At 41.7% G+C, this 511,034-nt stretch overlaps 1 protein-coding gene and 1 long non-coding RNA gene across 3 annotated transcripts; one reads left to right on the top strand and one right to left on the bottom strand.

Annotated features, from left to right (window-relative positions):
• The first annotated feature begins 34,333 nt into the window (after positions 1-34,333).
• GABRB3 (gamma-aminobutyric acid type A receptor subunit beta3) lies at positions 34,334-265,419 on the top strand. The gene is made up of 9 exons (XM_033190802.1): positions 34,334-34,513; positions 34,623-34,714; positions 34,926-34,993; positions 194,821-195,041; positions 225,351-225,433; positions 228,281-228,418; positions 241,324-241,476; positions 247,930-248,174; positions 260,819-265,419. Exons 1-9 carry the CDS (start codon positions 34,434-34,436, stop codon positions 261,158-261,160), a joined length of 1,422 nt encoding a protein of 473 aa, XP_033046693.1. The 5' UTR covers positions 34,334-34,433; the 3' UTR covers positions 261,161-265,419.
• LOC117070989 lies at positions 245,778-251,027 on the bottom strand. 2 transcript variants are annotated; one of them, XR_004432137.1, is made up of 4 exons: positions 250,636-251,027; positions 248,773-249,151; positions 248,022-248,117; positions 245,778-247,843 (listed from the first exon to the last, which is right to left on the bottom strand). It is a non-coding gene; the product is annotated as an uncharacterized LOC117070989 (long non-coding RNA). The 2 variants fall into 2 exon arrangements; XR_004432136.1 differs by lacking the exon at positions 248,773-249,151.
• Positions 265,420-511,034: the final 245,615 nt, after the last annotated feature.

The following is a 511,034-nucleotide window of genomic DNA, read 5'->3' as shown; positions in this document are numbered from 1 at the left end:
TAGTGCCTGTGAATTTGTGGCTTAATCTCTTTTTACCAATTTTAGAAATGCCTTCTTAGCCATTATCACTTCAAATATTGCTTCCGCACCATTCGATCTCTTCTCTCCTTCTGGAAATTTAACTAGAACTATGTTATACCTATTTCACCATAGTCTTAGGTCTTTTATTCTCTTTTCTCTGTTTCTGCACTTCATTTTTTCCCATGCTTCTGTCTGGTTATTTCTTACTGACCTATCTTCCACGTAACCATTTCTCTCTTCACTGTATCCGATCTGCCATTTGGCCCATAGTTTGCATTCTTTATTTGCCATTGAATTTTTTATTTTCCATTTAATTAGCTCATACACATTTTCATTCTCTGAAGTCTTTTTCTATCTTGTCATCTATGTCAAGTATATTAATCAAAGTTTTGTTAAAGTCTGCATATGATAACTCTAATATCTGGATCACCATCGTTATGATTTTATCACTAGTTTTTTAGGTTCCAGGTCCTGGTATTTTTTTAAATTTGATTTAATGCCAGAGATGTGCTTTAAAATACAAAAATCCTAGATCAATACTATAGAATAGAACTTTCTATGAAGATGGAAATGTTCTATGTGTATGCCGTCTGATATGGTAACTATTAGCCACACAGAGCATTTGAACAGTTGAATTGTGATTAGTATGATGGAGGAAGTACTTTTTAATTTTATTTACTTTTAGTAAATTTAAATGTAAATAGCCACATGTGGCTTGGGGCTGACGTTGGTCAGCATGGTTCTAGATGAAGTTTCTTGCCTGGCACTGTGTAGTAAATGTTGCACATGCTCTGGTTGATATTTCTTCTACCAGAGAGCATAGTGTTTAGCTCCCAGCAGGAGGTAGAGCAGGAGAAGATCACTTGAATGTGATCAGGCGCCGAGCTGCGGTCCAGCATGTCTTTGCTCTCTCTCCAGTTACCCTGCCTCTTAGTTTGTGGTTCCCCAGGGTCATGCATGAAAGCCCAGTGTGAGAACCTGGGCCTCTCCACTTTGCCCAGTTCCGAATCCCAGTTTTTGTTTCCTGGAATAATGGGAACCCTGGTGGCTCTCCTCAGCCTTCCAGCCTGTCACGACCTGCCGGCTGCTCAGCTTCTCTGCCTCTTGGCCTGTGCTGCTCAGGAACCAGCAAAGGGCTTAGGAGAGTAACGTGTCAAACTCTTGAAATCACTTTTCTGCACTTCTTTTTTCCAGGATCTTGGCCTCGCAGGCCCTGGCTGTGCGGCCGCCCTGATCCTCCATTTTCATCTCATTAGGTCTGCCAGCCTAATGAAAGCTCTTCTCAGCCTCGAGCCCTCCACAGCTGCTTTCTGTTCAGCTTCACAGCCTCTGCCCCACACAGCTCAGGAATCATCAACTGGCTGCCTTAGTGCAGACCCTGAGATAAATGTTACAGTAAAAGTCATTTATTTGGAGGCTGCAAGGGACACTGGTCATGGCATGGGGAAGTGATAGAGATGGGAGGGCAGCTAATAAATTTCCTTTATTAAGCCAGTTACCACAGGAAGCAACTGGGGCTGAGCCCTTCAGGAAAACTCTGGAAAATGGCTCAAAACACCTGTCTCACATTTGTCATACTTCATTTTTGAGGGATCTAGGGGGTTTTTGCACCGACTCCCAAGGGCTGCATTGGGAGGGAGGTGGTGTCTGTATCCCCTACCCTACCTCCACCTCAGGTCCAGCCTGCCACCACTTAGAAGAGCCTTCTGAGCTTCCTCAAACCCCAAATTGTCAGGCACTGAGATGCACACACAGACATTGGAGGTCTGCTGGAGCATACCCAAAGGCTGCCAGCTGCAGCAGAGCAAACGTGACATGGAAGGTCGGGTTCACCTCAATGAATTTGTTTTCCTTCCAGGATTTCAGTCCCTTCAGTCCTGCATACTTTAAGAGCTCTAAAACGCCCTCATACACATATAGTTTTTTTTTTTTGTTGTTCTATTTTTATCCATTTATTTTCTGCTTGTTCTAAGTGGGAAGATGGGTCTCCTGAAAGCTAGTCAGTCATAGCTGACAAGTGGAAAGCTACGTTGTTATATTTTGGACACTAAAAGTATTTTACTGAATGATTTATGGGCCTGAACACTAAAATATCTTTTTATTGATTTGGAATTTGGATAACTGTTATCCAATTTGTACCACTGAAATGAGAGTATTTTAAAGACCACCAAGCAATTCTCAACAAACACGGACCCACTGGAGACCCACTTCCTCATTTCAGTGACCTACTGATGTACGTCCCTTCCAATTAAATGTGTCTCCTACTGTATTTGTTATTTTTTCATATGTGATTGTCTATGAAAAATTAAAGAAACAGAGTGAAATCCTCCAATATCATCCTTCCACACAGTTCATTGATGGAATCACTTTGAGAACAAAATGGCAAGTGCTAAGTGCGGGGAGAGTCCTCCCTGATGTGTGGTGTTTATGCTTGCACAGTTGTAATGGTCCTGGGCTTGCTGCCAGGCCACAATCAGGCCCTGTTGCTGAGAGAGCCTGGCCTCTAACTTGCTGAGAGCTCAGTTTCCCTTTTGGGTACTGCTGTTGCTGTCAGTTCTCCTGCTCTCTGAAGCATCTACCACATCTTGGCTGTGTTTTACTCCTGACTGACAACTGCCAATGTCCATCTTCTCTTGGCGTCCCTGGAACTCCCCACTTTGGTACTTCCTTGTTCCCCAGATGGGCTGCCCCCACCTCCCGCCCCATGCTCTGTGCACAATTCTATCAGCACAGACCATGCTGAGCAGCAGGATGTGCATCAAGGACCATAAGTAGAGAGTTTCTGTGGACTGTCAGAGGCCACTGGGCAACAGGCAAGCAGCCGCCTTCATAGCAAGTTCAGGGAATTGGATTAAGGAAGGAGGAATTTGGAGGAACAGCGTCCACCAAGCATTTTTGGTTATACATACTAACAGTAAAATAGAATTCAATTCTACCCATAGATACATTATGCTTTTTATAAAATACACTAATGCAAATGAGTTTTTTTAATGTTCAAAAAAAAAAAAAAGCTCTCAGTTCCTACTTCCGGTGGACCATTTTGATGACCTCTTGGGGAAACCATTAACGTAGACAAGAAGAAAGCCAGGTACCAGGAAACCCAAAGGCACTGCAACTGGAAAAGTGCCATTGTAAGGAAGCCCAAGGTCAGTCCTTGGGGTAGAAGTGACAACGAGCTGAGAGACCAATGTGTGCCAAGTTCCATAGGATGCAATCACTGAACTAGCTTCCCCCAGGACAGAATCCAATTTCAGACGAGCTTAACTAAGCCCTGTAAGCAGAATGGTTAATGAGCAGCTTCCAATGGAAGTGCAATGTGTCGAGAATCAGTGTTGTTTCCAGTGAGCAAAACCAAAGAGATCCTGAGCTTGCCCTGAGTTCGTTTCTTTGCCCTCAAAACCTTACATTCAATGCAATATATATTCCACTGGGCGGATATATTTGTATGTGTTTTCCAACATGGAACATCAGGGTGGATTTTCTATCTATTGGGGTGCAATTCAATCTGAAATTACTTACAGCAGAAGGAAGTGTAGCATAACTTTTATGTCCCATTGTTTAAATTGAATGAGTCAAAATTCGATATTGGCTTTTGCAGTTAATGTTGAATTGGGAAAGAAAATGAAGCCACGGATGGTACTTGTAAATGCTGGCATAGGTTTGCAGGGGAGCCTTGCATTGATGCCTCTGCCGTCCAGTGTTTCTCACATCATCTATATTTGGCAGCAGTAGTAAAATGTGACTAGTACTGTGAAGGTACCGGCAATATTTGTGTTCCTTTTGACCAAAGTCAGAACCCAGTGCAGGATCCCCTGTAGGAGGAGATGTTACAAGGCTCCTTGTCAATCTTCGTGCAGATGGGAGGCACCGTGATGCATGCTGCCACCTGACCCTCCTTCTCATCAAATGGAGAACACCAGGTAGCTTCTAACTTATGTATCTTTATTGCTGGTGCTTATCTGTTAATACCATACACCTGACAGGTTGACATCCCCGAGCTCCTGGAGTGTGAACACCTGCAATTATTCTCCAACCAGGGCACTGGAGCCAACAGAAAGTGGCCTCTGCTCCATTCACAGTCGTGTGTGTCTGACCCATCGTGACAAGATTCGAGAGAAAGTCTGTCTCAACCTTAGGAGAGGATGTTTTGTCCTAGGAGTGTCTGCTTTCCTTTCCTTGGATGCTTGTATGCAAATATGTTATGAATATTAGGCAAAAAAATGTGATTATCATCATTTTTGTATCTGGCTTTTTTCCACTTTCTGTCCACCTATAAATTTGGCACCAATAAGTTTGAAAATAAGCGTTCTGGCAGGGTGCAGTGGCCCATGCCTGTAATTCCAGCACTTTAGGGTCCATGCAGGAGGATCAATTGAGGCCAGTAATTTGAGACCACCCTGAGCAACCTAGTGAGACCCTCAACTGTGCAAACATTTTTTTGTAAATTAGCCAGGTGTGGTAGTACACACCTGTGGTGATAGCTGGTGGGAAAGCTGAGGCAGGAGGATCGCCTGAGCCCAGGCTGCTATGAGCTATGATCACGCCACAGCCCTCCAGCCTGGATGACAGAGCAAGACCCTGTGGGAAGGGAAGGGAAGGGGAGGGGGAGGGGAGGGGAGGGGAGGGGAGGGGAGGGGGAGGGGGAGGGGAGGGGGGAGGGGAGGGGAGGGGGGAGGGGAGGGGAGGGGGAGGGGAGAGGGGAGGAGGGGAGGGGGAGGGGAGGGGAGGGAAGGGGAGGGGAGGGAAGGGGAGGGGAGGGGAGGGGAGGGAAGAGGAGGGGAGGGAAGAGGAGGGGAGGGGGAGGGGAGGGGGGAGGGGAGGGGAGGGAAGGGGAGGGGAGGGGAGGGGAGGGGAGGGAAGGGGAGGGGAGGGGAGGGGAGGGAAGGTGAGGGGAGAGGGGGGAGGGGAGGGAAGGGGAGGGGAGGCAAGAAAGATAACAGGAAAGAAGAAAAAGGAAGGAAAGAAGGAAAAAAGCTCCACATGGACAGGCAAAGAAAAATGTGCAGGAAAGACTACTGGGAAATCAAAATTAAAAAAGAAAAAAAATCCTCAGAGATCACAGAGGGCCAAGAATCATTTGAATTCCCCAAATCCAGAGTGGAGAAAATTTGAATACCTGAGATTTTCAGTAGGCCCCAGAAAGATGTCTTAGTAATGAGGCTAAACTAGACCTACAGGAATATCCGCCTGAATCCATCATGAATAAAGCTTAAAAGCCAGTCTTGAAAACATCAAACTTATCCACTGAGGCCAGCCAGAACAGTCACAGGAACCTTTGTAGGCATAGAGCAAAGCCCAAACTAAAACATGTAACGTTCACAATACGTGGCATTTCACTGTATGTAAATTATCCTCCATAAAAGTTGACTTTAAAGAAATCAAATATTTTCATCTCAACAGACACATTAAAAAATTAGTAAAACTTAATACCAGCTCATTATAAAGCAAAAAATCATTTAGCAAGCTAGCAATAGGAGACAGCATCTTAAAGGCTATGATGGGGTATAAGGCTCTATTAACATCACAGTTAATAAGGAAGCATTAAGCACAACCCCTTTCAATCTTTAACATCTGCTATCAGCATTTGTATTTATCAGAATACTGGAGGTGCTGACCAGCAAAATAAGGTAATAGAACAAAATTAAAGATAGAGGGAAATAAGATAAAGAATTAGAACTTCTTACATAGTTACTGGCTGCATATAAAGTCATATATATAACAGCGAAACTAATTAGAAAATTGACTTTTTAAGAAAAGCTACCCTTTATAGTAACCAAGAACTCCAACTTTTACAATTGAGTTGTATATCATTCCTAAGCATATATGAAGGCCTAGGGGAGAAGATTAAAATTTTATTGAAAGGCACAGAGAAGACCTAAATAAATGCAGAAATATGTTATGTTCATGGATGGCATTATTGTAAAGGTGGCATTTCTTCTCAAAGTGATAGTAAATTCAACATAATTCTAATTATTCAACAGGGCTCTTTCTAAAACCTGACCTGGTGATATTAAAATTCAAGGGCAGGTAAGACAACTGAAGAAGAGAAGTAGGTAGGGACCCTTTCGACCACATTTTGTATGTTACAGCAAAACTATGGTAAAGAAAATGTGATTCCGGGAAGGTCACTAGGTAATGGACTAGACCAGAAATCCCCAAAATAAAGCAACAGAAGCACATGAGTATGGAGTGTGAGAGAGGTGGTGTCATAAATCAGAGAGGAAAGTGTGGATTTACTCATTCATGACACTAGGATAACGGGCCGTGCATGCAAAAGCAATAAAGCCAGGTTCGTATCTCGTCCCTTACACAGAATTGGCACCACATAGGTAAAGCCAGGTCCGTACCTCATCCCTTACACAGAATTAGCACCACATAGGTAAAGCCAGGTCTGTGCCTCATCCTTTACACAGAATTGGCACCAGATGGACAAAAGGCAAAAAATGAGGAAATAAATTGTAAAACTTGAATAGAACGAAACATGAGAGAGTATCTCGATGATAGTGGTAGAAGAGATGCCTTTCTTGAACTACACACACACACACACACACACACACAAGCACATATTACAAAACAGAAGACTGATAAACTGACTTTGCCAAAAATTACAACTTCTGTAGGAAAAATGTGAAAATATAAGCCCAAAATTCAAATATGTGTGCAACCTTCAGTAAGTCATAAATATTATCCAGAATATATATATATATATACTATATTTAGTTTTCCTTTCTCCTAGTGATTTAATTTTTAGGTGAAGAGATATTTTGGCTATCCTTTAGTTGTTAATATGGAATTGTATTACATTGGTTAGAGCACATTGATCTCTGCTTAAAAAATTTGTAGACATTTGCTTTTGCATAATACATGGTCAATTCCTGTGACTGGTCTGTGTGTGTTTACAAAATTTCTGTTGGTTATATATACGTACAGTATCATATTAGTTTTTTTCTCCAAGCTAGTTAAACTTGTTATATACATCTCTTATATTCTTATTTATTCTGAAAAAGTCGTATTAATGTCTCTCACTAATTTTGTGGGTTTGTCAATTTCTCCTTACATTACTATTTATCTTTATCATTTACTTTATACACAATATTAACATCATTAGAGAAATAAAAGAGGAAATAGAACCCGCATTACAAGAGTATGTTGCAGATTACCCATTTCCAAGATGTATGGCTTATGTTTTAGAAAGACCATTAGTGATCTTGGAAATAAGGCATAAAATTATCCAAATTTAAAAGTAATAAAAGTGGCTGGGCACAGTGGCTCATGCCTGTAATCCTAGCACTTTGGGAGGCCAAAGTGGGAGGATGGCTTGAGCCCAGGGGTTCGAGATCTGCCTGGGCAACATAGTGAGATCCCGTCTGTACATCTCTACAGATAATTTTTAGAATGAGCTTGGTGTGTGTGGTGGCGTGTGCCTGTAATACCAACTACCTAGGCGGCTGAGATGGGAGGATTCCCCGAGCCCAGGAGTTCCAGGTTGCAGCCAGCTGTGATTTTGCCAGTGCACTCTGGCCTGGGCGCCCGAGCAAGGCCTCATCTCCAGAAAAAAATAAAAATAAAAATAAAAAAAGAATAATTTGTATATCAACAGTGCACATTGAAAAAATCAAGAATATATACTAAAATGATAATGATATTATTTTGTGTTGGGAACAAGAGCAATTTTATATTCTTTTTTATTTTCCAAAATGATACATATTATTGTCATACTTTTAAAAAGACTAAATAAGGGCAAGGTTATGTAAAATGATAGGGGAACTATATGCATTGTTAATAATTAGTTTTAATGGATAATATTTTGCATTTCATTTCTTGTCTTTGAATTATAAATAAAGTGATATATATTTTAATATTTGATCATGCTTAGGGTACTGGCATGAACTACATGAAGAAACTACAGTAATACTAAACAGTCATATTGATAGCCAATAATTTGAAAGCTCATTATTTTTATCATACCCCAGCACATAATACCTGTTATCGGTTAATGCCTTATATGAAAAAATTAATTTCATGAGCTCACCTGGGGATTATACTCAGAAACAAAAATGTAAGTAGGCTATTGTACACGAGTATAAGCCAATTTGTCAATTGCTTTTAATTAAACAATATATTTAAGGCTTCGGATTTCATCCTTACCGTGTAAGGGAACTTGGAGTAGTCACTGCCGTCCTTACAACAAGAAAAGTCCCAACAAATTGAAAATGAACAGCTTTTCTCGGCTATCAGAGCACTGGAGTCACAAGGCAAATCGCCTCCCAGAGATCTAGAGACACAGGGCAATTCAGAGGGGCAGAGCAGAGAGCCGGGGGTGCCGTGGGGGCTGCTGGAGCCCACCCTAGAAAGATTCCTCATGGACAGCCTAAGATGTACTTCAGTTTTCATGCAAGGGTATAAAAACACTTTATCCTCTACTTCTAGGAATTAATTTTAAGATCTTAAAGTTAACATCCATGGGTGGGAACACTTACAGGGTGATTCTGATGACCTGATGGAGGCTGAGCACTGATGAGGCAGGGTGTGAAAATCCTGGGGGGTGCAGTCTTGGGACGTGGCCCACACTTGTGTGGATTTTACCTGGAAAAATGCCGCCAGGTTCTCATGGGGAAGATCTGAGAAACAGTCCCTAGTGTTCTGGCAGGAGAAGGGGGGAATTAATTATTATTTTCTCTGCCACAAAAGCCTACACTCCAGGGAAAAGAATTCCCCGAGCTCTATCCCAGCTGGTGAAAGATATTCTGCCCACGCCAGACACCTCCAGCCTACCTGCCTCACGATGAGGGCTTTCTTAAAAAAATTGTTAAAGGGTTTTACTACTTTGGAGAAAAAAGTGCAATTGTGAAGGTCATAGCCTTTACACAGGCTGGTAAAATGCTGAGATTTAAGTATTTTATATATACTTAATGTATGTATATATATGCATACACATACATATACATATATAGGAAATATATACATAAAGGAAAGGAAATGAAACGTGTGTGTGTGTGTGTGTGTGTGTATAGCAAAATGTTCAGGAACCATGGCACAATTTTATTTACTTGAGGCAGGGTCTTTGTCACCCAGTGCACTTGTGTGATCGGGACTCACTGCAGCCTCGACTTCCTGGGCTCAATGGATCCTCCTATCTCAGCCTCCTGAGTAGCTGGGACTGCAGGCACACGCCACCATGCATAACTAATTTTTTGTTTTTGTAGAGATGGGGTTCCACATTTTGCCAGGCTTGTCTTGAACTCCTGGGCTCCAGCGATCCTCCTGCCTTGGCATTCCAAAGCTCTGAGATTACAGGCATGAGCTGCCGCGTCCAGCCTTAATGATAACATTGTAGACTATTCTCCTTTCCCATACCTGGCCCTACGCTAGCAGAGGTTCTGTAGAATAACAAGGAATTGCAATGGAAAAATATAAAAGCACAGAGTCTCTCTAAGAAAGAGTAATTAGGGAGCCCAAAAGCAAGAGAGGAGACAAAAACACGAACACTGGAGGAATTGGAAACCCCTGGCAACTAAAGCCACCGCACACATTCAGTAAAGGCCAACTCCTGCCCAGGTTCACACAAACACTCACACTAAAGGCCTCTTTACCACAGCCCCCATTACCTGATACGAGTTTGACTTTCAACAAAAAACTACAAAGAATGCCAAAAGGGAAGAGTAACAGAATAGTCTGAAGTAAACAACAAAACTAGCCACAGACAGGACACAGATGTTGGCATTATCAGAGAGGGACTTTAAATCACTGTGATTAATGTGTTTCCATTAGAGCCCTCATGGGAAAGGTAGAAACATGCCTGGACAGATGGATCATCTAAGCAGAGAGATGGAAACTCTAAGAAAAATTCATAAGGAAATGCTAGAACTCAAAACGGCAAGAACAGAATTGAAAATCAAACAACCTCGAGCATGCTTTCGATGGGTTTCTCAGGAACCTGGGCATGGGCAGGGAAGAGTCAGCAGAGGGAGGGCATAGAAGCTTCTCAAGCTGAAATGCAAAGAGAACGAAAATCGGCAGAACGTTCAGGAACTATGGCACAATTTTCTTTCTTTCTTTCTTTATTATTTTTTAAGAGGCAAGGTCTCGCTCTGTTGCCCAGGCTGGAGTGCAGTGGCGCAATCACACCTCACTACAGCCTCTGACTTCTGGGCTCAAGTGATTCTCCCGCCTTAGCCTCCAGGCTAGCTGGGTCTACAGGCTCACACCATCATGCCCAGCTAATTTTAAAACATTTTTGTCAAGATGCTGTCTCACTGTGTTGCTCATGCTGGTCTCCAGCTCCTGGCCTCAAATGATCCTCCTGCCTCAGACTCCCGAGGTGCTGCAGTTAGTCATGAGCCACCGTACCTGGCCACGGGGACAATTCTAAAAGATGTACATTCACATAATTAGCATACCAAAAACAGAAGAAAGAGAAAGCAGAGGCAGGAGAAATATTTGAACTGAGAGTGTCTGAGAATTTCCCTAAATTAATGGCAAACACCAAACAACAGATGCAGGAAGTTCAGAGAACACCAAGAAGAATGACTACCAAAACGAAACGCCAGCAACAACAGAACCAACAGACGACACCCAGGCGTATCCTATTTAAACTTCAGGGGACAAAAAACAAAGAGAAACTTGAAAGAAGCTGGCAGTGTGGAGCTGGGGAGAGCTCTACCTCTAGAGAAATAAGGATAAGGGTTACAGTGTACTGCTGTTCAGAAACCATGCAAGCAAAAGGCGTGAAATAAAATATTGAACGTATTGAACAAACAAACAAAAACCAACCCACGATTCTACATCCACTGAAATTGTCCTTCCAATGTGAAGCAGAGATAACTTCTTTTAAGACAAACAAAAACAAGAAATTCAAAATCAGTAGATCTGACTTGCAAGAAATATGAAAAGACTTTCTTCACTGAGGAGGAAAATTTTATAGGTCAGATTTAGAGTGACAGGAAGAGATCAGAGAAGTTAGGATGTAGATTAAATGAATCTAAAATATAATTATTTCTTTAAAGTAGGTGTCGTCACCATGTATTGAGTGATTATAGCACACAGATCATTGAAATGAATGACAGCAATGTCATAAGGGAACTGGAAATAGTCAGTTTTAAGGTCCTTGCATTATGTGTAATGAAGTGTATTGTTTTAAGGTGAATTTGGATTTATTAAAATATATATTGTAAACTCTAGGGAAACCCTTAAAAAATTAAAAAATAAATAACTTATTATATTTATAATAAAAATAATATGTCAATAAAGGCAACAAATCAAACCACATAAAATGCTCAATTAAAGCACAAAAGAGAGAAGAAAAAAACAAAGAACTAATGCAATGAAAAGAAAATAGTTACCAAGATGATGGAGATTAATTTAACTACTGTAGATTAATAATTACTTTAAATGAAATGGTAAAAGTACAACAATTAAAACACAGAGAACAAGACTAGATCAAAAACCCATACCCAAATAAATGTTTTCTAAAAGAAACCCATGATAAAGATAAAAATCACAGGTTAAAAAAATAAGGATGTGACACCAAGTGTGGTGGCATACACCTGAAATTCCAGCTACTCAAGAGGCTGATGAGGGAGGATTGCTTGAGCCCAGGAGTTCGAGGCCACAATATGCTTAGATCAGGTCACTGCACTGCAGCCTGGACAACATAGTGAGACCCCATCTCTTTTTTTTAAAAAAAGTGGGAAAAAACGTAGTGATGTTGTGCTGGGTTGAGTAGTGTCCTCCCTAAATCATGTCTGCATGGAACCTCAGAACCAGAACCTCAGAATGTGGCCTTGCTTGGAAATGGGGTCTTTGCAGATGGAATTAGTCAAGATGGATTCGAGTGGTTCTAAATCGAAAGACTGGTATCCTTATGAGAAAGAACGTGGATGCACAGGACACAGAGACACTCAGGAAGAACAGCAGGTGACGATGAAGGCAGAGGCTGAAGTCACTCAGCTGATAGGGAAGGAGTGCCACGGATTCCAGCCACCACCAGAAGCCAGGGCGAGGCAAGGAAGGATTCTTCTCAAGAGCCTTCAGAGGGAGCATGGCCCTGCCTGCATGTTGATTTCAGATTTCCAGCCCCAGAACCATGAAATAATCCACTTCTGTTGATTTTAACAACCCAGCTGGTGGTTTATGACCACAGCCCTGGAAAACTGGTACTGTGTTGACACTATGAAAGCAAAGCTAGAGTTGCCACAGTCGTTTCAGACACAGTAGACTTTACAAGAAGGAAGACTGTCAGAGTAAAGAGGGAAACTGTGGCTGGATGCGGTGACTCATACCTTTGATCTCAGCACTTTGGGAAGCCGAGGCAGGTGGATCACAAGGTCAGGAGTTCGAGACTAGACCAACATGGTGAAACCCTGTCTCTACTAAAAATACAAAAATTAGCTGGGTGTGGTGGCGGGCCCCTGTAATCCCAGCTACTTGGGAGGCTGAGGCAGGAGAATCACTTAAAACCAGAAGGTGGAGGTTGCAGTGAGCCGAGATCGTGCCACTGTACTCCAGCCTGGGCAACAACAGCGAAATTGAAAAAAAAAAAAAAAAAGAAAAGAGAAAAAAGAGGGAGACTGCATGATGATAAAGGGGTCAGCCTTCCAAGAAGACATTACAATCCTCACTACCAAGAGTAGCCTAAGAAGACACGACTACTCAAAATAACAGGGTATCCTGAGTAGCATTCTGGAACAGGAAAAGGACATTAGATAAAAGGAAGAAAACCTAGATAAAGGATAAACTTTATTTATGTAAGGTATCAGTGTTGGTTAATTAGTTGTAACAAATATTCCTGTTATGTTAGCTGTTAGTAACAGGGGAAACTGAGTGTGGTTTACACATTAACTTTCTGTACTTTTTCTGCAATTTCTCTGTAAATCTAAAACTGTTTTAAAATAAATTGTGTGTGTGTGTCTGTGTGTATCCCCTTAGAGAAATGCATGACTACACAATTTAAGAAAAAGTAAAAATGTCTCATGTGTTTAAAACATTTTACCCTAATAATAAAAGTACTGTATTAAACACCTTGAGTTGCTATTTTTCACTCATCATCAAATGCTCACAGATTAGAAGATGAAACTAACATCTAGGTGGGTATTCTGAATTAATGAGTGTCATACTCCTCACGTGAATTCAACTTATAAACTTTGGGAAAAATAATTGAAAATATTACAATATCCTTTTTATAAAGTCCACACCATTTGACTAAATTATTCATTTCTTGAAATGTTTTAGAAGGCAAGTGTCAAAATGGAAGCAAAGGTTTTGGCCTCAAGATGTCAGAAAGGACACTGACTTATAATATTGCATATTAAATAGAGTGTGTCTTGGATAATGTCTATACAGCTGACAGTTTCCTAGGAGAAGGCCACTTCGTTCTTCATATTCTAAGAGCTGAGCTGGAGAGCTGAGCTGCCAGTTGTTGGAAGTCGTTGATTAAGACAAGCCAAAATGAAGGTAATGGCCAAGCCTTGGGTCACCAACTGTGAGAGTATAAGCAAGAGGCTACTCAGGACAAAGTGCCAGTCCTAACCATCACCCCCCAGCCCAGTTCCATTTTCCCTACAGAACAGTGTGAGGTGTGGGGCAGGTGGATCAGCTCAGAGGTAGGGATCATAGCTCTTCTCCAAAGAAAGGCTGCTTACATTTATGAACCTGAGGGCTATGAGGAGGGGTCAGGGCAAAGGCTAGGAGTGGAAAAGTACTAAACCCTGAGTCACAGGGGAGAACGTGCCTTCAAAGTCACCTATGCCTGATAAGAAGGGAGGCTCCAAGGGGAGCTCTCAGCTGAGGGTCCCCAGCCAACAGGCCTGGGAGATAGGAATGGAGAGGTGCCTAACAGCATGGCTGGCCGGCACCTGGTAGTTGCAGCAGCTCCCATGAGAGACTTCAGTGTGCTGACTGTGCACCAGGTCTGGTGTGGGGAGAGCAGCTTTCCCCATGAGGCCTGCCAGATAAAGCATCTGTAATTGTCTGTGGTTGGCCTGAAAAATCACACACAAGATTTTGGCCAGGAGCTGGATGCAACATGCTCATCTGTTGAAAGAATGCTTTTCTGTTGCTGTTTGCATAAGGGGAAATAGACTCATATTTCCAAGAGCTGTATATTTTTAAATGAAATGATGTGTGGTAAAATTATTAAGTGATATTTCTGTTACAATAGACAGAATGCTAGAATCATACACAGATGTTTCGAAAGAGTGTCAGGAATAAAAAACCAGCCAGGCACGGTGGTACCCATCTGTATAGTTCCAGCTTATCAGGAGGCTGAGATGGGAGGATGGTTTGAGCCAAAAGTTCAAGTCCAGGCTGGACAGCACAGCAAGACTCACATCCCTTTAATAAATAATTTTTAAAATTATTATTTAAAAAAGAAAAAAAAGGAATATCAGAGAGATATCATGTTGCTGAGTGCAAAGTAGCTGTTAGTTAAAAACTATTACTTCTTGTTTGGTACTCAGGAAGTGATGTGATACAAATTCTACAGCCTGGAACAAAATTAATGATAATGTAATAGCAATGAAAATGTTTAACAAATGTTTCTCATATCTTTGCAAAACAAGGTGGCAAAAATAAAGATTTCTAAAATATATATCTGAATCATATAATCAATGGCTTTTTGTCTAAACTTACCAACATTGATAATAGAGAAGCACTACAAACTCCTCTCTAAATGCTTATGAGGCACTTACAACAATTGTTTATATATTGCAACACACCAATAAACTAAAAATAACAGAAAAATATTGACCAGTGTTTTGATTACACTGCAAAACTCTGGAAATAATCACAACATCATATTTTTAAAAATTAAAACAAAAAATAAAGTAAAAACCTTATTACTTGGAAACTTTAAAAAGTATTTTGGGTCAAAGATGAAATAAAATTGGCAATCATAGAGTATCATTGTATACTGAAATCCACTACTGTAGCCAAAGCTGATTCAGAAGAAAATTTATAGCCTTAAGCAAACAAACAAACAAACAAGAAATAAAAAATTTCATGATTTTAACATTTAAGTCAGGAAGGGAGATGAAATGTAATAACAAATACACACAAATACAGAAGAAATTAATGAAAATATGTATCAGTAATTTAGAAAGCAAATAAAGAACAGAAATGATGTATGAATCCAATATCCCTTTTTGGGAAAAAGAGTAAAAGGCAATGATGATATTCTAATTTTAAGAAAAGAAAAGGCAAAAAATCCATGAAATTGCATATAGAAACACTGCCGATGGGGTTTTTAGACAGAAATCTGTAAATTCATAAATCAGTGAAGATACATAGTATGTATACAATCTCAAAACTGTAATTCAAGATTCGTTATCAAAGACTTAAAAAAGAAAATTCATAGTGATGAGTAGACTAATACTCCTTAGTATGTCAAAAAATACCCATTTTTACTTATTATATGATAACTAATCTTAATAGGAAGAATAATATATTTTCTGTGTCATATTTCATTGTGAACAAGTAATCATCAAGGAGCTATTAAAGTGAGATGACAAGAATATCTACAATAATCAATGTTTAACATTGTTTTGTATATTAGAGGCAATGCAATAATGGCTAAATTAATGTGTTATTAGCAATTGAGAAGAGAACACACATTCGTCTTATTTCAGATGTCATAAATATTCACCTAAAATACCAGGAAAATAAAAGTTTCAAGTATTTAGAACCAAAAGAAAAATATTCAGTGAGTCTTGCACCTCAAAATTAGCATAAAGTTAGTAGTTTTCCTGCATGTTTCTTTTTTTTTTTTTTTTTTGAGATGGAGTCTCTCTCTGTCGCCCAGGCTGGAGTGCAGTGACATCATCTCGGCTCACTGCAAGCTCCGCCTCCCAGGTTCACGCCATTCTCCCGCCTCCGCCTCCTGAGTAGCTGGAATTACAGGCGCCCCCACCACGCCTGGCTAATTTTTTTTTTTTTTTTGTATTTTTAGTAGAGACGGGGTTTCAACGTGTTAGCCAGGATGGTCTCCGTATGTTTCTAATAGTCATTTAAAAATACAATGAGGAGGCCGGGCGCGGTGGCTCACGCCTGTAATCCCAGCACTTTGGGAGGCCGAGACGGGCGGATCACGAGGTCAGGAGATCGAGACCATCCTGGCTAACATGGTGAAACCCCGTCTCTACTAAAAATACAAAAAATTAGCCGGGCGTGGTGGCGGCGCCTGTAGTCCCAGCTACTCGGGAGGCTGAGGCAGGAGAATGGCGGAACCCGGGAGGCGGAGCTTGCAGTGAGCTGAGATCCGGCCACTGCACTCCAGCCTGGGCGACAGAGCGAGACTCCGTCTCAAAAAAAACAAAACAAAACAAAACAAAAAAAAAATGAGGAGCTGGGCGCAATGACTCACGCCTATAATCCCATAATTTTGGGATTACTTGAACCCAGGAGTTCCAGACCAGCCTGGCAAACAGGTGAAACCTGATTCTACAAAAAAAAAAAAAAATTAGCCAGTCAAGGTGGCGTGTGCCTGTTGCTCCAGCTGAGGTGAGGTGAGGGAGACTGAGGTGGGAAGATTACCTGAGCCTGGGATGCAGAGGTTGCTGTGAGCCATGATGGCGTCACTGCACTCCAGCCTGGGCAACAGAGCAGACTCTGTTTCAAAAATAGTAAATAAAAAATAAAATAAAAATAGGTCAAAAATACAATGAGAAGCTTCGGGCTGAGGAAGGTTGGTGTGGGAGCAGTGGGTAGTGAGGCTGGGTTTGATTGCTAATGGTTACAGGGCTTTTTTTAGATGGATGAAACAGTTATAAAAAAGGATCGTGGTGTTGGTTGCAAAATCCTGTGAATATACAAAATTCAAAGGAGTTGACATTCTTAGCATGTGAAGCACTTATACAAAAAATTAGCATGTGACAATCCATAACCTATGATTCAGTAAGAAAAATAAAGTTTGTCTGAGGTACAAGCAAATATAAATGGTCAGAAAATTTGAAAAGATTTCTAAAGTTACAAATAAACAGGGAACTGCAAGTTATCACCACACTGCTATTTCATTTTAGAACAAATTGACAAAAATGTAAGTCTTGGTATTACAGAGAATTATTGAATACATAGATCAAAGAGAAGTTTCAAGCTCTGCTATTATAACTGTAAATTGATAGAGCCAATTTGGAAAAGAATTGTTGTCAATATTTAGTAAATACAAAGATGTGTGTATCCTTTGATAACACGTATTTATATGTGTTTGTGCAAATTTACTGGAGCCACATTTATTAATAGGAATAAATCTAAAAATCACAATCTTAAGGAATAAAAGCTAGTTACATCACAAGAGTGGCAAGTCTACTGATATGCACAAGCATTTAGGTATCTGGGGGCCATCCACACACATTATTATGTCAGTGGAAGTCCTTTGCACAAGGAGAGTAGAGTCTTCCCTCCTCCACTTCCTTCGCTCTTGGTGGTGTTACGAATCATTTAACTAGCATATTGCACGTGTCTTCAGCTGATAACTGAAGCTACTATTTAACAAGTGGACTTTTGTGGCTCTATGAACCTCTCCAAATGATAGTCAAAGAACACAATTCAAGTCGTATGGATAGCTGAGATGTTTGCTATTCTAGCACTGTGCAGGCTAAATTCAGCTGATCTGATAGAATACAGTTTGTATCTTCTGCTTCTGTCACCACTCCATGACTTTCCTTAGCAGATAAGCAATTGTCTTTAGTAATGAGAGGTGAACCTGGCAGGGCTCCTGCGTAGGATGGGGACTTGGAGAACTTTTCTGTCTAGCTAAAGGATTGTAAACACACCAATCAGCGCTCTGTGTCTAGCTAAAGGTTTGTAAACACACCAATCAGCACTCTGTAAAAACGGACCAATCAGCACTCTGTAAAATGGACCAATCAGTGCTCAGTAAAATGGACCAATGAGCACTCTGTAAAATGGACCAATCAGCACTCTGTAAAATGGACCAATCAGTGCTCTGTAAAGTGGACCAATCAGCACTCTGTAAAATGGACCAATCAGCACTCTGTAAAATGGAACAATCAGCGCTCTGTAAAATGGACCAATCAGCGCTCTGTAAAATGGACCAATCAGCACTCTGTAAAATGGAACAATCAGCGCTCTGTAAAATGGACCAATCAGCACTCTGTAAAATGGACCAATCAGCGCTCAGTAAAATGGACCAATGAGCACTCTGTAAAATGGACCAATCAGCACTCTGTAAAGTGGACCAATCAGTGCTCTGTAAAGTGGACCAATCAGCACTCTGTAAAATGGACCAATCAGCGCTCTGTAAAATGGACCAATCAGCGCTCTGTAAAATGGACCAATCAGCACTCTGTAAAGTGGACCAATCAGCAGGACATGGGCGGGACCAAAAAAGGGAATGAGAGCTGGCCATCCAGACAAGCAGTGGCTACTTGCGGGGGTCCGCTTGCAAGTCGGCGGGGGTGTGTTCTTTGGCTCTTCACAGTAAATCTTGCTGCTGTTCGCTCTTTGGGTCCCCACTACGTTTATGAGCTGTAACCCTCACTGTGGAGGTCTGCAGTTTCACTCCTGAAGTCAGAAAGACCACGGATCCACCGGGAGAAACAAACAACTCCGGAGGCGCCACCTTTAAAAGCTGTGACACTCGCTGTGAAGGTCTGTGGTTTCCCTCGTGGAGTCAAGCCAGACCATGAGCCCACCGGAGGAAAGAAACTCCAGACACAGCTGAACATCTGAAGGAACAGACTCCAGAGACACCATCCTTAAGTCCTGTGACACTCGCTGGGAGGGTCCGCGGCTTCATTCTTGAAGTCAGCGAGACCTAGAACCCGCCGGAAGGAATACATTCCGGACAAAATAATAGGTATGGGCGTTCTCAAGTTCTTCTTATTTGTTCTACCTGCCAAGTCCTCCTTTTGTCTTCCTTAGTAAGGTCCTAGTGTTAATGCTTCTCTAAAGGGACGCTCATTTCTTTCTCTAGGAAGCCTCACACTGTATCTGTCCCTTTGTTGTTAAATCTCATGGAAAGAAATGTATAATCTCTTAGAGTTCTTACATAGGCTTTGAAATTCTCCTATATGACAAGTTGCTAGAAGGCAAGAACTGTATTGCATTTATATTTTTGTCTGATTAATTTGTTAGCAAAATGTCTAGGATAAGGTAGTTCTCAAAAATTGTGTAACTTAAATGGATGCTTAAATATGAAAAGGAGACAACTCTGAAAACATTTTCAGACTTCCTTCTCAATAAACACTTGAGATGACATAAATAAACCTATTTGCTTAAATTACACATTATGTATTCCCACATTCTATATAGAGTAATGGTGAAGCTTAAATGTTCTTATGTAGTATATGTATGGTTAAGACATAATGTAGACTATAATTTAGACTACATTATTTTAAGTTGTACAATTTATTACTTTCACTGTATAATACATACAATGTTAAAAGCCATAGTTTATCATTTATATATTTATGATTTAAACTATTATGTACTTATATGTAATATAACAAAAACATATATTAACACATTAACAGATGTTAATGTGTTTTTTTAAAAAACTTTATTTTGAAATTACTTCAAACCTACAGAAAAGTTGCAAAAATCATACACAGAGCTACCATACATGTTAGTCAGATTTAGCAATGTCAAACATTGTTCCACATTGATTCTTCTCTTTTTTATGTATCTCAACAAATATAAACACACACAAATTATTTTTCCCAATCTATTTTGACTTAACTTGCATATATCATGTCTTTTACCTCTGATAATTCAGTGTGTACTTCCTAAAAGAAAGGACAAGGGTGTTTCTTCTCAAACTAAAGAGACTACCCAAAATTTCAGATGTATTGAAATGGTGCAAGATTTTTTCCTTTATTTTTAGCTGTGTTTTGATTTATAGTTTTCATTAAGATGCAGCCCTATGGTGGACTTTTAAGCTTGTGTCAATTTCCTATTTGTATGATCTTAAAACACGAAAACAGTGCTTAGTTTTATGTGTCTCTCGTTGCACCTTGCTTATACTTGTATTAGGCCATCTCTTCACTATTTCTGATCATCATTGCTATTTAGCTAGGTTAGGAAGGAGACCCACACAAAGAATGACTCAGGAGAAGAAGAAAAAGGGGACCATGGCATGAATCTTAAAATAAATTAATGATGTTTTGGAAAACACTGATTGGTAGACTTCTAAGTCCATTGTTATTGAATATCTTAGAATCTAGAGTAATATCTTGGAAATGCAAATTATATCATCATTGGATTAATATCTTTTCCTGTGGTGTTTCTGGTGTAAGAGTATCTCTGGAAACCTTGGGTAATAAAATGTTCCAGATGCAGGAAGACAACATAACTGTATGATTTATTATTGAAAAATACTTCGCGTTATCACTAGTAATCATTTTTTTCAGGGCAATTCTTGTCTTCTATTTCTTTGATTAGTTAAAAATTAACCAGGCAGGTCACATCTTTTCTCCTCTCCTCATTGGCATTTCAGCAACTACTATTCCTGGGACAAAGGTTTTAAATTAGCCTTTTGATTGGGATTTTGTCATAGGCATAAATATACTTAATAGGATGTATAAACATATTTTGCTAGTAGAGTTACGGGTTTAATGAGATACTGAGATAAGAACCTTTGCTGCTTTTAGATCACTGTTCTGAGAACAGTGACAGTTACTCTCAATAATTGCTCTTAGTAACATCAATAGTCATTTCTCTGTAATCAAAATCAGCTTATGAATTCTCCTCCCAGCAATAATGAAGTGAGTGTGACTAGACTTGCTTTTCTATCGTAAGTCACTAGAAAAGCTGAAGAAAACCTGTGAAACAACGGTGTGTAGTCGTTAAACAATCGGCCGTTTGGTACTGTGATCCCTCAGAGAAAGGAAACAAGAACCCCACAATGGACCTGGCTTGCCTAGAGACCATGGTGGACTACAGTGTAGTGAAAATAATCCTAAGCAGGACATGGCAGATCACTAGATTGGGAAGACAGAGATCAGTGTTCTGAGAAAATGCAGCAACTTAAATTTGCAGAATACAGAATGAGAGAGGAGGATGCTATGCAGAGAGAGCTCAAGACGTGGGTTCTCTTGCATTTGTTGATGAGTATTAAGCTGCACATGCATAGAGTGAGTCTCCACAGAGCTAAATAGACAATAAGCCGGGACCTACAACCTACATGATTTTCGGAGGTTACACAAGACTAGATGACTTTCTATTTCTAACCAGCAAGAATGGAGGATCTTTATCAAACATATAGAGACCATTAAATAGGACCATTAAATGGGCATATTAAGTAGGTATCCCAGAAGGGTAATGCTTTAGTAGTAGGACCAGAATAGCCTTAGGTTAAAGGCCACCTTAGACTTTCCCCTTGAAGAACTTTAAAACTACTCTTGAAAAGATCAAACTGATCAGTACGTAACTTTACTGCTGGAATAAAGACAAACACCCTTTAAAAGAAGATGGCAAAATACAGCACAGAACAACATAAAATTCACAATGTGCAGAGTCTGAAAAGAATTATTAGCATACCAAGATTCAGGAAGATGTAACTCACAACCCCAAAAAAAGTCACTCATTATAACAGCACAAGAAATGAGAGATGATTGAATAACCAGACAAGAAAATGATAAACTACCTTTGATGAGCTTAATGGTTTAAAGAAAAAATGAACACAATGAAGGCAATAATGGAATATATAAGAAGAACCAAATGAAATTATTAGAGCTCAAATACCATTTCTGAAAGACATGACTCAAAGCAAACTGGACAATGCAGAAGACAAGAGAAGTTGGGATGCCCACTGTCACCACTGTTATTCAGCACAGTACGTGAAAGTCCTACCTAGAGCAATCAGACAAGAGGAGGAGAGAAAGGGCATCCAAATCGGAAAGGAAGAAGTCAAATTGTCTTTGTCTGCAGTATTATATTTGGAAAAATCTTAGAGACTTCACAAAAAAAAAAATTAGGTTGGTGCAAATTGTGGTTTTTCTAACAATTACATATGTTGGAAAATTACACGATTACATAATTCTAACAAAATATAGTTAGAATGCAAAAGATTTAGTATTTGGTGGCACATTAGGATGACTACAATGAACAATGTATTGTACATTCAAAAATAACTGAAAGTATAACTGGAATGTTTGTGACACAAAGAAATGTTAAATGCTTGACAAGATGAATATCTCATTTACCTTGATGTAATCAATATGCGTTGTATGCCTGTACCAAAATATCTCATGTACCACATAAATATATAGACCTACTATGTAAATGTAAAAATATAAAGGTTTTAAAAAGAGAACTTGAAAACATAGTAATATGGTTATCTGAACTAAAGCACAGTGGAAAAACAGGCTGAAAAAAACAAAGTATTCAGAGGCCTGTGAGAGTATATCACAAAGTGTCACACATATGTGTAATTGGAGTTTCAGAAGAGGGGAGGAAAAATGTTTTTGAAAATATGAGCTGGAAATTATCCAAATGAGATGAAAGCTCTAAATACACAGACCTGAGAAGCTCAATGAATTCCAAGAAGGGTGAACAAAAAGAAAAGTACATCTAGGAACATCAAGATAAAATTGGTGATGAGTGGCCGGGCGCGGTGGCTCAAGCCTGTAATCCCAGCACTTTGGGAGGCCGAGACGGGCGGATCATGAGGTCAGGAGATCGAGACCATCCTGGCTAACACGGTGAAACCCCGTCTCTACTAAAAATACAAAAACTAGCCGGGCGAGGTGGCGGGCGCCTGTAGTCCCAGCTACTCGGGAGGCTGAGGCAGGAGAATGGCGTAAACCCGGGAGGCGGAGCTTGCAGTGAGCTGAGATCCGGCCACTGCACTCCAGTCCGGGCGACAGAGCGAGACTCCGCCTCAAAAAAAAAAAAAAAAAAAAAAAAAATTGGTGATGAGTATTGATAGACGGAAAAACTTAAAGGCAACCCAGATGGTGCATATTAAGATATTATGGGCTGGGTGCAGTGGCTCATGTCTATAATCCCAGCACTTTGGGAGGATCACTTGAAGCAAGGAGGTTGAAAGCAGCTTGAGCAACAAAGCGGTACCCCATCTCTACAAAAAAAAAAATTAAAAAGTAAAAAATAACTTAGCTGGTCTCGGTGGCATACACCTCTAAGTCCCAGCGACTAGGGAAGTTGAGCCAGGAGGATTGCTTGAGCCCAGGAGTTGGAGACTCTGATGAGCTATGATTGCACCACTGTATTCCATCCTGGGTGACAGAGCACGGCCCTGTCTCTGGAAAACAAAGTATGTACATGAGGACAGAGATAATATATTTTTAATTTTGTGTTGAAATACATAAGAAATTATTAATTTCTTATGAAATAACAAGGGATTACTATTTTTAAAGTGCTGAAGGAGAGCTTGTCAACTTTGACTTTTATATCTAGCAAAATAATCTCATGAAAATGTAGGCAAACAAGATTTTCAGTCAACAAAAGCTAGGAGAATTGTCACTAGCAGACGTGCTCTAGAATAATATAGTAAGTTCCTTCGACAGAATGAAAATATCAGATGAAAACTTATATATATAACTACAAAGTACTAAAAAGTGCTATAAACAGCAAATATGTAGAGAATTATTTTAAAATATTTATTGAAAGGTATTTATAGCAATATCAATGTGATGGTATTTTAACATAAATAAAAGTAAAATATAAGAAAATAGCACACAATTTGGGGGTGGTAGAATTGCACTGTGGTAAGGTTTTTGCATTAAACATTAAATAGAATTACAGTATTTGAGACTAGACTGTACTTAAAGATAAACATTGTAAACCTTAAACACCAGAAAAAAGGCATAGCTTATAACCCCACAGTAAATATGGAATTGAATGCTAAAAAATACAATGATTTGAGGGTTTTTTTGTTGTTGTTTGTTTGAGATGGAGTCTCACTCTGTCCTCACGCTGGAAGTGCAGTGGCGTGATCTCGGCTCATTGCAACCTCCGCCTGCCGGGTTCAAGTGATTCTCCTGTTTTAGCCTCCCAAGTAGCTGGGACTACAGGCATGTGACACCACGCCCGGCTAATTTTTGTATTTTTAGTAGAGACGGGGTTTCACCAAGTTGACCAGGATGGTCTAGATCTTTTGACCTCATGATCCGCCCGTCTGGGCCTCCCAAAGTGCTGGGATTACAGGTGTTAGCCACTGCACCCAGCCGAATTAAGTTTTTTAAAAGGCAGGAAAAGGTGGGAAGAGCAATGAACAGATAAGACAAACAGAAAACAAAACAAAAAAATGGTGTTTGGCTTAAACTCTACCACTTCAATAATGACATTAAATACAGGTAGTTTAGATTTGCATCGTGCAAAATGGTAGCTAGTAGCCACTTGCGACTATTGAGCACCCTAAATGGACCTATCCCAAATTAAGATGCACTGCAAGTGTCAAAAAAACACCAGATTTTGAATACTTAGTATGACACTTTTTCTCATTTATGTTTTTACATCGATTATAGGTTGACATATATTTTGGATATATTGGGTTAAATAAGATATATTACTAAAATTCCACTTATTTCCTCTTTTTAATATGGCTACAGAATTTTTTGAAAATTTCAACGTGTGGCTTACATTACATTTCTATTAAACAGCTGAACTGGACAGTCCAGCTACAAGGCGGGAATTATCAGACATGATAAAGAAGCTTGGCCTGACTAAATGAAGCCCATAAAAAAGAGATTTTAACTCTCAGCAAATAGGTTGCAATGAAAGGAAAAATTATAAAAGAGTTGGAGTAGTTGCTAAGATAAGACAGGCTCCAGGCAAAGAATACTACCAGCAACAAAGAGGATCATTTCAAATAATAAAAGAGACATTCATCGGGTGGATCACAAGCTTAGGAATTCGAGACCAGCCTGGTCAAGATGGTGAAACCCCATCTCTACTAAAAATACAAAAAACTAGCTGGGTGTGGTAGTGCGCACCTGTAGTCCCAGCTACTCAGGAGTCTGAGGCAGGAGAATCGCTTGAACCCTGGAGGCAGAGGTTGCAGTGGGCCAAGATCGTGCCACCGCTCTCTGGCCTGGGCAACAGAGCAAGAATCCGTCTCATAAAAGAAAAAAAGACATAAAATTCCTGCATGCTTATGCACCAAATAACAGTTTGAAAAGACAGGAAGACAGGTAGCAGAAACTCAAAAAATTGAAAGAAGTAATAGACAAAAATTATTTAAAGCCATCAACATTCCCCTCTCAGTAATTGACTGAACAAGTACACAGAAAATCAGTAAGGACATGTAAAACCTTCAAACATCACTGTCAGCTAAATTAACCTAATTGACATTTATACAGTACTCCATCCCCAAAGAACAGAATGCACTATCTGCTCAAGTGTGCATGGTATAATCACCGACCTAAACCATGCACAGGTCACAAATTTTATCACAGCAAATTTAAAAGAGCTGAATCTAGAGAAAATATATGCTCTGATTATAACAAAATTAAATTTAAAATAAAATCTAGTATATTTTAATGTTTTGAAATAAGAGAACATACTTCTAAATACCTATGGCTAATAAAATCAAAATAAATGAGAAAATACTATGAAGTAAATTAAAATTAAAATATAGCATAGTAAAACTTTTGGAATACCTCTGAAGCTTAGAAATATATAGCTTTAAATGCCCATATTAGAAAAGTCCTAAAAATCATTAATCTAAGCTTCAATCCTAAGAAACTAGAAAAGGAGAAAGCAAAGTAAGCCCAAAGAAAGTAGAAGAAAGGAAATAGTAAAAACAAAAGCAGAAATCAGTAAGATACGAAACAGGCGAATAATAGAGCAAAGTGGTTCAACCAAAAACAGATTGTTTGAAACGATGAATGAAAGTAAGCAACTTTAAGCCAGAATCATCAATATACAAAAGAGGACACAAACTACTAATATCAGAAAAGAAAGTGGGAGCATAACTACATGCACTACAAACTTCAAAAATTAGAAGGGAGTGTTGTAAATATGTTTCATTAATAAATTTGACAACTTAGATGAAATAAACTTCAATTATGTAACAAAACGATCACAAGAAGAAATAGAAATCTAAATAGCCTATGTCTGCGGAAGATACTGTATTTATTATTTAAAAATTAAGGAAATCTTCAAACTTCATTGGCTTCATTGGCAAATTCTAGGAGCTATTCAAGGAAGATACAATGACAATCCTAAAGAAAAATATTTCGAAACTTACTGCAGAAAGGAACACATACGGAACCTTGCTTTCTGAGGGCAGCATCGCACTAACACAAAAACCAGGCAAGAAAAGGCAAACATACACCAAAATACTCATGACCATAGGCACACATGTTTTTAATAATATTGGGCAATCAAATGCAGCAACAGGTAAAAAGTATAAGCAGAATGACCAAGCAATGTTTATCCTAGGAATACAAATATTGCTTAACATTTGAAAAATCAATGTCATTTATCATGTTAAAAGAATAAAGGAGAAAATTAATGATTATCCCACAGATACAAAAAAAAAAAAAAGCATCTGATGAAATTCCATACCTTTCTTGATAAAAACTCTCCATTAAACTAGGAATAGCAGGCAATTTCCTTAATCTGCTGAAGGGCATCTGCAGAACTTCTTACACCTTTTTTTTTTTTTTTAGTTTGAAGTCATCGTAACATTACGGAAGACTTTTCTCACATATCTTAGTGTGGTTTCATACATACAAAAAGCCCTTCAGTGTTATTACAATACAACCATCAAAATATCAGGAAATAGATACTGTTAAATTATTGCCATTCAATCTTTACACCTCAGTTAAGATCAACCAATTGCCTCATTAAAATATTTCACAGCAAAACGATGGCGTCCAGAATTATGCATGCATTAATAATTCCTGTCTCTTTGGTTTACTTTAGTTTGGAGTAGTTTCAGTCTTTTGTGGACTTTGATGGCATTTGCAGTTTTGAATTATTATAGGGATATTATGCTGTAGGAACTCTCTTAATTTAGGTTTGTCTGATGTTTCCTCATGATTGGATTTAGCTTGTGTATTTTTGTGGAAATGACATAAGCTGATATAATCTCACTGCATTATATCATGGGATGCATACTTTTGAGATATCTCATTCTCTAAATTTGTTCATATTGATCTTTTGATTAAGGTAGTATCTGCCCAGCTAAATTATAAATTTACTACTTTCACTTCATAGTTAATTTTGTAATTAATTTTGTGAAACACATACTTAAAAGCTATGTAATATATTACCATGAATGATCAAAATACATCATTCATGATCAGACAATGTGTATGAACTCTAATTTTCCTATTTTATCCTTTGGGTTGTAATTATTATCATTTTTTATTTTTATTCAAATCATCCCAGAAAATAGGCAGTATAAAAACATTAAGGCTGGATTTTGTGTCTTTTTGACATGTTCTCATCATTCTTTGAACACCTCATTGCTCTGTCACAAATGTTCCAATCCCATCTTATACTTTCCCTGTCTGTCTCTAGAAGTATCCGTTTTCCCAAGTAGCTCTGGTTCCTTTCTGTAGAAAATAGTATGGAGAAGCCAAGATCTGGGTGCAGAGGGTGCTCATTGCTATTGTGCTGTCACTGTTCCCAGGACCTCTTGGTGGGTAGAAGCAGAGAATACATATATATATAAATGTGTGTATATGTATGTATACAGTAAGTACATATATACATGTCTATATGTTTATGTATATATTTGTAGTTGTATTTATAGAAAACCAGTAGTTCACTAATACATTCAATTGCACTCACACCACAGGGATTGTTTCTCCCTTTTTTTGTATTCGTAACTCTTATCTCCAACAGAGAGAAACTTGGCTTCCATTACTCTTGGTGTATGTACTTATTGGATTAAGTCCCCACTATGTCTCCCATTGCTGCCACTGCTTCCATTCCTGGTGGCATTCTCCTCTTCCTTTTCGGGTTCTGACTCCCCATTTTGGGCCATCCCAGTACATGGATGCCTTCCTGACCTTGCTTGGGCTGGTTTTCCATGACAGGTCACCTTATCAAATGAATGACCCCCTCATCTGCACCTTGTGCATGCCTTCCTGTGGAGGAACCCTCCTAGCACTGTGTGAGCTCGAACTCTGTATGCCAGGCTGGCCCACCCAGTGCATGCCCTCCTCCTGCGTGGGCTTAGACCCTCATGCAAGGCAGTTTTCATGTGTGGACACTCTCCTCACCCTCTGAAACAGACTGCCAAACCAGACCAGGCTTCAATGGGGATGTTCTCTTAGCTTTGCTTTGGCTATAATTTCAAACACAGGCTACTTTGCCCACCTTCTATGATCTGATAACTATGGCTGGCTCTCCCTCTCCAGGCCTTCCTTCCTTTGCTTTGGCTGTGATTTTCAAACTAAGCCTTCCATGTGAAATGGTGCTTTTCTCAGTTTCTCGAGCCAAGAAGCTTCGTGGCCTCCTCACACTGCCTGGACTCTGGCCTGAGAGCTTCCTACTCCATACCAGGTGCACACCATGTACTTTTCTACTCTTAGGACTAAACTTTTCCAGGAGATGAAAGAAAAGGAAGAGAGGGTAGGAGAGGGAGAATAGAAGAAAAATAAGAGGAAGATGCCAACACCGTACTTAATGGTAAACAAAAAACAACAAAAATCCCTAACAGCAACGACAAAACCCTAATATTGGAACAAGGCAAGGGTGTCCACTCTTACCACTTCCTTTCCACATTGTACTGGAAGCTCCAGCCAGTACTGTAAGGCAGAAAAAAGAAATTAAAAACATCTACATCTAGGACAGGAAGAAATAAACTGTATTCACAGATGATGTAATTATCTCTTGGATATAATCCTAAGGAATCTACAAAACTATTAATAAGTACATTGAGTTGTAGGCTGTAATGATAATATAGAAAAGTTAATCATATTTATATGTGCTAGCAATACGCACTTGGCAATTAAATATTTAAAAATCACTTATAATAGCATAAAAATATGAAATAGTGATAAATTTAATGAATCAAACACAGAACCTCTACACTAAAATATACAAAGTACTTACAAAAAGAAGTTAGAGATGATCTACATACAGTTTTCATAAACTGAAAGATAGTTTTCAATGTTAAGATGTCAATTTTCCCTAGATTCATCTACAGATTTTATGTAATACAAATTAAAATCCCATCAGGCTAGAAATTGAAAAGATCATTCTAAAATATTTATGAAATGCAAAGACGTCACATAGTTAAAACAATTTTGGTGAAGAACAAAATCGGATGGATTATGCTACATTATTTCAATATTAACTTTATAGCCACCTTAGTCGAAACAGTATGGATTAGTATACAGATATATAGATAAATTAATGGAAAAGGGTAAACAAAATAGAGTAAAAAAACACAGCCACACATATAAGATCCATTGATTCTCAACAAACATATAAAGGTAACCAGATTGAAGGAAAGAATATTTCCAACAAATCATGGCTCATGATATGGTTTGAATCTATGTCCCTGCCTAAATCTCATGTTAAATTATAATCCCCAATGTTGGAGGTGGGGCCTGGTGGGAGGTGACTAGATCATGGGGGCGGTTTCTCCTGGTTTAACACCATCGCCTTGGTGTTGTCGTGACAATAGCGAGTTATTGTGAGATATGATTGTTTAAAAGTGTGTAGCACCTCCCCTCCTCTCTCTCCTCCTCCTGCTCTGGCCATGTGACATGCCTGCTTCCCCTTTGACTTCCGCTGTGATTATAAGTTTCCTGAGGCCTCCCCAGATGCTTTCCACACAGCCTGCAGAACTGTGAACCAGTTAACCATTTTTTTCTTTACAGATTGCCCAGTTTCAGGTATTTCTTTATAGCAGTGTGAGAACTGACTAGTACACTTCATTTGGAAGAACCTTGATCCTTACATCATCCACAAAATTAACAAGTAACAGGTCTAAATATTGCTAATTTTTAAATAACATGCAGAAAATCTTAACTTTTAATTAGGCAATGACTTCTAAAGTAGAATATCAAAAGTCTGAACCTTAGAAGAAAAAAATGAATAAGTTGCATTTCATCTAAATTAAATTCTTCTTTTCTTTCAAAGATACTATTAAAGAAATGAGACAACAAGGCTGTAGACTGGGAGAAAACATTTACATTACATATATCTGACAAAGGATTTATATCCAGAATATATAAAGAACTCTAGCTGGGCGTGGTGGCTCACGCCTGTAATCCCAGCACTTTGGGAGGCCAAGGCTGGCAGATCACAAGGTCAGGAGTTCAAGACCAGCCTGGCTAACATAGTGAAACTCTGTCTCTACTAAATACAAAAAATTAGCCAGGCATGGTAATCCTAGCTACTTGGGAGGCTGAGGCAAGAGAATCACTTGAACCTGGGAGGTGGAAGTTGCAGGGAGATGAGATTGAGCCACTGCTCCCCACCCAGGATGACAGTGGGAGACTCCATCTCAATTAAAAAAAAAAAAAAAACCTCTCACATCTCAAAAAGACAGAGAATGCAATTAAAATGGGCAAAAATCTTGTATCTTCAAAAAGAAAACAAGTGGCCAATATGTAAATGAAATATGCTTACTTATATATCACCAGACAAATGCAAATTAAAACCACAATGGGTTGCCACTATACACCCACCGAGGTGTGGAGCAGCTCCATTTCTCTTGCATTGCGGGTGAGATGCAAAATCCTCCAAGCACTTTGGGGACTGTTTTGGCAGTTCCTTATAAAACTAAACATACACTCACCACATGATTTAGCCATTTTACTCCTAGGTATTTGTCCAAGAGAAATGAAACCTCATGTCCATATAAAGACCTCTATATGAATTGTTACTCATAATCACTAAAATTAGAAAGGCTCATCAGCAGGTGAATGGAATACTACTTGGCAATACAAAGGAATAAACTATGGATCTGCAACAACATGAATAGATCTCAGAAACATTATACCCAGTGAAAGACGCCAGACGTGAAACAACGTGTAGTGCATCATTCTACTTACATAGAATGCTTGAAACAGGCAAGAAAAAAAGTAACAAGTATAATGACAGAATGTATGCTGTTCAGAGCTTGTCTGGAACCTTCAGTGGCACATGTGTCAAAGGGTCACAAGAGAACTTTGGGAATGATGAAAATGTACACTAGTTTATACATTTGTTGAGACTTAGCTAACTATACATGCAACATTTTAGTTCATGTGTTATGTTATTTGTTTTTGAACAGCCTTAAAATGTAGTGCCAAAAAACTTTGATACTGTTTAAAAAAACAAGTTTTCTATAAGAAAGAAAAGTGACTGAACAAAACAGTTTGGGTAAAAGGCATTTGGGTCAATCAAAACGCACAGACATGGATGACATAACGTGATCACCTGATGCCTCCCAGCTCTCTGCTTCCCTTCCTTCTTTCTACCTTGAGTGTCTCCAAATATTCTTCTAGACCATTTAAAACCACCTTCCTATGAACAAAACGGCATTCACTTCCTTTTCCTACTACCATGAAAAATGGACTCCTGGAGCCTTTTTTTCTTCCAGTCTAAAATGAATGCAAGAACTGAATTAATGATTTTCTGCTGATTTGGCTAATACGTAATTACTATTTAAGCCAAGAGAGCACAAGGATTTGGGCTGGTGTTCAGTGCTTATCCACCCCTCCCAGATGGCTGCCTATGTTGGAGGGAGCTGAGAAAGGAGGAAGGGTGGCGGGCTGCATGTCCACCCTTTGTTGTGGGTGTAGGTGCAAGCTGAGCAGTGGCTGTGATGTGCAGTAGTGTGTGGGTGTGTAAGAACCCTATAGCCCATGCATCCTGATCGCACCTCTGCAGTCTTTCTCTTTGATTTTGCCTTTTGAAAGAGACTGCATTTTAGATGACACTTCTAATGACTTGCGGATTAATTCACAACTCAGCCTAGGTTCCCCAGAAAACATATCCTGAGGCAAAATTCAGTTGGTGATATGTTACTGGGGTGTTTGATTCCAACGAAAACAGGAGCAAAGGGAAAGGGAATTAGGCAATGGAAAGAGACGGAGCAGATAGGAGGGAGGGCTCATTACCAGGCAGACCACCCACTGCTGAGTACGAAGGACAAAAGATGGATCCATCTCACAAGATCATCTTTGAGAGGCCAACAGCAACTGCATCTCAGGACATTTCTTAGGAGGCAATAAAGGGAGACGCTTTGATCCATGGATATGTGTTCGTTAGCCAAAGGTCTGCCCCATAGATTTTTAACTTGCCAGAAATTTCAGATTGCATATATGTGAGTACCTAGCAAATCCCGTGGCATCTTAGACCTTGTGATATGAGGATATGAGCATATCCCATGTGGGCTTGTTCCCATGTAAAGCTGATCAGACTTCTTGCAGAAGTGGGTGCTGAGGCAGCAGCTGGGGTGTTAAAGCCAAAAGCTCCAGAGACGGGGTGAAGCCAAGAAGATCTGATACGATGCCCGGTTGGATAATAATGTAATGTGGTTCTGCAAGTCTTAGAACATATAAACTGGTAGTAAGGGGGCTAATTCTTGCTATGTTGTTGGTTTTATTCAAACAATTTCTTTTCATTGTTTACTTTTTATAGCCACGATCCCCAGCAGGGCATTTCTCTAAAAGAACTGCATGGAAAAAGGAGAAATAAACTGAACTATGAATGTGTGTCTGATACAACAGATACAATTTTCCATATAATTCCATTGTGCATTAACAGGACATTGAATGCAAAGCAGTGGTGAATAGACTTTTCCAGAAAATAATTAGGGAGCTATATTTATCTCTGAATCTTTCAGGTACTGCGGTCACATTTTCTGTTCCAAAAATAAAATAGCTGATTTTTAGAAAAGGCAGTGATATTTAAAATTAATGCACGGAAACATGCCAACGTGAGATTTAGGACCTATATTTAGATATTTACTAATATAAAGTCTCAACGATGTTAAAGAAAAGCTTAAGTTTCATAGAAGAAAAAATGAGTCAATAAAGTAGTTACCTATTATTAACCATTAAGTCCTGGAATAATTTGAAGAGGTCTACAGAACACAAAAATGAGTTTGATGTGTAGGTTGTGTTAGTTGGCTACAAGTAGGACTGTGTAACCATCTTTTTCAATATTAGAAATCCGAGGTACAGAGACACTTCATTGGGGATCATTCACTAAAATATAAAACCTGTGGCTGTGGGTGAGCGGCCCCTGGGGTGTGCGGTGGTGGTCCAGAGGGCGGGGCGCACCCGCTGTGCACTGGTACACCAGGGTCCTTGCGCCAGTGGCCTAATGACAGCCGAAGGAGGCCTGTCACAGGGAAGCAAGGATCCTTGCCTTATATTAAGGATCACGGATAGCTCTGGACGGCACCAAAAGAGGCAGATATTTTACCATCCCTGGAATGACAATCCAGTCTCCAAGTCTGGCTGGGATTCTAGTTTGCTGGTAACAAAACACATATTCAGGCCTCTCTTAACCATCCATGACATACGTGTATATGTGAGCAGACAGCGCTCAGTGCTCCTAAGAAAGGTTCAGGAGTGAGGGTAAGAGGTGCAGTTTAAGGAGCAGCTTTTAAAAATATGGTCCAATTTTATAAATGAAGAATCGGGCCGCCACACCAGGGGCTGGAAGACCGGTCAGGCGGGAAAGCCTGAGGGTGGGGGTAGGGGCGGGGATCCCCGCGTCGCCGTGTGGATGCTCGGAGACGGTGGGGGAGAGCGGATCCCAGCAGGTTAGGCCGGAGGAACAGCGCCATGTGCTCCGGGCTCCTGGCGCTCCTGCTGCCCATCTGGCTCTCCTGGACCCTGGGGACCCGAGGCTCTGAGCCCCGCAGGTGAGGCGGGGCTTCCGCAGGCACCGTCGGGAGGCGGCGGCGCGCGGTCCGGCGGGCAGAGGCGCGGCCCCGGGGGCTCTGGGGCTGCGCCGCAGCGGGCGGGGGTCGTCGTGCGGGGCCAACTTCGGGGGCCGGGGTAGGCGGGCAGCGTTTCCGCCGCCGCTTATACCCGCGTCGGGGCTGCGGACAGTCCCCGCACTCGCCCGGCCGCCGAGAGCCCAGAGGAGCCGGCTCCGTGGCCGCCCCCCAGCCCCGCCCGACTCCGCGCAGCCGCGGCTCCGCTCGCAGCGTCCGGCCCGGGCCGCCCCCGCACTCCGCGGCCCCGGAGCTCCGAGTCCCGTGCGGAGGCCGCCGAAGCGGGAGGGAGCGCCCAGGGCCCCGGCCTCGGGCCGCGGCGAGCGAGGGGGAGGGCAGGGTGCGCGGCGCGGCGGCTCCGCCTCCGACTCTCCGGCCTCCTCCCCCGCCCCGCGCCCGCGCGCGCTCCTCTCCGCTCGCCGCTCCTCCCTCCCCTCCCAGCGCCCGCTCCTCCCCCTCCTCCCCTCCCCCTCCGCCCTCCTCCGCTCCGGGCCAGCGCGGCGGCGGCGGCGGCAGCAGCAGGAGCAGCCCCGGCTGCGGGTCGCGACGGCGGCGGGGCGCCCCCTCCCCCGTGCCGGGGCGCGGCGGAGGGATGTGGGGCCTTGCGGGAGGAAGGCTTTTCGGCATCTTCTCGGCCCCGGTGCTGGTGGCTGTGGTGTGCTGCGCCCAGAGGTAGGGTCCGGGGTGGGCCGGCGGGCGGCGGGCAGGGCGCGGGGGGCGCGGGGCGCTGGCGGCTGAGCCGCCCCTGACCCCGCTCTCGGTGCTCCCCGCCCCTCCCCAGTGTGAACGATCCCGGGAACATGTCCTTTGTGAAGGAGACGGTGGACAAGCTGTTGAAAGGCTACGACATTCGCCTGAGACCCGACTTCGGAGGTAAGTGGGCTGCGCGCGGCCGCTGCGGGAAGCGCGACCCACGGCGGCGGCGGCCTGGGCGGAGGGAGGCGGGGGCCGCATCCGCGGAGCCGCGGCGGGTGGGGGTGGAGGCCCTTCGCCCGCGCCCCTCCCGGGGTAGCCCCCAGTCCTCAGAGCCGCCCGCGCCCCGCGTCGGAGCTGGGCTGATCGCCCTGTCCTGCGCTTCCCGCAGGTCCCCCGGTCTGCGTGGGGATGAACATTGACATCGCCAGCATCGACATGGTTTCCGAAGTCAACATGGTGAGTGCCCGCCCTCCCAGGGCGGTCCCCGAGCCCCCGGCCCGCTGTCTGGGATCACAGGCGTCCACAGGGCTGGGCCGGAGGCCTCTTCGGCCGGGGCCGAGTTTCCCCGGCCCGCAGAGGGAGCCGCGCTGCCGGGCGCCGGCCCCTCGCTCGCCCCGCTCCCTGCACCCGCCGGGGCGCTCGGGGGCCTGGCTGGCTTCGGAGCCGCGAGGGCGCAGCCTTCCTGCCGAGGGGTCCTGGCCGGCCTGGTGCTCCCGTCCGCCGCTGCAGCTGCTCCAGCGCTCTGCTGCCGGGTCCCGAGGCTTCCCGAGCGCTGTCTCGCCTCCTTAGCAACAGGCGCTGTGGACCCGGGAGAGGCGAGACGTGGGGGTGGCTCCTGTGTTCTAGGTAAGATAGTTAAGGTTTCCTTTGTTGTCGTTTGGAAAGAGATGCTGGCTGCCGAAAAGGGGAACGAAGACGGTGGTCTGTGCGTTCCGGGAGTGGTCTCTGCGGTTCTTCCAAGGCTGCCTCCTGGACTGGCTGACCCGGGCCCGGCACCGCCAGTCTCTGTCCGAGGTGCTGACGGAGAGCGGGAGGCCGCGCCTGGGCTCTCGGAGGAGCCGCTCTGCCGGGAGAGTGGGAGGCTGGTGAGCCAGGGTCCCTTAGGTCTTGTGGGAATGCAGACTGGATTCAGTATTCTGACCTGTGGGAAGCGGAGGTCAGTACCCAGAGGTGCGACGCGGGCTTTTGCCAGGAGCGCTTTAGGACGCCAGGGAATCAGGAGAAGGATGGCTCTTTCGTTTGTTAATTCAGCTGAAACGCCGTGGGATTTGAAAACTAGTTTAGTTTTCTGCTGAGGGACACTCTAGAAGGAGCATTTATAGACAATATATGCATATATATATTTTGGAAGGAATCGTTTGCAACTTTTCTTTCGGACATACAACATTGAGAATACAGTGAGACATGGTTTTAGATCCACTCGGTAGGCTGCTTAACTCTGGTGTGCGTCGCAATCACGTGGGCAAACTTGCTTTAAATGCATGCTTGCTAGTTCCTCACGCCAAGGGATTCTGATCAAGGTAGGCTGGAGTCTTGGGGTCTCTGCATTTAAAACTACTTCTTCAAATATTTTGAAGCGGGTATTTTGTGGACAATATTTTGAGAAATATTTCAGTAAGTCACAGATACATGAACATACACAAAGTAAAACTATTTTTAAAAATAGGTGTTAGTGAGGTACTTTTAAAATACCTACTTCTAAGGATCTTGTAGGAAGAAACTTAACCACGCCAAGGTGTTGTCATTAATTTTTCACTCTTAATCTAAAGCTTTTAAATTTATAATATGTATTTTAAAATGTACCTTTTTTCAAAGTATATCACCTAGGACGTTTGTAAGTCAAATATTATATCAGTAATTAGCAAGAAACACAGAAGGAATGTGAGTCATAAATTACCTTACAATAAAAATTAACATTATGTGTATTTTACTTTTTATGTAATACTATAAAAATGATTTTACTCAATATGTTTGTTTTGTGCTTTTAAGGGAAACAAGTTAATACATTTAAGATCCACACTCTGTGATCTGTGATTTTCTCAACTGGGGACTTCACATTCTCTAGAGAAGACAATTTAGTACAGAAGTTAAATGATTATTTAGTGGATTATTATGTCAAAAACCATTATATCGGAGGGTGGCAGGTGGAAGAGAACATGTATTGATTTGGCCCTTCAAGAGCTCTACACAATAGTAAAATAATTCGGGGAGTGAGGAGAGTGTGCTGTTGCACACCATCACATATTTGTTTGAGTTATTTTTTAAACTTAGTTTTCCAGTTGTTCTGGCATCATGCTGTCACTTGATACCTTTAAAAACTTCATCAATGTTTGCCTAATTCGTAAGCTGTGGCTTGAAGTGTCTCAATTTTCTCCAAACCCAGTAACAGAAAGACAAATGGAAGATACAAGCCATTGTACTGAACAATCTTTAAGTCTATATTCCATAGCCAGTAGGTATGTGTAGCATGCCAAAATATACTGGTATGCATTTTTTTTTGCATTCTTAGGACAGTAGTTTTTCTGGCTCTGTAAACACACACTTATTATAAACAAATATTGAGGATCAGTAGAATTGGAGACTGAAGGCTATTGGGTTGGTGTGAATGTCAGCCATTGAAAAGATCTTCCTCCCACAAGCAGATTGGTCACATCATGTTCTAGAAAAATCTGATTTTCCTTAAAATATTTGTGCATGATAATTATGGTATTTCACCTGTTCCTAAAGAAACCTCAAATAGAGCAATGGTTAAATATCATTTAGGGACTCACGTTTTAGAGGGAAAGAACAGACAATATGTGAGCATAGGATTAGAGCTGCCACTCAGTTATGTTGTTTGAAAACAGTAAAATCTATTTATGAGCTTTATTAATCATGTTACTGGTCACACAAAACTAAGTGTGGTAAGTTATGAAACTAAGTAAGAAATGGTCTCACTTTGAGCGTGTTGTAACTCTTAGAGCAGATATGACAAACGGTTGTTCACAGGTAGGATGTGGCAAGTCCCATTAGAGGAACAAGTGACAGAGGCACACAGAAGAGAGAGGGCGGGAGGAGGAGGGACGAGAGAAGCTGGCTGGGAGAAGGAGATATTTGGTGTGGAAACTTTCATGAAATAAATTATATTTAAATTGTGTGAGGGATATGAATAGAATTCTGACTGGTTTACTTGAAGGAGGATATTCTGGGTTAGGAAAGAAAATGGCAGCGTTACGAATGGATGGATGAACAGGATCAGAGATTTAGAAGGGGAGATTCGAGAGACAAAGTTGGAAAAGCAAGACAAACCCCCTGTGTACCTAGGCTGTTCTGCAAGAGGCCAAGGACATCACATGAGAATTTCAGGAAATAAGGAGCCTAAAAGTTTTAAAGCAGGTAATTGACATGATTTGAGATGTGGCATAAGATGATTATTTTGGCCAAAATGTTAATTTAGTAGAGGATTAGGGATGGTGAGGTAGAATGAATGAGGGATAAATGATCTTGGAAGAGTCTTTCTTGAAAATTTCCCCTCAGGTTTTGATAGATACATTTGTGAAAACGTGTATTTAGTGAAGTAAATACAAATTCACCAAAGTTCAAAACAAAGACTTTGAAAAACACGTGTATCTGAAAATGGGGAGAGATGTGTATGCATTTCTTCATGAGTTTTTTAGGGTCATTGCAGAGAACAGTAACAGATACTACACAAGAATGATTCTGTTGTTGCTTTTTGCTTTAAACAATTGTAGATTCCAGTCCTTATCTACTGGTAGCGTGTGTCAATGATGCATCCAAAAAATGTCTCCGACCTCAAATAAACACATGCACAGATTAGTTATGCATGTAAATGCGTATCTCATCATTCATTTTGGTGTTTTGTGGAAACAATCTAGGAAAGGATTTGAATGTTTTCATATTTAGCATTGGTTTTGCCGTAGCTTGCTTCATGGATAGTGGAGTTCTACTTTTCCAGTTTTTCCTAAATCTTTTAATGTTTCTTTTCATACACTCTTTTTTTTAATTAGCTGACCTGATACTCATCAAGTAACATTTTGCTTTGTGTAACTTGCCTCTTGTTTCTCTTAGCCCTTGTTTAAAATTTTAGATAATCTATAAAAATTATGCATGGCTAGATAATTATTGAGATTTAGTTTGTATATTTCTTTAAGTGAGATTGCGTATGTCCAAGAACACTGTCTGCTGAAAATTACGGTGTGTGTTATCGTTTTGGTGCTTACCAGTGGTTCTAGTGAACAATAAATGTGTTGAGTAGATACATGAAGAGATCAACAAATGGGAAAAATTATTGCAAGTATAGGAAACATAAAATATTGAAAAATAAAACTAGGGATTTTAAATTTAAAAACTGTTTTAAAATAAGAGTTTTAAAAAACTTATTAAAATGAGCCAATCTTTTGATCTGTTAATTTGGAGAAGTCACATGTACTTACTTTTTACTTCATTAGCTATGTGGTATTAGGGACATAAAACTAGATTCAGACTCTAGTGATAGTGATGATAATTCCTGTAATTTAACTTCCACTTTGTTATCACTTCATCCTTAACTAATCCATTAAAATTAACTCAATCTTAATGAAAGTGTAACTACAGGACATTTTTTCTCATTTCGTGCATATAAATAATAAATTATTGTTTTTTTTTAAATTAGAGTTCCTCTTGGGTAATGTATAATGTATATTTTTAGTTATGAGACATACACATTCATTATGCTAGCTGTTTTGTGTTCATTTCTCACTTGTTGCATTTTCTTCTCATAAAATCCATTTTTTAATGTCTAGGTGTGAAATAAGTGTGGTGCATATGAACATAATTTTAAGCACATTTCAAGAAGCAGCTTTGGAGCTATATCACTACTAAATGGATGCAGTCTGACCCGTGTACAAAAATCACACACACACATGCACATTTGCACTATTATTTTATGTTTTTCTTTCTTCTTTTTAGAAGAGAGGCAAAGAGGAGAGGCAGATTCAGGCTAGAGTGAGCTAGGATTAGAGGTTTGGAAAATGCAGCTTTTAGACATCTTTTGTCCAAATTTATGTTAATCAGTCTCCTTCCCCCCATTTCAGGGTCTAGAAGCTGCTTTGCCATCAGAGTGCTGAATGAGAACACAGCATGTCCAGTCCCTGGCCAGGTTCTCAGGCAGGAGGAGCTGAATCCCAGGGGTCCATCTAGTGTGTTTAACAAGAGCCTTATAGCATTGGGAGCTACGGGTTCTGTTTCCAAGTCCATGGGACCATCTAGCCTCAGGCAAGTCACTTAATCCTCAGGAATTCAGTCGGAGGTTTCCAGATGCCTATTGTGTGGGGACACAGTTGATACCAAAGTGATATCATAAGGGGCTGAGCTCTAGAGAGAAAAGCTCAGTGAGGACACCCACACGATCACATGTTAGCAGGCTGTCCTTTACTCTCTGCTTCTGGAGAGGCCTGGGCCATTTTCAGAGTTTGCATATGAATTGCCATTAGCAGTTTAAAGGTAGGAAATGCGCTAATGCTCTTATTACAAAGCACGCTGGGGGATGACTCAGCAGAACGGAAGACTGTTTCCCTGACCCAGTTGGGGTTGGAAAACTGCTTACATGGAAGGCACTTCAGGAGTAAGGTCCAGGGTGTGTGTGTCTGTGTGTGGCTCTAGGTTACTCCATTTGGGAGGTGAGGGTGTTTATTGAGCACATTACTTTTCACTGACAGTATGTTTCATGCATAAGTTATGATCATACATCAATGCTGGGGCACTGATAAGATAGCATATAATGGGCCGGGCGCGGTGGCTCAAGCCTGTCATCCCAGCACTTTGGGAGGCCGAGACGGGCGGATCACGAGGTCAGGAGATCGAGACCATCCTGGCTAACACGGTGAAACCCCGTCTCTACTAAAAAATACAAAAACTAGCCTGGCGAGGTGGCAGGCGCCTGTAGTCCCACTACTCCGGAGGCTGAGGCAGGAGAATGGCGTGAACCCGGGAGGCGGGAGGCGGAGCTTGCAGTGAGCTGAGATCTGGCCACTGCACTCCAGCCCGGGCGACAGAGTGAGACTCCGTCTCAAAAAAAAAAAAAAAAAAAAAAAAGAAAGCATATAATGAACTTCGGAGATGGTTGGCAATAATACCTTACATAATATGCTCTTTAGTAAGAGAGGCTTGTGTTTAATATTAAAACGTATAGTATAGAGAGCAAAAAGAGAATGCTTTTTGCCTTTCCCCTCAGGGAGGTTGTAAAGCTTCTGTTACATCTCTTTAAATAAATGGATCTTACATGCATCGTCCTGGTACGGATGACCTCTTGCTTGAGCCTGTGCTGGGCTCTAGGATCTTATGGCATATTGTCTTTAGTTTGAAGTGATGGGGCAAATCTGCTTATTTACATGTAGTTAAAGAATTACGTCTGGTAGGTAATTGAGTTGTAGTTGACAAATTACAACTGGTGTCTGTCTTTGACTCCAACATCTGGTTTTTCCAAAGATAAAATATTCTGCTTATATTTCCTTGGATAATGGTAAATAAAATGAGTTCAAAAAGATAGCTGTTGCTTCTTGGACTACTTGCCAAATGAGGGTGTCTTGTAGATTTGGTCTTCGTTTAAATGAAGAATGGAATAGATGTTAATGAGGAGGGCAGTGTTCTTTTAATGAAATGCATGCAAGCACAAAAGAAATGGAGAAGTGTTAATAGGAGGTGTAGAGTTCTCCTAGAATGTCAGATCTCTTGGAAAGAAGGACTCATGTTTGGGACTGCAGGCTTCTTGATTTTCACAAGGAAAACCATCTGAATTCATCAACTGACTTTTCACAATCTAATATGGGTGACAGCTGTTCTTTTTCTTCTATGGGTAGCTGAACCTTTCTTTCTCACAGGGGTCTGTGTCTTATGCATGCTGATGATTGCATTTTGGTGACTACCAAACATTTGGAATAAATGAATGAAGCCTATCAAACATTTGAAATCTTTTGTCATTCATGTTGAGGTGTGACATAGGGAATTGGTAACTAACAGTTTTACACCATTCGGCAGTTTATAAAATGCTCCAGGTATTATGTCACATTTGATTATCCAATTTGATCCAGCAGCTGGTGAGGTAGGTAATAGAGGTGTTAACCTCATCTCCGTTTTTTAGATGAGGAAATAGGCTCAGAAATAGCACTGACTTTCTCACTCTTACTGCACGGCAAAGCTGGGACCTGGTTCTGCTCCTTTGGTCTTTCTACCTCCTCATGCTACAGGACAACAAAAGATGTTCCATTAGGGGCTCATGGGACTTTATCTTCTTCCATAACCTTCACTGCTGTCTAAATTAGACATTGCCCATTCTGCATTTCTGTGAAAACTTATTCTTTCCTGCAACGCTTATTATAGTGTTAAATATTCTTTTGGTGTGTTTGTTTGCTTATTCTGTCTCCTCCATCTCTCTCCATTAGACCATACACTCCGTGAGGCAGGGCTGTTTCTATGAGCCGTTCTTTGCATAGGATCCAATATCTGATAGGTGCCTTTTCAATATTTGTGGAAAGGAATATATGAATGAAGAATAAACAAATGAATAAATACGTAAGTGCATGAAGAAACTGATATGTAAATTTCCAATGAAATACTTTTATATCTCGGAATTTGGGCTCAGGACAGGAAGAATCTTGCAGGCTAAATGTGATGTATACAGTGTTTACCTTAGAGGACATAATTGAACCATAATTTGTGTCATTGCACCCAATTGTAATACCACTAACCAAAGATCATCAAGTCTGTAAAGTATTCTGTGGTTGGTACCCCTTTCACTGGGGGAACTTTTATGCTGATTTCAGAGCAGAAAGAAGAGTAAAGGATTACAATGTTCTCTCAAAATTTAGCCTATGTAAGCACTGGTGAGGATATTCTAAGCACCCATCACAGATGCCTTTGTGCACTGAAAGTTTTGTGTCTCCTTATAAAGTATATGAGGGTGGTGCTTTCGTATATAATAGGGAAGTTTTGGATTCTTTGGGCTTTGTCTTCCCTTCCCCCTGACCACTCAGCAGTGCAGTGGAGCAGAAGTGGTTTTCATTTGTTTGCAAGTTTCCGGTGCAACTTACTTCTGGGCCATTTATGCCAGCCATTAAGAGGATTGTCTAGCTGCAAAATTTGGAAGAAGAGGACTAAGATAGATCTCATCGCTTGGCGATGTGCTCAGTGCCATTCAATCAAGACAGAGTGAGTCTCTTAATCCCTGTAGGTTGAAATGTAGATTGCCCCTCATTCCTTTGTAGTCAGGAGACCACATCCAGAATCAGAAGCCATGTGTCAACATTAACTAACGTATCTCTTTCTGCATTTTTCCACTGAACTTAAACATCACACAGAAGCATTTACTACAGATATCAAAAACTTTGGCTTGTGTGGTACTAACATTTCACATAAATAAGATCTGAGAACATCACAGTTCTTTAAGTGTCCTAATTTGTTTTTAAAAGAGGATATGAATTTTATTGATTACATCATCATCATGTTTTACCCCAGTTCTACAATAAAAGAATCCCTTTTATGTAACTGCTGAATCCACATGCCATGATTCATGACACTATATATATATACTTTTTTTTTTGAGACCAAGTCTCTCACTGTTGCCCAGGCTGGAGTGCAATGGTGCGATCTCTGCTCACTGCATCCTCTGACTCCTGGTTCAAGCGATTCTCCTGCCTCAGCCTCCCAAGTAGCTAGGATTACAGGCAACTGCCACCACGCCCGGCTAATTTTTTGTGTTTTTAGTAGAGATGGGGTTTCACTGTGTTGGCCAGGCTGGTCTTGAACTCCTGACCTCATGATCTGCCTGCCTCGGCCTCCCAAAGCGCTGGGATTACAGGCATGAGCCCAGTTTGTGTATATATATATATAAAGACTGAGTTTCCCTCTTGTCACCCAGGCTGGCATACAATGGTGTGATCTCAGCTCACTGCAACCACTGCCTCCTGGGTTCAAGCGATTCTCCTGCCTCAGCCTCTCGAATAGCTGGGATTACAGGCATATGCCACCACGCCCGGCTAATGTTTTAATTTTTATTTTTAGTAGAGACGGGGTTTCACCATGTTGGCCAGGCTGGTCTTGAACTCCTGACCTCAGGTGATCCACCCGCCTCAGCCTCCCAAAGTGCTGGGATGACAGATGTGAGCCACTGTGCCTGGCCCATTTATTTTATGTTATTTTGTATTAACTTTAAAGATTACAAAATCTGCTACTCTAAAATGATATAACCCTGACTGTGTTTGCTATATATGTGTAAAATATTTGTCAGTTAATTCAACAGCACATCACTGTTCTTTTAAATTTTATTGTTTTGAATAAGACTTTACAATAATTAATTTTAATGAGTAGAAGGAACAAATTTTCTGGGTCATCCATTATTCCATGGTGTGTGTGTGTGCGTTATCTATGCAGACCCAGAATGGTTGTGAAAGAACAAAGCCAGTTTGGATAATTTATTGTAATATTACCAATTTTTGCCAATTATGCTGACTGTAATGCTCTGTGTGAGAGATAAGGCCATATATCAGGTCAAAAATATACTAGAATAGCCACCGAGCACAGTTCTTGCCATGTAGGATATGCTTGGTAAATATTTGTAGAGTGAATTCTTGGAGTCAGTGGCCCTTGCAGTAAAGGTGTATCTTTGAACTGTTTTATTGCAGAGATTCTCTTTTTTGGGTGCTTAGCCCATAAAATTAACTGTAACTTTAAACATGAAGATCCCTGTGAACTTATCCCAGAAAAAATATCCGAGTTATGGAAAACAGTGCCACCCCTATGGCCCAGACCAGTGGTTCCAAAGCTGTGGGCCAAGAACCCTTGGGAGGCGTTGGAGTTACTGCCAGGTGCCCTCCAGGCATAATTTCTCACCATTGGTATACGCTGAAGGCGCAGAGTTCACAATTAGGGCAGGGCCTGCAAAATGTCTTGCCTTTTCAAGGCAGTAGGCATGCTAGAAAGAGGGCGGGGATACCCGTCTGAAGACCTGGATTGATTGTGCGATAGTCTCTGTTGAGGCTGCTAAACATTCTGCGGTGAACTCATTGGTATGAGGGTATATTGGATTGTGCTGTTGAATTAGTTTTCGTTTCTGAATCTTTCTTTTGATTTGGCCCTGGGCACCAAAATTCCCTGTGAGATGTCATTCCTTGTGGCGTGGACTGAAACAACGGTTGCTTAGAGAACTCCTTCCGGTAGAATGTTAATGTGTGTCCTGTAATCACAGTGTTTCTGCTCAAATAATATTGGAAATCATGGCAAACACATAAAATAGGTTTCTTTGCTGCAGGAATTGTCAGGTTCTTTAATACACTAATGATTTTGTAAATCTTCATGCAGGGTGAAGAATTCAACATTTTCCAGATACTTGACTGGAATGTTTTTCTTTGTGAAGGGATGAGGGCCCCTATTAGCACTTATTCACAAAGTTTTTGGTAGGACACAGTTTAAGAAGTAGGGGCTAAAGGACTGAATCAGAATGGTCTTCCATATTGATGACGATAGCAGAGAAGGTGACGGTATTAACAAAGCCTCTTCTAGTGACAGGCCCACATTGTGGAAGACACAATGTTGACAAATAATCTACCGGTTTACAAAGAGATGAGTGATAGTTTCCAGAAATGAAGATTAAAGCACTTGTTATAATTAATTGATTTTAAAAAATAAGATTTTTTGTTTTACAATAACAGTCTCTGTGACATTGAGAGGAGGTTTGTATGTATTAAGCCTTCTTATTTTCTTGTACCTACTGTAAGAATAAATGATAAAGAGGGCTGGGCATGGGGTTTTATGTTGGTAATCCCAACACTTTGGGAGGCCAAGGGGGGCGGATCACCTGAACTCAGAAGTTCAAGACCAGCCTGGCCAACATGGCAAAAACCCATTTCTACTAAAAATACAAAAATTAGCCGGGCGTGATTGCTCTCTCCTGTAATCCCAGCTGCTCAGGAGGCTGAGTCACAAGAATCTTGAACCCGGGAGGCAGAGGCTGCAGTGAGCTGAGATCACGCCACTGCACTCCAGCCTGGGTGACAGAGAGAGACCCTCAAAATAAATAAATAAATAAATAAGAGAGATAGAGGTGTGTGTTGAAGAGGAGAAAGTGCAAGAGGCATCAACAATGGTAGCTTAATTTGGAGAACAAAAGACGGCTTCCTGAGGCTATTGGGCGTGGCTACAGTTGGTAGCCTTGGATACCTGGAGATTCCTCCTGGGGGCTGTAGCAGCAGGGGAAACAGGCAGTGCTCTGACGCTGCATCCCGCTAGGGAGAGCCCCCTTCCATCTCCGAATATATTCTGGTACATACACAGATATTGTGACATGTAATTTATATTATATACAATGAGAATATATTTTATAATATATAATTCATATGTCAGTTATATTTCCATATAAAATGAAATTCTGTTTGGATGAAAGATTCTAGTGATGAAAGTATTTGGCCTCCTCTGGAGGAAGTCATCTCTAAAATTTCTCTTATGACTAATATTGAATTTTTTTTTTTTTTTTTTTTGAGATGGAGTCTTGCTTTGTCACCCAGGCTGGAGTGCCGTGGCATGGTCTTGGCTCACTGCAACCTCCGACTCCCGGGTTCAAGTGATTCTCTTGCCTCAGTCTCTCAAGTAGCTGGGTCTGCAGGCGTGTGCCACCACATCTGGCTACTTTTTTTTGTATTTTTAGTAGAGACGGGGTTTCACTATGTTGACCAGGCTGGTCTCGAACTTCTGACCTGGTGGTCCGCCCACCTTGGCCTTCCAAAGTGCTAGGATTATAGGTGTGAGCCACTGCACCTGGCCTGATTTTGTATCATTCTACGAAGAGTGTATACCTGTTCAGGAATAGTCACTAACAGTAGCTTGGGGACAGATGCATTTTCTGGACTGTTCTGTAAAGCACAGTACTCTCATAAGAGGACAATATTGATTAACCACCACTGCAGAAGCCTCTCTGGGACCTGACCTGTACTTGGCTCAGGGATTGTAAAAGACTGGTGATCATGGGTGAGTAAATGAAAGCAGATCCAGAAATTCAAAGAGATTCAAAAATGTTAATTGATTGTGGTGGGTTTTTGTTTGCTTGTGTGTGTGTGTGTGTTGGCATTTAGAATCAGAGAAAACCGGTTTTTAAAAGAAGCATTCTTGTTTTGGAAATGCAGTGCTTATGTATCTATATCTATATCTATATCAATCAGTCAATCAATTATCCATTCCTCTTTTTCTCCTTATGCCTGGAGAACCACTTTTCAATCATAAAATAAAGATAGAGTTTGAAGCAATACTAAATATGCTAAATAAAACATGGTTCTCCAGGCTTAAGATTTTACTTTATTATCGTAAACTGTTTGGAATGTTAATTATCTAGGCAATTTCTTCCCTACTTCAGGGTAATTTGCCTTTAGAGAACATAGGGGGTTTAGCTTTCAAGCTCACCCTCTGCAGTGGAAAATCTGAGGTGTAAGAATGCTTAGATCCCAAGAAAGGGTTCATGTGAACTCTGGCAAGTCATTCAGACTCAATTTGATCATCTTTCTGATGAGGGTACTGGAATGGATGCTCTCTGAGTTGCCTCGCAGCTCTGATTTCCGTGTTTCTTGGAGTCCGTGAGCTGTTTGAAACATAAGGGGACCTTCTGTTTGCTTTACACAGACCGCAGCCTCTTGTCATTTGATACCGTATGTGGTCTAATTGGTTGTCCACGTGGTGGTCAGTGGCACTGAGCCCGTCTCCTCTGGCAGCTCGCAACTGTGTTGTCAAAGCGTGGTGTGTGTAGAACCCGGAAACTCTTTTTCAGGTTCCCTTTGCTGTATGCTGAGCCTCGGGTACTTTGTCCATAAACAGCTGGGATTTAACATCCGAATCCATGCTCAGTAATTTTCAGGTCTCGAACATAGCTGCATGAGTGTTTTTGGTCTGAGTTTAGAATTATTAGTTTGTGAATAAAACGTTCAGTGAGCTCTTAAAATGTTTCTCTTGTATCCAAAGCATATTTCCCTTAATACTAAGAAGAACCATCTGGTAGAGAAATACCTTAGTTTTTGTTGTTGGGTTCCAAATTGTCCGTATTCAGATTTTTAAGAACATCTTACATACATTTAATTCATGCACCATTTTTGAATCTTTTGTGGTGTTTTAGTAACAATCTTAACATTCTTTGAGTTCATAATCCAGACCAAAAGGGAGAGGACAGGGGTGTGGTATCGTCTGCAGTGCTGCACTCAGCCAGTGTGGGGCATGGAACCAGCATTTAATGCAGATAATTTTAAGCTTGGACCTCAATTATGGCATCTCTACGAAAAATAATGTTTGAGCTGGGCGCAGTGTCTCACCCCTGTAATCGCAGCACTTTGGGAGGCTGAGGCGGGTGGATCACGAGGTCAGGAGTTTAAAACCAGCCTGGTCAACATTGTGAAACCTCGTCTCTACTAAAAATACAAAACTTAACTGGGCATGGTGACGCGTGCCTGTAATCCTAGCTACTCAGGAGGCTGAGGCAGAAGAATTGCTTGAACAGGCACCTGGGAGGCGGAGGTTGCAGTGAGCCAAGATTACGCTGCTGCACTGCAGCCTGGCCTACAGAGTGAGACTCCATCCCCCAAAAAAAAAAAAAAAAAAAATTGGTATATTCTACTTGTTTTGATTCCTAGTCTTATTAATAAAAAAATTTTATATACGTAAAGTCCAAGCAAGGAAACCACTGCAGGTGTAGAGATGAAGACTTTGGTCTGCCTATACCAGAGATGTGCAAAGAGACCAGGAAAATTGCTTGATTTTATTCTGTCATAGGAAAAAGGTGGATGTGCAAATTACTAAGTTTTAGGAAACTACCTAGTCAGGATTAGGATTATATCGATCCAAATGTGGAGTGCCTCCCAAACTTGGAAGTAGCCCGCGACCCCCCACAAAAAATTTCCAAGTGTTCAACTTAGGTTTTTCCGCTGTAGATGAAATCCTGTTGGTAATGGATTTAGTGTTTGTGTGGAGGAAATTACAATGTAAAGAGAGTAAATAAGTGATTGACGCTAATTTACTACCTTGACATAATTTGTCTACAGTGGTGGTGTCACATATGTTACTTAAGGTTGGTTTTTTTTTCTTTTTTTCTTTTTCTCTTTTAAAAGTATGGCTACTTCTTGCAAAGTTCAGATGCTTACAAGGGGAATGCACTTTGTTCCAAATGTAAGCTAATTAGCACACCTGGGGTAGAATCAACGCTGAGAATTGGTGGGTGCGTACAGATCGTGGGCCTTGGTTGTTTTGTTGAGATTAAGAAGAAAAGGTCAATTAATGGGGCAGATTGTCCTGCACTGGTTCTCAGCTGCCTGCCTGAATGACATTTACCTCTCCTTAGGAGATAAGCAGTGATGGCTTTACCTGCTGCTTTCTCTCTCCAAGTTTGGATGCCTCATGAGTCTGTTTGACTCAGTATTTTTTCTCCTTTTATCACATCTCTGAGTTTCTAAAATAATTAAGGAAAATTCTCTTCTGCAACATCCTTCAGAGGAAAGCAGATGGAATTTGTTAAACAAAGGCTGACAGGAAAGCAAGCCTCTGTTAATTGACATCTGATTTCCTGATATGCCACCCTTTGCCCAAGACTCTATTTGATTATGCAATAGTGTGCAAACAGAAAACTCAGAACCTGCTCATGCTGCCGTGTTACTAGGAACTGTCAGTCAGCTGGAGGAGGGACTCAACATCAGACTTACATATGATTAAACCATTTTCTGTGTATTACCACAAAAGCGTGAGTGTGTCTAGATTGCACCGCTATGGAGGTTTTTTTCCTGTATGGCTACTTGCATTATAAAGGAAACTGTGAAAACAACAACCATCAGAACAAAACCCTGAAATGTAAGACAAAACGTGTTAGAATTCCATTACACTGATGGTGGAGCCTGTTGCGATGGTAGAGAAGAGGATTTGTAAGGGGCTGGTTTTGTGAATATGTATGGCAAAATACTAGTTCTGATGCTTCACAGTGAAGCGCTGTTAACTAATTTACTTACACTCTAACAGGTTAGTGCAAAGTGAGCTGTAGAGAGAGAGAGACTTTTAAAATTCTAGGCTGCTCAAAGCACTTTGCATTTTGCAGGTTAACAGTGGGAACTAGCTGGGAGGAGGCAAAACAGTGAACTTTGCCATTTTTAATTTTCCAAATACATAATATCACTGAATAATGACCTCTTGTATTCTCTGCCATGACTTGACTTTTTAGTTCGATTGCTCCATGTTGATTAGTGTGTTCTTGTACTGTCTCCTTCCTTCTAAATACTGTAGCTTTAAGAGGCGGCTTGACTCTATTACAACCCCTCTTGTAACTAAATGAAACGTCCAGCGACGTAAATCCAGATGATGGTAGTTTGGGATTTTCCACTTTTTTAGTTCAAGCTTTGCAAGTTTGACTTGTGACACTCATAAGTCCTTACGGCCACGTTAAAGTTATTGAAGAAACTTATGAAGAGCATGTTTGATTTGAGCCCAGGAGTGAGTGAGCAATTGAGCATGCTGGGCAAGGAATGTGTGAGGAATGAGTAATTACAGCTCCCAGGGACGCTGTTGGGCTGTGGTTGCAGGGCAGGAATGAAGAAGGGGATGAGTTTCTGGGCACTTGGCCTGGGGAGCTGACACTCAGTCCACAGCAGACTAGAAGGCATGGAGAGAGCCAAGGTAACCATGGTGGGATACGAATAGCAAAAAATGGTAAAATTGGTATAAGAAACAGGAGTTTTCTTTCTTTAAATACTTGGGACACTGGGATATCTTGCTATGTTTCATCAGAAGGTAGATATATACCAGTTGCTACTGTGCCCAAAATTAAATTCTATTTAGTTTAGCTCTTAGAATGTTTACCCCTGATATAAGTGAAATCGCTGGGGTTTTGACTACCTGAAATGTTTCTACCATCATCCTTCTGGTGGCAGCCACATTGGGTACAGCCTGCAAGGAACTGGTGCAGAAGAATCTCCAGGGGTTTCCAGAGCTGCAAACGTATGGGATGCTTAGATACCTGCTCTGTTCAGATGTGATGAAAGGGAGGAAAGTAGGTAGGAGGATAGTTAAGTGGAAAGCAGTGAGGTAGACATTCTCCTTTACTTAGCTGTAAACTCTATAAATGATCTGTACACCCATGGGTTTTTATACATGGCACATATGTGACTTTATACATAACACATATGTGAGATTACATTTTTATATTTTTTTAACATCATGTCAGGTGCAGGAACTTTTTACCCGTGTGGAGTGTTCTGTACTTAAAAAAAATTTTTTTGAGACGGGATCTCGCTCTGTCATCCAGGCTGGAGTGCAGTGGTGTGATCTTGGCTTACTGCAACCTCTGCCTCCTGGGCTCAAGTGACCCTCCCTCCTCAAGCTCCTGAGTAGCTGTGACTACAGGTGCAGGTGTACACCACCACACCTGGCCAATTTTTCTTTTTTTTTTTTAGTAGAGAAGGAGTTTCACCATGTTGCCTGGGGTGGTCTTGAACTCCTGGGCTCAGGTATTTTGCCCACCTTGGTTTCCCAAAGTGCTGGGGTTACAGGTGTGAGCCACCATGCCCAGCCTGTTCTGTATATTTAAGTTGTGAAATAAAGATCCATGTGGAGTTGATAAGACCATTATTTAGGAAATTTGATACTCATTACACTTTTACTGCTTCTACAAAATAATACCTGTTATTTTCCAAAATTAAAAAAAAATCCTCATGAAGAAAACTATAGTATGTGAATACATTTGGATGTATTTCTTTTAGCTTTTCATGCACATTTCATATGTATGCGCTATTATTTACACACTGTACATACAAGTTACTATCATACTTTTATATGTAACTTTATATAGATACTCTTGTGCCATTAAATATGTTTCACATTTATTTTAAGGGCTGTATAGTATTCCCTTGACTGGCTGAATAATATATTTTACTTAGTAGTTTTCTATTGTTGGACATTTAGATTAACTGCTCTGATTTGGTTGACTAAATAATGCTTTGATGAATATCTTTGTGCCTAAGTTACTGTATGTGTTATGGATTATTTCTTTGAGATATATTTCATTAAATAAGATTACTGAGTCAAATGGTATGAATATTGTTTTAATGTTTTTTATCCACATAACCAAGTAGCTTTCACGAAAAGATCTTTCACTCTGGGCTTCTATTGCAATGTCCAAGAATGTCCTATAGCTATCCTTCTAGAATCAATTTCTATCAGTAAATGGGAAGACAACCGCAGCCCACAAAACATTACAATGCAAAGTAAAGTTGAGTTAAATCCCCAAATATTCTTAATATTGCCAGTATTCCAACATGATCTCATATAATAGTAAAAAATAACACATAATTTGGCTTTACACTAAAATTGACTTTAATTATATATTTGGTATTCTGATAGGTGAACAATAGAATTTTCACACATGTTCAAGTCATTGTTTTGTTTTAGTCATTAAGACTAATTCTAATTTCCACAGTAAATCTTACACAAGAAAATAAAAAGTTTCTCAGAAGTCAGGCCTAAGAAGTTGGGAAAAAAACTGTTAGGAGTGGCCGGGCACGGCGGCTCAGGCCTGTAATCCCAGCACTTTGGGAGGCCGAGGTGGGTGGGTCACAAGGTCAGGAGATCGAGACCATCCTGGCTAACATGGTGAAACCCCGTCTCTACTAATAATACAAAAAAAATGAGCCGGGCGTGGTGGCGGGTGCCTGTAATCCCAGCTACTTGGGAGGCTGAGGCAGGAGAATCGCTTGAACCAGGGAGTTGGAGTTTGTAGTGAGCTGAGATTGCACCACTGCACTCCAGTCTGGAGACAGAGTGAGACTCCGTCTCAAAAAAAAAAAATTGTTAGCGTCTCTAACGATTTTTATCTGGAGGTCCATATGGTCAGATTCCACCAAGGGATTTAAATCTCCATTTAATCCTGTGTTTAATCTCCACGACTGAGCCGAGCCTCCACCCCTCGGGTGTTTGAGTGCCTGGCACAGTGGCAAAATAAAGCGTGGGGAAACTGAGGTCTCAGGCCTGGCACTGGGAGGAGCCCGTCATCCCTGCACACACCTCTGGGGCAAGGAGTCCTCCTCTGTGTTGTTGTTGACTTGGTCTTTGTCGGAGCGCGATGAGGGTGTGCCAAGCGAGCTCTGATTCGTTGGAGGTGTTGTTTAGTGAACCAGTAGTTTACTTTGCCTACATGAGTAACATTTTCGGGGACTGTTTTCCATGTAGTTAATGAGAAAAAAAAGTCAGACATCGTTTAATATGATTCAAAGTTTGGTCTACTGATGCAGAGACAAAATGTTAAGTGGCTATTAACATGTAATTGGGAAGAGCATTTGGACTAATTCGGATTTTTCCACATTGATTGTGAAATGAATCAGTAACTGTTTTTCCTCCCTACCCTAATTCTTACTCCTTCCAGCATGCCCAGAAAAGCAGCATCTTTGTGAAATCTACTCAGAAGGGACTTCACGTTTCTCCAGGTTTCTCAGCTGCTTCTGATCTCTCTCTTTTCTTGTTTTACATTGTCAGGCATTTGAGCAAAGGTGCTCTTCTGCTTTTGAGAGACCCTTGTTGCTGGTCGTCTTGTCTCCCTCTCTCCCATTCTTCCTCTTCTGCTCCATCAGAAATTTTAGTTCGACTCATCCTTAATTGCCTGGTTCTGCCTCCCATCTTAGGCAGCAAAGAAATCTGTTTCAAGGCTCTCTAGCTCCTTTAAATCATGGGTTTATGTTGCTTTTTCCCAGCCTTCGAAAAGATGTTGGGGAAGATGTCCGAAGCAAGCCCACCCACTGGGAGAAAATTGTCTCTGATGACAAAATGTCTCCTAGTAAATACATTTGTTATTTTGTTTTCATCGTCTTCACCACCCAGAACATTCTCTGTCCTCAAGGCCTTCATCCTAACATCCCATCTTTGCTGATAGTTGTGGAAATCAAGTTTTGTTTCTGTCAGAAGAGCAACAGTATTGGTGTATCTGTAGCCTGCCCTCGCCCCAGACTAGTGTATTTCTTGAAGAGATGCTGCTCCCTGCGGAGTTCACCTCTCCACCCACGTTCTGTGTTGGGCTTTTCTTGTACCGACATTCACTGTCTTCTTTCCAAAATAAGAGCTTCCTCTCCGTTAGGTTCTTTCCGTTAATCGTCATATGGGAAATAGAAAGTATCTGTATTTAAAAGAGACCGGCCAATCCCTTTGCTTGACTACACTGCCTCTAACAGTTGAGTTCTTTTTTACAACACCTCCCACCGTGTATTTCTGGACAGTTTCTGGGACCAACGTCAACCTGTGTCCTTGCCCATGCCCTGGTGATTGGCCAGGCCTCCTGAATTGTGCTTCACTTGTCACTCGGTCCCAAAGATCATCTTTATCTCTTTCTTCTTTCTCCAGTATGTAATTGTTCACCCCGTCTTGCCCAGTACTTTTGGTAATATAGTGAAGACCGCTCATTTTTTCCCAGTGCCTTAGTGTGGAGCCCTCAACTGCAGCGGTCTCTGATCTGTGTTTCATCTGTAAATCTCCCGTGGTCTGGTTCCTCTTACACAGTATTGTGAGTCGGTTCTTCCTGCCACTCCCAGCGTAGGCAGCCTTCACACCTCTAGAGTGCCCGCTTGATGTGTGTAGTGAAGGGGTAACTGGAGCCAGTGACTGCAGTGACGGGACACTAAGAATAAGGACCAGCTCCACCATCTGGGGAGAGTGCCTGTGGACTGTGGCCGTGGACATCCGGGCAGCCCTCAGTGCCTGCGGCAGCTCAGAAGTTAGCAAAGAGTAGAGCAGGGAGTTCTGAGGCTGTCAAGAGGTATCAGAGCCTGCACTATTTGGTCAGTACAAGAAGCAAGATTTAGCTCTCTTTCTGAGAAAATGCTGGAACAATAGAAGAACAATAGACACTTTAAGCGCATGTACTGGTAGTGATGTTATTTTGATTGAGGAGGTAACCAGAGGCAGAAGAGGACCTAATGTTCAAGGAAAGCATTGCCCAGAGAAAGAGTGCAGCAGGGCAGACAGAGCCAGATGTTGTCCTGGCGTGCAGTGTCCCTCGGAAGGAGGATGCTCTGGAGAGCTACTGTACAGTGCATTGACTGTAGTTAATAATAACGGACACGTGAAAATTGCCGGGGGGGGATTTTAAATATTCTCACCACAAAAAGTGCTAAGGATGTGAGATGATGGATATGTTCATTTGCTTGATTGAATCATTTCACAGCGTGTACACACATCAAGGCCTGATGTGGTACATCATAAGTATGTACAATTTTATTCATAAATTAAGAATACAAATGAAAAAACACTTATTAAAGAGAGGGGCTGGGCACGGTGGCTCACGCCTGTAATCCCAACACTTTGGGAGGCTGAGGCGAGCGGATCACGAGGTCAGGAGATCGAGACCATCCTGGCTAACATGGTGAAACCCCGTCTCTACTAAATATATAAAAAATTAACTGGGCGTGGTTGTGCACACCTGTAGTCCCAGCTACTGGGGAGGCTGAGGCAGGAGAATCTCTTGAACCCAGGAGGCGGAGGTTGTAGTCAGCCGAGATTGCACCATTGCACTCCAGCCTGGGCGACGGAGTGAGACTCCATCTCTAAATAAATAAATAAATAAATACAGCAAGTGATCAGTTCTGAAAGTTTGAGAGTCTGCAGGAAGTCTGTCCGTGTCTGCTAATTGCTAATCACCCTTCCCTTAGGTACTACAGTTGCAAGGAGAACCAGAAAGAAAAGACAGACAGAAGGTGTGCATGAGGAGGCTCTCAGTGCGCTAGTTAAATAACACTAGGTTGTTGATGTTTTAAAAATGTTTTAAATCATGTTTTTTATATAGAACAATGTATTTCTTGGGAGAGGCAGACATGCCACCTCAGATAAATTTATATTTTTCATTTATTAGCCTATGTTTCCTCCTTGCCATGCACCCATTGAAAGCCATGTTACATAGTTTGTCTGAAAATCAGCAATGCATATAACGTTTCTAGTTTACTAGTGTGGTGCAAGAACATGGCTTTTATTCCTAAAAAATAAAAATCTGAAATTAGCTAGGAAAGGAGCAGATCGGACAAAATGAAATCTAGAGAAACGAAGGCATGATTTAATACTTGGAGCAAAATTTATTTACTGGAATGCTGAATCAACAGTCGCATAAGGGACCCCCTTGCGAGGGGTCCCCCAACATAAAGGACCCCTCATTACCAAAAATAGTAATGAATTAGATATATTATTGATTTTTTAAAGGGTGCTTTGGAAATAATAGGCTATGATGAAAATCAGGAGTCTAACATCAAATTCTGAATCAGGAGGAGGCAGTGGAGGTGGTTACTTTCAGATCCTTTATCTCATGACCTTCTGTGTCTAGAGAGCCCTTTTTTAATGGAAGGAAATCTGATCACTGCTCTGTTATTACTGTTGGGCTGTTTTCCAGGAGCTGGAAATCGTAGCCTTTGGAACAATGCAGCTTTCCCTCTGCAATTGTTCTGGACACATTCCTGAGCATCTCTGGTTTGAATTTCCACAATGTAATTGTTGCCAGTTGATGTTTAAAAGGTTAGTATTTTAAATATTTGATTAACATGAATTGTAAAACATGCTTTGTTAAAGAAAGGAGGGACTCCTGTAAATTCTAGATAGCCTTATCATCGGAAACCATTTTTTCCCCAAGTTGATTAAAATGGAAAATACAAAAGCTCAGATTCTGAAGAACTTTTGTAAAAACGCATCACATACGTTTCAGCATTAGCAGTTCTTCAGTCTTTTGTTTTCTGGAAAGATTATGAAAATCTAGAGATTTCACTATTCCTAAATGTGAATTGTATTTTATAATACATAATTTTAGAGAAAAAAAAGGGCCAAATACGGATTTGTTACTTGAGGGACTTAAGAATAAACACATCTCGTTATATCATAATGAAATCTGAAAATAAATAAGTTTGGCAAAATGTCTCTAATTCATGATATTTCTGAGTTTCAATAAGTAATTAGCAAAAAAAATGTACTTGTTAAATGTAACAGCATTACTTTGACCTCTTCACTTTCTAGCCTGCATCACAGGTTTTTACAGGCTTTCATATCTCTGGCAGTTTTCTACCATTTATGAGTTCAGCATTTTATGAAATTCTGTTTTTTTTTTTTCAGTTTAATAATAAAGCCATTTTATTCTAAAGCACCTTCTTGCATTAACTTGTCTCTTCATAATCAGCTTAAATTTTATGTGAACACATTTTAGTTGATCCTAACTCACTTGTCTCTGTGTATTCTGCCTTGTTCTTATTATTTAACTGAGCACACCTCGAAGATAGGCACCACGTCAGCTGGCCCGGTGCTTGACATGCAACAAAGAAATTTTTTAAAGCATAATTTATACTTTCCTAACAAAAAAATTTACATTTCCATTATATCATACAGTTTCTCATGAGTAGAGAATATCTTATCCTCTGAGCAGTTCATCTGGAAAGCAACGAAAGGACAGTATCTTGGTAGTGAATGGGGTCTAAGCCTTCCTATTCCACTACTGCTAATTGAGGTCTTGGGTTGAATGGATAATTAACACCCACAGTTTATTGAAAACCTCATTTTAGTAAGTAGTTTTAACTTCTTCCTTCACTGAACCTCTCCTAGAGTTGCTAATGAGTAGCAACATGGACTGATTTGAATTCCAACTCCTTTAATTTCCCAGCCTTCTTTCTGTTGGAGGTGCTTAGAAGCAGGGATACAATCAAAAGGTGTGAAGACACAGGGGAAGAAGAAATGGAAGACAGAATAGAAACAGTTAAAAAATTTTTCTAAACAGATTTCCAATTCTGGCCAAGATGGAGCAGTGTCATTCCTCCCAGGTCCTTCCTCCTGGAACACAAAACTCTGGCCATTACACAGCAAATACACACAGGAAGAATCTGAAGGTTGAAAGAGAAAGGCCGCTTGCCTGAGAACCTCAGGACTCAAGGAATGATGCTGCGTTGAGTTCCTTAGGTTTTCTTTTTGCCTTTCCCGTATCCCAGACACTGCTCTGGGAAGGCTGCAACCTGACACTGCTGACAAGCACACACAAACACACCAACAAAAAAGCCCCCACCAAAGGACCAGGAAAAAGATGGCCTAAGAGCACAAAAAACTGATAATGCCTACCCTACTCCAGCCAAACGCCAACTAAAAGCTTCATGCACTTCCTCCTCGTGGTTTCAGCAGTCAAGCTGGGAGCTAATCTTTCACCCACCACTGAGTGGAAACAGGAGGATGTGCTCCCAACATACAGAAGAACCAAACAACACCATCAGTCAACAGGATTTGATTGACATTTATAGAATATTTAAACAACAAAAGCAGAATGAACATTCTTTTCATCTGCCCAGAGAGCATTTCCCAAGATAAACCATACCGAGTCTTAAACAAACCCTACTACATTTAAAATATTAGGATTATACAGTTTGTGTTTTCTAAGTATAGTGAAGTCAAACTAGAAATCAATGATGGAAAGAAAACACTAAATCAGTAAACACTTGGAAGTTAAACAATAAACTTTTAAATATCTGTAAGTCGAAGAGAAAATCTCAAAGAAAATAAAATGATACATAGTACTGAATGAGAATGAAAATGCAGCATATCAAAATTTGGAGTACACAGTTACACCAGTACTGATGGGGAAATTGTAGCACTGGACACTTAAGGAGGGAAGGAAGGAAGGAAGGAACTTCTCAAATTTAAGGGGAAATTGTAGCACTGAACACGAAAGAAAGGAAGGAAGGAAGGAAGGAAGGAAGGAACTTCTCAAGTCCTCAAAAACTTGTGAAGGAAGATCAAAACAAACCCAAACCAAGCAGATGATTTTGTCTTATTTTTATTTGTTTATTTATTTATTTTGAGATGGAGTCTCACTCTGTTGCCCAGGCTGGAGTGCAGTGACGTTATCTCTGCTCATTCAACCTCCACCACCTGGGTTCAAGTGATTCTCCTGCCTCAGGCTCCCAAGTAACTGGGACTCCGGGTGCACACCACCATGCCAGGCTGACTTTTGTATTTTTGGTAGAGACTGGGTTTCACTATGTTGGCCAGGCTGGTCTCAAACTCCTGGTCTCAAGTGATCTGCCCACCTTGGCCTCCCAAAGTACTGGGATTACAGGCATGAGCCACTGTGCCCGGCCCAAACTAAGCAGATGTAAGAACATTATAAAGATAAGAGAAGAAATAAATGAAATTGAAAACAAAAACCAATAGAGAAAGTTAATCAAATAAAAATTTTTATCTTGCCCTCCACAATCAATTAATTTGATAAACGGACAAAAATAAAAAGAGAAAGACATCAATGTCAGGAATGAAACAGAAGCTATCACTACGCATCCCACATACACTTAAAATAAAATAAGGGAATACCATGAACAATTTTATACATGTAAATTCAACACTTTAGAAAAAATAGACCAATCCTTAAAAAACAGAAGTTACTAAAATATACCCAAGATGAAGTAGAGGATCTGAATAATCCATTAATGACTAAAGAAATTGAATTTGTAATTAGAAGTTCCCAAAAAAGAAATCTCTGGACCCAGATAATTTCGCTGGAGAATTCTATGGTACATTTAAAGAGGAATTATTACTAGCTGTATGCAGTCTCCTCTAGACAATGGAAGAGGAGGGAACCATTCCCAACTAATTTTATGAAACAAGTATTACACTGAGACCAGGAAGAAAGGTAGTGTACAGAGGAAATCAGGGAACAAAATCTCTCAAGAACAATGGCACAAAAATTCTGAGCAAAATACTGACAAATCAAAGCTAGCAATATCTCAAAGGAATTATATGCCATGAGCAAGTGTGATTTATTCCAGGTGTGTAAGGCTGGTTCAAGAGTTGAAAATCAACCAGTGTATCCACAATATTGATAGGCTAAAGAAGAAAATTTGTAGATGAAAAAAACATTTGAAAAATACAGTACCCATTCATGATAGCAAATTAGGAATAGGGGAGTATTTCCTTAATTTTTAAAGAGAATCTACAAAAATCCTACAGCTGTCATTATAGCTAAAGGTGAATGACTGGATGCTTTCCCCCGATTGTTAACAAGGCAAAGATGTCCACTTTCACTTCTCTTATTTTAGCTACTTAAGTAAAGCACAGATGATAAATAGAAAGCACACAGATTGGAAAGGAAAAAATATAACAGTCTTTGATTGACATGGTTATCTACATAAAAAATGCCAAAGAATTTATATAAAAACTTCTGGAACTGATAAGTGAATTAAACAAGATTACAGGATACAGGATCAACACAAAATCAATCATATCTATATACTAAAAACAAACGTGGGAACTGAGATTAAAATAAAGACATAACATTCAGAATCACTGTAAGAAAATGAAGTACTTAGGTATAAACTTAATAAAACAAGTGTAGAAACTGTATGCTGAAAATTGCAAAATGCTGTTAAAAGAAATGAAAGAAGAGCTAACTAAATGGAGACACTTCCCATTTTCATGAATGGGAAGACTCACCGTAGCAAAATGTCAGTTCTCCTCAAATCTCTAGCTTCTGTGCAATCCCTATCAAAGTCCTAGCAAGGGTTTTTGTGCACATAGACAAACATACTCTAAAATTTATATTGAAGTCTGGGAGAAGGGGATTTATATTGAAGTCTGAAGACGGGGATTGCATAAAAGCTATAGATCAATTTGAGGAGAATCCCAGTCTGGGAGGACAGTGTGGGGGAACATTCCACACAATGGTTATGCTTGCTCTATAACCACAGTCATCAATGGAATAGAATAGTCCGTTCAGAAATAGACCCGCACAAATATGCCCAACTGATTGTTTATTTATTTATTTATTTATTACTTATTTTGAGACGGAGTCTCGCTCTGTCGCCCAGGCTGGAGTGCAATAGTGTGATCTCAGCTCACTGCAAGCTCCGCCTCCTGGGTTCATGCCATTCTCCTGCCTCAGCCTCCTGAGTTAGCTGGACTACAGGCACCCGCCACCACACCTGGCTAATTTTTTGTATTTTTAGTAGAGACGGGGTTTCACTGTGTTAGCCAGGATGGTCTTGATCTCGTGACCTCGTGATCCACCTGCCTTAGCCTCCCAAAGTGCTGAGATTATAGACGTGAACCACCCTGCCAGGGTGCCCAACTGATTTTTAACAAAGATTCCAAAACACTTCAGCAGAGTGACTTTATAACAATGGTGATGGGCAAATGACTTTGACCTAAACCATGGACTTACACAAAATCTACACAAAAAATGGACTTAAATGTAAAATGTAAAACTTCAGAAAAAAACATAAAAACATCTTTAGGACATGGAGCTAGGAGAATTCTTAAATTTAACACCAGAAGCATGATTCATAAAAGGAAAAATTGGTAGACTGGACCTCATCAAATTAAAACATTTGTTCTGCAAAAGACTCTGAAGACTCTGTACACTTAGAAAAAATATCTCCAAACCATGCATTTGACAAAGAACTTGGAGTGTATAAAAAGTTGTCAAAATTCAGCAGTAACAAACAATCCAGTCAGAAAATGGGCAAAATATATGCGCTGAGATTTCAGGAAAGAGTATATACAGATGGCTAATAAGCGCATGCAAAAATGTCCAATATCATTAGTCATTAGCAAGATGCAAAAAAAAAAAAGCCACAATGAGATATTCCTAAACACCTATCAGAATGGCTGTAAGAATAATAAAAAAAAAAATGTGGCACTGTTTAAGGCTGGCTAAAACGTAGAGAAACTGGATCGATCACTCCTACATTGCTGGTGGAAATTAGAAAATCATACAGCCACTCTGGAAAATAAGTTGGCAGTTTCTTATAAAATTAAATATGCAGTTACCTTACAACCCAGCAATTGCACTCTTTGGCATTCATCCCAGGGTAATGAAAACCAATAGTCACACAAAAACCCATAAACAAATGTTCACAGCATCTTTAATAGCCAAAAACTGGAAACAAGCTAACGTTGTGAATCATTTAACAAACTGTGGTGCATTCACACCGTGGAATTCTATTCAGCTATCAAAAGAAACTATTGATACAGGCACACCTTGGATGGAGCTCATGGAATTATGCTTATTAAGTGTAAAGGTTACACACTGTATTTTATTTACATAATTATTATGAAATAATACAATTAGAGACAAGGAGGACACATTAGTGGTTGCCAGTGATTAGAGATGGTGGAGGCTAGTGGAGGAGAGGTGTGGGTGAAGAAGGTGGCACTGGGAGCCTTGTGGTGTGAGAAAAATACTCAGCCCAGGAGGTCAAGGCTGCAGGGAGTCTACGCCGACGATAAAATTGCATAGACCTATAGCTATTCCTGCCCCCATATGCATACGCTCCCATGAGCGCGTGAAATACTGGTGATATCTGAATGAGGTCGTAGATTGTACCGTATCACTTTCCTGGTTTTGATATTGTACTATAGTTATACACGATGTAAACACTGAGAAAACTGGGTATGGAACCTCCCCGTACAATTGTTTTTTACAACATCTTATGGATTTATTTTTTTTCAAAATTAAACAAATGTTCAACTTTCTGAAAACCTATTGATATAGTTTGAATACATGTTTCTGCCAAATCTCACATGGAATTGTAATCCCTAGTGTTGAGGTGGGGCCTGGCGGGAGGTGTTTGGGTTACGGGGACGAATTCCCTCATGACTTGGTGCTGTCCTCATGGCCGTGAGTGAGTGAGATCTCAGAGATCTGGTTGTTTACACGAAGCGTGTGGCACCTCCCCCTGCCATTCACTCTCTTGCTCCTGTTCTTGCCGTGGGATGTGCTGCTCCCACTTCAGCATCCACCATGCGTAAAAGTTCCCTCAGGCCTCTGTAGCACCATGCTTCTTGCATAGACTGTGGAACTGTGAGCCAATTAAGCTTCTTTTCCTGAGAAATTATCCAGTTTCAGGTATTTCTTAATAACAATGCAAGAATGGTTTAATACACAAACACACACATGTATACACTTATATAAATAAATGTCACTAAATAAAAATTTTCTTGATGATATAACTTGAAAATTGAAAATATGATTTTTGATGTCATGAGTTTGATACTGATTATTCAAGTTTTAATGAAAGTTTCTGTTATTGGCTGGGCGCAGTGGCTCACGCCTGTAATCCCAGCACTTTGGGAGGCCAAGGTGGGCAGATTACCTGAGGTCAGGAGTTCGAGACCAGCCTGACCAGCGTGGTGAAACCTCGTCTCTACTAAAATTACAAAAATTAGCTGGGCATGGTGGCAGGTGCCTGTAATCCCGGCTACTTGGGAAGCTGAAGCAGGAGAATCGCTTGAACCCAGGAGGCCAAGTTTGCAGTGGGCTGAGATCGCACCACTGCACTCCAGCCTGGGCAACAGAGCAAGACTCTGTCTCAGAAAAAAAAGAAAAAGTTTCTGTTACTGCTGATGAGTTAAGTGAAAACTATTGCTGCTGTAGTTAATAACTCTTTATTTCAATAAGGAAACATAGTTTAAATTTTTAAAAATTACAAAACCAAAAGGCATGGTAGTTACAAAATTAGTTAAATGTTTATACAGCCTATCTAATTTTGTAAGTGAAATATCTGAGAATTTTCATGCTTGATTTTAATATCAAATGCAATTACTCAACTGCTGTGTCCTGAACCATGCTGAATTGCATGGATAAGAGCATGTAGATTGTGCTATTTTTATATGCCTCACTCAGAAAACCTCAACCTGTGTAAAATTCCTTCTCTTTAGTTTGTGTGAAGCTTGGTTGGTGTTTTAGTGGGAGACACGATGTTGGTCACGCTGGGAAGGGAATTAAGTACGTAAGATTTTGTTTTGGGGTGACTGGTCCCCTTCTTTTTCCCTAGCTTCCTTCCCCATCTGTAAATACATTCTTCTTTCTACTTAGTGGGAAGAGTTGAGAAAGAAATTTGACGGGTGGATCACGAGGTCAGGAGATCGAGACCATCCTGGCTAACACGGTGAAACCCCCGTCTCTACTAAAAATACAAAAAACTAGCCGGGCGAGGTGGCGGGCGCCTGTAGTCCCAGCTACTCGGGAGGCTGAGGCAGGAGAATGGCGTGAACCCGGGAGGCGGAGCTTGCAGTGAGCCGAGATCCGGCCACTGCACTCCAGCCTGGGCGACAGAACAAGACTCCGTCTCAAAAAAAAAAAAAAAAAAAAAAAAAAAAAAGAAATCTGAAGTGAATTTCTTGGAGACGAGTGCTCAAAGCATACAAAGTGCTGTTGATGTTTGTGTGCGTATGCATTCATCTCTGGTGACCAGTCTAATCACAGCTTGGAGTCAGTTCCTCTGTAGGAATGTCACTGGTGCAAGGTCAGTGTTCATAAAGAGAGGTGATCAGCAGATGGGGAAGACAATCACTGCAATGACAGAAAATGGCCTTTTCCTATTAAGGCTGTCGGATTACATTTTGCTCAGTAACAAAACATACAGAAAAACTAATGATGTTCACTTTCCGCACAGTGTTGGATTTTCTTCACTCCGCCTTAGACTGTCCATTGATCTAACGAAACCTTTATGTGAACACTTAGCTGTACTCTGGCACCATTCTGACTTGAAAAATATTTATAATAATATATACCAATATCCAAACGCCTACAATTTATGTCGAGTAAAAGATTATATGGTTAAATAACAACAGCCATCTGTCACAGTAGAACACTCAGAGACTAAGTCAATTGCTCCAAGCCATGTCGCCTTTGTGGAACTGGGATTCAACTCCTACCTGAAATCTTTCTCCTGCAGAGCTGAGGGGTGTGTTAGGGGCTGTGGGAAGAGTACAGATGGGAGGCAGAAGAAAAGAGTATTGTCCATTTCATGTGTGCCGCGTTCATGGAGAAAGATAAATTCCAACTGGGTGTGGTGGCTCATGCCTGTAATCCCAGCGCTTTGGGAGGCCAAGGCGGGCGGATCATGAGGTCAGGAGTTCGAGACCAGCCTGACCAACATGGTGAAACCCCATCTCTAATGAAAATACAAAAATTCGCTGGGCATGGTGGCACATGCCTGTAATCCCAGCTACTCAGGAGGCTGAGGCAGGAGACTCACTTGAACCCAGGAGGTGGAGGTTGCAGTGAGCCGAGATCCTGCCACTGCACTCCCGCCTGGGTGACAGAGCGAGAGACTGTCTCAAAAAAAAAAAAAAAAAAGTAAAGAAACTCTAATGTCTAACGATAAGGTGGTGAGGAGGCTTGTTGTATAGATCCTAATCATTGCAAATTAACGTGTAAGATAAAATTACAATTGGAATTATAACTTTTGGCAAGAACTTGATAAATTGATAAAGTTCATGGGACAGAATACATGGGTGAGAATAACAGAGTTTGGGAGAACAAGATGAATTACGGGGCTTTCCTTAAGCATTGAAAAAGCAGTCGGAGATGAGGGCAGGTCAGTCGCAGCAGGATGATGCAGTGAATCACTGGAAAAGAAAAGACAGTCCTATAGCAGACACATTCGTACGTGGGAATTTCGACAGGTAACAAAGATGGTGCTTCAAGCTTTGGCAAAGGGATAGTCTCCTTAAGGTGTTGGGTGAAAACGTTAGACATGATTTTCTATCTCATGCCATGTATAAAATATCTGAGGGAGCAAAAGCTTGCACATTTAAAAGGACTTGGGAGAAAACATAAATGAATATTTGGACCACATCTTGAATATAAGTTATAATCGTAGAGTAGGAGAGGCTTTTTATTTTATTTTTGTTTTTTCAGTACATCGTAGACCAGAAACTAAGGAAGAACAGAGTTGAAACTAAAAATTGGGTAAAGAATGGGTGGGACAATATTCACGCCAAAGGGTGAAGATCCAATATGGTAAAAGGACTCCCAGGCTTCAGAGACATCAGAGAGCCAGTCCTGGGAAGGACCCAAAAGGCAAACTCTAGGAGAAACATGGCTAGTGGTAATGGGGAGGCAGGCAGTATCGATGATATGCTTAGAGAGACATAAGAATAAGTCACGTTTCACGCAGCATTACTAAGGATATGAGAAAATGTGCTTCTGAAAAATGTCATGTAGGAGTGCATAAGGGGCCAGTATAAAAAAACCTCATACTTTTAACCCAGAAATTGCACTGTGAGGATTTTCCTCCAAAAATATTTACATGATTGTTACAGGGATTCTAATTGTGTCCTTTAGAACTGCAAATACTCATAGTAGGAAAGGCTGGTTAAATTAGCATAAATACTCTCAGACAGTTGGGTAAAACTCTCCAAAGAGTGAGGAGGATCAAGGCAGGAGCATCTCTTGAGACCAGGCGTTTGAGACCAGCCAGGGCAACATAGCAAGACCCCCATCTCTACAAAAAATTAAAAAGATTAGCAGACATGGTGGTGCATGCCTGTAGGCTCACCTACTCGGGAGGCTGAGGCGGGAGGATTGCCTGAGCCCAGGAGTTTGAGACTGCAGTGAGCTAGGATCCTACCAGGGCACTCCAGCGTGGGTGACAGAGTGAGACCTTAGCTCCAAAAAACAGACAAACAAAAATGAGGTTATACACCCACATGGTGCTGCAGTCATAAATAATCAAAACCAGTGAACGTAGGATGGACGTGAATTTAGAAATCAATGTATGTAAACCGGAAATGGCCAAGAAGGATTATGCGTTTAGCTCTTTTAGGAGGTGTCAGGGAGATGAAGTTACAGGTTGCTTACATGTGTATGTGTGTAAGATCCTTTTTTTAAAATGGAGATAGAGATACTGGCCCAGCAGACTGTGATGAGTCTTGTGTCATTGGTAATGTCACTGTACCCAATGGAAAGGCTACCATATTTATTTTCCTTTTTTCTTTGTGGAGAATGTGTAGAAATCGCTGAAAGCAACTCTTCATCCTATAATGGGGAACTCACTTCATACAAGGCTTGTACATTTTCCACTCTGACCCTAACCTTGGTACTTCAAGAAATGAGAGATTAAAAAGAGAAGGAAGTAACCCAAGATAAAGTCCATATAGGACTTTTTTTGCTATGTGCTTGTATAAAGTACTGGTGTCAACACACACACAAACACACACACTCATTCCTCCCTCGCCCATCCTGCCATTCTACAGGTGAGGAAACCGAGGCACTCTGTGAGTTCTCCTGGCCCATCTGAAATTCTGACCCCGAGTCAGCTCCGTAACTTGGCTGTGTGCCGCTCCCGCCGTCTCCCCCTCCAAGTACTTCCAGGAGTGCTTGTGTGTGTTGGGGAACCTGGGAGGAGTCTTCCAGCATATTGTGCACACCAGCAGACTGTGAGAGTGAAAGAGTAGTTCTTAGTACTCTGCTGGGACAAGCAGGAGTGGCCGGGGCTGTCCTGGACAACGTGGGGCCACCAAAACTGGCCATCACATTAGATGTGGCTCCTATTGCCTGATACTGTTAATGTGCTTCACAGCACAGATTAGGAAAAGTCCTGTGAGGATTCCAAGGAGGGAGAGCCAAGCCCCAGCTGTGGAGAGAAGGAGGCTTCCTGGGGTGCCCACGGGACAGAGGGAGGTTGTCCTGGTCCCTTGGGTGCTCCAGAGGAGGAGGAGAAGACAGACCCAGTGAGGGGACCAGGTGCTTTTGGGCCACCATGGACGTCAGATGCAGGTGATCCTTGAGCCATTTCTCCTGCCAGGAACACAGCCCAGTCCCCAGGTCCTCACTGCAGCGTGCTTGTCATCTGCTTGGCGGTATCCTTTGATCCTTGAAGAGCCAGCCTGTCTTCTCCCTCATAGTAAACCCCCTCTCCCAGTCAGCCAGGGTGAATTGATCACTACTCCTACCCACTTGGACCCGTGAGCCCTGCATTCACTTCAGCTGCACTTTTCACAGTTTATCCTGAATGTTGGCTCATTGGAGTGTGTCGCCTGTGGGCTTCCAGTTCCTGCAGAACAGAGACTGCAGCCTAGCTCCGCTGCCTGCTCACCAAGCCTGGCGCCTGGCACGCTGAGGATGGGGATGTGGGGGGGTCTCCAGTCACTTGATCAGCCCTGGGAAGCTGCCGATTGTTGCGATTTCAGCAAGAGAGTGGTGATACCCACACCAGCTTGGAGGAAGATTATTTTGTTGACAAGTTTATTTTAAAAGCAAGGAAGTCTTGGAGACAGAGACAAATGAGCGACTCCTGCAGGTGTCACGGCAGGAAGTGGAAAGGTCTCTGGTAAGAGGCGGGCTCCAGCAAATCTCTTGTGTGCAGCGCCTTTCGTTTTCTGAAGATAAGAATGGATTTTATCTTAACCCCATTATCCCGTTTTCTATTTTATAAATTCTTTTCCTAGCATAAAGGAAAGATAAACGATGGATAGTCCAATTAAGAAAAGTGATGAATATTCCAGTTATCCTGATTTGATCTGTACACATTATGTGAACATATCAAAATATCACATATACCCCCCAAATATGCACAGCTATTGTGTATCAATAAAAATCTTTTTCTAATAAGTTTTCAAACTTCGTTTTTCCAAATTTGTAGTCTAGGCACACCACGTATTTGTTATTCAGAAATACCTGGACAATGAGAAAAGGAACACTCATCCTGCCTGCCACATTGGCCCCTCCTTGCATCCTGAATATTTGGTATAGAAAGGTGAATTAATTAATGCATTAATTCACTCAGCAAATATTTATTGAATCTGATCCCTTCATAGATTTCTATTTCCCAGCAACCCTATCAGACCAACCATATGCCATAAACAAGTAATTTTTGTCAATAAGGATAAAGCTGTCTGGATTTTTAAGAAAGTGAACTATTCCTTCTACTCGGCGCTTCTGACACAAGCAGAAACGGGAATAAGGTGCACAGAGTGGTATCTACTTGGCCAAACGTCACTGTTGATTGAGAACAAGCTGGTGTGGGTTTCTGTAGACACTGACCTTACTGAGTGTGATGTAGGACGGCCAAGTGGAGCAGACAGGGCTGGGCTGGGGGAGGCTGGACAGAGGTGCCCTATCCGCCTCCAGCGTCCGCTGTGCTAGGACTCCATGGAGCATCAGCACCAGGCAGTGATGAGCTGGGTCCCCGTGGGCCACGGTGAACCTTCTCTAAGCCCACATTCACCTTATCTGTCACGGTTGTTGTTGGAATTAAATTAGACATATTGTTAGGAGAGAAAACTGCACATGCTGAACACATCCTCGGTCCTTCTTCCCCCTTTTTTCTGTTTACCTCATCAAATGTGAAAAACTCACTTTCTCTTCCTCTGTTATGTAATTGTTTCTGTTTTATTAAGATATATGGCTAATTTCTCTTGGATAAATCCGTCTAACCCTCAGGCTGAGATAGCTCAGGGAGCCAGGAAGTGTGGATGGAGAGCGAGCCCTGGACCTCCTGGAAATGAGACTTAGCCTCTCTTCTGATTGCAGCAAAGTTACATGTTGTCTGGGAGGGAATTCCAAGGTAGAATGGGCGTGTTGTGCCCGAAGTCGCGAGACCCCAGCAAGTGACCGCCAGAGACCAGAGTCAAAGCCAAATAGCCGGGGTCGCTTTCTTACGAGTTCGAACCCGGACCTCTCCGCTTTATACAATGGCAGGTAAAGAGAGAGGCCCCGGCTGCTGTTTTAGGGTTTCTTTTATAGCGAGGTACAAACAAGTCACAGAGAAACAGTAGTTACAAGCTTATTATTGGTTAACATTTAAAGTTGAACATTTGGCAGTTTCTGGCTGGTTCCCGCCTTTTTCACAACCTCAAACGGCTGGGGGATTTCCAGATAAGTTGTTTGTGTAAGCCCGGGGGGTGGTCACATGCACGTATGTTGCAACCTCAAAGGGCTAGGGGTTTTCTAGATAAGTTGTTTGTGTAAGCCCGGGGGGTGGTCACATGCATGTATGTTTAGAATTTTTCCCTTAGGGGGTTTCTATCTCAGGCGGTGGTGACAATAGGTGCAGTTACAGAAGGAGGATAAGTACAAAGAAGGGGGCGAACAGGCAGGGGCACTGTGGGAGCCAGTCCTTGCGGTTTGCAGTCTCAGTGTGTGAGAGCATCCACCACAAGCTTAGCTTTCCTGCCAATATTTTGTGTTGTTTATTGAGGTCCTTTTAGATAGTTTCAGCCATAAAAGGAATTAGAATTCTCAGAGAAGACAAGGAGACAGGGACAAAGGTTGTCTCAGGTGCAGCTGGTAGAAAGAGAAATCTGTCCTTTTTGTCAGTAAGCCCAAGACTGGCCAGGTGCTGTGGCTCATGCCTGTACTCCCAGCATTTTGGGAGGCTGAGGCAGGTGGATCACCTGAGGCCAGGAGTTCTAGACCAACCTGGCCAACATTGTGAAACCCCATCTCTACCAAAACTACGAAAATTAGGCAACCATATTGGCGGGTGCCTGTAATTCCGGCTACTTGGGAGGCTGAGGCAGGAGAATTGCTGGATCCTGGGAGGCAGAGGTTGCAGTGAGCTGAGATGGCGCCATTGCACTCCAGCCCAGGAGACAACTCCATCTCAAAAAACAAAACAACAACAAGAACAACAACATCAAAAAAATGAAACATAAGCCGAAGACTCTTCAAAAAGTTGGTAACGTTTGCCTAGTAATTTATCTTCCAGCAATCAACCACACAGAAACATTCAGGAACTTAGGCAAAGGCTCATGCCACATTGTAGTTTTAGTAGCAAGAAAGGAGAAACAAACTCGATGTCCAATAAGTAATTGTATATTGAAATGATGGAATATTACACACCAATAAAAATTCCTGTCTTCAGAACTATTCCCTTATGGGAGAATGTTTATGTAACATTCAGTAAAAAAGTATGATATGAAATGTATGAACAGAATGATCTTCTAGTGTGTGTATTTATAAAAACTAGGCTGGACGGTGGTGCCCTGTCCACATCCCAGGGTCAGCTCTTGTATATGTAAAAGTCGATTTTATTGTAACCCCATTTTCCCCTTTTGTACACAAACACACACACACACACACTGTAGTAAATTAAAATGCTGACTTTCCACCTGGATAGATAACAGGAAGTTCTTTTGGTTTATTTTGTGTACTTCTTTATTATTTTTCAAATGTTCTGTCTTCTACATTCTGTTTTTCCAGCCCCCGTCCTGAAGACGTTCAGTGAGCACACACAGCAGGGATCTGAGAACGGACCAGAGGAGTCTCTTTCCGTTGTCCTGGAACATTCCTCTTTAGTTTCAGTTTTTACCTTGGTGAAAGTATTTTCATTTATGTAGTCAAAGAAACAAAACACACCCGATTTCAAATCACTTTAGTGGTTGACTGTGCAGTGCTCTTGTTTTCCATGCTCGGTCTTGTTTTGCGCAGCGAGTTCTTCCTTCCCTGGGCTGTCGAGTCATTGCTGCGTGTGAGGTCCCAGCCTTTTGAAGCGTGCACCAGAATCACACAGACAGGGTCTGCTTTTCCAGTCAGTATCTCACTCACAAATCACGGAGGGGAGGCTCCAGTGGCCTTGGCTGTGTTCTCTGGAACAGACCGAGAGCGTTTCTCTCATTGCGACAGCACTTCAGAGGGCCGCGGTGTCCCTGGAGGCCTGATGGTGCCACAGGAGGCGAAGAGGGAAAATCAAGGAAGTTAAACCCAAAGGGACAAGGCTGTGCTTTGCCAGCCGCCCTCCTTATTGGCAAATGCACTCTTTGCAGACCTAACCTGGGAAGTGCTGGTGACTTTTGCCTCTAAGGATGTTCCCATTCACCCAGTAACTTTGGACCCCTTCGGCCCCTCTCCCTGTCCAGGCCTGTGGCCATTGAGTTATGGATGCATTCAGTCAGTGTTCCTTGAGGACTTGCTACCTGCTCATCCTCACAAGAACCCCCATTGTGTGACGTGGAAGTGGAACACATTCTAGTGAATTCCTTTCTTAGGTCGCAAAGCTACCCTATGCTCCCCATCCACAGCCCTGCAGCGCCCCACCCCGGGGAATCTGGAATGCCGGCCTCTCCTGCAGGAGCTGGACCTCCTCCACGCTGCCGGCTCCCTGTGCCGAGGGGCGGCCCGCAGAGTGACATTGCAATATGCTTTCCTCAAACTCCGGGTTAAAGTTGCCTGATACAAACATTTAGCTAACAGTTTCGGAAGGAGGAGTCCTCAAGACAGCAATTTCTGTCATGTTTTATTATTTCCTTCCCTGTAAACTGTTAACCATTTTACCTCAGGTTAAAAGGAAGCACAAGTTATAATTTTATGATGTTATTGAATAGTGTATTTCTTGTCTGCTTTATACTAATGGGAAAATAACTTTATGTAACTCTGCCGTGATGGTACCTTATGTAAGTAACTTATTTTAAAAAATTATTATTTACGTTTATTGAGGTAAAACACATAAAATTTACCATCTTGACCATGTTAAAGTGTACAGTTTAGTTGCATTAAATGCATTTGTGTTTTTGTGGAATAATTACCACTATCCTTCTCTATCATGCTTTTCAGCTTGTAAAACTGAAACTGCGTATATTAAATAATAACTCCACACACCTCTCCCCTCAGTCCCTAGCAGCCATCACCCAACTTTGTCTCTGTGATTTTTACTGTCTAGGATCTCATATAAATGGAATTATATAGGATATGTCTTTTTGTAACTAGCTTTTTTTTTTTTATTTGATACAAGATCTCTCTCTGTTGCCCAGGCTGGAGTGCAGTGGTACGGTCATAGCTCACTGCAGCCTCAACCTCCTGGGCTCAGGTGATCCTCCTGCCTCAGCCTCCTGAGTAGTTGGGACTACAGTCATGTGCCACCATCCCCCACTAATTTTTTATTTTTATTTTTTTGTGGAAATGGAGTCTCCCTATATTGCCCAGGCTGGTCTCAAACTTTTGGGCTCAAGTGATCCTTTAGCCTTGACCTCCCAAAGTGCTGGTGTTAAACAGACATGAGCCACTGGGCCTAGTATGACTGCCTTCTTTCACCTAGAATGACGGCCTCAAGGTTTATCCACGTTGTAGCTTGTGCCAGAATTTCCTTCCAGCTTAAGGCTGACTAATATTCCCTTCTGTAGATATATTACAATTTGTTTATCCATTCATCCGTGGATGGATTCCTGGGTCCCTTCTACATTTTAGCTATTGTAAATAGTGCTGCTATGAACATGGGTGTACAACTATCTTTTTGCAACCTTGCTTTCAGTTCTTTTGGGTGGGATTCCCAGAAGTGGAGTTGCTGGAATTCTATCCAGAAGTGGAATTGCTACGTCATATGATAATGCAACTTTTAATTTTTTTATAAAGGCCACACTGTTTTCCATAGCGGCTGTACCATTTTACGTTCCCACCAACAGTGCATAAGCATTCCAATTTCTTCACATCCTGATCAACACTTGTTATTTTCTCTTTGTCTGTTAGTAGTCGTTCTGTTAGGTGTGAGGTAGTGTTTCATTGCGGTTTTGATTTGTGGTCCCCTAATGATGAATGACGTTGAGCATCTTTCATGTGCTCATTGGCCATTTGTGTATCTTCTTTGGAAAAATGCTTGTTTGGGTGCGTTGTTCATTTTTGAAATGGGTTGTTTTTTGTTGTTGAGTTTTAGGAGTTTTCTATATATTGTGGATATCAATCCTTTATCAGATATATGACTTGCAAACATTTTCTCCCATTTTTGGGTTGCCTTATTACTCTACTGATAGGGTTTTGTTTTGTTTTGTTTTGAGACAGGTTCTTCCTCTGTCATACAGGCTGGAGTGCAGTGGCACAATCACAGCTCAGCTGTGTTCTCTGGAACAGACCTAGAGAGTTTCTCTCATTGCGACAGCACTTTAGAGGGCCGTGCTGTCCCTGGAGGCCTGATGGTGCCACACCACAGGAGGCTAAGAGGGAAAATCAAGGAGGTTAAACCCAAAGGGATAAGGCTGTGCTTTGCCAGCCACCGCAACCTCCCAGGCTCAAGCCATCCTCCCCAGTAGCTGGGACCACAGGTACACACCACCACTCCTAGATAATTTTTTGTAGAGATGGGGTCTTGCTATGTTGTCCAGGCTGGTTCTGAACTCCTGGATTCAAGCAATCCGCCTCTCTTGGCTTCCCAAAGTGTTGGGATTACTGATATGAGCCACTACACCAGGCTTTTTGTTTGTTTTGTTTTTTGGTTTTTTGTTATTGAGGCAGAGTCTCACTCTGTTGCCCAGGCTGGAGTGCAGTGGTGTGACCATAGTTCATTGTATCCTTAAACTCCTAGACTCAAGTGGTCCTCCAGCCCCAGCCTCCCAAAGTCCTGAGATTGCAGGCATGAGCCACCTCACCCAGCCAGATAGTGTTTTTTGACGTGCAGTGTTTTAAAAGTTTGATTACATTCAGTTTGTCTGTTTTTTTCTTTTGTTGCCTGCGCCTTTGATGTCATATTCAGGAAGTCACTGCTAAATACGATGTTGGGAAGATTTTGCCGTGGGTTTTCTTCTAAGAGTCCTGTAGTTTTGGCCGGGCCCGGCAGCTCACACCTGTAATCCCAGCACTTTGGGACGCTGAGGCAGGCAGATCACTTGAGGTCGGGAGTTCGAGACCAGCCTGACCAACGTGGAGAAACCCCGTCTCTACTAAAAACACAAAAAATTAGCTGGGTGTGGTGGTGCGTGCCTGTAATCCCAGCTACTCGAGATGCTGAGGTAGGAGAATTGCTTGAACCCAGGAGGTGGAGGTTGTGTTATGCTGAGCCGAGATCGCACCATTGCACTCCAGCCTGGGCAACAAGATCAAAACTCTGTCTCAAAAAAAAAAAAAAAAAAAGAAAGAAAGAAAGAAAGAAAAAGGATCCTATAGTTTTAGGGCTTATATTTAGGTTTTTGACCTATTTTGAGTTAATTTTTGTATATGGTGTTAGGTAAAGGTCTACCTTCAGTCTTTTGCATGTAGATATCTGGCTTATCCAGTACCATTTGTTCAAAAGACTGTCCTTTCCCTATTGAGCAGTCTTGACTCCCTTGTCAAAAGTCATTTGTTCATATATTCCAGCATTTAGTTCTAAGGCCTCTATTCTATTCCATTGGTCTGTGTGTCTGTGTTTGCATCAATACCATATTGTTTAGGTTACTATTGCTTTGTAGTAAGTTTTGAAATCAGGAAGTGTAAGTACTCCAGCTTTGTTCTTTTTCAAGATTGTTTTGGCTATTAGGGGTCCCTAGAGGTTCCATGTGAATTTTATGATGGGCCTTTCTTTTTCTGCATAAAACGTCATTGGGATTTAGAATTGAATTTAATCTGTAGATCACTTTGTAGTATTGACATCTTAATAATGTTAAGTCTTCAAATTCATGGACTTTGTTTTTATTTATTTATGTCTTTAGAGTCTTGCAGCAGTGTTTCATAGTTTTTATTATACATGTCTTTCACCTCCTTAGTTAATGTGCAAGTATTATTCTTTTTTATTATATCATAAATAAAATTAGTTTTGTAACTTTCTTTTCAGGTTACTCATTGTTACAATATAGAAATGCAGGTAATTTTTGTGTATTGACTTTGTATCCTGCTACTTTACTTAATGTATATCTTTTAGTTCTAACAATTGTGTGTGTGTGTGTGTGTGTGTGTGTGTGTAGTCTTCAGTGTTTTCTACATAAAAGATCATATCATCCATAAAGGGAGAGAATTTTACTTCCTTCTTTCCAATTTGAAAGCCCTTTATTTTTCTTGCCTAATTGTTGTGGCTAGAACTTCCAGTACCATGTTGAATAGAAGTGGTGAAAGCAGGCCCTCTTGCCTCATTCCTGATCTTAGAAGAAAAATTCAATTTTTTCAGCATGGAGTGTGATGTTCACTGTGAGTTTTTCATATATGGCTTTTTTTTTTCTATTAGAGACAGGGTCTTACTCTGTCACTCAGCCTGAGGGCTGGAGTGCAGTGGCACAATCATAGCTCAGTGAGGCCTCCAACTCCTGGGCTCAGGCAATCCTCCTATCTTAGCCTCCAGAGTAGCAGGGATGACAGGCACAATACCACCTCTCCCAGCTAATTAAAAAAAAATTGTCTTTTAGTAGAGACAGGGTTTCATCATGTTGGCCAGGATGGTCTCGGTTTCCTGATCTTGTGATCCACCTGCCTCGGCCTCCTAAAGTGCCAAAGATTACAGCCAGCCATGGTGGCATGTGCCTGTTGTCTCAGCTACTCAGGAGGCTGAGGCAGGGGAATTGCTTGAACCCGGGAGGTGGAGGTTGCTGTGAGCCAAGATCGCACTACTGCACTCCAGCCTGGCAACAGAGCAAGACTCGATCTCAAAACACAAACAAACAAAAAAAAATTTTTTTTTTTTGGTAGAAAGGGGTCTCACTATGTTGCTCAGGCTGGTCTTGAAATCCTGGCCTCAAGCAGTTTTCCCATCTCTGCCTCCCAAAATGTTGTTCCCTGCCCATGTATGGCGTTTACTATTAGGTAACTTCTGTTTTTTAAGAATCTTTAAACATGATGGAAGTCTTTGTGTTAATGAATAATCATACTGGTAATTGGACTATAAGACGTGTGACTCATAGATGTGCTATTTAGCTATCTCACCATCTGCTCATCCATCCGTCCCTCCCTCCCTCCATCCATCCATTAATCCATCCATCCATCCATCCTTCCATTCATCCATCCATCATCTATCCGTCCATCCACCCATCTGTCCATCCGTCTGCCTGTCCTTCTGTCCATCCATCTGCCTTTTGTCGGTTGATCTGTGAGAAGTTGGTCTTGTCTAACCAAATTTTATATCGACTTTGTTACCAGGAAATAAACATAATCGATACCCAAATGTCATTAAATCTTCATTTTTAGCCACATTTACCTTGTTGAAGAGGCAAAGGTTGTTTTGTTATCTTTTTAAAAACACTGCTAAATGGTATGCAGGGTCTCCTTTTTCCTGTTCACAACTCTTCTGTGCATCTCTGCTGTGTTTGTTTATTTACTAAATTTTGGCATAAACCGTTTGCAGTTAGTATCAGTGTGTGCAACATTACATGCAGAAACAAAAATGCAGAGTGTGAGAACACGAATATGGCAGGGAGGGAAGGCCATTATCTTATAAACTCCAGTCTCCTGGTTGAGCTGAATTTTAAAGGAGGGAGCAAAAATAGGTCTCCTGCTGGCCTGCATCCCCCACTGGCATATCTGTGTGGGTGTGTGTCTACTCTACTTTCCATGTGGGTACCAGAAAGAACCACTGAGGTGCAGCCTCTGCGTGGACTCCAAAGTGAGGTCCATGGAGCTGGCAAAGCCTCAAAAAGGTTTTGCTCAACTCAAGAATTCAACAAGGCCGGGCGCGGTGGCTCAAGCCTGTAATCCCAGCACTTTGGGAGGCCGAGACGGGCGGATCACGAGGTCAGGAGATCGAGACCATCCTGGCTAACACAGTGAAACCCCGTCTCTACTAAAAATACAAAAACTAGCCGGGCGAGGTGGCGGGCGCCTGTAGTCCCAGCTACTCGGGAGGCTGAGGCAGGAGAATGGCGTAAACCCGGAAGGCGGAGCTTGCAGTGAGCTGAGATCCGGCCACTGCACTCCAGTCCGGGCGACAGAGCGAGACTCCGCCTCAAAAAAAAAAAAAAGAATTCAACAAGGATCTGATTCTGGCAAGAATTGTATACAATGGAAAGTAGCTGCCTCCCTGATGGGAAGCAGTCTTTTGAAAACGTCAGTTAAAATGCCCATTGTAGTAAGTATGTGTGTCTGCTGGTTTTCTTCATGTTGTTTATTTTTGTTATACTGTTGTTTGGTGATTTCTTTCATTATTTTATTTAATAGGTCACGTGTTCTATAAAATGATCTCATTTTTAAAACAGAACTCTGAGATCAATGTCAATTATAATCTTTGTATGAAAGTAGTCATTGATTTGTTGAAAAGATTAATAGAGAGAGCGAGTGAGAGAGCCTGCGTCATTAATACTGGTGTTGCTGAAAATAAGACTTTGCAGCAGTGGCTGAAAAGACCACACCTGTGAGGTGAAATGTTGAACCCCAATTGTATTCATTATTGCTTGATAAAAGTAACCTGTTAGCTTCTATTATAAGGGCTGCATATGTGTGAGTTCATTTGCTGCTTACAATGCTCCTATGAGGAAAGTATTCACTCTTAACCCTGTTTCACATATGAGGAAACTGAAGTGTATTTGGATTGAGCAGTTCGTGCGATATGGCATAACCAGCAAAAAATAGATGGAGGATTTCAGCTTGGACATCTGGCGCCGACTTTCGTTCTGATCTTCTCTATTATACTGCTTTTCATTAGGTAATTCATTAATATATGTACCAAACCTAGAGAACAATCCAAAATGGTAAAATGACTTTAAAATGTAAAGGAGAAATTATGGTCCTAAGGACCCAGCGCCACCCTGGCCTTTCGCTCTGTGGCCCTGGGCTGAAGGCTCTGACCTCTTCAGCTCCTCTTCTTTCCCTCCGCAGTGGGATGTGGCCGCGTTCATCCGCAGGGCAGGAGGAGGTGCCTGTGCACCGGGAAACTGTCGTTCTGTCCTGTAGGTCTCATTGCCCTGGTCTTATCAATTAATCCAGGGGCAACAGGGCTTCAGGAAATGGGATATAACCAACAGAAGAATGATACATTTTCTCTACTTGAACTGTAAACACAAATATTTGCTAGATGTCTTAGGAATTTAGAATATTTGAAAGCCAGGTTTCTTCTAAATTTCTTTTGTCTATATTGGTGTTCTTCCTATAAGTATAGAGACGATACTGCTTCTGCCTGACATGGCCAGGCCATTGATGTGTTCAGCATTCATTTGACAATATTGAGTGCATACCTCTTATGCACCTAACTTGGTTCTAGGTACTGAGGTTCTAGGTACTGACGTTACGTCAGGGAATAGAAGGAAGCCTCTGCCATGCTGGAGCAGGTGTTCTGTAGAGAGACAGACTACAAACAAACATGCCAGTAAACATCTGTTGTGTTGGATGGTACCACGTGCTGCTGGGCATGGCAGAGCCTGGCAGGTAGGGAGTGCAGGGCCGGTGGTCATCAGGGAAGGCTCTGCTGCTTGGGTGGAATCTGAGCATGCACCTGGAGGAAGTGAAGGAGGCTGCTGGGGGCACAGGGAACAGACGGTGTGAACCTTTCTGCCCTGAAAAAGGAAAGCATGAATGATCTGTTTTTGACTCAAAGGGCTATAGGGAGAAGTGAGATTTTGTTCCCCACCTTCCACATCCACAGAGAATTTGGGGGCCTGATCCATGGAGGCTTTAGAAACACCCAGATTAACTTAAAGGCTGCTTCTGCAGGGGTTGTGTGCAAAGTCTGCAGGCCTTCTAAAAGGCTAGCCATTAGCTTGGCGCTTTTGTCCAGTGTACTGTGCGGAGGATGATGGAGAGGTGGCAGTCAGTGAATAGATCGATACGGGCACCACCGTCCTCCCCAGCCTTGTTGAGTTCATGAGCCTCTGAGGAGTGGAAGGTGGAGGGGACAGCTTCTGGGGAAGGATGGCGGACCGGTCTGCCAGACTAAAATTCTAAGCTTGTCACCTACATGTCGCTCCCGAGGGCCAGTCGGAGGCAGTGCTGCTCAGTGGTCTCCAGGGCGGGGAGCTGAGCAGTCTGAATACACCGTGCAGCCAGGACCACTGAGAACCCAGAGGCCCCCGGCCCCTTGCCCAGACCTCTTTCCTGATGCAAGATCAGCAGACACCAACTTGCAGAGGCATGGGGGAAAGCAAGCGGATCTGAATGATACATATATTTTTAACACAGTTGAAGCATCTATCTTACAAGTTACTAAGTCAGACTTGACTCATGTTTACTCAGTATAGGGGTGTTTCTGTTATACCACCAAAACCAGGACCTTCTTGAGGAAAATTGCATCAGGAAGCTACATTTTCATTGCGCATTTTAGTGTTGTGTGAACAAATTTATGTAACCATATGCATTTAAATTGCTTAGCACAAAGCCTTGCCTATATAAGGGAGGGATGAAATAAAAGCCAGCTGCTGGTATATGAGCTGAAATATCTAGAGAAGACCAGAGATCTTTTGGAAAATAACATACAGGTAACAACATGAGAGTCCTTTGAGTTTGAAAGTCCGAGAAGAGTCCTAGAACAAATATGTCATGAAAGATGAAATACGTTAGTGGTGACTGCATAGAATACCACTATCAGAGCTTTTCGAAAAGGCACTTTTAAGTGTATCTCTCCATTATGAATGTTCTGTGTTGGCAGCGTGTGTCCTGTGGCCAGCTCACCTCATCCATGGTGTCTTCTCCCTTGGGCCTGGAGCCAGCCCACCCTTCCCAGTCTCTGTTGTAGTTAGGTGAGACCTTGGGCTTGAATTTCAGCAGAAGTGATGTGTGTCGTTAGAGTCACTGCCTCCACTCCAGCACACAGTCTTTATTTTCCATAAAGACTCTGTGCGTGCTGGACTGGGGCAGTCCTAGGCCAACCATGGAGGGCAGGTGCTGTAGATGACGGAGTCTCCATATGCCTGCATGGAGGGGACACTTTGGTCATTTGTTTCCCCTATCTAGTGCTGTTACAGAGGGAAGATTTAAAATTTGATGGTGTTTGGGGTTTTGGTCTCATTGATACAGTTGTGAGCCTCACCTCGTAAAGCGAGGTATCATAAGCCATATGACAGAGAATCCCTCAGTTGTTCCCCTGGAGGAATGTCTCGCCTTCTGGTTTAAATGTTACCTTTAGATGTAGTATATCTGGATGGGCTGGGATGGGAGAATCAAGAATCAATGTCGGTAACTTTGTAAAACCGTCTTTTGACCATTGACTAGAAGGGAATAACAGCTCCTCTCAAGTATTGTATTCTAGTTAGTAAGGATTTTAGTTTCTCACAGGGGTATGTGATAGAGTTTCTGAAATTATCTGTATTCTAGATGTGAGTAAATAAGTGAGTGTATTCAATAATAAAAGCAAGTTTCTCCTTGTCTAAGAAAAGAGTGATAAACAAGGAAATAAGTAAGGCTCATATGAACCTTGTGATGTTGAGTTGGAAGCAGTGGTATTGGTGTGAACACATGAGGTTATGATATACATGCAGAGAGAGAGAGAGAAGTGGATGTGGCTGTGCGTAAATGGACTCGGGGGTCCCAGCTCCGGCTACGGCGTGTTATTTGAGCAGTAATGAGCACACCTGGCTTCCTGATCTTGGTTTCTAATATCCTCCAATAAAATGAATCAGGGCTTCTAGGAGCAATCCCTGATTTCAAGGCTGGGTTAGGGAAAGTGCTAGGTAAGCTTAGGAAATTCTTTAGTATCAGAAAGTAAGAAAGTGCTTAGAAATGTTGGGAGTCCATTGAAACAGCATAGAACAGAGTTGAAAGGTCTCCTGATGGCTAAATATGGGGCAATTTGAGCAACAAAATAATGACTTCATTTTGTACTAAAACCTATAGAACAAAAGTATCCCATAGAATAAACTGTGAGTCCACACTGATACAAATACATAATTAAATAGATAAATACGTAATAAGTAAATAAGGAAGGAGGGTCGTCTCTTCCTTACTGTAGAGGATGATGGAATTAGAAAGTCATCATTTGATGGGAATCATAATAACCAAAATTTCAGGTGAGAGTCACTAGTACTTGCTAAAACTGGTGAGTGATTTTTTTTTTTTTTCCTGAGATGGAGTCTTGCTCTGTCGCCCAGGCTGGAATACAGTGGCATGATCTCAACTCACTGCAACCTCCACCTCCCAGGTTCAAGCATTTCTCCTGCCTCAACCTCCCTAGTAGCTGGGATTACATGCGCGTGTGACCACACCCAGCTAATATTTGTATCTTTAGCAGAGACGAGGTTTCACCATGTTGATCAGGCTGGTCTCGAACTCCTGACCTCATGGTCCACCCGCCTCGGCCTCCCAAAGTGCTGGGACTACAGGTGTGAGCCACCACTCCCAGGTGTGAAATTTTAATTAGAAATAAAATATTTGCACAATCTCAAGATATCTCCCCACATGATGCCTCTTCATTGCGAAAGGAGAAGCAAAATAGTGACTTTGCAGTGTAAAAACCCAGCAGATACCAGCTTGACCAAGTGGTAAAAGTTAACCTTGCTGATAGTGGCACAAAGAGACATTGTGTCCCTACTTGTATGATCACCAAGAAGGGCACAGCATCACCACTGTGACATATTTGCCAAAAATACGTAACTTGAATTGAGTCATGAGGAAACATCAGGCTATCCTAAACTGCAGACATTCTGTAGGATACCTTGTCAGAAGTCCTCAATAGTGTTAAGATCATGAAAGACAAAGATAGACTGAGGAAGTGTCCAAGCTTCAAGAAGACTGCTAAATGCAGTATGCATCCTTGTTTGGAACCTGGTCCAGAAAGGGACTAATGTGGAACTATCAGTGACATTCGAATAAGACTTGTGAATTAGTTAATATGAGACCATCGTTGATGTCCTAGTTTTGGTCCTTGTACTGCAGTTATGTAAGATGTTAACATTTGAAGAAGCTAGACTCATGGTGTATGGGAAATCTTTACACAGGTTGAGCATCCTTAATCCCAAAATCCAAAATTTGAAATGTTCCAAAATCTGAAACATTTTTAGTGCTGACATGGTACCAACCAGCGGAAAATTTCACATCTGACCTCCTGTGATGGGTCGCAGTCAAAATGCAGGCGCACAACATACGGTTCATTCAGTATCCCCCAAGGGAAAAAGTGACCCTCCCAGCTCCCTCCAGCTGTGATATGTCTTTTCTGTGCATGCGCAGCACACCCAGATTCATCCATACTAGCACACCCGCAGTGAGGAGTAAAATGACACACGTGCGGGCTGGACGCGCCAAAGCAGGCTCCCGCGCGGGACCAAGACTCATGAGCACTACTCGTTGTGTTTTTTGATGGTGATGCCGAACAACCACAGATTGTCCTGTCTACATGGGTGGCTGGGATAGTGACACCTTTGATTTTTGATGGTTCAGCGTATGCAAACTTTGTTTCATGGACAAAATTATTAAAAATATTATACAGGCCGGGCGCGGTGGCTCAAGTCTGTAATCCCAGCACTTTGGGAGGCCGAGACGGGCGGATCACGAGGTCAGGAGATCGAGACCATCCTGGCTAACACGGTGAAACCCCGTCTCTACTAAAAATACAAAAAACTAGCCAGGCGAGGTGGCGGGCGCCTGTAGTCCCAGCTACTCGGGAGGCTGAGGCAGGAGAATGGCGTAAACCCGGGAGGCGGAGCTTGCAGTGAGCTGAGATCTGGCCACTGCACTCCAGCCTGGGTGACAGAGCGAGACTCTGTCTCAAAAAAAAAAAAAAAAAAAAAATTATACAAAGTGGCCTTCAGGCTATGTGTCTAAGTTGTATATGAAACAAAAATGAATTTCGTGTTTAGACTTGGGGTCCCATCCCCAGGATATCTCATTATATATTTACAGATATCCTCAAATACGAAAAAACTCCAAATCTGAAACACTTATGGTCCCAAGCATTTTGAATAAGGGATAGTCAACTTGTTCTAGGTTTGCAACATTTTCAAAAGTTTGAAATCATTTCAAAATACAGAATTAAAAATTAAAGAATTTAGAAGTAATTTGCATGTAAGCATCATTGCCAGTTACTTGCTATGAGGTCAAGGTTCATAGCAAGTAACATTGGTGCTTTTGTCCTGTGTGGTGTGTGGAGGATGATGGAGAGGTGGCAGGCAGTGGGTGGATCAATAAGGGCACCACAGTCCTCCTCAGCCTTCTTAGGTCATGTGCCTCTGAGGAGCGGAAGGTGGAGGGGACAGCTTCTGGGGAGGGATGGTGGAATTATAAACTTACTTTAAGACTGTGCATCAGCCTGAAAAGACAGCTGAAGTTATAGCTGCTTAGTACCTTCCCGGAAGAATATTCAGTCAGTTGAAACTCCTCACAAGGCTATGAAAATCCAGACTTTTGTGTGTGTGTTTGAGGGATAGGGCACGTTTTCCTAAGAACCAATTCATTCTACAGATACCTGTTGAATGCACTAGGTACAAGGAGGGGCACTGTGACGGAAGGACAGCAGTTAATTAGAAATGGCATCTGTCTTCAAGAAAGTGACACTATACCAATTGCTTTGACAAGTCTTGGCCAACATTCACATAGTGTATTGTGAGCTCCATGGGCTCTGTCAACTGAAGAATGTCAAGGGGCATACATTTGGAAAGGAGAGCTTTATTTCTTATAAAGGGTTGCAGCCTGCATGGCCATTCTGACAGGCTGGGAAGTGTAGCCTCCCATCAGAAGCTGGAAACAAAACACTTTGAGGGAGGGGCAAAGGGAGCAGGAATTTATGCAGACTGGGATGGCTGAATATGCATATTTAATACACTGTAGGAGGAGTCATTAATATTTACAAAAGAAGAAAACAGAACTGTGCACATATGCAGTTAGCCTCATGCCTCTCCATGGGACCTATGTTCAACAATCGGTGTGTTATCATCATCCCAGGGGAGTTTTCAGCCCTCTGACATCAAAAGGTGAAGCAGAGGATGCAGTTCCCCTCACTGTACACCTGCTGCAGACTGGCCCCAACCACTCCATGGTTGGTGGTCTTTGTCAGGAAAGAATGCTGGTTGGTTGTTTTGCTGAAATTGTACGAGGGAGAGGCAGCCTCAGGCAGTTGGTTGCTGTCAGTGGTGGAGACTTTCAGAAGGGCTGGTTTCTGTGTAGCCCCTGGGAAGAAAGGTGCTTAGCAAGGGAAAGGGTGTATCATGAGACATTTCTGACCTTGCATCTCATAATGGCCAAGAACTCAGCTTCCACAATTTCTCTAGGGGACCCTTGGCCAAGAGCGGGTACATTCAGTTGGTTGGGGGTTTTAGGGTTTCATTTTTATTTCTCAGCTGTGGTGGCCCAGGAGGAGAGAGGATCCACTGATACTGTTAGATTTCTGTTACATGGAGGAGAAAAGAAGGGTTTCGGAACAAGTGACATTTCTAGAAGATGGGCAGAATGTTCCCTGGCAGAAGGGTGTTGTGGGTGAAGAGCTCTGCATAAGTAACAAGAAATGAAGATGAAAAGCTTGGCTGAACCAGGAGAGCAGAGTGATGTACACATGGATTGTAGCAGCCAATGAAATGTGGGAAACAACACCAAAAAGGAATCTGCCCAAATTGTGAGATGCCCTGCTCAGGAATGTGCCCGTTCCTTGGGGCTAACCAATTACCATTCTTGTTTATGACCTTTTTTTTCTCACAGAAAAGGAACTCAGGGAACACTGGTACAGTTGTTTTACATCACGTGTCTGATACGTTTTTCTTTGTGAAAAAACAGTGGTGCATAGGAATTGTGGGCTTGGTTTGCCTCATGGATAATCAAAGAGAGATGTTGTAGGCAGTGATATCCTCATTCACAAAACAAGCATTTCTGTTTACCTGTGTATTCTTCACGTTCCTGGTGACCTATATGATTTTCTGAGTTAAATCATACAGGTTTCCAACTGACAGTCGGTGAACTAGAACTTCTAGGAGAATTCATCGGGACAATGACCATGGCCGTGAGGCCAGGTATGTCCCCTCCAGAGGCTGCAGTTCCCACCCATGAGTGCTCAACTCTGTGTCTGCAGGCACAGGCACATTCTATCTTCATATTTGTGAAGATAATTATTTGCTTAAATTAAATGTGGGTAGCTCATTCTTTGCAAAATTATAGCTGATGAATGCCAAAATGTAGGATTTCTTAGTGTGAAAATAACTACCCTAGGTAGGGAGGGGTTATATTCCAAGATAGTTCCACACTTACCAGGATGTGGAATTAGAAAGAATGCCTTCAACTAAGCAGAATACAACCTTCAAAAGACTCAAATTATTTTCACATAGGAAAAGTTAAAAGATGTGTATAACTTGTTCAAACACACATAATTTTATATTGTGCCCTTGTAAAGACTCTAATGATAAAATTAGTTTGACAGATATCTTCTGCAAATTGAGTGGAATGTTTCTATGAATTTTTTTCCTCTGATTTGTGTAAACTTCAGGACCTCTACCCTCTACCCCTTTATTAATGTGCTTACCATGATTGCAGAACTTGGAATCTTGTCAGTGGAAGAAAAGAGACCCTTTTGAGTGACATTTTGGAAGCTACTTGAAATGTCTTAAGGTTGAGTGCTTTCGTATTATTATTAAAATGAAGTCACCCTCTTGGGAAATGAATGATACAATCCAACGTAGTGTGAAGCTGATAGGTCCCTGAGGCAAAGCAGTGGGCAGGGAGAGGCAGTCACAGTTGCAGCTGAGCAGAGGCACCCAAAGGGAGAGCAGGGCTGGCTAGGGCACCGGGAGCCAGAACAAGGATGCCCAGCCCTCAGATCCAGTGACTCACATCTGAAGGAACAGAAAGAGCGTTATGGGAGGAGTCAGAAAACCCTGATTTCTATGACTGCTTCCTGGGCCAGCCGTGGTATCCTTGAATGAATGTCTTTGCCTTGGGCCTTGGTTTCCCTATCTATAAAATCAAAAGTGTTGCCAAGAAGATACTTAAAGACGAGGATGCTGCCAAGCTTGAAATTCTGTCAGATTACGAGGACTGAATATTAATGTAAAGCTCAGTGAATAAATTGCCTTAGAATTTCCCCCTTCAACTGCAGCCACCAAGAAGAAATGAAGGTGAGAAGCCAGTTTTGATTGTCACAGCATGTCATGTGGTTTGTTTTCCATCTGAGTGCCTATGTCACTAAGACCCTAATTGGCCCAGAAGAATAACCAACTGGAGGGCCTCAGTGTTTGTGAGATGGTTTAGTCCTGCATTCTCAACTTCTCTCTTTTATACACAAGCAACCCAAACAGCCATCCAGAGATCCTGGTGGTGTGGTGCTCAGGTCTCCCTTTCGTGAGATAGTTTGGCAATTCCTGAAACCATCTTAGAATGAATCCTGATAACCCATGCTGCACCCCAGCCCAACTGAAGCTCTCCAGATTGTTGTAATGAGCCACCCTTGGTGAGGACCTAGATGGGGCAAACTGTATCTGAGCAAAGAGAAAAAAAGGAAATTAGGTGAGGTAAGCCAAGATTTATTGCATGGAACCTGCATATACTGGGGGCTCATTAAAAAAATGGATTGCATTTCAATTTAAAGAATGTAAAACTTTTTTCTCAGCAATATTGAGTAGATGGAAAACTGAGCTTGGTGTGGAGCTACAGTTAGAAAAGTAACCTGTGACCACATCGGGAAGCTTTAATTGAACTATTATGGACGCTGGTCTTTCTTTGATGTTCTCAGATGCCACTACATCCTCTGGGAGCAGTGAAGGTGCAGCTAAAATCTGCTGGTCCTGGCTCTTTCTTGGTGTCTCCACTGACTCACCAGGGAGCCCTGTCTCATCAGATTTATGATGCCTGTCAGGGAGCACTGTGGACATTTGAGGTGGGCTCTATATTTTGTGGTGCAGGCTCTTTCCCTTTTACCCTTTACAGTTCTTAGTTGAGACAGAGCTCTGTAACAAAAGACAGATCAACAAGAGAAAAACAAGCAGAAGATTAATGCGTGCCCGTGTGCAGCTGGGAGATACCCAGAGAAATGAGTACATCTCAAAGAGGTGGCTTTGAATTCAGGCTTAACTATCATCCTCTGCTGAAAGAAGGGAGTGGGGAGGCCTGGCTTAGGGAGGTGACCGGGAGAAGCAAGAATAAGGCTTGTTATGCAGATTTCAGCGGGTGCCTCTCCGTTGATGAGTGATTTAGAGTCCTCCTCTTCCTGGTACCCACAGGGAGACACCCTTCCAAATGGAGATTTCCTTCTTAGATGCAAGTTCGCCTTCCAAAGGGCCACTTCTACTCTGTTTTCAGAGCTTCTCCTGCCTGCAGTTTCTCAAAATTATCAGCTTAAAATTATCATTATGCCAAAGAAGCATATTTTGGGGTGGCGTATTCTGGACTCTTAAAGGAGGTTCAGCTTCTCTGTCCCTACCTACTGCACCTAGCAGCACTGCCTGCATTCCCACAGCTGGAGCAGCAACATATTTTCAGGTCCCCGCAGGAGAGCTGGTCGGGACCCCTGGGTGGATGGAGGAGAATGAACGCCTTGCAGAATGAAGTATTTACTGACATTTGAAGTGTTGGAGCGTTCTCCCCCTACACACCCCCTGCAGGATCTTGTTTGCGTCCCCTTTGAGTGCCTTATTTTTGGGACAATGATAATATTAACTTTTTTTTTTAAACACATTCTGATAAAATAAACAGAATCTTGGGAATATCCGCATAATGCACTTCACTAGAATATAGGCTCCATGTTGCAGAAGTAAGGTGTTTCTGTTGCTCAGCAGTTCATCCTTCAACCTCGATTCTGGGTTCCCTTTTGAGGAATCTTCCTCCCTTTTGAAGTAGCTAGAAAATCCTCAGGGATTGCATATATGTAAAGGCCCTGTACATATATAAAGAAGATTTAAAGAGAAATAATGTAACAGCTCATGAATCAGAGAACTCTTGGTATTCCTAAGAGAAGATATTTGTGGTCTAAGTAAAATCTAATTCCTTTCGGTGGGGAGTGGGGAAGAGATTGTACAACTGCCAATTTGTAAAAACCTGACTGTCTGGGTCCCTGGATACCCTGAAATGATGCCTGCTTGCCCCAATCTCATCTTCCTACGTCACAGCCCCTTTGAGTCTTCGTCACATGGATGTTTCAGACACTAAGTTCTACAATGCTGTGCGATTGAGCCAGGGATCAGAGAGCCAGGAGAAAAATGATGACTGACAGCAGCTGATAGAAGTGACAGGTAAGACAGGTTCTAATGACCAGTCAGGTTTGGGAATTGCCAGTTTTGGGTTATGATATCAGTTACTGGGTGAATTTTTGGATTTAACTCTTTCTCGTCTTTTTCTTGTTGTCCTGGTTTCTTGAACTGGCTTGTGAAGTAAATATTCAGAGCTGACCATTCTTAGCATAGCTGTGTCCAAACTGATGATCTGACCTGTTTCACGACAGAAACAGTGGTCAATACAGCTACAATGCAGGGATCAATGTGTTCACACCTCGAGGCATTTTAAAACACTGTGCTGGAATGATGATAAATATCTGCTAAGTAGTGCTGTCAGTCATTCAAAGCTGAATATTTAAAACTTAGCTGTTACCCATGGATATTGCAAAATTGAGCCTATTAAAGTGTGAATAAAATTTGAATAAGAACAATTTTAGGAACGATCGACAATTGTTTGAATCATTGTGCCATGGATTTTCATATAATGATTTTATGCCTGATTTGAAGTGTGAAATTGAAACCAGCACATTCCATTCGTGGAGAGTGCCAACCTGAGTTCCTGGAAAGAAAGGCACACCTGTCAGTGTGTGTGCGGAGTCCTGGAATGGTCCGTACTGAGCAGCGTCGTTCCTTCGCTCTTTAGTGGGTCCCACATCTGTGCAGCAAACACTCATGAGCACCTGTCGTGTGCCTCGCGCTGTGCCAAATGCTTCGCATGCAGATCTAAGACCAGGAGCTTGCTGTGCTGTTGTGGACATGGCAGGAATAATTACAATTCAGACCGATGTGCATGTGCGCGCCCAGAGGTCAGTGTGGTGCATGCAGGCAGCCTGTAGGAAGCACCACTTGCCAGGTGGTAGTGGGGACCACGAGGAGATGCACAGAGGGGCCTGGGGAAGGGCAGTGGAGGAGGCATTGCAGCGGAGGAAGAGCTCGTCCAGGCCACCAGAGGGTGAAGTGGCCCCACAGGATGTCAGCAGCGAGTGTGGGGAGAGGCAGGCTGAAGAGGGGTTGGATCTGATCACGTCAGGCTTGTGAGCTGAGCCCAGGAGGGCCACAGTTCAGCAGTGTGAAAGCACTGGGGTGTCCAGCTTCAGGAGTAACAGGATTAAGTTGGCACGTTCGAAGAATCATTCTGGCCACCTTGTGGAGGAGGATGGATGATGGATGGTGGGTGGTGTTCTGAATATCTGAGACAGCCACAGCCATCCAAAGCTGCTGCTAAGGAGGAAACGTGGATTATCTGGATCAGCTGGGGAATAGAGGAGAGTACCAATAAGAAAAAAAGCCACATTGAGCATCATATTAATCTCAAGATTGTATGCAAAATGTTTTGCAGTGTTAGTATGGATTCTTTATAAGTATTAACAGAGATAAGCTATTAAATTGCACAAGTTGTCGTTTGCCAATTCTGATCTTTGACTAGGCCTTTGGGGAAGTTTCTTTTTTGTTTTCAGGTGTGGGTAGGACCAACAGCTCCCAGAAAAGAACACTAAACACAATGCTGCTACAGACAGGTTATTACATGACATTTTTTTTTTTTGGTTGTTTTACTTTGCCAAAGTGGGCACAAGAGAAAGAATGAGACAGAATGGGAGATAAACTGATTGTGGAAATACTTGGGCTATGCAGAAGTGAGAACTCTTCTGCCTTTAAAATGATCAACAGAGGATAATATCATTTACAAGGATCAAGGGATCTCTACCCTTGGCCTAAGAGGCAAATGTCTTTGGAATGCTTGGATTTGTCACAGCTATCCAGTAAATATCTGTTGAGTTCTGTTGGTTAACGCCAAATACCAGACTGACAAGACGAAGATCCAGCTCAGCTTATAAAGAGGTTGCAGAGAAGAAAAATATGGAGCAAGGGAAAACAAAATCAGTACACCCAAGAGAAGCATGAAGCATTACATGTGATGCGTGAGGGAGGGAGCCAGGAGGAGAGAGAGATCCCATTCAATTATCAGATCTGAAGGGCTGTCTTTAAAAAATGTGGAGTTCTAGTTCTGGATGAGCCTTTTTGAGTAGGCATAATTTGGACAAGGGGAGAATTCAGGGTAGCATCTTCCCTGGAACCCACAGCATGTTACTGTTTTGGTGATGGGTAAGTAATCTAAGTGCTAGGATATGTGGTCTTAGCTTTACACATGGCCCACATTATCCAGTCCCTGGGAGCTTCAGAGCTGGAGAGCAGTGTCATTAGAGCTGGGCTGTTGTTGGGTGGATATCAGAGCTGGGCTGTTATTGGATGGATGTCCCCAGAGCTGGGCTGTCATAGGGTGGAGGTCTCCAAAGCTGGGCTGTCATAGGGTGGAGGTCCCCAGAGCTGAGCTGTCATAGGGTGGATGTCATCAGAGCTGGGCTGTCATTGGGTGGAGGTCCCCAGAGATGGGCTGTCACTGAATGGATGTCCCCAGAGCTGGATTTTTATTGGGTGGAGGTCCTCAGAGCTGGGCTGTCATTGGGTGGAGGTCCCCAGAGCTGGGCTATCATCGGGTGGAGGTCCCCAGAGCTGGACTGTCATTGGGTGGAGGGCCCAAGAGCTGGGCTGTTTGTCATTGGGTGGATGTCCCCAGAGCTGGGCTGTCATTGGGTGGAGGTCCTCAGAGCTGGGCTGTCATTGGGTGGAGGTCCTCAGAGCTGGACTGTCATTGGGTGGAGGGCCCAAGAGCTGGGCTGTTTGTCATTGGGTGGATGTCCCCAGAGCTGGGCTGTCATTGGGTGGATGTCCCCAGAGCTGGGCTGTCATTGGGTGGAGGTCCTCAGAGCTGGGCTGTGGTTGGGTGGATGTCATCAGAGCTGAGCTGTCATTTGGTAGAGGTCCTTAGAGCTGGGCTGTCACTGGATATATGCCATGTGAGCTGGATGGACTGTGAAAGAGAAAGGGAGTTGGTGATAAAAATAATTGGATGATTCTTAAAGAAATAGAAGAGACTTGCTGATGGCAGTGAGAACCCACAGGAGGCCTCTAAGGAGATGTCAGTGGGATTCGCAAGTTGATGTGAGGCAGGCTGTGAGAAGCTGGTGAAGATGGTTTATGGATTTGACCTGTTTGGGGAACTTGCACACATTGCTTAAACCCCCCATGACATCATTTCTTCATGGCAATTGTGAGGATGGGTTAGGTACTGGATGGTGAAATACAGAGGGGAGATCTTACCTCTGAGCGACTTGGATATGATGTGGTATGACTCCAAAGGGCTGAGATAGGGGTTTTAGGAGCCTGTGGTTCTCTATAAATATGAATGCAGCATCATCAGCCACATTGGGAGCATTATCCTACCTCTTTGCTGGATGTGCTTCCACCTCCACTCCTAGCACACACCCGTCACACACAGAACCACGTTCAGTGGGAAGAGGATCAGCATCTAGCATTCAGTTGCTGAGAGCTGTTTTGCAGTTTGTACCCTCTGGGCCTGTAGGAGAAAAAAAATCAATACAGTCTTACATTTTGAAGATGAGACTTTTCTGTTTCTTTCCCTTGAGTCAGGATATTGATCAGCTCATGTATAGTTTGAGTTGGATGCACTTGCTTTAGAAGGTGTGGCAAATTCCTGCATGGCTCAGATTTCCATTCTAATTGCAAACCAGCGCTGAGTTCACAACAGTGTGTGTTCTCACCGTGGCTTGTTCTCTGTGTATTTTGCTTTTGGTGTTTGGAAGATGTAGCAAGTCTGGAAATTTTAGAGCAATCTATGAAATGTTGAGGTCACATTCTATACATTATAAATGAGTTGCAATAAAGAAGGCCCATAAATGCCAGACCATGGATGTTTTTAATACTTTACTAACAAAAGAATGGATTTTGCACACAAGGCAACTGATGATTCAGGCATTGGATGCATCAGAGTAATCTGCCTGTCATTAGTATATTACACATCACAAGGCAACCAACCCCATGCACCTTAGCAACATTTTCTAGCATTTCATTATCTATTATTTTTGTCTGAAAACATATTCTCTGTGCTCAGGACTAGTAAGAGAATCAGTTTATAAATAGTTATTATTTCATAATTTGTTCAACATAATTACCAAATGCTAAGTCATGTCCTTCTCGTCCCTGCCTTGGTGCTTAAGGACTTATTGTCATAATGTGGCATTTTTGTGCAAGTCTTATTACATCGTGTGGGTTTTCTCTCCTCTCTCTTCTGGGATGTAGCACATCCCACACACAGCTGCAGGGAAAAATTCTCTGTCACCATCATATCTGTTGCTCTGTTTCCTGCTCAGTTCTTAGAGAGGCTTCTGAGGACCCTCCAGACCCAAAGTTAACTTTGCTGGCTGGAAATGGTAGCTTCGAATACTTGGTTTTTCTGCTGATTCTCAGATTTTTCTGACCTCTTCAGTCACCAGCCGGAGTCTCCCATGTGTGTTCCTGCCTAGTTCCAAGGCCTTGATGGTTAGCAAAGCTCGCTGGTCCTTGTGAGGAAGGCTCTCTCCTTGCTCACTCCTGCCTACTGCTTCAAGCTCAGACCCCCCAGGTCCTCCAGGAGCTGCCCGTGAACCTCTTTTGCCTTCTTGTCTGCGTGCCCTCAGCACGGATGCATTTACCTGGCACCTTGTTTTTTGTGCCTGACTGCCATGTGGCTTTGTAATGTTTTTTTTTGCACGTGGCTTTTTGGGATGTGCTTTATCTCCCCTTGAGGCAGGGGATGGTTGTGTTTCTCTGTTTTTGGCGTGTCCTGTGAGAACTTGGTGTTCTCCACAGACTTCAGATTTGTCTTTCACTCCTATTTCTTGAACTCCTCCTGTTCCCTGAGACAGTCCTGAGTGATTTGCCATGCACCTTTAAGAATTACTAACAGTGACCATGAAAATAATAATAGAGAGTGTGAAAGGAAAAGAAAAGTTGGGACCCCTAAATCCCTAAGCTAAAGGGAAAAAGGCAAACTGGGAACTGCTTAGGGCCAACCCGCCTCCCATTCTATTCAGAGTCGCCCCTCTGCTCACTGAGATAAAAGTATATCTGATTGCCTCCTTTGGAAAGGCTAGTTAGAAACTCAAAAGAATGCAGCCATTTGTCTCTTACCTACCTATGACCTGGAAGCGTCACCCCACTTCCAGTCTTCCTGCCTTTGCTCTGAGTGGTCCCGCCTTTCCAGACCAAACCAGTGCTCATCTTACATATGTTGATTCATGTCTCATGTCTCGCTTGAATGTATAAAATCAAACTGTGCTCTGACCACCTTGGACACATGTCATCAGGACCTCACGAGACGGTGTCAGGGACGTGCAGCCTCAACCTTGGCAAATAAACTTCCTAAATTAACTGAAACCTGTCTCAGATTTTTGGGGTTCACAGTAGTTTATGGGGACGTTGTTGTATTTTAGGCACTGTGTCAGGCAGTTTCCGCGTATCGTCTCACTTCATCCTCACACCGACCCCAGTGCAGGGGCACTTACGAAGCTCTTTTTGCAAGGGAAGAAACGGAGGCTTAGGGAAACTAGGTGAATTGTCGTAGCTCAGGTGTCTAAATATTCTGCACACCTTCTTCGGCTGTTTTCCGTGTGTTTGAATGCAATGACAAACACATTCTCCTTATTATTGTCCTCGTTGCTGGCACGTGTTAGAGATTCCTTCTGGGTCAGAGTCTCTGCCACGGTGGTCACCTCAGCCCCACCATGGCAAATGTGCCTGGGGAAGGCACGTCGGACGCACACAACATGTGGCCGCTCAGCCTCCACCTGCTGTCTCTGATCCCTGGTTCCTCTGCCGGCTTCATTTCCTTCTTGCGTCTCCTCCCCTGAGGGCGTGTGGTGTGCTGAGGTACAGCACACCCGCAGTAAGGAGGCAGAAGCGGGCACAGGAGTGTGCAGCCTGATGAATGCTCACTTGCACATAAGCTCATGCAACCAGTGCCCAGATGGAAACAGGGAGCGTGCTGTCTCCCACCCACAACATCTTATGGAAACAGCATGTTGCGGCCGCCAGTTCTCCCTCCTTCCTGTGCCAGCATTGCCTGTCCACAGCATTCATTCTTCCCACCCTATTGGCCCCTCTTGGAGAATCTTTTTGATGCATATCTCTGACGTTTTTCCAGCCTGTACCCTACAGATCTCCAGGCTGGATCATCCTGGTGGCCTCATCCTCTCTCCTTGCTCCTGAGCCCAGCACTGCATTTCGGGGCACTCAGAGATGACTGATGGCACCAGGCGACTGAGCTGCCAGTGTTGCTGATCGGGCCTGGGTCTCCTGTCTCCTGTGCCTCCACTCTCTGCCTGTCCATCCTCTGCCATTGGGCCTGGGTCTCCTCTCTCCTGTGCGTCCACTCTCTGCATGTCCATCCTTTGCCTCTGCTACCATTCTCTCTACCCGCCACATTCTCAGCAGGGGGCCTCACACCATGAAAAAATAATAAAAAGGAGGCCAGGCGCAGTGGCTCAAGCCTATAATCCCAGCACTTTGGGAGGCTGAGACGGGTGGATCACGAGGTCAGGAGATCGAGACCATCCTGGCTAACATGGTGAAACCCCGTCTCTACTAAAAAATACAAAAAACTAGCTGAGCGACGAGGCAGGCGCCTGTAGTCCCAGCTACTTGGGAGGCTGAGGCAGGAGAATGGCATAAACCCGGGAGGTGGAGCTTGCAGTGAGCTGAGATCCAGCCACTGCACTCCAGCCTGGGCGACAGAGCTAGACTCCGTCTCAAAAAAAAAAATTAATAATAATAAAAAGGTTATCAAGAGGAAGCTCCTTTGGCTGTCCTCCGACTACCGCTGCCCCTTCCACTACAGTCACGGCCTCCTGTGACACCTTTCCCACTGCCGCACCCTGCCTCAGCCACTCTCAGGAGCTGAGCGCCGCCCGATTGCCCAAACCAGAGTCAGGAGGACCCTGACCCTTTCCTCATCCTTGCCCTCATGGGCCCCTTAACCAGCAGAGTCTGGTTCTCCCACTTCTTAAAAAGCTGTCCTTTCTTCTACCCATGCCTGACCCTGGAACTCCCCTGTGGTGGCACGCTGCATCTGACCAGCAACCTCGCCCCTCCGTCTGCTTTCCCTGTGCAGCCAGCATGATGCGGAGTTTCCGAAGCCTGCAGCCCAGCGTGCTGCCTCCTGTGGCTGGCTTTGGGGTTCCCAGCCCACGGGGTTCCTTGAAGCTCCCCTGCGCATCTCCTCAGCCTCTGCTCTGGCCTCTCAGCTGTTTGCTGTGGTCTCCTCGGGGGCATCTTCTCTCCACCTTCCTGAGGTAGTCCTGGGCACAGGGTCCTAACTTCCACTTTCTCTCCACCTCCTCGCCTTTCCAGTGCCATCCGCATACTGCAACAGCACTGACATGTAATACAAGCTGTCACTTCTCCCAAGGGCCAGACTCACATCCTAAATGACCACTTGGAGGTTTCAGCATCGCAGATATAAAATGTCCACAACAGGGTTCTGGAGTCACGGGCTCTCGGCTTCCCCACACACTCGTCCTTGTTCGTCAGCGAATCCTGTCGTGTGCTGCCTGCAACAGCTGCGTGGACTGAACCCCCCCACACCACTCCTGCCCGCCCCTGCTTTCCCACAGCTTCAGCATCTCCATCTGGATGCTTCTCCCTGCCTCCTTGGCTGCTCTTCTGGTTCCCCTGCTTCTTACATAGTAGCCAGAGTAACCAGAGAAAACCACACCTTCTGTTCCCTTAAACAACCCACTGATATGGGCAGGCATGGTGGCTCATGTCTGTAATCCCAGCGTTTTGGAAGGCTGAGGCAAGAGAATTGCCTGAGGCCAGGAGTTCAAGACCAGCCTGGGCAACATAAAGAGATACTGTCTGTATAACAAAACAAAAATCAACAAACAAAAAGAAAAGGAAGAGTTCACTGATGTGAGCGTTCTCCTTCACATCCTCCCCGGTCTGCCCTCTGCCCACCTCCCTGGCCTCCTGCTTAGGCCCTGTGCTCCAACCCGCCGTCTCACCAGTGCATGACGTCTGTGCCCACCCAGGGTCCTTGCCCTTGCGTCTAAGCTGCTCAGCATGCTGTGCTCATGATCCACCCCGAGCCCTCTTCTTCTCGGTACTCAGATCGGTACTAAAATGCCTTCTCCTCAAAGAGCCCTTCCTGTTTCCAAAGCAGCTTCTCTTCTCCATGCAGTCCCTCTCTCTCTCCTTACTTGTTTTACTTTTCTCGCATTGACAAGTGTTAAGATTGCAATTTTAAATCGTTAGTTTATTTCATTATGTTCGCGACTTCATTACAATACCAAGACAGGTGGTTTATGCTGCTGGCTGCTGCTGTAAGAAAGGAAAAACTTCTCCTTTGCTAGCTGCAGCCAGAGCCGTTCCAGGGACGAGCTCAGGTTGGTTCCACACGTTTCCGGGTTCACTCTGATGTGTCCTGCTGTGATCATGGGCTTTGTACACTAAGGCTGAGAAGGGTGGGGGACGGGGAGCCTGGGGCGGGGGAGGTACTGTTGACAAATGTAGACAAGAGCCAGTTAAAATCACTCTCGTGCAAACACAATAGAATACATTCATAAAATGAATATGAAGCAGATGGAAAAGAGGCCGAGTGGAGCAGTGTATTTAGAACATGCCACGTCCGTCACAATGTATTATGTGTGATCCACAAGTTATCATCCAAGGGGGTCAGAGGGCCAGTTTCCCAGAAGGAGAAACTTACTGTTATGTGGTGGTGTCTACAGGGCAGTCAAACCTATTGCTTAGGGAATGCAGTCATTTCTGTCTTCAAGACCAGCCAACATCCTCCTAGAAAAGGAGTTCTTTGCCATATGACAATGTCCTCAAAAACATCTTTAAAATAAACACAGTGATACATTTTGCTGGCCTTTCCTCATTAATAGAGGCCAATGATATAATTCCAAAGGGAAGATGGTGGAATCCATTTGCCAGAGGAATTGGCTGTAGAATGATCTATCTAGATTTGTTCTGGAATAGATGGTGTTGAACTTGACAGAAAATACCAAAAAATTATAAGGTATTGTCAGACTACCTCCGAGCTCATGAGGCATAGTACATGCTCAGATTAAAGGAGATGTCAAAAACAGTCTCCCAAGAGAACTGAGAGATGCAAAAAATAAAAATAAACAATAAAATAAAAAAATAAAAAACCACAAATCAAAGTGTTATTCATTCAGAAAATGAAAAGACAGCCCACTGACTGGGAGAAAATATTTTTAAAGTACCTATCTGTCCGGTGTATAGAAAGAACACTTACAATCAATAAGAAGAAGACACGACCCAGTTGAAAAATGGCCACAGTCTTTGTATCGGTATTTCCCTTGAAGATCGACAATATGAAGTATTAGGAAGCATTTGGAGAAATTGGAGTCTTTATACATTGCTGGTGGGAATGTAAAGTGGTAGACACTCTGCAAAACTGTTTGAAGGTTTCTTAAGAACTTAAACATAGAGTTACCGTATGGCCCAGCAATTCTACCTCTTAAGTATCTACCCAACAGAAATGAAAATATAGGCCATCCCAGCACTTCGGGAGGCCAAGGCAGGTGGATCACTTGAGGTCAGGAGTTCGAGACCAGCCTGGCCAACATGGAGAAACCCCCGTCTCTACTAAAAACACAAAAATTAGTCGGGCGTGGTGGCAGCTGCCTGTAATCCCAGCTACTGGAGAGGTTGAGGCAGGAGAATCATTTGAACCTGGGAGGCAGAGGTTGCAATGAGCTGCGACTGCACCACTGCACTCCAGCCTGAGCAACAAGAGTGAGACTCCATCTAAAAAAAAAGGAAGAAAGAAAGAAAATATATGCTACACAACTTCTGTGCATTCTGTGCAGGGCATTCAAAACAGCCCCAAACTAAAAACAACCCCAGTGTTCATACACTGTTGAATGAATAAACAAAATATGGCCTATCTGTACCATGTAATACTATTTGGCAATACACAGAAGGTAAATGCAGCCACATTGATGAACCTCAAGGAACATTATGTTAATTGAAATAAGCCAGACACCAAAGACTACATAGTCTATGATTCCATTTATATAAGAAAGGCAAACCTATATTTAGAGAGAGTAGATCAGTACTTGCCTGGGGGTGAAAGTAGAGAATGACTGCAAAAATGCATGAGGAAACTTCTTGGGGCGATGGAAATTTTCTAAAACTGGATTGTGGTTGCCTTAGTCTGTTTGTGTTGCTATAAAGGAACACTGGAGGCTGGGTAATTATTTATAAAGAAAAGAGGTTTATGGCTGGGCGCGGTGGCTCACGCCTGTAATCCCAACGCTTTGGGAGGCTGAGGCTGGCAGATCACAAGGTCAGGAGATTGAGACCATCCTGGCTAACACGGTGAAACTCCGTCTCTACTAAAAATACAAATAATTAGCCGGGCGAGGTGGCGGGCATCTGTAGTCCCAGCTATTCAGGAGGCTGAGGCGGGAGAATGGCGTGAACCTGGGAGGCGGGGCTTGCAGTGAGCTGAGATCGCGCCACTGCACTCCAGCCTGGGCGACAGAGCAAGACTCTGTCTCAAAAAAAAAAAACAAAGAAAAGAAAAGAGGTTTACTTGGCTCATGTTCTGCAGGCTATGCAAGGCCTCAGGAAGCTTCCAATCGTGGCAGAAGTGGAAGGAGGATCAGCATGTCCTATGGAGAGAGAGGGAACGAGAGAGAGGAGGGAGAGGGTACAGGCCTTTTAACAACTCTCCTGTGAACAAATAGAGTGAGAACTCAGTCTTTGCTTAGAGGCGGTCACCAAGCCATTCATGAAGTCTCCACTTGCATGACCCAGACAGCTCCCGCCAGGCCCCACTTCCAACATTGGGAATCAAAGTTCAACGTCAGATTTGGAGGGGACACATATCCAAACTGTATCAGTGGTGATGATTGCTTGACCATAAAACATTTGGTAAAAATTATTGAGCAGCACTCTTAGAATGGATGATTGTTTTATCTATAAACTATACCTCAATAAGTTGCTTTATAAAAGTAAAAAATATATCCATATGATCTCTTAGCAGAAAAGATAATAATCAGTATTTAAATTTTCTTAGAAACCGAGTACAAAATAAGATATGCAATACTGATAGTAATAGCTAACACTTACCAGTTATGTGCTTCTGTGTGACAGCTCTCCGGATCCTTCCGAACGGCCTGCGTAAATGATCCCCATTTTACAGACAAGGGAGCCGAGGAAGGGAAAAGCTCGTTACATACCTTGCTTAAGGTCACACAACTTTTAACTGGTGGAACCAGGGTTGAAACTCCAACAGCCTTGGAGTTTGGCTAGCAATCAGGGACAAGCTGATCCCACGGATGTGGCATATGCTGTCTTCCCCTTCAGGTCTTTTCACATGCTGATTCCTCTGCGGAAACACTCGCGAACCTTCTCTTCCCTGTATTGACTCCTACTCTTTTTGGAGTTGAGTTTCATTGCCTGTTCTCTGGAGGTATTCTTTGACGCCCTCCCGTATAGGACAGCTCCTTTCCTCATGCAGTGCCCTAGTACCCAGGACTCTTCTTCTGGAAGCAGCAGTCACTTTTGCCTGTGCCCTCATTCCCTCATTGACTGCCTGTCCCTAGAGTGCCTAGTACACTGCCTAGTACAGTGCCTGCACCTGTCTTGGCACTGTCTCATCTACACCTGTATTGAGCAAGAGTTAGTCAACAAGTGAGCTGAGCAGTAGTTGGTAAACGCCATCTGTGGATCTGTTCTCACTTCCTGCACCATCATTTCTTAGGGAGCCAACTGGGACATAGCACACATTTCTTGAGGGTGACTGTCATGTAGAACAATCAATTGTACTCATCCTTTTAAAGATTCACATTCTAGAAGAACATGAACATTTTTATTTCTCATAGAACATCTCTAGGAAGACTAGCATTTCCAGAATTTTCTTGAAAGTTCTGATTTGGTCATGTATTGTAGGCCGAGTATTTTTAATCTGAAAGCCTGAAAGCTGAAATGCTCCAAAATTTGAAATTTTTTCTGTGCTGACATGATGCTCAAAGGAAAATGCTCACTGGAGCATTTAAGATTTTGAAATTTGGGATTAGGGTTGATCAATTGGCATAATGCAAATATTCTAAAATACAAAATATTTGAAATCTGAAACACTTCTGGTCCCAAGTATTTCTGATAAGAGATTCTCACCTGTGAATCATTTTGGGAGACATTCTCTCGCTCCTCTCCTCTGCAGTCTTCCCATTTCATGTAACTTCTGCCCCATCCTTATGCTGAAACACTTCATGTTTACAAGGCCTATGTCCACCTGCTTGCCAAGTCTAAGTGACACTGTTCACACTTACAAGATTGGGTCCTCTTGCAGCATTTGACAACTTAGCCTGGGGCAGTGAACCCTAAAATTACCTCTGCAGCTAGGAAATGTGTCTTGCTCCATGTGGCAATGCCTTCCACAACGCAAATGCACCATTGCCAATAATGAATGCATCCTCTTCTCCCTGGACCATATTCTCTCTTTTCCATGACGTATGGCGGAAACTCAGTTTCACATGTGACCCTTTCTTGCCCTAAGCCTGTACTTCTAATTAGACATTCACTCCGAATATCCTAGATATTTCTCAAGTCTCTGCTGTCTTTTCCATCCTAAATGCCACTGTTTTCTTTCAACATCTTGCCATTTCTTGCCTGGACTTTGTAGACATTTCCCAACTGGTTCCCCTGCCACTGGTTTTGCTCTCCATCCCCTGCACTGACAACACGATAGTCCTTTAATATCGGTCTTACCTCATAACTTTCATACAAAAAAGTTGCTGGGAACATGCCTGTCCTTCTCTTCTCACTGGGAAGCTTATCTACAGTGCTCAGTGCAATTCTTCCTTCTCTGTGAAGCCTTTCTGGCCTCCAAAGATACTTTCTCTTTTATGATCCTGTAGCGTCTGGTGCATTTTGTTAGAATATTTATCATGTGTTTGCAGTCGTGTATTTCCCTGATTCTTTCCCGTTGATTGTGTGAGTGCCTCCAAGGTGGAAACCACAGTTTCGTCCTTCCTGGCATTCTGACCCCTAGCACATTGGCTAGCCCAGAGTCACAGCTTCAGCACCGCTTCTCAGGTACAAACCCTCCTTCCTGTCCGAACTTCCATCTCCACCTTTACTCCTCACAGAAGCACTGAGGGTAAAGGAAGATGGCTGGGTGGCTGAGACTCCCTTTTATTTTCATGCAGAATATCTGTGTGCACCAATTTAGGGCAAAATGGCTTAAAGAATTTTTGTTGAATGAATGAATACATGAACACATGGATAAACGAATGAAAAAACACACCCTTGCTCCCAGAAAACCCTTGTTGATGACTCTGCTTCACTCGTTCCTCTTTTACTTTGAGGTCTTTTTTACTCTATTCATGCATTTACCCCATTTTCTCTTTTTTTTTTTTTTTTTGAGACGGAGTCTTGCTCTGTCACCCAGGCTGGAGTGCAGTGGCGTGATCTCGGCTCACTGCAAGCTCCGCCTCCCGGGTTCACGCCATTCTCCTGCCTCAGCCTCCCGAGTAGCTGGGACTACAGGCGCCGCCACCACGTCCGGCTAATTTTTTTGTATTTTTAGTAGAGACGGGGTTTCACCGTGTTATCCAGGATGGTCTCGATCTCCTGACCTCGTGATCCGCCCGCCTCGGCCTCCCAAAGTGCTGGGATTACAGGTGTGAGCCACTGCGCCCGGCCTATTTTCTCATTTTTTAAACCTAAATTGTTTTAAAACAAATTAGTGCAGTTTTTATCAGAAAAGGAAGCAAACCTTTTTTCTCCTTAACTGTAGTCAGTCCATTTCTTTGTGCACATTAGGTGCTAAATAAATGTTTGATGAAGCAATGAATACATTAACAAAGCATAACATGCCATAACATGAAAAGGATCAGAAAAAAAAAAACCCTCAATTTGGTTCCAAAGCCCTAAGTGACTGTTACGTAGGGTTTTGAAAATAACAGGTAAGTGTGAGTTTCCAAGGAAGGATTTCTAGGCTCCTATAACACTTCCATATGAACTCTTTTGTGGGAAGATTTTATGGGTAGTGGATTTGTCATGCCTGGTTGTTTGGATGCATGAGGCGGGTATTGCCTCCGGCGCTGCGCCAGGTTCCGTGTTTGCGCTGGGACCCGTGTGAGTTTTGAAGGTGGGTAGAGCCTGAAGCACCTTCTGATTGAAGTCAACAAACATTGAGTGGAGTGGGATAGTCTTTGTTTTGTTTAGTTTTTTGAGGCACAATCAACATCTATGCACTGCACATATTTTTATCTAGTTGTTTATTGTTTTTTTAATTTTAACTTTAGAGTCAGAGGAAGCGTGTGCAGGTTTGTTACAAGGGCATATTGCCTGAGGTGGAGGCTGAGGCTGGGGCTTCCGTGGATCCTGGAACCCAGATAGTGAATATGGTACCCAATAGGAAGTTTTTCAGCCCTTGCCTGCCTCCTTATCTCCCTCCTTTCAGAGTTTGTAGTATCTATTGTTCCCATCTTTATGTCCGTGAACTGCACGTTTAAATATACCCTGTGGTGAACTGTGAAAAGCCAGGAACCCATCGCCACGATCAAGGGAATGAACATTTTCATGCCCCCCCACATGTTTCCTGCCTCTCCTTCATGATTCCTTCCTCTCTCGTGTCCACCCTCATCTTTTGTCTGCACTGATTGATGTCTCCCAGAATGTTCTATACATCTAATTGTATAGAGTGTACTCTTGTTTGTCTGAGTTTTTTGTTAGTTTGTGTTGTTTTGCTTTTTGCTCAGCGTAGGTTTTTGAGATTTATCCATGTTTGAGTTGTATCAACACTTGACCTGTTTTATTGGTGAATGGCGTTTCATTTTATATATATATATATGCCAGAGTGTGTTACCCATTCGTCTGTTGATGGTCATTTGGGCTGGACTGTGTTTATGTCTCCCAAAATTTACATGTTGAAATTCTAACCCCCAATCTGATGGTGCTGTGGTTTGAATGTTTCCTTTTCAAAATTCAGGTGTGCCGGTGTGATAGTATTGAGAGGTGGAGCCTTTAAGAGGTGGTGAGGCTCCTTCCCTGCGAGTGAGATCAGACGTCTTTATAAAGGTGCTTGATAAAGGGAGTTGGTTCCCTCTTACCCTTCTGCCTTTTGCAATGTGAGGACATCGTCGGAAAGCCCTTACCAGATGCTGGCACCTTGATCTTGTGCTTTCCAGCTTCCAGAAATGTGAAGGAATAAATTTCTGTTCTTTATAAATCACCTAGTCTCAGGCATTCTGTTATAGCAGCACAACTGAACTAGGGCAGAACTTGATAGGGTAAGTCAGAGGAGGACAGTGTTGCTATAACAAATATCAAAAAATGTAGAAGCGGGATTCGAACTGGGCAGTGGTTAGTGCTTGGGACAGTTCTGAAGAGAATGCTGGAAAAAAGCCTATATTGCAGTGAATGAAGCATTCAGAGTGATTCTGGTGAGAGCTCAGAAGAAGAGAGGTGCAGGGTAAGCCTCATTCTCCTTAGAGATTACCTAAGTGGTCTTGGCAGTGATGATCATTTTGATGAAGTCTCAGAGGGAAATGAGGAACAAGGTATTGAAAACTGGAGGAAAGGTCACCCTTCTTATAAGGCGTCTAAGGATTATATACATGCTGTAGGACTTTCTGGAAGGCAGAAATGAAAAGCAATGGCTAGGATATTTAGCAGATGAAATCTCAAAGCAGCAAGGTGTTCAGGATCCTACGTGGCTTCTCTTACATGCTTACAGTAAAATATGAGAAGAGAGAAATATTTAAAGACGATTTATAATGAAAAGGGAAGGAAAATGTAAAGATTTGCAAAATTCTCAGCCTGGCCATTTAAAGACTAAAAAAAAAAATGTGTTGAGAAGAGAAAACCAAGGGTGTGGCCAAATGACTGTTTGGTAAGGAGATTAGTGTGGATAAAAGGAAGCCAAGGGCTATACACATCAAGACAATGGGAGGATGACCTCAAAGACACTTCAGAGAGGTTCAAGGCCTTCCCACTGCAGACCCCAAATGCTACAACCTGGAAGGCAGAATGGATGCAGGGTGCCTGTGGGACCTCAGGACTTACTTCCCAAGGCTACTTGAAGTCTTCTTCCCACATTCTGGCGCAGCATTCCCCAAACACCCTGGCTGTTGCTGAAGCAGGCTGCACTGGGGCTCCGGCAGTGGCTCTAGGCCTTGGCAGCGTACACTTCGTACTGATTCTGTGGGCGCACAGAATGCAAGACCTGTGGCAGCATGCCTTCCTCCTCCCAGATGCCAAAGCATGTCTCAGAGAAGGCCCAGGCAGAGAACTGCCACGGGGTGGAGCCATCACAGACAGCCTCCATAGGGCATTACCTAGTGGAGTCTTGGGGCCTGGCTGCCCCCAGGACCCCAGAATGTAGAGCCATCAGTATGCAACGCCAGCCTGGCAGAGCCACAGGCATGCGACTTGAATGTGTGAGAGCTGAGGTGTGGGTCTTGCAAAGCCAGCAAAGTGGGGCTGCCCAGGGCTTTGGGGGTTCATCCTCTACCCCAGTGTGTCCAGGAGGTGGTGTATAGAGTCAAAGATAGTTCTTCAGTCTTAGGATGTAATGCTTGCCGCCTCTGGGTTTTGGACTTACCTGGAACCTGTTACCCTGTTCTTTCCTCTCTATCTCTATCTCTATCTCTATCTCTATCTCTATCTCTATCTCTATCTCTATCTCTATCATCTCTATCTCTATCTCTATCTCTACCTCTACCTCTACCTCTACCTCTACCTCTACCTCTACCCCTATCCCTATCCCTATCCCTATCTCTATCTCTATCTCTATCTCTATCTATCCCTCGGCACTATCCTACGCCTGGCCCTCCGTTGAATTTTGAAAGTATATAACTTGTTTGATTTCACAGACTCACAGCTGGAGGGAAATTTGCCTTGGGGTGAATTACACCTTGAATGTCACTCATGCAATGTTTGGATGAGATTTGGGACTTTAGACTTTAAAGTTGATGCTGAGATGAGTTAATACTTTTGGGCTATTGGCATGGAGTGAATGTATTCCGGAGGTGAAAAGGACAGAGTTTGCGAGGCCAGAATCAGATTGTTGTGGTTTGAATGCGTCCTCAGGTGCTGCCAATGGATAGGATTAAGAAGTGGAGCTTTTAAGGGATAATTCGACCATGAGAGCTCCTCCTTTGCAAATGGGATCAGGTGTCCTTGCACAGGGCCTTGACTGAGAGATTGGTTTTCTCTTGCCTTTCTGCCTTCCACTGTGTGAAGATGCAGCAAAAAGGCCCCCACCAGATGCCGGTGCCTGAGAATTTCCAGCCTCTAGAACTGTGAGGAAATTAATTCCTGTTCTTTATACATTCCCCAGTCTTAGGCATTCTGTTACGGCAGTACAAAATGGAGTAAAATCATGCTTATTAGGAGGTGGGGCATTTGGGAGGTGATTAGGTCCTGATGTCAGCCTTCCTGAATGGTGTTAATGTCCTTATGGAAGAGACTGGAGAAAGATTTCTTGCCCCTTCCACCATGTGAGATTAAAGCAAAACAGCCATTTATGAACCAGGAAGAAGGCCCTTAACCAGACACTAGATCTGCCGGAGACTTGATTTTGGACTTTCCAGCCTCCAAAAGGCTGTAAACAACAGAAATGTATTCCTCACATCTATTCCAGAGATGGCATTTATGGTATTTTGTTACAGCTATTTCGTGATAGCTGCCTGAATGGATTAAGACAGGCCGTCTCCAGGTTTGACTATGAAATTAAAAAGGCTGCTATGAACTTTCATGTACAAGCCTTTGTGGAGACATGTGCTTTCATTTCTCTTGCGTTAACACTCAGGAGTGTATTGGTTGGATCATATGGTAAGTGTTCATTTAACGTTTTCTGAAATAACCCACACATTTTCCACTGGGATAGTATCATTGTATGTTCTCATCAGCAGTGGGTGAATGTTTCAGGGTCTCCTTATTTCTTGCAACACTTGATACGGTCAGTCTCTTTAACATTAGCTACTCGACTGTATGTGTAGTGCTCCTGATTTGTATGTCCCTAAGGACAAGTGATGTTGAACATTGTTCATGTGATTAGTCGCTGAATATTTTCTTAGGCAAAGTGTCTGTTCCACTCTTTTACCCATTATCTTGTGGAGTTGTTTATTTCCTTCCTGTTGAATTTGGAGAGTTCCTTACCTATCTGGATATAAGCTGTTTATCAGATACATGCTACACAAATATTGTTTCCCAGTCTGTCTTTTCATCCTCTTACCAGTGTACTGTATGTTTCAAAAGACAAAAGTTTTTCAGTGTGGTGAAGTGTTTTTTACAAATTGTGCTTTTGGTATGGAATCAAAGAAATGCTTTCCCAATATAAGGTCATAAAGATTTCCTCCTATGTTTATTTCTCGACGTTTATAGTTTTAGGTTTTACATTTAGGTCCATGATTCTTTTCCACTTGATTTTTATGTATAGTAGAAGGTATGGGTTGAAGTTATTTTCTGGGGTATGGATGTTTTCGCCTGTGGATATATAGATGTCAAATTAGCAGTATTTGTGGATGTTTCTTTTTCATTGAACTAACTACCTTTGTCAGAATCTGTTGTTCGGGTATATTTCAGTCTATTTCTGGACATTATATTCAGTTTCATTGATCTCTCTGTGTATATTTATACCAATACCACACTATCATAATCACTGTAGCTTTAAAATAACTCTTTAAATAAGGTGATGTTCGTTGTATCATTTTCTAAAATGTTGTTTTGGCTATGCTTGGTTCTTTGCATTTACACGTGAGTTTTGCAATGTTTGTCAGTTTCTACATTAAAAAGCCTGTTAAGGTTTTGATTAAAATTGATTTGAATATACGGGTAACTTGGGGGAGAATTGACGCCTTAACAATATGAGTTTTCTAACCCGTGAACATGGCATATCTCTCCATTTATTTAGGTCTATTAAAATTTCTCTGAAATATTTGCTGGTTTCCATTGCAGAGGTCATTCACGTCTTTTGTCATATTCATCTCTCTTTCTTATTTTTGTAGGCTATCATATAAGGAGTATTTAATGTAAAATTTCAATTGTTTATTGCTAATATACAGAAATAAAATTGGTTTCGTGCATTGACTTGATATCCCACAATCTTGTTAAACTTGTTTATTAATTTCAGTAGCTTTTCTGTAGATCCCACTGGATTTTCATGTCATCTGTGAATAAGGACAGTGTTACCTTATCCTTTCCAATCTAGATGGCTTTCATCTCTGTTTTTTTCCCCCCCAACTTATCACACTGGCTGGATCTCTCAAGTGTTGAAAAGAAGTGGCAAGAGCAATATCCTTGTCTTGTTCCTGATGTAGAAGGAAAGCAGGCAGTCTTTTTACCGTTAAGTATGTTTGTAATAGTTGTTTCAGATGCTCTTTCTCAAGTTGAGAAAGTCCTCTTCTCTTCCTAGTGTGCAGAATTTTATAAAACAAGGGAACGATGTTGACTTTTGTCAAATGTTTTGCCCATGCCTATTGGGATGAACCAAATTTTTTTTCTTAGCATGTTGACTTACACTGATGTACTTAAAAAAAGTTAAACTTTCCTTGAATTGTTGGAAACTTGGACAAGATGTATTATCCTTTTATATGTAGTTAGATTTGATTTACAAAATTCTTTTGAAAACTTCTGCTAAAATGTTGATGAGGAATACTGATCGGCAGTTTTCCTTCTTTGAAATTTACTTGTGAGTCAGGGGTCACGGTAATTTTGACCTGAGAATAAACTGGGAGGTGTTCTCTACTTGTCAGTATTCTGGAAGAATTTACATAGAATTGATATTAATTCTTCCTTATATGCTAGGTAGAATTTATCCTTGAAGTCATGTTTGGGGGAAGGTTTTTATCTAAAAATTAAATTTCTTGGATAGATATAGGGTGATTCACGTTATCTATTGTTTCTTGAGTTTGCTTCAGTCGTTCGTCTTTGAAGAATTTGTCTGTTGCATCTGCATTTTAGAAGGTATCAGCATAAAGTTGTTCATAACATTCCCTTAGTTTTCTTTTTGGCATCTGTAGGCCCTGAAATGATGTCGTTTCGTTTATTTCCCATGTTAGTAATTTTGTTTGTTCTCTGTTTTGTTTGCTTTTTTCCTTATCAGTCTGGTCAAGGTTTATTGATTTTTTTGAAGAACTAACTTTTTGTTTCACTGACTTTTCTGTATTGTTTTTGTTTTCTCTCTTATTGACTTCTAATCTGATCTTTATTGTTTTCTTTCCTCTACTAACTTTGGGTTTAATATTATCTAATTTTTCCAGTTTTACAAAGTGGAAGCTAAGGACATTGGTTTGAAACTTTCTTTTTTAAAAATAGACTTTCAGTGGTTGTACATTTTCTTAAATATTCTTATTTAAGCAGCCCATGATGTTGTGTTTCCGTTTTTATTCAATTCAAATATCTCACTTACGCTTTTTTAGTTTTTTCTTTCCTTTTCTCTCTGTATTGTGTTTTGAGTTGTTTCTAATGCAGTGTCCTCAAATACACTCACATTTTCTCCTGCAAGGTCTGGTGTATAGCTACTTCTGTCTTCCATTTCATGTCAAATATTATTGATTTTATTTCTAGAAGCTCAATTTTAGTCTTTTATATTATCTTTCATGGATCTAGTTAACTTTTGAGTATCGAGAATAGACTTATAGTAACTTTTAAAATGTCTTTGCTAATCCTGACATTTTAAAAAGTTTTGAGTTTTTTTTTGGATTCATCGATGTACTTCTGTATTATTGGTTATATTTTCATGCTTCCTTACATGTCTGGTAATCTCTGTTTGGATGCCAGACATTGTGAATTTTAACTTGCTGAGTGCTGGATATTTTTGCCTTCCTAGAAATATTCTTGTGCTTTGTTCTTGGACGCAGTTAAGTTACTTGGAAACATTTTATCCTTTTGGGTCTTGCTAATATTGGTTAAGCCTTATGAATGCTGCTCTTGTGGGAACAGATACTGTTCCCCATTCTGGAAACTCTGACAAATTTTCCTCTAATATTTATATACCTGCTTCTCGATGCACTTTTGTGTCTGTTTTTCCTTTTTTTCACTGTTCTCATAACATTAGCTTAATGTGAACTCAAGCACTCATCACACCATATCTAGAAAGTTGTGGGCCGGGCGCGGTGGCTCACGCCTGTAATCCCAGCACTTTGGGAGGCCGAGGCGGGCGGATCACAAGGTCAGGAGATCGAGACCATGGTGAAACCCCGTCTCTACTAAAAATACAAAAAAATTAGCCGGGCGCGGTGGCGGGCGCCTGTAGTCCCAGCTACTCAGGAGGCTGAGGCAGGAGAATGGCGGGAACCCGGGAGGCGGAGCTTGCAGTGAGCCGAGATCCGGCCACTGCACTCCAGCCTGGGCGACAGAGAAAGACTCCGTCTCAAAAAAAAAAAAAAAAAAAAAAAAGAAAGTTGTGTGGGGTTTTCTTAGTTTTATTAAAATTCTACTCATTTAATCTAAAATGGGCAATTTTGTCACTATTATAGAGGTTCGACATAGCTCACTCAAAAATAAATGTTATGTTTTTGTCATTGTGTTGTGGTTGATGAATTAGATTTACTATATTAGCTTTCTTTTTCACAGTCTTTGAAACTAACATTTTAACAGATACAGTTTCTGACAGCTGAGTGCAGGGAGAATAAACATGGCGGGAGCCTTTGGGGAGTGACAGGGGAAAGGCAATAATGAGCCCGGAAGAGGGAGGATTAGCCCCATAAATATCACTCGTCTCCCATCAACTCTCCTAACATTGCCCCTTCCCTCCCTCTTCATTCTATTTGATCATTTGTTTTCTCTCTTGGATGTATACTTTTTGTCATTAATTTTTATTCTCTTTTCTGTTTTTATCCTTTTGAACATTTAAAGACTCTCTTCCTTTTTTTCTTGTTGCAGGTCCCTTGTCACAATGTTGTTTACGTTTGCAGAGCACTACCCTATAAATATGTATATAATTGTGATTCCCTGAGTGTGGTCACACAATGATCCATTGAATTCTAATAGATTTCACTTTGGAAATCTGTCCCCTTTCCTCCTGGGATATAATCAGTTGACATTTCTTTGGCAGTCTGGGAGGCTAACCTGGCAGCTTCCTTTGCATCTGTCTTTTGTGCAGATTGCACGGGAGCTGTTGTGTCTCTTTTGCTGGGCATGATTCACAGAGCCTTGCTTAGTTGATGCGCTAGGACTCCTTTGATCAGCTCTAAGGTGATGAGGGAGGTGGGGTCAGTTGAAATGCCAGATGAGTTCTAAATTATTTCAAAGATATGTAATTCAATGGAAAAATGAAAGTATTTGGTGGCATCTCTTTTGATAAGAGCCCTGAGTTCTGCTGGGAGAAACAGTGAATGTGGAGAAACGAATGAGAGCAGAGCATGGTTGCTGGTCCTCAAGAAGCTTGTATTTAAGACCAATTGTCTTCAGTGAGGGCTTGCAGGATTTACCAGCTCAGTGACCTCAAAAATGTTTGGATTGGAGGTGGGGGATATAAAGAGATATCGCAGTCCCTTTTTTCAACCCCAGGGGACAGAGAACAGGTTGGACTTTTTGCACACCCTTTCCGAAGCCATGGGCTGAGAATTGAAAAGCAGCTTTTAAGGGAGAATGTGGGTATGGATTGGTGTATGTGCTCCCTCTTCCTGCGTTATCTGAGGTCCTGCTTTCCGGGAGGACTTGAGAAGGACCTGAGAGAGTGTGCCAGGGTGGAGGGAAGGAGAGAGGCCACTCTCAGCAGGGGTAGGAGGTTTACCGTTGGTGGTCAGGGATTGAGACATTCATTGGTCATTGAACAGATTGTGCTGATAGACTTTGCTTCTCTCCAGAAAATGTTCTTTCTCAAGCAGAAATCTAGTAATTTACTTTTTAAAAGAAAAGCACATATAGGTTATGTTTATTTCCAAGACATTCAAAGGAAAATCATATTATTTTAATAATAAGGGAAAGCTTACACTTTAAGAATAGATCATTACTTAGGGTACCGTGTTTCTTAAGAAACATTTTTCATAACCTTGTGCTTAAAAATAATTGAAATCTTAGAATTACACTTTCCATGCATTTAGCACTCTAAGGAATCTGTGTGGATCTGAAATTGCAAGGCCACCAGTAGGTGGAAGCAGCCAGAAGAGACTTGTATGTTGCAAGGATTCTTAACAGCTGTGTGGGCTTGGATATAGATGTGTTTAAAGCCCAAGTTTTGATGTATCATCTGTTTTAAAAAATTCCCCACATTTTTGATTTTATCATTTGTTGACATTCCCTCAAAGTCACTGCATGTTGGCCATTATCAAGGTGCAATATTGCAATGTCAGAAGTAGCCCAGTGTTGCAGTGCCAGGGGTCACAGAGCGTAGATGCTTCACATGCGAGCTTTTTGTGGGAGCATATTGGCATCAAAGTCTCTCACCCGCACTGGTGTTCAGGTACTCTCAATTGTACTGTGGCTCCCTGAGGCCTCTGCAGGTTCCAGACTGGGTGTGGTGAATGGGTCCATGTGGCAAAAGGCAGTGTGGCTGCTGGTTGCTGGGGAGACAAGAGTCAGATTGCTTGGGACCCTGAGAAGGCAAACCCCTGTCTAGATTCAGGTAACTGTTGATCCAGTGCCAAGCTAAGAGTGTATACAGGTTTGCTGTATGGAAAATCCATTCTGACTGAGTACATGGGGTTACACCAGGGATAGTATGTCTCTGTTCCCAAGGAAAGATGATTATCTGTATATGGGAGGTAAGATTGCAGGTCCCAGAGTTTGGAGTGCAATCCTGCACCTTTCTGCTCTACGTAATTGGGCCTCATTTTATTCATTATTTGAATGATAATAATAATAAGATAGTAATCATAATAGTAATAGCAGTAGTGCCTATCTTAAAAAGGTGTGTGGGGTTTACATGAGAAAATGTATACAAAATGCTAAACACCATGCCTAGTCACAGGAGGCACTAAAAACAGGTGGCTATTATTAAAATAAAAAAAAAAGTGAAGTATGTGACAGAGTGACAGAGACTGCACTGTTTACTTTATCAGTATGTGTGCGCCTATGGGAATAAGCTGGAGGAGGATGTTTATAACCTAGATTCCTGTAAGTTCAATATGGGAAGAGACCTCAAAGAGTATAAAATTTCCATCTTAGGGAGAAATAATTTCAGCTTCAAACACTGTTGCTTTTTGTTTCTGGTTTTGCTTTGTATTATTTCATGGTTCCCCATGTAGAGTTTATACTGATTTCTTATTTAAACCTACACCATGGAAGAAAAGACTTTTGGGAGTTTTCATAGGCAGAAAGAAAAGTCACATTGCTTCTCCATGACTGAAGATACAGTTTCCCTGGATTTTACCCTCTGTGATCAAGGAAAAGCATCTCTGTTGTTTGTTTCGGCTTCCAGGATCTGGGAAGAACTTCCAGGATGTTTTGCTTATTTCACTTATCGAGAAGCTGTATCGAGAAGGTGACTACCAAACCCATTGTTGCTATTACCATTTTGAACAGTTATTTGTTAGATCAATTAAGAATTAGGAAAATACAATATTTTACTTTACCATCACTTATTTTTATCTTTAATGCTTTCCCTTTCTTTATACAGATCTGCGTTCCTGACCTATGTAAATTTTTTTCTCGCTGAAGAACTTCTTTTAACATTTCTTGCAAAGCAGAACTACTGTCAACACATTGCCTCAATTTCTGTTTGTCTGAGAAACTCTATTTATCCTTTGCATTACAGGGATAATTTTGCTGAATAAAAGATTCCAGGTTGTTAGTTTTCTTCTTTCAACAATTTGAATACGTTACTCTATGTTTCCGTGGTTTCTGAAAGAAAATTTGATGTAGTTCTTATCCTTTTTCCTCTGACTTTTTTTCAGCTCTTCCCTCTACTGTATGTTTGTTCTCATGGTTTCTGGAAGCAAGTCTGGTATAAATCTTATCCTTGTTCTTCTATAAACAAAGTGTTTTTTCCTTTTGACTTTCTTGAAGATCTTCTCTCGGTCCTTGGTTTTCTGCAGTCTGAATATGATATGCCTAAGTGTACATTTTTGGGGGGTCATTTATTCTGTTGAGTCTGTCATTAATTTTGGAAAATTCTTAGCCATTGTTACATTGACTGTTTCTTAAGTTCCTGTCTCTCTTCTGTTATTACCATTCCATATATGTTTGTTATACCTTTTATAACTGCCCCATGATTCTCGGATATTCTGTCAATGTCTTTTTTTCTCTTTATTTTTCCGTTTGGAAGGTCTCTATTGACATATTTGTGAGCACGCTGATTCTTTCCCCAGCTATGTCTGATCCACTGAGGGGTCCATCAAAGGCATTCTTCATTGCTGTTACAGCGTTTTTAGTTTCTAGCATTTTCTTTCAATCCTTAGTTAGTGTTTCTATCCCTCTGCTTACATAACCCATCTGTTCTTGCATACTGTGCACATTTTTTCTGTTAGAGCCCTAAGCATATTAGTCATAGCTATTTTTTATTTTTTGTCTGATAATTACAAAATCTCTGCTGTATCTGAATCTGACTCTGATGCTGGCTCTGTCTCCAGACGGTGTTTTTTGCCTTTTAGTGTCTCTTGTAATTTTTTTGTTGAAAACCAGACATGATGTATTGGATAAAGAGAACAAAGTTACATCAGTCTTTAGAGTGAGGCTTTATATTTATCTGGCTCGGAGTTCAAGTATATTTACTCTTTGCTGTAGCTGCGGATGTTAGAGGTTCAAGTTTCATGTAGTGTTCTTATTTTTGTCTTCTCTTTTGTCTTTGGGTTTCTCTAGACATTCCTTCTTAAATAGAATCTGAGCCTTTCCATTCTTCAGTGGTGATTCCTTGTTACTATACAAGAGCCCTGTTGGGGTCATGATGAGGTATTGGGGAGAAGTATTTTATATTTCTGTGATTGGGTCACAGTTTTTAATAAGTCTGTGCCCCTGGCCTGTGACCTTCACAAGTGCTTCTCAGCTCTTTTTCTCCCCCTTAAGTGAGACAAGAAGAATAGATTCGTCTGGAATCAGGTATTTTCCTTCCCCCATATTGGTTAGGCTCTGGTAAAGTAGTTATCCTTGCAGATAGGCCTTTGTTAAGGGAAGGAGGCTCTATGGGTAAATCTTAAGATGATTTCTTTTATAAAATTTTTTTTTAAGAGACAAGATCTCACTATGTTGGCCAGGCTGTTCTCAAACTCCTGGCCTCAAATGATCCTCCTACGTCAGCCTCCTGAGTAGCTGGGAGAACAGGTGTGAGCCCCTGAGCCCAGTGTAAGATGGTTTCTTTTCCCGTCTTTCTGCTGGAAGGACAAGGGGATTTTTCTGTAGTCTTCATCTGAGAACTTGGTCGGCCTATTGGTGGGAAAAACTAGTATAGGGCTCTCTTAAGACTGGGCCCCGGGAATTTCTAGGCCTCAAGGTAGACTGTGCTCCATCTCCAATCTCAGCGAGTATTCGGAATATGCCCCCTGTGTTTTCCCAGCAATTGGGGGCTACAGCGGCAGTTTCTCCCCTTAACGAGCTGTGATTCTGTGTATCTATCTGTCTCTCTCTCTCTCTCTCCAGTTTTCAGGGCTTTGTCCTATGGATTCTGTTCTTGGATGGATGGATCTAAGAGTTGTTTTGTTTTGTTTTGTTTGTTCAGCTTTTTTTTTCGTTGTGGTGAGAACAGGAATGATGAACTTCAGGCTCTTTACATGTTGGAGGGGGAAGCAGATATCTGCCAGAGGTTTCAAGATCACCTCCTCTGGGAGTGTGAAGTGTAGCTGTCATGTGCTAGAAATACCGCTTTGGTGGAACTCCTCGTACCAGGCCAACAAGGGCACAGGAAGTGCCCGTGTATTTAGCATGATCTCATCGGAGAAATTCCTTTCCATTTCTTCTCTTATGTTTCCTCTTGCTGTTTCATTTTTCTGGAAACGTTTGGAGACTGCGCTAGGAACACTGAGCCAGCTTGGGGCTCTGCCATTCATCAGCTGAGTGAATTCAGGCGACTCAATAATCTTTCTGTGCTTTGGATTTTCTCACTTGTGAAAATATTTACTGGTACGTGTATTCTTCACCTGATTCTTGTCAGAGTCAAGTAAAACAATGTACTAAGGCTCTTTAGAATGAGCAGTCCCTGTTCCTGGATTATCGGTGTGGATTTATTTTGGCCAGCTGGAACTGTTTTGACATTAGATCCTTAACATTTGAAAGACGTCTGAGCCTGGGAGCGGGAGAGATCTTCCCATGCAGTTCTGGTCTTCATGGACTCCAATTTTTGCATACATTCTCCCTCAATCCTTTGTGTAACCTATAGTTGTCTTAAAGTTCGGATCTAAATCCTTTGCTCTTTAGGGAAAATTTTTGTCCCATAGAAAAGAAATGAACTTTACTCAAAATTGAAAACATTAGAACTAGGCTAAGTAACACGAGATTTCTTACTCTGATTGTGTGTAGTTGTGATTCACAAAGCACCCTAGTTTACATGCATTTATACTATACCATTATCAAAACAGTATAAATAATATGAAAAAGATTTTTTTCTCTGCCTTCATTGCAAAAGCTATTGGGATTATCGCATGTAGACTTGTGACTAAAGTAAATATGCATGTATCCTTATCAGCTACCTCCAAATAGTAGTCAGCCATGCATGATGCAGAACATAAGCCTTTGAGTGCAAAACTTAGGGAATTAATAATCACAATTTAATGCCATCTCTAGCTTCCAAGCTAGAGTCAAAATACTTGCTTTTTTGAGTTGATTACAGTCTTGGAGAGATATAAAATTATTTTGGCTTATAACTGATTGTTTTACCAAATACTGTTACCTAAAGATTTCACAGAAATAGAAAAGGGAGTTTTGTGATGTTCAAACATGGGAACTTTTGTATCTGAAAAGGTTTCTGCTGCCACCAAGAAAAGGTAATTGAGCTGTTACTACCTTCCTCTGGCATGCAATCTGTTTGGCCTCTTATTTCCGTGTAATGTTAAAGTGTACGTCAGTTGGATAGTCTCTCTCTTAGACAACCACAAACCAGAAAAGGGACAGTTTCTGTGAGAGAAAGATCACCTCCGTGAGATTAATTCATGTTTGGATGGCAGAGACGACACTTGGCTTGAAGCCAGTCAATATTGAGTTGATCAATGCGGGAGGTATTCAAGCAGAGGTTGATATGTTCTTTTGGGTTATTTTCAATTCTAATTTTTTTATAATTATGTTCTCTTCAGTCTAATTTACTATACACTGATTTGTGGCAAGCTACTGAGAGGAATCAGTAAATTCTAATCACAGCCACTTAGACCAACACATGACCCTGGTGTTCGTCTCCAGTGAGCAGGTTGGTTTTAATAGACGCAATATAAATAATGCATTTTGATTAAGGATGCTAACACTGGAAGATACACCAGTGTATTTGTAGGATCCATGAGCTGCACACAAGGAATGGGGTGTGGGACAGGTTATTGGGTCACTAGCAAGGCCTTTCTTTCTTTCTTTGTTTTTCAACTTGTTGAGAATTTTTGAAATGACCTACAAATTGGGTTTTGATACCAGTAGGTAGGAAGTTAATTAAGTATAGGAGAAGAACCCCAAGGGAAGGAACAGATAAGTAACCTTATTTCTTGTAATTCCTTTTTCATGAGATTAGGTCATTAAACAAATTGTGGTTCAATTTTTTTTCTTCCTCCCCTTCCCCGAAGAACCTGCTTGCAAATTCCCTCCGCCATGGATCATTTACCTCCTATCTATCCTCCTCACTCTGAGAGGCTGCGGGCTCAGCTGAGGTAGCTGCCCGGAAGCAGTGGATGTAATGAATGGAAGGGATGCTAATAGGGCCAGAGGCTCCCTGGGGTGGCCTTTTTGGGATTCACCCATGTGAAGTCCTCTAATCTTTTTTCCCTTCTATTGTTCAGGCTTCTTTTTCCTGCCCCATCTTTGCGTCTTGATGGTTCTTTCCTTCCCTACTAGGAAATTTATAAAGAAATCATTTCTTTGCTTCACGTTACCATAAAAACTCATATATTAAAAAGGGGAAAAGAGGGAAAAAACAAGAGGAACCTAAGGGATGTCTGAGAAGACAGAATTGAAAGACAGAGCAGGGAGAGTAAGACGGTCTCAGTACCAGCTGAGAAGGTATTTGCTGTCCAACCTGTGCTAAAGGAATCCTGAAAAAAATAAAAGAAGGGGAGGGAGAGGAGGGAATAAGCACTAGGAATGGGGAAGATGCATTGCTAACAGGAGGAGAGGGAGTGAGCGAGGAGGGGAGAAGAGGGCTGGATGGTGCTGGGGTTTGAAAGAAGAGATCTGTAGAGCAAATGTGAATGGCAGAAATCTTGCATTGCCACCGATGTAATCATGCATCTAATGATGACAGATTTTGCATAATTCCTTGCACCAGAGATCAGACAGAACAAGACTTTTGATCTCTGGTGCAAGGAATTATGCAAAACCTGTCATTAATTACCATAAACATGGCATGGTTTGGAGTCAATGGCAAGTATATCCCATACCTTTTTCTCCCTCCGAGTCGTGGTTACTGGATGGACGACTGTGCTGGGCACAGCACAAACACCAAGTGGGAACATCAGCCCCGCGATCACTGGGACAGGATGAGCAAATGCCAGCCGTGTGCCCTGGAATGACCAGAGGGTGCCCACTACCCATCGCCAGCTCTGTGACCCCGCCTGATCTACGGTTTGTCCTAATGTTCATGCCGACACCAACATGCCAGGGCTGAGTAATAATTTGACGTGGCTCAGGATTAATCTTATTGTTAGTCAAGAAACCATTTCTTTCTTATTTGCCTAGAAATGGTTAGTGCCTCCAATTTATTTGTCCCCAAGTCTTTGTAACTGCTTTTGTGTAAGAATTTCAGTCCTGGCTTGGTGACTTGTGTCTGTAATCCCAGCACTTTGGGAAGCCTAGGTGGGCGTGTCACTTGAGGCCAGGAGTTGAAGATCAGCCTGGGCAACCTAGTGAGACCCTGTCACTACAAAAAGTTAAAAAAAAAATAGCTGGGTGTCGTGGCATGCACCTGTATTCCCAGTTACTCAGAATGCTGTGGCAGGAGGATCACTGAGCTATGATTGTACCACTGCACTCCAGCCTGGGTGACAGAGTGAGACCTTGTCTCAAAAAAAAAAAAAAAAATTCCGTGTACCTTCTCATTCTCCAGATTGGTAAAAATAAGAGCTGCATCTAGTAGGGTATGGCTAACACCCTGTTTTAGACATCTTTTAGAGCTGTCAGTTTAGGTTAGAGAAGTAAAAATGCAATTCTAAGCCCTCCAGCGGACTGAACGGACACTCTCTTGGCCCAGAGGATCCTAGAGCCACCTTGAAAACTGTGTTTCCAGCCACGACAGGAGGGGAGATGAGGCACGCCTCCTTATCACGCCTCCCTTGCTAACCATGATCAGGCTTCTATCCTAAGAGTTAAACAGACCATCCCTTTGGAAAGGCTGGCTTCAGCGCTGGGGGCCGACAGCCTCCCCAGGCGGCCTCTCTCTTCTGCCGTTTCAGCAGAACAACCGGCCAGCATTCCTTCCTGACTGGGCACCACCCAGCACAGAGTGGTTCTGGTTGGTCAGCACGGATGCACAGAGAGGGGTTTCGTGTCCTCTGCCTCACCTTGTGATGCCAGAGGGCTGAAAACTCCACTCTCGGATCATGCTAACACCACCGTTTTTTGAACATAGGTCCCAAGAAGAGGCATGAAGTGTAATGTGTCTCCTTGCATAAATATTCGTGACTCCTCATAGCTTAATAAACATGTTTACTCACCCACCTCACTCTGGATAAATTCCAGTTCCCTTTGCCCCTTCCTGGAAGTGTCTGTTTCCAGCCTCTGGTGGGTGGCCAAGCTTCCCAGCCTGTCAGAATGGCCATGCAGGCTGTGACCCTTTATGAGAACTAAAGCTGTCTCTTTCAGGTTTATGAACCTCGTCATTCTCCAGGTGACAGGTGTGACTGAGGGCACGTTTGGCCTCCTTTTCCTGTGGGCGTGTATAGAAGCATCTGAGTCACCAGGGCAAGTCTGCGATGGAGGTCTCAGGAAGCCAGGTGCAGGAGACCACGACAGTCGCAGGCGGGGCGCTGGGGGACCTGGGACTAACCCCGGCCATCCTGGGTCAGTCCTGAAATTACAAACCGCTGAACTCACTTCATAAAGAGGCCTTGTGATTCCACCACCCCATCTCTATTCTGCAGGAACGTGGTGAGGACAAATGTGAGTTGAAATCTCTGTGAACCTTTTAAAAGAAAGGCAGTTCCAGGAGTGTTATTCCTGCTTTAGGATCTGCATAAGAAAATGAGGCTTAAACAAACCAGAATAAAGAGGAGCTGAAGTTTTATCACAGGTTTGTGCTTTACAGTCCTGTCAACAGCTCAGCCACTCCTAAGACAGCTGAAGTCATCTTTGGAAAGCTTTGTAGAATTCTTTGAATTTATTAAAGTGTTCAGCCTGGGTAGCCAGCTGTCAGTGGCTAGCTTTACGTAGCATCAGAATTTCTCAGCTACTCCTCAAAAGTGACTTCTATGATTCCTGTCACATAGAACCAGTGCAGTGAATGTGGATCACAGAAGCCGCTAATCAGTATGCTTGAACTCTAGATGGACATAAGCAATAACTTAGGAGCTGGATCACAGAAACTCCACAAACAGCATCGGTGACACACCTGTGGCTCTCATTTTTATTGATTCCTTCAGAGCATGTTCGAAGAGTCCTCTGCTTCTCTGATTTCCTTATGCCCCACCCCCAAAGAAACACAAAACAAACCACCACAAAACCAGTATTGGCACAGAGTCCTGGAAGCTGACTCCATGGATAGATAACTGTAAAGTGCTGGTTCAGCCTCAAGTCAGCCATCGCCCCTGCTGAGGTTTAGAGTGGGAAGGGCTAGCTGGGGTCATAGAACTGGCGATGGGTAGTGGGCACCCTCTGGTCATTCCAGGGCACACAGCTGGCATTTGCTCATCCTGTCCCATTGATCGCGGGCTGATGTTCCCACTTGGTGTTTGTGCTGTGCCCAGCACAGTCGTCCATCCAGTAACCAGGACTTGGAGAGAGAAAAAAGTATTGGATATACTTGCCGTTGACTCCAAACCATGCCATGTTTATGGTAATTAATGACTGATTTGGAGCTTTCCACTCAAATGACCAGTCTTGTGGTCGTTATGAAGTGGAGAAAACTTTCTAATTTTAGTTTCTTACACTTTGTGGCTGAAGGTGATATATCATAAAGTCAGAGTGTCTTCCTCAGTAATGGGTTGTCCACTGGGCTCAAAAAGCATATGCTCTGGAAACGGTAAAAGTTACTAAAATTCAGTAACTGTAACCTACTAAAAATGAAAATAATAGGTGTTTGTTCTAGGTAATTATTTGGTTTGAAGCCAGGCTTCTTTTTAAATACACATTTTCTAATGATGTGAAAAGAACATTCGTCACAGAAGTACTTATTAAAACTCTCAGTCAGCAGGTGTAATTAAACAGGGCTAGATATGCTACAGGGTAGCAGAAGCAATCGGTATGGAAAATGCAAGACCTGCCCCATTTTGCTCTTGTCAGTCAAACTTTTCTCAATTAAGTGAAAAACAAAAGGATGTGATGGTTGTAAATATTTTATATTATGCTATTGTTCATCATTCTGAGAAATGACTGAGAAGGAAGGAAGGGAGAGAGAGAAAAGGGAAGAGAAGGAATGAAGAAAAGAGAGAAGGGAGGGGATGGGAGAGGTAGGCAGGCAGAGGAAAAGAGGAAGAGAAAGAGAAGCATGATGTCGAGATGTGTCAGGTCCCGCTGATTTAGGGCACTGCACGGAAACGTCTCCTGTTAGCATCGCCTCCTCTTTTGTATCTAGGCAGTTGCTCGTATGAGTGAACTTATGATTTAATAAAGCTCTTTGAAATTTTAAAATCTTCACCAGATTCTAAATCTCACATATACATATATAATCTTGGTCTTTGAAAAGATGGCATTGATAAATTTCTTGTGAAATATCCTTAAAATAAATTATGAAACTGCAAGAGAAAGCTGAATATGTAAGTGTTCAATCCAGCCCCCTGGAGCGCAGTGGAGAGTCATCTGACAGTAGGATGAGGAGGAAGACACGGGTCAGGAGGAGGTTGAGAACCCCCAGAGACTCCTCCCTGCACCCTCACTTCCCAGAGTGGCAGGGGAAGGCCCTAGGTCCCAGAGCCAGCTCGCCATCCCTCTGCGCCTCTTGGCATGGAGCCCCATGGTGCGCCAGAGCTGGCGGGTGCCTGCATGGTCATCTGGCTTATGCCTGTTTTGCTCAGCTTCTCAGTTTCACCCTGGCACTTCCCCAGATGCGGCTGCTATTAATACAAGAAGTTCCGTTTTGTGGAGAACCATCACACTCTAGGTAGAGCTTCTGTTAAATATATTCCTTCCAAAGCAGACTTTGTGCAAGTTGGCCATTCACAGCGACTCCTGGATGGCATCCCACGCCGGGCGCCCTGTGGCCCGATAGTGTCACTGTGTCAGCATCCTAAGGAGGCTGTGCTCATGCTGTCTCAGCACTTCCCTGGGACACTGTCAGGGCAAGGCAAGGCAACACTGCTGGCCTGTTACCTTAACTTTGTGAAAACCATTTGATCTGGGGTATATTTCCATGAGCTATGACACTGTTATCAAATTAACTGTTACAGCCACACAGTATGACCATCAAAATGTCTCTGAGTTGTCAACACCTATTCTTGCCTTCTGATAGGAGTTGCGTGATTTTTGGAGCTTTGCGTGTAGTAATGGATCTCATACTGTTGTTTATATCACTTAGTTATTTATCAGTATCACTTTCTGAGGGTACTGAATATTCTCAGCAACAGCAAAGAGGTGGGAATGCCCCCTGGAAACTTCAGTGACATCTCTTCTTCATTTGTTGAAAATCTATTTTTATATCCAGTCCTTTTTCAAAATAGTTCACAGTCATTTTTATAGCAGTCATTCATATTTTAGGAACATGGGAACCATCCGAGAGCTGGGTGCAGTGGCTCACGCCTGTAATCCCAGCAACTTGGGAGGTGGAGTCAGGAAGATCCCTTGAGGCCAGGAGTTCAAGACTAGCCTGGGAAACGCAGCAAGACCCCATGTTTCTATGAAAAATAAAAAATTAGTCAGGTGTGGTGGCACACACTTGTAGTCCCAGCTACTCAGGAGGCTAAGGGAAGATAGCCTGAGGCCAGGAATTCGAGACCTGCCTAAGCAACATAGAGAGATCCCACTGTACAAAAAATTAAATTTAAAAAAATTAGCCAGGCATGGTGGTGCACACCTTTTATCTCAGCTACTTGGGAGGCTGAAGCAGGAGGAACGCCTGAACCCAAGAGTCTCAGGCTGCAGTGCGCTATGATGGCACCACTGTACTCCAGCGTGGGTGACAGAGTGAGACCCCGTCTCTAGAAAAAAAGAAAAAAAAAAAGACCACCTTACCTACTGAGACCAGTCCGATATTCCTGCCATCGGCTGTACATTTGCGGGTCTTTCATAGCCATCATTTTGACAAGAGGCCCACTCCAACTATCACTAGATCCCTTTAATAATGTGTTTTGAATAAACTGTTGCATAATTGTATTGAAAGTATTCTTGAATCTCTATTTCTTTCATCCTGCATTACTTTTTGAGATAATCTTATCTGCCTGGTAGCTAAAACATTTTTTTTCTAAATTATATCTTTTTTATACTCATATATGGGGTAACACATAACACAAATACTTGAAGTATTTTCAGAAATATAGAAAACAAATCCAAATTCTCTTTTCCCTTGGAAATTGTGCTGTTATAGACTTGGATCCTATCTTTATGTCTTCCCATTCTCATCATCAGCCATTCGTGCCTCCATTCCTGTATCACCAGCTCCATCTCACAGGGGGATGCATTAGCCTCTGTGCTGCAAGATTCCTCAGCTCTGCTATGAATTGCCTTAGTTGGCTCCCCTGGCAGCAGACCCCGAGAAGACGAGCTGAGAGGAAGGGGCTTCATCTGAGAGGGTTGTGAATGTTGGTGGAGAAGTAGAGCAGTGACCCAGGTGGGAAGGCAGCCACAAAAGCCCCATGGTTAATTCACTTGTCACCGCCTGGAGCTTCATCCCACAGGGACCTGCAGGAAAAGGCTATGCTTCAGCATCATCTGACCCCTGAGAAAAGGAGGAGGCACAGTGCAGGCACATCTAACTTTATCACACTTTGCTGTAGATATTGTGTGAAACTGAGGGTTTGTGGCAATCTCGCATCGAGCGAGTCTGTTGGTGCCAGATTTTCAGTAGCATGTGCGCATTTAGTGTCTTCATGTTACATTTTGGTAATTCTTGCAATATTTGAAACTTCTCTGTTATTATTCTGTCTGTCATGGTGGCCTGTGATCAGCGATCCTCGATCTGACCACTGTGATTGTTTTGGGGTGCCAGGAACAGCACCCACAGAAGACAGCGAGCGGAATCGGTCAGTGTTGTGTGTGTTCTGACTGCTCCACCAGCCACCTCTCTCTTTCTCTCTCTCTCTTTCTTATCCTGTTTTTGGGCTTCCCTTTCCTATTCCCTGAGGCCCAGCACTATTGGAAATAGGCCAGTTAATAACCCTACCATGGCCTGTAAGTGTTCAAGTGCAAGGAGGAGTTGCACGTGCCTCACTGTAAATCAGAAGCTGGAAATGATTAAGCTTAGAAGAAAGGCATGCTGAAAGCCAAAACAGGCTGAAAGTTAGGCTTCTTGCACCGAACAGCCAAGCTGTGAGTGCAAAGGAAACGTTATTGAAAGAAATTGCAAGTGCTACACACTGGTGCACTCTGGGAATTTTTCTTCCCATATGTGAACATTTCTCTTGTGCTCCCCATCGTTTGTTCTCCTCCCCTGGACAGACTGCCTTCCACTGCATTTCTCCGTCCCTACCTGTGGCCACCAGGCCTCCGCCCTGCATCTGGGTGCAGGTGGCAATGTGGGGGTGTGTCTATTGTCTCTTCATTGTCAATTTCCATCCTCCTGGCTGGACCCAGCCTTGTGTGTACATTTCGGACTGAAGAAAACGTTAGGGTCTTCAGGGCACATCCTGAGAGTATTCCTCACCCCCCTTTCTCGGTTGCAAAATGAGAGCGTGGAGCTGTTCCTTTGGTAAGTCAGTCTATCAGCCTAACCATGCATACCCTGAAGTGCCACCTGCTGTCAGTCTTATGCCTAAATCTCACTCTCAAAACTTCCACTGTGATTTTTCCCATTGCTTGGATGAAGGGAACCTATTACTCTCCTTATAATAACTCAGCAGCATCTGAAAACCTGGAGGTGGATTTGTGCCCTCCTCCTTCTACGTCGGTTATGAAAACGTCACGGCGATCTCCACACCTCCCTAGAGAGGTCTCCAGTCCGCTGATTGGAGACATTCTTCATGCCATTCTTCCCTTTCCACAAGCCAGGTCCCCACTCACGAGGGTATAATCCTATGTAGTTTTAGAGTGGCGAACAGGTTGTTTGTGTCCTGTTCTCCCCCACTCCCCACACTCCGGGAGCATTTGGTGGAAAAGCCATAAAAGTGTTTTCAAGTCTACATTCATGATCTGTGTTGAGTTTCCTCCTGTCTTCCAGCTCCTAGAGAGGAGGGTGGCAGAACATCTCACACAGATCAGGTTCACTTAGGTCTTCTCTGCTACGGCCATCATGTCGGCACCTAGAGGTCAGTGGAACGTTTTCAGTCTCGTCCACTGATTTATTCATCACCCCTTTAAAGCATTTACCATATATCAGGGACTGGGCTAGGGCTGGTGATGGAGCAAAGAGCAGACAAACTGGGTAGCCCTCGTTCCTCACCCCACCTGGCAATGAGCCATTTCCTACCAGGAAACCCAGTGACGGAGAGCTCTGAAACTCCAGGTGGGTGCCTAGTCTTGAATTAAAATTGACCCTCAGACACCTAGAGGAAGTTCCAGCTCACATATGCTGGATTTTTAAAATTGTTTTGTAACCATACAATTTATTAATTTTATCAATTCTCTTAAACCTTGATTATAAATGTGTTTATTATTTTATATGAGAGGCCTGACAAAAGAGTGTTTAGAATCCATGTCACAGCACCCTCCAGCATTGGCAGCCAGCAGCTTTGTTGATGGAAGAGCTTTTGGGAGCAGCTCTCACCTGGCTGGCCTGGGGAGTCTGTTTTGAAGCAGAGGCAGAAGTGCAGGCCCTGAGTTTGTTCCTAGAACCCAGTGAGCCCGCTGCTGGGGGCAGTGGCGGGGGAAGCGCTCTAGTGGCCAACAGCCGTTCAGGCCGTAGCTGCAGGAGCTCCTGGCGCTGTGAGAGGAGCTGCTCTTTGGGCTCCAGGCTGGCTGGCCGGCTGTGTCCCCAGCTTGCCGAGCATTCTGGGAAGCTGATGGATATATTTGCAGGGCAGTGATGGCCCTGAACTGAGGGGCAGTGCCCCCTATGCATAGAGGACAAGGGATGTCTTTTCAGAGCCTCAAGTCCTCCCACCTCATTGTCTAACAATACTGGGCCTCTAGGCATGAGGGACTGTAATCCCTGAGTTGGTCAAATCCATCATTATGTCAAAGGACATTAAGGTGCAAGGGATGTGACCTACCCCAAGTCACCGTGCTAGTTAGGGGCAAAGCTGGGTCTCAGAACTCCAAACTCCCTTTCAGCATCAGGCTCCTTCCAGCACACGAGTGAGTTTTCTGTAACGTTGTGTTGAAGCTCTTTCATTTAAGTGAGCTCGGGGGCTGTCCTGTGCCGGGCTCCGTGTCTGCATACCCTGCGTGGGGTTAGGTCAGTACTGGTCTTTTCATGGGCCCTGCTCGGGTTTCATTTGGTTCTGTGATAAGGCTTTATGTGCTCTGTGCCAGCAAATACTGGGGAAGCTTATGGAAACCCGCTCGGGCATTTTCCTTCAATGTAACAGTGAAAAGGGCCAGTTGCACAGGAAGTGGGAGAGGGAGGAAGGTATTGAAGCGCTCACTCCAGGATTTCACGCAGCCTTTTTTGAGGACGTTGTGAACGTGAAGGTGAAAGTAGACCTGCCTGCGCTGTGGATGAGTCACCACTGCCCTCGCAGCACCGTTACTGGGTATATACCCAAAGGATTATAAATCATGCTACTATAAAGACGTATGTTTATTGCGGCACTGTTCACAATAGCAAAGACTTGGAATCAACCCAAATGTCCATCAGTGACAGACTGGATTAAGAAAATGTGGCACATATACACCATGGAATACTATGCAGCCATAAAAAAGTGTGGGTTTGTGTCCTTTGTAGGGACATGGATGCAGCTGGAAACCATTATTCTCAGCAAACTAAAGCAAGAACAGAAAACCAAACACCGCATGTTCTCACTCATAGGTGGGAATTGAACAATGAGATCACTTGGACTCGGGAAGGGGAACATCACACACCGGGGACTATCACGGGGAGGGGGGAGGGGGGAGGGAGTGCATTGGGAGTTATACCTGATGTAAAGGACGAGTTGATGGGTGCAGCACATCAACATGGCACAAGTATACATATGTAACAAACCTGCACATTATGCACATGTACCCTAGAACTTAAAGTATAATAAAAAATAAAAAGAGAAATGCAAGAAACTGACGGTCAGACATTAGCACCAGGCCTTATAAGGCCAAACCTAAGGGTAGATCATTTGAGTTAAAGATTTAGTAATCTTCCTCCAAAAAAAAAAAAAAATGAAAAGACTCAGAAAATATTCAGGGTAAAAAGAAGCAAGTAGTTAGCAATGCTGTGATAATGTTATGAAATAATGATTTTTTTTTTTTTTTTTTGAGACAGGGCCTCCCTCTGTCACCCAGGCTGGAGTGCAGTGGCTCAGTCACAGCCCACTGCATCCTCAAATGATCCTTCCATCCCTGCCTCCCAAATAGCTGGGACTAGAGGCCACCATGCCTGGCTAATATTTCTTACAAACCTGTTTTTTTTTTTTTTTTTTTGGTAGAGCCAGGATCTTACTATGTTTCCCAGGCTGGTCTCAAACTCCTAGCCTCAAGCTATGCGCCCACCTTGGCCTTCTGAAGTGCTGGGATTACAGGCACGAGCCACTGTGCCTGACCAAAGACATTCTTTTACATCACCAGAAATACATTTCCAAGCTGCAAGGCCTGGGAATGTCTGGCATTAATTAGAACCAAGATAAACTTACAGTTTCTGTTTTGTAACATGGAAAATTACATACATCTCAACTCTTGAAAACGTAGAGAAGGACAGGAATCCACAGCCCGTTGGAGGAGGGACAAAGGGACTTTTCCTGGGTGTTCTGACTTTGCATCCCTTAGCAGAGACACAGCGTGAAGCAGAACCACATCATGGTCAGGTGCAGCACCTGGGTTTTGACAGTGTTCCCTTTCCCATACCCGGGGGGGGCAGAATATCGGTTTGGATGTTATTTATGTTTTTAATAATCTGATTTTGAAGGAAAGTAATAGGTATTTAGAAACTTGCATTGATTTTCTCCCTGAGGAAGGAAATGGAAGGCAAATTATATCATCCTTTCACCTTAACTCATTTTGAGTCTAAGTTCTGAATGAAATGGGGAAGGAATCCAGGATGATCGCATCCATTTCTAATATTAGAAATGCCGCTGTTGGCTTGTTTATTTCACATTACATCCAAAAGATTGAAGGCAGCTTACAAAAATACATAATGAGCAATGCGATTTTTAAAAGGAAGAGATTTGAAATCAGGCCTAAAGGAAAACAAGGATTAGAACGAAGTAATGTAAAGCCATGAGGAGGGCTAATCTTAGAAAATGCATGCATTCATGGCTGCTACAATTTCAAGAGGGAGGACACATGCTTGCTTCCTTTTTTCTAGCAAGCAGCATAAAGGAGACAGGATAGTTATTCAAGAAGAATGTGGTGTTCCTTGACCTGAGTTTGACAACAAACTCCTCTATGGGGCCTCAGAAAGGAGCATGCTGTGTTCTCCACTCACTGCTGCCACCATTGAAAGCAGCGTATCTCAGCTGGGTGCGGTGGCTCAAGCCTGTAATCCCAGCACTTTGGGAGGCCGAGGCGGGTGGATCACGAGGTCAGGAGATCAAGACCATCCTGGCTAACATGGTGAAACCCCGTCTCTACTAAAAATACAAAAAACTAGCCGGGCGTGGCGGCGGGCACCTGTAGTCCCAGCTACTCGGAGGCGGAGGCAGGAGAATGGCGTGAACCCGGGAGGCAGAGATTGCAGTGAGCCGAGATCGCGCCACTGCACTCCAGCCTGGGCGACACAGCGAGACTCCGTCTCAAAAAAAAAAAAAAAAAGTAGTGTATCTCTTAATGATGATGTTGAATAACCATGCCTACTTATTGGATGTTTTTCATATCCATACTGTGGAGTCAGTAGCTACCAAAGATTAGCTGCCTAGTAAATGCTTAACACTGCAGTCAATCTGACCACCACACCTTTGCTTTTCATCATGCGGTAAATGAAGAGAAGAACAAGGGTGGGAATTTTTGCTCTGAAAGGTAAGCATCGTCTATGCTGGAAGACATGATGAAGAGTGTTCCCATGTGTCACTTTTGGCTACAATAGAACTTGACTGTTACACCAAGAAGAGTCAATTTCGTAACAAGGCTGTAGGGTGCCCATAGGGTAGGATATAGGGTGTGAGCAAGGGAGGACTAGGGGGCCAGTTCTTCCAAGGTGGGGACTCACTTCACGTGAAGTGTTAGGAAGGGAGTAGGAGTGATAAAGTGCCTGAAAACCACGTGTCAGGCTTCTCCAGATAAAGAGAACCAATAGGATGTGTATAGAGAGATACTCGTTGTAACGAGCTGGCTCACACAATGGGGAAGGCTGGCAGTGCCGAAATCTGCTGTGCAGGCTGGCAGGCTAGAGGCCCAGGAAAGAGGTGAGGCTGCAGCCCTAGCCTACAGGCAGTCTTCCTCCTGGGAGGACCTCAGGCTTCTTCAGGACCTTCGACTGATTGGATGAGGCCCACCTCCATCGTGGAGGGGTCTGCCTTACTCAAAGTCTATTGATTTAACTGTTACTCGCATCTGAAAAGTAGCTCCATAGCAACATCTAGACTTGTGTTTGAACAAACATCTGAGCACCATAGCCTGCCCAACAAAGTGAGTGACACGTGAAATTAACTACTACACCAGATTATGAAAGAAACAGAGGGAAGAGGCTAAGATAGTTCATCTGTAGAGTAACCTGGCCACAGATCAGGGCTAAGTCTCTCCACATGTGATCGACAGGCGCCTTAGCGAGGAGTTAGATTGATGCTGTGGATCCAGTGGGTGCCAGCCCCCGGATGCAGCTTTTTGTCTGATGCAGGGGAGAGCAGGTTGCCCTGCTCACCGGGACGGGCTGATTCCCCCCTCTCCGGAAGGTTTCTGGAAGCAGTGAGATCGGCTCTGGGCTTTTGTGGAGGGAACTGTTTCTGCCTCTGGGTGCTCCCAGATCCAGTTCTACTATTCTCTACTATTCTCTGTTAGAGAATATTTAACTTAAGATATTGTGATCATCAAAAATGATTTCTTTTCCAAAACAAATGGTCAGCCTGACCTTGAAAGTGGGAAGGTGGGGCGAGGTGGGGACAAGGGTCCGGGTTTGTGATGTGAATGTGTACTAGACACCCCGTCACAAAGCAGTGCGTATGACTGGATCAGAGCAAAGTGCCAGTACCTCTGTGCGACTTCTCAGGAGCAGGTGCGTGTGATTCTCACTGTTTTCTTCTGAAAGTTCAGAGAGGATATTTTAGAAAGGTAGACGCCAGCCTGTCCTTACCCTAAGGTCAGAAACAGATTTCAGTGGACAGTGTAGCCACATTGTTCAGTGAGTGAGGGGCTAAGAGGCAAGTAGCAGAGGGCAGGGGGACTTTCCCATACAAAGAGTTACTGTGTTTATTTTGATTTTACACCTTCAAATAAGAAAACAGCCCACACCTCATGCCCCATAAGGTATGACTGAAGTGTGGGTTCATCACCAATGAGGTAGACCTTGTTGGTGCCTCCAGGGCGGATGTTGGAGGTCTTCCTGCAGGTTCTGGGCCTCCTGTTCCATAGAGATCTACCTAGAGGGACCCTGCCCTGTGGGTCTCTGCAGAAAACAGCCTCCCTTGAGCTAGCCCACTCTGTCTCCATAGTTGAGGTTTGCCTCATTCTTCGTAGAAACGCACACTAACATTTCATGGGTTCCCACTTAATGAAAATTTTACAATGACTGGACTCCTCCGGGGTTCTTGAACTGAACCCTGCCCCAGTGAGGTGTGCTTTCATCTGGGACAGAGGAACACCAGACCCCAACTGTCTTTTTGCTCCTAGCAACCAGGGCTCCAGAAAAGCAGCTTCCCAGTGTGTACCTGGCCATCCTTCAGAACTCACCTTCCTGGGTGGGTTGAGAGCCATGGTCCTCTCAGAGTCCATCCATCCCTATTTCCTTTAGAATCTCTCTTGCTGTTGCTCTTTGTCTTGCTCTGGCTTTCTATCTGTTTTTCTTCCTCTCTGTATCTCTCTCTTCCCCTCTCTTTGCCTCTCTCTCACACTCTCATTCTCTGTCTCTCCCTGTGTTGCTGTCTTTCTCCCTCTGGCTTTCTTTCTCGTGCTTTCTCATACAATAAGGTTCACAGAGAAGCATGGAAGAGCACGGCACGGGGCCTGGGCAGGTTGTTGCCAGGATCTTCCCTGCACTGTGCAGTCAGATGCATTAGCAAGACTGTGCTTGCTGAAGGCCAGGAAAACAACATTGTCGGGAGCCTGAAGGAGGCACTAGAATGTGAACCAATTAATTTAGAATAAGAAATTGTCAGCGGCCAGCTCATTCTCTCCCTGCAGTCAGCCTCCTGAGAGGCCAAATCATAATGAGAATGTTGCTGTGGTCAGTGAAGACAGAAATCACAAAGGATTGAGTGGATCTTATGAAAACGTCTTAAGAGCAGTTGGGGGGCAGCCCTACCCCAGCCCTCACATGGTTCTGCTCTCACTCTTGTTTTGGGCTTTCCTTTCTTTAGTGTGACACCACTCTGTTTTATTCTCTGAATTTGTTACTGGCATGAGTCAAATTGCTAAAATGCCCACACAGCATAGTTTCAGATAGAGCTGGCCCCCAGTGCCTCATTGGAAGATAAATCCCTGACCTCTCTTTCACAGATGTAGTGGAGGCTGCTTCATGTGTTTCTGGAGGCCCTTATCGCCTCCTGTGTGCTGATCTGTGGGTGAAACTGGGAGGACAGTTTTAGTTCCCTGATTTACAAATTCTTATGGGAACTTCATGATAGCCCTAAACATGAACAAAACAGGAGCCCAAACTATTAAATAGTAAAGCATTTTCATGAGTCAACTTCAAAGTAAATAACCAGGAAGTCAGAGCAAAGAGATAGTAAAAGAAGTCTGATCCTCCACATCGCAATGTAGTATTGTAATTTTGGTTCCCTTTCCCGTAAATTGTCTTTCTTTTCCCTTCCTTGGAATGCATAGGAAGGCTGTTCCACCTTTGCTTTATTCTTCTGGATCCCTAGAAGTTGAGTGGGTGGTATTTTTTTCAAGCTTGAGCCCTAGAATTCTGTAAAGTGCATACGTGGTGTCTCCTGGGTGGCAAGGGATGGCCAAGAGGAGGCCAGAGCCCTTTGCTTCCTGTATTTTCTCTCCCTCGAATCCAGCTTTTAGGAAAGGCTGTGATAAACTCAATCTCTAAGATGTCCATGAATGAGAGGACTTTAAAAGTTATCATTGCAAATGAATGAACGTTTGATGACCTCTTCTGTGGATATTTACATTTAAACAGTCCGTGTTTGAAATCAGCGAAGGGAACGGTGTTCTAACTGGGAATTGGGGCACCTTTCATCTAACAGGGAACATATCTGGGGGGCAGAACAATCTTCCTATCTCTGAAATCGCAACTGTTTTCAGTTCTGCCCTTTTGATCTAAAAGACTTAAATTTCAGATGTTTTAGACGAGGCCAAAGAGTCAAAGTAATATAGAAGTTAAAAGAGGCAACCGGGATCCAACTAATCCGTGGTATTCCATGTGTGACCATTTCAATCATGGAAGAGTTCTTCCCAGCACAGGTCCTGGGCCTGTCATACCCAGGTCACTCAAAAGACAAGCCTAAAATGAGCAGGCATGAGCCACTTCTCTAGTTCATATTATTGCTAAAATCGATTTTTTAACCAAAGTCACTGTATAAATTTTTCAAAACCTAAGGGAGAAAAAATTTGTAGAAAGAAAATATATATAATAGCTGGTATCATGTGGAAATCGTAATCATTTGTTTTATCTTGAAAGTATTATTTGATTAACGTCATTCATGCTTAGGTCTGCTAGTGGGGGAGCGTAATGCAAATGATGGAATTAACAAGATTTATTTAAGACTGATCTATTTTAAGCCTGATGGAGACGTTTAAGCGTGGAGAATTTAGGAGTGTATGTATGCCTAAGAAACGGAAATCTAAGATAGCAAGATAGAATAGCTCACTAAGTTCTTTTCTTCTTGTGTTAGTAGCTTGAACTTGAGCCATTTCTGATAAGAAATTGAACACTTACAAAGAAATGGCCGTTCTGCCCCGTGCACGTGTGTGTGCGTGTGCACACATAAGTGCAGTGCCTTCAGTCTCTGTGGTCTTCCCAAGTGGTGGTTTTAGTCCTACCGGGTTCTGTTTTGTGTCTGGGAGCCTGTCCACTCCTTCTTGGTCTGTTCCCATCTCACAGATTGATGGGTGATGCCCTGAGCCAACCTTCCACCCCCAGGGACTTGGCAGGACCACGGTCAGAAATGAAGAGAGAAGAGGAAAACACCTGGGGTAGCCGCAGAAATTTGATTTTGTGTGACTTAATCAAGTACCAGTCACAAAGAGAAGTCTGTTGAAACAAAATAAGTAGTTGCAAGCAGGTGCTAAAGAATTCATTGCTTAACAACTCAGGTCCTTTGAAAGGTGTACTCTGTGCTTATGGAAGCGAAGATGAGGGTCTAGTGGTGACTCCTTAAGCACTGTGATTAATTAGCTCAGTTCCTTTCTTAAGAACACTTGCATACTGCATGAGGCCTGATGACAGAGTCTCTCCTTGACCAAACTCTCATCAGACCTTTCTGAACTCACTTCTCAACTGGGCCCTGAACTTTGGGTGTCAGTGTTCATCTCTGCATTGGAAACTTTTAGCAGGAACCCTGCAAAGTCATTTTGACCAGAATCCCCAAGGCTGGATATCTGACCCCTCGGTATGCGTTCAGTTTCCTCATTTACCATCTGTCTGGTAGTGTTTGATCACCCTGGCATGTCTTTAGCAAAAGCAAGGTTAGGTCAGTTTATCTAGGATCCTCCCTTACCCTTGATCTTACCTCCTAGTAATTTTGCTATTGACTGACCTCCCCTACCTCCAGCATAAACACACTCTGGTCTTTTCTCACCTTTCCTTGTTGTATTGGGAAGTGAGCCTGACCTTCATCCCCAACTGCAGGACCCACTGACACCAGCCTGGCCAATATGGTGAAACACCGTCTCCGCTAAAAATACAAAATTTGCCTGGTATGGTGGCGGGTTCCTATAATCCCAGCTTCTTGGGAGGCTAAGGTGGAAGAATCACTGGAACCCAGGTCCCTATAACTATCTCAATAGTCCCTATACCTATCTCAATGGTTCTGAATAAAGACTGCCTTATTTTCTTGAACAAATGTCATTAGTAATTTTTAACACTGCTTACCTCAACTCCCAAGATACACACATACACAGACGCATAAGTTAGGGGGCGTTCAGAGTCATCCAGTCTTTAAGTGGGGTCCCGGGTGGGTTAGGTCCCCTTGGAAGGGCCCGAGGGTGGAAGTGAAATGAACAGACGGTGGTGGAGCGCCCTCTTTCGAGCCAGTGCTCCACTCTTGAGTAGAACAGGGCACTGATTCCAAATCAAATCTTTGGTTTTATAAGCTGCAAAAGATCTTTAACATATTTTGTTGTTGTTCAGAAAATTGAGAAAAAGAAATAGCAGTGCTATGAGAAATCAGCTCCACAATCTCAACTGGACCCGGAGCTCTCGAGTGTAATTTAATATTCAGTTCCTCATTAAAAGACCCAGGGACTCCTGAGACTTTTGAAACCACAAGTAATTATTTCATAGGAAGGCCCGCTAGCTTGATCAGTTTGATCCTACCTTCTCAGGGAGAAGGAAGGCAGATACTTGGATTATATAAGGTTAACTCTTTGTGGCAACTTGGTTTTATTTTATATGTTATTCCCTTGACCTCAAGGAGAAAACAGTGCATCTAAAATCAAGCCATCCCTTCCATTTATGCAGGAGTGTCCTGTTGATCCTGTAAGCCTTGCTCTTCTCAAAACTGGTCATCTTCTGTTGAAATCTTTTCCCATAATGTTGCAGCCACTCTTCCTGGTTCGAATTTCACGATTTCAGATCTGCGTTTGGGCACATGCCCTCAGGGCTCTGCTCAAAGTGGGTCCCCAGAGGAGCCTTGTGGCATCACTTCCTGTCCCTTCTCATGGCTCTGTTTTTCCTCATGGATCTTATGCATCTCCCTCATTTCATTAAATGCATATGGATTTGTTATTTTTTTCTGGAATTTCAATGTCGCAAGTACAGGGTCTTATACTCCTCTCTGTCTGCGCATAGTTTCTTTTTTTTCCTTTTCTTTTTCTTGTCTTTTTTTTTTTTTTGAGTCTGAGTGTCGCTCTGTCACCTAGGCTGGAGTAGAGTGGCGCGATCTCGGCTCACTGCAGCCTTCGCCTCCTGGGTTCAAATGATTCTTCTGCCTCAGCCTCCCAAGAAGCTGGGATTACAGGGACCCGCCACCACGCCAGGCAAATTTTGTATTTTTAGTAGAGACGGGGTCTCATGGTGTTGGCCAGGCTTGTCTCGAACTGCTGACCTCAGGTGATCCGCCCACCTCGGCCTCCCAAAGTGCTGGGATTACAGGTGGGAGCCACCGCGCTTGGCCAGCTCTGCTCATAGTTTCTAAAACACCATCTCAGGAAATACTAAAAAAAAGGGGGGGGGAGGGTGAATAAGTGATTGATTGAGTGAATTAATACATTAACCTACCCACTCCTGAAACAGTTTGGCTTTTGCTGCCAGATAACGTGTTTTAAAGATTAACAATTTTAGGTGTATATATCTTTAAGAGATGACTTACATAACAATATTGCTAAGGTAAAAGATATAAATAGAAACAGAAATCTGCTTTAATGTGGAGTTTTCCCCATAATGGGTCATTAATTAACTTGTCACATTCTAGCTCTATTCCATTCTAAGAATAAAAGCTTTGGACAAAGTTTTTAACACTCTGGTACATTTCTAGATTTCTGTGTGGTGGGCATCTGCTGTGAGGAGTGGCGTTTGGGGCTGGCCTCTCCCTCCTGCCTGGGACCTTTGTCTTGTGATGCACGTAGCTGTCTGATTTGCTCTGAATGGAGGAGCTTCTGGTGGTTTCCACAGTCACTGCTTTCGCAGGCATGCTGGATAGGGTCTTTGCTCTATGTCTAAGAATGGAAGAGTAATTTCTATCACCAGTGTCATTATATAGCCAGGATTTTGAGGTTACTGTTCTATCTTATTACATACTCCAAGTGCCTTAGGGGATGAAGCAAAATATTGGGTGAACAGGTACAACTGCTGACATTGTCTGGTAAGTAATAGAGATAAATGCAGTAGCCACAAGAACTCACTTTCCAGAGAGAATGTGAAGAAAATGAATAGGCTGAAGTCTGAACTCAGCTACTCACTCATCTATGGTTTAAAACGGTGTGTTAAAATAAGCCTTGTTACTAAGTCACCTGCATCCACCCTCCAAGAAAGGAAGGAAGGAGGAAGGAAAGGAAGGAAAGAAGGAAAGAAGGAATTTACAATTGAAACTTTTTTCTAGCAGAATTAATGAATGCTGAGTTTCAGAAGTTACTTGAGTTTTAAGAAATGCCCACTTTCTGTGCCTGGCTTGTTTGGAATTTAGTCCCAGAAAGTGTGACCTCAGGAAAACACGATAAGAGGTCAATTTGTAGCTCCATTATGATATACTAATTTTTGCTTAAAATGTGTTTTGTACATGGGCTTTAGATAGCTAAATATGACATGCACTTGTAATGTTTTTATGAAATAGAGTTTGACTCCATGAAATAAGTAGCTACTGAACCCCAACAGGACTATGTATTCTTTTGCTGTCTCCCTTCTCTTGGCGTTTTTCTCTCTTTAATGGCATTTTATCATTCTTCCTCCATCACATTTTTCATCTGTCCTTATACACATCGTGCATCCACTCTGATCATGATATTTGAGGCCCACAGGCTTTCCCATAATCAAAACTTCAGTTTGTGTTTGTACTTGGAGAATTATGCCAATAAAATCAATCAATGACATTGGACACTGTAGGGAAGAAAATTTTTTTTCCCTCCACTCTCGTAGGTTCAGGGGCTGAGGGTGGAGGGCTGCGAATTAAAGCAACGTCAGACAGGTGAACAGAAGAAAAGGCCTCTACTAATTTATTACTGCTGAATTTTATGTGCATGGGGCATCATGGAAAGAAGTGAGTATGCAAAGGAGAGGTGAGATTTGAGAGCTTATACCAGTCTTCATGGGGGAAAGAGAGAGGGAAAAACGCCCTCAGAGAAGAGCAGATGATCGGTAGGAGCTGTAAGTGGGTCCTGGGAGGACAAATGGGGCATGTGGTGGCTGTGACCATGTCTGGGTGTGGTGCTGACTTCTCTGCTCTCCTGCGCTAAGGGTCAGTCTTCCCTGGTTGTGAAACGCCTGAGATGGGATTTATGACAGTGGAGCTCTTTTTGAAGGGGCCCTATTTTGGGGCAAAAATGAGAATTTAGAGAAAGCTTTTCCCGGCATTTCTTGATTCTCAAATGTCTTCAGCTCGAAATGACTCTATGTCACTGTGGCATGTTCTGGACCTTCCTACGGTTAGTAACGTTCTAAGCACCTAAAGAAAAGGAGGGAGGGGAAAGAAAACTGTAGGAAAAGAGAAAAACACTAAGAAAAAACAAGCAGGATACAGGGTAATTATTCCAGATTTTTCTCGATCAGACCCGTTGTTTCTATAGTGAAACCACTTGTTGGTATATATCAAAGTGAATTAGCAAACTTACAGATGTGAAAATGACAAGTAACTTTTTCCCTGGGATCAAATGAGCTCAAACTCTTTGAGACAGTGACTAGGAGAGAAAACAGAATTCCCTGTGTGTGGTCTGCTCGGCTGGCTCAGAGCCCTCACCACCTTGTCCCCATGGCACTGGGGAGGGGAGGAAAGGGTTGAGTATGTACTTCTAAAACTCATTTCAGTTTCTTAATAGTACAAAATACATTGAAAACATGTCAACCATAAAGTTGATGAAGCACAATGAAATCAGTCTGAGATTCTAGCAGGAAAGCCTACCCCAACTAATCAAATAAGAAATTTATAATTCTTTAATACAACTCATCCATAAAGCACTCCCAGCATTTATAAAGCACACAACTCTTACAGATTCTGTTGTTCTCTTGATGAATGTTTAAAGCACTCTTGAAACAGGAAGCCCCACCCAGAGATTCTCTTTTTAGTGGCACTGGTTTCATCTGGGAACTTGGAGGAATATGTCCCTGCTCCAGCCTTAGCTGGTCTTCTTGTCCTTTGGGCACAACTGTGGTACAACTAAGGCCATCTCTGGCACGTCTTCTTAGACGTATTTGAAAAATGAATTTGGAGTTTGCTACAAATTTGCCAGATACTTGTGTAGCATAATGAAATCTGTTTATTTCAAATCACTTAATGATGGAAGTTTCTCCTAATTTATTTTATTACGGGAAAAACTTTAAATCAATCAAGAACCTGAAAGGAAAATGACCAGTTATTCAGCTTCTGTTCTGAGGACATTTTTGGAAATAAAAGGCCTTATTTCTCTTCTTGATTGGCATAATGTTGGGGAGATTGTTATTGTCATTTCTTTATACATGACAGTATTTCTTACTTCCTTAAGTGGCCTGGGGCTTATCCTTCAGCAGTCAACTATCTCATAGATTAGCCAGGCATGGTGGTACACACCTGTGATCCCACCTACTTGGGAGACTGAGGCAGGAGGATCGAGACCGGGAGGTTGATGCCGTGATTGTGCCACTGCACTCCAACCTGAGCGACGTTTCTCTGAAGAAAATAAACAAAAATAAAATAAAATGATTTAAAAATAAATATCTCATAGAGTAGCTGCGTGATAAGGCTGTTTAGCTATGAATGGTCTTTGGAAAAGGCAAGGGCTTACAAGAAGAAAGAGGCATAGGAAAAGTGAGTTTTAAAATTTTTACAAGTTGTAGCTTTGTCTTGTGTGTGCATATGTGAATCTCATCGAATTGCTCAAAGTACAGTTACACTTCATAATTTTTTCCGTGTCAGTAGTATCATCCTCCTAAATCTCAGAATTGTAATTTTCCTATGTCAATATTTATGGGAAAAGCTGCAGCCAGGGTGTGGAAGGCCCAGCCGGAGTCGGCTCCTGTGACGGCCGCGCGGCTGGAGAGCTGGCGTGGAGCTGCAGGGACCTGGGCGCCTCTTCTCCTCCCTTCCTCCCTTCCCAGGCCGTGCTCCGAAGCCGCGCCTTGGCGGCCAACCTTGCGCCCAGCCTGCCGCGTCCCTCCGCAGCCAGCATGACCCTGCTGTCGTGAGACCTGCACCTGCCACCTCCCGGGCCCATGCTGCCGCCTAGACCGGTCTGTTCTGCGCCCTGCCCTGCCCTGCCCTGCTGCTGCAGACTGCGTCCCGGGCCCCTCTTCCCGCCCACCCTTACCTCTGCCGCCCCTCCGTGCCCACCTGGGGCGTCCTGGACGTCTCGGCCTGGCCTCCTTCCTGCTGCCGCCCCGCCCCGCTTCCCCGCTGGGCCCGAACCCTGCGTTGGGGCGCCGCGGTCTCCACGCTCAGCTCCCGCTCAGCTGCGCGCTCAGGCTCCCGCACGGGGACACCTGTTGCGCCGCCTCCCAGGTGAGGGTTCGGGCGCTCCGGCTGGGGCTGCTCTTCCAAGCAAGAGCGCTCCCGCTGCGGCCAGATGCGCAGAATGAACGAGAGAAGTGACATCGTCTCTTAAGGATTCTTTTAAAAAGTAAAAATAGCCATTCTTTTATGTATTTATCTAGAGACGGGGTCTCGCTGTGTCGCGCAGGCTGGAGTGCAGTGGTGCGGTCAGGGCTCACTGCAGCCTGGGACTCCTGGGCTCACGCAGTCCTCGCCTCTCAGCCTCTCCAGTAGCTGGGACTATGGCGTGTGCCGCCCTGCCGGCTAGGAGGGTCATTCCTGACTGAGCCTTCTTTTGGCTATTTGTTCTTGCAAGTGTTGTTCCCATATACCCAGCACTGGCGGTGTGTAAAGCGCCTGTTAAATAATAACCAGTAATGCTGAAGGAAGAGCAGATACGTCCCTCTCCAGGGGCGGTAGCATCAGCCTGGATCCTACTCAGTTGCACCAGAGCATTCAGGGACGTTTTATTTGTTTGTTCTGCTTTATTGATTTTTGTTTATTATTTTTAAATTTTTAAAAATTATACCTTAGGCTCTGGGATACACGTGCAGAACGTGCAGGTTTGTTACATAGGTTATACACGTGCCATGGTGGTTTGCTGAACCTATCACCCCGTCATCTACATTAGGTATTTCTCCTCATGCTATCCCTCCCCTAATCCCCCATCCCCCGACAGGCCCCAGTGTGTGATGTTCCCCTCCCTGTGTCCATGTGTTCTCATTGTTCAACTCCCACTTACGGGTGAGAACATGTGGTGGTTGGTTTTCTGTTCTTGTGTTAGTTTGCTGAGAATGGTGATTTCAAGCTTCATCCATGTCCCTACAAAGAACATGAACTCATCCTTTTTTTGTGGCTGCACAGTATTCCATGGTGTATATGTGCCACATTTTCTTTATCTGGTCTATCATTGATGGGCATTTGGGTTGGTTCCAAGTCTTTGCTATTGTGAACAGTACTGCAATAAACATATGTGTGCATGTGTCTTTATAGTAGAATGCTGATTTATAATCCTTTGGGTATATGCTGAGCAATGGGATTGCCAGGACAAATGGTATTTCTGGTTCTAGATCCTTCACTGGAGCTTTTCTTAATGTCTAGTATCACCAATAGCAACTACACACCATGTATATTAGAGGCGTCAGTGCTGGCAGGTGCAGATTGTTTTGAGTATCCCTTGCGTTTGCTTGTGTAATTAGCTCGCTTTGCTTTTTCTGTTTGCTTTAGAAGAAGTTTTCAAGCTCAACCTAGAAGTTTAGGTGGGTCAGTAGCATTATCTCAAATCTGTATGTGGAAAATCAACACAAATTTAATCTTTTGGCTCCAAATCAAATCTTGTCAGAAATATTAGGCATTGAAGACTAAGGTAACATTAGGTTGGAGACTTTTAAACTAGGTTTTATGATAAACTTGCAGAAGTCCACCTACATAGACTCAGTTTAAGTATCATTTGGAAGTACTTCAAACCTTTGTGCATCTCACCTAGGACTTCTCGTGAAGGGGGCTGTAGGCTACGATAATACAGTTTATGAAAGTGTAAACTTTACCTCACCTACCTTCCGAATATAATGTACAAACTCTAATAGCATATTGGATTGCAAAACTCAGTGTAGCGTTGCTTCAGTCCACTGTGTCTTCCTTTGAATAGAAAGTCTGTGCTCTTTCTCTTCTGTGCTGAACCTCACACCTGTAGTCAGCTGTGTGGCCTCAAGCAGGTCCCTTTGCATGGCTCTGTGCCCATGATCATGACTGTGACCTCCTGCACAGCATGAGGGGTGCCTTGGGGGATGGACAGGTCCTCTCTGGAAGTGACACTGGATTCAGACACACATACTGCAGGTGCAGTGCAGCATCAGGAGAATGGCCAAAGGACAGTGGCACTCAATCCTGAGAAAGGGAATCACAGGAAAGGTTAATTTGACCCAAAGGAGAGAAAGGATGAGAGTCAAAAGGAGAATCGTGGAACAACTCAGAGCTCTTAGAGGGAGTGGGTGATGGTGGTTGTAGAAGATGGAAAGAAATGAAAAGGTAGCAAAGGAAAGACAGCAGAAACAGAACGGAAGTCTTGGACCAGTATGTAAGTAGCCAAGAGAAAAGGTCAAAGAGAAGGACATGTTTATGTCACAATAGGAGGACTATTGACGGAGTGCAAGTTAATGGAGAGGGGAAGCGGGGGCGCAGGGGGAGAGAGAGTCTTGGAAAGAGGCCACAGGTGATGAGAATATCACAAGATTTCACAAGATGACAGGCCACTGCCTCTTGGAGGGAAAAGCAGGTTGTGGTGTGAACTATCAATAATTAAGGAAGTGAAATGATAATGTTAACGTGTTGAACACCTACCCCATGGCAGACAATGTGCCAGGTGCTTTGGACAGATTATACGATTCACTGCTCACAGCACACCAATGAGGAAGATACCAGCATAATCCCCAGTAAGCAAATGAGGAAAGTGCAGCTTTGGGATGCCACACACTTAGCAGACATGCAGCCAGGGCTTAATCCAAGCTGTCTAAATTTTGGAGATACTTCCCTAAGTAGGAAGATACTTCCCTAAGTAGGAAGGACATCATTGAAACTAAAGAGAGAAAATTCCTGTGGTAAGGAGAGGGCAGGATCCTGTTGGGGGGGTCACAGAGCAGATACACCAGGGGTTTGAGAGGTGGGAAAAGAGATAAACCAAGAAAGGAGACAGAACAAGAAGAAGAAGACAGACAGACAGACAGACAGACCGTGGGGCTGTTTATGGAAGAGCGGTGAGCCTTGCTGTGGGGAGTTGGATAGTTTGACACCAGGACTTTCCAGCTGCCGTCACGGAGGGGCAGGTGCAGTAGTTATCTGGATGCATAGTCATCCTCGTTGTGTTCGACATGGTGTGATTAATCTCCTTAGCCTTGCTCTTCACCCAAGGGTACTCTGCAGGGAATATGTTCATTTATGAATCAATCACCCATGCTTTCATCTAAACTTTATGTTTCTTAAATCATAGTCCTCTACAACCTTTGGGAGTAATGGACTTGATATTTTGAGTGCCTAATGTGTATAGTTTTTGCGTAAAGAGGTTTTGCTGCTCACTTCCTCAGATGTTATGGTCATACAATTTACTGCCCTTGATTAGGGAACTCTATTTACATATGAGTTAATCTTAGCTGTGTATTATTTTGCCAAGTACACATTGATTCTTCAACAGCACTGATTAAATAACTTTCTCAAGAAAAGACAGAAAAGAGGGAGTATTTAGGGACTACGTGCTCTTAGGAAGAGCTGACATGCCAATTGATAAAAAAAAACACACAAACAACATCCAAGATATAGGGAAAACCATATGTATGAGGCTGAGGGTTCTGAAAAGAAGAGTGAGCCTTGGTGTGATTGAGTCAGTTCGGCCCTAGGCTGGGGCTGCAGGCATTCCCAGCCTCATGTAAGAGCTTCTACAAATTATAGTCGTAGAATATTTGCTTTCTGCCAATCATAGTATCAAATATTATTTTCATATTTTTAAGAGCATATCAGACACTAAAATAGCTAACACCATTTACCTTAAAATATCTTAATGCCAATTTACTTTGCTAAGTTAAGTAAATTGCATTCCTTTGAATAGGCATATTCCTTGTTTCCTTGCTTGCAAAGAAACCTGCGAGGTAGGTCCTGTTACTGTTCCCTTTCTACAGGGAAGATAATCGAGGTTCATGGAGAATGGCCTGCATTATAACGCTGAGACTCTGACTCTTGTCTGGGTGACTCCAGACACTGTGGTCTTAAATCCGCTGTTATGCCGGGTGTTACGCAGGGAATCTTGTTTCCTGTTTCTGGAATTATCTTTTTCAAACCTCGTTTTGATTGTTCCATTTCTCTGGCCACCCTCCCTACAGTGCATTAAATGCAAGTCCTTGGCCTGCTGCCCCTGAGCTTGCATCTGGACTTCCTACTTCACATGGGATTTGCAGACCCAAGGTTCTCATGCTTGAGCATGCCTCTGAGTCACGTGGAGGGCTTGTTTCCACACAGCTGGCTGCATCCCACCCCCAGAGTTTCTGAATAAACTGGTCTGGGATGAGGCCCAAGAATGTGCATTTCTAACAAGTGACCAGGTGACGCTGATACTGCGGTCTGGAGACCCTACTCTGGGAATGAGTGCCTGAGACCACAGCGGAAGGAATTACCATTAGATTGTTTTAACTCAGTGCTTAGCGGAGGTCACCTTTTAATACAGAGAACATATTATGATTGTAAGAATTTAAAATAAACTTGATTAAACCACATCTTTGATAGGGGCTGATGCATTTTCAAACAGCCAGTGCAAGCACCCTGCCTTTGGAGTCCACATGCTCCAGGTGGGACTGTGTCACACTTCAAGAGTTTACCATCCTGAACTGGTTCTTCTTGTGCACTGCATCCTGTGACCGCCTTAGTCAGAGCAGTTAAGATGAAAGGGGGCGGGTGAAAATGTCCTGGGCTTTGTCACTCCTAGATCCTACTAGAAATAAGAAAACTCCACTGCCAACACCTGTGGTCCGCACAAGTCCTGGAAGGCTCCACTGTTTGGCGGTTCACTCCGCGGGCTCTGGCATTGGAGACTTTGACTGGAATCTGGCTGCCCCATAACCCAGCTGTAAAACCTGCAACCGTGACCCTCCGTTTTCCTTCACTGTAGAACAGAGACAGTAATACAGGATGCGTTCGGGGCCGAAGTGAGGTGATATTCACGTATTATGGAGTGGTGTGCTCTCAGTCAATCCCTGTCCTGTTACTTTCACACCAAAAACACCTAACCCCTGCAATTGGTGTGCACTGGGATGGGCACCAGTTCCTGTGCTGGCTGAGATCATTTTCAGAAAGGATGGATAACCCCTTGCCTCCCTGGAAGAAGGTAGAGATGAGTGTTCAGATCTAGAGGTGGCTGTAGTGGAAATAGAGAGCCCTGTTCCTTCTTGCTCAATGCTTCCTGGGCTGTGAAGTGACTGGCTTCATGATTCTTCTTCCTGACACGTCTTCTTCCCTTTTGAGAGCAACTCTGGCTGTCTAAATGTGTCCTAGGACCATGGAACGTTGCTTCTGCACAAATCCTTCCTCTTTCAAGGCAGGAGGCTCCTCAGACCTCCATTCCCGTAGATACCCTGAGTCCTATGGGTGACATAGGAATCCCTGAAGAGGCAAGAGGCACTAGATTGCCTTCCTACTTCCTGCCCTACCCTGCATTTGACATGCACTCATGATTAACAAGACAAGTAATGACTGTCAGGTTCTCAGCGGCTTGCAGACCATTTCGTATCCTTCCATGTTCGCCTTTAGTTTCTGAACTGCTTCACATAGGCGGCCAATGGCTCGTGACAAGCCTGGCAGGGTCACTGAAGCCCTCGGCCTCCCCCTACTTCACCACCCTGAGTGACTTCAGTGCGTACAAGAAGCTGGGTATGCTGCTGGTGAGTGGAAAGTACATTACCTCTGACAAATGACTTTTCAGAAAGAGTCGCAATAAAAATATTCTGTTCTTGCTTCCCATCTGCCAAGTAATAGAAATGCACTACTCAGTTGGTGCCTTAAAAATTGTTTGACCATAAGTAATATGGTACTTGGGTAGAATGAAGGAGTAATGCTTTCATCTGAACAATTCATTTCCCCTGAAACCTAAAAATAGCATCACACTTGGCTGGATTATTGAGGAGTTTCACAGAGGCCGTTTTTTCGGTTCTGGTGTGCTTATGTAAGCATGCTTTCCTTTAGACAGTGCTTCAGGCTAAAAAGCAGGTCTGTGTGTGCGTGTGTTTGTGTGTGTGCTTGGTAAAATAACAGTCTAAGGTCAGAGGGTTTCTACTGTGAATTATCTGAGGTTGAGAAAGGTTTTATACTTATGAACCTACTTGTCTCAGTGGCTCACCACATGTGCCGTTTCAACACAAATGCATGCTTTTTATTATCATCCATTATAAATAGCCAGGTTTATACTTTTTCTTCCATATAACTTTATAGTTTTTCCTATTGCTGTCATATGAAGTAGCTCATTAGCAACTTTAAAAGAAAAAAAAAAGAACACATAAGCCTGTACGGCAGTTAGATGAGGTTTTATCATTTCCATTTTGAAGATTAGGGAATGGTGCCCCAGTAAGATGAAATGACTTGTCAGGAGCGCCCAGCCCTTCCAACGTGAGTGCCCACATCAGCATTGATGGTCTCCTTTTACCTGACACGAGCTCCTTCTTCTCCTTTATTTCCTATTCCTCCTCTTGTCATGCTTGGGAAACGGAATGTCACTTTAGGTGGAACAGAGGGTAAATATCAAAAAGAAAACGTTCATTTGCTATTATTACTGTCATTACTACGGCTGTTTAAAAGATACTTTTAGTTTTTAAATCTTGATTCTTTAGTTTTATGTTTACATCCAGCCTTACAAATAGCAGTTTGGTAGTCTCTGCTACCTTTGCAATTTTGCGGGATGATTTTGTTTTACATGTGTTAAATGAGAGGATTTAATTCTGTGATCTTGAAGATTTCTTCCTTCGAAATGGAACTCATGGAGAGAGAGAGAAGAATGGTGAGGCTGGGAAGAGTGATGGGGAGTGAGGGATAAAGTGGGCATGGTTAACATACAGATGGATACATTGAAGAAGATCTAGTGACAGGTGGCACAGTAGGGTGACTATAGTTTAGAATAACATATAAATAATAAAATGCTAAAATATAAAATAAATGTAAAAAATATACTATATATATAATGTTTTTAAAAAAGTAACTAAAACAGTAGAATTGGAATGTTCCTAGAGTTCTTAACACAAAGAAATGATAAGGGCACTCACGCCTGTAATCCCAACACTTTGGGAGGCCAAGATGGGTGGATCACCCGAGGTTGGGAGTTCAAGACCAGCCTGACCAACATGGAGAAACCCCGTCTCTACTAAAAATACAAAATTAGCTGGGCGTGGTGTTACACGCCTGTAACCCCAGCTACTTGGGAGGCTGAGGCAGAAAAATTGCTTGAACCCAGAAGGTCGAGGTACGGAGGTCGTGGTGAGCTGAGATTGCGCCATCACACTCCAGCCTGGGCAGCAAGAGCAAAACTCCATCTAAAAAAAAAAAACAAAAAACAAAAACAACACCAAAGAAATGATAAGGGCTTAAGGTGATGGGTACCCCATTACTCTGGTTTCATCGTTACACACAGTATGACTGTATCAGAACATCACATGTACCCCATAAATATATGCAACTATGAGGTACCCATAATCATTAAAAATAAATACTAAAAAAATGGATTTTAATATACAAAAAAATGATTTCTTCCCACCACAAAACATACACACTCAAGATTGATTGAAATTGTAAATGAAGATGAGACTTACAGTTCTGGCCAACATGGCGTATTCTTCTTCTTGCCATGCCCCTTCCACAGCTGAAACACCCTGAACGTGGTGCAACAAAACGTGGGAGGATTCTGCAGGTGGAAGAATGAGACCTGGCACAACAAAGCATGGGAGGATTCTGCAGGTGGAAGAATAAGACCTGGCACAACAAAGCATGGGAAGGTTCTGACAGGTGGAAGAAGAAGACCTGGCACAACAAAGCATGGGAGGATTCTGCAGGTGGAAGAATAAGACCTGGCACAACAAAACATGGGAGGATTCTGCAGGTGGAAGAATGAGACCTCAGAACAGAAGACCACCATGGTGGTGGTTTCCCGGGATTTTTGTTGTCTCCTGTGTTTTCCAGACGTGGTGCTAGCGAAGGCTACATCCTGGAAGCACTGATGGAGAACTCCAACTAAAGCCCAGCTCCCAGGCAACACCCAAAAGAGCGCCCCAACAGAACGGAAGACATTCTTGACAACACCTGCCCTGGTCCAGCCAAACACCAACAGAAGCATTGCATCTCCCTCCCACTCCCATAGTTCCCTGGGGTTGAAGCGGGAACTAATCATCCACCTGTCACTAGCACAGCAGAAACAGTAGCAAAATTCAGATTCCCCTGTCAGGCGGTGTTGACCAGCTGACCAGGGAGCTGATCCTCCATCCCTCTCCTGTCAAGCACATGCTGACAGGCCTTAGTAGAAATTGATCTTCCATCCAATTCTCCCAGTGGGGTAGTGTCGGTAAAGTCCAGTCGGGAGCTAAACTCCACCTTGACCTAGAAACAAAGAAAGTAATCACAAAAGATCTAACATCTGTATCACCAGACACCTAGAAGAAAGGAGTATGGGCCTGAAAAAAAAATCCAAGGTATAATAGCTGGAAATTTCCCCAAATTTGGCAAGTGTTGAAAGGAAAGAAATATCAACTGTGAATTTTATAGCCAGCAAAAATATCTTTTGGGATATTCTAAGGATATTCCCTTCAAGGTATTCTAAGATGAAGGGAAATGTAAGAGAATGTGTCCTCAGTAGACCTACCTGGAAAGCATGTCTAAAATAAGTTCTCTTAGACATGAAGGAAATGCTGACAAAAGAGGGTTGACAACCATGAAGGAAGACAGAACAATGGGATGAGTACATGAGTGATAAATACAATAGGCTGCCCCTCTCCTCAAGAGTTTTAAAAACTTCTGTTTGAAGATTGAAACAAAAATTAACGTTACTATCTGATGTAGTGCTCAGTGAATGTAGAGGAGACCTGGGCAACATAGCAAGACCCCATGTCTACAAAATTTAAAAAACAATGAGCTGGGTATGGTGGCACATGCCTGTAATCAGTCCCCAGCTACTCAGGAGGCTGAGGTGAGGGTCGTTTGAGTCCCGGAGTCCGAGGTTACAGGGAGCTATGATCACCACTGCACTCCCACCTGGGCAATAGAGTGAGACCCTGTCTCTATTAAAAACATGTAAAGGAAATTCTGAAGTCATTTCTATTTTAAAAGATGGGAGAATAAAGACTTAATAGAGGACAAGTTTTTAAATTTTGCTCAAAGTGTTAAAATGCTGATACCAATAGGCTCTGATGTATGACTTACATATACGTTAAAACTTAAAATAATCGCTAAAAATCATACAAAAATATACATTGGAAAACACTATAGATAAATTAAAATGGACTTCCAAAAGATGTTCATGTGATCTATAAGAATGCAAGAGGAAAAACGAACAGAGGTATAGAAAACAGAACAAACAGAAAACAAGAAATAAATTGGCAGGCTTTAGCCTTGACCTGTCAATATCTATTTTAAATATAAAAGGTCTAAACATAGCAATTTAAAGACAGGGATTTTCAGAATGAATAAAAACTAGGATGCAAATTCATTGCATGCTTTCCGATAAACTCACATTAAACATGACAGCACGGGTAAGTTGAAAGTCAGGTGATGAAAAAAGATATGTTATACAGGCACTAACTTTTAAAAAAGCAGGCATGACTATGTCACATGATGGAGATTAAAGAGCAATGAAAAGAAGGACATCGCATCACAATTTAAAACATCAGTGTAGCAGTTAGACATAGCAGTCCCGAATACGCATGCACCAAAACCATGAACTTCGTGACACCAAAACTAATAGCTTAAAGGAGAAACAAATTCACCATTAGAGGTGGAGATTTCAGCACCCCACGTTTAGTAATTTCTAGAGCTATTAGATAGAAAATCATATAATGTTCATAAAAATAGCACAATTGAAAAGCTGAATACATCAGTCATTGCCAGGGTTGGGATTAGAGAGGAGGGAGGCTGATGTGGCCCTGAAGGGGGTCACGAGGGAGACCTGTCACAGTGAACGATTCTGATTGGTTCTGTATCTCAATTGTGGTGGTTGCACAAACCTGTACATGTGATAGGATTGCACAGAACTACACACACACACACACACACACATATGTAAAGCTACTGAAACCTGAATGTGGTCTGTGGAATGTACCAATGACTGTCTCTTGGTTTTTGATCTTGTACTAGAATTATGCCAGATGACAGCCGTGGGGGACACTGGGCATGGGGTGTGTGGGACCATCCTGGGCTTTCGAACGTTTGCAACATCTTGTAAAGCTATAATTACTTTAAAACAACTGTAAGGGCCAGGCGCGGTGGCTCAAGCCTGTAATCCTGGCACTTTGGGAGGCCGAGATGGGTGGATCACGAGGTCACGAGATCGAGACCATCCTGGCTAACACGGTGAAACCCCGTCTCTACTGAAAAATACAAAAAAACTAGCCGGGCGAGGTGGCGGGCACCTGTAGTCCCAGATACTCGGGAGGCTGAGGCAGGAGAATGGCATGAACCTGGGAGGCGGAGCTTGCAGTGAGCTGAGATCTGGCCACTGCACTCCAGCCTGGGCGACAGAGTGAGACTTCGTCTCAAAAAAAAAAAAAAAAACACGACTGTAAAGCAAATGAAGAATGCTAACACTAAACGATGTGCTGGGTCTGTTGGAGTTGCCTCTGTGTTCCTGGTAATGCTTTTCCTGTCCTCATGTCAATGTGCTTTCCTTTCCTGACCTGATTTGGGTTGGAGTTATAATGACACTGCCCTGAAACATACTCCTGTGCACTGTGCACTAGAAGGGCCTTTCTCTTGTGATTGCTGGGGCGAGCTGTGCGTGCGAGGATGGGGGTTGTGGGCACCTTTTTTCTAAAGCCAAGGCTCTCCCTGTTCATCTGTGCAGGGACACCTCGGCATGGATCCGCACACAATAATGAGGCCTAATTGTTGTGGGGTTTTACGCAAACCATTGAAAGCTAAAAATAAGGCCGTTTGTTTCCTGATGCAGGTGTAACAGCTGTGGAAATGCCCCTGGCTGTGAACCGGGCAGTGTAACCCAGTGAGGAAGTCGTGGTTGGCTGTGTCTATGGATGGGGGGGAGGATGACTGAGCTTACTTACTCCTTGGATAAATCTTCTTTTCTGCCCAACCCAGTAGAGAGTTAACACTTTATATCCTGTCAGGGTTCTTTTAGAGCTATCTTTGAAAGCACAGAATCTTTGAAAATTGTAACATTCATGCTTTTCTATGGTAACAGCAATGCCTATTTTCTTTGTATGAAATGTGGATAAAGATGAAAGAGGATAAGTATAGATCAGCTGGGAAGATATATTTCTGGTAAACATCCTTCCTTTGTATGCACTGCACAGGTTCTAAAGCCTCCGTTCATTCAGAGGGATTGTGTTTTGATGATTATTAAAGATGGCATCTGAGGAAAGTTAGGAAGTACAGTGGAGATGAGTCATCTGTGGGTTATATTTTAATGTGACTATCTCGGCTGAGTTTAATTGAATACTCAGTGTCTGTTATATAATACAACATTTTTTTCATGTGGTTTGTGGCAGTCAGAGCTACACGTCAGGCATAACAACCATATTAAGAGCTTAGCAATCATATAGCCAAATTCCTTCCTAGGCAGTACTTCGGCCTGAGAACTGGAAGGATGCTGGTCCATGCAGGTCTAGGTTCACATCGTGGCTTGCTTTCCCCCTGCTTAGCCAGGCTGTTTCTGGTGGGATGAGCTCCTGCATCTCCTTGGGTATCCCCTCTCTTCATTGCGAGACCCCCTCCCATCCCCACTCTCGTCTTCTCTGCGTCCCATATGCATTTCCCTCGCCATACCTGAAACCCCGTCTTGCTCTTGTGCGTGTAAGCCTTTCCCTGCACACTACTGTGCTCCACTCCAGAGGCCAGAGGTGCTGCTTTTGTCTGCGTTCCCCAAGCACCTCGTAAATGTTCCCTGGCTGACGAGTGAATATGATGATGAAAAGGGACGCCCGTGCAGACATCTCCCAGGGGTCTTGCATACAGGTGCTGAGAATTAAAGGAAACTTTAATTTGACTTAGCTCTTAGATGCCAAGTGTGTTAGATACTGAAGAGTTTGCAAATAATTAAGGGGAGGCAAAGAATTGTGTGTGTGTGTGTGTGTGCATGTACATGTGCTTTGCGTGTGGGTTTGTATGTATGTGTATGAGTAGGCATGTGCATGTATGTGGGTATGTGCTTTGCGTGTGGGTTTGTATGTATGTGTATGTGTAGGCATGTGCAGGTGTGTGGGTATGTCATAGTTTTCTCTTGAGCATATCAGTGTTGAGAATTCAGCTGGTGATCAGGAATCATGAGTCTCCTTCTCTGTGACTATCTCAGACTACTCAATTTGCCTGTTTTTACCTACACTAATTGTCAGTGAGGAAATATTTTAATTTTTTTTTTATTCTTGGGTGGGCACAGTGGCTCAAACCTGTCATCCCAACATTTTGGGAGTCCAAAGTGGGAGGATCACTTGAGTCCAGGAGTTCGGGACCAGACTGGGCAGCATAAGGAGACCCCCACACCTCTACAAATAATTTAAAAATTAGCCAGGCATACTGATGCAAGCCTGTGGTCCCAGCTACTTGGGAGTCTGAGGTAGGAGGATCGTTTGAGCCTAGGAGGTTGAGGATGCGGTGAGCCATGAGCACACACGACTGCACTTCAGTCTGAGCGACAGAGCGAGACCCTTCTCAAAACCCCTTGCCCCCCCAAACCAAACAAATATTTTTATAATTCATTATCATTTCTGGATTTGGGCACTTGGCATTTTGCTTTAACATCATAACAGCTCTTTGTGGTGTACCGAGCAGGTTCTGTTTCCCTTTGCAGGTGGGGAAACTGAGGCTCACAAGAGTTGTGACCAGAAGAGGCAAAACCAGATCTACAACCCAGGTTGTCTGTATCCCGGGTGCTTTCCCCAAAAAATCCCACAGAATCTGGCTGCTGTGTGGTGGTGGTTCTCTGTATGATAAACAGGCCTGGACTTTCGCCAGATTTTGGGAATAGTCCTTACTGTCAAAGCATTTTGGGCAGTTGCCAGTTGCTTTTCATTCTAAATTAGGCAACTATTAACTCTGATGTATTTATCCTCTATATATAGAAGCTTAGAGGAGAGAAACGAGGAAATTGACTTGGGGTTTCAAAAATCCCTCACCATCTGAGATTGGGTGGTTTTAACTACAAGGTAACAAAACTGTTTATTACACACATTTGGTTGCTATGGAAATAGCCATAGTTGTCCTAATCAACTGAATATCTAGGGGATCCTAGTACCACCACATTTACATGTATATTTTCCCTTTTTCTTTTTCGAGATGAGTCTCGCTCTGTCGCCCAGACTGGAGTGCAGTGGCGCGATCTCGGCTCACTGCAAGCTCCGCCTCCCGGGTTCACGCCATTCTCCTGCCTCAGCCTCCTGAGTAGCTGGGATTACAGGTGCCCGCCACCATGTCTGGCTAATTTTTGTATTTTTAGTAGTGACTGGGTTTCACTATGTTGGCCAGGCTGGTCTCAAACTCCTGACCCACCTCGGCCTCCCAAAGTGCTGGAATTACAGATGTGAGCCACCACACCCGGCCCCATTTTCCCTTCTGATGCTCAGGCCTTCTGTTAGTGGCCACTCCCTGAAGTGTGCCTTTTAAAGGAATTCCTCCCTGATTCCTGACAATACTGGCAACAAGATGCTTTTACAATGTAGCTCTCTGTGTGGGCCTCCCCTTGCATGGCCCGGTGCAGGCTGGTGCCCATGGTGGGTGGTGCTTTCTCTCCAGGAAGGCATGGATTATGCTAATAAACTACCCCTTTCTTGACAAAGAACATGTATTTCTTCCTCATTTCCATCTTCTTCTTTCTACTGTCTATTCAGACTACCAGGTGAATCGGTTTGGAAAACGGGATATTTCAGTCAAGTTTGTTGAAAAGAGTCTCAAGATTTTTAGCTTTCCGTTTGCCATCATCATGAGACTTAACTATTTTTTGGGGGGGGGTGGGGACATCGCCTAGACTGGAGTGCCGTGGCACGATCTTGCAACCTCTGCCTCCCGAGTTTAAGCGATTGTCCTGCCTCAGCCTCCCAAGTAGCTGGGATTAAAGGTGCTCCCCACCACGCCCGGCTAATTTTTGTATTTTAATAGAGATGGAGTTTCACCACGTTGGCCAGGCTGGTCTCAAACTCCTGACCTCAAGTGATCCACCTGCCTCGGCCTCCCGAAGTGCTGGGATTACAGGCATGAGCCACGGTGCCTGGCCTTAACTTGCTTTAAATAAACTATTGGTTTCATTTTTCAAACAGAAAGTGAAACTTCAACAAGCTAAAGAATAGTGCATGACTTGAACCATTGACAGTGGTCCCATGGCTGCCTCCAGCAGCCTCCCAGGCCCCTTCCTGAGCCATTGCAGGCATCTGAAGGCACGATCTTCACCCCTGAGTCTCAAGAACAAAATAGAGTGGACGTAGCCTCTGTATTCATGTGGCTGAATGGGAAAGTGTAAACAAATTCCAGGTACTGAAATGGAGTTGCTTGTAGGAGCAATTTGATCAATGTATTTTACTGTGGTGATTCTCACCTATGACCTGTCGTCCAAATGGGTATCCCGTGACTTTCTTTGTTACTGAATTCTGGTTCTGAGTGTTCCATTTCAACTGGCAACATAGCAGTTCCAGAATGTTTGCAATCAAAATGGCCAATTTCCATTCAGATGTCAATCACTATGCATGAGGAAATCAACATTACCTCACAGATGTGTGAGCACCTACACAAAGCCTGCAAATGCTGGACAGGAAACCTCATGCAAATAATACGGCAGCATTGTCAGGAATGATGGAGGAATCCCTTTAAAATGTACACTTCAGGCAGCAGCAGCTAACAGAAGGCCTGACCATTAGAAGGGAAACTGTACATGCAGATGAATGTGTGACAGCAGTGGGATCCTCCAGATATCCAGTTGATTACAAGAACTATGACTATTTCCATAGTCAGCGGCATTCTTTGGAATCAGACAGATGTGTATGGGCTGGAGTGTGTACATATTGGGGCCATAACTTAATGTAAGCTCCCATCGAGTTCTTGACTGCTGCCTAGATAGAGCTGATTTATTGAGATAGGGGAATTGCAGTAGAGAAAGAATTTAATCCACATAGAGCCTGCTAGACGGGAGACAAGAGTTTTATTATTTCCTCAAATCAGCCTCCCCCTAAAATTGAAAAATTCAAAGGCTGGGGTTTTTTAGAGATAGTTTGGTGGGCAAGGGGCTGGGGAATGCTGACTGGTCAAGTCGGGGATGAAATCATAGGGACCAAAACTGTCTTCTTCTTGTTTTTCATTCCTGAGTGGGATCACATAAATAGTTGAGCCAGTTTACTGGTCTGGGTGGCACCAGCTGGTCCATCGCAGTGCACAGTCTGAAAAATGTCACAAACATCAGTTTCAGGTGTTACAATGGTAAGTTATCCATAGGAGCAACTGGGCAAGTTTGGAAGCTTGTGGCCTCTGGCTGCAGGGCTCGCTAGCCATAAATTCTAATCTTGTGGCTAATTTGTTAGTTTAACGAAGGCAGTGTGGTCTCCAAGTAAGGACGGGGTTTGTTTTGGGGAGGGGCTATTATCTTCTTTGTTTCAAAGTTGAACTCTAAGGTGAATTCCTTCCACAGTTACTTATGGTTGGGCCCAGGAATGAATCAAGGGCAACTTGGAACTGAGAAGCAAAATGGAGTCAGTTAGGTCAGAGTTCTTTCACTGTCATAAGTTTCCTATGTCAGACTTTTCTGTCCTAATTTTTCCAAAGGCAGTTTCATTAAGTGAATAAAACCCTTTGAAATTCAGTTTCCTATGAACTAGAGGTGACACTGCTGCTTCTCATGTTTGCTGTGAGAATTTAGCAAGGCCACCTGTATAAAGCACCTAACACAGTGTCTGACACATACCATGATCTCACTAATACTCCCTTTTCTGGTCTTCAGCTCACTGTGTTTAGAAAATAAACACAATTTTACCCGCACTTGAGCATATGGGGTGGCTAGCTTGTCGCCTAACATCCATCCATAGATTTAGATCATACAGGTCTCTGTTACTAAACTAGGGCAAGTGAGTATTAGTATGTTAGTATTTCGTTGTCAGAATAACTTTGGATTGCATTTGGCAGTTAGGATTCAAGTCAGAGAGTTATCAACCATTGATCACCAGTTTTCTCTGAAATAATCTGAACACTGGTGAAGAGAAGCCACTCACCATTTGATACCGCTCAAAGGTGAAGAATATTCCATTAAATAAAACACGAAAGATAAACCTCTCCTCAGGAGACAAAGGGCCAACCCCTAACGAAGCCCACGCTGCAGTCCTACGGTCGTCTCCTGCTCACGAGAAACTGGTCGCTTCTGGTGTGAGTTAAGATGAATGGAGAGGGAATTGGTTCGGTGGCTCATGCCTGTAATCCCAGCACTTTGAGAGGCCGAGGCGGGCGGATCACAAGGTCAGGAGATCGAGACCACGGTGAAACCCCGTCTCTACTAAAAATACAAAAAATTAGCCGGGCGCGGTGGCCGGTGCCTGTAGTCCCAGCTACTCAGGAGGCTGAGGCAGGAGAATGGCGTGAAACCAGGAGGCGGAGCTTGCAGTGAGCCGAGATCGCGCCACTGCACTCCAGCCAGGGAGACAGAGCAAGACTCCGTCTCAAAAAAAAAAAGAAAAAGCTGAAGAACATAATAAAGACTGGAAGTTCCCCAAATAGTGAATTGCGTTTCCCTTCTTCCTAAATACAGAAAGGAAGAGTGTTACTTTCCACTCTGAGACAGACGGAGCTACGAGGTAAAGCATCATTATTGCTGTTTCAGTCTCTGTTTGAAACATCGTTTGCTGGGACTTAGATCAACAAGGATCTCAAAACTCAGACAAGAATTTTTTATTTTAATCCTGCATTTTAGGACAGGGGTCCCCAATCTTTCTGGCACCAGGGACCGGTTTCATGGAAGACAATTTTTTCCACAGATGGGGGATTGGGGGAGGGGTATGGTTTCAAGATGAAACTATTCCACCTCAGATCATCTGGCATTTGACTCTCATAAGGAGTGTGCAACCCGGATCCCTCACATGTGCAGTTCACAATAGGGTTTGCGCTCCTCTGAGAATCTAATGCTGCCGCTGATCTGCCAGGAGGCCAGGCTCAGGCGGTCAAGCTCACTCCCCTGCAGCTCTCCTGCTGCTGTGTGGCCCAGTTCCTAACAGGCCATGGGCTGGTCCCTGTCCACAGCCCAGGGACTGAAGACCTCTGTTCTAGGATAGTCAGAGTGAAATGAACAAAGGTTAGCTATGTGTAAGGTACTTAAGGAAAAATCGTAAGTTTGCAGCAAACAAATCATGCCCCTCAGGTTTTCTGAGAGGCTCTGATTTTATGTGTCAACTAATCTTTATTGGCAACATTTGCTATTTATGAAGTTTGGGAAGGATGAACTGAGTTTGCTTTGCACTGAGTCACTAGACAATTTATCTTTCCGGAGCTGGAGGGAAATGAGAGACGACGACTGGCTCCCTTTTTTACGGGTGCGGAGGCGGAAGCCCAGGTAGGTGAGTTCTGCTGAGAGTGACAAAGCTCAGCTCGGGGCTGTCCCCTGTACCACACGGCCTGACAGAGGAGGCAAGCGCTATCTGACAGCTGTGAAAATATGCATCCGTATCTGACGGCTGTTAAAACATGCATGTCCCAAAACAACGAAGAGATGAGAGGCAAATAACAGAAATGGAAAACTAACTTGCCCAAATATGCTAGTCAGAGGTTTAATAACCATAATATAAAAAGGGTGCTATGATAAGAATAACTCCAACCCTGAACAAAACAGTGATGCAGATGACTTGTGCTTGGAAATAAAAAATGTAAATTAAAACAATGATGAGCTTCCTCTTTGGTCTGTCTGATGAGCTGACTAGCAGGTACCTGAGTTGTGAGGCCGTTCAGGTATACAGGCACCGACAGGTACAAGTACACAGGTATGCAGAAACCGAGGGTTTTTCCATGTGCTCATAGCCATAAAATGTGCATTCACCCCCAGTGTGCATCTTACAAAATAATAATGTGGAAGCTTGCCTTTATGTCTATGGAGGTGTTCATCATTATGTTATTTACAATAGTTAAAAGACAGAGGTGGGTTAAATAAATTATGATATATCAGACAGTAGATTTGCACATAATGAAGTGATTATTAAAGAATTTTGAATGTGGAAAGATGTTCAGCATGAAATTTTACATAATGTGAAGCACGCAGCACAAAATTCAATATAAGCATGATCTCTACTATATTAAATTAACCCGTATGTGCAACACAAACTTGTAAATCAATTCACCAAAATATTCACAGTACTTAAGATGGTGGGGGTTTTGTTTGCTTTATTTTTTATAAACATTCTACAATAAACAGAAATTATGTTATAATCAGAGAAAGGAATATACTTATTTAAAAATAATTGCTAGGCAGGGCATGATGACAGTCTTAGCTACTCGGGAGAGTGAGGTGGGAGGATAACGTAACCCCGGGAAATCAAGGCTATAGTGAGCTGTGATTATGCCATTGTACTCCAGCATGGGCAACGGAAGTGAGACCGTGTCTCCAAAAAAGGCAAAACTAAAACCAAAACCAAAAACAAACAAAGAATTTACAAAGATAAATTAAATTGAACCTCCCTTGCCTTTTTTCAGGTAAAGTCTCACTCTGTCACTCAGGCTGGAGTGCAGTGGTACAGTCACAGATCACTGCAGCCTTCCTCATCTCACATGCTCCTCTTAAATCAGCTTACCCAGGAGCTGGGACTACAGGTATGTGCCACCTCGGCTGGCTATTTTTTTTTTTTTAATTTAGTTTTTGGAGAGACGGAGTCTCACTATGTTGCTCAGAATGGTCACAAACTCCTGGCCTCAAGCAGGCCTCCTGCCTCGGCCTTCCAAAGTGCTGGGATTACAGGTGTGAGCTACTGCACTTGGCCAAACCCATTTTTAAGAGCACCTTTATTGGCTGGGCGCGGTGACTCACGCCTGTAATCTCGGCACTTTGGGAGGCCGAGACAGGCGGATCAGGAGGTCAGGAGATCAAGACCATCCTGGCTAACATGGTGAAACCCTGTCTCTACTAAAGAATGCAAAAAATTAGCTGGGCGTGATGGTGGGCACCTGTAGTCCCAGCTACTCAGGAGGCTGAAGCAGGAGAATGGCGTGAACCCAGGAGGTGGAGCTTGCAGTGAGCCGAGATTGTGCCACTGCGCTCCAGCCTGGGCGACAGAGTAAGACTCCGTCTCAGGGAAAAAAAGAAAAGAAAAGAAAAGAAAAACACCTTTATTTACCACAAATTTAAAAATCTGAAGTCATCGATCTTTGAATATTATATTTATAGCACATCTTCTGTAGACTGCAAGAAATAGCTATGGCCGACCTCATAATGGTATTATTTCCTGATGTTCTTTGCATTTGGGATTTATTGTTTTAACATTCAAGCAGTTTATTAGTCCCAATAAACATTACAGTCATGATCTGATTGAGTACTTTTCCAAGCTTCTTCCCAAATTTTCCATGAGCCTTGAAAAAAGGAACTTACCTAAATATTCAAACACTGCGGTTTATTCCTTCTCAGTTTCTACATGCTTCCTGTTTAAAAAATATTTTGGCCAACATTTATTCGATGTATTGAGAACTTTACATGCATAGTTCTGAAACTACCTTTGCAAAAATTATGACAGGAAGAAAATTGTGACAGTGAAAAAGATCTGACGTAACCATAACCACCCAGTGGGTTCATTTTGCCTGCTGCCCCAGTACAGCCAATATATCAAGATAGAGGAATTGCATAGAGAGTTTAACTCATGCAGAGCCAGCTAAATGGGAGACTGGAGTTTTATTACTCAAATCAGTCTCCCTGAAAACTCAGAGTCTGGAATTTTTAAAGGATAATTTGGCGGTTAGGGGACCAGAGAGTGGGGAGTGCTGACTGGTCAGCTTGAAGATGAGATCATAGATGATTGAAGTGGATTCTTCTTGCTGTCTTCTGTTCCTGGATGGGATTGCTGAACTGGTTGAGTCAGATTACTGGTATGGATGGTGCCACCTGATGCATTAGAATGCAGGGTTTGAAAAATATATTGAACATCAATCTTAGGTTTTACAATAGTGACGTTATCCGTAAGAGCAATTGGGAGGTTCAGAATCTTTTGGCTTCTTTCTGCATGACTCCTAAACCCTACTTTCTAATCTTGTGGTGGTGAATGTGTTAGTTTTACAAAGGCAATCTTGTCTCCAGGCAAGAAGGGAGTTTGTTTTGGGAAAGGTCTGTTATCCACCTTATTTTAAAGTTAAACTCTAAACTAAGTTTCTCCCAAAGTTAGTTCTGCCTAGTCCCAGGAATGAACGAAGGCAGGTTGGAGGTTGGAAGCAAGATGGAGGCGGTTAGGTCAGAACTCTTTCACTGTCATAATTTTTGTCCCTGTTGTAATTTTTGCAAAGGCAGTTTCAGTTTTACTTGGTACTCAAAATAATCCACTAAGGTGTATACTCATGTTATCCTTATTTTAAAGAGGAGGAAAGCAGGACTTAAAACTTCAGGCTGTCAGACTCTCCCTTTTCTGCCCCACATCATTCATTTTCAATTTCCTGTATTCTGGAGATAGAATAAATCAGCGTGAAGAAACATTTTCATTGTTGCAGTACAAAAATACAGATTTACCCTCCTTTTAGGGTACAACTCAGTGGTCTAGGAAACTGCAAATCTTCCCTTGTTTTTTGAAGCCATAAATTGGAAAGGATTAAGGGTTTCATCTAAGCTAATGCTCAACTTGCTGTTGGCTATTTCCAGGAAAGGTTTATGGCCTCTATTTATACTTCTACATATATATTTATATTTGTGATATATTTTTATTAAGGACATATTTATGTTTTGATGGAATTATGGCTCCGGCTGTTTCTATTGCATCCTGCAATTATAATTCATGTGATTTTTCTTTGGTTGTATTTGTCATCTTTGTTTCTGATAAGATGTTAGCCTCATGATGATAAGAAAACCAAATTCTGCCAAAATACATGTAAAGAGGTTTATTCTTAGCCAGTAGGAGTGACCATGGCCTGGGTTACACAAACTCAAGAGGTCCTGAGCAAGAGTGCCTGAGGCCGTTCAGTTAGTTTGGTTTTACAGTTTGGTTCAATACATGAATTGCAGATAAAATCGTCAGTACCTGGAAGGTATACGTAGGTTCTGCCACAAAAGGAGGGACATTGGGGCTTGCAAGTCATAGGTGGGTTTTAGAGATTTCTTGGTTGACAGTTGGTTGAGAGTTAAGCTGTTATCTAAAGACTTGAAGTCCCTGGGGAAAGGAATACCTGAGTTAAGATAAGGGGGTTGTGGGGCTAAGGCTTTTGTTATGTAGAGGAAGGCTCATAGGTGGCAGCCCTCAGAGAGAATAGATGGTGAATGTCTCTTCTCAGACCTTTAAGGTGTCAGGCTCTCAGTTCATCTCTCCTAGATCCGGGAAAGGCCCATAAAGGGAAGACCTGGCTGCAGGAATGGAGATGCTCTACAGTGAAAATTGTCCCCACAAAAGATGGCTTTATAAGGGATATTTCAATCTGTTAGTCCTGTGGCAGCCATTTCGAAATATGTCAAAGAAATATATTTTGGGATACCATGTTTGATTTCCTTCAGGGCCTCCTGTCTGCCATGTGATGCTGTACCAGAGTGAGGCTGCAGAGCGAGCCACATCGTATCGGGTTAAGAAAAAAACCCATCGAAATGAGATGTTATGGTTTTTAGGGTGTGACTCCCCAAGTGCCTTAGATATGAATTTTGGCAAGAGGAAAAAAAGGTCAGAGTTTAGTTCTCACTTGAGAGCAGTTAACCATGTATAAGATTTATTTCCCTTTCTGATCTTCTTAGCATTATCTTAGCATTTAGGAATGGGCTCTAACCACTGATTTTTCCTCAGTCAGAAACCACTAATACAAGGGATATTTGCACCTGATTTTTATAGCTCTGAACATAGTTGACTATTCCCGCAAGTCACTATGTACACCCTCTGTTTTTTATCAGCAAGTAGCTGAATGCAGAAGGATGATACTAAGGCTGAAGTTAAAGTGATGCAGGATTCTTCTTGGCTCCTTTGCTGGACACACCACAGGGGTCCCCTGTTTATTCAGTCCATGCTGGACACACCACAGGGGTCCCCTGTTTATTCAGTCCATGCGCTCAACCCCTTGTGGGAGGGAGTGTGTGAACAAGCTGGTGAGGGATCCAGTCAGCTGTGCTGGGCGCCAGCAGGAGCAAGCTCTGTGTGGGGCCTGTGGTGGCACCTAGGTGGGGTTGCCTGAGACCCCGAAGCTCCAGAGGGGGTGTTCCAGTGCTGTCCTAGCTCCACTGTCTGCAGATGTCAGTGTGTTAGCAGCTCAGCTGGCCCCTTGTGGCAGTGCCCAGAGCAGTTGCCCTCTGTCAGTGAGGGCAAAGGGCCCGTGTCACAGCCTTTCTGGGTACCCATACTCCATAGGTCCCTAGCCCTTGTCTGGCGTCCAAGAAGAATGAGGTCGGGTTGGTGGCACAGACAATTGAAGGATGGTGAAGCCGGAGAATTTTCTTAAGTGATGAACATGGCTCTCAGTAGAGAGTGGAGCTGGAGAGGGGACAGGAAGGGCAGGCCATGTTTCCTGAAGTCCAGTTGCCTCTTCTCTGAAGTCCGTCTCCTCAGAGTCTGACCGTCTCCCCATCTACCAAGTGAGTCTGGGGTCTTTATAGGCACAGGATGGGAAGTGCCTGCCGATTGGTTTGTGAGCATGCAAAATAGGTTAAGGTGAAGACACCACTCAAAGGTGGGCACAACAGTGTTGAAAACCAATTAGGAAAAGGTAGGTATATGTAAACTAGGTGAAGGGCGGGGATCAATCAGAAGGAAGGCAAGTTCTCAATCCAATCTGAGGATTTAACTTAAAACTTGTCTTTCAGGCTTTCAGTTGTCTTCAGCTTGGAGGTGGGGTTTCACTGGGTACTTGCCCCGTCTGTCTAGGCATTTAGCTGCCTCCTGTTTCTATTAAAGGAACTATTTCCATTTACTTCCGAAGTCAGAGGGATCCTCTGAAAATCTGCTTCTCTTTTGTCCCTACTGGGTCTTCAGCCTGACCTCTCCTTCTTACAGGTTAAGTCCTTCTCTCAGCATCACCCACTCCAGCCCAGTTACCCAGGTCTGAGTCCTTCACTGCTCAGATGGGCCTAAGGATATGTGTGGGGCTGGGGTGAGGCCAACTTGACTCCACTTTTGAACGGCTGTGGAATCCCAAGGGAGTTCATTAACCCAATACTCATCTTTCTCACCCGAGAAATGGCGTGATAACAATGTGAGCCTTGGAAGGTGGCGGGGTGATGTACACGAAGCGTGCAACAGAACTCTGGACAGGAGCTGAGTGTTTCAGCGATGCACAGCCTTGGCATGGCGATTATTCCAAGCTCATTGCTGCTGGGCTGCTGAGGGAGCTGGACAAGGCCACATACACTTGCTGGCTGGCTCCACTACAGACGCACAGTTTCAGTCTCTGTTGGACACTCAGAACTGCTCAGAATTTTGTTTTGGTTTTGTGCCCAATTATCTCTAAACATAGAATTGGATTGTTTTATCTCACTAATAAAATATCCCCTTTGTAGGAGATTTGGGAATTACAAAACATTATTGAAGACTGAAATGAAAAACTCACGATCCCACACCTCTGAGACAGTGATGGTTCCATATTTTCATATTTTAGTGTATTTTCATATTGATGTCTCCATAGCTACCATCTATCTATGCATTCATCCGTCCATTCTTTTATCGACTTATCTTCTCGCTCTCTCTCCCTGTCCTCTCTAATTACACACACACACGCACGCACACGCACGCATGCACGCACAGCCTTGTATCTGTCCTGCTTTCTTCTATGGGCTCAGCACATTTTCCTTCCTCCTCATCAGCTCACTTTCCCTGTAACGGCTGCTACAAGAACCTGACATGTCTCTTTACACTACCTCCATTCATGCCTGTCTTGGTCCATTCCTGCTGCTATAACAGAATACCACAGACCAGGTAATTTATAAACAATAGCAATGTATTTCTCACAGTTCTGGAGACAAGGAAGTCCAGGAGCAAGGTGGCAGCATGTTTAGTGTCTGGTGAGGACTGCGGTCTGCTTTTAAGGTGCTGCCTTGCTTCTGGGTCCTCACATGGTGGAGGGAGAGGAGAGAGAGGAATGCTGTGTCCTCATATGGAAGAAGAGACTGAAGGACATGTCATGTGCCTCTAGCCCTTTTACAAGGGCGCTAATCCCTTTTGTGAGGGCAGAGCCCTCATGACCTAATCACCTTGAAAGGCCCCACTTCATGACGATCGCCAAGGTGATCAGGCTTCAGCATATGAATTTTGCAGAAATGCATACATGCAGATCATAGCAATGCTTCTCACCGTAGCAAATGCCCCAGCTTCTGGATCCACCAAGAAAACAGCGCGAGAGAAGTAGATGGTTCTGCTGCCTCCTTGCTCGCCCAGACCCTCTGTATCTTCTTACCTCTTAGCTCTTTGCTGTTTCCACACTTGCATCTCTGCTTACCTCCACCATGACTCAGCTTCTCCTGCCACCCGCTCTGCAGGCACCCCACAAGCTCCGGCGCCTCCCTGGAACCCCACCAGTCATCCACATTCTGAAGGCACCCCCTTCTCTCCACCCACCTGCTGCTAAAAATCCCAGCCACTGTCCGTTCTTTCCTTCCCCATCAGAGAGGAACCACGGTCTCCACACTAGTAATTCTGTCTCCTGCCTCGCCCTGCCGAGGCACCTTTGGGCTTCTGCCTGTGGTTTTACAGACCCTGTTTCTCTCCTGTGACCTCTTGGGTCCCCAAGACCTTGGCCTCTTCCATATGTCTTGTCTCAAACTTTTTGCCACATTATTCTTGGCTGCCTGAGATTCCCACTGTCTGGTTCTCCTGCTGCTCCCTCACTGTTCCTCCTCAGTGTTTTTAACTGATGACCCTTTCTCTGCCCCTTTCTCCGGGATCATGAGGTTCTCACTGTACACCCTCTCCATGGTTTTTTCATCCATGCCAAAACCTCCACTTACTTTAAATTTAGAGCTTTAACGCTTCTCTTCCACATGCACAGTGATTGCTCCTCCCTAGTTTGCCCCACAGGCACCTCCAGATTACTTTGTGCGAAACAGAACATTCTTACAATAAATTATTGTTGAACCTTAAAAAGGAAGAAAAATCTTAGACATGGTTCCACATGGATGCACCTTAGGGATATTATGCTAAGTGAAAAAAGCAGTCACAAAGGACAAACGCTATATGACTCCACTTATATGAAGTTCCCAGAGCAATAAATTCAGAGACAGAAAGGAGAATAGAGGTGGCCAGAGGCTGGGGCTGGGGGCAAGGGGGTTGGTGTTTAATGGGCACAGAGTTCCAGTTGGGGTGGTGGAGAGTTCTGCAGATGGACGGTCATGACGGTAGCGCAACAGTGGGAATGTACTTCATGCCGCTGAACTGAACACTTACAGACCATTAGGGTGGTAAATCTTGTTAGATGTGTTTTACCACAATTGGATAAAAAAGATGAGTTTTTCCCCTTCTCTTCTGATCTGTCTGCTTGCTTACCAGGGTAACCCGTTAGTTGTCTCTGTTTTGAGGAGGCTGTGGGCCACTGCTTTTCCTCCTTGACTAGCAGTGGGGGAGGCAGCTGTGCCCCTGGATACTTCAGATCGTCCCTAGTGCTGGCCAGGCAGCCCCACTCTGGGATCCTGCCTTATCCTGCCTTTTCTAACAGTCTCACAGGTCCTGCTGTGGCCTGGGTTTGCTTTCATCTCTTGAGAATGTCTACTACTTCCCTTGAGTCTACAGACTGCATTCCAAATTGTCTTTTTTCAAATTGAAAAAAAATTCAAATTGTACCCCATTCTGTAGAATGCCTGGCCTTGGCACCTGCTCTCTCTTTACCAGGCCTGATTGCACTGTCTCCTTTCTGTGACAAGCAGATTTACAGACCAATGATCTGCACACAGAAACAAACTCAAAATGCATCCTACACCTGAATGTAAGAGCTAAAACCATAAAACATTTGGAGAAAAACACCCTAGTACTAAATCTTCCTGATCTTGGGCTCAGCAAAGATTTCTTAGACATGACTTCAAAAGCCCAAATGATGAAAGGAAACATTGATAATTTGGACTTCATCAAAATTTAAAACTTTAGTTCTTTGAAATACCGTTGAGACTGAAAAACAATTCACAGCCAGGAATAAAATATTTGCAAAGCATATAACTGACAAGGAGCTTGTATTCAGACTATATAAATAACTCACACAACTTAAAAATAAGAAAAACAAATTTTAACATATATAGGCAAAGACTCTGAATAGATATTTCTCCAAAGAAGTTATATGAGGCCCGGCATGGTGGTTCACGCCTGTAATCCCGGCACTTTGGGAGGCCGAGGTGGGCGGATCACGAGGTCGGGAGATCGAGACCATCCTGGCTAACACGGTGAAACCCCGTCTCTGCTAAAAATACAAAAAATTAGCCGGGCATGATGGCGGGCGCCTGTAGTCCCAGCTACTCGGGAGGCTGAGGCAGGCGAATGGCATGAACCCGGGAGGCGGAGCTTGCAGTGAGCCGAGATCATGTCACTGCACTCTAGCCTGGGCGACAGAGTGAGACTCCGTCTCAAAAAAGAAAAGAAGTTATGTGGATGGCTGATAGGGAAAAGACAGTTAACATCATTAGTCACTAGGGAAATGCAAATTAGAACCACAATGAGATACCATTTAATGCCAGCTAGGATGACCATAATTTTAAAAAACAGAAAATAGTAAGTGTTGATAAGAATGTGTAGAAATTGGAAACTTCGTATGTTGCTGGGGTGAAGATGAAATCATGCAGCTACTTTGGAAAAACATGTTGGCAGTTTCTTATGTTATTTAGCCTATGACCCAGAAATTCTGCTGCTCGGTGTATACCCAAGCAGAATGAGAACACTATACCGCACACAGACTCGGACATGAGTCTGTATAGCAGCAGTATTCACAATTTCCCAGAAGTGGAATAACCCACATGCTCGCTAACTGGTAAATGCATGAACCAATTAGCTTATTCATACGATTTAATCATGCTTGGCAATAAAAAGAAACGAAACACGGATGCCTGCTACCATGTGGATGTGCCTCAAAAGTATGATGCTAAGTGAAAGAAGCCAGGCACCAGATACCACGTCCTATATGATTCCGTTTATCTGAGATGTCCAGAATGGGCAAATCCATGGAGCCGGAAAGTGGCTGAGGGGTTGCTGGAAGTGATGGGCTGTGAAGGGAGAGTCACTGCAGATGGGCACCGGGTTCATTTCTGGGATGAAGGATATGTTCTCAAATTAGACTGCAGTCATGGATGCACGACCATCAGTTTGCTACAATAAATGATTTATTGTACCCTTAAAAACAACTGAAATGTTTGGTGTGTAAATTATACCTCACTAAAACTGTTAAGAAATAGGTCCCATTATTTGGTAAAAGGTTACTGAAATGGGGAAAATTATTTTTCATATATTCTTAACATGAGGCATGTAAAGATAGTTCCATTTCTGTTAACAAGTCACTATCTTTGGATACACACATCCAGATATGCACTGTCACTGTCACACAGAAAATGACCAAAAGAGTTCACCAGAGCAGGAACAAGTGGCTTTTTTTTTTTTTTTTTGGGGGGGGAGACATGGTCTCACTCCTTCACCTAGGCTGTAGTGCATGGTGCAATCATAGCTCAGTGTGACCTGGAGCTCCTGGGCTCAAGTGCCGCTCCCACCTCAGCCTCCAGATCACTGGGGCTACGGGCACACACCACCAGGCCTGGCTCATGTTACACATTTTGTAGACAGGGGGTCTCACTCTGTTTCCCAGGCTGGTCTCAAATGCCTCAAGCCATCCTTCCTCCTTCGCCTCTTAGAAAAAGTGTTGAAATTACAGGTGTGAGCCACTAAGTGTAGCTTTGTATTGGAGACATTGGAAGTGTTTTTCATTTTCTCCTTTTAGCTCATTTGAACATTTTGCTACAGATCTATCAGGTTTTCTGTGGGTCTCCCTCACACGCTCACGTGTCCCTGAGTGGAACTGTTCTCACGTGGACTCACCATGGCCTTGCCACGGCTCCTTAGGCTACGGACAAATCGTCAGGAAGGCCCTGTTGTTTGGCAGCTTAAACTTCTCCCCAACACAGCCATGTCTGACTGTTGCTGTCACCACGCCTCGTGGCTGCAGCAGTGTATCTGTCTGCTAGGGCCGCCATGGCAACGTACCACAGACCATGGTCTTCAACAACAGAAGTTCATTCCCTCACAGTTCCGGAGGCCAGAAGCCCCAGATGCCCCAGATCAAGGTGCTAGAAGGGTTGGCTCCTTCTGAGGACCTGGAGGAGAATCTGCCCCAGGCCTGTCCCCTCCTTGTGGTGGTGGCTGGCCATCTTTGGCGTTTCTTGGCTTGTACAAACATCATCCTGATCTCTGCCTCCTCCTTCGCAAGGCCTTCTCTCTGTGTGCGTGTCTGTCTCCAAGTCTCCTTCGTAGCAGGACACCAGTCGTCTGGGATAAGGTCTCACCCTTGCAACTTCATTTTAATTTAATCATCTCTGTAAACACTTCATCTCCAAATAAGGTCACATTCTTGAGATACCAGGGCTCAGAACCGCAACATGTGAGTGTGTAGAGAAGACACTTTTCCATACAGCACTAAGACTGAGATTTTTAGTGCAAACCCAAAAATGTGCGATAGCTTCTCAATGCTTTCCAAACAAAACCAAAAATCTGTACCAGAGCCTCTAATCTCGGCGTGACTAATCATATCTTCTGCTTCTGGTCTGAACGTCCATCCCTGCAACCCTGGTGGGCCCGTCAACCTGTTCCTTCACCTTCTGCCCTGGGTACCCTCAGTCATCACTGCCCAACTCCCCGTCACTTCTCATGGTATAATAGTTCTGTGGATGTCTGTCAGTGTCTGCCTCTCTCATTGAATTCCATGAAGCCCCACTAAGGCAGACAGTGTCTGCAACATACGAAGTGCTCAACAAGTACTTGCTGAGTGAATGGAAAAGGGAAGGATCCACAGTTTCGGTCTTTGCTAGCCTATGAGCAAGATCCTGACGGTGTCTTACCGTCTCCCCTATGACGGCAGGTGGGGGGTCACCAGTAGTGTTTGTGGAATAAATGAAAAAGTAACAGAAGAGGAGGAAAGTTTGCACTTTGGAGGTCAGACCGAGGTCACCCATGGGACTGCTCCTGTGTCAGAACCAGTAGGGTGAACCCCCACCGTGTGTGTGTGTGCATGCATGCGCGTGTGCACATGCACGCGCACACTCAGTGTCACGAAAGCTGGGGTGCATGTTGTTTCTATGACGTTCTCCTTGTTCAGAGAGAATGCTGGTGATAGGAGCGCTGACCTCTGTGTCGTGGGGAGAGACTGAAGACACCACAACATCAACGTTGCTCCTGCCTGGAGTTGAAAACGACCCTTGGGCCGGTACCCATCGCTGTGGTTTTCAGAGTTTGCTCTAGGGAGTGACTCTGATCTTGAGGGGTTCAGGTTGCCCGGTGGATGTGGCCAAAATGGGCTGTGCCATCTCTGACAGCTCCTCGTCCCTTTGCATGGCCTGCTCTTCTGCTTTCTGGCGTCCCATCACCCTGAGGCTGTGTCCCACCATGACTGCAGTCAGGCACCTGGCCCCAGGATGGGGACACCGGGCAGTACACGAGACCAGGGGAGAACAGCTCCTCGGGGAACTGTTCCACAGGGCCTGTGATGTTGTGGAGAAACGTAAAATCTTTGCATGGACAGGATCTTGCTGGCCATCAAGGATAACCTTCTTACGTTAGATGAGCAACTGACAGAGTGCAGAATGGAGGAGACAGTCTAAGAAGGTCAGGGTGGAGGTGTCAGCTGAGGGTTCTCTGGTGAGATGGGACAGATGGGAAAGACTTGTGAGATGATGAAAACAGAGGAGGGCCATGTGAGAAGAGTAGCAGGGAAGCCCTGAGGGACTCAGACTGGCGATACCGGTGTAGCAGGGAAATCAAGCCCGAAGCTGTGGACTGAGTCCATAACATATTTCTTTTATAAACTTGGTGAGGCAAATGTAATGAATAAATGAATAGAAAATGTTGAATGGATAAGCACAATAACTGAGTTCATAAATAAATGAATTTATTTAATAAATACTCATCTGTTGAGTGATAATCTTTCTTGCAAATAACTCACAATATTCAAAAATTGTGTATCAGTGCAGCTCTGTATTGCTGCTCTGGTGTGTGTGCACGGGGGGGTACACATACATATATGCAGGTAGATAGGAGGGGGAATTATGTGTAGGATAGTAGTTAGACTATTTTTAGCATGAGAACAGTAATTCAAAGTGTCCTTCATGTTTCTCATTTCTTTGCAGGCTTTGCAGGAACTGCACAGCTAGGATTCAGCCACTGTGGACCTAACATGACTTACAGATTCATTTTTTTTCCTTTCCAGGAGTTTGGGGTTGAAAATGTGTGTATTGAGTGGTCCCTCAGTATATTCAGGGAATTGGTTCCAGGACCACCCCCATGCCTCCAAGTACACCAAAATCCACACATACTCAAGTCCCGCAGTCAGTCCCTTGGAACCCATGTATACCATATACGAAAAGTCGATCCTGTAATTTTGACTCACATTTGGCTGTAGATTCAGAACCCGTGGATATGGAGGTTCAACTATATTTACTGAAAACACTCTGTGGGCCAGGCTTGGTGGCTTATGCCTGTAATCCCGGTGCTTTGGGAGGCCGAGGCAGAAGGATTGCTTGCAGCCAGGAGTTCAAGACTGGCCTGGGCAACATGATGAGACCCTGTCTCACAGAAATTTCTTTAACAAATTAACTGGGCGTGGAGGTGAGTGCCTTTAGTCCCAGCTACTTGAGAGGCTGAGTCGGGAGGAGTGCTTGAACCCAGGAGTTTGAGACTGCAGTGAGCGATGATTGAGTCACTGTACTCTAGCTTGGGTGAGAGTGAGACCTTGCCTCTAAAAAAAAAGAAGAAAAAAAAAATAAAACAATCTGTGTATAAGTGGGCCCCTGCGGTTCGAACCTGTGTTGTCCAAGGGTCGGCTGTCTGTTATCCCTGTTCTTTATTCCTGAAGCCACTTCATTACTGCGGGACACCAATACGGGTCTTGCTGTCAGCTGTCCTCCGTCACAGCCAGGGAAGCCAAGGGGCATCTGGCCATGGCCCAGCCGTGAAGTGGCAAAGTGGTGTCGGCATGGTAAGTGTGGCCCTCAGGCAGTGCTGATGGAAATGACCAGAGGCAGATGTGATCTACCTGTCAGGTCCAGAGGCTTCAATCAAGGACAGTTGAGGGGCGGAAATAGAATGCTGGAAACCTTCATTCTAACCAAGAGTTTGTATTCCATAGGAATGCTGGCTCCTGCACCTCAGTGCCCTTCTCCTTTAGTGTCATCTTTGAATGTCAGCTATGCCAGTCAATTCACTTTCCTGTCCCTTCACTGTCTTGCCTGCCTCTGGCCAGTGTCAGAGCATCCCAGAGAGGTGAGGGGAGATGCCAGCTGGCTGAAACAAGCCTTCTCTGCAGAGCCTCCCAACATTGGCTCCAGCTCTGGGAAGTCGTAGCATGCAGTGAGCAAGTTCTAGGTGTTATTTCTCCACCTCACGTCCTGCGCCAGAAGGCGATCTGATCATTGCAGGCTGTCATTCCTAAAGGTCTATTTGATCATGGGCTGTAGCGGCTGAGATGGGAGTCTACAGGTCTTCATAGATGTTCGCCACTCCTCATACTGTTCTGTTTAACCTTGCTCCTGGACAGGGTTAGAACAGGGCATTGGATTTTGAGCCAGGGCATAGCAGGAGACAGTCAAAAGGATGCAGCTTTTGTGACATCACATCCTATACATCTTAAGCGACAACAGTTTCACAGTTTTAAAGGTGAACGTAAAGCAAGTGAATCGTGACTGATTAAATTACCATCTGTTAATTATATTGCCAGTTATAAATTATAAAACCTAATTTTGATTAACACAGCAGCTAATGAATTGACATCTCTGGTTATGTTACAACTGCATCTGGCATACACAACTCCAAGCTCATGGGAGGTTTGGACAGTGTATCTCTAAGCTGTGTTATCATCTCCGCAGTGGCTGAATCCTGGCTGGGCAGGGCCTGCAAAGGAATGAGAAACATAAAGGACACTTTGAATTATTGTTCTCACACTAAAAATAGTCTAGCTGCTATCCAACTTGAGGCAACTCTCACATATGGAAAACCTGTATTTTAATATCCAACCTTACTCACAAAATCAGGAAAATGTACAATTAACTTGATAGTTGATGCTTTAACCAGTGCCATGGTGAATAGAGACACCTTCTACTACTTTTTCTTTATCTTTTTTTTGAGACGGAGTCTCGCTCTGTCGCCCAGGCTGGAGTGCAGTGGTGAGATCTCGGCTCGCTGCAAGCTCCGCCTCCCAGGTTCACGCCATTCTCCCGCCTCAGCCTCTGGAGTAGCTGGGACCACAGGCGCCTGCCACCACACCCGGCTACTTTTTTCGTATTTTTAGTAGAGACAGGTTTTCACTGTGTTAGCCAGGATGGTGTCGATCTCCTGACCTCGTGATCCGCCCGCCTCGGCCTCCCAAAGTGCTGGGATTACAGGCGTGAGCCACCCTCCCAAAGTGCTGGGATTATAGGCGTGAGCCACTGCGCCCGACCTTTTGCTACTATAAATCACCATCTGGATGCTACAGGAAAGTTTGCATTCAGTGGCCTCAAGTTGGCTTGGCTGGTCCATGCCTCTTCATAACTCCGTCAAGCTCATTTGAATATGAATAGTGTAAGATGTTATGTTAAAGTTTAACCGGACTACAGCTTGTAGCTGAGGGAATGCCTTGCTTTATTAAAACAATGCTGTCTGCTTTGAGTAATTTAATACTTCCTGTTTACCAACTTTCAAACCAAAATAATGGCAATTTTTACGATGAAAATCATCCATTCACGACTCTTGTTGGCATCGTAGACATTCCACCTCCTCTTTGTGAAACCTAAATCTTCCATGTGCCTGCCTGATATCTGTGCATCATCACTGAAAGGGAATAATTAGAAACATCTGTTTACATTTACTAGGAGCAGATATTAGAGGCATTAAAACAAACACAATCATTACCCAACAGCTTAAAGAAATCGAATGTACCGGCATGTCTGAGTGTCACAAGAGCAAGGGATTTCTATGTGAATACACCATGTGAATACGCTGTAGGATACGGAAGTATCCTTTACAAAATGATAGGGACCAGCAAGCAAAATTAACATATACTGGATATGTACAGTTTTCCCCCCATATCCTTGATGGATTGGTTCCAGGACCCCTTGAGCATTACTAAAACCCACAGATGCTCAAGCCCTTGATATAAAATGATGTAGTGTTTGCATATATCCTACACATATCCTCTCGTATGCATTAAATCATCTCTGTCCTCATAATTCCTAATAAAATGTAAATGCCATGTAAATAGTTGTTATACTGTATTGTTTAGGGAATAATTACAAGAAAAAAGTGTGCATGTTTTGTACAGACACAACCATCATTTCTTTTTTTTTTTCCAAATATTTTCCATCTGAGCTTGGTTTGACTCCACAGATGAGAATTCACAGATACGGGGCTCTACTGTATTCTGAAGTATTCATTTCTGTTCTTAATTTTACTGAAACACCTTGTCATTTTGGAATTAACAATGGGCATCGGGTTGCTGGCCATGATTATTATAGCATCAGGCCCTGGATGAAGGCAGGTTCTCATGCCGAGGCTGTCCTCAGACACCTGTGCTGCAGGGAGTGCCATCTGAAAACCGGTGATGCTAGAGCCATGACCCGTGTCTTCTTGTTGTCATGTCAGGTGTTGACATGGCAGTGATGGATTTTTGGAGACCCGCTTGAAGCGGTTTGCAGCAAGACCATATTGACATCCACCAGAATCCCAGAAGCGAGTGGAAGCCTGTGTTCTTACCTCACCGGAACAGACTCTTCCCGGTTCCCAGCGGAGCGTGGTGGGGGCTGTTCCTCTGCCAGTGGCTCCGCACACATGTGCATGTTTCTAAATATAGACTGTTGATTTTAGGAAATAGAGTTTTCTGATTTGGGTGAAGTTGAAAGGTTTAAATCAAAATAGTGACCAGAATACGTATTAATGTCATAAAGACTGATTACATGCAAAAATAAAAATTCCAAATGGAGCTTTAACAAAATACCAGCCTCGGGCTTTACCTCCTGGGATTCTGACTCAAGGCAGCTGGGGTGGATCTTGGAACTGGATTAGGAAACAAGGAAAGAGAAGGAATAAAGACGACAAAGAGACTACAAAGTAGAGCTGTCAGAAAAGCAGCTGGGTAAGCCCTCGGCCCTCAGAGGGGTCTCCGGCCTCAGCCAGCAATGGGTGTCATCAGCTGTGGTTTTTGTCAAACATCTTAGGAATGATTGAGATCACCTTGGAAGACAGGAAGGAAGGAGCAGGGCTCAACTGAGGTCATCTAACCGTTAGACCTAGAACACAGGTGCCATCTATCCCGGGAGCCCTGCGCAGAGCAGCTAGCCAGTGAAGTAAAAAGGCAAGAGGAGTGGGTATCACAGAGACTGGGCACAGAAGCATAAAGAGAACAAGCTCTCAGCCCTGCTGCATCTGCTTAGATATTGAGTAGGCTGAGGAGAAAAGAGTGTCCTTTGGGAGTCACTGTGTGGCCTTGCTCTGACCAGGATTGTGGCAGGTTCAGCACCCTGGTGGGCTGATGAGGGATGGGGACTTCAGTGTCCAGAAATATGATTGCCGACCAATTCTAAAGAACTCTCCATATAAAGCCACTAGAAATGGCAGATAAATCGTAATGCACATTATTTAAATGTATTACTTAATTCCTAAGAAAATAATAGGAAGCCCCAGCTAAGAGTGAAAGCATTGTAAGCTGCACATGGAGGATGGAAAGCCTGAGGTCTTTTGCCCTTGGTAACCAAGTGGCTTGGTGTCAGTGGCTAGGCAGAAACAGGAGACTAAGGATTAGGCAAATCCTCCGAGCATAGGGTTGAAATGGAGTCCTCACAGAGCTGGTGCAATCAAAGGGGTACATAGTAAAAGGGTGTTCTAGAACAATGGTCCCCCGCTATCAAAGAGAGATAACAAAGAAATAGGTCTGTCTTGCTAATGCTTCAGGTGGCCAAGACAATATCTGCTCTAAGAATTTGTATCACATTCCTGTACTAATCTGGATTTGGGGTTTAACTTTAAGCTGCAGAGAAGTTTTCACTGGAAGTAATCCAAGGCTGTCAATCAATCTGGAACACCTGTGAAAGAACATACAGCTCTTTTCTGAAGGGATACACCAACAGCCAGGTTATACAGAACTTCTCCACACTGTTCAGTAGATTTTTTATGCAATGCCTAATTTGTGCTCAGCACCATCCTAGATGCTGCGGATACATCTATGAACCAAAGAGACAGAATTTCCTGCACTCATGCAGCTGATGTTCTGGCAGGGGGAAAAAGGAAAGAACTATCATCTAGAGTATGATTAGGATTAAGAGGATGGGAGCATGTAGAAGGTGCAGGTTGCCACTGTCAGGAGGGTGAATCTGAGCAGAGTTGACTAAGGTAAGGAAGTCAGGAGAAGCTTGTTAGGGGAAAGAGTTCAAGGCAGAAGGAACAGCGAATGCAAGGTGGAAGGATGCCTGGGTTGTTTGACGAGCAACATAGAAGGCATTGTTGCCAGAACTAAGCTAGCAAAGGTGACAATAACAAGAGGTGAGATCAGAGAGGTGCTAAGTGGGCCAGAGCACGTTGACTTAGGCTTTACTTAGGCAGGAAGCCACTGTAGGGTTTTGAACAGGAGAGCAAATGATCTGACTTCAATTGTTCATTAATCACTCCGGTGCTCTGAGGAGAACAGGACTGTGGAAGAGAAGAATGCAAGAACCCAGTTAGGAGGCCTCTAGACTAGGAATGGGGAGAGATGGCGTGTTTGACAAGGGTGGTAGCAGCAGTGGTGGTAAGGTATGTGGAACCTGTGTCTGTGTTTAACATGGGGTCAACAGGATTTCAGACAGATTGACGAAGAATGTGAGAGAAGAGATGAGTGAAAAATGACTCCAGAAATGTTGGCTTGAGTAACTGCAAGGAGAGAATGCCATTGTGTGAACTGGGAAACCACAAGTGGATTGGTTTTGAGGGTAAGATCAGTAATTCCATTTGAATGTGTTGAGTTGATTCTGGAGTTAGATTTAGAAATTTGGTTGGAGACAACATTGAGGAATTCTAAGCATATAGATGGAAAGATCAGGATCAGTCATGCAGCTAGAGGCAATCACTTAAGGGAGGGAGTGCAGATAGAGAAGAGACCAAGGTCTAGTGGAATGAGTGGGTGGATGGTGGCATCCAAAGAGGAGCCCTGGGGCCCTCTAGCATTAAAAAGAAGAGGCAGCTTTGGAGGGAGTAGCAAAGAAGATGAGCCAGTTAGGTAGGAGGAAAGGCAGGAGAGCATGTGTCCAGAATGGTAGAGAGTCTGTTTTGCCCTTCTTGCAAGCTAGCAAGTTGGTGCCATGGATGCTGGAGGAAGACATGGATCTCAATGGTCAGAGACAAGGGACAAGGTTAGTTTACTACTCACAACCAGGGCCAGCTATCTAATTTGAGGGGCCTAGGGCAAAATGAAAGTACAGGGTCCTTTGTTCAAAAAGTAGAAATAAGGTGCTATTATTCTCCAATCTAAAGGTTAACACTTGTGTTTTCCCTCCTTTGGCACTGTGCTTGATTGGATATATGAAACCTGCATTGCAGTTCCTTTCTGGCTACCTAGGCTTTGATTACAGTATTCCAGAGGATAGGGCTGCTTTATGCAATGCCTTGCAGTGACGTCCATCCAAATATTTCTCCAATTAATAGCAATTCAGAAAAGACAACTATCAACTAGTATTTCTCAGCTATATCAAGTACAGTACTGTTGATATTGTGATTTGTCTAACAGCAATAATCTAGTAAGTTCTGCACAGAAACTAGAAATAGGCATGATCTCAGAAATGAATAGCCTTGCTGTCTAAAAATAGCACATCTCAGACATTGAAAGAACTCTAAAATGCATGGCATCACTCATTCACATGATTTATCTTTGAGGTAAGGAAATCCATTGACAAATCCTGATCTAGATGCACATATATGAAATCAAAGGGCAATTCAGTTTTCACAGTGTAAGGCTATGGGAGCAGTCTTAAGACAGAAATACTCACTTTGTAAATGAAAAAGAGTAAAAAACCCATTAAGAAAGGTTGACTGGTACGGCACTGGCATTCACTTGTGCCAAATGTCAGAAATCATCCCTCCTGATACATAAACGTCCTTCTTTCTGTTTAAGCATTTTTTTTTTTACCTTGTCTGCTCTCTTGAAAGGATTCAGAGAAGTAATTTTAAGTGATACTCAGTTTAGCAAATCTAGTAACACAAACTCTGTGAACCATACCACCCAAGAGAGGACCATCACCATGTAAGAACATAGAATTCTTAGCCTTATGGCCATCTGCAGGGGCTCTGCTTAAGCAGGGGAAGAGCACAGAGGAATGGATTGTCCAGCCTGATACACGTCACAGAGTCAGAATGGGGATGCCTCACTCGCCAGTCTCCGGGGCAGTGCTCACCCAGTTCAAGTCACTTTGAAACATGGAGGCTGAAGGTGACTTGTCCAAGCAATGCAGATGTTTTCACAGCCAGTTCTCAGAGCCTCCTTGGAAGAATATCGTTGGGAGTCATTGCATTCCCTTTGGGAATTCTCTTAACTGAAAATAGTTGCTGGAAAATAAAACTATGGCTCTGATTAGTAACCATATGTTTCAACATATAAGGTCTTTCTCTCCCTCTCTCTTACTTGGGAAAGTTATCTAATCTTTAGAGATGCTAATATTTATATATATATATATGTAATTTTTTAAAGTTTTTTCTCTCTAAATGTATGTATACATTTAGAGAGAAAATACACACACAAACACATATATACATAAGTATTTAGTGAGTATTGTTCAGATAAATACCTGTTTAAAATAAAGGAGAGTATGCAAGGACTCTGTAGTTTTCCAGCACATTCCAGAAGTTCATGCATATAATACTGTGTTGGTTGGAACATCTGCCCCCACAGAGAGTGTGAGACATCTGGTCATTCCCTATATTATTCTATTTAACCCAGAACATGTCTGAGGTCTGGTATTTGACCTCCATACTCTAGACACCATGGGTAAGCCTGCTTCTGGGATGCCATTTGTGAGTCTAGGCACTCATCTGCCTATCCGTTGCCATGGCGACATCAGTGGAACCCCTCCAGCCCTCAGCACTGCAGCTGACCTCATGATCCCATTCCAGAGATGGAAGACTTTTAGGAACTAGTATCAGCAGAACATAGTGACTGTTGGAGGTTAGGGTGAGAATGAAAGAAGAGGCTGGTATACTGCTTCTGGTGTGGGTGGGTGGGTGGACGAACACATTTGAGGCAGGAAGACAGTGAGTTAATTTTGGACATGGCGATCTTGGGTTGCATGTGGAGCATCCGGACGGAAAGGTTCAGAAGGCAGTGGGATCAGTGGGAAGAAGGAAGACCCAGAGGCTGATCAGGAGTGGGAAACAGGGATGCTCCTCTCCCTTAGCTCCTTGGTGCCCAGTTTGGTAGAAGAAGTAACCTCCCCCAAAAAAGGCTACAGTAGGTCACCAACTTACAACTAAAGGGGGCTGCAGAGGGAATTCTTATTGAAAATGTTCCTTATATGGAGGAATCACTTGACTATAGGATGGGGTTTTCTTTTTTTTTTTTTTTTTTTTTTTTTCTTTTTTTATTTTTTATTATACTTTAAGTTCTAGGGTACATGTGCATAACGTTTATATCATGTATAACTCCCCAATGCAATCCCTCCCTCCTCCCCCCTCCCCATGATAGGCCCCAGTGTGTGATGTTCCCCTTCCCGAGTCCAAGTGATCTCATTGTTCAGTTCCCACCTATGAGTGAGAACATGCGGTGTTTGGTTTTCTCTTCTTGTGATAGTTTGCTAAGAATGATGGTTTCCAGCTGCATCCATGTCCCTACAAAGGATGCAAACTCATCCTTTTTGATGGCTGCATAGTATTCCATGGTGTATATGTGCCACATTTTCTTAATCCAGTCTGTCACAGATGGACATTTGGGTTGATTCCAAGTCTTTGCTATTGTGAATAGTGCCGCAATAAACATACGTGTGCATGTGTCTTTGTAGTAGAGTAATTTATAATCCTTTGGGTATATACCCAGTAGTGGGATGGCTGGGTCATATGGTACATCTAGTTCTAGATCCTTGAGGAATCGCCATACTGTTTTCCATAATGGTTGAACTAGTTTACAATCCCACCAACAGTGTAAAAGTGTTCCTATTTCTCCACATCCTCTCCAACATCTATTGTTTCCTGACTTCTTAATGATTGCCATTCTAACTGGTGTGAGATGGTATCTCATTGTGGTTTTGATTTGCATTTCTCTGATGGCGAGTGATGACGAGCATTTTTTCATGTGTTTGTTGGCTGTATGGATGTCTTCTTTTGAGAAATGTCTGTTCATATCCTTTGCCCACTTTTTGATGGGGTTGTTTGTTTTTTTCTTGTATATTTGTTTGAGTTCTTTGTAGATTCTGGATATTAGCCCTTTGTCAGATGAGTAGGTTGCAAAAATTTTCTCCCATTCTGTAGGTTGCCTGTTCACTCTGATGGTAGTTTCTTTTGCTGTGCAAAAGCTCTTTAGTTTAATGAGATCCCATTTGTCAATTTTGGCTTTTGCTGCCGTTGCTTTTGGTGTTTTAGACATGAAGTCCTTGCCCATGCCTATGTCCTGAATGGTACTACCTAGATTTTCTTCTAGGGTTTTTATGGTATTAGGTCTAACATTTAAGTCTCTAATCCATCTTGAATTAATTTTCGTATAAGGGGTAAGGAAAGGATCCAGTTTCAGCTTTCTACTTGTGGCTAGCCAATTTTCCCAGCACCATTTATTAAATAGGGAATCCTTTCCCCATTTCTTGTTTTTGTCAGGTTTGTCAAAGATCAGATGGCTGTAGCTGTGTGGTATTATTTCTGAGGACTCTGTTCTGTTCCACTGGTCTATTTCTCTGTTGTGGTACCAGTACCATGCTGTTTTGGTTACTGTAGCCTTGTAGTATAGTTTGAAGTCAGGTAGCGTGACGCCTCCAGCTTTGTCCTTTTGACCTAGGATTGTCTTGGCAATGCGGGCTCTTTTTTGGTTCCATATGAACTTTAAAGCAGTTTTTTCCAATTCTGTGAAGAAACTCATTGGTAGCTTGATGGGGATGGCATTGAATCTATAAATCACCTTGGGCAGTATGGCCATTTTCACGATATTGATTCTTCCTATCCATGAGCATGGTATGTTCTTCCATTTGTTTGTGTCCTCTTTGATTTCACTGAGCAGTGGTTTGTAGTTCTCCTTGAAGAGGTCCTTTACATCCCTTGTAAGCTGGATTCCTAGGTATTTGATTCTCTTTGAAGCAATTGTGAATGGAAGTTCATTCCTGACTTGGCTCTCTGCTTGTCTGTTACTGGTGTATAAGAATGCTTGTGATTTTTGCACATTAATTTTGTATCCTGAGACTTTGCTGAAGTTGCTTATCAGCTTAAGGAGATTTTGGGCTGAGACGATGGGTTTTTCTAAATATACAATCATGTCATCTGCAAACAGGGACAATTTGACTTCTTCTTTTCCTAACTGGATACCCTTGATTTCTTTCTCTTGCCTGATTGCCCTAGCCAGAACTTCTAACACTATGTTGAATAGGAGTGGTGAGAGAGGGCATCCCTGTCTTGTGCCAGTTTTCAAAGGGAATTTTTCCAGTTTTTGCCCATTCAGTATGATATTAGCTGTGGGTTTGTCGTAAATAGCTCTTATTATTTTGAGGTACGTTCCATCAATACCGAATTTATTGAGCGTTTTTAGCATAAAGGGCTGTTGAATTTTGTCAAAAGCCTTTTCTGCATCTATTGAGATAATCATGTGGTTCTTGTCTTTGGTTCTGTTTATATGCTGGATTACGTTTATTGATTTGCGAATGTTGAACCAGCCTTGCATCCCAGGGATGAAGCCCACTTGATCATGGTGGATAAGCTTTTTGATGTGCTGCTGAATCCGGTTTGCCAGTATTTTATTGAGAATTTTTGCATCGATGTTCATCAGGGATATTGGTCTAAAATTCTCTTTTTTTGTTGTGTCTCTGCCAGGCTTTGGTATCAGGATGATGTTGGCCTCATAAAATGAGTTAGGGAGGATTCCCTCTTTTTCTATTGATTGGAATAGTTTCAGAAGGAATGGTACCAGCTCCTCCTTGTACCTCTGGTAGAATTCAGCTGTGAATCCATCTGGTCCTGGACTTTTTTTCGTGGGTAGGCTATTAATTGTTGCCTCAATTTCAGAGCCTGTTATTGGTCTATTCAGGGATTCAACTTCTTCCTGGTTCAGTCTTGGGAGAGTGTAAGTGTCCAGGAAATTATCCATTTCTTCTAGATTTTCTAGTCGATTTGCGTAGAGGCATTTATAGTATTCTCTGATGGTTGTTTGTATTTCTGTGGGGTCGGTGGTGATATCCCCTTTATCATTTTTTATTGCGTCTATTTGATTCCTCTCTCTTTTCTTCTTTATTAGTCTTGCTAGCGGTCTGTCAATTTTGTTGATCTTTTCAAAAAACCAACTCCTGGATTCATTGATTTTTTGGAGGGTTTTTTGTGACTCTATCTCCTTCAGTTCTGCTCTGATCTTAGTTATTTCTTGCCTTCTGCTAGCTTTTGAATGTGTTTGCTCTTGCCTCTCTAGTTCTTTTAATTGTGATGTTAAAGTGTCAATTTTAGATCTTTCCTGCTTTCTCTTGTGGGCATTTAGTGCTATAAATTTCCCTCTACACACTGCTTTAAATGTGTCCCAGAGATTCTGGTATGTTGTATCTTTGTTCTCATTGGTTTCAAAGAACATCTTTATTTCTGCTTTCATTTCGTTATGTACCCAGTAGTCATTCAGGAGCAGGTTATTCAGTTTCCATGTAGTTGAGCGGTTTTGATTGAGTTTCTTAGTCCTGAGTTCTAGTTTGATTGCACTGTGGTCTGAGAGACAGTTTGTTATAATTTCTGTTCTTGTACATTTGCTGAGGAGTGCTTTACTTCCAATTATGTGGTCAATTTTGGAATAAGTGCGATGTGGTGCTGAGAAGAATGTATATTCTGTTGATTTGGGGTGGAGAGTTCTATAGATGTCTATTAGGTCCGCTTGGTGCAGAGATGAGTTCAATTCCTGGATATCCTTGTTAACTTTCTGTCTCGTTGATCTGTCTAATGTTGACAGTGGAGTGTTGAAATCTCCCATTATTATTGTACGGGAGTCTAAGTCTCTTTGTAGGTCTCTAAGGACTTGCTTTATGAATCTGGGTGCTCCTGTATTGGGTGCATATATATTTAGGAGAGTTAGCTCTTCCTGTTGAATTGATCCCTTTACCATTATGTAATGGCCTTCTCTGTCTCTTTTGATCTTTGATGGTTTAAAGTCTGTTTTATCAGAGACTAGGATTGCAACCCCTGCTTTTTTTTGTTCTCCATTTGCTTGGTAGATCTTTCTCCATCCCTTTATTTTGAGCCTATGTATGTCTCTGCATGTGAGATGGGTCTCCTGAATACAGCAGACTGATGGGTCTTGACTCTTTATCCAGTTTGCCAGTCTGTGTCTTTTAATTGGAGCATTTAGTCCATTTACATTTAAGGTTAATATTGTTATGTGTGAACTTGATCCTGTCATTATGATATTAACTGGTTATTTTGCTCATTAGTTGATGCAGTTTCTTCCTAGCCTCGATGGTCTTTACATTTTGGCATGTTTTTGCAATGGCTGGTACCGGTTGTTCCTTTCCATGTTTAGGGCTTCCTTCAGGGTCTCTTGTAAGGCAGGCCTGGTGGTGACAAAATCTCTAAGCATTTGCTTATCTGTAAAGGATTTTATTTCTCCTTCACTGATGAAACTTAGTTTGGCTGGATATGAAATTCTGGGTTGAAAATTCTTTTCTTTAAGAACGTTGAATATTGGCCCCCACTCTCTTCTGGCTTGTAGAGTTTCTGCCGAGAGATCTGCTGTTAGTCTGATGGGCTTCCCTTTGTGGGTAACCCGACCTTTCTCTCTGGCTGCCCTTAAGATTTTTTCCTTCATTTCAACTTTGGTGAATCTGGCAATTATGTGTCTTGGAGTTGCTCTTCTGGAGGAGTATCTTTGTGGCGTTCTCTGTATTTCCTGAATTTGAATGTTGGCCTGCCCTACTAGGTTGGGGAAGTTCTCCTGGATGATATCCTGAAGAGTGTTTTCCAACTTGGTTCCATTTTCCCCCTCACTTTCAGGCACCCCAATCAGACGTAGATTTGGTCTTTTTACATAATCCCATACTTCTTGCAGGCTTTGTTCATTTCTTTTTCTTCTTTTTTCTTTTGGTTTCTCTTCTCGCTTCATTTCATTCATTTGATCCTCAATCGCTGATACTCTTTCTTCCAGTTGATCGAGTCGGTTACTGAAGCTTGTGCATTGTCACGTATTTCTCGTGTCATGGTTTTCATCTCTGTCATTTCGTTTATGATCTTCTCTGCATTAATTAGTCTAGCTGTCAATTCTTCCACTTTTTTTTCAAGATTTTTAGTTTCTTTGCGCTGGGTACGTAATTCCTCCTTTAGCTCTGAGAGGTTTGATGGACTGAAGCCTTCTTCTCTCATCTCGTCAAAGTCATTCTCTGACCAGCTTTGATCCGTTGCTGGCGATGGGCTGCGCTCCTTTGCAGGGGGAGATGCGCTCTTATTTTTTGAATTTCCAGCTTTTCTGCCCTGCTTTTTCCCCATCTTTGTGGTTTTATCTGTCTCTGGTCTTTGATGATGGTGACGTACTGATGGGGTTTTGGTATAGGTGTCCTTCCTGTTTGATAGTTTTCCGTCTGACAGTCAGAAGGACTGTCTGTTGGTCTGTTGGAGATTGCTTGAGGTCCACTCCAGACCCTGTTTGCCTGGGTATCAGCAGCAGAGGTTGCCAAAGATAGAATATTGCTGAGCAGCGAGTGTACCTGTCTGATTCTTCCTTTGGAAGTTTCCTCTCAGGGATGACTCCACCCTGTGAGGTGTGGGGTGTCAGACTGCCCCTAGTGGGGGATGTCTCCCAGCTAGGCTACTCAGGGGTCAGGGACCCACCTGAGCAGGCAGTCTGTCCGTTCTCGGATCTCAACCTCCGCGTTGGGAGATCCACGGCTCTCCCCAAAGCTGTCAGACAGAGTCGTTCGCCTCTGCACCGCCCCCGCTGCTTTCCCTATTGGACCTCAGCTGTGGGCTGTCCCCAGAGGTGGAGTCTACAGAGACAGGCAGGTTTCCTTGAGCTGCTGTGAGCTCCACCCAGTTCGAGCTTCCCAGCGGCTTTGTTTACCTACTTAAGCCTCAGCAATGGCGGGCGCCCCTCCTAGGATGGGGTTTTCTAAAGGCACAGGGAAGAGAGGGTGGGTGGGAGATGAGCCCTGGAGCACTGGAAGGGTGGCTGTCAGGGTCAGCGGCAGTAGGATGGCTGGTGGTGTTTTCATTTTGATTAGCACTGTAGCTGTTTTACAAATTTGTGTTTAATTTTAATTTGTAACTTCAAAGTAATTCACAGCAGAAAAAATGGAAAAAAGCTAGTGACCTGATACATTTCAGGAAACAAGCTTGCATTACATTTGGATATTGAGTAGACTATGAAACTTGGGATTTGAGAGCAAAGGGTGAAGCCTGCTCCAGATAGTACTGGGAATTCTACACCATTGGACTGAGATTTCTTCACCTGCATCTCAGGAAAACAAGCACATTTTCCTTTGGTGTGTACTTGCTGTGGAACAGTGGGGCTGCGGGCAGCTCATAAAGAGGGTCCTTTTTCATTCGGTTCTGGAAGGTCTTCTTTCAGGGGTGACTGTCCCTGCTTTTGAGACAAGAGAAAGTAGAATTTTCCAAATGCCTGTTGCGAGTCCAGCACTGTGTTAAGCATTTTTAGATCAATTAATGACTACAGCCCTTTTGCAAAAGGAGCATTTTTAGTTTCATTTTTACACAAGAGGTTGCTGAGGCTCAGAACGATTAGATAACTTTCCCAAGTAAGCCACATGGCAAGGGTGTCACCCAGTGAGTCTGACACATTTTGCTCCACCACACCCCACACCATCGGCAAACCAGCACCTGCATAAAGAGTTTATTTAGTGAAGGGCATCTCTCTTACATTTCCCTCGTTCTCATTGGCTTAGGTTGAATTCTCCAGATTTCTTCTCACAGTACAATTTATTTGTCCTTTGAATGTAGGTCAGTGCAATCATTTTGCTTTTCAAACTTGACTCCAGAAAAGTATCTTTTTAGACTTATAAAGAAAAACATTTTCAAAATAATTCCTATCCTATGCCAGCTTCTCAGATGGCTTTAGGGGCCTGGGAGACTTATATCTCTTTTCACCAGCTCTTTCAGATTTCATACAGAGGTGACTACTTCATCTTCTGACTACATTCAGCATTTAGGTGCAGGCATCAATGCACACTCTGCCTTTGGGCAGGTATAAAGGCTGAAAAGCCTCAGTAACCGGACTCCTCTCCTTCCAGCCCTAGGCTTAGTGAGAGGACCCTTACATACACACTTCTTTTGCATTGTTGTACGCTTAACTCAGCACACCATGTCCTCCCCCTGCTAAGGACTTCAGAATGTGTGGCAGGCAGTCTTCACAGATCCAGCGACAGGCATAGGACAGTGAGGTCGCCTGTCACTGGCTGGGCCAATGGGAGGCCGACTTGAGACTTGGGCACGTTTGCTTCCAAAGCCGCTTCTCCTGATCACTCTAATTGTACTTGGATCCATTTTTCTTTCTCCCCACTAGATAGTGAGCTTTATAAAGGTATCAATTCTGTCTTCCTTATCTCTGGATCCCTAACACTAAGCATGGTTCTTGGCTTATGGCAGATAATCAATGCTTAAAGCAAGATGGAGGGAGGCAGAGAAGGAAGCTGTTTTATTATTAAACATCAAGTAGAGTCAACGAATGGAAAGCTAGATACCATCGAAGTCTGTTGTGAGAGGAGAGTTGGTTGTAATGTTAGATACTCAGTTCTTGGTCATTAAATGGAATAGATTGGAATTTCCTCAATAAATTTTGTTTAAAAAAGTGCCAGTTCCCTCAGCCTAACCTTCCTTGTAGGAATGACTGCAAAGGAAGTCACCACCACCTAGGGCTTATGTAAGCTTCTCAAAACAATTTTCCATCTTCCCTGACCTGAGAACAACTTACCTGCAAGGTTTTGTATCATAAACTTGCTGAACCAGATGCAAATGCAGGTGTCCTGTGGTTTTCACAGCTGCAGTTAAATATTTAAATTTGGTTTAGAAATTGCATTTCTTTCTCGGGGATAGTAAATTTTTTCTTCATTTCCTGTGCTAAGGAATGTAGTCAATTACTTAATTGCAGAATAATGAGCAATATTTCCACTTTCAAATGTGTATTCTTGTCATTTTAATGTGATAAGTGCCAAGAGATTTGCACAAGCAGGAAGAAACTTTGTTGTTTATATGTCTTACTGCAATTCATCTGAGCTGCCTGAATTATACACCTAAAGATGAGCTGAGGTTTCATTTTGGTTTGTTGTTGCTGCTGCTTGTATATTCCCAGGAGATTTTGAAAGGACAGTCACTATGTATAAATGTTTGACTCGTGGGTGGTTCATATTCCAGAATGCCTGCTCCCAGTACTCAGGGCTTCCTCTACAGCTTCTAGGTCCAGCAATACTTTCCTTATCTCCCAGCAGCACTGTGGCTCCAGAACAGGGAGCCTGGGCTAGTCCTGGTGTCTCACCAGGAACCATGGCTTCTTACCTTTGCGTGAAATTGATAATCTGGAGTGAAACCTGACAACCCTTTTTGTCATATTTTTTTCAATAGGAAAACATTGCACACATCCTAAACAAATGACTTACAAATTTGCAGAACTCCACCCACTAGTATTGAAAGCAATTTGAGCTTGTAAAACATGCAGCCCATGAACTTCAGGGTTTTGTGCTGTTGGAGACACACACCAATCCCGAGAGAGACTGTCTTGTCTGTGGAGAGGGCCCCTGATTTCATTCGATTATCAAAGGGCTTTATGATCACTAAAATAAGCCAAGATGAACAAATAACTTTTTAATTCAAGTGATTTTGTTTGCAAAGTTTCTAAGAAAGACCCCTTTTTTAAAGAAAGGTTCTGTTTTTAAGAAAGACCCTTTGTTTTGAATGCAATTCTTACTTGAATATTTCTTCATGCTGATTCTAAGTTCTTCGGGTTTTTATAAGAGAAAGAAAGGTATTCAAGACATCTTATCTAATGATTTTGACAAACTACAATAGTTCAAACCAACTATAATTCAGCAAAACAACTCACATGTATACAGCATACTCCAGAGAGGTCCAGTTCCCAGTGGACTGGAAAATTCCCTTGTGCTTTCCTCCTTAGTGCCGGAGCACTCTCCATTAAATCCCATATCCCAGGGCCTCAGTGTCCACAGGAACCTATCACGGTATAGCTAGAGGTGCTGGCAGCTTTCCCTTCTGTGGACAGCTGTTTCAGGTACAGAGGGACTGGGTAGAGCAGGGGCCCAGAAGGTCTCTGCAGGTGCCCTGGGCTCCTGCCCACCCAGAGGAAACAGCCTTACCTCCGGGAGCCTGGCCTAGGAATGCAGGAGTCCAAGGATAATTTCTCCACATGGGCTTCCCCAGCGGCCTTCCCTGGTGAGGGTTTGGGGTTGAACCGCTGAGTAAGTGGGGTGGCAGAGGTCGTGGAGGGTTGGTGGGCGCCGGGACATCTCATTTCCTATACCTAGAGCCTTCCAAGTACTGTATCCATCCAGGGCCAGCCCCATCTCAGGATTGGCGCTGCACCTGAACCAGAAGCCAAACGTTCTCAGGGTGCCCAGGGCTGTGGAGACACCTGCTAACAAAATAGGTTGAGTCACTATTGGTGCACACATTCATTGTGTCTTAATTTACAGGAAGGATGTTTTATAAATGCTTGAATGGCTGTAAATCTCAACTCCTACTAAGAGTGTGGTTTTCTAAAGTCAGGTTACATCGAATTATAACCAGAAGAGGCTGGGTGAGCTTAGAAGCTGCACCAGGGCTGAAGATTTTGGTCATGTGAGAGGTTGAGTGTTGCCACCTTCGGTCTGTGGGGCTCGTCCACAGCCCAGGACGTTTCTGCATCCCCTGGACACAGGGCTCTGTCTCTGCAACCCCACCGGAAGCTATTTCCGCAAGCTCTGACCTCTCCACCAATAGCCCCTCCTCCTCCTCCTCCTGCCAACACATTCAGTCTAGATGTGCTGATAATGCTGGCGGTGCCACAGCCAAGGACCAGTGCCAGGAGACAGCCTGTCTCTCCCTGGTGTGTGCTAAGCTAATCAGGTCCACCCTCCCAGGACGAGGTTCCCCACCACGCAGCCGCAGGGCGCACCGCGCACGGCGCACGGGGAGGAGCCTGCCGGCCAGGCTCCGGAGCTGGGCCTCGTCTTCTCCGCTGGGGGCCACGCCCCTCAAGCCACAGGCCACGCCTCCTCCCGCCCCGGGCCGCTTCGGGGAGCTGCTCTCCTCCCCAGGCCCCGCCCCTGGTTGCCTCTGCTTCGCAAAGCCCTGCGCCTCCCGGAAGCTGCTTCTCCCCACATTCCACCCCTGCGCCTCCCCACACTCCACCCCTGCCCCTCCCGGAGCTTCGGCCTCCCTGGTAAAGAGCAGACATGGAGAGGAAGCAACAGTTACGACTTCGGTGAGCCTGGCGGAGGCGCTCGGAGTCTTTGGGACCTCAGCACCGGGATACCAGGAGACTCCCTCGGGTCCCCATGTGGGCCAGCTACCAGACAGAAGCGGTGAAAGTAGGGGACGCCGTCCCTCTGCAGAGTCACAAGGAGTAGGGGTGCTCTTGCACTGACTCCCCTACACCTCTCAGCTCTGATTTCCAAGGCCTCAGCCTCTGTTTGAGGACTGTCGTTTCAGGCCTCTGCTGGCCCCCTTTCTTCTCTCCAGGGCTCCCTCAGCTGCCCTAGGGGGTCACCAACGTAGGTAGAAGGTGAGGTTCACCCTGTGGAGCTGTCTCCTCTGCCTCGCGCTGTGGCACTGTTTTTTTGTGAAAATAGCTGTGTGGGGTGAGTTGATATCAGGAACTGCTTCGTCCAGATGTCCATACCCACGACTGGCCCTCCAGGGGCAGCCGCCCTGCCCTTCACATAGCTGAATCTTTTACTTCTAGGTTTAGATCAGATGGTTGTTTTTCCAAGAATTCGTCTGTAGTCATCCTTCCCAGAAGTGGCTTTTCTGATTGCGGTATCTCTTCGTGTTTAGTATAGCACTTAACCTAGATTGCTTTTGAATGCTTGGAACCTGCAATTATTGTCTCTGCCACATGGCCAGTCCCTTAGGGTCCATAGTGCCTGTAGTTCATCTTCGCCTCCCTCAAGTTGTCTAGCAGGCGGTAAGCACTCAATAAACATTTTCTGAATAACTGAGTAAATATAGGTACACCCTCAGAGATACTTCAAGTTCTGTTCCAGTCTACTGCTGTAAAGCAAATATCATGACGTGAGTCACAAATTTTTTGATTTCCTAAGATATATAAAAGTTATGTTTATACTATATTGTAGTCTATTAACTGTCCAATAACAGGATGTCTGTAAAATGTACATACCTTAATTAAAAATACTGTATTGCTAAAAAGGCTAACAATCATCTGAGCCTTCAGAGAGTCATGATTTTTTGCAGGTGGAGTGTCTTGCCTCAGTGTTGATGGCTGCTGATTGATCAGGGTGGTGGTTGCTGAAAACTGTGGCAGTTTCTTTAAATAAGGCAACAATGAAATGTATTACTTTGACTATTCATTTCATGAAAGATTTCTCTGTAGCATTGGATGCTGTTTGGTAGCGTTTTACCCACAGTAGAACTTCTTTCAAAAGTGGAGTCAATCCGCTCAAACCCTGCCACTGCTTTGTCAGCTCAGTTTATGTAATACTGTAAATCGTTTGTTGTCATTACAGCAGTGTTCCCAACATCCTCACCAGGAGTAGATTCCATCTCACACCACGCTTTGCTCATCCACAGGAAGCAACCCCTCATTCATTCAAGTTTAATCATTAGATTCTAGAAATACGGGGACATCTTCAAGTTTCACTTCTAGTTCTCTTGCTATTCCCATCGCATCTGCAATGACTCGCACCCCTCAGAGTCATCCATGAGGGCTGGAATCCACATCTTCCAAACTCCTGTTGATGTTGATATTTTGACCTCCTCCGATACATCATGAATGTTCTTACTGACATCTGGAATGGTGAGTCCTTTCCAGAACGTTTTCAGTTGACTTTGCCCAGATCCATCAAAAGAATCACTGTCTATGGCAGCTATAGCCTTATGAAATGTATTTCTTAAATAATAAAACTTGAAAGTCAGTTTCTCTTTGATCTATGGGCTGCAGAGTGGATGTTGTGTTAGCAGACTTGAAAACAGCATCCATCTCTTTGTACATATCCATTAGAGCTCTTGAGTGACCAGGTGCATTGAAAATGAGCAGTAACATTTTGAAAGGAATGTTTTTTTCTGAGCAGAAGGTCTCAACTGTGGGTTGAAAATACTCAGTTTTGTAAATACGTGTTGACATCTAGGTTTTATTGTTGCATTTATTGAGCATAGGCAGAGTAGCTTAGCATAATTCTTAAGGGCCCTAGGATGTTCAAAGGGGTCTGTGAGCATTGGCTTCAACTTAAAAGTCAGCAGCTGCAATTAGCCCCTAACAAGAGAGTCAGCCTGTCCTTTGAAGCTCCGAAGCCAAACATTGACTTCTGTCTTGCTGTGAAAGCCCTACATGGCATCTTCTTCCATTAGAAAAGACTTCTTCCAAAGTCTACACTGAAAATCTGTTGTTGAGTGTAACCACCTTCATCAGTGATCTTAGCAGGATCTTCTGGATAACTTGCTGCAGCTTCTCCATCAGCACTTGCTCCTTCACCTTGCACGTTTGTTATGGAAATGGCTTCCTTGCTTAAGCCTCATGAACCAATCTCTCCTGTCTTCTAACTTTTCTTCTGCAGCTGCCTTGCCTCTTTTAGCCTTTATAGAATTGAAGAGAGTTAGGATTTTGCCCTAGATTAAACTTTGACTTAAGAGAATGTTGTGGTTGGTTCGATATTCTATCCATATCAGCAATAAGACTGTTTGACTTTCTTACCATTCGCTGGAGTAGCTCTTTTAATTTCGTACTAAAACTTTTTATTTGCATTCACAATTTGGCTAACTGGTAGAAAAGGCCTAACGTTAGGCCTATAAAACGTTTTTGCACATCAATCATTTGACCTGCTCCCTCACTAAGCTTAATCATTTCTAGTTTTTCATTTACCGTGAGAGATGGGTGACTCTTCCTTGCACTCGAAACCTTAGAGGCCAGTAGAGGGTTACTGACTGGCCTCATTTTGATATCGTTGTGTCTCAGGGATTAGGGAGGCCCAAGGAGAGGGAGAGACACAGGGTTAAGGTTCAGTTGGTAGATCAGAGGACACACAACATTTGTACATAAGTTTGCCATCTTATGTGGGTGCTATTCCTGGTGCCCCAGAGCGATAATAATAGTAATATCAAATGTCCCTGATTATAGGTCACCATAACCAATATAAAAATAATGAAATATTGAGATTGAAATCTTGTGAAAATTACCGAAGTATGACCCAGAGACATGAAGTGAGGATATGCTGTTGGAAAAACAGTGCTGATCGACTTACATGCTCAACGCTGGGTTGCCACAAACCTTCGATTTGTTACAAATGCAATATCTGTGAAGCACAGGAGAGTAAGGCGAGCCTGTATCTGGTGATACAGATATTTTCTTGTGCATCCTGGGGGTCTGGCAAAAGAGGGAACGGTAGCAACTCAATTGGTGGAGGACGCAGGCTGCTTCTGACGATATCAACTATCTGTCTCATTTGGTGTCCACTGCTACCTCCCCAACCCCTTGTCAGCCAGCAGGAACCACAGCAACGGGCCCACCCTGCCCCAGAATGGCCAGCTTGGCTCTTCTTTGAGAAGCTCCACCCTTCCCAGTCATTTCTTATTTTCGTACCCAGACATCACCTGAGTCCACCTCGAGCATTAAGTTTAAAGAACAAAGGCTTAATTTCCATTTCATGTTCTGTGAGGAGTCCAGTGTCCCCTCTGCTCCCCACAGCCAATATTCCTTTAATCCTTGGAGCTTTTCAAGTCTGAAGGATCTTCCGTTTCCGCAGATGGGCTTGGAATTCAAATTCTGACAGACACTGCAGCGCATGCAAATTCCATCTCTTTGTGACTGTGCTCTTCTCTTTGATTCACGCCACATCACTGCAAATGTAAAAATTGGTAACTTCCCTGGGATGCATGGGATGCGTTGAAGGAAAGGATACTTTTACAAAGCATCTTTCTGTAGCGACTATGCTTAACGTTTGGTGATGGATTGGGCGTGGAAGGAGGAGTTGGCGGTGCCGGAGTTCTGATTACTCCCTTTGAAGAACCCCTGCGTGACCTAGTCATGCAGGTCCATGCTCAGAGACATCCTTTCAAAGCCCCACCCTGCCAAGCTCACTCCCCTTTATTATGAGGAACTGTTTAGCTCCCACCCCTTGGAGCTTCCACATTGAGAGCCAGGCCCTGAAGGGAGGTGGCCTGAACTTCAAGTCCCGCTGTACCGGGTTACTTGTGTTTGAGGGAGTGGAGGGAGCGGATGAGAAGCAAGTTACTTCAGCTCTTCAATTTTTGTTACTTCATCGATATAGGATAATAATTATAATACATGCTTCATAGTTAAATGAGGTGCTAGGCAGCACGGGGCCTGGAGTTTGCTGAAGGATCATGCGCACAAGCGGCTGCCCACTGTTCCTGGCTCAGTGCTCACCACTGCATGTCACAAGGGGCAGCACCGTGGCCCCCAGAACAGGAAAACCCTGCATTTACTACTCCCAGCTGCATGAGAGTGGAGGGAGGCTTGGACCGTTCCACCATCCCCTTCCCTTCCCTTTGCCAGCTAGTAAGTATCCCAGAAAAGAAGGAGGACACTGATTTGTGCCCCCACTGATGTCATGGTCGTTGCCATACATGGCTGATCACATGCAGCGGGTTTGGATTTACATACCAGCTTTTCCCTCCCGCTGTTACCTAAACTCTTACCCCCTAGTCCACTCAAGTCACCTCAGCAAACACCCGAGACCCAAACTGAGAGGCGCTGCTGATGGTGCGGAGAGCGACACAGTCCAAAATAAGACGCGGAGCCCAAGCTTTCAGGCTGTGAGTGACAGCTGGCTCCCAGGGCTGAAGGACGAGTTCTCTCCCTTCTCGTGGCAAGCCTTGTGCAAGCCCATCCGGACGGGCTCTGAGAAGGGCGCTAGACATCGCGACTGAGGTGTAAGGATGCGGGGTGAGGAGTAAAGAAAGAAACAAGGGAAACTTCTATTTCAACACGAATGTCACATGGAGGGTGATAGTAGAGAAACCCTGTGGTTGCCACTGCGAACACATGTCCTTTTGTTGTGAAACCACAGCTTTGCGCGCCTCAGTTCCAGCGCACCACCCACACCAGCGAAAGGTAGTGGTGATGAAGGGGCAGAATATGCCTGTGAAGGTGCGTTCTCATCCTGATGTTTCGCATCAGCCTGGTGTCCAAGAACCTTTCAGGCCTTTGCTTTACCCACCACTCAGCACTGTCCACTCCTCGGAGGCCCCTGCATGCCATCCCTTCTACCCCTTGAACTTACCATTGCTACGCTAGTTTTTCTCACAAGTGGCTTTCTGTTTTAAAATGGAGGTTTTATTATTATTTCGGTCAGGCAAGGCCGACAGATCAGGAGATGACTGCCATTGAGAAGAGAGTGTGTTCCTCCCAGTTCCGGGGCAGCAGGAAGCCACACCATGCCATGAGAGCTGTTCAGGGAGCGCCAGTGTGGGTCAGGCAGCAGAGGGAGGGGAAATGCCTTTATTGTGGTTGCTGGGAAGGAATGGGTGACACAGGGTGAGCAGGCTCAGAATCGGCTGGTTTAAATAATTTCAGGCCCATGGTGCACAGGGGCTGTCTTTAGTTGTCTAGTACCTGGACCTGGGGCAGTTTAGGCGGGTGATAGGGACCCCAGAATGTGCAAGCTCAGTAAAAGAGGAGGTTGGAGTCTTAGCCGCTGAAATCTATGCCCTGTGAATTTATGGCATAAAAGGTATAAAAAATAAAAGACCTCTGGACTGTAAAAACAAACAAAAGAGGTGGCTGGGGTGTGGGTTCTGGATTGGTTGGTTTGTATGTGAAAGGTACATTCCTAGGAGAGTTACTTACCATCTCTAGGAGTTAGCCAGCCCTGGAAGGGGCCCTCCCTCCGAGGTCCACAGGGTCACAGATCAAAGCATCTGAATACAGAAATCAAAGACACGGTTAATACTCTTGGTCATGGCTCTCTGCTCCATGGAAACTGTCAGTGGCTTTCATTGGCTGCGAAGGTGGCATTCTAGTTTCCACCTTCTGGTCACTGCCCTGGGGTCTAGCCTGACCCATCACTCTGCTCTCTTTTCCCCATAAACCCAGCATTCCAGCAAAACTGCACTCCACAGGCTTTTTCATCAGGCCCTTAAAAGCAACAGCCCGTGTGTTTTTGATGTGCCCTGTGTGCTGTCTGCCTAGCCGAGGCTTATCTTTAGTGCCATCTGCTCTGTGAGAATCTTTCATTGGTGGTGGTGGTGAGGGCCCCACAGGTTATTACTAGGCACAGAGCTCTGCCCACGAAAGTGTCTGGGGGAAAAAAATGCCTGCTTCTTTTCATCTGCTTCAATGCTGCCTCTCCTTTAAGTTGAAGACAAGGCCTCTCTAAAGACTGTCCAGACCATTTGGACTTTCTTTCCGTTCCTTCTACTCTCAATTTTTATGAGACTCAAAGCTTAAAAATGTATTTTGTTTATAGTGATATAGTACAACCTGGTTTTGTTTCCCACTCTTGTGGCAAGCACGTGAAGACAAACCCATGTCCCCTCTCAGTCTCTAGGCCTCTGTATTCCAACACTATTGAGAGCAGCAATAAACAGTCGCCAGGTTAGCAACACTGTGAATTGCCTTGTGAGAAGCAAAGAGAATGCTGGAAGGGTTGCCAGGAGGCCTGTGTCTAGGCTGGATTCTTCGGCTGATTTGTTCTCGGCCTCTCGCTGCCCACAGGTGAGGATGTTTGCAGACATGATCGTAAAGTGTGTGAACTCAGAAAGCTGCTTATGCAGAATGGCAGCGATGTTTTTCCCTCCGTGGTTGGAGAATTTACCTCCTAACTTTCGATTTTCCAGCTTGTATCCTTCCACAGAGGGGTTTGAAATGTCCTGTGAATATCACCAGATTTTTTAGACTTGGTCATTCTAGAACTGAATGGTGATTGCCCCCAACAAAAAGAGAATTTCTTTTGTTCCCCCATGTCTAGCCTCTGAGTCGTCTTTTTTTCCACTTTGTTCTCACTGAACTAACTGCTTTGGCAAAACAAAAGCAGAACCATCACGTAGATATTTGGTAATTTTGTGGGCAAGCCTGTGGACAACACCATGGCCCTGTCTGTCTTCCACCTCCCACATCCTGCTTTGACCTCAGAGTCCCATTTTCCCCAGGTGAATATCTCATCATCTCCAGGTGATTCTGTGGTCCACTTAATGTAGAAATGGCCACGGCAAGCCGGAGGAAAAAAGAAATACGAGAGGTAGGGCATGGAGACTTCCCACAGGCCCTGGCGTCTCTCGAGGATGTTTATGGTGGGTTTGTATTTATAACCCTCATGGAGGGCAGAACCAGAGGAAAGTGGCTCACATTGCAGAGAGAGAGTTTGTAGACAGAGCTCATCTGTCGTGGGTGGTTAAAGCACCTGTCTGCCTGCTGGGAGAGGGAACATCCATGGGAACAATCTAGTTCCCCGCCAGCAACCTGATTTTACGATGACTTTTTCCCCTCTGTTTCTATGCTGTTATCTGTTAAATGCCAGTTTGTCTAGTCTGCTTCTTACCTGAGTAAAACAGAGGACGTCTATACGTGACACACACAGATTCGTGTACCTATTAAAGCTGGTGTTTGCATTCACAAGAAATAAACCATTGCTTCCCATCCTGCATAAAAATGACATCCATTTCTCCTTGTTATTCACTGTAGAGCCTAGATTGCAAGCTGAATGTGGCTGATGGTGGAGGGGATACGCCTGTGGATGCGTACAAACTAACTTTCTTTCTTTTCTTTTCCCCCCAGGATTATACCTTAACCATGTATTTTCAACAATATTGGAGAGATAAAAGGCTCGCCTATTCTGGGATCCCTCTCAACCTCACGCTTGACAATCGAGTGGCTGACCAGCTATGGGTGCCCGACACATATTTCTTAAATGACAAAAAGTCATTTGTGCATGGAGTGACAGTGAAAAACCGCATGATCCGCCTTCACCCTGATGGGACAGTGCTGTATGGGCTCAGGTCTGTGTGCCTCTTCAGGGCCGATTTTGCTGTTGCATGGTGCATGGGTGTGGAATTTCTCACTTGAGATGATTATCGTAAGTGAGGCAGTGACCTCAGATTAATAAGGAAGCGTCTAGGAAGCACTTTAAGCTTTGCAGAAAAAAAAAAGTCTCATAACCATAAAATTTGGGGCCTTACTGTTACTATAAATAGTCATCAAGCCGTTGAAAACAGGCACCTTTGGATCAATTGTATATAATTGGATTGCCACGTGTAAGAACACAGATTCCCTCAGGATGGATTTCCCGTATCATAGCCACAGAGCCCTGTAATTAATATCGTCCTGACACTGCAGTGGCTTCAGCAGAGTTTTTTCAAAGCTGTCTGCACAGTTGAAAAAAAATGTCTGTGGCGCAGATTGTGGGGTTTACCCTCCACGGAGCTTTATTGAGGTAGTGCCACGAATATTTATGGGAATGACTAAGTGAGAGGTTTCCTGATGAGAAACATCTCTCTCCAGCGCTCATAATCACTCAAATCAGGAAACCAGGCTGCCTTCCTGAGTCCCAGTGAGGAGGCCCTGGGCTTCCCCGGTTGCCCTGGAAACCGCTGGGCCTTTCCATGGGGCTCCATCCCAGCTGGTGGTCAGTTATTTTGAATATCACCTTGCTAAATGGTGCCCTTAAAAACCTTCTGTCTCCCGCATAGATTTTGCCTGATTTGGGGTTTGCTTTGTTTTAGAACAGTATTTTGTGTGTATGTGTGTCTGCTTCTCGAACTCCTGGCCTAAAAGTGTCCTTGAGACCCTCTAGCCGTGGCTCTCAGTGTTGAGTGGGACGCATGTGGATAGCTTGGAGAAAAGATGTATCTGAAAGTGTTGTGAGCCCAGAGCCTTTGAACTAAGACTCTAACAGCTATAAGCGAAATCGTAACAGTATATATTTAAATCTACATCCCTGTGAGTGTCATGCCTCAAGATGGGTAGACTGAATTATTTAACATTGCCTCAAATAGAACATGTGAGTGATTTTCTCAGAACCACAGTTTAGAGAGTAGAATTTGGGATTTTAGCAAAATCAGATGTTTTTAACAGTAAGTGGCACATGTCACCCAAGCCATGGTGTTCCTTGAAAAAGAGTCGAGCCTGGAGTTTCTTTGGGAGGTTTTCAGCGTTTTATGTTTTTCCCTGAAAATGAGACCTATGGTTGTGAGGCTCTGAAGGTTCAGGTTCTGGTAAGTGCATCAGCTGTACAAACCGACTATTCAGAAGTCTTGGGAATGTAGAATGAGGAGCCATCTACCTGCCCCCATCCCCAAACAAACTGAAGTGAAAGAAGCTATGTGTGTGTAAATGCGTGTGAGTCTGTGTGTGTGGGTGTGGGCTGAGTTTTGTATGTGTGTGGTATGTGATTGGTGTGTGTTGGGTTTGTTGTGTGTGTGGTATGTGTTGTGTTGGTGTGCATTGTGCATGGGTGTGTGGTGTGTGTTTTGTGTGGTAATGTGTGTATTGTATGTGTGTGGTAATGTGTGTATTGTATGTGTGTGCACGTGTGTGTGTGATGGGGAAGAGCAAAAAGAAGCAAATATCATAAAAATTAATGTAGGAATTTTTGACTTTTTAAACAAAACATGCTATTTGGGTTTTCTCCACTTTTATTTTTGCGTTCTTTATTTTTTTTACCAGAAGTAGTGTATGTCAGTCTGTCTGTGTATGTCTTTGTTAAAAGCAAAGAGCTTTAACTCTGTTAAAATAGAATTATGTAATACATATAAAAACTCTGTCATAAATTCCCCAACTCTTGGAAAATGTTGGATTTTAGGTAAGAGTAAGATAAACAAAATAAAAATTGCTTGGTCTGTAAGTTTATATGTAAACGTTAAATAATAATGTAATAATAAGCCATGGGAGACCTTTAGTAGTAAACTTTGTATAATAACCTAAAAAAGCCTTAGTCAAATTTATATCCATTATGCCTCTCAAACGCCTCTTAAATCAAGAAATGGATTTTTAAGTAAGTAGCTGGGTTTTTTCAAGTGTGGTATAGGTATACTCCTTAGCTCTTTATTTACAGCATCATATGTTTGAAACAGTTCTTCGGAGTTACAAAGACCTGGATAAGTTGTCATAAAGAATCTCCAAGGTATAGAGTGACCACAACATTCTTCATGTGTTTAACAGCTAAACTTATGTCATCTGCTCATTAGAAATTGGCTATTCTAGAAATTTCTGCCTTGATATTTAAAAAACACGTAGCTCTAGAGATTGATTTGAACTTCTGGACAAAAGAGCAAATTAATAAGTCGTAACACTGATCATTAAACTCATATACACATATTCTTTGCTATCCTATGTAAACTTCAGTACCATTTATATATTTTACATGTGACCTTTGATAAAAAAACAAGGTGTGAGTGCTCACTTGGATCAGCCACCCTCCATCCTCTCCTTGGCCCCAAGGCCCACCTTCCCTCCCCAGTCTTTTTACTGTTGCACTGGCTGGATGGTGACATGGCGGGCCAGGAGTGGGCCAGTGTGTGTAACTCAACAATGCCTTGCCTCCTTTTGGTAAATAGATACTATGGCCTTGGCCTGGTGGAGGTCTGGCACAGCTGAGAACCCTGAAGTTAAATTCCCCAGGGTGGAAGGTTTGCAGAGAGCTGGGGTTGTACCTGCTCTCCTGCTTGTAGTGTACGGCTGGGGAAGGTCCTGCCCAACAGAGATTGCTCTCCTACTCATGATGCGCGTGAAATACTGGTTGGACTGGCTGTATCACTGAGACCTTCGGCTTGAATTTCTCTCACCCGTGGACACTGGGATTGGCTCTCACCTTGTCTGTCTAGCAGTAGCCTACACTGGTAAGTCAGTCACCACTTACCTCCTCCAGGCTTCTTTTGTTACTCATGCCCAGCCATTATGGGAACAGCATCAGTGGGCTTTTGCTTTATCTAGGCTGGATGAACACCTTTGGCTGTAGATGAGCTGTCCATGACGTAGGTTTGTACGTCAACTCAGCCTTATTCTGGGAAATCATTAATCCTTAACTCTGATGACTCTGCAAAAGTTGTCAGTGACCACTCATGCAGATGCTTGAGAGTGATCACATTCTTGTAGTGATAAAAGGTTGTTTTAAATCATGAGCCATTTTCCCCATGACTCTTATAGCCCCTTGAGCTTGAAACGTGGGCTAACACTAGCTTGCTCTTCTTAGCAGCTTGAGCTCAGCTGAATACGATGGTGAACTGAGATCCCTGCACCAGCTGAAGTCAGCCTGTGATGGGAGAGAATGCTCTTGACAGGGCATGTAAGCCATCCTAAAATAAAACATAAATCCTTGACAGTTTCCTTTGGACAGTCAAACCTTTTAAGGAACTAGGAAGATCTTGGCTGACTAAGAAACTAATGGGCCTTTGTCCTGTCCCAGTCACAGCTTTTCTGTTTTCTTTGATGCTGCACTGAAGTTTTCTTCTATCTGTAAGAAGGCAGAATTATCATCCCTTTTCCTAACTTTCTTTTTCAGTCTCTTGGGCCTTGGACGTATGTCACTGACCTCACCTTGCATCATTAAGCATACTTTGTAATGTGGTCTTTTCTTCATGCCATACATGTTGTATCTTCCTATCATTTATCTGATGCTATGAGTTGGCAAGGGGGGTTCACGAAATAGTATTCAGTGTGCTCCAGAAAGCACCTGGGAATCTGAGGCTGAGTCATCAAAACAACATAATCCATATTTTGCCTGAGAAGTGTATTGCGAAATCTGTTGGACCGTACATGATAAAGTTCCCACGTGTGGCTAAAAATTGCTTTAAGTTGGCAAAATTGCCATTTCTTTACTTAAAGATTGAAAAGCAACATTAAGATGAGGCCAGAACTTATATCAGAAGATTCAAATGAACTCAGCAAATTCGTTTGACTAGCATCTTACTCTGAAACGGTTTTATACAGTGGTTCTGTTAAAATATTTTCTCCTCAGAAAAGATATCAATGCACAGAGTTATTAGGGCTCACGTGATTTTCATGCAGCCGTCCCTAACTCCCAAACCCTTGTTTTGTCACCATCTCCCAAATTATGCAACTAAAAAGCATATTGATAAATTTCTTACCAGATGGGATTATGCCAGTCTACACTCCCACGAGCAATAAAGTATATATTAACTTTAGGACTGTGATACCTGCTTTGGAATTTATTATAACTGAGGCTACTGTAAGTAATCTATCCATTTTCTTCATCTCTCAAGGCCCGTGAAGATCGCCTGACTTGCTTTCAATTCTGGCTCATACACTTCTCTGCTCCCCACCCCCAGCATGTTTTATTCTTCCCCTCCTTAGAAGGACTCTTCTCACCTTCTCCGCAAACTCCCCCCTCACTTGGATTTGATGAGATTACTTCACACTTTAATTGGAAACACACTTTAATTGGAAAACTTCATCTTTGAGTTACAAAGAGCCCACCTGAGCTATCTGGTGCTCACTCTTTGCCTCACCTATCAAAATGGAGAGCAGCTCAGCATCCTGACCATTTCCAAAATGAGCTTTGCCTTGGCTCCCTGTCACTACTGGAGGACTTGGCTCCTGCCGTCCTGACCTCTCCCTTTCTACTACTCTCCTCCTCCCTCATCATGCTTCCAGTACGCACACTTTCCTTCTGCTCTTCAGAAGCATCAGGCTTGCCCCTGTCCTAGGGCCTTTGCACTTGCCCTTGCGGGACACGGACTCCTCTGTGTCTAGATGGTTATGTGTTCAGCATCATTATAATGTAATTAGGTAACTAAGGATTGCTCAGCTGTCACACTCATAGGGAGAGCCCTTCCCTGATCATTCAGTCACTTTCTATTACATTACCATTTTGGGTTGTTATCATAGCACTTATCCAGAGCTGACATTATCTTGTCAGTTTATTGCATTTCTTACTTATTGACTCACTGTTCCCATCCATGATGACGGGGAAGCCACCATGAGAATATAAACTCTTGGAGAAAAGAATGGTTTCTGTCTTGTTCATTATTCCATCCCCAAATTCTAGAGTAGTGCTTCATGGAAAAAAAAAAAAAGTATGGCCTGAGAGTTAACTTTGAATTCCATTTAGCCTTTCCATAGTACTTATATTTCCATATTTTCTATTTAGGTGTTCAATCCCTTGGAATTTATCTTGGTGTAGGATGTGATGTAGCTATTCCCTCCCTACCTCCCTCCCTCCCTCCCTCCCTTCCTTCCTTCCTTCATTCTTTCCCTCCCTCCCTCCCTCCTTCCTTCCTTCCTTCCTTCTCCTCTCTTTGTTCTTTCTTTCTTTTTGAGATCCACTCAGGCTGGAGTGCAGTGGCACAATCTCAGCTCACCACAACCTCCACCTCCCAGGTTCAAGCGATTCTCCTGCCTCAGCCTCCCGAGTAGCTGGGACTACAGGTGTGCGCTACTATGTCTGACTAATTTTTGTATGTTTAGTAGAGATGGGGTTTCACTACGTTGACTAGGCTGCTCTCGAACTCCTGACGTTGTGATCCACCCGCCTTGGCCTCCCAAAGTGCTGGGATTACAGGCGTAAGCGACCACGCCCCAGCCTGTTTGTTTCTTTTGACACAGGGTCTTGCTCTGTTGCTCAGGCTGGAGTAGAGTGGCACAATCGTGGTCCATTGATACTTCAGCTCCCAGGCTCTGATGATCCTCCTGCCTCAGCCTCCTGCGTGGCTGTGACCAAAGGCACAGGCCACCATACCCAGCAATTTTTTTTTTTTTTGTAAAGATCGTGTTTTATTATGTTGCCCAGGCTGGTCTCAAACTTCTAGCTTCAAGCAATCCTCCAACCTTGGCCTCCAAAAATGCTGGGATTACAGGCATGAGTCACCATGCCCTGTCCAATTTTTTGTTCTTAAATGCTTAGCTCTTTGTCCCAACACTTACCAGTTTATTCTTCCACATTAACTTTAGAATCATTTATTTTATCAAATTCCTGAAAGTGTATCTTGTGTTGTTTGTTGGAATTATGCTCATTTAGCACTACTTTGGCAAGAGCAAAAGCTATACGATATTCAATGTTTCCTGCATGAACCTGGCATGTCTGCATTCGTGTCTTTGTTTATGGCTTTTAGTAAAGTTTTGTCATTTACTCCATTGACTTCTAAACTTTCCATTTTTAACTTAACATTTCTTGCTAAGCTTACTCCATTTTTTGAAAGTGTGATGCTGTTAGAAGTAGAATCATTGCTCCATTATTTTTCTAGCTGGCTTTCCCTGGTATGTGGGAAGGCTCTTGGTCAATTTGTAAATAACTACCTTTAAGTATGCATCTATCAAATAATATATCTAGCCAGTCTAATGTTTCATTATTTTCGACAGTTTAGTTAATCCTGACTATTTTAGTCTTACAGTCATATTGCTTATAAGGATGATTTTTTGTCTTCATTTTCATTTGTTTTTATTCTTATTTCTATTTTTTTGTGTTTTCACCTTCCAGAACAATGATAACCAGTGATAACAGTGTTAATATCAGCACATTTTTCATTGTAATGGGTGCTTCTTGTGGCCCACCGTGAAGGATGAGCTGCACTTTTAGTTTAATGTAACTATTCCTTATTCTCTTACTTCCGTTATTTTTTGTTCCTGATATATACATTAGTATCTTTAAGTCCACCAATACCACTATGCATTTTGTGCAATTTAGAAATTCACTTCGGGCATGTGACCAGTAAGCATGTTAGTGCTAATACTGTCTATGCAGAGAAGCAAGTACAGTGTGAAATAAAGCAGTGAGAACATTTATGTGAAATGTGGATTCATGCTAAATCTGGCTTTAGGCTTAACTCTACTGCCAATGTAGTTCATTACAATACTTCTTATTTTACTTTCATCACCGCTAAGAGCTTTATCTATGACCAATGTTAATTAAACCAGCTTCTCCAATTTCCTATCTAGTTTTAAAACAATTATTAGCTAAATTTTTTCAACTTTCTAGTTCCTCTGCATGTGCATGAAGATAGACATAGAAACCAAAAAAAAGTATGTATGCCTTACACAGATATGCTTGGACTTTCTGTGTTTTCGTAAATTTTCTGTTTTTTAAGTAACCAGTCATTTTACTTTAGGACAAAAATTTAGCGTAGACCGTAACTTGAATCAACTTTTAGATCAAATCTGAATTAGCAAAACTTACTCTTTTATTCAATAAGTACACATCTTCTTTGGCATATTTTTATATACAAAACTTTTCACTGTAATTCTTATTGTTAATAATACTGAATTTTGTGAAAACCTACGAAGCAAGAAATCCTGAACTGCCTATCAAATGTTAGCATTTTCCATATGAGAACCATTCTGTAATTTATAGAAATGTTTCCTCACAATTTTCATTTGACTGGAAATGACCCAAACATCCAGTGAACATCAAAAGAATTTTAAGGTTTTAAATTACACAAAAAGTTCACCTACCAGGATTTATTCTAGTTACATCTACTCAAGCCTTTCATTTTTTTAAAGAGTTTATCTAGATTCATTCTGAGAACTGAGATTATACAAAGCTACTTATCATTTCCAGTTACTTCCTTGTCCGCCATTTTTTTAATAGTCTGAATATCAGGTGTTCACCTGTGTAAGAACCTTAACGTTAAATACATGGGTATTTTGGCCAATAACTCAGAAGATACAGCTGTTTTCATTAAACCAACAACCCTAAATTAGCCATTTCTCAAACAATGTCACATAAACAAAGATCATTTTATTTTGGCTGAGTTATAATTTTATAACCTTCTGTGCAAAATCCTGACACCTCAAAATATCTAGCAGAGACAAATATAAAACCCAGACAAAAATGTATGCTGACAATTCTGAAGACATTTCTATTTTTATCTTTTACTTTGGAACTCTAGCAATGAGGTAGCAATACAAACCCACCACTGTATGAACAGGTTTACATGCTTAAAATTTGTTCTGATAGGTAATCCAATGAAGGCTGTGAACCACAGTTTTAGGTAAAGCAGTTTCCAATTTTATTTATTTATTTATTTATTTATTTATTTATTTATTTATTTTTAAGACAGAGTCTTGCTCTGTCGCCCAGGCTAGAGTGCAGTGGCATGATCTCGGCTCACTGCAAGCCCCACCTCCTGGGTTCACGCCATTCTCCTGCCTCAGCCTCTCAAGTAACTGGGACTACAGGTGCCCACCACCACGCCCAGCTAATTTTTTGTATTTTTAGTAGAGACAGGGTTTCACTGTGTTAGCCAGGATGGTCTCGATCTCCTGACCTCGTGATCCGTCCACCTTGGCCTCCCAAAGGGCTGGGATTACAGGCGTGAGCCACCGCGCCCGGCCTCCGGTTTTATTTTTAAAGGCCAAACTTCCCCAGTCTCCAGAGATCACTGGGGCCAAACAGCACTACAGAAGATCATCACATAACTCCATCCCACTTTCCCATTGAACAGCAAAATGAGGTCCATAGGGAGCCCAAACTTCTCCAGATTCTAAAGAATACTGGGGTCAAACAGTATTATAAAAGACTATCAGCTTATCAAATTCTGATTTTCCATTACTATGTTGATACATACACAATCAGTCACCAAAAACAATCCAACTGCTGCAGCAACCAACACATTTATGATCACAGAACCACAATCTGTTACTGAAATACCAGGAGTTTGGTCTAGGTCTGGCTACAAGCCACACAGAAAGACAATCACTGAGATGAGTGTTGCCAAGGAAGAAGGCTTTCTCCAGATGCTTCAGCTGAGGACACGGGAGGTCAGTTTCAAATCCATCTCTTCCACCAACAAAAATTAGGGGTTTATATACAGTTTTTGCTATTACCTTTAATGGAAAAAACCACGATTACTTTTGCACCAACCTAATGTGTTATCAGGGAAAAAAAATCTATATATGGGAAAACAGGAATTAGGGAGGGATAAGGAAGAGGAGTTGGTCAACAGGAAGCAGATCAGGCGATCATGATGGGGGAGGGGTCTGGCATCTCATTGTCCAGATGTGGTGAGCCAGGATGTTTCGGTTCCTTGATACTGTCTACGGGGCCTGATGGTTGGTTTCCAGAGAAAGTAACTCAGGTAAGACAAATGTAAGTTTCTCAAGTTTGAAGACGGGAAGGGTTAATTTCTATGGTTACTCAAAAGAAACTGTAAACAACAGTTCTATGGGACAGTTGGGTCAGTTTCAGAATAATTAAATCAAGTGAGCTAACGTATTTATCCAGCTAGCTAGTATTTGAGCTAAACTTTTTTTTTTATGGTAAGCACATTTCAAATGTATTCTCTCAGCAACTTTGAAATGTATAAAACTCTATTATTAACTGTATTCACCATGCTCTTCAATGGAACTTAAAAAGAACATATTCTTCCTGCCTAACAGATTTTTTAAAAATAATATGGGAAGTCCTTTATTTTATTATGTGACACCATATAGCAGCTGCCTAACCACACAGTGTAGATATGAATAGGGAAGATGGCTCAGAAATAGTACCAGTGACTCAAGTAGTTAGCTTTGTATGATAAAAGGAATGAGTTTTGACTGATTTATGGAAGTTTTAGAATGCATTTTATATTGAGTAGAGTTGTTTCATGGTTTCTTAAAAGAATTATTGTATTGAACCAAAAATAAACTAGAAATAGTTTGTTCACAGAGTGAATCTACCTTCGAAGACATGCTTGCAAATGACCATTTGATAATCATTGCCCCGTTCCCCCATCCTCCGTTCGCTGTAACCACTGTTCTCTGCTAATGTGAGTTCGACTGTAGAATCCACAAATAACTGAGAATATGTGGTATTTCTTTCTGTGACTGGCATAATTCACTTAGTATAATGTTCTCCAATTCCATCAATGTTGTCCCAACTGACAAAATTTTTTTCTTTATTAAGAATGAATAATATTCCAGTGTGTGTGTGTGTGTCTGTGTGTGTGTGTATCATTTAAAAAATCAGTTTATCTGTTGATGGACACTTAGGTTGATTCCATAACTTGGCTGTGGTTAATACTGCTTCAGTGAACTTGGGGGTGCTGACATCCCTTCAGTAAATTTATTTCAAATCTTTTGGGTAAATACCCAGAAGTGGGATTGCTGTAGCATATGGTAATTCTATTTTAAGTTTTTTGAGTTTTCCATAATGTTTTCCATAATGACTGCACTAATTTGCATTCCCACCAACAGTGTACAAAGGTTCCCTTTTTTCCACATCCTTGCCAACACTTATCTTTCATCTTTTTGAAACTAGTCATTCTGATAGTTGTTAGATGTTATATCACTGTAGTTTCCATTTGTATTTCCCTAATGATTAGTGATGTTGAACTTCTTTTCATATGTCTTGTTGGCTGTTTGCATTTCTCCTTTTGAGAAATGTTTCTTTAGGTCCCTTCTCCATTTTTTAAATTGACTTTTTTTGTTTTCTTGCTGTTGAGTTGTTTAACTTCCTTAAATATTTTGGATATTAACCCCTTAATGGATGGATTGCTTGCTCATATGTCTTCCAATCTGTTGGTTGTCTCTGTATAGTATTAATTGTTTTTGGTGCAGAAGCTTTTTAGCTTGATGTAGTCTCATTTGTCTACTTTTGCATTTGTTGCATCAAATCAAATTTTAAAAATCATTACCCAGCCTAATGTCATGTGGTTTTCCCCCTATGTTTTCTTTTAGTAGTTTAACAGTTCCTAGTTATATTTAAGTTTCAATCAATTTTGAGCTGATTTCTGTATATGGTGTGAGTTAAGGGTCCAATTTCATTCTTCTGAATGTGGATATTTAGTTTTCTTAACATCGTTTGTGGAAGAGATTATCCTTTTCCCATTGCATATTCTTGGCACTGTTGTCAGAAATCAGTTTGAAAGTACATGAATGGGTTTATTCTGGGCTCTCTAGTCTATTTCATTGGCTGATTTGTCTTTTTTTTTTTTTTTTGCCAGTCCCATGCTGTTTTAATTGCTATAGCTTTGTAGTATGGTTTGAAATAAGGTAGTGTGATACCTCCAACTTTGCTCCTTTTGCTATGATTACTTGGTTTTGGGTTTTTTTTTTTCTTTTTGGTTCCATATGAATTTTATAATTTTTGTTTCTATTTCTATGGAAAACTACGTCAGAATTTTGATAGGGATTACAATGAATCTATAGATCATTTTGAGTAATGTGGACATTTTAACAACAGTAATCCTTCTAATACAGATATATTTCATTTGTATCTTTTAAAGTTTTTTTTTCATGAATGTTATAGTTTGCAGTGTATAGGTCTTTCATTTCCTTGGTTAAATTTATTCCTAAGTATTTTATTTTACTTTATTTGAAACTATTGTAAGTGGGATTGTTCCCTTGATTATTTTTTTCAGATAGTTTAGTGTTAATTTATAGAAACACTACTATTAATGCTTTTTGTAAGTTGTTTTTATATTCCGTGACTTACTTGGTTTTTTTGTTTGTTTTGTTTTTTTTTTTTGTTTGGCGAGTGGTTTTTTAGACAGGGTCTCCCTTTGTCACCCAGGCTGTAACGCAGTGGTACAATTATAGTTCACTGTGACCTCAAACTCCTGGGCAAACGGGATCTGCGCACCTCAGGCTCCATAGTGGCTGTCACTAAAGGTGTGTGCCACCACACCTGGCTAACTTAAAAAGACTTTTTGTAGAGATGGGTCTTCTTATGTTGCTCAGGTTACTGTAGAATTTCTGGCCTTTAACAATCCTTTTGCCACATTGATTTTACTTTTAAATTAGTTATATCAGTTCTTTGGTGGAGTCTGTATACATACGTAGATAAAAGAAAAACTTAAGCCGAATTAAATGTAAGAGAGTTTAATTGAGCAATGAACGATTCGCGAATCGGGCAGCCCCTAGAATCACAGTAGATTCACAGAGACTCCAGGGGTGCCCCGTGGTTGGAACACATTTATAGACCAAAAAGGTAAAGTGAGGTACGGGAATCAGAAGTGAGGTGTACAGTAACAGCGAGATCGGTTACAGCTGGGCGTTTGCCTTATTTGAATGCAGTTTGAACATTCAGCAGTCTTTGAGTGGTTGATAGGGAAGATGTTACTACCATCATCATGTTAGTTATTTTCTGGTTATTTTGTAGATACTTTGTTTCTTTCTTCCTCTTTTATTGTCCTCCTTTGTGGCGGCTTTCTGTAGTAGTATGCCTTGAATCCTTTCTATTTTTTTTTCTTTGAGGCTGAGTTTCGCTTTGTTATCCAGGCTGGAGTATAATGGTGCGATCTCAGCTCACTGCAACCTCCGCCTCCCGGGTTCAAGCAATTTTCCTACCTCAGACTCCCGAGTAGCTAGGATTACCGGCACCCAGCTAATTTTTGTATTTTTAGTGGGGACGGGTTTTCGCCGTGTTGGTCAGGCTGGTTTTAAACTCTTGACTTCAGGTGATCTGCCCGCCTCGGCCTCCCAAAGTGCTGAGATTACAGGTGTGAGTCACTGTGCCTGGCAGAATCCTTTGTATTTTTATTTTGAGTTTCTTCTAAAGCTTTTTGCTTTGTGCTTACCATGAGCCTTATGTAGAACATCTTATAGCATCTCATTTCAAGCTGATAATAGCTAATTTTGATTACATACAACAGCTGTACACTTTTACCCCCCCCACACACACATTTTATATTTTAATGTCAGAAGTTACCACATTTTGTGATGTGTTTTCCCTGACAATTTATGGTAGCTATAGTTGTTGTTAATAGTTTTCTTGTTTAACCCTCATACTAGAGATAACATTATCTTACACATCATCATTACTAACCTAGAGTATTCTGAATTTGATACTGTTTTACTTACATGATTGAGTTTTATTCCTTCATATGTTGCATATTATTAATTTTTGGCTTTTTGTTTCAGTTTAAAGAATTTGCTGTAGCAATTTCTGTAAGGCAGATCTAGGGGATAGTGATGTCTTTTACATTGGTTTGTCTGGGCAAGTTTTTATTTCTTTGTTGTTTCTAAATAACAGCTTAACTGAATAAATATTCTTGGTTGACAGTTTTCTTCCTTTATCATTTGGAATATATCACACCACTCTTTCATGGAATGCAAGGTTTCTGTGGATAAGTCTGCTGATAGTTGTATTGGCACCTCTTACATGTGATATGTTTCTTATCTCTGGATGCTTTTCTTCTTTTTCTTTGTTTTTGATCATCGGTAGTTTGATTATTATATGTCTTAGTGTACTTTTATTTGGCATTGAATTTGATTGATGACTTCTGTGTTTCCTTTAACTGGGTGTTGATATCTATTACTAGATTAAGAAAGTTTTCAGCCACTATTTTTTAAAATATGCTTTCTGGCTTTTTTTTTCTCTTCTACTTCTGCAAAACCTATTATGTGACTGTTTAGTCTCTTGATAGTGTTCTATGATACCCAGAAGCTTTCTTCATTCTTTTTAAATCTTTTGTTGTTCTTGTTTATCTGACTGGATAATTTCAAATATTTTATCTTCCAGCTCACTGATCCTTTCTTCTGCTTGATAGAGTCTGCTGCTGAAATTTTCTATTAAATTTTTTAGTTCAATCATTGTAGTCTTTATCTCACAGATTTATATCTGGTTCTTTTCTATTCATTCTACTTCTTTGTCAATATTTTGCTCTGAGTATTGTTTTTCATATTGTAGTAAATTTTATCTGTATATATTGTTTTAGCTCACTGAACTTCTTTCTGAATATTATTCTTAATACTTTACCAGTCATTTTATAATCTCCATTTCTTGGGGGTTCATTGTTGGAGCTTTATTAGTTCTTTTAGAGGTGTCATGATTTCCTGATTCTTTTTAATCCTTGTGTCCTTCCGTTGTTGTCTGCACATTTGAGGAGATAGCTCTTCTTCTGGCCTTTACAGGTGTTTTTGTTTTTGTTGTTGTTTTGTTTGTTTTTCTGTTTGACAGTGATAGACCTTCACTGTCTCATCCTCTCTACCTTCTAGCCTGTGATTCTGAAAGGCCAGCTCATGACAACCTTGCACAGGCAGAGCTTTTCAATTCTGTGGTTGATGGGTCACTGCCTTTGCTTTGATGTTGAAGGAAGCTGCTGACTGTGCTCTGCTCTCTGGTGAGGCTACTGGCTGGACTCTGCTCTCAGGCAGAGCTGCTGGCTGGGTACTATGATGGTTCCTGGCCAGGCTGGTTATGGACTGTATTCCCTGGCTGGGCACTTTTGCTATTTGGGTTCTATAGTTGAGCAGGGCTGCAGGCCAGGCCCTGAGGTTAGGTGGGGTCACTGTTCAGGATGGGTGGAGCCCATCCTGATGTGGAATCACCTTTTTGTTGAGTTCAGTAGCTGTTTGACCTCCCGGCTCAAGTAGGTTTAGCCCCTTTCCATCTCTGCAATGTGCAAAGATACAAGTTTCCTTATCGGGTGGGGTCATTGAGTCATTGACTTTTGGCTAAATGGAACACTGCTTGACTTTCTGGTTTAAGCTAGTCTAGCCCCTTCACTTTTCTAAAATGCATAGAAGTGGGAGTCTCCCTTCCTGGGCAAGGTCATTGTGCAGGCTTTTGGGTTGAGTGGAATCATCTTGACTTCCTGGGTCAAGCTGGTCTAGCTTCCACACTTCTCCAAAATGTGCAGAGGTGAGAGTCTCCCTGCCTGGGCAGGGTCCCTGGGTAGGCCCTAAGTCTGAGCATGTTCACTGGCCATCTAGAAACTCGAGCTAGGTTAAACTTCCCACTCTGTTTCTGAAGGCAACCAAATCAGCTTTGTGGGTGGTTTATGAGGTTGGTTTGTATCTTCAATTTTGGTGCCACAGCTGGGAGAAACAAGTACCACCCAGATTTGTTTGCTGGTGACTCTGACTTCTGCCTCTTTTCTTTGTTTCTATCTAACCCTGGGCAATCTAGCCGTGTTATTTCCCCCTAATGTTCTAAGTGAGGTGAAACTGGGGTGGGCTTCCTGGGAAGCCTTTCCAAATGCTTGGAAATTTGGATGACTACCTCCAATTTTCTTTTCCCCATGTAGATAGAATATGTGTACCCATAGAAATCCTTTTCATCTGGCATCCTGCTGGCTTGGGGAAGGGGAGTGCAGTCAAAGTAAGACCATTCTTTTTACTCTTCTAATTTGGATTTCAATCAGTTCTGCAGACCAAATGGATGTCTCAGGCTTGTTTCAATGTTGAAATTTTCAAAAGGATGTTCTGGTCTGTAGACAGTGGCTATTTGATCTTTCTTTGTGGGGTGGAGGGGTGAAGGTGGAGTCTAACTTCCTATTCCACCAGCTTGGTGACATCACTTCCCTGACCCAGTCCATTCAATTTCTGGGATAAATCCTATTTTATGATGATGGGTAATCCTCTTAAAAATTTTTAAATTTTGCCTTGCTCTTGGTTAATGTACCTTTTTTTTTTTTTTTTTTTTTTTGCTGAAAAATTCTTATTCAACAAGTTTATTGCTAAAAAAAAAAAAACAAAAAAACTTGTGATCTACTCATAATGCAGTTATACCCTACTATTAAACTTTGTTCAGGGAAGTATAAAATTTCTCTACCTTTGTGAAATTTGAGCAGATATCATGGTTTTCTGCCAATGTTTTAGTAAAAGTTGTTTTCTATCTTTGTGTTACACAGGTATTCTCAGTTCAGTGTTTAATACTAAATTCAAATTTAGTATTAACATCTTCCGTTTACACAGCCCATTTGTACTTCAGACTGGAAGCTTGCAGTGGCAAAGAGCAGGGACTTGGGGCTTCTCAACCTCTCTGCCTTCTACTTTCTCTTTTCCCTGCCCCTACTCAGTGTGACAGATTACATATGACTTCCCTAATTTTAAAGATTTAATTTTGGGGGTGGAGGAAAAAATGGATAAGAAGTTTTACATTAACTGATACTGTTTTCTGGTGGCTTCATATTCTGACCTGGAAGATACTGAAAATTAACCCTTCTCAGAGCTTTCCAGCAAATTCCTTGACTGAAATTGGGTATTGGTGGTGGACACGGTAGGCTGGTTTTCTGTTCCATGGAATTTCCTGGGACTTTTATTAGCTCTAGGACTGTATCCTTCACGGTCATCTTCCATTGCTGTACTCATCTAGGCAGCCCTGTTGTAGAGGATCCATGATAAATCCAGGACCTCCATTTCATCCATGTAGCTCGTGTGTGTGCAACAGGAAATATGCCTGCGTTTTCATAATCTGAAAGGCAAATTCCTATTCAGTCTCCTCTATCTTGTCACCTTAACACCACTTTTCTCAGGTGTAAAGTAGGCACCATTAATCCTTGTATGCCACTTGGAAGGTGCCAGCCTTTCTTCAAGATGTGTGTAAACTCTCCCAAGAAATCTATTTCCAAGTTCCCTCTTTCTCATCTAACATCATGGCTTGGCTGAAGTTTCCAAGAAACATGAGCCAATTTATTGAAGTTTCCTAGATAAACTATCCAATGTAGAGGTGGTAGTAGGAAGCCCTGCAATGGTTTGAATGTCCCCCCGCAAAACGCCTTGAACTCCAAAACTCACTGAATCCCCAATGTGGTAGCATGGAGAGGTGGGGCCTTTCAGAGGTGATTGGGTCATGAGGGCTCTGTCCTCATGAATGGATTAATCCATTTATAGATTAATGGATAATGGGTATTCATGGGAGAGGAACTGGTGGCTTTATAAGAAGAGAAAGGGAGATGTGAACTAGCACATGAGCCTGCTCAGCCCCTCGCCGTATCACACACTACACTGCCTCGAGACGCTTCAGAGAGTTCCCTCCAGCAACAAGATTCTCACTTTCTTCAGATGCACCTTCTCTACCTTGGACTTGCCAATCTCCATCACTGTAAGAAAGAAATTTCATTTCTTATAAATTACCCAATTTCATGTATTCTGTTACAAACAACAGAAAATGGACTAATGAAGGTTGTCTCGCACATTTATCTGTGATATATACCATATACAGTCTCTTAAATATAGTAACAGATTATATGTCTTCTTTTTTGGTGTGTTTTGTCCTAACATGAATCAAGTAGATTTCTCTCTTTTTTTATGTTCTGCAGTGGATTATATTGTATGGGAAATTTCTTTTTTTTTTTTTTCTGTAGAATGATAGGCTTATTGATTTTATTTTTTCAAAGCCTTTAAGAGAATCTACAATCTGTCATCATTTAATTCATTGCAAATCAACTTTATTGAGGTATACTTTACATGAAATGACATATACCCATTTGTCTAGGTTGATAAGATTCGTCTAATACATATACCCATGTAATCACCACCACAATCAAAAAAGAATGTTTTTATTACCCAAAACATTCCCCGTTGCCCATTTGCAATTTATCTCTTACTCCTTATCCCTAAACAAACATTCTATTTTCTGTCAGTATAGAATTTTTCTTTTTTCAGATATCTTTTTTTTTTAATTATACTTTAAGTTCTAGGGTACATGTGCACAACGTGCAGGTTTGTTACATATGTATACATGTGCCATGTTGTGTGGGAAATTTCTATATCTGAAAGGGTTGATGTTCCTTTAAGCATTTAAAGGTTTACCCATAAATATGTAATTTATATGAAATATTGTTGGGGGAATGTTTTATAAGTACATGCTACTTTGTAAAGGATCTTGAATAACATTTTCCACCCTGCCACACAGGGCTTCAGTTTCTGCAATACTTACGGGTCTCGAGGTTTTCTGCTTGTATTAGCCTTGAGAATTCATGTTTTTCAGGAAGATGTCATTTTTGTTTGGCCTTTCTAATCATTAGCATGCACATGTACATTGCTTTGTCTTATGTTTTAAGCTTTTTAGAACATAACTGTTATGATTCCTTTTTCATTTATAGCTGTGATTGTTCATCTCAAGAAATATCTATTTTATTTATATTTTTAAAGAACTAGGCGTTGACTTTATATCATAATTCTATTCACTAACTTCCTGTCTATCTTTGGAAACACCCTCCCTCTCCTGCTGTGATCCACCTCTATGTTGGGTTGTTCTGCAGTGGGCAGGTCTGTACATACCTACCCCCAAAGGCTGAGGAAGCTGAGAGGCTAAAGAAAGAGGCTGACAAATCCAGTTTCTTAGAAAGACACATTTAATGAGAGCTTAAGAACAGGTGCCATGTCTTTGTCTCAGGCAGCAGTGAGAGAGATGGTGGATCCTCACACAATTACCCTCAAGATCCAGGGCTTATATACCTTAGTGAGGGAATGCGTAGGACAATCGACGTTGACCTCTCAGGGAGAGGCAAGAATGCTGTGTGAATCTGCTTAAGGGCAGGATTGATGGTCAAGGCTCTTTTGACCGAAAGTCCAGATTTATGGTAACAGTAGAAAAAGTAGAAATCTTAGAGGCATTCCTGGAACAGGGGTTAATCAGAAGTCAGAATGGCAGATTACCATCCAAAATGGGGTGGCTTTAGGCTCCACTTGGATGGTAACATCAGCAAAGTGGCAGACTGAAAAGCTCCAAGCTCTTGTCCCCTCACAAAAACATCCAAACAAAACAAAACAAAAACTACAAGCTATCTGAACCAACCTTGTAGAAGCTCTGGAAATCAGTTTAAGGTTCACAGTAATCAGTCAAATGCCCAGTCAAGCAAAAGCTATGTTAAAAACAACAGGAAAGTTTTGTGGCGTTTTTCACTTGCCATTTCCCCCACCCACATCCTAGGGCAGGGATTGTTTCGGTTTTGAGCAGGCAGCAGGCTCATACCCAGTGCTCCCTCTCCTACCGGAGGCAGCAGAGCAGATCTTATTTGCAAATTATTGTGTACATATGTTCTAAACTGTCTGGAGGATGCCTGAAGGACTGAAGCAAGATGTTCATCTCAGTTTTGCCTAACTCAGAATGCAAGTAAGAGAAGGGGTGGGCAGTGCTCATTAAGGCTACAGGGTAAAGACGAACCTAAAGATGCCTGGGATGGGAGATTTTGGATGGAAGCATAAAATAGACCATCTAAGGCTCAAAAGAGAAGCTGGGATGAGACTCTTAGAGAAATGAGGTCATTCAAAAGCAGCCACATATATAGAGATACTTAAAAATCCATGCACATGCCTAGACAAGAAGTATGCACAGAAAAGTCCTAAGGAACCTCCAGTGTTTGCTTTTGGTTAATCCCTAGGCTTAGAGGAACGTGTACCCCAGCACATAGCCAGTCTACAAAGACTGAGAAAGAATGCTGTTCTCTTTTTTGTTTGTGCGTTTTTTGTTTGTTTGCTTCAGCTCTTGGCACTTAAGGAAATTCTTGTTAAAACATTTTCCAGGCATGGTGGCTCATGCCTGTAATCTTAGTGCTTTAGGAGGCCAGGGTGGGAGTATCAGTTGTGATCATGAGTTTTAGACCAGCCTGGGCAATGCAACAAGACCCTGTCTCTACCAAATACATAAGTAAATAACAATAAAGGAAGAAACAATCTAGCCAGGCATGTTGGTGCATGACTGTGGTCCCAGCTACTTGGGAGGCTGACACAGGAAGGTCGCTTGAGCCCAGGTGTTCGAAGCTACAGTGAGCTATGGTCAGGCCCCTACACTCAGCCTACGCAATAGAGTGGGATCCCATCTCTAATAAATAAATACACACGTAGATAAATAAACGTAAAACATTCTCTCAACATGAGCTAAAGCAACGGAGACTTCACTGATTAACCTTGACACGAAATAATCTTTTCAAAAAAAGTTTAGAAATGACTCAAAACAAATGGACTGATAAAAGCAGCAAACCCTGGGCAAAGGAAAGAATCTGATTTTCAGAGTGACCGCATTATAATAACGAAATGCCCAGTTTTCAGGGGAAAAAAATCACAAAGCATACAAAGTAAGAGGAAAACATGGCTTAGTCAAAGGAACAAAATAAATTGGCAGAAATCTAATTATTGGACTTACTTGATAAAGACTTTAAATCTCTTTATTCAAAGAGGTAAAGGAAAATGTGGACAAAGAACTACAGGAAATAGGAAAAAAGGTAATAGCCATCCTAATGTGTGTGGTGTAGTACTTCACTGTGGTTTTGACTTGCATTTCCTTAAACTGCAATGAGATACTACATCACACACATTAGAGGTGGCTGATATATATATATATATAACATTTTAATATATGTGTATTTTTTTAAATGTAAAGAACAAATGTTGTCAAAATCAAGAAAAAATAGGAACCTTAGGGATCTCTGATGGGAATTTAAAATGATTCAGTCACTGTGGAAAGCAGTATGGTGGTTCCTCAAAATTTAAACATAAAATTAACATATGATCCACAATTCCAGTTCTGAGTAGATACAAAAGAAGTGACCCAAACAGATATTTTTACGCCAATGTTTATAGTAGGATTATTCATAGTAGCGAAAAGGTAGAAACAAGCCAAATGTCTACCAGCAGATGAGTGGATAAGTAAAATATGGTGTATCCATATAATGGAATATTTTTCAGTTTTAAAATGTAATGAAATTCTTATACATGCTACACTGTGGATGAACCTTGAAAACAATATAGTAAGTGAACTAAACCAGGCAGAAAAAGACAACTATTTCACTTATATGATTTCACTTATATGTGGTGACCTATAGAATAGGTTAATTTAGAGAGACAGTGTGTGAACTAGAGGTTACTGGGCCTGGGGTTAGGGTCATCCATGTTACTGTGTAAAAGGTACGGAGTTTGTGTTTGAGATGATGAAAAAGTTCTGGAAATGGACAGTAGTGATAGTTGCACACCAATGTGAATGTGCTGAATTATGCACTTAAAAATTGCTAATGGTACATTGATATTGTGTATATTATATTTGAATTAAAATGTTTTTTATTTTTTCATGTTTAATTTGCTAATTTGGATGCTGTTTGGTCTTGCTCTAATAAATCTCAGTTACGTATCCATTTTATCCCCTCAATATCTATCATCTCCTCTGTTTTCAAAGCTTCTTTTTTCTACCTCTGCCTTTGAGTAGGTTTTACAAGTTTGCCCTCTCCTTTCTACTAAAAATAGGGTCACCCAGACCAGCATCAGCATCACCTGGGAACATTATCTGGGAATTTCAGAATGAAAGACTCACCCAATTCCAGAATCTGAATTTTTTTCTTCTTCTTCTTTTTGATGGAGTCTTGCTCTGTTGCCCAGGCTGGAGTGCAGTGGCGCAATCTCGGCTCACTGCAACCTCCGCCTCCCAGGTTCGAGCAATTCTGCCTCAGCCTCCCAAGTAGCTGGGACTACAGGCTTGTGCCACCACACCCAACTAATTTTTTGTGTTTTTAGTAGAGACGGGTTTTCACTGTGTTAGCCAGGATGGTCTCAAACTCCTGACCTTGTGATCCACCCACCTCGGCCTCCCAAAGTGCTGGGACAGAATCTGAATATTAACAAGGTCCTTCAGTAACATATGTGCTCATTAAAATGTAAGAAGCTTTCCATGCTGTTAAAGGATTTTCAGCCATGTGAATTCTGTTGCCTTGTCTTCAGTACAGATTTCAATTTGGCATTTGTGGCTAGGATTTCTTGCATTCATCTCTCAGTGTTGAGCGTCTTCTGTCTGTCTATGCCTTCATTTCACAATGTTCTTTTGCCTTCCCATTCTTCTTGAAAAGAGGCCGTATCCACTCATACCTTTTAGTAACCAGGCACCTGTCATCTGAATTTTTCAACTTTCATTTTCTAGGCTTCCATTGCTTTTCATGGGACATCTCTTCTTTTATTCAGAATGTGTATGCTTTGGTGGAACAGATTCATAGAAACAAAGTGACTTTCTGGTGTCCATATGGATATGGTGACCTTGACTTCAGTTTCCCTCTCATATTGGAGGCTGTAGCCTCTAGGATATAAATGTGAAGATCAGGCAAAGGTGGGCCATTTGTTGTGCCTCATTGTCAGTTAATTAGGGTAGGTCTTTCTGTCTGGCTGCAGAGTTATAGCTAAACCGTGAAGTCAGACACACTTTGTGGTACTTTGGGTAGAGTCTTGAGTGACATTTTCTACGCCGGCATGCATGGCTTCCTCCAGCTGTGACAGCTTACCTTCAGGCCTCTGGGTTCCATGCATTTGACCATATCCCCCCAACTACATTCATCCAGGGAGTCGTGTTCTCAGAGGCTAGAGACACAGATAGCAAGCTGTTATTTTTGCACTGTCTGATGGAGCTTTCTGTGGTAATGGGGGTAGTCCATAATCCGCATAGTACAGTAGCTACCAGTCAGTCACAGGGGGCTATTGAGCACTTTGTATGTGATGAGAACATCAGAGGAGCTCCATTTTTAATATTATTTCATTTAGATTAATTTAAAATAATTAATTCTAAATGTAGATATAAATAGTCACACATAGCTGGTGGTTACTGTTTTGGACAATGCATTTCTCAATTGTGAAACCCCCAAGTGCTATAATCAGATCCAGATAGTTGGAGTGACTCAAAGTACTTCAGTGATTCTTTCCAACTGTTTTCTCTGTTCCTCTTCAGAGGGTTGAACCTGTGGTGTCGTCCTTAAGAACTTCTCATTCCACCCTCTGGGCAGTTCCTTTCTTTCAGGAGTTCTAGAATCTGCCTACACCTTTTGTTCTGGCGGGAGCACTGTTGCCAGTTTGTGGCTTTATGTAGCGTGTTGCCAAAGTCTTTGAAAATCAAGAGGAGGTACATGGGGCCTGTCTCCTTTGCCTGAGGGAACTACTCCTTCCCAAAAATGAGTATTCCTGAATGGTAGTGGAGTTATGCTTCAATATAGAAACATGTCCCTATTTTAGGAAAATGCTCTTTGCTAAGGGTTTTGCTGTCTTATGACACTCCTCAGAAGTATCAGGTTGTGATTCCTACGTATTGATAAGAGAATTTATGCTTTTGTATGTTTGCAGTGAACTTGTGTTGACTATTGTATCAGCTATCTATTGCCACAAGAATGTGGTGTAACAATCAGCTAGAAAGCCTTGATGCGTTTGGTAACCCCAGAGTGCTCATTGCTTGTGTGTCTGTGTTGTTAATGAGCATCTCTGCTGGTTCTGGCTGGCGCTGTCACAGGCTGGGTGTTGGGGACCCATTAGCTTACCCAGGGCAGTCTCTGAAAAGATGAATGGTCACCTCAGTCCTGCTCTTTGTGTTCATTCTCCTGAAACCAACAGACAGACTCCTCTGGGTATGACTTTCTCACAGCAGAGGTAGAAGCAGAAAAGCCCAGAAAAAGAATGCATCTTGGGGCCTAAGCATGGACTGGCACATAGTCACTTCCAGCCATTATATTAGATAAAGCAAGTCACAAAGTCGGCGCACATTCAAGAGGTAGACAAACAGCCAGCTCCTCTTTGGTGAGAAGAGTTGTAATGATATGGCTGGGAGCGTGGATTCTGGAAAGAGGAAAGGAACAGGCTGCTAACACACTCAACTGACCACGATAATTTTCCCAGCAACATCCTCAAGGAGTTCCCATAGCAAAAGCCTTTGGACAGTTCTATGAATGTGTTTTCTTATGTATTTTGTAAAGCAAAACGAAAATCAGGATAACCAAAACATTGACCTATGTCCTGTGACTTCTTCACATTGAATAAGCACTTACTCAAGGAAAATTCTTGGTCTGAATTATTCGATTTAGGTCCTACATCCTAGCATCTGAGTTCCTTTTCTTGGTAAAATGATAGCTGCCTCCACCAGCCAGTGCATCCTGCATCAGAGGAATGAGGAATGAAGATGAGAGTGAGTTGCTATAGGTGACTGCAAAGGACCAAATGGTTACCTGTGAAGCAATGCCTTAGCTGTGGTGCTAACCCATGGCCATAGATATAACTCTTGCCCAGATTTCTGGAACGTTTGGGCATCTTGAGTGCAAGCCAGAAGTCACACCAAAGGAGCTACTAACTTGCTTCCAGGTCCTGTTAGCTTAACAAGATTGTGATCAGAGATCTAGGACTACCCTGAAGGCAACATTTCATCATGGTCTTCACTGCACCCGAAGCCATAAAGCTCTCACACACTGAGGTTAGAGTCCATTCTGCAGGATTGAATTCTGCAGATGAGAACTGAATTCTGCAACATAAAGATTCACCGAGACCACTTGACCATAAAAACAGGGGATTCTTTTCCAAGCCTCTTGAACCAGTGAGCCCATGGAGGCTCTCAGAGTCCATAACCATGCACAGCCAGGACTCATGCTGGGAGTGCCTGATAGTGGGAATGTGTCCCCACTTACTCTTACATTTGGGACATTAAAGCCAAGAAGGACTAAACCAACTCTCTTTTCACATTTTGCTCGAGTCCCACACTTCAGCTTATGCCTGGTCATCTTATCTCGAAAGTCATTTGTTCTGAGAATATTTACAGGACACTTACTCTGCATGTGTGGTCGGGGGGTGCTGCCGTTCTAGGTACTGGGGAGAGAACCGTGGACAGGAGCAATAAAGTCCTGCTGTTGTGGGCTCACCTGGGGGTGAGCGAAAGACCAGCAAGTTAACAAATAATGGACTTTCTGATTTGTAGGTGTAATGAAATGTAATGAAAACATTAAAAAGGAGGAAGCGGAGGAGAGATAGAGACCAAGATTGTTTAGTTCCAGAAGCTTCTCTGAGAAAGCTGGTCCAGGACCTTGACATTCAGTGACCAGCCAGGGACATCAGAATCAGTGCTTGCAATAGACATTTTAATCTGTTCTCTCCAGTGTTTGCAGTGAATCAAAGCTGTTCATACAAATGGATTGTGTGTGTTGCTGGATTCACTCTAAGCATGAATCCCAGACCTTGACCTTATCCAGCCTTTTCCAGTAACACTGACAAGGAGCACTTTTATACCTAAGTCAACAGGTGGACATTTCAGACAAATGTTTGCAGAAGTGAGCATGTCCCTGACCATCAGACAGCAACATTTCCACAGCAGTCCTACCAGGTGATATGCAGACAAGTTTGTATTTATGCAGTTCATGAAGAGTTTGCATCTGCCCTTATTATATCAATGTGTGAATATTTTAAAAATGGAAATGCTAATGCCAAAAAGTATTTCACAAGCTTAATACAACTGAGACAAAATGAAAACCCTTCAACACGTTGACATCCGTGTATCTTGACCTGCTTGACTCAGGCTTCCTCACTCAGGTGTGCAGGGAACGGTCTCTAAGGGTAGTTGAAGGCAGCATTCAAAGATGATGTGTCACCAGAATCTCAAAATACGATTTTACACTTATTAGAGATAGTGCTCTCCTTACAACTTCAACTTTATTTCTTACATGTTAATACTTTTAGTTCTTAAACATATCTTTAGACAGGTATTGTTTGTAAAAGCAGGAATGATCTAATAAATGACCCTATTCCACAAAGGGGGAGAAACTGTTGGATTAAATGTCACTATAGTTACTGCAGGAATAGCATGTAGAATATTTATTTTCTGCATTTGCTCATTATATTTCCAATTTGACATATTTAATGAGAATATTATGGGTGTATATATGTGTATATATATATGCCTATGATATATGTATCAATATTTATATCTCTGTCTACATAAATGTATCAACCTTATTGCTCTTCATTCAAAACAAGATTTTCATTTCCTGAGTAGGCCTTTAAAAGTTGAATATATTTTGTATGTTTAAGGTGAAAGAGGTAATACCCATGTAGCAGAGCATAGGGTTCAAACTGCCTGGATCTGAATGTCACGTCTGCCGTCCAGTGACATTGGGAACGTGGTTGAGCTGCTTACCCTTTCCGAACCTTGGTTCACTCATCTGCACAATGGATATAATAATAATAATACCTCTGTAATATGGTTGTTGTGAGAGTAAACACGTGTGTATTAAAATGCTTGGCACAGAACTGGGCATTGAGCAAGTGCTCCACCGGTGTTCCATGAAGTACAGATGTGACTGGTGGGTGTGCTGGGCACTCAGATGATGACTCAGCACCATCCCTGTAATGTGGTCCAGTTCTCTAGTCCTCACTCCTCTGTCTCTTCGTCAACTTTTTTGTTTTTTCTTTCTACTTTCAGCATTCTCAAAGTATGACTGTAAAGAAAGGATATATTGGACACAAGGACATATATGTCACTTGGCCATTATCTTTCTCTGCTTCTCTATCAGAGACATGCCTTGTAGTCACAGAGACCCTAAGCACTGCTGTCTCTCAATCATAAAACAAAAAAGAAACAACCAAAAGAAAAAAAAGGAATCTGCTGAAGAGTAATACTGGGAGAGCCTCAGCCAGTCCTGTTGGATCCCGATTGCTGAACTTCATCCCATTCCTTAGGAATAACAGTGGAATTCTCAGATCACAGGGGGCTGGACAAGGTGGCGCTAGATGTTGGTTAAATTGTTCTGTCAGGACAGAAAATAGATACGTTTGTTAGGGAAAACATAAAACCATGTGTGTGAGTGTTGGGGATTACACAGCTGGAGTCCGGATGTCACTGTGGCCTCTCTGCCCTTGGTTGATCTCCGTGCACTCGGCTTGGACTCAGTTCTGCCATCTGTGAAATTCCTCAACCCCTCTGTAACCCCTGTCAGCCCGAACACAACTCCTGCACAGGCTTTAAGAAGCTGCTCCCTGGAGAGGTGGAGCACACATTGGATGATTTCTGCGATGTCCCAGGATCGATTCACTCAAAAGGCCCACTCTCCCAGCCTCTGATGAGTTGAGTCAACTTGGATGAGGATTTGGGGGCTCAGGGAGGGGTTGGGGCATGCTACTCCGCCACGGTTGGCTTCATCACTCTGCCACTCGCCCCCACTCTCTCTCCTTTTGCCTTTTTGTCCCAGCTATTCAGCTACTTCTTCTGTCTTGATGGTTACCTTTTGTAGCATGAGCAAGAGCAAGCTCCCGTGCCTCACTCTCCACTCTGAGAGTGTTTTCTGAGTATTTCTTCCAAATGAAGAAGAGTAGTGAGTAGATGTGTCTGCCTTATTCCTCACATAAAAAGAAAAAAGTGGCTCATTTTTTTTTTCTTATTGTAAATTGACAATGATAATCATATAGATTTATGGGTTCTGTGAAGAGGGAGTTGCGTGGGGAAAAAATGTATGGGGTACAAAATGATGTTACGATTTATGAATCCAATGTGAAATAATTAAATCAAGCTAGTTAACATATCCATCACCTCAAATAATTAACATTTTTTTGTGGCAAGAACATTTGAAATTTACTTAGCAATTTGAAATGTGCAACACTCTACTACTAACTATATTCACCATGCTGTGCAGTAGAATGCACAAAAAGAGAAAACATATTTTCCGTTTGAAATTGTCTACCCTTTGCTCATCACCTCCCTATTTCCCCTCCTCCAGCTTCTGCCACCGCCATTCTACTTTCTATTTCTATAAGTTAATTGTTTTAATTCCACATATAAGTGAGAACATGTAGTATTTGTCTTTCTGGGCCTGACTTATTTCACTTAGCATAATGTTCTCCAATTCCATCAATGTTGTCACAAATTTCAGAATTTCCTTCTCTCTGTTTTTCTCTCTGGTTTTTTTTTTTTTGGTTTTTTTTTGAGATGGAGTCTCACTTACATTGTCACCCAGACTGGAGTGTAGTGGCCCCATCTCAGCTCACTGAAATAGGGTTCCATTTTATAGCCAGAATTATAACAGAATGAGAAGACCTGGACAGTTGCTGTACTTGGTGTACTTGGTGGGACAAGGGTATGCTGTCACCAGTTCTTCTAGCCTCAGGTTCCCCTTCTCCCTCCAATAATGTATCCCCATGGTGTCCCCAAACAATTTGGGCATGTTTATGTGTGTGTATGCGTGCATCTGTGTGTGTGTGGGGGGGGGGGGTGATTTGAAGAGTGAATAAGAAAACAAACAGTAAGAAACAGTAATTTCAATCATTGACTCAGTTCAAGTGAATAGGTACCAAAATATATAAGACAATTAAGCCAGGTGTGGTAGTTCATGCCTGTAATCCCAGCGCTTTGGGAGGCCGAGGTGGGCAGATCACGAAGTCAGGAGATTGAGACCATCCTGGCTAACACAGTGAAAACCGTCTCTACTAAAAATACAAAAAAATTAGCTGGGCATGGTGTGGGGGGCCTGTAGTCCCAGCTACTCAGGAGGCTGAGGCAGGAGAATGGCATGAACCCGGGAGGTGGCGCTTGCCGTGAGCCAAGATCACATGACTGCACTCCAGCTTGGGCAACAGAACAAGACTCTGTATAAAAAAAAAAAGGAAAATTTAAAAATTTGAACATTGTCAACTGAAGGTTTTTTTCTTCTTCATAAAGATTCATAATTTTAGCAGAACTCTGTTCTAATTTTGCATTATGGGCATCTTGTATGGACATTGGGTTGTCAATCTGCCGTAACACATGCCACAGTTGAAAAGTATGAGTCTGGAACTTCAGTTGGCTAGAATGTTAAATGCTGTAGAAAAATATGCCAAAGAGCTGTGTGTTGATTTGGGATCATAGAATGTAGTGCACTCTTTGACTCCAAGGATAAGGGGAAGTGTTATGACATTTGGAAGGAACACACTTTCACCATTGGTATGGATTTTGCTGATTGCATGGTGCATGCGTGCTATGTGCATAAAAAATTAAGCGTTGACCTGTTTACTGAATACGTTGACATTTTCCCTCACTGCTTCTCTCAATCATTGGAAAGCAGAACGTTGCTCTATCTGCTTGCTTAACCAGATGCTAATAGAAGGACAGACCTTACTCCATGATTTCCTTATCACCTGCGTTTAGGGTAAATGAGACAAGTCCATCAGAATTGGCATATGTCTAGTGTTTTACAGATGTTTGGGTTAGGGTCTGTTGGTAAGAGTCAGGCTTGCTCATCACCTGCAGCATTAGTAGGTTTGTTGTGAATATTAATAATGAAGACCATTCAGATAAAGCTCAACACTGAGCTTCAAGAAAGATGAAACCTGAAGGACAGCTGGGGATTGAGGGTGACTTAGGGATCTCAGGAGAAAGCATTCTCACGTTTTCATTCTTACTCCCCATCGTTGAACGGGCACAGCCAGGACTGCTGGTCACACAGAGACTGCACAGACTTTGAGAAGCTGCTCCCTGGAGAGGTGGAGCACACATTGAGCAAGGCCCCCGCTGCGGCCCAGGGCACAGCTGTGACTGCATCCTCAACTCTCCTTGCAGCACCTTCTCTCCTCTGTGCTGTTTTCTCACCCTTTGCTCTCCAGTTGGAAAACACATCACAGGCCTGTAAACCATGGCCCTGCAGATGCACTTCCCCTCTTATCTTTGCTGTTCAATTCATTCCTGTGGAAGAGAGTCTCTTTAGCTCCAGTCACTCTGCCAATTCATTCCTATGGAAGAGAGTCTCTTTAGCTCCAGTCACTCTGCCTACCAACTCAGCCCATGTCGTGTGTCTCTCGCCCACTAATGGCTTGCTGTCTCTGACTCAGGAACCCACTCCAGTCTAGTCACCATTGACAGTGGTGGGGAAAGGGTGGGGTTCTAGAGATATATAATGTAAAATATAATGACCCTAATAGTTGCGTTTTCAAAGAAGCAGCTTTGAGTAAGTTGGTCTCCCTAAGAGGAGGCTGCAGACAGAGTAGGAAAAGGACTGGACATTTCTAGAAGTGTTGTTTCTCAGTGTAGGGTTGGTTTAACCATTGCATGGTAGAGCCTTCACTGTTTGGGGGAAAAAATTATTTCCATGGCTTTAGCTGGCCCCAAGGGAACTTAACCCACCCAATTTTGGTTCATGATTGATAAAATAGAAGCCAAATATTCTCTTTGAAAAGAGAGATGATCACACAGTTAAAAAAAAAATCTGTAATATTAGAATCCAGCCCAATAAACAATGATAATAAAATTGAAAGAAGCAGAGGTGAGGTTTAGAGTTCCAAAGTGCATCTGTAGCTGCTTTAACACTTCCCGTGGAAAGTCAAAGACTCAGTCTTAAAACCTAATCGGTGGTGTCCTACACATAGGACCTCTCTGTACTACAGAGGCAAGAGAGTCTATAGACAAGAAGAGAAACAAAAATTGACGGTAAGAACTTCCTTGGAAACCCCCTTTCTCTGCCATTGATTATCCAAAGTCAATAAGACACAGTAAGGTTTTTGATACAATATGGTGACTATAGCTAATAACAAAGTGCTGCATACTCAAAAATTGCAAGAGGGTAGATTTTGCGTTTTCATCACACATAAAAAGAGTTAAATAGGTGATACAATACATTTGTTAATTACTTCAATCTAACTATTTCACAGTGTATACATATTTCCAAACATCATGCTGTATATTACAAATGGATACAATTTTTATGTTAATCAAAAAATAAATGATTAAAAAATATATAATAACGTTTTGTGTTTTTTTTTTTTTCTTGATAAATCTCTTCTGTATCATGCTGAAAAGAGTTTCTTATTTACTCAAGTTTCTCTCTGTATATAGTGAATGATGTTTAGCCAGGTGGACTTTGGGCAGGGGTCCCACGGGGTGCTTACTCGCTGTTTATATAGGAGCAGTCTCCCTGGTACATTTCTCAGCCCTTCTTTAATATCTTCCCTCACCCTGTGTATTTCAGAATCACCACGACAGCAGCATGCATGATGGACCTCAGGAGATACCCTCTGGACGAGCAGAACTGCACTCTGGAAATTGAAAGCTGTGTGTATCCTTATCTGTGTTTCTTTCTCCTCCTATGTGTATTTTAGATCCTGTGGTCATTATTTAGCATCTTTTTTCAAGGCATCCATAATTTTTTTGACATGGAAAGAGGGGAAGACAGACAGAGAAAGACAGAGAGAGAGACTCAGTATAAAAGAGTTCTTCATTCTGATCTGATTAAGAGAGTCTGTTTGCTGCGCTGAAATAGAAGAAAACAAATGCCCCTCATTTCGGTCCATTCAGTGAGAGGAGAGCAAACACCGAGATGCTATTTTCCTACAATATGCTTCATCACGCACGAGTGGCTGCACTGCTGGGACCCTGGGCGGTCAGAGTAAAACTCATTTCCCATCAGGAACTCGGCTTTACAAGCAGGCTATTTCTGCATCTCGGCAATTTTCTTCAATTTGAGTAGCATTCAGACGCTTTATTGATAATTCAGCATGGAGTACTCCTATATGAGAGATGAGAGCTGCATCCATAACATCTAACAATGTGCCTCCTGCTACCTAAACTACACCTCCTGGCATATCAGGATACGGTTTTCGTTGTTGCTTATCTTGGCCTATTATAAACTGGTTTATAACTAGTCTCAATTGGATTTAGGCTTGTCAATATTTGTACTGAATTTTGGAGATAAATGACTTTGACTTTGCAGTCCCACTTGATACAATTGTGGTAAGAGGCCAGTGTCTTTGTGAATGACCATGTTGAGAAACTGCCCTGGTGGTAGAGCCTAGTGTAGATCTTGGGTGAGGCTGGCCCCACGGTGCCCCTCACTTCCACCTGCATCACTATCATGTTTTCCGAGAGCTGTGCTTTTACAGAAGAAGAAAGACGTAAAGCCTTGTCAAATGATGCGTAGTTGAATTCTCTGGGGACGTTTACCTTAGAGGACAGAAGGCTCAGGGGAAAGATGATTTCCCAGTATTTGAAGGACGATCTTAAGAAGTTAACCGGCTTCAGTGTGGCCAGAGGGCACAACTCCAGTGAGTCAGTGGAAGTTTCAGGAAGGCCAGTTTGGAATCTAAGTAAGGCAGCAGCTTCTGTTTCAACTGTCGGGTCACACAGTGAGTGACTCCTGAGGGAGAGGACTCTGCCGCTGTGGTGTATGGGCAGGAGTGTTTGATGAGCAGGGAGATCTGCTGTAGAAGAGATCCTCGCCATGCGTGAGGTCCCTTCTCTGCAAAGAATCCATGGTTTAATCATTTGAGTGGAAGAAGGGATTCTCCTGATTTCTTGTGGTCTGACTACACATGTCTCCATGTTGGGACTAGACAGAAGAAAAATGGTATCTTTATTTCCACACGGGAGGTCACATTCGTCAACTCAAAGTTTACCCAACAAATACTCACTGGACATTAACTATGTAGGCACGGTTGTAAGCACAGGGATATTTAGAGATGACAGACAAAACACCTGCCTTCGTGGAGTTTATAGTCCACAAAAGACAGGAAACCTTAGACCAAAATCAAATAGTGCTTTGAAGAAAGTAAAGTCTGATAAAAGCATAGTGAGAGATTGTGAGGTTGCCTGTGAGATGGAGTGCCAGGGAAGGCTTCTGCGAGGTTTGGTTTCAGCCAAGATGCAAATGTGGGAAAGAATGAGCTACATGAAGATCTGGAGGTGTGCCCCTGCACAGGACCCAGGCGCCCTGGGCACAGCACGCTGGTCTGAGCTGCAATAAGAGACCAGTGAGGCCTGGCTGGGTGAACGAGGATGGGGAGCTGAAGGCCCAGGGGCCAGGTCTGTAGGTTCTTGAGGTTCTTGTAAGGAGTTTGTACTTGTTTTGCTCTTAATAATTTCACTGGGAAGTATTTGCAGGTTTTAAGCAGAGTATGCCACTTACCATGTGGAAAGATGCATATTTTATTAAAGAGAGGACAGTAGGTAGGACCAGGAAGGAGGCATTAGCTGTGGGGAGCATCTCTTCCCCACCCTACAGTTTTGGTCCATTTGTTTGACTAACATTCAATATTGAGTGAATTTTTTTTTACATTTTATGTTCAAATTAAAAAGTCCTTTATATTGAGATAATATTGTTCTCCCAATCTCTGTTTTAATTGATCGTATTGACAAAGTAGACCTAATGTTTTAGGAGATTCCTTGGTGTTACAAGTAACAATGGACTCTATTGCCCCACTTACTCATTCTCGAGAAGCCGTGATCAATCACCACATGAACACGAGCGCTGCGCTAAAGCTGGATTTGGAGCTATAATCCAGCTAACGACCATTGTTCTTTCTGATGAGACCACCTGTGCACATCTCTAAGGGTCAGGAATATCCCTAGAACAGGCATTTCTAAGGCTGGCAAACTTCGTGGCCAGGAAGAGCTGATAAAACCATCCAAATATGCTAAGGAGAACCTTCCTTTTGTTCTGAGCTTACCTCATGTAATCAATCACTGATTGGTGAAATTCACCTTCAGTCTTTGAACTCTCAAAAGCTCTCGAGAGGATTTTCCTTTCCAGAATTCTTCATACTTCAATTCTCATTTTCTCTTAAAACTATCTTATTCATTGCAGTTGAGATATATTTTAAATTCATCTCCGTGTGGTGTCTGGGTCAGCTCTGAAGTTGCACTTCACAGATAGGACTCTGGTCAGGGTACCCACTGTCCCCACTTCTCGACTTTTCAATACCAACCTGGTACCAATAAAATGGCAGTGATAACTGAGAATATTGGAAAGTTAGTTCTTTGATGACACTTCCCCTAGACAAGCACATTAAGCAAATCTACTCAAAACATGGCAGAGCCGCAGCCTCCATGTTAATGATAGTTTATTTAGCCGTGCATTTATACGAAATGATGATGTTTCCTATCTCCCTGCTTCTCTCTCGGCAGATGGCTACACCACGGATGACATTGAATTTTACTGGCGAGGCGGGGACAAGGCTGTCACCGGAGTGGAAAGGATCGAGCTCCCGCAGTTCTCCATCGTGGAGCACCGTCTGGTCTCGAGGAACGTTGTCTTCGCCACAGGTGAGTCCTGCATCCATTTATAGTCCCTTCAGGGGCACTGGCTCCGTGGGTGTGACTGGAGTGAGAGAATATGCTGCGACAGACTCACGGCACAGGATCATCCGAAGGAGTATTGTCATCCTTCACACATCACACACCCCTCTGCTCTCTGTATCTGAGGAGAGTGATAGGCTTTGCTGGGGAGGAAGGCTCCCCTGAGAAGAAGATGCACTCTGGGACTGGTTATTGAAAAGACTGAGGATGAATTTCACCAAAAAAAAAAAAAAGAATCTCCCATCCTTGGGCAGACAGCAGGTCATTGATGACCTTGGAGGCAGGAAGGAAGAGGAAGGAAAGAGGATGACCAGAGGAGGTAGGTGCTGTTCTCCTCCCAAGAGTAAGCTGCCTTCGTTCCACTGGGGTCAGCAGCCAGCCTTGGTGGCCCGGGAACTTGCGCCACCTCTGGTCCGCCTTGCCCCATTAGACGTGGTCATCTTCTCCTGACGTTACCTTATGATGAGGCCTTAGCCTGGGTTTCCTTGTCATCTTTATATCAACTGCCCAAAGATGGAGACGGTGTCTTCTGCTCCTCAGTCTATTCTTGCACAAGTTTCACTAAATGTATATTTTGCAGTGTGCAGTGCTGACTGTGCTTACTGAATGCTGTGCCTTGTCATTGATATAATAAATGAAAGTGCTTTGTAAAATGTAAAGCATTACAGAGACCACAAACTCTGGGTTGAAAATGCTAAATGAAGGCAGAGCTGTCCATGGAGCTTGAACAAAGAGTGCATAAAAATTGATCCCAGTCCTGTGATGGCAACCATGAAGCCAGTGAGTGGCTTGAATGCTCCTGAGCCATGGCCACCAGCTTCACCTTCGTGTGGCTAGCTCCGACTCATTCTTAGGCTTCATCTGATGCCACTTCCTCTGGGAAGCCTTTTTGACCTGCTTGGCCCCACAGAGCCCCCAGGCTGGGTTAAGTGGCTGAGGTGCATCTCCACAGGGCAGTACTGACCACCTTCCAGCTCTGCTCACAGCTCACGGCACCTGCGTCTGCAAGGGCACACCTCCCTGAGGAGGAACCCGTATCAGTCATGTGTGGTTCATCCGCTCCCCACCCTCATCTTGAGTAATGCCCAGTGTGTCCTGGGTGTGTGGCAGTTGTCAGTGAGTAAGTAATTGATCAGTCAAGGCCGTCACCAACGTTCCCTCTCCATCCCAGCCCCTAGGAGCCAAAGTACACGATAAGTCGATGTAAAAGCCTGAATTTTTAAGACACCAATCAGGTCGTTTTTTTAATGCAGCGCCACTTTATCCTCTGCCTCAGGAGGCCTTGCAGATGTCCCTGCATTCTCCGGAGAAGACGCACTGAGAGGTTGACCTCAGGGAGGAATGAGAGCCAGCAGGAACATGGGCTTATCATTAAGAAATAGTGTCCACAACCAAGAATGCTGGCCTGTGTGGCATTGAAAAAAATGGTGTATTCCTTCTAAAACTGGGTTTCAAACTGTTCCATGCCCTGGGTGGTGTGAGCTGAAGGTCTGCTCAGAACAGAGGCTGGTACTCACTGTGGAGTATTCCTGCCATGCAGCCTTTGCCTAGAAAGTTGCAGAGATGGCCATGAGGGTGCTGCCATGAGAATTTCTTACTGCATTTTCGTGCAGCCTCATTAGAAAGCTGGGTGAGGTGTTTGCAGAGGGTGTCCTGCTTCCAAGGGGGACCACAGCCACTTAGAATGACTTCCTGAATCCACTAACTTGAAAGCACTTAGAACCACTATTCTCCAGGTGCAATCCCTGTCTTTCTTTTCAGCCTGTATGTGTTAGAACACATCCTAAAAATGTCTGGAGAAAACAGACACTACAGGTATGTGGCAGAATACCTAACTACTCACAGACCCATGGGGCCATCAGCATGCAGGATTGCGTCTTCCTCCCTGCGCGTACTGAGTCCTGCATTTACTGGGTGTAGCCCAAGGGGTCCGCATCAGTCAGTTACAAAACCTCCCAACTTTCAAAAGCTTGCACTTTAAAATTATTCTAACTCACCTACGCATGAAGAAATGGCCTAAGTTGCAATGTTCTAAAAATATTTTAATATTAAATATGATCCTGATTCATTTTCCTTTCCACAAGTATTCTCCGTTAATAAGAATGCGACGAGTAAACAGGATTGAAGGACTTTGTAGCCTGACATAGTATTTGCAGAAAAAGAGATTAGAGGCTGGGCACAGTGGCTCGCACCGGTGATCCCAACGCTTTGGGAGGCCAAGGCAGGAGGGTCACCTGAGGCCAGGAGTTCAAGACCAGCCTGTGAAGCAGAGTGAGGCCTCACCTCTATAGAAAATAGAAGATTAGGCCGGGCACAGCGGCTCACACCTGTAATGCCAGCACTTTGGGAGGCCGAGGTGGGTAGATCACGAGGTCAGGAGATTGAGACCATCCTGGCTGACACGGTGAAACCCTGTCTCTACTAAAAATACACAAAATTAGCCAGGCGTGGTGGCGGGCACCTGTAGTCCCAGCTACTCAGGAGGCTGAGGCAGGAGAATGGCGTAAACCCGGGAGGCGGAGGTTGCAGTGAGCCAAGATCATGCCACTGTACTCCAGCTTGAGCGACACAGCGAGACTCTGTCTCAAAAAAATATAAATAAATAATAAAAGATTAGTCAGGCCATGGTGGCAGCATCTGCGGTCCCAGCTATTCAGGAGGCTGAAGTGGGAGGACTGCTTGAACCCAGGAGTTTGAGGCTGCAGTGAGCTCTGATTGTACCACGGCACTCCAGCCTGCAAGATGCTGTCTCCCCAAAAAAAAGCTGGGGGGTAACTAGAAAAGAACAAACACTCTGAAAGTTTATTAGGACCAGACTATGATGTCACTAGGCAGTAGGAAGTTTTCAGCTCCCCTATAATATAAGGGACCCCGTCCATTGACCTATAGGTCATTATGAGGGGCATGACTGTAACTTGTTTTTCTCCCCCTGCAGATGACTTCGTGATTTTTCTCTTTGCCTTTGGTTTTCATGGGCATTATTATGATGTACCAAGTTGCAGCTTTTTCTGTGATTATTATTCTTGGAGTTTTTTGTTTGTTTTGTTTTGTTTTGTGTTTTCGTTTGTTTTTTTCAGACAAAATCTCACTCCGTCACTCAGGCTGGAGTGCGGTGGCATGATCTCCACTCATGGCAAACTCCGCCTCCTGGGTTCAAGCGATTCTCCTGCCTCACCCTCCCTAGTAACTGGAACTGCAAGCATGTGCCACCATGCCCAGCTAAATTTTGTATTTTTAGTAGAGACGGGGTTTCACCATGTTGGCCAGGCTGGTCTCAAACTCCTGACCTCAAGTGATCTGCCCACCTCAGCCTCCCAAAGTGCTGGGATTGCAGTCATGAGCCTCTGCACCTGTCCATTCTTGGAGTTTATGGACCTTCTTGAGTCTCTGGTTTGATGTCCGTCTGAGGGTTTGGAGCATCACTGGCCATCATCTCTTCAAGGGCTGCCTCTGCCCCATTCTCTCTTCTTCTAGAACCCCAATTACACACATATCTGATCTTGTCATCATATCTTGTCTATCTTGCTCATTTCTTTCCGTATGTTGCTTTTCCTTTTCTTCTCAAGCTTCATGCTGGCAATGCTCTTTTGGTGTATCTTTTAGAGAGGATCTGTGCTTGCTTCTAGTAGACAGCTGGAGGCATTAGCAATCTAGGATAAGCTTCATCTACTTTCTGGGGTATGAGAAATTCTGAGTTCAGGCTCAGTCTTTGAGCACGCATGAGTCCGTCTGGTTTATCTTTACGTCTTGAGCAAAACTCTTTGTGTAAGAATAACCAACCCACGCTGTAGGAGGTTTAATGCGGCCCCCTTCTTGATGGCCTCTGTGTCCAGTGTCTGCCTCCTTGGTCCCCTGAGTCGGATGTTCTAATTCGCTTCTCATCTTTCCCTGATGGAAACTGCAGGTACCTGAGACGTGGGGCTCTTCTCTCTGTTTTCTTTCTCTCCCACATCTTGATACAGATTTTTTACTGGCTTGTTATCTCTCCATTTAAATCTCTCCAGATTTAAATAAATCTTCAGGCAGATTTATTTAAATTCTGTCCATTTTTTCCAGTCATTTTCAGTGTATTCTATAATACCCTAACACCATGGTTTATTTTTCACCCCTCTTTATTTTTTTCAGAAAAGTGTCCAGTTGTTTCAATATGTAATTCTTACTTAGTTTGGGCTACTAATACATGAGCATGAAAAAAAAGAAAATTTAGGAAACCTTTTTTAAAACTTCATTTCAGGAAATTCTGTAATTTTCTGAAAACATGATAAAGAGGAAACATTTATTCGAATACTCTGTTGTTGAAGAAAGCACTATAAAGCTCAGTCAGGATAGTTGAGCCTTTTTCTGTAACAGTTACAAGCTGTGAAAACGTGAGCCAAGCGCTTGCATAACAGACAGATACGGGATCAGGTTAAAAGAAATACTGAATTAAATTTATTTCAACAAACATATTCAGCTGAAAATCAAAGAGCTCCTCAAATATCGCTGTGAACACACTGATCAACAGATGGAAACTTCAGCTTTTGTACTGGTCTTGAAAATGTGTCGTGCTCACCAGCAAAATTTGGGATATACAGTTTTTGCCAAATCTGAAATTTACCCGTAACTTCAGAGTTGTCTTCGAACGGAAAGATAGAGATTTTCGCAAGATATGTGGAGAACAGATGATTTAATATGCTTCTTTAATTTTGTGATGTCTGTCTTTCTCTTCCTTTTTTCTGTGGTACATTTGGACAGTGATATATTCTGACTTTATTTCAAAATACTTTGGCTAACATTGGAAGAAAAAGAGAAGGATGCAAAATGAATAATGATGAGACATTTCAGTTAAGATATGTGAATTCTCTTTTTTTCAAAAATCAATTTTCAAAATATTGCTTTACTTTCTTATGGATGATCATGACAAATTATAAATTTTTTTAGAAGTCCACCTGTCACAGTGTTTGTTAATACATATACTCAGGTTTCTCTTTAAGAGTCCGTTTGTGAACTCCAGGCTTTAGTTAAGCAGACTGAAGCCTGGGATCCAATTATTGCCAATTCAGTCTGTAAATACCATCTACTAGAGGTACAGAAAAGATAGATGAAACATTAAAAGGAAGAATTACCATCTGTCTTTTATTTGTAATTTAATTTGACCTTAAATTCCAGAGAAAAAATTCTGTTTCTTTTTTCCCCACTGACTTTTGTTACAGGCATCTTTAGAGACAATTCGCCTGTGCTTCCTAGCCAGTTACAATCCCTAGTCTCTCAGTCCAAAATGCTGGGCCAGAACGTGCTCACTCCCAGGGCCAAAGCAGAGCTTAACTGTATACTCTTTTTGCTGTGACATCACTTTTTACACGTGCTCCTGACATATGAAACATGTCTCATTACAGAAAACAGATTTCTTCAGAAATTCATTGCCTTAAATCTTTTTGCAGAAAGAGTTTTTAACTACCTTCATCCTTTTCAATTGCCTTTAAGACCTCCAGCAAAAATTTAAAACTGTGCTCAACGGTGAAAGCCCCGATTACAGAATCATGAACAGAGAAGGCACCAAAGTAGGAGAAAAAGAAAAGAAAGAAGTAACTTGTATTTATCGAGTGCGTACTTTGGGTCAGATAATGTGTTTCATAGTTGATGTGAATTTGATTGCCGGTAAAAATACACGTAGTAAACATTTTTTTCCTTATAACGGATCTATTGAGATACAATTCACATACGATACAATTCACCCATTTGAAAGGCAGATTCAATGGTGTTTAGTATATTTGCAGAGTTGTGCAACCATGACCAAAACCGATTTTAGAATATTTTTATCACCCCAAAAAGAAGCCCCGTATCCACTAGCACTCTCTTCCCCTTTCTCCCAACCCTAGACAACCACTAACCTTTCTGTTTCTTTGGATTTGTCTCTTCAGTCTCTTCCACTTCGTATCAGCAGAATCATTTGTGTGGTCCTGCATGTCTGATCTTTCACTTAGCATGACGTTTTCAAGGTTCATCCATGTTGTGGCGTGAGTCAGTACTTCATTCCGTGTTATTGCTGAAGAAATATACTGCACTTGCTTTATCCGTTCATCAGCTTATGCACATTTGGCTTGTTTCCCCTTTGGGCTACTAGCTACAAGTCTGCTGTGAACATTCAGTTATAAGTTTTAGTGTATATATATGTTGTCATTTCTTTTAGGAAATTAACTCATACACTTAGGAGTAGAATTCCTGGGTCATATAGGGTAACATCCTTTTGAGGAACTGTCAGACTATTTTCTAAAGTGGTGGCCTGATAATATTCCTACCAGAAGTATAGGAGGGTTCCAATTATTTCCCCATATCCTCACAAACACTAGTTATTTTCTGTCTTTTTTATTGTGGCCATCCTAGAGGGTATGGTATGGTATCTCACTGTGGTCTTGACATGCATTTCCCTAATGACTAATGATGCTGACCATCTTTTCTTGTGCTTTTTTGGCTGTTTGTCTATCTTTGGAAAAAATATCTATTCAAAGCCTCTTCCCAATTAAACAAATTCAGTTATTTGTCTTTTTTGTAAGCATTCTTTTCTTCGAGACAGGGTCTTAGTCTGTCACCCAGGCTGGAGTGTAGTGGCACAATCTTGGCTCACTACAGCCTCAATCTCCTGGGCTCAAGCGATCCTCGTATCTCAGCCTCCTAATTTCCTGGGACTACAGGCGTGTGTCACCATGCTCAGCTAATTTTTGTTTTTGTTTTTGTTTTTTTTGGTAAAGATGGAGTCTCACTATGTTGCCCAGGCTGGTCTTGAACTCCTGGGTTCAAGCAATCCTCCTGCCGTGGCCTCCCAAAATGCTGAGATTGCAGGCATGAGCCACCCACCCAGCCACATTCTTTATGTATTTTGGATATAAGTTCCTTATCAGATACATGATTTGCAAATATTTTCTCCCATTCTGTAGGTTGTCTTGATGGTACGCTTTGGAGCATAACTGTTTTTAATTTTTATGAAGTGTAATTTAATTTTTTGCCACTGAAGGTATTCTTGCCTTGATTTTACACACAAGGAAAGAGAGGATAGTAACCTTCTCAAAAACAAGTATCCCAAATAACGGTGAGGCTGGATTGTTCAAACAAACATCCCTGTTCTTTGCTGCACTGTTATATGGTTCAATGCTGGTTTTTCTGTGGAGGGTTAGAAAGGACTCATTGCCTGGTTGAGACAATATTTGAAACACTTTTTTTTAAAACCCCAATCCCATTTTTCTTCTTTCTCTTTTCTATTTCATATATTTCCTTTTCTTAATGGATTTTTTCAACATATAATAAGGTGACTAGTAATGGGAGTAAGAATTAGAAAGACTATTTTTAATTTTAGGCTGCATCTAGATAATAAATGAATCATATAGCATGATAATGGGCCCAGAAAGCCTCTAAGTGAGAGCTCACAAAGCTTTCCAGGCTGCTGTGGGAGTGCCCCACCATGGCGGCCTTGCTGGGAAGAGGAACATGTGATAAGTGAACTCTGCTGCAGTTGCTAAAATACCAGCTTATTAGTTCACAGATGCATTTGAGTGGCTCTTAGCACTCCACAAAGCTGGCGTGACCCTCTGTGTCCGCATTTTTAATGAGTTCTTCAAAAACATTAATGCCTAGAGAATAATATAAATTCAGGCTGGATTAGAGATCCAGAGCCGTGTTTTTGGCATAACGGTAACTGCATATGGGGAGAAAGGACTGGGATCAGCATCTTCACTAGGTAGTTTTGCCAAGGAATCCCTGCATTGGAACAATGCACTTGTGCCCAGGGACTGTGCCTCTATCTGTTGGCTCAGCGTCGGCCTGGGGACCTGACCACATCTGCATTGGCACACAGACATTAGGGCTTCAGTACATTTCAGTTGTAAATTCAACTGTTTCGTTTTAAAGGGGATGTCTTCCTTATAAAGGGGAAGTAATGAGCAGCTGACTCATTGCTTCTCAACTTTAAAGTATTAGCCACTAGCTGTGATCACTTGGGAGTTTTCTACATAGATACAGCATATTTCATGGCATTCCATCCTGCCAGTGTAACGACTTTGTCTACCGGAGCTACAAAAATACTTTTATGGACTCTTTAAGATGCACATCAAATGGGAACAGCCTTTGCCTAGCAGAATAGATCTACTACGTCAGGTAATTATCAGGTTGACTAACCTTCTGAGGTCGCTGTCTCATGGTATCTTGAACGGCTCTGCTGGGTCCGTAACCTTGAAAGCTCTCCTTCCTCCCTGCCTGAAGGAGTCCTATTCAACCATGAGTGTCTCATACACTAGAGGTGCCTACACCGTGAAACCTCTCCTAAATCACTAAGTCATGTGCCCTAGAATATTTTTATACCTCCAGGATAGTGCATGCCACAGCTTTATGGAGGCCAGTTCTGAATGAATCTGTCTGACGTGGGTCAGGAGCTATTAACAGTTGGGAGGGTGAACTGTGCTTTTATTCATCTTCGCTGTTTGCCCCACTCAGTTTCCACTTCAGAGACTAGGATATGTGGGGCATATGCTGAATACCTAAACATTTTGCTAATTGGAAATGACATTTTCCATTTTTTTTTTTTTTTGAAATGGAGTCTCACTCTGTCGCCAAGCTGGAGTGCAGTAGCTCTATCTCGGCTCACTGCAACTTCCACCTCCCAGGTTCAAGCAATCTCTTGCCTCAGCTTCCTGAGTAGCTGGGATTACAGGCATATACCACCACACCCGGCTAATTTTTATATTATTAGTAGAGACGGGATTTTACCATGTTGGCCAGGATGGTCTCGATCTCCTGACTTTGCGATCCACCCACCTCGGCCTCCCAAAGGCATTTTACTTTTAACAAATAGAATGTATTTGCTAAACAAATACAAAAGAAAATGGTATATTTTCTTAATTCCAAATTCTGTGTCAATGAGTATCTTGGTGAATTTCCAGAGATGAATGTGTTTTTGAAATCAGTTTCAGATTCTCTTCCTCAAGGTCCCTAATGATCTTCCAGGTGTTTGTTTGACTGTACAGTCATGGCATTGCATGGGTGTCAATATTGGTTTCTACTGCCCACAGTTTCCCTGAAGATGTACTTTGGAAAATATTTAAGAAAGTTGACTTGGCAAATGGAAAGTTGGAGGATATAGTAAATTGCATTATCATTCAAAAATATTTGCTGCTCTTCTCTGGGGGAGGATTAAACGTTCCTATTCTCCTGACATAACAGTTGGCAATGAGACTTGCTGTGGCCACAGAAATATGACGGGAAGTGTGTACAGCCCTTCTACCACAGAGGCCAACAGTGTTGCAAACAGAGGGAGCTAATGGGATATATTTTTTATAAGAAAAATTTTCGTTACAAACTACAGAGATTTGGGGGCTATTTGTTACTGTAGCATAAGCCAACATGTCCTGACTGATGCAGAGACTGTTCCATGTATGGCAGATTATAGTAAGATATACTTGAAGCAAAGAGAAGCAAATAAGTGCTAAGAAAGGTCTGAGGTTGCCATGAAATTGCAAATTAAGAGCCAGTATTGAAGTTACTTCAGTAAAGATATTGCAGTTGCCATGGGATTTCAAGCTACAATTCAATAACGATGTTGAGCATTTTGTGTATTAAGCTCAACTAAAGATTCACATAGAGAAACTAAATACTCCTATTTTCATTCATTCAGCATTCAGAAGTATTTATTCAGAACCTGTGATGGTTTTGACATTTACCTAGGCATTGTAGTATATAAAAAAAATTACCTCACAAATTCTGCCCTGGGGACTGTACGACTTACTAAGGAAGATCTTACCTTGGTAAATGTTTATAATTATAATAATATGAATAATGAGAAAAAAATTCAAGAGGGTGATTACTTACATTTGGAAGGAGGAAAAAGAAAGGATTCATGGAAGATGGGGCTTTGACCGAGACCTTGAGGTATGGATAAGGAAAGACACGTCTTCAAAACCGGGATGTGAGTCAGCAGAGGCAGGAAATAGAGACGAATATTTTGAGGCAGTGAGAACCTCTTTGACTAAAAAAATGTGATGCCTAAAGCAGAAACATGGTGGAAAATAAAACTGAAGTTAAATTGGGGAAAGATGGGGAAACTAAAATTCCTGGATGCGTGTTTTGATGTTTGTGAGAAGTAATGAGCCGTAGAAGGCTTTGAGTGTGGCATGACAGTGAGCATCGTTTCCTGAATGTGCCCAAGTTGCACAAGGCCCAGAACTGGGAGGGCGAAGCCCGCGAGGAGGCTCTGGCCCCCGCGCGTGGTGCCTCAGGCCCATGATCCACATTTACAAGAAACAGAGTCTAAAAACAACAGAACTGTGTGAAATGTATTATGAAGGGAAGCCTCATTCTACTGATGGTGTTGGAGAAACTGGTTTGCTGTTTGTGGAACCAAAATCCATGTACGTTTTCACCTCATGTCAAACGCTGAAATAATTGCCACCCCTCAAAATAGATTTGCAGGTAAATCTGTATTGTGAACTTACCCAAGGCTAAACGCAAGTTTTAACAATCACAAGGGAAAAAGTGAAATGGATAGATGTAATTGCATACAAAAAGTTAGGGATCTGTATGTCCTGCACTCAAAGCTGTGACAAGCTTTACAAACTGACAACTGGGAAAATGCTTGCAGAGAATACAAGCAAGGATTAGCATATAAAGTGTTTCAGTGAAAAGGTAAAAACCATCAGAGGAAAGAGAAATGAGAGAAATAAATGAGTAATCAGATAATTTATAAGATTAAATACAGAGAACAAACAAACATTTAGGAAGTATTCAATTTTTTAAAAAGTCATTGAAAGGACAAGGTTTTCCCAAGGGATTTAGCAAAACCTATTTGTAAGAGATAATGTATGATATTGTCATATTTGCAAGGTGCGCTAGGCACTTTTATTAATCTGCTGATAGTGGTAGCGGCATAGCTTGGTGTGATACATTTACAAAGTAATTTGACAATATTTATCAAAAGCTTTAAACCTTGGCCTACCAATCCCTCCTTTGGCATATTCATCCTCAAGAAATAAGTCTCAATGTAGAAAAATGGCTCTGCACAAATATATTCTTGAGTACTATTTATAGTTTTATAAAAATTGAAAACACCTAAATCTACAGCATTCAGGAATTTGTATTTATAGAGTCCTTGTGTCGATATTTGGTGGATCATTAGGAAGAACCGAAAATTGTGTTTACAAATAATTTGTAGCAACTCTAAAAAATTTTATGCTATGATGACATGGGATATATGCATTTGATCAGAGCTGTGTATGAGAAATTCTACACAGACACACGCAAAGACTGGAGGAAATTTCCGAGACTGTCAGCCTTGAAGAGCTGGGTATGTTTGGTGATTTCTTTTCTCTTTTATATAATCCTGGCTGCAAATGTGGTTGATGCTAAAGGTAGGAGGCCTGGAGATAAAATCGTTCATCTCCTGCATAATGGTAATAGTCATACGAGTGAATCAGACTGCCAAAGAGAAGAATCTAGGGACAGACACAGAAAGGGACGTGGAATAAAGTCTGAAGAATGCATATATTTAGGGGCAGGAGGAGAATAGGAGCCTGCCAGGCTTGGAGTAGGAGGAGATCAGGAAAGGTGAGGCCTCTTGGAGTTTAGGGTGTGGGCAGCTTCAGAAAGAAGGCACCTGCCAGTGTCGGGGAGCAATCGGAGGAGCTGATTAGAGAGGGTCATTCGGTTCTCACTGGCGGGCTCTCAGGCAGCTCCATCAGAATCCAGAAAACAAGGAGCGGGAGGATTGGAACTGAGAAAGTGGCCTGTTGAAACAAACAGGGGGAAACAAAGGCCACACTTGCCTTGCTCTAAGAAAAACAAAATAGGCCAGGTGCAGTGGCTCGTGCCTGTAATCCCAGAACTTTGAGAGGCTGAGGCGGGCGGATCACAAGGTCAGGAGTTCAAGACCAGCCTGGCCAATATGGTGAAACCCTGTCTCTACTAAAAATACCAAAAACAAACAAACAAACAAACAAACTAGCTGGGCATGGTGGCAGGCACCTGTAGTCCCAGCTACTTGGGAGGCTGAGGCAGGAGACTCACTTGAACCAGGGAGGTGGAGGTTGTAGTGAGCTGAGATCATGCCACTGCAGTCCAGCCAGGGCGACAGAGCGAGACTCCATCTCAAAAAAACAAAAAGAAAGAAAAACAAAATAAGAGAGAAAAGGCAAATATAGTGCTGAATGTGGCAGGATATTTTCTCACTCTGTCCTGGTGGTGGTGGTAGGATTCCAAAGTGTGTTGAGTGGAATGTTCACATCCGAGAATTAATACTGGGACTCGTGGACAAGAAAGCAGACAGGTGCTCCTTCGAGCTCCCGTTAATGCCTCTTCTGTGGCGGAAGCAGAAGCCCTCGGTGTGCCCCACTGCTTTCTCCGGGACTGGACTTGCTTCTCTGCCTCTCTTGTTGTTAGGGTGCCCCTGAGCTAGCCCAGTCACTCTAGGGACCATGCCTCCAACATCTGTGTTCAGGGCTGAACTCCAGGTGGGCCGAAAGGACAACTGGTCAAAGCCTTTCTTGCCCAGTAAAGCCTTGAGCCACATCTCCCCTGTCTACAAGGAAGAGGGGGATAGTCATCCATTAAAGAATAAACAAGGTATTTGGCATTGTGGATTCTAAGCTAAAAACTTCTAAGTTTTTCCAGGTTCTCAACTGAGTGTGTAGCCTCAGAAGAGCATCCTCCTCACTGTCTTACAAATGGACCGAAAAGCACCCCCCTCCTGATTCTTCTGTAAATACCGCTAGCAGACAGAAGCAAGCTGCTTGGTGGTGGACCACCCCTTCATTCACAGACTTTTCCGTTGCATGTTGTTGACCTGTGGAAGTCAAAGCAAACTCTTTAGTCTGCCGTGTTGTCTCTCTGGTGTAATGTCCTTGTCTGTTTCCCAGGTGCCTATCCTCGACTGTCCCTGAGCTTTCGGTTGAAGAGGAACATCGGATACTTCATTCTTCAGACGTACATGCCCTCTATACTGATAACGATTTTGTCCTGGGTATCCTTCTGGATCAATTATGATGCATCTGCTGCTAGAGTCGCCCTCGGTATGTGCTATTTTTAAGTGATATTTAAATGTAAAGTAACCGTATCATTACAGTATTCAGATAGTTCAAAGGCTGTAGTTCAACTACCATTTTTTGACATCATGACACAAGCGTTGCCCGTGTAGTCACTTTTTATCTTGAAACACTAATTTCACGCACGATTCCCTTGATGTGTTAATTTAATTATAAGGCTCAAATGTGAATTTTCATGCCCATGAAAGGGAAAATATGCTTGCAGAATATTTGCATGATAAAACTAGTTTTGACACTAATTTTAAAGCAAGGATTAACATCTCCCGTTCAAAATTATTCCATGGCCCAAAAAGAAGGCTTGATTAATTGTGCATTCTTCTTTTATAAGTCAGAAAAATAGTCAAATATTACAGCATAGAACTGGAATTACACAATGTAATGAGCACTAAAATGTAGAATTCAATTCTGAATGATTCCCAAAGGCTCTAGTGATCTTTTCTGACCATTGGTTATTTGACAACTGGATTATTAGCTGATGTACAGTATGTATTATAGGTTCCAATATTATTTTTAGCATTTTGGTTATTAAGGGAAGGCTTATATTTTCAGAAACATTATTCTCTACTCAGTTGATTAATATGAAACTGCACAGACAAAATAATTATTTAAATACATTTACATAAGTACAGAGCTGTTGTGCAATCTTCTGTCCATCCCTTTGGGTAGGTTTGGATTTATTTCCTGAAAGTGAAAGTCAATAGTACTTATAAAAATTGATGGAAAAGAATTATCAACGCATTATCTGGCAAAGTGCCTTACAAAAAAACATGAGAATTCAGGGCTCCAGTTACCCCTTCTTTCCTGTTGTTTTATTTTTTTTGAGACAGGGTCTCACTCTGTCACCCAAGCTGGCGTGCGGTGGCACAATTATGATTATGGCTCACTGCAGCCTCAACCTCCTGAACTCAAGTGATCCTCTCAACTCTACCTCCTGGATATGGGGGACAACAGACACACACCACCACACTTGGCTAATTTTTAAATTTTTTGTAGAGATGGAGTTTCGCCATGTTTCCCAGACTAGTCTTGAACTCTTGGTCTCAAGCCATCTGCCCACCTTGGCCTCCCAGAGTACTAGGATGATAGGCGTGAGCCACCACACCCAGCCCTTTTTCTGTTTACCAACTTTTCCCAGGACTTTAAGTTGAATAACATGTTTTCTTTTCTAATAAAATGTAAGTACATGTCTATATATGCATGACAAACATGTGACTTGCATAGTTGTAATCAAGATTAGATTAATTTCCCAGGAAATAACACATAACTATGACTTGAGAAAATCAGGTAGCTCTTCCTAAGGGTGTTAAGTGGATTAAAAAACCACTCTATGAAGAGTAAAGCTGCAAAAAACTGAAAGTGCTGTTTTAATTGTTATATATTTCTAATAGGTATCATAAACACAGTTCTCATTAAAAAAAAAAAAAAAAGTCTCCAGGACTTGTGTACAGCCTGCAGACCTTCCCCAGTAATGTCAGTCTTTATGTAGCTTTTACTTTAAAAATATATATATATTTTACTAGATTACTCTTTGTTAAACTCTTTTCTCTTTTCACTTGGAAACTTCAGAGATACAATACATTTGTAGGGGCAGATCTAAATTATACAGAGCTGTTAGCTTATACAATTTCAAGCACCCCCTTTTAAGAAAAATAATATGAAATATACAAATACAAAGTTGCTGGGACCCCTCCGCAAGCCTAGAAAAGGCCTATGAAAGTGGAGACCGAGCTGAAACTGACATTTCACTGCTTTGCCGTGAATCTGCTGCAGAGAATTTGCCAGTCACTGCGATAATTAGTGAAATATGAGCACCAAGGAGCCATGATTATCTGACATCACAAGGCGTAGGGTGTACTGAAAACGTGCATATCTGAATTGCCTGGCCATCACAGATTCTGTCCCTCCCTAATTGTAAAGTGTTGCCTTCTACGGTGTTAAACCGTTAGTACCCCAGAAGTGAGTTCCATTTAACCCAGTTTCATTAAGGTATATGAAAGTAGATTCCACACTTTTTCTTCATGACACGGCATTTTTAATATAAACCAATCGGGCCTCTGTGGCTTTGCTGGGATGAAGGCATGGGCTGGCTAGGGTTGCTGAGGCTTCAACATTGGAGGATTGACACTTGTGCTCTGGGAGGCAGGCATGAGAGCCAGAGTGAAGGGGATATTCATTAGAGTTAGGGTGACCCTGAGATCAAGAGGGCAGCTGTGATCTTAGGGCTGTGGCTCTGGCCAGACAAGAACCCGACAGATCAAGCTCTCAGAGTATGACACCTACACATGCATTCCCTCTGACCCTCCTGCCAATACAAGACTTGAGTCCAGATCTGCAGTCACTGGGAAACGTCAGTTGGCGAATTCAGACAATTATGACGCAGTGTCAGGAGCACTGAGTGACGTCATCGTCATCATCATCAGTACCACAGCCAGGATAATAAAGGCTGAAAATTACCACATAGTTGGGCGCCACTTTCTCTGCTAAGGCCATTCACATAGTCATCTGTCCTGGAGAAGATTCACGGCAGGGTACGGAGGATTATCGCTCCAGTTTTACAGAGCACGAAAATGAGATGCGGAGAAGCTCAGTAGCTGGTCCGAAGTCATGTAATTTCCAAGTTTCAGAAGAAAGATTTCAATCCAGTTAGTCTAACTTCCAGACCTTCTCCCTTAACTACTACATATAATTCCTAAAGTGTCAATAAAACTGCAGTAAAGAGTTATTTGGTCTACTATGTTATAAAAGCCATGGATTTTTTTAAGAAAAGAAAAAAGCTAACCAAACGTTATTATGAACTCTTATTATTGAGGAATCCCTCATAACTGTTAAGATGCTACAGAGCTCCATAGGATACAGCTATAGTTTGGAGAGCTTTCATTGGAGAAATCCCCCTTCCTGCCACCCCTTCCCAAGCACCTCGTCTTGTAGCACAGCTTTGAAATGCTCAGAGGGCTTTTTGCATTCATCCTAAGGGGCTGCACTGTGATCAGTACGCGTTGCTTCTAAATGCATGATAAAGGTGCAGCCTCTGCACAGATAGGGTGGGCAGGGCTCAGCAGAGGCCTCTGTGGAGGGCTCACCCTTGGGCTCTGGGCGCTATTGGACCTGGACTCAATGCGGGAGGGACTCAGGGCCTGTTCCGCTGGCTCTTCCGATAGCCATGCTCCTCGGCTGCTCTGTGGGCCTCAGTATGATATGCTTCTGCTGCGCAGGGTCTGACCATCAGATAGGTTGAACTGTTTGCGTTAACGACCACCAAACTTTAAAGTGGGAAGTTGTCATTAGATGGCCTCCCTCAAAACCCTTGGTGAATACTGGTTGGTGTCCCTTATCCAAAATGCCTGGTACCAGAAGTGTTTTGAAAATCAGATTTTTTTCTAATTTTGGAGTATCTGCATTAAACTTCGAGTTTGAGCATCTCTAATCCAAAAATTCAAAATCTGAAATGCTCCAATTAGCATTTCCTTTGAGCACCATGCAGGCACTCAAAACGGTCCAGAGTTTGGAGCATTTCAGATTTTGGATTTTTAGGTGAGGGATGCTCAATCTGCAAAAGTACTGGTACTTCTAAAGGTAAAAATGTATACTGATAAAATTTCGGCCAGATTATTTTTATCATGAGGAGGAGAAACAAAATACTGTGATTAAACAATGCAAAGAAATTATATTTTATTTCATATTCATTTTTATAAATACAACTTTCAAATACAATATTTCATACATAATCTAAATGATTATGTAAATTGATTATCTATCTAAATGATTATCTATCTAAATTGAGGCTGGCAATTTATAGAAAGACTGAAAAGCCTGGTGAATGTACAAAACAACACGAAAGCCACCACCCAGCCATTTTCTGTACTGCAGCTGGATGATTTCCCCTTAGAGAACAGAAGGTCAAGGCAAGGCCAGGAAACCCAGAGGCTACCGAAGAATGATTTTTCTGTAATAATGATACTCATATGATTATTTGTTGTTAGTGTTAACAGTGCCAGTTACTATTTATTGGCACATCAGAGCTTTTCAGGCATTGCCATCAGATTTCCAGCAGCTCCAAATGATGGCTACAGACCCATAGAGGCAGAGCAGGGCTTTGGGTCTGGACCGTGTGGCTCCCCTTTACAGGCTCTGGACCACCACAATACACCACCATCCACGGTGTCCTACATAGGAGGTAAAGCGACAGAAGGAGTTAGTAAATGCATTGGCCTCTTAAGCTAAGAACTCATGTGGCGTGTGGGTCCAAACTAGAAAGACCTGGGCACTCACTGCAAATCCTACTGTCAGGGATTCCTGAGCCTGTGCTGGTGGGCCTGGGTCTGGGATCCTAGCCCAGGTCCCTCTGGGGCTCATTTACCAGGCTGAGTACCTGTGGGATGTGCTGGCTGCACCTGTTCCTGTGTGCTTTCAGCCCATTGTCTGGGACATCTGCTGAGGCCTGTGTCATACATGTCCATTCAAAATAGCCAGCAGGGGAGGCAAAGCCATGACTAAAGCAAAGTGCTCAGTCTTCCCAAATCCACGTTGAAGGGGGAAACACGGTAGTGGCAAGAACATTACAAACTTTTTGAATAATGGTGAGAATGCCTGATTTTGTAGCATTTGCATGGTGTTTTCACATTTATTTGTAAACAGTAATTATCCCATGGCCATTTTCAATTTTAAAAAGTCCCCAGGTGCACATGAATGTGATGTTAAAAGAGAATCTTAAAATACTCTGACATCTTGGATTTCCGTACATTCCATCAGCAACCATGGTCTGCAGTTCTATGTAAAAAGAGTTCCTCAACTCTTCAATTCTCTTCTTAGCTTTTAGTAGCAGTTCAGAGCTCAGTGGAGGGAGTGCTTGTGTTGGAGATGGAAGACTGGGCTATCTAGCCTGCTCTCCAGCTCATTCCCAGGCCAGCTGAGCTCTGCAGTCTCGAGGTCCTCCCTGTGGGCCTCGAGATGCTGCCTCCTAGGATAGGGTGGGAAATCAGAGGGACATGAAATTGGAATGCTTAGTAAATTCAAACCCTGCCCTGGAGGGCTGGGCTGGGACCATGTGCAGAATGACCTGGGCTGCATCCCAGAGTGCATATCCTGACAGTGCTGAACTGTAGGGCTGGCACTACCTCTTGGCCTCAGTGATGTCATGTAGGTTTTGGGTGACTGAGGATGAAGGATTATGGTTAGACTGTCTCCTTTTAAAGTCTCATTTTTTAGGAAAGCCTGACAAAGCAATGCAGAGAAACCTGTTCACTTTATTGGATCCTGAAAGCCACATCTTCACATTCAGTGGCATCAGTTGCATGGGTAGAAAAGAGCTCAGCCCTCAAAGCTGTCTTGCATCCTTGAGACGTATTAATATTTCAAAAATACAGTCTCCAAGACAGCGTGTCAGCTGCAGTACTACCATCCCACCCTACCGCATGGGAGTGATCCGTGCCCTTCTTGTAAGCGCAGCTTAGCTTAACTCAACAAGCTCTGGGCACGTCACTCACTTGCCTCCCGGTGTCTGTGGCCTCAGATGATTCAGCGTGGAATCTTGTCTATTGCTATGGGAGGGAGAATTGCAAAATATGGTCCTTACATGGTTCTAGACTAAATTGAGCTCTGTTTGGGAAACAATGAGATCATTCATACAATACTATGTAAAGAATTCAACCTAACGACTTTTAAAAAAAGGATCTGATGAGTTGCCCGGAGTATGGTGGGATTCTATAAGATGAGTGAAATCACTAACCCTCAACTTGAGCAACCATTTCCCAAGCAGCTTATGTACAGATGCTTTCTTAGTTGAGAAGGGAAGTTGCTCTGTGAGATCATCTTTCCTCAGAAGAATAGCTCAGCTATTTCTTTCCCTTTGAGCTCAGGGCTGGATCTCATGGCTAATAATTTTAAAAATCATTGCCTCATTCCTCTCGCTTCCAGTCAGCATTGTAGTAGGAATTGTTTCCTTCTCACAGGCTGTCTCACTGAGCTCTCGCTCACAGCCTTGCCTCTGCAGCCACAGACCCCTCAGATTCATTCTTTTTCCTGGAGGTTTCTCATCATGTATGCTAAATTCTGGGTTTATTTTTATTTTTTCCAGCATTCATAAAAACCACATTCTTTTTTTCCGCTCTACATATCTCTTCTTCTACTCTCAAAATTCCATCCTGTGTGATAGCAAGGTGCAGTGGGCAGGGGTTGGGCAGGGGAGGGAGACGCCCTGCACAGCTTCACTTCCCCAGAGTGCAGGTGTCAGCTTGCTGTTCTGAGTGGCGACGCGTGGCCCGGATGACACGATGTATGCTCTGTTGCATTCCAGTCACCCCGCCGTATTCGACCCATTATCTCCGACTACTTAAAGCTGTTTGGGAAGACACAAAAGAACAGTGAAAAGTGAAGACTAGTATGGCAAAGCTGCAGCCTCTCACCACTTTGTTTCTTTTCTAGGGATCACAACTGTGCTGACAATGACAACCATCAACACCCACCTTCGGGAGACCTTGCCCAAAATCCCCTACGTCAAAGCCATCGACATGTACCTTATGGGCTGCTTTGTCTTTGTGTTCCTGGCGCTTCTGGAGTACGCCTTTGTCAACTACATCTTCTTTGGAAGAGGCCCTCAAAGGCAGAAGAAGCTTGCAGAAAAGACAGCCAAAGCGAAGAATGACCGTTCAAAGAGCGAAAGCAACCGGGTAGGCTCGCCACCGCCTTGACCCCACCTGGGCCCTGCGGCTCAGCAGCTACTGCATTTACTTGCATGATCTTTCCCGTTTTTTCCCCAATAGTGTATGTCAAGCCACACACCCTTCTTGTACATGTGATATAGTCCTTATGACACGGCACCCAGCTGTTTGTTATTCAGACCAGTCCAGTGGAGTTCTGGTCATCTAGCTAGGACTGGCCAGAGTTGACTGAAACCAGTGGATGTAGGCTTACACAAAAAGAACCATTGGCCTGGCCAACAAACTTGACTTCTGGCGTTTCCATGCACATTGACCCTGGTCCAGTTGCTTTGTGCCCAGGTAATGCATTCCCCAGCAGTCACTTCCATTATTCCAGTCTACCCTCAGGGCGCAGACCTAGGCCTTCTTCCTCTCACCAATAAGCCCCTTAAAACAGCAACTATCTGGATGGACAGCCTATTGAGAAGTGGAGCTCATTCTTGAATTTGGGTGAGGGCATTTGAACTGGGGCTGGTTAATCTCTGGCCTGGTGTTGAACACAAGGGAGAGGGTCAACATGGAGCTGGCAGTGAAAGACTCCCTTGCCCTTTCTGAATTCTCCACTTACAGAAGTGAGTAACAGGGCGCAATGGTTTTTAAATATACTTGCATGAGCTTTGAGTAGGACTTGGGCAGACTTGATGATCATAATCTGAAATATTTCCTCGTGCAAGTTACCGGGTTTCCTAGAAAACCAACATTAGTGTTGATGCTGGAGAAGCCAAAATCATCTGTGGTTTCCTACAAAGAGAACAAAACCTGTGGGTCTGGGATGAACGAAACGCTGGGGTGGAGTGTGTAAATTTCATCTGTAGAAGCATTTTTCCAAAATGTTTCACTATTCCTTTAGTTGTAAAATTATCAGTCTGATGATCCAGCATGCTGCCATTCTTTGCACTGGAGTAGGCATACAGTCTCTTGTCCACCTGCCCACTGGCCACAGTCCTCTAGGGAAAAAGCAAAGTTCAAAAGGAATGAACAAGGCGGGCAGTGCTCTCTCTGGAAGCTCTCATAGATCTGCCATGGCCCTGGCCCCTCCCAGTCGTGTTCTGCAAAAAGCCAGGGTTGGGCAGACCTAGGCACTTTGTTTTAGGAAGTCCATGGACTTTCTAAAGCCCTCGTACACCCTCCTCCAGCCCAGCTCAACTCAGCAGTGCTCTTACATCCTTCCAACCACAAAGCCGCTTGATCGTTAGATGTCATTTTGGCTTATATAAAAGTGGTATATTATTGTGGTTATAAACAACATTTGAATGAAAGCACATTATAGTTCCAATATAATTTTTAAAATGTATCCTTCCACCTCTTCTATCCCCTCAGGTCCTCAAGGACATATTTCTACCTGTTTACATACTGGGTTTCTTCCCACATTTTTTTTTAATTCTTCTTGTTAAATGTACTGTTAGGCCATTCTTGTGTTGCTATAAAGGAATACCTGAGAGTGGCAAATTTACAAAGAACACAGGTTTAATTGGGTCATGGTTCTGCAGGTTTTACAGGAAGTGTGGCAACAATGTCTGCTCGGTTTCTGAGGTGGTTTCTGGAAGCTCACGATCATGGTGGAAGTCAAAGTGGGAGCTGCAGGCATGTTACATGGCAAAAGTAGGAACAAGGAGGAGGGGAAGATGCCGCCTACTTTTAAACAGCCAGATCATCTCATGAGAAGTCACTCACTATCATAGCACCAAAGGGATGGTGCTAAACAATGCATAAGGAAACTGTGTCAAATTGTTGGAGGTGGGGCCTGGTGGGAGATGACTGGATCATGAGGGCGGTTTCTCACGAAAGGTTTAATACCACAATCCCACCCCGCTTGGTGCTGTCCTCGTGAGATGTGTCTGCTCCCCGCTTACCTTCTGCTATAAGTTTCCTGGGGCTTCCCCGGAAGCCGAGAGGTGCCAGCACCATGCTTCCTGTACAGCTTGCAGAACTGTAAGCCAATTAAACCTCTTACCTCTTTCTTTATAAATTACCCAGTCTCTGGTATTTCCTTTTTTCTTTTTTTTTGAGATGGAGTTTCGCTCTTGTTGCCCAGGCTGGAGTGTGATGGCGCAATCTTGACTCACTGCAGCTTCCGCCTCCCGGGTTCAAGTGATTCTCCTGCCTCAGCCTCCTGAGTAGCTGGGATTACAGGCATGTAGCACCACGCCCAGCTAATTTTGTATTTTTAGTAGAGACGGGGTTTCTCCATGTTGGCCAGGCTGGTCTTGAACTCCTGACCTCAGATGATCCACCTGCCTTGGCCTCCCAAAGTACTTGGATTACAGGTGTGAGCCACCGTACCGGGCTCAGTCTCAGGTATTTCTTTATAGCAGTGGGAGAATGAATGGCCTAATACACCTCCCACCAGGCCCCACCTCCAATACTGGGGATTACAGTTCAACAGGAGATTCGGGCAGGGACACAGATCCAAACCATATCACATACTTACTTCTCTAGCCTGTGGAGGTTTTCGTGCTCTATCCTGTGCCCTCCACGCCTTTATGGGTCCACACCTCCCAGCGAACACAGTAGCTCCTTGGAGGACTGTCTGTGCCCGTACGAGGCCCACGAACACTCATGAACCTGTGGAAGCACGTTAAGTGAATGTAAATGGCTCCTTCCTTTCAGCACAGCATAAATAGAGTTGGTCAGAAAACTGAGGATCTGTGAATAAAACGAGGTTTTTGACAGGCAAAACTATCTTGAATTTCTTAGTGGAAAATATACTTAGTATCATATTGTTATATTTCCAAATAGGTCCATATCCCACTAGGAACACACAATACGCTTTGGTCATGCTGTTTCCAAGGAAACTAGAATTCATCACATCATTATTGTTTCCATCACAGAGGCACACGTATCCACACATACACATACAACGAATGCTGTCTTTCCAAATTTCCTCTTAATTTAAACAGATTATAATTTTTTTCTTCTAAATGAGACTGTTTAAAACAGGCAAATTGTGCTGCAGAAATACCTTTCTGGGTACAAGGCTTAAAATCTAAGATAAAAACAAAAAGACAAAAAAACTCTAGCATCCGTAGAGAAAATTTGCGGGATATAGAAAAAGTATCTTATAAATTAAATGCAGAAGAAATTTTTAGTTGATTCATGAGTCCATGTTTATTGTTTGGTTTTTCAAAAATCTGTTTCTGTGTTTTCTCAGCAATCTTAGTAAGGCCTTTATATATTCATATGTTTAAGAATCTGTAATTATAGATCGTACTTAAGGTTTGAAGTCAACATATGATTATGTGTATGCTCATTCTAAATGCATATTTGATGCTCCTAAGATAAGCATTAAAAAATTGTTCCTGAGCACACCTAAGTCTTTAGTGATAATTTTTAAATAGAAATGTACCTCCCAAAAAGTTAATATCAAGTAATGTGGATGAATGAAAGGAACATGAGAAAAGAATCCAATTTTATGTGAAACAGAAGTGGTACTATATACACAACTTAACAGCTTACATAGTCCTTTGTTTCTTTTTTTAACTATTATTTTAGCTTCAAGGGTACATGTGCAGGTTTGTTATATGGCTAAAGTACATGTCACAGGGTTTGGTGTGCAGATTATTTCCTCACCCCGGTAATGAGCACAGTGCCCAAAAGGTATGTTTTTGATCCTCTTCCTCCTCTCACCCTTCACACCCAACTGGGCCGTGGTGCCTGCTGTTTTCCTTCTTTTCGTCCATGCATACTCGGGGTTTAGCTCCCACTTGCAAGTGAGAGTGTGCAGTATTTGTTTTTCTGTTCCTGTGTTAGTTACCTTAGGATAATGTCCTCCGGCTCCATCCATGTTGTTGCAGAGGATGGGATCTTCTTTTTATGGCTGCATAGTATTCCGTGGTATATATGTACCCCCACTTTCTTTATCTGGTCTACTGTTGAAGGGCATTTAGATTGATTCTCTCTCTTTACTATTGTGAATAGTGCTATGACGTGTCAGGGATAGCACCTGGGATTGCATCTCAGCGTGGCCAGCAACACCCTGCAGCTTTCCCCTGACTGACAGCTGCTGGCTCCACAGCAGGGACTTGGCTTGTCATTGGCTTTCCTGAGACCACTTTCTGTGTCCTGTAAGGCATCTCAAGAGAAAACAGTACCGCTATGGACACTGTAGGCCACCAGCAACTGCCTCTTGATACTATGGTTTTAGTGACCCTACTGTAAAACCATGAGTAGATTTTCCTTATATTTAGTATTTATGCCATATTTTAACTTAGTAGTTGATTCATGAATACTTAAGACATTCACATATTCACTTAGTATCTCCCCAGACTAGTGGTACCATGTAAGCCTTGACCTTAACTTACCTGTGCATACCATCTGTTTGTTCCTGAGTTGTTTCTATACCCAAGAGTTCATCTTTGGTTGTAATTCATGCATTATGGTTACAAGCCTTGCGATATTTTACAAGTTGACCAATTAGTATTTGAATTTCATGAGGTGGTAGAGAGTCATAATTCTTGGCAAGGAATCAGGGCTGCAGACTCAACATCATTCTTACTAAAGAACAAGATTTCATTCTTCATGTGGCAAGTCCTTTCTCATTCCTCTAAAACGACAGTATTTTACTTAACTAGAAGCTGGAAGAAAATTAGAGAATGAGATATCAACTGTGTGCCAATCTGGTGACATATTTTAGGAAAAAACAAAAAATCTCTCTGTGCTATATTCTGAATGAGATGTTTTTAGTCTTTGAATGTTTGCACCTGTCCAGGTTATAGAGCAGGGAGAAAAACTTCATTGAAATCAGTGGTTCTAATTATAGTAGATATGAGATGAACCCTTCAAAATAAAGAGTATTCATGAAATGATTTAAAAATTGCAAGTCATCTGTCATTCTATGAAGGGCATTTCAGCCTTGTATTTCACCCACAATCGCTTCTTTCTACTTTGACTTAAATTCTAGATCATAGAAAAAGACTTTCTCTTTTGGAAATATTTGTTTATTTGGTTCCTAAGATTTAACAGATTTTTAATAACCCCTTAGTTCTTTCAGAAAAAAAATCCATGAGTAATTTTGGTAGAAATTTTCTACATACTGGTTCATGCTTAAATGAAAACCATACAAATGTAAAACCATAAATAAAGCAGCCGGACTATTTCACGCTAAGATCCTATTAACTCAATATACGTTCAGGTTCCTTTTCACACTAGAATGAGAGTTACCTGCACTGTTATTTCCATTACAACTGTCCACCCACTCTGAAATAAGAATACTGCAAAATTGTATTGATTCTCGAGTTCTTTCTCACATGCACTGTATCCTGAGACAGCTACCAGCTAGTCATACATGTCCAAAGCCCCCAAGAGCACTGTAGTTTTGTAAATTATTAACAACATAGGTGGGGAGGTGGGTTTGACTTCCCTCAAGCTGAGTTTTCTTCACTAGAGTTCAAGGGCACAGCCTTAAAGACCCACCTTCGTGAGATCGTTTTCCAGACACAACACTGGCCACAGGGCTGGGGAAGACAGGACGTGGATTCATACAGATTTGTATCTCAGTCTTGAAAACTTAACTTAGCGTTCATTTGACCCAATGTCTTGTGTCGTCTTCACTCTACCTGTGCAGTTCCTGAAGTCCCCACCTACATGGTGACCCATTCCCCTTCCATTGTCCTGTCCTGTCTACCTAGGATGCTTTTCTTCTTGGTCCACATTTCCCTCCAAGATCTAAGCCAGATGTTTTCCTCCATGACATTTTCCTTGATTGCTTTTTTTATTTGTTCGTTCGTTTGTTTGTTTTTTGAGACGGAGTCTTGCTCTGTCCCCCAAGCTGGAGTGCAGTGGCACGATCTCAGCTTACTCCAACCTCTGCCTCCCAGGTTTAAGCGATTCTCCTGCTTCAGCCTCCCAAGTAGCTGGGATTACAGGCACCCGCCACCATGCCCGGCTAATTTTTATATATATATTTTTTAGTAGAGACAGGGTTTCACCATGTTGGCCAGGATGGTCTTGATCTCCCGACCTCGTAATCCGGCCCCCTCAGCCTCCCAAAGTGCTGGGATTACAGGCGTGAGCCACTGCACCCAGCCAACATTTTCCTTGATTTTTTTGGTCTCCCACTTATCTGCATCCTGCCCCCATCACTCCCTGCTCTAAGCAGTTGGTTTTGTTTCTGTTCTGCCAACTTATGGAGCACATGCTTTATGCTTGTGAAAATGGCAGATCACTCACATCCCATGTGCCCAGCAAGCCTTGCCTCCTAGACAGCATCTGACTCACTGCATCTTCCAAAATATGCACACCCATGACGCGGACATGGTACACCTGCACTTGTAACATGTGTCCATGAATGAGCGCTATTTGTCATGGATTTGGTCGCACTGGAGGGGTATGTTTTTTCCACTTTCCTAATGGGAAGAGAGGACAAGGCTTATAAATGTCATCTTTATAAAGCCAGGTAAAACTGAGTCATTAGAATCATCAAAGTTCATCTGACTAAACAGGTTGTAAAATACTCCCCTTTCTTCCTTTAAGAAAAGACATTCCTCTCCTTGGTATTTCACTCCGCAAATTTTTTAATTCTGGTCTACTAGATTTTGATGAAAGGAGCTTTTTATATGTTATTGTATAACAGAAAAGAGATGGTATTTAAAAGTGTGTTTAGGCCAGGTGCGGTGGCTCAAAGCCTGTAATCTCAGCACTTTGGGAGGCGGAAGCAGGAGGATTCCTTACGCCTGGGAATTCCAGATCAGCCTGGGCAACAAAGAAAGACCTTGTTTCTACAAAAAAAAAAAAAAAAAAAAAAATTAAAAAAAATAGCCAGGTGTGGCGAGTTCCTGTGGTCCCAGCTACTCGGGAGGCTGAGGCAAGAGGATCACTTGAACCCAGGAATTTGGGGCTGCAGGGAGCTATGGTCCTGCCACTGGAGTCAAGCCCATGCAACAGAGCAAGACCCTGTCTCTAAAAAGTAATAATTGTCAATGTGTTTAAAAGGCAAAATGCAGTATTTTTTCATATGCACTTGTTGATTGTTTAAGATCTCATCAGCTAGACCGTTTGAGGGTGAGGACCTTCTTGTGTTCACTTTGTGCTCCTAAGGACAGAGCCAGATGGTGCATGTAGCAGCCGTGTGGTAATGTTTTAATGAATGGTCTTGAGCGATCCCAGCTCCTTCGTGGAAGTGCATTCTCCAGGGAGGCGTCCCACGTCCTGAAGTGGACGACTGGGCTCTTTTCTTCTCACAGTTTTGTTATTTAAAACATTGCATAGTCTGTAGAGACCATTTTTCTAAAGCTAAATAATGCTTTCTGGTTTTTTCCATCTTCAGGAAAATGATTTCACTTTTCTGATACTGTAATTCCCAAACCACTTAGTATTATTGAAAAGAACAAATTCTGCATTACTATGCGGTGGCTCACGCCTGTAATCCCAGCAGTTTAGGAGGCCATGACAGGTGGATCACGAGGTCAGGAGATCGAGACCATCCTGGCTAACACGGTGAAACCCCGTCTCTACTAAAAATACAAAAAATTAGCTGGGTGTGGTGGCGGGTGCCTGTAATCCCAGCTACTCAGGAGGCTGAGGCAGGAGAATGGCGTAAACCCGGGAGGCAGAGCTTACAGTGAGCCGAGATTGCGCCACTGCACTCCAGCCTGGGCGACACAGCGAAAAACAAAAAAAACTACAAGCATCTTCCACCTTTGATTATCTTCTGACTCAACATCAGATAAATTTTAAACATATAAGCTTACCATTTAAGTAGAACTGTTTAAAATACTGGACATTCTAATAAAATCAAATTGAGCTTATTTGATAAATGACCTCAATTTATCAAGTTCCTTTACATGGTAACCTAATATACTTCCTGATTCATAATTCAAAATCAGACATATTTGGTGGGGTACCAAGCGTATTCGTTGCAGTAAATGGAATAAATGGAACACCCCAAATGAACAGGAACATACTGGCTGACCCCGCTCCCAGGCCCTCTCCACAATAAGATTCCCAGTGTGAGCCAGGCAGCTCATTCTCTCCACCACGTCTTTCCTTTGTGGCACAGGGTACCATAGAAGGTGCTGGAAGGAGATAAAGACCAGAGGACAAGCTTCTCTCCTGGAGAATCTTGCTGTGAAGTGTTCTTCCTGCAAAGACCAGCTGGGCTGCCCAGTCAAGCCCTCCTCCCTGCAGCATCCAGAGCAGGTTCAGGTTACCCCTTCTTAGGGATAGTGAATGACTACTCTTGCCCCAGGAAGATGTGGCCCTAGCACTCCCACAGCTAGCCCTAGGTGGCCTGCACAGGGGACATGCTACTGCCATGGGCACCTGTTTCAGCCACACCTGAATTTAACTGTTGGGCTTCTCCTGCCATATTCTCTTAGTACAATGAGAAACTCTGTCTCCCAAACCAAGGAATGCTTCCCTTGTATTAAAGACGTGCAGACACACTTTGTCATTTAAAGAGTTTTGCTGCTAATCATCCCATGGAAAGAAAACAGAAAGGACAGATATATAACAGAAGGCTGGGTGCGCTGGCTCACACCTGTAATCCCAGCACTTTGGGAGGCCGAGGCAAGAGGATCACCTGAGATTGGGAGTTTGAGACCAGCCTGACCAACACGGAGAAACCCCATCTCTACTAAAAATACAAAATTATCTGGGCGTGGTGGCACACGCCTGTAATCCCAGCTACTCAGGAGGCTGAGGCAGGAGAATTGCTTGAACCCAGGAGGAGGAGGTTGCGGTGAGCTGAGATCACACCATTGCACTCTAGCCTGGGCAACGAGTGAAACTCCATCTCAAAAAAAAAAAAAAAAAAGTCAAAATTATACCAAGGTCTAACATTCCAAGTGCTTTTGAGATACAAGCTCCATTAGAATTTTCCTTCTGATGGATACAAAATATAAGAAAATGCCCTCCTCACCTCCCCACATCATGTGTCTCCATGAAGGGCCTTCCAGCACGGGTGGTGTGATCTCGGTCCATTCCCGTCTCCAAGCACTCTCAGCCTGGGTGTCCTCCATTCTAAGGAGACCACTCCATCCAGTGGAGGACAGATGAGGTCACTCTCTGACCGCGTCTAAACCAATGCTGCTGTAAACTACAGGGAAGACCCGTAGTGACACTCTTCATCCTAGAACTATAGGATGTAGCACCGGTTCAGAAGCACTGGCCCCACCTGGACTCATGGCACACTTGCTGCCGTGTGAACGCTCCTGCTAGGAGCTCACAGGGAACAGGAGTGCATGGGCCGGAGTGGGATTGGGGTGCTGAGTGACTCTCCACTCCTTCCCCAGCCCCTGAGCTTTGGAGATTCAGCACTGGGCAGGCGGAGGCCCAGCGTTGCTGCTGTGGGCATGTCGTGTGTGTCTCGAGGCTTAGGGAAAACCCTGAGATGGGTTGCAGTTGCCAGAGAGGCAGTTATTCATGGGCTTTGGGCATTTCCATTCCAGACTGCCCTAAAGGAAACAGAAACCATTGCAGGGCGTTCTCCCTGGGGCCCCACTCTGCACGCTCTCTTCTCAAATTCAATTTCTTATAGCTTGAGTTGCACTTCAGAAATCTGTGACTTTCTACCTAGAAATTACTCTTCCTTCCTGTTCCCTAAAGAGTTAAATTGAAATTCTTTCACCTGACATACAAAAAACAAAAACCTCCCTGGCCTGAATCTAATCTGTGTTTCCACCCAGCACGAGGTGTACTTTTCTCTTGTGATAAGAGGATACGAAAGGGATAATGGCAGTGATGATCGTGACCTCATCTGTCTCAGGCTTAGTGTGTGCTGGGAACGGTGTTTGCCTTTCTCAAAATATTTCAGGTACTCTGCAAGCTTCGCTTGTGATGTTTTTGCTGCATTTTGTCTGAAAAATTTCCAGTCATTCTTTGAGGTGCAAATGCAAATGTATCTTCCCTTTCAACTCCTGTAGTAGTTTTGATTACCACTGTAACAGAGTACTGCAAATGTAGTAGCTGTAAATGACACCTGCTTTTACCTCATGATTCTGTTAGGCCAGACGTGCAGGTACAGTGAGACTGGGCTGGGTCCTTCCCTTAGGGTGTCAGGAGGCTGAAATTAAAGTACTGGCAGTCTGTGTTCCTTTCCTTTCTGCAGGCTCTGTGGTTAACTGTGCTTCCAGGATCACTCGGGTGCTTGGTCAAGGACAACTCCCTGTGGTTGTAAATTGAGGTCCCCATTGCCTTGGCTGGATCTTATGGTAGTTCTGTTTTTAGTTATTTGAGAAACCTCCATACTGGTTTCCATAATGGCTGTGTGAATTTATAGTCCCACCAACAGTGTCTGAGAGATCCTGTTTCTTGGCTGTCTTGCCAGCACCTGTTATTTTTGTCTTTTTGATAGTAGCCATTCTAACTGGGGTGAGATGATATCTCATGTGGCTTTGATTTGCATTTTCCTGATGAGTGATGTTGAGTATTTTTTTTTCATGTGCCTGTTTGCCATTTGTATGTCTTCCTTTGAGACATGTGTATTCAGATCCTTTGTCCATTTTCTAATGGGATTATTTGATTTTGGGCTGTCAGCTGGGGCCATCTTTGCTCCTATCAGCTGCCTTGTTCCTTCTTATGTTTACCCTACAGCCTTTCCATCAAGGGTGACTCAAGTCCTCAGGCTTTGAGTTCCTCTGCTTTTATCTCTCTGACTTTTTCTCCTGCTTCCTGTTGGAGAAAGTTCTCTACTTTTGAAGGTGTGATGAGATTGGGCCCACCTGGACAATCCCGGGTCATCTTCCTGTCTTAGGGTATGTGCCCTTAATGATGAGCACAAAGTCACTTTTGCATAGGGTAACGTACTCACGGAATCTAGTGAGGATTGCGAGCTTGGTGCCGATCGATGAATGGGCTCACTGCCTGATGTGCTGGAAGACATTACGATGGCACCAAATTTTGAGAAAATAAAAGTTTTATTGCAAGTCAGCTGGCAAGGAGATAGGAGGAAATGCTCAAATCTGTTTCGTGGAACTGAGGTTTGGGGCAGGTTTTATAGGCATAGGGTAATGAGGCATGTTCTGATTGGCTCTTGCAATGAGGTGATGCTGGGAGGTGTGGTCTGGCTGCATCCTGCCATGGGGCAACACAAGGGCTCAATCTGATTGGATGCTGGATCCTGCCATGTGATGTTTGCTGAGCACTTAGGCTCCACCCATGGTTGTATGCTTGGTCCATCTGGGCATGCTCAGGTTACATGACCTTCAACCTGGGGCTTCGTGGCAACTGAAAATAACTCACCATTTTATTATACAAGGTTGAACCAGACTGGGTTGATCCTAGGGTTCCAGCCTCCCTGGGGGCCATTACCCCGATGACCACCTCACTTTCCCGAAGCATAATGAAGTGACCTAGAATGGTGTTACCAAACCTGTAGACACCTGAGAGTCCTCTTTCGTGCCCTTCCACCAAAGTCTGAGTGGTCCCTGGATGTGCAGCTCTTCCTGTGCCCCAGCCTCCTTGAAGTCTGAGGTCATCCCACCGGTGTCCTGTCCCCACTTGGAACTCCACACAGGCCCAGCGCCTTCTCAGGCAGGACTCCTCTCACCACCTCACCTCCTGCTCATCTAGCTGGATGCCATTGATGAAATTGCAGAAGATGAGAAGACACAAATTAATACAGCAATAAATTATTCCTACACAAAATAACTGTGTTTTGTGAAAGATTTATGGAGGAAGCCACAGACACTTAATCTAGTACTGGAACACGGGGGAGGCTTTCCATAACCAAAAACAGGACAAGGAAAATGGCCCTCCAGGCAAAGAAAGAGAAGAGAAATGGAGAAGTGTGGGGCTTGCTGGAGTGAAAGCCCAGGGGACTGTGGAATGGCCCTTGGCGCTGTGGCAGGGGTGGGAACTGCTCAGAAAGCAGATGCTAGTAGTTCATTTCAGAAAGGACTCCACTGGGGCCCCCAGCCCCCGGATGTTCTGTGAAAGGTTCAAAGTTCCAGGGCAGACCAACTCACAAACAGAGTGGACCTTTGGCATCATCATGAAACGTCTGAAGCTAATTTGGCACAGAATAAAACGCTATCATTGTAAAGTCTGGCTCCATTGTGGGAAGGGAATTTCGTCTATTTTACATGTAGCTCTTCAAAAAGAAGTCTCGTGCCAGAACCAGTATTGGGCAAGGGGAGCCTGCTTGAGTTGGGGTTGGGGGTGTGTGTATCTACTCCACGGCAGTCAGCAGGCGTGCCTTTCAATCACGGGACTATTCATGTGTTTCTCTGTAGTAATTTGGGTGTGTTATATCATCAGAAAAGGGAACAAGATGACTTCCAAAGACAAATGGGAGAATATAGTTTTTATTCAAAGCATAGTTGTGAAAATGGTTAGAGCACCTAAGTTAACAGCTTGAAAGTCATTTGTATTTAATTTTTTCAGTAAGGATTTGTATCCATAATGTGAAATTGCGATTTGAAAAAGCCCCTCCCCCTTCTTGCATCTAATCTCTTACATGAGCATTTTTAGATCAAGGAAATAAAAATCTCTCAACTGCAATTAACCTCCAAAATGACATTTTCCAATAAAACGGAGTGCTGGGTTTGACAGATGTACAGTTTCTCGTAAAAGATGTAAGGTGATGGCATGACATCATTCTGTCCGGGATCTGCATAGGGAAATCGGATTCATTGGCCTGCTGGCTGTCTAACCATGTGCACTTTCCTTCTAATTAGGTGGATGCTCATGGAAATATTCTGTTGACATCGCTGGAAGTTCACAACGAAATGAATGAGGTTGCGGGTGGTGTTGGCGATACCAGGAATTCAGCAATATCCTTTGACAACTCAGGAATCCAGTACAGGAAACAGAGCATGCCTCGAGAAGGGCATGGGCGATTCCTGGGGGACAGAAGCCTCCCGCACAAGAAGACCCATCTGCGGAGGAGGTCTTCGCAGCTCAAAATTAAAATACCTGATCTAACCGATGTGAATGCCATAGACAGATGGTCCAGGATCGTGTTTCCGTTCACTTTTTCTCTTTTCAACTTAGTTTACTGGCTGTACTATGTTAACTGAGTGACTGTACTTGATTTTTCAAAGACTCCATTTAACACTGAGTGAAATATTACTCTGCCTGTCAAGTTTTTATACCTGTACACACACAGACACACACACAAGCAGACACACACATATATACATACGCAATTGTATATATATGTGAACTTTCTCAGCATATATATAAAATACACGTGTATATGAGGATGTATGTGTATATGTTTATACACACAGGAGTCAGTGCCCATGTGTATGGAAGACAAATACACATACATATATACATTTTGCAGCTATGGACAATTTCCCACAGGATGCATATTAAAGAAAGTCATAGTTTTTTTCTTTTTTAATTGAAAGGGACAAGCATCATCTAAATACTATGCCTTGAGAATGAGGGCGTGAAACACAGTATCATCCCCAAATGTGTCTTTTATGACCATAAGTTAGATGTTTTAGTTTAAAAATCAGAAAGACATTCTTAGTTAATCTTTGAAAACTCATACAGTGGTATTGCTAGTTTAAAATGAGTCACTCACTTCATATCCTCTCGTTCAGTTTAGTAAGCAAAGGCTTCTTGGCTTTTCTGGTGATGAGATCTGTCTTCATCGGGCATACGTTTTCTGTAATGGTTTGGTGGCTGGGGTGAGCCACTGGCAGTGTGCTTACCTGTTGTCTTAAACATAGATAGATCCCACATTGATGTCTGAACGACCGTCTTCTGAAAACCCATCGGGAGTGAATGGCATCTCATTGTAAGTACTCTAATATACAGTGTGTAGTTGGTTTCTGTTGTTCACTTGGAGTGGATCCAGCTTCACTGTCATGTGCAAACACAGTGGCACGTTTTGCCAATGACATTTCAATCACTGAAAATGTGCTCTACATCTCGTATGGATTTCTAGGCCTGATATCCAACAGAAAGCATAGACGTCTCAGGTTATTCGTTACTCTAAGGTAAAACCATCTAGGATGATTTTCCCCCTTGCAGTTACGTTATCAATCATTCTTATAACATTGTATGTTAATAGAAAATATATTTGCATAATATGCATATATATGTATATTTACCAAGATTTTGTTTCTTATGCTTGCTATCATGGCAGCATGCGATGTCATATTTTCCTTCATGTGATGTAACTACTTTCTGTTATCTAGAAATTAAGATTGAAGCTAAAACACTTCTGTTCAATTTCGGAAACGAAGAAACATCCTCATGCCTTTATTTCTGTATCTGACATATTTCATAAGCACATCCAACTACTCCTAGACTGACTAGGATTCTGCAGGAACATGACCCCTACACACCACGCGTCACCCAACAACCCATGACCGTTCTCTGAGGCAAAGGAGGGCAACCTGACAGCAAACACGGTCACTGTTGCTTCCTTCCGAGCCACAGCCTCATCAGTATTTGGACTTTTTAAAGCTCGTAGAAACAAGACAAGGTGCACCGGTTTCATAGACGCAACCTTAACTTACTATTTAGATGAGATCTTTCTAAAGAAAAAAAAAAAAAGAGATGATATATTTTTTGTAAACAATATTTCTATCACAGGCATCCATAAACTGAAATGACTACAGTTGTGCAAACAGGTGTCACAGTGACGTTGAGCATTTGGAGAAAAAATAAAAAGCAAAATTTGCAGGAAGAACTGCTAAATTAATACTTTATCCCAAAATGCCACGTATGCCTCACCCTCTCTGTTCTATCCAAAACCAAGGACCAGAGTCTAGCCCAGTGCTCCAGTGGTTGGCCCCAGTTGTCTTGACATAGGTAGGGGCACCACCTTCCCTGAGGATGCGTGTGGTGTGGACTATCCATGAGCTGACCACTACTTGATTTTTCTTTGGTGGCTGTAACAACCTTTAATTTGTGGGCATCTGCAACAGTTCAAAACCCACCATCAGACAAAACATAATCCACAAAATCTCACGCTAGAGGCAGTTACCTCCTTTAAGGCCCTTTTCCCTCCTTCATTCCTCTTTTTCCTCCTAATCACTGCTCTCTGGTTTTATTTTCATCTGGAGACTAGCCAGGGATTCCTTTGGCTTTGGCTTTTCTCTGACAGTTTTTTCCATCGGTAACAATGGGGGACCCTAAAAGTTAAACAGATTGGGAAAAACCTTGTAAGTGGCCTTATCATTATTATCATGTTAAAGGAAAAAAATACATTTGCAAAGACCTTATCCCTTTCAATACTTCAGGTATATCTTTTTCCGTATCCAGTAATTAAAGGTGTGAGGTCCACATGCGGAAGAGGGACCCCAAAATGTAAATGGATGTGGACAGAAACAGTCAGTGGTCTATTTAAGTGTATAATTTATCCTGTTCAGAACTGTGACATTAATTCTTTCTGGGAGAAAAGTGATTTAAAACTTTTTTGATGCATAGTTGAGGTACCCACATATCACAGGCAGAGACCCCGTGAGGCTCCAAGGAGCTGCAGTCTCCTTCCCGAGGTTTTCTAGATATAAATTTGCATGGTATAGTCATAATAGCTTTTGAGCTTTTTATATGCATTTGGCACCAAGACTGGGATCCACAACTTTGTAGACACAGCGATGAAGTTAACATATTAGCTATACTCTAAATAGTGTTTGTAACTACACACACACACAAACACACATGCATACACATACATACATATATTCTGTAAAAACAAAAAAAGAAAACTTTTTAAGATCCTTGGGTATGTGTTTGCTTTACTCCATTTCAGAAGAAAATTACTTTTCTTCTAACAAACTTATTTTATAGCTTCTCCATTTTTAAAACTTGTGAGAACATTGAGAAGAGAACTCTGTGTTAACAGAAGAGAGTTGAATTGGAGTCTCTGTTGTGTTCAAATGACCTCTCATTACTCCACAGTAGTTATCTGAGCCCGTGACTGAGCCGCGTTGAGGAATTCTGAACCCGGACCTCTGACATTGTTGGGAGGTGGCTGCTCCCCACACCCAGACCTCTTGAGTAAGGAGAGAAACATTATCATGGGGATATAATGCGATTTCTTTCTTAACAACTGAAAGTAATAAAAAGTTAATTTTCTAAGTAGTCCTGTCTTTCCAAAATGTGCCACAGGGGCTCAAGATCTATGGAAGAATCTTGTTATGACAGTTGGTTATTACCCATATTCAGATATCCTTGAGATCGTGGAAGAGCCCTGCTACGTAACTCCCTACAGAGAAAGACTGATAGACTTGAGTGGTCCTTAAATCAAGTGTTACTCCTGTTCACCAGCCCCGGGACTCTGGAGGGGTTTCACTGTCTATACCATGCGACATCCATTTCCCCCTGAATCTCAAACGAACTAGAAGGTATGTCATGAGAATATTTCCATTAGGTGTGGAAGCTACCTGCACATCTGCAATATCATGTGTTTTTAACGCCAGCACCCAGAACTCTGACATGTTCGGTCACTCCCTCAAAGGCACTTCTCTCTCGTCCAAAGACAGCACTGACATTTTTACCAAGGGGATCATCTCAAAGGTGATGCCAAACAAGTCTGGGGCTGGTTTTAAGGGGACAGGCACATTGCAGTTGTAGATGTTCGTTTTCAGCATCTAGTAGATAATCCATTGGTGTTTGTCCCACCATGGTGTGTTCTAACAAGAATGTGTCCAACTTTGAATCTCCTGGCTTGAAAGTATAAACCATCACTTAATTCTTATTTTAACTCTCCACCTGAAAACCAGTTCATATTTCTGGCCATTTTATGTAAGCAAAACCGAACACTTGGTGAAATATTTTGTTACTCTTGGAATTGACTCTGGCTCTCAGCGTGAGCCATTAGAGTAACATCGAATCTTGGGGGAAAGAGCCGCCCAGGTGAATTAAATTTTTCCAGGACACTAGCTGGTGTGCCTTGGATTGATTACCTCTTCTACTGCCTTGAAAGGTGCCATGTTTTGCTGAAATACTAAATTCCCAACACCTGGGTAAACAATGCCCTCCCAGAGAGGGGCTCCCGTGTGCCTCTCCCTAGGACCAACCCCGTGAACACGTTTTGTCACACTTGTCTCATGTTTCTACTTCCCAAGTCAGTTGAGTGTGTTTAAGGTAAGTACAGGATTATTCTTGTAGGAATAGGCGATTGCTGTCATAATCAATTCTCATGTTGATTTCATTTTATTGTAAAGATAAATTTAAACCCAGTTTTGCTTAAGCACATTGATGTAATTTTTTGGTATTATTTGACATGAAAAAAACAGCAAAATTGAGTGATAGATACAATATGAAACTTGTTGATGAATGAATTCAAATTTATTAAAAAAGGACTAACTGACTTAAATGTGAAGACTGATTTTTTTTTTCTTCCTTGGCTATCTTGTGAAGACGGTGTGGTTATTTTAATTCTAGTCATTTTTAGTAGCACATGCCCATTTGGGGTTCTCCTGAAAGTAAAAAGAAATAAGCCCGAAATTGACTGCATGTGAGATCGATTGAACTATGACTTTAAAAAATGAAAATCACTGTTTACTCTGAACTTCAAAGGACAACTAGATACACAGAGCTCTAACTTGTCCCTGTCTTCAAGTAGGGATTTTATGCAAGAAATATTTTTACATTAAAGGTCAGGGAGCCAACCTACCTATAAGCTCTGGCCAAGGTGGTATTGATCCTTATTTTAAGTTCTTTAGTATGATAAGGCAGTTTCTTTGTTTTTGTTTTTCTCCAGTGAGAAAGTACCAAGCAATGTCTCAGAACTAATTAATTAATTAATTCAGATCCTTGGACACTTCAGATAGAATTTTATTGAGAAATTATATCTAGGCCTCCAGAGAAGCTGTTGGTTCACCTGCAAACACCTTAAAAGGAATGTTCCCCAGGGTGGTTTAAGTCTCACAAAATGCCCTCAGGTTTGCCTCCAAATTTCCTTACTCGCAAGCAATAAAATGCAAATTCTTTAGGAATTGTTTACAGGTCCTGTTTTCATTCTTTTTTTCCATTGTTTGGATAAGTTTTTTACATTTCTGGTCTACTTGGGGACCGCAACTTGGACATACTCCACACTAATTCTTCTTCTAAGGCTGGCACATCATGAATGGAGACAGTTCTCACCCATTTCACTAGGTTAAAACCTTATCCATCCCAGGTGACAATCAAATTACCATAACCACAGAAGAAAGGATTTTCAAATACTGACTGGATTTCTTAAAGCTTTTTCTTTAAAGAGTATTCTGCTTTTAATTGGTGGAGGAAGCCTCCCTGCACGTGGGGTCCAGTGATACCCAGACCATCTCTGCACAGTCTCCTCACCCGTCTCATAGCTGCCCTGCTCACAACCACGTGTGACACCTTCTTACAATTCCTGCTCTAACTTCCTTTTTACCAGCTTCTAAAGGATAGGGATTATCAACCCTCCTATGAATGGGAACATTATTCTTCAAAGAAGACAGACTCTTGGGAACCTGTGATACCATTTTTAAGGTAAGACATGCAGCCTCATGTTGCTAAACCAGCAATGGTTGTTGTTTGAGGTACTCCTGGCATTAGAGGGACTTGTGCTTCATGGCCCTTGGTTTTTACAGAAACAGAATCAACAGGCAAGCAATGTAGAGGGTACTTGTAAGTCAAATGCAATTCACTGGAATGGCATGTTGGGTGTGGGTGTGGGTCTGTGCGTCTTGAAACCAAATAGGAAACTAGTTAGTGTCTCTCCTAGCCACGTAGTTTTAGGAAAATGTCTTCACAACTTACATCTCCATTTCTTATTTCACTAGATATGGGCATTTATCTCTTGACTCCCATTTTTTTTAGATGAAGATACAATGCCCCCATCCTTCCATGTGTTTCTCTTTCTCCTTTTCCACCTCCCATCTTCTGTTTCCTGTGACTATAATTTTACATTATCAAGGTGGAAAGCAGGGAAAGCATGTACACTGAGATCATAAAATTATATTTCAGTATTTAATATTATGTTTACAGATTGATCCTAAAAGTTGAAAACTAAAAACAACCCACATTATTGAGCTATATTATGTAAGTACGGTTCAAGGTTGAGTCTTCTGTCAGAGTGTGTAAAGGTAAACACTAGAAGAAGAAGAAGAACAGAAATACTATAGTGCTTTTAGCCTGGAAAGTGGCATTTGTTGATGCCATGTGAGAAAAGAGATGTTCTGTCAGCTGCTACTTCACTGTCAAGATTGAGAACGTGTACATTTGGCACTCTAACTATACTTCAGCCTTGAGGGGTTTACTTATCAATAAATTCTAAAAGTTAAAAACAAATGAACAACTGTGATGTTATTAAGATTACATAAATATTCAAGGCAGAGCTAAGCAGTTTGCTTGGGTTTCTTTCTCACCTTTAGAAGTACAATATCTCAACTTTGGGCTATTTCAAGGAGAATATTCCTAAGATTCAAGTCAAATGAATTATTTTTCTTACATTCCTTCAACTGATCCAAACCACATAACATTTATGTTTGCATCAAGACCATCTTAGATTTCATTTCACTCTATCACCCACAAATATATATTCTGGGGTTTCTAATTTGCATTCTTTTTAATGAAGAAAGACGTATGTGCTTTCTTGACTGTGTGTATAATATTGCCACCACTTCAGTCATTCAATTTATTGTTGGGAATCTTTTCCATTTTACTTCATGAAAATATTCTTCTTGGCATTGACTAACTTCCCATACAAATTAGGATTGCTGCAAACTAATTCCTCATTATAAATCTCATCCTGAGACTTATTTTCACTAAACTCCCATATTCCATAATTTTTAAATATTGTTCATGTTTTTCCTTTTTTCTGGTTTTGTCTCCATTTTGCCTAAGTTCATCTTCAGTTAATGTCTCAGGAAGAGCATAGGTGACAGGAGGTTTCGAGGCTTCATGCATCTCTTGACTCTTCTTTTGGTCCTTCATGTTTAATTGGTAATTAGCTAAGCATTGACTTGTGTATTAGAAAGTAATCTCCCTAGAATTTTGAAATCATTGTACCATTGTATTTTATCATTCAGTGATGCTGATGACAGGCTTGATGTCAGATGATCTTATTTGCTTATAGGTGACTCACCCCCAGCTTCTCACTTCCTCACTATCCCCACCCAACCGACCCTGGCTGAGTGAGGTTTTTATGGTATTTCACAAAGGTGAATTTAGTATGAATCTTCTGTTTATGGTGTTGGATCCTGGGTGAAACTCTCAGCCTAAAGATCTGTATCTCTTAGCTCTAAACATTTTTCTTCTATTACTTTTTAGAAAATTTCTTCTGCCTCTTACTAATCGATTTTGCACATATATGGTTTGATTCTTAATCCATAGTCTTTCTGTCCTGTTCTAGATTTTTTTTCTATTAGCTGTGTTTTCTGGGAAATTATTTTTATCTTTCAACAATTCTATTTTGTTTTCTAAATGGCATTTTAAAATTATAAATGACACTCAAAAACCACACATATTTAAAGTGTGCAATTTAATCAACTTTGACATCATTAAACAATCCTCACAATCAAAATAGAAAATATTCGTCCCCACCAAAATTTTACTAGCATCACTTTATAATATCTCCACCCCACTCTAAGCCTCCCAATCCTGTCTCCAAGCAACAACATATGTGCTTTCAACAATTAATACACCAGGGATAGGTTTGCATTTTCTAAAATCTTATATAAATGAAATCAAATAGTACACACTCAAGATTCATCCATGTTGTGTGATCAGCAGCTCAGTTTTATCACTGAGTTGTCTGCATTGTATGACTATACAACAGTTTGTTATCCATTCACTTGTTGATAGACATTTGGGTTGTTTCTACTTTTTTACTCTTCAGTATAAAGCTGCTATGAACATTCATGCACAAGTCTTTGCATACTTCTGTGCTTTCATTTTTCACTAGATCTTAGCTAAAAGGCTGAGAATTGAAATGCTTTCATTTTTCTAGGGTAAAGACACAAGAAAGGATCTTATGGTGGTATATGTTTAACCTTTTATGAAACTACCAAACTGTTTTTCAAACTAGTTTCACCATTGCACATTTTACCATTTGTGTATGAGAATGTCAATTCCTCCATATATTCTCCAACACTTGATGTGGTCAATCTTTCAAATTTTAGCCATTCTAAGAGTTGTGTAGTGGTATTTCTTTTAGTTGCAATTGGTGTTTTATTATTAATTGATATTAAGCATCTTTCCTTATGTTTACTTGCCTGTTTACATCTTCTGTCCATTTTAATTGGTTTGTTTCTTATTGTGTTTTGAGAGTTCTTTACATATTTTAGATACAAATCCATTATAAGATATATGCTTTGCTTTGTGACTTTTCCCTCCTATTCCTTGGCTTCTCTTTTTATTCTCTCAATAGTTTTTCAGAGAGTCTAAGTTTTTAATTTTGATGAAGCCCAAATTATTTTTCTCTTACGGATTATGCATTTGGTATTGTATTTAAGAAATCTTTTCCTGACCAAAGGTCCCCAAGAATTTTCCTTATGTTTTATTCTAGAAGCTTTATAGTTTTAGGTATCACATTTAGACTTATGATACATTTTGAGTTAACATTTGCATATACTGTGAGATATAAATGAAAGTTCATTTTCTACATATGCATACCCAATTGTTAAACACCATTTGTTAAAAAAGAAACAACTTTCCTTTCCCTACTGAATTGACTTTGCATCCTTGCTGGAAATCAGTTGTCCATATATATTTGTTGGTTCATATCTAGACTCTGCTGTTCCGCATGGCTATGCTGCAGCCAAGATCACACTGTCTTAACCTCTGTGGTTTTATAATAAGGCTTAAAGTCATGTAGTATTAGTTTATCCAATTTGTTATTCTTTTTCAAACCGGTTTCAGCTATTTTAGGACCTTTTCATTTCCATATGAAATTTAGAACTGGCTTGGTAATATACACACACAAATGAAAGCCTTCTGGGAATTTGATTGGAACTGCATTGGATTTATAGATTTGTGGAGAACTGACACCCTAACACTGTTAAGTCTTCTGGCCCATAAACACTATTTACCTCTCTACTGTGCACCATGCCACGGTTTCTCAGCCTTGGCACGTTGACATTTTAGACTGAGTAACTTTTTGTTGTGGGGAACTGTTCAGCAGCATCCCTGGCCTCTACTCATTAGATTCCAGTTGCATAACTTGTTTTCCCCAACCCCAGGTGTGACAACCAAAAATGTTTCCAGACATTGCCAAATGTCCCCTGAAGCAAAAAAAAAAAACTGACTGAAAACCACTAGTTTAAGTGTTTTAACATTTCTCTCAGCAACAGTTTTTGGGTTTTTTTTTTTTTTTTGGACAGAGTTTCACTCTCGTTGCCCAGACTGGAGTGCAACGGCGTGATCTCGGCTCACCGCAGCTTCCGCCTCCTGTGTTCAAGTGGTTCTCCTGCCTCAGCCTCTCAAGTAGCTGGGATTACAGGCATGCACCACCACACCCAGCTAATTTTGTATTTTTAGTAGAGACAGGGTTTCTCCATGTTGGTCAGGCTAGTCTCGAACTCCCGACCTCAGGTGATCTGCCCGCCTTGGCCTCCCAAAGTGCTGGGATTACAGGCGTGAGCCACCGCACCCTGCCAGTTTTCAGTTTTCAATGTAGAGACCTTGTATACCTTTTGTCAGATTTGTTCCCGTTATTTTATATTTAGGGGTGTTACTGTAAATGCTAATTTTAAAATTTCAATTTCTCATTGTTGCTGGTGTGTAGAAATGCAGTTGACTTTTGTCTATTGGCCTGTATTTTGAAATATTACCAAACTCACTCATTAGTTCTAGTAGCTCTTTAAAGTGACTCCCTCAGATTTTTTACAAAGACAGTATTTTTGTCTCTAAATAAAGATAATTTTAATTTTTTCTTGCCAGTCTGGATGCCTTTTATTTCTGTTTCTTGCTTTATTTCATCAGCAAGAACCTCCAGTACAATACTGAATAGAAATGGCAGTAATGTTCTGGCCGGGTTTGTGACCTGACAGAGAAAGCATTTTGTCTCTCACAGTTAAGTTAGTGTTTGCTGTAGGTTTTTCATACACGCCCTTTATCAGATTGAGAAAGTTCCCTTCTCGTCTTAGTTTTCTGAGTGCATTTCATCAGGAATGCATCTTAGATTTTTTCAAATGCTTCTACTCCTAATGAGTTGATGGCAAAGCTGTTTTTCTGTGTTTTCATATGATGAATTATATTGATTGGTTTTTGAATGTAAAGCCCGTCTTGCATTCTTGGGCTGTACCCCACTTGGTCATGATGTATTGTCCTTTTTACCTATTTTTGGATTTGGTTTGTTAAAATTTACAAAAAAATGCTTGTCCATGAGTGACAGTGGTCTATAACTTCTTTTCTTGTGATGTCTATATCCAGTTTTAGTATCAACTGATGGTGGCTTCAAAGACTGCATTGAGAATTCTCAATGAGAATTCTCTTCAATGTTGATGAAATGTTTGTGTAAAATTGGTATTTTTTTCTTAAATATTTAGTAGATTAAAGCCATCTCATCACTTGGGTTTTCTTTATAGGAAGTTTTTTTATTGTTGTTGAGACAGTCTCACTCTATCACTCGGGGTGGAGTACAATGGCACCATCATGGCTCACTGCAGGCTCAACATCCTGGGCTCAAGTGATCCCCCTCCCTCAGCCTCCCAACTAGCTGGGACTACAGGCATGCACCACCACACCTGGCTAATTTTTTGTATTTTTGGTAGAGACCAGGTTTCACCATGTTGCCCAGATTGGTCTTGAACTCATGAATTTAAGTGATCTGCCCACCTCAGCTTCCCAAAGTACTGGGATTACAAGTGTGAGCCACTGCACCCAGCCTATGGCAAACTTTTGAACCAAAAACTCAAGGTTTATATGTATTATATACACACACACATATACATACATGTACTTATACTTTAAGTTCTGGGATACATGTGCAGAACATGCAAGTTTGTTACATCGGTATACATGTGCCATGGTGGTTTGCTGCACCCATCAACCCGTCATCTACGTTAGGTATTTCTCCTAATGTTATCCCTCCACCAGCCCCCCACCCCGTGACAGGCCCCGGTGTGTGATGTTCCCCTCCCTTGGGTCCATGTGTTCTCATTGTTCAGCTCCCACTTATGAGTGAGAACATGCAGTGTTTGGTTTTCTGTTCCTGTGTTAATTTGCTGAGAATGATGGTTTCCAGCTTCATCCATGTCCCTGAAAAGGACATGAACTCATGTTTTTTATGGCTGCATAGTATTCCATGGTGCATATGTGCCACATTTTCTTTATCCAGTCTAACAGTAATGGGCATTTGGGTTGGTTCCAAGTCTTTGCTATTGTGAATAGTGCTGCAATAAACATACATGTGCATGTGTCTTTATAGTAGAATGATTTATAATCCTTTGGGCATATACACAGTAATGGGATTGCAGGGTCAAATGGTATTTCTAGTTCTAGATTCTTGAGGAATCACCACACTGTCTTCCACAATGATTGAACTAATTTTCACTCCTACCAACAGTGTAAAAGCTTTCCTTTCTCCACATCCTCTCCAGCATCTGTTGTTTCCTTTTTAATGATCACCATTCTAACTGGCATGAGATGGTATCTCATTTTGGTTTTGATTCGCATTTATCTAATGACCAGTGATGAGCTTTTTCTCATATGCTTATTGGCTGCATAAATGTCCTCTTTTGAAAAATGTCTGGTCATATCTTTTGCCCACCTTTTGATGGAGTTCCTTGGGTTTTTTTCTCGTAAATTTCTTTAAGTTTCTTGTAGATTGTGGATATTAGCCCTTTGTTGGATGATAGATTGCAAAAATTCTCTCCCAATTCTGTAGGTTGCCTGTTCACTCTGATGATAGTTTCTTTTGCTGTGCAGAAGCTCTTTAGTTTAATTAGGTTCCATTTGTCAAATTTGGCTTTTGTTGCCATTGCTTTCAGTGTTTTAGTCATGAATTCTTTGCCCATGCCTATGTCCTAACTGGTACTGCCTAGGTTTTCTTCTTTGTTTTTATGTTTTTAGGTCCTTACATTTAAATCTTTAATCTATCTTGAGTTAATTTTTGTATAAGGTGTAAGGAAGGGGTTCAGTTTCAGTTTTCTGCATATGGCTAGCCAGTTTTCCCAACACCATTTATTAAATAGGGAATCCTTTCTCCATTGCTTATTTTTGTCAGGTTTGTCAAATATCAGATGGTTGTAGATGTGTGGTGTTATTTCTGAGGCCTCTGTTCTATTCCATTGGTCTATATATCTGTTTTGGTACCAGTACCATGCTGTTTTGGTTACTGTAGCCTTGTAGCATAGTTTGAAGTCAGGTAGCATGATGTCTCTAGCTTTGTTCTTTTTCCTTAAGATTGTCTTGGCTATATGGGCTAACTTTTGGTTCTATATGAAATTTAAAGTAGTTTTTCTAAGTCTGTGAAGAAAGTTAATGGTAGCTTGATGGGAATACATTGAATCTATAAATTACTTTGGGCAGTATGGCCATTTTCACAATATTGATTATTCCTATCCGTGAGCATGGAATGTTTTTCCATTTGCTTGTGTCCTCTCTTATTTTCTTGAGCAGTGGTTTGTAGTTCTTGAAGAGGTCCCTCACATGCCTCATAAGTTGTATTTTTAGGTATTTTCTTCTCTTTGTAGCAATTGTGAATGGGAGGTTGCTCATGATTTGGCTCTCTGTTTATCTATTATTGGTGTATAGGAATGCTTGTGATTTTTGCATATTGATTTGTATCCAGAGACTTTGCCAAAGTTGCTTATCAGCTTATGGAGTTTTGGGGCTGAGATGATGAAGCTTTCTAAATATACAATCGTAATCTGCAAACAAAGATAATTTGACTTCCTCTCTTCCTACTTGAATATGCTTTATTTCTTTCTCTTGCCTGTATGCCTGTATGCCCTGGCCAGAATGTCCAATACTATGCTGAATAGGAGTAGTGAGAGAGGGCATGCTTGTCTTGTGCCAGTTTTCTTTTTTTTTTTTTTTTTGAGACGGAGTCTCGATCGCTCTGTCGACCAGGCTGGAGTGCAGTGGCCAGATCTCAGCTCACTGCAAGCTCCGCCTCCCGGGTTCACACCATTCTCCTACCTTAGCCTCCCAAGTAGCTGGGACTACAGGCACCCGCCACCTCACCTGGCTAGTTTTTTTTTTTTTTTTGTATTTTTTAGTAGAGACAGGGTTTCACCGTGTTAGCCAGGATGGTCTCGAGCTCCTGACCTCGTAATCTGCCCCCCTCTGCCTCCCAAAGTGCTGGGATTACAGGCTTGAGCCACCACACCCAGCATTGTGCTGGTTTTCAAAGGGAATGCATCCAGCTTTTGCCCATTAAGTATGATATTGACTGTGGGTTGTCATAAATAGCTCTTATTATTTTGAGATATGTTCCATCAATACCTAGTTTATTGAGTGTTTTTAGCATGAAGGGGTGTTGAATTTTATCGAAGTCCTTTTCTGCATCTATTGAAATAATCATGTGGTTTTTGTCACTGGTTCTGTTTATGTGATGAATTACATTTGTTGACTTGCATATGTTGAACCAGCCTTGCATCCTAAGGATAAAGCTGACTTGATTGAGATAGATAAGCTTTTTGATGTGCTGCTGGATTTTGTTTGCCAGTATTTTATTGAGGATTTTCGCATCAAAGTTCATCAGGGATTTTGGCCTGAAATTTTCTTTTTGTGTATGTGTCTCTGCCAGGTTTTGGTATCAGGATGATGCTGGTCTCATGAAATGTGTTAGGGAGGAGTCTTTCTCTTTCTCTTGTTTGGAATAATTTCAGAAGGAATGGTACCATCTCCTGTTTGTACCTCTGGTAGAATTCGGCTGTGAATTCGTCTGGTCCTGGGCTTTCTTTGGTTGCTAGGCTATTAATTACTGCCTCAATTTCACTTGTTACTGGTCTATTCAGGGATTCGACTTCTTCCTGGTTTAGCTTGGTAGGATGTTTGAGTCCAGGAATTTATCCATTTCTTCGAGATTTTTTTCTACTTTATTTACATGAAGGTGTTTACAGTATTCTCTGATGGCGGTTTGTATTTCTGTGGGATCAGTGGTGATACCCCCTTTATCATTTTTTATTGTGTCTATTTGATTCTTCTCTCTTTTCTTCTCTTTTTCTCTCTACTTTTATTTTTATTCTTTTCTTTTCATCTTTTTCTCTGTTTTCTCTGGCTAGTGGTCTATTTTGTTAATCTTTTCAAAAAACCAGCTCCTGGATTCATTGGTTTTTTGAAGGGTTTTTCATATCTCTATCTCCTTCATTTCTGCTCTGATCTTAGTTATTTCTTGTCTTCTGTTAGCTTTTGAATTTGTTTGCTCTTGCTTCTTTAGTTCTTTTAATGGTGAGGTTAAGGTGTTGATTTTAGATCTTTTCCACTTTCTCCTGTGGGATTTAGTGCTATAAATTTCCCTCTAAACACTGCTTTAGCTGCATCCCAGAGATTCGGGTACTTTGTGCCTTTGTTGTCATTGATTTCAAAGAACTTGCTTATTTCTGCCTTAATTTCATTATTTACCCAGTAGCCATTCAGGAGGAGGTTGTTCAGTTTCCATGTAGTTGTGCAGTTTTGAGTGAGTTTCTTAATCCTGAGTTCTAATTTGATTGCACTGTGGTCCAAGAGACTGTTATGATTTCTGTTCTGTTGCATTTGCTGAGGAGTGTTTTACTTCCAATTACATGGTTGATTTTGGAATAAGTGCGATGTGGTGCTGAGAAGAATGTATATTCTGTTGATTTGGGGTGGAGAGCTCTGTAGATGTCTGTTAGGTCCGCTTGGTCCAGAGATGAGTTCAAGTCCTGAATATCCTTGTTAATTTTCTGTCTCATTGATCTAATATTGACAGTGGGGTGTTAAAGTCTCCCACTATTATTGTGTGGGAGTCTAAGTTTCTTTGTAGGTCTCTACGAACTTGTTTTATGAATCTGGTTGCTCTGTGTTGGGTGCATATATATTTAGGACAGTTAGCTCTTCTTGTTGCATTGATTGTTTTACCATTATGTAATGCCCTTCTTTGTCTATTTTGATCTTTGTTGGTTTATAGTCTGTTTTATAAGAGACTAGGATTGCAACCTCTGCTTTCTTTTTCTTTCCATTTGCTTAGTAAATCTTCCTCCATTTCTTTATTTTGAGCCTGTGTGTGTCTTTGCATGTGAGATGCGTCTCCTGAATACAGCACAATGATGGGTCTTGACTCTTTATCCAGTTTGCCAATCTGTACCTTTTAATTGGGGCATTTAGTCTTTTCCATTTAAGATTAGTATTGTTCTGTGTGAATTCCATCCTGTCATTATGATGCTAGCTGGTTATTTTGCCCATTAGTTTATGCAGTTTCTTCATAGTGTTGTATGTTTTGGTTTGTTTTGCAGTGGCTGGTACTGGTTTTTCCCTTCTGTATTTAGTGCTTTCTTCAGGAGCTCTTGTAAGGCAGGCCTAGTGGTTACAGAATCCCTCAGCATTTGCTTGTCTGTAAAGGATTTTATTTCTCCTTCACTTGTAAAGCTTAGTTTGGCTGGATATGAAATTCTGGGTTGAAAATTCTTTTCTTTAAGAATGTTGAGTATTGGCCCCCACTCTCTTCTGGCTTGTAGGGTTTCTGCCAAGAGATCCATTGTTAGTCTTAATGGGCTTCCCTCAGTGGGTAACCTGACCTTTCTGTCTGGCTGCTCTTAACATTTTTTCCTTCATTTCAACCTTGGTGAATCGGACGATTATGTATCTTGGGGTTGCTCTTCTCAAGGAGTATCTTTGTGATATTCTCCATGTTTCCTGAATTTGAATGTTGGCCTGTCTTGCTAGGTTGGGGAAGTTCTCCTGGATAGTATCCTGAAGTGTGTTTTCCAACTTGGTTCCATTCTCCCTGTCACTTTCAGGTACACAGTCAGATGTAGGGTTGGTCTTTTCATATAGTTCCATATTTCTTGGGGGCTTTGTTCATTCCTTTTTGTTCTTTTTTTCTCTAATCTTGTCTTCATGCTTTATTTCATTAAGTTGATTTTCAATCTCTGATATCCTTTCTTCCACTTGATCAATTCAGCTATTGATACTTGTATATGCTTCATGAAGTTCTTGTGCTGTGTTTTTCAGCTCCATCAGGTCATTTATGTTCTTTTCTAAATTGGTTATTCTAGTTAGCAATTTCTCTAACCTTTTATCAAGTTCCTTAGCTTCCTTGCATCGGTTAGAACATGCTCCTTTAGCTCGGAGGAGTTTGTTATTACCAACCTTCAGAAGCCTACTTCTGTCAATCCATCAAACTCATTCTCTGTCCAGTTTTGTTCGCCTGCTGGCACGGAGTGATCCTTTGGAGGAGAAGAGGCATTCTGGGTTTGGAATTTTCAGCCTTTTTGCGCTGGTTTTTCTTCATCTTCGTGGATTTATCTACCTTTGGTGTTTTCTGTTGGTGATCTTCGGATGGAGTTTTTGCATGGTCATCCTTTTTGTTGATGTTGATGCTATTGCTTTCTGTTTGTTAGTCTTCCTTCTAACAGGCCCCTCTTCTGCAGTTCTGCTGGAGTTTGCTGGGGGTCCACTCCAGACCCTGTTTGCCTTGCTGTCACCAGCGGATACTGCAGAACAGCAAAGATTGCTGCCTGTTCCTTCCTCTGGAAGCTTCATCCCAGAGGGGAACCCGCCAGATGCCAGCCAGAGCTCTCCTGTATGAGGTGTCTGTCAACCCCTGCTGGGAGGTGTCTCTCTGTCAGGAGGCACAGGGGTCAGCAACCCACTTGAGGTGGCAGTCAGCAGTCTGTCCCTTATCAGAGCTCGAGCGCTGTGCTGGGATATCCACTGCTCTCTTCAGAGCCAGCAGGCAGGAATGTTTAAGTCTGCTGAAGCTGTGCCCACAGCCACCCCTTCCCTCAGGTGCTCTGTCCAGGGAGTTGGGAGTTTTATCTATAAGCCCATGACTACAGTTGCTGCCTTTCTTTCAGAGATGGCCTGCCCAGAAAGGAGGAATCTAGAGAGGCAGTCTGACTACAGCGGCTTTGAGGTACTGCGGTGGGCTCTGCCCAGTCCAAACTGCCCAGCAGCTTTGTTTACACTATAAGGGGAAAACGGCCTACTGAAGCCTCAGTAATGGCAGATACCTCTCCCCCGACCAAGCTTGAGCATCCTAGGTCAACTTCAGAGTACTGTGCTAGCAGCGAGAATTTCAAGTCAGTGGACCTTAGCTTGCCAGGCTCCTAGGGGGTGGGATCTGCTGAGCAGAACCACTTGGCTCCCTGGCTTCAGCCCGCTTTCCAGGGGAGTGGTCGGTTCTGTCTCACTGGTAGTTCTAGGTGCCACTGGGGTATGAAAATAAACTCCAGCAGCTAGCTCGGTGTCTGCCCAAATGGCTGCCCAGTTTTGTGCTTGAAATCCAGGGCCCTGGTGATGTAGGCACCCCAGGGAATCTCCTGGTCTGTGGGTTGCAAAGACTGTGGGAAAAGCATAGTATCTGGGCCAGATAGCACCGTCTTTCATGGCAGGCACAGTCCCTCATGGCTTCCCTTGGCTAGGGGAGAAAGTTCCCGAACCCCTTGCACTTTCTGAGTGAGGCAACGCCCCATCCTGCTTCTGCTTGCCCTCTGTGGACTGCACCCACTGTCTAACCAGTCCCAATGAGATGAACGAGGTACCTCAGTTGGAAAGGCAGAAATCACCTGCTTTCTGAGTTGGTCTTGCCGGGAGCCACAGACCAGAGCAGTTCCGATTGAGCCATCTTTCCCAGGAATCAAAACTCAAATTTTTTAAACAGCTAAAAGATGACTTGGCCGGGCGCGGTGGCTCAAGCCTGTAATCCCAGCACTTTGGGAGGCCGAGACGGGCGGATCACGAGGTCAGGAGATCGAGACCATCCTGGCTAACACGGTGAAACCCCGTCTCTACTAAAAATACAAAAACTAGCCGGGCGAGGTGGCGGGCGCCTGTAGTCCCAGCTACTCGGGAGGCTGAGGCAGGAGAATGGCGTAAACCTGGGAGACGGAGCTTGCAGTGAGCTGAGATCCGGCCACTGCACTCCAGTCTGGGCGACAGAGCGAGACTCTGCCTCAAAAAAAAAAAAAAAAAGATGACTTAAGTAATCTGTTTCTTCTTGAAAAAGCTTTGCTAGTTTGTAGTTCTCAGGGAATCTTTCCATTTAATTGAGGTTGTTGAATTTATTGGTGTGAAGTTGTTCATAAGAGTCCCTGACTGTCCTTTAAATTAATCTATAAAATATGTAATGATATTACTACTTTCATTATTGATGCTGTGATCTGTCTCTTATCTGTTTTTATTCTGATTAGTCTGGCTAGAGGTTTAGCATTTTACTTATATTTTTTCAAAAAAAGTTTTGGTTTTATTGATTTTTCTATTTTTTATATTCTATTTCATTAATTTCTACTCTGATCTTTATTTCCTTTCTTTTAAATTTGAATTTATTTTGCTCTTCTTTTTCTAGTTTCTTAAGGTATAAGCAGAGGACATTGATTTGGGACTTCTCTCCCTTTTTAATATAGATATTTAGGACTATAAATACCACTCCAAGTACTACTTTAGTGGCATCCCACACATTTTTGTTTGTTGTATTGTCATCTTTATGCTGTTCAAAATATTTTGCAATTTACCTTTTGACATCTTCATTGATCTACCACTTATTTTGAATTGGTTTTAAGTAGTTAACAAATATTTGGTCATTTTCCAGATCTTTCTAATTTGGTTCCATCTTGATCAGAGAACGTACAGGAAATTGCTTGGATGCTTTTCAATGTATCAAGGTTTGTCTTACAGCTCAGAATATGGCCTATCTTGGTCATGTTTCATGAGCCCCTGAGAAGAATGTACATTCTGTTGTTGGATGGAGTATTCTATAAATGTCAGTTTGGTCACCTGAGGTGATAGTATTGCTCAAGTTTTCTATATCCGTATTGATTTTCTGTCAACTTATCTTTGTGATTGTTGAGAGAGTTGTATTGAAATCTCTGCCTATAATTGTTCATTTGGCCATTTCTTATTGCATTTCTATTGGGTTTTGTTTCATATGATTTGAAGTCCTATGACCAGGTGCTTTACATTTAGGATTATTGTCTCCTCTTAATGACTTACTTACGTAATATTACAAAATGCCCTTCTTTATCTTTGCCCATTTTCTTTGCTCTGGATTGTACAATGTCTAATATTGACATGGCCACTCCAGCGCTCCTTTGCTTAGTGTTAGTTTGATATATGTTTTTCTGCCCATTCCTTTTTTTTTTTTTCAGACAGAGTCTCTTTCTGTCACCCAGGCTGGAGTGCAGTGGTGCGATCTCGGCTCACTGCATCCTTCGCCTCCTGGGTTCGAGCGCTTCTCCTACCTCAGCCTCCCAAGTAGCTGGGACTCCAGGCGTGCGCCACCATGCCTAGCTAATTTTTGTATTTTTAGTAGAGACAGTGTTTCACCATGTTGGCCAGGCTGGTCTCGAACTCCTGACCTCAGGTGATCTGCCTGCCTCAGCCTCCCAAAGTGCTGGGATTACAGGCATGAGCCACTATACCAGTCTCTGTCCATTTACTGTGAAGCTATATGTGTCTTTATTTTAAAGTACATTTCCTGTAGGAACATACCATTGGGTCTCATAGGTACATACAGTTGCTTTATTTTTAATCCAGTGTGACACTATCTGCCTTTTAATTGGTATGTGTAGATCGTTTACATTAAAAGCTGATATGGTCAGGTAATTATTTTTTCTGATGATGCTGTTGTTGTATCAGCCTGTCCTTTGTGGCCCTTTGTGAGTTCTTGTTTGTTTGCTTTTGTTGCATAGGCCATGTCTCCCTCTGCTGTCCTGGCTGGAGTGCAGTGGCATGACCAGAGCTCACTGTCTAACCTTGGACTCCTGGGCTCAAGTGACTTTCCCACCTCAGCCTCCTGAGTAGCTGAGATGACAGGGGTGTGCCACCATGCCTGGCTAACTTTTTTTTTTTTTTTTTTTCTACATGAGGTCTTGCTATGTTGCTCAGGCTGGTCTCAACTCCTAGCCTCAAGTAATCCTCCTTGGCCTCCTAATTAATGTTATCCTATTCTTTTTTTTTTTTTTTTTGAGACGGAGTCTGGCTCTGTCGCCCAGGCTGGAGTGCAGTGGTCAGATCTCAGCTCACTGCAAGCTCCGCCTCCCGGGTTTATGCCATTCTCCTGCCTCAGCCTCCCGAGTAGCTGGGACTATAGGCACCCGCCACCTCGCCTGGCTAGTTTTCTGTATTTTTTTTTTTTTTAGTAGAGACGGGGTTCACCATGTTAGCCAGGATGGTCTCGATCTCCTGACCTCATGATCCGCCCATCTCAGCCTCCCAAAGTGCTGGGATTACAGGCTTGAGCCACCGCACCCGGCCAATGTTATCCTATTCTTAATTTATGTAGTCTATATTTTCTTACCTGTCTCCAAGAATAGTAATGATTTTTTTAATCCACAAAGTATTTATTTTTAATGCTATTTTTTCTCTTTTATTTAATTTACTGTGGTCTTTTATTCCCCTCCTGTCAGTGGTTTTCATTCTAAGACTGAATGGTGACCTTTGTGATCCATTCGTATTTTAAAGTGCATACTGGTTTGAGTTTTTGTGGTCGTTTTCTCCTAATTTTGTGTTAGCACATGTGGTTATCTTTATCATATCTCGTGTGGTTATCTTTTACAATTTACTAAGAGTAAATAAAAGGTCTGGATATGTTTCTGGGATTTCAGCAGACATGTTTTATTTTAAGGTTAGTAAACAGAAAGCCGACCTAAGTGGTAGGGATCCCCTATCTCAGAATAAAAAAGACCTTTCTTTTCTGGGCTCCTTAAGCCCTCTTTAGAAGGCTAGTTCTTCATTGGTAATTATATTTAAATGTCTTTATTTAAAATGTCTGAAGATTTTGTTGTTGTTGTTGTTTATCTATTTGTTTGCTTCTTTCATTCCAGTAATAAAATACATCATGCATGGGTTGGAGGGAAGAGGACAGGATGGTGGTGAGTGTGGAGACCCAACAGGACTGATATTTCCAAACAAAGGTCTCCAATTACTTCTCAGCTTTTTGGACACCTCTTTCTCATTCTGCTAACCTTCTTTATGTTCATACTTGGACTGAATCAGTTTTCTTCTTGGATGCAATGCTCTGTTTTATGTTCTGGGAGTATTTTACTCATGTTAGTCATCAACAGGTTACCATCCACTTTTCTCCTCTAAAAATTTAGTGGAAATCAGTTGGCCACTGATGGTTAACTTCACTGTGGTGTTCATATTCCTTTTAACAATCTCAGTTTAATGAGGTGTTATGAAGGAGGGGACCCAAGTACTTGTGCTGGGTCTGCCAAATTGATTTGAGAGTTTTAGAAAACATAATTCAAGGGTAGGGAATGAGACTCTTAATTTTACATGTTTGTTTGGGGTTGTTTTGGACATATTTTTTAGAAAATTAGAAAGAGACATCTTCTGAGGAGAAGCCAGAAGGTTTATTGATACATTTGCCTTGGTTATATATTTTGACAAATTAGGGTTTGGCAAACGACAGCCAGTAAGCCAAGTCCAGCAGTATCAGTTTTTGAAAATAAAGTTTTGTTGGAACACAGCCTTACTCACTTATTTATGTATTTGTCTATAGCTGCCTTTATGCTACAATGGCAAAATTGAGTACTTGTTTCAGAGATTGTATGGCCTGTAAAACATAAAATATTCACTTTCTGGCATTTATAGAAAAAACATTTCAGATCCTATATTTAGATGAACCTGTAATCAGAAGCAAATGGTTCTGAATCTAGCTTTTTAGGTAAAATCACATTCCAGTCTTAAGTCCCAAAAGGATTTTCTCTTTGAATAATAATTATTATTTTCACTACTGTAGACTGAGCACAGTAAAATTTTCCCCCATACCACATTGAGTTAGAATGGTCTTTTTCCATCAAATCTGTATCTGGCTGTAGCTTTACCCAACTAAAGCTGGTAACTCCTTTAGGGCAGTCAAAAGTTCCTTTAGAAGATAAGCTTAAAAGCAAGATTTAGAATCAAAATTCCAATTTTACATTTTAAAATAACCCAAGTCAAAACAATTTAGTATCAGTGCTTTGGAACTGGAGTTATCTTACTGACCTGAAAGCGCACGAGTCAGTGCTGGACTTACTCCGCTGGTAATCCCTCACTCACAAAAGAATAAACCTCCCAATGGAAAGAGAAAAAAAGCTGTTTTGTGGGATCTACTCTGTTGACTGATTTACAAGCTTTTTATACATTACCTTCACAGAAAAAAATGGTATTATTTCTCCAAATAATAAATAAACGTGAACTAAAGGGAAGCAAACTTGAGCTTGCATTTTGATAGATAAAGTCCTGCTTCCTGCCCCATCCATTAAAGACACAGATGGCTATTTGTGGAGACAGCTCACAGAGCGTCGGATTTCACCTGAACATATCTCCTGCAACTATAAATAATTAAATGAAGCTGATTGTCTCCACTAGTAATAATTAAGTTTGGATGCGGGAAATCAATGGAACCAAAAGGTGGTCCATGAAAAGATCAACAGAACTGACAAAACTTTAGACGAATTTACCAAGAAAAAAAGAGAGACTAGTTAAACGACTAGAATCAGAAATGAAATAGATGTTACTATTTATTTTACAGAAATAAAAGAATTATAAAGGAAAACCATGAATAATTGCACACTAAAATATGAGATAACTTAGATGAAATGGACAAATTGTTAGAAGCAAACTGCCAAAAGTGACTCAAGAAGAAACAGACAAGCTGAATAAACCTATAACAAGCAAAGAGATTGTATTATTAATTTTTAAAATTACCCACAAAAAGTCCCAGGCCCAGATGGTATATCATTGCTGAATTCTACCAAACATTTAAAGAAAAAGTAATGTCAAAATTTCACCAACATTTCCAAAAAGTAGAAGAGGAGAAAATCTTCCCAAATCATTGTATGATTTCATTATTTCCCTGATGCCAAAATGAAAGATATTTTAAGAAAAGAACACTATAGACCAATATATTTTATGAATATAGATTCAAAATTTCCCAACAAAATTTTAATAAACCAAACCAAGCAGCATATTTAAAAAAATGCACCATGACCAAGTGGGATTTATCTCAGAAATCAAAGGTTGGTTTAACACCCACAAATAAATTAATGTAATAGATTATATCAATATGATAAACAAAAATCACGATTATCTCAAATGTATAAAAAGCATTTGACAAAATCCAACACTTATTCATGATATTAAAAAAACTCAATAAACTGAAAAAGAAGGAAAATCCCTCAACCTGACAAACGATATCTACAAAATCCCACAGCTAACATCAGACTAAATGATAAAAGAGCAGGTGCTTTTCCCCTAATATCAGGAGCAAGTCTATGGTGTCTCCTTTTGCTACATATATTCAACACTGTAAAGGAGGTTTTAGCCAGGACAATTAGCCAAGTGAAAAATAAAAGGCATCCAGCTTGGAAAAGAAGCAGCAAAGCAACTTTATTTGCAGATGACATGATCATATGCCCAGAATCCTACTAAAAAATTAAACTAGTAATTAGTTCAGCAGGGTTATAGGATACAAGATCATCACACAAAAATTAATTCTATGTCTCTATATATGCAACAAACAATTCAGAAAATAAAATTAGAATGGTCTTTTCAGTAAGTGGCATGAGAACGGTTGAATTGTCATTAAAAAAAGTGAAAATGGACCCTTACCTTACACCATATGCCAAAATTAACCAAAAATAGACCAAAGATCTAAACATAAGAGTCAAAGCTGTAAAACTCTTAGCAGAAACGTGGGATAAATATTTACAACCTTGTCTTTGAAGGATTTTTAGATACGACACCAAAAGCACAACAAAATTAGATAAATTGCACTATTAAGTTTAAAACTCTTGTGACTCAAAGAACATCAGCAAGAAAATGAATAGACAACCCACAGAATGGAAGAAAACATTTGCAAATACTGTATCTAAAAGGACTTGTATCCAGAATATATAAAGAACTGTCATAACTCCATAATAAAAACACAAATGAACTAATTTAAAAATGGACAAAGCATTTCAATAGACTCTTCTATTACAGAGAAATACAAATGACCAATAAGCACTTGAAAAAATGCTCAGTATCATTAGTCATCAGAGAAATGCAAACTAAAACCACGACGAAATACCACTTCATATGCACTAGGATAGTTAGAAGCAAAAAGTCACATAGCAAGTGCTGGCAAGGATGTGGGGAAATCGGAACCCATATACACTACTGGTAGGAATGTAAAATGGTGTAGCCACTTTGGAAAGCAGTCTGACAGTTTCTCAAGTGGTTAAACAGAGAATTAAAATTTGATGCAACAATTCTACTCATAGGTATATGCCCAAGAAATATGAAAACATTTGCCCACACAAGAACTTGTACATAAATATTTATAGCAGCGTTAGTCATTAATAGCCCAAAGGTGAAAATAACCCAAATGTCCATCGATGAATAGGTAAAATGGAATATAGCCATAGAATGGAATATTATTTGGCCATAAAAAGGAGTGAAGTACTGATACATGCTTCAACATGAATTAACCTAGAAAACATGACAAGTGAAAGAAACCAGATACAAAAGACCACATAGTATATGATTACATCATTGCAAGTCCAGAATGGGGAAATCTGTAGAGAAAAATGTAGATTGATTAATGGTTCCTCAGGGCTGACTGTTGTCATAGTTGCACATATTTGTGAATATATTTTAAAAGTTGAAATGTACACATTAAATTGTTGAATTTTATGATATATTAATTATATCCTAACAAAGCTGTTAAAAATTGAGTTGGTTGGTAGTAAAAAAAATTAAAACAATGGTTTTAATAAGATACGTTTAATTTTTCTCACATTCAGAAGGTCTGGAAATAGCCAGCCTATGGCAAAGATGGCAGTCCAAAGTTTCAGGAACTTTGGCTTCCTCTGTTTTATTATTCTCAAGGTATCTCATGGTCTAAATGGCTTCTGGAGTGCTAGCCATAAACCTGACTTTTAAACAACAGGAAAAATGAAGAAGGGAGAAAGTTAAACAACTCCCCTTTTAATGACACATCCAAAAATTACATGTATCATAATTGGCCACAATCTGGTCACATGTTTGTACTTGTATGAAAATGAAGCTGGTAAACATAATCTTTTTATTTTATTATTATTATTTTTTTGAGACGGAGTCTTGCTCTGACACTGAGACTGGAGTTCAGTGGTGCAATCTCAGCTCACTGCAACCTCTGCCTCATGGGTTCAAGTGATTCTTCTGCCTCAGCCTCCCGAGTAGCTGAGACTACAGGCCTGCACCACCATGTGTGACTAGTTTTTGTATTTTCAATAGAGACTGGGTTTCACCATATTGGCCAGGCTGGTCTCGAACTCTTAACCTCGTGATCTGCCTGCCTCAGCCTCTAAAGTGCTGAGATTACAGGTGTGAGCCACTGCACCTGGCCAGTAAATATAATCTTTATTCCAGTAGTACTATTCTTATCAAACAGAAGAGGAACATTTGTAAGTGGACATCAGCAATCGTTGCAATGTTAATAAAATAAATATTTTATCAAGGTTGCTATAAAAAGCAATGCTGAATGAAAATCTAAAATGACTTAATTCTGAGCATCGAGAGAAGGAAGGAGAGGAGAGAGATAATATTTAACTAAAAATATAAAAATAATATCAAAATTCTGTATTAAGGGTTCTGAGTGGCAATGTAATCGTTATAAGCAAATATCAAATATAAAGGTTGTATAAACTACAAATAACCAAGTGTAAGCTTTGAGAAAGCATCTGATTTACGCAGCACTGAAGAAATAGGAAGATAGATGAAGTTTGGTTTCCCTGTGAAAGACAAGACAATGAAGTTACTGAAGTGTCAACATCAAAAAGCAAGTAAAGAAAAGCATATGCAGATCAATTAAAATTCAAGGGTGGTGTCCTTTTTATACCTTGTCTTGTTGTTATGAAATAGAAATGTATATTAAGGAAAGTTTTGATGGGTGGTGATATTTGGGAGTAAAATCTCTTTATTACAGAGCATGAGAGCCAAAACAAATCAGATATGAGTGCCGTCAGCAAGGTAATTTAATCTGCAGCCCATACTATTGCCTGCTTTTGAATATTAGCACAATTGACGGTGTGTTGAGGAAATTTAGCAGCCAGAGGTGTTTACTTTAGCTTCAAATCTTACTGCACATGGCGGAGTTGGCAGTGCCCTCACTTCTGTCAAGGGATGTAAATAATACATGAGGAACTATTTAGTAGCCAGAGGAGGTGTTGATATTTAATGTGGTAACATTTTTAATTGTGCACTAAACTGAGTAAACCAATACATTTGTATCCTCAAACTTATAAATTTAAAATAACTACTATAATTTAAATAATTATAAACACTGTAAATAATAGCTTACAAAGACATTCTTGGAAATCGAAGGAACGCATTCATGGGTAGAACTTATTTGCAAGTGTATTGGAACAGAAGATAAATAATGTGTGTATATATAAAAACAAAGAACCAAATTTGGCCAACTTTTCTTTAAAAAGATGTTACTGAAATTACATTTAAGAACCTTTGATGAACCCTAAGAAACCTGGGTTTAATATCACTTCCTAGCTGTGTTACCCTGGGTAAGTTAACTAGCCTTACTGAGCTTCAGTTGCCTCTGGTACAGAATGGTAATCCCCACCTCATATCAACAGGAGATCACTGAAGTGCTTGGACTATGTTACGTCCGAGATACTCCCTACCCCACCCTTCCTCTTTCCTCCTTTATGGAAATGCATCAAGATCATCAGTGGAATATAAAGCATGGGGCAGTGGAAAAATGGGAAGGACCAGTTATACAGGCCATTGACATTTATTTTTTCCATAGTTGGTTCCCAAATTGGTATTTAGGTTACAATTTGGCTGAGGACAACAGCTTAGATATAAGATGCGATGATCAAAGTGGGCTTTCAGCTGACACTGATCCTAGAGTGTTGGCCCCATCCATCACAGGATGTTTCATTTCACATCTTTTTGCCCAGTCCTGAGTGCACGCACGTCTAATCGGTTTCTGGAAGCTTGTGGTGAATAGACTGGGTTAGAAGGGCAGGAGTCAGACTTCCTTCCTCTCCTGCCCATTGGCCGAATGCGCTTCACAAAAGCCTTCCTATCCACCCTTTCCTCTCTCTACATGACGCTAAGTACTGCTATGGAACTAATGAGCACATGCAGATGAATGACTAATAATCTCTCTACCATCAGTTCTCATTTATCACAGCCAGATAATTTGAATTTCAAATTATCTCCAGAAAGCCTCTCTTTTGAATATTTATTGACATTTCAACAACTCTTCTTAATTAAGTAGTTTATTGGAATGAACAAGATCTTTGTTTACTCTAGTTCAGCAGAAGCGTGAAGAGTCAAAATAACAGCATTCCTGCTCTGCAGAAGACATCAAGGAGAACTTTGCCAAGAAATCTTTGTTCGGCTGTAGGTTTGTTATTCATTCCTCCAGCTGTCAGTGAGTGCCCGTATACAACGGACGTGCTGCTGGGCACACGTACATGAAAAAATACATTTGTTGACCTTAGGAACCCAAGAATCTCCCTAGCAAGAGAGAGACATGCAAAACATAAGAAAGAAAGAAATGTATCTTGTGGGAAGTGCAGTGGAGAACAGGAGGAGACGTCTGAATCAGCCTTACAGAATCCTGAACAGAGGAAAGGATGGTACTTGGGCTTGGCCTGCAGGCAGAGGTCAGAGTGTGTGCAGCTGACAACCTGGGAGGGTGGCTGTGTAGTGGCACTGCAGCGGCCACACAGAGGCCAGGGCAATCCTTGGCTTCTGATGTCAGTTTTCGGAGTGGTACTATAATCTGTTTCCAACAGAGGGGGGATTACGGAAGCTGAATGCCCGTGGTGGTTTCCCTCTTTCATGTAACATGTTGTCTGCGCTCAAAATATCAGGGGCTCCTGATTTCACACTCCGATGTTAAACAAATCAAGATCATTGACCTGTATCTGCATGATTTATTATTTCAGACATTTCATGCTGCTAGGGAAAGGTTCTGTTTGGATTGTGACTCTGTACAGCTCTTATCCCAGGAGGAAAGATACACGTTGCTACTTTGGTTGCCATCTAAGCAACCCTAAAAAGGGATAATAAAGGGTTCTGTGTATCGAATTTTCATACGTAGTATCTCATTGAACAACAAATATTAATAATTATTTTTATTTATGGTTGTTTAAAAATATCTGTAAATCCCCTTGTCCGAAAAGAATTTAGCTGTTTTTCTTAATGCAAACTCTAGTTTTTAAACAAAAATAATTACCTTTTAATTGAACCAATACTAATTCTCTTTGGGTTTTGTATGATCTATAAATATGTCATTAATAAAAAAAATTTCCTTGGCATTTTTTTTACCATCATATTAAGCACCTCATGTTTATTTCATGTTTTCAATGAATAATGAAATTTTTATTTAATAATTTTTTTAATGACTACTGAAAATGACTAAGAATAAACATGTATAGAGAGGTAACCATTTAGAGAGGCATAAATACATTGTCTAGATACAATTCTTGGAGTCAGAGCATCTTTGAGTGGTAAGAGAATTGTGTGTTTTTTTAGACGGAGTTTCACTCTGTCGCCCAGACTAGAGTGCAATGGTGTGATCTCGGCTCCCTGCAACCTCCACCTCCCAGGTTCAAGGGATTCTTCTGCCTCAGCCTCTTGAGTAGCTGGGATTACAGGCAAATGTCTGGCTAATTTGTTGTATTTTCAGTAGAGACGGGGTTTCACCATGTTAGCCAGGCTGGTCTCGAACTCCTGACCTTGGATGACCTGCCCCACCTCAACCTCCCAAAGTGCTGGGATTACAGGTGTGAGTCACCGCGCCCGGCCAGGAAATGTAAAGGTCATCTTTCCCTGCACCTATCCAGTGCCTGTGTGAATCTGCAACCCTTTCCCCCCCACCTGACCTCACCATTCAGAATTTTTTTCTAAAAGCAAGTAATTTTTTAAGCTGTGAACAAAAGGGTAGGAAAAAAAGAAAAACCCCCACTTGGGGAAAAGGGGAAAGCTGGTAAGGTGGGTGGCGGTGTGTGGAGTCATGCCTAAACTGGTGTTTTCAATCGCCTGTGGATGTTTTCCCTTGCCTTTGTCTGGTCTCCCTTCTGATTTATTTCTCTGAGTATGGAATTGTAAGTGGGAAGAGGATGTATACATATCACCATGGCCTGGACATATGAATGGCTCTGCGTTCTTATTACCCCCTGACTGACAGATGTCAGGTTCTTCTCACTGCTGTTGGTAATTGGATAACGGGAGAATTATTTAATGTATTTCTTCAAGACAAATATTAACATTGGGATTTTCCATTATAGAAATGAAATCTTTCAAACCAGAATATAAAGCTCAAACCATGCCATCTGAAATAGTTTGTTGCAATATTTTTCCCTTGCTTTAAATGTTTAACATGTTACTGTTGTGTAAGTATAATGTGATACATGCACTCATTTTAATTTGACTTACACGTGATTATCTAGTGTGGATGACGTTTTTCAAACAGAATGTCATTACATCAGTGCTGTGTTAACAGGAAAGTATATTAGCCTCTATTTGTTAGTGAACGTTAAAAGCTAGGAATATAATTCTTGAAACAATGGCACGGTGCTGCTGAAAATGACAGCCTGTGTTTTCCAGTTGCCCACATTGCAGAATTAGTAAACATGAATCAGAAAAACAGCCACACACACACACAAAAATGAAACAAAATCTTATAACACATTCAGATTGCTTTCCTTTAAAAATAATCTTGCCCTTGTCTTGAGCTAGGTGCCCTAGAAGCAGAGCCTGAAGAAGGTATTCAAGTTCAACTGATTTAGTGGGGATGTTCTCAGGTAAAGGGGAATGGGGGTGGTCTACACTCAAACTGGCTTCTGCCCTGTGCCATGGGAGCCATGTGAAGGACCCTGCTGGAGTAGCTTCTGCACCCATGTCAGTCACTGGCCCTGGTCAGAGAGGACACAGCTCCTGTTTGGAAGTCGGCAGTTGTCTGGAGAGCAAAGGGCAGTGGGGTGTCATTGCTGGCCATGATACCCAGCCTCCCAACGACAGCTTGGGCTGGCACTCTGGCTGCAGGAAATGAGCAGAATTCAAGCAGTAGCTCTAGCTGGCAGTCATCTTCAAAGATAGTATGAAGTTGAGAGGTAAAGCCAGCTGGATTTCTGGGTCAGGTGGGGACTTGGAGAACTTTTCTGTCTTACAAGAGGATTGTAAAAATGCACCAATCAGCACTCTGTAGCTAGGATTGTAAAACGCACCAATCAGTGCTCTGAGGCTAGCTACAGGTTTGTAAAATGCGCCAATCAGCACTCTGTAAAAATGCACCAATCATCTCTCTGTTGCTAGCTAGAGGTTTGTAAAATGGACCAATCAGTGCTTTGTAAAATGGGTCAATCAGCAGGACATGGGTGGGGACAAATAAGGGAATAAAAGCTGGCCATCTCCAGCCAGCAGCAGAAGCTGTTTGGGTCCCTTTCTATGCTGTGGAAGCCTTGTTCTTTCCCTCCTCACAAATCTTGCTGCTGCTCCCTCTTTGGGTCTGTGCCACGTTTAAGAGCTGTAACACACACTGTGAAGGTCCACCGCTTCATTCTTGAAGTCAGCCAGACTATGAACCACCAGAAGGAACCAACTCCTGACACAGTAGCTGCATCCTCAGGTGGTGGTAGGTACGAAGGAGCTCTCTGCGGTTTCTGTTATAAAGACTAATACCATTGGTGTGGGTTCCACCCTCATGACCCACCTCTCAAAGGCCCAGCCTCCTAAAATTAGCACTTTGGGGGTGAAGATTTCAACATATCAATTTGGGATGACACAAACGTTCAGGCCCGAGTGAGAGTCCCACAGAAGCTCTGCCTGCAGAAATGCAATTAGGGTGGTGAACACCAAGGGTGCCAGAAAAGCCACGGGAAACTGGAGCCTGCCAGCTTTTTGTATGATACACCTGGGAATAAATTAAGACTACTGGGAAAAGGAGAATGACAAAAAAGGGGAGGAATTGCTTAACACTGAAAAAAGGTGACTCAGTCCCCTGAATCATGGAAAACTTGCCTTATTTGCTGAGCAAAGGTTCTCCAGCTGCGGTGCTGGGGGACACCTGACACTTAACTTTTCTGGGGTTGGGAGGAAGCAGAGACTCACTGCCCTGACTCCCTCACCTGGAAGGCCCAAGGGGGTTTCCCTCCACAGTTTTCTGGCCCTGGAGATCACGTTATCACCAGGTGGAGCGACTGTAGAACCAGAATTCCACATGGGGCGGGGTGGGGGGCGTACTCCGTGCTGCACTCTTGCCTCTCATATTTCCAAGACACGAATTTGCCCAAAAACGTGCTTTTAAAAAGTTAACAAATTTTCAGCGGATTCACTTAAAACAGCATCTCCTCCCTAGGACACCTGCATGCTGTCAACTATTGATGTCCATTCAGCCTTCCCTGGTCCCTAGCTGGGCCCAGTACTGCTGGTTTTGTGAGGCAGAGAGGGCAGTGCTGATGTGCCTGGCTGGGGCCGCAGTACCACAGCAACGAGTTTGCTCGGTGGATCAGCCCATTCTCGTGCTGCTGTGAAGAAATACCTGATTGGGAGGCAGAGGCGGGCAGATCACGAGGTCAGGAGATCGAGACCATCCTGGCTAACACGGTGGAACCCGTCTCTACTAAAAATACAAAAAAATTATCCGGGCGTAGTGGCTGCGCCTGTAGTCCCAGCTAGTCCCTGGGAGGCTGAAGCAGGAGAATGGCTGAACCCGGGAGGCGGAGCTTGCAGTGAGCCCAGATCGTGCCACTGCACTCCCAGCCTGAGCTACAGAGTGAGACCCCATCTCAAAAAAAAAAAAAAAAAAAAAAAAAAACCAATAAAATAAAAATAAAAACCTGAGACTGGGTAATGTATGAAGAAACGAGGTTTAATCGGCTCACGGTTCTCCAGGCTGTGCAGGAAGCATCTGCTTCTGGAGAGGCCTCAGGGAGCTTCCACTCATGGCCCAAGGCAAAGTGGGGGCTGGAGAAGAGAGATTGAGGCGGCAGGTGCCACACACTTTAAAACCACCAGATCTGGTGAGAACTCTATCACTGGCATAGCGCTAAGGGGATGGTATTAAACAATAAGAAACCACCCCCATGATCCATTCACCCCCCACCAGGCCCCACCTCCCACCATTGGGAATTACAGTTCAACATGAGAGCTGGGAAGGGACACAGACCCAAACCACGCCTCTAGGTGACGGGGAGCCAGTGACATGGAGGATGTTTCTGAAGGCCCCTCAGTGCAGGGTGCTGTGGAGCCTGGGAGGCCCCGCAGGAAGGATTGAAAGGATGCTTGCAGTGGCAGTGGCGGGGCAGGAGCCGCCAGACCCCGGCTTCTCAGCGACCCCCATCCTCGTTTGGTGTGGATTCGCATCCGCTCCTCTCCTTATCGTGTGAGAAGTGCCAAGGTGCTCCCTGCGTCCTTCACTGGCCGCCTGCACTCCAGGGGAGAACTGGGGTATGCGGCCCATCATTCGACAGCAGCAGGCACTAAATAAAGGTTGGTGCTGTAGGTGATGTAACCTCTCCTAGGAAGAGATTAGCACTGAAAAAATACAGAGTGAACAGTCCAGGGAGATCCTCTAGGCTCCCAGCTTTAAAAGACAAAAGGGGTATCTTTACAAAGTGGCTGCCCTCAGTGCTGACCAGGGAGCCTCATGCTTTCTCTGGCAATTCCCACCGCTGTGCGGAGAGCCAAAACTCAACATCCACAGAGGCTGCCTCTCCAGGAGCCTCCTCCAGCCTTCTGCTTTGCCAGTGCTCTGCAAGCGGCCAGGGGATCCCACAGCGGGATGTGGGTAACTGCTCCCCGTGGCTCTGGCTTCACGCTCACCAGCCAGTGCAACAACCAGGCACTTCTTGGCCTCAGATGTAGTTTCCAATTCAGTTGCAAAAGGTCAAAAAGCAATTTTGAAAATAATCACTTTTGTAGGCTGGATGCTGTGCTGGGTACTTTTATAAGCATTTTTATTGTTTCCTCAAATCCTTAAGACAATTAGAGAAAGGTAGTGCTATTAGCTCCCCTTGACAAAGGAGAAACTGCAGCTGCTTTGCTAGTTATGTAGTAAGTGGCAGAGCTCAGGGAACTGTGGGTTTAACTTGAATCAGCTGGTGCTGGGGGGCTAGAGGTGGTTTATAGACTAACTACTGATTTCATATGTAATTGGAAAGTTAGAGCTTACAGGAACACAGGTGAGGGACACCGAAGCCAGCCTCCGGAGACAAGGAAGACTTCCTGGTTTGTATTTCTTTATGTGTTGCTAAGACCACATAGTAATGAATTATCTTGTTATCTACGAGGTCTAATATCCAAATACCTCTGGAGAGTAGTGTCTTTATAGTTAAAGGACTAAGTTTATCTGAATGTTTGAAACGTCTTCAGTTCACAGTCGGTAGTGCTTTCACCTCGAAGCAGTAATGACTGAAAAAAAAAAATCCAGAAGTCAAAGCTTCATGTGCACGGTTTCTCTTGCCCTCTATCTCAAGGGCCATGGGGGTGGTTCAGGAGGATGTCGCACACTCGGTGGGTCTGTTTCACAGCTAAGCAAATCTGAGCTTAGGAAACCTCAGTCTTATAAGGGAGTTCCAAGGGAATTTACTATATATTATCCTGGACAGGAAACAAATATGTCCTCTGGCCTGAAGGGAGACGCCATCTCTGTCTTCCAAGGCTGTTTGCTATAACATCACCCTTGAAAAGACAGCCTAGGAGGAAGGCTGCGACGAGACACAGAAACACCGTGCAAAGTTGCCTCCAACAGGTATGGTCTGTAGCCTCTTAGGCAAACTCCAAGCCCCACCCAGACCTACTGAACAGGGCTCTCTGGGGATGGATTTAACAAACTATCAGGTGGCTCTTTGTGAAGCACGGAGTCTCACGCAGGGATTCTTGGTTTGACTGATTAAGTTACCCACAGCTGTGCAGGCTGACCAGGCACTTTCAATGCAGTGACCTAGATCATTGTATGTGTAAATTGGAGCCGTCCTCAAATGTACCCACATATCCTGGATTGCAAGGCCTTTGTCTCCACTACATAGTCATTGAGATAAATTTATAATGGTGATCTCACTGATGCGCAACCTCTTTTTCTTTTAATCTTATACAATGATAACATTGAAATGCAGATGGCAGTTTTGACATTCGGAAAAAAATGTAGTGTTAATTAGTGTGTTGATTACTTGATCTAAGAAGCCAGATGCCTAACTATCATGAAAGGTCACAAGAACAAATTTTCAGTTTTCATCTTTTGATATTCTAATTTTATTGAATTAGAAGTAATTTAATTTAGTTGCATTTAGAAGATGATTTTATTTAGTTCCTCCCCTCCGTTTTTTTATTCTTTAGGATAAGTACGGACATTCAAATCTCATAAAAGGAAAAAAACACGATTACCCAAGCCCTACCCATATCAATTTTCTTTCCTTCTCTTTCCTAGTGGTGAGCATTGATAATAAAAGCTCAGTGACTTCTCTTCTGAATAGCACCTTTGTAACAATAGCGATATAAGGAAAAACACTTTGCTGGGGGAAAATAACTAGAAAGACGAATGTGAAGAGACCTCCATTTGTAAAGTGGTTTTAACAAAATTATTATTCTTTCTCTGCTGTGTTCTCAGTGTTTCATAGGTTCCCTGTTAGATTTCCAACTAGGTAAAAGAACCATGTCCAGTTAGGTGAACTTTCCGCAATCTAACTTGAAGTTAAAATATTGTCAACACTCCCTGTACTTCAAGTAGTTTGCCAATGGAGTGATCACATGGTTCTTATTCTTGGGTAAATCTAATCTGTGGTATAACAAAACTGAGTTCATTAAACACTTCCTCATCTGCCCCATGCTGGAAAAAGAAAACTAATAATGGGGCAATTATGTGAAATTTGAAATTCAACTCAAATTCATACTAGAACAATTTCCAGTCTTCTTGGGTGGAGTTATCCTAGTTCTATTACTAATTGCAGAATCTCCCATCTCTTTGAATTCTAAGGATTTCAGTATCTTGTAACCTCTTTTATTTGCCTAGAGCTTGCAGTGCTTTAGTAGTAATTTGTCTTCCTTTCTGTTTCAACTTGAATTAATAAGTGAAATTGTAAGTTTCTTTTATTGGATTTTTATCTCCTTAATACAATATACGAACACCCAGTTTAAAAAAAAAAAAAACTAGAATTTTAGCCATGTAACAAATTATTACAACCTTCTATAATGTAAATTATTGCCCACTTTTTAAAGTGTGATTTTGCATGTTTTGATTAATATGCAGTTAGACCCACCTGCCTTAGTACCCCTGCTTCATGGGCTGTGCTCTGACAAAGCAAAACTACTTGATGTTGTCTGTCCAGAATCCCACATTGGTATAGGCAAGAACTGAACCTCACCTTTCATTCTCAAGTCAGCATTTGATGAATTAGACCATACTGGGATTTCCAGTTTTATGCAAAGAACTTGGAAGTTGTAACTCACATACTTAAAACAAGAACAACCTGACAAACTGAAATCCAATGACATGTCCTGCACATATCAGAAAACTGAGATCACAAGTCAAACTACAACTCCACAATCTGGAGATCCAGGTGAATACAGAGAGTCATAGCCATGATCTTACCTGAAAAAGAAGCCACTAGAGCCATAAACTGGTCTGGATACTTTAGTGGTAATTTTGATAAATTGAGTAAGACTGAGGATGGACCAGCCCAATAATGAGAAACTCTGGGGAATGTAGTCTTAGAGGAACCACCATAGGAGCCCTGCCAGGTATGGTGACGATCTCAGAAAGACCCTCCTCTCATGGCTCTGTCATGGAAAGGGGAAGAGGAGTCACTGGGTCATATGCCCAGATCTTTCCCATGACACTTGCTCTCCAGAGAGAAGCAGTGATAAGCCAGGGGAAAGAAATGCCAGGAAAAAGGCATTTCTCTCTATTCAGATGCCCCCAGCTCTCCTGTTTCACCTGCAGGTTGGAGCAGGGAAAGGTGGAACTATAGTCAACACTGCAAAGAAATAGATGGGGAGCACTGCAGCCAGGAAGGGAAGTAACCCAGGAGGGAAAAGCTGCGGCACTGGAGAAACACTTGTGAAAGTCACAGCCCAGACACACGGTCTCCCTAAAAGACTGAGATTTAATCGTAAAATTACAGAATGCTTTGTGTGTTCATTCCCTATCACCACACCAAAAGTGTTCCAGTATAACAGTGGGTGATAGCTGAAAGATCTGCAAGGCACAGACTCTTTCTAGGAAGAATACTTGGGGAAGTCTAAAGTCAATAGGAAAGACAAAAACTGTTACGGACATTTGAGGAATGGTTGGGGCAATCTGAGTATGAACAATATTGAAATAATGTTGATTTTTTTTTAGGTGTAGTGAATACTTCTGTTGGAGAAGATGCATGACATACAGAAATATTTAGAGGTAAAATATGATTTCTGTAATCTATTTTCAATTGTTTAGCAAAAGAAAAATGTGTCTGAATGGCATTACCAATAAAAGACAGATTACTTGAGAAAAAATAAAATAACAAAAACAACAACAACAAAAAAACAAGGATACTTGAGCAACTGTGCCATATAAGTACACAAACATTAAACATATCCCAACTCCTAGCCCAGGTAACATAAATATTTACACTAAAAGCTGATTTACTTCAGTTTCTAGCACATGATACATATTCAACTTCCTCAGAAAAAAAAATTTAAGGCATGCAAAAAGATTTTTATAATAGCCATCAGAACCAGACTGAGATATGACACAGATGTTGGGATTACCAGGCAGGAACTTCAAATAATAATTAACATGTAAAGGTTGCAATGGAAAAAGAAGACACCATGCCAGAATGGATGCATAATGAAAGCACAGATGAAAGTAAATGCTAGAAATCAAAACACACTAAGAGAAATAAAGAATGCTTTAGATGGGCTCATCAGAAGACTGGACACAGCCAAGGATAGAATCAATGAGCTTGATCATTAGTCAACAGTAACTTCCTAAACTGAAAAGCAAAGAGAAAAAAAAATGAAAAAAAAAAAAAATCCCACCATAGACCATCCAAGAACTGTGTGAGAAATTTAAGAGGTGCAACACGTACATAATTGGAATCCATAAAGAGAAAAATAGAGAATGTAGTAGAGGAAATATTTAAAGTAATAATGGCTGAAAACTTTCTAAAATTAATGACAGAAATCAAATCACAGTGCCAGAGAGCTCTGAGAATACCAAGCAGGACAAATGCCTTAGGAAAACCACACCAGGGAATATCATCATATGAAAACCACAGAAAAGCAAAGAGAAAAATCTTGAAAGAAGCCACAAGGGAAAAAAAAGTCACTTTACATATAGAAGAACAAGAATTAGAATTACAACAAGCATATCATCAGAAACCAAGCAAACAAGAGGAAAGTGGAATGAAACTTGATATTGAAGGAATAAAAAGACCAATTTATAACTCTATAGCCAGAGCAATGGTTCTTCAAAAGTGAAGGAGAAACAAAGACTTTTTTATACAAACCATACGGGAATTCATCACCAGCAGACCTCCTCTGTAATAAATGTTAAAATTTCTCCATGCAGAAGGAAAATGGTAAGTCATAAATTTAGATCTATGTAAATAAAGGAAGCATGTCATAGGTAGAATAAATGTAGATCAAATAGTTTTCAAGTTTTCTATTCTTAACTTATCTAAAAGATGATAGTTAAATAATAGTACAATGCATTGAGTGAGTGTAGCATTTGGATAAATGAATGACAGCAATGTCACAAGGAATGAGAAGGAAGAATTAGAAATACTCTGCCATAAGATACTTGCACTACTTCATGTAAAATATGTTATGTAAGTATCTTACATTATTTAAAGCTAGACTTAAATTAGTTAAAACGTATACTGTAAACTCTAGAGCAACAATTAATTTTAAATGAAGCACAATGAATTATTTTGATGAAATGAAATCATATGAAATGCTCAATTAAATCAGAGAAGGCAGAAAAAGAGGGAAAAAATAAATTCAGTGAGTATAGAACAATTAGAAGCATGATAGAATTTAATTCATTCACATAAATAACTGCTTAAAATGTGAGTGATCTAAATGCAGCCATATATATATATATATATTCTGTTTTATATATTTTTATAGATATAGATATAGATAAAGGTAGATGTATAGATAGATAGATAGATAGATAGAGTCCAAGACCCAACTGTATGTTGTCTACAAGAACTCATTTCCAATATAAAGATAGCTAGATTAAAAATAAATGAATGAATAAAGGTATACTCTACTAACACTAATCAAAAGAAGACTGGAATATCTATATTAATTTCAGAAAAAAATGCACTTTAGGACAAAAACACTTACCAATAGTAAAGAAAGGTACTGTCTAATGTTAAAGTGGTCAGTACTTCAAGAATAGAATAGAATCCTGCATATGCACCTGATAACAGAGCAATAAAATACATGAGGCAGAAATTGATAGAACTAAAAGAAGACATAAGTAAATCCATTATAATAGTTGGAAACTTTCGTATATCTCCGTCGGTAATTTGATACATCCAGCAGGTAGAAAATCAGTAAAGATGACCTGAAAAGCACTAACAATCAACTTAATCTAATTGATATTTAAGAATACTCTGCCCAACAAAACTGGATTACTCGTTCTTCTAAGGCTCATTGTTTTCCATGACTATATTCAGTTGTCACAGAAACACTTGTCAAAAAGACTATTTTTTCTCCCTTTGAGTTGCCTTGCCCTCTTTATTGAAAAACAGCCATAAATATTAAGAGTTTATTTCTGGACTCTCAATCCTGTTTCATTAATCTGTACCAATTGGCTTGATTACTACATTTTATAGTAAATTTTGAAATCAGAATATGTGGATCCATTAATTTTTTGATGACTGTTTTGACTGTTCTGTGTTCTTTGCATTTCCATATGAATGCCTGGATCAACATGTGTATTCACTGGGATTTTTCTCTAAACAAGATGACTTAATCTATGAATAAAGAAAAATTTAGGCTGGGTGTGGTGGCTCACACCTATAATCTCATCACTTTGGAGGTCGAGGTGGGCAGATCACCTGGTCAGGAGTTCAAGACCAGGCTGGCCAACATAGTGAAACTTCGTCTGTACTAAAAATTCAAAAATTAGCCAGGCGTGGTGGTGGACACCTGTAATCCCAGCTACTCGGGAGGCTGAGGCAGGAGAATCACTTGAACCTGGGAGGCAGAGATTGCAGTGAGCCGAGATAGTGCCACTGCACTCCAGTCTGAGCAACAGAGTGAGACTCCATCTCAATTAAAAAAAAAAAAATTATTTCTTTCTAATCTAAATTCCTTTTCTTTAATTTTTTAATCTATTTGACCGTATTAAAACCTCCAGTGCAATGTTGAATGCAAGAGGAAAGAGATATCCTTGTTGTATTTCCTACATTGGGGGAAAGCATTCCAAACTTTACTGTTTAGTATGATGGTTGCTGTAGGCTTTTCATGGATACTGTTCATTGGATTTAGATTTTCCTCTAGTCCTAGTTCCTAGGGTAGGTTTTAATCATGAAAGAGTGTCTGATGTAGTCTAATTGTTATTGTTCATCTATTTAAATAGTCATGTATTTTGTCCTTTATTAATACGGCGTATAGTACATTGATTTTGGATGTTAAACCAATCTTCCATTTCTTAGTAAATCCTACTCAGTCATGTTGTATATGTCTTTTTATATGTTACTAGATTTGGTTTGCTTGTATTTTGTTGAGGATTTTTTGCATCTATAGTCCTAAAAGATGTTGGTTTGTAGTTTTAAAAATACATATATTTTTGGTTTTGCTATTATGATAATAGTGATCTTAAAGAACAAGTGGGAAAGTGTTTCCTTTCCTTTATTTTCTGGAAAAGTTAGTAAAGGATTGGTGTTCTTTAAATGTTTCATAGCATTCACCACTAAAGCCATCTGCATCTGACCTTTTTTTTAAATGAGAAGTTTTAAAAGTATTCCATTTATTTGCTTGTTCGTTGTCTGTTTATATTGTATATTTCCTCTTAAGTCAGTTTCAGTAATTTGGTCTTTCTAGGATTTTTTCATTTTATCTCTGTCATCTACTTTGCAGCATACAGTCATTCGTATTATTCCCTTATAATCCTTTATATTTCCATAAGGTCAGTAGTGATATTGTTTGTCAAATTAAATCTACTGTTGAATCCTTCTAGTAAAATTTTTATCTCAGTTATTGTATTTTTTGATTCCAGAATTTATGTTTGGTTCTTTTTAGAACTGTTATATCTTTATTGACATTATTTATTTGTTGAATTATTGTTCTCATATCTATATGTGACTTTATAAATATAATTTTCTTTAGTTGTTTTTAGGTCTCTCTATATTAAATTCAATATCTTGCCCCTGGTAAGAGTTTGGTAATTTTGTTTCCTACAGTAGGGGGAAAGTATTCAGAACTTTACTGTAATTTCTAGTGGCTATTTCCTGTGCATGGTCTACACTTTCCTAGTTCTTTGCATGTCTCATACTTTTTGGTTAAAAACTGGAAATTTTATTTTATTTTATTTATTTATTTATTTTTTGAGACGGAGTCTCGCTCTGTCACCCAGGCTGGAGTGCAGTGGCCGGATCTCAGCTCACTGCAAGTTCCACCTCCCGGGTTCACGCCATTCTCCTGCCTCAGCCTCCCGAGTAGCTGGGACTACAGGCGCCCACCACCTCGCCCGGCTAGTTTTTTTTCTGTATTCTTTAGTAGAGACGGGGTTTCACCATGTTAGCCAGGATGGTCTCGATCTCCTGACCTCGTGATCCGCCCGTCTCGGCCTCCCAAAGTGCTGGGATTACAGGCTTGAGCCACCGCACCCGGCCAAAAAAAAAAAAAAAACTGGAAATTTTAGATAATATATTGTAGCAATTTTGGATAAGGACATGCACCCTCCTCCTGGGGTTTTTGGCTTTTGTTGTTCAGTCACTGTGTTTACTGATTTGGTTGGACCAACTCTTTGATGTCTGCACAGCATGCAGCAATCTGATGTCATTGCTTGGGATTTTTTATTTTTATTTTTATTTTTAGCCTGGCTTTTTTCTTCTTTTTTTTAGACAGAGTCTCATTCTGTCACCAAAGTTATAGTGCAGTGGTAGAATCTCTGCTGGCTGCAACCTCTGCCTCCCTGATTCAAGCAATTCCCCTGCCTGAGCCTCCTGAGTAGCTGGGACACAGGTATGCCCCACCACACTCCTGTTTTCAGCCTGGCTTTCTAAGGGTCATACTTGGAGTCTGCATTGACTACATTTTGGTCAAAAGTTGTGCTTAACTCCCCTTCATCTGTTACATTTTCACCCTTTGCTGTTGGTAATAAGTGCAGCTTGGAGGCTGCTTTCTCCGCTTGGGAAATTTACAATTTTTGTCTTCCCCTACCTCAGTGATCATCCAGAGACAACATTCTGAGGCTACATCTCCAGGGACACTTGGGAGAGCACAGCCTTAGGTCTGTGCACAGTTGTCCTGATGACCAGGGATGAGTGAGATTTCATTTTAAGCTTGTCTTCCCATGAGCTGCCCCAGGTCTAAGTAGCTTATTTTTCTGCCAGTGTCTGGTCACAGGTTGTTTTTAAGCTCCTGGAGACTTTAGGGCTCAACGTTTTTTTTTTGCTGTGGGATCTGTGAAGGGCGTGAGGGGATTTTTTAAGCCTTTACCACATTGTGCTTTGATATTCCAGAGTGGGTACAAGGTAGTGCCTGTGCACACTCTTATGGCCCCTCAAGGATGAAGGAGTCTCCAGGGTGACTCTTCTTGGCTATCTCTTTCCTTGTTTTCCTCTAATAAACCTCAAACTCAGTGTTTGCCAACAGGGGTTTTTAGAATTCCTTAAGGGTTCTTTGTCTAGTTGTATACTGGTCCAATCCACATCAGATTTATCAGGAGGAGGACAAATTAGACAGCATCTTGCTTGATTCCTAGTGTTTAGCAAGGTTTCTTTTGACACGGTTCTTCTGGTCAGCATTATATTTGCTCTCAGTTACTCTGATAGAAAGATACACAATATATTGCCTCTACAATATATTGCCTCTAGCCTCTAGCACTCTCCTCACCTTCACCCTTCCTATAGGAATTGTATTTGTGAAGATTATATTTTCTGGAGTAAAAAAAACAGCAAAGAGAGAGAGAGAGATTTTGTGATCAAATGGACAGCTGTATTAGTCTGTGCTTGCACGGTTATAAAGAACTACCAGACACTGGGTAATTTATAAAGAAAAGAGGTTTAATTGGCTGTCTGTTCTTCAGGCTGTGTAGGAAGCATGGCTGGGGAGGCCTCAGGAAACATACAATCACGGCGGAAGGCAAAGGTGAAGCAGGTTCGTCTTCCGTGACTAGAGCAGGAGGAAAAGAGAAAAAGGGGAGGTGCGACACACTTTTAAACAATCAGCTCTCATAAGAATTACTCATTATCATGAGAACAGCAAGGGGGAAATCTGCCCTCGTGATCCAATCACCTCCCACCAGGCCCCTCTTCCACTATTGGGGATTATAATTCAACTGAGATTTGGGCAGGGACACAAATCTAAACCATATCAATAGCCATCTATTGTTCTATTGACATATAGATGCATGAGTTGGGTTTTCCGTAGCATATCTAAGAGAATACTTTCTAAATACGTTCAGTAGGGCTGGCAGACAGCATTTTTTTTTTTTTTTTTTTTTTTTTTGAGACGGAGTCTCGCTCTGTCGCCCAGGCTGGAGTACAGTGGCCGGATCTCAGCTCACTGCAAGCTCCGCCTCCAGGGTTCACACCATTCTCCTGCCTCAGCCTCCCAAGTAGCTGGGACTACAGGCGCCTGCCACCTCGCCCGGCTAAGCATCTTAACAAGATTGGCACATTTAACAGTTTTCAATTCCCCTTTCACTATAGTTTGAACATAAAGTTCTTGGAGATCTGACACTCTATTGTCAATCTCATTTTTCAATATTTTAGTAAGATATTGAATATTTAGTAAGATATTGAATATTTTAGTAAGATATTCGTGGCCAGGAGGTAAGGCTCCTCTGCCTTTGGAAAGGGAAGGGAATTATGGAAAGGATAGCATCTTGTGGTTTGAAGGCTAGCTCAGCCTCAGTACAATAGAACACTATGAAGATTTCCAGAGCTTTTTACTGTGATCCCTGGCTCCCAGATGGCACGTCTGGACCCACTCAGGACATGAGGGAACTTACTACTCTGAAGGGAAGGACACAGGCCTGCCTGGCTTTGCCACCTGCTAATTGTAGAGCTCCAGGGTTTTGAACAACATAGGCAGTAGCCAGGGAGTGGTTATAGCAGGCCTTGGGTGAGACCCAGTGCTGTGCTGGCTTCAGATCTAACCCAGCATGGTCCCAGTGGTGGTGGCCATAGGAGTGCTTGTGCCACTCCATTCCCAGCTCCAGGTGGCTCAGACCAGAGAGAGAGAGAGAGATGAAAGAAAGAAAGAGAGAGAGAGAGAGAGAAAGAGAAAGAAAGAAAGAAGGAAAGAAAGAAAGAAAGAAAGAGAGAGAGAGAAAGAAGGAAAGAAAGAGAAAAAGAAAGAAAGAGAAAGAAAGAAGGAAGGAAGGAAGGGAAGAGAAGAGAACAGGAGTCTCTGCTTGGTAATCCAGAGAATTCTGCTGGATCTTGTCTAAGACGATGAAGGCAGTACTTCTGTAAGTCTGCAAAAACCGAAGCATTAGCGGGCTTTGGGTTCCCCCTAAAGCAGATACAGCTTAGATCACCATACCTAAGCCCTTTAGAATATCTGGAAAGACTTCCCCAAAAGAATGGGTACAAACAAGCCCAGACAGTGAAGACTAAAATAAATAAATAATTCTTCAACGCCCAGACACAGACAAACATCTACAAGTATCAAGGCCACCCAGAAAAACATGGCCTCACCAAATGAACTAAGTAAGGCACCAGGGACCAATCCTGGAGAAACAGTGATATGTGATCTTTCTTTTTTTTTTTTTTTTTTTTTTTTGAGGCGGAGTCTCGCTCTGTCGCCCAGGCTGGAGTGCAGTGGCCGGATCTCAGCTCACTGCAAGCTCCGCCTCCCGGGTTCACGCCATTCTCCTGCCTCAGCCTCCCGAGTAGCTGGGACTACCGGCGCCCGCCACCTCGCCCGGCTAGATTTTTGTATTTTTTTAGTAGAGACGGGGTTTCCCCGTGTTAGCCAGGATGGTCTCGATCTCCTGACCTCGCGATCCGCCCGTCTCGGCCTCCCAAAGTGCTGGGATTACAGGCTTGAGCCACCGCGCCCGGCCAATATGTGATCTTTCAGGTAGAGTATTCAGAATAGCTGTTTTGAGGAAACTCAAAGAAATTCAAGATAATATAGAGAAGGAATTCAGAATTCTGTCAGGTCAATTTAACAAAAAGATTGAAATAATTAAAAAGAATCAAGCAGAAATTCTGGAGCTGAAAAATGTAGTTGTCATACTGAAGAATTTATCAGTCTTTTAATAGCAGAACTGATACAGCAAAAAAAAAAAAAGGTGAGTTTGAAGATAGACTTTTTGAAAATACAGTCAGAGGAGACAGAAGATAAAAGAATAAAAAACAATGAAGCATGCCTACAGGAGCTTAGAAAATAGCCTCAACAGAGCCAATCTAAAAGTTACTGGCCTTAAAGCAGAGGGAGAGGAAAAGGTAGTGGTGGAAAGTTTATTCAAAGGGATAACATCAGAGAACTCCCCAAACCTAGAGAAAGATACCAACATTCGAGAAGGTTATAGAACACAAGCAGATTTTACCCTAAGAAGACTGCTGCAAAGTATTTAATAGTCAAACTCCCAAAGGTCAAGGATAAAGAGAGAATTTTAAAAGCAGCAAGAAAAAAAAAGACATATAAAGGAGCTCCAATACATCTGGCAGCAGACTTTTTACTGGAAACTTATATGCCTGGAGAGGGTAGCATGACATATTTAAAGTGCTCAAGGAAGAAACACTCTAGAATAGTATATCCAGCAAAAATATTCTTCCAATATGAAGGAAAAGTAAAGACTTTTCCAGACAAAAAAAAGCTGAGCAATTTGATGAACACCAGACCTGTCCTACAAGAAATGCTAAAGGAAGTTCTTCAATCAGAAAGAAAAGAATGTTAATGAGCAAGAAGAAATCATCTGAGGAATAAAACTCACTAGTAATAGTAAATATACAGAGAAACACAGAATATTATCACACTGTAACTGTGGTGTGTAAATTACTCTTGACTTAAGTAGAAAGTAGTAAATGATAATCCACTAAAAATAATAATTACAACTTCTCAAGACATAGCACAAGAATATTTGAATAGAAACAACAAAAATTTAAAAAGCAGAGGGATGAATTTAAGGCACAGAGGCTTTATTCATTTTCTTTTTGCTGGTTTGTTTGTTTTTGCAAACAGTGTTGTTATGAGGTTAAAATAATGAGTTGTAGGATAAAATTTGCAAGCCTCATGGTAACCTCAAATCAAACAACACACAATGGATACACAGAAAGATAAGAAGCAAGAGAATAAATCATATCACCAGGGAAAATACCTTCACTAAAGAAGACAAGAAAGCAAGCAAGAAAGAAGAAAAGACCACAAAACAACCAGAAAACAAATAACCAAATGTCAAGAGTAAATCCTTACTGATGGATAATAACATTGAAGGTAAATGGACTAAACTCTCTAATCAAAAGACATAGAGTGGCTAAATGGATTTAAAAAAAAAGAACTCAGTGATTGGTTACCTGCAATAAATGCAATTCACCTATAAAGACACACACAGAATGAAAATAAAAGGATGGACAAAGATATTCCATGCCGAGGAAAACCATCAAAGAGCAGGAGTAGCTACACTTACATCAGACAAAATAGATCTCAAGACAAAATCTGTAAGAAGAGACAAAGAATATCACTATACAATAATGAAGGCTCAATTCAACAAGAGGATATGAGAATTTTAAATACATATACACCTAGCACTGGAGCACCCAGATATATTATAAAGGAAATATTATTAGAACTAAGGAGATAAATAGGACCCAGTACAATAATAGCTGGAGACATCATCAACACACCACTTTCAGCATTGGACAGATCTTCCAGACAGAAAATCAACAAAGAAATATTGGGCTTAATCTGCACATAGAACAAATGCACCTGTTAGATATTTATAGAGCATTTCATGTAACAGCTGCAGAATACACAGTCTTTTTCTCAGCACATGGATTGTTCTGTCATTCTCAAGGATAGATCATATGTTAGGTCAGAAAACAAGTCTTAAAACATCTTAAAAAATTGAAATGATATGAAGCATCTTCTTTGATCATAAATGGAATAAAATTAGAAATAAGAGGAATTTTGGAAACTATACAAACACATGGAAATAAAATAATATGCTCCTGAGTGACCAATGGGTCAATAAAGAAATTAAGAAAATTGAAAAACTTCTTGAAACAAATGATAATGGAAACACAACATACTAAAACCTGTGGGATATAGCAAAGTCGGTATTAAGAGGGAAGTCTGTAGCTATAAGTGCCTAATTTAAAAAAGAACAAAACTTCAAATAAACAGCCTAATGATACATCTTAACGAACTAGAAAAGCAAGAGCAAACCAAACCCAAAATTAGTAGAATAAAAGTAATAATAATTAAGAAATGAATGAAATTGAAATGAAGAAAACAATACAAAAGATCAATGAAACAAAAGTTGATTTTCTGAAAAGTTAAACAAAATTGACAACCTTTAGCCAGACTAAGAAAAAAGAGAGAAGATCCAGATAAATAAAATCAGAGATGAAAAAGAGATATTACAACTATTACTGCAAAAATTCAAAGGATCATTACGGCTACTTTGAGCAACTATATGCCAAAAAACTGGAAAACCTAGCCTAAATGGACAAATTCCTAGATTCATACAACCTACCAAGACTGAACCATGAAGAACTAAAAAATCTGAATAGAACAGTAAGAAACTAGATTGAAGCTGTAATAAGTCTCCTAGTAAAGAAAATCCCAGAATCCAATGACTTAACTGCTGAAATCTACCAAATATTTAAAGAAGAACTACTACCAATCCTACTCATACTATTTTTAAAAACAGAGGAGGATAGAATACTTCCAGAGTAATTCTACAAGGCCAGTGCTTTTGTAATACCAAAACCAAACAAAGACACGTGAGAAAAAGAAAATTATAGGCCAATATCTCTGATGAGCACTGTTTACAATATCCAAGATTTGGAAGTAACCTGTGTTCATCAACAGATAAATGTATAAAGAAAATATGGTACTAATACACAATGGGGTACCCTTCAGCTGCAAAAATGAATGGGATTGTTATTTACAAAATAACAAAAATTCTCAACAAAATACTAGCAAACTAAATTCAACAATATGTTAAAAAGATCATTCATCATAAACAAATGGGATTTATCTCTGGGATGCAAGAATGATTCAGCATATACAAATCAATCAATTTCATATATCATATCAACAAGATGAAGGACAAAAACCATATTATCATTTCAATTGATGCTTAAAAAGCATTGAATAAAATTCAACATCCCTTCATGATAAAAACCCTCAAAAATCTGGGTATAAAAGGAACATACCTCAATATAATGAAACCCATGTATGACAGACAAACATTTAGTGTCATACCGAATGGGGAAACACTGAAAGCCTTTCCTCTAAGATCTGGAACACAACAAGGATTTCCACTTTCCCCACTGTTACTCAACATAGTGCTGGAGGTCCTAGCGAGAGGAATCAAACAGAAATAAATGAGGGGCATTCAAATTGGAAAAGGAAGAAGCCAAATTATCCTTGTTAGCATGTGATATGATCTTATATCTGGAAAAACCTCAAGACTACACACACACAAAACATCAGAACTGATGAACAAATTCACTACAGTTTCAGGATACAAAATCAACATACGGAAAGTCAGTAGCATTTCTATATGCCAGCAGTGAACAATCTGAAAAAGAAATGAAAAAGTAATTCTGTTTACAATAGACACAAATAAAAATACTCAGAATTAACCAAAGAAGTAAAAGATGTGTATAATGAAAACTATCAAACACTGATGAAAGAAATTGAAGAGGACACAAGAATGGAAAGATATTCCATGTTCATGGATTGGAAGAATCAATATTGTTAAAATGTCCACACTACGAAAGCAATCTGCAGACTTAATGCAATCTCAGTTGAAATACTAATGATGTTCTTCACAGAAATAGAAAAAAAATCCTAACATTTATATGGAATCATAAGAGACCCAGAATAACCAAAGCTATCCTAAGCAAAAAGAACAAAATTGGAGAAATCACACTACCTGACTTCAAATTATACTATGGAGGTAGAATAACCAAAACAGCATAGTACTGGCATAAAAACAGACAAATAGAATAGAATATAGAACCCAGAAATAAACCCATACATCTACAGTGAACTCATTTTTGACAAAGGTGCCAAGAACATACACTGGAGAAAAGACAGTCTCCTCAGCAAATGGTGCTATGAAAACTGACGCTCACATGCAGAAGAATGAAACCAGACCCCTATTTCTCACCATATGGAAAAATTAAATCAAAATAGATTAAAGACTTAAAGGCTCAAACTATGAAACCACCACAGGAAAACATTGGGGAAACTCTCCAGGATACTGATCTGGGAAAATATTTCTTGAGTAATGCCCCACAAGCCAGACAACTAAAGCAAAAATGGAGAAATGAGATCATATCGAATTAAAAGGCTTCTGCACAGCAAAGGATACAATCAACAAGGTGACAAAACAATTTATAGAATGGGAGAAAATATTTGCAAACTACTGTTCTGACAAGATATTAATGAGCAGAATATATAAGGAGCTCAAACAACTCTATAGAAAAAATTAATTTAAAAATGGCAAAATACTTGAATAGACATTTTTCAAAAGAAGGCATACAAATGGCAAACAGGCATATGAAGAGGTGCTCAACATCACTGATCATCAGAAAAATGCAAATCAAAACAACAATGAGATATCATCTCACCCCAGTTAAAATGGCTTATATTCAAAAGACAGGCAATAACAAAAGCTGGCAAGGATGTGGAGAAAAGGGAACCCTCATACACTGTTTTTGGGAATGTAAATTAGCATAACCACCGTGGAGAACAGTTTGGAGGTTCTTCAAAAAACTCAAAATAGAACTACCATATGATCCAGCAATTCCACCACTGGGTATATATTCAAAGGAAGTCAGTATATAGAAGAGATATCTGCACTCCCCTGTTCACTGCAGCACTGTTTACAATATCCAAGATTTGGAAGTAACCTGTGTTCATCAACAGATAAATGTATAAAGAAAATGTGGTACTAATACACAATGGGGTACAATTCAGCTGCAAAAATGAATGGGATTGTTATTTGCAACAACATTGATGGAACTGGAGGTCATTACGTTCAGTGAAATAAGCCATGCACAGAGGACAAATATCGCATGAATTTAGGATTGCTACCTTGCACTGGGTACTGAACCTTTACAACCCCAGTTTCTTTATCTAAACAATGTTGTGAGGATATTAAGAGTATGTATATCGAGTAGCTACTTTGGTGCACGTAAGTAAATTATTTGTGGGATCTAAAAATCAAAACAACTGTACTCATGGAGATAGGCAGTAAAAAAATGATTACCAGAGTGTGAGAATTGTAGTAGGAGTTGGCAGGGAAGTGGGGATGGAATGGGTACAAAAAGTAGATAGAAAGAATGAATAAGACCCAGTTATTTGATAGCACAACAAGGTACCTATAGTCAATAATAATTTCATTGTACATTTAAAAATAACTTAAAGAGGCCGGGCGTGGTGGTTCACACCTGTAATCCCAGCACTTTGGGAGGCTGAGGGGGACAGATCACAAGGTCAGGAGGTGGAGACCATCCTGACCAACATAGTGAAACCCCATCTCTACCAAAAATACAGAAATTAGCTGGGCGTGGTGGTGCATGCCTGTAATCCCAGCTGCTCAGGAGGTTGAGGCAGGAGAATCGCTTGAACCACGGAGTCAGAGGTTGCAGTGAGCCAAAATCGCACCACTGCACTTCAGCCTGGTGACAGAGTGAGACTCCATCTCAAAAAACAAACAAACAAACACCTTAAAGAGTATAACTGGATTGTTTGTAACACGAAGGATAAGTGCTTGAGGGAATGGATACCTCACTTTCCGTGATGCAATTATTATGCTTTGCATACCTGTATTAAAACTTCTCATGACTGGTGGGTGGTAGCTCACACCTGTAGTCCCAACACTTTGGAAGGCTGAGGCGGGAAGATCACTTGAGGCCAGTAGTTCAAGACCATCCTGGACAACATGGCAATGCCCCATCTCTCCAAACAATACAGAAATTAGCTGGGCATAGTGGCACAGTCCTGTAGTACCAGCTACTCGGGAAGCTGAGAGGGGAGGATCCCTTGATACCAGGAGGTTGAGGCTGCAGTGAGCCATGATCATGCCACTGCACTTCAGCCTGGATGACAGAGCAAGACCCTGTCAAAAAAAAAAAAAAAAAAAAATCTCCTGTACTCCATAAATGTATACACTTACTATTTACCCACAAAAATTTTTAAAAGCTGAGTGTGGTGACTCACCCCTGTAATCCCAGCACTTTGGGAAGTCGAGGCAGGGGGATTGCTTGAACACGAGACCAACCTCAGCAACATGGGGAGACCCACCATCTCTACAAAAAATAAAAAATTAACCAGGCACGGTGGTGCATGTCTGTGGTCCCAGCTACTCAGGAGGCAGAAGCAGAAGAATTGCTTGAGCCCAAGAGGTTCAAGTTGCAGTGAACTGTGATTGCACCATTGCCCTCCAATTTGGGCAACAGAGCAAGACCCTGTCTCAACAAAAAAATTATTAAAAAAACAAAATAAACAAGAAAAACATGAGAAATATATGTACCCATCTTTTTAATTTCCTGTTGGGGCTTTAAAGGAAATCTACACGTTGTTATGCTGCCTTTTATATTTCTTCTCTGGTTTTTAACGTATATTTGTATGGCAGTTGTGGTCATGTTAAATGGTTTATGACTCTGGCCTTAGAATCAACGTGCCTCTGTTTGAATCCAGGATTGCTACCTTGCACTGGGTACTGAACCTTTACAACCCCAGTTTCTTTATCTAAACAGTGTTGTAAGGATAATAAAATTATGTATATCGAGTAGCTACTTTGGTGCACATAAGTAAAAAATTAATGTATTTTAGAATTGTTAAGATTACATACACATATGTCTCACAGTGAAACCCCAAAGTCTGTGAGCTTCTGTAAAATGAAGAAGAAATAAAGGGTTACACTGAGTTTCATGTTGGGAAAGATTGTGCTGTATTTGTCAAGATTACCCATTTCAATATGATATAGCACGAGAAGTAAAATTTCAAAATTCTTCTTCTTTACTAACTTTAATCACTTGAATGAGGAAGGTCATTTGAAGTGAAACAATGTAGGCAAAGAATCCTCAGGAAGTTGAGAATCCAGAGTCACTGTGTACAGACATGGAGGATTTTTTTCCTGCGACGTCTTCTAAGTTATCTCTTGGCCTCTCCTAACAAATTTCCCCATATGTTACTGAATTTATGTCTACTAGGCTATAAATTCTAACAAATGTAAAGGATTATACAAATAGAAAGGCCTACTTAGAATGATAAGTGTGCTGAAACTTTGTGAAAATTCAAATTATCAAATATTTTGAGAAAAAGTAAAATAGAATTGGGAATTTCAATGGTTTTAACATCTTAACGTTAAAAATGAAACATTTTTAACTGAATGCATTGTTCACCACTAAGCCCCCAAAGAAGCAAACATTTAGCAGATGTGTTACTGGCAATCTGGAGTATCCAAAACAGTGGAGGTTTGTCAGGACCAAATGAACGCCCACCACGCCGTCTTCCCAAGCTGACTCTTGCTATATGTGGCAAATGTAGAAGAAACTCTTCCCATTCCACATCCTGACTCAAACCCAAAACACTGCAACTTTCAGAAGAGGAGTACATGCCATCTCTCCTCATTCTCCACATATCTAGACCAGCTTCAGCTTTTACAAGTGAAAACGGTGTGGTTTTGTAGAATGCTATCATTAAGCAATTAAGACAAGTACTTCCAGAGCCACCAAGCTACACTTTTCTAGCTCTGAGATGATAATATGATTTTCAAAATGTTCTTAGATTCATAATGTATGTTATTTCGCTACCCAAGCATTTATTTTGTTAACCTTTTGGCTAGCTATGGATTCATTCAATTTATTTGTCTTTTTACTGTCAAAGTAGCTGCTCATCTTAGACTCATCAATCAGAAATGCTGTCTACTATGTAAAATTATTTTGATAGACTGTCAATTACTGACTGTATTTTATACTGACAGTGCTTACTGATTTTCTCCAGACTGATTGATTCTCCTAATATTCTTTTTGATAAAATAATATGTTGTAATTTTTTCATGGATTTATTAAACATTTAATAGATCTAAAATTCAACTTTTAAATTTTATAAATGAGAACATTCACACATGCTTATTATGTACCTATTTTTAAAATACTTTTTTGAAATAGCTTTAGATTTACAGAAAGCTGCAAAGATAGTGCAGTGAGTTCCTGTATACCTGTGCTCAGCTCTCCCAGATGTTCTCATACATGACCATGGTAAATCTACCAAAACTAACAGAGTACATCACGAATTACTAAACTCCATACTTTATTCACACCTTGCCAGCGTTGCATCATGTTCTTCTGTCCCAGGGTCCAACTAGGGACTCAATCTGCCTTTAGTTGTTTTGTCTCCTCCCATGTGGAGAGGCTCCTTAGTCTCCCCTGGTCTCTCATGACTGATGACAATTTGGGTTTATTTATGTTTTCTCATGGCTGGACTGAGGTTGCCCCTTTTGGTTTCTTCAAGAATATGACAATCATGTTGTGCTCTTCTCAGTGCATGTCTGATGATGTCTTGCTCACTTGGCTAGGATGGTGTCTGCTAGGTTTCTTCACTATAAAGCTACTATTTTTCTCTTTGTAATTAATAAATATTTTGGGAGCGATACTTTGAAACTACGCAAATATCTAGTTTTTCCTTTTTTCCCCATGGATTTTGGCGTCTGCTAGTGGATCTTGCTTACCATTTCACTGTTGTGTTTGCTTAATGATAATTTTGTGTCTTCCTCACTCTTTCTACATTTGTTAACTGGAATTCTTCTATAAGGAAGAGCTGTCTCTTCTTATTTATCCAATCATTTTTGTATATCAGTATTAACTCAAGCTTATTTCTTATTTTATCTTATGACCTGCTGTGGTTATTCATTTTCTTGATCAGATTGTTTCAACTTCGGCCATTGGGAACGTTTGCAAGTTGGCCCCTCTGCCCTTTCAACATGCCACCATCATTCTTCGAGCACTTCCTTCCTTTCTGGAACCACAAGGTCCTCCAAAGTTCATCTTATATTTTTGCTGTCCCAGTCCTGGAATCAACCACTTCTCTAGGGAGCCCAGGTTTCTTCTACGGAGAATGGTATGAAAAACTTAAATACAGGCGCTAGTATTGCGCACTTATTAAGTGCTCGGCTCTGTTCTGGAAGTGTGATGACTAACTGTGAGCAAACAGACCAATATCCAGTCACTTCTGGAGCTTGCATTCTAGTGTGGGAGCATAAACAGTATTATAATAAATAAGCAATGTATCTACCTTGAAAGAAGGTGCAAAGTGCTAAGAGTAAAATTCAGCAGGAAGAAAGGAAACAGAAGTGCTGGAGACAATGGGAAGATTGATGGAGATCAAAATGCAAAATTAAATAGATTAGGATGAGCCTCATTGAAAAGGCAACACTTGAGCAAAGACTTGAGGGGGTAAAGAACTTGTCTTCATTGATTTGGGCCGCTATAACAAAACACCACAGGCTGGGAGGCTTAAATAACAGACATTTGTTTCTTACAGTTCTGGAGGCTGGAAAGTCCAAGATCAATATGATGACTTATTTGGTTCTTGGTGAGGGCCCTCTCCTTGGCTTGCAGATGGTCACCAGGTCACTGTGTGCCCACATGGGGTTTCTTCAAGTGGAGAGAGATCTGTCTTCTTCTTCTAAGAAGGGCACCAATCTCATCATGAGTCCCATCATGGGTTAGGGTTTCAACATATGAATTTGGGGGGACAAAAACATTCAGTTTGTTACAGAAGTTGACTGCCAAACCTCTGGGTAAAGTACATTCAAGGAAGAGAAAGTCTGTGGGGAAAGCCTTTAGGCTTAAGAGAGCCTGTGTGCTCCAGGAACATGACATAGATCAACGTGACTAGAGGAAAAGGTGCAGGAGATGAGGCCCAAGAGGCAGGATGAGAGACAGGACCACATAAGGCCAAATAACTTAGGGGCCCTACAGGTCATTGTAAACCCAGAGATTGTGAGCAGAGGAATGGCCAGATCTGATGTAGGTTTTTAGGTATCACATTGTTTGCTGCATTGAGAATGGACTGTATGATGGCAAGGGTAAATGTTGGTTGACCAGTTAGGGGACTGCAGTAACCCCAGCAAAAGGTGAGGGCAGTTCAAGTTAAGGTGGCAGCAAAGGAGGTAATCACAGAGACCTGGATATTTTAGATATTTTGATTTAGAGCCAGCAGCACCTCACTTCTTGCTGGATGAGATGTGAGGCAAGTGAAACATTGAATTGAGATTTTTGTTTGAGCAGCCGGAAATACAGAGTTGTCATCAACTGAAATGCAAAAGGCTTTATGTAGAGCAGGTTCTGGAAAAGGATCAGAGCCTTTGCTTTTTTATTTCCTAACAGTATTCACCTGATCATGATGCTCTTGTGATCACATGTATCTAAGGCTCATAACAGCACCTGGCATCTAGTAAGAGCCAAACAGATTGTTATAGTTGTTATATTCTTTGTGACAATGCCCATCATCATCATCAACATCATCATCTCTGATGTATCCCAGAGTCTATAGGAGGAGAAGAGAGGTTGATAGAGCTGGAAGTTTTTGCAAACCAGTGACTGGCTAGTTTAATCCCTTAATTTTGCCAAAGAGACAATTTTGAACTGAAGTAGTGAAAGAATCTTTCATGATTCTCCAATGTCCCTGTTTCTTTAGAGAATACTTTGAGAGAAAAATAGATGTTTATGGGTTAAAGCAACTGAGATTGTGAAATAGTTTGTTAGAGCACTTTGTTAGAGCAGTGTAAGCTTCACCCTTTTGACTGACAACCACAGTAAGCCGTTATAGAAGTTGGTATTCTGATTTCTAGTTACACCTTCCACTATTCCATGATGATATATGATTGTGCATTAAAAATATCCCTTAATAAATTATAGTGAAAATGAATATAATGGTGTATATAAAGGAAGGCACTAGCTTGGAAGAAAAGGTGATTGTCTTCATAATTGGGTGAAGAATTTGTCTGTTGCAACCACCAATATGTTAACCATACACTGGGTATCCTTCTAGGAGTCAGGATTTGGTGTGGCATGAAAGAGGGAGAAAAGGCCGGACGTGGTGGTTCACGCCTGTAATCCCAGCACTTTGGGGGTCGAGGCGAGTGGATCACCTGAGGCCAGGAGTTCGAGAACAGCCTGGCCAACACGGTGAAACCCTGTCTCTACTAAAAATACAAAATTAGCCAGACGTGGTGGCATGCACTTGTAATCTCAGCTACTCTGAAGGCTGAGGCAGGAGAATCACTTAGAACCCAGGAGGCAGAAGTTACAGTGAGCCGAGATTGCACCACTGCACTCCAGCCTGGGCGACAGAGCAAAGACTCTGTTTCAAAAAAAAAGAGGAAGAGAAAAGGTCTTAGTGCCCTTGACTGGGTTCCAGGTGGACTGCTTCTGGGAAAGACAACCTCCTCTTTTCTTTTGGAGGGCTGTGCAGTTGCAGAGCGATGTGACCTCACTCAGGTGCATCATCTAAGAAACACTGCAAGGCATTAGAAGTCTTTCTATTTTAGTTTTCACCTTCTTTCATGTAATGCATCTCAGTACTTTAAAAGAATCAGTTTTTCAAAGTTTATTATCAAAAAAGTACTCTCCAACACCTTCCCAAATCCTCTTCAACAGAGCCTTTGACATTTCAAAGTGTTTGTTTTGGTTTCTATTTTTATATTTCCAGATAGATACTCATATTTGCCACTTCTTCATTTTTTCAGTGTTTGACATTATGAGAAGAGATTTTATCTCTTGTTCCTGTTGCTTTCAATAACACACACACACACACACACAGACATAATTTCCTCATCTTCAATACTCTCAGTATAATTATAACATATTTTAGTTTAAATTGGTATTTACTGTTTACATTATTACTACTATGAAATGTTATTCAGAACTGAATCTACTAGCACAGTGTAATTACTTTTCCTTTTTGCTTTTATTATTTTTGTCTTTTTAAAATTTGCTTAGTTTTCTATGAACTTATCAGCATTCCCACCCCAAACTCTCCCCTAGATGTTTACATCTCATTAAAATACATCAATTCTATAGTTTTAATTTTTTTTTCCATTTCTGCTTCTCCTGTACAATTCAATAGTCTTAAAGAAAGCTCTGCAAGGGACTTCAGACCTTCTCCAGGGCTCTCTGGGCCTCCCCAGCTGCCAGCCTGGAATGCCCCCTCTTCCGTGTCCTGAGGACACCCTTTGGCTCTTTCTTGACATGGACCCCTTATACTCAGGATGCCTGGGCCGCATCACTGAATTACTCTTATCTCCGTGCAGCTCCTCATCAGGCAGCTTCCTGAGAAAAGGTAGAAGAGAGGCACGTTTATGCAACCCTCACATTTAACAGAACTTTTTTCTGGGCTTAAGGTTGGAAATAATTTCTCTCAGAACTTTAAAAGTTTCGTTTCATTGCTTCCAGCTTTCAATTTTGCTACTGAGAAATACAAAGACATTTTGAATCTCATTCTTTCGTATCTGACAGTTTTTCTTCCTTTAAACCTTCAGATATACTTGTTCTCAGAATTATGATATTTCACAATGTTAGACTTGATTTTATTTAAAAAATGTATTGTGTTAGTTACTCTATCCACTTTTTAAATTTGAGATTTATGTCCTTCAATTTTGGAAAACTTCCTTGAAGATTTTAAAGATCGTTTTTTACTCTCTTAATGTGTTTTGCTCTTTCTGAAAGCCTTTTTTGAGTTTTGAGTATTGGATCTCCTGAGCTGATTCTCTATTTTTTCTATCTTTTCTTTTTATTACTCATGTATTTGACTATTTGTGCTATGTTTGGGAACTTTTCTAATCTTACCTTCCAATGTATTTACTGAATTTTGCACGCATCTTATCTTAGTTTTTGTTTATCAGAACTTCTTGCCATGCTTTTTGTTTTTTTTGAGATGGAGTCTCACTCTGTTGCCCAGGCTGGAATGCAGTGGCACGATGTCGGCTCACTACAACCTCCACCTCCTGGGTTCAAGCGATTCTCCTACCTCACCCTCCCAGGTAGTTGGGGTTACAGGCACCCACCACGCCTGGCTAATTTTTGTGTTTTTAGTAGAGACGGGGTTTTGCCATGTTGACCAGGCTGGTCTCAAACTCCTGACCTCAAGTGATCCGCCCACCTTAGCCTCCCAAAGTGCTGGGATTACAAGCATGAGCCACCATGCCCGGCCTTCCTTTATTTTTTTTAGAGTGGTTTTAAGTTCACGGCAAAATTGAAGGTAAGATACAGAGAGTTTACATGTACCCCCTCTGCCCTCCACCAGCCTCCCTCACTATCGACATCCCCCAGCAAAGGGGTACGTTTATTACAATTGATGAACCTACGTTGACACGTCACAATCCATACAAGTCCATCATTTACATTGTTATCCATCAAAGTCTGTGGTTTACACGAGGGTTCACTCTTGTACATTCTGTGGATTTGGACAAATTATGTGGACGAGTATCCATCATTACAGCATCGTGCAGAATATGGCACTGCCCTTAAAATCCTCTGTGCTCCACCTATTCACCACTCATTCCCCACCAATCCCTGTCAAACACTGACCTTTTTACAGTCTCCATAGTTTTGCATTTCCCACAATCTTATATAGTTGTCGTGATACAGTACGTGGCCTTCGCAAATTGGCTACTGTTACTTAGGAATATGCTTTTTAAGTTCCCTCCTTGTTTTTTAGAGCTTGATAGCTTAGCTTTTAGTGCTGGATAAGATTCCATTGTCTGAATGTTCTACACTTTTTTTAGTATTCAACTACTGAAGAACATATTGGTTGGCAATTATAAATAAAACTGCTATAGACATATGTATGGATTGTTTTTGTGGACATGTTTTAAGCTTCTTCAAGTAGATATGAAGGAGTATGATTGCTGGATTACATGGTAAGAGCATGTTTCCTTTTGTAAGACAATATCAAACTGTCTTCCAAGGTGACTGTATCATTGTGCATTCACATTGGCAATTGCTTTTTTTAATTAATAATTTTTTAAACAACATCCTGTTCTTATTTCCTGGATGCAGTATTTTCCCTTTCATTTTCTTTATAGGAATACTGTAATAGTATAGTATGGAGATGCTATAATGGGAGCTTTATAGTTATTAAGGTTTTATTTCCCTGCATACTTTCTCCTTTCTTCAAGTAGCCTTTTCCACATTGGTAGCCTTTGCTCGTTAACTTTGATAGAAGAGGCTTCCCTAAGATAATCCAGTCGTTCTTTCTGGATGTTCCGATTTCAGGATGGGCCCCCAGGATAACGAGCGGGAGATCTGCAGGTGGAATGCTCAGTAGTGGGCTTCACAAATTGCAAATGGGGTGGCCAATGCCATCGGGGAGCCCTGATCTTATTATAGGTTTTTCTTCTCAGTCTGTTTAGGATTTCTGCAGAATTCCCTTCCCATCTCCTTCTTGGAGCTGTGAGAGTACCTTGTAGATTTCTGAGTATCAAGTGGGGAAAGAGGACTAGGGGGTTCACATTCAGTAAATACATTTTCACTTAATATCCCTGTGTTTAGAACTATACCCACCTTCCCGCCACACCTCAGCTTTTCCAAGTGCCCTGTGCCCACTGACCTGTACGTTACTCTCCAGAGAGGACAAAACTGGAGGAGTTCTGCTGGGATCATGCAGCTCTCGCTCTCTCTCTTTCTCTCTCTCTCTCTCTCTCTGTGTGTGTGTGTGTGTGAGATTATGGTGGAGGAGGGATATCTGATAATGTAACAGTTTCTCAAATAACCTTTAACTAATCCTATTCATAATCTGCTTTCATTTCCAAAGCCATCTGGGTGCTTCTAATTCCTGAGATTTCTGGAAATTCTCAGCTGACACAAGGTTTTCTTCTTGGCTGTCATCACTGCAGGCTCAGGATTCAGTTTTCTTAGTTCTACAAATAAGTATCCATTTTTTCTTTTGCAATTATATTAATGTTGTCTCTTGTCCTATACCCTTTGTCCTGGTACCCACCTGTACCACTTAAAATACCCTTTTTTCTCTTGTTTTGGTGAAATTTTTCTGAAAAACAAAGTTAAGTGATGTGTCTAGTCAGCAACAGTTTGCAACTTAAATGTGACTTAACAGTTTGTTGTAATTATATAGCCTTTTCCATCTTGGTAGATTTGTTAAGAAACGTCTTAAGGTTTTGCACAGAGGCCTTAGAATTGAGGAATGCAGCCGGTCTTCATTGAGAATGTTTTTTATTTCCAGTTTCCTGCATTTACTATATGCTATTGTAGCATTTTCAATATATTTATAGACACTGCAGCAAAAACAAAAATTAACTACATTCTTCTGCTGCAGAATCCCATCCAGGATACCACATTACATTAGTGACCATATCTCCTTAGGCTTCTGTAGACTGTGACTCCCTTTCCTTATTTTCAATGACTGAAAATTTTGAGGCCTACTGGGTAACATTTTGCAGAATGTCCTTCAGTTTGGATTTGTCTGATGATTTTCTTATAACAGGATGACAGTATGGGTTTTTTGGAGGAAGACCAAAGAGGTGAAGTGCCATTTTCATCATATACCAAGACTGCAGACTAGTAACATGCCATGTTAACCTTGATCAGGTGACTGAGATTGGCCAGATTTCTCCACTGCGAAGCTGCTTTCCTTCCTCCCATATTCTCTTCTTTGGAAGCAAGTCACTATGCACTGCCCATGCTAAAGAGTTGGGGAGTTCTGTTCCAGCACCTTGATGGGGAAATACCTGCATAAATTATACAAAGTTCTCTCTCTGTAAGATTTGTTTTTCTCCCCTATTTATTTATTCAATAGTTTATTTATCTCAGTATGGGTCCACACATTTTTAACTTGTACTTTGGATTATAATCCAATACTGCATTACTTATTTGTCCAAATTGTCCACCCTTCGGCCACTGGGAGGCTTTCAGTCTACTCTTGTGTCCCTTTGACATGCCCCAATCCTTTTGTGTTTTGGGTACTTCTCTATTTTCTGGCACTACAAAGTCCTCCAGCCTTATCTTGTATATTCCCTGTTGCAATCCTAGAATGAGCCCTTATTCATTTTTGTGGAAAGTAATACAAAAAACTGAGATCTGCATACTGGTGCGCTCATCGGTACTGGGATGTCCTTGCTTCTAGACCCTCTCAAAGAACATAGGTAGGTGACATGTGTGTGCATGCTAACTAACCCATGTACACACACACTCATTTCTATATGTAACCATCTGGATCAATATTAAGCTAAACATGAGTTCATGCTAATGTCTCAGTCTAACCCAGTACCACACGCCTCATTCTAGTCTTTCTATCTTGCATGTCTGTAACCTTTCACCCCAACAGTGAGAAACCTGATGCCCACCATCCACCATTCAGTTACTTATTTGTTCAACCCCAGTACACATGTACTTATGGCAGTTTCAGTATTGTAAATCCGTACCAACTAGCACAATCTACTCTACAGTTCCTTTTGTTTTCAGTCTTATGGACTGGTCCTTTCCAAAGTTACTTACATTAGTATCACTTTTCCTCACCCTCTTCAGTGAGGTTATGATATGTATTTGTGGTACTGCTGGATTATTTTATCAGTTTGTAGTCCATGCAGGTCCCCCACTTATCCAAAAACTTTTTTAAAAAAAAGGTAAACATTAAGCTTCACTCTTTGTTCTGTAAAGTTCTAAGGGTTTTGATGAATGCATAATGTTGTTTATCTACCACTGCATTACAGTACCAGGTAGTCTCATCTCTCTATAAAATCTCCCGTGCTTCACATAATCAAAACCCTTCTTTCCCTAAATGCCCAGGAACCACCCATCTCTTTTCTGTTTCTGTCGTTTGCCATTTCTAGAATGTCATATGAATGAATCATATTGTATGTGGCCTTTTCAGACTGGCTTCTTTTATTTAGCAACACACATTTAATACTCATCCATGTTACTGCATAGATTAATAGCTTATTCCTCTTTATCAGTGAATAATATTCTATTAGTTTGTTTATCTTTCACCTATTGAAATGGTATCTTGGTTGCTTCCAATTTTTGGTGATTATAGATAAATCTGCTATGAATATTCATGTATGGGATTTTTGTGTCAACATAAGTTTTTAAATCAGTTGGGTAAATACCTGTCATTGTTAGATCACATGGTAAGACGATGTTTAGCTTTGGAAGAAACTGCCAAACTGTCTTCCAAAGTAGCTATATAATTTTGCATTCCCACCAATAATGAATTCTATTATTGTTCTATTGCTCTATATCCTTGCTAACAACTGCTCAGATTTTTTTCTCTTTTATTTCAGGCATTCTAATGGGTGTATAGTGGTATTTTGTTACTGTTTTAACTTGCATTTCTACTGTGATAAATGAAGTTGAGCATCTTTTCTTTTTTTTTTTTTTTTTTTTTTTTTTTTGTTGAGACGGAGTCTCGCTCTGTCGCCCAGGCTGGAGTGCAGTGGCCAGATCTCAGCTCACTGCAAGCTCCGCCTCCCGGGTTCCCGCCATTCTCCTGCCTCAGCCTCCCGAGTAGCTGGGACTACAGGCGCCGCCACCTCGCCCGGCTAGTTTTTTGTATTTTTAGTAGAGACGGGGTTTCACTCTGTTAGCCAGGATGGTCTCGATCTCCTGACCTCGTGATCCGCCCGTCTCAGCCTCCCAAAGTGCTGGGATTACAGGCTTGAGCCACCGCGCCCGGCCTGAGCATCTTTTCATATGCTTGCTTGTCACCTGTATATCTTCTTTGGTAAGGGATCTGTTCATATCTTTTTTCCACATTTTTGTCTTTACGTTTTTATTTTGAAATAATTTCAAACTTACAGAAAAGTTGCAAGATTAGTATAGATAACTATTACATACCTTAACTCATTTTCTTAATACTTATATACTTAAATATTACCATATTTACCATAATTCCTTCATATTTTTTTTCTCTGTCTCTTCCCAAACACACACACATATATGTGTGTCAGTAAAGATATCTACATCTAGGTAGATATCTATCTTTTCTATCTAAAATTATTTGAGAGTAAATTGCAGATATGCCCAAATATCCCTTATTATTTCAATGCAGAGTTCCTAAAAATAAGTATACACTGTCATACGAAAACTCAATTATATGCATGACAATCAATACATTAGATTATGTGGCAGTATCAAGTCAGTAATAGAATTGCCACAATCTCTTCGTAGCTCTCATAAGTCTCGACTACTCCTTTAGCCTTCATTAGCTTGTCTCTTCCCTTGTGTTTTACGACCTTGGAATTTTTGAAGAATATAGGTCAGATATTTTGTCAAATGCTCCTTAGTTTGAGTTCGTTTGATATTTTCTTATTATTTAATTGACAGCACTTACATTTGGCAGAAATGCCCCAGATGCAATGCTGTATTCGTCTCCAATGATCTTATCAGGAGGTATGGATGTTGGTTTACTCACTTACTGTTGATAAATTTGATCACTTGATTAAGATGGTGCCTGTATTTCTCCATCATATTTTTGCTTTTTCTGTTGTTTTTCCTTCCTTCCTGATGGTTCACATTTTCTTCCTTTATTATTTTGTTTATGTTTCAAGATTTCCCTTAGACATGCTTTTACAGATCTGCTGGTGACAAATTCTCTTAGGTTTTTTTGGTCTGGAAATGTCTTTTCCTGTATTCCTGAAAGATAATTTTGGCAAATATAAAATTTGGAGATGACATGTCTTTTCTTTAAGCACTGAAAAATATTGTGCCACTTCTTCCTAGCTTCCCTGCTTCCAATAAGAAGCCCACTGTCACTCAGTCTCTTTTCCCCCAATAGATAAGGTATTATTTCTCTCACACTGCTTCCAATATATGCGCATTGTCTTTCATTTGCAGAAGCTTGTGTCCTCATATGAATTTCTTTGGTTTTCTCTTGTTTGAGAATCACTCATCTTTTTGAATCTGTTAGCTTGTGTCAAATCTGGAAAATTTTCAGCCATATTTAGTGTGAGGTAGGGTCAAAATTCATTCTTTTGCATATGGCTATCTCTTGTTCCAGCACAATTTTTTGAACAGATAATCCTATCTCCCTTGGATGGTCTTGGCACCCTTATCAGTTGACCATAACTGTGTGGGCTTATGTCTGGACTTTCACTTCTCTTCCACTGATTTTCATGTCTATCTTCGTACCAGCGCAACACTGTCTTAATTGCCATTGCTTTTGTAGCACATGTTTAAAATGGAAAGTGTGAGTCTTCCTACTTCGTCTTTCTTTTCCAACATAGTTTTGGATATTCTGGGTCCCTTGTAATTCCACATGAATTTTGGAATCATCATGTCATTTATATACAGCACTCAGCTGGAATTCTAGTAGGAATTATATTCAATGTATGGATCAATGTAAGGAGTATTGTCATAGTAATATATGTTATGTAATTCATGAATATGAGATATTTTTCCAATCAATTAGATCTTCTTCAACATTTTTTTGCAGATATAAGAGTACACATTTTTCACTTATTTTGTTTAATTTATTCTTAAATATTCTTTTAAATGCCATTGTAAATGGAATTGCTTTCTTAATTTCATTTTTAGATCGTTCATTAAGGGAGTATAGAAATACAACTGACATTTGCATATTAATCTTATATTTTTCAACCTTTCTGAACTTGTTTTTTAGTTCTACAATTTTTTAGTAGATGTCTCAGGATTTTCTATGTACAAGATTATGTCATTTGCAAATAAATAGTTTTACTTCTTCCTTTCTAATCTGCATGTTCTTTCTTTCTTTTTTTTCTTTCTTTCTTCTTTTAGTTTTATTATTATTTTTTCTTGCTGAACTGCTGTGGCTAGAGCCTCTAGTACAATATTGAATAGTGGTGATGAGAACATACATGCTTGTCTCTTTCCTAATGTTAGAGGAAAATATCCAATCTTTCATCATTGAGCATGATATTAACTTGGAGATTTTCACAGACTTTCTTTATCAGGTTGAGGCAGTCCCATTCGATTCCTAGTTTGTGCAGTATTTTTAAATCATGAAAGGCTGTCAGATTTTGTAAAATGATTTTTCTGTGTCAATCGAGGTTCTTTTTTTGTTTTTTATTCTTTTTGTATACTGTGTTACATTAATTGATCTGTGGGTGTTAAATCAATCTTGAATTCTTAAGATAAATCCAATTTGGTCATGGTATATAACTCTTTTTATATATTGCTCTATTCACTTTTTGCTACTTTGTTGTTGAGAATTTTGTGTCCATATTCAGAAGAAATGTTGGTCTGTAGTTTTCATCTTTCTCAGAATGTGGTCTCATTTGGCTACAGAACGTTTGCACATGTAATTAGTTAAGATGATGTCATACTTGATTAGAATGGGTCCTAGTCCAGTGCCTGGTGTCCTCAGAGGAGAAAACAGACACAGACAGACAGATACACAGAGATCATTCCATGTGATGACAGAGGCACAGACTAAAGTGATAATTCCTCAAGCCAAAGAACTCCAAAGAACTACAAGCACCAGGAACTAGAAAAAGGCAGAACGGAATCTTTCCAGCGATGCCAGAGACAGCGTGGTCCTGCTGACAGCTTCTTATTTTCTCAATGGAAGCATGGTAGAAAGGATAAAGGAGACATGGGTTTTGGTGGCATCTCTAGGTCGTCTGCCACTGCACTGCCTGTCTAGTCACACATTCTCTGCAGTTTCTCAAGAGCACACTCTCCCCACCCCGTCCACTGCTCCTCTGGCTAATTTCTACTTACCTGAGTCACTGCCTTAAAGATGCTTTCCCTTGCTTCGAGTTTAATTAGGTTCTGCTAATTGATCCCTTTTCCAATAAGCTTTATTACTTTTTTCTTCAAATCTTCTGCAATCCTTCCTAACTATATCCTGTACTCAATGGTCCCTAAGATCAAGGGCAATTTCTCTATTTTCTTTATCATTATATAGTGCCTGGCACAGTGCCTGACTCAAAGTAGGTACTAGACAAACATATTTTGAACAATGGTTGAGGAAATGGATCCTAATTTCTCTGCTCATTAGTTGGCCGATTTATTAATTGTGTGATTCTGAGCATACTTCTTTAAGTCTGGGATTCTTCTATCATAAAATGTGAATCATATTTCTAATTATGTATAAAATCACCAGGCAGAGAATAATAAATACCCAACAAATGTTGGTTTATTGGGATGTTAGCTTAATGTAATACTCATGAAGTTGTACTCCAGTAATCACAAAAATCTATGTGTATGAATATATATTTTAAGGTTTTTTTTTTTTTTTTTTTTTTTTGCTAGGACCTGGATGTAAATAGATTCTCCTTGAGTGTATGAAAATAGAGGAAAGCATCCTTCTCTACACATGTTACATGGAAGTTTCCAACAATGTCCACATTTGAGAAGTCTTCCAAGTAGGCAGTGAGCATCACTTACTGGCCTGCATACTAGCCACACTGGCACCTTCAAGGCAAGCTTTTCTAAGCATGTTGTTCACCTTCCTTCACACCAAGCTTCCAAAGATCGTTTGGGGTAGTCATGACACTATATCGCAATTTATGCTTTAAAGTAACCTAAACCAGGAGTATTAACTCTACTGATGCCAGTATCTACCTGCACTCCAAAAGTCATGCGCAGTTGAAGGTTTCCCCTCAGAATCATTGGAATATAGTCATAGGATTAACTGTAACTGGATGCCAAGATTAAGCTTTGGAAAAGTTGAAGTAAAGAAGTTCAGAAGTGGGGAAGAGGGGTAAGAAAGGCTGTCTTAATATGTTTCACGTCAGCTTCATTGAAAGGTCTTTATATCTGGCCCACAACTTCATTCAAAAACATTACAACAAACCTGCATCGATAGCTTTTTATGCGCCAGCATGGAGCCTTGTGCTGATATAGAGTAGAAGGTCGGATGAAGATTGGCTTGAAGTTGTGTTCTAGGTCATTCAACTTCCCACGATGGCTTGTCCCAGGATAATTTCTAGGAAAGGTGAAAAGCAAATGCATTAAACCACACCTAACCCACTACTCCACTTACAAATCCCCCAAAATTTAAATCCCTAGAGGTTGTGTAAACCTGCATCGAGAAAGACCACTTAGTTCCAAAGTATAATCTGAGACAAAATAGCCTATCCAGAGTGTTGGAAACCTCTTGGGGGAAAGTGGAGCCCTGATGTGCTGAGGTCCCACCTTGACTCCTGGTCGTTTCTTCTAGGACCTACCTGCCCTTCAGGGCCAATCTCCAGTTCCATAGCCTCAGTCCAAACATCCCTAGAAATGTGCACTGTGGTCTCTCTCATCCCTGAATTCCTGCAGTATTTGGCAATGTGTATTGCTGTAGATGTAGCATCTGCAACATGTTAGCGTCATTGGACTGTGACCCCACTGGCATCATAAGAGGGCTGAGAGGGGTCCTGCTGTGTGAGATGTTGAAAAATGACTGACTGAATGAATAAATGATAACCAGGGCCAGGACTGTTTCGATATATTTATTTCACATCACCTGGCACAGACTCATACTCGGAATATGTTGCTGATCGTGAAGGTGATCATTGATGCTATCTTGATCCATTCCCTAGAGAGATCATTTTACAAGGATTTGCAAGAAAGAAAGTTTCCTTCTCAAGAAACATAATGGAGTAAACCTATTTTCTTTGAGAAGAAACTGTTCTGCTGTTTTACTGTCAGATTCTTTTTTACTTTCTTTTAGAATGTGATTTATCTAATATAGGGCTAAAAGAAATGAATTCTACCCATAGAATTAAAAATAAAAAAAATGTTTGGAAGACCAACAAAGAACTTATGAGGACTGAGTATGGACCACTTCCTGCTTGGACTTGATGGACCTGAGGCTTGAGGAGCACTCTAATTCTCTCTGTGTCTGTTTTGCACCTTCATTTAATCAGAACCATGGCATTATCTGGGTCCTCAGCGTGCTGCTTCTTTTCCCTTTAGCGACCCAAATGGTTACCATCAATAATGTAAATCAGGAAAGAAAAGGCCAGGTGCAGTGGCTCATGCCTGCAATATCAGCATTTAGGGAGGCAGAGGCAGGAGGACAGTTTGAGCCCAGGAGTTCAAGGTCTGCCTGGGCAACACAGCAAGACCCTGTTCTCCAACAACAACAACACCAAAAAGGCTGGGCGTAGTGGCTCATGCCTGTAATGGCAGCACTTTGGGAGGCCAAGGTGGGTGGATCACCTGAAGTCGGGAGTTCGAGACCAGCCTGACCAACATGGAGAAACCCCGTCTCTACTAAAAATACAAAATTAGCCAGGCATGGTGGCACATGCCTGTAATCCCAGCTACTCAGGAGGCTGAGGCAGGAGAATCGCTTGGACCCAGGAGGCGTAGGTTGTAGTGAGCCAAGATTGCACCATTGCACTCCAGCCTGGGCAACAGGAGTGAAACTCCATCTCAAAAAAAAAAAAAAAAGGAAAAAAGAGAAAAGAAAAACAAATAAATAAATGAGGGAAGAACTGATTCTCCTGTTGTTTTAGCCTTCAACCTTAGATGAAATTACAAACTGAATATACCAAAGCACACAACTTTCTATATTAAATGCCTCAGTTGGTTTTCAGAAATCTCACTGTGGACTTGAGATATCATAAGTGCAATTTTTCCAGACATTTAAAAATGCAAATTGCATATTATGTCAAAATATTTTTAACATGGCTTTGTTTCTTATTGTTTAGGATTAAATTTAGAGCTACTGCTTCCATCTTGGAGAATTCTGATACTTAAAGAAATCAACTAAAAATTAGTCCTCATAAGTAGATTAAAACAATGAAAGCCAGGCCACTGATTGAATGGTTAAGTCTGTGCTGGACATGACAATGAATTTAACCCTCTTGCCAGCCTAGGAGAGCACACAGATGCAGGAAGAAGATTGAAAACCTACTTTTCAATTTTCTCTTCTTCCTCACCCCTTCTCTAATTTGCCTGACCTGTTTCCTTTCAAAACCTTGCTGTTATCAGTACCTTGTCCATTTTCACTCTGTTTTTCTTTGTAGACTAATTCCTTGCTGCTTCCTCATGGGAGATAAACTCATGCTCATGTAAGAAGAACATCTGTCTTGGGCTAGGAGGAGCAAAGAAAGATGCCTTTGTGGTTATTTCAAGAGCTAGGAAATAAGGCAACTGTATTAAATTGTCAAGGGAGGACAGCAGACCAACAAGGATGAAGAAGCTTGAAAAATCTTCATTGCAGGTAAGCAAATAGTTTCTCCTTTTAGTCAAATAGCATTGAACCCCACCAAGTGTGGGCAGAGGGGTGCAGGTGCTTGCCAATGCAAATGCAACAGATTAAGAAAAACTTTCCAAGGCCCCAAGGAAGGAAAAAAATTGATCTGAAATGCTGTTGTCAATGATCTTTTTTTTCCTCATAAAATCATGAATAAAGACAAATGTACCAATGAGATTAAATTAGCCCAGCAGCAGGGACTTCTATATTTCACTGGCGCTTAGCAGCTGGTTGGCTGTTCAGCTTCTATCAAGAATAGTAACCACCAATTCCGAGAGGCACCTCTAATTCACTGTCTGTTTTCACATAGGAACAAGAGGTTAGGTAACATAGCTAATTGGAGTGAAATAAAAACATACGCAAAATACCAAGCAGTGAATGTGATTATGCTTCGGTTCAAATGTAGTTTCTCTTGCTGTAGGATAAAAATAGTGCCTAGTAAAGCTCTCTCACTTGAGCTTAAGAGGGCTCATCCTTTGGCAGGCCTTGGTGTTTGTATTACCTTTTCCATTTTAAAAACATCCTGGTTGGGTTTAGCACATCTTAACAAAAGTGCATAATCTTGAACATTTTCCCTTCTGCCTCAAAAAAACCTAAATGGAAGGAAATTTGGCAGTGTCAGTGCCAGGAAATAGAACTCAGGAGCCTAGGGAGCCACCACAGTTTAGTCTCACTAGAAAACCTACCAGAAACTTCATCATGGCCTGAAATGAGATTTAAGGCCCGAGCTCAGAAAGTCTCCAGATATTGAAGCCCGTTTCAGAATGTCATTTGCAATGCTTCTTTCACCACTCACTGGCAGATGAGGACAATCTCACAACTGCTTCTATGGAAAAGCAAGGGACAGACAGGGTATGTGGGGTGAGGGGAGAGTGGCAGGGAGACTGGTCTAGCAGGCAGCTAACTTAGACTCCTGGGCTAAGACAGGTGCCTTTCTTATCAGAGTGCTCCCTCCCAGAGGGATTAAGACCGATATTTACAAGAACTCGATGCAAAGAAAAGATGGAACATGTCATACATATCATTTACCAACACTGGCATGCTTGACAAAAGAAAGTATTGGAAATAAGGGACAACTTTATTTCAGAGTAAAATCCATTATGCTACTTTTCAAAGCTTCTTATAGAACCCAGATTTCTAAGTTTACAGATGAGAAGACTTTTTATCTGGACAGGAAGAGGAAAGTGCACCATGACATGAAACAAGTTTCTGGGAAAAAGTTGCCCATTGATCAGAGTCCTCTCTGAGAAGAGATGACTAATGAGGGGCACTAGAAGGTGTCAGCCGTGGGATAAGGCAATGACCTCTCTTCAGCCTGCCCCTGCTTCACCACCAGTCTGTGCCCATGGGCGCCCCTCCGCCAGCCTCGGGCCTCTGAAGACCCAGGTGGTCTTCAGATTGGTCTTTCCTTCTAAATATCTCCAGTTGCCTCGAAGGAAACAGGTTTTTAAAAGCTTAGGCCTGTCCTTTAACCTCCTCTTGCAGGCTTTAAAACCCAGCACTAGAATTCAGTAAAAACCATTCTTTCTCTCTGATTTTGGAATAAAATGATTGACTGTTCTGCATACTGGAAGAAAGGAAACTCCTTCTAACTTTCCCTCAGGAGCCTGTAGATCTTATGGTTTTTCTGTAACATAAAATTCTAACGTGTCCTTGAAAGATGCTTAAAGAAGTTCTATATATGTACAGCCAAATTAGGCAGTATATCATAAACAGATGACCAGAATCTTCTGTAATTCATTTCCCAACATATCTTTACATTAAGAAGATATTTACTGGTTTGTGTGCTATTATGTGTAATTAACTCAGAAACTGTCACACTCTGAGTCTTTTCTGTCCAATGTATGAGAAAAATCTTGCCCTTAACTTTTCCTAAGACCATGCCTAGCACAGTGAAGATGGGTGATGACTAGGTTTCCTCCAGACCCACCTGCAGGGGTCAGGGCTCAGGAGTCACTCCAGGGCCGTTAGTCAGGAAATGATGTAGTACACAGAAGTAGATATGCACACAGGTGGTGGAAGAGCTAAAAGCAGGAGGGGACATGCTGGCCTCCAGAAAAGGCCCTGAGTACACAGGTCCCACCCACAGGGAAGTTCCTACCCCTGAGGCTATGAATTGTGGCCTCTGAATCTCTCCTGCGATGACAAACCATCACAAAGCTATGTCCCCCACTGGCTGCCTCTTTCACTCAGGGAGCAAAAGAAGGACCCCCAGGAGCAAGCTGCTGCCCAAAGCCTCCTGTTCCCATGACATTGCTTGTGCACAGAACCGACGAACGAAGACGGGAGTTCAGCCTCCACGCATCCTCTCTTCCAAATCTTGAGCAAATTGTCGTGAATTGGTTTAATAGAGTTGCTGCCTCAGCACCCATTTTTAGGCTTGACATAAGTTGTTTGTAGGACATAAGTCCTATCTGTCCATTTTGAACTAGCTAAACCTTCCCTGCCCTGTGTGGTTGTCTGCAATATCGTCTGCTGGCTTCTTGTTCCACTGACCCAAAACCCAACACACCCTGCGGCTGCTGACCACCATAACAGCAGAATCATTTAAGGAGGCTTCCTGCTTTGTGCGTCTTTTTTTAAAACTAGCCAACCCAAAACCCCATGGAAAAGCCTAAAGAAATGCCCATGGACCTTAATGAAGGCCTAGTCCGAGCTCCTGCCTCTCTTCCTCTCACTGGTTGAGCTCCCTCCCCCTCCAGACTTCCTGTCACCACCCCCAGCCTCTCTGGGACTGGGAGTAATACATTTCTTCTGCTCCCTGCATTTTGGTTTTACTTCCTCATTGTGTTTTACTTGACTGACTCACATGAACTTAACTTTCCCCTGTCAGTCCCATCCTAGAAAGTGGTTCTATCTTGGTTTACGGCCCTCTCAGGAGAGAGACCCCCGCAAGACCACTTTAAAAAGAAACAGTAACAAAGGAAATCACAACACACGTTAATTTAATTGGCAGGGACTAATCAGCATCCTAGATCCCAGCTGCAAGAGACTCCAGGCAATAAGCGTGTTTAATTATCCAGCTTCTCCAAGTGGAAGGTAGTGATACAAACTGGTTCACAGCATCTAGTTCTTTTTCTGTTGGGGAAAGAAGAAGCTGAAAGGCCTGATGAGTGTGAGAGACTCTCAAGCAAACCTTGCAGCTGAGATGGGCAGGGAGCTGGTCCAAGTGAGTCAAGAACGGCAAAACCAAAGGAAAGTCCTTAGGACCCTTGACCCAGCACTCCTATGAGGACTGGAGCTTGGCCTCATTGAAGCCCTGGGTCACGAGGGTATAGTGATGACCATCACCGCAATCCTACCAGACTTCAAATTGTCACCCTGATGGGTCCCTGTGCTGGACTGGGGCCCTATCCCACTCAGTGCCTTAGCAGATGTGGGACAGACAGGTTATAGATGACAGAGGCTAGATGGTGAGTACTGCCTGGGGTTTAGTTGCTGTTCTAGAGTCACAAAGACTGATTGAACAAGAAGGAACCCAACTGCCTTGGGTGTGCTTTCCCAGGACCTCTTGAGCTTATGTTACTTGGGCCACGGCCATTCCTATTGGCTTAGAATAAACCTCTGTAACATGTTTTGGCAGAATTTGGACATTTCTGTCATTACTGTTTTAAACAACACAGTAAATGGGAATAAAAACTAAATAAAATGGGCAAAGAGGATCTGTGTTAGAGGCTGGACCAGGCAGGGGTGATCTGGAGGGAAAATTACCATGTGAGAAGAGCAGCAGCCTGCCATTTGGAACCAGAACACCTGGGTCCCTTTCTGTGTGGGTCCAAAATGAGCCATTTAACCTCCCATCCTGTGCCCTGTTCACTCATATGCAAAATGAGAAGACAGGGATTGCTAAGATTATTTCTATGATAGAATGCTAAGAATTTTTTCACGTCTTTAATGTTTTCTTCCCTTTATTTAATTCTATGTGCTGATGAAAAAAACTTTGAGAAAAAACATGCAAAGAGACATAGGAAACTTTTGGAGGAGATGGATATGCTTATTACTTTGGCTGTGGTGATGGTATTCGGGTGTCTGCAAATGTCCAAACTCATCAAATTGCATACATTAAATATGCACAGTTTTTTTTGCATATCAAATTCACCTCTATAAAGCTGTTAAAAGTATTTTTGCCTCTCCATTTAGACAGCACCTAGACAACTGACAAGGCTTCATACCTCATCCTTTGTTGTTATAGGCATTGGAAAAGAAAGAATTAATATACAATTCTAAATAACACAATAATTTTAGAACCTCTTCTCCCTATCTTTTGAGAATAGAAAAATAGCTCCCGGCAGTGTGAGCTATGTGAGGTATGTAAAATTTATCAGGCTCAGGGAAACCTGAGTGTGGGACTTCAGTCACGTTCCTCCTGCCTTGGAGACAACTGCTTAAAGTCATTTTGTTTTTGACTGTCTGCCTCACATAGTATCTTCATGTTCCTTGAATTTGTGATACAAAGAACAGTGTACAGCCAATCAATAGCTTATATTATTTTAATGCAAATTCTTGGTAAACAACTCAGGAACTGCCTCTTCTTTCCCTTTAAAAATCAACTAGTAACTACTCCTAATCAGAATGGAGATTCAGGGCAACTTGAATCTGTGCTCCCAGGTTGCAATCCTCAAGCTTGGTCCAAATAAACTCTCTACTTATATTAATTTCACCTCTGCTTCTTCCTTTTAGGTCAACACTTCTCATCTTAAGTAACATGGTTTCACAACATTAGCTCTAGCTCTGGCACTTTGTCAACAGAAATTTTCAATCATTTTGTTACATTTGGTTGAATCCGTGCTGTACCAGCACAGTTTTACTAATCCTTTTCATTTGATTTGATGAAAGCTGTAATTCTTCAAAAAGAATAGAAACTTAAATCCTCTTGTGAGTTGTTAAAGAAAGTACTCATTTCAAAGATCTTGGCAAAAGCAACATTTTTTTTTTTTTCACTCTATGAAATCTAAAGTGTGGATACTTGTTCTATATTTAAGTGAGAAGAATATGACTTTTGTTTTTTTGCAGAACGAGATTCTATGGAAGTCAGACCTTTTCAGACTTTAACATCAGCCCTCTATCTTAATAATGTGGCTTATAAGTGATAAATTATTGTTGTGCTTCATCTAGGAAACATTTTATCAAACACAGGGCAGTGTATGCATGTCTTATGGAAGAGGATGCCACAGACAAATATGCTATCGAATGGAAGACGATGGCATTTTTAAAATGTGAGGTCCAGAAGAAAGAAGAAACTGAGGCAAATTAATACAAGTAGAGAGTTTATTTAGGCCATATTTGGGGACTGCAACCCGGGACACATAGATTCAAGTTCCCCTGAATGTATACTCTGATTAGCAACAATTATAAGTGGATTTTTAAAACGAAGAACAAAGGGGCAGTTCTTACATTGGTTCATTAAAATAACATAAGCTACTGATTGGTATACATTATTCTTTGCATCACAAATTCCAGGAACATTAAGATAACAGGTGAGGGTCACTTTGTGCAACTTGTGGTAACATGTTAGGTAATTTATCAGCTCGCCTGGGAACTACAGGGAAGGAAAAAAAGAGCAAAATGCCTTTAAAAATTGCCCTGGGGAGTGGGGGCTGTTTGACTGCAGCTTCATGCTCGTGTCTCTCTCAGCCCGATAAATTTTGCAGACTTCACAGAGCTCAGACTGCCCAGAGCTACTTTTCTTTCTCGAATTGTTACATGTGTTGGGGCTCAGAAAGCAATATCCCAAACGCTGAGGCTTTGCCATGCTGAGAGGCCTTAAGAGCTGCCTCAGAGCCAAGGTCCCTCTAACCTTGGTAAACAACTCAGGAACTGCTTCTTCTCTTCCTTTAAAAATCAACTTGGGGCCAGGTGTTGTGGCTCATGCCTGTAATCCCTGCACTCTGGCAGACTGAGGTGGGCAGATCACAAGGTCAAGAGATCAAGATCATCCTGGACAATACGGTGAAACCCGTCTCTACTAAAAATACAAAAATTAACCGGGCGTGGTGACACACACCTGTAGTCCCAGCTACTCGGGCGGCTGAGGCAGGAGAATTGCTTGAACCCGGGAGGCGGAGCTTGCAGTGAGCCAAGATTGCGCCACTGCACTCCAGCCTGGCAACAGAGCGAGACCCTGTCTCAAAAAAAAAAAAAAAATCCTCATCACAGTGGATATTCAGGGCAACTTGAATCTATGCTCCCGGGTTGCAATCCTCAAGCTCAGCCCAAATAAACTCTCTACTTATATTAATTTCACCTCTGCTTCTTCCTTTTAGGTCAACACTTCTCATCTTAACTAACATGCTTTCCTAATATTAGCTCAACAGAGTCCCTCCCTGTGCCCATGCCCACACCCACAAGCACAGGGAGGGACTCTGGGATTTTGTTATCTGACCAAGAAAGCTGCTTTCCAGGGGAAACCCGGTTGCCTTCAGTTCTCTGCCTGAAATCTCATTATCTGTCTCAGAAAAGAAGACTGGGGAATGAAGCCACAGCTGGGAGGACTTTTCACAAGATAATGCCTGCCTCTCAGATGCTTTCAAATTCCAAAGACAAATTTTACAATTTAATTTCTATCTCCAGGGTCCTTTCATTCTCTCTAATGATTTGCTGCCCCTCAAAAGAAGGCCTACACTCCCGATAGCCCCTTTTGCCATGAAAAAAGGTATATATGCTTCTCTTCCCCCACTGCGGTGTTGGGTCATCATTCTCCTTTGGTTCTCCCATGCTATGTATATTAAAATGTCATTTTGGATGCTTTTTCTCCTATTAATCTGCCTTTTGTCAGTTGATTTTCACTGAACCTTCAGAGGGTGAGGAGGAAGTTTTACTGGACTTCTACACAGGCTGGAAATAAATAACCCCCACTTAGGACTCCCCTGGCAGGGGCTTTCCAAACCACTTCTAGCCCTGGAGAGAAAGACAAGGATGTGCCCAAACAAGTAAGTGATGGTAAGAAATTAGTGAGTGTGGTAGATGTTGAGGAAAGGCCTGCAGCCTATTGCTCCTGCTCTTTGGGATTTCAAGTCTCAGCTGTGGTCACTGTGGTCATTATAAAAGAGGTGGGTTGCCCGTGCTAAGGGAATGGCCAAACAAAATTACCTAAGGATATCGTAAGCAGCGGCGAATCTGTACGGGTCTTCAGCAACCTCAGTTCTGTCCTCACCAGAAGAAAGAATTTGACTGAGGGGCATAAGCCAAAGTGAGAGACTGAGGTAAGTTTTATAGCAGGAATGAACGTTTGTTAAAAATCTTCAGAATAGGAACAAAAGGATAGTGCACACTTGGAAACAGGCCAGACGGGCAACCCGAGTGTCAAGCGTGTGGTTTGACCTTGACCTGGGGTCTCAGACATAGGCATGCTTCTGGGGTCATGTCACTCCCCCCGCCCCCCGATTCTTCCCTTAGGGTGGACTCTCGCATGTGCAGTGGCCTGCCAGCACTTGGCAGTGGGTGCAGGTGCAGTATGTTTACTGGAATTTTGTATATGCTCACTTGAGGCATTTTCCCATTGCCAGTCGAAAGCTCCTAGAGGAAGGTCATAGACCACGTAGACTCTGGCATTTGCTCAAGCCTACTCCCCAGATCCTGATATCCTATCTGGACGTCAATCACCAGTTTCAGGTGTTTTCTCTCTATTGAGAGATGGCCGTTCCCTGGCACCAGCTGCAACCAATTATTATTTTGGAGCAACAGCTTAATAATTGCCTGCCCATCACCTGATGGTCGCCTGACATTCCTGGTGGGATGGGGGCCTCTCCTGCCCTGCTCATGCCTGCCTGGCTACCCGTTGTAACAACATCACATCTAAGTGTCATCCAAAAGACTTCCAGGACAGCTAAATAGTAAAAAATGGAAAGCTTTATTGGTGATAGCAGTTTGGAAACCGGGAAGAGAAATGTCTGCAAAGCATACTGGAGGTGTTCTCTTTTCAAAGAAGGGATTTTATCACTTACAGGGCCTGACTCACACAATAGAGTCAAACATATTCAGCATGTTTGGGGAAAAGCTGTATCTGTTCCCAAGGGGAGCCAAGCACATCCACAATGGGTAAACATACGTCCCATGCTCACTTTGGGGTGGGTGTTTGCATTAAAGTGAGGTGGGATTTGGGCCTTTGTTTCAAAAGGGATGAACTGTAGACGCAAGGACGGTTTGTATACAGTCTCTACAAGCTGCTGGAACTGGCTTAGGGTCTGCAGTTGCTTATCAGGAAAGAGCATCTGTAAGGGCGATTCTCTGTCTAACAGAGTTCTATTGACCTCCGTTTAAATTATCCTTGTAGCATTAGGAAGTTTAGCAAGGGTGTGGCCTTTCTTGTAGTCCTAGGAATTTAGAAATTTGCCATGCCAGCTGGGCCCTGAACCCTCACAGGTAACTGTCTTTCTCCTTGTCTCTCTTTCCCTCCTGTCCTCCCTCCCTTCCTCCCTCCTCCTCCTCCTCCTCCTCCTATTCTTCTTCTTTTCTTTTTCTTTCTTTCTTTCTTTCTTTCTTTTTCTTTCTTTCTCTTTCTTTCTTTCTTTCTTCTTTTTCTTTTCTTCCTTTCTTTCCTTTCCTTTCTCCTTCCTTCCTTCCTTCCTTCCTTCCTTCCTTCCTTCTTCCTTCTTTCTTTTCTTTCATCTCTCTCTCTTTCTTGAAGACAGTTCAGGGATGCAGGTGCAGTTTTATTTTGTGGGTAAACTCGTGTCATGGGGATTGGTTATACAGACTAGCTCATCACCTAGGTATTAAGACCAGTGCCTATTAGCTATTTTTCCTGATCTTCTCCCTCTTCCCGCCCTCCACACTCCAGCAGGCCCCAGAATGTGTGGTTGCCCTCTATGAGTCTATGTGTTCTTATCATTTAACTTCCATGTATAAGTGAGAACATGTGATATTTGCTTTTCTGTTCTTATGTTTGTTTGCTAAGGATAATGGCCTCCAGGTCCATCTATGTCACTGCAAAGGACATGATCTTGTTCCTTTTAATGACTGAATAGTATTCCATGGTGTACAGGTACATTTTCTTTATCCAGTCTACCATTGATGGGCGTTTAGATTGATTCCATGTTTTTGCTATTGTGAATAGTGCTGCAACGAATATGCATGCGTGCATATGTTTTTATGATAGAAAGATTTATATTTCTTTGGGTATATTCCCAGTAATGAGATTTCTGGGTTGAATGGTAGTTCTGTTTTTAGCTCTTTAAGGAATCACCACATTGTTTTCCACAATGGTTAAATTAATTTACACTTCCATCAACAATGTATAAACATTCCTTTTTCTCCAGAACCTTGCTAGCCTTGGCCTGACTGTTATTGTATATATGAATACTAGTGATTTTTGTATATTGATTTTATATCCTGAGACTTTGCTGAAGTTGTTTGTGGGCTTAAGGGGCTTTTGGGCTGAGACTGTGGAGTTTTCTAGATACATGATCATGTCATTTTTTGTTTTTTGACTTTTTATAGCCATTCTGATTTGTGTGAGATGATACCTCATTGTGGTTTTGATTTGCATTTCTCTAATGATAGTGATGTCGAGCTTTTTTTCATATGCTTGTTGGCTGCATATGTCTTTTTTTTTTTTTTGAAAAGTATCTCTTCATATCCTTTGCCCCTTTTTAATGAGGTTTTTTGTTGTAAATTTGTTTATAGATGCCAGATATTAGACCTTCGTCACACGCAGAGTTTGTAAAAATTTTCTTCCATTCTGTAGGTTGTCTGTTTACGCTGTTGATAGTTTCTTTTGCTGTGCAGAAGCTCTTTAGTTTAATTAGCTCCTTTTTGTCAGTTTTTGCTTTTGTTGCAATTGCTTTTGGTGTTGTCATCATGAAATCTTTGCCTATCCCTATGTCTAGAATGGTATTGCCTAGGTTTTCTTCTAGGCTCTTTTTATAGTTTCAGGTTTTACATTTGAGTCTTTAATCCATCTTGAGTTGATGTTTGTATCTGGTATAAGAAAGGGATCCATTTTCAATCTTCTGCATATAGCTAGCCAGTTATCCCGGCGTCATTTATTGAAAAGAGAGTGTTTTCCCCATTGCTTGTTTTTGTCAGCTTTTGAAGATCAGATGGTTGTGGGTGTACGGTCTTAATTTTGAGCTCTCTTTTCTGTTCCGTCGATCTGTGTGTCTGTTTTTGTACCAGTACCATGCTGTTTTGGTTGTTGTAACACTGTAGTATATTTTGAAGCCAAGTAACATGATGTCTCCAGCTTTCTTCTTTTTACTTAGGATTGCCTTGGTTTTGCGGGCTCTTTCAGTTCCACATGAATTTTAAAATATATTTTTCTCCTTTTGTGAAGAATGTCACTGGTAGTTTGATAGGAATAACATTGAATCTGTAAATTGCTTTGGGCAGTATAGCCATTTAACAATATTGATTCTTCCTGCCCATGAGCATGGTATGTTTTTCCATTTGTTTGTGTCATCTCTGATTTCTTTGAGCAGTATTTGTAGTTCTCCTTGTAGAGAACTTTCACCTCCCTGGTGAAAGCTCTAATTCTGGTTATTTCTGGTCTTCTGCTAGCTTTGTTTATTTCTTGTTTTCTGCTAGCAGTATTCCTTGGTATTTTATTCCTAATTTGTCTCTTGGCCTTTTTGTTTGTTTGTTTGTTGTTTTTTGGACAGAGTCTTGTTCTCTCACCCATGCTGGAGTGCAGTGGTGTAATCATGGCTCACTGCCACCTCTGCCTCCAGGTCTCAAGTGATTCTCATGCCTCAGCCTCCCAAGTAGCTGGGATTATAGGCATGCACTGCCATGCCTGACTAATTTTTGTATTTTTAGTAGAGATGGGTTTTTGCCATGTTGGCCAGTCTGGTCTCAAACTCCTGGCCTCAAGTGATCCGCCTACCTCAGCCTCCCAAAGTGCTGGGATTACAGGCATGAGCCACCGTGCCCAGCCTTGGCCTGTTATTGGTGTATAGGAATGTTAGTGATTTTTGCACATTGATTTTGTATCCTAAGACTTTGCTGAAGTTTATGAGCTTAAGGGGCTTTTGGACTGAGACGATGGAGTTTTCTAGATATGTGATCATGTCATCTGCTAACAGGAGTAGTTTGACTTCTTCTCTTACTATTTGGTTGCCCTCTATTCCTTTCTCTTGCCTGATTGCTCTGACCAGGGCTTCCATTACTATGTTGAGTAGGAGTGTGGTGAGAAAGGGAATCCTTGTCTTGTGCTGGTTTTCAAGGGGAATGTTTCCAGCTTTTGCCCATTCAATGTGATGTTAACTGTAAGTCTGTCATAGATGGCTCTTGTTATTTTGAGGTATGTTTATTCAATACCTAGTTTATTAAGAGTTTTTAACATGAGAGGGTGTTGCATTTCATTAAATGCCTTTTCTGTGTCTGTTGAGATAATCATGTGTTTTTTTTTATTTAGTTTTTGTGATGAGTCACATTTATTGATTTGTGTATGTTGAATCAACCTTGCATCCCAGGGAAAAAAAAAACCTACTTGATTGTGGGGGATAAGTTTGTTTGTTTGTTTTTGAGATGGAATCTTGCTCTGTTGCCCAGGCTGGAGTGTAGTTGTGCAATCTGGGCTCACTGCAAGCTCCACCTTTCAGGTTCACACCATTCTCCTGCCTCAGCCTCCCAAGTAGCTAGGACTACAGGCGCCCGCCACCATGCCTGGCTAATTTTTTGTATTTTTAGTAGAGACAGGGTTTCACTGTGTTAACCGGGATGGTCTCGATCTTCTGACCTCATGATCTGCCCGCCTCACCCTCCCAAAATGCTGGGATTACAGGTATGAGCCACCTCACCTGGCCGGATAAGTTTTTATGATGTGCTGCTGGATTCAGTTTGCCAATATGTTGTTGAGGATTTTTGCTTCAATGTTCATCAAGGATATCAGCTGGAAGATTTCTTTTTTTGTTGTTGTGTCCCTTCCAGATTTTGGTATCAGGATGATCCTGACCTTGTAGAAGAAGTTAGGGAGGAGTCCCTTCTCCCCAATTTTTTGGCATAGTTTCAGTTGGAATGGTATCAACTCTTCTTTGCACATTTGGTGGAATTTGGCTGTGAATGAGTCTTGTCCTGGGCTTCTTTGGCTGATAGGCTATTTATTACTGATTCAATTTCAGAGTTTGCTACTGGTCTGTTCAGGCATTCAATTTCTTCCTTGCTCAGTCATAAGAAGGTGTACGTATACAGGAATTTGTCTATGTTTTTCTGTATTTTCTAGTTGATGTGCATAGAAGTGTTCACGATATTCTATGATGGTTATTTGTATTTCTGTGGGGTCAGTGGTAATGCCAGCTGCTTGTTTCTAATTGTGTTTATGTGGATCTTCTCCCTTTTCTTCTTTATTTGACTAGCTAGTGGTCTATGTATTTTATTAATTTTTTTCATAAAAACAACTCCTGGATTCATTGATCTCTTGAGTATTTTTTTGTATGTCTCAGTCTCCTTCAGTTCAGCGCTGATTTTGGTTATTTCTTGTATTCTGCTAGCTTTGGGATTGGTTTGCTTGTGGTTCTCTGGTTTTTTTAGTTGTGATGCTAGATTGTTAAATTGAGATCTTTCTAACTTTTCGATGTGGGCATTTAGTGCTATAAATTTCCCTCTTAACACTGCTTTACCTGTGTCCCAGAGATTCTATTATGCTGTATCTTTGTTCTCATTAGTTTCAAAAAACTTCTTGATTTCTGCCTGAATTTCATTATTTACCCAAAAGTCATTCAGGAGCAGATTATTTAATTTCCATGTAAATGTATGGTTTTGAGCACATTTCTTAGTCTTGATTTCTAATTTGTGCTGTGGTTCAAGAGATTGTTATAATTTCAGTTCTTTTTTATTTGCTGAGGAGTGTTTTGTGTTCAATTATGTGGTCAGTTTTAGAGTATGTGCCACATGGTGGTGAGAAGAATGTGTATTCTGTTGCTTTTGGGCAGAGAGTTCTGTAGATGTCTATCCAGTCGATTTGATCCTGTGCTGAGGTCAGGTTCTGAATATCTTTGTTGTTTTTTCTGTCTTGATGATCTGTCTAATACTGTCAGTGGGGTGTTGAAGTCTCCCACTGTTATTGTATGGGAGTCTAAGTCTCTTTGAAGGTCACTAAGAACTTCCTTTATCCATCTGGGTGATCCTGTGTTGGGTGCATATATATTTAGAATACTTAGGTCTTCTTGTTAAATTGAACCCTTTACTATTATGTAATGCCCTTCTTTGTCTTTTTTGATCTTTGTTGGTTTAAAGTCTGTTTTGTCTGAAATTACGATTGCAACCCTTGCTTTTTTCTGTTTTCCATTTGCTTGGTAGATTTTCTTCCATCTCTTTAAGTCCATGGGTATCATTGCATGTGAGATGGGTCTCCTGAAGACAGCGTATTTTGGATCTTGGTGTTTTATTCAGCTTTCCACTCTGTGCCTTTTAATTAGGGCATGTAGCCTGTTTATATTCAAGGTTCGTATTGATATGTGTAGATTTGTTCCTGTTGTGATGTTAGCTGGTTATTGTGCAGACTTGTTTAGATGGTTGCCTTACAGTGTTACCGGTCTATGTACTTCAGTGTGTTTCTGTAGTGTCTGGTAACAGTCTTTCATATTTACTGTTTCCTTCAGGAGCTCCCGTAAGATAGATCTAGTGGTAATAAGTTTCCTCAGCATTTGCTTTTCTGAAAAGGATCTTGTTTCTCTTCATTTATGAAGCTTAATTTGGTCAGACATGAAATTCTGGGATGAAATTTCTTTTCTTTCAGAATGTTGAATATTGGCCCCCTAATCTCTTCTGGCTTGTGGGGTTTCTGCTGAGAGGTCTACCGTTAGCCTGATGGGCTTCCCTTTGTAGGTGACCTGACCTTTCTGTCTAGCTGCCTTTTACATTTTTATTTCATTTTGACCTTGGAGAATCTGATGATTATGTGTCTTGGGGATGATTTTCTTGTGAAGTATTTTACTGGGGTTCTTGAAATTTCCTGAATTTGAGTGTTGGCGTCTCTAGCTATGTTGGGGAAATTTCTCATAGATGATATCCTGAAATATGCTTTCCAAGTTGCTTACACTCTCTTCCTCTCTTTCAGGGACACCAGTGAGTCATAGATTTGGTCTCTTCATATAATCCCATATTTCTCACAGGGTTTGTTCATTCTTTTTCTTTTTTTTTTTTCTATATTCTTGTCTGTCTTATTTCAGAAAGTCTTTCAAGATCTGAGATTCTTTCCTCAGCTTGTTCTAATCTGTTATTAATACTTGTGACTGCATTATGAGACAGAGTCTTGCTCTGTCGGCCAGGCTAGAGTGCAGTGGCACGATCTCGGCTCACTACAACCTCTGCCTCCCAAGCTCAAGCAATTCTCCTGCCTCAGCCTCCCAAGTAGCTGGGATTACAGGCGTGTGCCACCATGCCCAGCTAATTTTTGTATTTTTAATAGAGACGGGGTTTCACCATGTTGGCCAGGCTGGTCTTGAACTCCTGACCTCAGGTAATCCACCCACCTCAGCCTCCCAAAGTGCTGGGATTACAGGTGTGAGCCACCATGCCCGGCTGTGAAATTCTTAAATTTCACAGCTGAAAATTCTTTTTTGAAAAAAAAATTCTTTTTTTGAAAATTCTTTTTCAGCTCTGTAAGGGCAGTTACAGCCTTTTCTATATTGGCTATTTGTCTGTCAGCTCCTGTATTGTTTTATTATGATTTTTAACTTCCTTGGATTGGTTTTCAATGTACTCCTGCATTTCAATTATCTTCAGTTCTGTCTGTATCCTGAATTCTCTTTCTGTCATTTTAGCCATCTCAACCTGGTTCAGAACCTTTGCTGGAGAGGTGGTGTGGTCATTTAGAGGAAAGAAGGCTCTCTGGCTGGTGGTGTGGTCATTTAGAGGAAAGAAGGCTCTCTGGCTGGTGGTGTGGTCATTTAGAGGAAAGAAGGCTCTCTGGCTGGTGGTGTGGTCATTTAGAGGAAAGAAGGCTCTCTGGCTGGTGGTGTGGTCATTTAGAGGAAAGAAGGCTCTCTGGCTGGTGGTGTGGTCATTTAGAGGAAAGAAGGCTCTCTGGCTGGTGGTGTGGTCATTTAGAGGAAAGAAGGCTCTCTGGCTGGTGGTGTGGTCATTTAGAGGAAAGAAGAAGACTCTCTGGCTGGTGGTGTGGTCATTTAGAGGAAAGAAGGCTCTCTGGCTTTTGAGTTATGAGTTCTTGCATTGGTTCTTATCTTTGTGACTGATGTTTCTTCCATCTTTGAAGTTGCTGACCTTTGGAGGGAATTTTTTCCCTTTTACCCTATCTGATGACCTTGAGGGTTTGATTATGGTATAAGGTGGATTCAGCCAACTGGCTTTGTTTCTGCAAGATTTTAGGGGGCCAATAATGCTGAGTTCCCAACTCTTGTACTATGTGCCCCAACTCTGGGAGACTCGTATTGGGTCCTGACTTTGTTCTCTGGCTCCCTGAGTTTGTGAATTCACCGCACTAGGGGACCGAGGTGCTTCTGGACCATTGGTCACTACTCCAGTGGGTAGTGTCAGCCAAAATGTTTATAGTGGGGAGACAGCTGGATCTGTCTTTGTTTGCATGTGCCAGCAGTAACAGCAGTGGCAACACGGCAGGGTGCACACTCATTAACTGCAGCGGGGTGCTAGCGTGTGCCAGGATGCCTGCCTCCATGCGGGTGTTCACCACAGTGGTGGAAGCAGCACAGCTCCAGGGTGAGGGGCCCCTGATGGTACATGTGGTCATGTTGGTGGTGGTACTAGCAGGGGGTGGGGCACTGGTGGGCACAGGTCTGTGTGTGTTCTCTGTGCACCGCAGTCAGGAGTGGTCACTCAGGGAAGGGGAGGGTCCACTGTTCTCTATGTCTAGTTTTCGTCCCCCAGAAATGTTGACACAAGGTTGGGGTGCTGGTGGGGGTGTGGCTGGCTGGCTCTGTGCCTGTCAAAGCTCCAACTGCAACGTTGGTCCGGTGGGGGTAGGGTGAGGGGAGTGCACTCCCACCACAGCAGTGGCAGGGCAGGGTGCACACACACACGTGCGTGCTGGTGAGACAAGGAAAGCAAATGCGTCTGCACACACACATGTTGGCATAAGTAATGTAGGGACTGGCTGTGGCTCCACGAGAAGCTTCAGTGTGGGGAGGGGGCATGCAGGATAGTGTGTGGTCATAGGGGCTGCCCTGATGGAGCTCTCCACTGGATGGGCGTAGTCTGCCAGTGCAGGAGATATGATGCGGGTCCCCAGGGTATCCAAGGCTGCCCTGTAAGTAGGTTGGGGGCCCTGGGAGAGGCCAACAGACCAAGGGATGCTCAGGTTGGACAGGCCCCATGTGATAGACAAGACTGCCCTGCAGAGATGAGGTCTGATAGTTCCCCTAAGGGTACCATCTCCTACGGGAGCAAGTGGGGGCTAAAGGAATGGGCTTCCTTGGCCATGCGCCACTACAGATGCTCCGGCTCCAAAGCCTCTGAGCTCTGCTTCAGCAGGCATGCCGCCCCCACCACTTCTCTAAGCAGCTTTCTGCCAACTGGAGTGTCTGTGCTGGTCAAAGCGTTTCCTCCTGCTAAGGTTCCAGAGGCTCGTGGTGAGACAGGGTTGCTCCTTGCCAGTCCAACTTACCCATTCCCCTACAGTTGTTGGGGGCCAGGGATGAGTCTGTAGGCTGCACAGGAAGCATTGTTGAGGAGGCCTCAGGAAACTTACAATCATGGGGGAAAATAAAGGGGAAGCAGACACATCTTACATGGCCAGAGAAGAAGAAGAGAGAGCAGGGGGAGGTGCTACACATTTGTAAACGACCAGATCACAACAGAACTCACTCTCGGGAGAACAGCAAAGGGGAAGTCCACCCCCACGATCTCATTACCTCCCACCAGGCCCCTCCTCCAACATGGGGGATTACAATTTGACATAAGATTTGGGCGATGACTCAAACCCAAACCGTATCAGAAATCAAGATGGTCTCCTGCTTTCTTTATTACAACACCTCAGCAGGAGGGAGATGAAAGGGTCTGAGGTGTTGCCAGTCCCTGCCTTCTGTGTTGATGTCCGTGGGACTTCCTGGCTACACCTTTTCTTGGCATTGCCTGTTCACTCACCCATTCATTCATTCCTTCTGCAAACTGTTATGTGGTACCTCCCAATACACCATGTTTTAGGGACTGGCACTGCAAATAAGCAGTGTATAAAACAAAATCATGGAATCCCATTTTAGTCCCTGAAAGCCAGCTGATGAGCAGACAGGGAGGGAGGGATGAACAGGAGGAGCAGAGAGGATTGGGGGCGGGGGCTATGAGACTGCTTTATATGATACTACAATGGTGGGTACCTGTGATTATGTACTTGTCCAAACACATGGGATGCACAACACCAAGAGTGAACCTCAGTGTAAGCCATGAACTCTGGGTGACGATGATCTGTCAATGCAGGCTCTTCCAGTGGAGCCAATGTGCCACTGAGGTGCAGGGTGTTAACTGGGGGAGGGCTGTGTATGTGTATGTGTAGGGGTAGTGGGCAGATGGGAACCCGCGGTACCTTTTGCTCAGATTTGCTGTGAACCTAAAACTGCTCTAAAAAATAAAGTATATGAAAAGAAATCATAAGAAGAAAGGCATAGGATAGTGGTAGGCATTCTCCAGATAACTGAGTAGGGTGAGGTGCTGGACAGGGGATGTGTCTGGACCCGGACTACCCTCAAGATCTCTGTGCACACTCGGCTGCTTGACTTTGCTGACACAGTTCAGCAGCACAACACGCCACCTACCCTTCTGCAGAGGTCAGCAACCTGGGAGAGGACCCAGTCAGTTCTGGGGAGTGAAATGCCAAGACTGTTTGATGGGCAGTCCAGGAGAGAGTATATTGTATTGTTAACTAGAATGAAAACACTTTAGAGCTGCCAGGGGTCTTGGACAATAGCTTATCCAGGCTCCTCATTTACAGAGGTTTTATGGACCATTCAACATCCCTAAAACACTATTGGAGCCTCACAAACTTATATATAAAACCCAAAGGACAGCTGGGTAATTTTGTATGGACATTCTTACATTTTTGACCTAAAAGGAAAAAGCTGAGGCAAAATTAATATAAGTAGAGGGCCGGGCACAGTGGTTCACAACTGTAATCCCAGCACTTTGGGAGGCTGAGGCAGGAGGATTGCCTGAGGTTAGGAGTGTGAGACCAGCCTGGGCAACACAGTGAAACCCTGTCTCTACAAAATTAAAAAAAGTAGCCAGGTGTGGTGGCGCATGCCTGTAGTCCCAGCCACTCAGAAGGCTGAGGCGGGAGGACCGCTTGAGTCCAGGAATTTGAGATGACAGTGAAGTGTGGGTCATTGTGTCTGGCACAGCATTATTTGGTTAATTTATAGCTACCTGTGGCAATAGTAAGCAGTTGCAAGAAATGAATACATAGCTCATGGTGTAAGTAGGATGTGATTGTTATTTTATGTCTCTCTGGGCCTGATAATTTAAAAGGACTCATATTCCTCGAATAAAAGTTATCTCCTTTTCTCAAGATCAATGATCTCTACTGGTATCTATCAAACTGGCCATGCCTATGCCTATTCTGAGTCCATATGGAAGCTCTGTTTGTACCTTTTGGTTGACCTCTGAGGAGTAGCTTGGATACCTTCTTCCCCTTAACACTGTAGAGGCTCTGTCTGCAACAGAACTCCCTACATCTCACAGCAGCAGCCTCCATTCTCCTACCAAGGATGATTTGTATGTCCAGCCTTCTCTAGGACTTCTGCCAGATTGGGTGAATCCAAAAAATACTGACCTTCTTAACATCTCTGTAAAAACAGCTCTCATTTCTCTGTTTTTATATTTCTTTTACTTTCCTCCTCTTCCTCCTCCTTTTTTTTTTTTTTTTTTTTTAGAGACAGGGTCTTGTTCTGTTTTCTAGGCTGGAGTGCAGTGGCATGGTCATAGCTCACTGCAGCCTCAAACTCCTGGGCTCAAACCATCCTCCTGCCCCAGCCTCCCAAGTAGCTGGATCTACAGGTGCTTGCCACCATGCTCAGCTAAACTAAAAAAAAGATCTTTTTTTTTTTTAAGAGATGGGCTCTTGTATCATTGCCCATGCTGATCTCAAACTCCTGGCTTCAAGTGATCCTCCTGCATCGGCCTCCCAAAGCTCTGGGATTACGGGTGTATGCCATCACACTGGGCCTGTTTTTCATATTTCAAAGACACGAAGCCACTTCAGTGGAAGGTAGGTATTTGAGTAAGATCTTTGTGATTGTTACGTGCTCTCCTGAACTAAATTCAAGCATGCACAAGTCCATCTCTTCTCTGAAGAACTGAATCCATAATGGGAAATATTCTACACACAGTACACCGTGTATGCAAGTAGGCATGCATGAGCACATCATCTTTAAATAATGAGATTCAGAAAATATGATTGAGGACAGAGTTTATTTGAGGGCAAAACTTGAGGAGAGCCACCTGGAAACACTAACTCCACGTGACTGGCGTTAGCATTCTAAAGTGGAAAAGTTAGTATCACGTAGGTAGACATATTATTAGCAGGATTAGAACATTTTCCAGACAAGACTAGTGCATACACTGTAGCAATTGATTGCTTACAGATTGCTATATTCCAAGGAGGATTATTCCTCTATGAGCAGGAACAGTGATCCAAGAGGTTCTTACCTCTGGCACTGTTTGATCTTAATAATTTATAGAAAAAAAAAAGGAGTTGTGGCTGTCTGCTATGTGACTCAGGCTGCATAGCCACATTCCTCTCAAGGCTCAGAATGATTTAAAATCCCAACATCTTAAAGTTTAAATTATTTAGTTTCACAAATGGTATATTTATGTCTTTTCACCCTTAGCCTCTCTTTAGGTACAGCCAGGAGAGCCACATTCAAAACCAAGAAGAGAAAGGAGACATAGGACCACAGCCGGAATGTTTAGGATCTAAGGCACAGTGTACAAAATGCATCAAAATCTAGCAAAGTCAGGTGATAGAAGCTTATAATTACATACAAGCTCAATGCACACTTCAAGCCTTTGAGTAATTGCTTAAGAATAGGTTAATAATTGTGCTTGGTATTCCATCATTTGATTTTCCAAGTAGATTATAAATTCCTGGAGGGTGAGCTGACCTCAGGGAAGCCAGGCTCAGCAGTGGGTTCTCCCTTCAGTACACCCAATGCCAACCAAAAGTTTGGGCATGCAAGGAAGTGTGGACTCCCAACCAAGTTAAAGGAAGATTTCTTTAATTTTGAGCTCAAATTTAGACATACAGGAGCAGAAGGTATGACATGTAACACCTTTTAAGATTTGAATTTTTGTTGCCTAAACACCAGGGGTTTGTTCCAGGTCTCTTTGCTCACTGCACAGAAAGACAGTCTCTGAGATGACAAATATTGTCCAGGAAGAAAGCACTATTTGAGTAATGTCAGCCAGGAAGACAAGAGATAATTCTCAAACCTGTCTCCCCAGCTGACCAACACTGGGGGTTAATATAGTGGGCAGGAATGTAACTACAGGCAGAAAAGCAGAAATTGAGGGAAAAGAAAGCAATCATGATGGATGAGGGGTCTGGTGTCTTAGCGCTTGGATGTGGTGATCTAGTGAGTTTCAGTACCTTGCCCAACAAAGGAACTCAGATAAGACAAATGTAAGTTTCAAGTTTTAAGCCCAGAGGATCAATTTCTGTTTATTCAAAAGAACCCTCCAAACCTGGTAAACATCATTTCTATGGGTAAATTGGGATGGTTTCATTTTGAGACCAGTAATGTTGACACCAATACTCCTCAGAGAGGTCCAAGGAGCATCTGAGTCAATGTGCCTGGGAAGTCATAAAGGACATAGATTCTTGGGTCATGTGCTCGCCTAATGCTGCAGAATGTGGAGTCAGGCCTTGGGAGACTCCCTGTTCACAAGGATACCAAGTGATTTTTATGCAAATCCTATTCTGAAACACAAGTAGTTGCTGTCAATCAAATGGGACATCCACCTGAAATGAGTATGGCCTTTTGGTGTCAGGCGATGTGCGTTGGGTCTTGCAGGATTTGAGGAGACAGAGGAAGGGTGCAGCTTTCCAGTGTCTCAGGCCGAAGTTCAGAGGCTGGGATGTGAGAGGGCACAGTGGAGGCCACTGTTTTTCCTATTTCTATGTTTAGGGTTCACCTGGTTTTAAGGAAGCTTCTAGCTGCTCTGGCTCTGACTTTGAAAGAACATTTGGTTGAAGTGCAAATGCCCCAGCCCGGGCAGCCAGCACAGCATTTCTTTCTTTTTTTTTTTTTTTTGAGGCGGAGTCTCGCTCTGCCGCCCAGGCTGGAGTGCAGTGGCCGGATCTCAGCTCACTGCAAGCTCCGCCTCCCGGGTTCACGCCATTCTCCTGCCTCAGCCTCCCGAGTAGCTGGGACTACAGGCGCCCGCCGCGTCGCCCGGCTAGTTTTTTGTATTTTTTAGTAGAGACGGGGTTTCACAGTGTTAGCCAGGATGGTCTCGATCTCCTGACCTCGTGATCCGCCCGTCTCGGCCTCCCAAAGTGCTGGGATGACAGGCTTGAGCCACCGCGCCCGGCCTGCCAGCACAGCATTTCTATAAGAAAATAAGCTGTTCACAACTGTGTCAGACCTGTGAGCTCACATGGTGTTTTTCCTCTGTGCCTTAAAAATAATTTCCAAAATTAGTTTTGGATCTTTAAACTGAGATGTAATGGTTATCTCACAATGAGAAAAGCGTTCACATTTCTCTTTGTAAAACCACTTCAGAGTCTGCCTTTTGATTCAGTGAGTATATCGCCACTTAGACCCATACTCTGAAAACTCCCACGGTAATAGGCAGAAATGCTTCTTTTGGCTCACACAGGCAAATATAATCCCAGTAAACAAATAACTTTTAAAAAAGCATTCATATGATACGTTACGCAGCATGGTGAATAGATGTAATTTCAAAAGTGAAGACTTTACAGGTATTTGTCAATACTGACAAATAACTTATATCAGTATTGGGTTTGGTTGTGTTTGGCTGAGACATCCAGAATAAAAGAGCTGATAGGAAGTGGAATTTCATGGGTTTTTTTTTTTTTTTTTTTTTGCTTTAAAGAAGCCCAGGGTAAGCAGTAAGTTCCCAAGGGGCCCTTGCTCCCTTCTGCCAGCTGCTCTTCCTGCCTTAGCTGGGGCTCTCAATCTTGTGCTCCAAGGTGGCTGCCAGGACTCCAGATGTCACATCCCTTTCCCAAGCATCAGGATGGAGAGAGAAAGAAGGCCATCCAGTCTCTCTTTGAGAAGACTTCCTGGAAGAATTGGTAAGATTTCTACTTACATCTCTGTTGGCCACACACCTGGACACAAGGGCACACCAGCTTCAAGTCAGCTGCGAAGTGGGGGCTCTTTCCAGAGGAGAACATCACAGCCAAGCCTCTCATTCATTTCTGACTCAGAACGGGAGAATGAATGTTGGGTGACAAGTAACCTGGCATGCCTCTTGTGCTATCACCGTGAGCTAGAACAATGAGAGATATGTGCTTCTGAGATAGAAAGTTGGCAGGACTGTTTTACAAGATCCAACTCCAAAAACAAACAAACAAACAAACAAACAAACAAAAAAAAACCTGCTGATAAAACAGGATGCAGTAAAGAAGCCAGCCAAAACCCACTAAAACCAAGATGGCCACAAAAGCAACCTCTGATCATCCTCACTGCTCATTATATGCTAATTATAATACATTAACTTGCTCAAAGAAACTCCTACCAATGCCATGGCAATTTACAAATGCCATGGCAACATCCAGGAATTACCCTATATGGTCTGAAAGGAGGAGGAACTATGAGTTCCCCTAACTGTCCTCCCCTTTCCCCAAACACTCATGAATAATCCACCCCTTGTTTAACATATGATCAAGAAATAACCATAGAAATAGCCAACCAGGGCCGGGCGCAGTGGCTGACACCTGTAATCTCAGCACTTTGGGAGGCCGAGGCGGGTGGATCATGAGGTCAGGAGATAGAGACCATCCTGGCTAATACGGTGAAACCCCGTCTCCACTAAAAATACAAAAAATTAGCCGGGTGAGGTGGTGGCGCCTGTAATCCCAACTACTCAGGAGGCTGAGGCAGGAGAATGGCGTGAACCCGGGAGGCGGAGCTTGCAGTGAGCCAAGATTGCGCCACTGCACTCCAGCCTGGGCTGGGCGACAGAGCGAGACTCCTTCTCAAAAAAAAAAAAAAAAAAAAAAACAGCCAACCAGCAGCATTCAGGGCTGCTCTGCCTATGCAGTAGCCACCCTGTTATTCCTTTACTTTCTTAGTAAACTTGCTTTCACTTCACTCTGTTGGCTGGCTCTTGAATTCCTGCCTGCACAAAGCCAAGGACCCACATGGCCTCCCAGGCTGAGTCTCAATTTTTGAGTTGGCCCCGTGGCACGTCATTGTCATGAGGAAAGTGTTACTTTTATGAAGACCTGTGGTCTTGGCCTCTGTGTTAAACTACTGCAGGTTTCAAGGATCAGACATGTCTTCAGGTAACCTCTGCTGAGCACTTCTTTTTAAAGAAGGGGACACAGAAAATACAGGAAGTGAAGGAAAGCCTCTAAACAGCCAAAATACGTATATTCATTTCCTGGTAAACTATTGAGTGCTTACCTTACACGAGGGACAGCATCAGTTATTTAGGCATGAGTCCAGTCATCTCCGAGTGTGCAGGGTTGAAAGGTGTATGTGTATATAGATGGCAGATATAATGCAATGGCACAAGCATTAGGCCAGAGGAAGTCTGTAGGACCAGGAGGGACAGTTCCGTTCGACTTCACAGGGAGCGTGTATTCTTTCTTTGAGCTGCAGTGTACGGAGAGGTATTATATGAAGAGAGTTCATATAACAACATGCAACAGTTCTGCCAAAGCAGAGAAGGGCTCAGGTATGGTCTTGTGAGTGGTGCAAGGTCAGAGATAACCAGGTCCATGTTCCACGGTGTCAATCTTTTATTTCAATCACAAAAGCCACGAACTTCATGGAGTTCCCAAGCAGGTAGTTCTCCTTAGTACTTCCCATTCACTCAGTAGTCAGAGCCATGGGCACACAGGTTCAAGCCACTCCATAAGACAGTCGATATTGCAAACCATACATAATGGTATACTTAATCAATATATAAACGTTACAGATTAAACACAACAAACAAAGTCATATTTAGCGTTAAGAAAAAGAAGATGGGAAAAAGGGTTAACAAGGCAGTCCAGGGAGAGTGACAAAAAGATAAAAAGAATCTCCCTGTCTGGCCCCAGCAATTCCTCAGTCTTGCAAGGAAGAGTCTTCAATGTGGACAGATGTTGGGTGCTTTTCACAAGTGACAGCAAGATGGAGTCAATTAACATGACTGTTTTGAGCAGCTCATGTCCTCTTTCTTTTGGCCAGAGTCCTCTGGGGAGGGCCGATAGTAGAAGAGTATGTTTATATCCTTATCTGGTTGGATGCAATCTTTATTTATTAGGCAAACTCTCCGTTGGCAGAGTGTCCTATGAACTGTAAGATGGTGGAGCCACTATGTCAAGAGTGCTCTGTACACATGGGCATCTAAGGTCTCTGGAGACACACATCATGTGGCTGGGGGGGCTGGTCTTTCACTGCCCTTAAGGCAGGCTCTGGTGGGTCTGTGCCTGTCTCCCCACCTCATTCTCCCCGTGTCCTTGGGGCTGATCCTCTGGCTGCTTCTGCTAAGGGTGCTGGTTCTGGTTCAGCTGTGCCGGCTGCTCAGGGTATGTAGCAGTGCTTGGTGGCCCAGAAGCAGAATTCTTCCTCAGTCTGCACTCCCCACTCTCTATGTCTGCCCCTCCTGTCCTCCCTTGGACCACTCCATGTGGGTTAGCCCCACCGGTCCACCAAAACTGGCCTCATGGCAGCAAACAATGACCTCCATATTTCCCAACCCCGCTGCCTTCCTCCTACTTGATCTTTGGGGAGCACCTGGGCCAGGTGACCCCCACAGCCCCCTCTCCAATATCCACATTGGCGTGGTTCTTTCCCTCATTGTCTTCGGGTCTCTGCTTGAATGTCACTCAACCTGAGCATCTCTGACTGCTCAGCTTCCTTTCTCGACGATTGCCCGCCCTGGCTGCTGTCACAGGGCTTATTGGATACCGTCTCTCTTTCCCACCACCATGAGAGCAGAGACCATCTTTCCTTCTCACTGCTGTACGTCTGAACCCAGCATGGTGCCCAGCACCCGGCGCTCATCTGAGACACATTTACTGGCTGCATAGGTTCTGTGGTTGCTACTGAAGGGACTGGAGGTGTCATGCACCTTGAGTCTTTTAGATTCCTTTCTCCACCACAACCATGGCATAGTGGTTTTAAGTGTCAGCTTTTCTTAGTGGCTGCTTGTTGGGCAACTTAACAAGCACATTCAACCGGACGAGCGCTGTCCCTCCTGAGGGTCAACATGGTTGGAAACGTGCACTAGTACCACTGGGAAAGCTGAGAGGACTTTAGGGCCCTGGTCACATTTAATGGTGGCAAATATTTGAGGTTCTAAGAGCATCCTGCACATTGAGAGACATGAGTTTTGAAATTATGCTGTTCGATCTGAATCATTTCTTCTTTTTTTTCTTTACTCAAAACATAATCTGAAAATAAACGACCGAGACCTGTTGTTTTATGTGCAGCGTAGGCACTGGGTTAGATAGTAATTACACAAGCAGTCCTCTGAAAATGATGTAAATAGAGGCAGCGATTTCACAGCATGTACACAGCCTTAAAGAGGACTACCGCACCGGTTACAAGAGATGAGACCACCTGCATTTCACAAGACACAAGAGCTTTACCGGAGAAATCCCTGCAAAGATCAGCAAAGGTCATTGCCTACAGATTAAATAGAGATAGGTTAATTTATTATGCACATCTGCTGAAATAAAACAAAATCATAATAAATGTTAACTTTTAAAAGTACTTTGGTACCAGCCATAACAAACAAAATGGTGGAAAATAGATTATATTTATTAAATAAATAAATTTAACCCCCCCCCCCCCCCCCAAAAAAAGAGGACTACCGCAACGGACTTTCCATTTTGTTTATATGCCTAAACTTAGATTGTAAATTATTTATGAAAAAATAAATTGCTTCATAGCTGAACCTAATATACATTTTACTGTCATCTCCAGATCTTATGATGTTCCTAATTTTACCGAGCACTGCTACAGATCTTTACTGATATGAGTTGTTAGAAAAAACTATTTTCCTCAAGGGCCTCACATAAAACCAAGCAGTGATGTTGGCATTAAAGAACAAGGTAATGGGTATGTTAGTACGAGCAATGACTTTTTGGAAAGTAAAAATATCAATGTTTTCAAAATAGAATTCAGTGACTTGTATACGTCATCTTTATCATTATTCTCTACCCTTATCCACTCTTAGTGTTGTTCACGGTCAATGACAATATTTTGAAAACTACATCAGGAAAAAAAATACAACTCTCTCAACTAGATAACAAAAGCACTCAGCTGTGTTTAAAATACCATATGTAAAATATGTTTAAAGAGCAATCATCAATAATGAAAAACTCTTCAATTAATGTAAAGTCAAAATTAGGTTCTTTTCTCCATCTCAATTTAGAAAATTAATGAAATAGTATGAGAATAAAATCTCTCATCTGCTTTTTCTCAGGTATGATAGATTTTTTAAAATTCCTCTGTTTAGAAACATAATGAGAACTGTTCACTAAACCGAAGTCATCTTTACAAAATGGGGTATCCTGGCTATGAAAATCTGCAAAGCAGATGAATCTTTCTGTTGGCCTCAGATCCTTGCCCTATTTTTCACTAGAGATTAACTGTCAAGGAGTTGTTGTGACATCTTGAATTACTAAAGCCATCTTACCTGTCCAAATTGACAGCACATCTGCAGATGTTCCATGGAGCATCATCACCAAAAATTCACATGAAACTGCCACTAGAAGCAAACGGAGAAAGCACACAGCAGGACGGGTGTCTTTAATTGCCATTGCAGTGAGAGGTTTATTTGCTCTTTTAAACAATTCTAACGTGTACTTGAGTTGCTAGTACCTAATATCTGTATAGGCAGAGATACTTTAAATAAATGGCAGTGATCATATTGGAATGCACAAATAACAGGCTATTTGACCTGGAAGAGAGTTTCATAGTCATTGAATCTGATATGCTTATTTGACTAACAGAACACGTGTCCAGCTGCACCATGTGAATGATTTGCGGCACAGCTGGGACCTGGCTCAGTCCTCTTGACACATACATCAGCTCGCAAGCACGGAAGCAGCAAGGCTGTTTGCAGAAGACGTTTTAGGCAAAAATAGACTGCATCTTAAAAGTGAGTGAACTCCTTTACATGGGATAATCTAGGCGCTAATATCTTTCCTCTCAAATCATAGCAAATTCTATCTTATTAATTATTTCAGCTAAAGGAAAGGAAAAATTGAGATTTGTGTTTTAAACCATACCTAGATGATATCACTGCTGCTGTGAAAAATATTTCAAGTCAGTGAATTATTTGTTACTTAATTTTGGAAATTAGTAAAAACCCTGGAAGTTATTTATTTATGGCATTGTTCTTAGTTTTCCAAGCTACCCTGGAGGTCTTGCCTTTAATCATTAAGTATATATGTTAGAGTTTGCTGCAAGAACACTGAAACTTCTAATTTTTTTAAATTAACAAATCCAAGGCCAACTAGTCAGTAGATGGAATGATGAGGCGAGAGTTGGTGGCCATCCCAAGCCCTGTGTTGACCAGGACCAAATCCTTTTGCCACTTCCTTGTCACATCTATTTGTTAGTTGAGAATTAATTCATTTTTTCAATTGTTTTGCACACTGGAAGAAATGCTTCATTTTATTTCATTTATTCTTTAAGTGTCCAAGTGATGTGTCAAATACTGGTGATCGAAAGAAATTGCACAAAATAAGACTTCTTTTTTTTTTTTTTTTCTGAGACGGAGTCTCGCTCTGTCCCCCAGGCTGGAGTGCAGTGGCCGGATCTCAGCTCACTGCAAGCTCCGCCTCCCGGGTTCACGCCATTCTCCTGCCTCAGCCTCCCGAGTAGCTGGGACTACAGGCGCCCGCCACCTCGCCCAGCTAGTTTTTTTTTTTTTTTTTGTATTTTTTAGTAGAGACGGGGTTTCACCATGTTAGCCAGGATGGTCTCGATCTCCTGACCTCGTGATCCGCCCGTCTCGGCCTCCCAAAGTGCTGGGATTACAGGCTTGAGCCACCGCGCCCGGCACAAAATAAGACTTTTAAGCTGAGGAGCTCAGTGTTTACTAGAAGCGACACACATGTAAACAGATAAAACACAGGCTAGCACATGCCCAGCAAGACAAGAACCAAGCACAGCTGTAACAGATGGTAGCGTGTCTGTTTAGGTGGCTGCAAAGGTCTCCAGGACTTACCCAGGTATAGAAGCCGTGCAGGCATGAAGCCTGAGGGTTGCCTCTATGGTAACAGCAGTATAGTGCTATCTCCAAGGAACAGGAGGACATTCTGAGAGAGGGCAATGCAGAGTTTGGTGGTACAATGGCAGTGGATGATAAGGGATAGAATGAGATGGGATAGAAATTTTGTGACAGAGGCCAGGGACGGTGGCTCATGCCTGTAATCCCAGCACTTTGGGAGGCTGAGGCGAGTGGATCACAAGGTCAGGAGTTTGGGACCAGCCTGGTCAATATGGTGAAACCCCATCTCTACTAAAAGTACAAAGATTAGTCGGGTGTGGTGGTGGGCGCCTGTAGTCCCAGCTACTCGGGAGGCTGAGGCAGGAGAATTGCTTGAACCTGGGAGGTGAAGGTTGCAGTGAGCCAAGATTTGCACCACTGCACTCCAGCCTGGGCAACAGAGCAAGACTCTGTCTCAAGAAAAAAAAAAAAAAAGAAATGCGACAGAAAGTGACTAGCTTTGTTTGCCAAATTAAGGAAACAAAAGTTTAAGGAGAAAAATAAGTCTCTGGAAGATAATCTTCAATTGCTCTGTGATCTCAAACTGGACATTTTTCCATAAATGTGAAGTATTCATAGTTTAGTACAACACATTATGTAGAATCTAGATAAAGCAAATCAATCAGAAAATATTTGATACACCAATGTACGGTGCTAGTTGACGTTTGGAATATTGCACTTGGACACCAGAAGCATGATGCACCCTGTGAATCAAAACCAGTGTAGCCTTCAAGGGCTTAGGTAAAAATTCATTGCTTTTGTAATTTTAATTCTTTGCTAACCAGTGTTTCCTTTATATTCTTGATGATTGGCTAATTCCTTGTTAACCAGAAAACCAAACCAAGCTCAGCGTCCCAATTCTTAACAGACAGATAATAAGGAACTTACCATAACTAACTTTAAAAAGAATATTACAAAGGAAATGTCCAAGTTTGACTGAAGTTTTCTTGGTCTCTTTATACATGCACTTGAGGGAGGAAAATATATAGAATAATCAATGAGTATAGAAGCCAGGGGTATAAATAACAACAGCTGATAAAGACTCTTTACAAACAAATCTCCAGGAGGCAGGCTTGTCAACAGTCGCTGCCATTTATAATGAGCCACAGATTACTATTGTTGACACATGGGAACAATTTAAAAATGTTTGTTAGCGCCAATGGAATGTGGAGAATGACACCTAAATTATGCTGAATATGATTTCATTCATTTTTTTTTTTTTTTGAGACGGAGTCTCGCTCTGTCTCCCGGGCTGGAGTGCAGTGGCCAGATCTCAGCTCACTGCAAGCTCCGCCTCCCGGGTTCACGCCATTCTCCTGCCTCAGCCTCCCGAGTAGCTGGGACTACAGGCGCCGCCACCTCGCCCGGCTAGTTTTTTTTTGTATTTTTTTTTTAGTAGAGACGGGGTTTCACCGTGTTAGCCAGGATGGTCTCGATCTCCTGACCTCGTGATCCGCCCGTCTCGGCCTCCCAACGTGGTGGGATTACAGGCTTGAGCCACCGCGCCCGGCCTGATTTTATTCTTAATGTCTGAGGCGAACTAAAAGTTAGAGGTAACTGTCTGCTGCATCGGAGGAGATAAGAAAGTGACAGAGCTAAGGCTGGTCTCAAGACTGGGGGTGATGGTTGTGGTTTTAACACAACACTCTCCACTATAATATGATCCGTGTGATGATTTCACTTCATTGGAAGGTGAAGCAAGGAGGGTCCAGACAGCAACACATTCCATTCCAGTGAATAGGAGAGTCAGGGAACTTAAAAACGGGTTCTCAGAGCTGCTCCACAAATCAACCTCTGTGACCTATGGCAACAACCATGCTAGTAACATTTAAACAAAGGAGCTGCTCAAGCAGCATGTCCTGAGTGAATTACTAAGTGATAGAATGAGTCAATGGAGAAGAAGGAAAGAGTAATCGAGAAGTTCCACATCTTTATTTAAAGTATAGCACTACCAATATTAGGTTCTTTTTGCTAATGAGAATATAAATTAGTGGGTGAAAAAAATTTTTAAGTTCTTTAAATTATTTCAGGTTTCTTCTCTACCTGAAATTTTTCCACAAAGGAATAAAGAGAGAAAAATAATATTTAGTGACCACCAAGCAATGTATATGCACTAGTTAACTGGCGTCCCAGCAGGCCACTGGGTAGATATGCCATCCTTATCAATGGATTAGGAATATCAGCCTCCTGGACAATAAAAACAAGCTCATGATATCACATATTATAACCTCTAGTGTGAAAATTCAAATCCTCTGGCCCGAAGCTATAGTCTTCATATTTTATGAAATGGGTACTACCTGCCTCATAAAAGGAAGACTAATAATTTAGCACAAGGTGTGAAGTCTACTAGGACTGGCAGAGCAGCATATATTTGACAACAAATTATTGAGTGATCTATGGCATAACACAATTCTGCATCGTGATTTCAAGTTAATCTATAATGATCACTTTTTTTAAATTGGTAAAAATGATTTCCAAGAAAAAAAGTGTTAGAACTTTTCCCAATTTTAATTCCTCAGGAATAATTGTGTCTGTGTTGTTAAATGTTCAAGACTGTCTGCAGCTTTTATAATTGAAGGACAGTAGATTAATGTTGAGTTGCTTGGCAAATTCATGCCAAATTTTATAATGGCTTAAAAGCAAAAGTAGTTTATTTCTCACTCCCTTAAAAGTACAACAATGGGGCTGGGCGCGGTGGCTCACGCCTGTAATCCTAGCATTTTGGGAGGCCGAGGCGGGCGAATCACGAAGTCCAGAGATCGAGATCATCCTGGCTAACACAGTGAAACCCCGTCTCTACTGAAAATACAAAACATTAGTCGGACTTGGTGGCTGGCGCCTGTAGTCCCAGCTGCTCCGGGGGCTGAGGGAGGAGAATGGAGTGAACTTGGGAGGCAGAGCTTGCAGTGAGCCACGATCGCACCACTGCACTCCAGCTTGGCGACAGAGCGAGACTCCGTCTCAAAATAAATAAACAACAAACAAATAAATAAATATAAAAATAAAGTACAAAAATGGATGCTTCTGTTTGGAGGACAGCTTCCCTTTCAGCCAGTGTTTGCAGTGACTCATTCCTCTTTCACTGTGTGGCGTGGCCATAACACTTGTTTTCTATGCCTCGTGCTTATAGAGTTGCACCATTAGTAGCTTAATTCTTCTAATTGCGTTGAGGCTTACAAATTGTCTTATGCTTTTTAGTAGACAGAGTAAAACTACAAAACTTTCCAAAAGCTATCCAAGCTCCATATTCACTGAATTATAAAAAGAAACTTGTTAAAGGCAGAGAAGAAGAGCTATAATTGGAGACATATCACATATTTATGAATGAGAACAATCAATATTTAATGATGCCATTTTCCCCAAATTAATCTAAAATTCAAAACAATTCCATTCAGAACACCAAAGCCTTGTTTATTTTTGGTGAAAAATGAGACTATAAATAGATATTAGTCAGGGTTCTCCTGAGAAAGAGAGCCGACAGGGGATCTGTTAAAGGAATGTGCTCACTTAAGTATGAAGGTTGAGAAGTCCCAGGGTTTGCAGGTTGCAAGCTGGAGAACGAGAAAGGCTGGTCATGTTACTCAGTCTAAGTCTCTCCGGAGGCCTGAGAACTGAGGTGGGAGTGGAGGTTGGGGTGAATGGGGGGCTGCAGTATAGAGCCACGGGTGCTGATGTCCAAGGGCCAGAGAAGACGATGTCTCTGCTCAAACAGAGAGAACCAATCTCCCCTTCCTCTGCCTTTCTGCTCTATTCAGGCCCTCAACGAATTGGATGATGTCCGCCCACACTGGGGAGGGTAACTGTCTTCACTCAGCCAGATTCAAATGCTAACCTGCTGCAGACATACCCTCGCCCACAAATCATGTTTACTAGCTTCCTGGCTATGCCTTAGCCTGGTCAAGTTGGAACATGAAATGAACCATTCCAAAATGTCTTCCTGATCTTGTGACAAAAAAACAAATTTCTTAAGTAAGATACAAAATGCACTTACTAAAAAAAGTAGGTATATTCTGTTAAAACTGGGGACTTTTATGTATCAAAAGTTACTATAGAAAATGTGAAAAGATAAATTAAAAATTGGAAAAGCTGCAATACAGCCATACCTATGACTTGGCATTTCTCAGGGTACACAATCTTAGGAAACTTTGCTCATATCCATCCAGAGACACACAAATCAGCTTATAGCAGCACAATGTATAATACCAGAAAACAGACAAAACAAACAAAGACACAAAAGCCTAAATAGCCAACCAGAGGTAGATTGTTAAGTTGTGGTATACTCACAAAATGGAATATTTAATGTCAGAATATTTCATTCAGATCAGCAAACTTTTCCTGTAGATGGTCAGATAAATATTGTTGGCTTTGCAGCCCATATGGTTACAACATTTCAGTGCTATCATTGTAACATGGAGAGCCTATAGTCAATACTAAATCGCTACGTGGAAGAACAGAGAAAAAGAGAAGGAAAAACTCCAGGAATTTCTGCCACTATCTCTGAGTTTTAGGGGTCTCTTTCTTCCCTTCCAGCCTAAACTGGAGGATTTTTTTCTGCATCTCACTGTATCCACTCCACCATGCTTATTTCCAAGTTCCAGACTGTGTAGAGTTAGGATAGGAATACAAGACCTACTAAGTATGAAACTCACTTTTTCTAGTGGATTTCAGATTCTCTAGCTCTTCCCTGATGGGCTCACGTCTACTTTTCAAAGTTTCCAGTAGGTGTCTTTGCATTCTCTCCAGATTTTTTTGGGCTGAGTTACTGAGAAACAAAGGGAAGCATGTCTCCCCCATCTCTAAAACCTGGAGGACATATTCTAATGTTCTGTTTTTTAAAAGACGAAGAAAAAAGGAATGGTAGATTTAAAAATTCCTAAATATTGGATCTATTTATCCATGTAAGCTCACTTGATAATTCACAATCTGAATGGGTTTTCTAAGCATATTAAACAATGAGAAGCAGGGATTTGGCAGTTTTATGGTTGGTTAATTAGGTCACTGTTCCTGTGAATTGTGAAAGTTCTTCTGACATGTGGGCATTGTTTGTTTTGAGGCAAAAAATGTGGGTCCTTTTCAATTCCCACATGAATGCATAGCTCTCTAGGATATACAAGACAAATATCCACAGGCACAGTGGACCTGGGCACCTTCTATTTCATTTTTTAAAAATGTGTTCAAAGGGGTCTTATAAAAAATCAGTATAATTAACACTTTTTTCCCCCTTGCTCTCAATTTCCTGTTTTCTTAGATTTATTTCATTGTTGATGTTGTTAGTCAACGACCTGGAAAACGAAAACAAAGTTAGGAAAATAGATATATGAAGTTGCTGATTTTTATGGCTTGATTTTTATCCCTTCAAAATGCATATGTTGACATCCTAACACCCAGTACCTCAGAATGTGATCTGTTTGGAAACAGGGTCATTGCAAATACATTTTTAGTTAAGATGAGGCCATACTGGAGTAGGCTGGGCCCCTAATCCAACATGACTGGTGTTTTTTTTTTTTTAAGAAGAAATGATTTGGACACAGACGCCACACAGGGGAGACAACCATGTGAAGATAAAGGCAACAATGGTTCTCCAAACCAAGTCATGCCAAAGATTGCCAGCAAACCACCAGAAATAGAGAGACAGGCATGAAACACATTCCCTCTCACTGTCTTGAGAGGGCACCGCCACCCTGTGGACGGCTTCATCTTGGGCGTCTGGACCATAAGACAATGCCATTCCATTGTTTAAGTCACCCAGTCAGTGGCACTTTGGTACGGCAGCCCCAGCAAGTGAATACACTGAGAAATGTAACAATTGAAAAACAAATTTTTAGAAATACATCTGTCCTTAAACAATTTGGAGGGATTTTTTTTTTCTTTTTGGCCAGTGTAAAATATATTTTGGGTGCCATGCTAAATCGTATCCAAAATAATAACATAGTAAAGATAAAAAATCATATTATAGTTTAGCTATCTTAAAAGTAGCTGTGCATTTGGTGTTTTAGACATGAAGTCCTTGCCCATGCCTATGTCCTGAATGGTACTACCTAGATTTTCTTCTAGGGTTTTTATGGTATTAGGTCTAACATTTAAGTCTCTAATCCATCTTGAATTAATTTTCGTATAAGGGGTAAGGAAAGGATCCAGTTTCAGCTTTCTACTTATGGCTAGCCAATTTTCCAGCACCATTTATTAAATAGGGAATCCTTTCCCCATTTCTTGTTTCTCTCAGGTTTGTCAAAGATCAGATGGCTGTAGATGTGTGGTATTATTTCTGAGGACTCTGTTCTGTTCCATTGGTCTATATCTCTGTTGTGGTACCAGTACCATGCTGTTTTGGTTACTGTAGCCTTGTAGTATAGTTTGAAGTCAGGTAGCGTGACGCCTCCAGCTTTGTCCTTTTGACTTAGGATTGTCTTGGCAATGCGGGCTCTTTTTTGGTTCCATATGAACTTTAAAGCCGTTTTTTCCAATTCTGTGAAGAAAGTCATTGGTAGCTTGATGGGGATGGCATTGAATCTATAAATCACCTTGGGCAGTATGGCCATTTTCACGATATTGATTCTTCCTATCCATGAGCATGGTATGTTCTTCCATTTGTTTGTGTCCTCTTTGATTTCACTGAGCAGTGGTTTGTAGTTCTCCTTGAAGAGGTCCTTTACATCCCTTGTAAGCTGGATTCCTAGGTATTTGATTCTCTTTGAAGCAATTGTGAATGGAAGTTGATTCCTGATTTGGCTCTCTGCTTGTCTGTTACTGGTGTATAAGAATGCTTGTGATTTTTGCACATTAATCAGCAAAAGCAAAAATTGACACATGGGATCTAATTAAACTAAAGAGCTTTTGCACAGCCAAAGAAACTACCATCAGAGTGAACAGGCAACCTACAGAATGGGAAAAAATTTTTGCAACCTACTCATCTGACAAAGGGCTAATATCCAGAATCTACCAAGAACTCAAACAAATATACAAGAAAAAAGCAAACAACCCCATCAAAAAGTGGGGAAAGGATATGAACAGACATTTCTCAAAAGAAGACATCCATACAGCCAACAGACACATGAAAAAATGCTCATCATCACTGGCCATCAGAGAAATGCAAATCAAAACCACAATGAGATACCATCTCACACCAGTTAGAATGGCAATCATTAAGAAGTCAGGAAACAACAGGTGTTGGAGAGGATGTGGAGAAATAGGAACACTTTTACACTGTTGGTGGGATTGTAAACTAGTTCAACCATTATGGAAAACAGTATGGCGATTCCTCAAGGATCTAGAACTAGATGTACCATATGACCCAGCCATCCCACTACTGGGTATATACCCAAAGGATTATAAATTACTCTACTACAAAGACACATGCACACGTTTGTTTATTGCGGCACTATTCACAATAGCAAAGACTTGGAATCAACCCAAATGTCCATCTGTGACAGACTGGATTAAGAAAATGTGGCACATATACACCATGGAATACTATGCAGCCATCAAAAAGGATGAGTTTGCGTCCTTTGTAGGGACATGGATGCAGCTGGAAACCATCATTCTAAGCAAACTATCACAAGAAGAGAAAACCAAACACCGCATGTTCTCACTCATAGGTGGGAACTGAACAATGAGATCACTTGGACTCGGGAAGGGGAACATCACACACTGGAGCCTATCATGGGGAGGGGGGAGGAGGGAGGGATTGCGTTGGGGAGTTATACATGATATAAACGTCATGCACATGTACCCTAGAACTTAAAGTATAATAAAAAAAAATAAAAAAAAATAAAAAAAAAAAATAAAAAAAAAAAAAAAAAAAAAAATAAAAAAAAAAAAGTAGCTGTGCAAAGAAGGCTTGAGAGTTATTAGCAGGAAAATTCTAAGGTCTCAATGCTGTACTGTGCAAAAATAAAATGAAATAAAAAGTTGGTGATACTCACACATTATCCAGCCTGTATAAAAGGAATGCTGGCAGGACATGACTGCCTCTGCTATTAATTGTACCCCAAGTAGAGACAAACCACAGCTGGAGCTGGAGAAGATTCACATTACACAACACAAGGGCTTACAAATATCAGGAGTGGATGTGGGTTTGTGTGTTGGATTGGGGGAAATTATAACAATTTAGGAAAAGAAATGCCAGAAGCAGTGGGCCAGATGGATGAGATAAAGGCTTTATATAGTAACATTAAAAATGTTCTTGCAAATGCTTCTGGCTCTTATTAATCTTACTGTATTAAAAGGTGCCATAAGGAAATCATCATAAAGACAAAATGTAGTCCACAATGATGGTATGAGGGGCTCAGGGAAACTTCTCCCATGGAGAGACATATATTAAGTTGGTAAAATTAGCAAAGACATCATTCAACATCGTTGGAGGTCTAATCAAGGGATTATAACTAATTGACGACTATCTATAGTAAGCTGAGAACCACTTATTCAATGAAACTTATGGAAACTCAGTAAGAATTGATCTGAGAGACCAAAACAGACTCCCCTTCATCAACCACGATGGACACTAAGGTTAAGGACACAAAGGTTACCGATGGCTGGAGGGTTCAGCTTGGCTGGCATGGCATCTTCCTAAATGTCTGTGGCTACAAGACACCCTCACTTGTGTTAAGTTCTCTAAGAATGGGAGCCATCAGGCAAATGATCAGATCCCTCTAAACCCTGATTTACAACCCAGGTCACTACAGCTCTGAATGGACAGAGGACCGGCCTCACCGATGCTCTTTCCTGATAAGCAACTGCAGACCTTAAGCCAGTTGCAGCAGCTTCTAGAGACTGCATACAAACTTTCCGTGTCTATAGTTCACCCCTTTTTAAATAAAGACCCAAATCCCACCTCACTTTAATGCGAACACCCACCCCAAAGGGAGCATGGGACGTATGCTACATATATGTTTACCCACTGTGAATGTGCTTGGCTCCCCTCAGGAATAGGTACAGCTTTTCCCCAAACCTGCTGAGTATGTTTGACTCTATTGTGTGATTCAGGACCTGTGAGGTGTAAAACCCAACCTATCCTTCCCCTCTTCAAAGAGAGAGCACCTACGGTCCATGCTTGGGACTGCTGCTTCCCACGCAGTTTCCAAACTGATAACACTAGAAGCCAGAAATAGCATTCTAAGGCCCCTCAATTATCTGGAAGGACTCCTCCTCTTGGCCAAGGGCATTGCACAGTTAACCTGAAAATGTAATTCAGGCCTTGATGGGAAGGAGGTTGGAACATACCTCATTACACCATCCTCCCTTTTGGAATTCAGAAAATTCAACCAGCATTTACAATCTATTCCCTTTGAAGCCTGCTACTTAAAGCCTTCCTCTGCTTGATAAAACCTTATTCTCCACAACCCTTTATCATAATCCAGACATTCCCTTCTATGACCTGGAACCCTCCTTCCTTTGAGTTGTCCCGTCCTTCCAGATCGAACCAATGTAAGTCTTACATGTATTTGATTGATGTCTCATCAGTCAGTCTCCCTAAAATGTATAGAACTAGGCTGTGCCTGACCACCTTAGGCACATGTTCTCAAGTTCTCCTGAGGTCACCCATATTTGGCTTAGAGTAAATCTCTTCAAATATTTTACAGAGTTTGACTCTTTCCATAAACATTACCAGTCAAGCTCTCCTTTCTACCATTCAGCCATCCTGATGGTCTTTTAGATGACAGAGCGGTGGGAGGCTGTGCCATATAGGGAAGGAATTAAACCGATTTCCCTCAACTCTGCCTCATGGAGTCACTGTGTGTCCTCAGCACACGAGCAGCTGTTCTCATCTCCCCAGCTCCTGGAGGTGGAAGAGCTACTTTAGGTGGTCTTGCCAGCCCTTGAACATGAGAAACACCATTTTTCACAGCTCCATGCAAAGTAAGGCCCATACCACACGAACACCAGCAGCTGGTGGTGCCTGTTTCCCACGCCCAACTCCTGCTCTGTAGGGAGGATTTGGGAGAGGCATCTGGCAAAGGGTACAGCCCTGGCATCCCTCACACATCTGTGTGGCAGGACAGCCGCTTCAGCAGGCATGGCTGTCAGTGACACCTCCCATCTCTCCCAGCATCCTAAGGTGGAAGCTCTGCTCCAGGCAGATGTGGCAGCCAGTGGACATCAGCCCATTTCACCTCCTCTGACCAGGTGGTGGAAGATCCATAGTGGATGATGTGGCAACAACTGGGTTACAGCGCCAGTGCCTCTGCCACACACAGCTCCTGCCACACAGAAAGCTGGAAGAAGGCAAATCTAGGCTCTGCACCACAGTGCAGAGATGCTGCCCCAGGGAGGCTAATTCTTTGCCCTTGCCAAGGAGCCTGGGTTCAGTTGGATCAGACTTTGGAACAATTCATACTGCAGGGCATTGTCAAAAACAATATGAATCAGGCCAGCCACAGTGGTTCATGCCTATCATTCCAGCACTGTGGGAGGCCAAGGCGGGTGGATCACCTGAGGTCAGGAGTTCAAGACCATTTTGGATAACAAGGCAAAACCCCGTCGCTAGTAAAAATACAAAAATTAACTGAGTGTAAACCAGAAATAAAATTCTAAGGCCCCTCATGGTGGCATGTACCTATAGTCCCAGCTACTCAGGAGGCTATACTGGGATTACAGCCGGATTACACATGTGCCCCAACCACCTTGGGCACATGTATCAAGACCACTTTGCCATGTGCCCAACCACCTTGGGCACATGTGTCCAGTCATCTGAATGGACCCTTCCTCTTTGACAAGGGTATTCCAATGTCAACCTGAAAAAGTCGTTCAGGCCATCATGGGAAGAAGGAAGTAGGTAGATGCACACTTAGCAATTTCAAAATTTACTACAAAGATGCAGTAACAAAGACAGCGTGGCATTGGTATAAAAACACATAGATACATCAAAGACATACAATTCAGAGTCCAGAAATAAACTCTTACATTCATACTCGTTTAATTTTCAACAAAGGAGCCAAGACAATTCAGTGTGGAAAGAATCGTCTTTACAAGAAATGCTGTTGGGACAATTGGGTATCCTCATGTCAAAGAATCAGTTTTCCTGTTATTGAGCTGCTGGGGTTTCTTTTACATATTAGATATTAGCCTTTTATCTATTACATATTGATCATCGGCCCTTTATCAGATCTGATGTCCTAATATATTCTCCTGTTGCATAGCTTGTCACTTCACTCTGTTGATTGTTTTCTTCACCAGGCAGAAGCTTTATAGCTCAACTTAATCCAATTTGTCTGATTTTCACTTTTGTTGCCTGTGATTTTGGGGTCATAACCAAAAAATCACTGTCCAGACCAACGTCATGGAGCTTTTCCCCTGTTTTCTGTCAGTGGTTTTACAGTTTTAGGTCTTACATGTAAGTATTTAATTCACTTTGAGTTTATTCTTGTTTGTGACATGAGATAAAGGCCGTATTTCATTCTTCTGCTTGTGGATATCTGGTTTCCCCAACACCATTTATTAAAGAGACTGTCCCTTTCCCATGGTGTGTTCTTAGCACCTTTGTTGAAAATCAGCTGGCCACTAATATGTGAGTTTATTTTTGGGCTTTCTAACCTAGTCCGTTGGTTCATGTGTCTTTTTTTACGCCAGTACCATGCTGTTTTGCACCCACTATGATAGCTAAAATAAAACAGATAGACAATAAGAAGTGCTGATGAGAATGTGGAGAAACTGAAGTTCTTATACATTGGTGATGGGAATGTAAAATGGTCCAGGAACCTTGGAGAATTCTTTTGTAGTTCTTGAAAATGTTGACTATACAGGTACTATATAAACTGGTAATTTCTACCCTCTAAATATCCACCCAAGAGAAACAAAAGCAAATGCCAACACAAAAATCTAAAAGTGAATACTTGTAGCAGCATTATTCAATAGTAGTCAAAAAGTGGTAACAAACCAAATGCCCATTAGTTCTGGAATGGATGAACAAAATGCAATATATCTAGAATGGAATATCATTTGGCAATAAAAAAGGAAGTACTGATACCTGCTACAACTCAGATGAACCCTCAAAATGTTGTGCTAAGTAAAAGAAGCTAATCACAAGACACCACTTGTCTTATGATCTAATTTATATGCAACAGTTAGAACAGGCTAATCCAGAGAGGAAAATAAACACGTTGTTGCCAGTGACTGGTCGGGGGAGCCAAAGGGAGGGATGATGGGAGTTACTTTGCACTGTTTCTTTTAGGACATTTTGGAATGAACATGTTTGAAAATTACATTATGGGCCGGGCGCGGTGGCTCAAACCTGTAATCTCAGCACTTTGGAAGGCCGAGACGGGCGGATCACGAGGTCAGGAGATCGAGACCATCTTGGCCAACACGGTGAAACCCCGTCTCTACTAAATATACAAAAAATTAGCCGGGCGAGGTGGCGGCGCCTGTAGTCCCAGCTACTCGGGAGGCTGAGGCGGGAGAATGGAGTAAACCCGGGAGGCGGAGCTTGCGGTGAGCCGAGATCCGGCCACTGCACTCCAGCCCAGGCGACAGAGCAAGACTCCGTCTCAATAAAAAATAAAAATAAAAAAAATAAAAAGAAAATTACATTATGGAGATGGTTGCAAAACTCTATCAACATACCAAAAACTACTGTACATTTTCAATGGGTGAAACTTATGGCATGTAAATTATATCTCAATAAGGTTGCTTCAAAAAGTTATGGAGAAATGAAGATATTATCAGACAAACACAGGGAATTCATTGCACCCAGGTATATTCTATAAGAAAGTTAAGGAGGTTTTTCAGGTGGAAGGTAGGTGATGTGAATTGGAAACTTGGGTCTACACAAAGAAATAAAGAACATCAGAAGTGAAAGACAAAAACTGCATGATCTCAGCCATATGTGCAATCTAAAAATACTGATCTCATAGAGGCAGAGGGTAGGAAGGAGGTAACTAGAGGCTGGGAAGGGTACGGGGGAGGGTGGTTGGGGAGATGTTTGTCAAACAATACATACAGTTAGAGAGGAGGAATGAGTTCAAGAGCTCTGTTACACAGCAAGGTGACTATAGTAATATGATATTGTTAAAAAATGCTAGGAGAGTGGACAGTAAGTGTTCTTACCACGAAAAAACCAAAAATAACTGAGGCAGTACATGTGTTAATGAACTAGATTTAACCATTTCACAATGTATGTGTACTTTAAAATATCATGTTATACACAATAAATACATAAAATTTTATGTCATTCTAAAAAATAAATTTGAGGAAAAAGTGAAAAAAATAGAGGTGAAATAAAATATTTTTATAATTTTAAGTTTCCCTACATGGTGACAGATGGCTAACACATTAACTTTATATGCTTCCAATGACAATGCACTATAAGTTTATTACATACACATAAGTGAAATATATGACAAGCACAAGTGGTAAGGATGGAGAATCAAGGAAGAGAAAAAGAACTATGCTAACCTTTTTATTTGCAATGCTTTACAAAAAGTAGGGAAGAAAGAAAAAGAACAGAAGTGAGGTTCGTGGGTAATGAAAGAAAAACCTTAAGAGAAGCTGTCACTTTACAAGTGGCTGATCATCTTCCTTAGAATCCAAATGATCCATTCCAAATGATGGGAGCATGGCCCAGCAGTCAGGTAATCAAATGCAATGTCCGGAGACCCAAATAAACAGAATGCAGGAGTGCTCAGTGTGTTACTGCTTTAGTCTGCACAGCCTTCCTATCCTAGATGACTTGGGTGCAAAGGAAGAAATAAGCATGCACTGAGAAAAATTGGAATGACATGTATTCCCAGTTCCTGGTAAGGGGAGGGAGATGGGAAACCCTAACAGATTTGCTGGGATGGAATTCTATTTGAACACGACTACTTGTACTGGTACTACTTCTCCTGCTCTGACGGCTGCTAACAGCTACGGTGGACTGAATGTTCTGACGGCTGCTAACAGCTACGGTGGACTGAATGCTTGCTGCTTGCTGGGCTGTGTGCTTTGCATGGGCTGCCTTACTAAGTCCTTATAAGGATCCCATGAGGAAGTTACTGTTGACCCATTTTACACACATGGAAGCCAAGGCTTTCAGAGTCTAATTGCACCGCTCAGCTTGTTTGCCTGGTGCTATGACCCTGATCTCGCTGTGACACTAGTCTCGCCTGGACTGTCTCTTCCACAATTTGTGTTCAAGTGACTGTGCTGGGTGGGAGGGGATGCAGAAGATTAGGCTTGGCGTGGGGGCACTGAGGAGACAGATTAGCTCCGGCAGGGGATACTGAAAAGTACACAATACATTCTATAGTGTTCAGGGAGGTGGCATTCTTGCTGGTACAGGGATGAGAAAAGCAAACAGTAGAAGGCACCAGCACAGCATAGAGGAAGTATTGCTGAAAAACCTCTAAGGCTGAATAAAAGCTCATGAGGGAAGCAGCAGGCAATAAGTTGGAAAATTGAGCTGGGGCTGGAGGCGTGGGTGTGGGAGAGGTCTGCAAATGCCACATTAAAGGCTGTTTTGTGCACTGTGAGTGCTAGGGTCTAAATGTTTGTGGCCGCCACGAATTCATATATTGAAACCTAATCACCAATGTGATGGTGTCCGCAGATGGGGCCTTTGGGAGGTGATTAGGTCATGAGGCTGGAGCCCCTGTGTTGGGATTAGTGCCCTTATAATAGGGGTCCCAGAGAGCTCCCTCACTCCTTTCATTATGTGGACATGAAGACCCTTCTGTGAATGGGGACGTGAGCCCTCGCTGGACACAAATCCACTGGACCCTGCAGGGTCTCCTAAGGCCCAGGCCCAGTGGACACTGCAGGGTCTCCTAAGGCCCAGGCCCAGGAGTCTTGAACACCACATCCACCACGTTTTGTTGGTCTAAGCAGGTCACACAGCCAGCCCAGCTGGAGTGAGGCAGAATCCACCTTTGGTAGAATGAGGGATCAACTCCCATTACATGCATACCAGGACCAGGAGAATGTATGGCTACTACTCTGCCCACACAGATATCCGATGTATGACACACCCAGCCCTTGAGCCCACTTCAGAGTGCAGAGGGCCATGGAAGAGCAGGGCCTTATCACTCACTCCAGGCAGAAAGCATCTTCACACTCGGTCTACATCCTGCGAGGCCTGGGTCTCCGGGTCTCTCTCAGAGCACCCTTTCCCTAAGACTAGAACGACAAAGGAGCCTTGCTCAGTTTCCACGGCAAATGAAAGAACCACACAAAACTGGTCCCCCTCCGTGGACACAGACCAATCCCATTTTGGAACATACTGCAATCAGTCCCAGAAGGACTAGGAGCATGTGAAAGGCCCTGCCCAGGAAGCACCTTGTTCCTTACCTTGCCTTCATGTGGGGTAGGTGAGGACTTTCCCTATACTAGAATTAAGAGAAGATGGCATGCTAGTGAATCCATGCAGATGGAAGTTGCTTTCACCTGTCCCCAAATCTTCATGATTCCCCCATTGTCTTAGTCCATTTGGACTGCTATAACAAAATGCTATCAACTGGAGTAAGATAATTCAATGTAACTTATATTTGTGGAATTGATGCTGTGTGTATGCCTTTTGCTAGGTGCTAGGAACAATGACAACACTATGAACCTTAAAAAAGTTTCAGTCTAGTGGGTGAAATGGAGCTATACATAAATGAGCCTGATTCCAGGCAAAATGTAATAAATACTATAATAGAGAGAGCAAGGAAGAGATGATGTGTGAGAGATGCAGAGGCATGGATCAAGCTGCAGGGAATTAGAAGCTTTAGAGCCAATCGTCCAGCTCACTCAAATATGTTACAATTTTTACATCTTATTTTTGTGTGTGTGCAGGTGCCATTCCATAAATGGATTTTGCATTTGTTGTTGAGTCAATGATGTGCTGGACCTGCTGTGCCCACAGGCCTCTTCAGGAACTCCTTGCACTTGGGTCACTTTGACCTTTGTCTGGACCCACAGTCCTCATCACAGATGAGGGGGCACAGACTGGGGCAGAGCCAGGAGCTGCCTGTCCAGCAACAGCTCCCTGGAGGTCACCACCCCAGGTAGGGAGCAGCCTGCACAGGACTGGAAGAGCTGACTCACTCTGAGGCCTCAGTGTGAGCCCTAAAATAAGTGTCAGACACCCACACGCACACTTGGGTCCACACGTGCACAGAAAGTTCTAGAAGAACCTGCAAGGCAGTGTGAGCCTGAGAAACAGTTACAAAGAGGAGAACCGAGGAAAAGTCATGGGCAATGGCAGAAGAAGCGGAGCCCGTAAGGACCAAAGTATCAGAACCGGTGTCATGATGAGACAAACCCGGAGTGCCACCATGTCAGGTTCGGCGTCAGGGAGGTCTGCTGGAGGGCTCGTCAGTGTGGCCTAGTTCCTCCACGGATTCCTGAAATGCTGTGGAGGCCGGAGCTGCCAATGTCCTCCATCAGAGCATCATCTCCTATTTTGACTATGTCTACAACAGCTCTTAGTTATACCCCTTGCAGCCATCGTCTGTCTTCTGCTCCTCGGACCGACTATCACACGGTTTCCACACTCTCAGGTGATGGCTCAGTCTCACCCTGCTGGGCTCCTGTGTGCACTGTCCCCTTTGCCCACAGTATGAAGTCCAAGGGTTTAGTGGGGCCCAGCAGGCTCTCCTCCCTTTGTCTCTCTCCTCCCTTTGCCTCTCTCCTCCCTTTGCCTCTCTCCTCCCTTTGTCTCTCTCCTCCCTTTGCCTCTCTCCTCCCTTTGCCTCTCTCCTCCCTTTGCCTCTCTCCTCCCTTTGCCTCTCTCCTCCCTTTGCCTCAGGTCCAGGGCACAGCAAGCTCCTGTGTACAAGAGGAATTCTGATTCACCTCGCAATGTGGAGCCCAAGAGTCCATAAGCTTTCTTCATTAAAAATTTATTTTATTTGTAAGCAAACAAACACTCGCATAGTTTAAAACCACAAAGTATTAAGGGGTTTTGAAAACTCTGCCTCCCAGCTTTAGACTCAGCCATCTATTTCTATCCTCCTCCCTCAATTTGTTTATTCTTTCACAGCATTTAGCACATCTATTTGTCAAGATGGATATATACTATTTTCTTTCCTGTAATACAAACATTTACATACAATGCAGGCTGAACCCAAGGTTCAGGTGCTTTCTGTTCACCCATGACTTCCAGCACTCCTCCCTGCGAAGAGTGACACATATTGAGTGGGCACAGTAGCCATCATCTTCCCAGAAAGATATTAAAAGAAAAAAAATACAAGTTACAATGGTTGAGAAAATAAAATCAATAAATAATTTGAGAGAAGGAAAGCTAAACACATCTCTCATTTCAAAGGGAAAAGCATTTGTAAAATGTAAGATACATGCAAGTTTGTGATTTACATTTTTTTAATTCAGAAAAATAATGCTAAAGAAATTTATGGTTTAGAATGGACACAAAAGGCCTTAACGACGAAAAGGCCAAGAATAGAATTTGCTCATGTTTTCCAACAGGAAATAGTGCCTGGCACATAATAGGTGTTCCGTAAAACTTTTGATGAAATCACACGTGTATGAATGAATGGTGGGCCCAGGGGCTTTGAGTTAGGAGAGAGTCAGACAAAACAGCACAGAAATCACGAAACATCAGTAGCACCCAAAGAAAGATACTACTAAACCTGTTTTGTAATTCTGATGCAACACTTTCCTAATCTGTATTAAAAATCGTTTTTAAAAGAATAATGAGATGAGTTGTGATTTAATTTACTCAAACCTCCCTTGAAATTCACATAATAATATGTATGTGAGTTGAGAACAATCACCACTGTGTTCATCTCTAGCTACTTTTGTGAATGTGATTCTACAGCACGAGAGAGGAAAATAATCTAGGATTATTATGTCTCTCATCAGCCTGAGACAAGCTAGCAAGTCAAACAAGGGCCCTATTCTTTGCTTAGAGGGACAAACCCATTCGTGGCCCCCAAAGCACAAGAGAGAACAAGCTGCCCTTAAAAATACAATAATGAGGCCGGGCGTCGTGGCTCACGACTGTAGTCCCAGCACTTTGGGAGGCCGAGGCAGGTGGATCACGAGGTCAGGAGATGGAGACCATCCTGGTCAACATGGTAAAACCCCTTCTCTACTAAAAATACAAAAATTAGCTGGGCGTGGTGGTGTGCATCTGTAGTCCCAGCTAATCGGGAGGCTGAGGCAGGAGAATCACTTGAACCCGGAAGGCAGAGGTTGCAGTGAGCCGAGATCGCGCTACTGCACTCCAGCCTGGGTGACAGAGCAAAATCATCATCATCATTGTCATCATCATCATCATCATGAAAGAGTCGGGAATAACGTGACACACAGGGACCTCTCTCAGAGGCCTGCCACTCCTGCCCCGCAAGCATGGAAATACAGGGAAACCCTGCATTCCTCCAGCGGAAATCCCAGGCCCCTAGCTATCCTTGAGAAGTTAAAAAGCAACCTTGTAAGCAGGAAGGTAATTGAAGCCTAAAACAATAGTCAAGGACATTAAAGTCTCGAGATGTTTGGTTCCCTATAGAAACTAAAGGTAACATGTTAGCATATATCCCTGAGTTGTTTTTCAGAAACCCAGAGCTCCACCAAAGGGGCAGGTAAGGGGCAACCAAGGACTGGATGGTTCTTTGTTCTTAATTTCTTCCGAGGGCCCAGAGGAAGTCATGCTCACAAGCCAGACCTCACATTCTTCTCTGCCGACCCCAAGACTTTAGTCGAAGCTTCCCTCCTTAACCAATTGCAAATCAGAAAACCTTCATTCTACCTGTGACCTGTAAACCCCACTGCAAGATATCCCACCTTTTCAGTTCAAACCAATAGTGAACCTCCATGTACTGATTTGCAGTTTTGCCTGTAACTTCTGCTTTCCTGAATTTCCTGCCATTAAAAACCCTTACCTGGAAGCCACTGGAGAGTTTGGGTCTTAAGTGTGAGCTGCCCGATTCTCCTTGCTTGGTGCCCTATAATTAATGCCTCACTTTCTCTTGATGCAAAACCCAATGTCAGTGTTTGGCTTTGCTGCCCCAGACTCGGTTTCAGTTCGGTAACAATAAAGCAAGTGCTCTGAAGAATGACTGACACCATGGACCAGGCCCCAGTCCTCTTCAGGTCTGTGCCAACACAGCTCCCTGGCTCACTCCAACTTCCCAGCTGGCCACAGGCAACTCAGCGTTCAACCTCAGCAGGGCCAAGAAAAGTCTCCCGTTTCTTTCCTTCCCCAGGTTTTACCTAATCCCTGGAAGAGCGATGTGATAACCACCTCATTTAGGGGCCACTCCAGGGCACCATCTGGCTGCATGACCCACACATATGTAGTCAGTCTCATGGCCGAGGCTTCGGTATTAGCAGATATGGGAACTCAAGAAAAATACCCTTGTTACCTTCCTTCGATCAAGGATCCAAAATACTTGGGTCCATTTCCACATGGCAGCCACACACCTGCAGGCCCCATAGAGGACTGAAAACATGAGAGTGAGGGATCCAGCTGCTCCAGTCTCCACAACAATTCAGGAAGCCCATAGAGGCACCGATCCCCTCCCTGCCAGCCGCAGACCTCCCTGGTCCCCCCTCCGAGGCTTCGGGACTCCTCTCGGCTCCCGGCTCTGCCCTCTACTGCTCTGTGCACACTGGCTCTGCTTCTCCCACCATTACCTGTGAGCTTCCCTCTGTTCTCCTCTTAGTGGTCTTGCTTCTCAGGCTCACACTGCCTCATAGGTTCTTCTAGAGCTTTCTGTGCATGTGCAGACACCTGTGCATGGGTGTCTGGCGCTTACTTTTAGGACTCACACCGAGACATGAGAATGAGTCAGCTCCTCCAGTCCCATGGAGGCTGACCCCCGCCTGTGGTGGTCACCGGCAGGGAGCTGTTGCTGGACAGCAGTTCCTGGCTTAGTCCCCATCTCTGCCCGCTTGACTGTGATGAGGACTGTGGAGTCCAGACACAAAAGTCAAAGTGACCTAAGTACAAGGGGTTTCCCAAGGGGTCTGTGGGCACAGCAGGTCCAGCACATCATTGACTCAATGCCAAATAGAAAGTACATTTATGGAATGGCAGAAAAATGAAAAGATTTAACGGATTTGAGAAGAAGTCCAATACGATCGATATTAACATATTAACAGAATCAAATTGGACTATTGAGAAATGAAGTCCCCTTTTATTGTGAACATCCTTGGACAAGAAGGTCTGATTCTTGAAAAAACCAAGTGCACCGGAGCCTTCCTGTGTGTCTGCTTTGCTTGTTCATTCCTGGAATAACTTTCCCCATGCATGCTTTAGACTGTCTTTTAGAGAGAAAATAATTACATATCCTTAGCATTTAACTCATATGAATGACATGACATTTCCCAAAAGTGAAATGTGGCTCAGTATGTGGTATTTAGTCTATAGGGTATTGTACATCACGACTGGAAAATAACAAATGGTTTTCATCTTGAGGGTTGACTAACTCAATGTCCCTTTTTAGCATTGCCATAAGGTAGAGCTCTTTCGCTAAGAAATAAGTTGTTGTTTCTAGGAGGGATGCACTGGTCTGCACAATTTTACTAATTTTTTTTTTTTTTTTTGAGACAGAGTCTCACTCTGTCACCCAGGCTGGAGTGCGATGGCATGGTCTTAGCTCACTGCAACCTCCGCCTCCCGGGTTCAAGTGGTTCTCCCATCTCCGCCTCCCCAGTAGCTGGGACTACAGGCGTGTGCCACCATACCCGGCTAATTTTTGTATTTTTAGTAGAGACGGGGTTTCACTATGTTGGCCAGGCTGGTCTCGAACTCCTGACCTCGTGATCCACCCACCTCGGTCTCCCAAAGTACTGGGATTACAAGTGTCAGTCACCACGCCTGGCAATGTTACTAATTTTTTTTTAATGGAAAATTTTCTTGTGGTAAGTGCAGATTCACATGCAGCTGTAAAAAGAATATAGAAAACCCTTTGTACGCTGCTCAATTTCCCCAGTGACAACATTCTGCAAAAGTATAATTTCACAATCAGGATATTAACATTGATGTAATCCATCAATCTTATTCAGATTTCCCCAGTTTTACTGATACTCATTTGTGTGTGCATGTGTGTGTGTGTGTGTATTAGGCTGCACACAAATTTCTCACCTGTGTTGGTTTGTGTATCCACTGCAAAAGTACATACACCAAACAGTTCCCACACCACAAAGACCCCTTTTGTGGTTGTCCTCTTATAAATACACCCACTTCCTTCCCCCAGCTCCCTGGCAACCACAATCGTTTCTTCATTTCTAAAATGTTTTCATTTAAAAGAATGTCATATTCTTGAAAAATACAGTATGCAACATTTTGGGATTGGCCTTTCTTCATAAAGCATAACTCCCCGGAGATTCATCCAAGGTGTTGCATGTATCAATAGTTTGTTCCGTATTTCCAAGTAGAATTCCATGGCATTCTTATAGAACACCTTGTTTATCAATGTACTTATTGGAGGTCATGTGGGCTGATTCTAGTTTTAGGTGACTACAGATAAAGTTACTTTCATCTACAGGTTTTAGTATGAATACGATTTTCATTTTTCTGGGATAAATTCCAAGGAGTGCAATGGCTGGCTCACATGGTAATTGTATGTTTAGCTTTATAAGAAACTGACAAACAATTTTTCAGATGGGTTGTATTATTTATACTCCCACCAGCAACGTGTGTGTGTATCCTTGCCAGCATTTGGTGGCGTTAGTGATTTTTTCCTTTTAGCCATTCCTATATATATGCAGTGATTTCTCATTGTGGCTTTAATTTTCATTTTGTTGATGCCCAATGAGTTAAACATCTTTTCATCTTATTTGTCACTTGTACTATATGCTCTTTGGTGAAAATTATCTTCATGACTTTTGCCCATTTTCTAATTACATTGATTGAGTTTTAAGAGCTGAGTTTTAAGAGCTCTTTGTATGTTCTAGATACTAATCCTTTGTCAAACATGTGGTTTGCAAATATTTGCTCTCAGTGTGTAGCTTGTCTTTACATCCTTTTCACATGGGGGTTGATAGAGCCAAATATTCCATTTAAATGAGGTAGGGTTGATTTTTCCTTTTGCAGATAGTATTATTATGTCAAGTCTGGGAACTCAACCTGGTGACAGATCCCAAAGGTCTTATGCTGTATTTGTTTTCTAAAACTTTTATGGATTTACATTTTAAATTTAAGTTCATGGTTCATTTGAGTGAATTTTTATATAAGATGTGAAGTTTAGGTTGAGGTTCCTTTTTGGCCTGTAGGCGTCCCATTGATCCAGGGCCATTGGTTGAAAGGTTGTACTTCCTTCATTGAATTGCTTTTGTTCCTTTGTCAAAAATCAACTAAGTATACACAGGTATTATGTGTCAATTATAAATAAAATAAAACTTTTAAAAAACCAATCAAGGCCAGGCACAATGGGATGCATCTGCAATCTCAGCACTTTGGTAGACTGAGGCAGGAGGAATGCTTGAGTCCAGGAGTTTGAGATCAGCCTGAGCAACACAGCAAGAATCTGAGAACCCGTCTCTACAAAAAAAATAAATAAATAAAAAATAAAGAAAAATGGCCAGGCATGGTGGTGCGTGCCTGTAGTCTCAGCTACTCAGGAGGCTGAGGTTGGAGGATCACTTGAGCCCTGGAGTTCTAGGTTGCAGTGAGCTATGATTGCATCACTGCACTCCAGGCTGGGTGGCAGAGCAAGACTCCATCTCTTAAAAACAATCAGTGGAGCTTACTTTTGTGGGTCTATTCCTGAGTTTGCTGTCTTATTCCATTGTTCTATGTGTCTATGTTTCTATCCACATCCACACTATCATGATCAGTGTAGATTTATAGTGAGCTTTAACACAAGGTAGAGCAATTCCTCTTGCTTTTTTCTCTTTGTTCAACATTGTTTTAGCTATTCTAGGATCTGCTCTTTTCATATACATATTAGAATAACTGGTCTATATCTATAAATAACTTTTATAGGACTTTGATGGGTATTTATGTGAAAACTATAGATCAATTTCGTGAGAATTGACCTCTTAATATGTTGAGTCTTTCAGCCTATGAATGCAGTGTGTTTTTATATTTATTTAAGTCTTTGATTTCTTTCATCAGCATTTTATGATTTTCATCATACAGATCTGTACATGCTTTGTTACGTGCATATCTAAGTATATCATTTAATTTGAAGTGATGGTGAGTGGTATTGTGTTTTCAATTTTGGTTTCTGTATGTTCCCTGCTATTATATAGATATGTGGTTGACTTTTGTGTGTTGATCTTGTGTCCTGTGATGTGCTTGAAACATTTAAAAGGGACTTGTTTTTTGTTTGTTTTTTTTTTTTTGGTATATTTCTGGAGATTTTCTATGTACACCACTATATCATTTGAAATAAGGACAGTTTTATATCTTCCTTTTCAATCTGTATGCCTTCTATTTCTTTTTCTTGCCTTATTACACTGGTTAGATCTTCCAGTACTTTGTTGAATAAAAGTGATGAGAGTAGGTATCTTTGCCTTATTCCCAGTCTAGGTGAAAAATATTCAGTCTTTCACCATTAAGTATGATATACACCATAGTTTTTTGTAACTCTTCTTTGTCAAGTTGAGGTAATTCCTCTTTGTTGATTTACTGACCCCTGACATAAGTGATGCTTCTGGGGTCTTGGCATGTTCTTTTTCTTCTCCTAGGTAGTGTTACGCAGTGCTACACAAATTGTTGAACTTTGTACTAAGTCACCAATTGTGTATTTATATTTTCTGAACTTTTATGTATGTGTGTCATATGCCAATATATATTTTTAAATGGCTGATAATTTTCCAGAATCAAATTTAACAAAAAGTATGCAAAGAATTCTAAAATCTACCAAAGAGAAAAAAAATGGATAACCTACAAAGTTGCAAGAATTAGTCTCTCATGAAAAACAGGGAACCAAAGAAGATAATGAAAGACTATTTTTAAAATGCTGGAAGAAAAGTCCTTTTAAGCTGGAATTCTATATTCAGTAAAATTGCATTCAAATGTAAGAGCAAATGATGACTTTTAGATCATCAAGAATTCAGAATTTTTATCCTGACACGCTCCTCTGTGAAAATGAGGAGGAATTATATTTCAACAAGAAAAAATAACATGAGGAAGAAACAGAACAGAAACAAATAATGAACAATGACATTAGTGAAAGATATTTTTCCTTAAATGAGTTGCTTTTCAGCTTTGCGATCTAAATCTGGCAATAAAATGCCAGATTATAACATGGTGGAGGCAGAGGTAGGGGCGTGATTTCATACTGAGACTATTACCTTGTTTGGAAGGATACGGACATTGATTAATTGTTTATTTTTTCAAATACATATGCTAACAAATTATAGGCAACACTAAGGAAAGAAAGACAATGTATAACTTTCAATCAGTAGTTCAAAACTGAATAAGCAATTACGAAAAATAAAATAAGTAATGAATTGAAGTTTTTTATTTAATTCTAAAATGTACTCCTTTGTGCATATTTCTGTTTCCTTTCAAAGGATCCAATTATATGAAAACAGCACCTGCCACTGAAACTACTTCACAAGCAATAATTTTCATTATTTTGAATGCAAGAGCGAAATTCTTACCTGTTATCTGATTTGCATTTACGGAAATAGCTCTCAAAAGATTCAGAATGAATTTCTGAATAAAGTCTCTTTCACAAGTGAAAACTCTCAAATTAACAGGAACTCTACTAAAACCACTAAAGTTTCAATTTCAGAAATCAAAGAAGAGATCCTTTTGGCTTTTTGCTTTCTCCTGCATTGGTGCTGAAGTCAAAGGAAAAAGACTGCAGAGTAAGCCGAATAGGAGCTATTCAAACTGTCTAATGGCAGTGATAATGAATGGCCTACCCTGTTATCTTACAAAGCTGGTATGGAAAGCAAGTCATATAATAGCCATATTAACAAAGTCTAAATGAAAATTTAAATATATTATCATTTGCTTTATATATATGTCATTACCTGCCAGAGGAATAAAAATTATGAGAATATAGGACTTCTTAAAGGAGCTATAATTTTTTTATAAATATTGAGAAAAATTGGGGAAACTTAAATATGCAACCACAAATGGTATGTTAAATGCATTTATACAAGATAAACACTTAATGGGATTATTTGGATATACACATTTTTTTAACAGCAAAATGTTTTTATAATGTAATCAGTGAAAACAATCACTTTACCAAACAAGATACGTAGAAGAATTCCATTCTAAAAAATAAGTATTTTACAAAAAATTAGCTGGGTGTGGTGGCAGGCTTCTGCAGTCCCAGCTACTAAGGAGGCTGAGGTAGGAGAATGGCATGAACCTGGGAGGCGGAGCTTGTAGTGAGCCGAGATCACGCCACTGCACTCCAGCCTGGGCAACAGAGACTCTGTCTCAAAAAAAAAAGTATTTTAATACAAAAGTATATTTATATCTATATCCATATCTATATGTACAGAGGGACAGGAGGGCCTGAAGCATGAACATAAATGCATGCAAATGATGCTACATTTTTGGTGTTGCATTTTTTAATTTTTGATTTTCCTAATTTTCTAATCCAATTAAGACATATTGCCTGTGTACCCAAAAACAAAGGAAGGAGGGTATCCACTAAAAGAATAGTAAGAAAGACCATGGCAACTATCTCTATGCCATCTCTCTTCAAAATCCCAAACAAACAAAAATCGAATAACACATAATTATACAGATCAATAAGAAAAAGAAATGCAACTAAAAAAATTCCACAAAAATCGTAACTAGAAGGTTGGGAACACTAAAAACTCTAAAGTACTTGTGAGCCAAACATAAACACCAAAGTCAGCAGAGCTGTAGCTGGAGCTTCTACTTGTAGACATTTGGGGCAAACAGGAGGAATCTGATTAAACTCTGTGGAGGAGACAGAAAACAAAAGAGAGCCTAAAACGGAACAGAAATCACAGCCTGAAGAGTAGTCCTAGATCAGAGAATTGATTTCAGGGAGGAGATTTACAAGTCCATGGGGTCTGAGATAATAGTCCCAAACATGCATGTATTGCTACTGGAGGCAGGAAGTGGATAAAAATGTTGAAAAGGAAGATGAGCCCTGTGGGTACTGGGTGGTAAAGAAGAACAGTTTAAGAATGTGACAGACAAAAGAAAAAATAGAAAGGACTCATAGTCCATTCCTTCCTGTGCAGGCAAGAATTAACTCAACAGACCTAGGTTGTTCAAACCTTGCACATTCTCACTGGCCCCCCACCCAAAAAAACAAAACAAAGCAAAACAAAACAAAAACAATCCCTGTTTTAAGAACTGGTCCTTGGCTATATCCTTGCAGATGAGCTCTGAGCCCTAGGAATATTTGGCCTAATAAGAGTGATTTGGTATGCCTGAGGCCTTGTGCCACACTGTGTAAGTTTGGTCAGGTATTTTATGCTAATAACTGTGGCTTTTGGCGATTGCCTGTTTTTGCTTTGGGGGCTGGAGTCTGGGTAGCAGAGATATGTAATGCAGTTGCTGCATGGCTACATGACTAACCTCCAGTAACGACCCCGAACTCAAGGCTCAGGTGAAGTTCCCTGGCCAGTACACTTTGTACAGGTTGTCACCCATCGTTGCTGGAATAGTTAGCTGCATCAGCATGCCTTTACTGGAAAGGACACCTGGAAGGTTGCACTCGATTTCTCTTGGACTTTTCCCCAAGCATCTTTTCCCTGTGTTAATTTTATTTTTTATTTTTTTTATTATACTTTAAGTTCTAGGGTACATGTGCATGACGTTTATATCATGTATAACTCCCCAATGCAATCCCTCCCTCCTCCCCCCTCCCCATGATAGGCCCCAGTGTGTGATGTTCCCCTTCCCCAGTCCAAGTGATCTCATTGTTCAGTTCCCACCTATGAGTGAGAACATGCGGTGTTTGGTTTTCTCTTCTTGTGATAGTTTGCTAAGAATGATGGTTTCCAGCTGCATCCATGTCCCTACAAAGGACGCAAACTCATCCTTTTTTATGGCTGCATAGTATTCCATGGTGTATATGTGCCACATTTTCTTAATCCAGTCTGTCACAGATGGACATTTGGGTTGATTCCAAGTCTTTGCTATTGTGAATAGTGCCGCAATAAACATACGTGTGCATGTGTCTTTGTAGTAGAGTAATTTATAATCCTTTGGGTATATACCCAGTAGTGGGATGGCTGGGTCATATGGTACATCTAGTTCTAGATCCTTGAGGAATCGCCATACTGTTTTCCATAATGGTTGAACTAGTTTACAATCCCACCAACAGCGTAAAAGTGTTCCTATTTCTCCACATCCTCTCCAGCACCTGTTGTTTCCTGACTTCTTAATGATTGCCATTCTAACTGGTGTGAGATGGTATCTCATTGTGGTTTTGATTTGCATAATTTTGCTTTATTAAACTGTAACGAACATGTAGCTAGACTAAGAAGAGAGAAGATGATAAATAAATGAAATCAGAAATAAAAGAGAAGACAATATAACTGATACCACAGAAATTTAAAGGATCATAAGGAATGACTAAGAACAATTACATGCCAAAAAATAGATAACATAGAAGAAAGAAATACATTTCTGAATGCATACAACCACCAAGACTGTACCATAAAGAAGCAGAAAATCTGAACAGAACAATAATGGGTAAAAAGATTGAATCAACAATAAAAAGTCGCCAATTAAAAAATAGCCCCAGACCTGATGAGTTTACTGCTGAATTCTACCAAACATTTAAGGAAGAACTAATACCAATCTTTCTCAAACTCTTCCAAAAAATCAAAGAGGGAATAATTTCAAACTCTTTTTACAAGACCAGCATTACCCTGATATCAAAGCCAGAAAAGAGCATTACAAAAAAAGAAAATTATAGACCAATATCCTTGATGAATGTAGATGCAAATATCCTCAACAACAAAATGCCAGCAAACTGAATTCAACAACACATTAAAAAGATCATTCACCGTGATCAAGTGGGTTCATCCTAAGGATGCAAGGATGATTCAACATATGCAAATCAATAAGCATAATATATCATATTAATAAAATCCAGGACAAAAACCATATGATCATCTCATTAGATGCAGAAGAAGCATTTGACAAATGTCAACATCCTTTCAGGATAAGTACTTTCAACAAATTAGGAATAGAAGGAATGTGCTTCAACATAATAAAGGCCATATATGATAAACCAACAGCTGACATTATATTCAATGGTAAAAAGTTGGTACCCTTTAAGATACAGAATAAGAGGATGCCTACTTTCATGACTTTTATTCAACATAGTATTAGAAGTTTTTGGCAGAGCAATTAGGTGAGAAAAAGAGATAAAAGGCATCCAAATAGAAAAGGAAGAAGTGAAATTATCATGGCTGACACATAATATTTTATTTAGAGACCCCTGAAGAATTCCCCAAAAAACTGTTACTACTAATAAAAAATACAATGAAGTTGCAGGATATAAATTCAACGCATAAAAATCAGTAATGTTTCTATATACTAAACACAAATGATCTGAAAAGATAATAAAGAGAACAATCCCATTTACAATAGCTGCAAATAAAATAGTTGTGAATAAATTTAACCAAGAAGGTGAAAGACCAATACATTGAAAAGTATAAAACAGTAATTGAAGAAATTGAAGAAGACACAAATAAATGGAAAGTATTCCATGTTCATGTATTGGAAGAATTAATATTGGTAAATTATCCATAGTATCCAAAGTAATCTACAGAGTTAATGCAATCTCCACAAAAATTACAATGTAACTTTTCATAGGAATAAAAAAATCCTATAATCCATATGGAACAGCAAAAACCCTGACTAGCCAAGATAATCTTGAGCAAAAAGAACAAAGCTCGAGGTATCATACTACCTTATTTAAAATTGTATTACAGAGTGATTGTAATTGAAAGAACATGATACTAGCATAAAAATAGACACATCAACCAATGGAACAGAATAGAGACCCAGAAATGAACCCACACTTGTGAAGTCAATTGATTTTCAACAAAGGTGCCAAGAATATGTGATAGAAAAAGAACAGTCTCTTCAATAAATGGTATTGGGGAAAACTGCATGTCTATATGCAGAAGAATGAAATTGGATCCTTATCTCATACCCTATATTTGAGTAACTCAAAATGGATTAAAGACTTAACATAAATATCTGAAACTGTAAAACTACTAGAAGAAAACATGAGGGAAAAGCTATACAACATTGTTCTGAGCAATGAGTTTTTAGATTTGACCTCAAAAGTACAAGTAGCAAAAGCAAAAAATAGACAAATGAAATTACATCAAAACAAAATGATTCTGTACAACAACAAAAAAATAACAGAATGAAGAGACCATCTATGAATTTGAAGAAAATATTTGCAAGTCATTTAGCTAATAAAAAATCCAAACATATAAAGAATGCAAACAACTGTATAGAAATAAAGAAAACCCAACTTAAAAAGTGGGCAAGTGATCTGAATAGACATTTCCCAAAAGAAGACATCTAAATGGCCAACAGATATATGAAAAATGCTCAACATCATTAATAATTAAGGAAATACAAATTCAAACCACGATGAGGTATTTCCTTACACTTGTCGGAATGGCTATTATCCAAAAGACAAAAGATAAGGAATGTTGACAACAAACGGGGAAGAGGGAGCTCCTGGACACTGTTGACAGAATATAAATTAGTACAGCCATTACTGAAAACAGTAGGGAGGTTCCTCAAAAAAATAAAACTAGAACTACTATATGATCCAGCAATCCCATTTTTGGGTGTTGATCCAGAAGACTGGAAATCAGTATGTTGAAGGTATTTCTGCATTCCCATTTTCATTGTAGCCTTATCCAAAATGGCTAAGTTATGGAATCAACCTCTGTCTATCCCCAGGTGAACGGATAAAAACAAGGTGGTATATATACATAATGGAATACTATTCACCCTTAAAAAAGAAATAAATGATGTCATTTGCAATAACACAGATGGAACTGGAGAACATTATGCTAAGGGAAAGAAGCCAGACACAGAAAGACAAATACCCAATGCTTTCACTTACATGTGGAGTCTACAACAATCAACCTCACACAAGCAGAGAGTAGAATGGTTGTCACCCGAGGCCGGGGGTAGCAGAAACAGGGAGATATTGGTCAAAGGGTACAAAACTTCAGTTAGAAAAGAGAAATAACTGATTTTTGTTGAGATTTATTGTGTAGTGTGGTAAATGTAGCTAATAATAGTGTACCCTACCTTACAAAATTGCTAAGAGAATACATTTCAAAAGTTCTTACTGCAAACAATGGTAAGTATTTGAGGTGATAGATATGTTAATTAGCTTAGTTCAATTATTCCACATTATAGTCATGAATCATAACATCACTTTGTACTTCATAAATATACACAACCATAATTTGTCAATTTTCAATTTCAGAAAATGAGGAGTAAAAAGTATCAGAGACAAAAGAGTTGAAATAGAAAATGGGTACAGGAGCTCCTGCCTTCTTATAATTGCAATCCCTGAATATCAAAAACAAAAAGATAGAATAGAACCAGTACTTAAAACTATAATCCAAGGTCATTTTTAGAAAGAAGAAAGAAGCCTGGAGTCAACATACTGAAAAGAGCTTCAAGGTACGTGGAAAAACTAACTCAGACGATTAACTGTAAGACATATTTTAAAATGTTCAGACTTTAAAATGAAGAAGAAAAGAAATCTCAGGGCCTCCAGGAAAAAGACCAAATAACCTACAAAGATAGAAGAGGCAGGAGCCAGACGTTCCAAAAGCAACATACAACTCTAGGCAATAAAGGTGAAGCATGTTTAAGACACCCCAGAAAATAAAGTGTGAACAAAGGATTTATATCCAGTCAAGCTTTCTTTTAAACAGCAAGGCTATAGAAGAAAGGTTTTAAATAGGTAGACGCTCAGAGAACACTGAACTCATGAACCCTTCTCCAAGGAGCAGAGTTCACGCAGCCAAAGCGTGGCTGGAGAAACTTTGTCAAAAGGACTGTTCACTATGAGATGTTTAAAGGGTGCTCTTTTCATCTTTGTACTTCCAGCCCTGAGATTAGCACCTGGACAGGGTAGTTAATCCCACTTTTACTGTATAACGGAGGTTTTAAGAGGAAAGAAAGAAATATGTAAACCCTTTCCTATGTGGGATTTTACTAGGCTTAGCTGTGGGGTGTGATAAGACCTCGCTATTGGAGAAATACATAAAAGAGGAAGACAGGAAATGAATTCACAGGAAACTAACCTAACCATGGAGCCAACAGCAACACTAAGCAGTGTAGGGGGCCAGCAATGCTGAGTCCAAGTCGGTACCAAGATTCCTTGGCAGCTAAAATATCAGGAGAAAGAAGAATCCGATTCAGGCAACAATTGGTCCACGTTCTTAAAGGCAAAGTCGGCTGCAGCTGAGTAGCTGCTGCTGCTTCAAATGCACAGGGCCTTTCCCCTTTGCCAGAGCGCCCACTACTCCCTACTGCATCCCTAATATAAGGCTGCACGCCAGCTCGTGTGGCACTCTTCTTTCCCAGTTCTTCCGACGCTTCTCTAATGTGAGTTCTCTCCCTGGCACCTGTATGCACTTGAAGAGAGCTCAAAACCCTTATTAAAATGAAGAAGGTTCCATGTGTACAGAGCTAGGAACCAGCTTACTCTTACATCAGTGTGCCGAGGTTTCATGTGGCCTTTAAAGCAGTGATATGGTGTGTAACTGAAGTCAAAGACTCAACACATTCTCAAAGAGAATTAAAGAGATTAAACTTTAGTTCTATTATCTTTCTGGGAATTGTAAAGCAGTTCATTCAGTTAAAAAAAAAAACTGATAAAGCATAGCTCTTGAAGTTCATCCAAAGCTTTTGACACTTCTAGTCCCTTTTTAGAGGTATCACTATCATCAATATGATATGAATCCTTTCACACCGTTCTCTAAACACATGCACACACTCACATACGTATATAGAGTGTGTCTATATATATGTATATAATATGTATATATCCCCTCTGAAAAGATATGGTATAACATCCACACACATACATTTTACTAACACAATGTTCAACAAAAACCTCATAAAAAAAGAGAGTACATGCAGTTCAAAACACAGACAAAATCAAATAAAGTGTTTAGGGATATACGCTTAGGCTGTAAAACAAAAAAGAACAAGAAAGTCATTACCAGAAAATCAGGAGAGCAGTTAGCTTTTAGGAGAAATAGGTGAGGGGCTGGTGGGGGGTGGAGGAGTAATTGGTAGTAAACACTGGTGGTTTCCAGGTTGGTGGCAATATTCTATGCCATGACCTGGGAAGTGTTCCCACAGGTGTTGACTTTGTGATAATTAGTACAATGTTAGTACCACGGCTACCTTTATTTTGAACACTTTATTGTGTATAGGATATACAAAGAGTCAAAGAATGGTGCAATTGTAAAGAGCCCTGCTAACAAAAAGCAGCCAGGGGACACGCCTTCTCAGACAGCGCCTTCCCAACTGGCAGACTCTGGGCAGACGGCCAGGAAGCCCTGGGAAGGGGATCCCGCCACAAGTGCCCAGCCCAGGAAGCCTTGCCTCCTGCCAGCGGCAGAATTAAGACTTCCCTCCCCCATGGAGAGACACCAGGTGGCCAGGAAGTGCTGGCACAGAAATTTCAGCCACAACAATCACCCAAGAGAGCCTCCGGAAAGCCTCTGTCTCCTGGCCTGAGACTCCACTCTCTCCCACAGAGACACTGGGTAGTGAACAGCACTGCAGTGGCAATCCCACTGGAGCAAGTGGCCTGAGAAGTCATTTATTCCCTCAGGCCAGAGACTCCCTTCTTCTCCAGGAAGTCCTGCCTGGGAAGGGCTCTCTGTGACTTCAGGAAGCACCAGGGGAGCCCATGGGAGCCACAGCAGCACCACATAAACCAAGCCAACTGGAATAGCACTGGAAAGGCTTTGAAAATGTTGCTTTCACTGGAACCACGGCCCACAAAAATAGGCCGTGACCTCTGTGCTGAACAGTGAGACTGCCTGCCAATGAAGAAGCTAAGATAGCACTGATGGTCTCAAAATATAAAATCTCAAATGCCAGGACACAATTAAAGATCACTTGTCATGCCAAAAGCCAGGAAAGTCACAACCAGAATAAGAAGACAATCAGCTGATATCAGCAATAAGACGACTTAGAAGCTGGAATGATCTGGCAAGGAATTTAAAGTAGCCAACATAAAATGCTTCAATAAGCAATTACAAAATTATCTTGGGGCAAATTTTAAAAATAAGAATTTGTCAGCAGAGAAATAGAAGTCATAAAAAAGAACCAAGTGGAAATTATAGAACTGAAGAATTTAATAATGTTTTTAAAGCTGGCAGATGTGCTCAAAAGTAGACTGGAGATGACAGTACATATGAAAAAAGATCAAAAGATTCACCCAATCTGAACAAAAGAAAGACTGGGAAAAAAGGTGTAGAGCCTCTCGGCTTGTCAGATAATAATAAATATCCCAGCATTTGTATCATTGGAATTGCAGAAGAAAAGAATAAGAGTGGAACTGAAAGAATATTTAAAGAAATAATAGCTGAAAACTCCCCAAATTTGGTAAAAGACGTAAACCTAGAAACTCAAGAAGCTTAGAGAATCCCCAATAGGATAAATCCAATGAAATCGATATAAAAACACATCATCATTTAGACTTCAGCTCATTTTTAATTCAATTGTTTTCTTATTGTTAATTTTGAGGATATTTTATTTATTCTGGATACAAGACCTTTGTCAGATATGTGATTAGCAAACACATTCTCCAACGGCATGCCTTGTCTTCTTATTCTCTTAACAGTATTTTTGGCAGTGGAAACTTTTTTTTTTAACTTTTATTTTAGGTTCAGGGGCACATGTGCAGGTTTGTTATATAGGTAAATTTGTGTCATGGGGGTTTGTTAGACAGATTATTTCATCACCCAGGTACTAAGCCTAGTACTCATTTGTTCTGTTTTTCTGTTCCTCTCCCTCTTCCCATCCTCCACCCTCATCACTAGACGCCAGTGTCTGTGGTTCCCCTCGTGTCCATGTGCTCTCATCATTAACTCCCATTTATAAGTGAGAACATGTGGTATTTGCTTTTCTGTTCCTGCCTTAGTTTGCTGAGAATAATGACCTCCAGTTCCATCCATGTTCCTGCAAAAGATATGATCTTGTTCTTTTTTATGATGGCATAGTATTATGTGGTGTATATGTACCAAATTTTCTTTATCCAATCTATCATTGTTGGGCATTTAGACTGATTCCATGTTTTTGCTATTATGAATAGCACTGCAATGAACATTCGTGTGCATGTGTCTTTATGACAGAAGGATTTATATCCCTTTGGGTATGTACCTAGTAATGGGAAGGCTGGGTTGAATGGTAGTCCTGTTTTTAACTCTTTGAGGAATCACCACACTGCTTTCCACAATGGCTGAATTAATTTACACTCCCATAAACAGTGTATAAGCCTTCCCTTTTCTCCACAACCTGGAAAAGTTTTTAATTTTAGTAAAGTCTAATTGATTAATTTTTTCTTTCATGGGTTATGCATTTGTTGTCTAATCTAAAAACTTGTCACCAAACACAAGGTCATACTAATTTTCTCCTGTATTTTCTTCTATAAATTTTACAGCTTTCAATTTTAATGAAGGTCTATAATCCATTTTGGGTGATTTTTGTGTAAGGTATAGGGTCCATGTCAGGGCTCATATTTTTGTATATGGACATTCAATTTCCCTAACACCATTTGTTGAAAACACTGTCCTTTCCATTGAAGTGCTCTAGCACCTTTCTAAAAAAATCAGTTAACTGTATTTATGTGGGTCTGTTTGCACAGGCTCCCTGTTATGTTCCGTTGATAAATATGTCTATTTTTATAACAATACCCTGCTGTCCTTATTACTGCGGCTTTACAGTAAGTATTGAAATCGAGTAATGTGAATCCTCCAACTTTCTTCCTTTCTTTACACATTATGTTGGTTATTCAATTCATCGAGAGATGTGGGCTACTCAGGTTGTCTATTTCCATGCGAGTCTGGTAGTTTGCATCTTTTAGGGAAGTGGTCCCTTTTACCTAAGTTATCATTATGGGATGAAAGTTGTTGATAGCTTTTATTATTATTTTAATTCTTCTTCTTCTAATAACTGGAATCAGTAGTAATTGGTAATTAATGCCTTCTCTATTTTCCTTCTTGATTAGTCCGGGTAAAGAACTGTCAATTTTATTGATCTTTTCAACCATCGTTTGGTTTCGTGGAATTCTCGATTGCTTTTGTTTCCGAGTTTTTTGATTTTTAACTCTAATATTTATTATTTAGCTCCTTCTGCTTGTTTTAGGTTTAATTTGATCTTTTCTGTCTCTTATTACTAAGGTAGAAGCTTGGATTATTTATTTTAGATCTCTCTTTTCTAATATATGCGCTTAATGCCACAAATCCCTTCTAATCATGATCTAAGCTGCATTTTATCAATTTTGATAAGCCATATTTTCATTTTCATTTAGTTTAAAATACTTTTTAAAATTTCTCTTGCTACCCCTTCGACTCATAGATTTTTTAACTTCCTAAAATTTGGGAATTTTCCAGATATCTTTCTGGTGTGGATTTCTAGTTTAATTCTATTGAGCTCTTAGATTGTACTTCGTATGATTTCTGTTGTTTTTAATGCATTAAGGTGTGTTTTAAACTCATAGCATGGTCCATCTCGGTGAATGTCCTAGGTGCACTTGTAAAGAATATGTATGCTGCTGATGTTGAAAGAAGTTTCTGTAAATGTCAGTTAGATCAAGTTGATGGATAGTACTGTTCAAATCATTTACATCCTTACTCATTTTCTGCTTTCTTGATTTATCAGTGACTGAAGTCTCCAAATATAATTGTGAAATTGTCTGTTTTTCTTTTTAGTTGTACAACTTTTTGCCTCATATATTTTGGTGCTTGTTTTTAGGTGCATACACTTTAGGACTGTTATGTCTTCTCATTTAGAATTGATCTCATTTATGATTATGTAATGTCACTCTTCATCCCTGATAATCTTCATTGTTCTAAACTCAGCAGTGTCTTAAAGCAATATAACTATTCTGGCTTTCTTTTGATTAGTGTTGGCATAGTATATGTTCCTCAATTCACTTACTTGTAACCTGTTTCAGTTTTACATTTAATGTGAGTTTTCTTAAGCAGTACATGTTGGGTCTTTTTTATACATCCAGTCTGACAATTTCTGTCCTTTATCTGGTATATTTTCACCATTAATGTTTAAAGTAGTAATGAATATAGTTGGATTAAAACCTGAATCTTAGTAATTGTTTTGTATTACATTGTTCTTTTTTCTTCTCCCCATTTTTCTGCCTTTAGGGGTTTAAATTGCATATTTTATATAGTTTCATTTTGCCTTCTTTCTTTATACATCAATGATACTTTCTTTATAAATTTCTTGCATTGATTGTTCTAGGGTTTATAACATACATTTTAAAATAATCTAAGTCCACCTTCAAATAGCATTATTTCATGTGTAGTGCTAGTGCCTTACAACAGAGCATTTCCAATTTCCCTTCCATCCCTTATGAAGTTATTCATTTCACTTATCTATATGCTGTCAACTTCAATATGTTAGTATTATTGCCTCAAACAGACAGTTATCTTCTAGCTCAGTTAAGAATAGAAAAGTGAAATAATTTATTTTACCTTCATTTCTTTCCTTTGATACTTTCTCTCTTTTGTGAGAAGTTTCTGACCTATATCATTTTCCTTCTGCCTGAAGACATTTTAACATCTGTTATACGGTAGGTCTACTCTCAATGAACTGGATCAGATTTTCTTTGCTGAGAAATATTTTTCCTTCACTTTTAATGAAAAATAAGATATAAAATTTATTGGATATCAAATCCTATATTGGCAGGGTTTTTATTTTCTTAAATATTTTACTCCAATCTTTTCTTTCTTGGATGGTGTCTGCTGTTATTTGTATTCTTGTTCCTCTGTAGATAGGCTGTTTTGTCCCTTGTCTTCTTTCAAAATTTTGTCTATTTCTTTATGGTTTGAATATGTGTTTTCTAGTTTTTTAAAAAAATTGTGTACTCTGCTTGTTATTCTGTGAGCTTCCTGAATCTGTGATGTGGTACCTGTCATTGATTTTGAAACTCCTTCGTCATAATTTCTTCAAAGATTTCTTCTGCCCCATTCTGTTTCTGCTCCTTCTGGTGCTCCAAGAATGTGCACGTCACACCTTTTCATATTGTGTCACAGCGCTGGGAAGTTTTCTTTTGTTATTTGTATTTGTGTGTGTGTGTGTTTCCATTTGTGAACTTTCTATTGACCTATCTTCAAGTTCACTGATTTTTTCTTCAGCTGTGTTGAGTCCGCAGATGAGCCTGTCAAAGTTATTCTTCATTTCTATTACTTTTGATTCCTAGCATTTTTGATTTCTATAGCTTCCCTCTCTCTGCTACCATTCCTATCAGGTCTTTTATGTTATTTACTTTTTCCATTAGTACCTTTACTGTATTAGTCCTTGTCTTAGTTCATTTAGTGTTGCTATAAAGAAATAGCAAAGGCCAGGTAATTTATAAAGAGGCTTATTTGGCCCATGGTTCTGCAGGTTGAACAAGAAGCATGACACCAGCATCTGCTTCTGGTGAGGCCTCAGGCTGCTTCCACTCATGGTGGAAGGCAAATAGAAACTGGTCTATCTGGAGATCACCTGGTGTGGGAGGGAGAGGTGCCAGGCTATTTTTTTAATTTTTAATTATTGCAGGTACATAGTAGGTGTATATATTTATGGGGTACCTGAGATATTTTGATGTAGGCATACAATGTGTAATAATCACATCAGTGTAAATAGACTATCCACCACCTGAAGCATTTATCCTTTGTGTTACAAACAATTGAATTATACTTTTTTAGTTATTTAAAAATATATAATTAAGTTATTATTATTGACTACAGTCACCTCATTGTGCTACTAAATACTAGATCTTATTCTCTCTCTCTCTCTCTGTCTATATATATATATATATATATATTTTTTTTTTTTTTTTTTGAGACAGAGTCTCTCACTGTCACCAGGGCTGGTGTGCAGTGGCACAATCTCGGCTCACTGCAACCTTTGCCTCCCAGGTTCAAGCGATTCTCCTGCCTCAGCCTCCTGAGTAGCTAGGATTACAGGTGCCTGCCACCACGCTTGTCTTTTTGTATTTTTCTTTTTTTTTTTTTTTAGTAGAGACAGGGTTCCACCATGTTGGCCAGGTTGGTCTTGAACTCCTGACCTTGTGAGCTGCCCACCTTGGCCTCCCAAAGTGCTGGGATTACAGGCATGAGCCACCGCGTCCGGCCTCTAACTATACATACATACATACATATATATATATATGTGTATATATATATATATATATATGGTTTTTTTTGTTTGTTTTGTTTTTTTTTTTTTTTTTTTTTTTTTGAGACCGGAGTCTCGCTCTGCTGCCCAGGCTGGAGTGCAGTGGCCGGATCTCAGCTCACTGCAAGCTCCGCCTCCCGGGTTCACGCCATTCTCCTGCCTCAGCCTCCCGAGTAGCTGGGACTACAGGCGCCCGCCACGTCGCCCGGCTAGTTTTTTTTGTATTTTTAGTAGAGACGGGGTTTCACCATGTTAGCCAGGATAGTCTCGATCTCCTGACCTCGTGATCCGCCCGTCTCGGCCTCCCAAAGTGCTGGGATTACAGGCTTGAGCCACCGCGCCCAGCCATATATATGGTTTTTTTTGGTGGGTGGGACAGAGTCTCTGTTGCCCGGGCTGGAGTATGGTGACGCGATCTCTGTTCACTGCAACCTCCACCTCCTGGGTTCAAGCGATTCTCCTGCCTCAGCCTCCCAAGTAGCTGGGACTACAGGCACCTGCCACCATGCCCAGATAATTTTTTAGTAGAGACAGGTTTTCACCGTGTTAGCCAGGATGGTCTCAAAGACCTGACTTCGTGATCCACCCGTCTCGGCCTCCCAAAGTGCTGGGATTACAGGCGTGAGTCACTGCGCCCGGCCACTATATTTTTATACCCATTAACTATCCCCACTTCCCCCACCACCACTTACCCCAACTTCACTATCCTTCCCAAACTCTGGTAACCCTCCTTCTACACTCTGTCCCCAGGAGTTCGTTTGAATTTTTAGCTCCCACAAATAAGTGAGAAAATGTGAAGTTTGTCCTTCTGTGCATGGCTTATTTCACTTAGCATAATGACCTCCAGTTTCCTGCACGTTGTTGCAAATGACAGGATCTCATTCCTTTTTATGACTGAATAGCACTCCATTGTGTATACATACCACATTTTCTTTATCCATTCATCTGTTGATGGACACTTAGGTTGCTTTAAATCTTTTTTTTCTTTTTTTTTTTGAGACTGAGTCTCACCCTGTCACCTGGGATGGAGTGCAGTGGCATGATCTTGGCTCACTGCAACCTCCACCTCCTGGGTTCAAGCGATTCTCCTGCCTCAGCCCCCTGAGTAGCTGGGATTATAGGCACATGCCACTGCACCTGGCTAATTTTTTGTATTTTTTGTAGAGATGGGGTTTCACCATGTGGGGCAGGCTGGTGGCGCACTCCTGACCTCAGGTGATCTGCCTGCCTTGGCCTCCCAAAGTGCTGGGATTACAGGCGTGAGCCACTGTGCCCAGCCAGGTTGCGTTAAATCCTGGCTATACTAAATAGAGCTGCAGTGAACACTGGAGCACAGATATCTCTGTGACGTATTGATTTCTCCTCTTTAGGCTACATATCTAGCAATGGGATGGCTGGATCATATGCTAGCTCTATTTTTGTTGTTTTGAGGGCCAGTGTATTTTTAACAACCAATTCTTGAGAGAACTAATGAAGAACTCACTCAATCCACCCATCCTCAAAGAAAGCACTAATCTATTCATGAGAGGTCTGCTATGGCCCAAACACCTCCCACCTGGCCACACCTCCGATGTCTGGGATCAAGTTTCCACAGAGATTTGGTGGCACAAACCGTATCTCAACTGTAGCAGTCACAGGAATTTTAAATTCCTCGTCTGATAACTCTGACATCTGTGTCTTATCTGAGCCTTGTTCTGATAATTACTTAGTGCCCTCAAACTGTGTTTATTCTTGCCTATTGGCATGGCTTTTAATATTTACAGAAATTGGCCCATTTATTATTATTTTTTTGAGACAGAGTCTCGCTCTTTCACCAGACTGGAGTGCAGTGGCACGATCTTGGCTCACTGCAAGCTCCACCTCCTGGGTTCAAGCGATGCTCCTGCCTCAGCCTCCTGAGTAGCTGGGACTCCAGGTGCCGCCACCACACCTGGCTAATTTTTTTGTATTTTTAGTAGAGACGGAGTTTCACCATGTGGGCCAGCATGGTCTCGATCTCTTGACCTTGGGATTTGCCCGCCTCAGCCTCCCAAAGTGCTGGGATTACAGGCATGAGCCACTGCACCTGGCCCAGAAATTGGCCCATGTTTTATAGAGTAACAGTGACTGAGATGAATGCCTTTAGTGTGTAATTTGAATATCTGCTGGGCTGTGGTTCATGTCTGATGTAGGTAGAGTAGCAGAGCCTTCCAAGGATTCTACTGGGCTTGCTTTTTTTCTCCTTCTGGCTTTAGGGTTTCTCTTTGTACTGCTCCTTAGAGACTCTGTGCCTTGCAGCCCTTTAAACTGCAATCCACTGTTATTAATGGAGGATTGTTGGTTTGATGGTATTACATGAGGGAGAAAGGCATTCTCTCATCTTCTGATTACATGTCGGTCTTTCAGTGGACCTGTGACTCAGGGATGTGTCCCTCAGAAGTGTCTTAGGAGTGGCCCCCAAGGCGCTGAGCATCCCCAGGCTATTTTCTTTGTGTCCTCTCCTCGATTGACTGTGGCTTTTTCTTCCCTTTGGTGTGACAAGAAGGCTAAAGCAGCCCAGATGGGGAAGAGGTTTCCTCCCCCAACCAAAACAAGGTTTCAGAACGGCCATTTGTTTGTGGAAGGATTTGGGAGGGTTCAGGATGGCTAGTCCTCCCACCCGCCGCCAGGTCATGTTGAGAGCTCTCTTGGATCCTCCTGTGAAAACCTGGTGGAGGTCCTAGAGGCAAAGCCTGGGAAAGTGCAGGAGCTCCCCTCAGACTGCAGGCCCCGGGAGCGCCTCAGCCTCGGAAATCATCTGAATTGTTATTGAGTGTTCCTACTCGCGTCTGGCGTCTGAGGCCTTCACTCCAGGTAAGCAACTCTTGAGTCCTGTATCTGTTGGCATGTGCCAGATTCTCCTGATTTTGCAGTGGTGATTGTTCTTGTGACCTCAGTGCTTTACAAGGTTGAGCAAAAGTTGGAAGGCCTCCCCTGCTTTCTGTGACACTCTGCTGGCTTTCTTCCAACCACTCAGGCCATTATTTTTCAACCAATCTTTCTTTTGCCTTATCTTTCTTGGTGCCATGTAAAGGCTGGTGTTCCTCAGGGTTCTGCCTTTGGATCTTGACAGTGTGAGAAAACATTTACTTTATCCAACATATTCACCCTCGTGACTTAATCCATGATTTATTGCAAAAAACAAAAAAATCCAGATTTCTCTAACTCTGTCCTCCTTCTTCAATTTTAGACACAGTATTTTAGAGTCATCTCAACCTCTTACAAACCATTTGAGCATCCTACCCTAAACTGAAGTTGTAGTGTTATTATCCCTATCCTCAGTCCCCACATACTTCTTCCCTTAGCACCGCCATCTCCCACTCAGGTACCAGCTCCACCTGTGAGTCAACCTTCCTCTTTGATCCCAGCTCCACCTGTGAGTCAACCTTCCTCTTTGATCCCACGTATCATGTCAGTTGCCGTGTTCCAATCTGTCACCACCACTACGTTCTCCAGTTTCAACCCTCAACAGGACTTTTCCCTATGCCAAAGGAATAATCCTCTAAAATGCGTTTCTCACTTGTCAATCACTTCTGCATAGGCGCTGCAGTTATTTCAGAATTGTACACATTAGATAGTGCTCTTCTCCCTTGTAATATTCTTCAGGACTTGTTTTTTGAGACAGAGTCTTGCTCTGTCGCCGAGGCTGGAGTGCAGCGGTGCGACCTCGGCTCACTGCAACCTGGTTGTTTTTAAGATGACTTCTTTCACAAGGCTCTTCATTATCTGGTCCCACTGTTCTGTTCTCCCCCAAACACAGCCTCACATGACTCTTCAGCCTCAGTCTCATAAAAGCTTCTTTAGCAGGTCGTGTTTGTTCAAGCATTTCACCTGCTTCATCCTCATCTGGACAGCACCTCTACCTGGGGTCCTGGCTACCACTACCAGTCCCTCAAGATTCAGTTCTCAGGTGGCCTCTTTAAGAACGGCTTTGTTGGTATTGGGTTAGGAGTGCCCCTTCTGTGCCCATAAATGACATGGGTGATTTTCTTATTTACGCCCTCAGTAATCTTTGAGCATATTGACGACAGGAGCTATGTCTGCTGGGCTCATGGCACATGCTCAGTAAATATTTGTAGAATGAATGGATGGATAAATGGGAACACAGCACTTCCATTTATTCTAGGGTCACCTACTGCCACTCATTTTGTAGTACTCGTGGTGCTGCCAAATCTTTTTCTTCTTATAGGATTAACATTTTGTTTGCTTTTTTTCCTGACTTAAATCCCCAGGAAGCAGCTCTGGAGTGAGGCTGTGATGACAATGGGCCGGGGACCTGCCACTTGCTCTCTTGGGCATGTGGCCTGATGCACTGGAGGTGGTCACAGCTCTCCAGCTTCCTGCACAGCCTGCGGCGCACGGACGAAGACCAGGCAGATCAGTCTCTTTCCCTCGCTCTGTGACGTGGTCATCTAGTTTGTTGCTCTGAGCCACATCTGTGACCCCAGAATGATGGTGGCAACAGATTGCACAGCCTTTCTTTCGATCTGGAAAGGCAGAGGATACACCCACAGAGCATTAATGGTGTCCCTTTAAGTGGAGCATCTGAAAAATGTCACCTGAAATGTGGACAAAGGAGAAATACTTGAATCTGCGCATGCTTATTACTTCTTGGGGCCATGTCAAGTAACTTTTACCAGAATGCCAGATTCGATTACAAATAAAAACTACTGTCTAAATACTGCAAGAGAGACATTTCTCAGGAAAAATACTTGAGCTTCAGGAACTGATTATCTTTACATAACAATGATTATGTGGAAGGTTGTGTGATTCGTGGGCACGTGGGGGGAGAAGTGGCCAAGGACAGGACTTGGGGGGAGTGTGGCCAGGTGCCACGCCGGCTGCACATACAGGAAAGTGCTGTTCATTTGTGTGCACAATTTTGCTCTATTTCTTTTTTCTTTGTTTTTTTGAGATGGAGTCTCACTCTGTGGCCCAGGCTGGAGTGCAATGGTGCGATCTTGGCTCACTGCAAACTCCGCCTCCCGGGTTCATACCATTCTCCTGTCTCAGCCTCCAGAGCAACTTGGACTACAGGTGCCAGCCACCGTGCCCGGCTTTTTTTTTGTTTTGTTTTGTTTTGCATTTTTAGTAGAGACGGGGGTTTCACCGTGTTAGCCAGGATGGTCTCAATCTCCTGACCTCATGATCTGCCTGTCTCGGCCTCCCAAAGTGCTGGGATTACAAGCATGAGCCACCATGCCCAGCCTGCTCTATTTCTTCAAAGCAAGGTAGACTGCAGGTATTTTACAATACAGTTGCTGTTTAGGTTAGCATAGATGCAGGATTTCTATTTGGGTTTTATTCCTATTCCTATCATTACTAGTTATATGATAGGACAGGTAGGTATTTTACAGGTAACTGAGATTCAGGGACATTAATGTGTACCAACAGTTCCAGGATGCCACAGTTGAGGAGGAGGGAGAGTCTGAGGAGTGTGCTGAGGAGGAGGTAGCCTAAGTCCTTCCTTTACCAGGTAAAGAGTAGAGGCAGTATGGATTCTTAGTGTGTTCTGATAGCCATGTGTCACTGTGCAGTTGTTCTTTATGTCTTCACATCACATCCTCCTGCGTTTTAAAGCATTTTCATAGTGTGTGGTTTTGACTAATAAAGCATTCCTTTTTTTTTTTTTGAGATGAAGTCTCACTCTGTCACCAGGCTGTCACCAGGTTGGAGTGCAGTGACGCCATCCCGGTTCACTGCAACCTCCACCTCTGGGGTTCAAGTGATTCTCCCACCTCAGCCTCCCCAGCAGCTGGGATTACAGGCATGAGCCACCACAGCCAGCTCATTTTTGGAATTTTAGTAGAAATGGGGTTTCACCATGTTGGCCAGGCTGGTCTCGAGTTTCTAACCTCAGGTGATCTGCCCGCCTTGGCCTCCCAAAGTATTGGGATTACAGGAGTGAGTCACGATGCTTGGCTAAAGCATTCTGATTAAAAAAAAAAAAAAGAAAGAAAGAAAAAAGTTAATGTCCCTGAGACTCAGTTACCTGTAAAATGGAGATAATAATACCTGCCTCCTACAGTTGTTATGGGATTAAATAGGGATATCACCAGTGAAGTTCTTAGAACAGAGCCTGTGCATATTACGCATCTAATACGTGTTACCTATCATCCTCATCATCTTTGTTATTTTTACAACACAAAGAGTCCTGGCAATTTGGAAACATAAAACAATCCTCGTTTGGCTGCTCTACATAGGTCTGCACTATGAGCTGAATGTTGTCAAGCATAATGTAGCCTATCTTTCCATGCGGTCTTGGAGTTTTGCTTTGGTACCCTGCTGTTATTCCTAAGTTACATACTCTCCATGAATGCATACCACCCTAAGGAAAAAATGTCACTTCTTTCATTTATTCCAGGGTCACCTATCGCCGCTCATTTTATATTACCCATGGTGCTGCCAAATCTCTTTCTTCTTAAAGGATTAACATTTCGAAAAACCTGGCACTGCAATTTTTGATAACATACTTGCTGTGAAGAGTACATGCCTGGTCTGTATACCTTTCTGTGGACATGAATTTTAGACATTCTCACTGAAGCAGGAGTTGCCCCAACCATTTTTAAGCCTCTGCTGCATAGCATGGTCTAAGGCCAGAGGAAGACATCAGGCAAGAAGCATCACTGTTTCATTCTTTGTGGAAGGATCATCCTGTTCTCTTTGGAATATATAGTTTAATTAAGAAACAAAATAAGTCCTATTTTAAAATCTAGTGGGAATATTTCTAGTGGGGTTTGGATGTAACCATAGTCCCTTAAGTTAAGTCCAAGCAGTTCTTCTCAAAAGGCTAATCTTTCTCCTGAGGCTGACTCTTGTCTGCCTTAAGAAATCTAGGGCCAGTGCGGTGGCTTATGACTGTAATCCCAGCACTCTGGGAGGCTGAGGTGGGCAGATCACAAGGTCAGGAATTCAAGACCAGCCTGGCCAATGTGGTGAAAACCCATCTCTACTAAATATACAAAATAATTAGCCAGGCATGGCGGCGCATGCCTGTAATCCCAACTACTCAGGAGGCTGAGGCAGGAGGACTGATTGAACCTGGGAGGCGAAGGCCGCAGTGAGCCGAGATTGCACCATCGCACTCCAGCCTGGGCAAAAGTCAGACTCAGTCAAAAAAAAAAAAAAAAAAAAAAAAAAAGGAAAAGAAAGAAAGAAATCTGTTTAATTTTTGACAGTTTCCGGGTAAACTCTCCTTGGTATTAATATTACAAAATAGAGCATAGAGAGTGCTGGGTGAGGATACTCCACTTTTCTCTGTATTTTGATGCACGCTGGCAAGTCTCCTTTTTTAGGTGAATCAGAACCAATCAGTCTTTTAGAGCATCTTTTGACAAGGCTGCAATTCAAAGTGCGCAGCCTGGTGATGCATGTGGAAGCTCCTCTTATGAAAGCTGTCAATCAATCCTGTTATTGGACAGCTTATATGTCAAAAAGACTGGGTTTCGGTTGAGAGTCTCATCCATTCAGATAGTTACTGCAGTTACTGACATTTTAGTGGTTACAGTTAAAGGGAGTTCCATGGGTTTTTGAATTGAAAAAAAGTATATATATACACATAAACATATTTGCAATAAAAGCAAGAATGATTACTGTAGGTTCCCAGAAACACACTTTCTGAATTAACTTTTAAAAATAAAATCATCTTGAGGAATTCTGATGGAGTAACTGAAAAGTCCTGATATAAGCAGAACATAGCTCTAAATCAAACCTGATTTATAGTTGATAATAGAAACCAATCATGCACCAGGAAAGGCGATCTGCTGAGAAGGCAGTTCAGTCTCTTTTTTTTTTTTTTTTTTGCTCAAGGTATCTCACTTGATTGTGCTATTTTCAGAATGACATTCTGCTTACAGCCGAGGAAGGCAGATGAACTAAGATATGGTGTTCGTCATACCCTGGCCTTCACTTCATCACCGTCTCGCTATTGACACCCTTATCTTCTCCATGGAAGGTAATTACTTGTCAGAAAATGCCTAGTTCCTAGTCTCCGTACATACACTAATGGAAGAGATTATGACTGTGGTATGTTCATGGAAAATTGGCAAGGGTTTTTGGGTGTTACAATTTAATCTCTTGATCCATTTCTTTGCAGAAAAGCTAAATGTACTATTCCTGGCTGTGCATTCGAATCACCAGGGGATCTTTGAGAAAAGAGGCAGACTTCTCCCTACCTCAGACATTCTGATACAGTGAGGGCCCAGGCGTAAGCATTTTTAGAGTTCCCAGGAGAGTCTATTGCAGAGTCATGGCTGAGAATTTTCTAACTGTGAAAAGATATGTACAACAGTTTTTATTGACATCCTCCTAATTCCTATGGTTTGGTCCTATATACCTCCTGAATCTGAGGATTTTAAAATGATTAAGCACGGATTCCTCTAAAAGACTATGGTACAAAATTGTAGTCTGTAAGATGTGCTAAGTCTAAGTAGCCTTGAGGAATTATCTTAGAAATAATGTTCTACAAGAATTGAGATGTACTGCCATGGTTACCAGTGCTAAAGATACAAGAGTAAATCATCTATTTCATTAATGACAGGTGACTTTCCATTAAAATGCCTGGCATTTTTACTACTTATCTGAAAACAGATGTAAGCATGCAATCTTCTGAGATTCAGATAGAACTGCACCTCCCAGGCTACTCAGAAACATCTCAAATTAAGAGATCCATTTCAGAAAATTTGGCAAGTTAGATACATTTTTGCCAATCCCATTGCAAAATACATTTTATGCGGGCAAATAATGTGTTTAGTCACTTCTGTTCTCAAATGTCGTTGCATGAGTGTGACCACTGAGAAGGCAGCAGGGCCTGGCAGGCTACTTAGTGACCACACAGCAGGAGGTGGGCCCTGCTTGGAATCTCAGGACAAGCAGTGTGGACCACCCGACTCTCCCTGGAGAAAGAGGAGAGCCACTGCAGGGCTACACTTCTCATCCACAAGAGGCTCCTGCAGCTCCAGTGAAATCACGGTGTACAGTCACGATGACAGAAATAAAACATACACAAATGGAATGTAAAAATAAGGAATATCCACCACCTTGTAGAATCACTGGGGCCAAAGACAATGGCTTTGTACAATGCATGAACCTTCGCTTGGCTCTCTGGTTGAACAAGTGCTTAATGACTGTGCTGTCCAGGGTGATGAGGCTAATGCATGAAAAAGTATAATGAAATCAGAAATGGAATTGAGTCTAGTCTTTCGAAGAGCTGGAGAAAATTCAAGTCTCCCTTGGTCATCTGGCTTTGAGTAGCCAGGAGGAAACCTTTTCTTCCTTGTCTGCCTGCCTCCCTTCCCCCACGTGCCTGGCATACATGAAGAGCCTCTCATATGCCTGGGCCAGAGTTTTGGTTACACATGTGAGAAGGTTTAGTTCTTTCTGACACCCTTTCTGCCATAATAAACAGAAGTCAGCTGCTTCACATATTCATTAATATTTTCTTTCTTTCTTTTTTTTTTTTTTGAGATGGAATCTCCCACTGTCGCCTGGACTGGAGTGCAGTGGTGCCATCTGGGTTCATTGCAACCTCCGCCTGCCAGGTTCAAGCAGTTCTCCTGCTTCAGCCTCCCAAGTAGCTGGGATTACAGGCACCCACCACCACACCTGGCTAATTTTTTGTATTTTCAGTAGAGACAGTGTTTCACTATATTGGCCAGGCTGGTCTCAAACTCCTGACCTCATGATCCACCCGCCTCCGCCTCCCAAAGTGCTGGGATTACAGATGTGAGCCGCTGCACCTGGCCAATATTTTCTATAATGTGACATAGCTATGCTGATCACAACAGGAATTGCTAAGCTCATTTCTATAATTTCAAGTGGAAGTATCATTCTTCCACAAGACAAATAGCTATTCAGAATTACCATATATCAGACACTGCTCTAAATACCAAAAATATTTTGTGACATAGAAAACTAAAAATCAGACAACAAAATCTTATATGATTACATAAGATTCACTTGCTGATTTAACAAAGTGTAGTATTACAGGTTCTAACCCTGGCTTTGCTTAAGCTTTCTTTTCAATACACTTCTAGCCCCTTCCACCCTATCTTATCCTAAGCCGTTAAGGAGAAAGAATATAGAAATATTACATATCAAACAGTCTGATCCATCCTGCATCTTCCACACTGCTATTGTCTCTACTAAATGTATTTCTAAATTTCTGTTATTATTCATTCTTTTTGTTGTTGCTGACAGGGTCTCACTCTGTTGCCCAGGCTGGAGTGGAGTGGCATGATCATAGCTCACTGAAATGTCTAACTTCTGGATCCTCAGCCTCCCTAGTAACTGGAACTACAGGTGCATGCCACTGTACCTGGCTAATTATTATACTTTTTTTTGGTGGAGATGAGGTCTCTCAAGGCCATCCAGGCTGCTCTCAAACTCCTTGGCTCAAACGATCCTCCCACCTCGGCCTCCCAAAGTGCTGGGATTATAGGCATGAGCCACTGCGCCTGGCCTTATTGTTCATTCCTGACCAGCATCTCTGCACTGTATTTTACAATGAAGATAGAATACATCAGCTATGTCTGTTTCCGGATCTGCATTCTCTTCATTCAGACTTGAGATCACGGTGTGACATGGCATTGTCTTACCTGCCTTACAAAAAATACTAGAGCCTGTTACTCCCAAAACCAGAGTCTCAAAAGTGACTACAGCACACATATTTGGTTAAAAGAAAACTCATAAAATTGAGTCTGCGAGCCAGATGGGAACCCATAAAAGTCTGTGCTGGCATTAGAAAAACAGTGAAACTCATTTAGTCCATTGACCATCAGCTATCTGAGTTTCTCTGTGCAGCTCTTAGGGGCAACCACCCAACTTAACTGATTTATTTAGTTCTGTAGTCCGTCTATGGTTTGAGGTCATATGTAAACCAACCTTAATGAAAAACTCCAGTGAAGGAGAGCTCAGAAAACTCCAGGCTGTCAGAAAGTGATTTTGTTACTGTTGTTGTTAACGGTCACTTTCATATTCTGATATTTTCTGATATTCTGATATTGTTTCAGTCTCCTGACAGGACATAGGTGGCACACTGAAGAAAAAGCTTAAATGCAACGATAATTTACCATAACATGGGCACAGTAATGGAAAACAGCAAAGAACTGTGAGGGACTTTGCTGGCACTTTTCCCAGGGCCAGCAGCTGGAAAGAGGAAACTTCAGCAAGGAAACTACTGTTCTAAAAGAAAGACATAAGAAGCTGTGCTTCCAGAAGAGAAAAGAAGTCACTGCCACCCCAGGAGCCTGGCATGGAGGGATCCAGTGGCGTAATACCACTCTCTCCTTGCACCACCCACAAGCCCAGCCCATCCTGGGGACAGAGGCATGCTGACGGTGGAGGGTGGGTCTGGAAGGACAAAAGAAGATGGCCCAGCATAGCCCACCACTTTTCTTCGTCAACATCAAGTATTTCTGTGTCTGTACGAAAAACCAAGGTTCTGTCCCAGGGGAATGACTGAGTCCCATCAGCTACAGGATCATAACAAGCAGATGTTGATTCAGTCATGCTTACCTGAAAGCTACAGCACCTTGAACGGTTCATCCACCCACCTCATCTGCATGTGATTCCTGCAGCACATAAAGCCCTAAGTGGGTGGTCTCAGTTTCACACCGCCATGACCATGACTTTGTTCTCTGCTGGAAGCATTTCCCCATATCACCAGAGCCTCCAAACCTAGTAAAGCCAAGAAAGCAGAGATGGAAGCAATTCCTGATGTGGGCGATTTGGGGCAAAACTGATATCTCCTCTTATGGCCCCCATGGGTAAGCATTCCACACAGTTTCAAAAAAGTACGTTGTACATTGATGTACACCAGATATAATAAAACCATCAGAATTTCCTGTCAGTTGCTGATTCTCTAACAAAAATAATTCCAACCTTGGCCCCTAATGTAACTGAAGATATTTGAAGATAAGTCTTGTCTTTGTGGACATGATAATACGTGAGAAAATTACTTTCTCCATGATAAACAGGTTATGTGAAAACTCATTAACCTTGACAGGTTTTGAGGAGTTTTTCCATTTAAATGCCTGTTATGTTTTGATTTGCTGAGTCTTCTGAAGCCTCACTCTTTTGCACTTCCTTTTCTTTAAAGAAGTAAAAACAAAAAAAAGTTTTTAAAAAATTTTTTTGTTTTTAATTCTTATTTTCATATGTCCCTGGATATCTCACTAATATGTCATGCCCCTAAACTTTTGTAGGACTTATTTCTCAGCCTGGGATATGCATGGGTCTAACTAAGCCTGCTTGCTACCTCCTACTTTGAAGATCCAGGTAGTATGATGACATTATTGTAATGGATCAGTGTGAGGTTTTGTGGATAATTAGCAAAATCAGAGTCCCTCAAAACAATACACCAAAAGAGAATAGGAAAGCAAAGCTAGCCTGGAGTGAAGACACCAAAGGTATATGGCTGCTCTTGTCACAAGCAAACTGCATAAAACAATTATCTTTGCTGATAAGACTTAGGCGGGGAAACGTTAGGTCAACAGCCAAATGGCAGGTACCAGGGACTTCACTGATTTACTCCAGCTAGAATATTATATTCTGAGCAGCATCTCTATCTGATTAATTGTCCAGCAGTCCCTGATCACCCTCCAAGATCTTTACAATTTATTGAGGTCGTCATAAAGGAGAGTTACATAGACTATACTGGGAATCACAATACCTTTATTTTTCAAGAGCTTTATGGTGGCATTAATCTCCGAAATTTCCCCTGGAATGTGGTATTGCTTTGTTAATAACTTGGAGAGTCGGCATTCAAAGGTCTTTCCTACTAAAATCACATTCATTACACACCCGGAAGCTAATGTGAGAACTCCGCATGTTACTAAGCATAACTAGTCCCAATTACATTCTGGGCTGAGAAACTTACCTCAAGGTGTGTGTACCATAGGAGCCAGTATGAGTTGAATTCAAGTTAAGACTGTATTTCCCTTCTAGGAACTATGGCACGCACTCTGAATCATGGACCACACTGACTTTCTGGGGACCTAGAAATCAGCATGTGAATATTTTCCTTTCCAGTGCACAGTAACTCTGGCAGATAGCAGTAAGTCCTTCTGGGGAAGGTATAGAGTCGCATGTGTATGTGTAGCTGTCAGTCAGGGTCATCCTTCAAAACAAACAAGCATCTCCCTCAATCAGAGAACTTTAGTTTTGTGAACTGTCCTTGGGTTTAGGAACTGGGAAAAAAAAAAAATCTAAAAATCCCTGTAGAGCAACTCATGTTACGTTTCTGCCTAGTAGACTTAGGGTATTTCTACTTAGAAAGACTCTCATCAAAGATGCTTTAATTCTTAAGGAATTTATGATCAATTAACCACACCACAGGTATGCAGGTCAAAACAGTAATTGTTGAGAGAACATATATGTCCTACAACCCACACCCACCATGACAGGTGTAGAATAAGAACCGCAGTGGGGTATAACTCAGAGAGCAGCAAGAGGCAGACTCTTTGGGAAGCGGCACAAAGGGAAGGCCCCAGCGCAGTGATGAGACAAGCCAGGCATCTTTGAATAAGCTGAATCTGAGCTTTTGTATACACTGTGGATAACCCCGGCAACAACAAACTCCAAACCCAGCCCAACCTATAAGTTCACTAATGCAAAACCCATCCTATACGTGGGCCTAGGAGAAGACGATGCAGAAAATGCATTTAGGGAAATCCAACACCCATTCATGCTTATCTCAAAGCATGAAAACTGTTTACTCAATATCTAATTTATTACAAATATATCTGACTTCCCACAGAAAAATTGTAGAACAAACAAAAAGGCAAGAGAAAGCATAATTTGAAGAGACAAAGCAATCAGAACCAAACCCAGATATGACACAAACGTAGGAACTATCATACAGGGAAGTTAAAATAACCAAACACAGCTAAGGATGTGAAGAATACCATCCACAGGTTCTTCATTACACTCAACACAGCTGAACAAAGAACTGGGGAGCTTAGAAATGTACAAAGTACAATAAAAATGGCCTAAACTAAAAGGCAAGAAGGAAAAAAAGGAAAAGGAAGAAAAGCCATCCACAAAACTAAAGAGCTGTGTGAATTAATATATAAGTAATTAGAAAATCCAGACAGAAATAAAAGACTTTAAAGAAATAATTGAAGAAATAATGGTTGAAAATTTTCCAAAATCATGCAAACCAGAAAAAAAATGGAGTAACATAGTTAAAATGCAGAAAGATTTAAAAAAAACCCTATCAACTCAGAAATATAAGTATATTCTGGTATTATCCTTTAAGAATGAAAAACTATGAAATGACTTAACAACAGGATTTAAGTTACATACAGCTAAAAACTGGTAGATTTGAAAACAGGAATAGACAAATCTATAATTACAGTTAGAGACTTCAACACATCTTTTTCAGTAATTGCTATGACAGTACAAGCAGGCAAAAAATAGTAATGTTAGATAACCAAAAACATTCATAACCCACTGAACCAAATTGATGTGTAAAGCAACCCCAATAACAGCAGGAAAAACATGAAACATTCACTAAGATATACCATATTCCAGATCAGTACAAAAACAATTAAAAGCATATTTTTAAAAATTAAAAATAAATCTGAAAGAATAAAAACCATAAAAAAGTCTGTGTACCATATAAAATAAGATAAAAAGCAATAACAGAAGATATCTGAAAAATTCTTAAATATTTGGAAATGTAAAAACGCTTATCAATAACTCCTTGGTCAAAAGGAAATCTCAGGAGAAATTTTAAAATATTTTGAACTAGAAGAGAATGAAGAGAAAAACCTTCAACAAAATATTAGTAAGTTGGACTTAACAAAGTGTAAAACAAATTATATGTCATGACCAAGTGGTATTTATTCCAGGTATGCAGTCCGAAATATCATATGATTGTCTCAAGAGATGCAGAAAATGCATTTAGGGAAATCCAACACCCATTCATGACAAGAACAACAAAGTAGAAATATTGAGGAACTTTCTCAAATTGATAAAATACATCTAAAAAAATTCTACAGTTAACATCACACTCAATGGTGAGAATATATAGATGCTTTACTATGAAGATCAGAATAAAAGAAAGAATGTCTCCTCTAATCACTCCTATTCAACACAGTACTGCAAGTCCTAGCTAATACATTAAGACAAGAAAAGGAAATGGAAGGGAGGTATATGTAAAGGAAGAAATAAAACTTTGTTCAAAGATAACATGATTGTCTATGTAGAAAAATCTCACAAAATGAACAAAAACAAAACCCCTGCAACTAAGTGATTAAAGCAAGATTGCAAGTTATAAGGTTAATATGCGAAGTCAATTGCTTTCTCATCTACCAGCAATGAACAACTGAAATCTGAAATTAAAAATACATTATCATTTACATTGACACTAAACTATAAGTATAAACCTAACAAAAAAGTACCAGATTTATAAAAATATGTGCAAAATCTATATAAGAAAAACTGTAAAACTGTGATGAAACAACTCAAAGAAGATTTAAATATACAGAATGATATTCCATGTTTATGGAATATTATCAAGATGTCAGTTTCCCCCCACTAAATATAGAGAGTCAATGCAATCCCAGTGACATTTCTAGCAAATTATTTTGTAGATATCACATACTAATTTTAAAGTTTTATATAAAAGCAAAAAACCAGAACAGCCAACACAATATAGAAAGAGAAAAACAGTCAGCAGACTGACACTACCTGATTTAAGGACTATAAAGCCACAGTAATCAAGACAATGAAAGAATGGCTAGATTATGAAACATAACAGAGAGCCCAGAAAAGGCTTGCATCAATATAGACAACTGATTTTGTTGACAAAGGAGCAAAAAAGCATTTCAATAGAGAAAGGATAGTCTTCTCAACAAATGGTGCTGGAAGAAATAGACATCACAAACAACAGCAGCAACAACAAAATCTAGACACAGATCTCACACTTTTCTCTAAAATTAACTTAAGATAGACCAGAGATTAAATGTAAAACACAGAACAATGAAACCCGTAGAAGACGGCGTAAGAGAAAATCTAGGCGACCTTAAATTTGGTGATGACTTTTTAGATGCAATGCCAAGAGGGCAATCCATGAAAGAAAAAGTTGATGAGTTGGACTTTATTAAAATTAAAAACTTTTGCTCAGAAAAAGGCACTGTTAAGAAAATAAAATGAGAAGCCACAGACTTGGAGAGAATATTTGCAGATCTGATAAAGGACTTGCATCCAGAATATACAAAGAACTGTTAAAACTCAACAATAAGAAAACAAACCAATTTGAGAAAACAGGCAAAAGATATGAACAGCTCACCAAACAAAATGAAAAGATGACAAATAAGCATATGAAAAGATTCTTATCATCATATGTCATTCGAAAAGTGTAAATTAAAGCAACAATGAGTTATTCCTATACATCTATTAAAATGGCTAAAATCCAAAACACTGACAACATCAAATGCTGGCAAGGATAAGGGGCAGCAGGCATTCTCATTCCTTGTTGTTGGTAATACAAATGGTCACTTCCCACACAGCCAGTTGGGAAGAGAGTTTGGCAGTTTCTTACAAAATTAAACATATGCTTACCATATGATCCAGCTATTATAGCCCTTGGTATTTACCAAAATGAGTTGAAAACTTCTGTCCATACAAAAACCTGCACACAAAATATTTTAGCAGTTTTATTCATAATTACCAAAAATTGAAAGCAACCAAGATGTCCTTCAATAGGTGAATGGATAAAGGATAAACTGTGGTGCATCCATATAGTGAATTATTATTCAGTGAAAAAGGTAAAAAGTATTATTCAGTGATAAAAGTTTGAGCCATCAAGCTGTAAAATTACATAAAGGAAACTTAAATGCATATTGCTAAGTAAAAGAAACCAATTTGAAAAGACTTCATACTACATGATTCCAACTACCTGATATTCTGGAAAAGGCAAAACTACAGACACGGTGAACAGTTCAGTCATTGCCAGGGATTTGGGGGAAGGAATGGAGAGAAAAACAGAGCACAGAAATTTTTAGGGCAGTAAAATTCTTTTCTAGTATACAGTAATGATGAATACAGGTCATGGTAAGTTTGTCAAAACCCATAGAATATACAATACAAAGAATAAATCCTAATGTAAATTATGAACTTTAGTTAAAATAATGTATATATTGGCTTATCAACTGTAACAAAAGTACCACACTAATCCAAGATGTTAATACTAGGGTAATCTGGCTGGGGGCAGTGTGGCTCACGCCTGTAATCCCAGCACTTTGAGAGGCCGAGGCGGGTGGATCACCTGAGGTCGGGAGTTCGAGACCAGCCTGACTAACAGGAAGAAACCCCGTCTCTACTAAAAATATAAAATTAGCCAGGCATGGTAGCACAGGCCTGTAATCCCAGCTACTAGGGAGGCTGAGGCAGGAGAATTGCTTGAACCCGGGAGGCAGAGGTTGCGGTGAGCTGAGATCACACCATTGCACTCCAGCCTGGGCAAAAGAATTAAACTCCATTTCAAAAACAAAAACAAAAACAAACAAAAAAACTAGGGTAAACCATGTGTGTGTGTGTTTGGGTTAATTAAGGTACAGATAGAACTCTGTGCTACATACTTAATTTTTCTGTAAGTTCAAAATTGCTCTTAAAAAGTGTATTAATTTAAAAAATGAAAGAATAAAAGTAAAACATATCAAAATTTGGGGGAATACAAGTAAATGTGTGCTTAGAGGGAAATTTATAACATTAAAGCCTTATATTAGAAAGATTTAAATTTGTTAACCTAATATTCTACTTAGGAAAACTAGAAACTGGAGAAAAGAATCAAATTACAACTAAAACAAGCAGAAAGAATAAAATAGAATAAATTAGAGCAGGTCGATAAAATTAATAACAGAAAACAGAAAAACAATAGAGAAAACAAACAAATCTTGTTCTTAAAACAGGATCAATACAATTGCTATACTTCTAGTGAGGATCATAAAGAAAACAAGAAAACTTAGATTATTAATATTATGACTCAAACAGGAAGTACCATTGCTGATCCCACACACATTACAAAATAATAACAGAATCCGCAAAGCATCACTATGCCCATAATTTTTGGAAACTTATGTGATATAGACCAATTCCATGGAAGACTAAAAGTATCAAAACTCATTAAAAAGGAAATAGATAACCGGTATAGTCCTGTATCTATGAAAGACATTAAATTTGCAGGTAAAAACTTTTCAATGAAGAAAATTCCAGGTCCAGATGTTACACTGATGAGTTCTACAATAATTAAGACCCCCTCCCACTCGTGAACGGATCAACAAATTCTGGCACTTGCAACAATGAAATATGACTCAGCAATAAAAACAATGAGCTACTGAATCACACAGAATATGGACTGATACTAAATAAATTTTGCGAAGTAAAAGAAGCAAGACCAAATGGCTATATGAACACATGTATATCACCTTACCAAAAAGGAAAAAGCAAAATCATTATGTCAGAAAACAGACTGGTGGTTTCCAGGGGCTGGCACAGGTGGGGTTCACCTGCAGTTCCCTCAGAGCCACTCTGTGTACTCAGAGAAGAGGTGGTCAGGGAGGCAGGAGAGTTAAAAGCAAGCAGTGGCTAACTTTCTGGGGACCTCAACAAATTCTCTTTCAAGTGGGCTTTGACCTTGGATATGCTCCTTAGTTTTCTCATCCCTTCAATCTCCCACAGGGTAGTGATCGACAAGGATTCCCGTGAGGATTAAGTGTGTGTGTTGCTGGAGGGCTTCCTAGTCTGGTCCTGTTTGGAGTCCTGGCTTTCAGAGGAGCACCGTGCAGCCTCTGACCTCAAGAATTTTACACTCTAGAAAAAGTCAAGGAAAGTGGCCGCAACAAAAGGTTGAAGAAAGCACCCAGCCTGGCCCGGGCAGAGATGACAGATGGCAGTGCCATGTCAGAGGGGGAGGTACCCCTCCAGGACAGAGGGCCTAGGGATGCTGCACAGAGAAGGGGGGCTTTGAACTGGAGGACAGAAAGAAAAATAAACAAAATACAAATAAAACCTGGTTACTAGGAATTCAGTGGGATCAGAAATCTGGAGCTGGGAACCTGGTTCTGCACAGCAAAGCTTCAGTAGGCCACTTCACCATTCTGGCTGTTGGTGCAAGTGTGTGGCCAAACAGTCTCCAATTTCCCTCCAGCCCAGCACTTGATGTGTGTCTTAAACAAGCCCAGTTGGATGTACTGTGGGAGCCACAGTTTTTCAGTTCCTCTTTCTGTCTAATAGCTTCTCCGGCATTGCTAAAGACACAGACAACATGCTTCGCAGCAGAGACGATGCTCTCCTGCTCATTGCTGTCACTTGTTTTCATTGTGCCCTCATTTTTGTTTTGCTTTATGTCCCGTGGAGCTGAGTCAATCACACCCATTCTCCTTTTACTCAGAATCATCAGCCGGATAGAGGGTCAGAGAATGCAAGCTTTGACTCTGATCCATTCTAAATCTTTAAAACAGAACAGTGAAATGGCCTGTTCAATGCTCTGGTCAGCCCCAGCAGAACATATTCACAGAAATAAGGTCTCTAGAGGGTTGCTGTTTTCATCTGAAACAAATCAGTGCTGCTCGCCCATCTACCACCTGAACCCTGTGATTCCAGCACGTGCTGAGTCATAGGACCAGCTCTCAGTGCAGCTGGATGGTCCAGATAGAAACGTCAACACTCCAAGAAATGCAGAAGCCCCTTTGCCACCTTCCGAATGGATTTCTTGACATTCCAGGGCAGATATGAGATGATGTTTACCACTCAGTTGTTTTGCTGTTAGTAAGCGTGTAAGATTTTTTTTTAAAAATCAAGTTGCATATTTTATTGGTATTTTTTCTCTTCTTTTCAGCTGACACATAATAATTGCACATATTTATGGGATATGGAGTGATATTTCTATATGTATATAAAACAGATCAAATTGGGGTAATTAGCATATCTATAACATCAAATATTTATTATTTCTTTGTGTTAGGAACATTCAAAATCTTCTCTTCTAGCTTTTAGAAAACAAAGTATTCTTAACTATATTCACCCTCAATGCTATAGAGAATTAGAACCTATTTTTGCTATGTAACTATAATTTTATTAAGTTAGTGAGATTTTGATATATACATATGTTGGAAGAATCCGTTTATCCAAAACAAAGTAAAATCTAAAAGTCTTACCTAAGAGGAGTCCTAGGATTCCGGAGTGCACCGTGCACTCAGTTCTCACCTGGAGGGCCGTCCACCTCCCCGAGACCCCCTTGTGGCCTCAGGGGATTCTCCCGATGGCAGGGAGGGCTGCTGGGAAGCTGCTGCCCCTACGGCTGTGTCCCCATGGGGCTCGCTCAGGCGAGGTCAGGCCCACACTGTCATCAACTCGTAGCTCTCTCTCACCCACATTAAGTGATTTTATGAGGCCCGAGTTACCAGCATCTCCATGTTACAGAGAAGAAAACAAAGGTGCTGTTGTTAAATGACTTTCCCAGATCACAAGTGGATGGAGGTGACTCGGGGGCCCAGAAGCAGGCAGGGTGTGACTCCCCAGGCCAACGCTGAGCCTGCAAGTCACCCGCCTGCAGTCCCACGGGCGCCAGAACTCAACGCTCAGCCTGTTATCTCCCACACCTGTGACCCTGCCTTTCCATTCTCTTCCTCTCTGACAAGTGCTAGATGGTTCCATTAAACCAGGCACTCAGGATCATTCTTCATTGCCTCCTCACCCTCACTCTTTTCTAATTGAGGAATTAGCCAGTTCTGCTGAGTTTACTTCCTTAACACTAACCCCTACACTAGCTGCCTTCTTCAGGTTGCATTTAAATACAGTGTTGATCACAGATTCTGGATGATTCCTAGATAAACTCCTGAATAGCTGTGTGACCTTGGGCTAGGTACTTAACTGCTCTGTGTTTCAATTTCCTCACCTTTAAAATGGAGTAATAATACCAGCTAACTGTATAAGATCGTGTGAAGATTAATTCATGGAAATTTTTTGAGACGGAGTCTCGCCCTGTCACCAGGCTGGAGTGCAGTGGCGCTATCTCGGCCCACTGCAAGCTCCACCTCCCGGGCTCAAGCGATTCTCCTTCCTCAGTCTCCCAAGTAGCTGAGACTACAGGCATGTGCCACCACACCCAACTAATTTTTGTATTTTTTAGTAAAGATGGGGTTTCACCATGTTGGCCAGGATGGTCTGGATCTCTTGACCTCATGATCCACCCGCCTCAGCCTCCCAAAGTGTTGGGATTACAGGCATGAGCCACTGAGGCCGGCCAATCCACGCAAACTTTTTTGAAGAGTGCATGCAAAAAGTGAATGCTTATGTTTGCTGCTGTTACTGCATGGTGGTGCCTGACTTTTGGAGGGTGTACTTTGTTAAATGAGAGTGCCACATTTCCAAAGATGCTTATACGCAGGCAGTTCAAGAACATGGGGACACGCTGGTCATAACCCTCGTGGATATGGCAGCAGGAGGCCTCACAGACATACAGACATAGACCAAGCGGGAAAAGCAGGCCAGGGCAGTACAAGAGCTGGAGGTAATTGCCTGGAAATAAAGGCTGGAGCCAGAGAAAGACTCAGCCCGGCAGATGCTTGTAGCCCTAGAAGAGAGGTGGGTTCAACTCAGAGGCCCCTAGCCGGGAATGCTCACCAGCCATTATGTGCTTCAGCTTTTCCAGGGAACAATGGGAAAGTTCCTGTAACTCTCAAAATAAGCACTACCTCCTAGGCTCCAGAGTAAGCCGGGCACATTCCCTCCTCCCTGCAGTGCCCTGAGAAGCAGCAGCGCTTTTCTAAAGGGACATCAGCTCCGTGTTCTGAAGACTGGTTGTCTTTTTGAGAGGGGTGGCTGGCCCCAGCTTCTCTGAAGAAGAGTTTGACAGCCGTTGCCCATTAAGGCATCAGGAGCCCGGGCAAGTACTTCCAGATGGGGCCCTGACTCAGCAAGACACCGATATTGAAGAGTAGAGCCGACAGGAAGGGGCTGGGGACAAGTGTGTGACTTGGAAAGCACGCAGGGGCTGGGATCATTATGCCCGCCTCCATGATGCATCTTGACCTGGCCAGGATGAGCTCGGGAGTCAGGGTCTTCCCCGCTCCACACTCCCACTCCACCAGTGGCTCTCAGGCTAGCCATTCCACTTGTCACACTCCACAGAGAGCCATGGGCTCAGTGGCCTAGCGTGGCCACGCCACCACAGAAGGACCTGCTCCCACCTAGTTTTCGTGCCATGTAAACAATGACCGTCCATAATCTCATGTGTGTGACACTCGGGTGTAGTAAAGCCAAGTCTACCCTTTCTACAGAGGCGTGAAGTCAAAGCGAAGCTGAAGGGTGAGGCTGCCCAGGGGATACTCCACAGGCATCTGCTTTGGCTGCCAGTGGCTCCCAGGGAAAGGGCTGGTCGGTTGACACCCAGATTTGCTGAGCCCAAGCTCAGAGTGAGAACTGTCTTTTAAAGATTGGAAAACGGAAGAGAAAATCTGGAAAGAGAAAGCACCACGAATTCCCTCTATCTTTATCAATAAATAGTAGAGAGAAGGGCAGTTTTTAAAGCATCTAGTAGAACTCTGAAAAGGATAGCATTGACACGATGTGAGCACCCTCACCTGGGGAGCTTGGTTTCCTTCGCTGTTGTTCACGACTGGGATCTCCAGAGTCCAGGACAGGAGGTTCAAAGCATCTCTCTTCAAACTGTTTGTGGAACGGACTGAAGACTCAGCAACTCGACTTCCCGGGATTCGGTTGTCATTTTCCACCTTTGCTGTGATACTGAGGGACCCCACGATTCCAGCGTGTTACAGCACTAACCGCCTGTTTCTTAGCCATTCCCTGTGCGGCCTGCAGGTCAGCTCTGGTCAGCCTGGGGTGTGTTCTCGCTCTGACACCCAAGCTGGAGGAAGCTTCTCTAATTTCAGATATGAGATAGACATGATAAGGTAGATTTCTGTGGAATGAACAAATCCCCCCAAATAGCCTGTTGGGTGAAAAAACACATTGCCAAATAATATGTTTTAAAAAAGAAAAAGTACAGCGCACTGCCATTAGTGGGTGCATGTGTGTCCATCCATGCACCTGTGAGGTAAGTACAGAGCACTGCCGTTAGCGGGTGCACGCGTGTCCATCCATGCGCCTGTGAGGTAAGTACAGAGCACTGCCGTTAGCAGGTGCATGCGTGTCTATCCATGCGTCTGTGAAGTATGGCAAAATATCACCAACCTGATGGCAGGTGCTAGCCAGGAAGGGGAACACTCCCGTAAATGCTGCGCTGCAGCTGCTGTTCTTCCAATGTGAGGTGCTTGGCTTAAACTGTTCTGCCCAAGTAGAGAAGGAAAATGAAAATCTGACATAGCTGCCAGCTTCTCGGACACTCTTTCTTCATCTGGTAAGGCAAAAAGGGCAATTTTTAAAATGCCAGATGGCTTTGCTTATCAAATGCAACTCATGTGCTAACAAGTTCCTTTTAAAAGTGAACCTGAAACCAAGAGCTAAATTTGGTATAATGACGTATTAAGATTTCTGGCAACGGTTTGTTCTGTGTGGGAAGAAACTCCAAGGAGCCAGGCCTTGATTTGACCCTGAGAGGCTGTGTGGCTGACATAAGTCACTCTCTGTTGCTTCGTGAACCCTAGTGGAGTTTCTCACCCACAGAGCTCCCAGACAACGTGATCTGTTCTCATTCTGGTAACTTTGATTATAAGGAAAAAAGAGCACATAACTCTTTTGATCCTAAGTGAACTCTGGCTGAACCTGACAGATGTTCAAGCTTTTCATTTTCTCCTCAAGCAAGGCTTCATGGAGATTTTGTTACCAGGGTAATCACCATTACTCTGTTTGCTCTATTAATCTAGGCTCTCTAAATGTTGACTGTAGATATATAAATGTGGCCTAAGTATCCATGTTTCCATGGACTTATCAGCTTGGGTTTTCACTTTGCAGTTTTACTCTAATATGAGTCCCTAATTAAACAACAACAACAACAAAATCTTCAACTGCCTTTGCTCTAAATCACAAACTGGAAAAAAGGAATTTCACTTATTCGTTGGATTGCATCAGCACCAGCATATTGCTCTACCTAGAAACGTCTCAAGATGTCTGGGCTTTGGAATCACACAGACCCCAGTCTCCATTGGTTGTTCATCCACATCCTAACAGGGCAAAAACATCACGTTTCTCCCCTGTGGAGTGCAGGTGATGACCCAGACAGGGTAGTCTGATTAAACAACTAAATAAGTAGAGGATTAAATAAGATACTGGATGTGTGAAGTACCAGAGCTGCTATCTGGAATATAAGGCATGCTGTATGAATGTTTGTTTCTCAAATTCTGATTCTGATTGTCTATGGGAAGATGAGAAATGACCTGCTGCTGTGGACTGAATTGCCGTGGGTGAAACTACTCTTTCTGAGTTTCCTCAGAGAGGATGCAGGGCCACAGCTCCAAGAGTGAGTACAGTAATAGTGCGGTATGTGGAGAGGGGTCCGTCCCATACTGTTCTACACACTGATAGCCTCACTTGGGCCACCGTGGACCTCAGAGCAGGCACTCACCCCTGCTACTGAGTTGTGAGTGTTACCCAGGCCCTGGACTGCTGGCTACAGATGGGAAGGAATATCGGACATGCTTTCACCCTCAACAAGGGGAATTCTATTTCCTGTTTTCCACTTAACATCATGTGAACTTAGCTAGCCATTTTACCTTTCAGGGTCTCAATTTTCTCATCTGAAAAATTATGGGAGAAAATTAGATCATCCCTGGGATTCCCTCTGTGACACAAACAGACAAATCCTGGCTCTGAGGGTCTAATCTGGTGATGATAGAAATAACACAGCTAGCTGGCAGGTACAGTGGACCTGGACAGCCACTTGCCAACAGACGGACTCTCAGGCTTCCTGAGGCTGTTCTTTTCTGAGATCTCACTCTCAGGAAGTTATAGCTGCTTTTCTGATCCCCAAGCACCATCGGCAGACACTTCTTTACTGCATTAAAAAAATGTGGTGAGTTACCCCATGAATGAGGTCTGCCTTGCTAGGAATATCCTATGAGATGAACCTGCAAGGAACGGCAGATCCACTGCGCTTCACTTAAATGACCAACATTCTTCGCTAACTCTGGACAGAGCAGTGGTATTATATGACCTAATGGTCTCAGATCAAACAGAAAAGAGCACCAATGTTTAAGCAACCACAGTCAACCATGTGCCATATTGGAAGCTTCCTAAATCGTGTTGATGTCAGTGTAGTTAAAAAGAAAATAAAACCAAACAAACAAGGGTCTCATATATTGTGACGTCCAGTAGACTTACGTCCAAGGTTATTAACTGTGTCAGTCTGGATAAGCTATTCAGTTTCCCGGGACTCCAGTTTCTCATCAGGAAAGGAAGAATAACTCTACCTGCCTGACACAGGTTTGTGTGGATCAGAGCTATGTGTAAATAAGGTAAAACTTATTTCCAGTTTCACAGCACACGATCGAACGCCACACAGAACACACGGTACGCCGTATCTTCACATCTCTGCACTCTACTCCTCATGTGATGTTCAGCAAGAGGCTTAATCTCTCAAAGTTCATTTCCTCATGTTTGAAAAAATTAGCAGCAGCATATCCGTCTCAGGGCTGATGTGAAGGGCTCTTGGCAGAGTTCCGGCAAAGCGGGCTCCTCGGTGTTACACACTCATGTCTCCCCTACGCATTCTATCAGGCGTGACAGTGTTACTTTAGTGGGATCTATGTCAGCTAACTCATGCTCTCCAGATGTTTGTTCAATTCAATTTTTGAAATGAACAAAAAGCTAGAAGACATTCTGTGATGTTCTGAGATGGTGCTAGGAGTTACAAACGCCCTCTCCTACCCTGCTGACAGTTCTTGCTCAATAGGAAAAATACTGCACATGTTTTTCTAGGCTGAAAAACAGCAAACTTAGATTTGCTGCTAATTCTACTAGGCAGGGTGCAGTAGGTCTCATTTGCCATGCACAGGGCCGGGTTTCAGAGGGAACCATGAAAAGCAAGGTGTATGACACAGTGAAATCTCAATAGAAAGTTGCATTTCAAAGTCGATTTTGAGATGGAAGGCCTCTTTCAAGAACAGGTGGGATTTTCTTTTTTTTTTCATATTTCTATGACTTTTTCCTCTGAGAGTAAAAGGCAGGCAGCTTCTAAGTGGCTTTTCTTTCCACTTTGAGTGCTATTTTTACCCTATTTTTCTAGTACTCAGTCCTGCCGTCTCTTCCCCCACCTTCTTCATGCTTTTTGGACTGCATATCATTTCACTCCTGCGTTTGGAACACGTCCCCAGGAGGCTGTGATTCTCACAGCTGCTTTTCAACCCAGGCTCTGCTTTCTCACCTTTGACTGTCTGCCTCAGCCTTACCTTTTCACCTGCATCTACTTGACTCTCTTTCATTGAATACATTGCAATGACAAGAGCTGGCTCTCTTTAATTGAATACATTTCATTTTGAAATGCTGTTTTTTACTTCTCTTCTGTGGATGAGAAGAGCCAAATGCTTGGGCTGTGTTCCCCTAAGGTTAGAGTGAGAGTTAGGGTAAGGGTCTTGCATCTTGGCTCCTATGAGATGCTTCCTGTGGGGTCTACATAAGAACAAGGTGGCTTAGAGAAGGAAAGGAGAGGAGGACGGGCAGACGTCTTACATGCTGGGCCTATTATCAAGATGTTTTGACTCATCTTTCTTTACTAGCTTTTCTTTTGATGTTATCTCCTGTTGACAAGTAGTTATTTGCTGAGGAAAGAGTGACGTCTGAATTTGTGTTCCCTAGAATGCAAAGACGGGGGCAAAAGCTATGGATTCCTAGAGCGAAAGGGCGATCCCAAGGGAGTATGAGTGAGGCCAAACGAAGCAACACAGGTGAGGAGGCAGCTTGATCCAACCAGCCACCTGGTGTGATCAGTACCCAACCCCTCCACCTCGTGTGTCCGTCTCCTGAGAGGCTGTGTGAACGTCCATTTCTCAGGATGGCCCAAACAGTGGACAGAAGGAAGAGGAATGTGCCCACTGACCCCCGTCTCCCACGGGTCACGGGATCTTCCAGTAGCACTTTCCTGCTCCTGCCTTGTCGGGTTGCACAGAAGTGGGCCTAGAGCATGTCCCGTGGCAGCTTATGCTTCAGTGTTGACTGGAAAACCCACAACAGGAGATATAAAGAGACTAGTGTGGGTGCAGGGCAGGGTGCCATTGGGCTGCATCCACATGAAGTTGATCACCCCTGAGACAAGTGGGGAGAAGAGCTGGAGGCGGAGGGGCCAAGAGGATGCCCAGTAGCACAGCTGAGTAGGCTGCAAGCTCTGGGCAGTTTTTGAGGGAGACTATAAATCACAGAGAGGAACAGTCTCTTCAAACCAACAATCTGGCTACGATACAACCAAAGCCAAGACTCGATATATTGGCAACCAAACATGAGCTGCACAGCAGTGCCTGCCTAATAAACAAAGTGCCCTTAAAAATCGTAACCAGATGCCGTACATCGATTTGCATCATGGTTCCTGAAAACAGAGCAGGAAGTTGGGCTAATTGTGGATGTTCCACCTGATGACCTCATAAGCTTAGGATAATGAGACAGATCTACAAAACACGAGCCCTTGGAGGGCAGGGACTTCTTGCTCTCCTCTGTGCGTGACAGTATTCTCAGGCTGCTACACAGGAGGCACTTAATACGTATTTTTTCAATGACTAAATAACTAAAATGAGCAAATAATGCATATTAATGCATATAATGGAATACTGGCTCCTTCAGCCATTTCTGTGGAAAGACCTTGGACTTCTCTTACTGCGTCAGAAGAAATCAAAACTTGCTGATCAGAAAGAAGCTAAAAGAGCACCCGGAGACCTGGAAACTGGCATACCCCACCTTGGCCAGCTTGGAAAGGATGACTCCTAAATTATAGGATGCAGAAGTAATCTCCTTAGAGGCCTGCAGAGCAGCCCTTCTTCATGGCTATATAAACATTTTCAACCAACTGGACCTAACTAATATTTATAGGATTTTCCAACACAGACTGCAGAAAACCAAACCTCGAGAAAGCAAAAAGAATCGACATCATACAAAATACATCTCAGACCATAAGAGAATCAATCTAGAAGAATATCTGAAAACTCCTCAGATATTTAAATAACACACTTCTAAATACTGAAAGGTCAGAGAAGTCTCAAGGGAAATTTTAAAAAGAATGAAGACAAGGGGAGTGGAAAGACAACATGTCAACATTTGGGAGAGATACCTAAAGCATAGCTTAGGAGGAAATTTACAGTGTTAAGTGGATACAACAGAAAATAACAAAGGTCTGAAATCGGTTATCTAAGTATCTATCTTAAGAAACTGGAAGGAAAAGAAAGCAAATGAAACCTAAAGCAAGTAGAAGGAAGTAAATTATAAATGTGAGAGCAGAAACTAGTGATGGAGAAAACAGAAAATGCAGAAAACTGATGAAAAGAAAAGCTGGTTCTTTGAAAAGATTTTTAAATATTGATAAACCTCTAGATAGACTGATAGAGAAAAAAAGAGAAAACACAAGACTACCAACATGAGAAATGATAAAAAGGGGCATCAATACTGACCCTACAGACATTATTAAGGGATAATGAGTAATATTACTAACAACTCTATGGCCATAAATTCAAGAAGACAGATCAAATGGACTAATTCCTTAAAAGACAACAATCTATCAAAATTTACTTAAAAAGACTATATGAATAGTGTGCTATCACTAGTTTCTTAAAAATGAGTTTGCAGTTAAAAATGCTTCCCCTCCCATAATAAAAAGAAAAAGAAAACTGAAAGTTTGTATTGTTTTGCAAGTAAATTCTTCCAAAATTTTCAGAAAGAAATGACATGAATTCCACACAATATTTTCCCAGAAAGTAGAAAACATTTCCCAACCTGTTCTGGAAGGCTAGTTTTATAATAATACCAAGACCAGACAGGGAAAGTCACAAGAAGAAAAAACTACAGACCAATATCCCTCACGAACAGACATGCAAAAATTTTTAACAGAAAAGCAGCAAATCAAATACAGAAATATATAAAAATGATAATATGTCACTAGTAATTACAGCTTATGCCAAAATGCAAGACTGGTTCCATATGTTAAATGCAATCAATATAATTCACTATGTTAACCAAGTAATTAGAAAAAAGCATATGATCATCCTTAATTAATGGAGAAAAAGGATTCAAAAATTCAATATCCATTCATGATCACACCTCTAAGCAAATAAAATTAAACAAAACTCGCTTAACTCAATAAAGCTCATCCACCAGAATACCTTCATCTAACATCATACTTAATAGTAAAAGACATGCTATCATTACCCGTTCCTCAGAATCAGGAACAATGTTGTCCTGAAAGCCCAAGCCAAGAAAGAAAAAGGAAGGAAGGCAGGAAGAAAAAGAAATAAAATAGCCATATTCACAGGCAGCATGATTGTAAGTGGGAGATTCACAAGAATCTAAGCAAAAGCTACTAGAAATAATAAATTAGTGTAGCAAGTTTACAGGACAAAAGGTGAATGTACAACTCATTTGTATTCCTAATTATCAGCAATGAACAACTGAGATTTGAAACGCTAAAACCAAAACCACTTCTAACCACACCACAACTACCTAGGTATAACCCAAACAGAACCTGTGCAGGATCTGTAGGCTGGAAATTGCAGAACACTGAAAGAAATTTTTTTTATGTTTTAAGTGAACAGATATACCATATTTATGAATCATGAAACTCAGTGTTGTTAAGATGTTAATTCTTTCCTACTTGACTGATAGATTCATCACAGTCATAAAATCTCAGTAAGCTTTTTTCAGATATTGGCAAGCAAATGTTAAAATGTATATGGAAAGTCAAAGAAATTAGAATAGCCCAAAAAATCTGAACAGGAGGAACAAAGTGGGAGGATTCAGATTACCCACAGGGTTTAGGAAGAATGATAAACACAGATCAATGGAACACAGTCCAGAAATAGAACCACACAAATAGAGTCTGCTGATTTTCAACAAAGGTGCCAAGGCAATGCTGTGGAGAAAGGACCATCTTGTCAATAAATGGTGCTGAAACAATTGCAGATGTGAATGCAAAAAAGGGAAATAGCACCTATCTCACAACTTAAACGTCACATTATCAATATACATTTTACATTATTAAATTTTAAATATAAATATAATACAAATTTTAAACTATACTTGCAAAATATATAACTTTCAGTGTAAAATTAAATTTAACATTTGAAATAATCTGTAACATTTTAAATGATACCGTTTTAAATTCTAAAACATCTATAAGAAAACATAAAAGAAAATTGGATACAATTACAAAAGTGTGATTTATAAAAGAAAAAAACCGAAAAGGTGGCCTTCATCAAGAGTAGAATCTTGACTGGGAACGGTGGCTCATGCCTGTAATCCCAGCACTTTGGGAGGCCAAGGCAGGCGGATCTTGAGGTCAGGAGATCGAGACCATCCTGGCTAACACGGTGAAACCCCATCTCTACTAAAAATACAAAAAATTAGCTGGCGTGGTGACGGGCACTTGTAGTCCCAGCTACTCGGGAGGCTGAGGCAGGAGAATGGCGTGAACCCAGGAGGCGGAGCTTAAGTGAGCTGAGATCACACCACTGCACTCCAGCCTGGGGGACAGAGCGAGATTCCATCTCAGAGAGAAAAGAAAAAAAAAAAAAGAATCTTCACTCTGAAAAAGAGATTGTCAAAAAAATTAAAAAATGAAAAGACAAATGGAGAGAATATATTTTAAAAGTCACATACATGGTAAAGGACTTGTGTCTAGAATGCACAAAAACTCAACGTTCAATAATAAGAGAATATACAATTTTAAAAATTTGGCAAAATATTCAACCATACACTTCACCAAATAAAATATAAGAGTCACAAATAAGCATACGAAAGATGATTGTCTAACAGCATTGGCAACATTGGTCAAGACCACAGTGACTTGCCACTACACAACTATTAAGATGGCAAAACCAACAAAGAAGGACAATACCAAATCCTTGCCACGATGAAGAGCGCCAGAAATCTCATTCATTACTGGTGGAAATGCAAAATTACACCACCACTTTGGAAAAACAGCTTGTTATACGACTAAACACACACCATAATAACCAAGCAACCCCACTCCTAGGTATACACCAAAGTAAATTGAAAAGCTATACTCACACAAAACCTGTACATGAATGTTTCTAGCAGCTTTTTTTTATAAGTGCCCCAAACTGCAAGTAAGCAAGATGCTCTTTAACCTGTAACGGATAAACTCTGGCACATCCATACAATGGAATATTACTCAGCAATTACCTAAGGGTGGACTGTTGTGCACCCTTAAGATTCATCCAGCACGTGGATGAATCTTACATGCATTTTGCTAAGTGGAAGAAGCCAGACTCCAACTCCCTCCCCTTACCCCACCATGGCCCATTCTCAATCCACATCTCTGGGTTGGAGCATGGGGATTCACATTGTTTAACAAGTTCTAAGATGATGCTGATGACACTGACTTGCAGACCACATGTCCTAGTGTGTATCCACCCCCCAGCCTTATCAACTGGCAGTGTTTGTTGCCAGGTCAATAAGGAAATGAACCAGATTGCTGAAAGATGGCAAAGCTCATGAGTATGGGAATAGGAGAAGTAATGGCAAACACTCGAATTACACTTCAATTACAATATCTTTTGGTGTGCTTATCTGTCTCTGAGTAGACAGCAGTGTGGGGAAAATGTTTTCTGCAGTTTCATATTCTTCTGGCTTAGTACAATCACAGTCAGACAGTAGGGGCTAAATATGCATGTTAGCACCTGTGAAGGAAGTTACTAAATTGGAGATCTCTTTCTTCACAAGCTCTCTATATATAACCTTAGGAAATTTACCAAACTTTTCCTCAGTTTATCTAACTATGAAAGGAACAATAGTGAATCACATGATGGTGTTCTTATGAGGATAAAAGGAGTTAATACAGGTACATTGCAAAGAATAGTACCTGACCCATAGCAAATCATCGATAAATGTTCACTGTTGGTATTATTTCATTTTGCAGAATGATGTAAATTGTGGTTTTGTTCAGTATGTGCCTGATTGCCTCAGAAGGAAAAAATATACGCTACTTTCTTGCTAGGGAAATACAAGTTTCACGACCGGACTGATTGAATAAAACATTTTTAGCGATTTGTGGATTTGCATTCTTAACTTTCATGTCGCTAGAAGTAATTGTGATTGGATATTTTTTTTCTCTTCCCCAGTTTCTATTTTTGAAGTATTCCAAACTTCATATTCTCTGAGAGTTTTTCCTTTTCTTTATTTTGGCAATCAAAACCTTCTCAAATAAATGTAAAGAACACAACGGTGTTTCACTAACCTCATGTATAGAAATGACAGTTTCCTTATATGTCTATCAGAAGTTATGCTAGCTTAAAATAAAACTTACGGCTATAATCTTTACTTATCCAAATACAGGCACAAAGTGAAAAGCATTTGATTAAAATGGCTAAAATTACCAAATCCTATTACATTCTTTCTTTGATTTGAAATAACAGAACATCCCAAATATACAGAAGCTTGGAGAGATCATGGCTCACTGCAGCCTCAACCTCCTGGGCTCAAGTGATCCTCCCACCTCAGCCTCCTGAGTAGCTGAGATTGTAGGTATGAGCCACCACGCCTGGCCTGAGGATGATTCTTAAGTGATTACATTCAATTTTGCAACTATTACCATAGATTTTATTGCCAAAAACCAAGCCACAATGCCCTTGCTCTGTGTATAATATGACAGCCACTAGCCACATGTGGCCACTTACATTCAAATCAATTCAAATGAAATGAAATTAAAAATCCAGATCACCAGTTGGACAAGCCACATTTCAAGTGCTCAGTAGTCACATGTAACCAGTGGCTGTCGTGTCGGACAGAGCGGATGCAGAACATTTTCATCACCATGGAATGTTCTATTGTCGAAGTCAGTTGTGCTTGCCAGTTGTCAGTAGGGAACAGTGGATTTTATCTTAATGCTCTTTTGAGGGGTGTTCTGAAGCGGTTAGAGCTCTTTTCAATAATGCTTCCCATCTTTATAAATGACAAAGTTGGATGAGCTGGAAAGTGTCCTTGTGGGATCCGTTAGTAGCTCCGAATGTGCAGAAAGCTGGCCACAATGGACGGCTGCAGCTGCTGGGAAGGTCCACGCAGCGGAACTCCAAAGTATCTTTGCACCTGTCACTTGCTGAGCATAACTAAGGGACAGAAACGAGCTTCTGTACCACTCCCAGCATCCGCTCACTGCTCACCCAGACAGGCACTCTGTCTTCTCCACCCACCCAACACACCTGGTTGGCTCTCCCTGAAAAGGCACCAGAGACAAATTGTGCCATATTGTTGAAATGCCGAATCTGTGAATTACACAGGATGCCTCTTGAAGTTAGCCAGTGTCTTTGTCAAGAACTTACGAATACTAACTTGCTGAGTCTCAGCATATTTTCACAAGCGAGCCACCCTGATCAGACGCGCAGGCCTGCGGGTGTGTGGAAGAAGCAGGCCTGGACAGAGGCACAGACAGTTTGTAATTGGAGAACAAGCCTGGATTGGAAGAGGTGGGGATTTTGAGCTGCCAGAGTGTGGCACAAGCATAAGAGACGGTGGAGGGGAGGGAGGAATCGCAATGTTGTTTCTCAAGGGCCATCTGAGGCCAGAGACAAACTTCCTGCAGGGCTAGGGCAGCAGCAGATGCCGGCTCCTTGGGAAGCCTCCGCTTTGGGCGTTCCTCTACGGGGAGTAACTCAACAGACTGGCATGGATGGGGGAGGTGATGTTCAGTACAAGGCTGAAAACCATCAGGTTATAATGGTTCATCTCAGACAGGCAGGAAGTGCTGAGCTCTCCAGCTGCTCCGTTGCTCTACTGAAGGATCCTGAGATCATTCCGTTTGGCTCTTGTCCTGCTGGGACCCTGACAGGCCGCATGTTAATAAGGAGTGTGTGGACAGCCACGTGGAACCTCCCTCACTCTCTGCTCCACAACTCACTCTTTCTGGAGGTGTGGAAATCAACAGAGGCATTCTTTTAAAAAAAAATACATAAAGAAACAAAATAAATTTGCATTGCTGAATAGGTGCTCGCACAGTGGTGCTGACCAGGGAATACCCTCATTCCCCCAGGCCCAGCAACCCACGCCTGACAGGGTCCTGAGAGGCCTGAGTGGCCTGAGCTTACTCCCACTCAGAAGGCTGCCCATTTCACAATGTGCAGTAAAGTCACAGCTGCACTGTGGTCAGGACCGTCTCAGGCACAATCCCAGAGGAGGTGAAGTGAGAGGCTACCCGCTGAGTAGGTGCTCAGAACAGGGCAAGTGTGCAAGGGAGCTCACCTGTATAACGACATCTAGTAACCCAGATCTAGTAACCCAGACGGCCTCTTGCTGTGATAGGGATTATTTTTTCTCTGACTTATGGATGTGCCTTCTAGGCATCTCAAATAATGCCCTCTTATGCAGACAGACCCTGTCCCTCTGTCTCCTGAAGGACACATTCATATTTCACCTCATTTACCTGACCTCTTCACCATGGGAAAGACTCCTGGTCAGTAAGTCTGATGAGAACTGCCCAGCCTTCCACCCATTTGTGGACAGATCACTGCCTGCCTCCTGATCCTACTGGGCCATAAACCTGTGCACCTGGAGTGGACGAACATGTCCACTTTGGACAAACGTGGTATTTTTTTTAAATTAAACTTCTTTAAAATTAGCAGAGGGCTGGGCGCGGTGGCTCAAGCCTGTAATCCCAGCACTTTGGGAGGCCGAGACAGGCGGATCACGAGGTCAGGAGATCGAGACCATCCTGGCTAACCCGGTGAAACCCTGTCTCTACTAAAAAAAATACAAAAAAACTAGCTGGGCGAGGTGGCGGCGCCTGTAGTCCCAGCTACTCGGGAGGCTGAGGCAGGAGGTGGCGTAAACCCGGGAGGCGGAGCTTGCAGCGAGCTGAGATCCGGCCACTGCACTCCAGCCTGGACGACAGAGCAAGACTCCGTCTCAAAAAAAAACAAAAACAAAAACAAAAACAAAAATTAGCAGAATGCCTATTTAATGTGAGGACAATTAAGAACATTTATTTTCCCCAAATAGTGGAATTTTATTCTCGTCATCGTGTTTTGATAGCATATGGCCTGGGAAACATAAGAAAGGTGAAGGGTGCCTGCACCTGCCCCCAACTCAGCCTGCGGCTGATGGTCTTTTTCTGTGATAGGGATACATTTTCTATGACTTATGGATGTGCCTTATAGGCATCTCAAATAATGCCCTCTTATGCAGACAGACCCTGTCAGTGGGCATCACTTAGCAGCCTTCGCATGTCACGTGGCAAGTGGTGGTGGTGTGCCTTTCTGCTTGCATGTACGATGTAAAGACACAGCCTATTTTAATTGTGGCCATCTGACAGCAAATAGTCTGCTACAATAAACACGAACAAGCAAAAGAGAGAGAGAGAGAGAGAGGATAAAACCAGCTAAATGCACTAAATGAGAAAAGAGCGGTCAATGCAAGAAAGTGGTCGAGAAAGCAGTAGTCAGGGCTCCATTTATCTTCTGAGCTAAGGTCCTTACAGCAAATCCACCTTCTCCCAACAAGCACCTCTCCTTGCTCTCCTGCCCCTCACCTTCACAAATAGTATGTTCTCATTCTCCTCAGTCTGCATAAACCCCTGAGGCAGGTGAGCAGGCTTTGGCTTATTCTATCATTTGTCCTGTACGCATCAAATTCCTTGTCTTTGACTTTCTTCCAAGTCACATACAGATATTTCTGCTAAAGGGGCTCTCTTTTCACATGTCGCAGTGTCTCTGGCAGACTTCCATGAGGTCCACCTGGCAGTCTGGTCTGCTTGGGTGTGAAGTGAGCTGGGAAAAGGGAGTTTTCTCCACCACCGGAGCCTTCTGAATGGGGCCTGCCCCTGAGGTCTGGGGTGCAAATCCAGGAGCTTCCAAGGGACCTTGGGACAGCTTCTTTTCTGGCTTTCTCTCCGTTTATTCCCAGAAGACACTTGTGTTTGGCAGAATAGCAACCCCCAAAGATTTCCATGTCATCATCCCTAAAACCCTTGAATATGTTCCCTTACATGGCCATTGGGACTTTGCGTATGTGATCAAATTAAGGATACTGAGATGAAGAGGTGACCCTGAAGTATCTGGGTGGGCTCAGTCTCATCCTAGAGGTCCTCATAAATTACAAAGGGTGGCAGGAGAGTCGGAGTCAGAGAGGAGATGTGATGAAGGCATCACGCGTCAGAAGTGTGGGGAGGAGACGTGATGAAGGCATCACGCGTCAGAAGCGTGGGGAGGAGACATGATGAAGGCATCACGCGTCAGAAGCGTGGGGAGGAGACGTGATGAAGGCATCACGCGTCAGAGGCGTGGGGAGGAGACGTGATGAAGGCATCACGCGTCAGAAGTGTGGGGAGGAGACGTGATGAAGGCATCACGCGTCAGAAGTGTGGGGCCACATGCCCAGGAACGTGGCAGCCTCTAGAAACTGGAAGAGATAAGGACGGGCTTCTCCCCAGAGCTTCCAGAAGGAATGAAGCCCCGCCAGCACCTTCATTTTAGGGCTTCTGGCCTCCAGAAGTGCAAGATAATAGATTCGTGCTGTTTTAAGCTACTAATTTTGTGGGAATTTGCTGCAGCAGAAAGAAGAAACTAATACAAGATCAGAAATGTTTGGTTTGGCTACATATGAATATTAGGAATCACCACACCTTGTATAAATGGCTTATTCTTTATGCCAATTTGCCACATAGTGGAATAATTACACATATCATTAAACATGTAGCATATCAAGCTTGTGAGAGTTTTGCTTTTAAATTATAAGGCCAAAATTTGCATGGATCAGACACAGCCTCGACGACACAGCAACACTGTCCCTCATGGTGAAATGAGAGCCAGAAGATTTGAGTTCTGGTTCAGTCTCTGTCAATTATGCATCATCTGAGTCTCTATTGTTTTCACCTGTATGTGTCTGAGTTCTCTTTGAGCTTTAACAGTTCTCACATATAATAAAAGTTTAATCAAAGTCTAACTAAAGAGTAAAGAAACTGGGTCTTTGACATGTGTGGTTCACACCAAGAGGTAAGCAAGTAGCAACTTAAAAAATACCAAATGATAATTTTGACCAATAAAGAAAGTGAAGGGGCAAGATGGTGTGCTGACAAATAGACCTCTCACACTGAGGGTGCAATGTCTGGATCAGCATCTATGGCAGAGGAGACCCAGAAGGGAGGATTATCTGGTTTTCAGATATCCTCAATTCTTGTATGTGCTTGCAAAATCTCTGGCAAATAATTTAAAACGTGTAATTTTTTTCCTATGTAAAAAAAATGGAAAGAGGAAGGAGGGAAAGATAAAAGGAAAGAAGGTGGAAAGGAGGGAAGAAAATAATGGGAAGGAAGAAAAAGGAAAAGAAGGGAGAAAGGAAGGAAGGAGGGGAAAGAAGGAGAAAGGAAGAATGGAAGGAAAGAAAAGAAAGGGAGAAGATGAAGGAAGAAGAAAAAGAAGGAAGGAAGGAAGGAATGAAGGAAGGAAAGAGTGGAAGGAAGGGAAGAAATGGAGGGAGGGAAAGAAATAAGGACAAGAAGGAAAAAAGGAAAGGGAAAGGAGGGAATAAAGGAATGGAAGGAAAGAAGGCAAGGAAGGAAGAAAGGAAAGGAAAGGAGGGGAAGGAAGAAAAAATGGAGAGAAGAAAAGAAGAAAGAAAGGAAAGGGAAGGAGGGGAAGGAAGGAAGAAAGGAAAGGGAAGGAAAGAAGGAGGGAAAGACAGAAGGAAAGAGGTGGAAAGGAGGGAAGGAAAGAAAGGAAGCGAAGAAAAGGGAAAAGAAGGGAGAAAGGAAGGAAGGAAGGAGGGGAAGGAAGAAAAAAGGGAGGGAAGGAAAAAGGAAGGAAGGAAGGGAAATACTGATTTTTGAATCCCCTACATATTCCTCTCTAGAAGCACTAAAGATTTATTTCGAGTCTTCCCCTCCTCTTCCACTACCCTAACTTCACCCTAAGGCAAAAGAATGATGATTTGATTCAGTATATTCCAGAAAATGACTGTGCACAGAGATGAATGTGCCAGCCTAGCATATAGGGGTTGCTCCCTATGTAGCACCTGCCCACAACCCAAGTGCACACACCTCACACTGATTTTGACAGCAGACACTGAGCCATCACTGTCCTTCACATCTCTCATCACAATAATTCACACAGAGACTCAAGTCGGCTCCACTAAAAGTATCCCCTGGGGTTTTTAAGAAGAAGCCAGGAGATGTCTATTTCCTTTTTGGCAGTGATGCATGAGGAAGTGAGAATCCAGACATGGAGCACCATGCTTCAGTCTCAGCAGATGAGGAGCCAGTCCTGTTACCACCAGCTAAAACACTGTTCTTCCCCCATTCACAAGTCAATTAATCCTCTTTTCAGCATGGGCTGAATTGTATCTTCCTTACCTGTAGTCCCAAGAGTTGAGGCTGTTACTGAATGACAACCCCATGGCAAGGGGGTGCATGTGCATCGAGGCTACACTGCATGCAGTGTGGTGTCCTCCTCACTTGGTTCTTCCTTTCATCACCTGCAGTGGCGAGAACGTTCTTCACAGTGCACCTGGCAGTCAGGCTCTGAGCTACTCGTGGCTTTGGACTGACTTTTACACTCGTCAGAAGGTTTAGTTGTGGGCTTAGGACAATAATGGCTTCTTGAGCCCACAAATATTAGGGCCCGAAAATGTTCTTATGAGACAGCCTGGCTCCCAAAATTTCATTGAGTCAATGCCCTACCTAGGAACACATGTTACTTGCCCAGCTCTGCTGGATTTATTTCCATGTATTCACTTCACTGGAGACAAGGAAGATACAAGTTATTGATCTGGAACAGGATTTGGGTATTGCCAACCTCATTGGAAAAAAAAATGTTAATCTATTAATATCATATCAAAAAGTAATACATTCATTACACCCTTCATAGAAGGTTGAGAATTTACCATTCCCTTATTAATTCTCGACATTTCCCACCTTTCCAGGTCTTTCTCAATAAAATAAGGTTAGAACTAGAAGTAGTGACTAATATTTAGCAGAGATGCTTAGTTCTAACTGTATAGAAAATCTCCAACCTAGAAGTGATCAAGAATTAGGTTAACCATGGAAGGCATATAATCTGAAAGGCTGTCACCTATCTTGGGCTATTTTAATGTCTTTCTATCTGAAACATGAAGATAGAACCCAAGGAGCTGAGGTGGTCTCTTCTGAGGAAACTGCTAGGACATAAAACAAAAATACAAAGTTCACTGTCACCCAAACCCCTGAACATCACAGAACAGGATTGAAGAGCCACCTGCTGTGACTGAAACCAGTCTAATATTTCATAGAACTGATGTTTATGGGTTTTTTTCTTGACTTAACATAGAAATTGACACTCTTGTTCTTGAAGCTTGAGAAACTTACATTTATCTTATCTGAGTTTCTTACTCAGGAAACCAACCATCAGGCCTCCCAAATAGTATTAGAGTCAAAACTCACTGCATCTAGACAGGCAATAGACTCTTCATCCAACCATATAAGAGTTGGCCTGTTGACCAACTCTTATATAAACCCCTAACTTTAGGGAGAGACCGATTTGAGATTGGCCTCCTGTCTCCTAGCTGATGTCACTCGTTTTAAAGTCTTTCTTCCCTGGCAATACTTGTTGTCTTGGTGATTGGCTTTCTGTGCAGTGAGCAACAGGACGTAGGCCGAATCCCTGGCACTTGGCAACATGACCAGTCATGACTCACCTTACAGAATGCCTTGCTTCTCTACGTTTGGAAAATCCCCAGATCTACTTCTAAAATGAAGTAATGAATTAAACCACTTAAATAACTAGGACATGGGTGTTGGTTTAAGGGCCATTTATGTTTATACAGATTCAGAAGTAGCTCAGGCCACACTTTTGAACTTCTTCAGTATCCCCTGCCCTGATAGCTCATCCTGGCCCCAGGACCCTGTTACAGGCCAGCCTTGTGCATCTCCTCTTCTCTGGGGACTGGCCATGCTGGGCTGTCAGAGTGCATGCTCAGGTAATCTTTTTGGAAAGAGTGCTTCTGCTTCATGCTGTGTCTTTTGAGTGAGATGCATCACCCAAATTAAGCTGGACAGAGCCTCAGCACACAACTTAGCTGAGTCTGCAAGAGAAGTACAACAAAAAGGGAAGGTGCATTGTGTTCACTCCAACCAACAGTGTGACATCCCTGATGACAGACAGTGGGCCGGGGATGGGCAGGAGGAGCAGGCTAGGAACAGAAAACCAAGACCACAATGGCAAGATGGTCCTTAAAGAACATGAATCTTCCTTCTACCTAGCTTTTCATTTTAGGGACTGTTTTTAATTTGGAAGAAAAGATTCCAAAGGAGCATTGCGATGTGGTGCAGCAAGAAGCAGATAAACACCACATCAGTCAGTGAGCCACAGGCTCCTGCAGCTGTGTCTCATCCTCTGACCATGGTGTGAGCCCTGTCCACAGAGCTTCCCTTGCAACTCACGATTTTTTAAGAAAAATCACATATCTTGAGAAAGTAGGAACTTGAACCTGATCAAGTTCCAGGCCTACAACATGAGTATAGGCAGAAGCTTTGACCTTCCACTGACATCCTTCCCCCTCTCCCTCAACTGGGCTAGCCAGGACCCAAGCCTCTCAAACCACTATGCAGACAAAACACAGGTCATATTGAATTTAAGGTGACTCGTTGGATCTTGGTAGATAATAATGATAGTTTTAGAAGTCAAATTCTGTTGGATCCCAGAGATGCTCATTTGTGACCCCATTTTGCTACTCACTGTGTGAACAGGAAGCATCATATCACCCAGCATCCTTCACTGCATTTGCAATGAGGCCTTAGTAACATTTCCCCACTTCATAAAGGTGTAGGAGAAGCTGATAAAATATAAAATATCTTTCAATTATTTATGTTCCTGGGAGCTGTATGTAGCTTAAACTTAAAAATGAGGTAAGGCATGTCTGGGCCAAATATTAGTAGGCAGTTGTGTTGACTTAGCCACCATCTAATGAAGGTAAAAAGACTGGCCCTCCCACATAAGAACCACAGAGAATCAGCCTTGTGCTAAGGGCAAGAGTTTCAAGATAGTTGGCTGCATTAATACTGGGAAACAAAACCCAACGTGGCAACACTAAAATGTTAAAACTTGGCCCAGTTGTGTGTTCCTGAACCATCTGTTGTTCCTCAGTGTTCTCTCCAATAGGAGAAATAGTCCTTATGTTAGGGTGAGGTTTCCAAATACCCTGGAAGGCATCTGCACTACTCCGTTTGTGTTTGGACAAGAACAGGGTATGAGGATACACTTGATATCCAGCCTGAAGACATTAATAAACCAAAGGAGGAAAACACTGAGGACTGAGTTTATAAAGTGGGCTCCAGTAACCAACTGACTTTGTTTTTGTACATTTAGAAATAATATAGAAAACAGGCCTTCAAACGTGAATCATACCAAAGGTTTAAAACCTGTGCTAACAAGTTGTTTATAGATTTAATCTGCCCCTTCTGTTAACAACATGAGATAATTTTGCAATTTCTCTCAACCACTCCATCAAGTAGAGAGTAAAATGGATTTAATAGTCCAGCTAGCTGACAATCACAGAAAAGTACACAATTCTCTAACATGTTAAGATATAATAGGCAAAGTCATTTATGGACTTGAAATTACTCTAAGACACAGGAATGATACTATAAATCCCAGCAGTATAAATGAGAAAAATATTACAGGTCATGAGGAAATTTGGGGAAGAGCATTATGTATGTCTTGATATCCCTATTCTATGTCACTCTTTCCTTTCAAGTTGGTATCTAACTTAGTTTTTGAGCTGAAGGGAAAATTAGTCTACGGTATAATCTTAAAATAAATGGCCAGTGGGTTAGTTGTATGGTTTGACTGTGTTCTCACCCAAATCTCATCTTGAATTGTAGCTCCCACAATTCCCACATGTTGTGGAAGTGACCCGGTAGGAGGTCATTGAATGGGTGTAGGTCTTTCCCATGCTGTTCTCGTGATAGTGAGTGAGTCTCACAAGATCTGATGGTTTTTTAAAGGGGAGTTCCCCTGCACATGTTCTCTTGCAGGCTGCCATGTAAGATGTGACTTTATTCTTCCTCTGCCTTCTGCAATGATTGTGAGGCCTTCCCAGCCATGTGGAACCATGTGAGTCCATTAAACCTCATTTTTTAAAATAAATTAACCAGTCTTGGGTATGTCTTTTTTAGCACCATGAAAACGGACTAATACAGTTAGTCATCCTATCAAAAGAACAATAAAAAAATACAAGACAAGTAAGTTCTACAGATCTGCTGTACAAATAGTGTCTATAGGTAACAATACGACATGCATTTAAACATTTGCTAAGAGGGCAGATTTCATGTCAAGCGTTTTGTATACCCCCCACCCCACCCCACACACAAAGCAAAGGCATACAAGGAAACTTCTGGAGGTGATGAGTATGTTTTTTCTCTTGATTGCGGGGATGGTACTACTCCAGGTCTAGGCATGTGTCCAAACTCATCAAATTGTATGCCTTGAATATGTACAGTATTCGTTTCTGTATACCAAATATACCTCAAAAAAGCCTTTTATAAAAAGAAAAGAATCTTTTAGAATTTTTGCTATTTTTGTTGGCACCTAAATAGATACCTTTTGAACCAAGGAAGAGATTACGGACACCAGTTTTTCTGTAGGCACACTTTCTCCTGAGCCCCTTAGATTCCGGCTGTTTCGTGTGCTCCCATGTCACTTCACTGAAGATGATTTAGACAATTAGGACTGGTGAGTATTTTTATAAATAAAGAGATATCACAAGCCTTGAAAATAGGCATACGATGAAAACGTTTTTCTGCAAAAGCAGTCAATAGACAGTGAGGAAAATGAAGTTAGAGATTTATTACACTTGGTAGAGAAATAATTGCATTCATACAAGCTGTGTATGCATGTGCACGCGCGTATGTGTGTGTGTGCGTGCGTGTGTGTGTGCGCCATAGTCTGGTTGAGCATTAAGGACCTTACCAGACTTTATCATTTGACCAAAACATTAACTATTTTTTATATTTTAATAACAATAATACTTTGCTGACTAGTTCTCTAGTATCTTAATATTTTTAAATGCCCCCTGTTTTTTTTTTTAAGGATATAGCCGTGGGAAACAGAGGTGGCATGGCAAAAAGGAACAGCAGATGACTCCGCAGCATGACCGGGAAAGCCTCTCCCTGCTGAGCTGTTGTCCAGCAGCGGGTCCTCCCCTGGGGAGGGCTCTGGAGCCTCGAGCAGCCTCTAAGGACTGACACTTGATAGATCAACAGTTCAGTGCTCCACGAGCACTGTCCAGTTTGTGCAATCACGAGCAGAGCCTGTAAAACGGCTGCTTAAGGGAAACAGGGATAATGCTGTGATTTTGTCTACATTAAAACATTTGCCACTGTCATTTTCAACCTCCCATCCTATGCCCCCTCCCTTCATTGGATTGACCCCAATATTCAGTACCCTGAGCCGTCTAAGTCACTCAAGCTTGTTCTTTTACGGAAAGGGGAAGCATCAGACATTGGCTATTTAAATGTATTGCTTAATTACTTCATTAGAATTTAGATTAGATTCAATTAGATTAAACACAAATGCTCTGAAAAAGCATGTGTTTGGGGCTTTTTCTCTCTCTGTGGAATGATGGATTTTGTCATCATTGGTGAAAAGAGTTTCAAGTATTTTTTTTTTTTTTTGACGGAGTCTCGCTCTGTCGCCCAGGCTGGAGTGCAGTGGCCGGATCTCAGCTCACTGCAAGCTCCGCCCCCCGGGTTCACGCCATTCTCCTGCCTCAGCCTCCCGAGTAGCTGGGACTACAGGCGCCGCCACCACGTCCGGTTAGTTTTTTGTATTTTTTAGTAGAGACGGGGTTTCACCGTGTTAGCCAGGATGGTCTCAATCTCCTGACCTCGCGATCCGCCCGTCTCGGCCTCCCAAAGTGCTGGGATTACAGGCGTGAGCCACCGCGCCCGGCCTCAAGTATTTTTAAGAAGGAGAAGAAATATCCTGGGAAACAAGAGAGTCTTTGCCTTTTTGCTCAAGCAGGACTAAAAATAAACTCTAAAAGATGACAGGGAGAAAATTCTGATTTGTGAATTTCTTTCTCCAAAACGCCCTCTCTTCTGATAAGAGTGAGCAAAAGACGGGCTCTTCGATGTGCAGTGCTGGGAGCTACACGTGGAAAAGTCCAGGAACCTGGAGTTCAACGCCTCCAAGTCTACCTCAGTCCTTTCTTTACAGATCCAATTCTAACCCCCTTTTATTCCACGATTTTTAAAGGCTGTGCTTTCTGATACATTTTAATGTTGTTTGTATTATGTCTTGGTATTCATTCATTTGTTCAGTGGATGTTAACTGAGTGTCCAGCCCATGCCAGACAGTGTCCTAGGCGTTTGAGAGACATCACTGAATAAAATAGACAAAAGCCTGTGGGTTCTGTGTGGCTGGAGGTGCACTGAAAGCTTCCTGATCCTCTGGGCACTTTGGCCTAAATTCAATCCACTAGTTTATAAATTCTGAGTGCCTCCCTTGCTCTTCTGCTGGCCTGAAGGGCCTCTACTCTCTGAATGTTTATAAAGTGTCTGTGGATGCACAAATAAGCTTGAAATATTAACCAAAATTTCCAGGAAGTTTCAGTGAGCTGCTCCAGAGCGAGACTCATCTGGGCATAGCAGTGTAGGGGACCAGTTGAAAGCCCACGGGTCAGACTCTGCTTGTTCAAATCCTGGTCCACTCAGTACTGTGTAATGTGGATTTGGGGAGAGTTATTTAAATCTCTCTATACCAAAATATTTCTCATCCGTAAAATGGAATGATGATAAGAATAATAAATAGAAATTCACAGAGGTTTGAAGTGTGAGAAATGAGACAATATATGTAGAGCATTGAGAATGGATCTAACACAAAACAGTCAGTCAATTCTAGATCTTGTTATTTCTCTTTCTCTAGTATTAGCTTCCAGCTCAAAGTTGGGTTTCAAGGAGTGTCTCATAAGAGGACAAATAAGGGAATGAATAAATAAAGTCTGATCAGTAGCTACTGCAGCAATATTTTAAAGAAAATCAGAAGGCACACTTAGTGTCATTTGAGTCCAAACCAAAGCCCCTTGAAGGAAAGGAATTTACCTAAGAAGAGCTTACTGTGGCTGGGTCAAGAGCAAGGATGCCAAGCCTTGAAGGGGAAGGTGAGACAAGAGGTGGAGCAGGTAGAGAGGACATTTGAGCATCCGCGGAGGCTGTGTATTTGCAGATCCCTTCACTTCTGCTAACACACATGAGAGACAGATTTTGGAGGCCATAGAAACGTGGGACAGAAAGCATGTGGAAAATGAACCCCTGAATCCATAAATGTAAGTTAAATGATTTGATTCATCTTCCTTCCATACTTTCCTGGAAATAAAAAAAGATTTTTTCCCCTCTATTCTGTACACATAATAGGTGCAAGAGTAGGAAAATGGCTTGAAAAAACATTAAAGTGGAATATTTACCAGTGAGATGAAGGGAGAAAATGGAACTTAGGTATTACATAAATTGGATAATCACTTCTAAAAATTCTGAGAGAGGTCTGTTTCTTAGTAAACAGGAATGCCATTTTTGGCTCTGATAAAGACCCTTATTTCACTCTGTAAATTTCTACACCTAAGGCATGGCTTTGGAGAAATAGGAACTTACATTTCAATTCAAGTTCTGTCATTTTTTGCTAGATAACTTTAACCTTTTAAAAATAAATCTCTCTGGCTACCACTTTCCTTATCTGTAATATGACATATTAATCCTAATTAAGACAATTATTTTGATGCCTTAAATACAAAGTCTTATAAAAGAACCCAGTGATACACCTGCCCAATTTAAACTCAATGTTAAGACCCTTTTCACTTCCCACAATAGATAACACTTCGAATACATATTTTAAGTGCTAGTCAAAAAATTTTAAAAGTGAAGACATCCTCAACTTGTGTCAATGAATGCAGACTTACTCTCTGTGCTCAACACACTGGACACTGTCCTCTATTATAGCAAGTATTGACTTGAATTATAATTATTTATGCATCCACATATAAGTTGGAGTATACACATTTAAGCTGTAGAACCTAACTGTGGATGATTCAGCAACAACAGAGGAGGGTTTATTCGTAGAATATTATTCCCTCTTGAGACACTACTAAAAAGAAGTAAAGGCATAAACTCATACTTCCAAAGGATCAAAAGATAAACCAGCCATAAAATGATAGGGGAGCCAGAAAGCAGAACGAGTGGTAATTGACTAATAAGACCTAAGAAATGTAAATGAGAAGCCAGCACAGAGGAATTATGTAACCCCCAGAGCTCTTACCCTTTTGCATATATAAAACCTTAGAACTGGGCTTCGGATGAGATTAGAAGGCACTTCTTTGGGGAAGATAATAAACCCCAAAGTCAAGGGTGGAGGAGTGTATAAAATAAACCCTAAAGATACTGACAGTTGGGGATTACCCAATATAGTGCCCTAACCAGATCATCATACAGTGAAATTTATAGTTAACAAGCTCTCACTGTGTGTAGAGAACTTTCAACCAGCTTTTTAGTTACCCAGCCTTAAATATGGCAGACAGTCAGGGATTATCACACATCCAAGGAAAGCCTCTAACATGAAAGGGATCCAAACAAACAGAAAGAAGCAACTTGGAGAAAACAGACTATGCACGGCACAGAGACTGAAAGTCCCAAAGTGCGTGAGTAGCCATACCCTCAGAGGAATAAGAGGAGACTTCACACCTAAGAAAATAATGGTACTGTGCTATACATAAAGGAGGAGACAGACATTCAGAGGAAAAAACAATGCTCTTAGAAATTGAAAATGTGTTGCAAATATTAAAAACTCAGCAGATGGATTGAAAGATAAAGTTGAGAAAATCTCCCAGAAATTAGACTCAAAAGGCTTTTAATGGAAAAGAAGAAAAGACAAGAATATTAAAGATTAGTTTCAGAAAGTTTAATAGCCAAATAATAAAAGTTCTGAAAATAGAAATAAGAAATGTGAACAAAATTATATCATTTAAGAAATATTTAAAGACTCCTTCCAGGAATTGAAGAATATTAATTTGCAGACTGAAAGATCCCATAAGTGCTTGGCAAAATGGGACAAAAAGAGACCCAAATCAAGGCACATTCTTATGAAATTTAGGAACGCCAGGGATAAAGAGAATATTCTAAAAGAATTTAGAAGACAAGGCGAAAACAGAGTATAGACAAAGGATTAAAAATTCAAATGGTAGCTGTGCATGGTGGCTCAGTGCTGTAATCCCAGCACTTTGGGAGGCTGAGGCGGGTGGATCACGAGGTCAAGAGATCGAGACCATCCTGGCCAACAGGGTGAAACCCCGTCTCTACTAAAAATACAAAAATTAGCTGGGCTGGTGGCACGTGCCTGTAATTCCAGCTACTCGGGAGGCTGAGCTAGAAGAATCATTTGAACCCAGGAGGCAGAGGTTGAAGTGAGCTGAGATCTCACCATTACACTCCAGCCTGGGCAACAACAACAGTGAAACTCCATCTTACAAAAAAAAAAGAAAGAAAGAAAAAAATGGCTTCAATCTTCTCAGCATCACCACCACAATCTCAACAATGCTTGTACACTACCCTTAAAATTCTGAAGGAGAACAAATCCCAGACTCAGCTCTATACCCAACGAAGTATAATTACAAATAAAAATAAATGGCAATTTCAGGTATTCAAATTTTCAAAAATTTTACCTGCCAGGAATCCTCTCTCAGAAAGCTACTGAAGAACATGACTTCCCCAAATGAAAAAATTATTCAGGGAGATAACTATGCAATCTAAGGAACAGAAAATCCTAAGGATGATGGTGATGGTCCACAGCTGAGGACCAGGCCTCTTCAGAAAGTACCAACCTAGATGGAGAACTCAGAAGGCTTAGCAAGAGATGCCTCCCAAAAGAGGAAACTGATAGAATATGTTGTTTTTAAGGAGATTCAGACAATGAAGAGGTTAGAATGTATTAGTGCTAATGAAAAGCTAAGCAAACAATGGCAAAAATACGATTATCACATTAAAAATTCAGGAAAAAAAGATTAATGTAGTATAGGTTAGTATACACTACAGGCTTCAGTTCTAAAAAATATTTAACATTGATTTAACAAAAATATGATTATGTTTTGGATCTATTTAACTATATTGGAAGGTAGATGAATGAAATGTGTACAAATGTGTAAGGAGGTAGTCAGAGACATGTCAATAGGTAATTCATTTAAAAGTAAAGAAATGGGCTGGCATGGTGGCTCACGCTTGTAATTCTAGCACTTTGGGAGGCCAAGGTGGGCAGATTACCTGAGGACAGGAGTTTGAGACCAGCCTGACCAACATGGCAAAACCCTGTTTCTACTAAAAATACAAAAATTGGCCCGGCATGGTGGCGCATGCCTATAATCCCAGCTACTCAGGAGGCTGAGGCAGGAGGATTGCTTGAAGTCGGGAGGCGAAGGTCACAGTGAGCCAAGGTCGCGCCCCTGCACTCCCGCCTGGGCAACAAGAGTGAAACTCCACCTCAGAATGAATCAATAAATAAAATAATGATACTATAAGCATGACATACAGATTAATGAAAATAAATATCATCATCATCATCATGAAAGAGAAACATATTGAAAGCCTTTGGGCATCTAGAAATTGGGGACGGAGTGTGAACTAGTTATGGGAATGTGGGCTCTCAAATGCAGAATTATAGAACTATTTGATTCTAAAATATGTTTTAGAATCAAGGAAGGAAAGAAGGAAGGAAGGAAGGAGGGAGGGAGGGAGGGAAGGAAGGGAGGGAGGGAGGGGAACATTTTGCTTGGCTATGATTTTTTAAATCTCTGATGGATTTTCCTGAAAGAAAAGTACAGTAAGATGGTGTGGTAAATTTATAACATCTCTCACCCATAGCAAAATTCAGTAGAAAATGTTAAACATGTTTAATAAATATCAAGTTATAATAGTTTCATAAAGACACATAACTGAATTGTCTTCATCCACATTCACTACGGTTTCTTCATATTCCTGCTACATAAGTAAGTATCCTGCTATGGCAAAATGCTGCACACATATATAAGAAAAAAAGGCAGGAAGGACGAGACAGACAGACAGAAAAGTCACTGAGGGGCATCAAGCAGCTTGTTTTCACTACCATATTATGCTAATTAATCATCTAATTTTGGTGTTACAGAAATGGCTGCATCACATCGTATTGTCTATTTGTGCCTAAAAGCAATAATGAGAACATTCTAGAATGACCCAAACATTTCATCCTTCTTTGAGCTAGTTCTCGCTCTCTTGAATAAGCCATCTTGATGGAGGTGCTGCCCCAACCTCCTGAGATGACATTGCCCCTTTGTTTAAGGGAAAAGTAGATTCCCCTGTGTTTTCCTATATCTCCAGCCCTATGCCCTATTCCTGTCAGTTTGGGACAAAGCTCAGAAATGAAACAAAGTTTACAAAATATTCAATCACTGTAGAGATTCAAACAGGATTTAATTCACTTTGACAGTAGATCCATAGGGACATTTTCTGTTCTTAGCTGCAGTGACATTTTATTGTTGCATCTAATTGATGTTCACAATGAAAATTAATCACACAAATTGTCAAGTGATTTTTGCCATCAAAGGAAAACTTTTTGTGTGGTATGTGTTAAATGCATCTGCTATCATTGAATAACAAATGTGTGGCATGTAGCTAAACATGCCGATATAGCTAGGGACATTAATAAGAAAAACTCACAAGAACGTTTTGTTCCATGAATAAGTACAGTTCAAAACTTTTAAATTAGTCTCCAATGTATTCATATATTTAGAGTCTTGCCTTATATTTGGAATTCTGTCTCCCTAAAAGAAATCTAGTATTATGGTCTACATTTCTTGTTCACATACAAACATTTTCATAACTAATGTCTTTGCCAAAGACTCCTCATCATTATTCATTAGAGCCAAGATAGAACTATTGAAATGGTGTAATTTTTATTTTCCCCCTCAATTTATTAGGGGATTATAGAAAGATTAGACTTGATCGTATGTTAAAAACCATTAAAAAGACAATTACGGATCACGAAAATGCATGTTTTGTACATTTCAGAAGAGTGAAATATCAGAGAAGAGACCCTTCTCATTAATACGTGTCCTTGTGTTGAACTTAGGGCTGTGTCAAAGCCATAACGTACGAACACTTTGAAAAAATGTTTTCCCTATTTTGGGCTATCTGCTTCATAGCACTGATGTTCTGATTGACTACTTGAGAAATTGTTAAGATAGGTGCAAATAATTATTCTAAAAATCCTTGAACTAGCAACTATGTTTAAACTCAAATGAAATATATTTTCCACTAGTCTAAGCTCGTATTTTTTTTTTCTTTAGACAGAAACTAGAAAACCCGTTTTTTAAAACTGGAAAATTTCAAGGCTACGGGCAGGGAAGAATGTTTCTGGCAAATGTGTTTGACATTGATTGACATATTATGGGTAGAGAATGTAGCTTTGGGTCTGAAGACAAGATCGAGACGGTATTATTTTTATAAAGTAGATGATTATGATGAGAGGTGGGGTATAAAGAGAAAAAATGAAGACAATTGATGTGCTAAGGAAGTGAAAACACCTGGCTAAACACCTATAAATGTATAATGGTATTACTCACTGCACATTTCCACTCATCTTTCCCGGTTTTTAAAATTGTATTTGACACTGTTGGCTATTCTCTTCTTGAAAAAGAAAAAAATAATCAGCCCTTTCATGTACCTTTCTGGCCACACCTGCCCAGCCTCCTGTGCACACATCTCTTCCTCTGCTTTCCCCCTATTTTTGTGTCCCTACCAACTTTTTCCGACATTGCACACGTTTGTGCTCACTCCACAGGCGCACTTGCAATCTCTATACTGACTCCAAACCTTTATTTCTCAACCCAAATGATTGTCATGAGCTTGCACTATCTATGGGATTTTACCATGTGTATGTCCCACAGATACGCCAATCTCCAACCCAAGAGCTCCTCTTCCTGCTCAAATACCTAGCTGCTATATCTAAGATGATAATACTGTCTCCAAGTCATATGCTCAAGTCAAAACCTTGAACAGTATTCTTCTCCCTCATGTCAAATCTTTCACCAAATCCTGCCAGGGTTACCTCCTAAACATCCTGTATTACATCTATTTATTTCTGCCTCCACAAATATTACTCAAGTCCACGCCCTTCTTTCTCTTAACTGTGTTATAATAACAATTTCATTTCTTTTTCAAATTATATTCCACATGTATCTGGAGATACCTTAATAAATCATGACTATGTCACAGGATTTTCTTCCATAAAACCCTTGTATCACTTTTCATTGCTTTTAAACTAAAGTCTTGCCTCTTTGATGTTCCATTTTAAACACCCTCTCTTGGGTCACATAAAATAGTGATCATTCATCTACAGTTGCTCTAGACCCTGTGGACCTCTCTGTGTGTTTTGTCTTTCAGCTTTTGCACTGTACCCTTTATCCATGCTGAACTCCTTCCTAAAATGACCCACCCTTTCTCTAGTACACGTCCTGCATGCATGCTGGACTTCCTGACTTTCCCTCAGCAGATAAAACTAATACGTGAACACAATGATTTTTCCTTTTCTAGAAGTCCACCCTGACCACTCCTCCCTCTGTGGTGAGGTTAAGTTCCTTTTTTAGGTGCTGTCATACACTGTTTACTTTCCTTTTCATGTTGTATGCATTGACATATTGGGATTGTGTATTGAATTTAATCATGAGAATGGAGATCCTGTCAGTGCTGTTCATTGCTGCAGTCCCAGCTATTAGTGCAATATGTGACTCACGGTAATAGCCCTACAATAAGTGTATATGCTTTTTGAATGAACAAATATGTTTTTGATAGTTCCAGCTGTAGGTACTCAAGTTTAAACCGCTCAACAGTAATAAGCACTGTTTTCCTTTAACAAGTTCTAGCTGTATTTTTTATTTCCATTTTAAACATCTTCTCTTGGGTCACATAAAATGATGTAATTCATCTTAGACATTTAGGATAAAGTCTTAATTCCTTGACATTGCTTAAGAGGCCCTGCTTATCACTCTGTGCCTTTTGTCTTTCAACCTTTGTGCCTTACCTTAATGCATGCTAAATTCCTTCTTAAAATGGTCAGGGGTTTAAAGCACACTCAGTGACATAATAGATAAAAGACCTGATGAGAAGATGGACTGGATGATGAGACTTTGCATCTGTGACAGACTCATCTCAGAGCCTAGCATAAGGTGGGGCTGATTTGTCATTTAGATACATCCCATGGATGCCTGGTCTGTATTGTCCTATAAAATATTCTTTAAAAGACCAATTAAATAGAAGAATGTAATGAGGTCAAGAATTCACTTTTACACACTAAGCAAATGACAGTGCATATTCTGAGCAAGCTATTCTCAGCAAACTACCAAAGTAAATTTTCTTGCTTCAAAGCTTGGCATTTATTTAACATCTATTCATTCCTTCTATCTTGCTATGGTGGCACCATTGGCATTGAATTCCCAAGCTAGACAGCTGAGTGGATAGCTATCATGTGGAGAACAGAGAGGCAGAAAACAGCTAGCAAAGAATCAAGGCTGGGGAAGGAGAGTACCATCAGAAACATTGACGAGGCTAAAAACAGCCATTCAGCCATCACTGAAGTCGGGAGCATCATCTATTAATAGAACATGCATTGATTGTTTTAAGCACGGTGTGTTCAGATTGCTTGCATGTAGTTCAGTCTATCTTTAAAAGATGGTAAAGTTCAGTGCTATTCTGTCTGGTCTGATGGCTGAAATAATAGAATGTCAGAAATTTCCCTTACTAATTCTTTATTCTATTGCCTTATACACTGATTTTCCTATACTAACTCATTGGGGAAAGAGTAATAACCATGCCACAAATCTTGGAGTAAATAATTTAAAACAACTACAATTTTAGTGTTTTTTTCTGCACATTATTTAATGCTAACTTGGAATGAAATTGCTGAGAAAGTGTTGAATTTGTGTATCCAGCAAGCACAAGAATTTCCTTTGATAATGGAAATGCAATAAAAATAAAATCAATGATTATAATGTTATCTTAAATGACTTATGCTGAGCCCTGAAGATATTGCATCTATTTGTCCTTTTGAAGCATGCATTATTCTATTATCTCTATAACCTGTCATGACTAATAAACATGGTCACAGATTGTATTTCCTGAATCTATTAAGTTCTCAAAATTATGCTGCTTCAATTGTTTTGATTTTCAGAAAGACTTCATCTGGAATTTAAAACATCTTTAAATTAACACAGCTTTTATAGATGCATAAACGATGCTTACTCATCTGATGAGAATCGTCTTCTGTGGTCCTCTAGTGCGGAATGGACTGAGGTCAAATGGCAAAGCCCTCCAGCAACCTACTGCTCTGGGGAAGCGTCTCAGGTTTCTGAAGTTACTATTCAACTTTTTCACTTGTCATTTGTCTCGGCACTATCTGTAAAATTTAAGAATTGATTGATTCTCAAAACATTCACCAAGTTTCTGTACATGTAAAGCCTATTTGTGATATTAAGATGGAAAAAGTGTGGTTGCCCTGCCTTTAAACAATCAGTCTGGTGTAACTGCAATATTGTATAATACGCTAAATGCAATGTAGAGTTGTAGACACTAATTTTTACCCGAAAAGAAGCTATTTTATTGGCCTTGGGGAAGGAGTCAAAGAAGACTTCCAGGAAGTGATGACTTTAGAGCTGAGTATTGAGAGGCACGAGTTACCCGGGTTTGAAAAGAAACAAAAAGAAGTTAGAAAGGGGAAAGGTGTTCACCCATCCTACTTTTCCCCCTTTATTTCTCTTTCCTTTCCAATAAATATTGGTTGAAACTTTTTATATGCCAAGCGTATCACCACAAGAATGGGGTAAAGTTCAGGGTGAAAGTACAATAGAAGCCAAGTGAGAGAGGCAAGAAACAACGGTGTGTGTGTAGAAACATACAAAACGCACGAGTGAGGATCAACAGCTAGCAAGGTTTCAAATTACGTAACATTCTGTATGCTTGGAAATGGAGTTTAAATATTGTCTTATCAGTAAAATTATCTTTCCAAACTAATTAATAGACATGACCAAAGTTGTATATACGTTAAAACTCACCGTTGTGTTGAGTGGAGAGAAGGGTGCAGGGGCACAGTCAGGCAGCTAGTTCATGCATCCAGATGAATAATAACCAAGTCTCCAAATAATAGAGTGTCCATGGGGACAGAAAGAAGGAGATAGATTGGAAAACTCACTAGGAGGTAAATAAAATTTAGAGGCTTAAAGGATAGATATGGGGATTGAGAGAGAGGGAGGGACAGAAGATGGCACACAGTACTTAGACTGAGGGATGTGATGGTGTCAGTGAAGATAAAATCCAGAGGTGGAAGACAAGACATGGGCAGGGCTCCACTGTGAACATGTTGTACTTAGGGTTACTTGTGTGCCCATGTAGAGGTGTCCATGACGCAATGAACAACAATGTGAAGCTAAATTGGGCGTACAGTCTTAATTGCGAATTTCAAATTTTAGAGTTGTCAGCTTTTAGTTGATCGTTGAAATAAAATTACATGAGATTATTAATAAATAGATATAGAAATAGAAGAGAAAGGCCCTAAAATTGTGATGAAATAGATTATTTTAGGTATAGATGAACGACGAGGGAACCTCTAAATAAGCAGAGATTGATGGGAAAACTTAGGGGTGCCATAAAAACTAAGGGGAGAGGGAGGGTAAAGAACAAGGCTGGCATGTTCTCACTCGTATGTTGAAGCTAAAAACGCTGATCTCACACAAGTTAAAAAAAAAAAAAACAGAAGATGCTAGAAGCTGGGAGGGAGATAGAGAGAGATTTGTGAAAGAATACAAAATTACAGATAGATGGGAGGAGTAAGTTCTAGTGTTCTACAGCATTGTAGGATGACTATAGCCAACAATAGTATATTATATAGCTTCTAACAGCAAGAAGGAGGATATTGAATTATTCTAACCCAAAGACATAATAAATGTTTGAGAAGGTGGATATGCCAGTTATCCCAATCTGATCACCATACATTATATGTATTGCAACCTCATTACGTATCCCATGAATATGTACAATTATATGTCAGTTTAAAAATATTTTTTAAATGTTTTTTTCTTTTTAAAAAAGAACAAGATTGATTGCACTGAATGGAATACAGAAGGCTGATAACACGGAACCTCAAATCTACATGCTGGCATGGTGGCACAGGGGCATTCAGTGCTAACCCCAGGAAAAGTGGCATCAGTTGGGCGGGGAGGGCTGAGCTAATGTGGGGTGAGTTGAAAGATGATAAGACATCAAGTAGGTGAGACTTGGGTTTACACTGCTGTTGAGAAGTGTGGCTCTGAGACAAGGTGGAGACAGAGCTCAAAAGAAGGATGTGGAATTGTGGAAATTCTTTTAAAGATGTGAAAGACTGCAGCACAATAAGAATACCCAGGAGAGGAACCATTAGAAACAGACTTACCAATCCCAGAGCCAGTTCATGCCACTTCCTTGTGATGTTAGGCCCCTATATGGCTAATTTTAGATCAGGAGAAATAAATGCCGAAGCAAGGTCCTAGAGGAGGAGAGGTGGCAGGATTGGAGATGGAGGAATGGGAGGTGGAGGGAAGGGAGGTGACGGGATGGGGGATGGTGGGATGGGACGTGGAGGGGCTTGCCTTTGAACAGGAGAACACCTCTCTGGGAAGCTGGAGACTGGCTGATGAGGATGAATGTGGATATAGAGAAGTTTGCAACTGGTGAGAAGTTAGGGTGAGGCCGGTTGAGGGAACTAACAATCTATTTTTTTAAAAAATTTAGTTTATTTGGAGTTAGAAGACCTTGTCCTCCGCTAAGATTTGGAGATAGTGAGGTGGCAATTAAATCGGGGGTTGCAGAGCACAGTGAGGGATTTATATAGCTGAGGAGAGAGCGGGGATGGGGAGCTCAACGAAAACAAGAAGCAGACACAGCAGCTCAGGCTAGACACCATGAATTCATTCTCCAGAACGAGCTGGCTGTAGCAGTGAGCAAAGGCAGGCAGAAAGATTAGGTAAGAACTGGACTTGGCCGGGGGGCGGTGGCTCACGCCTGTAATCCCAGCACTTTGGGAGGCCAAGGTGGGCAGATCACAAGGTCAGGAGATCGAGACCATCCTGGCTAACATGGTGAAACCCTGTCTCTACTAAAAATACAAAAAATCAGCAGGGCATGGTGGCGGGCACCTGTAGTCCCAGCTACTTGGGAGGCTGAGGCAGGAGAATGGTGAGAACCCGGGAGGCGGAGCTTGCAGTGAGCCGAGATTGCGCCACCACACTCCAGTCTGGGCGACAGAGCGAGACTCTGTCTCAAAAAAAAAAAGATCGCGTCACTGCACTCCAGCCTGGGCAACAGGGCGAGACTCCGTCTCAAAATAAATACATAAATAAATAAATAAAAATAAAGATCTAGGCTTGTGTGGTGTAAGTATGGGGCAGGATGCTAGGGACAGCAGGGCATTGCGAGTGCTGATGAAAGTGTACGTCAAATAACCAGACATGGAATCTGTGCATCTACTTGCTCATGACCAGCAAATGTGTTGCTGGAACCTGGAGCCTCAGGGTGGGTGAAGTACCTTGTCTCTGGCCATGATGGCAGAAGTCACTAGAAGATCAAATCTCCAGGGCTCTAGTGGTCGTGGCAATAGTAGGATGGCAGATACCGTTCTGTGCTGTCATTGTCGAAGAAGTGAAGCAGCTCCATACAAAAATACAATTCATGTGAAGAATATTAAAAGCTTAATGGCTCAAAAAACAAGGAGATCATTAACATTGTACTTCCCAAGAAAAATACTAAGAACTTTGTGTATATATGCATTATATATGTATACATATATATTTAACGTTTTACTGGTCAACTTTTTGTGATTTTTTTCAAAGTACATGATAAAAGTTCCCCTTGCAAACCACATTTTGAGGGTGTCATCTTGGAATGTAATCATACATCCCCTAGAAAATACTTAGCACTGTCATAATTTCTATCCAGATGGGCCTACCTCATCTTGCACTGCAACCAAAGGAAATCCATGTTTAACAGTTTTATTGAGATATAGTTTACATGCCCTAAAATTCACTGATTTAACCTGTAAAATTTAATGGTTTTACCGAGTTGTACAATCATATTCATGCAGCCCTCACTGTAATCTAACTTTAGAGTATTTTCATCACCCCACAGTGAAGCCTCATAGCCACTGGCTTTCACTCTCCAAACCCCTCCACATTCCCAGGTGTAGGTAACCATGAATCTACTTTCCATTTCCATAGATTTGCATACTCTAGACATTTAATTCATTGTGGTTTAGCACTTTCTCTTTTTTCCCCTTAAATACATAAACTTCACATTTAGCAAAGTCAGTGAACGTCCTCTAGCTTGTGGCTGGCAATTGTCCTCTTGCTTCTCTCTGCATACAGATCTTCCACGAATGACAAAGCCTTTCTCCGGGCGTGGTGTGATGGTCTCTCACCCCGCAGGGTCAGTGGTCAGGCTGTAGTCTTCTGCCTAGATGTGGGGGCAGTGTTGCATGCTCCTTTATGTTTGATTTTTGGCATTGGCCCTGGCTGTGTCCTTCCAGATAATTCCTAGCCTCATTCTCTGGTCCTCCAACTGATTTAACAATAGCTTCCTTTTGTAAGTTTAGCTTTAATTTTGATCACACATCCTTCCTTCCTTCCTTCCTTCCTTCCTTCCTTCCTTCCTTCCTCCCTCCCTCCCTCCCTTCCTTCCTCCCTTCCTTCTTCCTCTTTCTCGCTCCCTCCCTCCCTCCCCTCTTTTCTCCTTCCCTCCCTTCTGTTTTGTCTTGTTTTAAATAATAGTATGAGTTAGATATAGATCAAATGTGGCATGGAACTAGTATTGGTTGGCATAAAGTAAATGTTTCAGTTGGTTTAATATTCAATTATACATCATATGATCTCTTGAAAAACAGGAGTGAGTGGGGTGATGTTTCTTTTTACCCATATGCTAAGTACCCTGCTCTAGGTACGGTTGTCATGGATACAGCTTGCTGAGCTCCCGCAGACCTTGACTCTCCAGTGTTGACAGGGAGTTGATAGACTGAAGCCAAATATTAGACAACAGCATGTTGTGCTTGCTGAAAACCGGGCAAGGTGGGCGCGATGGAACTCTATGTCCCCTTCTGGGTGTGCTCTGATAAGATTAGAAAAAGCCATCATTGATCCAGTTACTCTTCACTGCCTTTTGGGGGGACAGGGGGAGTTGAACAAAGGAAGGCCAGTGCAAAGAGAGAGTAGATAAAGCCAGTCTAGAAACCTAAATAAGTCGCTGAGTAGAAGCCAAAGTAGGAAGACTATAATCAGGGTAATTTAAGAAAGTAAACACAGTTTATGAAAATCTCAGCTGTCAGCCGTCACCACCACAGTTTATATAGACCATAAGCTCCTTGAGTTCAGAGACCAGGTTTCATTCATTTCAAAGCTTCCCAAATAACCTAGTTAACACACTGCACCCAGTAGGCAATCTGTAATCACTTGCTGAATTCAATGCAGCTTTTCTGCCAGTTTCTTTCCATTTCCTTAATCAGAAAATAAATACTCACAGTGCCAAGTGCCTGTCGGGAAGAGTGATTTTCAAAGTAGCTGACCCGCAGGGCTCTGACCTCAACCGTCAGGGTGCACCTTGAGCATGGCCGCAGGGCAGAAGCAGGTCCTGGAAGCCTCCTGCTCTCTCAGAGACTGACCATCACCCAGGGCTGCTGGGGAGGACCCAGGTGAGGGGCCAGGGACCGAGGGAGCTGGTACACAGGTAGTGGAGCACCAGCTTCTTGCAGGTGGGTGTGGGCGTGTTGGGGTAGTTTTACAGCCACCTTGCCTGCGGGGCGCTGCCTGGAACCTCCCCAGGGCACATTCACACCGTGAATACTCATGCCTTCAGCAAGAAACACCAGCCAGATTCTACCATATTCATAAATTTATCTCCTTGAAAATTTGAAATACCTGGCAAAAGAGGCATGCAGTGAGCAGGATTCTCACTTTCTCAGTTACCTGCATGATCAGTGACCAGAGCCCTACCCCAGAGCCCAGCAGGCAATGAGAAGACTGTGCGTCTCCAGAGGCTGAGCGGTCCCCGGGATTGACAGGGTGAAGTCTTAAAGCCTGGTGGTTGTTAGGTTGGACAGGGGACAGTGACTCTATCTCAGAGTCAACCCGTCTGCTTCAACTCTGAGTCTCCTTTGATTTTTTTTCTGAAATGGAGTCTCGGTCTCGCACTGTCACCCAGGCTGGAATGCAATGGCGCGATCTCGGCTCACTTGAACTCCGCCTCCCAGGTTCAGGCAATTCTCCTGCCTCAACTTCTCGAGTAGCTGGGATTACAGGTGCCCACCACCACACCTGGCTAATTGTTTGTATATTTAATAGAGATGGAGTTTCACCATGTTGGCCAGGCTGGTCTCAAACTCCTAACCTTGTGATCCACCCGCCTTGGCCTCCCAAAGTGCTGGGATTACAGGCGTGAGCCACCGCACCCGGCCCGGAGTCTCCTTCTTAGAAGAAGGGAATGAACTGATACGTGGCTTTAGAAAAACCATTCAGCATTTCCTTGAAGTAAAGCAATGTCTAGACATTTGTTCTGAGCATGGGTAATTGCACGGGCTTGGCAAAGACCCTCTCTCTGTGTTGGTGCATGTTTTTCTGTCATGCACAAAAACTTGGTCCTGATAACTGGGTGGAGGGTCATTAGAACTGCGTACTACCTTCCTTCCTCCAGAAGAACATTTTGGGAGATTTTCTCTTTTGCTGCCTATGGGGGGCAGGCTGTAAAAAGCATTTTGGAATTCACGGTCTTTCCTTACCTTGTAAATCTCAATATTTTTCAATCACCTTCCTGGTGTTACAGGCTGAATTGTGTTGAAGGATGTCAAATATGACTGTATTGGAGATAGGGCCTTTAAGGGGTAATTAAAATAAGATGAGGTCTTTAGGGTGGGGCCCTAATCCAATCCGATGGGTGTCCTTATAAGAAGAGGTGAGGATCCCCACACACAGAGGACACAGAAAGAAGACAGTCGCCCACGCACAAGGACAGAGGCCTCCGGAGAAACACCAGCACCTGGAACTTCCAGGCTTCAGAACAGTGGCAGAAAAAACCCCTGTGGTCCAAGCCTACTGGTCTGTGGTTCTTCCTTATGACAGCTCCAGCTGACTAACATACTCTAAGTTATCATGCTTGCTCCCATAAAAGTGCACCAAACTGAGTAAAAGGGCCAAAGTGTCTAAACCCCTACTTTCTTAACATTGGCCTCTGTGCAAATTTCAGTTCTGATCCACACCTTTGGTTGTTTCCGCCATTGTCTCTGTGGCTGCAGCCTCTGGTCCCTGACCCCTGCAGTACTAGCCTTGCCTGCATCGGTGACACCTCAGTCTCCCTCTAGCTTTAAGATCTGGACGGCAGCCTCCCTTTCTCTCTTTCTCCTCAGTCCTCCCCAGCCTGTTCCACCTGCCCATCAGCAGCTGACGTCTCCCAAGCAGGTCTCAGGCACCTCCTTCTTAAGTCTTATTGATACTCTACAGCTTGAGTATCTCTTAGCCAAAACGTGTGGGACTGGATGTGTTTTTGATTTTGGATTTTTTTTTTTTTTTTTGGATTGTGGGACAGTTGCATATATAGAATGAGATACTTTAGGGATGGGACTCAAATCTAAACACCAAATTCATTTGTTTCATATATACCTTAGCCACATAGCCTGAAGGCAAGTTTATACAATATTTGTAATAATTTTGTGCCTGAAACAAGGTTTGTGGACATGGAGCCATCATAAAAACACATCACAACTGGAGGTTCATTTTCCCCTTGGGGGCGCTGGATAAACTCTGTTGTGCAAACCGTCCCCTGAGGTCAGGAGTGGACTTCTCCACCTGTGATGTCATGTTCACACTCAGAAAGTCTGGGATTTTTGCAGGACTTTGTATTTCAGACTTGGGGTTTAGGGATGCTCAACCTGCACCTCCTTCTTCTTGAACTCTTCTGGCTCCAGTTCTCCTCTTAGAAACATGGACCAAACGTTCTTAGCACACACCTTGGGGGAGTGGAAAGGCTGGAGAAGAGCTGTTGACTTCCTTGTTTCTGGAGATTAACAGCAAGAAGCTACGTGTGTGGTGACTGGGGAGGAATTTTACTTTCCACTTCATTTTCTATCTTCCTTGCTTAAAAAATAATATTCTTGATAGTAAAACTAGAAAGTTTGCCAATGTAAAAATGCATAGAGACAAGTGTGTGACTTGTAAAGCTTTGATCAAACGTCTTACAGAACTGGCAGATCTCTGCAGAGCACGCTGACGATGCTGAACGTGAGGATGACGGGAATTTCATTTTATTCTCAGTGCCTCTTGTCAGGTGACGAGAGAGGACAATCAAGTCGGGAGGAAAAGGCCCGGAGATTGGGAAGTAAAACCCATTCCGCCACTAGCATTACCTCATTACAAGAGGTTCTTTTAAAAATCACTGGCTTTAAAGAGACGGACATAATTTAGTAGTCTAAATAAACATCAGAGGAGCAGAGTGACACGCTTGGGAAATTCAGGTGAGGGTAGTTTGTCACAGTGTGAACTCGTCAGTGCCTTGCCAGGCAGAACAGGTGCTAACTTCCTTTAACGAAGCCCTGTTTATAAAACTGCTCTTAGAAGGAAAGCCAGATCTGGATGGGAGGAAACAGGGAAACAGACTAATGCTATTTTGTCAGAAATCAAGTGCTAATCTATTTCGAACAGGACAGCCACAGAAGAGACCTGGAGTTAAAGGACTATCTGCTCAGATGATAGAATTGGTTAAAACTCCCTACCAAGCTAGAAAAAAACTAAATCAAAATGTTTTCCACATTTGGTAGAGCTGCAAGTTGAACAAGGAAGAATGAAAGCAGGTGCTAAAACGATTGACAGGCGGAGAGCATTTGCTCGGTGCAGGTAGGAAATGGATTTATTTACCTGACCCTTCAAACCAATAGTTCCTGACTGTTGATGCCATTAAAAGAGGGAAAGGGAAAGCAGTCAGGAAGGCAAGAATTAAAGAAATGGAAAAGCAAAGACAAAATAAATTAAAAACGGTGTGTACTTTTCTGTTTGCTGGAGATAAAAATCCTGTTAAAGTTAGAAATAGTAAATCTTGTGACAAATATATGTGAAAAGCTCTCAATATTAACCACTTGTTATATCACACTTGATTTTTTTTTAGTCAGAATACATGCTATTCCCATGTTTTGAAAAAAAATTAAATAAAAATTTCCCACCACGTTTCTCTTACTCAAAAAATGAAAAAAGCAGATGAAGCCAAGAAGTAAAGATAAAAAATTGATATGAAAACACCTTCATTTAAGAAATTCCGGCCGGGCGCGGTGGCTCAAGCCTGTAATCCCAGCACTTTGGGAGGCCGAGACGGGTGGATCACGAGGTCAGGAGATCGAGACCATCCTGGCTAACACGGTGAAACCCCGTCTCTACTAAAAATACAAAAACTAGCCGGGCGAGGTGGCGGGCGCCTGTAGTCCCAGCTACTCAGGAGGCTGAGGCAGGAGAATGGCGTAAACCCGGGAGGCGGAGCTTGCAGTGAGCTGAGATCTGGCCACTGCACTCCAGTCCGGGCGACAGAGTGAGACTCCGCCTCAAAAAAAAAAAAAAAAAAAAAAAAAAAAAAAAAAAGAAATTCCATTTAGAGCTTTCTTTCCCTCAGAGATGATATACTTTAATCTTCATGGGAATAAGCATTAAAAAGCTGGGTGTTTCCTTTTATGATTTGGTTGCCTAGGAGCTCAGAGCCAAACTTACGATTCTATTAGAAAAACTGTCATTTATTTCTTCCTGATTGTCCATTCATGTTTTATAGGCTTTAAACACTTTTGCTGGTCCAGGGTTTTTCTTTTTTATAATGCTTTTTTATTACACAAGACAAACACATGCTGCTGTTGCAGAACACAGTAGAGATCAACAAATACTAATCACCTGTAAATCTGTATTTCCTACCAACCAAAGGCAACCATCAAAAATGCGCTGGCTTGCACGTCCTCTGGATGTGTATATGTGCATGTAGGTACACGTCCAGGAACACATAAATGAGATAATGCTGGATGTACCAATGTGTATTCTTCGTTTCATTTTATTGTAAACATTAATTGATGTTAATAAATAATCATATATGGAATCTGAATGGCTCTTTTAGCATCCTGTTATATGGAAATGCTGTTTTATTTAACATATTTTTGGTGTTTTATATATTATAAACAATGCTTAAACATATCCTTCAAAAAATGTCAATAGCTTTAGGGGTACAAGTGGTTTTTGATTACACGGATGAATTGTATAGTGATGAAATCTGAGATTTTAGTGCACCCATCACCTGATAGTGTACATTGTAAGCAATATGCAGGTTTTTTTCATCCCTTACCCCTATTCTCACCCTCCCCACTTCTGAGGCTTCAATATCCATGATACCACCCTCTATGACTTTGTATACCCATAGCTTAGCTCCCACTTACAAGTGAGAACGTGTGGTATTCAGTTTTCCATTCCCAAGTTGTTTCACTTAGAATAGTGGCTTCCAGCTCCACACAAGTTGCTGTAAAAGACATTATTACATTTTTGTATGGATGAGTAGTGTTTCATAGTATAAATATACCATACTTTTTTTCATTCACTCATCAGTTGATGGGCACTTAGGTTGGTTCCATATCCTTTAAGTTGTGAGTTGTATGCCATAAATATATATGTGCAGGTGTCTTTTTTATAATGACTTCTTTTCCTTGGGGTAGATACTTGATGCTTGATTGCTCGGCCAAATGATAGATCTACTTTTAGTTCTCTGAGACATTTCCATACTATTTATCATAGTGGTTGCACTAATTTACATTCCTTCCAGCAGTGTGTAAGTGTTCCCTTTTCACCACAACAATGCCAGCATCTATTGTTTTTTGACTTTTTAATAATGGCAATTCGGGCTAGGGTCAGGTGGCATCTCATGGTGGTTTTAATTTGCATTTCTCTGATGATTAGTAGTGTTAAGCATGTCTATGAATGTAATTTGTCCATTTTTGATGAGATTGTTTTTCGTTGCTGATTTGTCTGAGTTCCTTGTCAATTCTGGATATTAGTTATTTGTTGAATGAATAGTTTGCAAATATTTTCTCTCATTCTGTGGGTTGTCTGTTTACTCTGATGATTATTTCTTTTACTATGCAGAAGCTTTTTAGTTTAACTAGGTCCCACTTATTTCTTTTTCTTTTTGTTGCATTTGCTTTTGGGGTATTAGTCATGAATTATTTGCCAAGACCAATGTCCAGAAGAGTTTGTCCTAGGTTTTCTTCTATAATTTTTATGGTTTTGGTTTTAGATTTAAGTCTTCGATCCATCTTGAGTTGGTTTTCTTAATATGGTAAGAGATAAGAACTCAGTTTCATTCTTCTACAGTGGCTATCCAGTTTTCCTGGCACCATTTATTGAATATGGTATCCTTTCCCCAGTTTATGCGTTGTCAAAGATCTGTTGGTTGTGTTTGGATTTATTTCTGGGTTGTCTATTCTGTTCCAAAAGTCTATGTATCTACTGTTATACCAGTACCATACTGTTTATGTTATGATAGCTTTGTAGTATAACTTGAAGTAGGGTAATGTGATGCTTCCAGATTCATTCTTTTGCTTAGGATTGCTTTGGCTAATTGGGCTCTTTTTTGGTTCCATATGAATTTTAACATTGTTTTTCTAATTCTGTGAAAAAATGATGTTGGTATTTACATAGGAATTGCATTGAATCTGTAGATTGCTTTGGGCAGTATAGTCCCCATACTGTTACTTTCATTATATTGATTCTTCCAATCCAAGAGCATGGGATGTATTTCCATTTGTTTGTGTTGTCTATATTTCTTTCAACAGTGTTTTACAGTTTTTCTTATAGAGATCTTTCATCTCCTTGATTAAATATATTCCTAGGTATTTTATTTTATTTTTACAGCTATTGTCAAAGGAACTGAGTTCTTAATTTGATTTTCAACTTGGCCGTTGTTGGTGTATAGCAGTGCTGCTAATGTGTGTACATTGATTTTGTAATCTGAGACTTTACTGAATTTTTAAATTACATCTAGGAGTCTTTTGGAGGCATCTTTAGGGTTTTCTAGGGATACGATTATATCATTAACAGAGATAGTTTGACTTCCTCTTTTCCAATTTGAATGCCTTGATTTATTTCTCTATCTTGATTGCTTTGACTAGGACTTCCTCTTCTTGTTAAATCTTTGCAGCTGTTTTTGTTTGTTTGTTTGTTTGTTTTGTTTTTTGAGACAGAGTCTTGCTCTGTTGCTAGGTTGGAGTACAGTGGCACAATCTTGGCTCAATGCAACCTCTGCCAGCCAGATTCAAGCGATTCTCCTTCCTCAGCCTCCTGAGTAGCTGGGACTACCGGCACACGCCACGACACCCAGCTAAGTTTTGCATTTTTAGTAGAGATGGGGTATCACCATGTTGGCCAGGATGGTCTCAATCTCTTGACTTCGTGATCCACCCACCTTGGCCTCCCAAAGTGCTGGGATTGAGCCACCATGCCCAGCCTGCAGCTATTCTTATAAATACATTTCTCAGAGATGGGGCCTTGCTGTATCACCCTGGCTGGAGTACAATGGTGTAACTGTAGCTCACTGTAGCCTTGAACTCCCGGCCTCAAGCAATCCTTCAGCCTCAGCCTCCCAAGTACCTGGCACTGCAACTGCACACCACCATGCCCAGTCAATCATTGTATCTTTTGTAGAGCATATTGCTGTGCTTCCCAGCCTGGTCTCAAACTCCTGACTTCAAGAGATCCTCCCTCCTCAGCAGCTCCCAAAGTCCTTAGATTACAGGCATGAGCTGCTGTGCCTGGCCAGTTGACAATAAATTTCTGAGAATGAAACTGCTGGGTCAAAGCACAAGCAAATTTTTTGTACTTTCAAAACTGAATGGCCAATGTTTATCTGTTATTCAGGCTGTTGGCATCAGTTTATAGTCTCATACTAGGCAAATATATATATTTTTAAAGTTCACTTATCTTTACCTCCCAAAAATATTATCTTTTTTTATCAATCTGAAAGCTCAAAAATCATATTCTTTCCAATGACTCCCATCACTATAGTATTAATGCACTTTCAGGCTGCTCATAAAGACATACCTGAGACTGGGAAGAAAAAGATGTTTAATGGACTTACAGTTCCACATGGCTGGGGATGCCTCACAGTCATGATGGCAGGCAAGAAGGAACACGTCACGTCTTATATGGATGGCGGCAGGCAAAAATAAGAGAGTTTGTGTAGGGGAATTACTCTTGTTAAAACCATCAGATCTTGTGAAACGTATTCACTATTGTGAGAACAGCACAAGAAAGACCCAACCCCATGATTCAATTGCCTCCTACTGGGTCCCTCCCATGACACATGGGAATTGTGGGAGTTACAATTCAAGATGAGATTTGGGTGAGGACACAGCCAAACCATATCATTCCACCCCTGGCCACTCCCAAATCTCATGTCTTCACATTTCAAAACCAATCATCCCTTTCCCAACTGTCCCCCAAAGTCTAAACTCATTTAAGCATTAACTTGAAAGTCCACAGTCCAAAGTCTCATCCAAGACAAGGCAAGTCCCTTCCACCTATGAGCCTATAGAATCAAAAGCAGGTTAGTTACCTCCTAGATACAGTGTTGGTACAGGCATTGGGTAAATACAGTCATTCCAAATGGGAGGAATTGTCTGAAACAAAGGGTCTGCAGGCCCCACGCAAGTCTGAAATCCAACGGGGCAGTCAAATCTTAAAGTTCCAAAATGATCTCCTTTGACTCCACGTCTCACATCCAGGTCATGCTGATGCAAAAGGTGGGTTCTCATGGTCTTGGCAGCTCCACCCCTGTCCAGGTGCACAGTGCAAGCTGTCAGTGGATCTACCACTCTATGGTCTGGAGGATGGTGGCTCTCTTCTGATAGCTCCACTAGTCAGTGCCCCAGTAGGGACTCTGTGTGGGGGCTCTGACCCCACATTTCCCTTCCACACAGCCCTAGCAGAGGTTCTCCATGAGGGCCCTGCCCCTTCAGCAAACTTTTGCCTGGGCATCCAGGCATTTCCATACATCTTCTGAAATTGAGGTGGAAGTTTCCAAACCTCAATTCTTGACTTCTGTGCACCTGCAGGCTCAACACCATGTGGAAGCTGCCAAGGCTTGGGGCTTTCACCCTCTGAAGCAACAGCCCAAGCTGTATGTTGGCACCTTTTAGTCATGGCTGGAGTAGCTGGGATGCAAGGCACCAATTCCCTAGACCGCACACAGCAAAGGGACCCTAGGCCAGGCCCAGGAAACCATTTTGTCCTCCTAAACCTCTGGGCCTGTGATGGGAAAGGCTACTGCAAAGGTCTGTGGAATGCCCTGGAGACATTTTCCTCATTGTCTTGGTGATTAACATTCAGCTCCTCATCACTTATGCAAATTAATGCTTGAATTTCTTTTCAGAAAATGAGGTTTTCTATTCTATCACATTGTTAGGCTGCAAATTTTCCAAACTTTTATTCTCTCTTTCCCTTTTAAAACTGAATGCCTTTAACAGCACCCAAGTCACCTCTTGAATGCTTTGCTGCTTAGAAATTTCTTCCACCAGATACCCTAAACCATCCCTCTCAAGTTTAAAGTTATACAAATCTCTAGGGCAGGGGCAAAATGCTTCCAGTCTTTTTGCTGAAACATAGTAAGAGTCCCCTTTGCCCAGTTCCCAACAAATTCCTCATCTCCATCCGAGACCACCTCACCCTGGATTTCATTGTCCATATCATTATTAGCATTTTGGTCAAAGTCATTCAACAAGTCTCTAGGGAGTTCCAAACTTTCCCACATTTTTCTATCTTCTTGTGAGCCCTCCCAACTGTTCCAACCTCTGCCTGTTACCCAGTTCCAAAGTTGCTTCCAGATTTTTAGGTGTCTTTTTAGCAACACCCCATGTCCTGTACCAACTTACTGTATTAGTCTGTTTTCATGCTGCTCATAAAGTCATACCCAAGACTGGGAAGAAAAAGAGGTTTAATGGAGAATAAAGCGTATTGTTTGTTGCACCTGAAAGGCACAGGGCAAATTTATTTCTTCTATAGGTACTCTCATTCTGCACCTCACCCATTAATTTTGCTTGTATTTAGACTAGTAATTCTCCAGTTTGGCCTGCATATTGGATTCATAGGGGAAACTTGGAAAAATTACTGATATCTGGGTCTCACTTCCTCTGACCAACTCCCCCACCACTCCACCCACATCCTGATTCATTCCTCTAGAGTGTGACTTGAACATTTGAAGTTTTAAAATATTCCGGGTAAATATAATGTGCAGCCAAAGTGGAGAAACAGATTTGCAGCAATGCTTTAAGTGCATTAATGCTCTCATGAATTGCAAGGAGCTTCTTTTGAAATCCAGATTTTGAGTCACAAGGTCTGAGTCTGAGAGTCTACACCTTGAATGAGCTCTGAGGTAGTACCAATGTTGGTCTTTGTTTTCTGACACTTTCTGTTGATCCAAGACCTCTTTCAACTCCATTGCAAATCTGAAATTGACCCTAAAACTCATACCAGTGGATGACATTTGTTTTTTGGTATTATTTACTTAAATAGTGTTCTTATTCTGTATTTTCTATTGCCTTTTTCTATTTTTGTTTTGTTTGTGGAGATGGGGTCTCACTATGATACCCAAGCTGGTCTTGAGCTCCTGGACTCAAGTGATCCTCCTGCCTCTGCCAACCAAAGTGCTGGCATTAAAGGTGTGAGTAAGCCACACTGCCCTCAGCCTCTTGCCTTTTTCTTGAGTGCACCTATTATCGTACTCACTTAGCCCTGTGTCACTTATTGGCACCACATTAAAAATAAGATGCCATCAACTTCTCACTGTACAAGATTTAATCCTGAAGCACTTGGCCTGATTTTGACTACCAAAGATTGTTTCAGTAGTTCATGTTCCCAGTATTTATTCTCCCATTTTTAAACCTGCTTTATTTCAGTTTTCAAACTCACAGCACAGTTCTCCCTGTCTCCTGTCTGCCATCTATAACCACCTCTATTTTCAACCACATGTTCCTAGGTCCTTCCTGTTACTGGTCTCATTGGGCACTGTTCTGGCACGGCTAATCTGGGCCCCCCAGCATTCTGTAATTAAATGCATTTGAGAAACTTAAGGAGTTCTTTTGCCTCTCCGCCCCTTCCCCTTTTTTTCTTTTTTCTTTTTTTTTCTTTTTACTTGAGACAGAGTCTCGCTCTGTTGCCCAGGCTGGAGTGCAGTGGCACAATCTCGGCTCACTGCAAGTTCCACCTCCCAGGTTCACGCCATTTTCCTGCCTCAGCCTCCTGAGTAGCTGGGACCACCACACCCGGCTAATTTTTTGTATTTTTAGTAGAGATGGGGCTTCACTGTGTTAGGCAGGATGGTCTCGATATCCTGACCTCATGATCTGCCTGCCTCAGCCTCCCAAAGTGCTGGAATTACAGGCATGAGCCACTGTGCCTGACTGCCTTCTCTTAAAAAGTCAATAACACACATTGAAAGGTACTAAGATGATCTCTACTTAGAAAGAATGTAATGACACCCAGAATCCTCCTCCTGCCTCTTGCAGAGCCTCATGCTGATCAGGGCCTTCAGATCCTGTGTGACTGAATGTTCTGTGGACACTCCTTGGCTACTAATGAACTAGTGACAAGTCCACCCTGAGCAGAATTCCTGCCTCGACCTTATTATTGTTTGTATGATGAAGCAAGGGCAAGGAAGGGCAGCCAAGTAACTCAAATGCAAACTGTCTGTATCTTACAACTCATGACATTAATTGTTTCACAGTTGAGGTGAAGATCCATTCTTTTATTAGAGCTATTAGCACTTAAAAGGTTTTTCTGAATTTGCTACTTTACTGTGGGTATAAAATACATGTGGTGTGAAAATCAAAGCAGAGGTTCTAAATTGAAACTAATTTAGACCTGTTTTTAAATTTAATATAAAACTTTAGGGTACAGTGCTATGTGTAGGAAAGCCCTTTTTTGCTATAGCAATGATATATGTGTATACTTTAATAAAGTTTTGAGAACATTATATGATAATTACATTTTTTAATGTAAATATATATTTGCATGAAATAGAATGATAATATATGTTGGTTCAAAGTGAAGAACAGGGATATCTGTTTTGCTAAAAGATGATGTTTATTACCTTCAAAATATCATCCAAAAGGCCTCCATTCTTACTTAAAAATAAATCTGGAATTTAAAGATTAAAAAACAGCAACAATAAAATCTGTAATAAGATGCATTTTTATTTTTTATTTCTCTTTTCCCATCTTACCCTTTGGTCTAGATTAATCTTTCCATTATTACTTTTAATTTGAATTGTTCTCACTTCTTTACCTAAGTAGAATTTTAAAAACCTGTTTCTTATAGAATATTTCATGAGTCCAGTGTTTTTTTCTCCCTGTCACATCTTTGTGAATGGAAATATTCAGGGTTTCGATTCAAATTTGGGGGAGCTTGATAGAGCCACATTTTTGAGATCCAATGGCCTAGCTCTATTTAGCAATTACCTATATTTGAAATAATTCAGAAGGCATTAACTTGTAGTAAATATTTTTTTCCTTAAGTTCCTCTGTTAGCATCTTTTTTTTTTTTTTTTTTTGTGATAGCGTCTCACACTTGTCACCCAGTTTGGAGTGGAATAGTATGATCTCAGCTCACTGTAACCTCCGCCTCCTAGGTTCAAGTGCTTCTCTTGCCTCAGCCTCCCAAGTAGCTGGGATTATAGATTTTGGCACATTTAGTAGAGACAGGGTTTCACCATATTGGCCAGGCTAGTCTTGAACTCCTGACTTCAGGTGATCTACCTGCCTCAGCCTCCCAAAGTGCTGGGATTACAGGCGTGAGCCACCATGCCTAGCCTGTTAGTATCTTTTAGTTAATATACTAAATTCTTTTACCTTTCAAAGGATTGTCAGGAAAATGAAAATGCTGCCAAAATCACATTGCAAACAAGTTCACCTGTTCAACAGTAATATTTTATGCCAGAAGATAGAGACATATATTAAGATAGTCTAGTAAGAAAATGTGACCTCATGGCAATTTGTAGCCTGTACACTTGAAAGTCTTGTCAACTGACTCTCAGGTGTATAGGCTACAAATTTCCATGAACATGTGAGAGCTCAGAAAATATTGTCCCAGGAGCCCTTCCTGCGGAATCTATTAGAGAATGAGTTTAGAGACAACTGCAATTACTGCAGAGACATTGATTGAAATGAACCAGTAACTGGTATCCTCAGCATGGAGACAGGGGAGAAAGATATTGATAGACGAAGTTATCTAAAAACCCTCTAGTCACAAATTTGATTTGGGAATGTCAGCTGAAACTCATGGTGTCTTTGATCATTTAAAAAAAAAAAAAAAAAAGGGCCGGACATGGTGGCTCATGCCTGTAATCCCAGCACTTTGGGAGGCCGAGGCGGGCAGATCACAAGGTCAGGAGATCGAGACCACGGTGAAACCCCATCTTTACTAAAAATACAAAAAATTAGCTGGGCACTGTGGCGGGTGCCTGTAGTCCCAGCTACTCAGGAGGCTGAGGCAGGAGAATGGCATGAACCCGGGAGGCGGAACTTGCAGTGAGCCAAGATTGCGCCATCGCACTCCAGCCTGGGTGACAGAGTGAGACTCCGTTTCAAAAAAAAAAAAAGATTTCCTAGCCCTGTCCGCAAAAACAAAACAAAACAAAACAAAAATACCAAGAAACAATGGTTCTTTAGTGGTTATGAGAACTCCTGGTGTCCAGGTGTTGTTCTTCGCCATACCCTACCAGAAAGTTAAAGGATTGTGTGGTTTTTGTTTGTTTGTTGTTGTTTTTTGAGATGTAGTCTCACTCTGTCGCCAGGCTGGAGTGCAGTGGCGTGATCTTGGTTCACTGCAACCTCTGCCTCCCCGGTTCAAGAGATTCTCCTGCCTCAGCCTTCTGAGTAGCTGGGATTACAGGCATGTGCCACCACACCCAGGTAATTTTTTATTTTTCGTAGAGATGGGGTTTCACCATGTTAGCCAGGATGGTCTCAATCTCTTGACCTTGTGATCCACCCACCTTGGCCTCCCAAAGTGCTGGGATTACAGGCATGAGCCACCGCACCTGACCAGGATTGTGTTATTTAACAACCACTTCCTGCTAAAAAGAACCAGAACTCTGAATAAATGTCAGATTTTAGGAATTGTACAAGATGGGCCCAGAACACTCTTATTATTCCAACAAAAGAGGGTCATGATTTTTTTAAAAAAATCAAGAGCCAGTTTAAAGAAGCTTTCACTGGCTAAAAATGAGACTATTTGAGAATCAAGAATAATAACTGTAATGGATTGAAACACATCAGATATGTTTAGATCCCTGAGTTCACAATGATGCTAACATAAGAAATGTTTGATCAGTAAATAGTAGAGGATGCTATTGAAAACTGGTAAATCAAGAGCAAGATCAGCACCTACCAAGACTTCCTATACAAACTGCTGCAACAGGCAAACAGATATTTCAGAGAACTGTTTCTTTACAGTAATATATTGGTTAATAAAGGGAGAAGTAATTACGTAACTAGAATATCACCACTTTGCAATTCTGAAAGAACTAGTGAATCTAGGCATTAATCACCAATGGATACTAAAAATCGCAAAAAGGACAACAACTAGACATTAAGTATTTCCTGATGGAAGAACATAACACCACCCAATAAATTGTCTTATCAACAAAATCAAGTCTGAATTAAATCAAGGCACCAAATCCATCTATCAATTTTGAGGAAAATCAGCAGATAGAGGAACAAGGTAAAAGACACTTAGGAAATGTACTTGACAAAATTCAAACTGTGGAAAACATTACAAGACAAATGACTTGTTTTCTTCAAAACATAAATTGTAAAAAAAAAAAGAAAAAAAGAGCAAATACAGGAGGAACATTGAGGAAAAGAGACGAGATATATCAAGAAATGCAACATGTGTATCTCATTTAGATCTCTATTCAGAAATCTGGAAAATATGATCAATCAGATAACTGAAAATTTAATCAGTAACTGGATATTGGAGGATATTAAGAAATTATTTTAAGTTTTTAGATGTGATCATGGTATTTTGGCTGTTTTTAAAAGTCTTGTTTTTCAGAGTTACATGCAGAAATATTTATGAATAAAATGACACAATGCCAGAGATCTGCTTCATAATAATGTGAGGGGAGAATTAGTTGTGAGTAGAGATGGAACCAGACTAACTGGGAGCTAATAATTATTGAAGTTGTGTGATGAGCACGTGGGGATTCATGCTACTCCTCTGTCTTTTAAATGTTTGCAATGTTCCATAGTAAAGAGTTTGCAAATATATTATGACATATACAGGTACATGAATTGTCAATCATTTAAAATGTAGGACAATAAAATGCGATTTTGAACAAGGTTGTAGACCATCTTATTTTGAAAAGACTGTTAATAAAAGCACTCATTGGAAAAAAATACCAGAAAAATGGTATTCGGACACAGATATGACTAAAAATTTTATAAAGTTTATGGCCAGTCACATGGCTCATGCCTGTAATCCTGCACTTTGGGAGGCAAAGGTGGGTGGATCACTTGAGTCCAGGAGTTCAAGACCAGCTTGGGCAACATGGCAAAACCCCATTTCTACAAAAAAAAAAAAAAATACAGAAGTTAGCTTGGCATGATGGCATGCATGTGCAGTCCCAGCTACTCAGGAGGCTGAGGCAGGAGGATCACCTGAGCCTGGGAAGTTGCGGCTGCAGTGAGCCGACATCATGCCACTGCACTCTAGCCTGGGTGACAGAGTAAGATCCAGTCTCCCCCTAAAAAATTACAAGTATATTCTAAGAATAGTTATTTCACTCATTTCTTAATAGAAAACCAATATAAATAACTTTTTGAAACACTTTTGCTTTAATGTTTATAAATGTGTAATTTTGGACATAATTTATTATTGAAAATAGTTTTGGAGATAAATATAAGTCTACTCATACAATAAACCTGATTTATCAACCAATATATAAATATATCCTAGTATATATAATTTAGTCATTTTAAGCACTACTTTTCACCCTGGAATTGTCCCCAAATGGATTTTTTTTTCTGGTTAATGTAAGGCCTTTCATTTTTCTTTTTTTTTTTTTTGAGACGGAGTCTCGCTCTGTCGCCCAGGCTGAAGTTCAGTGGCGCCATCTCAGCTCACTGCAAGCTCCGCCTCCCGGGTTCCCGCCATTCTCCTGCCTCAGCCTCCCGAGTAGCTGGGACTACAGGCGCCCGCCACCTCGCCCGGCTAGTTTTTTGTATTTTTGGTAGAGACGGGGTTTCACCGTGTTAGCCAGGATGGTCTCGACCTCCTGACCTTGTGATCTGCCCGCCCCAGCCTCCCACGGTGCTGGGATGACAGGTGTGAGCCACCGCGCCGGCCATTTAAGGCCCACTTCATGTATCATATTTGTATGTCAGATGTTCAAAAGGAAATATAGGAAAATATATCATTGGTTGACTGCTCTATGTTTCAATGGATTTCTGTTTGATAATCTCATTGTTTCTTGCACATATATTTTGAAGCCAATAATGGGGTTTCCTTCCCATTTTCTAGTCCAGAGGGGTGTACACACTGCATGAGAGAGAGTGTGTGTTTAACAATTTTTATTTAATTGATAGGACATACATTAACTTATGTTGCAAATGTAGTCACAGATAACACCATGTAAAACAGACCATGTAAATGATGCGATGAGGCCAGAATATTGAAAGTGTATCTCATTGTAATCTTTCACACACCACTATTTCCACCCCTTTAGATTTCTGGCCAATACAAGGTTTAGAGCCCCTGTTCCTATCCCATATTTACGATGCATAAATCTCATCGCCAGGTGCTCAACCTGAGTGCTAGTACCTGAGAAAAAGACACTGTCTTGCCTTGAAAGAAACTCATAGTCTAATATACAAAGTTAAATTAAAAAGATCAACCTGAACATAAAGACAAAGAGAAGAAATGATAAAAAATGAATGCTCTAAAGCTCAAATGTGGAAAACCATGCTGTCCTCTCTATGCTGTCAGGCATCTTTGATTGATCCAAGTATCTTCATCCCAGGGACTCTCTTTTCCTATTTCTTCAGTTGACCTACCTACTTAAAAAATGCTAATGAAAAACAGTCTCTTAAGAGGACATCTTTAAAAAATGGCAAGGGATGCATTTATTTGGGTGTGGCACACAGTGTCAGATGTGCTATATGCGCTGTCACCCCACCCCACCCTGTCCCTGGCCGGCACAGTAACAGGTCGTAGCCCTGATTCCTGCAGAACAATCCATGCAAGCCACCTCCGAGTGGTCAGAGTATTTATATGAAATGAGATGCATTTACCATCCCTGATTTGAATTTAATTAGCACCTTTTTAGTGATAAGTATGTAAATGCAATGTTAGTGTTTAATGTTAAACCCAAAACTATGGTGAGCAACTAACTAAGCTAACGGAACTTTGGTGAACAGCCTTGTCCCCAGCCTAATTCCAAGTAAGATGTTCACTTAACACAGGGTTATGTGGTGGCGTCTGTCTCTGCCATCTGCAACTGTTGACCAAATGTCTTGTTCGTGTACCAACATTCGAATCATCACGACTTCAAAGTGGATACACAACTGTCTCAGTGACCATATTCAGGACTTGATTTCTTCTGTGGTGTGGATACAGTGCTGGGACTCAGCCCCATCTCACTCTACCCAAGTCTCTGGCACATGGCAGTTCCACTGTTCCATCTTGAAGCCTTCCCACCATAAATCGGAGGGTGGGGAAGGAAGGCTATAGCCTGCTCTCTTCCGCTACGCCTGCATCCTGGGGCTTGGTTCTGCCCCTCTAGGGCCTTACCTACTGCAGAAAGGAATCCCCTTGTGGTATACCTGGTGATCACCAGCTCCGCAATCTTTTGCCGTCCTTTTCCTCAGAAATATGTGGCCTTGGTTTTAACCTTGTTGTAAACTATGCACTGCGATAAAAGTTCTATAACCATAATAAAGGGAAAATTTAATCCGAAAAACTTGAAAATTCACATAAATTACAAGTGTAATTTTGTGAAGTCAGGGCTTTTAAGATATCTGTTACTCAAATAATATACGTTGTACCCATCTTATCATCCATGTTCCTCCCTCCCCTATCCTTTACAGTCTCCAGTGTCTATCATTCCACACTCTATGTCCCTGTGTACACACTGTTTAGCTTCCACCTATAAGTGGGAGTATGTGGTATCTGTCTTTCTGTGTCTGACTTGTCTCACTTAAGATAACGACCTCCAGTTCCATCGATGTTGCTACAAAATACATGATTCTTTTTGTAATGCCCAAATAGTATTCCATTGGGTTTATACCCCACATTTTCTTTTATATATTTATTTATTTATTTATTTAGAGATGGAGTTTCAGTCTTGTCGCCCAGGTTGGAGTGCAATGGTGTGATCTTGGCTCATTATAACCTCCACTTCCCAGGTTCAAGCAATTCTCCTGCCTCAGCCTCTCGAGTAGCTGAGATTACAGGTATTCACCACCATGCCTGGCTAATTTTGTATTTTCAGTAGAGATGGGTTTTCTCCATGTTGGTCAGAATGGTCTCAAACTCCCAACCTCAGGTGATCTGCCCGCCTCGGCCTCCCAAAGTGCTAGGATTACAGGCGTGAGCCACCACGCCTGGCCAACACCCCACATTTTCTTCATCCAGTCATTGCTTGAGGGTCACTTAGGTTGTTTCCATATCTTTGCTATAATAACGAACAGTGCTGTGACAAACCTAACAGTCCAGGTATCTTTCTAATATAATAATTAATTTCCCTTTGGGTAGATAGCCAGTAGTGGGATTGCTGGATCAAATGGTAGATCTATTTTATTTCTTTGAGAAATCTCCATATTGCTTTCCATAGAGGTTGTACCAATTTACCTATTCCCACCAACAGTGCATACCAGTACCCTGCTCTCCGCATCCTCCCCAACATCTGTTATTTGTTGTCTTTTTAACAATAGCCATTCTGGGCCGGGCATGGTGGCTCACGCCTGTGATCCCAGCACTTTGGGAGGCCAAGGCGGGTGGATCATGAGGTCAGGAGATAGAGACCATCCTGGCTAACACGATGAAACCCCGTCTTTACTAAAAATACAAAAAATTAGCCGGTCGTGGTGGCAGGCGCCTGTAGTCCCAGTTACTTGGGAGGCTGGGGCAGGAGAATGGCGTGTACCCAGGAGGCAGAGCTTGCAGTGAGCCGAGATCGTGCCACTGCACTCCAGCCTGGACGAAAGAGTGAGACTGTCTCAATCAATCAATCAATCAATGCCATTCTGACTGGTGTAAGATGGTACCTCATTGTGATTTTTAGCTCGGGGCAACTGTCTGAATACAAACAGCTGGGCAGTTGCCACGTTACCTCCTTATTTTCTAGTCAGTTCTAAGGTGCTGAGCCACTCTAAGGTGGCTGCATGGATTGTTCTGTAGGAATCCGGGCTTTGACACACTGTGCTGGCCAGAGGCATGACAGGGTCGGGGAGCAGCACATATGCCATGTCTGCCACTGTGTGCCACACCCAAATAAAATGCATCCCTTGCCACTTCTAAAAGATCTCCTTTTAAGAGACTTTTTCATTAGCGTTTTAAAAAAATAGGTACATTAACTGAAGAAATAGGAACAGAGAAGTCCTAGGATGAAGATATTTGGATCAATCAAAGATGCCTGACAGCGTATAGAGGGTAGCATGGCTTTTCACACTTAAGCTTTAAAGTGTTCATTTTTCATCATTTCTTCTCTTCGTCTTTTTGCTTTTGTGTTCAGTCGATCTTTGTGAAGTTTTTGCATCAGGATTATTTCGTCTTCATAAAAGAAATTGGGAAGTATTCCCTACTCCTCTTTTTTCACTGAAGATTTTGTGTAAGATTGACATCAACTCTGTCTTAAATGATTCATAGAATTCAGCAGTAAAATCATTTAGGCCCCAAGTTTTCTTTGTAGAAAATTTTTATTATAAATTTGATGTCTTCAATAGATATAAAGTGATTCGGGTTTATAAGTTTTTCTGGTGCCTGTTTAGGTAAGCTGTGCCTTTCAAGGAATTCACCCATTTTTGTTAACTTGCCACATTTACTGGCAGAACATCGTTCAAAACAAATTATTTGTACATAACAAGTTATTACTCCACAATCTGTAGTGATAGCTTAACTTTTATTCCCGATATTTTAAATGTCATTTATCCTATTTTTATTTCTTTCTTAACGCAAGAGCCAGAGGTTTACTATTTTGTTTTCTTCTAGAAATTGCATAGTTTAATATTTTCCACTAAAGTCTATCCAGTTTGAGTTTCAGACGAGTTTACTTTATTTTGCTTTTTTTGCATATGCATTTACATTTGTCTTGGCACAATATGATTAATGTAACTTTATAGGAAGCCATAAAACTGGTTCTTGTGAGATCCAATTTTGATCTTTCATTATTGCTTTGTCTAGTCAAGATCCTTTGCCTTTCCATACAAATTTTGAAATTATCTTGTTGATTTCTATTAAAAATAAAAAAGCTGGCTGGGATTTTGATTGAGGTTGCATTGAATCTATAGATCAATTTGGGAGAAAACTGACCTCAACAATTTTGAGTCTTTCAAACCATGCACAAAATCTCTCTCTTTAAATACCTTGTATTTGTTTTCTTTCCTTGGTGTTTTGTATGTTTTCACATTCAAACTATGATCATATTTTGTTAGATTTATTTCTAAGTACTTATGTTTTTGTGCTGTTGTAAATGGTATTTTTTTTAAATTTCAGATTCTAATTGGTATATTGGTATATAGGAATAAGACTGAGTTTTATACATTGTTATTGTTCTCTACAATTTTGCTAAACTCTTTTATTAGTTTTAAACAAGTTTTGTAGATTTTTTGAGGTTTCCTAAATAGACAATCATGTTGTATATAAGCAGAGACAGTTTAATTTATTCCTTCCAAATTGTATGTGTTTTATTTATTTTCTTATTGCACTGATTTGGATTCCAAAAACAATGTTCAATAGGAATGGTGAGAGAGGAGGTGCCTGTCTTGTTCTCAATCTTAGGGAGAAAATATTGAACGTCTTACTATTATAAATGACGTTGGCTGTAGGTTTGTTGTAGATACTGTTTGTTACAAGATCTTTTTTTTTCTAGATTGCTGAAAATTTTTATCATGACTATATGCTGAGTTTTGTCAAATGATTTTTTTCTGCATCCATTAAGATGATCCTTTGTTTTTTCTCAGTCTGTTAATACAGCACATTACACTGATTGATGTTTGAATACGAAACAAGCCTTGCATTCCTGGGATAAACCCCACTTGGCCTGTGTGATAGTTAATTTCATGTGGCAATTTGGCTGTGCCATGGGGTGACCAGATTAAACATTATTTCTGAGTGTGTCTGTGAGAGTCTCTGGATATGAGATTAGCGTTTGAGTTGGTGGACTTGGTACCATAGACTGGCCTCCCCAATGTGGACGGGCATCATGCAATAATCCATTGAGGATCAGAGTGGAGCAAACAGAGGAGGAAGGTGGAAGCCACTCCCTTCTTTTCCGCCTTACTGCTTGTGTTGGGACATCTTGTCTTCTCCTGCCTTCAGACTGAGACTTACACCATCCGCTCCCCTGGTTCTCAGGCTGTCTGATTAGGACTGAATTACACCACCTGTTCCCCTAGGTCTCCAGCTTGTATATAACAGATTGTAAAACTTCACAGCCTCCAGAATTGCCTAAGCCAGTTTCTCATAATAACTCTCTCTATACATATATATTATGTATATGTATATATATGGACACATATATACTCATATATGTGTACGTATATAATTTTTTTAAATTTTGAAGTATGTTCATTATACTTACCAGTTGAGCATTTCTGTACAAGTACTGGGCTGCTGGTGCTCCTCTGTTGAGAATTTCTAATCCAAAATGTACCCACAAGCATTTCCTTTGAGCAACATGTCGGCACACACAGTTTTGGATTTTGGTGTTTTGGATTAGGATGCCCAACCTGTGAGTGTGTGCTTGTGTGTGTGTGTGTGTGTATGTCTGTGTTCTGCTTTTCTGAAGAGCCCTGACTAATATAGTCTAGATCCTTTCTATACATCAGTGACTTTGATTGGTTAATATTTTGTGTAACTGGATCTAACTCCATGAGGAACATGGGTATTTATGTATGGTATAAGGTCAGTTGTCTTTCTTGTAAGGTCTTTGGATTTGGTATTAGAGTAATGCTAGCCTAATACAATCATTCAGAGAATATTCCCTTCTCTCCTATTTCTTGAAAGTGACTGTGAAGAATTGGTATAATTTTTTTCCCTAAATGTTTGGTGGACTTTACCAGTGAGACCACCTGAGCCTGAAGATTTCTTTGAGGTAAGAATTTTAACTAAAAATTCAATTTTAAAAAAAAGGATATAAGATTATTATGCTTACCTACTTCTTTCTGACACATTTTTGAGGTAAAATTTATATACCATGCAATTTATTTTTAATGTGTAATACGTTTTAGAAAATCTGCAGCTTTGCAACCATCAGGACAATCCAGTTTTAGATAATGTCCATTACTCCAAGAAGATCCCCGATCTGATTTGCGGGAATTCTGCCTTCTCATCCCCACCCCAGCCAGCCAATAATCTACTTTCTGTCTTTGCTGGTTTGTCTTTTCTGGACATTATGTACATGTGGAATCATAAAATATGTGGTCTTCTTGTTAGTGAGTGGCAAAATTATTTGTCTATTCTGGATGCAAGTTCTTTAGTAGATACGTGATTGGAAAATATTTTCTTCCACTCTGTTTCTTGCCTATTCACTTGTTTGATGGTGACTTTTAATATGTACAATTCACAAAATGTTGATGAATTAAACTTATCACTTTTTAATGGATTTTTTAGGCAAACATTTCTTGATAGTTTTTTTAATCTCTCTTAATCTTTGCTTACCCCAAAATCATGACTTTTTTCCTATGTTTTCTTCTAAAAGTTTTACACACTTAGTACTTACATTTAAGTCTTTGACCTAGTTTGAGTTAATGTTTATGTATGGTATAAGGTCAGAATCTAAGTTCAAATCTTCGAATGTATCTATTCACTTGTTTCAGTAGCATTCTTTGAAGACTACCCTTTTCTCCATTAAATTGGTACCATTGTCATACATTAATTGTTCATCAAAGTTTTATTTCTGGACACTCAGTTCTGCACCATTAATTTACCATCTATTCATGTGCCAGCATGAACAGATTGTCTTGAGTAGCATAGCTTTATGGTAAACTTTGAAATCAGGGAGGAAAGCTTCTTCAACTTTGTTTCTTTTCCAACATTGTTTGACAATTCTGGGACCTTCACTTTTTTACATTAATTTTTGAATCATTGTACCATTTATGCATAAACACAATGTCTACTTAACTTTCAATTGGGTGACATTTAATCTTTAGATAAACTTAGGGAGAATCATTAACTTAGTAACATCCAGTCTCACAGTCCATGAACATGGAACATTTCTTAATTTATTCAGATTGCATTTAATTTCTTTCAGCAAAACTGTACTTTTGTTAAATTTATTCCTAAGTATTTTGTCATTTTGAGGTTATTGTAATTAGAATTTTATTTTTTATTTTATTTCCATATTGTTTATTTTTATATATAGAAATGCAATTAATTTGTGTATATTGATCTTGCATCTTGCAACCTTGCTGAACTTATTAGTTTGTGTGTGCATGTGTGTGTGTAATTTTTAGGATTATTGGCTACTGTCATTTTTAAATAAAGACAGTTTTATGTCTTTTTTTTGCAGTCGGGGTGGCATTTTAAATATATTTTTGCTAGGTTGCACTGGATAGAATGTTCACTGCAATTTGAACAGAAGTGGCGTAAGTGGACACCTCTACTGTGTTTCTGATATTACTGGAAAAACCTCCAGGCTTTTTTCATTAAGTAAAATGTTAGCTACGGGTTCTTCCTAGATGTCCATTATCAGATTAAGGAAGTTTTCTTCAATCCTAATTCATTGAGAGCTTTTATCATTAGTGGGTGTTGGATTTTGTCAAATGCTTTTACTGCATCTTTTGAGATGATTTTGTGGATTTTGTCTTTCATTATATTAATATTTTGTATTATGTTAATTATTATTATTATTATTAATTTTTTTTTTTTTTTTTTTTTTTTTTTTGAGACGGAGTCTCGCTCTGCCACCCAGGCTGGAGTGCAATGGCCGGATCTCAGCTCACTGCAAGCTCCGCCTCCCGGGTTTACGCTATTCTCCTGCCTCAGCCTCCCGAGTAGCTGGGACTACAGGCGCCCGCTACCTCGCCCGGCTAGTTTTTTTGTATTCTTTTATAGTAGAGACGAGGTTTCACCGTGTTAGCCAGGATGGTCTCGATCTCCTGACCTCGTGATCCGCCCGTCTCGGCCTCCCAAAGTGCTGGGATTACAGGCTTGAGCCACCGCGCCCGGCCATGTTAATTATTTTTGCATGTTAAACCAATCGTGCATTCCTGGGATAAATGTCACTTTGTCATATTTATAATCCTTTTTACTTGTTGCTAGAATTGGTTTGCTAATATTTTGCTGATTTTTGCATCTATGTTCATGAAGTTATCGGTCTGTAGTTTTCTTTTTCTGGCTTTAGTATCAGCATAATGCTGCCCTAATAAAATAAGTCGGAAAGTGCTCATCCCTTATTTTTCTGGATGATTTTGTGGAAGTTTGGTATTATTTTTTCTTTACATGTTTGCCGCATTTTACTAATTAGACCATCAGGACCTGCCCTATTCTTTGTGGGAAGACTGTTTAATTATTTATTGAATTTCTTCACTTGTTATAGATTTATTCAGATTTTCTATTTCTTCATGGTCAGTCTTGTGTCTTTCTAGGAACTTTTCAAACTTGTCCAAGTTGTCTAATATAGTGGCATAAATTTGTTCATAGTGTTCCCTCACAATATTTTAAAATTCTGCAGGGTCAGTAGTGATGACCTCTAATTCATATTTAATTTTGGTAATTTGAGTCTTTATGCCTAATATTTTTGTCAGAATAGCTAAAGATTTGTTAATGTTGTTTATCTTTTCAATATATCAACTTTTGGATTGACTGACTTTGTTAATTTTCTGGGCTTTTTCATTTCTCCTTTAACATTTAGTATTTCTTTTCCTTTTTTTAATTTTTATTTTGAGACATATCTCACTCTGTCACCAGGCTGGAGTTCAGTGGTGCAATCTTGGCTCACTGCAGCCTCTGCCTCCTAGGTTCAAGCCATTCTCCTGCCTCAGCCTCCTGAGTAGCTGGGATTACTGGCATGCACCACCACATCTGTTTTTTTTTTTTTTTTTTTTTGAGACGGAGTCTTGCTCTATCACCCAGGCTGGAGTGCAGAGGCGCGATGTTGGCTCACTGCAAGCTCCACCTCCCGGGTACACACCATTCTCCTGCCTCAGCCTCCCAAGTAGCTGGGGCTACAGGTGCCCGCTACCAAGCCTGGCTAATTTTTTGTGTGTGTTTTTAGTAGAGATGGGGTTTCACTGTGTTAGCCAGGATGGTCTCGATCTCCTGACCTCATGATCTGCCCGCCTTGGCCTCCCAAAGTGCTGAGATTACAGGTGTGAGCCACCGTGCCTGGCCTTCTCCTCAATTCTTAAGGTGAAAGTTTAGATTATCAAGTTGAGAGAATTCATCATTTCTAATATCGTCTTTTACAACTAAAAATTTTTTCTAAGCTCTGACTTCACTACATCCAATAAATTGTGATGAGTTGTATTTTTCTTTCCATTCAGCTCAAACTAGTTTCAGTCCCCTTGTGATTTTCTCTTTGAACTATGCGTGATTTAAAGTATGTTATTTAATCTCCAAATATTTGTAGATTTCTCAATTTTTTTCTGTTGCTGGTTGCTAATTTAATTGCATTATGATTGAAGAGAAAATAATTCAAAATATTTTACTCCAAAATATAATTCCCTGACATATTTGAAATGACTGCATCAGGGCTAGCTGACTCAAGTGGGAGAAATTTGCAACTGTAGACAATCTCCATTAATGCAGCCTGCCTCCCCTTTCTGTGCCTTTCTAATCCAGGAGAGGATGGAATCTGACATCCTTAAAAGTCTGAAAAGAAACAGTTACTCTCTATTCTTTCTGAGGGAGGCTTAATCTACATAACAAGGCCACCCTTTGCTAGCCATGCCTCTCCCTTTCTCTCTCCTGTCATCTGTCTTGCCACTAAACTTGAGTTACCAGCATAACCTGATTTTGGCCACATTGAGTCTGTTTTTTTTTGTAGCCTCAGGATGGTATATAAACTTCTGTATCTTATTGTTGGGTTGGATCTTCATTCTGAAGGCTCCCATGTACACACATTAAATAAATTTGTATGCTTTGTCAATGAAAAGAGTCAAACTCTTCAAAATATTTGAAGAGATTTATTCTGAGCCAAATACGAATGACCAATGGCATGTGACACAGCCCCAGGCTATCCTGAGAACAGGTGTCCAAGGTGGTCAGGATGCAACACTGGTTCAGTCCAGAAAGATGGGACAGCTGAAAGCAGGGGCTTCCAGGTCATGGATGGATTCAAAGATTTTCTGATTGGCAATTGGCTGAAAGAGTTATTTCAATCCCTTATCTTAACCCAGACACTCTCTTCTATTGATTTCAGGTTTCCCACTTAAGACCTGAAATTAATAGAAGAGAGTGTCTGGGTTAAGATAAGGGATTTTTGTGGAAACCAAGTTTCTTATTGTGCAGATGAAGCTTCCAGGTGGCAGGCTTCAGAGAGAATCAACTGTAACTGTTTCTTAGCACACAATGAGTGTGTTCCATCAGTGTTAAGGTCTCTGTTTTGGTGTTAATGATAGTCAGCTGTGCCTGAATTCCAACGGGAGGGGGGTATGATGAGGCATGTCTGACCCCCTGCTTCCCATTATGGCCTGAACTTATTTTTCAGGTTAACTTGGGAATGCCCTTGGCCAAGAAGAAGGTCCATCAGTCAGTCAGGGGAGCTTAGAATTTTATTTTTGTTTTACAGCTTTTTCTCTTATTAATCAATCGGCCTCATGTCAGTGACTTTTCGGAGCCTATGGCCCCCACAAAGAATAGGTACTGTGTCTTTTCAAATTGACCAAGGGAGGTCTGTTTTATGGCAGAGCAGATGGCCTATCCTCATGTGTGCTAGAGAAGAATGTATATTCTGTTGATGTGTGGAGTGTTATTGTCAGATGTCAAGTTGTTTGATAATGTGAATCAAATCTGTATCCTTGCTTATGTCTAGTTGTCGTATCCATTATGAAAAGCAGCTGGTGAACGTCTCCAGCTATAGCTGAACTCACTCTTTCCCTCCCGATTCCATCAGTTTTTGTCTCATGTGTTTTGTAGCTTCACTTTCTTCAACTTTTCTCATGCTTCCTTCTGGGATTCCAATATAGGTTATGTTTGACCATTTGATGTTTTACTTCAATTCTTAGATGCCTGGTTCTGTTTTTGCTTTTTGTTATTTGTTAACAAAAATCTAGTATTTGGTGTTTTACTCTGTTATTTTTTTCTCTTTGCATTTCAGTGTGACCTATTTTCAAGTTCATTGAGTTTTTCCTCAATTGCGTCAAATCTGATAATGAGTCCACTGGAGGCGTTCTTCATTTCATTACTGTTTCAGTTTTTATCCCTAGCAATTTTGTGTTTCTTTATTACAGTTTCAATCTCTCTGCTAAAATTACCTGTCTGATTTTGCATGTTCCATTACAATTTGGATTACATTTGGATTTTCATTACAATTTCCATTCCATTATAACATTCATTAGCATATCAATCATAGTGATTTTTGAAATCCCTGCCTAATCGTTCCAGTCCATGTGTCATATCTAAGTCTGCTTCTTCTCATTGTTTTGTCTCTTCAGACTGTGTTTGTTCTTTCCTTTTTGTACACTGTAATTTTTTTGTTGTTGGAAGCTTGATGTTTTATAGGATAGTAATACTGGGCGTGTACATGTTACGCTCAGAAATGAGCATAATTTTCCTTCTGCTGGATCTTTGGTGTGGACTTTTGTGTCAGTCTCTTTAGGAATTAGGATGGATGTGAAGTTTGTTGTTGCCATGGTTACCATCAATACATCCGGAAAGCTTCAAACTCCTGTAGCGTTAGCTTCTGCTTGTCTCCCCACTTGGCGTTGGGCTGTTTCTTTACACTTCTCCACAGATAGAGTTTGTCTCTTGCAGATCCCCCAGATGTTTTTGACCACGATTTTTTCCTCACTGCTTGTTAGCCTGGTTGTGAGTGGCAGAAGGGAGCTTCCTCCGCTGTCCTGGTTAATCCTTAGTCCCAGGCAGGCCCTGGGAACCTGACCTTGAAAGGGTGGTCTTCGTAAGTGTCCCTGTCCTTACTCCATATGTAACCCTGTCTTAGCCCACATTCTTGCCCCTTCTGCGGGGGTATGCCATCTCTTTTCTCCTCTGTCCTTTCCTGAAGTTTCAGGGGGTGTCTGTCTTTGCCCATAGGCTATATTTTGATGCCCTTCCCATGCAGATTAAGACTTTTGTTCCTTAGGGAAGATAAGTTTTGGCGGAGTCTTTTCTTCTCCCACTTACGATGAGATTCCCCAGAGCCCTTGGGTGGCTACAGTTTCTCCCTCCTACCATCCACACACTCACCAGCCAGTACCACCTCTGAGCTTTCTCAAGATTCCCCTGATGCCAGCTGTGGGCACTTGGTGGATTCCTGGAGAAAAGGCCTCCAAGAGGTAACAACACCTTTCATCCAGGTCTGCAGTCCATAGAGGCTTCACATGTTCTCATTAGCCCTAACTCAGCCTTTAGTGATTTGTTAAAGATGCGTACTTTGATCTTTTTACCAGATTCTGTGGTGTTCCGTGGTATCTATACCAGGTAAGCCAGTACTCAGGTTCTGTTTCTCTGAGGGTACCTGTCTCTTTAGATTTCGTGCCAATTGTTTACTCTGTGACCAAATCTTTCTAATGAATTTTCAAAAGTCATTTATTTGAAGTTTGTACAGCTTTTACATTTTTTTAAATTAAGATTTTTTTTTTTTTTTTTTTGAGATGAAGTCTTGCTTTGTCACCCAGACTGGAGTGCAGTGGTGCAATCTTGGCTCACTGCAACCTCTGCCTCCAGGATTCAAGGGATTCTCCTGCCTCAGCCTCCCAAGTAGCTGGGATTACAGGTGCCCGCCAACACGCCTGGCAAATTTATTATTTATTTATTTATTATTTTGTTTCAGTAGATACAGGGTTTCACCACATTGGCCAGGTTGGTCTCAAACTCCTGAACTTAAGCGATCTGCCTTGTACAGCTTTTTTATTACACGGTGGGAACTAGATTCTTTCCAGCACTCTACATCTCTGAATTGTAAACAGAAGTCTCTATTTCCTCTTAAAACTTGGGCCTGCAATTGAAGTAGTACTGGACATGACATGTTAACTGCAACAATTCTTTATATTGTCTGCTCTTAGGAGACAAAGTATTTATTTGGCAAAGGGCATCTTCCTTTCCCCCTTTCATGTAATGCCAAATATTAAATTAAGAAAAACTATCCACTTAATTACTAAAAAAATAGTCTATTTAGTGTAATCAGAAATATTGCTGGTCACTAATCAAAGTTGCATTTAGTTACATTTTCTAAATATATTTTACCACTGCTTACAAACTGTAAATGTATCATCCTCGTGTGATTTAATAAATGCTAACCTTTAGGTACTCTTGTTTTCCCTAGCCCTGTAGTACATGTTGAGTTAACAGAAAAGCATGTTACTGTGACTGTTTAAGAATTATGTTTTTAATTAGGTGGAAGCAAACTGCAAACGACTATTAAGTCCAGCCGCCTGTAGGTTTATCACATTTAATCAAAACTTTCAAACTGTACTGGGTCTTAGTACACAATTAGACTGAAATTCTCCTGAGCAAATATATTTCTTGCAAGGTTGCAGATACCATTTGTGTTTCCTTTACTCTGCAGACCAATCCAGAAGTAGCAGATAATCCAGTACTTCTTCATGCTGTAAAGTTTTATAAGGCCATTCTCCAGACCTGGTCTCCTTGGCTCACCCTGGTTATGGACAGTCTTTGACAGATGTGTACACACAAGCCAATATCACCACACACCGGGTTAGATGCACATGGCCTACTTATGGCCAGTTAAGTCAACTGGGAGCTAGGGATCCCAAAGCCCTATGGTAAATCTCCAGACCGGTGAGACTGGTTCTGATGTTAGTTCTAACCTTCCTTTGAGGCCTAAATCTTTGCTTTTTTTTTTTTCCCCCCCAAAGGGATCCCAACATGGGTCCCTTGCTCCAAGTCAGGTGGAGCTCATTGGGTGCCATTCCCAACTACCATAGCACTAGGGCAGGTCTCTGTATCATAAACATACTATGTGACACGTGGATTGTTTCATTAGGTGAAAGGAGAGATCACTGTGTCCTGGAAAATCTACTGTTTTAATGGCATGTGTCTCTGGGCTGCACCTGAACTTGGGTTTATGTTTCTCAGGTATAAGCAGTACTCATAACTGCCTCCATATGAAAGGAAACTCACTCAGTGCAGGGGCTGTCCTTTGACTCCGGATGTCTTGCTGGCATGTTTCCAGATTTCCCTGCGTGACTGCTGCCCCCATCCCCCAGTTAATGGAACTCTGAGCTGCTGGCACACACTTTGAAGACTTCGCCCATGAGAGGGGATGGTCTGTGTCTCTGAAGCGGAATCTTTATTTTAACTTGAACTTACCCATCCTGTCTGTGTTGTGGCTGACCTTTGCATGGCAGCCTAGTGCCATTTTTAATCTTTATTTTTGGTGGGAATGATGATAATTATTTTTAATGTTGAAACACATGCCTTTATTGTAGGACTTCTAGGAAGATTGAACATGTTAATGTATATTGTGAGCTTCTAAGAGAGGTGAAGGTAGGCAGTGTTTTCCCAGTGTCTTTTACCACTGAATCAATTTTTGTAAAGAAACCTATTCTGGCAAACTCCATACTGGAGTGGTTCCTTAATTTCAATAAGGGATTCATCTTACCTTATTTTCAGCAATAACTATTAGCCTGCCTGCATCCCTCAATGTCATTTCCACTCAGCAGCCTGAGTGCTTTATTTACTTAGTAAATACTCTGGTCATAGATAATTATATGCACATCTTTCCAATCTTTCTTCCACCCCTTCCTAGTGGTGTGACCTTTAGCAAATTTCTCAGCTTCTCTGTGGCTTGGTTCTCTCTATAAAAAGGAGCTAAAAGTGGCTGGGTGCAGTGGCTCACTCCTGTAATCCCAGCACTTTGGGAGGCTGAGGCAGGTGGATCACCTGAGGTCAGGAGTTCGAGACCAACCTGAACAACATGTTGAAACTTCATCTCTACTAAAAATACAAAAAATTAGCCGGGCATGGTGGCACATGCCTATAGTGTCAGCTACTTGGGAGACTGAGGCAGGAGAATTGCTTGAACCCGGGAGGCGGAGGTTGCAGTGAGTCGAGATCACGCCATTGCACTCCAGCCTGGGCAACAAGAGCAAAACTCTGTCTCAAAAAAACAAAAAGAAGAAAAAAAAGAACAAGTGAGGGGGTTAAGAGTTTCTGCACATAGGATTATTGTGAGAGTTACGAGCAAAACACTTAGAGTAGGGCTGGGCACATTGCAAGCTCACAATAAATAACAGCCGCTGTGGCTGCTGCTACACTGAAGACCACCATTACCATTGCTGTTACTCACTTGAAGTCCCTCAACAATTTCCTCTTGTGCTGAAACCCAAACTCCAGGCTAAGGATGCGAGGCGTGGCTGGATCTGTCTTGCTTCTCTGAGTCAAGTCTCCCCGCATTCTGGCCATAGATCCTTCCTCTGTGTCCACTTCACTAGCCAGTCAACAGTTGTCCATTGGCCCCAGCCCTGCCCTCGAATTCTCCCCTCTCCAGTGTGGACCATGCATCCCCGTGTGCAGTAGTGGACCAGCCTCTACCAACCTTACGGCACCTGATCAGAGGCCCCAGCACCAGAATCACTGGTGGCACCATCCTCAGAGGTCTGGCCTCAGCTCTGTAGGCTCTGGGTTTCGGTCACCTCACCCATTCCTGTCTTTCTCCCTCCCTCTTGCCTCTCTGCATCCCCTGAGCATACTTGGCTCACTTTCTCCACTCTGCAAAATCCATGGAAACTACTCCTGAGCTTGTATTCCCTCTGGTTTGTTTTCTAGGTGGGCCTTGCTGCAGCCGTCCTCTCGGCTCGGAGTGTTTTCCTGTCTCTTCCCTTCACTCTACTTCTTACCTAGCTGATGCTATGTCTTGGCCTGAATCTCCTCCCTGTCCTCCCCATCGGAAAGGCTCTCACTTCTTGCTATTTAGTGCATCGTTCACTTTCACTCCCAGCATTTCTCTCAGTCTGTAATTGCTATTCGTGTTTAGCCTAAGCCTTCTGAGGTCAGCAGTTGCGTTTCATCTTCATATTGGTGTGCCCATGACTTGCACTGCACCTGGGCCACAATGAGCCCTCCCTAGGTGTGCCTCCATGGAGGGAGCACATTCCTGCCCTCTGTGGCCCTTTGAGCAATGGAACTTTCTTCTAGGAACTTGCAGAGCTCATGCCTGTTTATCTTTCTGGTAAACAATGAACAGAGTATATTGCCTTTGTTGTGAATACGTGACTTCCCCTGGTAATAGAAGCACAAAAATTTTTGCTCACCAAATATTGAGAATGGGCCTTGCAAAATTACACAGCATCATTAAAATGATCCTTTTAGGGAATCCGGGGAGGTATTTTTTTTTTCCTTTTGCTCTTTTTAAAGTGGGATTAATATCAATAAAGCATTAACCTCCTACATTATATCTATCAATTTTGACAAGCATAGACTCCAGGGTCCAGAAGAATCTGCATTGCACTGAATCTTGTTTCCTGTTTTGGTTCGACCATGCCCTGAGTTCTCTATAAGCAGCAGGAAGTAAGAATGGGATATTTTAATCAGTTACCTCCCATGCAAATGCGTACATCTGTGCTTTTCGACACTTACTGTTTTAAAAGCCACAATATTTCCGTTTGTAATATTTACCTTCATTATGAAGGCCTCACAGACTACAGTTCTGATTTTTGTCTCATAATATTATTTATCTTCTGTTAGGCTATTTAATGCAGCCTACCTCTGAGAGACAACTGTATGTGAAATATTATGTAATCAATGAAATGTGTAGGATGGACCACCCTAAGAGCACATTTTCATAAGAATGTAATTTCACAACCAGAGGAGATGCCATGACCAGCCCGCGGCACCTGTGTTGCCCTTGCCTTTGTACCATAAGATGAAGGAAAACAGCCTGTGCTGTCCATAAGAGGCTGGATAACTACCTCTAACTTTATTGATAGATTTTTTTCCCCCAAATCTTTCCACTTCCGCTTTTTTGATCACACTTTCCTCCTAAGATATCTTAACAAATCTCATGTGTACAATGCTTCAAATATCCCCCAAATGTGAGTTACTCCCAAATGTAGACGTGTAATTCTATAACGTGTACCTTCCTCTCAGGCTATTCCCTTACCTACACTACTAGCGCCTCTTGACAGTTTTCCCACCCAAGGCCTCCCCCGAGATACCTGTCCTCATGGTGCTTGGCCATCGCCCCACAGGGACTTCACAGCTCTGCTCCGACCCCATGCTGCTACATGGGCCTTCTCACATGTCACTCAATCTACTCTTCTGTGTGTGTGAAGGGTCATCAAACATTTTCAGGGCACATAACTAGGGTTGCTCTTCCCTAGCCCCTTAGAGGTTGGGAGGGCCAATGCAAGACTCGATTTCTCCTTGGGACCCTCCAGGACTCTGCCTGTGTGTAGCGCTGAGTTGCATTACATAGAGATGGTGGCTGCCCTGTCTACCAGATGACTCGAGTGACCAAACATCTGAACTCCATGCCAACCAGTGACCAAACATCTGAACTCCATGCCAACCAGTGACCAAACATCTGAACTCCATGCCAACCAGTGACCAAACATCTGAACTCCATGCCAACCAGTGACCAAACATCTGAACTCCATGCCAACCAGTGATGGATGGGCAGCATTCCCTAGAAACAAGCACTGGTTGTTTTGAGCAACTATATTGAGAGATTGTTTATCACTTCAACACACAAAAGTTTATCCTGGATGATTCTAGTTACTTAAATAATCATTACCGTTTTTTAAAATATACCTAATTTAAGAGCAGGAACAGCATTCTTTACATTTTAAACCACACACATAGTCCTTTTATCTAGTAGTTGCTCAAAAACAATGTTCTCTGAATGGAAACATATTCAAGGAAACCAAAAATAAAAGTAAATAAAGGTGTATGTGTTTATAGGGAGGTGGAAAGCTTTCATTTGTAAAATTTCCTTGTAAAATGTAGAACACAGTAGGGATACACTAGTGTTTTTTGGGCAATGTTCAAGATGGAATTAAATAGATATAGTATTGGGTACATTTTCAAAAATGAAAAATAAAGTGCTGATTTTACACTAAAAAAAGCTTTTGTTTCCCTGACACAGCTATTTCTCAGAACAATATAAAAATATTTGCCTTACCATACTGTTAAATGATAGTTTGGCTTTTAAAAAAGGACACATCATTTATTAAAACCTCTTATAAGCGCAGCATTAAGTTAGCACAGTCAAGTCTTGAAAATGATGATATCTATGAAGTATTTTCAACCAAGGACATAAGAGTTTCTGTTCAGGATGAGTGAATGTTACTGGTATATTACCTTCTGCTGTGGTTTAAATGTGTCCCCCCAAAAGCTCACATGTTGAAAAAATAATTCACAATGCAAAAGTGTTGGCAGGTGGGGCCTAATAAGAGGTGACTGGGTCATGAGGGCAGAACCCTCATAAATGAACTAATGTCAATTATCTTGGAAGTGGAATAGTTATATCAATAGTGGATTGTTATAAAGCAAGTCCAGCCCCAGATGTCTGTGTCCCAAGGGCTCTCTTCCACTTTCCACCCTTCCATCATGTTATGAAGCAGCAAGAGGGTCCTCACCAGATGCTGGTGCCATGCTCTTGGATTTCCCAGTTTCCAGAACTGTGAGTCAAATAAATTTATTTTGTCTATAAGTTACCCAGTCTATGGTATTCTGTTACCAGCAGTCTATGGTATTCTGTTAGCAGCAGAAAATGGATGAAAACACCTCCCATCTGGGAGGGATGCGAACGTTCAACCTTATCCACTTGAATCAGGAGTGACAGAAATCCTAGGTAGGGTAAGGTGTGGCTCATACCCAGGGTGGGAGGGCGACAGAGAAGGGACTTCTTGCACATGAGCATCCATTGAATGAGAGGTCCAAAAAGAACTTCTGTTAGGGTAAGATGTCCATTTTTTTGCATAACACTCTATTCTGTGGAAACCCAACGTCACGGGAGTGCATCATTATACTGAGGCATAGACTGAGAATCAGGAATTAAACAGGAGGCTGAGTGTTTACAGCTGGGTAGAAAGCAAGCTTCCCTGTTTTGCTCTTGTATTTTCTTTTGTCTCCTGATAGCCTGGGAGTACGTGTCCTAGGCAGTACATGTCCTAGGCAGCTTAGAAAAGAAGAAAATAATAATTTATTGTACAACGCTTTAAGAACATGGAAACTAAGATTCTTATTTAAAATATCACAGTGTAGCTTCATAAAAGCAAAACAGTTTGAACGAGAGAGACACAACTCCAACAAATTAAGCAAAGAATCATTAAAGCTGAGCTCTTCTGACATCACAAAACCTCAGATTTTCTTCTGATTTAGGAAGTGTAAGTGACCATTTTCCAGAAATAGCATTTCTTTTTGAGATAAACAGAAGCAGTGTCCCAGGAGTAATGCAAGCATTAATGCTAATTTAATTTTGAGATCTTCTTTCACAGTTGTTGTTATCACCTTTGGAAATCAATGACTGTGTTTTACTCAGCTATTCAGACTTCTCTCGTGGTTTACTGATCTCTAGTTGCACTGTAGATGGTTGATGGGGAGGGATTTCAATGCTTGCTCAGATGATGTCTCTATCAGTTCTTCTGAAAAATTCCGGGACAACCAGAGACTAAATTTGTTGATATTTTTCCTCAGCTATGGCAATTTTGTTTTCAGATTGAATGACTATATTTTTGTTTTCTTCAAAAACTCTTCCAGGGGAAGAAAACATTACAAACAAAATATGAGCAGAAAATACTATGGATTTTATTGACATTACATTTCAAAATAGCTTTATAATATTTAATCACCTTGGTTTACAATTTCTCATTTTATATCTTGAGCAATAGAGGCACGATATCATCTAACTGTTAAAATTATGACCACTATCATGTTAAGAAACAAAAATCTAGATTATGAGATATTTGCCTAATTTAGTCATTATAAGCTGCAAATTGATACAATACTTTGCTTTAAAAAGTATGTGCCTTTGTGGATTTATGTGGGTTTATACACTTTATAGTAGTTCATCTTTATCTGACATTTTGCTTTCTGAGATTTCACTTAGCTGAAGTCAATTGCGGTTCAAAAATAAGCAGTACAGGCCAGGCGTGGTGGCTCACACCTGTAATCCCAGTACTTTGAGAGGCCGAGGCGGGTGAATCACAAGGTCAGGAGATCGAGACCATCCTGGCTAACATGGTGAAACCCCATCTCTACTAAAAAAAATACAAAAAATTAGCCGAGCTTGGTGGTGGGCGCCTGTAGTCCTAGTTCCTCAGGAGGCTGGGGCAGGAGAATGGCATGAACCTGGGAGGCAGAGCTTGCAGTGAACCGAGATCACGCCACTCCACTCCAGCCTGGGCGACAGAGCGAGACTCCGTCCCCCCCCAAAAAAGCGGTACAGCACACACAAAAATATATTTTGAGAGAGAGACCACATTCGCATAACTTATGTTATAGTATATTGTTGTTTTATGTTGTTGTTAATTATTATTGGTAGTCTCTTACTGTGTCTAATTTTAAATCTAGCATAACTATGTGTGTATGGGAAAAATGGTGCATATATAAGGATTGGTACCATCTGTGGTTTCAGCCATCTACTGGGAGTCTTGGTACATACCTGCCATGGATATGGGGGAACTACTGAAGTCAAATAGGTTTGTTTATGATATAGCCTGAAAAATGGTCATCAAAATGCTTAGACCTTAGACAGTGTGAAACAATTCAGTGTGAGAAGAAGATCGAGATGCATAGATATTCTTATCTCCCTAACTAAAGGAAAGCTCTTGGACACCATTACATTGTTATTGTTAAAATGAAAACTTCAGCCAAATTAAATTTAAAGGAGTTTATCTGAGCAATCAACAAATGAGCAATGAATCGGACAGCCCCAGAATCACAGCAGATTCAGAGAGATTCCAGGGATGCCTCATGCTCAGAACACATTTGTAGACAAAAAAGGGGAAGTGATGTACAGAAATCAGCAGTATGGTACAGAAACAGCTGGATTGGTTACAGGTCAGCATTTGCCTTCTTTGAACACAGTTTGAACACTCAGCAGTCCATGAATGGTTGAAGTATGGCTGCTAGGATTGGCCAAGACTCAGCAATTGTTACAGGTGGATACTCCTAAGTTAGGTTTTCAGTCTTGTCTACCTACTAGGTTAGGTTGCAGTTCCTCCACAAGAAGTATGGAGTCTTTCTTAGGCCATATTTAGATGTTCTATTTTCTATGTTCCAAGTTACTTACTTTTATTCTCCCAACACACATTTGCTCTATTTAATGGGGCTACATCTTCATTTTTCAGTGGAGGACTCAAGAAAAGAAGGGAAGTACTCAGGACGGGGCTTTGGTTGCAAACTTTGTCTTTGGCGAGTTCTCCACTGCACCCTCTCAGACTTTTGCTGAGGTCACGGTTGGTGCTTCTGCATCTCATCACCAGAGTTACTATTTTTTTCTCCAACAAATGAGTACATACATGTTTCCCTATATGTCACAATGAACTTTTTGAAGACAGCAGCCATGGTGTCCTCACCCCTTCATCTGTCGTTTCTAGCAATGCATGTAGAGCTGAGTGCTTGTATGTGTGTGCTAAGTGGCAAGAAAAGTTTTAAAAACTGAAAAAAAAAATATCCGGTCTTATATAGTAAATGATAATATCAGTGGTTACAAACTTCTAAAATACATAACTAATTAAATGTCTATGGAATACAGGATTAGACTGCCAATTTTTTATTTTGACAAGGTGTTAAACCATTCCATTTACTGCCAGTATAATATTGACAAACACACACACGAAATAATTTCAGAATTTTAGAAAGCAGTCAATGTTTTCCTTGTTGTTTCCTGTTTACTACTGGTTCTTGAACACTATGACTGTGAAAACTTCTGTATTCATTTCCTGTTATTGCCATAAAAATTACCACAAACCTAGTGACATATAACAACAAAAGTTTACTTCTCTATCTCTCTTTTTTTCCTTCTGAGTTAAAGGACTTACATCTCCAGGGCACAGTGGTAGATAAAAAGCACAGAATCTTAACTACCAGACTACCAGCTGGAGTGGCCTTAAAAGAGCACAAATTTGTTATCTATGTATATATTTATTACAGTTCCATATGTCAGAAGTTGGCCATGGTCTCATTGGGCTAAAATCAAGATCTCGGTTAACATCAAGCAAGGACTCCATTTGTTTGCCTTTTTCAGATCCCTGAGGTCCTCATTCCTTGGCTGGGGCCTCTTGCTTTTCTCTACAAAGCCATCAGCATCTCCTCTTTCTGACCCTTCTTCCATTGTCACATCTCTCCGACAGTCAGAAAAAAGTCCTTTGCTTTTTGGAACTCATTCAGTTAGACTGGGACTCCTAGTGTAATCTCCTCATCTCAGAATTCTTAACTTAATCACATCTGCAATGTCTCTTTTGCCAGGTAAGGCAGCATAGTCTCAGGTTCCAGGCTTGAGGTTTGGGCGTCTGTGGCAAGGATTATTATTCTGCTGACCACAGTTCCTACACAGAGGCCTTCTGTTTGCAATGCCTGGATTAAACTTCCCTGAGAAAAGAAGGGATGGATGGGTGTGGTCTGAAGAATAGGGGTAGGAAAAGCTGAAAAAACCAGAAAATCCTGATGGCTGATTTTCTCTAAAAATGTTGTCTAATGATGGGAAATGATTTCCCACGTCTACTCATGGGAAAATTGGGTTAATTTGTGGAGCTGATTCATTACACAGGATTAGAATTTGTACCAAGCTCCCTTGATACCACCAGGTCCACAATGACACTGTATTTGTGACAATGTAAGTAAGGTTTAAACAAGTATCTCTCCTTGTGGGTGGAGTGTGGAGAGTCTCATCCAGGACAAAGAGGCATGGAGGGGGCATGTTTACAGCTTTGCAAGACTTGCCATCCCTTAAGCAGCTATGCCCACCCTAAGCACACAAGCATTAACAGCTTTCATGCTGGAGGGTGCTCGAGTCTTCAATTCAAGCTCTGTGCTGGTTCTTCCTTGATTTAAAATTCTTATTTCCCTTTTTGGCACATTTTCTTTCCTTTCATTGTAATTATCCAATGGACAGAGAAAATTTACTTAATTTCCTTAATTCTAAAATAATGCTTTCAAGATTTTAATAACTTTTAAAGAGTAGGTATCATGTAAAAAATGTGCCATTGATATGTACATTCCACTGAAACATAATTAAGTTCATTTTGAGACACACGGTTCTATGTGAACCATCACATTGCATAATTGTGTTGTTTTTCCTCTTAAATTGTATTATTCCATTTATAAGAAAAAGGTACTGAATGTACTGTGTAAGACTTTGAGTGTTTTTTTAATTGCAGCTTTGCAAAGATTTAGTTGCATATTCATAACCGCTGGTAGCACAGTGCCAAGTGCTGAAACAATTATTCAGTAAACTCTTTGCCTGACACTTTGGGGGAAAGAATGAAAGTGCTGAAACTGAGTTCTATTTTAAGATTCTTGGCTGATGATGGCTGCAACTACATAGGGGAGAACTGTGCCTCTAGAGAAAGGTAAGAGAAGGACAAAAAAACTGTATGTGATTAGTTATAAACAAACAAACAAAAAATAATGTAGAGTATGGAACACACTGTATTCAATAAACAATAACTGGATAATTGAAATCACTCCACTTCTAGAATAAATGCATTAATTTGTTTTTACAATGTTAGTATTTATACCTACTTCTTGATAGTTAATAACATAACTCCCAAAAGTTTATGTTAAGTACTAAGAGAAAAACCAAGGTCTATCATTCTTTACTCTTTATAAAACATGTTGAACTGTTATTCCATTTGATTAGAAGTGATAAGCAGAATAAGAATTATACCGTTTTTGCAAAAGAAGAAACTGAGGCAAATGGATTTAAATGTCTTATTCACGTTCTTATAGATGGTTGTGCTAAACAGATAGTCTTCTCATTTCCTTTTCTGCAGTCTTTCTAGTATGCTATGCTACAGTTCACAGAAATATACACCTCATTAACCAATAAGTCCTGTGGCAACATTAATCAATCACAGTGAAAATCTGTGACAAATAAAAATTCAGTAACCAGTTGTCTAACCATTGTCCCCTTTGCATGTCTGTTGGAACAATATCTAAGTGAACAGTGGCAATCACTAGATTTGGAAAATATTTTTTTAAGGTGAAGTTATCCTTTGAATTAGGGCCAATATCTTCTAACAAGCTGAGAAAAAGACCTCAGCAGATTGCTTTTCTGCAAAATCTTGTCTCCAGAAAGGGAATGTATAAAGGGAAAACCAGCTCATAATGGCTTAAAAAATTAATTTTTGAAGTATAAATAACATATAATAAATTGCAAATATTTAAAGCACACTATTTGGGAAATTCTGACATATATAAATATACCTGTAGAACTGTCGCATCAATCAAGGTACTGAATGTATTCCTCAGAACCAAAAGTTTCTCATGCACTTTCTGTAATTTTCCCTCCCATGACTCCCCACCTGCTGCCTCACTCCAAATCCTCAGTCCCCAGGCAAACACTACTTCCTCTCATATAGGTGAGTTTGCATTTTCTAGAATCTTATGTACATGGAATAATGCAGTATGTAATCTTTCTTCTTTCACTCAGAATGTTTCCAAAACACCAGGGGTTTGGTCCAGGTCCTGCTGCTCACAGCACAGAAAGCCAATCACTGAGATGAGGAGTATTGCCAAGGAAGAAGGTTTTAATCAGGGGCTGCAGCTGAAGAGATGGAAGCTTACCCTTAAATACATCTCCCTGACCAACTAAAACAAGGGTTTATATAGCAGGGGAGAAATGCAAGAAGACAAGAACTAGGGAAGGGCAAGAAGGCATCTGGTGTGGTGATCTGATGAGTTTCAGTTCTTTGAGAGGCCTGAAGGTCTATATTAAAAAACAATCATGAAACTGCCAATGCAATTCTTTACAATATTTTTTATTTTACTTTAGTCAGGACTAAAAGCTTTAAATACGAAAATGTTAATTAGCTAAATTTTTCCAGTTCTTTGTCAGGTTTTAAAGAATATTTTATCATCTAAACTTTCCCAACTTTCTATTTTCTCTGTATGTGCATGAAGAGAGATACACAGAGAAACAGAAAAAACAAGAACAAAAACAAAAAACACTACATCTCACTTACACAGACCATCCATGACATGCCTGGGATTTATGTTCAGTCCCAGATTTTTTTCTTCTTCTTTAAAGAACCAGCCATTTTCTTCTAGGTGAAAAAATTTACTATATATGATCCTTTCTCATACAAACTTATTATCTTTTCTTCTTTACCAAAAATACATCATATACATAACTTTCTTCACATCTCTCTCCTACTTACTGATTCCTTACTACCTTGTTTCATAAATAACCTTTTCAAATCTATAATTTGAACTAACTTTTAGATAACTTCTAAATTCGACAAAATTATTTTTTCCTCACTAATAACACATCTTTTGGCACATTTTATATACAAAATTATACATTAACTATAATTCTTATCCTTAGTAACTTTTTAGTGAAACTCTAAAAAGCAGGAAATCCTGAACTATCAGATATGAGCATTATATAGACAAGAATGATTCCACAATTTTTAGAAACATATTTCCCCATATCATAACCCTTTGTTGATTGGAAATGGCCCAAACGTTGAATGAGCATCAAAAATAATTTTAATATTTTAAATTACACAAAAAGTTTACCTAAAATATTTCTCTCATTTATATATACTCAATTTTTAACAGTTTATCTTGATTACTTCTGAAAACTGAGATATTAGACAACATCATTTAAAGTTAGTTATTTTCTGATGGATGTGTTGGCTCATACCTGTAATTTCAGCACTTTGGGAGGCCAAAGTGGGTGGATCATTTAAGACCAGGAGTTTGAGACCAGCCTGGCCAACATGGCAAAACCCTGTCTCTACTAAAAATACAAAAATTAGCCAGACATGGTGGCACATGTCTGTTGTCGCAGCTACTTGGGTGGCTGAGACACGAGAATCACTTGAACCCAGGAGGCAGAGATTGCAGTGAGCCGAGATCATGCCACTGCACTCAAGCCTAGGTGACAGAGCAAGACGCTGTCTTAAAATAAAATAAAATAAAATAATAATAATAAAGTTAGTTACTTCCTTGTTAATCATTTTTTAATAGCCAGTGAATATCAGGTGCTCACCTAAGTAAGAGCCTCAAAGTTAAATATATGGTAATTTTTCTGATATCTCAGAAGATTCAGCTAATGACATTAGTCTCATTTGTTAAAGAAGGCACACAAACCAAGATCATTTTGCTTGGGCTGGATTAATAATTTTATACCTTCTATGCCAAACACTGACACCTCAAAATATCTAGCAAAGACAAATATAAAATCCAGATAAAAATGTATGCTGACAATTCTGAAGGCATTTCTATTTTAATTTTAAATAATTTTAAAGCCACCTTGATTAGTAAAGATTTACTTAAGTCGTATAAACTTGAAAATTACTTAGACTTATTTAGTTTATAAGCGCCCTTTTACTTATAAGCCAATTTGGTAGATACAATGTAATAATAAGTGTATATACAAATAAACACATTTAGACCTGTATACACACACACAGAAACAAAGATCCAATAGCTTTCAACTTGGAACTCTAGTCATGAGATAGCAATACAAGCTCATCAGTTTTATATTGTTATACTTTGTTTGCCCCAATAGGTAATCCAAGGAAAGGTGTGAACCAAAGTTTTGGCTAAAACAGTTTCTATGGTCATTTGATTTTTTTTTTTTTTTAAGACAGAGTCTCACTCTGTCCCCCAGGCTGGAGTGCAGTGGCGTGATCTCGGCTCACTGTGAGCTGTGTCTCCTGGGTTCATGCCATTCTCCTGCCTCAGCCTCCCGAGTAGCTGGGACTCCAGGCACCTGCCACCATGCCCGGCTAATTTTTTGTATTTTCAGTAGAGACAGGGTTTCATCATGTTAGCCAGGATGGTCTCTATCTCCTTACCTTGTGATCCACCTGCCTTGGCCTCCCAAAGTGCTGGGATTACAGGTGTGAGCCACCGTGCCCGGCTGGCTGTTTGATTTTTACAGGGCAAACTTGGCAGACTCCAAAGAGTACTGGGGCTAAACAGCAATAAAGGAGAACATCACATACTAACCAGGCTGGATTCTGCTTAGAACAGTAGCACAAAAACCTGGATACATGCAACTCCATCCAACTTCCCCATTCAACAGCATTCTCCGGATTCAAAACAATGCTGGGGACAAGCAGTATTGCAAAAGAATAACAGCTTACCAAATTCTAATTTCCCATGACTATATCAAACACACACAATCACCAGAACATAATCCAACTGCTGCAGCAGCAAACAAACCCCAAAAGTGTCCAAGCTGAAACAGTCGGGGTGCTTCCTCTCTCTGTTGGTTGGTCTTGATCTACCTGCAAACGAAAATTCTTTTGGAATTTCCCAAATTGAGAGGAGTGAACCCACTGTTTGGTACCCACAAAAAACACTTGCCTGGACACAACACACAAACACAATTACAAACAAGACATTAAGATTGTCCATTCTAAAATAGTTAGGGTGCTTTCCTCTCTCAATCAGTTGAGCTTATTCAACCTGCAAGTGGAAATTCCCTTAAAATTTTCCCAAACTGAGAGAAACAGACCCTGCTGTCTGGGCCCAGAAGGGGCATTCACCTATCTGATTGCAGATGTCAAATTTCAAAGGCAGTTCTTCCTAGGCAATCAGGAATGAAGTTGGGGCTGGCTGCACTGGGATCAGAGAGAAAATGATATTCAACTCCAGTCAAAATTGAGTGGGCAGATGCTTAGGAGGATGATATGTTCTGACTCTGTGTGCCACCCTGCCCTCATCTTAAATTGCAATCCAAATTGTAATCCCCATCTGTTGGGGGAGGGACTTGTGGGAGGTAATGAGATCATAGGGGTGGTTCCTCCATGCTTTTCTCATGATAGTGAGTTCTCACAAGATCTGATGGTTTTATAAAGGGTTTCCCCACCTTTGCTCTGCATTTCTCTCTCCTGCTACCATGAGAAGGATGTATTTGTTTCCCCTTCCACCATGATTGTAAGTTTCCTGAGGCCTTCCCATCCATGTGGAATTGTGGGTTAATTAAACCTCTTTCTTTTATAAATTACCCAGTCCAGGGTATGTCTTTATTAGCAGCATGAGAACAGACTAATACAGTAAACTGATACCACAGGGAGCACAGTGCTGCTGTAAAGATACCCAAAAATGTGGAAGTAACTTTCGAACTGGGTAACAGGCAGAGATTGGAACAGTTTGGAGGGCTCAGAAAAAGATAGTAAAATGTGGGAAAGTTTGGAACTTCCTGGAGACTTGGAGGGCTCAGAGGACAGGAAGATGTGAGAAAGTTTGGAACTCCCTAGAGACTTGTTGAATGGCTTTGACCAAAATGCTGATAGTGATATCCAGGCTGAGGTGGTCTTGGTGGAGAAGAGGAACTTGTTGGGATCCAGAATAAAGGTGATTCTTGCTATGCTTTAGCAAAGAGATTGGCAGCATTTTACTCTTGCCCTAGAGATATGTGAAACTTTGAACTTGAGATAGATGATTTAGGGTATCTGGCACAAGAAATTTCTAAGCAGCAAAGCATTCAAGAAGCAGCAGCACATAAATGTTTGGGCATTTAGTGCTATAAATTTCCCTCTACACACTGCTTTAAATGTGTCCCAGAGATTCTGGTATGTTGTATCTTTGTTCTCATTGGTTTCAAAGAACATCTTTATTTCTGCCTTCATTTCGTTATGTACCCAGTAGTCATTCAGGAGCAGGTTGTTCATTTTCCATGTAGTTGAGCAGTTTTGATTGAGTTTCCTAGTCCTGAGTTCTAGTCTGATTGCACTGTGGTCTGAGAGACAGTTTGTTATAATTTCTGTTCTTGTACATTTGCTGAGGAGTGCTTTACTTCCAATTATGTGGTCAATTTTGGAATAAGTGTGATGTGGTGCTGAGAAGAATGTATATTCTGTTGATTCGGGGTGGAGAGTTCTATAGATGTCTATTAGGTCTGCTTGCTGCAGAGATGAATTCAATTGCTGGATATCTTTGTTAACTTTCTGTCTCATTGATCTGTCTAATGTTGACAGTGGGGTGTTGAAGTCTCCCATTATAACATTGCAATTAAAAGAACTAGAGAAGCAAGAGCAAACACATTCGAAAGCTAGCAGAAGGCAAGAAATAACTAAGATCAGAGTAGAACTGAAGGAGATAGGGACACAAAAAATCCTTCAAAAAATAAATGAATCCAGGAGTTGGTTTTTTGAAAAGATCAACAAAATTGACAGACCGCTAGCAAGACTAATAAAGAAGAAAAGAGAGAAGAATCAAATAGACGCAATAAACAATGATAAAGGGGATATCACCACCAACCCCACAGAAATACAAACAACCATCAGAGAATACTATAAACACCTCTACGCAAATAAACTAGAAAAGCTAGAAGAAATGGATAACTTCCTGGACACGTACACCCTCCCAAGACTAAACCAGGAAGAAGCTGAATCCCTGAATAGACCAATAGCAGGCTCTGAAATTGAGGCAATAATTAATAGCCTACCAACCAAAAAAAGTCCAGGACCAGATGGATTCACAGCTGAATTCTACCAGAGGTACAAGGAGGAGCTGGTACCATTCCTTCTGAAACTATTCCAATCAATAGAAAAAGAGGGAATCCTCCCTCACTCATTTTATGAGGCCAACATCATCCTGATACCAAAGCCTGGCAGAGACACAACAAAAAAAGAGAATTTTAGACCAATATCCCTGATGAACATCGATGCAAAAATTCTCAATAAAATACTGGCAAACCGGATTCAGCACCACATCAAAAAGCTTATCCACCATGATCAAGTGGGCTTCATCCCTGGGATGCAAGGCTGGTTCAACATTCGCAAATCAATAAACGTAATCCAGCATATAAACGGAACCAAAGACAAGAACCACATGATTATCTCAATAGATGTGGAAAAGGCCTTTGACAAAATTCAACAGCCCTTCATGCTAAAAACGCTCAATAAATTTGGTACTGATGGAACGTACCTCAAAATAATAAGAGCTATTTATGACAAACCCACAGCCAATAGTATACTGAATGGGCAAAAACTGGAAAAATTCCCTTTGAAAACTGGTACAAGACAGGGATGCCCTCTCTCACCACTCCTATTCAACATAGTGTTGGAAGTTCTGGCTAGGGCAATCAGGCAAGAGAAAGAAATCAACGGTATTCAGTTAGGAAAAGAAGAAGTCAAATTGTCCCTGTTTGCAGATGACATGATTGTATATTTAGAAAACCCCATCGTCTCAGCCCAAAATCTCCTTAAGCTGATAAGCAACTTCAGCAAAGTCTCAGGATACAAAATTAATGTGCAAAAATCACAAGCATTCTTACACACCAGTAACAGACAAACAAAGAGCCAAATCATGAATGAACTTCCATTCACAATTGCTTCAAAGAGAATAAAATACCCAGGAATCCAACTTACAAGGGATGTAAAGGACCTCTTCAAGGAGAACTACAAACCACTGCTCAGTGAAATCAAAGAGGACACAAACAAATGGAAGAACATACCACGCTCATGGATAGGAAGAATCAATATCGTGAAAATGGCCATACTGCCCAAGGTTATTTATAGATTCAATGCCATCCCCATCAAGCTACCAATGAGTTTCTTCACAGAATTGGAAAAAACTGCTTTAAAGTTCATATGGAACCAAAAAAGAGCCCGCATTGCCAAGACAATCCTAGGTCAAAAGGACAAAGCTGGAGGCATCACGCTACCTGACTTCAAACTATACTACAAGGCTACAGTAACCAAAACAGCATGGTACTGGTACCAAAACAGAGATATAGACCAATGGAACAGAACAGAGTCCTCAGAAATAATACCACACATCTACAGCCATCTGATCTTTGACAAACCTGAGAGAAACAAGAAATGGGGAAAGGATTCCCTATTCAATAAATGGTGCTGGGAAAATTGGCTAGCCATAAGTAGAAAGCTGAAACTGGATCCTTTCCTTACTCCTTATACAAAAATTAATTCAAGATGGATTAGAGACTTAAATGTTAGACCTAATACCATAAAAACCCTAGAAGAAAATCTAGGTAGTACCATTCAGGACATAGGCATGGGCAAGGACTTCATGTCTAAAACACCAAAAGCAACGGCAGCAAAAGCCAAAATTGACAAATGGGATCTCATTAAACTAAAGAGCTTCTGCACAGCAAAAGAAACTACCATCAGAGTGAACAGGCAACCTACAGAATGGGAGAAAATTTTTGCAATCTACTCATCTGACAAAGGGCTAATATCCAGAACCACAAAGAACTCAAACAAATTTACAAGAAAAAAACAAACAACCCCATCAAAAAGTGGGCAAAGGATATGAACAGACATTTCTCAAAAGAAGACATTCATACAGCCAACAGACACATGAAAAAATGCTCATCATCACTGGCCATCAGAGAAATGCAAATCAAAACCACAATGAGATACCATCTCACACCAGTTAGAATGGCAATCATTAACAAGTCAGGAAACAACAGGTGCTGGAGAGGATGTGGAGAAATAGGAACACTTTTACACTGTTGGTGGGATTGTAAACTAGTTCAACCATTATGGAAAACAGTATGGCAATTCCTCAAGGATCTAGAACTAGATGTACCATATGACGCAGCCATCCCAATACTGGGTATATACCCAAAGGATTATAAATCATGCTGCTATAAAGACACATGCACACGTATGTTTATTGCAGCACTATTCACAATAGCAAAGACTTGGAATCAACCCAAATGTCTATCAGTGACAGACTGGATTAAGAAAATGTGGCACATATACACCGTGGAATACTATGCAGCCATAAAAAACGATGAGTTTGCATCCTTTGTAGGGACATGGATGCAGCTGGAAACCATCATACTTAGCAAACTTTCACAAGAACAGAAAACCAAACACCGCATGTTCTCACTCATAGGTGGGAACTGAACAATGAGATCACTTGGACTCCGGAAGGGGAACATCACACACCGGGGCCTATCATGGGGAGGGGGGAGGGGGGAAGGGGGAGGGATTGCATTGGGAGTTATACCTGATGTAAATGACTAGTTGATGGGTGCTGATGAGTTGATGGGTGCAGCACACCAACATGGCACAAGTATACATATGTAACAAACATGCATGTTATGCACATGTACCCTAGAACTTAAAGTATAAAAAAAAAAAAAAAAAAGTTTGGGAAATTTGCAGCCTGACAATGCAATAGAAAATAAAAACCCATTTTCTGGAGAGAAATTTAAGCCTGCTGCAGAAATTTGCCTAAGTAACAAGGAACTGAATGTTAATCACCAGGACAATGGTGAAAATGTCTCTGGGGCATGTCAGAGACCTTTGTGGCAGCCCCTCCCCTCACAGGCCTGGGGGCACTGGAGGAAGAAACGGTTTCCTGGGCTGGACCCAGGGTCCCCTGCTGTGTGTGGTCTAGGGACTTGGTGCCCTGCATTCCAGCCACTCTAGCCATCACTAAAAGGGGCCAAAGTGCAGGTTGGGCTGTGGCTTCAGGGGGTGCAAGCCCCAAGCCTTGGCACCTTCCATGTAATGTTAATCCTGCAGGTGAATAGAAGTCAAGAATTGAGGTTGGGGAACCTCTGCCATTATGTCAGAGGATGTATGGAAATGCCTGGATGTCTAGGCAGAAGTTTGCTGCAGGGGGTGGAGCCCTCATGGAGACCCTCTGCTATGGCAGAGGAAAGGAAATGTGGAGTTGGAGCCCCCACACAGAGTCCCCACTGGGGCAATGCCTAATAGAGCTGTGAGAAGGAGGCCATGGTCTTCCAGATCCCAGAATGGTAGATCCACTGACAGCTTGCCCCATGTGCCTGTAAAAGCCAAAGACACTCAATATCAGCTCATGAAAGCAGCTAGGAGGGAGGATATATCCTGCAAAGCCACAAGGGCAGAGCTGTCCAAGTCTGTGGGAGCCTATCTCTTGCATCAGTGTGACCTGGACCTGAGACATGGACTCACAGGAAATCATTTTGAACTTTAAGGCTTAGTAGCTGCCCTACTGGATTCTGGACTTATGTGGGGCTTGTAGCCTCTTTGTTTTGGCCAATGTCTTCCATGTGGGATGGGTGTATTTACCCAATGCCTGTATCCCTCTTGTATCTAGGAAGTAACTAACTTGCTTTTGATTTTACAGGCTTACAGGCAGAAGAGACTTGCCTTGTCTCAGTTAAGACTAGGAACTTAGACTTTGGAGTTAATGCTGAAATTAGTTAAAACTTTGGGGAACTGTTAAGAAAGTATAGTTGTGCTTTGGAATGTGAGAAAGCTGAAATTTGTGAGGGGCCAGGGGTGTAATAATATGGTCTGTGTCCCCACCCTACTCTCATCTTGAATTGTAATCCAAATTGTAATCCCCATGTGTTGGGGAGGAACCTAATGGGAGGTGATTAGATCATGGAGGCAGTTACCCCATGCTGTTCTCATGAGAGTGAGTAAATTATCAGGAGATATGATGGTTTTATAAAGGGCTTTTCTCTCCTTCACTCTGCACTTCTCTCTCCTGCCGTCATGGGAATAAGAACATATTTGCTTCCCCTTCCACCATGATTGTAAGTTTCCTGAGGCCTCCCATCCATGTGGAACTGTGAGTCAATTAAATCTGTTTCCTATATAAATTACCCAGTCTCAGGTATTTCTTCATAGCAGTGTGAGAATATACTAATACAGAGGGTTTCCAAGACTCCTGGCCCACAGCAGTTGAGCCAGGAGCAATGCATTCCTAGTCAGGGGACCCAAATTGTTACTGAAACACCAGGGGTTTGGTCCAGGTCCTGCTGTTCGCCACACAGAAAGCCAATCACTGAAATGACCTTTAATTACGTACTGCAGCTGAGGAGACGGGAGTTCAGTCTCAAATCCATGTCCCTAAATGACTAAAAGTATGGGTCTATTTAACAGGGAAGAAACATAATAATGCATAAGAAAACAGAAACTAGGGAGGGACAAGGAGGAATATGGTGTGGTGATCTGATGAGTTTCAGTTCTTTGAGAGGCCTGAAGGTCCTTTCCTGAGGAAAGAACTCTGATGAAACAAATACATGTTTCAGGTTTTAACAGCAGAAGAGTGCATTTCTATGCTTATCCAAAACCAACTGTCTATGGGACTACTGGGCAAGTTTCAAGAATAGCTATCGTAAGAGTCTCCATGTTGTAACATACCAAGAGTTCATTTTTATCATTGCTGAGTAACAATCCATTGTATGAATATATTCCATATTGTTCATTCTTTCATTTGTTCTTAGCTATTTGGGTTGTTTTCAATTTGAACAAAGCTGCTAAGAATAGTTTTGTCTAAGTTTTTGCACAGCCATTTTCTTCCATTTCTCCATACCTGAAGTGGAATGTCTGAGAGAGATGGTAGGTATTTAACATTTTAAAACAGAAAAATTAATTTTAAAAATTAAAATTTAACATTTTAAGACACCGCCAAGCTGTTTTCCAAAGAAAATTAAATTAAGGAAGTAATGTATATTTAAAAGTAAACTAAGACCCCAGAAGTCCTACTCAGACCTTGAACAATGCACTTCCTGTTCACCTAGTGAGCTGGAAGTACATGAGAGATGTGGTTCCCACATATCCCAGTATCTTTACAAAACTCTTGGCATAGTCAAGTCTCTTATGTTTTTCTCAACTTTACTGAGGTACGATTGACAAATAAATATTATATATAATTAAAGTATACAACATATTTTGATATATGTATGCATGGTGAAATGACCACAATCAGACTGATTAACACATCTATCACCTCACATAGCTACTGTGTATTTGAGGGGCGTGAGTAAAGACATTTAAGATCTACTTTCCTAGAAAATGTCAAGTGTACTTGTTTTATTATTATTGACTACAGTCACCATGCCATACATTAAATCTCCAGAATTTATTCATCTTATAAATAAAAGATTGTACCCTTTGATCAACATCTCCTCATTTCCCCCACCCTCACTGAGAACCATTGGTATAAACATTTTCTGTAGGTACGGCTGAGTAGTCAACATATAAGTGTGTGTGTATGTGAGTACACATGTATATGTCTCAAGTTAGCACATTTGAATAATCTATTCTTAAATAAGCATTGTATTTTATGTGTAAGCAAATTTGGGGAACTCTCAGCTATGCCACCAGCCCACACACAAGGACACAGCTACACACCTTCCTTTTTAAAGTAAGTTCAAATGGCTCAGAATCATTTGAGTTTGCTTTGTCTTTAGCTACTGTGTACTACACATTCCTGTTTTGAAAAAGTAGATTTAAAATAAACAATAACACACAGTGAATAAATAGAAGATGAAAAAACAGAATTTGAATTACTTCAATTCTGTCATTCTCCTTGACCACTCCAAGTTTGTGTCTGAAATTAACAAATTTAATTGAAGTGCAAATTTTAGACCATGTGTGAAATAGTTTACAGACTTTGAATAATACATGTAAAACAGAAATATATTCTTTGTAATTGTTATTAAACTCTAATGTCATTATTTATTACTGTCATACACTAAGATTTTTCTTAAGTTCAAATAATACAATAATGTAATTAAGATGCATTTAAAACTTATTTGCTTATTTGACATGATTATATATACACAGTTCAATAATGGAACATTTTCACTGTCTGCATTTCCTTTCTGGCCACTGGTATTAGGTATTTCATTTCATGATTGTAATAGACTAAATATCTGTGTTTCCCCTAAATTCTTACGTTGAAATACTAATCCCAAAGGTGATGGTATTAGGAAGTTGGACCTTTGGGAGTTGATGTGGTCCCAAGGGTGGAGCCTTCATTAGTGGGATTAGTCCTCTTATAAAAGAGACCTCAGAGAGCGGCCTCACCCCTCCCGCCATGTGAGGACATAGTGAGAAGGCACCATCTATGAACCAGGAGGCCCTCACTAGACACTGAATCTGCTGCTGACTTGATATTGGAGCTCCATCCTCTAGAACTGTGAGAAGGAAATTTCTGTTACTTATGAGTCCCCAAGTCTATGGCATTTCTGTTATAGCAGCACTAACAGTCTAAGACAGTAACTATTCTGAGACTCATAAAGGTGGTGTGGATCCAAACAGTGAGCAGCAGCAAGATTTATTGCAAAGAGTGTAAGAACAAAGCTTCCACAGGATGGAAGGGGACCCCAGCAGGTTGCCCTGGCTGACTAGGACAGCCTGCTTTTATTCCCTTATCTGGCCCCACCCACATCCTGCTGATTGGTCCATTTTACAGCGAGTTGATTGGTCCATTTTACAGAGTGGTGATTGATGTCTTAACAATCCCTGAGCTAAACACACAGTGCTGATTGGTGCATTTACAATCCTTTAGCTAGACACAGAGTGGCTAGACAGAAAAGTTCTCCAAGTCCCCACTAGGTTAGCTAGATACAGAGTACTGATTGGTGTCTTTACAAACCCTGAGCTAGACACAGAGTGCTGATTGGTGTATTTACAATCCCTTAGCTAGACATAAAGGTTCTCCAAGTCCCTACTAGACTCAGGAGCCCAGCTGGCTTCACCTAGTGTATCCCAGGCCAGGGCCTGTCCCGCCCTGCGCATCTGCACTCCTCAGCCCTTGGGAGGTTGATGGGACTGGTTGCGCGGAGCAGGGGGCAGCGCTCATGAGGGAGGCTGGGGCCACAGAAGCCCAAGGTGGGGCTCAGGCATGGCGGGCTGCAGATCCCGAGCCCTGCCCCACCGGGAGGCAGGTGAGGCCCGGGGAGAATTTGAGCACAGCACCGGTGGGTCGGCACTGCTGGGGGACCTGGTGCACCCTCCCCAGTTGCTGGCCTGGTGCTAAGCCCCTCACTGCCTGGGGCCAGCGGAACCGCCAGCTGCTCTGAGTGCAGGAGCCCCGGATCCCACGCCCACTAAGAACTCGTGCTGGCCCGCGAGTGGCCCGCGCCACCCTGGTTCCCGTCCACGCCTCTTCCTCCACACCTCCGAGCAAGCAGAGGGAGCTTACTCTGGCCTCGGCCAGCCCAGGGTGGGGCTCCCACAATGCAGTGGGGGGCTGAAGGACTCCTCAAGCACTGAGAGCGAGTGAGGGCTTGGTGGGCTGCGAGCACGAGCACGCTGTCACCTCTCATCAGAAATTGTATCAGTGATGATGACACAATTGTATCATCAGAAATTGTATCATCATCACTGACACAATTTCTTCAACAAATAACATGGCAGAGAAAGGGAGTGGGAGATATCCGGAAGGAAAGAGACCCAGGAGACCTCTCAATCAACCACACATGTGTCAGACCCTGCCTGCATCCTGGTTCAAACAAACCAATTGTCAAAGGCCTTTCCTGTTTATATGCTGGATTACGTTTATTGATTTGCGAATGTTGAACCAGCCTTGCATCCCAGGGATGAAGCCCACTTGATCATGGTGGATAAGCTTTTTGATGTGCTGCTGAATCCGGTTTGCCAGTATTTTATTGAGAATTTTTGCATCGATGTTCATCAGGGATATTGGTCTAAAATTCTCTTTTTTTGTTGTGTCTCTGCCAGGCTTTGGTATCAGGATGATGTTGGCCTCATAAAATGAGTGAGGGAGGATTCCCTCTTTTTCTATTGATTGGAATAGTTTCAGAAGGAATGGTACCAGCTCCTCCTTGTATCTCTGGTAGAATTCAGCTGTGAATCCATCTGGTCCTGGACTTTTTTTGGTTGGTAGGCTATTAATTGTTGCCTCAATTTCAGAGCCTGCTATTGGACTATTCAGGGATTCAACTTCTTCCTGGTTTAGTCTTGGGAGAGTGTAAGTGTCCAGGAAATTATCCATTTCTTCTAGATTTTCTAGTTGATTTGCGTAGAGGCGTTTATAGTATTCTCTGATGGTTGTTTGTATTTCTGTGGGGTTGGTGGTGATATCCCCTTTATCATTGTTTATTGCGTCTATTTGATTCCTCTCTCTTTTCTTCTTTATTAGTCTTGCCCCATCGTCTCAGCCCAAAATCTCCTTAAGCTGATAAGCAACTTCAGCAAAGTCTCAGGATACAAAATTAATGTGCAAAAATCACAAGCATTCTTATGCACCAGTAACAGACAAGCAGAGAGCCAAATCAGGAATGAACTTCCATTCACAATTGCTTCAAAGAGAATAAAATACCTAGGAATCCAACTTACAAGGGATGTAAAGGACCTCTTCAAGGAGAACTACAAACCACTGCTCAGTGAAATCAAAGAGGACACAAACAAATGGAAGAACATACCATGCTCATGGATAGGAAGAGTCAATATCGTGAAAATGGCCATACTGCCCAAGGTTATTTATAGATTCAATGCCATCCCCATTAAGCTACCAATGACTTTCTTCACAGAATTGGAAAAAACTGCTTTAAAGTTCATATGGAACCAAAAAAGAGCCCGCATTGCCAAGACAATCCTAAGTCAAAAGGACAAAGCTGGAGGCGTCACGCTACCTGACTTCAAACTATACTACAAGGCTACAGTAACCAAAACAGCATGGTACTGGTACCAAAACAGAGATATAGACCAATGGAACAGACAGAGTCCTTAGAAATAATACCACACATCTACAGCCATCTGATCTTTGACAAACCTGAGAGAAACAAGAAATGGGGAAAGGATTCCCTATTCAATAAATGGTGCTGGGAAAATTGGCTAGCCATAAGTAGAAAGCTGAAACTGGATCCTTTCCTTACCCCTTATACGAAGATTAATTCAAGATGGATTAGAGACTTAAATGTTAGACCTAATACCATAAAAACCCTAGAAGAAAATCTAGGTAGTACCATTCAGGACATAGGCATGGGCAAGGACTTCATGTCTAAAACACCAAAAGCAACGGCAGCAAAAGCCAAAATTGACAAATGGGATCTCATTAAACTAAAGAGCTTCTGCACAGCAAAAGAAACTACCATCAGAGTGAACAGGCAACCTACAGAATGGGAGAAAATTTTTGCAACCTACTCATCTGACAAAGGGCTAATATCCAGAATCTACAAAGAACTCAAACAAATATACAAGAAAAAAACAAACAACCCCATCAAGTGGGGAAAGGATATGAACAGACATTTCTCAAAAGAAGACATTCATACAGCCAACAGACACATGAAAAAATGCTCATCATCACTGGCCATCAGAGAAATGCAAATCAAAACCACAATGAGATACCATCTCACACCAGTTAGATTGGCAATCATTAAGAAGTCAGGAAACAACAGGTGTTGGAGAGGATGTGGAGAAATAGGAACACTTTTACACTGTTGGTGGGATTGTAAACTAGTTCAACCATTATGGAAAACAGTATGGCGATTCCTCAAGGATCTAGAACTAAATGTACCATATGACCCAGCCATCCCACTAATGGGTATATACTCAAAGGATTATAAATTATTCTACTACAAAGACACATGCACACGTATGTTTATTGCGGCACTATTCACAATAGCAAAGACTTGGAATCAACCCAAATGTCCATCTGTGACAGACTGGATTAAGAAAATGTGGCACATATACACCATGGAATACCACGCAGCCATAAAAAAGGATGAGTTTGCGTCCTTTGTAGGGACATGGATGCAGCTGGAAACCATCATTCTTAGCAAACTATCACAAGAAGAGAAAACCAAACACCGCATGTTCTCACTCATAGGTGGGAACTGAACAATGAGATCACTTGGACTCGGGAAGGGGAACATCACACACTGGGGCCTATTATGGGGAGGGGGGAGGGGGGAGAGATGGCATTGGGGAGTTATACATGATATAAATGATGAATTGATGGGTGCTGACGAGTTGATGGGTGCAGCACACCAACATGGTATAAGTATACATATGTAACAAACCTGCACGTTATGCACATGTACCCTAAAACTTAAAGTATAATAAAAAATTTAAAAAAAAAAAAAAAAAAAGCCAAACTCTTAAAAAAAAAGGCCTTTCCTGGAAACAATCTGGAACGTCTGTGCACTGTCTAGATATTAGACAATGATGATAAGGAATTATTGTTACATTTCTTAATAATGGTGGTGTGTTATATAAACAAAAAAGCCATTATCCCATAGAGATACCTACTCAAATATTTTCAGGTGAGGTAAAATGGAATTTCCCGTAGAACACACCAGTCCTTTGCTCAGAAAAAGTGGTGGAAAATGGAGAAAATGGCAAAACTCAAATGAATTTGGTGACTTAAGAAATGCAGAGTGGAAGTGGCTGTGGGAGCCACGG

This window comes from Trachypithecus francoisi, unplaced genomic scaffold, assembly GCF_009764315.1.
Source record: "Trachypithecus francoisi isolate TF-2019V2 unplaced genomic scaffold, Tfra_2.0 Lachesis_group3, whole genome shotgun sequence".
Lineage (NCBI taxonomy): Eukaryota > Metazoa > Chordata > Mammalia > Primates > Cercopithecidae > Trachypithecus > Trachypithecus francoisi.
Note: the sequence above shows the minus strand (reverse complement) of the source record. Positions and strands in the feature narration are given on the sequence as shown.

Excerpts from the sequence above, each read along its gene's own strand:
- GABRB3 (XM_033190802.1), top strand. The coding sequence starts at position 34,434 with ATGTGGGGCCTTGCGGGAGGAAGGCTTTTCGGCATCTTCTCGGCCCCG. Across the intron at positions 34,514-34,622 it reads GTGGTGTGCTGCGCCCAGAG|TGTGAACGATCCCGGGAACA; the intron begins GTAGGGTCCGGG and ends GCCCCTCCCCAG. Across the intron at positions 248,175-260,818 it reads CAAAGAGCGAAAGCAACCGG|GTGGATGCTCATGGAAATAT; the intron begins GTAGGCTCGCCA and ends CCTTCTAATTAG.